Source organism: Acanthopagrus latus, chromosome 12 (genome assembly GCF_904848185.1).
Source record: "Acanthopagrus latus isolate v.2019 chromosome 12, fAcaLat1.1, whole genome shotgun sequence".
Classification (NCBI taxonomy): Eukaryota; Metazoa; Chordata; class Actinopteri; order Spariformes; family Sparidae; genus Acanthopagrus; species Acanthopagrus latus.
Genome location: NC_051050.1, coordinates 22,957,193 through 23,441,992, shown reverse-complemented (window position 1 = coordinate 23,441,992; position 484,800 = coordinate 22,957,193). Strand labels below are relative to the sequence as shown.

Sequence of the window (484,800 nt, the reverse complement as noted above, 5' to 3'; positions counted from 1 at the left end):
AGATAGAAGAGCAACACAAGACTGTAACCGGTGGTCGTCCTGTCAAAAGAAGGCCGTCTTGTTGTGTCTAAAAGGGCGAGAGCAGTTTGTAAACCACTTCTCATGGTGGAGACCAGACCAAACACTCGAGGCGGGCGAAGAAATTCAAGATAAACTTAGCAATGATGCAGAAAAATACCTGTTTCAGGGGAAGATATGCCAAAAAACACAATAAGAGACAGTGTGAGGTGAAGCGACTCGAACAGGTGAAACTTGACATGTGAGAGACTTGAAATGTTCAGGCCTTATGACGAATATTGTTCCCTGACAACACACCAGATTTCATGCAGGAACCTTCAGGTAGAAACCCAAAAAACAAAAAAACAGTCATACAAAACACCTAAAATTACAACGTTAGATTGAGGCAAGAAAACAGGGCGCAGTAAATGCTACATTCAGAAAGTTTCTAGACTATTAACTGACTGATTGATCGACTGGTCCTCTGGACAGAAACGGCAACAAGTACACTTCGATAGATTAAACCATACGGCTCAAGAAACCTAACAAATGTTTTTACTTTATCCATCTTTTCAGTTGTTCTTTACTCGTAAATTAAATCACCATGTTGGTCTGAATGCTTGGATCAAAGGATGCATCCAGCTCCACCCTGACTGCAGCTTCACTGAGCTCACCAGAGGAGAAAAACAGGCCCTGCAGGGCAAACGGAGGTCGTCCTGCCCCAGTTAACACATCTAAAGATGCTCGTTATGTGATCTGACTTTTAGTCAACTTCAGTCTCGCCTTCCCCTCTGGCAGAGAGGGGACCCGGTCAAGATCGGCTCCAGGGGTTTCCCTTGGGTTTGTGTTGCAGAGGAGGTTAAATAAGCATTTCAAATTACTTTGTCATATTATTCCAGCAGTTTGGGTTGTTAGTCCAAACCGGGGAGGGGAAGAAGACCGAGACAACAAGCACATAGGAGAATTCAGCCTGTTGTTAAAGAGTATATTTTAAATGCATGAACCACATTTTCCTGAAGCAAACCCGAGTATTCTTACGAGATGCAACTGTGAGAGAAATATTTTGCAATTCACTGAAATTCATGAGCGGCTGTCTTCTGATTTATTGAAGGTTCGGCCTGCACATCGTATCCACACAAACACAAAGTTCAGTCCAACGTGTGTGCAAATACTTCACACTCCAAACTAATATTTATTTATCCTTTATTTCTTTTTAAATGTTTCCTGTCTGTCCATATGTGCAATATCTGACACATGAATGGACACTGTGCACCTTAAATCAATCATTCAGTTCACTTCATCGCTTCTATTGCTGATATTTTGCCGTATGTCACACTTTTATCTTTGCATAACAACAACAACACACTTGTTGTTTACAGTCTGTTATTATATTTGTGTCTCATGCACAAAATAGTTCTGCATACTCTGTTTTTCTTTTTTGTTACTTATCATCGTTATACACAACTTTTTTATTAACTACCATGTTTTCAATTTTATCTACATCGTCAAAAATCACAATTTCAGATCACAGTGAGGACAAAAAATGGAAAGAAACCACAGAGGAGGGAGTTATTCTCTCCCAGGACGGACAGAGATGCAATAGATGTCACAGATTGTTTTAAATTTTATAAAGATTTACCATCCAGCCTGACCTAAAGTGATGAATTAACTCTCCACAGTTTAAAGGTGCAGTCTGAACACTTGTTTTGACTCTAAACTCACTTTACTGATCACATCATACTGTGGAAGCTGTGACAGCGACTGTAAGCCTCTTTGAGCCTGAACTCACCGCGAGCACTTTAATATCGTCGGTGTTATTTCTAAAACGAAGCATCCAAACTCTCTCAAGTGTTTTTTGCAGGGGTCAGACTTTGTGTTGTTGGTGTTTTCCCACCTGTCTGTCTGCCGCCGGGCGTTGAAAGTGGTTTGTGTGTGAGCACACTCCGATCCGAATGGAGGAGTTTGACCTCTTTATCTGCACGACAGCCTTTATCTCGGGCGATAATGACTTCCACTTCTCCTCAGAGACACGCAGCAGGGTTGTAAGTCAAAGTCTGGTGTTAGTCTGTCTGTTGGTGTGTTCATGTAAACGTGACCTTGTTACATATCTGACATTTGTCCAGACAAAGACACCAGGATTTAGACCAGTTTTTTTTCTGCGGTTTCCATTAATTCCAGTTGAACGCTGCAGTCAGACGGATCTGCTGGAAGTAAATCTGTACAAATCTTCGGTGTGGAGTTCAGAACTTTCACCTGAAAATTCAGAGTGTAACCTTCCATTTCCACATGAGTAGAGTTATTTATTTGTTGTTTGTCGTTGAAACCGATACGGTGACCCTTCAGAGACACAGAGGACTTTAATCTGCAGCTCTCAGGTCTTCCATCCTCTCTGTGTCGACCTTCATGCCTCTCTGTTGGGGCCTTTTGCAAATTTATATCCGCTGCTGACAGCGGGAAAAAAAAAAAAAAAGTCTCTGCATGGAAACCCACAGGGGTCTTCATTCCTCACTTTAAGTTACAAAGACCCGTAACCAGCAGCTTGAGGGCCCTCTCTTCTCAGTGTGCACGCTTTTAGATTTACTATCATGTAAATGTGGAGCTGCAGCAGAGCAGATGCCCTCCAGACACCCTCCTGCAGCTCGCTCACTGTTTCACAACTTAAAAAAAGTGTAAGCGTGGAAGTCGTGCATGCACTCGAACTGAGTTTTTCAGATGCGCTCTTTGGACGGGGATGCATGTAAATGTGAAGTAAAAAACAGGGTCGTGATAGATCTTAAACACAAACAATACAACAAACAAACATCAGAGCTGTTGTTTCTTTAGAAGCCGTGTTGTGGTTTGTTAATCTGAGTCGCCCCGAGCTGTTTCCTTTAATCACCTGATCCTCTGAGCTGTTTGGAGGAGAAACCTGTGGAGGTGTGGGAGGTAAGTGGAGGTGTCACATCACATTCAGGAGTCTTTATATGCTGATTCCACCCTGTTAGTGTTCGTGTTGTTATGCTGACGCATCAAAGTGGTTTGTGATTGAAGTGTTGGGTGGAGCTGAGGAGGCCTGAGGGCTTCAGGCAGCTTGGTGTCCGTTTTCAGTCCTGTTTGATATTGTTTGAGTTTTCTGGCCCTCACAACTTTCAGCTGAATGATGGAGATGTTAAAAGTTAAAAGTTAAAAACAGTTGATTCCTTCACCTCAAATTGTGCTCCACCTGACAGAAACACAATAAATGACAACAAACAGACCCCTGATCTCACTTCTCTTGTTCCAAAATTAGGATTTGTTGATAAAAAACAAGCGAAAATGACAAAAAATTGAAAATATGTCACAGAACAGTGTTTACCAAAACATATTTAGTGATAAAAAAAAAAGACCGTAAACCATCAGATTCACACATTAACACACAAAACTAGCAGAATATCATATTTCCATCTGGCCTGAGCTCTTTTATTGACCTTCTTGTTGAGTCTCTTCTCCTGCAGAGTTTTGAGAATCAGCTCGACCATCTACAAATGAGCTCATATTTACACTTTATAAACTGATGACAGTCTGTGTTAACTCACATTTTCTTCTGCTGATTTTCTGGAAATGTATGTAAGATTTCATCACTGTTCTTGACTGTCAGCTGATGGATGCACGTACATTAAATAAATATTAAATATCAGCTCAATTAGTGGCAGCACAGTAATGTCACAATCACTGAGTTTATTCTCATTCTTTAACACAAATGGCCATTAAAGACTAAATACTTGATGTGATTTTTTGAAACTTTCCTCAAACATGTTGCTGAGTTTATGTTAGAGACATTATTAAAGGGCTGTTTCACTCAAATAACAACTTACTGACCTCTCTTAGTGATTTGCACGTAGTTAAAGACTTTGGTTCCAGTTTGAAACACATCTGTCCTCATTACAAGATGATTTTAGGAGCTCACAGCGTTGACATGTTCAGTTTCAACAGACACAGCTGAGACTCTCTGAGAGCGACATCTGAACCTGCGTGACACAGACAGAAACCAAAACCAAACATCTGGAGGGATTCTGAGAATCAGGTGTTGTGTTGTGTTGTTGTGTGTTGTGTGGTTACATCAGAGCCACATCACCCTGGTTGTCTGCAGACTCCCTCTCTGTTGGCGCCATCTTGTGTTTATTTACTGTTGTCTAAGTCAGCCTGCAGCAGGTTGACCTCCCAGTATGTTAGAGTTGATTTTATTGTTATATTTGTTAAATTAGATTAATTCACCATTTGCTTCATCTTCCTTTTGGTTGAACTGACTCTGTAAAGTGTGTTTACAGGACTTGAGAACAACTGCAGATGTGAAAAAAAGAATTATAACGTCTTTTTTGTAGATCCAGAGGAAGCTGCAGTTTCTGATAAACTGCCTGCAGTGATGTCACTCAGTGTTGCATTGTGGGTAACGTACACCACAGCCTCTTCTATTGACTTCATGCAGCTGATCCATTTTGTCATTTTCATTTCCTGTTTGTCTTTTACCTTCTTGTTTCTGTCGCTTGATTTAATGGATAGAAGTCAAAGTCAAACAGTTTGTTGAATATTTCTAAAAGTCAGTCACAAACAAACAAGTATTTTCATTTTATGAGGAAGTCACCGCGACTATCTAACTTTGAGTCGTAGCTTTTTATAGCGACAGTTTTTCAGGAGCTCTGATGTTTAACTCAAGTTATTAAATCACAAACAACATCTACAAACCAGCTGACTTTCACTTTGTCGGTCTGGAATCTGATTTCAAACTTTCCACCCTCATATGTAACACAATATATATTTTATTGATGATATAACTCGGAACAATCAGCTTGTTGCACAACAATAATCACGCGTCATGTCATGTTGTTATGAACACGTAATCAAACACAAACACGTTCTGACTCGTCACTGTGTAAATATCAGAACTGTGAGATGAGCAGCTGACTCTCTCACGTACGTTAGATTATAAAACTGATCAGATATTTGATTTAAAAAACACAGTTACATGTTGATCACAAGCAGAAGATGCCAACCGACACAACATGACACATTCCCCACCTCCTGTTTGTGGACAGGAAGTGAAAAGAGAAAAAGAACAGAGCACTTCCTCGTCGCTGCCGCGGGACGGATGGATCGTTTCTTGGACCAGTAAATGCCCTCGTAGCACCCGACATGATAACATTTGGTCCTCACACATCCTGTCTGCGCTCACATGACAATAAATAGAGCAGTTAAACAGGTAAAGCAGTCCAGTAAACAGACGGTTGTTTGACTGAATGTGTGCAGCTGTCGTCTGCGGGCCTCAAATAGACATCATTCCCGACCGCTGATGTTCCACTTCCCCCCCCCGCCGTCCTCAGCCAGTCAAAGAGATGCACGGGGGGTAAAGCTCCTCGTGTTTTCCCGTCCTCTTCTTTCCTCCTGCGATTTATCAATCCCTCATATATGTGTCTCCATGTCCCCCCTGTCCACTCCTCTATATTTAGCTGGCCTGTGACCCGGCTGCTGCAGAATGAACTCTGCACTACACATTGTCAAAACAAGGGACTAATCTCGTCCAACAGGTGCTAGGACACACACAAACACACACTCTCTCTCTCAAACACACACACACACACACACACACACACACACACACACACACACACGTCTTCCTATTTCCACTCCACACAAACACCGAGTCACAAACTCAACTTGACGTGACTCTGTTGCCGGGGGAGGCCGATGGTCATGCTTTCCAAAACCAGCCTGAAAAACACACACACACACACGCACACACACACGCACACACACACACACACACACACACACACACACTTGCTGAATGATGGAAGGAACCACTGTGAGGTCGACTTCAGTGTCTCTGTGGCGTCCAAACGGTTCAGACACAACTGTGTGTTTTCACCAGTTGTGGAAGAATTACTCAACACCTGTATTTAAAGTGTAACTCCACCAATTTCCCACTTTAAAGTGTGTTTACAGGTATCGGGGAGTTTTCCCGCATATATGAAAAAAGTAGTCAGTGGATGAGTTGCATTGTGGGTAATGTATTACACTCCTACAACACTGACAATTAAAAAAAAAAAGATCAAAATGGATACAGCAGAACCAGAGATATCTGCTTTATATCCCACACATTCATCTTACTGTTCAAAACATGGAGCCTACATTACCCACAATGCAACTCGGCCACTGAGTGACATCACTGTTCATCTGAGCCATGAAAGACTTTATATTACTTTTTCAAGAACTCTCCAAGATCTTTAAAAAAAACACTTTAATGTGATTTGTGTTTAGCGCTAATTAGCAAATGTTAGCTAACACGCTAAGCTAAGATGGTGAACATGGTAAACAAAAGCATCAACAACGTCAACGTGAGCATGTTAGCGTACATTTTACTTGTGGAGCTGCTCCAGGTGGAGACGGTCTGAACTACTTCATATACAGTTAGTTTAGTCTTCAGGGTCGGGCCCTCAAAAGGTTCTGATAATCAAATCTGCGCTTTTTTGAAAACATATATAATATATAATTTGACCTCTTTAGCCAAAAAATGATGATTTTTTTCATCAGTGTTTCTTATTGTGGGGTTTGACGAGGTTCCAGGACGTCCCCAACAAAAACTGAATAATTTATTTCAACTATACTTTCTTGTACGTCACTGCACAATGACACAATGTATGACAATTTATAAGTTAAATTCTTTTTACATACGGGTCTGTGGCCTAATTTATTCAGATCAGGAGCCACTGATGTAAACGACAAGTTGCCCTAAGTTGACGCTGCTTTTATTGTACCAAGTTTTGCTCTGTTAAAGTAATAAATAATAATGACTGAATATAAAGTCTTAATCTATCAAATAACCTGCGACTATAGCTGTCAGATAAATGTAGTGGAGTACAAACTATAATATAGAGAGCTGAAGCCGCGGCCCGTCTGGTTCACCTCATGGGACCATGAATCAAAGACATGTTGTCAATTTGACACAAAGCTAAATGGTATTTCACTTTAATTACAACAAACTGTGACTTTTATTATCTTTTGAATTGACAAACATTGTGTGCTTGAGTCATGACACAACTCAAACGGGTTCAAAACAATTATTTGTCTTTTGTTTTTCTGATATAAAGAACCCTGTGGTCGCGACTCCGGCTCTCTGTTACCTTCTGAAAATATGGAGCAGAAGTATAAAGTAATATAAAATGGATATACTCGTATAAGTGCAGCACTTGAGTATAAATGTACTAGCTGTTCCTCTCCACCGCTGACGATCATCCATGTGATGTTAGATCAAACCGGGCCTCCTCAGAATATAAAGCACTTGACCAGAACCACAGCAGGTGAGCATCTGAACACGACGGCCCGTTTAAACGCAGCGAGCCGACGGCACGTTCGAGTCCCGTCACACCTCGACACTTTGTTTACAGCACCACCTGATGGTGTCTGCTCTACTGTGACGGGCTGGTCGGGTTCTTGTTAAACGCCTCTGAGCCGGCGCCGTTGGACGTGAGCTCCACGTGAGGCCGGCTGTGAGGGCTGTAGGCCTGCAGCTCGGCACTCTTCTGCTCCTCTGCTGCAGGATCGACGGCCGTGGACACGACGGTCTCCATCCGACTGGCTCGGTAGATGCTCACCTGGAAACAGATTCACACAGAGACACTATTGTCCTCATCGTCTTAGTCGCCAGCTAAAAGTTCTGTCTACAATCATTTGGAGTAGAAAAGCTGACATAGAAGACGTTAACACAAAGTTTCTGTGCAGCCTCGTCAAACGTCGAGTTCCTCGTTTGCAGTAGTGAAATCCGAAGCTTGACAGACCTGCTGTGGTTAACTGCCCTGAGCTGTGATTGGAGTTGACAAGCAGTCAAATACTTTTTCAATTAACGTCATTCTTCGAAGAGTCTAGACGACTTCAGATGATTTCAGCCTGATAACAGCCCGACTCAACAGACGAAGGACGTGACGGACGGTTTTATCAAAGACATTCAGACAAGTCTTATCACTCAGCAGCCATCTTGGTAACACCGCCAATCAGTTGTTTCAGGCATTTAAATGAACAGCCAGAACTTTATTTTAAATGGACACTGGGACGTAGATACTGCTCGTATAGACTCACCAATCAAACCTTTAAAACATTTATTTCCCCCCAAAGGATAAACACGACGATGCCACCAGCATCATAGAGCTTAAAAGAGGCGTTTGAACAAAAAACACTGAAATCTTTGTTGTCATGCAGTTTGGGAAAAATGATTTATAACTTTAAAACTGCGTAGAGGGAAATTTAAAGGTGCGTTCAGGGTTTAGGAGGTTCATATATATTAGTGTGATCTCCTCCTCTTCAATGCAAAATGGCTGATGTGTTACCTGGTCCAGCTGATATAAACCAAATTGTCTTTTAGGGAGAAAAGGCGAGATTTCTGTCATATAACCTCCATCTCTGGCTTTAAAACGTCTCTCAGTTTTGTGAATCACAGTGGACGACAACTGCCGCCCCTCGACAGGCAGACAGAAAAAAAAGTTCAGTGACATCAACCAATAGGAGCGCAGAGCTCTCTTCAGCTGTAAACATGGTCAACTGACAGAGGAACGATGTCGCTGGTGCTGCAAGGTCGAAACTGTGAAACAGAGGAAAGGTCACGCTGGCTTTTTTCTTTCTTTTTCTAAGACCGACTCCTTCACATCACATCAGTGAGGACATCGATGATAACAAACTATGATTGGTCGGGGACCAGAGCGTGGTCATTGTTTCTGGCAAGACATTTTTTTGGACCATCTTAAAGGTCCAGGAATAGAATATAATACAACAATTATGTTTTAATTTGTGCATTATCACATAAAACTAAGAATCGTTATGATGAGTGTTTTATATCGTACAACATCTTCCTACAGTTACCCGTCTTTAGCGGGCACAGTAGGGAGGATGAGACGAGGGGTGTTCAGCAGGTTGCAATCTGTAACCACTAGATGTCTGAACCTGACATCACACACACACACACACACACACACACCTGTGTCTGCAGGTAGCGAGGTGATTTGAGCTCGAGCTCCTCCTTGGCGACAGCAGGAGCGCAGCAGCAGAACACCTGCTGGAAACCTGCTCTGAACCTGCCGGGTGGAAGACAAATAATTCAAAACCGGGTGGATTAAAAAGGCATTAAATATACGGGATTACAGACACGAATACAGATTACCCTCCACATGACGTCCAGACAGACAGACAGTTTTTTTTTGTTTTTTTGACACCAGACTTCCTACCTGCTGTTGAGGCAGTAGTAGATGATGGGGTTGTACATGGTGGAGCTCATGGCGAGCCACATGACGGCCAGGTAGACCTGCTGGATGTAGCGCTGCTCGAACAAGTCGGGGAAGAACTGGTGCAGCAGGAAGTAGATGTGGTAGGGCAGCCAGCAGACAGCGAAAGTGCACACGACCACGATCATCATCTTCACCACCTGCCACAGAGACGGACACGGCGGCGACGGGGAGGCTTTAAAATAATCGTCCCACATTTTTTTTTTTTCCGTTGTCGTTTTCAGGCAGGGATTAAAAAACCATTAAATTTAATGAGGTTTGGTGGAGCGCGGTCGCACTCAGAGGGCCGCAGACAAAAACGTGTGTGTGTGTGTGTGTGTGTGTGTGTGTGTGTGTGTGTGTGTGTGTGTGTGTGTGTTTGCATCACCTTGCGCTTAGCGATGAGCTGTTCTTTGTAGTGTTCAGAGGAGTCCCCGGGAATCGCACTCGCCCAGAGGGTGACTCCCACCGTCGTGTACGCACATCCCATAATGCACAAGGGCAGGAAGTAGATCAGCAGTGTCACACACACATAGTATCTGGGGAGTGTGTGTGTGTGTGTGTGTGTGTGTGTGTGTGTGTGTGTGAGTGTGTGTGAGAGAGAGAGAGAGAGGGAAATAAATGAATATTGTGTCACGCTTTGTGCTCAAAAACCCTCCAGTAACTCTGCAGCTTTCAAACACACAGTTGTGTCTAACTGGTGTGTGACTGTGTTTCAGCTGAATGTGTCTCCAGCCGTCATCAGATTAAATATTAAACAAACCAAAAAGCCAATCCCAAGGTTGATCTCACTCTGCAGAGGAAACTGGCAGCAGTATTTATTGTAGCAGTTATAACGGAGGCTCGATATCGTGCTCCATGTCTCAGACGCCGCCGCACCAACGCTCTTCTAAAACTGTGTGATGATAATTTTATAAAAGAAGTACTCGCATTAGAACAGTGTAGAAATACTGCTTTCCAGAAGTGCAAAAGTAAAAATACAAACTCAGCTCTCAACATGATGCCTTTTTTTAATTGTCAGACTAATTGAGGCATTCTTGTGTTCATCACTTTAAAGCTGCAGCTGAGAAAGTCGGAGATAATTTAAATTACTTTGAGTAACGTTACGTAGCTGTTAGTTCTCTTCTGACGATCAATAAAGCATTCTAACTCCACTAATACACAATAAAGTCTGTTTAGATTTCAGGGAGTACGAAAAAAAAATTGTATAAAGTCTCTTGAGGCTCCAGAGGAAGCTGCACGCCATCTGACGAATTGCCCTTCAGTGGCTGAGATGCATTGTGGGTAATGTAGGCGTCAGGTTTTAAAAAGGTAAAAGAATGTTTGAACTATTTTGGCTCTGCTGTTTGGATTTTGATCATTTCTTTTTAAACTCTCCATAATGAGTTCAACAGTGTTTCAAAACCCCGCGCCTACATTACCCATAATGCAATTTATTTAACCACTGAGTGACATCACTGCGTCACAAAAAGCTTTATATGTATACTTTTTCTTTTTTCTTTTACTGCACAAGACCTGTACTCTGTGTTTAGTGCTAATGAGCAAACATTAGCATTTGTCTGCTAAACATTAGCATTATTAGCATTTAGCTCAAACATTTTGGCTATTTTGCGGTCGGTTGTGTGACTGAAGAATCTAAGTTCCTGCTAAACTAAACACATCTCCTCAGTTGTGCTTTGTGTTTTGTGCTAATCGGAAAATGTTAACATGCTAACAGACACTAAGTTGCTGATCATGGTAAACTAAGTGCTAAACATCAGCATGGGCAGCGTCATTATGAGCATGTTAGCATGTCGTCGTGAGCAGTTAGCAAGAAACGCTGCTGAGCCTGAGTTCAGCCTCGCAGCTCGCGTGTCTGCAGACTCTTTTCTTTAGTTTGGTTGTTTCTGTGGCCACATCACACTCCACCACCTGAGATCCGTCTGATGCCTGAGGGACTCTCACCTGTCAGATCATCCACTGCAGGTTTACATTCATTGCTACACACACACACATTCCAATACACACACCAACATGGAGGTGATTCCTCATCTCCTTCTCCTGCAGAGCGCTCAGACCAAAGCAATCAGCGGCACTAAATTAAAGATGCTTTCATTTTGCAGAAAGGTTGAGGCGTTAATTTTGGAAGCAAATTTATCAAATGCCCTTTTCCACTTTTAGCCGCGCAGATATTTCCAGGAGAAAATTGACCAGACATGAGAACGATCCTCATAGACAGATTCATCACCTGAAGAGACGTCACTTCAGCTGCAGGGTCTATTTTATTTTATTTTTTTTCATATCCTGAATTAATCCCTGGAGGAGAAATGGTTATCGCGCTCGTTCAGCCTGCAGCCTCCCTGAAGCATGAGGCATCCTGTCAAGTGAGGGATGACACGGGATCAGACACATTAACCAGAAAGGTGTGTTGCCAGCACGGGGAATATCAAAGCTGGATTAATGCTGGACGTCAAATATTTGACATACCAGCAGCCAGAATAGCTTCTGATTACTGCAGGAGCATGTAAGGAGTGCATGTTCAAAAAAATAAGCACCAGTTTTACGCCACATTTACCAAAACGGTTCAAATTAGGCCTTAATCTCATGACTTGCGTGCATGTTTAACTAAATTGGATTGTTGCAGTTACAAGAAAAGCTCAGTATTTTTTAGGAATAACTTGTTTCCTGTCAGTCACACGTCACAGCGAAGAGCGGAAATGAGAATTTAGTTAGCTTAGCTTAGCACAAAGACTAGAAGTTTGCCAAACAAATATTTCGAGCTAGTGTGGCACAGATCAATCAAGACAGAACTAAAGAGAATAAAAGCCCAAAATGTCAAACTCTACTAAAACACTGAGAGGTCGTGTTGGACGGAGGTTCTCACATCTTCTTGAAGTCCACGCCGGTGTATTCGGGCCAGTCGATGTAGCAGACCGTGCGTCCCGGCAGCAGCGCGGTGGACGAGTAGTAGTACTGAGGGAAGGCCAGAAGCAGAGCCAGCATCCACGTCACGCTGATCACCACACGGGTCTCTGTGGAAGTCAGCCTCTGCTGCAGGGGATGGATGATCGCCATGTATCTGAAAAACACACACAGACACACAGAGAAAGAAGATTTTAACACATGGATGAGTTACTTAACAATTAACATCACCCATCCAAGAAATCTTACACTTTGCCACCATTTATTTCTCGTCTTCGTGCTTTTTCTTGTGCCTCCTTCCTGTGTGAAGCATCTTTGACATTATCATCAGTACCAAAGTCTCCCCATTGTTGCATTCAAGGACACTCAGACGTTTGAGATTTCTGGTGTCAGCAGCCAACTGTCTTGAGTTTTTACATTCACAATGTCCTCACAATGCTTCTTACTGCTCCGGGTTAGTTTTTTAGACATCACTGCATGCTCACATGTCCCACCAAGAACCAAGATCATCCTTTATATTGCAGCGAAGAGCTCCTCCTGTAAGATTTAAAGGAACAGTTCACAGGAGCATCACGGCGAAAACTGCACTGCAGAAATCTTATTAAAACAGGTTACTTAGATTTGGACTTACAGTGTTAAAACATGGTTCTGTACAGGTCATCAGGTGTAATCCAAGTGGAAGTTGAAATGTCGTCACTTACATCCTTTTCAGCTGGAATCTGTCATGTTTTGGGTTTTGTGGTTTGTTGACTTTCTGTCTATTTTGTAGCGATCTTTACATCCGTCTCTGTGCTCCTGGAATCAGCTCCCGTCTGACTGTCGGTCTCGTTAGCACTGCCATGTTCCAGGTGTCTCCTCACCTGCAACTGTAGATCAGTTTATATTTAGACCTGCGTCGTCCTCTCGCTCTTTGTTGGGTCGTCTGTTGTTGTTATCCGCTGTGTTCCTGTGTCTTTTCCTCCATCCTGGTTTGTTCCTCGTGGTTTTCTTGCTTAGTTTTTGTATCACTTTGGTATTTTCCCTCTGCCTTCCCTTTTGTTTTCTGTCCGCAAGCGCACTTTTCGTTATATTCCTGCTGTACTCCTACATAAATCATCGCTGCAGCTACGGAGTTAAAAGTTCACACTTGAAACATCTTTTCAATTCTATTCGATATCTCAGGGCATTTGAGGAAAAGTTGAGCTGTATTGAACTTTTTTTTTTTTGTATTTCCCTTTCAAAATGAGTTTCCACCCACTTCAGTTGTTCGGGAGAACGCTGCAACAGTTTGCTCCAGAAATGTTTTGCAGACCACAACACTTCCCCTGACTTTCCATCCGCATGGAGGGAGGAGATAAAGATTCAATTTTCATTTTTTGAGGGAACAGCTCCTTTAAAATGATACGGTTTAAAATGGCTCCTATAAAAAAAACCCAACACATCTATCTAAAAGACACACAGTCTCTGCAAGACAAAAAAAACCCCACTCACACTCTACAAACACACACACACACCTGTCCAGAGCGATGGCCGTCATGGAGTAGATGCTGGCGAATATGGCTGCGATGGGGAAGAAGTTGTGGAAGCGGCAGTAAACCAAACCGAAGTACCACTCGTTGTGAACCGCGTAGGCAAAGTTGATCACCGTGTTGAATGCCGACATGCCGGCTTCTGCAAAGGCCAAGTTCACCTGCAGGAGAGGGAGAGCGTGACGCACACCAGCAGCTGAGTTTCAACAGGTTTATACTCCTGATAAATACATTTACTCAAGTACTGTACTGCCTTTTATTTTGTACTTTTTACTCCACTACATTTATCTGACAGCTTAAGTTACTAGTTACTCTACAAGTTATGAATTTTACACCCCAAGCATGTGACGAGTTTGTAAAATATGATGTTTTGTAATAAACTAAACTCACTGATGGAACATACAGATCTAACAATCAATCAATTAATGGAGAAAACATTCAGCAGCATTGAAAACAACAATCAGTCGGTCGTTTATATCTGCACATGCAACACGTGATGCTAACCAGGGCTTCTGTTACACCACCGAGAATAACATTTAACACCTGTTTCATAATCAAAACAGTCAAAGAATAAAATACTTTGCATTAGTTGTCCTTATGTTTCAGTGTTTATCAGCAGAACAACAACAAAACCTCGTGATATTTTGCTTGTATTAATGCAAAGTGACCCAGGTGAGCCAGATGTGTCAGCCAAAGACAATAAAACAGGTATTAAATTACAGTTTTTGACGCCTGCCCACCATGACAGGTTTAAACCTTTCTGTCTGCTGTGGCTGCAGAAGTCACAGTGTTTGCTGAGGATATCATGGTGTCGACTCAAAAAGGATTAAAAACAGCCTCCTGCAGCACGACTCACCGTGACGCCGTGACTTTTAGTGCCTCTTCCAGGAGCCTGAACACATTTAACAACCTTTAATTCCAGCCAGTGGCAAGCAAGAGGCGATATATCAGATTTTAACACGTTTATTGCTCAGGAAACTGAGTTAAATGCTTTTTAAAACTTAAAAACAACAAACTAAAGCATCTGATCGGTTGTGTTTGGGAGGAAGAGTCGCCTGGGAGACTAATTTCTTGGGGAAACAACCTTTAATGTGCAGTAACAGGTGCTAATCTTGACCTGCGGTAAACATACAGTTCACCTCCGACCTCCCGCATGTTCTGAATTCCAGTCAGTGTATTTATGTTTTGTTTTCATATGATTTCACAGGTTTTTTTTGTACTTGCGCTCCTTCTTTTTTTTTTTTTTTTTTCCTTTGGCAAAAGCCTGGAGAACCACTCACACACAGGAGGCAACTCAAGAGTGCTGCAGTTACAGTTTAAAATAAGAAATTACTCTAATTTTCCTGAGAGCCACATTGAACAGTGATGTTTTAAAACACCTGAGTAAGATACAATCGTTCCCAAGCATTCATTCGTATTCAGTTACATTCCATCACTGTGATTTTGGACACAGAGACTGAAAGTTTTCTAGGATAAATGCGGAATTAGGTGATTTACAAAGGGATCAATGAACTGAATCTGAAAGGAAATATGTCGCAGTTTTCACTTGAAATGTTTCAAAAGTTACAAAACACTTCTGTGATTCCTTGTTTTGATATATAGAAAGAAGAGAGTTTGAATCACTGCATTGATTCACTTAATTAATCCAGACATGTAGCGGTTATTTAGGTTCATTAATTATCAGTCTTTCCTCATTAACTCCTCATATTTCTGTGACATCCTTCATACAGGAGTTAAAGTTCATGATGGTTGTAAACTCTCCTAACAACCTAAACACTCCACCTGGAACCTGAATAAACACTTTCACTCACTCGCTGTTCACTCACCAGGAAGTAATTGGTGACGGTCCTCATGCGTTTGTGCGCCAGAATAATCCAGATCACCACCGTGTTCCCGAGCACAGACACCACGACGATGCTGCAGTACGCCACAGCCCAGAGAGCGATCTGCCAGCCCGGCTGGACGAACTGGTTGAAGCCGTCGCTGCAGTTCACGGACGCGTTCGTCCCGTCAGAATAATCGGTGGCGTTGCACAGCGGCTCCATCTTCTGCGCATCTGAGGTCGGATGTTTAAAAATAGACGAGTGTCCTGTTACTGGAACTTCTAAGGGGAGACGGAGCAGCGGGCGGGGAGATATAAAAGGCGATATTTCCACATTTTCCTCCCGGTGGAGCTCCTTTACGCACCGTGGCTGCGCGCTCTCCGCTCTCCACCGCACCAAGACGCACGACGCAGCCCACCGAACCTACTGACGTCCTCCAGGCTGTTGAACCCGCAGCCCCCTCCCTCCTCTGTACCCTCCCCCGTCTCTCTCTCACACACACACACTTCCTTATAAACACACCAAATGATTAGTCCTGCTCTGGTACCAGATAGCATAGATCCGTGAGTGTGACCCTGACATGCAGCAGAACTCATCCGGACCTAATACGATCTGAGCAGGATTAGTCCTGAAGCGCTGCGGGTCAGTCTGATGATATTGGTTTTATATAATGAGAAGGGCTTTTTAAAAAAAAAAAAAAAGTCTAAAACAGTTTATGAACAACTAATAAAGTGTTTATAACACACTGTGGTGGTGTGAGTGTGAGAGTTTCAGTCTTTAGAATAAAATTATATAAACAACACAGATGTTTTTGGCAGGTGGATGGAGGAGGAAACGTTTTTTTTCAGGTGTGTTAATATTTATTTTTGAACACTGAGTGAATATCTGGATTGTAAGTAAACTGGGATTGTTATTTATTTATTCATTTAATTGGGAGGCAAAAAACAACTGAGGATAAGTGTTTGTATATTAGCTGTAAATAAATCAGAGAATTTGTTGAAATACTGTTACTTTTGTTTTGTTTGTTTTGTATTATATTGCCATTTATTCATTAAATATGGTCATATATGAATTAAAATTACTTATATGCTTAAAATAACTTAATATCATAGACAACACTTTATAATAACCATCAGTTATAAATGGTTAATTTATAGCTAATTAGATTTAGTTCAGTTATTTCACTGTTAAGAAACAATAAAATGCTTCATAAAACATTTGTGGAGGTTAAAAACATAATTTCTAACTCTCCTAAACGCCAAAACATTTTTACACAGTATTTATTAAACGTATGTGATAAAACTTCTGTACTTTAGGATTCTGAACGCAGTACTTTTACACATAATGTTGTGTTTTTATACGTTTTAAAGCAGCTGAATTCTTCTTCCACTTCCTCTACTCTCCCAAGATAATTCTTCTATAAGTGAATTATTCCCATATTGCTCTCAGCGTGTGAATAATAACATTCTTCTTTGATTTAATTCTAAAGTTATTTGTGTGTTCAATCATTTTTTCTTTCCCACATGTCAGGACTCAAACTCTCCTCCTCCCTCCGGTCGTATCAGCTCATCACCACGTCTTCTTCTTCTTCTTCTTCTTCTTCTTCTTCTTCTTCTTCTTCTTCTTCTTCTTCTCTTGTCGTCTCTCTTCAATAGAAGTGACTACTGATGGTATTAATTTCTGCTGCGCCGCTTAATGAATCAACCAATTTGCATGTCACACAGATAAGACCTTATCCTTTGTTTGAAGAGTGTTTCTGTGGTATAATCGAGTGTGACCGTGTCAGTGTGACACACACACACACACACACACACACACACACACACACACACACACACACACACACACACACACACACACACACACACACACACACACACAGTTTTTCATATGTGATGTCGTATGTGGAGCGAGGATTGAGACCTCGGGGCGAAAAGGAAGCTGATTTTCTCCTCTTTCAGTCCCTGCTGATGCTTTTTGCTCTAAAACACCCATACATGTGCACAAACACATGTGAGAGCAAACAAGGAGATTTTCAAAATGGTGATACGTTGAAAAAAAAAAAAAAACACTTATTTTTTAATGTTTATGAGTGAAACAAGACAATTATTCCACTCATCATGTTTATACCGAAATCACTTCATGGGTTTCTGATCCACTGATAATGTTTATCGTTCACTTTTCTTTCTCTTCTCTCAAATACAGACGAAGAATGATAAGAAGGCCCTGATAAAAGCACAGGTGTGCAGACATTTGTGATATTTCAAGCACACCTGTACGGTCTCAAGTCCCGGTGGTGAGAGGAAACACACTTCAGCACGGGAACGGACTTTAACACAACACCGGAGCGCTCTCCATCGAGTGAACGCCCGTCCGTTCACTCTTGTTCTTCCTCAGTTTCAATCACTGTCCTTCTTCAGCGTCTTTGCCTCCTCCATCAGACGGCTTCTTCTTCTTCTTCTTCTTCTTCTTCTTCTTCTTCTGCAGTTATTCCAGTTGTTCCACCGTCACCTGTGGATAGTGACCGGGGAAAGCGATGCCTCTTCCTGTTTTGGTTGCGCTTCCTTTGTGCTGCAATTCAACCCTCATTTTTGCGGGATTATCAAGCCGAGTGGCCGAATAAAGACCACAGAGAAAGTGAAGTTTAAACGCAACCAAACCACATGTGGATGCCGTCAGTAATTAATCCAGAATGTCAAATTAAAGCTTAAAAATTCGGTTTAATTAAAAGATCTGAGAGCTTCTTTCATTCAACATTTAAAAATCCTCATATTTGCTGTTCAGCGTGATGTTTTATTATTTAATCTCTGAGAGTGAAAAGTCATGAATATGACACGTTGTGTTGCTGTGTGTGATAAATTATGCTGTTTTATTTCTTTTTGGACATCAAACTGAAAGATTCAAAATCATCTGATCATTCTGTGATCCTGATTCTGTTCTGAATGCTCCGCTCAGTTATAAAACATCCTCTCCCCTCGCTGTCTTTTTGTCTGTTTTCTGTGAGATTTAACTCACAGCCGTCTATCACACGTCCTTGTTATTGAATTCTCACTACTTTAATTTGAGCTTCATGTGAAAGCAGGTGGCAGATAAATGATGGAAGCCCGCTGTGGTTTCCTCTGTGGGTGAATTCTTCCCCTCGTGTGTTCATGTCACATCTTCTCCTCATCACGAGTTCAGACGTGAGCCCATCGCTACCTGCTGTGGTGTCACATACGGCAGCTGTGAGGGGAGCAGGTGATGACTGAGATCGAATTCTTGTCTTCCTCTGCGGTGGATTCTAATAGCTCCGATCTGATGCGACAGACTGACAGAGAGTCGTCGCTGTGCTCAGAGATAAGAAAAAGAAAAAAAAACAAACCGCTCCATTAACGTGTAGTGTCACATATCTCTTCTTCTGTTACTTAGTGGGCTGACATGCAATTTAACCAACCAGGCCGCGACCCAGTAACCTCCTGACCTCTAATTTCACAGACAAGCAGAGCTGCTCCGTCTAGCTCAACGATCTCGATTTGGAGTTTAAATGGAGATAATTTGACTTGTTTCTGTAAAATCTTTTAAAGGGTAACTCCAACAAATGTTCCACATGAAAGTGTGAACAAGTCTTACTGTAACTCCTGTTAGAGTCGTTTGGAATAGCCGACGAAAACATGACGTCACTCTTTTCAGCCGTCCCTGGTGGTCTAGTGGTTAGGATTCGGCGCTCTCACCGCCGCGGCCCGGGTTCGATTCCCGGTCAGGGAACACAGCTTTTGTTGCACTTCGCTGCTTTACAATAGCGCTTGTATTACGGGTAATGTAGGAACCAGGTCTAGTACGATACTCATACAACACAAATATACTCATCAAAGACTATTTGAAAGGGCCGCTAGAGCTATGACGTCGTTATTCACCGCCGTCCCTGGTGGTCTAGTGGTTAGGATTCGGCGCTCTCACCGCCGCGGCCCGGGTTCGATTCCCGGTCAGGGAACACCTGTTTTACTCTGAACACAATTGCACTGAACTGCTTCGCAATACTGCTTGTATTATAGCATATGTAAACATCATTAGACTGTTTGGAACTGGAGGTGCAATTATGACACCACCTTTTCCAGTTGTCCCTGGTGGTCTAGTGGTTAGGATTCGGCGCTCTCACCGCCGCGGCCCGGGTTCGATTCCCGGTCAGGGAACACTTGTTTTACTCTGAATACAGTTGCACTTACTGCTTCTTTCTGCACTTCTGATTAGATGCAAACTGCATTTCGTTGTCTCTGTATTAGTGCTGTGCACAATGACAATAAAGCTGAAGTGAATCTAATCTCTAATATGTTATCATTTTATGTCTAACCATGTATATCATATATTACGTAATCATATTCTCTTAAATATCTATTATGCAGACTTCATAGTATTGTAAACATTTGCATCACGTCATATGGACCCATATGACCCTCAGAAATTTAACAAATAATCAATTAAATCAGATGTTGGGTTTAATCTCGCAGTTCTGCTAAATGTCCACCAGAGGGCGCCAAGCGCCTGCAGACAGGTTGTGGTCAGCAGAGCGCAAAACAGGAGGGAAATGGAGGCGTAGAAGAAGAAATCGAGCCGAGTCTGGCTAGCTTGGAGTTTCGAGCTAGCTTAAATACTGCGAAGAAAACGTTGTTTTTATCACTTTGCATGTGGCGTTAAAGTTATCCAGGACATTTTTTTTTGTATTCCGGGATTTGTTCTGTACCAAAAGATGAGGGAGGACAAGAATTTAACATGTTTTCTTTATTTGGTGAGTGAATTTACGTATTCCATGCTAACACTAATGTTAGCTTAAAACGATGTTCACGTTTATGACTGAATGATAAAAAGTGGAGTAATGTGTTGTTTCTAACAGAAAGTACATTCTTCAGTAGGTGATTTTAAAACATAAGTTTGTAAAAATGTACCTGTGTTTACAAACTATAGCTATTTTTTGCCTTTCTAATTTTAGCATGCACCTGCCTGTAAGTTAATCATATACTAGTCAACATTAGTTCCTGATACTGGGATCTTTCAGCGTTTTACTTGATTATTTATTCTGTGACATTTTCATTTTATCTTTTGTGAATATGAATGTGACACTTTCATTGAACTTATACTTATCTAGTTTTGTTTAGTCACGGATGGTGTGGTCATAAGACTGATTAAAAGAAAAAGTAAAATAATATCTGCATAGCCTTGCAAGTTATACACATATTGTCAAAATTTGATATAAAACTTTGGTTAAACTTTATTGTATGCTGGTTATTCTTGTGAGGGCATCATCACTGCTGCTGTGCAGAGGAGCACTGGACGAGGATGCACCTGATGGTTCTGCTGGATTCCAGATAATATTAGACTAAACACATAAAAACACTGAGCTGACATTTCTTCAGGGATAATAGGACTTTACAACCAATGGGAATATGGTAAATCAAGAGCCTACGTAAAACCAGGACTGGTGTTCATGAAATAGGTCTTAATCCGTTTCTTGGTCTCTTTGCTGCTGCAACTTGTGAATTTCTCCTCACAAGAGGATCATCTAACTGTTATCTTTCAAAACACTTTATCTTCTGGATTTTTTTCACTCAGATCATCCTGTGTGCAGCAGATCACACCATCTAATTCACACATCTTATTCATTCTGCTGTCTAGAAGGATAAGAGGATTACTAACAGCATCTGAGCAGGGTTTCACTGGGTGGGCGGCTCCCCCAGCAATCATCTATTGTCTCATCTATGTAGAAGTAAAGCAGAATTTTAGAGCCATCTAGTGGGGACAGGTGCTGCCTGGGTTCAAGTAGAGAACAGGCAGTAACGTGGCCCATCCATCCATCCATCCATCCATCCATCATCTGTACACATTATATGTACGCCGCTTAATCCTCTGCAGGGTCGCGGGGGGGCTGGAGCCTATCCCAGCTGACTTAGGGCGAAGGCAGGGGACACCCTGGACAGGTCGCCAGTCTATCGCAGGGCGTAACGTGGCCCAATAAAGTAAATATTTGTCCAGATTATTAATGTGTACATTCATTGGGAATAATAACTAATTATAATCAAGGGCTGAGGTCCATATCTGTAGACTCTCTATTAATCTGGTTTAATGCTGAAATGATTTATCGCATTTTCCAATCAACAGAAAAGAGTTTAATCTTTTCCAGCAGAAACATCAAACATACCGTGGTCCTGTTGCTCCTCATTTGCTATGACAGTAAATAGATATTTGGATTGATGGATTGTACTAACAATACATGAATACACAAGGAAATTAAAGATGTGACCTCACGAAAACGATGATGACCATTATTAGCCATTTCCTGGCTTAGTAGAGATGCTCCGATTGATCGGGCCGAGACCGGAATCAGCCGGTTTTAGGCCAATCTGTAACATATACGTCTGATTCTGCGCTGGTTAGAATCACACACATCCCTCCCCACCCCCCATCGCAGTCGGTCCGCCAGCCTGAACGAAATATTCTATCTTAAAAGAATCTCAAAATCGTACTTACTGTATTTGCTATACTTTCCTATTTCCACCACTGGTTGGCCTCAATGGTTTTCTCAAACCTGTGGAAAATGTGAATGAAAACTCCACAGAATGAACTGATGGCACTCTACACATACCCAACCCCCCAAACACACACACACACACACACACACACACACACACACACACACACACACACACACACACACAGAGTGACACTCCAGCTTCATCCAGTATCCAGTACTCAGATTGTCTGTCCAGTCACTGACAGCAGTTTGTTGGAGTTTAGTTGCAGCTCATATACTGAACGTTGTTGAAGAGTACTTTAGTCTGACATCATAAAAGATACTGTGTTAATTTCTCCGCTTCCTCTTTCACCTCAGGTAAGACAAACAATTATAACACCTTTTTTTAAAAAATATTTTTGTTAGTGAGAGATGTTGCTCGTCTGTTTCTGTTTTAAACTTGTTTTCATGTTGATTTGACTGATAGATATTGTCATGTATGAGAATGTACTTTCTCTCACATAGAGTATTTTCATAATTTGTTAAATGAAAATCATTAAAAGTTTTACACCGAATCTTGGCGTAGGAAGGATCAAGCAGAGGTAGTAATATAGAATATTTATCTGCAGGTCAGTTAGATTTATACTTATTTCTTCTTGAAAAAAAAATCTGTATAGTCTGAGATTATTTCACTTAAGATATAGATGCCTTAACACTGTGCAGTTTCTCTAAATGTCTTGTGCGAATGGAGTATCATGCTTCCTGCTTTTATATCTGACCGTTTGTCTTTTAGCTAATAAAATATGTAGAGCAAAACCATCCGGGTGCTGAAATAAGATCATAGTCATTATGGGAAATCTGGATTTTAAGATTTTACTGAATAATGACACCTAGTAGGGCTGGGTATCAATATTGATACTGTAATATATAACATAATATTTTAGGGAGGACTGTCAGTGTTCTGATAAATTATTAACACAATGAGATTTTTGATAAATACTCATCATTAATGTGGACTTAATGACTCAGAGGGCAAAGACAATTATTAGAACAAGCAAAACAGTCTGGTTAGTTCAAAGAATGGCATCAGTTCACTGTAATGCAGCCTTTAAAAACTAGAGACTTATGACATATCACTATATAATGATCTAAGACGATACAACCTCTCATCATAATAATGATATAATATTGAAATATTGCCCAGCCGTAACATCTAAAAGCAGACAGATCAGCCCTAGCCGGCTCCTAACACATGCGGCCAGTCACCTCCTGCCTTGGCTCGTACAGTTAATACTTTAATCACCAATTGCAAAAACAAATACAGACACATTCATTGTAATTTTGCTGCAGGTGTGGACCTCATAACATTTTATCGACGATAGGCTGTTGGCCTCTTCCCAAAGCAAACTCCGAGATCGATCGCTTGTTCCCCTCCTGCTCTGAGCAAGTGTTACTGGTGAGAGTTGCCTGGGTGTGAAACCACAGGGCACATTTGGACTCATCCAGAGAAACAATATAGGATCAATGCAGCCTCGTTGGATTTTATTCACTAAAAGAAGACTCTTATGTCCATGCAGCTTGATTTGACTGTCAGTGTTCAGCATAGCCGAGGATTGACGGGAGAAACAACCCTTTAAAAGTCCATGGACTGACCATAGTTGGACAAAAAAGCCAAATTAATAAGATGTAGTGCAGTGTGTAAGAAACACCAGTGTTTAAGAATAATGTAACACACTGGATCTATGACTAGCTTGTGATTATTTTTGTAGGGAAGTTACCTGAACAACCTTGTTCCCTCTGCAGCCCTCTTTTACATTTTTAGGTATTTTGACGTAAAACAAAAGAACAATTTATAGAGTTTGTTCCTCCTGAAACCAGACTAACTAGTTTGAAATATTCAGTACTACCGAATGCTACGAATGCCTCTCATCATCCGTTTACTGTACATGTGTATGTGTGTGTGGTCGTCCCCACGAGTGTGTGAGCATGACTGCCCTCATGTGACTGTCCTTCACAGTCAGTGATCAGGCTTCAGGGACTACTAAGCGATCAGAAATGACATCTATTGATCAGCCTAGAAAACGCCCCCACCCCCAAAATGAGCTACGTCATGAGTGCACAGGAACACTCAGTGATCAGTTCACCAAGTACAAACAGGGAAAAGAGTTTGTCTGGTGTTATTGGAGCAGAAAAACAGAGGCAGTTGAAGAGTAGTTTGGGTTTTTTTTGCTCAGTTAACTGGAATCATGCTGATGACGTTCGATTGGTCACTTTCATTCAGACTGAGCTGTTGCCTGAGGGAATCATGGAAACAGGAAAGTTTCTATTGTTACCAACTCAGTGTTGGGGGGAAAAATGTGTTTTGTAAAGGTTCATTACTAATGACTTTATTAATGATTAATAAATCATTTACTGAAGCTTTATTGATAAGTAACACTGGAAATTATCGCAAGCTGGTTTAATTTAAAAACGGTTCCCCGCAGTGACATTACTAGAGCCGGAACAGGGAATAAAAATGACTATTCCTATAAATATACATGTACACGACATACACACAAACATGCGGTTTTTGCAGTGGACATTCAAATGATGTTATGTATGAAATGTAGGCATAACATTTTATATTTTAAACTTTGTTGTCCAAAATGACATCAGTGCACTGAAACAGTACATTTCACTGGGAATTTAAAAATGATAAATGAACATTAGCATCTTTTTTTGCCTTACATTCCTTAAAAATATACATTTGTTCATATCTGTGCATAGCGGTCAACATATACACTGATACTGATGCATCTGTGACAGATATCTGCCCATAACATCACCTGATGATCTATTGGTCGGGCTCCAGAAACAACTACACTAACTAAACTACCACTGAATTAAAGGTGCAAAATGTCAGTTATAAAACAAAAAACAAACAAATAAAAAACATTATTGATCTGTTGATGTTTTAAGCGGCTTTATGTGCTGTGTTGCAGAGATATCTTCTGTAGTTAGCATGCTAGCCAGCTAGCCACAGGCACTACCTAACACTACCTTGGAGCTCCCAGTCCAGACCGCTGAATGTACGGCTAACCACGCTAGACTAGCTAAAAGCAGCTACAGTTAGCAGAAGTTAGCGGTTACCCCTCTGTTATTCTGCCCCTTATTTGTTTTGAGTATTGTTTGGACAGGTGGAAAATTCTTAGGTTACATATTGAAGTGTAATGAGTTCAAACTGATCTCAAGTCGTGATGTAAGTTTACTGAACTAAGACAATTTCAGTAAACTCAAGGGAGTCACTTCAATCAACTTTAATAATAAATATCTTAATGTGTGTTTAGATGAGCTCGTTATAAACAAAACAATACTTTTGTTTTGGGCTATCATTTATTTTTCTTGATTAAACTCATTGAATGATGTTATTTCAAGAAGCGTTCCGTGTTTGCAGGAGATATTTATGAATGTGTTGAAGCTCCTCAGTGGGTTTAGGTTGTTGTGTGAATATCAGGGCTGCAACGATTAATCAGTTGTCAGGTATTGTATTAATCGCAAACTATTTTGATAATCATTTTTTCTCTGATTTCAGCTTCTTAAACATGAACATTTTCTGTTGTTTTCCTTCCCTGCGACAGTTAACTGAATATCTTTAGGTTGTGGACAAAATGCATGTGAGAATGTTATCTTGGGCTTTGGGAAACAACGGTTTTTCAACATTTTCTGCTAATTCATCAAGGAAAATAATTAATGGATTAAACAACAATAAAAGTAATTCTTTGGTTGCAGTCCCAGTGACTATGGGACAAAGTAATACATTTAATTGACATGAAGTTATTTTCCAAGACAGAAAAGAAAAAAGTTTAGCAGCAGTTTTGTGGGACTTTGGATGCTGGGAACTCCTGAAGTGGGCGTTTGCTTTGGTTTCCATGGTTTGAGCTGATGTCTTGTCCTGAAGGGCTGCTGGGGTTTTCCATTGAGTTTTCCTCTCATCACCCATCGATCTGAGGCTGCCGTGGCACATGCGCTGCCATGTGGGCCGGCCAGCGACTCACGCTGTACAGTAGGAGTCACTGTACCGGGCAGGAGGATTCCCTGAGCACAGAAAACAACGCACAAGCTTACATCAGGATCAGTAATCTCTTTTGTGTCTTCATCTCTGCTTCAGGATGGATCATCATGACTGGCAGCGAGGGAGAAGTCGAGGTCACAGGCGCTACGAGGATGATGAGGGTAAGAAAACAGTGAAACAACTGTGAAATATGTGAGAGCTGCTGTTGTGAACACAAACCCTTTCAACCTGACATTTTACAATCACCTGGGACTAGAGCTATGATAATAAATTGATAATAGCCAATTATTTTGATAATCCATTAATAAGTAATCAGAGTAAAGTCTAAATTCTCTGATTCCAAGCATGATGTCTTTCCCCGTTTATGAAGGTAAACTGAATATTTTTGGGTTTCTGTCAAAATAAAACATTTGAGGACGTCATCTTGGACTTCTGGAAACAGTAATCGATATTTTTAACCATTTTCTGACATCTAATAGAACAATTAACTAATCAGTCGAACAAGAAAATAATCCACATATTAATCAACAGTGAAAGTTATTGTTAGTTGCAGATCTAGTCGGGAGCAGAGCTTCAAAATTAACAAAGATATTCTGATGTTGACATGACCAACTTGAGCTGGTTGTGTCGAACGTGTAATGAAGATTTTCTCTTAAAGGAAAAGTAAGACATTTTTCAGTCTCTGTCTGAGGATTTTGCCCTCCACAATCTCTTACTGTATTGATTTGGCGCCTATATGTTCTCCCTCTCTCTCTCTGTCAGAGGCCCAGCCAGTCTACATCGGCGTTCCAGCTTCCCACAGACGGAAGAGGCGCAGACATCATTCCTATGTCAGCGACCCTGACCGGGACTCGCGGCACTCGCACTACGATCACCACACACACCGTGAACACTCCCACCGGGGACATTACCACGACAGAGAGGAGCACTATGACGATGACGAGGGCAGTGCGGAGCGTCACGAGCAGCTCGACCCCTCAGGTTAGAAGCTACATGGTTACATGACATGCGTGTCCCGTAATGTCATTGATTACCTGCACTGGAGTGTCCTGTGCTATATGTGATAAGAGCTTAATGATACAAGAGACGGAAAAAACAAACAACCCAATAGAATAATGAAACTCAGGGAGGATAATGATCAGGATCAAATGGAGGAAAACATCCAACTGAAAGAGAAAAGAGGGGACAACAGGAAAAGCTTAAAGCCTGATATTAAAGTCAATGCCAGTGTGTTTAAAATGATTTATTTCTACAATATCGCCTCATGGCAACTATGGTATGGCAACGGGGAAAGATTGTGTTCACAGTTAATTAAAAAAAAAATGTTGTTAAAGTTGTTTCAAGAGGTTCAAACTTGCCTATTTCACGTCTCCTCACAGCTGGCCAATCACAGCGTAGAGTGTGGAGGGGCTTGTCCAATTATCGGCTACAGAATCGTAATTGACAGTAGATGCAGCAGTTCAATGATGCAACATGCAGTTAGTCTGACTCAGACAGCGGCTCTGTGGTTCTGCCTGTGAGGACAGTTTGTTTTGGTTCGTCTCGCACTTTTATGTTGTACTATTGAACTTTGCTTCCTCGAGAGATGTTTTTTACAGTTGGTCCGTCAATTTAATCCAGACTGAAATATATCTATCTGTTCGATAGACTGGCATTATTGATTTCCAGACATTGACTCCTAATGAGTTTGTTGGTCCTCAGATATGATACAGACATGGATATCCCCCTCAGGATTAAATGAAATAACATATTTGAGACTGTGGAATAGTTTTGACATTACGTTGTGTGTGATATAATTTCAGTGTGAAAGTCCAGGTGTGTGTACACACACGAAGAAACTCTCTCTTTCTTTCAAACCGCTGCTTTCAGGATTTTATGAGTCGTTAACATAAACTGGATTTATCTGCCATTTTGCACAAAGCATTGCTGTAGAGAGCTGCTAGCATTGCTGCAGAAACGAGTCACGTTAATCAACTTTCCTGCTGCATCTGTAAGGAAAAACATGATACACATCAAATATATTTGGTTCTACTAAGGCCTTGTCCACACTTTTGCAAATATTTTGCAAAACTAACATTTCCCTGTATGTTTTGGCCTCTTGTCCAAAAGCAAACAGCCTTTTTGGTCAATAAAAACAGATTTTTTAAAAATCAGCGTTTCTTAAAATTCTAGTTTCTTTGTGTAATTTAGTGCATTTTAGTGTTTTTGGACACGGTGAGGTCACACCTATATCGACACATGCCGATTGTTGCTTTCTGTAAAATCAACTGTGGACATATCACGATATGTGACGTATCCATGATATAAACTTTATCGCCACCTACGGGCCCAGAGCCTCGTTTTTATCGCCTTCACATGGACATGATTTTTTTGATCTTGTAGGAAGAATATCTGTGTGAGTGTGGACCATGTTATTGTACACACAGCAGTGAGAGGCATATGACCAGGCTGGATCTATGCTGTCAGGTAGAGAACTCTGCATTACGAGTGTGTGATGATGTAGAAGTTGCTTGTGCACGTATGTATGTGATGAATGTTTTGGTCCCAAGGGGCCATGAAGTCTGAAGCCTGTAAGCTGATTAGAGCTGAGGAACTCCAAGCTGTGTGTGTGTGTGTGTGTTATTCTGAGTGTTTGGTGTGCTTTGTATTTTATCAGGATTTATAACTAACTGTGTACACTGAACACCTGAGGCCAGCAGTGGATGGTTAGAGGCAGCGATGCAGAGCTGTTGGGGTCATCAGAGCAAGAGAGTAGAAGTAATGTCGCTGAGGATGTCTTTGCTTTTCTTACATTTGTGTGTGTGTGTGTGTGTGTGTGTGAGTTTAAGTTTGCATGCATGGACTTCTGGGTGGAGAGTACTAGAGGGCCCTGTGGTGTGTGTCAACCCTCTTAAAGCCTCTGGCTCTTTGCTGCTTTGGAGATTTCAGTGGATTTCTGCCACAGCTTAGAGGAGACCTTTTTATTTTTCCCCTCCGGCTGATTGAATGGCGCAGGTCTGACCACTTAGATCGACTTGACGCCGAGTCATACATGGCTAAATTGGAATCAAACCTCGCTGTGGAATAAGACTGAAAAGACGTTTGAAGCAGCAAAGCGAGAAATCGAGCAGAAAGGACGTATGTGAGAAGGAGCGAGCGTGTCGTTTCTCTCCCACTCATGGTGGAGAGCTAAGGACACTCAACCTCAACAAGAGGACGGGAAGCAAGAAGCCTGAAGCAAACCTGAGGATATCTCTTCAGTTACCTTGTCTGTCTCTGGTCTGAGGATCCAATGAGCACGCAGGACTCTGGGTTGTCTTTACCCTCGGTTATGGCCTCCCGCTGGACCCTACCTGGCTCCCGAATAGGTAAAGACGGCATAAGTAAAGAGGCTGTCAATGGGTCACTGCCTCCATGTAAATTAGGCTTATTTCCAGTCTTGTTTCTCACTTTTTCTTTCTTTCTACAGTAAATACAAACTAAATGTTAAGGGTATCAGGTCATTTTAATGAAATAGTGTTTCTCTGTGTCTCTGTTCCAGTCTGTGGCAAAAAAACAAAACAAAACGTAGTTATAAAGTGAGTTATTTAAAAGCAAAATGTTATGTCATTTCTTCATGGTTTAAAAAAAACACCACTGCTGATGAAAGTCTATGTAATGAGACTCCGGCATGTTCACCGAGGGAGGTGATGTTTTAAAGCTTTACTCACATCATGTTTAGTTTCATTCACTCTGACGTATCACCTGATGTTTCTCTGGAAGTCAAAGTCACAGCTGACCAAATGAAACACACTCTCAACTCGAGTTAAATAACAAGATCTCTCCGGATTTGAACATTTGGAAATATTTGGGACAATGTAAATAAGACATTTTAAGACATTTTCATGCAGAAATGTTACATTTTATGTCTTTCAAGCAGCGCTGATTTATTTTTAAGGCACTTGAGGACATTGAAACAAACTGACATCACTCCATTTTACATATCATCACCGTCTAAAGTTATGTGTTAGCGAACATCGAACGGCATTAGGGCTAATCTAAAAATACAAGCATGATGCATTTTCCATCCAAACCCATCAGTCTACACCACTATGATCTGTCATCAGACAACACACGGAAGCTATAAACACAAGGCATTGATCATAGAGCCTGACTACTGCTGGGAAATGTATCAATACTTTATTGATATTGTGATATGAGACTATATATGGTCTTAGATTTTGGATATTAATGCATTGTGTAAGTGTTGTTTTTTCCTGGTTTTAAAGTCTGCATGACAGTGAAGTGATTTTATTTTCTGAACTCACCAGACTTGTCTTTACCCACTTAGTCATTAAATCCACATTACTTGTGATTATTATGAAGAATACAGTGTTGTTGCAATACTGACATGGAGGTATTTGGTCAAAAATAGTTAGATTTTTATTTTTTTGTGCTTTCAGGAGATTTGAGAATAGAGAGAGATCGTTTGTGTTTCAAGATACAGCTTAGAAACATAGTAGTATTATTTTATAATTCACCCATAAAGTCGGTCAAATTTCACTGTTTTGCCATGAAGCTCCAGAAATGTTCTGTGGATTACGACATGACGGCTTTCCATCGGCGCAGGGATGACTGAATTGTAATTTTTTGGGTGAACTGTTCCTTTAAGGACATGTTGTCCAGGACCTAAACCTGACTAGAACAAGCTAAAAAACACAAAGAAGCTCTTGAGTGCTGAGAGGAGCTGCAGAATTTTGTGATTCCAAGCAACTTTATATAATATACACAGGTAACAAAGAGGTTAAAATACTAGATGTGCAACTGTGTATTTGTGTTTTTGTCAATGGCCCACAAACAAACTGTGCAAACATCATGATCCCCCGCTGTGGGATCACATCGGCTGGTACACAAACTGCAAACACGGGCAGAGAGCTCCTAATGTGACCTGACCTAATGTGACAGAGCAGAGGCAGCGGTGGAAACAACAGCAACTGATTCCTCTGGAGTGTCGGATGCAATGTGGAACATTCTATTGTATTATAATTAATTATTGTAGTTAACAAAAGATTACATAATTTTTCCCTCTCCGTGGAAGTGTTGATTGAGATTGCGGACGTCACGGCACATGCGGCACACACACACACACACACACACACACACACACACACACACAGTGGTGGGATGCAAGTCAACAGTGCCTCCAGGCTCTCGGATGTTAATGGGGATCGATCCGCTCGGAGTAAAATTAGAAAAAAGTGCTGCTGGCTGATCAGATACCAGATAGTCATTAGAGGAGCTGACTCTCACTCTCACTCATTAAAGAAGAGTAATGGGGATTGGTCGGATTAGACGTGGCTGTTTTCTAATGTCTGGCTGGCTTAAAACAAATTCTCCAGGGTTGTCTTGTTGGCTCAGAGTCTAATTTGTAATGTTGTGGGATTTAATTCGACAAAGGACTTTTGTCACACGTAATCCCAAACTCTCACTTCGCTAATTTTTTGCATGCAACTATAAACTGTACAAAAAAAATCACCAAATAATGATAATAAAAGTGTAACACCCTCTTCTCTCCTTGAAGCAGCAGAACAAGACAACATACTAATGATTTTGTTACCTTTAGATCTTTGCTCATCAGAGACTAAACAAGACCTCTAAATCTACAACCATGGCTGGTCTGTGCTAAATGCTAACCTCAGTATGCTAACATGTTCACAGTGACACAGTAAAGGTGCTGTTGGGTTTGTCAGAAGTCAATTCAAAAGTCAGAAGTACACTGAGGTATTGAGTACACTCAACAGTTGTACAAAAAAAACTTCAGATACTTAATGTATTTAATGTGTGAGAGAATGGTTTAGCAAGTAACTAGCTAAGTGTCGAGTGTTAGCATGCTATCATTTGCTAAGTATCACTTAACACAACCTGAGGTTGTTGGGAATCTTTAGTTATTTGGTCATGAACCAAAGAGTTGGACGGAGTTAAAACTTTCAATCTGATGATGGCGTGAGAGGAAACTTAAGAGAATTATCGTTTTTAAGTTATTATAATTTATTCCTTAATGTTTGTACTAAGGTTAACGTTGATCTTAGATGTTTTAACCTGCTGGTGGTGCTTGTGGAAACCTCAGGGAATCAACAAAGTCATCACGGGTTCATCTTCTTAGGACCATGAATGTCTGTAAAAATGTGTCATGAAAATCATTCGAATAGTTCTTGAGATTTTTGCCTTTCGTGCTGATTCTTCTAGACAAAAGTGTTGCTACCATCTCATTAAATTGCCAGCGCACCATGTCCATGTCACGCAGGTTTCTGACACGGCTGAAACATGAAGTTAATGAAAGTCTGAAACTGACTCTGTCTCTTGTTTTGCCTCCATTTTGCAGTGTCCCCTGCAGCAGAGCGGCTGCGCCACATACTGGGAGAGGATGACAGCACCCCAACACCAACACTGTTCACTGAGATGGACACACTACAACATGAGGGCGGCGAGTTAGAGTGGAAAGAGTCTGCAAGGTACACACACATACACTCAAACACACACAGGCGTCAGCGCTTTCATTAGTTTGGGATTCTGGGTCACCTTTGATCGGATTTAGAGGTTGAAGGTTGAGACATCATGGGTGCTGGGTGTCAGGACTTCAACACTACATGTGATCAAAGCTATAGTTTAAATTACATAACATCCTGCTGGTTGGCACAAATCAATTTTTTGTCACTCTTTAAACAGTCCAATAACTCTACTTAATTTACTGAATTCCAGAGCCAAACTTGTTTTTTTTCCTCATCTCTGCAGGTGGGTGAAGTTTGAGGAGAAGGTGGAGGAGGGAGGAGAACGATGGAGCAAACCTCATGTGTCCACGCTGACCCTCCACAGCCTGTTTGAGCTCAGGACTTGCCTGCAGACAGGAAGCATCCTGCTCGACCTGGAGGGCTACTCACTGCCACAGATTGTGGGTGAGTCCACTGAACCTTGAAGCAATTAAATGATTAAAGCAAAACTCTTGCCAAAATGCAACCAAGGCTTTATTTGTCAATTTATATGAGTCAAACCTTCGTGTAAAAGTATAATTACGACTAAAGAGGCATTTTTAAGATTTACCGTATTTTCGCTTTCGGGTCAAACTCATTTTCAATGGCGATAGCATCAAAATCTCTATTTTTAAAACAGTAAGAAGTCTCGACACAACATGAAACTTTGCTGGTAGCATCACCAGGGTCTCTACACATGAACACCAGCACTGAGAACATTGTTTGTGTACACAGAGTTTACTGAAAAGAAAGTTTTTGGACAACTCACGTTAGCAGTAGCTTGTTCCGCTCGCCGCCGTCATGGCAGCCGAGAAATATCGATCTCAGATCGGACGTAACCTGGAGGACAGTGAAGGTGGAACTACTGTCTTCCAACAACAACTATCCACACGATATCTCGTGACTTTTCCAGCTTTTGATTTCAGTATTATTTATTATATGAGGCTCCTTTTTCAACTTCAAGGTCAATATTGTTTCTTGCTAACAACAAACAACGTACTCTCCGTGCATTATATGAAACTAAGCTTTAGGAGAGTTCTTGTAGAAAACGGGAGAAAAAAATATAACAATTACATGAACTTTGACCCCAGATGACATCGTGGATCGGCAGATTGCTGATGGTCTCATTCCTCCGGATCTGAAGGAGAAGATCAGCTTCGTGTTGCTCAGGAAGCACCGTCACCAGACCAAGAAACCAATCCACCGCTCGCTGGCAGATATCGGAAAGTCCTCCAACGCTGCTTCTAGTAAGTTCACGCGCCACTTATTTTCACCTTCCAATCATCAAAGTAATCCTTCAGAAAACCTTTAAATTACGTCCTAACACTTCCTTTGTTTTCTGCCAAGTTGATCACCACCTGTTTCACCACCTTCCCTCATAAAAATTGCCTCTTCTGTGCTCTTCGTTGTCACCTCTTCTGCTGCTGCTGCTCTGTCAGACCGTAGTCCTCAAGTTAATCTGAATCGTAGTACTAGTTCAGCTTCTGGGATCCACCGCTCCACAGAAGACCTACGCTCTCGGCAGTCAAGCAGCCTTGGCCGCTTGCGTGAGTCTAAACACACCACACAAACACACACAAATTCACCATGACTCCCTTCCTTTGCTTACTACTTCCTACACACCAGTGGTGGAAAGTACTTTTACTCAAGTATAGTAGTTAGCAACAATATGAAGGTATTTTTTACCTGTCAGACAGATTTAGTTACTAATTACTTCTCTGGATCTTGTTTTACTCAAGCAAAACATATGACGATCTCATGAAATACATTCTTGAAGATTTTTGCTGGATCGTGACCTCTTACAAAAATGCAGTGTCGGTGCACCTTGTCACCTCTCAGATCCCCTCTAAACTTCTCAGAGGATTTAATTTGAATAGCTGTTCAACACCCAAAGAAGTTAATCTACCCGGCATTTCACTAAAAAGAAATGTGAAGACAGATCTCAGAACTGTTTTTTTCTACTTTCCTCTCCCGTTTATCTTGCAGTGAACGCTCATATTTATCCGGTGGTGCTTTTGTGGGGAACCACTGGACTAAACTAGCTAACTGTATATAAACTAATAATAATAATAATAATCTAATCATGTCACATGGAATCACATATCAGTCACAGGAGACTTTTTACTCCAGTATGAGTACTTTTACTGCTGATACTTTGAGTACATGAAGCTAATAATACTCCTACACTCCTACACTGTTAACGTCTCTGCTTTGATCTGTGTTTAACTCCCCGTCACTGCATGATTTAAACACTTGAGTTGGCTTTGCGTGTATATATACTCACCGTGAATACAGTGTGTTGGATATAACGTGTGTTTATGTTAGAGATTTAGGTCCTTTTGTGTGCACCTTCGCTAATTTCTTTTGTGAATTTATGTGGGTGAAGAGGATTATGAAGGGATTTTTTTTGGATCTCTGTGTGGTATGTTCTTGTTCTCCTCTTGTGCAGTTTATTTGTTCCCAAATCTGCTTCTGAGGGGGGAGAAAAGAGGGAAATGACTCATTAAAAAATAATCCCCTACAGGAATTAATTTTGAAGTTCTAGCACACATTGTGGGCACTAAACGCTAAAGTCGCTGTTTCTATTTCTGTCTTGTGATCCCAGATGTTTTTCAAAAACAAATGTAAGTGTGTGGTTCATTTGCAGATCCTGCCCAGAGCCGAAGCATGAACGATATTTCAGACACACCGAGCACAGACCAGGTAACTGGGTTTTTCTATATTTGCTGTGTGATTCTGTGGGTCAGCCCGGGCAGATACTTACACACCTCATACAGGGTTCACATACATACGACTAAGGCTTGTGGTTATATATATTCTATATTCTTATTGTTAGAAACTCCCATGAAAAGACGAAAAACAACAATATGTTAGTTTGTTTATCAGCAGTTCTGAGTCCTCTAGTTGCCCTTTTTGAATTGAATAAACTGGAGAGTTATTTATTCTCACTCAGGCGCAGAACGTACAAGATAGTCGGCCGTCAGCTTTTTGCGGTGCGTTCAAGTGCAGCTTTCACGGCGGGACAAAAGCAATGTGAGGCGAAGCATCAGCCTGTCTTTGATTTCATCTGGTTGTTTGATGTCGATTTGGTGCGTCTGGGTTGTAGGATTGTTTAAGATTGAATTATCGTACTTCCCATTTCAAGTTGTATTCTTTACAGAGTGAAAACAGAAGTCCAGGCATGGAAAGAGTACTAGAATAGTGCATTCATTTGGAAGTAGTGTAAGTAACACTGCTATGTTTTTATTGAAATTATGTCACCCTTACAGAAGGAGGGTCAATCCACCCACATCACATACTGTAGACAGATTTTCTACTTAATCCTGAGTGGTATGCAGCCTTGTAGATGTATGTAAACACAGTTGATGCTGTAATGTGCCTACACACACATACAGTATGTTTTGTCACTGTCTGAGTTGTTATTGATTTGTAATTAGCTAATCTCCTGCATGTTGGAGAGTTGTCATGGATTATTTCAGGTCCGCACTCAGTTAACATATGGTATGAAGTGGCACATCATCTCTCCGTCTCTTAGTTTGTGTGTTTCTGTTGCTGCTTTGTGTTTTATGAAAAATTGAGCCTTGTTTTATGAGAGAGATTTACAGAATCGGCAGAACTACTTAATCCCTCTAAATCCACACGGCGTTGTAGCTGAGGTGGGCATTTGTTAGGCTAAATTGTGTTTGTGTACGCACCTTTGCTTGTGTGTTTGTACTTAGGAGTGTTTTTGTGTGCAGATTCATTAAGCTTCTTCTTCTGAGCTTAATTGTTTGAGCCTCTCTCCGAAAAAGTACAACAGAGAACGAAAACGACACAACAGCGTTCGGTCACTTGCTTTATTTTTCATTGTTGAACAGCAGCAGCAGCGTGTGTGTGTGTGTGTGTGTGTGTGTGTGTGTGTGTGTGTGTGTGTGTGTGTTATTCGGATAAATATCTACTTACTTACATCAAAGCAAGTAAGAAAGGAACTCGTGCTCGTGAGCGTGGTTTATTATTTCTTCACAGAAGCTGGCACGACCCCTCCAGCTTTCTTTGATCTGACACATATGTACTCATACAGTGAAGTACATGACATCACAACATGAAGCTCAACAGGAGTGTAAAACTACTCAACTCACTACAGTTCAGCTGCAGATGGCAACTAAAACTTGAGTGAGTGAGTCGATAATTTCTTAGATTAGTTCATAGCATGTGAGATTGAAATGTCGTGTTTTGGTTTGCTCACGACCGAGAAGTTAGGAGTTAGTGAGAGAGGACCGGTTGGTGAATTGACTCTGAAAGCAGCATTAACAGATTATGAAGAGATTTTAATTTAAGCAGCCACCACTCCACTGCCACGTGCTTCCTTTGGTTAGGAGGAGGAGGAGGAGGTGCAGAAAAAGAGCTGTGACACAGTGTACTTCAGGTTTTCAGACAGATGTGTTTTAGGCAGTTTTTGGGGGTTTTTACACAGTCGTCCTAACAGCTCTGTGAGACTCATGGTGAAGAAAATGCCAAAATCCTTATTCTGGTGCCAAAATAAAGATATTTATCTGTCTCTCTCGGTTGAAGTTAGGCTCAATGCGAGGAAAGGACTGACTGTTTAGTGGAAATTCAGTCGTTTTAGGTTGTTTCAGGTTAAGAAATATGCCCAAGAGAGTCTGTAAAAAAATCATAAATTAATTTACGTGGAATTATATTGGCACGCAGATACTTGTCTTCACATTGTGTTCTGGTAAAGGTTAAGCCGGGTTCGAGCATTCAAGTTGTTTTAATGCCGTAATCTGAATTCCAACAAATGAAGGTCAACTGTTTTTTTTTTCCCACCTCACCAGATTCAGTGGGATACATCCTCTGGAAATCATGAATATCTGCACCAAATTCTGTTTCAATCCATCAACTAAGTGTCTTGAACGTCAAAACACCTTACATGTTTGATCAATTCCTTAAAAAGTTTTACTGAGGAAATCCTGAGTTAAGGGGGAAGCTGACAGCACGTGGGAATTAAACTTTCGTTCTCGTTTTTGTTGTCGATGTCTAAAATCCTGTCTGTTGTTTTCTGTACTGAGTCAGATACTGTAACTGTACAGCTCACATGATCTGATTAGCAACCAGCACACAGCAGCCGGGAAAGGCCAACAGTCGGCCAACATGAGTCAAATATGTGACTTCAACTCATACTGTCCCTCCTGCTGCCTCTGTCTGCTTCCTCTTCTCTTCTGCCAGCTGAAGAATAAATTCATGAAGAAGATTCCTCGTGATGCGGAAGCATCCAATGTCCTGATCGGTGAGGTGGATTTTCTGGAAAAACCCTTCGTCTCTTTCGTACGTTTGGCTCAGGCCACGACTCTCGGAGGCCTCACCGAGGTTCCTGTACCGACAAGGTGGGTGTCTCTCTGTCTCCTGATTTAATATCTATGTAGAGTCTGTGTGTCTTTGCATGGATCAGCCTTGTAACCTTCTGTTCTGACAGGTTTCTCTTCATCTTGCTGGGTCCTCACGGCAAAACCAAGTCCTACAATGAGATTGGCAGAGCTATCGCTACGCTCATGGTGGATGATGTAAGTGACCAGCGCTGTCCGGCCCCCAGTAGACCACGCTCATACATATATTCCATATTTCACTTTGAATTCATTTCTTTATTTCCCCTCAGCTGTTCAGTGACGTTGCCTATAAAGCGAGGGACCGTGACGACCTGATCGCAGGTGTTGATGAGTTTCTGGATGAGGTGATTGTCCTGCCTCCAGGGGAATGGGACCCGAAAATACGAATCGAACCTCCGAAGAAGGTTCCATCGGCAGAAATGAGGCACGTTTAATAAATCTCACTTAATCATATTTCACAAACAGCTGCTTATCTGAACATCCATCCACACTGTTTTGGGTCTCCACCAACTCTAAAATATCCAGGTATCTGACTCTTTAGTTGCTGAATGCTCCAGAAATTTCAACAGCTATACTCCCAACTTTATCTCCTGCGATGAGAATGAACCTTCTCTGTAGTTTGATGTGGTCACAACTTACTCTCGGTTCCTTGTTCTGTTTCCCTGTTTACTTCAGGAAGTCAGTGCTAAACCTGAATGAGCTGGGTCAAATGAACGGCTCAGCCGGTGGGGCAGCTGGAGGAGAAGACGAAGAGCTTCCAGCTCCACATGAGCTTGGGGAGGAGCTGAAATTCACTGGGAGGTACGAGAGAGGCTTGTCCCCGCTATCATTTTGTTCTTTTGAGGCTCCATACAGCAGCTTGCAGCTCTTCATCATGGTTCTATAACACCCATAGACTGGTTCTGTCTCCTTAACAACATTGTTTTGACAGGTTTGCAGGTGGATTGTGGCTGGACATCAAGCGGAAGATCCCGTGGTATTGTAGTGATATCTACGACGGCTTCCATATCCAGTCCATCTCTGCTGTGCTCTTCATCTACCTGGGCTGCATCACCAATGCCATCACCTTCGGAGGACTGCTGGGGGATGCTACCGACAATTACCAGGTCCCTATAAAGGCTGCGACGTAATGAACCAATGCAGAAAACCACACAGCTCTTGCTATATCCGATAAAATCTGTTTTCTGTCTCCTCTCACGTGTTTAGGGAGTGATGGAGAGTTTCCTCGGCACGGCTTTAGCAGGAACTGTCTTCTGTGTGTTCGGCGGGCAGCCTCTCATCATCCTCAGCTCAACTGGTCCCATTCTCATTTTTGAAAAACTGCTTTATGAATTCAGCAAGTATGTAACAGACACATGCAAAAACACACAGATGTGTTGGGTTCAAATAATCCGATAAGAGGTGATGACAGCACTTCTCTCTTCGCAGGAGTAATGGTATAGACTACATGGAGCTGCGTCTGTGGATTGGCCTTCACTCATGTCTGCAGTGTTTTCTGCTGGTAGTCTCAGACGCCAGCTACATTATCAAGTACATGACCCGCTTCACAGAGGAGGGTTTCTCCAGCCTCATCTCCTTCATATTCATCTCTGATGCCATTAAGAAGATGGTAGGTTACATGATTTTTTTGATGTGAAATGACCGAACCACCAAACTTCAACAAGATTAAAACCTGGTTTGTTTTCTTCACAGGTGGGAGCGTGGAAGTATTACCCAGTCAACCGCGGCTTCAAGCCCGACTACATCACTGCCTATAAGTGTGAATGCATCGCGCCAGACCAGGGTGAGTCTTCAAGCTGCTCTAAGGAAATCTGAAAGTTGTGTTTCACGATGCTGGACTGTTGTTTTAATGCCGTGACATACCCTGCCCTTATATGATGCGTGTAAAGTTGCATAATTCGTGTGTACACCATATTATTATCAACTCAAGTATTTGTCAATTTATCATCATCCAGATAATTAGGAAATGATTTGACCCTTGTAACAGATTAAAATGACAGCTTAAGGTGTTGATTATGGAGATATTTCAGTGTGATTAGGTGCAAATATTTCCTCTTTTGCTATGTGATGATTTGTGTATTCTGTCTGTTTCTGCCTCATTTTTGGATGCTTTCTGACAAAGTGAGTATTTACCTGTTGATGCTGGTGACGCATGTGTGTAAACAACATTTAAGTGATTCATTTAGAGGATTACTACACCAACAAACTTTTTTTTTACATCTGCTGCCTGGTGGCTTGAAAGGTGGCTCTGAAAAGTTGTTTTTTATATCTCAAATATTTCTTTGACTAAACAAGCAACAGTTTGAATTTAAAGTTCAGCAGATAACATCCATAGTTGAGTGTTGATTAAGAGTTTAACACTCTTGACAGGAACAAAAGCAGACAAATCTGTCATCAGATTATGATTTGGGTGCTGCTGTAAGAATATTGTAGAGCCGTGGCGGACCCCGCCACACATAGTAAGAATCTGATTGAGAAAATGTGTTTTTAGCATTTTTTTTTTACAGAGCCACATTTCCATCCTTCAGCTCGTGAATTCTTCCTGCTTATCAAACACTTTCTTCCTCTCATGTTACCCATAATTAATTTAGTTTTCTCCGTCTCCCTGTTTGTGTTTCTCTCCTCAGCATCTGCTCTGGGCTTGAATGTTTCAGCTCCGCTCGCAGACGATAACATGACTTTGCTGGTAAGTGACAAAAGACAGAAAACATGCAGCTTTTCTTTTTCCTCTTTGTGAAGGTAACGCTCAAGTTGCATCTACAGTTGTTTGAGGTTTGTACTATATATATGTTGTAATTTCAGTGATCTGGGCCTTATTTATCAAGTATCTCAGGACAGGAAATCATCTATGAGGCACTTTTTGGTCCGACTTTTTTGGCTCGAACGAGGCTTTCCTCCATGTTGTTTTGGCATTTCTGTCGGTAATTTAAATACATCATCATGTCTCTCTACCTGGATATTAGGGGTTCAACTTGTTGACCACACGACCAAAATGTTTATAATTTTTCTAGCTCATTCATAGAAGCTGTTTATACACGCTGACAGATGTTTTCACGAAAGATTGGGATATAATCAAAAGATCAATTCACTTAAAACCCACCTCACAGGCCTCAAGTTACTTCCCAAAATCACCAACATTGTCTGAACTTTTTTTTTTTTCACGACTCACAAAGTGACAGGAAAACGCGGAAATCAGCTGAAAGTCGGTCTCGGAATCCAAACGTCAGCTTTCACTGTGATTTCTGCGACTGATTCTGTGACACTTGATAAATACGGGCCCAGAAGTGCTTCCAGTCATTATTCGGATCGGAGACTGGACAGCTCCAGAGCTCCCGTTTCTACGTTCTGTATTGTCTTTTCTTCTGTTATCGCTTGTCTTTTCTCTCTTTCGTGTCGGCTTCTTCTCCGTGTTCCTCCTCCTCCTCCTCCTCCTCCACCTTTGTCCTGTCTGTGTAGTTTAACTTGACAGACCTGGACTGGAGCCAGCTGAGTAAGAAAGAGTGTGTGAAGTACGGCGGTGCGCTGGTGGGGAACTCCTGTAAGTATGTTCCCGACCTCGCCCTCATGTCGTTCATCCTCTTCTTTGGCACCTACTCCATGACTGTTTCCCTCAAGAAGTTCAAGTTCAGCCGCTACTTCCCGACAAAGGTAAGACAGCGGAGAAGATCTAACGTCTGTTTACTGTTTTCCCATGATGGCTTCATGCTGTCACAGGTCCTCCCTCCCTTCCCTGCATGTTACATGCCAGATCCTTGTGGATGGACGGTATTTAACAAAGCATGAAAGCAGTCCAACTTAAAGGATACAACTGATTCCTTATTGTCACAAATCTGCATGAAATACCAGCAGATACTCCTCCCTTCCCCTTATCCAAACCTCCATACCTGTACCTGAGTTGTCGTCTCCCATGTTCTCCTCTCCTCTGCTCTCCCTGAATGTGCTCCAGCTCCGTTCCCTGATCAGTGATTTCTCCATCATCATTTCTATCCTGGTCTTCTGTGGACTGGACTGCCTGCTGGATTTGGACACCCCCAAACTGCACGTGCCCACTGAGATCAAGGTCTCCTCTCCCCTCGAATCCACCCTCATCTCCACCCGACCTGTTTACGTCACTACGTAGATGCATTTCTACTCTAATCAGTGATTTGATTTTGTGTGGATTCATCAATATAACGATTCTTTCTTCTTCTTCTGCCTCCTGTCTACATTTCCTTCTGTACACACCTTTTTTTTCTTTTACTTCCTCACTGTCACACTGCTACACATCTTGATTTATCCCCTCCCCCGTGTCTTGTGTCGGTGGACGTGTAGCTGAGGAAGCTAATCAGTGATTTTTCCATCTTCATGTCAATCATGTGCTTTGTGGGTCTGGATATGTTGATGGGGTTAGACACGCCCAAACTAATCGTTCCAACTGAGTTCAAGGTATTTGATTTCTTACTGAAAATATGTGTTTGAATGTAACTTAAGACTGTGATTCTGCTCGTTGTGTGTATGAGTGCATGCTAGCAGTGGAAAAAATACATGATTTTATAGCTTTACTTAACTTTTGACTTTTGATTCTCTTGATAGTTGTCATATTTTCACCTGTGTTCACCTGTGTTCACCATCATGTTCAATATTGTGTGTGTGATCAGCCCACACGTTCTGATCGGGGCTGGTTGGTGATGCCTTTTGGTAAGAACCCCTGGTGGTGGTATCTGGCCAGCTCTGTTCCCGCGCTCCTGGTCACCATCCTCATCTTCATGGACCAGCAGATCAGCGCCGTCATCGTCAACCGCAAGGAAAACAAACTTAAGGTCCGAAAACCCCAAAAAAAGTACATGAACACAAGCTCTATTTACTTTGAAAGAAACCTGTTTTAAATTTAAACAAGGCAGATATCAGAATTTGTTGCACCTGTGAAGTTCATAGCAGCCAAATCACAAGTTGTCATTTTAAAACATTCTTTACTAAGTCAACAAGTGACTCATGATATGAATGATTTAGATTTGAATGGTTTGTCACTTCCTGTCATTGTGCCCGTGTGCAGAAAGGTTGTGGCTACCACTTGGACCTGTTCTGGGTGGGCGTCCTGATGGCGCTGTGCTCCTTCATGGGTCTGCCCTGGTACGTAGCTGCCACCGTCATCTCCATCGCTCACATCGACTCTCTGAAGATGGAGAGCGAGTCCAGCGCCCCTGGAGAGCAGCCGCAGTTCCTCGGAGTGAGGTAAGAGCATCCTGTCTCTGTCTGTGTGAATCCGTTGACACCACGATTTACATTTTACATTATATTCTATGACTCCTGACTTGTAGGGAGCAGAGGTTGACAGGTATTCTGGTGTTTGTTCTGACGGGACTCTCAGTTTTCCTCGCTCCTGTTCTCCAGGTAAGTTAAGAAACATGAAGGAGAAAGATTGTCTTTTCTTTTTGGTAAACTTGTCCTGTAATGTTGTATTTTAACTGCTGTTCTGTTTGATTCAGTTCATCCCCATGCCGGTGCTGTATGGAGTCTTCCTGTACATGGGAGTGGCCTCGCTGAGCGGCATCCAGGTAGATTAAAGATGCTGTTCATACATCCATGTTTTACTTTATAGTCCACAGCAGGTGTTTACATTTTTGACCACACTACTCTGGTGTTTAAGGAACCCTAAAGATTTTTGTCAACTACTATCCTCTAATTGTTTTACCTCTAAATGATTGACATTTGTAGAGACTGAACTCCTGAAAACACATTCTGTATTCCTCTGTTCCAGTTCTGGGAGCGGATCAAGTTGTATCTGATGCCGGCCAAACACCAGCCGGACTTCTCCTTCCTGCGCCACGTTCCTTTGAGACGCGTCCATCTTTTCACCCTCGTTCAGATCGTCTGCTTGGCCGTCCTCTGGATCTTGAAGTCCACCTTCCTCGCCATCATCTTCCCAGTAATGGTGAGTGTCTCTTGATAGACGGTTATAAACAGATCGCCAAGACACACGCCAAGTATACTTTTGAAAGTGTCTGCCCTTTTTCAAAGAGTTTCTAGTGGAGCTTTTCCAGTTGGTTCCATGTTACAACCATCTGTTGAGTCAGGGGTGCATAAAACAAAATTAGCTGCTGAACTTCTGTATTTAGCCGATTGTTGACTTTGTATTTTCGGAGAGAAATAGACACATTTCACTGCAGACATGTTGAAATGTAGAACGTCATGGGTGTGTGATAATAGAGTCCGTGCATGCTGGCTCACTGGCTCACAGATTATAAAGTGATTTTGAGTCTTTTCTCTGCGTGTAGATTCTGGGTCTGATGGTCGTGCGGAAGATGCTGGATCTGATCTTCTCACAGCACGACTTGGCCTGGCTGGACGACATCCTGCCAGACAAAGACAAGAAGAAGGAGGATGACAAGACGAAGAAGAAGGAGAGGAGGGCGGTAGAGCAAGAAAGCGACGAGGAGGTGAGAGAAATCTGAACAAACATGGAACTAAACTCCAGCTTACCCAGCGCACACACACACACACACACATACACACACACACACACACACACACACACACACACACACACACACACAGATACTGTTTTCTCCAAAGTTGGCGAGTGTGGATCTCATTTCATGGTATTAACTGTGTATTAAAATGTGTGTCACTCCATCTGTTGTTGGTGTGTCGGTCCTGGGTTTGTTTGCTCTGACTAATACTGTATGTTTCTCCTCTTTGTCCCACAGTGTTGCTGAAAAGGCACTGTACCATACTTACTACAGTCTTTTTGTCTGTCCACCTTCCTTTTAGTGCGTCTGTCCACCTTTCCCACCGTGTTGTCACACTTTAGAGACATTTGTTCACTTTGTTGTCATCGTTGCTTCAGTCCTCATAAGTGAAAAGGATCCACTGAAGAATAAGACTTGTGCTACTCTATATTTTTGTCAACGATTCCAATTAAAAAGAAAACAAAATGTCTTAAGATCGAGTGTCCTCACAGATTATTGATGATACATTCATTTATATTGCACCTTTCAAAGCTGAATTACAAAGTTGAATTAAATAAAATGTACAGCTATTTATTGAAGTGCTGTTAAGTGGCGAGCTAAGTGCTAATGAGCTAGCCAGCCTGGAACATGCTAGATATCTGAAGTGAACCTAAATGTAACTAAACATTCCTTCATGGAACGGAGCCTTTCTGTGTGTCACGCCATATATTTTGATTAATTTTTTTTATTACCTAATACTTTTCTGTCTTTAGCAACCATAATCCTGCAGGTAATCACAGGTTAAATGTCCGTAATATGAGAGGACATTTTGAAAAATTAATTCCGTAGGGAGCATCTGAGATTTTTATGGATTTTTTTCATGAGAACTGTATTTTTCTATACACGCTAGAAAACATAACCGTGGCTCTGAAGCTTATTTAATCTGTAAAAAAATTATTTTTTCATTAAAAAAGATGAAATATTGCATTATTGGGGACTATTTTCAGCAGTTGATTAATTCACATTGAGTCCTCCAGTGAGTATTTGTATCAGTGGAGCTCAAAAAAGTGACAAAAATATAGAATACATCATTTCTTATCCTGTAAGATTCCAGTTTGTCCTGCATGTCGACGTCTTCCTGTTTCTGTCACTCAGCCCGTCAGCCCCGCCCCCCCTCCTGTGAAGATTCCCATGGAGGCCATTGAGCCCCACACAGAACCCGTCCCCACCCACGTAAACTCCCCCACCCTGAACCAAACCTCTGAGTGTGAGTACACCGACCGACCCTCCGCCTCTCGTTGTGTCAGTTTGATCTGTTGTTAAAATCTCTGATGCTGAATGTGACAGATGGAGTGCTAAAGAGCGTTTACATGATGTTTCTCCTGACCAGATGAATTACTTATGTTAGCAGCCTCTAAACATGTGATGTGAAGCAACAGATTCTCTTTGTTTGGAAGGTTTTGTTCATCTTTATTATCTTTGTGTCTGTGTTTGTATCCGTGTTGAACTGTACATGTGTTTACATGCTCGTGTACGCTTGTTTTGTTGTGTTCTCTCTGTGTGTCTGCGTGTGTGTGTGTGTGTTTTCCTTACAGGAGATGAACCCGTACTCGACCGTCACGTCCGATCAAACTGAGTTAGACCGCAGGTACTGTGTGCTGAAACTGCACGTGCCCTACAGAGATCTGCTTCACTCACCTGACACAAACACTGGCTGGGACAACAACACTGTCACCTTCAGACAACCAAACACAACATAAAGAAACACACACTCTGCTCCGCATCACTTGTATTATATATGTATGTTGGATGATGATTGTAGACATGTTAATCTGGATTGTTTTTACATTGCAGACGTGTACAGTAGAGATGATAATATAAGAGATAATTCAGTGCACTTGCAGAGAGAGTACTGTGTACAGTGCAGTGCAGATCGTCTTTATGAATATGCAGTAAGTTGTACATACTCGAGGTCAGGGGTTTTCAAAGTTGACACTGTGGGGTGCCTTCCCTCTTCATTCCCTGCTCTTCCCTTTCCCATGATGCTTTGGGAGACACACATGAAGTATAACTTGGCCATGGATTCAGCGAGCTACAACCTGAGCCCTGTTTTTTAAGGCTATATTTCAATTTTAAATAATTAAAAGTATGCCGAATTAGCTGTTAGCACTTCCTGCTCACAGTGTACTCGTAGATCTACAGACAACGATCACTGGATTACTGTGATAATGAACAAAACTTAAAAACATTAAGATTGTCAGGCAAATTCTGTACTTACAAGGAGCATCTTCCACCACTTCTAAGCCTATTTGTGGCAGTTTATTAACACAGGAGATACAGACATTGTTGACAGATTGTTGAATCTAAAAATATGTGTGTCATGTCTAATTTGTTGAATTTATCTTACTAATTGGGCAGTTAATGTTCTGAAGTACCTCCAGATATAAACAGGATGTTGAGTGTTGGCATGGATTCAGTGAGTTCACATTTGGGCAACAACATGAAGCCTGTTTATTCAGCTTATTTTTTATGTTTTGGAAATTAGCACTGTTAAAAGTATGCCGAATTAGCTGTCAGCACTTCCTGTTGGCAGTGTGTCCATGGATGTGCAGACAACTATGACTGAGTAGGTTGATAGTGAAGAAAAACTTAGAAACAAGATGTTTCTAAGGCAAGTTCTGCAGTTTACCCATAATAAGTCAGACTCGAGGGTTGTAAACTACCTTATTCACCTTGTTTTTAGGACACCTGCATGCATCTTTCCCTTTCACCTCGTGCTTCGTCTGCACACCTTGACTCCCCTCTGAGGAGGCGCCTCACAGGTTGAAAACCTCTGCTCTAGGTCTGTCCTCCAACCTGAAGCCACTTCCTGTAGTCTCCTACTGTTTTGTGTATTCTAATCATTGTAGTTCCTGGCATATCTAGACAGATTATTATAATCACTTTTGTCTGCTGCAAAATGTTTCATGTTCTGCGTTTGCATCTGTCTGGATGGTCACATTGACCTGTGACTGAATCAGAGGTTAGTTTCAGTGTTATGATCCCATGCTGAATGTGAGCCTGGATACAAATGTCAGGTTTGAACTATCTGTCAGTTATCTGTGCTTTTTATTAATTCACATTATAGTCGTGTGATTGTGTTAGCTGTGAGAGAAAAGTGAGATCTTTGGATATTTTATAGCTTCATTCTGATGCCTGTTGTAAATATTTTGTGAGATTTTGTCTTTGAAGGCCTTATTATAATAAAGGTGGCACGGAGGTCTTTAAGGATAGCAGTAGTGTTATTTTATATTTTTTATTTTAATCCCAATTAATGACCCCAAAATGACCCCATTACACACTGATCTGACATTTCTACTTGTAGTTTTACTTCAGTGGAAATCATGTGCTCCTTTAAAAAAACACTTGAATTAAATACGTACTAGTTGTTGTTATTGTCGGTACTGCACACTCTGTTCCTTTGGTGGTTGTGAGACAACAAACTCAGTATGAGACAGAATTAAAGATTCACAGTAATGTCTTCACGGTCTGATGGTCGATTATTCTCTATTTGATTGCCAGTTAATATCAGAGAAGACGACACATCACAGAGCTGAAGGGGACGTATTGAAATTTCTTCAAATTGCAGGAGAGAAAAAAATGTGAGGAAAAAGTTTTCGTCAGTTGTTTCTTTCCCAAAATGGGGAAAAAAAAGTCAGGAAAAATTGTTGTCCCTGATTTATGAATTCAGGTGGAAAACCAAATGTTTCTCAAGAGACATTTTAACGTGCGAAAGAGATTTTTTTTTTTAACTGAATGAAAGAAAAAAATCATTTCAGGAGAAAATTATTATTTTGTACAATGTGTGGAACTGAGTGAAATTTCCCAAAATAATCTCAGTGGTGGAAAAAAATCAGGACAATTTTAGGATTCAGAAAAAATTGAGGATGATATTCTAAAACTACAAGATTGTTGTTCTCCAAAAAAATGAAAATTTTTCATGGATCAGGTAAGAAATTTCCTGAAAAAATGTTCATTCAATTTCACACTGGGGAAAAAAAATTCACAAGAAAAATTGTCTTGAAAAGATTTCATGATACATTTTTTTGAGAGTTTTTGAAAACCAAGTTAAAAACAAAATGTTTTTCACATTTCTTTTTTTTGGGTGAATAAACATTTATTAGATGTGTGAAACCCAAAAACAAAATCAGGAGGACAACAACATTTAAGTTAAGTTAAATTTCTGGATTTAAAAAAAAGTTTTTTTTTTAGAAAAACATTTTTTTGTTTGGTTTTTTTGTTTGGTTTTTTTTCAGAAAAAAATAGATTTCTTCACAAAATTTTGGATTTTTTTCAGGAACATTTCAGATTTTTTTCAGGAAAAAAATGCATTTCAGATGAGACAGAAAGATATTTTTCCATCAGTTTTCAAGTCATGAACACAGGAGAGGAATCAATCTAGATCAGACTTAGAAAATAAGTCACATTTTAGCATCAGGTGACACAATCACCTTTTTTTCCTTTTGCAACCTGCGACTCCTCCCTCTCTCTTCACTTCCCGTCTCTCCCTCCTCCTCCTGCCTGTGTGAGAAACTCTGGAAGTTTTCCTTGTAGCTGTGCTTGAAGGACAGCGCCACCTACAGTAATGTATCAGTCCAACAGAACCGTCCCTTCTGGATACAGAACCTGCACATTCAGGCTGTAAGAAGATCAGAATCTTCTCATTTTATCAGCATAAATTATATCAGTATTGATTTTTCATGCAACACGCTGCACCTTCACTGATACCAGAACAATTCTACTATTAAATCAACTCATTTTGTTGTATTGTTGAGCTTGTGTATGTGTACACTACACTCAGTTTCCTGTTTATTATTTACATACACAGTGTAAAGTTAACATTACTCCACAACCTGTAAACACACCTGAACGTGTAAAACTGGTGTAGCGACCCTTTAATAAACTGTGAACTGAGTGTATGTGTGAGCCGTGTGAGAGTCAAAGTGTAACCTGGCCGGTTCCCCTCACTGTTCCTCAGCATCACTCTGCACCTGAAGATCTCCTGCCCCCCCTCACCTGCCCACTCCCAGGCGAGCCTTGTCCCCGAGGACCCTCCATCGCACCTGCCTCCACGCCAGCCCGTGGTCAGCATCCAGGTGGAGTCAGACTACGAGGAGTCTGACTTCTACTCCAAGCACCATCACCAACACCAACACCTCCGAAACCTTCACCCCCCGCATGACCTGCCTCCACCTGGAGTACACAGAGACTTTGACCGAAAGCTGCATGCTCACTTTGGCGACTCGTGTGCTGAGACGATTCTGTAGGTGGAGGAAGAGGCTAGAAAATTATAACACACACACACACACACACTCAGAGAGGAAGGTGCAAAGTGCTGCATACTGATAATAACTCATAACCTGCCTGATATCTCACGTGTCGGTTTAAATTCAGTTATTTTAGAGGCTGATCCTAATCAGCACACAGGAAGTGCTCTTTTTTAAATTGGATTTTTATCAGATATAATTTAAATATAATGTAAAAAAATATAAATAAAAACCTGAGCTTTCAGGTCACGTCTCTGTGGACTGAAACACACACACACTTAAACTTCTGACAGCTTCCTGTAGTGACAAACGAGTAACATGTGCTCAGTGCTTGTGTTAGACATCAGTTATTGATCATGATTTGTTTTTTTGTTCTTGTGCATTAAAGAAATGGTAGAGAAGAGGCTGAATTACATTGTTTATGTGCATTCAGGATGTAAAGCCCCAAAACTGTAATGAAACATTTAAAATCTGTTTTTTGGTGTTTTTTGTCCAGATGTCTTTAAAATTGGGAAATTGTTTGTTTAAAACTGTTGCTTTAACTTCAAAAAAAATAAATTAAAATAATGTCAGTTTACCATTTTCCTGATGCAAAAAGTACTTTCTAATTACATTGTTGATCCAGATTAATCAAATTGATTTGTTCATCCTGGGTTATTAGTACTTTTCCCTTGTATAAAAGTACAAAAGCATTTCTGGTAGACATTACACGTGTCCTACTACATCATATTAAAATGTCTGCCTGGTCTCTGGTGACAACTAGTGGACAGAAGTGTAGTACCTAATTAATAACTCACTTCTAAACACAAACATAAGCTTTAATGTATAACTTATGTAAATAATGACAACATTTGACAGTGAGAAGCCTTTTATTAGTTTCAAGCATTTGCAACAGGCGAGTTATTTGACTTGAACAACTTTACCCACAACATGTCCAATTGTTACATCTTAACATCTTTTTTGTTAACAAGCAGATGAAAAAACTACCTCAAATCAAAGTTCCAGAGGCAAAAAACACTTACTATCAGCTAAAGCAGTCAGAATGCAAAGTCAGATTAAAAATAAAAATTCAGGAATGCACAGCCTTTATTTAAACTTAAAAATGCAAAAAAGGAATGACTGACAGCTGATTAGAAGGAGCAACTTTAACACTGGAATAATGGTGGGCATGCTGAGGCATCCAAGAGCAGAGGCAGGTTAGTTTCCTCCCCTGAGACGGAGCACAAGATGGAGGGTGGACTCCTTCTGGATGTTGTAGTCAGAGAGAGTGCGGCCATCTTCCAGCTGCTTTCCAGCGAAGATCAGACGCTGCTGGTCTGGGGGGATGCCCTCCTTATCCTGGATCTTGGCCTTGACGTTCTCGATGGTGTCACTTGGCTCCACCTCCAGGGTGATGGTCTTACCAGTCAGGGTCTTCACGAAGATCTGCATTCCTCCCCTGAGACGGAGCACAAGATGGAGGGTGGACTCCTTCTGGATATTGTAGTCGGAGAGGGTGCGGCCATCTTCCAGCTGCTTGCCGGCAAAGATCAGACGCTGCTGGTCTGGGGGGATGCCCTCCTTATCCTGGATCTTGGCCTTGACGTTCTCGATGGTGTCACTTGGCTCCACCTCCAGGGTGATGGTCTTGCCAGTCAGGGTCTTCACGAAGATCTGCATTCCTCCCCTGAGACGGAGCACAAGATGGAGGGTGGACTCCTTCTGGATGTTGTAGTCGGAGAGGGTGCGGCCATCTTCCAGCTGCTTTCCGGCAAAGATCAGACGCTGCTGGTCTGGGGGGATGCCCTCCTTATCCTGGATCTTAGCCTTCACATTTTCAATGGTGTCACTGGGCTCCACCTCCAGGGTGATGGTCTTGCCAGTCAGGGTCTTCACAAAGATCTGCATTCCTCCCCTGAGACGGAGCACAAGATGGAGGGTGGACTCCTTCTGGATGTTGTAGTCGGAGAGGGTGCGGCCATCTTCCAGCTGCTTGCCGGCAAAGATCAGACGCTGCTGGTCTGGGGGGATGCCCTCCTTATCCTGGATCTTGGCTTTGACGTTCTCGATGGTGTCACTTGGCTCCACCTCCAGGGTGATGGTCTTGCCAGTCAGGGTCTTCACAAAGATCTGCATTCCTCCCCTGAGACGGAGCACAAGATGGAGGGTGGACTCCTTCTGGATGTTGTAGTCGGAGAGGGTGCGGCCATCTTCCAGCTGCTTTCCAGCGAAGATCAGACGCTGCTGGTCTGGGGGGATGCCCTCCTTATCCTGGATCTTGGCCTTGACATTCTCGATGGTGTCACTTGGCTCCACCTCCAGGGTGATGGTCTTGCCAGTCAGGGTCTTCACGAAGATCTGCATTCCTCCCCTCAGGCGGAGCACAAGATGGAGGGTGGACTCCTTCTGGATGTTGTAGTCGGAGAGGGTGCGGCCATCTTCCAGCTGCTTGCCGGCAAAGATCAGACGCTGCTGGTCTGGGGGGATGCCCTCCTTATCCTGGATCTTAGCCTTCACATTTTCAATGGTGTCACTTGGCTCCACCTCCAAGGTGATGGTCTTACCAGTCAGGGTCTTCACAAAGATCTGCATCTTGACACTGTTGGGAGGAAAAAGTGTTTAATGGTAGTAAAGACAACAGTCAAGAGTTACAGATTTGTCAGTGCTTCACCTGAACACACCAATTTAGGAAGCAACGCTCCACAGTTGGTGTCAGTGAAGGCCTCAGTCACCCAGGGAAGTGGTTATCTGACATAAATTTGAGACCTAGCAATTATCACACTTACACGCACGATTAACCCAATCCTTTACAGAAATATTAACCATTAAAGCTAGAAAAGACACCATGATTAAAATAAATTCAAGACCAAAAGTATAATCATTTAAATTTGGATATATAAATTTGAGGGAGAGGGACAGTTAATCGGTTTCATGAATTACACACTACTCATCGGTTACTCGTTTTTGAAATGACTCATTGGAAGAACCGAATGACGCATTTCTACGCACAGTTACCGTTGCTGCTCATCTGATTAGCTAGCCAAGCGGTCCCGCTAGCAGTTAGCCGGCAGTTCGGTTTTATTCGGTCACATCCGCCACTTTCACCCCGGAGCTTTGTAAAAATACAATGACCCACTTTTAAAAAGGGTTACTAGAAGAACCAGGTGTGTGTCGAAGAAAACGGTTTTCACCAAATCAGCCATCTAGACGTTTCTAAAATGAGAGGCGGCTAGCCAAGATGGCTAACAGCTAATGTTGCTAAAGTAACCGGATGTCGCAGTTTATTGTTGCGTACGTCGTCTTTTAAGACAACAAGTTATTCCTAACCAACTGTAGCCTTTTTACAGCTATCGTTTAATTCGTAATAGCTGAGATTTCATTCAAGCTGAGACATGACGACGTTTTTTTCAGTCTAGGCCGCGGCTAGCCCTGTTAGCTTCCAAAAAAAGCTGACGTAATTATTGATTCACTCGTTACCAATGGCTAACTTAAGGTCGACTCGACACAAAACATCGAAACACGATACATATTAAAACATTAATATGTTCTAAGCGTGATGCCGTTTGTTTAAAAGGTTTAAACTGACGAGACTTACAAGCAAATTGTTCCCACGGGTGTTTGTTCCTCTTACTTCCGGATCGCGTCAGCTTCTAACAAACAAAGAGCAGCTGAGGGGGTTTTATAGACAACAGCCCCCGTATCCCTCCGCTGTCCCACCCAGTGGAACTAGAAAAAATGTTTATCCACTAAAACACAACAAATGTGTTTGAATTATTAAAAAAAACACGCATATTGTTTAGAATAACATTATAATATTTTTTATAGCCACGACAAGAAGTGTTTTGAGACCAGAGTGAGGATGGAAAAATGATCGTTCGTTCAGTCTGCGCGGATGTAGAAATGGCATATATATGTGGAGCCTCGGTCAAACCGGAAACAGTCGATATGAATAAAAACAAACATCTTCAAACTATTAATACCTGAGAAACAAGTTATTATTATTATTATTATTATTATTATTATTATTATTATTATTATTATTAATGGTAGTAGTAGTGGTGGTACTATGACGTTTATGTAGTCATGACTTGCACTTTTTACTTTGAAATACCACGTTAGTGTAAATCAGAAAAAATATTATACTATTATAGATAATAATATAACTATATGTCTGTTCTGTTATGTGTATAACATATGAAATACCATTTCCCACCTCATCACCCAGCCCTGACAAATACACTCTCCAAATTTCTAGTTCTCAATGATTGCAGAATATCAGATAACAAAAATAAGTCTTTAACATTTGAAAATAAATACATGGTTGAGCCTTCCTGGTCTTCTTTGGCTTTAAATTGATCCTAAAACTACAATACACAGTTATAAATTAATCGAGTCAAGTTAGAGTTATTTATATACAGTCGCATGCAAAATCACACATTTGCTGTAATTCATGACTGAGATGTTAAATGCGACATTATAAATTAGAAAAGGGAAAATGACAAGGATGTGTCTGGTGTTTACTTCTAAGATTAATTCCTTATAAGGAAGAATATATCCCTTTTGTTCCAACAGCTGTTTGATAGATTGCCATGAAATGTGGTTCAGATATTCAGGATGACTTGAAACATTGCTGAGCTCCTGACTTGTTCATCACCCGGTCAGAATTTTAATTCATCCAGACACCAAAAAAATAATTCACAGTTGTGCAGAGGACTAAACTTTACTGTCACCTTCCTTTGATGCTGAAACCAGCCTCATCATTATACCAGCAAATGTGTTAATCAGTGTTTCCTGGGTTTCTTTTGAAAATAAATCATAGTTAATGAGAATTTCATTTTCATAACCACGCGAGGAAAGAACGTTTTGATTTTGACCTTTTGCACCCAGCATCATCATCATCATCATCATCTCGTCTTTACACCCTCAAACAAGCACGATCTCTGTTCATAAATTGATAAAATTTCTGATACCTTCTCCCAACAGGACAGAACTCATTGATTCTAGTTACCCCACGACCTTTCACCTGGTTCCACCCCTCATTACTATTCTGTCATTATCCAAAAACCCCCAAAAAAGAACCCTGTCTGAAAAATTAATGACTAACTGGGGAGGTTGTTCGGCTGACTCACTCTATCGAGCGCTTCCTCTCTATAATTGTCTTTTGATTTCAGATAGTCATTAACACAACATTTTGTCAGAAGTGCACATTCTCTTGCCTGCAGTCCAACGTTTCTCAAATGAGCTGCTTGACATTTTAATATTCATACCCTGAGAAAAAAAAAGCACATTTTCTAAATGCCAGCTTCATTTCAGGAACCACATTAAACACTCACGCTATAAAAAAACATAATGACAATTGCACAGAGAGAAGTTTTGTTTGACTTGTTTGCAAAGCGTCATTGCACCTGTAGGAGCACCTTTATTAGTTTCCTTTTTTTAGTTCAGTATCCTGATTTTTAGGCCTGCATGTGTGTGTTTGTGTGACTCACTTCAACATGGATGACTCCAACTCCTGCGGCTTCAGTCAGCCAGTTCTGTTTATCAGACTTGGCGCCCGTGGAGCTCGAAGTCGGCAGCTCTCCATCACAGACTCTCTCCAGAGACTGTTAGCCATCAGGCCTGTTTTTAATAATGAGTCCTCGCTTGCTATTTCACCTTTAACCGCTGCACCAAACTTCCTGCATACAAATATTTCAGCTACAGGCTGAAAGACACTCTAAACCAGCACAGACTGCTGCTGGTGGAAGAACCTCACTATCTCACTACTTACAGCTCTGTAGAAATACTCCAGCACAAGTAAAAGTCCTGAATTCAAAATATTATAGTATTATCAGCCTCATATAGCAAAATCACTGGTTGTCCTTTAAAATGTCCACTGTGACGCATGATTTATGTTTAAGAACTTTATATACAGTTAACTAGTTCCCAACCTGAGGGAAAACTCCAAAGACTCCCTTGAAGAACACAAGAAATCAGATTTCAGTTTTCATAGTAATCATTTTTTATTTTGATAGTTTTCAAATCATGTACATGTGAATTTGTCACTTTCGAAAATTAAATATATCCATTAGTTTTCATCTTTGTGTGTTAATTGTATATAAAGTATATAAAGATCCTTCTTTGGAAAGTTCAGTCAAAATAACCCCAAAACTACATTAATACTGTAATATGTAAAGGTGTTGATATTCATTGTGCATATCTATATAAAACAATTCAAAGATGTTATATAATTCCTTTATCGTTTATTATCATTAGGCATTAACCAATTCTCCCCACGTTTCACTGGCTGTAATGTTGAAGAATTATGTTGTCATCGTGTAGCATAAACTGCAGGTTAGAAACTTCTTTTGAAAGTATAAAAATGTGAAATTTAATATAATCTATCTTGTATTTATCGGCCATGAGAAGCAGGTAAATATCGGTTATTGGGATCAGCAGGAACAAATCTAATTCTAAGGTAACAAAACGACTCTCAGGTCCAGGTGAATAAAAACACTTCCTCCTAAACCTCCTGTTAACCTTTAATGATATCCTGACACACGGAGTCTAAAACCACGTTTGACGTCTGTGTTGTTGGCTCTGAGGAGGAGCTCTATAGATTAACTAACCTCTGAGCTACGGTGATGATTACACACAAACACACTGTGGAAAATGTGCCAAACAAAATAATTGAATTCTGTATTTTCCAGCTTCGTCCTGACTCGTGGATGTGCAGCATCCTTCGCCTCGGCGCTGTGGGTCTGACTCACGCTGTTAGCTGCTTGTAATATTAATGATCTCATTGTGTTGCTGAACTCATTATGACTCTCTCTGGCTAATAGTATCAACTAAATGTCTAAAACGCAGACATAAACCTAATGTATTTCTGGCTCTGCGAATGCCTTTTGCTTCATTAAACTTGTGTGGGTAGCACTCAGTTTCCTCCGAGTGCCTAATATCATCAAGCATCTGGTTAAAAGCTTCTCAACAGTTGAATTAACCGCAGCAGGAAAGCCTCTGGAAATCGCTATCGTGGCAGGAAGCATTATCTTCTTATTAGCATTCAGGATGGCAACAGAAGGAATCATTAGGACATTAAAATGGGAAATGCTGTGGGGCAGGATTTGCCTCCCACCCATCAGGGGATATTTTGCGAGACAACAGCACTCAGTCCAGAAATAAAGCTGCTTTTCAGAACTGAACGGGAGCCAGGAGCCGCAGGATGTGGCGAAGTAAGGAGTTCAAACTTCAAGGAAACTTTTCACGACTATCAAATAAATTCAAGTCGAAGATGTTGGACTGTAGAGACCTATAGATCCCAAACTGGAGGACACAAGAGGTCACGAGAAGAAAAAAAATCGTACGAGCTGTGAGATGACTGAGGGATCATTTTTGGGTTGAAAATATATTTTTGTATTTCATGCGAGCTGCTGTATTCTTTTATCTCTAAGATAAGAAAAGGTGAGCTGATCTTTTATGAATCCTCAGAGGGGAAAGTCGGGTGTCGCAGAGGCACAACGACAGAAATAATAATGAGAATATATGAAATAAAAACAACAAAACACAAATAAAAACTGAAGCAACTGAAGGGTAAGGGGACTATTATTATATTACTTTAGTTATCAAAGGCACACTGACCATCAGAACAGAAAACCAACATGTATATTTAACTTTAACAAACACTTTAAGCAAACAATGCGACAAATTCACTGGTGCCAGTCGATTATATAAAGTAATCAGCAGAGTCTCATCTCCTGTCAGTGCTGTAAAAGTGATCCAAGTACAAATTACTGTAACTGTGATGTCTGTCTCTTAAAACATCTAATTAATTTTACAGTAACAGCACCATGTTTCGAGCCCAAACTGGCTTTTCTTCAGATGCGGAGGAATAATAATAAAAAAAAAAACATTGGCTTATGATCCCTGAAAGCATTTTCATTTTGAAGGATGAGGCCGGCAGACTCACGATGTGAACCTGGTGTCAAAGTCATTTTAACACCCACCTTCCAGCCTCAGCACCTCCCTGCGACTCTGCTGCAGAACATAAATCTTTCATTCGCTTCCAAAAAAAAAATAAAAAAATGAAACAACATATTTATTCCTTCTCCTGAACATTAGTGCATCAGTCAGAAAAACACAGAACTCCCTCCTCTGTTTACTGGACTGATGCAGAAAGAATTGAGACAAACGTAAATCAATAAGAGGCTGCATACATAATCAGTTACCAGCAGACAGAAGGAGCAACATGATGTAATCATCCACCCACTCAGGTGACCTCACCTGCAGCTGACCTGAAGTAACGTCTGTGACGAGGCTGTCAGTGGATTTTATCTGGCTGCTTGTTATAAAACATCAGATTTCAACAGATTTGTTGGATGCAAAGACTTAAAAAAATGAAGCCAGTGCAGAAGAGACTTAAACCTGCATTCTCTCTGATGGCCAGCAGGGGGCGACACCACTGGTTTCAACAATATACCTGGTAGCATGTAAGCTTATGAGAAAATGACCCTACTTCTCATCTGATGTATTACGTCAGTGAACAGTTTCCTCACATTTTTTTACGCTCAATCTTTAGTTTCAAGCTTCCCTCAACCCAGAGTGATGTTCATTTTTTAAATTAACGTCTTATTTTGAGTAAAATAGACGATGAAGGCGTGACTGACAAATCGTTAGTCAGATCCAATCAGGATATCCTCCCCAGCTCAAACTTCTCGACCAAATAGTTTCTGGCTCTGTAAAACCAAGATGGCGGCAGCTGTAATACCAAACTCAAGGCTTCCAAGTTCACAAGTTTACACTTCTGTATTTATTAACTTCTGAAGTCAACATATTCTTAACTAAAATGGCATTTAGTAGAGTGTATACCTCAGCCAAGGCCCAACAGCCACCTTTGATTTAATCAAGCCTAATCTAATATCAAATAAAACATGTTTAAATCCACTAGATCATCAAGATCCATGTGTGTTTTCAAAAATGCCCTGTCTCACAATGTGACAGAAAAGTAGAAGGGATCCGTCCCTTTTTCTGCACCAGCACCAAAAGTTTACGGGCTCTATTCTGGGTCGAGAACCAGCCTCCATCCAAGTTTCATGAGAATCTGATCTGTAGTTTTTCTGTAATCCTGCCCACAAACCAACAAACTCAACCTCGTTGATGAAGGTAAAACATCTGTAAAGTCGAACCTTCATGCTTCCTTTTTATCAGCCAACTTAAATCTTAGCTGCAAATGAAAACAAATATCAATTATGAGTTATGTTAATATTTTAGGCTGATATGAGACTCGATGTGGGACAAAAACACAGCTTTGGTCTCGGACTGAAAGGATTAACAGCACACACACTTTCTACTGTCAACATCTTCTGCACAGAACTTGAAAAGAGCTGTGACAGATTTGAAAATAGGACGGATTATTGTTGACAGATGTGAGATAAAGTACTGACGAGTTCCTCGCGCTGAAAAAAGAAACGCCAGAATGAAAAGAAGTCACCAGAACGCCTCAGTATTTACAAAGTCTTTTGTACTTTTTTTATTCAAGTTTTACCATTTATTTAGGGAAACTGGTAACATTTTGTCTTCTCGTCATGAAAATGTACATTTATCAATCTGCATAAAACATCACATGTACAGTACATCAAAATAAATACATCATCTGGTGGGTTGATTGAGCTCGAGCTCGAAGATCGGTCAGTTAACTAACAGCTACGCTATTCACATCGCAAACCTCCACATCTGCAACAACGCATGTTTTTTGTTTTTTTTTCCTTTTTAACCATCAGCCGGTCCGGACCCGGGTAACTCCAAGGCCGATCTACGACAGTCATCAATCTAACTACAAGTGAGAAATAAGACCTCAGCACTGCACCGGCCCTGAAGTCATAGATTTACATACCAATTAACTACAGCTAAGGCCGGAGCTGGACCGGCTGGAGTAAAAAGCCTTGAAGGTGGACTGCAGGCGGGAGGGAGTTCGGGGACAGGAGACAGCTGACGGCCTGCTAACAAGGAACTGAGGGTGAAAAAAAGGAAGCTGCTGAACTTTATTTACTTCCTGTTACTCTCATTTGGTGCCAAACGATGGAGACTCATGATGTGGAGATGTAAACAAAAACAAAAACTCAAGCAAAACCGTTAAAGTTGCAATCCTTAAGATTTCAGTCCTGGTGTTCAGTCCGTGGATGTATGTATTAAAGGTAAAGTCCGCCAATTTACACATTCAAGTGTATTTACAGGTGTTTGGAGTTCCACTGTATATGTGAACAACGCAGTTCAGAGGCTTTTGTGGCTCCAGTTGCATTGTGGGTAATGTAGGCTTCAGTCTGCTGTCTGGATTTTGAACAGTTGTTTTTACACTGTCCATTACGATTTTCCCTTTTTATTCTGCACCATAAAATATGCCAGTAAATATCCAACTCATGAATTATCGAGCTTTCACGTGTCTTAAAAAAGAGGTTGTTGATAACAAGTGGCTAAGCGGCGACTTACAAACTATTCTAACTCAAGCTGAACATTAGCTTTTTACATCTAGCGATTTATGCTTCAACTAACATAAAAGTGGTGTTCATCTGTGGAGATTACGTGAACACGAGGTGTCCTCAGAGACCAGGCCGAGAGTCGGATAGTTTTAGAACAGATAGAACTAGTTTTTCAGCTAAGCGAGTTGGTTTAATGAGAAGAGAATCAAAAAAAATAAAGGGAAAGCTTGAGGAGCGTTTGCAGAATTGGGAAGATTTTGGCGAGATGTCGAGTGATATCGACGCCGTGCCTACGTCGATCCATCGCAACTGCCATTCGTCAGCTTAACGTCACGATTTAATGCTTTCAGTTGCAATTTACAGCTTTCAATCATGTATTCTAAGATAGCTTGCTGTCAGTTAGTCCTCACGGTGCGTTCAAGTGCAGGTTTTTAGACATGAGAGGCTTCACGACAACTAGTTTGTCAGTGTGACGCGGCTGTAACGATCATAAACTTTGGCTCGTTACAGATCTCGTTTTTTGGAGTTATCCAGAATTCAATGAAAAAATTTGGGTATCGCTAACTTCCAGGTTGGCCTAGAAAGTTTGGTTGGCCAGTTTAAAATCCAACCACAAACAGAATCAAAAATGGATTCTGACTTTGTGCAAATCTTAAGGATTACAACTTTAACTTCTGACACATGACAACAAAGTTTTTTTTTTATGACAAGAAAATAATAAAAAGTGCTTCAGTCCTCTCGTGCTGTGTCGTGTCCCCGACTCCTTCCCCTTCTCCCCTCCTTAATTTCTTTTTTTCACACCCAGCATCTCTTTTCGTAGATGATCTCTGGGTTTATTCCCCTCCGTCCTCCATCTCCCATCATCTCCCAGCGACACTGATCCACTCAGTTCCTCAGCACCGACTCATCTACCTCCTCTCCTGCTTCGTGTTTTCCTCCCCTCATGTCGTTCAGAAGCCGTCTGGTCAAAAGGAGGAGAGAACAGGATCGATCGCTGCGTCTCGTGGCAGAAGGGGCTGGACATCATCTATTTTTGTATTTACATTGCCTCCTCCTGGGCGGAGAAGGAGGGAGGAGAGGATGAAGAGTTAGGGACGGGGCGGTCGGTCTCGGTTTAGAAATGTCTCTTTTTTTTTTTCTTGCGAGGCCTCTCATATCGATACTTCATATTCACGAGTGTCCTGCTGTAAAAGCAAAGAGAGAGAAGATGGAGGAGGCAGTGTTAGCAGTGTGTGTCCAGCCCTCTTTAATTCAGCGGCCAGTAAAAGATTCATGTGATGGAATGTGGTTTTAAATGGACGGGACACTCACTCCTCCTGTCTCGTAGAGCGGGTTGTCAAACTCTGTCTCCACAGTGATCTGTCGGTACGGGTGGGGGTAGATGAGAGGAAGCCTTAAGTTGGAGTGATACCGGCACCTAAAGGACACGAAAAACAACAGTTTTTAAAAAGCCACCAGTGCTTGATCACTCAAAACAAAACAACACGACATTTCAGGATTTACAAGCTGTGTCCAAATTCAGCGGCTGCATCCTTCGAAGGATGCGATCACAACTGTCCCAATTCTTTTTCCTTCTTTTCGGAGGATGCACCGCTACTATCCTTCGCAGCCTTCCATATCCCAAGATTCTTTGCGTTCCCAATGAAGAAGAAAGAAAGAAAGAAAATGGTGACATCACGTGGCGTAGAGCATCACTTTCGCGGGCGTGGGCGGCAGAAATCATGACGGGTAAAACATCCGGTGACGCAACCAGGAAATGCTCAGAAGGCTCGACCGTCACATTTAACAACGGCTGACGAGTCCTTCGAAGGATGCAGCCCCTGAATTGGGACACAGCCACACGTGTCCTTTCTTTGTTGTCAGTATGGTAAATATGAAGCTACAGCCAGCAGCTAGTTAGCTTAGCTTAGCACAAAGACTGGAAACAAGGGGGTAAAGCTAGCCTTGTTTAATACGTTTATATCTTTGATGGTAATCCAACAGAGCTAACGTTACCTGAGGTTTCAACGAGTAGCTTACCGCGTAACGTAGACGTAAACCCCTCCGAGCAGCACGGACAGCAGCAGGACGAGGATGAAGATGGCCAGCGCGATGTTCCCTCCGTCCAGGGTGGAGCCTGCAGTCGCCTCTGCAACTGACGGGGACGACACGCCGACACAACCAGGTTAATCGACGGCAGGTGAAAACCTCTGTCGGCGGGCGGCTTAGCAAACGTAGTTGAGCGCCACAGGTCAACGAATGAACACAAACAGGTTGGACGGACGAACAAATACAGTGGGGGTGAACTTGGCAGGCAGATGTTTGCTGATGCAGGCAGAGCAGACAGAGAGGTGAAGTGCTTTTGTTTTTTTTATTCTTTGGTTTGTTTGAGTCTAGAAAACAAACTGTGAGGTGTTTTTTTTTTTTTTTTTTTTTTTTTTAACACAGATAGACTCACCTTCCAAAGCATGGTTGTCAAAGCAGTCATGGTTGGCTGCAAGACATCATTCTGTCAGTCAGTGCATATGGAAATCAACATCACACTCCACACTGTGGAGTTTGTATTCTTAACAAAGCTGCTTTGAGCTGACTGTTCGCTAACCCCCACCTCCACCTCCACCTCCCCGCCGTTACTACACCTGGTCGGGGTTTCCGATCTCTCTGGAGGAATCTTGCGTAACGTTTGCGTAAGTGGAAACGTCACAAATCCAATAAAGAACAGGACAGAACCACTGACGTTAGCTTTAGCTCTGTTAGCTTACAGACCGTTGTGAACAGTTCTTTTCTAACTCGCCAGTGTAGCAGGATTTGCAAACATTTCCAGCTGACGTTAGCGCAGACAAAAGCATGAAATCAGCTCCTTACACACTCCGTGAAGTTAAAATGTTTTTCTCACACGTCCTGCTCCGTATCTCACCTACTGGACAGTATCAGGCCCAAGAAGATGTTGTGTAGATATTTTTTTATTGAATGTTTTAGAGTTAGTAACTTCCTGGAAACACATTATAATTGTATGACTCATCCTGCACTCTGGGGTGTGTATTAATTATTAACTTGTGTGGATTGTTGTTCTCGACCGGCCCTCATGGATTACTGCACAAAAACACGACTTTGCAGCTTTATTCAGTGATTTGGATGAAACTGTTTTTCCCTCTGCTGCTCTCGAGCTGCTCTGCCTGGAGCAGTAACGTGACTCGTAACTATGCCGATGCAAATACCACTCGATTGGCCGATTTATGGCGACATTAAAGTCACGAGAAATGGATTTCATGTTACATATTTTGAGTTATAAAACGCAACAAATTAGCGAACGTTGGCTTAAAATCCAGTGGCCTAAACACAGTAGATGCGCAAGTTGTCTTTCTTTTTCAACACATAGTCTGTAACCTCCAAAATAAATGTAGTTAATTAATTATATGCTAATTTAATTGATAATAAACCTTCACTGTCGGTAGTAAACGTTCCAACTAATGTTTCAGAAGACAAACACAATGTTAAATCAGTCTCTTACATCTTTGTGCTTGTGTTTTTGAAAAAGGCCAATTAAAAGCCCACCAACCTCCAAACTCTCAGCGCGTTGCTAAGCTATGATTGGATAATTGCAGTTTGTGAAGGGAGGGGAGGGGAGGGGTATAGCGACCAGTCATCAGCATGCACAGGGGCCATGATCAATCTGTATCAACAAGCATGGGGGCAAATAAGTCCAGTAAGTCTAAGAAACATTGTGTTCATGCATAAATCCAAACGGTAAAGAGAAACAAGGGAGCGTTTCATTCCACGCGTACAGAAAACACCCAAATTCTGCAGAAGTCTCACCCCTGCAGAGTGGAAGCGGGCCGCTCCAGAACGACGGGTTTCCTAGGATGCATTTGATCGCCACCTCTCCGATGAGCTCGTAACCTTGGTAACAGACGAAGGTGAGTGATTCGCCGGGCAGGTAAAGCCTCTTGGACAGGATCTGGTAGCCGTTGTTAGGGATACCGGGGTTCTCACAGGAAACAGACTCCTCAGCTGTGATAGAAAGAGGAAAGGGGGGGAAAAAAAGAAAAAGAATAGAGAAAACTGATGGATCCTGTTGAGTTTCTCGACACGAACGAGAGGGTTTTTCTTTTTTTCTTTTTTTTTTTTGCGTCAGAGCTCGACTGACAAATTTGACAGGCTCCGGCTGAGGTGACATGACTCATGGATAATCTCCACCCCCTCCTCCAGGTGGCTGAGGGCTGATTGGTACGGTGCATTAGCATTGCATTTACATATCAAACACTTCACACACATTAATATCCCCGAAAACACACACATGCACACACACACATCGTCAGTCGTAAGATGAAAATGCAGGAGATGAAGCGTCGTCTCTGGCATGCAGAGACGACGCTGTGATCCATGTCAGCAGAGGAAAGAGAGAGCCAGGCCTGTTTTTTTTTTTTTATTTGATTATTTTTTTTTATCTTTAGCAAAAAATATCACACAAACCCACTCATGTTAGATCGCACAGCCACGGGGAACGAGCCTCTCATCTTCAGTTTAACTGCCATGCGCAACTGTCTATAATGACGACAGGTTTCTGAAATCAAAAGAGGGGGCTGACGAATTACCAGTAAACCACAGGAACCCGTCAAAACCCCCAAAAGTTTGATAGAAGAAACAACTCAGAGCTTTTCACTGGCTGGTGAAAAAAAAATTTAAAAAACTAAACGCTGGTGTTTTGTGCTCTTTTCTGCCTCTGGAAACTGTAAATACTCGTCTGTCTGACACTCACAGACACAGTGGGGGAGTCGAGACGTCCACACGGGGGTCCCCGGCTCTCGACCGTAGCAGGTGATGGTGGCGCCGCCCTGCAGGATGAAGCCGGGGTTGCAGCTGTACTGGATGGTCGTCCCCACCAGGAGTTTTGGGTCGGACAGAGACCGGGTGGAGTGCTCCACGTGACCGGGGTCTGAACAGTACATGACTGGGAAAAAAAGGGTGGAAAAGGCGGATTACATAAGCAAATTCGACCCACTTCAATATTCACTGCCCAACTTCCTGCTTCACGTCACATCACATCACATGTTTACGCCGACCTCAGTGGCGGCTTTTTGGAAAATAAGGAATATTACACCTGCAGCCTTTAACTGACTGTAAATGTGCCACCTTTTCTATCTAAAAAGGGGCTACTGATCCTCTAACAGTTGAGTTTATTAATGAAGAGGAATTCCAATAAAGATTTACTTCGAGGGTTGGATCTGTTGTTAGCAGGTGAGAGTATACAGTATACTCAGAACAGAATATGGCAGGATTTCAGCTCTAAATTGGCCGTTTTTCGCCTCCCGAGCAGCGAGCTGTGTGAGTGGGACTGAATGATTTGGTGAACGATCATTCAGCACATCGAAAAAAACTGCTTTTGCGATCGCTAACTCACTCTCTTCAGTCTCCTCTAGCTCCTGACTGATGTGGATCGTCACACCCTGGCCTCCGATGGATCATCGCTCACCTCCTCGTATCTGGTAAAATCTGAAGCCTCTTCGTTCTGATGTTTTCTTTTCTTTTACTGCTAATTAACTCGGCCTGGAGTGGAGGTCAACGCCTGACCTGCTCAGTCGTCTCCTGGATCCTGACGCTTCTATATATTATATAATTACAGATATTCCCTGCATGCAGTTTGTAAACTGTGATTTTGTTGTTCTGTTCTGTGCAGGCGAACATCTACTGCACGTCTGTCACTGGCACAGATCAACAGTAGATGCTGTATGATGAGTACTGACTCTTTTCACAGAAGGGGGGCTGTGAGCTCCAGGAGAGGTCCAGCTGACAGGTGAGGGTCTCTCGTCCCACCAGGTCGTATCCGGGGTCGCACTGGTAGGTGATCCGAGCCCCTCGCACCAGCGCAATGTGGGACGTCGTCTTCCAGCCGTTCTGGATCTCGGGCAGGTCCGGACAGGAGTCATTTCGGGACACCTCTGAGAAACAAGAAGAGAGAGGAGAGAGGTTGATGAATGGCTGCGTTACGGCGGTGTTATTGCTCGTGGCCCGGCGTCAGTACAGGGGATGTTTTCCGTCGTTCACGGCGGTCCTGAGGGTCGAGACGAGAGCAGGGTAAACAACACGACACCTGATTTAGACACGATGCTGGCACGTACTCTTTGCGAGGAGGAATCCATCCCCCGAAAGATTGATGGACTTATTGTGCGCTCACTTGACCGCGTGACAGAATGATGGATTTCATCTGCGCTGGACAGTTTTCAAATATCATCTCCGCGGCGTACAAGGACAGTTTGCCTCTGAAGCTGCCGTGTGGACGAGCCAGTCGGTTCAACTCGAGACTCCCACTCAAACGGTTCTGAGTGAGATTATCACAGACCGTCAGCTGTCACTCACCGTGGTTCTGATCCGCTACAGGAAAACGACTGTAGGAGAGATTCTTCTGTAGATGATCAATTTTTTTTTCCTCTCTCTACTTGCAGTCACAGTCAGTGCAGGTAAACGATCTGAGAGTTCAACACTCAGGTCAGGTGATCACAACCGAGCAAACTCCCCTGATGAAGACGACAGGGACGTCTCAGTCTCTTCAGGTCTTTCCATGAATCCTTGGTGGAGGAGACGAAAACCCGAGGAGAAGCTGCAGGTGGAGAGATGCTGTCGAAAACCTGAAGATACGACTTTAAACTTCTGTTCTCAAGATCAAGAAAACGGCTGCAACTAATAACTGTTTTCATCACCGACTGATCTGATGATTCTTTCCTAGAAGCATCGACTGAACATTTTGTCTGTAAAATATAAAATCAAATCACTTTTTTTTCTTTTGTCCAAAACCTACAAACGACAAATACAAGCAGCACATTTAAGAGGCTGAAACCAGAAAGTGTTTTTCAGTCGACTAATTGATTAATCAGGTAACAGTTGCAGGTCTTAATCAAGGTCTTCAGTTATTTCTGAATGATTTATTGTCACAGAGCGATGAAACTAAAACTATTACTTTTACCAGGATAATCTTTCTAAGTTTTTTCTTGTGTGATACCACGTGAAGTAAAATCTGGCAGGAGAAACATTTTAAAAATTCTCTGTTTTTTCAATTTGATTCACACATTTAAATAAAATCTCCTGACAAATTTTATATTTATATGTTTCACGTGAGTAAACTAAAAAAAAAGTCTGAATTTATTTTAAAAGAAAATGCTTCTCCTGGCAAACGTTCTTTTAACACAACAAGTATCTTTTCCTGAAATAGTTTTTTTCTCCTACAACATCTTTTCATTCAACAACTTTTCCTCATGACAAAAATAAAAATACACTTGAATTTCTCCGATAGTTTCTTCTCACTTTCCCCTCACGGCTTCTGTAATATTTACTATTAGCTGTTTTACTCCGATTAATCACCAAATCAAACAACACTAACGGTCTTTAACTGAACACACACGTTAGGTTGACGTATTATACCTTTACAAAGATGATGACTAACAGGATTGCAGCCAGTTTGCTAATGTTTGAGCTCTTCTCTTGGCAGATTCTTTATCATCACAAACATTCAGAGGACGGATGTGTTTCATCTGTAGGAAACATCGTCTCCACGAGACTTTTCACTGCAACATGAACTGATTACTGACAGAGACGCAGCGTGACGCTCGGACCGAAAACTCTCTCGATCGCTCTGAAGATCCCTTTTGAATCAAGAATTCCTCTGATCTCGGATTAAAAAGCGTCCGGCTCAAACTTTCTCCATGTTATCTCTGACGTCTTAAAGTCAGCGCGGCTTTAAAAGTCAGAGTCAGATGTAATAAAAACCACCGCAGACACGAGAGTGAAGCGGCGTCAGACTGATCAGAGCTACAGTCGGAATAACTGTCAGTAAAATAACGAGCCTCAGATCTTTTTATCTTCATTTCAACAAATGTACAAATAGAATTAAAGCACTAAATGGCCTCAAGGATAAATACACCTCTGACTGACAGGTGTGCTACCTGTGGACACTGTCAGCTCGTCTTAAAACATTACTGTTATCTGACTTTCAGGTAATCAGCTTCATAACTTCACTTTTAAAGGTGCAGTATGTAAGAGCGACCGCTAACTGCTGCTGCTAACTGTAGCTGCCGCTAAGCTCAATGATCAGTGCAGGTAGCGGTCACAGCAGTCCAGCCTGTCGGGACTGCGAGCTCTTGGCATTTGGAGACTCGTGTTGACTATCGGACTGTCGTAAACGTACACAGAGTTTCAGGTCACTGAAAATGAAGTTTTTGGAAAAAAAACAGCCTGCGTTTGTGTTTTCATACGGTTGGTGTGGATGGGAAATTTTCATAACCGGAGGAGGAAAAAATGTGTTTTTAAAAATACCTGTGTACGTGTGGACAAAGTCTAAATATCTGAATATCCCTGAAACATAATAAATGTGCATCTTTGAGGTTTTTACATTATCGCTACTTTAATCTGTATCCTGTTACTTTCTTGCTTTTCTTATAAATGCATTTTTATCTGTAACTACTTGTTTCTGTTCTTATCATCTTTTAAGTGCAATTTTAACATTTCCTTAATGTTTTAACATCTTATTTAATCACTTTTCAGGTCTCTTAACATCACTTTTTTACGTGCCTTGTGTCTGAATGGTGCTGTGAATAAACTCTGTAAATTTGAAAATCAAATAAATCTGCCGAGTCTGTCAGAAAGATGTGAGCTCAGCAGACTGATCCTCGTCTCTGCTGCAGGCGAGAGTCGCTGCTACAAGCATAAAAAGCCAACACAGTCCAGTTGCATTGTGGGTAATGTAGTCACCAGCTTGTGACGAGGAAAAAGAGCACGTGCTGAATATATAAGAAGCGTTTTTTGTGATGTTACTGAAGGGAAACGCTGAATGTTTTGTTGTCAGTGAATGTTACTGAGTTTATATTTTTCAAATCAGCTCCAGTGTTTTTTTCACGACACTGCTGCTAAATCAAATCAGCTGAAGATTTCTGTCAAGTGCCTCCGCAGACGGTTTATAACATCTCATGTGTATAATAACCTCGAATAAAGGAGACAAACAAAACAAAGACAAAATACGGAAGAAAACATGGAACATTGATACAAATTTCTAATATTTAAAGACAGAAAATAAAAATCATGACCCGCCTGAGGAGATATATAAACAAGTCGGCTCGCGTTGAGATGAGAGTGTGTGTGTGTGTGTGTGTGTGTGTGTGTGTGTGTGTGTCTGCATATGTATATTTAATGATTGATCGGGCAGCGGACAGTATTGCATTACACTGTACAATATAATAGGCCTCCAGGGATTTGTAAGTCGAAGGATCCTGAATCAATTATTCATTCGCTATTGACTCATTTCTCCTTCTGTGTGCAGCCTGAATATGTGTATGTGTGGTGGGTAATTTATTCAGAGCATAAACACACACACACACACACACACACACACACACACACACACACACACACACACATATAATCAAAGAGAGTAGCCTATGTATTCATGCTGTGTCTACTTGATTTACTCCTCCGGGAGGCGTGTGTGTGCTGGCGGGTCGGAGCGGTTGACAAGTAAATTGGACCGCGTGTCTCGGCGCGGCTCTAAATTGGACTCAGGTGTTGGATATGTGGGGAAAACACTGCAGATTACTGTGTGTAAAAAGGAAGGAAGTGAGCTTATTTGGCTGCTTGTTAAACTCTGGGGGCCTGTGTGTAGATCACAGCCATTGTGAGAGGGTGAAACAAATAGGATGTGATTGAATAAGGGCAGAGGGAAATGAAAGCAAAGACAAATAGAGACGAGAGGAGAGAAGAGAGGGAGACGAGGAATGGGAGTCGGCAGGCTGAGGAGGGAAGGCTAAGACGAAACGAAGGGCAGAGTTAACATTTCCAGATCGAGTTAACGGATGAGACAGCTTTTATTTTATATCTTTCTTGCAAAACAAAACAAAAAAAAAAACACAAAACAAATCCAGCGGAAAGACCAAAACAACAACGTGTCTCTCAGCGAGTGTCTGACTTCTGTTTAAAAAACATCTCAGAAAATATGTAGTTTCAAAAAGTTGTGTAATGAACTTAAACAGCTGCTCATTAGTAGTTTTTACCAAACAAACCAGAGGAAGAAGTGACAGGGACAATCTTCCAACAGGGATTAAAGTCAAACTCTCCCGAGTCAGACCTTTGTGTAAAAGCATAATTACAATAAAAGACGCACTTTTAATTACTACCGTATTTTCAGGTCAAACTCATTTTCAGTGGGAGTGCTACAGGCACTTTTAAGATAGCATCAAAATCTCTACGGCGGCGAGTGGAACAAGCTACTGCTAACATGAGTTGTTCAAAAACTTTCTTTTCAGTAACTCTGTGTACTCAAACGTACAAATGTTGTCAGTGCTGGTGTTCATGTGTAGAGACCCTGGTGATGCTACCAGCAAAGTTTCATGTTGTGTCGAGACTTCTTACTGTTTTAAAAATAGAGATTTTGATGCTATCGTAAAAGTGCCCGTAGCACTCCCACTGAAAATGAGTTTGACCTGAAAACGAAAATACAGTAAATCTTAAAAGTGCCTCTTTCTCACCTACACACCTGATCTTGTTTCACCTGATGCTATCGTGCTGACACAAATCTGTCCACAGACAAACACCTGGCAAAACACTCAAAACTGTATGAGAAAGTGCTACAATTTGCTTCGATGACATACAGGTGAAAACAGTTCCACCTGTCAAAACCGGTAAAATGAAAGCTACACCATCATTTCTGTAATAAAAGCTTTAATTGTAATATCGATATCGTCCCAAAATGAACATTTCTTAATCCAATAAGATGAGGTTTAGTTCTGAGCACACTGTGCGTCTGCTTTGGTCAGTGGGCCATCATGAAAAGCTATTCAAACTACAGGAGAGACTTCATGTTCAGTGCAGTTCGGTGGAAAACAATATGTTTGCTGGCACATTGGATATCAGGAAAAGTCCAAGATTTATCAGACCACAGTACGATGTTAAACTCTCACCCATGTAGTTGATGATGAAGCCCTCGCCCTTGCCGAACACGAGCCCGGCTGGATCTGAGTGGAAGGTGACGGTCAGGTCAGGGGTGGTGGAGGAGAGCTTGAAGGGGCTGCTGCCTCCGACGTAGCGCCCCAGGATACGAGTCGTGACCTCATCGCCGTCGGTGATGGTCAACATGTCGCTGTCACTGATGTTCAGCCTGAGGACAGCGAGAGGAACAGAGTCAGAGAGAGAGAGAGAAGCAGAGCCGGAGGAAATAAGCTCCGGACAAGTTCGCGATGACTCAGAGCGAGTCGTGTCGACAGCCGACTGTGTGGGAGACGCCGCGACCTCAAAGGCTAAATGCTGCGTTCGTCCTCAGGCCAAGTGTTTAACAGTCTGCAAACACAGCGGTGCTTTTATCGCCCCCGAGACGTTTGTTTCACCACAAACGCGCCCGGCGTCTCAAACACGCAGCGAGCAAAAGGTTCAGAATAGTGAAATATCTGTAAATGTGATGTGACACAAATCCAGCGAGTGACTGAGGAATGTAATTGGATTGGAGGGAGTGTAGTTAAACACGTCAAACCCATTTCATACCACAGAGGAAGGTGTTTAACGTAACATGAATACAAATTAATCTCAAAGGGAACGGCTGCTGATATTGAAACCTCGATTACTGTTGAATTAAACCTCCACTTATTTACGCCTCTCCACCTCCACCTTCCTGCTGGCTGAACCACGACAGAGCGAGTGAAGCAGCAGTCAGACGTCCTGCTCTGAAAACTGGAAATGCTACACGAAGGTCTTAAGTTGTGGACTTGACTGTTGTTTCTCGCTCCTGGTTAAAGTGAAACTCTCGCCAAAATGCAACCCAGGCTTTATTTGTGAATGTATATGAGTCAAGCCTTTGTTTAAAAATCTCTATTTTTAAAACAGTAAGAAGTCTCGACACAACATGAAACTTTGCTGGTAGCATCACCAGGGTCTCTACACATGAACACCAGCACTGAGAACATTGTTTGTGTACACAGAGTTACTAAAAAGAAGGTTTAAGAACAACTCATGTTAGCAGTAGCTTGTTCCACTCGCCGCCGTCCTGCCAGTGGAGAAGAGTCGATCTCAGAACGTGACGTAACCTGGAGGACAGTTAAGGTGGAACGCTGCTAAAGTTTAGTTCCATATAAATACATGGATAATTTGTTGTTTTGTTGCTAGTGAAAAACAATATTGACCTTGAAGTTGAAAAAAGGAGCCTCATATAAGAAACAATACTGAAATCAAAAGCTGGAAAAGTCACGTGAGATCTCTCGTGGATAGTTGTTGCTGAAGTAGTTCCACCTTAACTAAAGCTGGAAAAGTCACGTGAGATCTCTCGTGGATAGTTGTTGCTGAAGTAGTTCCACCTTAACTTATGCTTTTACATGTAGGTTTGACTCGGGTACAATAACAAATAAAGCCTAGGTTGCATTTTGACGAGAGTTTCACTTTAACTTTAAGGCAGCATCAGGGAAATGAGAGAGAGATCCGTCGTTGTTTGAGTCGGTGGAAAATAAAACTAATATTTTACGTCACACTGTACGTCACAGTGGCTGGATGTCAGCTCCTGATCATCTCACATACAAACCGATTCTGTTTCTGCTGACTTTTCACTGTTCATCAAGTGCAGTTCTTCTTTTTGTTCACTTCAGTGCAGTTCAGGTTACACAGACGCTCTCTCGATTGTTACACTCATATTAAACGTGTTACTGATTTGACAAAAAAAGAGCTAAAACACAGTTGAAGGTGAATTTGACTGCTGCATTTTGGGTTTTTTTTTTGGTCACAAGGAAAAATCTGATATCATGAAATATTTCAATCTTAGTATAGACTTTTTGAAACATTACACAGTGGATGGATCAAACACAAAGAGTCACATCAGGGTGTTTGTGATGCTTTTCTAATAATCGTGCAGGGGAAAATATGTTATCGTGGCCAGAGGGTGTCACAAGATATCTGTGGCTCTTTTGAGATCGTCTCTTTGCCATCAGAATACTTTAAAAGATGCACGAGTTGAAAAAAAACTTCGACACACATATCGGCTTTGAATTTACCGATCTGAATATCACACAGAGGCTTCTGAGACCCGAATGCTGAGGACGGACGAGTAGATTCGATCTGAGCCGCAGCGTCCGGTTCTGAAGCGAGGCGGTCGAAAAAGGACAGAGTCCAGATAAGATCAGAACAGCTGGATTTTAATCTGCGGTTGCAGTTTTATCAGCAGCTTTTTTGAATCTAATGATTCAGCTCGAGCGGGGGAGAGGGAAATATCGACAGGGTTGGACCCCTCACTGAGCCTCCACACCCAGAACCCCCTGCATACATTTTTAATGATAACATTCGGTTCTCGGTCGGAGTCAGACTTCGCATCAGAGCAAGAGAGTTGTTGATGTTTACGAGTCTGACTGTGTTGTCGTGTTTCTCACAGCTGAACGTCGAGCAGCACTCGTTTGTCCTCCCCGACGTGAATCCTCCAGCTGCAGTCCTCCCCCTCGCCGTACCACTCCGGCCAGTTCGGAGACAGAATCACGCCACCCGGGCCGGTCAGGTCGCCTCCGCACTGTGCTGCAGGGAGGAAGGAGGACGGGTTAAAGGAGCAGTTCGGCAGTTCAGTTCAGTCGTTCAGGAGAATGGTGCAAAGCTCGGTTGCTGTGAATCTCCAGAGATGTTTTGTGGATTCAAAAACTTAACTTCTGTTAAAAAACAAGAAACAGGAGTAAAAGTCACAGAAATTGAAGATTTAAAGCAGTAGTTTGACTTTTTAAGATGCTTGTTTGCTGAAGATTGATACCGCTCTCATGTTTGTACAGTGAATATGAAGCAGCCGGTTGGCTTACAAACAAACAAGACGTGTTAATTAGCGAGCTTTAGGCGTACAGACGCTGCTCATCGTCTGTTTGTTAAATGTGAAGAAGAACAAACTGTTGTTTTAACACAGGTTGTCCACATACACAATTCAAGGACTTTTCACTGACTTTCCAGGCACAATTCATTCAAATTCAAGGATCCAACATGGCATACTGACTTGAGATAAACTACTGTTAACACTGAGAAGGAGAAGGTGTTACAGAAGCTCTCAGAAAACAATTAAAACAATAACAAAATAACACAAAATACATAAATTCAATCACTTTCAATGACTCAATGTCTATTTACATGTGTTATCAAAAACCTTTTCTCTTTTTTTTTCCCACAAATTTCCAAACTTTAAATGACTAATCACACAATCAGCTCAGCACTTGTTCCTTGTTGTTCCACATTCTACTTCTAAACTATTAATAAAAAGATTTTGTCTTGTTTAACTTGTAGAGGACGTGGAGAGCCTTTTGAAAACCTTACTCCTAACATGTTTCTGTCACATGATTGAGGTAATTCTTTAATATTAACTTAGTTGTTTCACACATTCATAACACCTTCATATTGTTTTTTCCAGTCAGTGATGTGAAAAGGTGCAACATCACGTTCGTACTGCAGCAAATTAGTGGAGTTACTAAGTCAGTGTCGTCCTGTGAGCTCCACAAAAAAGTGGGAAAGTCCAACATTTAAGGACACGGCAGCCTGATTGATGCCAGAGAGGGAAAAACCCGGGGATAAAAAAATCTGCCCTGCTCGTAAAAAAGCTTAAGACAGAGTGACGTCACCTGCACCGACCCGTGTTCTGTTCTGCTCTGACTCGACCCGCTCTTATTTCAGAGATGGATCTTTTTGCTGTAGTAAGAGATTTCTGGCGCCTTGCTATGACTTATTTATCTATTTTTTTTTTTTTACTGGAAATGAAACTTGCCACAAACAGACCAGAACAGGAAGCTTCATATATCAGCAGCAGGTTGTTGATTACGCTTCTGTTCACACCTCACAGACTGAGAGATGATCTACAAGAGAAATAGGAGAAAATACTTGTCGTCTTGTCGTCCACTTCCTGCCCCTCAGTGTTACCTTTGCACAGCGGTTCCGTGTCATTCCAGTATGGATCCCTCGCGCTGATGCACTCGATGACGGGGGGCCCTTGTTCCAGAGCGTGTCCCGGGTCACAGGTGAACTGGACCACGGCGCCGACGCCGTACAGCGGGTCGGAGGTGGTGAAGTTTCCGTTCTGGAGGTAAGGCTCGTAGCAGTGGCCTCGCTCGAAAGCTGGAGGAGGAAATGGAAGTTACAGAGAGCTCAGCACACAAATTAACACGAGAAATGTGTCTTATGCAGCTTTTTCAACAAAATGTCTTATATCTTTCTCTTTGCGATGGATTCCCATAAATAGAAGCCAAGATATTCGGTATCTTGTCCCTCAAAAGAGAGCCGTAATCACACATTGTTTCTAAATCTCGTCTCCTCTTGCAGATGATGATTCCTCGGTTTCTTCTTCTCTTTACTGACGAGGATAAACATGTTGGAAGCGACATTTCCATCCCTTCCTCAATTCGGACATTGCCAGAAACTGTGAAAGCTTTAGCTCAGATTACGTCGGACAAACCGGCCCACTTGTGGCGATCCGAGCCAGAATCGGCTTGGCAGAGCGCGATGTAAGCAGAAACACATGAGCCTCGCAATCCCTCTCTTATTTGTTTACATAATTACACTGTAATTATAGAAATAGAACAATAATGTTTTTAAACGATGCCGCAGAAAATCCATGTGTTATTTTTGTGCCACGATCAGATCAGATCAGATCAGATCAGATCAGCAGCGGCAGCTTCTGTACCTTCGTAGCGGATGTTGAATCCCGTGTTGTGGTTCGGCTTATCGGTGATGAACTGGATCCTGACGGCCGGACCCTCACTGATCACCCCCTCAAAAGGTATCTGTCTGCCCCGACCCGAGTCGAACAGCACCACAGAGCCAGCGTCTAATCCGCTCCACAGCACCAGCCTGCAGGGAACAGAACAAACTCATGTGTCCAGGAGCTGTTGACGATGCAAATGAAACTATGGACGACTTGATGACGTCTCCGTCTTACCTGTCAGTGGAATCCAAGGCCAGCCTCTCCAGGTGGAGGTGCAGCCGCTGGTCCTTCGGCGCCTCCAGGGACCAGGAGCAGGAGCGGTCCTGGGTGGCGTTGGGCCCGTGGTGGGGAGAAGGAGACAGCACCCGGCCGACTGTCGCATTCTTCACTGTGCCTCCACAAAGAGCTGCAGAGACGAGGTACAAAGAGATCAGTCGCCAACAAACACGTGTGTGTGAAGAGTTGTTTGTTTTAGGTTGTTTACTCCACGTAAAGCTCTTTGTACCTTCACCATAAAGGTGCAAATATGATTTTTATGATTTAAACACAATAAGACATAGAGAATTGATCCTCGGTACACTCAGTGACGGAATGAAACTAATGCCGAACATCTTGTTTTGTATCAAATTCCTAAAGTTATCACTCACCCCTGCAGGTGGGCACCTTGCCGCTCCACACCGGCAGCGAGGCGTTGAGGCAGGTGAGCTGCGTCTCGCCCTCCAGGTGGTAACCCATGTGACAGTGGAAGCGGGCGGTGCCTCCTGGGAGCAGGTCCAGCACGGACACCTCCCCGTAGTGAGGCCTCTTCGGTAGGGAACAACTCAGCCTGAAGACTGCGGACGGAGAGAGAAACCAGGACGATCGCTAAGCATCAAATACACAAATAACACAAAGCTGCTGGTGCTGGTACTGGTTAGAACTGGACTGGGACTGAACACAACCTCTGACACTGACAGAGCTGAAGTCCGTTTGAAGACCGAGGACACAGTACAGAGGTGATTTACACCAAATCATAAATGATTAAGGAAAGACAAACCAAGACTGTAACTTTTGAGTTACTTTTGAGTTTAATTAAGCTCATCTTAGTTCAGTGAGAGAGAGAAACTTCAATTCAGACAGTGTATGGTTGCATTTTTTTCTGTTATCAAAGAAAACAGGTGGAAAAATATTCACTTTTCTGACTTTTCTTTTCTGAGTTTGTTGTGGGGGGGAGCTAGCTGTTAGCATGCTAACTAGACATCTCTGCAGCGTCAACAAACAACAGTGCTGACGTTTTCTTTTTAAAATAAACTTCTGGTCATATCTTGCACATTTGCACCTTTACATGAAAGCTACAGGAAACAACTTTCGGCAGTGAAGCAGCAGTAATATTAAATATAAAATCATCTGATATAGCAGGAACAATGTCAGGGGAAAGTTTCGCTGCTGTGGATCTTTCTTAGCAAAATTAAATTCGGCTTTAAAGCTTTTAAATTTGCACTCAGGTCAGTGTTTTTGTTTCTAATCTCTGCTGAAGGTCACCTGAGAACCCACGCAGGTACTTCTTAATTAAATCCTGCTAATATTAATAATAATAATGATAATATAAAGCTTTGATAATATTCCCGCTGCAGTTTACGCCGTCTGTGTTGTCTTTCCTCTCTTCAAAGTATTTTTCACGCCTCATCTCGAGCACATCCGTCTCTGCGCAGGTATTTTAATCTCCGTCACTTCTCCCCTCGTCTGTCCTCCTACCTGCTGCTGATGTAAAAAGGATTAGATGGCTGTGATTAATGGCACAGGTGGGTCTTCACACTCTGTTGCTTCCTGCCTTCCAGTCCTCGTCACATCCATTACGGCAGCCGAGCGCGGCCGCACGCACACAAACATACACAAACATACACAAACATACACACTCTCTATACAAACTCCCATATTCACAGCCTCCTAATGAGATGAGAGCCAATTAATCAGAGCCCTAATCAGCTAATTCACACGACAGATTCAATCACCATGCTAAGTGATTAGATGAGAAGATTTTAGATCGTGCAATTAGCATGTATACAGAGTACAAGCAGCTCTGAGGCCCTTACGAAGCCTTGAACATGTATAGAATCTGTGCAGCGTGTTTATATACATGAATATTTATTTCCCAGCCATGTTTGTGCACACTGAGATCTGAGGACTCACTCTGATAGTGCAGCTGGAAGATGCCCATGCTGCCATCCGGCATGGAGCGGTAGTAGACCGACAGAGTGTTGGTGGGGCTGCGGATCACCTGACCCTCCACCAGCAGCGTGTGATTGGCCAGGACCAGCAGGGCGCCACGTTCATCTGCGCCCCTGATGGACAGCTGCTCGCCCTCCGACAGGTTCACGCTCTTCACCTGAACACACGGGAGGACACAAATCCTGTTACTCTTTTAAAAAAAAATGTGTTATTAGTTTCTGCGTGTTGTGGGTTCGTTTCTGCAGATATTGCGGCGGTAAATCACATCAAACGCTGCTCAGGTTGCACTCAAAATAAGACTATAATGGGGTGTTGTTATTACCTCCCATTACTCAAAGAAAAGTCACTTACTGGGAGCTTTTTTTAGGAACCTACTAAAAGACCACAAAATGAAATAATATGACTGTAGTAACTGTGGAGGTGGAAGAAGTACTCAGATCTTTCACTGACACAAAGGTAGAAATACAAGTGAAAGTCACAGAGAAGCTGCTGCTGAGTGTTTTATTTGAAACAGAGGAAACGATTCTGTTTCTGTGACCGGAACAAAAACAGGAGTTCAACTCTTGATCAAAAAAATCTGTTGATCGTTGTCAAACGTTAGATGGAAACAGAATTAATCATGTCAGTGAATCTGCTCCTGTAGGTATCAAGTTCGAATTTGTTATATTTTAGGAATATAAACATTAGTTGTTCTGTTTATGTTGAGGTGCCAGGTAATCTTTGTCTACATGTGAACGTCGAATCTGTAGGTAATATTGAATCAGACATGATGCTGATGGGTGGAGATGAGCTTTTGTTTTTTCAGGTGGCAGAAGGAAGTGACTCTGAGGTCGAGGATGTGTGGAGAGGAAGACAGAGTGCTGCAGAAGCTGCGAGTTATTACAGTTTAACAGGAAGAGTTCTGAACTAAAACAAACATTTAAATCTGTGTTTTTGGACAAGAAACATGTGTTTCCACCTGTAATGTGTCCCCCCCTGAAGTAAAATAAAACCAAAAATGCACTTAAACACAGCATTTGAGTGAAGCTACGCATCTGATTACGGTCCATTTTTTGAGCAGGAACCAGAGACAGAAACAACGAGCAGCACCACCAGCTGCCACTAGGAGGCAGAGTTCAACCTGGGATCAGATTGGACCCTCAGAGTCGCAACAGACAAACACAGAAACACCTCACAGCCAAATGAACCCAGCAGTGGTGTGTCACTGCAGTGTGAATGTGTGTGTGTTGTTTGTCGGCGACGTACCTGCAGCTCCACCCCGTAGCCGGTGTACACCGTCACCGTGTAGGTGCAGTGTAAGAAGGTGCCGTCGGGCAGCGGGGGGTCATCGGAGGAGTCGATGTATCCCTCCGGGTCCGAGAAATTCACCATGCAGCTCGACAAAGCTGAGGAGAAAAAGCAGAGGAGTTTTATTTTGCACTGGCTTTTATTGTTTCTTCTTCTTCTTCTTTTTTTTTGTTCTCAGCTCTGCCTTGTAATCCCTTTAATGTGACCCTGACTGGAAGCTCATTAGAATCCCTGCTGTGTATAATTAATGACGGAAATTACAGGGATCAAACCGGCAGCAGAGCAGACGCGGGGCGCAGCGACGACTCCTGGATGTTAACAGCGACTTCAAATAAGTAATCACGTTCAGACGACAGCAGGGTCAAAAAAAATACTCGTACCTTTTCAAGCACATCTGCTCAATCATACAACTGTTGAGGTACCTGTACTTTACTCGAGTATATCCACCGTATACTTCTACTCCACTGCAGTATATGTCAGGGTGAAGTACTGCAGTATTTCATCCACTTCCTGTATCTGATCGTTGAATCGACTGGTTACTTTTGTAGTCTTACTGTCCTGTAAATGCAGTTTAAAGTATTCGTGTAAAGTAAAAGTACCTCAAAACAGTGTTTCAGTGCCCCACTGTGTCAGATGTTTGTGTGCACACTTCAGACTACTCGATGAGGCCTCGTACCTGACGGAGGCGCCTCTGTCTCTGCATCCACGTCCAGCATCGTGCCCACGGTGGTGATCTCGGCCTCCTCGTCAGGAGGAGTGTGTGTCTGTGTGTGAGGCTGCTGGGAGTGTGTGTCTGTCGGCAGAGTCTCAGTTGGATCGCTGCCTCGGCCTGACACCGCAGCTGATGCCGGGGGTTTTACCCTCCTCAGTAATCCCCCGCTTTGATGCTCCAGGGAATGACTTCCAGAGAGGGAGCTGACGCTGAGTCCTCTGCCCAGAAGAGGGAGCAGGTTCTGGGGCAGAGCGGAGGGGAGGGTCTCCCCTTTTTGGGAGACAAGTCGTCCTTTTTGGGTGAGCACTGACTGGAGCAAACCTCCAGCCAGGACGCTGGCGCTTTTGCCTTTAGGGCTGCTTTCCTTTGTGCTCCCTGGTGTCACCACTGGAGACTGGGAGGAGGAGGTGGAGGAGGAGGAGGAGGGGGCGGCTGTGGGGACTTGTTTATCTGAAAAGAGAGGAAAAACAAGGAATGAATAAAATCTTTGAAAATGCCCTGGGAGGCACGACTCCGGGTGGTGCTGTCACTGTCCTGCTGGTCTTATCAGGAGTGGGGTTATCTAGCCGGCACAGCTGAAGCCCAGTCGAGCTTACCTCCACTTTTTCACACACACACACACACACACACACACCAAGACAGTGTAGTGGGGAGACAGGGCAGTTAAGCATGACAGGAGCTGAGCCAAGAGGAGGGGGAGAGAAACTAGAAAAAAAGAAAAAAAAAAGAAGAAATGCATAGACAGGCAAACCGCTCTGCCGTGCATGCTAAAACGCCATCTCCAGCAGCTTAGTTCAAAAACAGCACAGAGCAGCATTTACACACACAAACCCACAGACATTCACATTACACACACACACACTCCCATCACCCCACCAACAACAACAACAACAGTCATCTCGCCTGCATACTTTACGGTCCAGCAACAACCAGCAGCAGCAGCAGCCTGAACATACACTCCAGCAGAGTGCATGTTTGGTTGAGTGTCGTTAAAACACTTTAGTAGAAAAAAAAACCCAGCGCAGGCCGAAGGAGCGCCGCTGTCATTCATTTCTATCTATTCTAAAATATCCTCTCTGCGCTGTCAACAACACGAGTGCTTCTCCTCTTCTTCTTCTTCCTGTTCGGGGATGGTTTTCATCTCCAGACAGAAAATAAATAGCCCCCCTTTTTTTTTTTTTGTTTTTTTTGTATTTTCTGGATATGTACCTGCATTACGCTCAACGTGTCAAACCAGCAGCCATCAAGAAACTCATTTCAGCTTTCACAGCTTGCAATTATTAAGGCAGCCACTCAGCAGCAGATGTTGACACACACACACACACACAAACACACACACACACACTCTCAAACACTCCTGCTCTCGATGTGGTTCTCTGCTTTTGATATTTTATTAAGTTTGACTGAAAAAAAAGAAAAAATCACATTAATTATGGAGATGTAAACACTCAGCATAAACAAACATCCCTTAAAGCCGGTTATTAACGAATCACGATGGAGACGCAGCAGGCGTTCAACATTTCACAACCAAGAGAGAAACATATCAATCTTCTCTGGCGAATAGAAAATAGAGGGTGCATCATTTCCAGTATAGAGTTTATGCACAGAATAAACAAATTAAATGCAAAAACAAATTTAGAGATGCTTGCACATCGATTTATAACCTTCAGATGCAGCCAGGCTAGCTGTTTCCCCCTGTTTCTAGTCTTTATGCTAAGCTAAAGTTAGCCAGTAACTTAATAACAAAACAGAAAATATCTGTTTTTTTTACTCGAGGTCATCGGTACAAACACGTAGAAATAAATAAAAAAAAAAAACCTTTTCTGTTCGCCTGCTGCTGAGCTAATGGGAGGCAGGAGATTCTTGCTTTTTAGATTTATTCTATTTGTCTCTAGATTGCGTCTGACTTCATTTATCAGAATGCTCTCTCTCTCTCTCGGATCGATATCTAACTTGTGCTTGAGCTCAGTCGGATCACTGAACTGAAAAACTACTCTGTTCTATTTTTACCAGCCAGTATAAAATCCAAACACCCCCGTACAGCTACGCAGGTAACATACAGGATACGAGACGTAAAACACCACAATCGAAGCCGGAAGGTGAGGAGGAACATTTCTATTGAAACGTGGCGCCCACTCTGAATTTAGAGTGCAGGAACCATTTATCATAACTTGCTCATTAGTCACAATGGCAGCTGAATGGACTTTTCAATCTTCCCCTTCCTCGTGGCGGGAGGTAAAGTTTTAACATTAACGTCATCCTGTCAGAACATCATTTACTAGCGGACCATTTGGCTGTGACAAGGTTGGCAGGTGAACCATTTCTTTGTAATGACCAAAAGATTTCTTGGCGGGAAGACGAGACTTCATCGTACCTGTAAGAATATATTCTCTGGTTAATGCTTGAAAACGGCCGCGTGAAGCTTTCAGTCGTGACGACTCTCAAACAAGTAAATTACACTTTTATTTTTACACAGGACAAAGAGAGAGCTGCCCTCTTTTAAAGCTTCACTAATCAATATTTCTATATCAACAATGGAGCCGATCGTTATGTGAAATGTAACATGGGTCAATCACAAATCCACTCACTTATCAACCAACTCTGCTTCGACAGTATGAGGTATTAATCAAGCGTTTTAGCTGGAAATTCCTTTTTCTTTAGTTTATGCAAGCGCAGCTGAACGACTCGTCAATAATTGTCAATAATTCAATCAGTCCACCGACAGGAAGTCGATTGGCAAAGTCATTTTCCCTGTAAAAACACCATCCAGCTTCACAAATGTAAAGATCTGATGCTTCTCCTTTAAATCACGTCAATAATTTGAATGTATTTCTAATAAATTTGAAGATTGGACTGTTGTCACTTTAAAATCTTTACAAACTAACAATCAATCAATCAATGGAGAAAATCAGCCAGAGAAGGAAGTGGAGCAATAAATAGTTCCATTTAAAGTACATTTTCCTGATTATACAACATTTTCAATGCAGGACTTATTCATTTTTAATATTGTGGTATTAGTAGAAGGCAGATGTGGTACAAATACTTTGTTTCTGTACTTACGTAGATGTTTTAGTTATCAACTTTTACCAGATTATATTTTGTTTTTCCACAAGTATCTGAACTTCCACCAGAGGACAGAACATGAGGACTTTTCCCAGATCTGACTTCTCCCTTGACTTGTGATTAAAAAAACCGACAGCCCTGTGAACAAACTGAGTTCTGTGATCAATCCAGAGCGACTAAAACATTAAAAAATATAACAGTCAAATATAACAAATCCAAATATAACAGTCCAGTGCTGCACGAGCCACACGTGGAGTGCAGGCAGAATATCTCTGAGACGGATATCTGCATGGCTAAATAGAGTTGTGTGGGAGCGGAGGATGTATTTTGGAACCTGATTCAGGAAGTAAAAAAAAAAAAAAAAATCCCATTTATTTCACAGACACAGTTACGTGAGTCACAGTTGGAGCTCTTCTGCAGCTCGGCATGAAACTCTCCTGGTTAAATAACCGGAGAAAAAGACGAGCAGCTGCGTTAGAAGATCTGGTTCTCTGATTAAATGAGGATGATGAAATGTAACCATGTGCTTCCTCTCCACTACATTTATTTAACAACAGATGCTTGTAGACTTTTACTCAAGTGCTACTTACTACTTACGCTTTGGCGGAAGTAATATTTTTGCACGATATCTTTACTTTTTGGGAACTTTTTTCCTCACTAATAAAAACTCAGTGGTACCTGTGTGCGGATGTAAAAACAGAGACGCTAACCCGAGTTTCCTTTCAGCAAGAATCATCCAATCACTGAGCTTAACAAGCTGCGTGCCATCTGATACGTTGCATGGCTGCAGTTGCATTGTGGGTAATGTAGGCACCAGGTTTGGAAACACTGTCTTACTCATTATGGAGAGTTTGAAAACAAACGGAGATATCACCTTTTTTATTCCACACGTTCTTTTTCCTTTTTAAAAACCTGCCGCCTACATTACCCACAATGCAACTTCGCCGCTGAGCGGCATCATTGGAGGCGGTCCATCAGATTTCCTCTGGAGACGCACGTGCAGCAGAAACAAACTTTAACGTGTAAAGTTTGTACCCTTTAATTTCTGGGTCACTGTTTGATGAATTCTACCATGTTGTTGTTGTTGTTGTTGTTGTTGTTGTTGTTGTTGTTGTTGTCGTCGTCGTTCCAAACTGCGACAGCAAAACATTCTGAATTCGCCGGTTTGTGCCTCTGCTGGCTCCCTCTTCACACAAAGGCTCATGGGTATTATATGGTATTACTGCCCAGAGCCAACAGAATACGAGACAGTTTGCTGCCCGAGCTGCACACTCGTGGTTTTGTTATCTTTATAGCGTTGACAGGATTTTCTCGACGCCGTTGGCGCCATGTGCCGCCGACAGTCCTTTGTCCTTAATTGGTCTCCGGCGTGAGCACACATTTGCATCCACTGTTTTGTTTTGTTGCTGCACTCATCCCAATTACCTTATTTATAGCGAGAGGGTCATCGTCTGACTTTGAACCGTCTGAACAATGATGCGTTATGAGAGAGACGCATGAATACAGATGGACCCGGGCCGGTCGTTGACATGCAGAATTAGGATGAGCTCCGTAGCTGAAGTGTGGCCTCCGGTTTGAGCCCGCTGAACCCAAATAATCAAGCGCGCCCGCCTGTGCTTTATTGTTTTTGTTTTTAAATGAGAAATCAATGAGCTTGTTTTGCAAAGTCCTTTTTCTGAGCCCGCTGAACATATTGTTTAATTAATTTGGTGTCATGTATCAGAAGAAATGTGCTGACAGCTTCCATGGCGGCGCTGCTACCTGAGTAATTCGGTTCACTCATCAGATGAATAATTAAAGCCCAGATGTTGTGAAGTCCATTAAAGCAAGCACAGACTGCGTTTAGAACAAATTCCCCCCAACCACCACCGTCACAGTTTCTCAAGATTAATGTGCATCATTTAGTTTTAGGGGGGGGAGACAATAGACATGTTGACGAGGGCTGACAGACTTGTGGCATTTTTGGGGTTTGTTTGATGGAAATGTGCCGCGACATTCACTATTATGACAGCCGTAGTTTGACGGGGCATTCAGCTTTCTGAAGACACTGTCAACTGAGAGACTTGTCTCGAGTGATTTATTAAAAAAAAAAAAAAGATCCTGACGAGGATGAAACAATGAGGAAATAAAAAACCTTTTTGGAGGATCAGTTTTGATGAAAATCTTTACTTTAAAGCTTTTTTGGAAAGTGTCGAGAGTTTGCAGGGTTTTTTTTTTTTTTAACCCAGAGCAGCTGATTTCGGTGATCGGCACCTTCAATCAGAGGGGAGGAAATAATCAGTGAAATCAGCCACTGCTTGTTTTCCACCAAACTGCTGGGACTGCAGCATTAATGCAGCTCGCACAAAGGGAAAAAAAAAAAAAAAAAAAGCAACTACGGAGTAACGAGGAATGAGAATGCAGCAGGGTAACAGGAAACGACACCGATCTGAACGATGAGCAGAAAAGATCACTTGACAAGACGGGGGAACACTGAGCAGATTAAATCATTCATACAGTTAGGATTTGTCGCCATATCTGGAATGACAAAAGGTCCAAAGTGCTGGCAAGAAAGCTGAACTCTCTTCCTGTGTGGTCAGAGATAATTACCCAGCGCTGCAAAAACACAGTTTGAGAATATCTGTCTGGGGCCTTATCACGCCTGAAAAAAAATGGCAAGTCATTAAATCTTTTATACTGAGGAAAGTTTCTCCTTAAAAGCCACCAGAATTTATGATATCATTATCTTTAAAGTTCTGAGATCGTCTAACAAATAACAGAAATAAATATTAGATAACCACAGACAAGCGTTGTTAGTCAGGAGATGCATTTTAGATGAGATGATATGTAAACCGATGCACGATGCTGCAGTTTTCTCCCTGGAATTTATTGTAAACAAACACTGTGATTGGTTTTATAACCCACCATTTCAGTCAGCGTTCTCCCTTTTTACTATCCATCAAAATCAAGCCCCCGGGATGAGCTCCGGGGCTTTGAAGCGTGAGTGTAATTACAACATCAGGTGATGCACCGGGGCCCAAAACAAGACTGGTAAGACTCTCATACTGTCAAAGAAATGATCTGTTTGAATGTGAGACATTCAGTCTAGAATGATTCATTCACAAGATTCATTCATTTTACTTCTATTCAAGTTAGCCGGGCGCTTGGTAAGAGGTTAGTCGCCTCGAGTGCAGACACTTTACGGGCCGCACGACATGGAAGTTTGGGGTATTTTCACACCGAGCTGAGCTTTTTTGGCTTCTGAGCAGCTTTCATAGGAATAAACGGGGCTCAGCGTCCAACACTGTGCCACTGATCGATATCCTTCAAGAAACAACAACCTCCAAGCTAGCAGCCTACAGTCTGAAAAAGGGGAAGCTGCCCTGATCCTAACCTGGTCGCTATCGATGCACGTGCAAATGTTGTATTTCCCCTACAACACTATTTTGCAGGGCAGCGTTGCTGCATCCTGTGCTTTTGCTGTTGTTTTGCTGTTGTTTTAAAGAAATGTAAACAAACCAAGATCTTTCTCCGGCGCTGCTACAGGAAGGTCTGGCTGTGCGAGACCAGGGTAGGAAAGTCGTCAAAACATTTCAGAGAAGGACTCGCATCGTCCATTTCATGGGGATCTGTTGATAACTCTCAAAACGTAGAACAGCCCTCATCTTTTACACCTTCAAATTGTGTTTTACAGATAGTGTTGGGAGCTTGGACGGCTGACATGGTTTGGATATCTGATTAGGATGCCTCCTGGGAGCCTCGCTTTGGAAATTGGAAGCACAACCAACTGAAACGGGACCACGGGACAAACCCAGAACTTGCCGGAGAGATTACATATATCATCTGGAAAATGCCTCAGGAGGAGCTGGAAAGCGTCTCGAGGGAGAGGGATGTCTGTAAAACCCTGGATAAATCAATCAATGCATGGATGGATGGATGGATGGAGGGAAGGATGGAGCTTGGGGTGCTAAATAAATGCCATCACCTCTGCTTGAAGCTTTAACCCACAACAGTAACAAGCGGTTCTGATCGGTCCTCTCCATTAAGATAACCGTCTGTTTGAACACAAAGCCCCGAAAACCATCTACAGGTGCCGACAGGAAAGGTCACTGTACCACCGCGAGGGGGGTTCAGGTGCTCTGAAGATGCACCTTTCTCTTTGGGTGAGCCTTGATGTCGGCTGTTTCAAAGGCCTGGGGAATAAGTTGTGCTGGGACTCCCCGGGGTGCAGCGATACCTGCGTGACCTCCCGATCACAAAGAAGGGATGAAAGCGACCACTAACTGGTCCTAGACAAGGGTTGTGTAAAAAAAAAAAAAAAATGGGAGCATGTAGTGTAGCTCACAGTAATCAGGACAGTTGTGCCTATTTCCAGGACATCAGTGGAGAAACCTCGACAGTTTTATTGATTCAGAGAGTCTCCAAGTAGCCCGACCGACAAAAACAAAGTCCAGCTCGGCATTACTGAGGATGGAGGTGTTCAGCTCTGTTTAGGGACCAGTGATGACGGAACAGATGCTACAGAGTGGAAGGCAAAGCTGCACACTCAAAACTCAAATGCAGCGTTTTGGTACATTGCCTCTTTCAGGACAACAGCTTCCTTCGATGAAGGGGAGCGAAGAGGAGAGTCCGAGCTTGTTTCCCGTCGGTTAATGGACGATCAGAGCGGAGACTACACGATCTTTATTTTTTTAATGACAGCGCTGTGCAGAATGCAAAGCTTTGACTAACATTCTCTGAACACCTCTTGGTCAAATTTGAGTAACTAAAACTCGAGCTGACGTTGAGTTTTGGCGTCACTGACTTCATTTGTTTGTTTGATCCGTCCATCACACACAACCTCCTCCCTGCTTAGACTCTCTCGCTCTTCTCGCCATCTCAGATTTTTTCATTTGGACGCATCTGTTCTCCACTGACGCCGCTGGTCAACTTTGGCGTACAAATCGCACATAATTGGGGATTTAAAGTCTTGTTATTTGTACGCAGACTCGAGCGGCTGTAAAATAATCCTGCACTAATATTAAAACAAGCTCGCTGCAGTTTGTAATGGAGTCAGTGCAGGTTTCACGTGGACCCTGACCACAAACAAATGTGATCATAATCAAGCGCCTCTTTCATTTATTTCAGGTTTTACAACCGTCCCCTCGTGGTTTCAAGCACCAGTTTGGGATTTTGGGATTTTTTGTGCTGCTGTTTTTTTTTTCCTGAATTCCTTGACTATGCAGGAAATGAACTGTGGCAGAAATGAAGGGGAAACGCACTCCGTTTCATCACCGCTGATGTTGGTTTGTTATCAGATGGATGATTGAAGCCGTGAATATTAGATGCCAGAAATTTCATTAAACTCCTCATTGCGTTTTCGCTGCCTTGCCTCCATTTGTAGGTGCAACGCTGGTTCTCGTTCTCCATTAATATACACAAACACGTCTCGCAGAGGCGTCCAGGCAACCTTAAAAAAAAAAAAAAAAAGAAAAAAATCACATGTTTTGCAGATGCAGCTCTCACCACATCAGCATATTGGGAACATTTAGTCTTCTGGTGTCTGTTTGTGTAATTCGTGCTTCTCTCGAATTCACTGTTAACTGAACGGAGAGAGAAAACACACACAAGGGCGGCTCTTTATTCGACTGAGTAGGTGAGTTTGTGATCGAAACAGTGAGTGTTGTGAAAGAGAGAGAGATGGAGGCAGAATTCAATAGTCCCCGGTGACTGCAGACTTTCATTGCCACTCGAACATAATCAAGTCTGAGGCTGTAAAGCAATGTCAGAAAAAGGTTTCAATGGCGCTGAAAGGAGGCGCCCGGCAACAATGAAGATGGGGTTGCTGTATTTGTGTGTATTTCTAAGCCTGAACCGCTGCGCTGAAATACAGGGGGATACGGGGAAAGAGCTCATCTTTTTGTTTTCTTTGTTACTCCGTTTAATTTGTATTCTAGGAGTTGGTAGCTGTTTAAAGTGCTTTATCAGACCCAAGACTGGCAGCAACTGTATCTGGAATACATTCCCTGTCTACCATGTCCGTTCCCCATGGAGACTCACTGTGATAACCACACAAACAAACACACACACACACACACACACACACACACACACACACACGGCACGACTCAGCCATCTGAAGGCTACAACAGACAGTTTTTTGGCTGCATTAACAAGTCAGGCTACCATTTCAGGTGCGGAAATAACTTCTCCGATCAAAGCGTGTTGTCGGTAAATAAAATGCGCGGCTCACGATGAACGGCATCCTGTCGTTTCGCTGATGGTAGAGACGTTTCCCGGGGACGCCGCTGCGACGAAAAAGGATTGTTTTATTTGCGTGTGTGTATCACAGTAACTTAGTGAACGACACAGTGAACCGGGCATTAACTCCAGCGGAGTGCGTTCTCTCGTGCTGTTACTATAGTAACTATCACTCCGCGTGAGACCCGCCAAAAACATCATGAGGCGCTGAAATCTGAACGAGGCCCAACCGGGCCAACGTCCGTGACTACGGACGGAAAACAGATTATTGTACGAGTTTCTGAGTCGGGGAACATGAAGCAGGAAACAGTGACCTGCAGTTAATGTGACAGCACAACAAGCTGATGGTAAATAAAGTAAAATAAATTTTAATGATAAAAGTCCGGAGCCTGCGTCCAATATCAGTTGAATTAATCGAACTAGTGCCGTGCCCGTTCAGAGCGTGTTCGGCTCAGATCGTCTGGTATTTTGAGGTGGTTACAGATCTCACAGGCTCATCAGGGAAATCTGTCAAACACGTTTAATATTCATGATTCAAAACCTACATGACTGCATCGGTACTTTGTGAGCTGGACCGCAAACAACCAACGAGGGAGGCGTCCCGGAGCAGCTAAATATTCGTACCCTCGAGGCTAACGTTAGCTGGGGCACCTCTGTTGACAGAAACTTAAAAACCTCAACTCCAGTTCTTGCTGAAGAACAGAAAGTCTGTGTTGATCACATCTCCCGGCACACACACGGACTTGTTTTTTCTTTTGTTGCCTCATTAAAATTCACCATGCTAATCTCCATTTTGTATCATAGCCCTGAGGCTAACGTTAGCTAGCACACTAACTGTTAAAGGAATCTCACCTCCAGTTCTTGCTGAAGAATTCGAAAACACGTGTTGATCACATCTCCCCACACGCCTGGACTTTCTTAACCTGCTTTAGAAACGTTTTTCTCACTGCAACACAAGTTCTCGCACCAAACTGATCTCCATTTTGTATCGTATCCCGAGGCTAACGTTAGCATGCACATTGAAATCTGACCTCTACTTCTTGCTGTAAGAATATAAAACCCACGGTGACCACATCTCCCCCCTCATCCAGACTCATTTAACCTGCTTTTGAATTTAAAACTCTTGCACCGAACTGATCTCCACTTTGTTTACGTCTGCTTCCCCATGAGATCACGCGAGAGGGATCACAAACCCGCCAAGTGTGAAGCAGATCAGATGAAACTTGCTTTATAGTTAAGACTGTTTTAAGGGACTCTTCAGCCAACGATGGAAGTTTCTCATCATTATAACGAGCAAAGTTTGTTCTAACGAGACATGTTGCTTTTGTGATTTAACGAGACGAGTTTCATGTTATAACAGGGAAAAATTGGTATCAGTAATAATGAGAAAATATGTCATAATAGCACGAAAAATATCTTCTCATAACGTGACGAGGACCTTGATCTTGTTGTCTCAGTATTCCCAGATCTCAGCAATTAACTTCGGTGTGTTCGGTGTTATTATGATCATTATAAATACAACCCCCCCCAAAAAAAAACAAAAAAACAAGGTCAGCGTTGTAATAAACCAACACCTTCCTCATCCTTGAGGGAGTCAACGCAGGACAACTTGACCATCGGCGTGCCTCTGTGTTAATCATCAAGCGCCGGCTGCTAATTGGCTGAACACACCAGGAGACGTACTGCAGCGCTTGTGACCTCAGATGTGTCTGCCTTCTCAAATTCAGGCGCTGGGGTAAGCACACTGCTCTGATTTAATGATTTCCTGTGTGAGAAGTGCCAACACACACACACACACACACACACACACACACACACAGATCGATGCTATCTGAGGATTAGCGCATGAACGGCGCTCGGGGTCAGCGAGTGGAATGACCTGAAACTGAAAGCGGAGCAGCTATCGACCCGACCTATCAGCGATGACCTCGCGGAGCAGATGTAGATAAAGCAATCTCCTCTCTGCTGCCGCGCAACTGCGACACACATCATCATGTAAACACGCTCGTTAGCATCCATATAATTTACACTCTGATGCAGACGCTCATTAGCATAAATGTCAAATGCGCTCATTAAAAACTTATTATCTTATCGGGTTGTGGTGGAATTTGTGACGGCGAGGAGCAAAACTAATAACTCCTTATGTTTGATGAAATTAACGGTTTGATTATTAAAGGCTAATTTTCCGTTGAATTTAAGGATTAAATAACATTGTCTGACTAATGATGCGGAAGAATGGCGGCAGCATTTTCAGAGAGAGAGTTAATTAAAGTTAATTAGAGTTAATTAATTAAACTCGGCTGATTGGAAAAGTGTTTAACGGGAAATAAGTGGCTGCAAAAAAACAAATTTGATTTCTGGAAACACCCGGTTAAAGGAAGTGAGTCTTCGACTGTGACTTAAACTTCACAAATATGTATTGTTGGTGCATGAAACAGTCTTCGAGCTTTTAGGATGAACTGATACATAACGGACGACTGAAACAAGAATCATAGGTTTTACTGATACACAACCACAGACCCGTTTTGCTTGAGGCCACAGAAGGGAACATGGAGCTGTCCTTGGGCAAGATATTGCAAGAAAACCGTTGTATAAATTCATCCACGTCCCAAAGAAATGTGTCAACACAAGGCACGTAACGTTAGCGTTAGCGGCTAACGCTTCCTCTACCTCTGTAGCCATGTGCTGGGTTATATTAGCTGGATTTCTGCTTCTCTGGGACGCACAAGTTACCTCTCTACGTAAATGCACAAGACAAGGATTTTTGTTTTCCTCAGCTTTTGTAGCCGTACGATGCTCAATTGTAACTTCACCAAAAAATATTTAAAAAAGGATGTTTGCAGAGTCGCTTACTGCAAGTTTCCACAATGGATGTCAACTCACTGATCAACGTACTACAGGTCTGTTTAGATATTATTTTCCAAAGTAAAGTCTGACAGCCGCTCACAAGTCCGAAGCAACCACCCTGTCCTGGGAGGCAGAGTATGGGATTGCCAAGAAGAGTGATGCATGATGGGTATTCTCTACCGGGGCTGCTAACGGTTGCCACGAAGACGTTTTTCAGCCAACTTTGACAGCGCTGCACTCTGTATAAAACCTATGGTCGATTAAGAAAAACACCTGGCTGTCCAACATCTTCGCACACTTGTCTGCGTGTATTACTGGTCCTGTTTTTCTCTTGCAAACATTCAACGTGCATTTAAAAAACAGAGGAAATGTGCTTCTCTTTGTTGGAAGCAGTGGCGTCAATAATGGCGTCCTTTTGTCTTTGACAGATCTGTTAGTTAACGAGGCGTCAGTCCCTTGTTTTCCGTGAAAATATGCCAAAAAAAAGGAACGACTGAACGATCACAGCACAAATTTACCGTTGGCGCGGCAGAATATGTGTTTTCTGGACTGAGTCTGTGTTTAAAAATACAAATTGAGGAAATGGTTTGCGTGTTTTAGTCACACCGATGGATCAGAATATACAATCAGGTCCCGCAGCTGTCAGTGTTTACGGTGAATGTATTCAGACGCTACGTTTTGCTTGGTTGACCTTCACCGAGGCGGCGTGTGGCGCCGCTGATCTCCTCCACACCTGTCTTCCACCCCACGTCTGCACGCTGCACGATTATTTATGAATGAAAACATAAACTCCCCGTCGGCTGAAGCGAGTCCAAAAAAACCCCAAAACACTGGTGTATCGCATCATTACAAATTTATCTGAGTGGTTTCCCTGTCGGATCGCGGTTCTGTTTATCTCCCGAACGCTGCGGATCGATAATTCTCGTCTTGTCTGCGAACATATATCAGTCGAAAACGGGGAGTGAATCTTCTGCAGCCTCCTTCTTTCAACACCTGTGAAAAATCTGCTCTGCTTTTGGTTTAAGGCTCAAAAACATGATGCCACGAGCCTCAGCTGGTGTGTGTGTGTGTGTGTGTGTGTGTGTGTGTGTCAGAAGCAGGTGTTACTGCAGCCAGGCATGACCAGCTCAGTCGAGCAGATGGCGTCGTCTGTGGGCTCTTTTTCCTTCACACCATCGTCCTCTCGCTCTCGTTTCCTCGTCCACTCTCTCCTCCTCCCCCTCCTGCACCATCACCAGCCTGTTGGTGCGACGGTTTCCTTCCTTCTCCACCTTTACAATCACTTCCACGTCAACTTTTCCACTTGCACCCACTCCCCTCTATACATTCCCACATCTTGTCTTTTTCCCGGGCTTCGCACCCTCTCTGATTCATGTAAACGCCCGTGTTTCTCCCCTCCGGGACGACACGTTTGATTAATGAGCGATAAATCTCGTTGCTCAACCATATAAACGCTTTCCCTGTTGGATTGTGGGACGGCGACGGCAAAGATTTATTCGAGGAGAGTCTCGTTTCTTTTTCTTCCTCTTTTTTTTGTTTTCACACATCAGCAGCTACACTGAGGAAAAAATGTATCATCCACCATCTCACCCCATAAACACCCACGTAGTTATTTATTAAAGAAAACACAAGTTATTTTGGTGTTTCAGTCTTTTGTCTTGACCTGATTGTGTTGCTTTTAAATGCGCTGTATGTAATTTCTGCTGCTGAAGTCTCTCAGTTAAAATGAAGCAGAAAACACAACTAGAGGTTGAATATTCATAATTACTAACACGACGCTGACTCAGGCGATCCAGCGGCTCTATTTCACGCCTCGGCGTCGTATTGGGTTTAAAATAATCCACCTTGCTTTTTCTTCTCCAGGCTTCTGAGGCAAAGTTAATTTTTTTTAAAAAAAAACGTGTCGTAACAAAACATCCATTCCAGGTTTTGCTCATTCGAACAGCGGAGTATTTCAGGCCGGTTTAGTCGAGTCATTTCACGGAACATTAACTCCCTTAAATCGTCATAATTTATTCAGCAGGAAAAGAAAATGAGACTCACTTTCCACTTTACTCAAATCACACAGCTCACGCTCTCCGTGTGTTTTCCCTCCTGAACGTCACCGAATCCAACGGCGGGTCAAAGATCTTCGAGATTAACGAGAGGTCACACCGGAGTTCACGTTTGATGTGAACTTATCTCTTTAATCTTGACAGAATGTTTTCTAACCATTTCCTTTTTGAATTTCAGCAAAAAAAAAAAAAAAAAAAGAGCAGTTCACCCAAAAATAAAACAAATGCATGCAGATGGACAGAAAACATTTCTGGAGCTTCACAGCAAAGCAGCACTGCAGCATTTAAAACAGAGCATAAACGTAAGAAACAACGTTTAAAATACATAAAATGGCTTCATACAGCCCGAGATCCCAAACTGATTTGCAAAGACTTTATTTTCACCCTCTTTTGAAGCTACTACAAGGAGTAAAGTGGTTATTCAACAGTCTCAGTTTAATTCTGCATGACCTACATCTGCAAACGAGTCCATCAGCAAGAAGTTTAACTATTTCTTTTTGTCTTTAACGACTCTGTAAGGACACTCCCACACAGAGTTTAAAACCCTGCGACTCCCCTCCACTGAGTTAACATTTTCCTAGACACAAGATAAAGCAAGTTAGCCGGTTAAAAAGAAGCAGGAGGGGTGTTTTTCTTTCAATAATATCATTTTGTTATTCTAGTTTTTGGTCTTGACGGTGGAAAAAACGACCACTTTTGTCTCCAAGATCAACCGAATATCAAATCCACCTGTTGTAGCTTTAAGCAAACTCTTCCAACGTAGCTGCAGAGCTAAAACCGTTAGCACCAGACTCAGCGCACATCGAGGGTGAGAACAACATCATTTAAAATCAATTTGGGATCTCAGAGCTTCCAGAGACGTCTTTAACTCAAGCTTCCATCTGCTTCGGTTCTTTAGGAGACGCTGCAGAGGCTGTTTTGTTGCAGAGCTCCAGGAATGTTCCTGTGGAAACTTCTTCAGCATTGCGGCGAGTAGATAAAGACTGAATTCTCATTTTTGGGTGGACTTTTCCTTTAAGCACAAACCCTGTAAATAAGCAGCACGTCCACCTCGTCTCCATCAGTGAAGAGAAGCTGTGTGATTCACTGCACATCAACACCTTCTTGTTTTTTTATTTATATACACGTACATCTGATTTCACCTTATTAAAGTTTCTGGCACCTCGCTGCACTTTTTTCCAACCGTGTTTACGGAGACGCCCGGTCACATTTTTTTTTTTTGTTTTGTGCCAGAGCTCACAGATGGACACCGGGCGACAGAGTGACGACTATCAACACCTCCCTGCGATGACTGAACATTTCACATCGCTGGTTACGTTTTCAGAAATATGTTTGTCATAGCAACCAGCTGATCTTAGCGCGAGAAGCACTTGTGCCTCGACACTGAGTAAGAGTGTCTCCCGGTGTGTGTTCGAGCCGATGAGGCGATGAGGAGGAAGGAGGGAGGATGGAGGGAGGAGGGAGGAAGGAGGGAGGAGGGAGGGAGGAGGGAGGAGGGAGGAAGGAGGGAGGGAGGAGGGAGGAAGGAGGGAGGGCGCCTGCGTGTGAATGATCGTCGTGGCTGCGGCGGGAACGAACACACGGCAAAGTAGAGACGACTTAAAGTAGTGCAGAGCTTTCCTGCCACAGCTTTTGGGACTCTGCGCGTCTTCTTATGTGAAAAAAAAAACATTTAATCCTCATGAGGATTAAATGTCCTCAAAAAAAAAAAGAAAAGAAAGAAGGGAGGAAGGAAGGAAATATTCCAGAGTCGGAATATTTTTTTTTCACTTTCTCTTCAGGGCTGCCTCGGAGTTGGATGTGGGTTTAGGGGGCTAAGATTAGGATGGGATTAAGTGGAAATGTCAGAGTTAGTAATGGTAAAGGTTGGGATTAGAGGGGGTGGTTAGGGACTGAATACAGTTTCTAACAAGTATGCCGCAGTAATACAAATTTGTGTGTGTGTGTGAGTGTGTGTGTGTACATGTGTGCCAGCCGCGTACGTGTTTGTTAGCCGCTCCACTGAGCAGAAACATCGCAGTGTGAGAGCACTCGCAGCCACAAGTCATTGAAACTCTCATCACACTCCTGCCTGCCTCCAGTTAGCAGCGGGGAGGAGGAGGAGGAGGAGGGGGAGCCGGAGGAGGGGGAGGTGGAGCAGGAGGGGGGGGGGAGGGGGAGGGGGAGGAGGAGGGGGAGGAGGAGGAGGAGGAGGAGGAGGAGGAGGGGGAGGAGGAGGGGGAGTGATGGAGGGAGGAGGAGGAGGAGGAGGAGGAGCAGGAGGAGGAGGAGGGGGAGGAGGAGGGGGAGGAGGAGGAGGAGTGGGAGGGGGAGTGATGGAGGGAGGAGGAGGAGGAGGAGGGGGAGGAGGAGGAGGAGGAGGAGGAGGAGGGGGAGTGATGGAGGAAAGTGATGCCAGTTGATGCCAGAGGAAACAGACAGCTCCATCCCTCCACAGGCCCAAAGTCTTGTTGTGTTTTCCGCAAAACAATGATGACTTCACATTTTTGCGGCCTCGTGTCGCGCGTCACGCTGAAGCTGCTGAAAGTGTTTCGTTGACAGAGGAATCAGTGTTTTTAATCAAGGTAGCGGTGCGTTTCATCCGGTCGCCTGGCGCTTAAACTCACGGGGGAAACATCAGATGATACAGAGAGTGTGAACGTGACTACACACAACGTGAATTTCTGCCTGGTTTTGGTAGTTAAAACTGCCGATATACAACTTTTTTTTTTTTTTTTGCGTGATCTCAAGAGGAAGACACATCAGGCGACACACAAAATACTCGTTACCTGACGTGTGACGAGCAGCACCGGCCCGAAAACATCAAGAATAACGATGGCTGGATTTAGCGGCGTCAGTTTCAGGGTCCTGCTCTCGTTCACTGTCACGCTGTCGAGGTTCACTGGGACGCTGGAGCAGACGGGAGCCATCTTTAGTATTATTAATAACATCTGTGCTTGGTACAGTCAGAATGTGTGCTGCGAAAAATATGAGCTCGAATAAAAAGATGTTCAGATATTCTGTCTGTTTTCAACCTGTGTGATTGTGTTTGTTGTTATCGAGGTGTTTCGTTGACAATATCTTGATTTTTGATTCCAATCTGAGAATTTATAAAGTTCTTTTGAGTAGATTTTAAAATACTGAGATGTGCGTTAGGCTCTGTCGGTGCTTCTGTCATTGATTTATAGGAGTTTGAACACAGGGAAATATTTATGCAGATGACCTCTAACTAGCTGTAACAGCAGGTTCACATTATATCCACAAAACCTGCAGCCACTCGAGGGTAACAGGCTTATTATAGATCATAATTTCCTTATTTACAACAACTTTGAGCTTATAAAACAGTCAAAAACAGGCGCGTAGGTGGAAAAACAGCCTATATGAAGAGCAAAATGCATAAAACTATGTAAAAAACACATAAAAAATGTATATATTCGAGATCTTGTTGGATACACGATGCATTAATCATCTGGTGTCGAACCTGCCTGAAGGTTTTATAACATACGTAGCACAAGAACCCGTTTTATTTTAAGAGTTGTGTCCTCTTTCTTTTTGACGTCCATGTTGCTCCCATACTCCGACGTGAACAAGGTTGCATGACACAATGTTCTGCACACTGGACGCTGCCGACTACAAGAAAAACACATAATATCACCAACATTTCTCTTTGAATCACCAGACTTCATGAGGTAAACGTCTGTGGAGCTCCGACCATCTGACAGCTTCTGGTGACTTTGTTCCATAAAGTAAAATAACGGTCTGAAATGATGAACTTTACGTGTGATTTGTAATTGAAGGGACTCGGCTTTTTTTTTTTTTTTTTTTAAAAAGGGATTTCATTATCATCGCGCTTAAAAAGAAAATCCGCAAAACAACGTTAATCTCGACAGTGTTTAAAGTCCACAAGCGCCAGTAATTAACCTCCGAGGCCAAAATATTAAAATGAAAAAAATGAAATCTCTCTCTGGAGTGATGTCCCGGCTCACCTACTCTCAGAGTGTGTGTGTGTGTGTGTGTGTCTCTCAGGTATGTGAGCTGTGTGCTTTTAATCCATGAATAAATGAAAAGGTGGGTGTATCTCCACACCAGCCGCATCAATTGTGTAACGGAGGCAGAGAGGCTGAGAGGAGTCAGAGGAAGAAAAAGGAGGAATGCTTTTAAGCGTTGAACCTCGGGGTGGCCATGACCCAAATGTCAACACGGAGAACGTCGACCAATAAATTATGAGGCGGAGAAGAAATAAAAGTGAGCTGTGATGAGGAACGAACAGTAGCTGTGTGTTGAACACCACATATGTCGCTGCTTCATTAGCAGTAATTAATAATGTCTTCTCCTTCCTTCGTCTTTGGATTTAAGAATCATGTGAGATTCTGTAGAAACACTAACCTGAGTGCAGCGCTGAGGCTTTTTACGGTATAGAATAATAAATGTGCACTAAAAGCCGAGCAGTCGCAGGTTTCTGACTGTTTCTCAGCCGTCCATTACATCCTTTATATAGAACGATTCATGGAGGAGCTGGTGTGATAAAAAATATATTTTCACTTTTCAGGCTCCGATCAATCTGACCTGACCTTAGCGTTCGATCAATGACCAAAAACGCCCCGCGGCTTTGTTCCCATCCAGACCTTCATGAGTAAATGATCAAAAGTGAGCGAGAATGGATCGCAGCTCAGGAGATCGGCGGCAGAATCGGACCGTAAGTGATGACGACGGTGTCAAAACAGCAGAACATCCCACATGTATGGATTTCTGTGAGTGTTCATTTCACAGCTGCAGATCGACGCCAGGCTTCGTGATTGATTTCATCCCTTTCACCGCGTCTGTAACTGTTTCTGGCAGCCGAGTCTCACATCACAGATGTCCGACTTTAATATATATTAATATTAGTCATGCTGGATGACGGTCTGTAAATCTGTGCAGGACTTTGTCGAAGTCGCTTCGTCATCGTTTTTCTTTCACTTTTTCTACTCAACGCTGCAGTTGCTTTCGATTTACGATTAATCAGTTAAAACAAAACGTAAGCGAGGTTACGAGCCCGGCGTGGAGGTAATAAATGAGGCAAATTAAAGGAGCAGCTCGCCGCGAAGATGAAAACGCAGTTATTATCTGCTCGTCCTCGCGCTGATGGGAAAAGTTGGGAGAAGTTTCGAAGTCGATAAAACGTTTCTGGGGCCTCGCAGCAAAAACGCTGTTGCAGCATTCTCCGAAACAACTGAAGGAGCTGGGGACTTGTTTTTAAAAATGTAGAAAAAGGACTGAAACCAGAAGAGTGCATACCTACTCACAGATAATTTCTTTCTACAAGATCCCAGCATTGTTATTCCCTGAGAAACTGATTCCTGGAACCGCCTCTTTATCTGGATCGACACCAAAAGTCAGTGGGCTCTATTCTGGACTGAGACCCATCATCCATCCAAGTTTCATGAAAATCTGTTCAGTAGTTTTTGTGTAATCCTGCCTACAAACCAACAAACAGACAGGGAAAAAGATTTTAAAAAATGGCTCGATACGACAAATATATATACACAGCTGTCTGTCCATCATAGAGGTTATATAGGATGTTGCAGTGAGGAGCTGGTGTGAGGGTGTCAGGGCTCCGATCAATCTATCCTGACCTCAGTGACGATCAATGACTGAAAGTTAATGGGGTCCACTGTGGGCTGAGACCCGTCATCCATCCAGGTTTCATGGCAATCAGACCAGAAGTTCGTTGCGACGCTGCTGATAAACCAACCGACCGACCGACAAACAAACAAACAGACACCCGACTTTCCACCAGCATGAGGGTGACGAGACAATGACTGAACTGAATTTTTTGGGTGTAATGTTCCTTTAGAGCTCCTTTAAAAGAAACTTTCATTACAAAATAGATTTTCCCTGTCGATCCCGGCGCCCCCTGTGGACAAACAAACGGTTTAACCACCACCTGCTGCTGTCGTAAAGATCTTGAACCGGCTGCTGCGGGTGAATATCACTTTCTGTTTGCAGGATGAGGTCACGTATCTATTTCTGCCTTTATACGATTAATAACTGTAACATGATGATGGTGAATCGATGCTGTAGCACCAGACTGAGGAGCAGCTTCTCTCCTCAGACTGCGACACTCCTCAGTTCATCCTCAGCAATGAGAAAATAGTTTTAGTTTTCATGAGTTATCTCACCCAGATAATTCAGAATCTGACCCACCAGGCGTTAAAAATAACTTTAATAACCATGCAGAAATCTTGTTTGCTCATGTGGATCACACCGAGGCATCAGGCTGTTTCTAAACCAATTAAAAGTTACTTGTAGAACGTTTGACGAAAAGAAACTCTCACGTTTGTCCGATGATATTTTTATTCTTCCTGTTTCCTTTACAGCCTCATATTCTCTTATCGACAGCGACTGCATCGCACCGAAACGACAGCGTGACTTTGACTAAATGAATTAAGGCAGCAAAATGTTGACGGTGATGGATTTCGGCATCACAAGCAAAATTTCGTGTCTGTGCATGTTGATTTTTATTCACTCACGAAAATTAATGGATAAGCCAGGATCGCCTGGAGGGCTGGCAAAAAAAAAAAACACTCAACAACAAAACAAAAACAGCGGTGAAGTTTGTTTCAAACTCCTGGTTTCTGCTTTTTCCATCAACGACTGAATCTCATGAATTCAGTTTGAAAAATTGGCTCCAGAAGAAACTGAGCTGTGGCAAAAAAGTTTCTGTTAATGATTTATTGGAACTTGTGAAACAACCTGGAAGACATGAGTAGAAGAAGAAGAAGAAGAAGAAGAAGAAGAAGAAGAAGAAGAAGAAGAAGATGTGAGTTTCAGTGGATCAATCTGACACAAACAACCATTCCAGAACATGACTGGCAGCCATCGTCCTGCAGGAAGCTCAAGTCTGGATGGAGGCTTTGCATCTCCTCAGCCTTTAAATTCATCCTACATCACGCCTCAAAACTGTTGGACCGTAAATTCATCCAAAGCTCGGAGGGGCTTTGTCGGTGCGAGAACTCTGCGCACCCCGTGACAGGAATCAATCAATCAATCCCCCGACCAGGCAGCCGAGCGCAGCAGCGCTGATACATTGAACCTCACGGCCCCAGACGGGAGCCAATCACGGTGAAAAAACACCCAGACATCCGTTTTCTATCCCACAATGCTCGGCTCCGTCTCTGCAGCCCTCTCAGCCCGATTGGAGCTGAAGTACGAGGGAGACAAACAAACCGAAGTCGATAGCATGACAGGCGTCGCTATCAGCGCGGCGCGGCGTGGATTATCACACACACAGACGCTTGTTTGTGGAACGCGTCAGCAGACAGAACTACTTCAGTGGGATTCCCGTATCAAAGGCAGATAGATGAGCGAGCGGCGCGGTGGCTTAGCGTAAGCTTTGAGGCAAATGGGAACTGAAATATTAACCTTTTAAAAGGCTTGGCTGCAGACACACTCGATTGTGCCAATCTGCTCTGAGTGAGTTTGACAAGGCAAAGTGTCAAAGAGCGTGTGTGTGTGTGTGTGTGTGTGTGTGTGTGGGTTAGACTGGAAAATCCAAATTGTCACTTCATTCCCAGACAACCGAATCAAATCTCTCTTTGGATCACAATTCATTATTTGCCACTGAGCGAAAGAGAACAACATTTTCGGTGCCCTTTCCATGTTCCACGCCGCGGAGTCAGCCGTTAAATATAAATTTGCCTTCAAGAGAAGAAATATTTTTTCTTTGTGCGCTTGAATTTAATCAAGGAATTTGGCTCCTTTGCTTCTTCTTTCTCTCCGTGGATCATCGCGGACCCTCCGGAGGCTCTGAGCTCGTTAGAAGCCGGCATTAAACCACAGGATGAAAAAAAGATTTGCACCGCTCTCCTGTCTGTCTGTTGAATATGAAGCAGCCAGGAGATGATTAGCTTAGCGTAGCTTAGCATAAAGGCTGCATCACCGCAACCAACCAAGAAGTAGCCTGGCCCCTCGTAAACCCATAATTTGATGTTTTGAGATGGAATCTATCACGTTCAGACATAAACCTGTTTCCTCCTGTCTCCAATGCATTTAGCCTGATGCTAAGCTAAGCTAACTGGCTGCTGATTGTGTCTTCCATATCAAACAAACAGACAGGAGAGCGGTATTGATCCTCTCATCTAATCATCTAATCCCTGAATAAAAGCGAACAAGCACATTTATAAACCACACCAACATGAGTACCTGCTGCAATCACAGGTACAGTTCAGGCATGCAAAGTAGTTTTATTAAATCGTCCCTGAAGACTTCATCTTCGTCTTCACCGTGTCAAATTGCCCAGTGACTTTCTTGTTATCTGCAGGTTTTATGCAGAGTGTCCCCCCGCTGTAGTGTCTCGCTCTATTTTTGGACGAGTCACTTGAGGAAATGTCAACTAACTGAATCTTGCAGCACCAAATCCTATTTAACTTTGTGGCGATTTAAGCTCCTCAGTTCTGGTGTTGTTGAGCTACACACACGATGAGGTTGACTAAAAACGATGCAAAGAAATGAGGATATTTGACACCTGAGACTTGATTTAAATAATCATAGCTGGCAAAAATTGACACCACTGTAGATAAATCAGTATCAGAGTACGTGTTGGTGACTTGCAGTTATTTCTGGCAAGTCTAACCTCTCAAACATAAAACGATATCATCCTCACAAATCTATTATTGTTCTGACTTTTAAGACCAATCCAGTCGTAATATGACACAGACAAATCATATTCATCTCATTTATTCGCATTAAAACTTGTTCTGCAATGCTTTGATAAATTAAGACCCAGGAACAGAGACAGATAACAGACACACACACACAAAAAAAACCCTGAATGCTTTAGTTTCAACTACACACACACACACACACACGCAAGCGCAGACATCCACAGCTTAAAACAGACAAACACAAAGTTAAGCTTCAGTTAATTGCTTCTATTGTAGAGAAGTGTCAGCAGCATCCGTGCAATCCTGCAGCCATCCTAGAGAGGATAATCCCAGATACTGAGGCAGGCACCAACAACTAGCTCTGAACAACAAACACACACACACACACACACACACACACACACACACACACACACACACACACATAAACCCCTGAAAACAGCCGCACTGGGTCACAAAGGTCTAAGCAGACCTGCTGAGGTGGAGACATCACTGGCGGTAAGACCTGTCACTGATTCAGGCGACCTGCTTTCATGTCAACAGTGCCCACAGAGGAAGGTTAGAACCAGGAGAACATCGGGGGAGGCACATTACCCCCCCGCCGACTCCTCAACCGCCTCACACACACACACAGACACACACACAAAGACACACACAACTTTGAATAATTCACTGGGATGTTGTCGGCTCTGGTAAGTCTGTTGCAGAAGCCCCGGACCATATGTCAAGAGCGCGAGAGAGAGACCGAGAATCTGCAGCTCTCACTTCTGGTCCTAATGAGTGTAGGGACTAATTGAGACGGCAGCTTGTGCATCGTTCACAATCCTCCAGCGGCAGCAAACACAAACAACAATAAATACACACAGACACACAGAAATACAATGAGAAGTCAGGACAAAGACCCCCGAAGCACAGGAAGTCTGAAGATCTGAACGAGGCTTCAGCATTATTATTATTCTTTTAAATATATTTGAGGAAGTTTAAAGGACTTTTCTGCTTGTTTAAGTTATTTAAAGGAACAGCTCATGAATTCAACTGAAGTAGACAGGGAGTGAAAAAAACACAAGATAGCTTCATATATCTCATCCGGCATAATCCAAGTCTCCAGAAGCGTAATTGATTCTGGATCTGCGGGCTTCCGCAGACTTGGATTACACCGGACGTGAATGCTGCAGAACTGTTTTCCAGGAATTTTTCACGGATTACGAAACATCCCCGGCTTTCCATCAGCATCGGGGTGAACTGTTCCTTTAACTACTAAACACATTCCGTACATTAATGTCTGCAATTTTCAAAAACACAACATACATTTTGAAAATTGATTCTCTACAATTCAGGCAGATGTTTGATTCATGTTCTGCACCAAATTCACTCAATTCTCTGAAATCTGATATTTAGGATTTCTGCCAAACAAACCTTTTCAAAAAACACACAAATTAAAAAAAAAAAAACCTGGTATACGTCAGTGATTTGCATTTGCATCGCACTGTGCTGTGTTTCCTCCTCCTGCCTGACTGTGCAGTATAAGGATGTCACACTTCTTAGACTTAGTGAATGTAATCCTGGCAGAAATGTTCTTTTCCTCTTTCCTTCCAAAAAAGCACATCGGGAGTGTGAAAAATGTAGCCTGAAATGTTAGTAGCTAAATTCGCATCATCTCGGGGCATGTAACAAGATGCAACAAGAGGCTGTTTCTCTTTTTATAAAAAGGGAGCCTGTTTACAGCAGTTATCAGAGGAGAATGAGAACATAATGTTCAATAACACATAGTGGACTCCATAATCACCCTGTCCAACACTTCCTGACTGAGGAGGTGATCGACAGCGACTCCTACAACAAAATATATATATATTACTATTTGTGAAACACAACTGGTTTAGGAAAACATCGTAGTTTTCAGTTATCTACGTCACCTTACGTTACTTCACTTATGTCTCGTCGTTCGGTACCAAATTTAAAAACCGAAGGAGTAAATCTCGTCAGCTTCGGTGGGCCAATGAGCATGCAGCGTGCTCGTCCTGCCAAGATCTAACAGTGCTGGTGATTGGCTGTCTCGAGGCATGCAGGAGAAACACCAGGAGCCGGTATTCAAGTCAAGATATATCAAGCTTTTTACTTGACTACACGTAAGTAAGTTATGCACCTGACTTCCTCCTTTGCTGCTGTGATAAACTACGGCCACTCGAGGTCGCTGCCTGACAAAAGACATAAATATGGGCTGTAATAAGCTGCTTGTACAGTCGATGTCACTCGAATCGTACAGCTCAGCCATCAACACAATCTGAGGGAGTCGACAACATCAGGCAGGCACGACGCTGCTTCTGAAACCCTCCCAGGAGGTTATGAAGCCTGAAACCCTTAAATGCCACATTTAGAGAATATCTAGTGAATAGGCTAAACATACTTAAACTACTCACGACATGCCTCTGAACCTGGAGCGGATCTACTTCATCAGACAACGCAGCATTAGCTGTTCATTAGGAGCACAGTGATGTGTATAATCATGTTAATCAGGGGCTCATATTCCGGTGAGCTCTCCTGGATATGAAAGGTTAAACCCCCTCTAAGCCCACCTGTGCTACACTGCTGCTGCTGCTGCTGCTGCTGCTGCTCTGGGCCAAGAGCGCTGCTGATTAAAATGGGGTCACCTCCAACTTTCTGTCCATGTCTGTCTCTGCTCTCCTGCCATGCCTTTGGCTTCGACACTCCTCTCTCTCTCTTTCTTTCTCTCTCTACCTGTTGTGTCTCTGCAATCTGTCTTCCTGCCTCTTTGATTCTTCTTCTCCCAATCAAACATCAGCCGTAGATCAGTTTCACAGACTGTTTCAGAGGGATGTAGTACATGAAGAGAAACCCGAGCTCTGAACAGATAATAATAGCGCCACTGACCTCCTGTTAACGCAATTTACCAAAAACAGAAAAAAAAATACATGGCTACAATCAAGACACCTCACTCGTTAGGCTGCAACTATCTTGATTTTACGATAAATCATCTCATCGTTGTAGCTGTAAAATATTTGCCCCTCTAGTTTTTGCAGCATCTGTTGCACCAAACTCCATTCTAAAAACAGGCGATTTAAGTTTTAAGCGTCCACATGCACGCTGGGGTATCTGTATTAATCACATAGTACATCCAGCCTTCACCTGCAATCATGAGATCTGTGTGGTGACCAAACCAATGACATTATGGATGCGATAGGCGGAGATAAATTTCCTACATAAGCAGGCCAGTTAGCAACCCCAACCCTTCGTTCAGCGGTCGTCCAACTAGTAGGATTCCCTGGAGTCGACCCGCGAAACGCCGGAGAGATGATATATCTAATCTGTGTTGGAAACGCCTCGGTCCAAGACAGATTAGACGTATAATCTGCATATCTTCCGTATCCTGCTGCCACCACCACGCTGCAAAATAGGGCGTTTCATTAATTTCTCATGAATTATGCATCAGTCTTGGTTCTAAAGAGATGTCTGGTATCTGTGCTCGACTGAATGGAGCGACACCTGCAAGCTAGTTCAGGCAGGCACCTGGAGCTGCACTGCAATCATCCGCCAAACGTGAGTCTATTTAAACGGTTAAAAAAAGAAAAAATCCCCCCACCCTCCTGCCTGTCAGTGTCACCACTGCAGTATCACTACATGTTCTTTCACCACCACCACAGCATCCATTATCTGTATGTAAACATATGGAGCCATGACGCCAAGCAGGTTTACGGAAAAACCAGTCGCACAATATTCATGAAACTTGGTGCGAAGGTGTAGTTGGAGCGGATCCGGATCACACGTCAGATTTTGTTTCCTTTTGTCATCATTTTAGTTCGGTTTAAGGAAGGACAACCAGTCTCTCATCCCACGAAGAGCAGCAGCCGATCGGTCAGGCTGAAGAGGATGGTGTGTTTACTGGGGAAACAACAGGTCACAGCGAACCGATGGCAAGACATACAGAAATGACATACATCTTAAAATCCAGTTGTCCAATGTGAATAAACATCGGACACCTATAAAAATATGATGACTCTTCATCCCAGTCCACGTTCATGGGTACCAGTATGAGGTATCCGTTAGTAGCAGTCGTTACTGAGCCCTTGTGGACCGTGTCTCACGAGTAAAGCAATAAAAACCACCAGATATACTGAGGAAAAATGTCCTACACTTCACACCTGAAGGCCAGTAAATACTGGGTGTGAAGTGTGTACTTTCATAAGAGATATAATCACAGAAGGGTGGACGACCGGCCTTGGCAGAGGTCAGCGCTCTAGTAACGTCGTTATCTCAAGAAACGTGGTTAAAACATCATGTCATTTTATGTATTTTGTTATACAAGTCACACATATATATGTATGAAGGGGGGTATAAATCCACATATCCAGTATAAACAGACACAATAGTAGCTTTTGCCTTTCAGCATCCTACTTCATATTCCGCGTTGCTTTTCCTTCTCAAACGTTCCTTCATGTTTCTGTTGGGCTCAGCCTCACTTTCCCTCGTTCTCTATCTCCTTCTGATGCTTCTTCTCAAAAAGTTTGCAGCCCGAGGATCTGGTTGTATAATAAGGCCGGAGCCACTCAACCATGGGAAACAATCTCCTCTGTCTCCCCCTCACTTCCATTTTTCTCTCCTCTCACTCACAAGTAATAGGAGGGCAAAGAAAGCAAAGAGGAGAGAGGCGACTGAAAAGGAGGACGGTGGGAGGAAGGAAGTTCACGAGGAAACGAGAGAGGTGACGTGATGAGAGGAGAAGGCGACTTACAGGATGAAGAGAGGAGGAAAGGATCTACGTTTTTATTTTATTTATTTATTTATTTATTTTAAATCAAGCCCAACATGCATTCCCAGCAAACTTTGTTCAACAAAACAACGCCCGTGTGGGTCGATGAAAGCGCTCGGTGTTGCTCTCTGGATGCAGACTGCAGTTGGCTTTGCTTCCCAGCTGGAGCGCTTGAATCTGCACTCAGCTGTCAAGCTGTCTTTCTGGCAGATTATCACTCTCACCCCGAGAAATTAGACCACGCAGCGATCCAGCCTATCTTCATACACAGGCACAATCCGCACATTGAAAAAAAAAACACACCAGCACACACACACACACACACACACACACACACACACACACACACACACACACGAAACACACACGCAAACACATAAACACACACAATCGCAAGCCTGTTCTGTGACATTACATCTCTGCTGGGTGATCTCATTAACCACAGACACCGACAGCGAGATGAAACCAGCGATGCAGTGCACAATACTGTGTGTGTGTGTGTGTGTGTGTGTGTGTGTGTGTGTGTGTGTGTGTGTATACACTGTGTGTGTTCGTGGCTGCTTTTACAGATCGAAACGTTCGTGCGTGTACACGAGGGAAGACAGGAGTGACGAGGATTAACAAGCAGACTGAAGCCTGCTGGGAACTGATTGATGATTTAGGTGTGTGCGTGTGTGTGTGTGACTGTAAATTATTTAAGCACACACACACACACACATACACACACAGTGAAGAAGTCCTCCCTGACAGTCGGAGGACATTCAGCAGCTCTATGACACCGACTGTCACTCTGGATTTTCAGAATAAAATCAAATAGTTGAGGTGCTGAAACCTCCTGGAACAGTGTGTTCAGTGTTCAGTGAAGAGTTCAAATCAATCACAGAAGAGTCACATGAAGCCGTGACAGACGTCAAGAACTTTCACCGTGATGACAATAACGATTCACGGTATAATCCAACCAGCGTGCTCACAGGTTCCCATCGACCTTTTGAACTTAAGTACAGTAATGACGTATTTGCACTTTGTTAGTTTCCACCGTGTGTTTTTATTTATTTGAGGTTTCTTATTTACCGAAACTAAACCGGAAACACTGAGACGATTCATCACTTTTCAGCTCTAAACTCGACTCGAACAATATGAAATGCAAAAGAAAATCAGCTCAGTTGAGAAAAGGTTGAGCCACATGAGTGTGAGCGACATTGTGGAGGGATTCTGTATTGTATTCACATAAAGTGGACAGATTAATATAACAGTGGTTAAAATTGAAGCAGCGGAGGCTGAAATATCCAGACTTTAAGTCCCTCGGATGGGTCAGGACCCAAATAACATCATCCTCCACTTCCCATTATGCAACTAAATTGGATCTTTTCGTTCGACTGTCACTGCTGGTAAATGCTTACTTGGCTTACTTTTGGCTTTCGTTGCCACCAGCAGATACTGTCAGGAAAAAGGATTTGCTGCAGGTAAATATGTGGTTTTGAAAACATGATTTCCAGGAGACAGTGTTGAGTAATGTGTTACAGAAAACCCTGACCCTGAAGCTGCCACAGTCTGACTGATCCAATCACATCTCCATCGCGAGACAGACGAGAGTTACCGAAGCACAACGTCTTACAAGCCAGCCTTGTCACCAGGAGACAACTTGGATATCGGACAAACCTGCAAAAAAAATCATTTTTCATCGGCTTCTGCTGACATGTTTGTTTCTTTCTACAATATCTGCTGCACATTGCAACTGCGACATGTTCCAGGTCAGAGGAAGATCACGGTTACAGTTACAGTGTTTGTTTTGGACATCCAGTATTTTGTCCATTGCAGATTGGTCCAATATGGATGTAACTGTGAGGGGATCCTGAACAAACGGACCAGAATCATTTACGTAGCAGAAGCAACACAAGAGTCATCTTGGAAGATAAAGCTCCCAATGAGCCGCAGAAGACAAACCGCAGCTCATTACTCTGTCCTCCAAGGATAAACAGCATCAATTGTTTCAGCAAATCCCCCCACAAAAAAACACGACAAAGACTTCTAGGAGCAAAGACTTGAAAGAAAGCAGGAAGTCAGGTGGCGTTAATACAGAGCGAGAACGTCCACAGAGGGAAGAGAGACGGACAAACTGTTAGATCCTGATCCTGAGCTTCTTTCTTTTTTGCCTTTTATTGTTGTCTTTATACGATCTGATTTGAAAGTATTGCTTGTTTTTACTGTTATTCTTCTTGTGTAGACTCCAGGAAGATCAGTGGAAGCCATCAGGCATCAAAAAAACAGAAAAAAAGAATGATGGAGGAGGATTTTCTACAACCTGGCAACCCAAGACGTCTTCCTATACACAGCTGTCTCCATTCCTGTTTACAATCATTTATAGTTTGTTAAGAAATGTAATTTAAATGTTCTATTGGATGCACCTAAAATGATGGAGAGGATCAGCTGATTTAAAGTCAGCTGTACTTTCCTCTTTAAACACACCGACTGCTTCAGCTCACAGTCGTGTCTCTGGGCTGGACAGAGCAGACAGGCAGAGTGTTTACAGGGAGGACCGTCTGGTTCGAATAATCTGGTTTCGCCGAGCCCAAGGTTTGCCAACAGCCTGTCTGCTCTCTCTTGCCCTTGAGAGACTCCCAAGAAGAGCAGCAACCGACCGGTCAGGAGGGCCTGCAACAGCTGAAGAGGATGGTGTGTTTACTGGGGAAGCAATCAAAGTCCCATCTATATTTCTGGAGGTGCACGTGATGGAGGCTACGGTGAAGGGCGCGCACCTCCGCAGAGGCATGAATCACGTTTGAGAGGCAGCCACATGGAAACGCTTTTCTGTGTTTGCATCGTTTCGGCCGATCGCCCACATGGATCCTGTAAACGCACTGCTTTGAAACCTGGTCTCAGGGTGGAAAAATTTGAAAACGCCGCCCTTGTGTTCTCATGTGGACGGCGAATCCGCCATCAGCCCGCCTTCGACCTCTGAACCCCGCAACGTCTCCCAACAACAACAACAACAACAACAACAATGGGACAAAATATTCTGCTCCTCTGTCTCTACGCTGAGCGAAGAAAGATTATGGACGACCGACTAGACATTTTTGTCTTCTTGTTGTGTTCGGTTTCTTCTTCTACAGTCTGTTTACGGCGCAAGCTTCATGCGCATGCACAGTCTCTTCTTCTCTGTTTTGAATTTCAAGCGCCACCTATAGGCTGGAATATCAACTACAGCGTGTTGAGTCGTTTTCAATGGATCCGTTTGGATGCAAATATTCTTGAAACGATGCCGAGGAAGACGGAGGAAGAAAAGATCGTTTTGGTGCGTGTGAACATGGCACAAGACAAAAAAACAAAACAAAAACAAGGGAAATGATAATTGAATGATCATAATTTGATTAATTCAGTCTGATTTGGAAAGTCTAGAAGAGCTGCACGATGAAATAACAAATAAAGGGGCTAAACCGGATGTTAGCTGGTGGAAGTCTCCAGTGAGCTCTACAGGCTGCAGAAGGCAAAAGACACAGTTAACTCTGTACACAAGAAGTCTGTTATTTTGAGGGATTTCTCTGTTGACTGACCTGCATTTATCCTTTTTACTGCATCACGATTTATTGCACTGCAGCCACTTATTCTCAACGTCTGCGGTAAGAGAATACAGTCTGTCTGTCTGGATTTGTTTGGATGTTTTTGTTGTGCGTGTCTTGGATTGCAGAACAACATCCCGACAATTCCAGTGGCATCAAATAAAAACTGGCAGCCCAAATAACCGATCAACACACATGAGAGCCATTAATCAGTATAGTCCATCGCTCCATGGTTCAACTTTCCTCTCTGTAAACTGGAGGGATCCCCCACCACACACAACACTCAGTGCGTGACTACACAGTCCAGCTGCAGAGCTTGTTGACAGGTGGGTCCCTCCTGATCCAGGCTCCCACGCACACCAGTGGGCTCGGGTCCACATGGGACCGGTGTCAGGACGCCTGTGCAGCCCTGATTTTTTTTTTTTGGAGGCTCAGTAAATAGCCCGCAACAGCGTTTTTATTCCAGGACTTCAAAAGGCTGCTTCTCTCTCTCTATCTATCCTCCTCCTACGAGTGGAGATGTCTGAAAACAAATCCAGGGATGCCCAGGAATCCGCTGCTTTTGTTTTTTGTTTGCTTTTTTTCTCTGCAGCGACTACAACAACAAATAATAATATAATAAAAAATAAAAAAAAAAACTCAGGCTGCTGTCATTGAGCTTGGACAGAAGCCAGGACAGAGGGGAAGGATTTAGAGAGTGGAGGAAACAAACATGCAGCGGTGTGATATTGTTGTGCATCATCAGAGGAGATGAGACTGTACCTCCTGCTGAGACGGAGCTCCACAGCAGCCCGATCCACAGCACCGCGGGGAAGGCGGTGCGGAGTCGGCAGCCGAGCGAGCGGGCGGCCGGCGGCATGGCGAACAGAAGCCGGTCCGACACACAAAAAAAAGGAGGAGGAGGAGGAGGAGGAAGAGGAGGAGAAGATGCAGTAGAGTCGGGCAGGTGTGGATGGAGCCGGGAGCGGATCAGAGCGAGCCGACGGTCCGCATGTCAGCGCAGCATCGTCCTGACTGCAAGGAGCCGAGCGCCTCCTGCGTCCTGCCTCCGATCTGTCCTCCTTTCTCCTCCGCGGACTCTCCTCTCTCTCTCTCTCTCTCTCTGCCCTCCTCACCCGCCCACCCCCTCCACACACGCGCCTACACACGCACGCACGCACGCACACACACACACACGAGGGGAGCTGACCTTAATGATAATGAAACTTTTGCTCAGAGAGAGAGAGAGAGAGAGAGAGTAAATGTGTCAGGGTGACTGTTGTGGGCTGCAGCAAGATCAGGACACACTTACATAAGATGGAGAGAGAGAAAACAGACAGAGAGAGAGAGAGAGAGAGTCCCGGGTGGTGCAGATTTACTGGATAGATGAGGGGATGTGTGTGTGTGTGTGTGTGTGTGTGTGTGTGTGTGTGTGTGTGTGTGTGTGTGTGTGTGTGTGTGTTTGCAGGGGAGGAGGTGGTTGGTTGGTTGGTTGGTTGGTTGGTTGGTTGGTTGGTGTCTCATCACCACCACCCAGAGCTGGTGATCTAGCTGTATTTCCGCTGTAGCTTCAGGGGGAACTGAACACACTGCAGGCGGAGACATGCTGACCACTAGAGACACTGGTGTTTACTTTAAAGACCAGATCCATAGTCGTTAATTTCACTGTCTTGTACTAACTGGTAGCTGTAGTGGTGTCACCAGCAGAGGACGTGGCAGCAGATGCAAGACGCTGCATATTACTAGTTGCCTTCATTTTAAAGTAAAATGCCAAAATAACCTTTAAATAACGGGAGACAGAGGATCACAGTCTGATATAATACTCGTCATATAAAACACATCAGACCTCCACCTTCTATGATGCAGCCTTTAATGACACGACAAGACAAACATCTCTTCTTCAGTGTCGTTTTATTTAAGTCCACAGAACAAAGAAAGCATGGTGTGATTCCAGAATGTGAATTAAAGTCCATTCAGGCTTCACTGGTTTCATTTTCAGTCACACAGAGACTCAACAAAGAACTTACAGGCTCGGCTTTATTGAAAACAACAACAATAACTGCTTCACTTCGGTCTGTAGAGTGTGATACACGACTGAAAAATTACTAGTAACACATTATCTTGCTGTAAACGTTACCCCTGACATTGCTACTGGAAAAACACGGCACTGGAAAAAAGGACAACGCAGTAAAATATCTCCTGTGACTGACATTCGTGTAAAAGCAGGATTTTACTTTCAGTGGCTGAGGAAACGCTCGCGTTTTGTTGTGAACTCGACCGAGTTGCCAGGATAAAAGTTAGCAAAGGACGTTTCTGCAAAAACCACAGACAAGTAACAAAAATGTGGTTGGGATTAGGAAAACATCACGGTGGTTTTAATCCTTTCCTCAAAAGCAAAAACAAAGGTGGATCTTCTGGGAACAAATATCCTGATTTACGACCTCGCACTGATATTTTCTGACCACCTGGACGCAGCTCAACAAGCTGTAAACTCAACACTTCGATATAATTATCTTATAAAGTCGATATGGCGAAGCTGTCAGCAAACAATTGACCGTAGTGTCCTCCTGATAAAAGTAATCCTTCTCTTCCACCTCCTGCAGGGAAACATCCGTCTCTTCTACCTGCTGAACTCTCCCCTACCTTCATCAGCTGGTCTTTTAACTGCGTCCGTCAGGTAAAAGTTCACCTGAGGTGAAAACAGACTAACGTCTCCTGAAAGGGTTCAGTCAGGAAGGCAGGCAGGACAAAAGGCTGCAAAACTAAAGTGTAAGCACAAGAGAAAAAGTCTGGCAGGGGGGAAAAGTGGAAATGAGCCAATATCTACACTGCAAGGCTGATGAGGGAGAGTGGGAACAGGTGAGCAGGTGAGACGGGAGGTAAAGGTGATGGGAGCGGCAGGAAAGTGGTTCCTGGATCTGAGATGACGGACGTCGACTCTTTCTTTTTAACTTCAGCGGCAGTCGTCACAACATGCGTACCGTTAGCACGATATGAGGTTTGCAAACGAGTAAGTTTGGTTTGTTGTTGATTCACAGACGTACAAACTCCAGCAAAGAATAGAGAAAAAAAAAACAGTACATTTAAATTCAGAGTTGCACAAAAGAGCGTTTTCCAACTCCGCTCCTCCAGACAGCCGACGATGTTTGTGCAACCGTAACGCAGACAGTCGACATTATGAGAGTTTGTGCGTCACCTTCTCCCACCTTCGTTACTCTCACCAAAATAACCTCAGAAAGACGACTGCGATACGTTTTTTCACTTCTTCAGCCTCAGATCAACTTGTTCTCTACTGTCTATAAAACCTTTTACTCACCATCATCACTCAAAACTCCTTGTTGAAACTTCTTTTTCGTTCAGCTGTGTTTAGAAATACGGCTGAAAAATTTGACTCTTACTGCAAAAACTGCTGAAAACTAAACAGAAGATGGCGGAGGCACTTTTTCACGTCGAATGCAGCGACACAAAGAAAACAAACATACACAACAACACCAGGAGGGAGGAAGAGAAAACACGTCTCCTGTCGGAAGATGTTTTGTGTTTGTTTTGCGACTTCTCGGGACAATATTCACCTAAAGCCTTGTTTTTTTCTGCCTAAACAAATTTAATACTCAAACTCTCTTTGTGTTCATGACTGAATAAACTGAGTAAACAAACTGACCTTAAAGGACAAACACAGTGTCACACTGCTTTACTTTGTTTACATGTGGCGGACCCTGCCACCTTTCTAGCCTCACAGTGTTCCCCTGAGAACAACTTGTTTACTCACTTACAGAAACAATAAATATGTCTGAGTTTGTATAATTTCCTCATGAATATTGTAAATATTAAAATTTGCAGTTTGAAATTCTTCTCCAAAACCACAAAGTTCCCCTTTAAGTGAACTGAAAGACTGATGTTTTTGGAGAACGAGATCTGATCTAACATTTACGGTTTGTCCGTACTGACACAAGTTTGAATAATTTTAATGTTGAGCGACTCTTTGAATGACTTTAAACAAGATGCCAGCGCGTTGGTAGGTCTTAATTTTAGGTGATAACGTGCTACCAGACTCCATTAGAAACACACTATATTACTCCGTTACTTCCTAAAGTCGTATATTACCGTGAGACGTTACTTTTGGACTGATTTCCTGCCCTCAATCTGCAGTTTGCTGTCACGAACGTCCTGCAAACTGCAGCTGGATGCAGCGCGACATCCTGATGTTCTGGCACACTACATTTGACACACTGTGTTTGGGACACACTACATCGTTTTTTTTTCCGGTGTTCTAGAAAGTACGGTGGAGGGGGAAACAACACAGACAAGAGACTGTCTCCCAGGAGCTGACTGGCGTTGTGACGCTGTCTGCTGTTTGGTGCTGAGCAGGTTGCGTACGATGACTTTTTCAGAGCTGTTTCAGGAAAACAACACGGTGAGAGCCGGGAGAGCGAAGCAAACACTACCTGGGAGCTGCAGAGCTGCTGATGGTTTCTGGGGTTTGTCGGTGACCTCTTTTACATGGAGGCAGTCGTAACCAAAAAAAAAACAAAAAACAAAACAGTCCCTCGCACACGTCTGAGCTGGTCGGACCCACTTTGCTTTTTCCATGTAAAAAGACAACATTTGTATAACAGGCTCCAAACTCTCCTCTGCCTGCCTCTCTCTCTCTCTGAGCCCGTCTATAATGCATGACAAAAGGTCATAAATGATTCAGCGATATCAATTTATGAAAAAAAAAAAAAAAAGAAGCTCCACAGTCGGACAGGGAACCAGAGTCTGTCTGTATTCCTGTTTCATGTTTGGGCTTTCATATGAAGGAAGTAACACACACACACACACACACACACACACACACACACACCTCATTAGACAGCGTGCTACAACAGCTGTCTCACCCTCTTCTGCATGATTCTTCACTTGTAACTCAGCTGCTGACACATCCAGACGAGCTGACGGCGACGGGGAGGCGGAGAAACAGAGCGTAAAAACAGGGAGAAATCCAAAGAAAAGAGGACGTGACTTGTGCACGAAGACAACATTTATTATGTGCTCGTCTTTTCGGCGTCGGTCCACTCAGAGAGCTGAAACACAGAGAACAACATCAGTTCTACGGAAGAAGAGAAACGCTGTCGCAAAAGGCCGAATATAAGCAGACTTAAATCACTACATTATCACACCCAGCTAGAACAGAAGTCTGACCTTTTCTTTCCAGTAATTTAGAGAAATAAGCTCTTTATACGTGGTAATTGTTTATTCGCTTGCTTTTGTCTTTTAAAGGCCGATCTTTCTTATCTTAAACTACTTAACTTAAAGCTTTTGCTTGGTTTTATTGGCTTATTAAATGCAATTCTTATTAATTATAACGGCACAACTGTCTGTAGAAAACGAGTGAAAAGAAACACAACTTCATGCATCTGGTGATTTCAGTCTCCCATTGTGCCGAACTCGCACCAAACTGTACTGTAGTGGAAATCTAACCACAAAACTGCCACTTGAGGGATTTTTATGTATTTCTTTTCTTTTCTTTTGGGGGCTTTTTATTGATAGAACAGCTGAAGATATGATAGGAAACAGGAAACAGGATGAGAGAGAGGGGGAGGGAAAACGTGGCAAAGGGTGCCCAGGCCGGGACCAGAACCCGGGACCGCCGCAACGAGGACAAAGCCTTTGAGCTAAACGCCGCCCCACTTGGGGGAATTTGAAGTAATTTCCAACGCGTCCTTGTGCAAAAGATGAGGTTTGTCAGGACGTATGAAAAAATATTTACAGAAAACCGGCTGTGTTGAATTACTAAACTCAAACCAACGTGTAAATACGAAGGAAAACTGAAAAGACTAACGCCACGATATGGAAGAAAAACATCTGGGACCAACACACACACAAATGAACGGTTTAAAAACTCTGTGATCCCATTTTCCCTCCACCTGTTCACCGGTGACTCTCCTATAAAGTCTATTTCATCACTGTGATTCCCTGTATATGTCCCCTGGTGCGCAGATAGACAAGCAATCACACACATACACATCATAACATATTCACACATCAAAACCAAAACACACCAACACAACAAAGACTTGGTTGGGTTTAAGAAAGCATCAAGGTTTGGCTTAAAATAACAATGTTACCTCTGTAATTACAGTTACCAAGATTACAGAAGTAACTAACATTACGTACGTGACGTAACATGACTAAATTAGTGAGTGAAATGACACTTTACAGACGTTTGGCTCTTTATACTATTCAGCTCCTCACTTCCTCCTTTGTTGCTGTAATAATTCCTTCAGCCACTCGAGGTCGGCGCCTCATGAGCAACACAAATATAGAATATTTATGAAATAAATATGTTAAACATAGCCTGATTTCTTTCAGCGGGCTTCTAGTTTTCCCTCCACAGAAAATATTCAGAATGTCCTCAATGTAACAGCGGTGCATCATCTGTATAGTATTATTCCTCGGCTGGTGTCCTGCTGTGATTATTATCCGGAGACTGTAAAAAGGATCATTGTCCGCTTGAATAAACTCCCTGATTTTCATGCTTCTCTGTGCAGAGACGAGCAGCTCTGTGTGCTGGCTGTGTGCCAACATGGCAGTGTGCTGTCTCCTCCATCTCTGATAACCGAAGAATAAAATGATTAGACAACGGCCTCTGAAGGAGAGGAGATATCATTATTTCTGTGAAAGATCAGCCCCCTCCCTCCTCCTCCTCCTCCTCCTGCCACCACCACCACAGTGTCATCCGTCCTCATCGGCACTCATTCTCCCTCCGTCTAATCCCTCCCCTCTCTTCCATCTTACCCCCAATCTCATCTCTTTTATCTCTCTACTTTCCTCCCATCGCTTCTGGTTCTCACGCTGCGCTTGTGTGTTTTCTTTTCAGATACATGTGAGTGGAGGATAAGCCTCCGCAGTGAGCCGGGCTCAGCGACAGCCTGCTCCACGCTTCCACGTCTCCGTCTTCACACTACATGGCCGAGGTGCTGAGGTCACATTGAACCAAGTACAAAAAAAAAAAAAAAAAAGAAAACACACTGGGTTTTTGTAGAGCTTCCTCTCTCTCTCTCTCTCTCTCTTTTTTTTTAATTTTGCAAAGAGACAAAGGACAATGATGAACAAACAAGCAAAAACATTAAGGCAATTATAATGATTACCACAAGCAGGCTGAGTGGTGTGGCGGTGAATACAAAAGGGTGGATGAATGAAGACTTGCAGGCTGCGGTCAACAAATAGGAAAACATCCATCAATTACAAAGAAAAGACTAAAAGGTCCTTTTTGTCTGAGAGCAGGCTTTTCTCCTAAAAATGACGTCTGTAGTCGGCTTACATGTTTGTATTTTTTACAGGTTCTGCATGTTAAAGTTAAAATATTCCACCAACAGAAGCTCCTCTCTCCCACAGAAAACAGCGGTCTTTAAACGCCTCGTCAGTAGTCCCGCCTTTAATTCTGTGACTTTGTGACATCACACCATGTCACCATGTCACACATGTGCAAATGTTATGCCTATACTCACAACAGAAGTGAAGCTAACTTGAGGCTAAAAACACGACACAGCTGACTGGAGACACTTGGCTCAGACGTGTGTAAGCGGACCAATCAGAGGAGACTTGGGAGGGGGAGGGGCCTTAAAGAGACAGGAGCTTTTTTTTTAAACAATAATAGAATCTTTCTTTTAAAAGCGCTGCTCTGAGATATTCTTCTTCAATATAAACAATTTTGTAACAGAGTTACGTGTTACAGCAATGTTTCACTTTTAGCAGTAAGAATTACTACACAACCTTCTTGTGAATAAGGTCATTGCAACACCACATATTTAATATACAACAGGCTAAATATCTCTGGAAAGCTGCATGTCACAGACTAAGTTCTCAGGCCCATACCTCTAATGAGGCCTCTGGTGCGATACAATATCGTCCACCACTGGATTTGTGATCAATTTGCTGCATTGAATACTCGATATGGAACATTACCCACTTTATTATTGCATACAATACAGATCTAGTGTACGTAGAACCGAACACGTTGTAATCTTTTGCGTACTAATTAAGTGCTGTTAACAACCGTGGCTCCATTTGTTGACAACAGGAAGAATATAGAATTTTTATAACAAACCTTCTTCTTCAAGCGCTTTTGTTTCTTGACAAGTTATGAAACACCTTGTAGTGAGGAAGCTTCCAGCTGAGTCTAACCAGCATCACTGCTGACAGGCAGGAAAAAAAAACAGAACAAAGAGACAACAGCAGTAACAGACAAACAACATCGCTCACTCCCTCTATTGTGCAAAACTTACTTACACACCACTTACTTCGACTACAGTATATTTCAACACAATGCCGTGTCTACAAAAGCTGCCTGGGACAATATTTTAGGTCACTGAGCAGGACGGTTTACACACTGAGCTCTGCCTCCATCCACGGCTTGTCTGGGACGTGAAATTAACCAACAAACCCTCCTGCATTAACTCCAGCGCAGACAAAAACACAATGCACTGACTTCTCTCACAAACCCAAGCTCCTTTCCTTCCCACACACACACACTGAGGATGCTGCAGTGTGTGTGTGTGTGTGTGTGTTCGGCGCTGTGTGTAACACGCCCTGAGGCGGTGAAGATTTGCTAAAGTGGAGATCCTCCGTAGCTCCTCTATTGTTAAGATTCCTTAACAAGCCACATTTGGCTACAACGGCCTGCAGCAGTCAGATAACGCACAATAGAAGAGGCATAGCCAACATTTGTTTGCCTCGCACAAACAGAAGCTCGCTGATCTATAGACTGTACGAGCTGGCACACAGCAGACAATCCGTTATTAATTGCTTGGTTTTAATTTCATTTGCTCTTCCCTCATCAATTTCATAAACAGGATCCAGGGAACATAAAGCGGGATTTATTTGAAGTCGTTAAGCGCCGACAGCATGTTCAATAGCAGGAGTCAATCTCGCCGGCATCAGAGAGAGAGCGAGTGAAACACCAGCTCTGTGACGCAGGACTATTACTGTAAATCATACGGCAATTACAAGCGAGGACAATCAGGCTCAATATACATAATTTCTGCTCATTGTGGATGTAGCGGTGAGAACGTGTGGAAGCAGAGATGTAATCACAGAGGAAGGTCTCCTACTGATGTGGCATACCTAATGTGCAGCTGTTCTGCAGAGCCTAATGAGAGCCGACTGCTTCGCTCGGCGTTCTCGGGGGTTCATATCTACGCGCCGATCATGAAAGGAATACAGATTACAAACGCACACGTACAAGTATGCTAGCTTTGAAACGAAGACAATGCACGGGCAGTGTGACAATGTTCTTCCTGATTTGAACGTATCATCCAACATTGTCCAATTTAAATCCTTGACAAGATACATATTGTATATAGTACGTAGATATTTCCTGGATAAACACATTCTCATACTTACAATAAGACGAATAGCTTGATTGACGATGATTGACAAAGACCTTCATTGAGCGGTTTAAGCACTAACACTACTTTTGTTTTGAAAAACTTATTAAATCAATTAACTACATCATGAGTCTTATGTTAAAATGACACAAAACGCAAGCATAAGCATTCTGGGTTAAAGTCCCGTGTCTGTCAATCCAACCATCTACTCCTCCGTACGTGGACTTTGTCGCTCTTTATAATCCGTCTCCTGACTTCCTCCTTTGCAGCTGTAATGATTAGTATGGCCACTAGAGGCTGCCACCTAAAAATAAGCACAAACATTAGGGATCAGCCGTTAGAGATTCATGATGTTGTACCTGGAAACTTCAATGATTATAAACTTCTAACTATAACAATGACCTTTGCTCCTCTAACTCATTTCTCTTCAGCTCCATCCAAGAACTGTAAGGTGGAGGGAGCACGACAATAACCTTTAACTCAAGACAAGTGTCATATTGTAGGGTAAAAATAGCACAGAAAGATGAGAAAGTTAAGAAGTGGCCGATAATAAATGTACTGGCAGGGACGTTACGGTTCATGTGAAGGACCTCTGACGATTCAAAGGGCTCTGAAAGTGCTTTGAAGATAAACCTGTGATCTGATCCTGTGTGGCAACACCGAGAAATAACAGCTGACTGTAACCTAAGCTCTAATTAAATAATTATGTTTGCTTTGGATCTTTATAAAATCCTGCGCATCATTCCGGACCACACTCGTCTTGCAAGAGTCGCATTAAATCATCGAGGGATCTGCAGCTCAACAGTGCCACTTAAAATAATTAGGTCAACACTCAAGCATCAAGCCAATCAGTGAACACTTATGTATGACACACTTCATCACGCTGAGGTGCTAAAGTGGGCCACAAGTAACAGCACATTTCAACAGCTAGTGGAGTTCAGTGCACAAGTCGGATAATCCGAAATACTTCCCAGGAATGTGACAGAACAGATGTTAGAAAAGGGGGATTATCGTCTAAAAGTCTGAAATGAGGCTTCATAGAAAATCAACTGCTCTGTAGATCTGCTACAGCCAAGGAAAACAAGCAGTTTAAACATCTGTGTGGGTTAAAGACGGATTAGTAATTCACAAAATCATCCATCTAATCCAATCATCGACTGTCACCTGTGCACTGCTGAACTCTGTGGTGCTTGAATTCAATGTATTTTTCAGCCTTTCCAAAACCAAAAACACCTGCAGACGTGTACAGAAACTGTCTTTTAGCTGCTCTGACATCTTTTCTGAACTAGCTTACATTGCTAATGTTAGCATGTCCACCTAACTAGCTTACTACCTGTAGTGCACAGGTCTCAAACTTCAATTAGCTTGGAGCCACAGTTCTCACCGCTGGTACCGTCATCTCGTAGGAGAGCTGCACAGCTTCAACTACTACAAAATGTTGTTTTTAATTTCCATTATTAACATTATAATACAAGACAGCACATTTTGATATGATTCATTTTGAGCATCGATAGCTTTAGTCAGCCGGAAACGCTAAAAGGTCATTTTAAGACGATGCTTCCAAAAGGTTAACGAAGATGACGTTAACATTAGCTTAATTAGCTCGCTAGCTTGATTAAAATGCAGTTGTTATTCAGCTGGAAAAATCATTAGCTGTCATGTAGAATCGAGAAGCTGCTTCTGTTTACTTCTGGCTTGAAGTGAAGACCCACTGCTTTCAGAAACACTTAGACATGATCAGTTTTACTGTGGCTGCATATGTACTTTGCTGTAACAGAAAGCTTGACAGGTGGACCAACAGTAACAAAGCTGTGCAGGCTGAGCAGGTAGTGGCAATACTATAATTCCTTATTTCAACAAGAAAAAAAAAAGAAAGCTATGCCTGAGAAATAAAACATCAACCCTTGAGAAAGAACAAATCAGTGAAAAAGCAACTGCAGTGGATGGAAAAGCTGCAGACTCTCGGGAAATCACCAATAAGGATTCTGAAGCAATGCTACAGGATGTTGTGTTTGTTCTGCTCGTCTTTACCGCAGTACATTTCCTCTCCTGCCTTTCTTCGACTTTTCCTCCTGCGAGAAACAAGACGGGAGAGGAAATGGACAGAATCTCACAGCCCCTCATTTCTTTCTTTTTGTGAAAACCACACTGACGATTCCTGAAAGGGTTGAATCGATTCCAAACGTCCAGGCCCGGCAGACATTCAGGGGTGTGTTTTATTGTGCTACGGTAGAGATTACATTGATTAAACAATCGCAGAAACATAGAGCTTAAGATGCTGTGTGGGTGCTGCATGAACATCTCACAGGGTTCAAGACTCAGAGTGGAATCTCCATCAGACTTTCAGATCATTTAAATCCATAAAATTAAGTCCATAATCCACGAGCCTATCATCAGAAGCCGGAGATATTCTTATAAACTAATTATCTTGGTTGCCATGACTCCTATCATTACCGTCACCTTAAAATTTCATTGGGCAGAGTGTGCTGGGATTTTAAAAAACAGGTAATATCAGAGATTTCCTTCAGTATTGAGACTGACAATGATGAAGCAAACGTGAAGTTGTGGGCTGCAGGATTAATGAAAAGGTGGATTACAAGACTACGTGTTTGTCATTACACAACAACAAGGTAGAATAACGAAATGAAAGTTCTTAAAACTTAGCATGTATACAGTTAGTTATATCAAAATATATATTAACATGTTGTGCAGCTGTTGAATCTATGTCAGGGGGAATGTAAGCAGCAGAAACAAGATGGAGATGATGATGTAGTCGGCTTCTTCATATTGAAAGTTCAACATCTTGACTGTGTTTTTGAGCACCGAGCATCGATGTTAACAACACAGAGTCCACCTCGCCTCATCCAGCTGTAGTCCTGCGCTCTGTCAGCTCAGAACACGGCCCACCTGTCCATCGCAACAGATGCAACTGGGTCCAATTTTGTCCGTTTCCTCTCCCTGTGACCAGACGTTAGCCAGGAGCTGGATTAGCATGGCTCTTATTCAAACCGTCTTCCTCCCCGGGGCGGTCAGGTTGGTCAGGTTGGATGGTTGAAAGACGCCGCGGGCCGTGATGGCCTCCAAGTCTGCTGCTCTTAATCCAAAACAGCTGTCCTCGCCAGCGACGCAGACGGCATTTCTGCCATGAGCAGCACGTATTTCAGCAACAAAGCCAAAAAATTATGGTAAAAAAAAAACCTAAAATATAGCATGATTTAAAGGAGCTACTGGCCACTGTGCTGCCATTGCCATAGCAACAAAAGTATGAAGGTAAATGTATTTTCTTTTTCTTTGTTATTTAAGAACGCTTTTGCATTGTATAATGTGTCAACTTTATACAACGCTGCAACTGTACAACTCTCAAATATTTAATTAATCCCCCCAATTATTTTGCCATCCATTTGATATATCTAAGTGCTTTTTTTTTATTTTTTTTTTTAAAGAAAAATTTAAAAATCTCTCATTCCAGCTACTTAAACATGAATATAGAGGTTGATTTTTTGAATCCTCTATGATAGTGGGCTGTGGACAAAGTAACATCTAAGAAAATCCTCCTGAGCTTTGGGAAACTCTGATCAACATTTACAGACATTTTCTGACATTTTATAGGCCGAACAACTTATCGATTAATTGAGAAAATAGGTTAACAGATTAATCGACAATGAAAATAATCACTAGTTGCAGCTCTACTAAATTATATCACAGCCAGCTGGAAGCCTGCAGTGTGACAGAAATACTTCAGTTGTATTTGATTTTGGCTCTAATGCTGAGGACAGTTTTCCTTCAGTCTGCGCAGACGTCTCATCTGCTTGTTCCGCCGGCTGCAGATGGTTTTTATCCGAGGTTACTTGCAGTAAATGTTACCTCTTGCTGAACTCTGGCTCGGCTCATGCAGAGCAACAGATGGGGATAAAGAACATGGAAAACATATCCAGTGAGGCGCTGACAGTTCGGCCTTAACCTTCGGACACGGAGGCTTACTTTAACTTTATCTGGAGAACACACTCTGTTGTCATATGAATTGACCTCCCACATGAAGTCAGCCTTTCCGTTTAAGCATCCAGCATTACAGAACATTTTAATTGTTGATTATATCATGACGGGAAGCTTTTGGCTGTGGGTAAGCAGCCTTTTGACCTGACATCCTGACACTGACTGTAAAATGAATGTGCAGAAAAAGAGAAATGATCTCTCTTATTCTCTCTTTCTCAGCTACACGTCCTTGATGGAAGAACTTTACCCTCAGCGCCGTCAGCTGCTGTATGTACAGCTTCGCACTGGACAGCTTCCAGGTGTGAATAACTGTGTGAATAGACTGTGGAGTGGAGTGTTGCTGAAAAATAACACTGTGTTCAATTGACTCTCCAGTACATTTACTTAGAGGTCCTGTGTGCAGGATGCAGGAAGATCTACTGGGATAAAATTTACATCTGTATGTTTTCTTTTGTGTACAATCACCTGAACTGTTTTGTGTTGTTGTTATCTTAGAAGGAACCTTACAGATATATGAAGGGAGCAGGTGAGGAAATAATATCATATCTGGACTCAGCCTTGGAGTTAGATGCCAATTAATTCTTATAAAAGCTGCTCAGTGTCGTTGTGAAGCCACAGAAGTTCGTCTTCCCGGCTATGAAAATACCTGGATCTTCCCAGCCGGCTAACTTCCGGTTTTAGCGCCTAGCTAACTTTTATGGAGAAAAATAATCTAATCGTGCAGCTGTTGAAAAGTTATCTTTTAAATAGACAAACATCACATGTGTGATTCGTGACACAATTCGAGTGGGATCAATAATTTATTGGTCTCCCATCATACATATTTTTTCCCGATAGGTCCCGCGAAGCAAACCGGAAGAGGGAGTGGCGTCGGCTCTAAATGCGGAAGTACCAAAAACTACAGGTCCGCGAATTATTTTATTAGTTTTAATCCAAACTGAGATTTTCTTGACTTGTAAACATATGTTTTAAATTAACAAACTTCATATGTGCGATTAAAACATTTTTTTGTCTCTCTTCATTCACTAACAGAGCTATTTTTTCCGAAAGGTCCCATGAAAGTAACCGGAAAGGGACGTGACTTCGCTCTAAATGCGGAAGTACGAAAAACTAAGGATTTTCGACGTATTTTATTAGTTTTAAGACAAACTGAGACTTTCTTGACTTTTAACAAACATATGAATAACAAACATCATATGTGTGATTAAAAGATATTTGTCTCTCTCCATTCATCACCATACAAATAATGTAACAGGACGGTAACCGGAAGAGCAAAGCTACACTCACCAGTTACTCGTTTCTTCCTCTTTTCCCTCCAGAGTCTTCACGTTATCCATCTTTTCTCTGTACGTCCATGAAGTAACATAACTTAGACGTTACATCCCTCCTCCACTCAGCAGTCAAGTAAGAGAGTTGCAGTACATTGCAGAGGCTCGTTGTGTAAGGCACAAGTGAGGATAAATCCAGTTAAATCCCAAAAGTTTTAGACAAACAAACTCCGATCTCTCCTCGCCTCCTGGTGTTTTCCTCCGGAGCTCCTCGGCTCCAGCTGCTGTCTGCCGGGTGAGACAGCCTCGTTAAATCCAAACCACCGGCCTCTGAGTTTAAATAACCGCACAGGAAGACATAGTAAGTGTCCAAAATGTGCCATTAAAAACACTCCCAACAGGCATCAACACCACAAACATGGCCGACGGCTCGAGTTCAGAGATCAGAGGTACCTGTCACTCAAAGCGACCACGCCCCCTAATTATGCATAACTTTAAACCTTCATATAATTTCATTTTTGTTGAGTTAAATGTAAATTCACCCTGACACAGCTATCATGAAGGGATGAATTAGATAAAGGGATCAGAATCGTTAAAGGTGTTAAATTTACCTGGAGAGTTCTTGCAGTTTAACATGAGCTCTTATGGGGTTTGACCATGAACCTGTAACTAGTGATCAAACTGCACTAATACTTTTATTAAAAATCACCTTGATAATATCCCAACACCCATAGATGGCTTTCATTAGACGGAAAATGATGAAACACTGTCTTTTTCTGTCCTTATAAGAGAGTAAGAGTCTCTTTTCTAAATTATACACAAGACACTTTCCTGTAAAAGACTTTATTCTTCTTATTTCTCCCTGATGTAAACAACAGATGCTCTTCTTGTGATTGAGAGGGAGAAACTACTGAACATGTTTTGGCGTTCTGGCTTGATTTACAGAAATATCCACAGATGAAATGTATGTAATTAATTTAATTAGGATTTAAGCAAAATATCACACTCATATGATAAAATGGCTTGAAAGACTAAAACTCCTGTCACACTTTTAAAGTTAACACATTTGAATTCATCTTTGACCTCCACTGAAAATTTAAATGTGAAATAGAAAAACAATTCGACTGTTTAGATATTTAAAGTGTATGAATTTTAATTAGCAGTGTTTTGTTTGTTGACGTCTGGTTGTGCTGTGGGTGGACTGGACTTTTGAACATGCAGGGATTGATTTGTTCGTATTTAAAGTTCTTGTCTCATAACTTCAACATTGTAGAGCTCCTGCTGTATATCAGCAGCTCACATAAATGCAGTTGTCAATACGAGTGCATTTATTGTGACTTTCATGGTTTTTAGTACCTTTTATAAAGCAAAACAATATTTTGTCTTTACTCTCTTGACTTGGAAATTTATCATTCTGATTGAAAAACCTCATGTATGAGATTCACGGCACCTTAAACAACTCAGATTTGCTTTTGAAATCAACCGACACTTGTCTACCTGGAAGCAACTGTTGTTGTTAGCGTGACCTCACAGTGTTTCGGTTTATAAGTAAGTAGCAAAGGAAACTAAAGAATGATATTCGGTCTTTACTGAATATTAATCTCTGCCATGTCCATGCATTCGAGCCTGTCAAGAGATGATTATGATGATTATCATGTCATAAGGAATAAATCTAAATTGGACTTTTGCTTCTATTAATGCAAAAAAAAAAAAAACATTAAAAGTTGGCAGTATCAGATTATTAAAGCAAGAAAAAGTGAAATAAATTGACAAGGTAGAAAAGTTTTCCGTTTTTTATTCATATACAAACAGTGTTTATCTCAAAATACAGTTGATGCTTCGGATTGAACAAATGTGTTTTTCAGGAGGTTTAAAAAAAAACAAACGTCCTCGTTGTCTGGTGAAGTATTTCTCTCTTTCTCAGCCTCGACTGCATCTCCTGCAGTCTGCAGTCTGTCTGTGAAGCTCACAGCTGGACGTGGACACACAAAGAGGCTGCTGGGAGAGAAAAAACAAAGACGAGATGGTCAGAGCAGAACGGACCGTTTGTGCAGGTCCGAGCCTGTATTCATCAAACACCTCAGATTCACTCCCAGGAAACACACCGAAAAGTTGAACTAAAAATACCCTCGAGTCGGACCGACCGAGAGATGTTTATGAATCACACTACACCTACTCTCAGCAGGGAGTACGAGTTCTCATGTCACTGTTTTACAACCCGCACAAACCAGAACACAAAAATGAATGATGTGGGCTGAGCAATGAGATCACACTCGCACACATCACATTTCCTGACAACAATCGATCTGAGAGGGTGAGAGCGTTTCTTTTTTTTTTTTCATGGGGGTGTTCCCAAAACCCACGACTGAAACCTTTCAGAGTCAGTCCAACTCCAGCTCCCCTTCTCCCATAACTCCCACAACCACCACAGCTGTTGGTTCCGTGTGGTTATGGTCAGACTTGTTGTGATTTTAATCTTTTATAATACTATTTCTTAGCCGGGTCGGCAGCCATGTTGGTGTCGGTGACGTATAGTGAGCGAGACGACCGCCACGTGGTTTCACACTAAAGTAAATTCTTTTTTATTACATTTTACGATAAATTGCAGCATTCTTGACTTTAAATCTTGTGTGTAACTGATTCAGACGAGCTCAACATACATATTACTTATCCAATCAGTTCCCATGAGGAGAACCCTAGGCAGTCGTAAATAAAGACGATAGCTCACCTCCTCGGGTTCAGTCAACCTCCTTTTTCAGGTACTTCTTCATGACTGAAGCCACGTCTCCGCCCTCGCTGCCCTCCGCCTCCAGTCTTTCTCCCTGCGGCCTGTCAAACCGGCGTCTGGGCGCGCCGTTCTGACTGCTTCCTCCTGATCCACCTGAGCTGGAGGATTCAGTTTCAGAGCCTTTCCTGCTGCGGGTCGAAGGAGGCAGCTCTCCAAAGTGGACGCTCAGCGCCCTCCTGCCCCCTCGGACCGAGCTGGCCAGGCTGCTGGTGGACTGGGCTCTCCGGATGGCGGGCAGGATGTCGGAGGCTGCGTCGTCACGGCCATTATCGCCAGTCAGGCGGCGGTTCTGGAAGACCAAAGGTTCTGAACCCAGAGACGCCTCACCTCCGTCTTCTGTTACAAGATTACCCAGAATGCACCGCCTTGGTGGCTGAGGGGAGCGCTTGATGGGATTCGTCACAGAGCGGAGGGGTTGCTCCGGGTCCTCCTCTGGAATGGACAAGGAGGGAGGGCGATGGCGGGCAGCGAGGGAGGACGCCAAGGAGGAGAGGTGTGGCAGCGAGGGAAGAGACACGACGGAGTCACTCGAGCTGAAGCGGGACAGTTTGGCTGTAGAGGAGGCAGTAGATGTCGGGGCGTCACCGATGGAGCGAGCACTGGCAGCACGAGGCAGGAGCGGGGAGGACGGTTTGAGGATGCTGGGGCCGGGCCGGGGCTCCTGGAGGTCGCCGGGGCCGACGGAGAGGGCGGAGGCTCTTCGTCTGAGAGTTGAGGCGGCGGTTGTTTGAAAGACGGGCAGGGAGACGGTGCTGCCGGCTTCTTCACCCGCATCACCGCCGGCTCTGCGTTTACGAAGTCCGTCCAGCAGCTCGGAGAGGGCAGAGGAGGACGGAGCTCGACTGGGTCCTCTGGAACCGCCAGCCTCAGAACCTTCATCATCAGGATCCACGCAGGAACTGCAGGAGCAAGAAACATTTTGGCGTTTAATAAACAGTCAAGATAGTCACGTTGCTCATATCTGTGATTCACTGCAGTTATCACGCTTACCGGAAGCTGTAGTTGCTCATGGTGTCTGTGACGGACTGGCGCCCCCCATGGCTGCTGATGGTGCTGCTGCTGTAGGGAGAGCCGCCGCCTCTGGACCCCCCTCTGGGCACTCCTAACCAATGACGAATCCCCTCGCCAACGTCCTCCGTCCCGATAGAGCCGACACTGGACACCGAGTCGCTGCGGGACGAGATCACGTCTGATCACCACGTTACAGCCAGAGCGACGACACCTCGACTTTTATTTCTGTAGCTGGCGAAGATGCACTAAAAAAAATAAAACCTGCAGCGAGCATGCACGCACATTACGACCGCAGCTCAACAAGCAGTTGAGGATTCCACTGCAAGCCAGGGCAGGATTACAATCAGGGCTGATTCAGATAGTCTGACAGAGTTTGTATCATCTATTTTCAACCCGTTGCATTCTTTTCCTCTAAGAAATGCAGTTTAAAAGCTAAAGCTATCGAGTTTAGACCCGTCCAAACACATTTTAAATGGGGTACTATTGGTTTACCTAAAATTCAAAGATGGTCTGTTGTTGTACAGTCAAATGTAACGATGCAGCGGTGGCTCATGGACTATTAGTAGCCATGCACGTAGCCATTTTCACTTGAGTCATCTTTAAGGATAATTCTTGGTTACTCCTGCTTCGGTCACTCGGATCTTATTTTTGTCATTTTTGGCCGCAATTCCTGAAGTTCAGTCACCGAGTCAAATGCAAAGATCTGTGAGCACAAACACATCACTGGAATCAAACCAGCCTGGTAGAGACGACGAATGGATCGTGGATCTCGATGAAAATAATCAGGCTGTGGGCACAATGTGATGAGGATCAGATTAGAAATCTGGATCTTGTTTATTTCAACATATTTAATTTGAGTGAATCAGAGGGAACTGTCGGGCCTTGACTGTCTGCTCTCACCCTCGTGTGTTGTCTTCCACCGGGCACAACAGTTCAGGAGACAATGGAGTCTGACTGGCATCGTTTCTCTCTGCGTTCACGTGTCTTTTTGAAGTCTAAATGAATAAATAAAGTCACGTTCCTGTGTTGTTAGTAGCTGCTACGCTGGGGGAAAAAGGAAGCAATCCGGTTGTCTGTTTCGACAGCAACACCTCTAAGAAAACGCTGTTAATTGTCGAGTCGATGCGAGGGGGGTAATTGAGTTCATCTGGCGGAGGGAAGGTGAGAAACGCCTGGTTTAGATAATCTGGCGGAGCTCCTCCCGACCCGTCTGACTGCTGACTCACTTGTCTCGACTTCTCTCAGTGACATTCGGTGCTCTCAGATCTCTCGGTGATTTTAGAACTGAAGGAAATGACGGCAAAAATCTTGCTGCAATAGACAAGAATTATCCTTCCACAGGCTCTCGCTCATATTTAATTCAGTATTATGACAATTAAACGCTTCATGATGACACTTCAAGGCCTGATGCGATTTTTCAGGTCACACACACACGCCGCCAGCTCACACACACACACACACACTCATGATGTTCTTACAGGTCTCTCTTTCGAGTCAGGGACTCCACAGCAGTTTGAACGCTGGAGCGAAGGGCAGAGTGGTGAGAGGTTGAGTTTAGACATACAGACGTGATGGTTGCGGCAGAGGAGACGCTCCCCTCGGCGAACTCTCTTACCTCTCTGTGTCGCTCTCGTCGCTGGACTCCACCTCCTCCAGGGCGGCCTGCAGGTCCACGATGCGGCGGATGGACGTCTCCAGGTCGGCCTGCAGCGTCTGTCTGACGGCGCTCAGCTCCTCCACCTGCATTTCCTGTGAACAAGCAGGAGATTAAAGGTTTGTTGACACGAAGGCGAAGAACACGCTCACCTTCAGCGGGCCCGGCTGTGTGTTTTCACCGCCCCCCCTCCCAACACCTCAACCTGTTAAGACCCCGAAGCCCAATCCGCCACGGCAATTACCTTCATTCTGCTCCATATTACCTCATCAGTCAAACACTGAATGTCCGGTGGCATGTCGTCCTCTCACACGCGAGTCCTGCGACCTACGAGCCCGCGGTGCTCCTGTTTGTACCGGCTTATTTAGAGGGAAAATTGTTACGTACGCACGCTGACATCGGGAGAATGATTTATTAATTCATCTCGTCTGTTTTTTTTCTGTTGTGTGTTTTTTTTATTATTATTATCATTATTATTATTCTGTCTCTCTGGCATCCTGTCACACATGCCTGCACACACACACACACACACACAGGAAAGCTTCTAGGCTTTCAAAGTTATTGGCTTTGTTGGCTTTGAGGAGACGGGTGTGGGTGCAGTGGTTGTCATAGAGACACATAACCATGTATGAATGTGTGTGTGTGTGTGCGTGTGTGTGTGTGTGTGTGTGTGTGTGTGTGTGTGCCTATAACCTTGAAGAGACAATGAGGATTAATCACAGTCAGAGAGAGAAAGCAGGATGAGGGAGAGATGACGTTAAGAACGGTGGCGGAGGAGGAGGAGGAGTGTAGGAGCATGTGTGTGTGTGTGTGTGTGTGTGTGTACAGTTGGTTGGTAGGTTGTTAAAGGGCATCCTTGTGTGTGTGTGTGTGTGTGTGTGTGTGTGTGTGTGTTGCTCTCTTTGTGCTAATAACTGAATAATTATTGAAGCTCCGTCTCTTCCTCTGAGCTCAGAGGTCACAAAGAGACGAGAACAAGACGTCTTCTGTAACTCAGCGCTCGTCCGACAGCACATCAGAACTGTGTGTTCGTAAATAGTTAATTGCTTTTTTTTTATGATATTGATTCCTTAAAACCCTCCAGATGGATCTGTCAATATTTGCCTTCTTTTCTTGTGGCTGCGGGTCCAAAATAAAACACCTGCCGAACACCAAAATCTGGTTAAATTTCCAGTTTTCTGGCGAGTAAATCTCTGAAATTGTCAGGTGATAAAAACTCCGCTGAGCGTCTCCTCCGTGATTTGCTGTCATTTATAGCTGTGCTGCTTCTGTCTGTCTGTGTCGCAGCTTCACACACAGCACAGGGACTTCGTGGTGCATTCAAGTGCACCTTGTAAACTCTGCGATCTCTACGCAAATGGCCACAGAGGTTGTTTGATATTCTTATTTCCCTCAGTGGAGATACACCTGCAGACATCACCTGTCAGTACTTAATTGTTCTTCAACTACAGTCTGATGCTGAAATCACAACAATGTCACAAGCTAGATTTATTTGTCATGTTTGAAACAGCTCTTGTCCTTGAGATGAATTAAAGAGTCTCTCTTTAGCTGCTCGGTGGTCTCGTTTGAAGGCAGCGAACACTTCTGTATCTTTTGTCAGACGGCAGCAGGGTGAACATACTGAGGCTGAGGTGAGTGTTTGGCTTTTAGTGTCCGCTGGCGTTTAATTTTGACATCAAGCATTGAAGGATGAGAGGCTCCTTACATCATTTTATAACAACCACCCAAAAACCAAAGAGTCCTGGACTTTCCTCCACAGTCATCTGACCTCAAACCCCCCACTGAACATTTACCTGAAGACCGAGAGAGTCGAGCATAATGTGAGATCTCGAGAGGTTTTGTGGGAACGCTGTCGACTCTCGCCGCGATCACACGAGTCAGCAGGTTTTACACAAACTCGTGGAGTCCATGTCAGCTCGAGTGCAAAAGGGAACAAACCCAATTTTAAGAATACGCTGAAATTCATGGGCATTTTTCTTGACACTCAAACGAAAAACAAAACAGTGCCACACGTCAGATAATTCATAGGAGAACGACTGATTTTCAGGATGCGTACCGTTGGCCACCGAGCTCAAAGCAGCTTTTGTTGGAAACAAACTCCTGAAAGATCTCCAATTTGCTAAATCATGCTGGTGAAAACACAGCGCTCACGGAAAGGTGCAATTATCTGAGGATGTGTAGGTGTGTTGGTGTGTGCAGAGAGCCTCCCTCCCGCTGTCAGAGCTGCGATGATCAAACTTGTGCAGTAATGAAGGTGATGTTTTCTAATGTTCCAGATAACACGCCAGCTGTTGTTTTTCTTAATGAGGACAGCGCAGAAGTGGCTGATTTTTAAAAAGCGGCGTAAACTTTCAATCACAGCCCGGAGGAAGTGTTTCTTGCCAAAGCCTCTTAAATTGTTTGTCTCGCGTCTTGGATGTGAGTAACGGCTGTCGGGCTCCATGTTTAAAACGCCTCAGCGGTGCCGCCCAGGTGGAGCGGCGGTGATCCGTCTGCAGGTGGCAGGAACGATTCTCAGACCTATAATTATCTCCATCTCTGGACGAGATGTTGCTATTTGTGTCCTGTGATGGAATACAAAGATTTTCTTTGTGGCTTTCTTGTGATGAAAGTGTGGCATGAAAGGACAAAATAAGAAAGACGTGAGAGATCAGAAGAAACAGACATGAAGAGAAAACAGCTGCTGTGACTTGCAGAGTGAAGCAGGATGTTATTAATGTGTGATTAAACAAAGGCGGGCTGTTGTTTACGGTACAAACATGAGAGTGGTAATAATCCTCTCGTCTAACTCTCATCAAGACGGCGAATTAGCTTATTTACTGACATACCAAACTTTTTCTCCTCAGACACCACAGCTGCTAATCTGAACATCAGATCAGAGTGGACAGCTCACAGTCTGTCAGTTCACACCTGGCATCAACATCTCACCTCCCTGCTCTAATCACAGGTGAACATGTACGTCTCTGTGAAGAGTGAGATGTATAATGTTTGCTGAATTTACAAGAAGGCACAATTAATTAAGAATTTGTCCGAGATAGTGTTTCACAAAGATGACATGTTTGTCGTCACGCTAAAACTCTCAAAAATGTGCGATTTCTTAAGGGAGTCTGGGGACTTTATCTATGACGGACAAAAAGGGCAAAAAAACAAAAACAAATATTGGTTATCGTTTACTGTATCTGTCAAATTTTATATGTTTACCACCAATAAAATGCTGTTTTTCTTTTATAAATTAAGTGTAAATAGTGAAACCAGTTGAAAGAGTGTGTTCAAACAGCTGCTGAGACGCATGTAGACACAGACAAACTGACACTTTTTCACAAGGAAAGACACAACTTAATATTTTGTAATTAATGCCGAATTTACATTAAGGAACAAATGATGTAGAATTTTCCTTTTTTTTTAATTTGCAAAGTTTTTAAAGTTTTTCGTGACTTACAAACTTTCAAACTTGAGGGATTTGTTAAGGGAGTCTGGTGATATTGGGTTGACTTCTTCTTCTTCTTCTTCTTTTTCTTCTTTCACAGAAGGCCTCAGCTGAGTGCCTTTATTGTAACATCCATGTTTTTTTGCCCTTTCAGATTAAATAATGTGCAGCTTGAACTAAAATAAGCGAACGCAGTGGAAACACCATAACTGATGGTGTTGACTTAAGATCATCTCACAGACTTTGGAAACCAACTGATCAACAGACGCCAACTTACATCTTTGTCTGCCAAGACAATAAACTGCATTCTCACACTGTTGATCATGCGTCTTTTTTTAATTCTCTTTGTTTTAGAACCTTTTAAATTTATTCCTTTGCCATTCTTTTTTTTTTTTTTTTTACTCTTTGAGACGGAGGCTGATGTCAGATCTGAGTCTGCAGAGCTGCCTGATCACACGCGAGACAAATAAAATACTCTATGAGCCCGAGAGACGCAGAAGTTAGTCGGATAAACTGAAAGTTGTTCTTTAAGAGGTGAAATAATGTTCCTGCTTTCTTTTTTATAGATCTTATTCGTTTTATTTGTATGTTTTTAGACTGAAGTTTTGTTTTTTGTATCTGTTGGTCTTTACCTGAAGTTGGTCTTTCTTTTTATTCATCTCACAGTTTGACTCTTTGTTTTAATTCTTGGACAAAGAACTGCATAAACATATTAATTACTGGTGGAATCAATGAATAGAAAGCTGATGTTTGGGAGGTGTGCTGACAGTGACCATGTGTGGATTCCTGACACCGTTATTTTGGAGACATTTTGGCGGACTTGGCCGGTGTCGTGACCCTGAACGCAGCGCCGCCTCCAGGTTTTCTCACCAGCTCCATGCGTCTGCGGCTGCTGTCCTGCTCCCTCTGGATCAGCTCCTCCATCTCCAGCCTCATGTCCTGCAGGCGCTGCTGGTAGTAGCGGGCGTTCTCTCTCTCCCGGGCCTCGGTCTGGGCGCTCTGCTCCAGCTCCTCTCCCAGACGGACCACGCTGTCCCTTAAACGCAACACCAGCACCTACGCATCGCAGAAGTGGGGCAAAGTTTTTAAATAAAGCCGTGCAGGGACGAGAATACGATGCGCTGCAATGTGCTCTTACCTCAAACCTCTTGACTTGGCCTCTCTGAAACTCCAGTTTGTTTTCCAGGTCACACACACGCGCCTCCTGTTTACTGACGATGCTACGCCCCACAGTGGACGACTCCAGGAACTGCACCCTCGACACACTCTGCTGGAGCTGAGAGAGGAGAGAGACCAAAAAAACAAACAAAAAAAAAAACACATTCAGAGACAAATAATAGCACCGGTGAATGTGACGAGGAGGTGAGCTGATCCAGAGGTTAAACACCTGGTTCATCAACATTTCTGGTTGTCTCACCTCTTCCTGGAGAGATTGTCTCTGCTTCTTCACCTCCTCCAGTTCAGCCTGAAGCTCCCTGATCTGAGTGATATCACTGGAGGACTAAACCGCAGAGAGAGACAGATTTGAGTATAAAAAAGTGATTCATAAGAGCTGGAGAACACAAACTGTGGAGCTAAAAGCGTTACCTGAGCGATGAGCGCTTTGTGCTTCTTCATCAGTTCGTTCAGGTCCTCCTGGTCCTCCTCGAGCCGCTTCAGTAGATCCACCTTCTCGTGCTGCAGCAGCGCTAACTGCTCGTCCGTCTGGACGCACGAGATAAACAGGTAACGTGAGGAATCATGTCCACTTTTGCAAAACCAGACAAAACCAGAATAAGAGTATGTGAATGCAGTTCTCTGTTTTGAGTTAATGCTGTGAGCTCAGAGTGAAATTAACTCCCTGGCGTCATTTCCATCTTCTCCTTCCTGCTCATTTATTCAGGTTTGTCCTTTAATCCGTCAGCTGTCTGCCCACACTCACCACACTCCCCAGTTTGCAGATATTTTCCAGTTCGATCTGAGTGTTCTCCAGCTCCTGGGAGAGAGTCGCCTGAGCGCTCTCGGCCTCCAGCCGCCTCGCTTCGCTCTCCTCCAGCTAATTGGCCACACAGAGAGAGTATCAATGTATCTCACACTGAGCAGACGGAGGCAGAGAGGAGAGTCGGGGGGATGTGGAAGGGTCGTTTTAGGTAAACCAGAAAATAAAACTGGGATATTCTCAAAGATTTAAGTGACGAAGTTAAGAGAAAAACTCAATTAGTCTCTGAGATTATAATATAATTTATTCATGAGGGGAAAAAAATACATATCCTCTGAAATTGTAAAGTTATAATTCCCCCAAATATTCTGGAAAAAACTCACAAATTACCCCCCAAAAAAAAAACATACTGAAATATTCTGAGGTTATAAAGTCATACATTTTGCAAAAGGAGAAATCAGAAATTCATGAGACAAAACTCAAATATTTTCTGAGATTTTGAAGAAATAAATGTATCAATAAGTAAAATATTCTTTTGAGATTACAAATACTTATATTTTGAACAAACAGCATGCAAAATTTGTGAACAAAAACCCAAAAATATAAGAATAAAGTTCTCAACTGTTGAGGGGAAAGAAATTTAGAAGAAAAACTGAAATATTCCCTGAGATTTTGAAGTCAAAAATTCACAAGAACAATGTACAAATTTATGAGAAAAAACTCTAAATATTCTGTGAGATCATAAATTTACATAAAAAAAACATTAACAGGAAAGTTTATAAAGTCACAGATGTGCGGGAAAAAAACTTTGAGATATTAAAGTCATAAATTGAGAAGAAACTCAGATATTTTCTGATACTAACAAGTCATAACTTGTTGACTTGTTTCTTTGACAGTGGTAGGATCTGTATTTTCATTTATTTTACCTACATTGGCCCTAAACCTGGGTCACCACAGGTGAGCGTACCTGACAATGCAGACGCTCGATCTGCTCTCGGCTGCCGTTCAGATTCATTCCCGGGTTGTCGACGGTGGACAGAAGCAGCTGGGCGTCGGCCAGCAGGGCGTGAGTCCTCTTCAGGTCTCTCCTCAGCTTCTTCTCCACGTCGAAGTCTCTGTGTCCCACCTGCCAGGTGAGAGAGACCTCGTGTTAACCCTCCTCTAAATGACATTTAAGTGTCTTAACTGGAGAACAGAATCACAATCTTCACTCCGAAGCCTCTAAAAGACTTGAACTCAAAGCTGTGTGCCAGCTTGGCGACGGACCAGGCCCCGGCCGCTCGTCAGGAGTCCAATTACAACCGTATAGTGACAGAGACAGAGTGCGAAATTAGCCGCCGCCCTCTCGCTGCATATGTTCGGTTTGTGGTGCCTCTAATGCAGCGGTGACATATTCATCAGCTAGAGAACATTAACCCACAATAACAGTGATGGACGACGAGCGAGAGAGCTGGCTGGAGTCGCTGTGGGAGTAAATGTTCTGTGCAGCAAGAGACCGGTTCTATATGAGGAGTTCTGAGTGTGTGTGTGTGTGTGTGGGTGTGTGCGTGTGTGTGTGTGTGTGTGTGTGTGTGTGTGTTACCTGGTCACACAGAGTTGCTATGAGTCCCTCCAAGTCGTGCTTCTCATGAATCACCATCTGTTTCTCCTCGTACTCCTGCTCCAACTGCATCTCCAACTGTCTCAGCTACACACACACACACACACACACACACACACACACACACACACACACACACACAGTAAAATGATGAACGGCCGGTCTGAGTGAGCTTTTATTGTCCTTGACAGGATGTTCCCCCCGCAGCAGGACGCATAATGATAAGCATAAAAACATCATCATCTGTGCAGAGGCATAAAATAAATAAAAGAGGCCCCCCGACGATCTTCTGCTGAACAAATGAACCAGAGTTTGTTGGTTTAAAAAAACCTCCCGCTGGAGGGAAGGAGCTTAAATCATCGAGGAGGAAAGTAACTGAGTACTTTTACTCAAACACTGCTACTTTATACTTGAGATCATATCAGTAACTCTTACACCGAGGAGACAAATCATGAAAAAACTCAAAAGAAAATTGAGAATTTGAGTTTTTCCTCCTAAATGTTGTGACTTTATAATCACAAATATAGGAGGAAAAACTCATAAATGTTACAAGAAGAAAACTTAGATATACTCTGAAATCATTAAGTCATAAAAAAAAAATTCTGTGATTATAAAGTCATAAATTTCAGGAACTCAAAAACTCACAAATGTAAGAGAAAAAACTCAAATAATTTCTGAAGCTGACAAGAAAATATTATATATTAATATACTTAAATATTCATCATATTCACCAGAGATCATAATGTCATAACTTGTCAAGAAAAAAAAGTTAAGTCCAAAATTCATGAGAAAAAGCTCAATAAATTGGAAATTTCAGGAAAAAAAAAACCTCACAGAACTACAAGAAAAAAAGCCAAATAATCTCAAAATCATAAAAGTCGAGAAAAGAAACCAACAAATTTATATTCAAAAAAAAAAGTTAAATATTCATCATAATCATCTGAGATCATAAAGTCGTAACTTCACAAGAAAAAAATCCACCAATTTGCTCATAAAACAAAATACAATAAAGATGGATTATTGTTGTATTATTATCAGGACCAGAATCAGATTCAGACGTACTTTATCGATCACTCTGATATGAGCAGTGACAGTGAGACGGTTGTCAGTAGTTCATATCTTTTTAAAGGACAGTTCTGTAAAACTAAGCTGAAGCTCCCTCCTCCCCTGAATCCACCTGAGCTCTGAGTCGTAGGTACCGTGTGTGAGGAGGAGGAGGGGAGTCATCATCCTAACGTCAGCATCTGGACACCAAACATCCACGCTGTAATCCCTTTTTTCTTTCTTCCGTGAAATGAAAGAGTAGTTTGTTAAATCACTGATCTGATTGTGCAGGAATGTTGTGCCTGTGTGTTGATGTAACTGCAGCGAAGTGATGTAACTGCTGTCTGGTTGCATAACATTATGAAATGAGGAGCAAAAAAAAAAAAGAAAAAAAAAAATCTAAGTGGATCATTCAGAGGAAAGAATTGGTTCTTTCAGCCGGCGGAGGACATTTAAAAAAAGAGCCATCTGCACACACACACACACACACACACACAGCCCAACACTGCTTGGTTACGCAACGCGGGCGATGAAGGTCAGCGTTGGCAACAACTGAGTGTCTGGTCAACATGATTTTCGGAAAATTCTCTCTTTTTTTTTTTTTTTTTACAAATACTGAATACGAGACCTACCAGAGTCCAGACGACTGAGAACATAAAGTCACAGTGAGCTCAGCGTTCAGCTCTGTGATCTCGATTATTCCGACTGTCTTAAATAATAAAGTTAAAACCTTCTTATTCCTGGAAATGTTTGTAAAGAAATATCCTAAAATTACCCTTCCAGTCCTGCCGCTCTCTTTTGAAAGGTTATAAGCTGATTGGTTTTTACCTGTAACTTCTCCTGTGAGCTGTAAAACACAGCGGGTCCAACATCAGGAGAGTCCGACGTGGACCAGGTTAAAAAATGAACACTTAACACCTGTTTTTCTGAGGAAATATCCAGGCGGCTGGCAAGAAAATGCCATTTTGCAACCCTCTAAACACACCTGATGGAGAGCAGCGGGAGAGTTAAACTAATTACAACAACAGAAAACAAACAAAACCAGTCCAGCTGCCACAATACAGAACTTAGAACGACCATGAGCTGGATGACTGAGAACCTTCATCCACATAAACTAATTACAGTTCCTTATTTTGTTTGTTCACTCAACTTTATGCATATAAAATATTAAAAGAACACGTGTTTACGAGGGAAAAACAGCCTATACAAAGACCAGAATGCATAAAACTACTGTTAACTTGCATAATTTCCAAGATTAGGGCTTTAAAAATGTATATAAACTATATAATACTGGATTTTAAATCTCACTGGCTACCTGGTGCATCAATCATCCAGAGGCTGGAGTGTGAGTGGCTCAGGAGGGAGGAGAATGAACCACACATTAGCTGTTGAAGGCTGTAGGACGGGCATATAATCGTACCTCCCGTGATTAAAGGATCTGATCTGTAGTCGTGTCGACCTACCCGTCTCTGAGAGGACTTGTGCACATCCTCTAACTCCTCCTCTTTATCCTCCAGCTCCTTCTGGTGGATCTGCTTCATCCGCTCCATCTCCATCTCAAATCTCATGTGGATCTGTCGGAGGGAAGAGAAGCTGAGTTGAGGACGACAGCGGCGAGCGAGTGAGCGAGCGTCGTCCGAACACACACGTCTGAACGTGTTTCTGTGAGCACCTGTTGCTGCTGCTGTATTTTGCCGGTGAGCGCGGTGATTTCCTCGGCCCTCTCGCCGGCCTGGCTCTCCAGCTGGCGGAGCTGCTTCTTGAGGTCGGGCAGCGACTCGGAGGCGAGGTCGACAGGCAGGCTGAGGTCACGGATCTGAGCACACAGCTCCTCCTTCTGCTTCTGCAGACGGGCCGCCTCTGACTGGCTCTCCTGCACACACACACCCACACAGATACGTCTCAAAACACCCGGTTCATCTTCCAAACTTAGATACTGTGTTTGTGTCCTCTGGTTATTGCAGCACATCGGGAGCCGGCGCGGGTTAAACGGCTTAATCTTGCTCAGGGATACTTCGGCAGGTTTTCCCACTTGGGGAATGAAACCGAGGCGTAGCAACGCGAAGGAACACAGACACCAAAACAAAGAGGATGAACAGAGTTTTTGAGAGAGAAAAGATGAAGGAGAGGATGAAACGCAGATGGTCTGAGCTCTTCTAAATCTTACAGCTGACCTAATCAATGTTTTTATTAATATGAATGACTGATTAGCTGGTTAGCGTGTTAGCTTCAGTGGATATCTGCTCAACATAATGCCGATGCTGTAATCTTTTACCTTTCATTTCACTTTTTCTATCTTCCCTTTACGTTCTCTTATCCACATTTGATTTTCTATGTCGTTCTCCCCCCCCTGAAATGATCCATTAACCTTTCTTATTGATCGTCGTGCAGCATCTCGTTTCCATCTTAAGGATGAAAAATTGTGGAGGCGAGGAGCCGAACCAGATGCCGTTGATGTTTTTTTCATGCGGTTTTCCACGCAGTGAAAGGTCGGCTCATGATGCCGATGGATTTCATGACACAGACCTTTCAGTAGCTGCGCAACATTTACCGTCTGTCACATGACGCGCTGTCGACGCCACGTGTCTCCGACTCATCCATCTATGATGCAGTTTGCGTCACTTCACCATCGTGACACCCGCCTCATGAATCACAAGCGACAACTGTAATTTCCACGATAGATTACGTGCTCTTTTCCCGGGTTAACTTGATGAATGACGGTCATTGATATTCTACCATCATCACTGATTCTATTTGTTTGCTGACATTATTGTTTTTCCCTCCACATTCAGATACAATAATGATCGCAGTCTCCAAAGCAAACTGACCGTCTGTGACATTAGAAACTGAGTCATTGTTTGTTTTTGGTATAAACATAAACAAAGATAAACACAAACACACCTGGAGGTTCCGGCGCAGGGTGTAGATTTCAGTCCCCAGAGTTGCGTTTTCCTGAAAAGCTTTGTCTTTTTGTTCTCGCTCGTTGTCGGCTTCCTCCAGAGCCTGAGTCAGCTCATTGTCGAACCTGAATCAACACAGAAAACAGCGGGACGATGATTCAAATACTGCAAAACTGCTGTTATTCAATAAACACCAACACTTTAAAAAACACTTGGAAACAAATACAATGCGATCACTTGAGATTACGTCAAACATACATCCAGTATCTCCGATTCATCAACCAGGTGAAAACCTTCAAACTGAAGTATTAATATTTGAATTTCTGGTTCCTTCCAACAAAACCTTTTTTTAAAAAACATCAACCCTCAAACCAATTAGAGCAGCAGCCTTTTTAATAAACTCATTTATCCTGTTTCTTTCATTTGCAGCAGCGCCGAACAACAGCATAAAGAGAAATCTAAGAGAGGGAATTCAAAAGCTTTGTGCTGACCTCGACAGGCTTCGTTTCACGGGAAAAAAAATTGAGCACGACTCTCAGTTCAATTTCATATCAGTTTATACCTTCAGTACGGACTGAGGCTGAGAGGCGAAAACAAACCAAAACAAAATCAAAAAGGGCAAACAGACAGTCCTGATGCATTTATGGTTAAATGGCAGGACATCTTAAAGGGCACTGTTTTATGTCTTGGGGAGAATAAAGAATATCTTACTGTATCGTATCACATTGTATCGCATCGAATGATACTATACCGTACCGTATCGTACCGTACCGTACTGTATCGTATCGTGGTGTATTAGATTGTGTCCTGATGCATTCATGGTTAAATAGTCATCTTAAAGGGCATTTTTTTTATGTCTTGGGGACAATAAAGTATATCATATTTATTGTATCATACCATACTGTACCCTACCATACTGTATCATAGCGTATCGTATCACACTGTATCGTATCGTATTGTATAGGTATGGTAAGACTGAGGTAATTAACATGAAAAAAACACAGTATTTGTAATTCAGTGGACAGCGAGGGGGCTAAAATATAAAGAATAAACAGATGCGGCCACAGGAAATCATATGTCGCACTAAGACGACCAGTCCGAGAGGAACAGGTGGACACGGACCTCCTCTGTTTGCGGTCCACCTCGTGCATGCGGCTCTGCAGGCTGTCAGCGAGGACTCGGGCGTCCTGGAGGTCAGAGGTCACTCGTCGACAGTGACGCTTCAGTTCTATCACACTCCGCTTGGACTGCTCCAGCTGGGCCTGCAGTGTCGCCACCTACACACACACACACACACACACACACACACACACACACACACACAATGTTATTACCTTCAGACATTTAATCTCCCATCAGCGTCGCGCTGCACGTCACGGTGTCCTGTCTCACCTTGGTATCGAGCTGTTGTCGGGTCTGTCTCTCTGTCTCCAGTTTTTCCTCCGTCTGTTTGAGTCGTCTGCGGACAAATTCAACCTCCGTCTGGCAGCACTCCAGCTGCATGGCCAGCTCGCTGTCTGCGGGGGGAGAGGTGGAGGTGACTTTGTCAGGGTTGATGGGCAAGGCGTGACATTTCTCTGTCTTTGAGCTTGAAACCTGTTCTCAGTAATCAGGTGACAACAGAGGCCAAAAGATCATCAAGTTGTTGTTTTTTTTTTTTATTTCAACTAAACTATCCCCTGTTTTTCCAGAAGATGTAATCCTGCAGGTAAAGATGCTTCCTGTGTGGTTAGTAAAGAAGGTTTCCTGTTGTTAAGACCACTGTAGGCCGGTTTTATTACTGAGAAATAAAGATAAAAAGAAGAAAGGTAACGTCTTTCTTTCACACTTCTCACTAGCCAGATCGAAATCTTTACTGCAGCTGTTTTAACTCTTAGATGTGCCCAGATGTGTTTTTGTTTGGTTCTGTTTGTTGCATGATTTCATTGATTTACCGTGAAATGTCGTCTCGTGATCAGTAGACTTTAATTTCAAAAACATGGATTAGAAACAAAAGCCTCAAAGCACAAAGTAAATAAACAACACAGGGTTTCCTCTCGCAATTTATGAATTTTGAGCGAAGCAGCCTCTGGAAGGAAATTATAATAGCGAGCTTTTTGCAATTTATTCAAAGCTGCTAAAGAGGAAAGTTAAGCCTGCACAGTTGTTGGTTGAATCCAACTCACTCATGTGATCGTTTTTAGAAGCGAATATTAATGATCAGAAAATGTTCTTTTATTACCAGACGCTAGACGATCTCATGTGTTTAAAATGCTAATAGACTCGTAGAATATAAACCAGGGTCATGTTTTCCTGCCTCATCATCTCTACATGAATACAACAAATCAGATTATACAGTTGATTTGTATAAGGACATCTTTAGCAGCAGTAAAATAGACTTATAGACTTAAAATAGACATAATAGTTCCTGCAATTTTGCCAATAATCGAAAATGCTTTATAATAGCATTACAAACACATTTAGTGTGTCTTTTAACTTTAACTAAGCTTTCTAGTTCATTTGTTGGGGTTAGAAATACTTTATTATGCATTTATTAACACTTAATTGTGTTTTTCAGCTGCTGATCTAAAGCATCAGTTAATGTCTAACAATGACATAATAGATCATTTGGTTAAATGTGTTTGTAATGCTTTACAACAATTAGCAACAATATTAATGAGGTAATTATACAAACTAATATAAATTATACAAACTTATATTATCTTTTTGCCATAACTGCATCAACAAGCTGTTCTCAGAAGATAATAAGGTACCAAAACACTGGTTGAAGCTAGAAAGGTGGCAGGGTCCGCCACATGTAAACAAAGTAAACGGCTGGAAATTGTGTTTTCCTTTAATGTCCGTTTGTTTCATTCAGTTTATTCAGTCATGAAAGCAAAGAGAGATTGTTTATTTGGTCTTTTAAACACAGAAATATCAAAATGAGTGAAGCTCTTTCTCTTCTGATCTTCTGAATTTCTTCCCCAAAAACTACGTAATGCACCTTTAAGCAGTCTAATCTAACAATAAACATGTTGATGACACGTGTAGATGAACTGTTATATAGTTTTATTTGTGTGTGTGTGTGTGTGTGTGTGTGTGTGTGTGTGTGTGTTTTGGAATGCTGCATCATTTGAATGGAGCAGAATCTTCATCCGGCTTTGATACATCAGAGCGGTTCTGTTCTGTTCCAGCTGCTTTAGAATCGCTTTACAGAATCGCTTTGATCTGTTGCTGCCTCAGAACATACCACCAGGTACGCTCAACACATACCTCAGGATCACAGTTCACTCTTGCTTGATTTGTCTTCGGGAGAGGAAGGTTATCGTCACATCGCGATCGAATATGAGCGCCAGAAAACGAACGCCATACGGACTCAAGAGCCTGGTGGAGTGTATGTCCAGGGCAGCCCTCTTAGGGCAGCCGGATGACATCCCGGGATTTCTGTCCAAATATGTGGAAGAAATGATTCAATTCAGAGGAGGAGATGAAGCGAGGGACACCAAGGAGGTCGCCTTTAACTTCCAAGAGCAGTGGGGTAAGTTTTAGGATTTGATACATATAGAAGATGTTGCTAAGTTTTTAAATACAGTATCAAAAAGTTCAGTATGTCCAGAGTCAACTAGGGCCTGTATTTGTAGCCAATTCATCTTTTTATCTTTATTCTAAGTGATAAATTAATAACAGGAGTTTTAAGTCAATGTATCCATATCCAGTTTGTGATGTGCTTTTAATTAATCTTTAATTTAATTGATTTCTGCAGAGAATGTCCATTTGCAGCAGGCTCCAATAACGGCCCCAGCGAAACCTCCTTCACCTACATCCAGCAAGTTCATCCCAACCCATGTATCTTTAATTGTCCCACCTCCACCTGCAGTGGGACAAAAGACACGTAGAGTATCTGCAGTCAGGGTTCCTACTCAGAACAACAGAGTGGGTCCAACTCGTGGAGTGATGGCTCCGTCTGCATCCAGACCAGTACCACCACCACCACCTAAGGCCCAAGATAGGACTATTCAGGTACCATCCACCATAGTTCCTACTCAAAACAACAGGGTGGGTCCAACTTGTGGAGTGATGGCTCCGTCTGCATCCAGACCAGTACCACCACCACCACCTAAGGCCCAAGATAGGACTAGTCAGGTACCATCCACCATAGTTCCTACTCAAAACAACAGGGTGGGTCCAACTTGTGGAGTGATGGCTCCGTCTGCATCCAGACCAGTACCACCACCACCACCTAAGGCCCAAGATAGGACTAGTCAGGTACCATCTGCTGCGGCTCCTACTCAAAACAACAGAGTGGGTCCAACTCGTGGAGTGATGGCTCCGTCTGCATCCAGACCAGTACCACCACCACCACCTAAGGCCCAAGATAGGACTAGTCAGGTACCATCTGCTGCGGCTCCTACTCAAAACAACAGAGTGGGTCCAACTCGTGGAGTGATGGCTCCGTCTGCATCCAGACCAGTACCACCACCACCACCTAAGGCCCAAGATAGGACTAGTCAGGTACCATCCGCCATAGTTCCTACTCAAAACAACAGGGTGGGTCCAACTTGTGGAGTGATGGCTCCGTCTGCATCCAGACCAGTACCACCACCACCACCTAAGGCCCAAGATAGGAGTCGTCAGGTACCATCTGCCACAGTTCCTACTCAAAACAACAGAGTGCGTCCAACTCGTGGAGTGATGGCTCCGTCTACATCCAGACCAGTACCACCACCACCACGTAAGGCCCAAGATAGGAGTCGTCAGGTACCATCTGCCACAGTTCCTACTCAGAACAACAGAGTGGGTCCAACTCGTGGAGTGATGGCTCTGTCTGCATCCAGACCAGTACCACCACCAGCAGATGAGGCCCAAGATAGGACTAGTCAGGTACCATCTGCCACAGTTCCTACTCAGAACAACAGAGTGGGTCCAACTCGTGGAGTGATGGCTCCGTCTGCATCCAGACCAGTACCACCACCACGTAAGGCCCAAGATAGGACTAGTCAGGTACCATCTGCCACAGTTCCTACTCAAAACAACAGAGTGGGTCCAACTCGTGGAGTGATGGCTCCGTCTACATCCAGACCAGTACCACCACCAGTAGGGGAGGCCCAAGATAGGTCTTGTCAGGTACCATCTGCCAGGGTTCCCACTCAAAACAACAGAGTAGGTCTAACTCGTGGAGTGATGGCTCCGTCTGCATCCAGACCAGTACCACCACCACCACGTAAGGCCCAAGATAGGACTAGTCAGGTACCATCCGCCAGGGTTCCTCGTCAACGGCAGACAACACAGCCTCGACTGTCTGCAAATGCAGTCCTCCCATCCATCCAAGAGGCTCCTTTAAAACAGGCGAAGGGACAAAAAACAACCAGAGACACTGGTGTATCTACCAGCTGTCTGAATGCATTTGACACGACATTACCGCCAACTGACACACATAGAAAACATCATGAGTTGAAATTGGCATCGCCTACAGCGCCTGAAATCCAGGCTCCGTACAGACCGAAGGGGGGGTTTTTTGTGGATCGAGAACTAGAGCCGTTGAGAACCACAGCAGAGTCAGCAGATTCAACCATTCTCGCTGTACAGGCTGTATATGTTTGTAAAGTGCATTGCAACTTCGCCTCACCCCAACTTAATCATGTGTCTACTACTTGAACCACCTTTGGGGTATAATCCTGACTTGTCCGATAAACACAGGCCCTGACCCAACTTTTGTCATGCTTGCCACTTGGCACCTATCAGTCCAGGGAAGGGGATCTCCTCTTGAGTGGTTCTTCCCAAGGTTTCTTCCAGTTTCACCTGTTAGAAGGTTAAATTGGGAGTTTTTCCCTTGAGGGTGGTGTCAGTATCACAAGGGCTTGGCATGACTTTAATAGGAATTCCCTGACATGACTGACTGAGAACCTTCCCCAACCGGACTTTCCAATATTGATTAACTTGCCCTTTAGCCAGCAAGAAGGTCCCGGGTTCCATTCCCGGGTTGCGGTTTTCTCCGTGTGCTGCGGTTCACCGATTACCACGAGTTGTGATAAAAAAAAAAACATCAGTTGTTCCTTCTGCAAATATCCCCAAACACCTATTAAAGTCTTAAATAGTGCAGTTTTATTTCATATTAAAGCAAATTACCAAATTTACAAACATCGTGTCTACGTACTATTAGTCAGGAACAGTGAAGTGGTAGAAGATGTTATGTAATGAATTGCTAGTTTAATGAGAAAATTGCTTTAATGGTTCATAATTCTGTATTTCTGCAAATTTGGCCAAAAATCATTGAGAAAAAATAGATAAATGGTAGTTACACTATATAAATCAAATGTGAAATAATGTCTTTTTTTCGGGTATTTTTGGTAGCTTCCATGTAGATTTCAAATATAAAATTGTGATTATCAGTCAAAATTAGTTTAATTTCTTTCTTCCTCAAACTCTCCTACTTTTAAATGTGCTTAAACCAATGAATGAATATATGATATTTTCAGTGTTTATTTTCACTATTTTAAATAATCTGATACCAAAGGAATTGGCAGCAGATGAATAATTAAATTATGAACAACAATGTCTACAGACATCGTATTTATTGAAAAATGATATTTTTAATGAATTTTAATGAGGTGAAATAATTCAAATGTTCATACTTTCCTTTGAAGGTCCTAATAAATTGTTTATGTACTTTATTTTTCAAAAAAAGTTTCATGTACATTACTTAATGGGCAGAGTAGGGCGGGTCATGCCGAGCAAGGTAGTGTGATCAAAAATAACGCTGCTACAGCCGGTAGGTACAGCCGTTTGTATCTAAAAACAAATACACAAAAATAAATATTAACACAACGGCTGTTACATATTGATGCCCGTAAGTTACGCAAGTGAAGGCTTGACTCCTGACTCGTTTCAGGCAGTACAGGAGTGTTTTCTGTGGGAGAGTCTCCCTTTGATGTGGCGCTTTCGTACTTTGAAGACCTTTTATAAGTACAAAAATGCAAAATAACACCATAAACGCCAGGGCAAAAACCCCAAAAAGCATCATATGACCTCTTTAAATTGTTTCTGTAAGGTGCTCACTAGTGGAAGCGTCTTTGAATGTAGGTTACTTCGTATCAAGAAACATTTTAGTTTCAACCTGATTGCTGGAGCGACTTTCTAACAGTGAGACCATGACGGTGGATCACAGTACCTCTGGAAAGTTTAGGGTCGATGCAAATGAGTGTTGCTGTATACCTGCAGCTGCTAGTGTTGTTGCTTGGACCTGACAGGAAATGTATGGACGCGTTTCAAAGCAGGAAAAAAGAGGAACGTTTCTGTTTTCACACAGCCGAGCCACTCCACATCCTTTTCATGTAACCCGTGGCAACTGCAGGCGTACAGTGGTCTCCAGAATAACAACACCAGACGCGTGAATGGTTTTTCTTTTTTTTCCGAGAGCTTCCCGGTCTTTTACCTGTCGCTGCTCCTCTCTGACTCTCAGTAATCTGCGCTTTCTGCTTCTCCTCCTCCAGCTGCTTCTCCAGGGCCTCCATGGTCACTTTACACTGGTCGAGACGCGCCTGATGAAAGAAAAGACACGTTTGACTGTAAAGACGAAACAATAACGAAGTATTAAGAAAAGAGTCCAACGAATCAGTGAAAAGAGAGGTGTCACAGATCATTAATAGATTACTACCTGCAGGTCTTTGTTCTCCCTGCTGAGCCGGAGTCTCTCGGCCCGTTCTACATCCAGAGCCTGACCCACGGCATCGCCGCGAAAACGCTCATCGCTCAGCTCCGACGTCACAGCTGTAACCTACACACATATACCAACATGAGCACTGTGTGTGTGTGTGTGTGTGTGTGTGTGTGTTGCAGCACAAACCTTGGTCTCCAGGCTGTCTGCAGTCTGCCTCAGCTCGTTCCTCTCTTTCTCCGATTTCTCCAGGCGTCGTCTCAGAGCCGATATCTCATCCTGACGGGAAGAAAACATCTTTAGTAAAGCTTTTACTGTGACGACCACCTGTTACTCCCTGAGGTTGGGACTGATTGAATATCATTCAGACTGTCATTTCAGTGTTTTTGTCACACTCGGGCTGCTAGAAAACACGTGAAGAAAACAGATGCAACTGTACATGAAAATGTCACATATTTATAAATTTTCATTTATATGCAGAGAAATTCATCACTTATGTCCGATTTGAAGTCCATTTTTATATTCGATATATTTTCAAGACCGAGAAAAGTCACAAAACTGCTTGGAAAAACCATAAAAGTGCTGCTTCTGCACTTTGGATTTCTTACATATTTAAAAGCAGGGAGGTATAACGTGTACAGGACCCGTCACACCAGGCTGGGTGGTCGGCTGTCAGGGCAGGCAGTGAGTGTCTGCGGCTCTAATCAGCGCGGTGTGTCGCGCACCGTTGGCACCTGTCAGAGGCTTTCTGGCTGATTCAGCACGTGGAATCGGTGGCAGCTCGTTGGAGAGAGAAATCACTGTGATCGGCTGTTCAGGGTAGCGGATCAGTGCAGAAAGGAGAATGGGAAAAGAAAAGGAAAGCGCCTTGAGCGTGTCACCGTCGTATCCCGTATTTATGTCCTCTACCTCTCTTCACCAGTGCCATTTAGCAACTTTGCAAACATGCTTGTCGGCCTCCAACCGGAGTGTCTGTGGTGTGTTCAAGTGCTGACGCAAAACTCAACCTTTGTTGCAGCGAGTTCTTCGATGTCAGGTTGGTGTGAAGGGGCCTTTAATCAGTGAGCTGCAGAGGAGGTGGTAGTCCAATGCTGTTACCTCTAGATGTAGCCAAGCTCGCTGTTTCCCCTTGTTTCCAGAGCTAAGTGGTATTGTGTGTGTGTGTGTGTGTGTGTGTGTGTGTGTGCGTGCGTGTGTGTGTGTGTACCTCTTTAGCCCGGAGTCGTTCGTTGTCCATGTTGACGTCGAGCAGAGGACGCACTCGACAGAAAAGTTTCCACCAGCTCCACTTGGCCACGACCCTCAGAGCCCGCAGGTTCCTCTGCAGACAGGTGACCGCCATCTGCTGCACCTGGACACACACACACACACACACACACACAGGTGTTGGCATAAAGGCGGAGAGAACACCTGCTTCTACAGCAGCACCAGAACTTCTCGGTGTTGTCCAGCGTACAGGTGCGAGACACTGACCTTGAGTCTGCGGTATTTCTGCCGGGCCTGATGTCCCATACAGGCGGCCTGAAGATTGACCAACCAGCCGCTGACCTGCTGGTCCCTCTGCTGCTCCAGGTAGCGCAGCACCCCTCGCTTCATGAACACCTTAGACAGAGCAGAGAAGAAGATCCATGAACACACCACATCAGCTGGATTCATCCCCTGACGACAGATTAGTGGAGCTCTCACCCTGCTGGCGCCCACGACGATGCTCTTTTTATCCAGATCCAGCTCCACCAGCAGCTCCTCCACCGCCTGGAAGTACAGAGAGTTCAAACAAACTAATTCATTCAGAGCTGCACATCAGAGTGTTTGTCTGACTGAGAGCTGCCGCGATGAGCAACCTGACCTTTCTCTCGTCGTGGCTGACAAACATCGAAGCGTAACGTTTCATAATTGGCGGCGACAACGCCTGGAAGTGACACCTGAAGTCGCTCAAACTCATGTGCTCCGGAAAACCTGAGAGACAGACAGAGAGAGAGAGAGGGGGAGACATTAGATTTGTTTCAACAACAATCTGGATATTCAAGGTAAAAATGATCTATAACTTGACTGATCTCTGCAGCAGCTTGAAAAGCTCAAACAAATTAAGAGATAATTCACATCCAGACAGCTCAGAGGAGACGGGAGGTAATGAGGAGCAGCGCCGCGGGGAACGCAACAAATGAAAATACTGCAGCACACAACGTCTTTGGCTTGTTAAACACAAACTGTGCAGGTTATCCGGCTCACACTGAGGTGGAGGGATTTCCAATTAAAGCAGGTTTGAATAAAAAAAAAAAAACAATACAGCGGAAGGTTAATCATAAAATTGAGCTTATTATAATTTATCTGACACCATTTGTTTTTTTATTTCTTGGATCGTTCGGCATCACGGCGTGCAGAACGACACAGAATGATCTGATCCTCTGTTGTTAAGGATGCTTTTACACCTCCTGAGTGTTTATGTGGAAGTTTTATGATCAACAAAATGGATGCAGGTGGCGGCAAGGGAGGAAAATCCATCACACGCACAAAGTGAAGCGTTCAGGTGAGAGTCCGCCGTGCAACCAGTCCTGCTGCTCTGACTACAGCCTGCACAGTCTAAAGATGATGCACGTCACACTACTGATGCAATATTGTCATTTTAAGGTCGTTCTTGTGGTGCGTCCCATTTTAACTGGGACGGCAGATTTTCCGAGTACCTGGTCGACAATTTCCGAATCGGATTCCAAAAGTTGGATGGGATGTCAAAATCCAAGACGGCTGCTCTGCCTTTTTACAACAGTTTCTGTCCAGTTTGTGTCTTACACACAGTGCTGTCCACCTTTTATTTTGAAAGATGGAATAACAAACTGTAATTTGTAATTTCTATTAGAAATTAAAAGTCAAGTTCATAACCAATAAAATAATAAATAAATCTACAAGCTCACCAGTTTATCACCTAAAAGGATCTGAAGAGATGTCAGTGGTTCTTCTAGTGATTTTAAAAAAAAAAAAGTACAAATGTCTCCCTCAGGAGTTGATGTACTCAGTTACATCCCGCCCCCCTGGTTGCCATGGTTACCGTGCTCACCTGTGCGGTGGAGCTGCAGGGCCGACAGGATCTGCGTGGAGTGCAGCTGAACTCTGAGCGCCGGGACGTCAAAACTTCCGGCGTCGCTCTTGGCGATCACACACTGCAGGAACACGGGCCGCGCTCGACGGATCAGGTTCACCAGAGCGTCCTGACAGAGAGATTTTAATCAACCTGGTGGTTCTTAATGAATATTCTCATGGAACGATACGCGCACTGGTACACCTACCGCCTGTATTTTGACCGCGATGCACTGGGAGAGTCTGCGGATGGCCGCCATCCCTCCGCTGAACGTTTTCCTGATGATGCCGTTCCTCTGCAGGGAGCGCTGGCTGCTGCCCTCCAGACCCCCCAGACCTCGACACAGGGGAGGCAGAGAGGCTCGCGGGCTGAACATGGCCTTCACCTCCACGCTGAGGAAGACAAGGAGTCAAGACGGTCGTCACATGGGACAGAACCACATGTTGAACCACACTGTGACATCAGTGTTGAATACTGTCAATAACTGAGGCTAACGCTTGTTCTGATATGTTTGTTAGTTCTGTGTGGTTTTAATGGAACAACACAGTCTAAAACAGACTCACATGGTGGAGTTCTGCAGCAGGCAGATGGCGTTGAGAGCCGACTGGTTGTTCTGGATCAGACCGAACCATCCCGTCAGGTCGTAGCGGATCGGGTCGCAGCCCATCAGGTGGTTCACCTCGCACTGCAGGGGCTGCTCGCACTGACGCACTGCAGAGACACACACACACACACACACACACTCTGAATATCCAGCACTCACTTAGTGTGTGTGTGTGTGTGTGTGTGTGTGTGTGTGTGTGTGTGTGTGTGTGTGTACCAGTGTTGCTGTAGTACTGGCAGACTCTCTCCAGGGCGTTGTTCTCACTGGAGCCCGGTGCCACCATCTCCTCATCCAGAACCCATAACAGACCTCTGGGGTCTCCATCTGCTGCCCGGACCTTCCACACACACACACGTACACACACGCACACACACAAGCACACACACACACACAAAATATGATTACCACCAAAGCGCACAATGAGCTTCTGCTGCTTGTGAATCATAAATTATGACCAAATTTTGTGAATTTCCGGCTCTGCAGAGAAAAAGGGGAGATGATCCTCCATCGACTTCCACCAGCAGGTCATTTCAACACCTCCGCTCTTCTCTCATCTGGATTTATGCTTCTCAGAGTTCAGTTTTATAAAGTTAAGAGAGATTTTATCCTGAAAATCAACTGAAAAGTGGGCAAAAATAGGATTTAGCCCCTTTGGAAATGACTCCCTTCATGGTTTTTGTTGGATTTAACAAAAACATTTTATGTTAGGGTTTGTTAAAGACATCATATGAACATTTGCTGCATTAAAATGTCTGTAAACTAGAGAAATAAATTGTTTTTTTCAAGGTAACCTGTCGCTCCGTCTCTGAAAAAGGTCGTTGGTGAAGGAAACTAAACATAACAGAAAACTTTTAAAAAGACCTCGTCTATACAAAGACGTTTATTTACTAACGTCACTAACTTGTCCACTGAAAAGCCACATCAACAACAGTGTTCACAACAAATATAAATTACATATTGTGTATTTAGAACTCGTCGTTAAAGGATGATTTAGAATTTCACTTCCATAAAGTTTTAAACCAGAATGAGAGAGACATCTTGACATTTGCTCCTTTTCATCGGTCAAGCTTAAAATCCACTTGACTCTGCAAATATTCCAGCGCGAATGAAACAAATGACAGTTTCTCCTGCAGACTGTCTGTTGTAAATGTGGTCATCAGGGTGTTTTTTTTATCAGACTAGACTCCTTCAGAGCCCCAGACGACATTACACAACTGAGTGATGATAAGTGTGCTGGTGTTAATTCTTCAGCTCCACAGTTTATGTGTCCTACGTGCTCCGCGGTGATCATCACGAGTTGTGTACCTGTGGAGGCGGCTGGTCGATGGCTGACACCACCTCAGCCGGGCTGTTCTCCGGATTCTCTACCTGCACAGGGATATTTTCCTGAAACACACAAGATGGGGTTATTGAAGAGCAGTGCTGGGAGGGTTAGTTTTTATTCACTGAACTAGGTGTGCTGCTTGGACGAACAACACGACGCAACATGAAACCCAGACAGCCGTCATGACAACACGAGTCCAACACGTGTTCCTGCCTCACTGAGAAATCCACTTTTTTCAAGGCCGATTTGAAAAATGTCCTCTGAAGGTTTATTCTGTGGTGCTGCAGCAGAATAAAGAGATGAACCCATCGAACTCCTAACACAGGAGTGTTGTAAACACTCGACGAGCCTCACAGGCTTCATAATCTCGCTATTTACCTGCAAGAAGAAGAAGGAAAAGTGCCTCACTGTGTGAGTTAGTGGCGAGTTTTTGTGTTTCCCTCTTAATGCCTTCACCAGAGTGCTACCTTGACTTTTATGATTACTCTATAATTCAAGTTTGAGGTCTCATGGAGGCCAACTGAATCAGTTTCTAGCTAATATTAATTAAACACCAAGTACAGCTGAGGCTGAAGGGAATGTATTTAGATTTGTACAGTATTTCATGACAATCTGTCAAAAAGAGATATTTTACTTGAAGGTGAGGTCGGGATTAGAGGGTAGCACCGAAAACATAAGTGACACCTGATGCTTCACGGGGACGAGGCCCGGCTCATCTGGATCAGGAAGCCTGAACATGAACATGAACCTCCGAGACCAACTGGGGTCAGTATGAAGAAGGAGGTGATTTACAGCAGCTCTGACCAGGACTATGACTTCACGGACAAGAAGATACGGTCCGAGTCGGTGTGATGGAGGATGTTAAGTTTGAACAAAGCGTGTTTTACTTGGTAACTTGGAGTCATTTATGTGTGTAGCATTTGAGTCCGGGACAGATTTCCCTATGTGGATAATAAAGTGTATCGTATCGTATCGTATCGTATCGTATCGTATCGTATCATATTGTGTCGTATCGTATCGTATCGTGTCGTGTCATATCGTGTCGTATCGTATCGTATCGTGTCATATCGTATCGTGTCATATTGTGTCGTATCGTATCGTATCGTATCGTGTCGTGTCGTATCGTGTCGTATCAGTAAAAGACAGAAACTTGAATTCAGACGGTGTACAGTTGTATTTCTCTGTTTAGTAATGAAACTCAAGCGAGAGTATTTCCTTTCTTGAAAGTTTATTTTGTACTTTTATTACGCTAACAGCTGGTATTTATCTCCCAGCTGAATCTACAGGGTCAGTCAGAATTACCGGAATTGTGTAAATAGACGTCTTTGCCAAACCGTCAACACAGTTGTTTCTTCACAAATGTAAAAAGCCAGTGGATCAACAAAGTTTTCAGGATATACCATCTTAGAAATCATTAATATTTGTAACAAATTAACCAGATTGGTGTGTGGTGTGTGATCACTTTTAGGCTTGAGGGAAAATGAACAGCAGGAGCAAAAACTCTGATTTTTGGAGCTTCTGGTTTCTGTGGGAACATCAGAGAGTTTCTTTCTTTTTTTTTTTTCTTGCAGCAGAAACACAGAAAAACATTTGTGGTCACGTCTCTTTGAGAAAAATCTTTTGTTCTTGTGGAGAACAAACCGTCTCTGGGGAGGCAGCCTACATTACATTCAGGTACGTCCTCTTGGAAGCCAGATTTTTTTGCTTTTAATCAGTTTGCTGTTGTCGGCGTTGTACCTTCGCTGACTGACGTTTGTAAGGACGGCATCATTTTGTATTTTAAACGACCAGAAATGACTTTAATGCTGGAACAAAAGCTACAGATCAGATTCATTAGGTGACAGTACTGATGTTCTCCTGCTGTGACGCTCATTAATGTTGTGATTTGTTATCAGACGCGCGTGAACGTCTACCTGTGCGTATCTGTCCAGCGTGTGTGTGAAGGTGTGTGTGTGGTAGTGCTCCAGCAGCCTCTCCTGCAGGTAGTTGTGACAGAGCTCCGACCAGCTGCCTCCTCGTTCCTCCGCCATGTGTCTCGGGTTCCTCAGGCCCGGCGTGTCCACCACCATCACCGAGGCCAACGTCAGCTGCTGACTGCTCAGAGCCCTGAAACACAGATCACACACACACACACACACACACATGCATGTTAAAGGAGTGTGTGTTTACTGTACAGGCGGCGCACACACTGACGTCACTTTCTCATCGCGACAGAGCGGCTAAAGAAAACAACAGGTGGCCGCTGTGAGTTACTGCGAGGAAAATAACTTAATGTGTTCGAGAAGAAAAGGTCAACAAAGATCCATATGACGCAGCAGACAGACAGTCTGGAGACGTGGCCGAATATCACCAGCGACGAAGAGAACGACTGTGTAGAAATACCACCGACCAATATGAGTTGAAGGAGAAGAGATTCACCTGTTTTCCTGTCGCTAATGTTTAAAAAAAAAACAACAACTTAAGGATGCAAACTAACAAGATAGACCCTGACGTGCTCAGCAGGTCAGAGGAGTTTGTTTGAGCTGGTGTGAAAGCTGTCAATCGGACCCTGGTGCTGACCAAACAACTGGACCAGCACCGCTTGAAAAGGTTCGTCTGCTGGAGTGGATCAACTACAGGATTTATGATGATAGTTATGTGATTTTAGCTCGATTTCAAGCACCTTGTTACTAATATCTCTATCATTTATCTGTAGCCAAGCTGTGTATTTATGTATTTAGCCATTTAATGTTCATATTTTCCACCATAAACAGGTCAGAAGTTGTTAAAAACCGCTGTGACAGGTCATTAAAGTCTATTAAAGAGAGTGAGACAGCGATGGGACTGTAAGAAGTCTCGAATCATCACTGTACAGGCTGCATCTCTTTCCTCCTGTAATTCATGATTCAATATGAGGTCGATTTACTCTTCAAATAAGAGGTTAAAATGCTGCTGTGGTGTTTTGATTTCCCCACGTGGATCCTGATGTTGGATGACGATCGCCAAAACTAACCAATCACTGAGTTACCAGTCAGTCTGAACAGGAACAGGAACTAGACCAGGTTTAAAATGTTGGACCAAATAAACCAAACTACAGGTGTGAACCCACCCTGCACCTGTGGACAGAGGTGAGAGGTGTCTGTACCTGTTGATGCGTGAAACTACAGCAGTGAAGAGTTCCTCATAGAGTCCAGCAGCCATCCCGTCGACACACTGAGCTGCCGTCAGCCTGGGACCTGACAGAAATAAATTTAAAAAATAAATCTGAGAGATCCAGAATTTGCGACCTGGAACTGTCCCTTTAAAGCCTTTCAGTGTGTTGTGTGCGTCTCACCCTCGTCCGACTCGGTGGCGGCGCTCCTCTCTCTGCTGCCCCCGGTGGCTCTCTGCAGCAGCTGTCGGAGGTGATGTTTGAAGACGGCCGTGTGTAGCTCCTCCCCCTCGCAGCCGAGCACGCCGCTCGCCACCTGAGCGCTGTCGAAGCTCACAAACTGCCTCCTGCCGACTGAGAAACACAGAGGACGCGATGATACATGTTAACTGAGAGGATAGGGGAAGTAAAATACCACAACTCGAATGAAGAATAAACTAACAAGTTCAATAACAGAGTAGTAAGAGCAGTTTTAGATTGTTTACCAACTATAATCTTGGATTAACTCGCTCTCTTGACTGTAAAACTTTTTACTATCATTCATTACTTATGTTATTTAAGAAAACTGCTGGAAAAAGACGCCTCTCACTGCAGAACCTGCTTCAGTCTGACCCTACAAGTCGTCTGTTAGGTGGGATTCAACCCAACTACCCACTCGTACACTGTTGGAAAGAGATAGTGATTGGCTACAGTCGTGGGGGTTTTGATTTATTGATAGAAATGAACTGCTCGTTCTGTCAAGGCAGCAAAGATACATGATACATGGGAGCGCTTGTTGTCAGCAGACAGAGGTGGAGACAGTAAAGAAAACAAACAACAACGGGCGGGAAGCAGAGAAAATGTGTTTCCTGTCAGGATGAAGTTGTGTTTTTGCTTGATGAAGGAAGTTGACAGAGAGAGAGAGAGTGGAGGACAATATTCTGACTGAATTATTCTGAATATTCTTCAGTTTGTCTTGATTTTTTTAATGACTGAATGTGTACGTGACGTTCATACTGACAAAAGTTAATGAGCCATATCGTTATGAGCCACTTTGAACAAGCTTAAACTGGTCGTCTGGATTCTGACCAGGAGGAAAAACATCTAAAACACTTAATTTCAGGTGGTTAGACACATTTTAATGGACATTAGCACTTTCCCTGAACACTGTTAATGGTCAAGGAAAGTAAAAATAAAGTTCTGGAGGACAGATTTAGATTTATTATCAGACTTTTCTCTTCTATTCTTATTCGGGAGGGAGGGTGATTATTTTAAAATCTAACTTCTGTGGGCCTCAAAAAGTTATTTAAATGATCATCATCGTCATCCGAGAAGTTTAAAGGGAAATGTCTTGTGAAATAAACGTGTTAAAGAACCAAACTAGTAGACGCTGTGAATGTGCTTTTAATTTGAAAATCCCACTCTGAAAGGTAACTGGTTTAATAGCCGTCAGATGAATTTAATGGAGTAAAAAGTGCATTAAAATAAAGTTCTTATTGTATTTTGTGTCAACAAGTGTCCCTCCAGGTACAGAAGGACTAATGTGTGTGTGAGTGATGATGATGATGATGATGATGAATCAGTGTTACCTCTGCAGGCTCCTGCTGCTCCCAGATGGTAAATACTGGCCAGAACATGCCAGATTGCCTTCTGCTCGCCGGCTGAGAAGCCGAGCGTTTCCATGGCAGTCAGCAGCTTGGTGAAGGCGACGGACGCTCGCTGCTTCTCCTCCACCTATCAGCAGAGAGACAGACAGTGAGGAGGGAGGAGGAGGAGGAGGAGGAGGAGGAGGGAGGAGGAAGAGGAGGAGGAGGAAGAGGGAGGATCTGTAATCAGCCACTTAATAACGTGGAAGAACAGCTGAGTCACATCTCGTCTCCGTCGCAGCCTCAGAGTCTCCTCGCTGCGTGATTTCCCCTCTTCGACAATCATCTTCAGCTCATTTCTTTCATTTTTGTTCCTCCAGGATTTCACGCTTTTGCACCGAACTGCTAAATCTGCTCGTTGAGATTCAAGCTGATGGAGAAGTGACAGCGTCAGACGCCGTGAGGAACAAAGTCTGCTGAAGCGTGTTTCCCACCAGCAGAGGTGGAATCACGTCGCTGTTGGTCTCGAGCTCTGAACTTTGGGTTTTACAGAGACTGAGTTCAAGACCATGTTTTTGAAGGAGACCTCAGAAAATCTCCAGCTGTGTTTGTGGTGACTGAAGCAGTTTTTTAAAGACAAAACATGGTCTTTTCCTCTCTGTAACACAGTCACCAGATCATAAATACAGCTGTGACAATATTTCAAGTCCAATGTTAGGCGTAAAAGTATAAAGTAGAGGAAAATGAACTGAACAACTGAAATCCGTGTCGAATGCATTTTACACGTCTATGCATTTAAACTTCGCCTCCGGCTCTCCGATCGGCCTCAGACGACCTGATGTGACTCAGCGTAAACGTGTCTGATGACTGTGCGAGATTAAGATCCGCTCTTAAAACTCCACTCAGTGTGATGAGACTCTCCATTAAACCGTGATTAAATGTCTTTATTTACAGCTGTGTGTGTGTGTGTGTGTGTGTGTGTGTGTGTGTGTGTGTGTGTGTGTGTGTGTCAGAGGTCAGGCAGCCTCCTGACGTTCGCTGTACCTTAGTGGGATGAACGATCCCGAACGAGTTGGACTCAGGAAGCTGATGCAGCTGCAGCTCCGTCCTGATGGAGAACAGTGAAATCACGGGTTATCAGCTCGTTTCCTGTGTAAATACATACAATAAATCTGCCTACAATACCCAGAATGCATCCTAGCCACTGAGTGACATCATGCAGCTTCCTCTGGAGCCACAAAAGGCTTTAAACTGCTTTTTCCACACATGCAAAAGAGCTGTAAACACTGGGGAGTATCAGCAGGGATGGGACACGTTCTCTAGCCACACATCATCAGTGTACTGAGGCTGTGGTAGTGAAACAGGACGTCTACAACAGCAGCAGTCTGACATTTATAGCTGGAGATTTATGGATTTATGGTGCTGCAGAAGTTTCGCCTGAAGCCTCCAACTCTACACACTTCTTAGAAATGTAAATACGACGAGAGGCTCGGTCACATTTCTGTAAAATCAGACAGCTGCTGGACGCTCCGTCTTCTGGAGATTACCTCATCTCCGTGCTGATTCCCGCCAGCATCTGAGAGAAGACCAGGAAGTTGCTCTCTCCTGGAGTCGTGTGACAGACCTTCCACTTGTCCAGCATCATCGTCTGGTGGAGGAAGAAGAAGTTGTGAGTATCGTATCTTTGTGTGTGTGTGTTGACTCTGTTCCATGTGTGTTTCCTGCCTGTAGGTGTCCAGCAGCGGCCTGTCCAGCGTGGTTAAAGTCCAGAGAGAAGACCATGGCGAAGCGAGACGAGGCGTCGCTGTGCTGAGAGCTCACGCAGCCAAAAGACTTGAGGACGGTGAACATGGCCTGAACTCGCTCCACTGAGGGGGGGAGGGGAACAGAACAGACGGGTCAACCATCTGCAGAGAGGGCGGACATGTTGGATCTGTGCAGCCGCTGTACTCACCGCTCATCTTCTCTCCGGTGGTTCCGGCTTGTTTGAGGAGGGCGTGCGTGAAGGCCTGGCACGCCGTCGTCTTGCCGGTGCCGCTGCGTCCAACAGCACAGACGCTGTGGTCTCTCCTGGACCCGACCATGGACACGTAGACCCGTTTGACCAGAGCCGCCAGAGCAGGAGGAGCGTCCCACACCGACTCCCCTCGCCGAGACTTGGGAGTCTGACGAGAAGAAGAAGAAGAAGAAGAAGAAGAAGAAGAAGAGAGGATGGAGGAGACAGAGGAAGTTAAAAACAGGCTTTTTTCAAATGCAGTTCTGAATGTGGATCTTTGTCGTCACCTTGCTGTTCGCCTGGATCGGAGGCCAGAAGTTGACCAGGTTCGGTCCGGCGTGCGTGAGCGGCGTGCTGGCTTTAGCTCGACTGGTCAGAGTGTGAAGGACTCCACATTCATTCACGCTCTGCAGGTCGCTCAGATCCTCACAGAGGTCGAGCTCTGACGGGTTACACTGAGGAGGAGGAGGAGGAGGAAGGAGACACGGTCAGTCCTCTGAAGAGACGACAGATATAAAAGTTACATTTAAAGAAAAGCACTGATGTACCTTTTCAATCTCGTACTCCGTGACATCGTGCAGCGAGCCGTCGGTCTGCAGGCGGACCCTCACTCGGCCTTCTGGGAGTTCAGGTGTTCCTTCGTCGGGCTTCAGCTGAGTGGCTGAAACGAGAACAAACCAACCAGTGCAGGTGTGTTTACAGGTGCTGAGGAGTTCTTCTGCACGTGTGGAAAAAAAACAGGAGTATGAAGTCTTTTGTGGCTCCAGAGGAAGCTGAGTGTGATCTAATAAATGGCCTCCAGTGATGTCATGATGCATTGTGGGTAATGTAGGCATCTAACATTGTCAGTCTCATTATGGACAGTCTAAAGACAAATGATCAAAGTCTGCTGTATGTCTGTATATTAACGTCTCTCTGGGCTTAATGTATAAATCTCTGATCCCTGCATGTAAAACATCGGGGTCGGGAGGTCGGGGGGTCGTTAACCACACGAAGGACTAATGGGATTAGAGCAGAGCGGCGAGTATCTGCATGGACGGACGATAAAACGAGCAGATGGATATGAAGCGGGTTCAAGCAGCAGCAGCATCAGTGAGTCGGCTGTAACTAACATGTAACATGATATGTAGGTAATATAACAGGCTCGGAGATTAACTGCAGACTGTGTGTGGATCAGCAGAGGACTCCGCTAATCCAGCGCACATCATGGGCTGAATGACAGAGGCGATTTACACGGTCATACAACTGTGACCGTGAGCAGCTAACGAGAGTTTAAAGATCTGAGATTGGAATCAGATCTGCAGACCTCGGAAAAGCTTCTTGTTGATCCTCGATGTGCAAGAAGAACATCGTGCACTGATCAACTCACCTGAGATCATTTTTTTGTGTGTCTGTGTGTGTGTGTGTGTGTGTGGTTGTTGTAATGACTCACCACGGCAGAACCCGTCCTTGTGAACGTACCACACTGTTCCAGCTTCGTACCAAACATCCTTCACCTGAAGGACGAAACAACAGAGACACTTTACAGCAAAAAACATGACAGACGTCTGCTGCCTTGCGCTGGATTTTAGTCTTTATCGACTGGAGAAGGTAAAGGAAGAGTTCGCACACTTATTTGTTTTAACTCTCCAGGAAGTCTTTGCTCCCAACCAAGGAGACGCCTGGCCTTTTTTAAAAACTTTCTGTTTGTTTATGTTTAGTTTTTGCACAGATTAAATACATAGTATGTAACATAGTAATAAGAATTTGGCCCCGCTAGCCGATTACACCTGTTTCCAGCTGTTATGCTAAGCTAAGCTAACAGCTGCTGGCTGTAGCTCCATATTAACGGCACAGAAACGAGAGCGGTGTTGATCTTCTGTCTTAACTTTTGGCACGAAAGCGAAGACGTGTTTCAAACAAAACAAAAGGGAGTATAAATATATGTTTGCTTTTTATTTTAATAAAATGTTGTTGCTTTTGTTTTTTGGGCCACTAAATTAAAAAATATGCTTTAAAGGTGCACTATGTTGAAATTCGCCACCACTCAAATTCCGACTCGGAACAAACAGAGGGCAGCATATCACCAGAGTCAGCGCTACCTGCTGCTGACTGTAACTGTCTTTAGCTAGTTAGCTCAGTTAGCCGTGCAGCTAGCAAGCCACACTGCGAGCTCAGAGTGGAGTTCTGAAAAAGGAACACAAAACCTTAATTTCTTCACATTTTGCTCATAATTTTTGCATTTTTTTTCAATGCATTAACTAAAATCCTTACATACTGCACCTTTAAAGCCACTAAATTGAATGAACCTGTGTGCAGATGCTTCTTAAAAGCATAACAACTTCTTACTTAACAGTAAAAAGTCTTATTATTATATGTATTATTACATTCAGATGGCGACAACATGCACACGTACCTCTCTCCTGTCATGCTCAGTTATCCTGGTGTCTGCTTGCCTTCCCTCCGGCTCCTGCCTCTCCTCTTTCTTCCCCACCGGCTTCACCTCCTCTTTCTTCTCCACCGGCTTCACCTCCTCTTTCTTCCCCACCGGCTTCACCTCCTCTTTCTTCTCCACCGGCTTCACCTCCTCTTTCTTCCCTATCGGCTTCACCACCTCCTTCTTCCCCAGCTGCTGCTTCACCTCCTCTGTCTTCGCCTTCTTCTGCTCGGCCTGCGGCGTCTTCTTGTTCCTCTCCGACTTCACGTCCTGCTGCTGCTGCTGCTGCTGCTGCTGCTGCTGCTGCTGCTGCTGCTTTGGCTTCTGTGGTTCTGGTGTTACTTCCTGTCTGGTGTCCTGTTTGTTCTTCGGGTCAGGACTGAGTATGTTCTGTCTGGTGCTGATGAGCTGCTGCTCGGACCGGAGGGCCATCTCGGCCTCGAGGATCGGAGGAGTCTGATCTGGGAGGAGGAACTGCTGCACCAGGTTGTCGCTCAGTTTGCTCGGCTGTAGAGGATGAAAAAAAAAACCAAGAAAGGAATCAGAAGGAAGAAGTTCGACATGTCGGGAGTTCGACCAGACGACTCTGATGTCACTCACCGCCTTCTCGTCTTTGACCTCCGGCTCTTTCTGTTTGGTCTCCTTCTCGGTCTCTCTGACCAGCTGTTTGAGGAAGCCGCCGGGCAGCGCCGACAGAGGCGGAGGAGGAACGACGGCTGCAGCCACCGGCGTCTTCTCCTCCTTTATCTGTTGTTTCATCAGACACAAACAGCAAAGTCACTGTGAGATCTGAGATTCATACAGGACAAAATAAAACAAAGACGCCACATTCGCACATTCACGTCTGGTTAAAGCTTCAGAATGATGAGAGTCACATTTTCTCTCCAAAAAGTCCTGAAACTCTTAATTCAGAAGGATTTTCTTCATGCAGGTTTTAAAATATCTGACTCAGAGTTTTGTGCCTCCATCCATCCTGTTAAAGAGAAACTTATTCTTTAATCAACTTTCTATGATTGATGCGCTTTTAAGACACAACGTCTGCCAAGTTCTGATTGTTTCACACTAGAGATTTCCTAATTTTTTTTTGTCTTTGTGTCTTGAAGTTGGCCGGGCTCGTTTGGAAGAAGATGATCGGGACGTAACAACGTATGAATGACGAACACGCGAAGATGTTTGTTATCTTTACTTTTACGTTGATTGATGCATATTTAGTCAAGAAGAATTCATCTTACAGAGACTTTGCTGCAAGAAAACAGCTGGTGAGGAAATTATTTAGCAGCTGCAGCTAAACAAAAAGCAACAACAACAACAGATTTCCTCTGGAGTTTGTGGAGACCAAAGTCTTAAAGCATCTAACTAGACACGCCTGGTTTATAAATTCTCGTATGTAAAACTGTCTGCATGGCCTCGAAGAGGTAAGACAGCATTTATGATGTTTTGCAGGACGGCAACAGGGTCAAAGCAAAGAGACCTTTTCTTGACAGAAAGTGGAGTAAAGCCGCTCGTCTCCCGCCTGAGTTTTCAAACCGTCTCCAGCCGTAATCGTCCTGAACTTTTCACAGGTGAGTACGATTTCCAGAGTCGTCGGGCTTTACGAAGACACATGAGTCAGCGGGGCCGTGACGTGAATCATCGGAGGAACAAGAGGCGCCAAACAAGAGACGTGGCCCGAGACCTGACATTTAACTAATAGGTATCACCTGCCGACACAATGGGGAATATCACAAAGGTCAGCGCAGGACAGCTGCTTCGCATTCTCCGACCAGCTACAGTGTGAGAAGAAACTTTGAGGAGAAACTCGTCTGAGAAATGTCCAAACTCAGATTATCTGGACTCCACAAGTCCCACGAGTCAGTGACGTCATTAAGGCACAAAGGGAGACTTAAAATTTAGATTTACGTCTGAAACTAACGCAGGATTCTGGTCTCAAGACTGTTTTGACTTTTTCCGACCGTGTATCATGTTGTTTTCAGCACCAGAATCATTAAAACCCATCACCTGTTTTTATCATTCCCCTCGTAAAAGTCTGGTCCCGGAGCCAGATTTAGACCAGGATCCACTCGAGTGCGCTTGCCGACGCTTTTATCCTTTTTGGAGCCGGATAACTGAAACCAGGAGAGAAAATGTGGCAGCGGCGGTCGCAGATATTTAAAAACCTGCACTGACACGTCGTGAACTTTGTGTCAGAACTTCATCAGAACAGATTTCATCTGAAGGAACAAATATTCAGACCTTTGTGAGGAAACATAACGTCTTCGCTCAGTTTAAACTCACATGTTGAGCTGGTTTCGCTTATTAGTGGCTAAAGTGAACAAACTTAAGATGTTTATCATGTTTATACGGTACGTTTGCTTCAGCGTATCATGGTGCCGTGTAACGACTTCAGAACAAAGACCGTCCAGACCTCTGAGCTCGTCAGGTGGTTCTGGTCCGCTCTCAGCCCCCGAGAGGCAAAACTAAAGGTGGAGAAGCAGCGTTCAGTTGTCGACTTTTACTCTCGTATTCAAACATCTTCTATTTCAGCTTATTTTCCTACTTCTCAACTCGTTTAATGTTTTGTTTCTTGATGTCTTTCACTTGTTTTTAATGCATTTTAATGTATCTTAATGTCTTTTTATGTCCCTGTAAAGCACTTTGAGTCGCCTCGTGTCTGAATTGTAACTTTCCCCACAGTTACAGTCGTTAAATCACATCTACATCTCTGTTTCTAGCAGCGCTTCTATTTATACATGTAAACACATACGTAGTTGTAACATATAGTTTACTACAACTGACTTTTTTTTATTATGTGCTCTGTTTGTGTTTTATTATATTTCTGCAGAAGGAGCTCCTGTAACGTACCGACTTCCCCTCTGAGATCGATAAAGTGTTTCTGATTCTGATCCAGATAAACTTCACTTTCACTGTGATATTTTTCTCTGCAACATGAGCTTGAAATCTCCGGAGAAAACTGAAGGCCGTGTCGTGTTTTATCAAGTGGGATTATTGTTTCCATTTCTTCCCTCAGGAGACAAAACGTGGGTTTTTTCATTCATTCAGTCCAGAATGGAGATTTTCGTGCTCGGCGGCCGAACAAAGTATCATGAAAGTGATATTAAAGGTAATCGTGCAGCGATATATCGATACGTATCGATTCTGAAGCTTTGAAGCGGTTTTAATTCTCACTTTTCGCGAGCAGCAGCTGCACGAGTGAACTGATTAAGAAGCTGTTTTTCATGTCATCATCTACGTCATGATGGCACGTTGAAGCTTCTACATCCGGTTCAGTCTGTCGTGCGTCCAGCAGACGTAGGAAAGCTGCAGGTTAAATTCATCGACACAAACTTCAGCGTCCGCAAAACACCGATGACGGTTCGAGTCTTTAAAAAGCGTCCGACTCGTCCGCCGAACATGCAGCATGAGTCACACACCGATCACAGCCACACGTCAGGATGATTCAGGGTTAACAACAAAGGGTCCACTCACCATGTAATCAATGCCACACACACACACACACACACACACACACACACACACACACACAGAGGCATGCAGTCAAGATTATATATCAGATGTTCAATTAACGCAGCATGCAGAAAACTCTGCACCTCCCTTCTGCTCCCACAGTTTTAAGCGTGAAGACAGTGCCATGGTGTCACAGCAGGAGGGGAGGTGACGGGGGGGCGGATCAGGGCTTCAGCCAGATGTGATGTCAGCGTGATGGCGTGTGTGTGTGTGTGTGTGTGTGTGTGTGTGTGTGACAAACAACCTGACAATGGAGAGAGAGAGACAGTTAGAAGTGAAGACAGACAGGAAGCGGTGAAGCTTCAGCTGCAGTGAGCAGTGACGAGTCTCTCCGGAACATTTTCACGTCACTGAGACGTTTCAGAGCCGCTTCGCGTCCATCGAGCCGCCGTCGACTCTCTGAGACGACGTCTCCTCGTGCTGCTGTTATAATCACGTCTTCAGGACGGACTCACACTTTCTGACAATCTTACATCTGTCAAAACGTCTTCGGGAGAGAATATCAGACTTAAATTCACCCGGTCGAGAGGAACACGACTGGAAATGAATGATAATGTTGCTCAACGGCTGCTGGAAACTCAAATGATCCCAAAATATAGCAACTTTCATGTCCAGGAAATCTTTTGAGTCTCCTTCTGTGCACAGATCTGTCAACACAGGTGAAGTTCATGACACCGATCACCTGAACAGCTTCGACCTTGTTTTCCCAAATAATCCCATAAAGTTCCCGGATGACTCAGAACTTCCTCAGTGTTTCCTGATACATTAATCCAACAACTCATGAAGTATTTTACGTTCTTTCTCTGGTTTTTTTTCTCACAGATCATCACAGTTTCCAGCCGGACGTTTCACACACATTCATTCCTGTCTGCTTCTCACGTTTCACTCCGCAATAACTTCAGCTTTCTCTTCTCTGATCGTGTGGAAGGGGAGCTCAGATTTAGTGTTTGTCTCATTTTGGTGGCATGTACCTCGCTCCGACTCGATGATCGTCCCTGTAAACAAGGACACTTTCCTCACAGAACCAAACACAGAACCAAGCTGAATCCACCGGGTTAATATCTAAAGGTTAACGACTCGAGTGACACCCTGATCCTGCAAAAACACCACAGCTCCTGGATGACCAACAGCACCTCACACACATGACTGGACACATTTATGGACCCTAATGAGCCACCGGAGAAAAAAAAAAAAAACCCCACACACTCTCCACGATGAACAAAGAGGAATCAATCCAACCATAAAGCCCAAATGTTCCAGCGAGGAAGAGGAAAGCATCTGAGCTGGTGTGATAGTCCGTCTGAAGCCAATGTCAAAATCACACCCCAGTTATTGTAGCACACAAGGCCCACGTCCGGCCGCCTCGCTCTCTCCGGGGCCTATAAATAAAAACCTGCAGAATGTCATGGAGTCTAGTTGGTCTGCACACACACACAGCGGCGTACCTCGGATTAAAAACAAAACAAAAAAAAAACCGTGAAGAGCCCAGAAATCCAGATGGTTAACGGCAAAAAAGGAAGAAGTCCTGCGAGGCCTCCAGAATGAGAATCCTGCCGTCACACAAGCAACACAACCACAGACACACACTGAGGCCCCCCCGACAGACCCGAGTGGGGCAAGTAGTCAGAAATAGAGTGACACACGGTGATAAGCAACACGGCCCGGCTGACAGACGAGTCCCGCTATAAATATCTGCAGGAGCAGGAGCAGGAGCAGGAGCAGGAGGGGGAGGACGGGACGCGACCCTGTTTATGGAGATCTGCTGGAGAGGGAATCACAGAAGGGGAGAAAAGAAATGAGGGGAAGTTAAAAACAACCAAACTCCCCAAATGAAACTTGTTTTGAACACTGTCAGCTGTTTTAATAAGGTCAGTGTTTGTAAAGGTGTATGACAGGAGGAAGAGGAGGAGGAGGAGGAGGAGGAGGAGGAGGAGGAGGAGGAGGAGGAGGAGGAGGAGGAGGAGGAGGGGTGGTAATGGACGCCGGCTGTTCTGACACGAGACACAAGTGCACATGTGCAGATCTGCAACACATCAGCTGTCCAGTTTGATTGACAGCTGCAGCTGAGGAGGAGGAGGAGCCTGCTGGTTACTGTGAGGAAGAGGGAGATTGTGTTCGATGTTTTTGTTTATATACAGCGGCATGAAAAATACCCTGAAGGACTTGATATTACATGTACTTCAGTATTAGTAATTTATTTATATCGTCATGTAAACATCTGATGTTTAATCACAATGATGATTGTTGATCAGATAAACTGAATTTATTTGATTTTGTAAATTCAGTGATGGGTTGTAACTCAGTACATTTACCCAACTTGCGGAGAGCCAGAATGTAAAAAAAAAAAAAAAATGCTAATGCTTATAGAGATGACAACAGATTATAACTCTGAATCTGAGATAACTTTAAGGTTTTTAAGACAGTTAACGAAGGAAAACAGGAAACATGACTGAAGAAATAATTCATCTCTTGGAGAACATGAATTTATTTATACACTTTATTATAATCTGGACTCAGACGTGCCTCCATTATAATTAATTATAATTTATTTAAGGGTCGTTATCTTAAAGAAGACGTTAAAACACGTCTGTCTTTACTCACAGCGGCTCAGACTCAGGACGGAGGCGTCGCTCGTCTCTGCTGATGATGAAAGTTTGGTCCAGCAGCTTCTTAACGAACATCCACTCGTCTGATGTTTGATGTCGATGGAGCAGCTGTTGAGTTTCCTCCAGGGGATCAATAAAATCTCACTGATACGATAATATCACGATTACATTCTGTAATAAAACGAGTCTGTAATAGTCAAAAGGTTTCTTAGAGCAATTCACCACAGTTTTTTAATGTTATTTGAACTACAAGAGTTTCTTTTCGTACTCTAACTTCAACATTAAAGATATTAAACACATGGTACGCATCTTTTATTGCAGCATATTGCACACATATGTATATAGAGACTTAATTTTCCTTGTAATATGAATTAATTTCCTTTATTTCAAGCTTCTTTTATAAGCTTTGTTGTGTTTTATTTCCTCTATCAGGAGTCTCAACATGTTTTTTCCCCTTGGATGACCAAATTCTCTTAATTATATACATTTCTTTACAATCAAGGCTTCGTCCTGGCCTGTGTTATTATCTAACTGGACATTAAATCAGCCTATTTAAATACCTGACTGTGGAGAGGGCTCACACTGTGTTTGACTGTAAAACAACAATAACACAACCCTCGACCTCGACCGGTGTAAAAAGGCAGCAGTGACAAGAGGCAACACGGAAAAAGGATTTTTATTCATGAACTGTTTTTACAAGCAGTCCAACACGCAACGTCCTACCTGTCTCCAAAACAGAACAAAACAAAAAAAATAACATAAAAAAAAAAAATCATCGAAATAAAATAAATTTAATAATAATCACTGAATAATATTATCAATTATATATCAGTATTATCATAACCTTAATGGCAATAATAACCCAAAGCCAGTAGTATTTGTGTTTGTCTGTGGCGTATGAAAAATAAAAACTAAAAAAAAAAAACAACAAAAAAACCAACAAAATAATAAAGAGTTTCTGAAGGTGTAAACCGGAGGAGTTTCTACAGCGAGCTCTCGGCGGAGCGCTCATCGACGTGGAGGAGAGACGGAGCGACGGAGAGAGAGAGAGAGAGAAAGAGAAAGAGAGAAAGAGAGACAGCTCTCCTCGCACGCAATAAATATGAAAGAGCAAAGAGAGTCCTGTATTCAAACAAAAATAATCATCTGGAACTCGCAGGTACAATATCTAAAGTCTTTTTATGTGCAAGATTTGAGCTGAAGTCTTCACCACAAACAATTATACTCACATCAAAAAAAAAAAACCAAAAAAGAAAACCCTCCCGACCGCCCCGAAACAGTTTCATTTTGTTTTTCTACATTAAATCTTTTTAAATAAACCTAGAGCATTTTTGTCATTTCATATACACATATATTTATATATACTTTGAATTTTTTTTTTTCCTATATGCCATCCTTTTTAGATTTGTGGTGTGTGTGTGTGTGTGTGTGTGTATGTGAGCAGAGTGTGTGTGTGTGTGTGTGTGTGTGTGTGTGTGTGTGTGTGAGACAACAAAATAATTGAAAAAAAAACCCCAAAACAAACAGAAGTCCACCACGTGAACACACAGAGCGAGAATGAAGCCGACGTCTGCTCACGGTGACACATGTTCAGTGTGAGAGGGAAACGAGATAAGAGGCGTGTCCAGAGTCTCCGATGGCAACATGGTGGAAACACACACACACACACACACACACACACACACAGACACACACACACACAGACACACACACACACCTTCTCTGGAAACACAAAAAATAAAATGTTTGGTCACAGTTTTGTACCCTTCAAAGACTTCCACCGCACAGTTTGTTTGTGGGAACCCGAGTGTGTGTGTGTGTGTGTGTGTGTGTGTGTGCGCGTGCGTGCGTGTGCTTGATTCTGTCTGTTGCCGAGGTCCAGGAAGGGTCAAAAGTTCAGAGGAAATTTAAAAAAAAAAAAAAAAAAAAAAAGGAGGCTTCCCATTGGTTCCACTCGATCAGCAACAGTTATTTGGCACATTGAACAACTATTAAGTAACACATTGGGCTAAAAAGGTGCAACGACATACATCTCAATGAAAAACAATAAAAACCATTTTGGTTTACAAAAATAAAAGACACCTTGAGAGGTGACAAGATTTCTCTATAAGACGATAATATCTCCCCCTGACTGGTTAAAGGCTACAAAGAAACCGAAACCAAAAAAAAACAAAAAAACAAAAAAACCCCCAAAACTTAGATCACAATGCACCCTCTAATCAACCCTTTTCCTACTGCAGGTCACATCACAGCTCTGGAAATGCATGGACATCACAGACGAGGACACTGTTACTGCATGAAAAATAAAAAAAATTAACCCTGAAATCAAATCAAATCAAATCAATCCAACGACAGATCGGCTCTTCCGCTGCGTGTTTTCAACACTACGATTGTGCACGTTTCTGCCCGTCGGTTGAACGAACGTCGACGATCTTAAACCCTTAAAAACAAAACAAAAAAAAACCCAGTTTAATAAAAACAAAACAAAAAACCGTCTCGCCTCATCTGATCTGTGTCACATTTAGACAAACATAAAGACAAAATAAATCAAAACTCGGAGGAAAACTCCACCCTGAAACACTTTTTAATGGGAGACAAACAAACTGCTGAAGCGTTTTTTGTTTCTCTTGCAGGTTAATCGGGCGACACGTTTCAGTTTCAGGGCTTCCGACAGAAAACTGTAAGGAACTCAGGTGACGCAGAATATCAGGGGTCGTCAGGCAAATATAAGATATTTCAGACAGTTCTTGATGTGCGCTGCCTGTAGCAGAGATCAAATTCACCTTGAAGTGTTTCTGAGAGCGTTCGTACGCGTGAGCTGTGATTTCATTTTGGCACTTTCAGGATCTTGTGAGCATCCGTCAGATTTTCCTGGGAGGGTTGTGACACATCGATATGAAGAGCGATATCATTTTATTTATGCACTGAAAGGTCCTGAACCATGGAGATGTTTTCACTCTGACTTACAGTCTTTTGGCAAACGTCACCAATTAACCTGTTTAGCGATGCACGATATGGACTTGCTGAACCGTTAAACGTTAAGTTGACCATTAAGGTCGTGACCTGTCGTCGATTCGGACCTTCAGCTTCTCGCCTGAGATGAAGAGTCAAAGTCAAAGAACTGAGGAGTCGTGGACACCAGGTCTGAATCTTCGTAGGAGGGAGCTTATTGTTTCGGCCCGAATCACAATGTTTTCTGAACCAAACTTCAACCGTTTGACGTTCACCACACGTCCGAGAAGCTTTCAGGCACAAAGACCAGAAACAAACTTCTCCCACAGCTGAAAACGCTCCAGAGTGAAATGGTAGTTTATTAGTTTTTGGTTTACTGGTTCTCATTTTCCTGAACATAAATATACGGATATCATATTTGCATAATCATGTTCCCTGAGGGGGGTGAGGGCTGTTATTTGTAGACGGCGAGTGAATTAAATATTTGGATACTTTTCCAAGAATAAAAGTGCCGTGAACATAAATGTACGATGGCGTCTTCTGGCTCATGTGTCGTTTGTGTGTACTCTTGCCAAAGAGACGGCATTTTGTTAACTTTTGTTGGAGACTAGAAAATCCCGACCCCCGACTTTGCCTCGAACGCACCGTGAGAGCCTGGAAAGCCTCAAACATCGCAGAAGACGACCTGTAAGAAGTGTTCGGCGTATTTCAGGGTGGATTTTTCCGTTAATTAGCTTCAGCTCTTCATATTTCCACACTTAACAGCTGACTGACATTGATTGTGGCGAGCGGGGCGATGAAACTGTGATTTCCGAAAGCTGCGGCGACACGCGCGTCCGTCTTCCACCGACATGCGTACGAACACAGAGCGCAGACGTTTGGCCCGTGAGGAGGTTTTTTTCTTCGCCTCCGAAAAAACTGACTCAGTCCAACTGAGGTAAAATGCAGCGCTGCGAGTGATTGAAAGCTGTCAGACTCCTGCCTGACCCCCCCACCCGGCCTCCCAGTTCCCAGCAGGAAAACAAGCCTCCTCCTCCTCCTCCTCCTCCTCGTCATCTTCTTCTTCTTCCCCCTGAAAGCCAGGACAGATTCACGAACAGAGAAGTCCCCATAATGCAAACACGTTGGACTAAAACACTGGAGATGCACAGAGAAAGGGTTCGTATATACACTCAGAGTCACTCCCCTCCCTCCCTCCCTCCCTCCCCCACCTCCCCCACCCTTCATACACAATAGTTACACCGTTGTCCTTGGTATACCAGTCTTCATGGTTCCCATAGCAACCGGCTGCTCTCTTTGTCAGCCAATGGAATCTCAGTCTCTATGGTAACTGGCTGTACAAGAGCCAATCTGAGAGAGTCTGTGGTTCCTGTACTTCCTGTTTTCTGCATCGGAATGATCAACCAACCACCTCCGCCCACGAGCACCCTCCGCCTCCGCGTGTCACCGAGCAGGTCCTCCTGGGTGCTCAGGTGACTCAAGTAAATATTGATGTTGGCACTTTATGCACTTCAGTAACGGAGGGAGGGGATTGGTTAAGAGGGAGGGAAGAGGAGAACCAGTCGAGCAGCCTTTTATTTTTTATTTTTTGTTGTTGTTGTTTCTGTTTTCATCCTCCCTGGTCTCACCTGCAGGAATGTCTCTGGTCGGATGTGTCGCTCTGTGAGGAGTCCGTCGGGCTGCTCGCGGGTTTTCGTAAAAAGAGAGAGTGCTCCTTCAGATTCAAACAGAGCGAGGTGGTTGGGGAGGGAGGGGAGGGAGGGACGAAGGAAAACTAAAGAGAGACCGGGACAGACAGGAGAGGACCGGGCGTCAGTCCTCGTCACATTCATGCAGAGGTTTCTTCACATGCTGAGTCCTCCCGAATGTTTCTCTCCTCGTCCCTCTCGGTGAACTGGCAAGGTCCCATGGCAGGCAAAAAACCCCCCCCAACAAAATAAACTATCGCGCTTATGATTGGTCGTCATGTCGAATGTGTACGTGCGTGTGTGTGTGCATGTGTGTGTGTGTGTGGGGTCGGTAAGAGGCTGGTGGGTGTGGTGGTCCGAACACACACTGCGAGGCGTCCTGGGAAGGTGTCAGGGCTGAAGTCCTGCGGCTGATGAGGAGAGTGGGAGGTGGGATGCAGTGTGTGTGTGTGTGTGTGTGTGTGTGTGTCTGTGTGTATCAAGGTGTGTGTATATATGTGTGTGTGTGTTATACATATATATTTATATGTGTGTGTATTCACAGGCCGTTGCTGTTGCGGTGTGTGAGGGGAGGTTTGGAGAGCTCCACCACTCCGGCCCGGCCTTTGCCGATGACTTTGGGGGCGCGGCGCAGCAGCTTCTGGGCTTCTGTGAACGCTTCGGTCAGCTCTTTCTTCCACTGCACGAACTCCGGGTCGCTCTGCGGACAGAAGAGGAATAAAAAATAAAAAGGGATCGGCTCTTTGTCTTCATCTCGCTGACAGGATTCAAGATGATGCGGCGCGTTGTGGTCGTACCTCACACTGCAGCACGAACTGCTTCCCTCCTTTGATGCGCAGCAGGATACATTTCTTGTCTTTAATCTGCGTCTCCTCCACCGTCACGATCTGCTCCATCGTCAGCAGGTTTTGCTGTGGATGAAATTGACCCATCAGAAGTGAGCAAAGGTGAAGCAGACCGAGCAGAGAACAGATAATGAAACATCAAGGCTGAGCTGATGGACTACAGTGACCGCAGAGCTGTAGAGGCGAGAGTCCACTTTAGACTCGAGAGCAAAACTAAATTAGGCGTGACGTGACAAAATCCTGGAACAACAAAATAAACGGCCGGAGTGAGGCCGGTTTTTAAAGCCACTACAAGCTGTTTTATTCTCTCAGTAAAGATGTTAAGTCAAGTTTTCACTCCCTTAAACTGATCTAATCTTTTGCAAGGCAAAATCTGCAAAATCTGAGAGAAACATTAACTAATTTAAAATTGTGCCATGTTGGCTCTGATGCAGCTTCCTCTAACACAACACTATCTGATCGCTGACACGTCACAACTAACAGCCTATAAACACTGAATAATCCAAGTAACTGGCACCTAAACGCATCGAATAAATGCAGGAGAGAGCAGAAAATGGAAATACTCAAGTATCTGTATCTACTTGTGTCAAAATGAGAACAACCAGTGATAAAATAAACCAAAGTACAATTTACTTGAAACTTTCATTTTTACGGCAAACGAGTATCCATCCCAAATATCACCTTTTCACTCTGCTTGATTTCTTTCTCACTGAAAACGTACGATTGTCTGCTTGTTTTGTGGTTCAGCGAGGACGATACGCTCCCGATTACTGAACAGCTCGTGCGCACGTGTTCTGGTAGAATCTGTGAGCTTCTATTGAGCCCACTCGGTACACAGAGAGACATAATAGGGCCCAATTCAGAGAGCTGTTACGGATGACAGCAGAGGATTGGCTGTCGCTCTTTTGTGGCGCCGGCGACACGTTGGTGAGCTTTGAACGCTTCACACACACCGATCGTCATTTCACGGGAGAACGCGCTGATCTGACTCTGATCTGGGGATTTTTTTTTGTCGGCGGGCTGCAAAATACGTCTGCGAGGCCAAAACCAGAACTAAAATCCTGTAGTGTGAATTTGGCATGAACATAACATGAACTCAGTCCGGTTCAGAGGTAGAAGACTTGTTGGCTTGTTGAGTTCGGGTCAGGCTCGCTTTCTGGTGCTGGACTGGATCGTGTTTGGATGGAAAAACACGTCCAGAGCTGCACTCCAGTTTGTCTGATTAATATCTCCTCTTTGTCCTGCATTCAGTTGATTATAGGTGGAAAAAGGATCGACATTGTTTATTGTTGGAATCGCGGATCACTGAATTGCAGCTGATACTTCAGAAAATGTGTAAACATCTTCTCCGGATGATTTCTGAGCAGATTTATGGATGTTTGTCTTTTGACGGAGATGCCGAGTTACGACTCTGAAGAGATTTTTATGCCAGTCGGAGTTCTTTGAAAGTCAAAAAAACTGACTTGATTTTAAACATAATGAGTTTCTCTTCCTGTTGCTGGTCTTAGCAGCGGAGGATTAGAGGAGGTTGTAAAGACTGAAGCAGAACTACGGAGAGTGAAGCGGGGAGGAGGTCTACAGCTCTAAACAGCTTCTGGACAAAGACAGCAGGGACGCTGAGGACTCAGCAGCAGGCGTCTGCTGGGACCTGGTGTCAACACTCACCCCTTCTTTCTGCCATTTTAGCTTTTGTTTTAGCCACTTGTCCTTCAGTGTGGCGTCAGGACAGACAGACAGACAGACAGACAGACAGACAGAAACATTCATCCTCTGACAGACAGCAGAGTAACACCCTCTCTCTTCAGGACAGACGGACGTTAAGAGTGACACACATGGACATGGAGAGAGATTAAATGCGTGTGCTGCGAGGTGAACTCACCCGTGACTCGCCCTCCCCCCTCCACTCCACACGGTTGGGGAACAGATAGAAGTATCGGCGCTGCCACTGGGTCAGGAACGGGTTCCCCAGCTTCAACATGTAGCCGTGCATTATGCAGTCTTTTCCCAGAGCGTAGTCTGCACACCGAACACAAACACGGTTAGAAAATCTACCAAATGTTTTTTTTGTTTTTAAGTTTCCCGTCCTCATCACGTTCTCAGCGGATGTCACTTACCCTCCTCGTGGCCCAGCTGCTTGTTCTTCGCCCTCTTGCGAGCCTCGTTCTTGTCCGTGTCCGAGTTGACCGCCTCGTACACCGTCTCTGCCACTTCCTGCTGCCAGCGCTCCGATATGACCAGAGGAAAGTTCTTGTACAGCTCCTGGTCGCTGTCCAGCAACTGAGGACAGACGAACAGAGAGATAAAGAGGAAAAGATTAGCACATTAACAACATCGTAATCGATCGAAATAAGTTTTCAATTTCAGGACATGAAATCAAATGCACACTCTGGTGTCGTGTATCTCCGTAGATTCATCTTTCATGCTTCTCTTCTCGAGTTTGCTTCAGCTGTCGGGTTATTTTGGAAGCTGTTGTTTGTGCTGTATTAGATTATACTAAGAGGTGTTTCTAATTTTTTCCACCCCTTTCGTATCAGCGAGAGCAGATCAAATAATAAAGAAACATCTCCCAGTATAATGTAATAAAATGTGTCCTCTGTTCCCTCTCAGACATTCAGTTCTGGCTGGATGACCATCAGGGGACTGCAGCTCTGCGCTCTCCTCCCTTCATCTTTACCTTCTCACGTCTCCACGCAGCACTTCTTCTTTACATTACGGACGCTGTGTTAATAAAAGCACCGCCTGGGGAAATGTAAACTAACGCTTTTTTTTTTTTCCTTCCTCGGCTCTGGAGCGTCAGAGGATGAATAACTGCTACTGCAGCTGCATTAATGTTAATGAGGAGGAGTCTAATGTTCCAGGAGAGCCGAAACAATCACAGGAAGAGAAGACTGTATGTCCCATACCTCCCATATTACTACTATAAACCAACACATATAGTTAAAGTCATGATGAAACATGGCCACCAACAAGCTGTATTAGTTTTTAAACCTCTCTGCACGTTTGACAACAAAATGACAGAAGTGTTTTCTTTCTGTGTCTTAAACAGCCGAATAACAAAAAGTAGCACATGAAAAATATTAATATTCTGAGGCAGAAACCTCCTGATCACTTATTCTTCCACCGTGGTGAAAAATCCTGCTACCACCCGCTAACATCTGGCTTCTGTCTTCAGTGTGAATGTGTAGAATCCTGCAGGAGTCGCGGGCGTTCATCGTCTTCACCTCAGATCGGCTGTGATGTGAACACAACGACCGGGCGAACACAGGAGCGATGCTGTGACGTGTGATGTCTGTCGGCTTCTTGATATCTTCACATCCGTCTCTGTCAAGCTGCTCCAACATCGTTCAGACGCCGCCGAGTTAAAGATATTTTAAAAAGTAACCCGTACACACTGATTCTGATGTCCTGGCCCAAGTGTTCGTCCTCTCTGCCGGCTACAACAGAAACACTGGCTGCAGCCCTCAGAGGCTCGATTCTCATCAGAGGGTTCCAAGATTGGTTAAAATCTAAATAATTAACTAAATAAACCATTAATTTTCTGTTGATCGGCTATTTTCTTTCTAGGCTCTAGTTTGTTTGGATGATACATGACAGGTCACCAGAAACAGAAGGAGCTTCTGTGTCTTTTAATTGCAGGAATTTCACAGACGAGCACTTCGTGCTGCCGTTGATGCATCGGGAGACTCACGGTTCACTTCTCACTGCCTACAAGGTCTGAATTAGTGTTAATACTACTACTTGCTGCCGTCTCTCACTGGAGTTCAGCGTGTCATGTGAGCTAGCACCAACCAACAGATGCCCATCAGTGTGTGGTGTGCACAGAGGACAAGTTCGGCGTATGAATTCACCGCTAAACAGCCATTTTACCATCATTACTGTCGTGCCCCTTGAGTTTTCTGATATTATCTGGACAGCATCTGTGCTGTAAGTACAGTAAATGGGTAATAAATCTAGTGTTTGGACGTTAGAGCGCACTTTACCTTGATGCCCTTGGTGTCCTCCTCATCAAAAGAGCCGATGTCAAAAGCATCTGCAGCGTTCACCTCTCCCCTGGGAGGAATTAACGGAGGGGAGTACTACAGATGGAGGGAGAGAACAGAGAGAGAGGAGCAGTGAAGAAGAAGTAAGAGAAAGTGACAAAGAAGAAGAACACCGGTGCAGCTCCGTCCTCTGTTGCTTCAAACAGTCGGACACAGTTTTTACATTTACTGCCATGATCAATACTTTTCGAGAGTACACAGCAACAGTGTGTACTCGCACGGATCCGGTCTGTTGCATCACGATCCAAAACAAGATTTACAAACGCGTGACGATTTGTGAGACATTAATGGTCGACAAATACGACAATTTTACAAATAAATACCCAAGAGAGTTAGAGTTCTGCTGTGTTGAAGCGTGTCAGAAATGTTGGACATGCTGATTTTTTGGGGGCATTCATGTGGAACTATGACGCTTTTCTCCACCCAGAAGATTAAACATCTCATTGCCATTTGTATGTATTTGTATATTTATCCTCTTATGACTTTAAGTGTTAAAAAATGTACCTCCATAAATGAGTTACAAAACATCTTAAAACACTTATTTACTATTTGGAGGTAAAATAAAACCCACATTTGTCTCCAATATTTAGACAGTTTCCTCCCCTGTATGTCCGTCGTATCAAAGGCCGACCACGCTGATATTAAAGAAATAATAAAAAATGTGCGGCTCAAAGAACAAAAGGTGGTGACTCACCTTCTGCAGGTACACCTGCTGCCAGTCGATGCCTTTGAAAAACTGATGCTCCTTCACCTCCGGGGCTCTACGTGTGTGACAGGGAGATGGACACCGATGAGGTAGAGAAAGGTGTTCCTTTACATTTGAACACTAGGTGGCAGTGTTTGCCACATTAACTCCCCTCTGATAAACACTTGTAATCCTGCTATTTAGCCGGACACCCAGTGCAGACAGTGATCCATCACTCCGCTTTAGTACTAAGCTGATGTGAAACGACAGCGCTGATGAAATTAGCTATGAACTCAGCTTCGATCGGATCACTTGATGTCCGTCTCTATCCGTCTTCACAAACCACACCACCGCTGCGCTTCCACTTCTAATGAGGACAGCTAACAGAATACAGCTGATGGACTGATTAATTCATCTGGAGGTGAACTTTTAAATGTGTGTGTTGGGTGTGTGTGTGTGTGTGTGTGTCGTACCCTCGGCCCTGACAGCCGAGCCTCTTGGATACGTCTCTCTGCAGCAGCCCCTCCAGCAGATCTTTGAGCTCTGCAGTGAAAGAGTCTGGCAGCTCCACATTCTGCGAAACAGGGGAGGAGGGAGGAAGGGAGGAAGAGAGGAAAAACACAAGAAGGGGGAAAGTGAGAATGGGTTGTTTGAAAATAGACTGACATAATTTGCACCTCTCTTGTTGAGGTCTTTGTCTGTTTTTAAATATCAGTACATGAGTGGACGGAGGAGAGCATCACAGTTCCAGGAGTCTAAGTTGAGCTGTAGTCATGTTTATGTCAAAACATAATGAAGAAAACAGCAGATTTTAATAGAATTTAACATTCTTCTCATATAACTCTTCATCTGATGTCTATCTGAGGGAAAAATCATTCTTTAAAATGCAGAACTACACTTCCCAGAATGCTTTTGAGGGTGTAAACAGGAAATGTAATGCCACAACATTGTCAAGCTTGTTTTTTCTTGTCTTTGTTGACATTCTAACAAATAATCAGCATATAAAGCATGCCGATTGATTGACTAATAGTTCATGTTTGCAGTGTACTCATGAATATATAGACAACTATTACTGGATTACTTTGACACGGAAATAAACTTAAAAACGTGATTATTCTCAGGCAGGTTCTTTAGTTATGGGGAGCGTCTTCTTTCTATGATTCCTATGCGAAACTATGCACGTTCATTGACAATAAATATATATTTTTGGAAAGTGTGAGTCACCCTGAATCTAAAAATATGTGTATTATATTTCTGTGTTTAGATTTTTACTGAGTTTTCCAAAAATGATTAAGGCCCAAAGAGTTTTAAGTACTGTGAGAAATAAACAGGAAGTTTAATCCTGTTTTAAGATTCAGTCAGTTTCACATTGGGCCACAACTTGAGCACTGTTTCTTTAATTTATCTTTATATTTTGCAAATTAGCGCCATAAAAAGAATGCCGAGTTACAAATGAGCACTCCTTGTTTGCAGTGTACCTGTAGATGTTCAGACAGCTACCACTGGATTACTTTGATACAGAAATAAACTTAAAAATGTGATTATTCTCAGGCAAGTTCTGCAGTTTTTAGGAGCTTCTTTGTTCTATGATTTTAATGTGAAAATATGCATGTTCATTCACAACAAATATATATTTTTAGAAAGGGCGAGTTCCCCTGAATCTATAAATGTCAGTGTGTTTAGATTTTACCCAAAATTAGTAAGGCCCCCAAGTGTTTTAATCCTTTGAGAAATAAACAGGAAGTTCAATCCTGTATTGGATTGGATTATTTTTGGAAAGTGTGAGTGACCCTAAATCTAAAAATATATGTATCATGTCTATGTGTTTCGATGACCCCATGTGTTTAAGTATTTGTTCTTCTATGATCTCTATGTGAAACTATGCACGTTCATACACAATAAATATATGTTTTTGGAAAGTGTGAGTCACCCTGAATCTAAAAAAATATGTGTATCACGTCTGTGTGTTTCGATTTTACTGAGTTTTCCCAAAATGATTAAGGCCCAAAGTGTTTTAAGTACTTTGAGAGACAAACAGGAAGTTTCATCCCGTCTTAAGATCAGTCAGTTTCACGAAGGGCAACAACTTGAGCACAGTTTTAGTTAATCTTCATATTTTGCAAATTAGCAACATAAAAAGAATGCCGAATTACAGATGAGCACTTCTTGTTTGCAGTGGGCTCATGAATATATAGATAACTATCACTGGATAACTTTGATACAGAAATAAACTTAAAAATGTGATTATTCTCAAGCAAGTTCTGTAGTTATGAGGAGCTTCCTTTTTCTATGGTTTCCATGTGAAAAAATGCCCGTTCATTCACAATAAATAGATATTTTTGAAAAGAGCGAGTCCCCATGAATCTAAAATTATGTGTATTATGTCTTTGTGTTTAGATTTTACTGAGTTTTCCTGAAAATGATTAAGGCCCAAAGTATTTTAAGTACTGTAAGAAATAAACAGGAAGTTTAATCCGGTCTTGAGATTCAGTCAGTAAGAAAGATGTATTTTAGCAGGATGTCTCAACTGTGTCATTGGAGTTTATTGTCGATGGACAGTGGAGATAAAGACATCATCAGGAAGTGCAAGTCAACATATTAAAGCTTTTCTAAAATATGTTGCTGGCATCAAATTCAAAGTATGTGTTTAAAAAAACAATCAAATCCTTTATATGTTGTCTTTCTACTGTTTTCAACTGAGTAAATGTCACAAAGGATTAGCTAATTATCACATTCTGTTTTACATTTCACACTGAGTCTCATCTCTTTTTTTTTGGAATCGAGGTTGTAAAAATGTGTTTCGTGTCTGTGAGCTCAGATTGGACCGACTTCTGACCAGTGTTTCCCACACATAGACTTTACTTTGGGCAGGCTGCCCCAGATTTATTTGGCGACCTATTTAAAGCATTTCTTTACTTTCAGCTTTAGAGAACGACACCATCCGCTATCAATTAACTAGTGGACAATCTGCCCTCGTTCTGCCCCTCCTCCCGCCTGCCGACATCCACACATGCTCTGCAGAGAAACACAGACAGAGAGACGTCCTCTGGTGTTGCATCCCTCCTGCAAACACACTGATTATGATGCAACCTCTCCTATCTAACATGGCCTACTTGTGCTGTTGTTTCACACAGGCTTATAAATGCACCTGGTTGTTTTTGACGGTTTTTACGAGGAATGTGTTTCAGGATTTCTGATAATCATTACAGAGGAAAATGATTATCGTGTTAGAGCTTATTTTAATTAACAAAATAAGACTGAACACAAGCTAATTTGAAGCTTAACGGCAAAAACAACTACTGCTTTCATTCACAGTATAGTTTTTCTGTGAAGATGAATGTCAGGTATTATATTATGTGGCCTATTTGTGAAGTAGTCTCATTTATGCTCAAGGTTCATTTCATCCATGTTTCTGCACATTTTCAGAGAGCTTACAGAAAAAGACCAACAGGAGCAGTACCTCCGGTGGTCAGGGGGCGCCGTGTGGCTGTGTGGTCAAAAGTTCAAACGAGACGCGAACACAGGACAGGAGGAAGTTTTGGACACTTTTCGAGGGGAGGTTATGCAGGTTGGTGAGAAATTCTAGACGAGCGTTTTTGAAAATTAATCATATTGGAAAGGGAATTACAAGTGAAGGAAAAGTGGAGGTCCGTGCGAGACCGACTTGATTCCGAGTGACGCCCTCTAGTGGTTAAACTCATTAACATCTATGCCAGTGTGAAGGACGCGTGGAAGAATATGATGGCAGTGACTGTTACATCATCTGAAATGGATGTAAAGGAAGGATAACTGAGCCTGGAGTGAGTTAAAGATTCCCCTGATGAGCATAATTGCAGTGTGTGAGTGTGTGTGTGCTATATATCCGGGACTCTTACTGCAAAAAGGTCCATCTGTCATGTGCAACCATCGACTGGAGCTTCCGTTTTGTTTAGTTATTTTATATTATCCTCAAAGTGTAGCGACATACATCCCCCAGGTGCATGAATTAAAACGTGACGTTAAATCAGGTAAATGTGGGCTCTGGGTTAACACGTTTGTAATCAGTTGGCAAATGAACACTCTCACTCTTAATTACCTCCACAAGCTGTGAGTCACAGATGAAAAGTGGCCAAAATCAGCAGCGGAACAGCGATTACTAACTTCCTGTTGTATTTAGATCACCTCTCGCTTTTCTCTTCCCCTCTCGTTTACAGTTTGGGAGCCTTTGCTTCAATCCGCCTCGCTTCTCCTGACGGGCTTTACTTTCTGTTTCAGAGAGCAGACCGAGTGCCATCTATCGGGATCTGTTCCATCCCTCCTTCTATCCATCTCTTCCTGTCTTGGCTGCTCAGTTCAACCTTTTCACTGCCGTCTGCTTCCATCGTGTTTATGTAATGAGACCATTCATCATGTTTAATAAACACTAAGACATATAGAGCAGTATTTTTAGCCCGGTCGAGGCTGAATCGCAGCCTTTCCCCTCTCTCTCTCTCCCTCTGACTCTTTCTCACACACATACTCACCCACAGACGAGGATTAAAGGGATGAACCAGATTAAGTAGCTGGATTAAAATCCTAATCTGGATTTATTGTGATATGAAAGATCATACTTTCTCTGTTTAGAGGTCCTGCTCGGCCAAATAGCGCCTGCGTCTGTGCGTTAGTGTGATTGTGTGTGTGTGTGTGTGTGGGAGGGAGCAGCTACCCTTCTCAATTGCTTCATGTCCTGACAAAACACATAAACGGACACGGCGATTTGGACGTGTTCCACTGTGACGGACAACTGCTGCTGCTGGCAGGCAGGCAGGCGGAGTGAAGAGGAGCAAAGCTGTGCTGAAAATTCACTCTACAGTTTGTCATCGTAAACTCGTCTGCGCTCAAACACAACATGTCGCCTTTACGGAGCTCCGGCCTGGACGAGAGGAGGGGAAGAAAAAAAAAAAAAGCGTGGGCGAGAGCAGTTATGTCACTGGGTGGGCTCAATGGACACCATTCATCAAGTGTTTGCTGAATCTGACCCCTGACATCAAAAGGCTTGGCAGCGTTTTCATCTGACAGACAATGACCTGCAAAAATACACCGCAAGCTTTCTGCTCAGTGTTATACCTCAGAGTTTTAGAAAATAACTGATGACAGTAATTTAAGAGTCTTGGGTTTTTGGACTGTCGGTTGACAAAACAGTAAAACGGAATTCTTCACTTTGGGTTCTGGGGAAATTGTGAACAGTTAATGTGATTTGCAAAGGTAAGACCATCAGTGATGTCATATCTTCTGGGACAGAAATTTGTCTGAAGCACAGAGGATCTAAAAAAAAACATTTAAAGTGATTTATTCAGTAACTTCAGTTCTCGGAAAAAATGAAGATGCTGAATTATTCTAGACAAAAATCAGAAGACATTCGGTTTTACTGTCATGTCTGACAGCATGTAATCCTCACACTTCCCCCGAAACAGCCAGTGTTTCATCTTTACTTAGAAAGTGACAGAAATCATTGTTCGATTAGCAAAATAGTGCCGATTCATTTCTACTTGTAGTGCTAAATAGCTTCTTCTTCAGTTCTCTGAACACATGGGGCTGCTAACTTTTGTTGAACGTGTCACTTCTCCTTCAAACGTTTGTTGCAGCGTCTCAAAATAGTCTGGAGCCGAAACAAAGACTTCTTATATTCATAGATGATTCTTTGATCAACGTTTGTATCCGCTGTAACACTGAAATCAAGCTACAGGTTGTAAACAAACCTCCAGGTTCATCACAGTGGCGGCTACAAACATCCATCCCTTCAGGTCTTAATGAGCTGCTGCAAGTTAAAGCTTAGACCAACAACTGTTCATTTCTCTGGCTACAACTCATAAATTCATGAATGACTAGATATCAGATCCAAAATGGCGCCTATACAGTCCGATGAGAACTTCTCGGTTAGCGCTTCCAGAGTTTCATCATGGTTACGCAGCACACCGACTACTGGTAGTAGATTTTTGCCCGCTGGCTTGAGAAAAGAGGAACACGAATGATTTTTTTTTTTTTTTTTGGCGCTTTGAGCACCACAAGCAGAGTGTTGTACATGTTTATATTGGAGAGAAGGCAGACATCTCTGAAGGCTGATAGAAAATGATAGCAACTCACACCAAAACAGCTTTCCTACTTCATCAGGTTTGAACTGTACAGTGAAGCTCAAACAATATGTTTTCAAGTGGAGGTGCACTTTCAACACAAGACAAACTGTAATGTGTTGTCTCTCTGTTTTTTTTGTTTTTTTTTTACATGAACCACAGATCATCACCGCCTCCCTGAGTAAACCTGATCTGGATGTGTATATAAATCCATCCGACCCTGAGGGGTGTACTTCAACTTTCCTGCTTGGCTGCTGGTTCAGTTTATCTAAGCAGGTTTTTCTGTCGTATGCTTCGTTTCTGGTGTCTTCCTGAGACACGGCAGAGTGAACTAGAGTGTATGACGGCAGCCGGCAGAGAGGGAGTTAAAGACGACCCAAAAAACAAAGACATTTGTCTCTGTCACGGCAGGCGGCTGAAGAAGAAAACCACTATGGCCACAGTGAGATGGTAGAATACGGCTCACACATGTAGATCTAATCTAATTCTTCTGCCTCGCGTGCATCAGGCGTCTGTTCACACACAATCCAGTATGCATAGGGATATAAACAACTGTGTGCATTTGGTATTACTGTAAGGTAAACACGGACCGAACCCCAGCGCTCCGGGTTATGTAAAGCTTCATATTGCTGGTGTGTTTTACAGTATGTTGACACAGAGGCCTGCATTTAATATGTGCATCCCACATCATGTGCACTTTGTCAGCGTGCACGACTAGGAAACACAAAGCGTGTGGATGTGCCTTACCATGGTGAGCGTCATGCGGTCGATCTCATGTTTGTCTTTGGTCTTGTGCTGTCTGAAGGGACTGTGCCTGAGCAGGAGAGGGAGAGAGAGAAGAGGGACACGTAAACTCTAACTGGAGATTACTGGACAGACAAGATGGAGGAGGGGGTGAGGTGAGGTGAGGTGAGGTGAGGTGAGGAGAGGAGAGGGGGAGGACGCGGGCTGCCAGTCGAACCTTTCACAACTCCACAGACTTTTACATTCTCGGTTCAAAACTCGAAGCAGCGAGCTCATAAATATTACAACACTGTAAATTAAGAAATGGTAATTTGAAATGACCCAGATCGCATCTAATGAGCCACCTGCATGTTCGAGTGCTGACTTTGAGATTTAAAGTGTGTTTGAAAATTCTCACATTCGGTTTCAGAAAGGAAACTGTGGCCTCTTTCAATATACAATTTTTTGGGCCATCTCTGGTGACACTTTCTTTGAGGTTTTTCATGGGAGGAGCTCAGACAATTTCACAGTTTTATTGTATCGGCATTAACAGTATTATATACTTATTAGTTTTGGTATTATCAGTTACAGTTATCCTTAAGAGGCATGACAACAGAAGGGTTTTTTGTTGAACAGAAGATTCATTATAGTTTCACAAAATATTACACCCTGAGGCAAATGCACATGGCGTGATAATCGTCAGTTTTCATACCATGGTATACTGCTGCCTTCATACTTCTCTCCACTCTCCATTCAACCTGCATGTAATCACCACGAAATTAAAGAGAGAGTGAAAGTTGGCAGTTTGACCTCATTTGGGGCTTTTTCAACTGCCACTTTTTGGATGCAGCGAGTCAAACTGGACCGCTGAATCGTTTAACCACTTCCAGTTTCACCGCGCCAGCTTGAGCTGCAGCACGCCGCAGATGGACATATAGGGTTAGCTTTGAATAAATTTAAAGGTGCAGTACGTAGGTTGGGGAAGGAAATGTTTATCAGAAGTTTATCCATTTACATTTTAACTTGTGTGCATTTGCTGCGGACGCATGATTTCATTTATCTTGAACTAATACAAGACTGATTACATACTGCAGGTTTTTGTTGCACCTGCCACGCTGAATCTAAGCAGTTTTGGGACCGATCTGTTCCTCTGAATGCTGAAGCAGCAGGTGAACTGAACATTTCTTTGGAAGCTGAAGAATTCACGCTGCAGAGATTCTCACAGACAAACACACTCTGACCCAATACAGTGTGAGCGCTGCCTCCGAGGCCCATTTATGAAGAGAGCATACAAGACTGAACAGCATCTCCATCCAAGAAACAAAGAGCACCCACTCCACTTAGAGAAAGTGATCAAATGACAACTGGGGGCCTTAATGGGAGAGAAGCAGCTTTCAAACTACATCTTCAATGGATCTAATTGTTCCGTCTGAGCCAAATGACGTCAAAATCCACTGCTGAAGACCGGAAGGGTGATAATCAATAAAGTCTGAACTTTACGGACGCAACCGGAGAGCTCATTTCAGGAGAATTAAGAAGTAAAGCAAACAACCTGAAAACAAACATGCGACCTGAAATGAAAGCAAAGCGGTCTTTAAAAGGAATTAATTACTCTCCAGAGGCACGTCCATGTCGTCTGGATGAAATCTGACTTTCATGCAGGACAACAGACACTCTGCAGTAGTGAAGAGCATCCAAAAGACACTTGAATTTACAATATAACTCATTACAAGTAATGTTTTAGTTTTGTATGATTGTTAGTCTGTCTTAAAAGCATCATGTGTGTTTACAGGTGTCATGAACGCCCTATAATGTACCGCAGAGGTGGTCTTCATGGAAAGTGTTACGGATTATTCCTTTACAGACCTGGAAAAGCCAACATTTAAACAGTGGCTCAATATTCCAATAACCAAACTGTAGGTGATTGATTCAGGACTGTATTTTACACATTATCAAGAGAGAGACTCTGTTGATTCAGTGTCTCAGAGCTAAAAGCTCGCGTTGATACGGTTCGAACGCGTTCATACGGAGGATTCTTTAGACCGGAGCGCAACAACACGTCCGTCCATCTCTGAAGCAGCCAACCTTTCACCAAAGACCAACACACTCGTCCTCTTTAAAGTGTTCAAACACACACACACATCCAAACATCAATGGGAGAGACACGTCACACACGCTCTTCGCTCAGAACCAAACACACACACACACACACACACACATAAACACACACACACTTCTTCCCTCCTTTTACCTGAATTCTGACCTACTGGGCTCAGACCTCTGGCATTTACACACTCCAGATCAAACAAACACACACACACACACACACGGCCGCACACACAAACAAGATCAAACACACACCAAACAGGCGGCGAGCACACTCAAAGAGGTTTACTCCGAGGTGGCTGAAGAGGTTTGAAAGCACACGGGAAGCCGGGACACGCAGGACAGAGAGGTAGAAGAAAGCGAGGAGATAAGAGGAGCTGGAGTAGTTACCCTCGCAGGAGTTTGAAGAGCATGCAGCCTAAGGAGAACCAGTCGGCGCTGCTGTCGTACGCCGTCCCCTTCTGGAGAACCTCGGGAGCCATGTAGCCGTGAGTGCCCCTGCGACAGACAAACACACAACAGCTTCATGTCAAACACACACTCATTACTTTTTACAACCCCAGCGCAGAGTCTCACACCGAAGCTCCATTTGTACGGGATTAATATTAGAGGAGAAGGTGGGTAATAAAACATCCGCCCTCGTAATAAAAGCTGCGGTTCCAGACGGCATTTCAGCTTCTGGGAAATTAGTAGAGCTGCTTCTGAGATGCACAATCAGGCTTACTGTTAGTCTTATTATTACGATCATGAAGTGTCGAGTTGAGCTGTGATTTAATTTTCATATTTACCAAAAAGATCCCCTCCACACATATATATCAGGGCTTACATAAAAACTCTGCCTGACATGGGTTTTGCAGAAAATAAAGTTTAATAAGCACGTTAAAATCCTCCTCATTAGAACTCCAACATATCACTGTTTTCATGTCACAAGCTGCAACTGATTAATCGATTAATCAATTAATCCTTGCTGCTCTATCAATGTTTGACTGCTGGACACAAAATGTCTCCTACAAAGTTCCTTCTCAGTGTTTGTGTCCTGGAGGCTTCAACATCACACTCGTGTTTGCTGAATACTGCGCCAGGATTGGCTTCCAAACTATCTGTGATGTTATAAATCATCTGGTAGGCCCCGCCTCTTTAAAAAAATCAGGTTCTTCAGTGAGAAAATTTACAGTTTGACCCTTGAGGACTGTTTTTTTTTTTTTACATTCATGGCTCAAACGCTGCACATGCATCATTCCACACAGTGAAGCTCAAACACTCAGCTGTAGGAACAGGAAGGAAAACACTTTAGACTGGAGGAGGAGCTCTAGAGACAAAACCTGAGGTAATAAAAAAGGAAGAGCGAATAAAAAACAACAAATTAAACATATGGGGGCTCATATCAACAAACGGATCTCATTCATCACCAGTTTAAACAACAGGACTGCATATTTAAAACGAACAAGGCAATTAAAACATCATTTACAACACTGTGTCGAAAACTGTATTTCTGAATGGAAACAATAAGAAAAAGTAATAATCACCGCGGGCAGTTCAAGATGTTTTTAGTATCATCATGTCTGTTTGCAATATATCCTTCCAAATCAATTATCATATCATTGCAATATAATGAACTTTATTTTCTGCAGCAGTGTTAACACTCACAAAGCTCGCTTCACATCACATCAGCTGAGGTACACACTCAGAGAAACGTTCTGGTTCTTATACAGGGGATCCAACAGATTAACAAACATTTCTACTCAGTAAAAGTAAACCAGTAATTTCTCCAGTCTGGAAAATGAAAAGCTCATTGAAAAACAGTATTACCCGGGGACAAATGTATGCCTACTATATCTGAAAGTGATGTAATGATCACTCGGGAAGGGGTAAAAAAAAATATATATACAGTATATACACTTGGAAAATGTCAGACATTAGCGCTCCAGACGGGATTGATGTCACTGAACAGTGTTAGCAATATTGGAATGACCCCAGCTCCCCCAGAGAGAGAGAGAGAAGGCTGTTCAACAGTGACTTACACGCTGGCGTGGGGTTTCTTCTTTGAGAAGTCGCAGGCGAGGCCGAGGTCGGAGATACGAACATGGCCGTGTTCATCCAACAGGATATTAGCTGGCTGAGGGGCAGAGAGAGGGAGAGAGAGAGAGAGAGGGTGATACTGATGATGGAGAATACGAGAGATACGATCATAAGTATAGGAAACAATGTTAGAGACCTCACTAATTCATGACTTAAGAACAATTTCCGCCCAGCAGCAGAAGATTCTGTGTGGATACAGCCAATAAAAAGAAAAAAAAAGAAAAAAAAAAAAAAACCTCCTGTCCTGGTTATCCTCTGCTGTTTGGCAAAAAAAAAAAAAAAAAAACGTGACTCAAAGTATTATCTGCATTGTTCAGCACTGTTTATTGAAGCCCTAAAACTGTTCCCTGACTTCCAGCAAAAATATATCTGTTATTATGGCAACCAGTCCAAACAGGGGAATCGGAGGAAAAACAGAGGAGAGCTGAAAACATGATGGCTGATGTGAATCTGTGGCTCTGACAGAGTGTTTGTGGAGGTGTGCTGGAAGGGTTTGATTCTCCATCACATGTCATTCTTCTGTCTCTCTGAGATGTTCCCTGCAGTTATCTTCTCCAAGATCTGACGAGGAAACATCTTCCGCAACTGATCATCACTTTCATTCAGGTTTTAACGAATCAGTGTGACGTCACAGGGTCTCTACAGGTATCCGACATGGTTTTATGTAGAAATGTGTGTTTTGTTTTGTTTTTTTTACAGTGAGTTAGTTTAATGCAAGCATGAAGTAAAATCAAAGTATCAGGATCAGGTTTAACATTTTGAATGGTCAGATAAGGGAAGTTTCAAGTAGGAGAGCACGACTCATTTTGATACAACGAAATTAAAACGTTTGTGGCAATTAAGTCCTCATAACTTCACATTGAAAAAGACGCCCTATGTAGTTTTGGAGAAGAAATCCAATCAAGTTTTTAATATTGACAGTATTAATGAGGTAATAATATGAACTCGGAGATATTTATATTTTCTGTAAGTGAATAACCAAGCTGATCTCAGAGGGAATTCAAGGTCCCAGAACACTAGTTTGAAGCTAAAACCAACAACAAATTAGCCCGTCTTTATATCGTCTGACTTCCTGTCTGTGGCTCTCTTTACACTAATGTAAAGTTTTCAGGTTTCTACAAACAAACAGGAAGAAGTAAAGCACTTACAGCAGCGGCATAATACACATTTGGTTTGCCGCCCAAGTATCTAAAAGCTGCTCTGATCAATATTTGAACATACTGTGTCTGTTCCTAATGCTACGCGTCTGGCTTAGAAGCTTCAGTGAGAATTTCCTGCGAACATTCGAAGCGTCGACAGTAAAACTGCGGTCAGAATTCAATTCATGTATTGTTATTAGTCTGATGAGAGGTGAGGAAGAGCGGAGAGACATCAGCTGCTGACTGTTCCATCCACACATATCACTTGTGTGGGTTTGAGACTAATTAAAGTCAGAGAGAGAGTTTCATTTCTAACTTTTTTTTTTTTCCCCCGTCTTTGACTTCTTTTTTTGGAGCACCAACCGCAAAGTCTCCTTCCTCTTCAAACGAAAAGAAACACAAAAACAAACAAACAAGGCAAACGGAGGAAGGAGAGGCATCTTCTCAACACACTGGGGTTTATTTTCGATTTGAAATATAAAAATCGATCAGAATGAGATTTCTTTGCTGATGAGGGGTGATTCTCCTGGTATCTTTCTTTTTCCCCATTCGCTCCACCCGTCCTACTTGCACCCTTCTGAACACTTAAAAGAGGACACAGCTAGCTTATCCTGTCTGCACAAAGACGATCAACTGTCTGGCATTATTGGGCTTATATTCTTTTTTTAGAGATTGTTTACCGACTTGTTTGGGAGGAGGGTTTACTCGGGACAGATTTGAGAAAACCAAATGTTGTGACAAACTGAATTTCCATCTTTTGTTGTGTGTTGTTGAATCCATCGAGCCGTTTCTTGTTGACTCTTTATTTTCGGTGAATATCACTTGAACTTTACTAACCCTAACTTGCAGGAAGACGGCAGGATAAAGTCAAACTGTTTGTTGTGAAGTCTGCTGATCTTTACAAAATTAGGTTTGACAGTCTGACAAAGGCATAGCTGTCTGTGTCGGTGGGGGGTCTGTGACACATTTAAACAGACACAGAATTCTAGCAGACACACTCGCTGGTATTTTGGCAATAACAAAAGTCTAGAACGACCGGACTCGTTCTGTTGAATCTACCTTGAGATCTCTGTAGACGACGAAGCGGTTGTGCATGTGCTCCAGACCCAGGATGATTTCAGCCGCGTAGAAGCGCATTTCTTTCTCGCTGAAGACGCCGTGCTGAGACAGGTGGTAGTGAAGGTCGCCCCCTGAACACACACACACACACACACACACACACACACACACACACACACACAGAGACTGCGTCAGTATGACCTCATATTACCTCATACTTCAATCAATAGCCATCAATAAGTTGTGGGTAATCTTCTCGGGGAGTCGATGGGAGGCCTTGTAGGATTCTCCCCTCCACCCCTGCAGTCTGTCTTAACTTGTATTGACCAGCTGTATTATTAGCACAAATGTAGCTATACTGGCCTCATACTGTACACTGTTATGATGTGACTTTTAAAGGTGAGCCTCTGATGAAGCGGGAAACAGGTTAACCGAGCCCTAGGAGGAAACACGGTGTCACTGAGGGGCGTTGAAACAAGGCCGACGTTGGATGTGAGGACGGCTAATATGGGAAGGTCGCCGCGGTGTAAAGCGTCACCGCTGAGGTCAGAATCCCATCAACTGGTGATCCTCTCAGGGAGGAAGGAGCTGACCGGCAGACGAAAAAGCTGTGTAATCCAATCTTTGTGACTGACTGTGGCTCGTGTTTAATCTGTGTGGTGGAAGTCATCCTACCGTTCATGAGGTCCAGGATGAAGCAGAGCTTGTCGGGGGTGTGGAAGGCGTACGTCATACACACAATGAACGGGCAGTCCTGCACGGAGGGAGAGCCAAAGAGTTTAAACCAGGAAGTCCTCAGGAGGTTGATTAATCTTAATTAATACTCGGAAAAACATGTGGAGGCTTAGTACTTAAAGGAACAGTTCACCCCAAAATGGAAAATCAGTCATTATCTACTCAAACCCAAGTCATGCTGACGTGTCTAACTCACCCCTGTGCTGACTAATGACAGCATGATTCTTTCATTGAGCGCTAGAGTCTCCCCCTGCTTCATCTTGATCCTCTTCTTGTCCAAACACTTCATGGCGTACCTGACATTCAGACAACAAACAGCACAGATTACACGTCAGCAGTCACAGCGTGACAGTGTCCTTTAAAGGCTTTCGTTCTCCTTCCCGCGCGGCTTTTCTTACATCTTCCCCGTGTCGGCCTTCCTGCAGCCGTACACCTCACCGAAGCCTCCCCTGCCGATGATCCGATGCACGCTGAAGTCATTCATGGTCAGCTGAGGGATGGAACGAGAGGAGCACAAACTTCAGTAAAAGCAGCAGTTAGAAGTATCTTCACACCCTGAACCCAACAAAGTCTGATATGTCTGCATCCTTTCTGCCTGCGAGAACCACATGTTCAGAAAAGCATCCTGTTTTCAGCCTTGTGACGCTGCATCTCACAGCCCATCCAACAGGGTTTTTAAACACAAGCAACACATCTGCAGATACCGCACGCGGTCCTCACTGGACAGGGAGGGGATGAACACTGTAATCTGAAAAGTAACTAAAGCTGTCAGACAAATGTTGCTGGGTTAAAAAGCAGAATACGTGCACAGGATTATGTGAGTTTTGTTTTTCCTCACGGTATCTTTCCATCTGTGCTTTAAACAACATCGTCGTCATCTGACCCTTGGGCAGTGAAGAGCTGACTGACTACTTGTTGTTGTTGTTGTTGTTTTGGATCCTGATGATGCAGGACGAGTCATCACCAATGAATGAACTACCTGTCAGTCCATGGGATGTAATGTTTACACCTCTTGGTTAATTTGTAGTAAGTCAGCGTGAACATGAAATGGACTGGAACTAAAAGCCAACAGAGCGCCGCTGTTCTCCTTTGGGTCAGGACCAGAGGTTTTCAAACTGAGAGCAACGATCCTGCGTGAGGTGGAGGACATCGGTGCTCGCAGCTGTTCTGGCCCGCTGATTTGAGCCCTCCTCAACGCGGTGGCACGCAGCTCACAGAGGCAATTAAGGTACTTTAACACGATTGCTGCAATTTGCGTCAATATCAGACTCCTTCTGGAAGTCACAACTCAAATCTGAACACTCAGACGTGATGCATATATTTTAGTATTCAGTGTGACTTGCACTTTCTGTGGCAGATCACCCATCGATCAGATTGCTGAGAGCGGTATCTGATGATAATAATTCAACGTAGTTGCTTCCCATCATCTGGTGTTGTTAGTCATCAGTGGAATAATAAAAACTAAAGCCTGAATGATATGCAGTTTTTGGGGCTGATGCTGATATCGACACAAGGGGGTAAAACATTCTGGCATCGTTGTATATAAGTTAATCTACACAAAGTTTTTGTACTGATCCCTTGAATGTGATTATAAAACAGAAGGATATGTTCCACCAGTGAAGTGAAACAGTAAACTTCACTCAAAATGTTAAAATCATCCCTCATCCCTGACGTCGCTGTCAACAAAAACGTTGTCATATGAGTCAATATGGACAACGTATACACTGAAACTGATATATCTGTGATAAAAATAGTGGCCGACTGATAAGAGTTTCAAAACGTAACTGGAAAATGAAGCACAATTAAGAAAATAAACAGGACAGTCAGTCTCAGTTGTCTCTGTCTTTGTAGCCTGAGGCCACTTCGCCACTATCTGATCACTGCGGTAAATAAATTACACACTGATGTAAAACACTACGCAGGACTCAGCTGTTAGCTGTTAGCAGCTGGTTAACAGCACGCAGCTAACAGTTAGCTGCCTCACATGACACTTTAAAGACAGATCTGCAGCGCTCTCTTGGTTCCTGCCAGCAGTGTTGGCAGCAGTAACAGGAGAAGACACAGTAAATGTGTTGACACTGTCACTGACACACTGTCTTATATTTGCCCTGCATTAAATACACTGGGACACACAGATGAGAACTGAGGCGTTGGGGTGGAAACCTCCGATCTGGAGCGAGTAAGATGAACTACAGGTGTTATTGTGACATTTAAGGCTTGAACTCACGTGGATGTTGAGCTCCACATTCTTCCACTGGCAAAAACGAGTAAATTTGTCACTGAGGGAGAAAAAGAAAGAAACACAGATGAGCAAAATGTGAATTTATTGTATGTGATGAATCTCTTCCATCCAGTCGTTCTACCTCCACCTCCGCCTCACCTCTCAATGAACTTCTGGAAGATCTTCCCTCTCAAGCTGTCGCAGATCTCCACTATGTATGGCTGCAGGGGGGGAGAGACACACAAACAGCAGCTCAGGCCAGGTTTCTCTCAGTAAACATATGTGAGTAAGTCCTCTGTGTATCTTTCTGATGGATGAACTGGACCTCGTGTTACTGACGCTCAGATTTTGTTTGGTTCTACCTTGTTGAAAGCGTCTGCCGCCTTCCCTTTTGTCTGCTGTTAAAGCGAATTCACTTCACAGAAACTACCACTGGACGCTCATGCGCTGTGACAAGTGAGCTCCTTTATGTTCACGCTGAGGATCAAATCTGAGCAACGCTGAGGACTCACGAAATATACGGGAAATTCTAACAGGTTGATGTCATATCTTTGTGGGAAATTAAGTCAATGGGGATCATTTTAAATCCAGAATAAGAGCCATGTTGTTGTCTAAAAGAGGAAATTGTTGATTAGATTTACTGAGCTGAAAGAAAACAACTGTTGTCCCTATTTTTCTTTTTTCTGTATTTTGTTTTCCTGGGTGGCCTTCTGGCAAACTGATACGCCGCACCGAATTGATAATTACCAAAAGTATGAATCTGAGAGTCTGGAGTTTAAAAATAACACGGACAGAGTTGGAAAACATGAACACTTGTTACAAACCAGGGCTGGGCTTAGAGCACAGAAACACTTCACATTTCCTTGATAAGGAAACTTTCTTTAACTGTTGACATACCGACAGACAAACTGCATCACTGAAACAAGGTTATTTTTAGCCAATCACATGACAGTCTTCTAGGATCCAATTCCGAAGTAATTTTCCTAACGAGCTGAATTAGCTGAACACAAGTCAGACAGTTAGACAGGTGTCACCACAACCTCAGACATGAGGAGCGGCTGCAGATAAATAAGCTCAGGTGACTCCGACTGTCTCTTAACACAATCAATTATCTTGCATAAAACAGGTTGTCTACAGTTAGACACCAACATCTAATAACTCCTGCAACATTATTTGCGACTGGTGATGGCGACGGCGGTGTTGCAGAGCTGGTTGTGTGTTGTTGGGAGCCGCTGCCAGTGAAGATGTCATGTTTATAAACTGGAGCATCAACATCTGGCACGACTCAAAAACCAGAAATTACAGCAGGAGACACTCAGAGAAACAACCCGCAGCTAAAGTTAATGTCAGGATTGTAACCAACAGAACCGACTTCAGCCTGGTGTCGGCTCTTTCAGACTTATTAATTTCGCTCCGTGATGTAGCACCAATGGATCATTTTCCCCCTGAAGCTAAGCAAGGATAATACTGTATTTTATAAAGTGCATCAGCTTGTAGTGGAGGCTTCATCTGATGAACAAAACTGCAGGAACACACTGTTGTCTTGGTTAGTGAATCAAGCCGTTACAAAACAATTCACACTGGGGAATCAATGAAGATTCACGATGACACGATTAAAACTCTACATTTAGTTTTGTGTCATTTATTTAACCAAATAGATTTTATTTCTATTCTCGGACAGCTCCTGGTTATCTTTAGGTTCTAAATATGAGAATAATTGTGATTAAGATTTGTGCCATATTACCTGGAGATATCACAGATCTACTGCACCCATTTTGACAAAGGGCATGTCGTTCGTGTGTGTGTGTGTGTGTGTGTGTGTGTGTGTGTGTGTGTGTGTGTCTGTGTTCATAATTTACACTCTCAAATGTGTCGAGGGCGTGAAAAACAAAATTAAGGGAGGTGTTCAATAATTTTTAATTAGTTATCGTCAGCCATTACCAACCAGGGCACAGATCGTTTGCTGTGCTGAGATCACAGTCTGAGCTGTTTTACATGATTCATTCATTATCATTTTTTTATTATTATTGTTGTTAATGGAAAAAAAAAATTGACATGTCACAGCAGGAAAATCACAAGTGGAAATAATAATTCAGTGGCTGTGAGGTTCAGTCAGAGGTAGAAAAAAAAAACACAGAAGAAAGAAACAAAACCTTGATGAAGATGTTGAAAGATGAGTGTGTGTTGTTTTGTTTTTTTTTACCTGGAAGAGAGTTGGGGGAACCTGTTTCTTTGCTAAGTGACTCTGCACATGGTCCACTGCTTTCTTAGAAAATGGCTGAGACAAGAGAGGAGAACATAAAAGGAAGGGTCATTAAAAACTGCAGCGTTACCAGTAATTTCACTTCTGTTTTCTCCGTGTGAGGATGTGCAGCCCCGAGTGGAACATGACCAGCAACATTACGCTGCTATGAGACGGCTACTAACAAGAACACCAATATCTGTGTGTGTGTGTGTGTGTGTATATATATGTGTGTGTGTGTCTGTTTTTGTGTGTGTGGGCGGTGTGTTTAATAACTTCCTCCCTTTGGACGCCAGCAAGCACCGATTTTGCTTTACATCCAAAACTGCTGCCGTGCAGGAGGACAAGAGCTGCACTGTGCTGAGTTTGTTTGTTATGTACATGGATGGACTCGTTTCAGCCGGTTTCCCATCATCCCTCTGTGTCCCGATGCGTGCAAACGTTTGGTTGTTAAATTAGTTAACTAAACATGACATCCGCTGTTTTGTGTTATTAAACCCCAAAGTCTGATTGTGGTCTCCGTCTAGAGTGTGTATTGCAGAGAGATGACTGATTAAATCTGCCAACTGGACCAAAAACCTGAAAAAACAACTTGATTTCAATTACAGAACTCGACTGTCTGTGTTGATGAGAGCTTTATTGACTACACACAAGCTCCTATTAAGCCCGATTTCCACGGGAACAGTATTATTCGGGGACCTCTAGTAATCTGTAATAATTGCAAAGAACTTATGTGATTTTATCTTGTGTGGATCTGCCATCTCTGTTACTTGTAAACAAAGAAATCCATCACATATCACCCATCACTCATATGCTGTTCGGACCTGGTATTAAAATCCGTCCTGAGTGATTCAATCACAGGTGGACAGCTCGAAACAACTGTTTATCTCCCGAAACGATGAATATGAAATTCGATCACTCTGACCACATTCACAGACAGCCTGAGCCTCGTGTGAATTCTAGTAAACTACACGCTTGGGCTCTCTGAACCTGCCGACGTCAGCAGCAAACGTTTGTGAACGCAAACTGCAATCGATCTGATCTACCCATTTAACTAGCAGAAGCAATATCACCAGACTCCCTTGAGAAATTGCATGATTTTAAGAGCTGATGCAAGAGGAAAAACTTTTAACAACTTCGCAAAATGGCTATGATAAGATCTAACTCATTCATGGCTAAATTGGTGATTACATCTACAATTCAAGTTGTTTTGTGTTTCCTTGTAAAAAGAAAATGCGGCAGTCTGTGTGTGACTTTAGCTGTTTAAACACACTGTTTCAGCTGATTTGACCATTTACACTTAATCTATTAAAGACGAGAACGTTTTATAATTGTCAGATTTTACAAGTACAATAAATGGTGACCAATATAGTGTATTTCTTTGTTCCCCCAAGAGAAATTCCCCAGACTCCCTTAAAAAATTGCTCAATTTTGTGGCTTGTTGCGTGAGAAGAAAGATTACAAACTATGTGAAACACCGTCTATTACAAATTCTTAATTATGTGGGCCTCTTTGCTAATTCTGCTAAAGTTGTGCATGAAGATATTTCTTTCTTTGTCTTTGAGATGTGATCAGGTCATTCCAGATGCTCAGGACGGATGTGGATGCAGCCTCTCGGAGGTCTGTGATGACATCGGTCCCGTATGAACCAGCATGTCCGTGATTTGGGGCTGTATTTCTTTTTAAACTGCTTATTTCTTACAACTGAACAAGTATTATGATGAGATAATGTCAGTAAATACTAGCAAAAAAAAAAAAACAGACTAAATCACATGAGCTCATACAGTACGTTCTACTTTTTTTCTATCCTTCAGTGATCTCTCTGCTCTCAGATTTGTCTTGTGACCCATTTCCTGGGAGACGAGGGCGCACTGACTCCGCCTCCCTCCAGGTGCGAGCTCTGTGTCCCTGCCTGTGTTTGACCTAGAGTGCATCAGTGACGTAGTGTGGAAAGATCTGAAGGTGCCCTCACATGTGAACAGGACAGCAGCTCCTTCATGATGTAGCCGTCGTAAATCTGCCGGCTGCGGCTCAACCTCTCCTCCTCCGAGTCCAGCTTCTCGTAGTCCTTAATCTGAAACACACACACATACAGGAGGTCAGCTTAACGCCACAACAAAACAACGCAAAGCGCTTCCTGGGAGGGCTAAATCGCAATGAGCGGGATTACAGGCCTAATCTCTCACCCAACCCATGATGCCGTCTAATCCCGCACAGGGACACTCTAGACTTACTTCTTCGTAGAACTTGAGCTGTGGCACGGCCTCGTCGATCTCGTTCATACAGAAGTCCTTGAACAGTAGGAAGCCTGGAGGAGACGAAGAGGAACAGTGATGAGAAACAACCCACGCTAAAAACAAAAACTCAAGTGTTGTTGGTGACAGTGATAAAACATGTTGTGCTCATTCTGTCTGTCCACACCAAAATCTCGTGACAATGACTGGACAGATCGCCATGAAATCTGGTCGATATTCGTGGGTCCTGAGAATGAATCCGACTGACTTCAGTGATCTCTGATGAGTGTTTCATCTGAACCCTCTCAAAGGTTGTAGAATAAAAATTCATTAATAGGACATAAAACCCAAAATGAGACTGAAAGAGGTTTTTATTTCTCCGCAGTCGAGCACTAAAACTTTAGTTTCAGTGTCATTCAATCTGCCCGCTATGTTCACGCTGTTTGGTCTAAAAAATATCAGACAATCGTGAAAAGCGTTAATCGGTGTCCCCTAAAGGCCAAGATGACGTCTTCAAATGTCTTGTTTTGTCCACAACTCACAAATATTCAGTTTACTGTCACAGAGGAGGAAAGAAACCAGGAAATATTCACATTCAAGGAGCTGGAATCAGAGAGTTTTGACCCTTTTCTCCAAAAAGAATTACTCAAACTGATGAAACGTTTATCAAGACGCCTCATTAATTTAATAGTTGACAACAAATCAAACAATTGATTAATCACTGCAGCTATTGTCAGAATATGTTTGTACACCTCGATCTTAACTTGTGTAAAATTCATGTCTAGTATTTCAACAGAAATGCTGCAGAACATTTGTGATCAATGATCTGACCCAAAATCACATGAGATGTTTGGCACAACTAACACAAATCTTTCCCTACCCAACCATCATTTTTGTTCCTACAGACATACAGTGTGTTTCAAAATGTACACATTCACTGGGCAAATTAGAAAACTACAAAGGCAACAGACATTTTCACATTCATTTCTGGCGATACTGATACCAGTAATGGTCATTTTCAAACCTCCATCAGTCGATAACCCGATATTATAGTTGCCCTACATGTACTGAATCATTTCCTGTTAGAACAAAAATGGTTTGGTATGTTAATCTCTCATTTACTGACCTAAAAGCACAAGTAAACAATGACCTACTTCTTGTCTAGCACCATCATCATCCAATATGTTTGAGACCAAAATACCATCAGCCTCAGCTACACTTTGCTTTTAGTACCGCTGAGCAAATGTTAGCACGCTAACACGATGACAAACATTACCTTCTCAACACCTGTAAGTTAAACAGACTACAAGGAACTTTTAACTGCTTATGAAACAGCCTCTGACCTACATAAGCAAACAAAACCCATCAGTGCCAAGACAGGCTATTTGTGAACAGTTACTAGTTAGTCTTGGTGCCTGTCAGTGGGTTGTATTCCAAATTAACTTGGTAAGACAAGACATCGTATTAAAACCATGTCTTATGGTGCTGAGGATAAAGTGAGGAGTCTCACAGCCTGAGGAACGAAGCTGCTCTGTAGTCTGATGGTGGAATATGGCATTAAACATTTGGTACTACTTTGTTTTGCAGCAGTCATCATTTGTGTCCACAGGAGCTGCCAGAATCAACATGAAATTAAAGTTCCTCGTCTGGCCTTAAACTACATAATTGTGAGCATGTTCACATGGTAACCGCTACGACTGAGAACCCAAGAACACTTTGGACCGCAAATTGAATCCATCTAACGATTTGGTTTTGTTAACGAGGACAAGCGACCAGCGCGTTCCTCAAACTAGAACAAATTAAAAATGGACAAACGTCAGTCTGTCAGTTCTGTATAGTGATCCTGATGAAAATCAGTGTAAAACTCAACAACGGACACACACTGATGTAAAGAGATCAAATGAACATGAAAGAAGGGCAGCTCCATTTACTGTATTAGCCTTAATAATGGATTGAGGTTTACTCGTTCTTATTAGGGCCACTACAGCAGCTGATTCCCTCCAGCATACAAACACACACACACACAGTGCTCATAATTGCACAAGATGGCACCAGGCACTATTGGCTGCAAATGACACACAGTGTGTCACTCTCAAACACACCAACAATGGATAATAATCTCACGACGTGCAGTCAAATCTACACCCAGTGAAACATTATCCGAGGGAGAGGAGGGGCTGGGGAGACATAAAAAATAACAAAAAAAAATCCACGTTTGCTTGCAGGGATGAGACCCGCTGTTGCCATGGTAACTGCCTCCGTGGCTACCAGCTATGCGTGTACGACGGTGTGGAGATGAGACGTACAGTAGACGGTGCCGCTCGTCGGGAGGCCGGCCCGGTCACTTGTGGTGATCCCCTGATGTCTGCAGCATTATCACACTGCTGGATGGTTTCACGGCACATCAAGAGGACACAGAAGGAGTAATGAGCTCCGCTGCAGCATGTCGCATGTAGCCGAGACACAGAGGCACTCAGTGTTTGCATGACTCGGTATACTTCTCTCTGTGGCTTTACCTGATTAGCATCGGGTATCAGCAAAAAATAGACGTCTAACGAGATTCTCAGTCCTGACACAAAGAACCTGCTCAGTCGCTCCGACTTTCTAACCGTCCTGTCAGACATCAGCGTGCGAGAGCAGCGTGATGGACTGTCGGACAACAAGGTGATGAAATGTGGACGAAGAAATGTGTCACATGTTCTCAGAAACATGTTATTCCAATAATTTTTCAGTGTCACATAAAGGCCTGCGCAACAAAATAGAAGCAGAGGAAGGAAGAATTATCTGGACTGTAGACTGTAAATTTAATATAATGTAAAATCTGACACACCAACCTCGATTAATCAAACTTAATGTCGCACCTTTCAAACAAGTCAAACCCAATTCAAAGGGCTTACTAAGGGAAAATGGACTTTCAGACCCGCAAACAAAAAAATCACGTTGAATAAGAAGGTAATAAAAGATGCTGAAAAAATACTAAGCAACAAAAAAATTATAAAATAAAATCATTAAACACAACAAATGAAAACAGATCTTGATTTAAAAAGTTAGTAAGATTAAGTAGAAAATAAAACTTGAACTTCTGCCCCTGGGAAGAACCACACAGTGTTTACTACGACATTGATCGTCAGCCCGGGGTCAGGGGAAATTCCTGGATCCGCCTCTTTTATCCAGATCGGCCCAGAATAGACCATAATAACTTTTGGTGCAGCTGCAGATAAAAATGATAGATCCAGTGTAATTTTTTTCTCACTTTCCTCAATATATAGGGCGTCGTATCAATGCATGGATCTATCAATGAGTACAAAAAGGGGACTGTTGGGTGTTGGTGGAGGTATGCTCGCTACTGAACGCCATCCTGGTTGAGTTTTAGAGAGTCAAGGTGTGGGTGCATACAAGTTTTAACAGGACGTACACAAAAAACATTAATTTGACCACTTTCAGGGTGATGCAAACACAACTGCAATTTAAAACACAGGTTTTACAACAAATCTTGTTCGAGCTGTGGAATATTAAATCCTCCATCTTTTGCCAGATCTCAACTTTTTCTCCCTTCACGCGTGTAAAAACTCCAGGAGAGAACTTCTTTTTAAAATACGAGATTGAGGAATTATGGGTTACTGCACCATCTGTCACTAATATGACGTATTTGTAGGTTGCAGATGCACCATTCAACAGGTTGAGCAAATTGTGACATAAGAAGAAGAACAAAAAAAGGGTCTACTTATGAAATGTATGAAGATAAACGTATAACAACAGAGGACATTTTGAAACCGTCTTGTATTAAGAGGCCGCTGAAACTCTCTGAGAATCTGTAACTTGTTTAGCAACAGAAATCAGCCACAGAACAAACAGAAAATGAGCTTCTGGCTTTCTAAAAGGGGGCTTTTGTTTCAATTTAGTGGCCTCAGTGATTCAGTTTAAGGCGAGCTCGCAGCAGAGCCCATTTGTTTTGGGCCTCGTGCCTACTATCATCCATCCTCACTTCTTCCCCTCTGCTTTATCTCTTCTCCAGACGTGATGCATCATTTCCCCTCTGCTCCCGTGCTGACACTGAGGCTCACACGAATAAATGTGCTCACATGCATACACACATGGTGTATGTACACAGCCCACTGCACATGGCATCCTTGTTTGCAGAATGGGTGCTACTGACAACCAAACACACACACACACACACACACACATACATACACAGGTTTTCAGCAGCAAGGACTAAACATGCAGGAGAGGTATTAGAGAGAGGGACAGAGAGGGGAAAACGACAGTTCTTACATCACCAAGACTCAAGGATTAACCTTAATCGCTGAACACTTCAACACTGCCCAGCTAATTCAACAAATGGCCTCTTCTAGACACGTACACACACATACACACACCTGGCTCAAATCAGACACGAGCTCCTCTGAGCTTTGTCTCATTAGCGAGATCACCTGAACTGTCTAAAAATATCACGTTGGCTTGTTCTGACCGCCGCCTGTCGTTGATCGCCAGCGCACACACAGCTGGGAGCCGGGAGGATCCAGAGCCGGTCATGAACTCCAACCACAGCCAAGATGAGGTGTTTGATTTCTGAAAGGCAAGTTTGGACCTGCTGTATGTCCCTCTGCATCACTACTGGTCAATATTCTAAAGAAGATATCTTTAAACAATACGAACATTAACAGATTGCTAGTTCAGCCCAAAGAAAATGGCCGTCAATCTCCTGGAGCTCAAAGTGACTCCATCAAACTACTTCTTCTGTTCGACCAACAGTCCAAAAACAATAAAAGGTTTAAGTCACAATGACACAGAAGCAGCAAATCCTCACGTTTAACAATCAGGAACCAGCAAATGGTCGGCTTGACAAATGACTTAAATGATTATCAAAACAGTTGCGAAGTAATTTGCTGTCAGTTGACTCGTGGATTAATCAGCTCGAGTGCGATTACTGCACCAAAGTTATGTCAAACAATGAAGTCTGAGAGAGGCCAATTTAAATACGTTTGAAGATTCCTGTTGCTTTACTTTTCTATTCTATTTCCCTGCAATCACCATGAAGTATGATACATGAAATGACTGTCAGTGTCTAATGTTTTATTTCTTACGGATTAAAATGATCACAGACTGAAATACGTCGACAAAATGCCGAACTACTGTTGGCTGCAGATAAATTAAAAAGAAACCCAGCTGATTCATTTGGGGTTTTTTGTTACTTCCTTCTGGTACGTACCACAGAGTGACTTTTGTCTGACGTGACAGACACGCCTTTTAATACATTTAACCCAGGAGAATCTCCAGTTCTAAAAATATCAGAATAAGCAGAATCAATATCTCCAGAATCTTACCTGAGATAGTTAAGCCAGAAATCCATGATCTATATTTTTTCCCCTAAATGTTCTGTTATTTATCTACCTAGATTGTTTTGGTGTGAGCTGCAGACTTTGAGATATCAGCTGTCGTGGTGTTTGCCTTCTCTCATATATAATGGAACTAGATGGCTTGTGGTTCTCAAAAACAACCCAAAAATTAGATTCAACAGCAACACCTCGTTCCAGAAATCATTACCTGTTTACTGAAGATAATCCACAGACCTTGTTGTGATCATTCCTTTCTGTGTCTCCACCCAGAAGAAAGTATGGATGTGCTCACGGACGAGAATCTAGCTATCCAAGGATGAGAATATATTTGCTTTAAACAATGAGTTTGGCTACCTGCATCCATTTGCCTTGGTTGTAACATGTCCTAGGAAGTAACTACTACTACTAGTCTGCAAAATCCAATAAGCACATAAACGGTAGGAGCAGTGTAGCACCAGTATGGGGATGCAACAGGGTCAGGAGTCAGTAAACACATCACCTGCAGCAGGGACAACAAGCTCATGTGTGTGTGACGTACAAGAGCCTCTCGTCCATCACACGAGCTTCCCTCTGCCCAGCGACTGTTCGGTTTGAGGAAAAGGAGAAGAGACACCACTGTTGAGTGACAGCGTAGGATGTAAAGGTTAACGCTGTCTTCTGCTGAGCTATAACATTAGCTAGCTTAGTAAGCAGATGCACGCTTCCTTCTGTGTGGTGAAACAAGACAATAGTTCCTACATGAAACTGATCTCAATGAGGTTTGTGGATTATCTTCAGTAACCAGGTCATGATTTCTTTTTGACGCTTCGAGCACCACACGCTGACTTTCACCTAGTTCTGTTTCATTACAGAGAAGGCAGACACCTCTTCGATGTCAGGTTAACAATCATGATGGATAGATGGCACGACAGGTAAGAGGAGAAATAGGTTTCTGATTTTGGGGTGAACTGTCCCCTTTAAGAAAAAAGTCCTGTATCAGCACCATCAGACTTATTCTTCTGTCTCCTCACTTTCTGTTTGTTTCGGTGAATGTTATCTTTCAGGAAGTGCAAGTTTTCACACGTGTTTCATTCACCCTCACGTTATTATCTTATATAAACATGTTGGGTCAACATCAAGTAGAAGCATTCCCTAACAAAGAGTCATGTAGCCGAGACGTCTACTACCTCTTTCTGTCAGTGACGACTCGATTTATTCAGCTGCACGTTTCTGATTTACTGTGAAGCTGAAACATACAGTTTTTTTTAAATGTTTGTTTGCTTCTTTGAAGGCAAACCTGACATTCAAACTAACTTAGAGGTGAAGATGTATTGAAAAAATAAACATTATTCGGTTTTATCTATGGAAAGAAGAGAGAGAAAAAGTTTTGTATTGAAGGGTCATGTGAGACCGGGGATGACTGTGTTGCATTATACATACACTGACCTTTACTGGTGGAGGAGAGCCAGCACCGAGCAGACCAGAGTGTGTGTGTGTGTGTGTGTGTGTGTGTGTGTGTGTGTGTGTGTGTGTGTGTGTGTGTGTGTGTGTGTGTGTCTGTGTGTGTCTGTGTGTGTTGCACGATGTGGCAGATATTCATTCTAGTACAACATCAGGATTAGCAAACAATGTTGAGTATTCTCACAGCCCTGCTGCTCTCTTGTTCTGCTGTCTGATGGTGATTACCAAGTGTGAGTGTGGGCCAAAGGCTGCTAATATTAGCTTCAAAAATGCTAATTGCTGAGGTCTGACAATTTGCTTTGAATTGTGATTTATAAAGTGGGTTTTAAATAAAACACTGGCGGGGTATCATTGACAAATCTACTACAAAATGGCTACAGGGATGCCACAGGCTGTACTTGTTGACTGTTGATTCCTCTCGGTTGTCACTCCCTTAATTCACAGGCTTAAAGCAAAGTCACTGCGTGTCTAAGCTAGTCACATCATATATATTGTTATTCTACCTTGGGTTGGTATGTAATTTAATGGTTTCTTATTTAGTCCAGTTTATTTTAAAAGCTAACGAGATACCCCAATCAATAGTCTACGTGGGAAGCCAGGCAGGCCAGTCTTATAAAGGCACGTTGTGTTTCGAGAGACGAAGAGTTGTATTCCCTGCTCCTCGTTTGCATAAAGTTCAATTTCCCACCACTTCATGCAAATCCGTGGCTTCGAGCTTGAAGCGGCGTGTTTGGAAACTATAAAAACTGAAGACTGCAGAGTTCAAGTTTCCACAGCTGCACGGTTTGTTTGTCGTCTCAAATATCTTCAGAAACACATTTTGCTGTAGCTGTTTTTGTGTTATAGGAGAGAGTTTGAAACCCCGGGGCAGCAGCTCAGGAGGCTAGCTAGCGTTTACTATTTCAACATTAAAATGTCCTGCTAAAAATTCACTTTCACCAAATGCCATGTAACATGATCAAATGTCTCTTTTTAGCTGACCAACAGGTTCAGTTAAATTCTTTTTCAACTCATCAACTACACAGGTTAAAAACAACCAAGCATAGCTGCTCTGCTCCAAATACTTTTTCCTGCTATCAGCACTTGTAAAAACTGAAGAAAAGCTCACACGCAAACTACTGCTCATTTGACTGAATGTAAATCCAGCCCACACTGTATATTTGAGTCCCCTGAGGTCTGTTATCAGCTGGTGAAAAAGGCACAAGAACTTTATATGATTATCCATAAAATCAGTACAGCCTGAACGTCAGGTGCAGTTAAGCCTCGATCAGTGAGGTAATTTCTGTTTTTGAATGTCTCAATTTTCATTTTCGACATAAGAATAAAATCATCTCGACTTATTTCCCAGGTGTAAAGGGAAACCCTGATCCCGGGTTATGCACTGCACATTGATGTTAGCAATACCTTTAAAAAGAGATGTGTCTGCTTTCAAATGCTAATTTTAAAGACACTTCCTTTATGATGATGACAGCGTATCACCAGTTGAGGTTAGAAGCCATTTATAAAGAAAACGACTGACAGTGAAAGCCCGTTTACTCCGGCTGGGAAGAGAGACTTTCATGCTTTCAACATCCAGCTTCATCACCACGGGACTGTTTGCAAAACGTAAAACAAATTACAGAGCGGATGTCTCGTCCTGGAACAACTTTGACTGTTTACAGAGCCTGCTGCATCGCATATACTAACCGATACTACACTCATGACATTTGAACATGCTGCACTTACTGTACGACTGTGAGCAGATTATGAACACTGTGAGACTTTAGTTTGTAAAAAAAAACAAAAAAAAAAACAAACAAGCTATGAGAGGTGAGAATTCCCCCACACACTCAACCAGGCGCTGCCTGTGGTGAGACAACGCAGAGCAGACGATATGATTTTTTACATGTGGGTTAAGACCTAACGAGACGAATGTGAGCATATGGAGAGCGTCTGCAGGCCTGCTGACTGGGTTCGACTCAGCATTTTAAACAGCTTCATCACATCATCCTCCACGTCCAATCACACCCATATTTACCTGTTTTGATGCAAAAGGATTAATACTTGTTATTGAATTGGAAAAACCACGACCATCAAAGTTCTGTTCACACCAAGTGCTCGTTTCTGCCACTGTTATTTGAAGAGTCTGACGAACGTACGGACGTAAACCTTTTTGTTACACAAGCCTCAAGAAATCTCCCTCTGAAATCTTGCATCATCTGAGTTGTTGCAGGGAGACGATGGTGGAAACGTGAGTCAAAGCTGGAGAGACGAGACTGAAGTTCAACGAGAGGAACTGCTAGCAATAATATTTCTAAAGTCACAGCTGACACAACTTCTCCATGAGCAAGACTTGTGTTGTCAGGTTACAAAGTGATTCTTATATCTAACAGAAATGTCCATCTCAGTGGGATTACAGCTGAGAAACGCATATATTATATATCAATACTGTGATCTGAGACTCCATATTGTATTTTCTGCATTATAGTAAAGTCATTTTCTGAACACACGAGATGAAACTGATTCTGTCATCAACAGATGGTGTAACCTTTAACATGCTTGCAATGTTCATATTTATAAAAAGATGAAGATAAACAACGATATGAACCAGTTCAAATACACATTTATGAAACACACACACACATACACGCAAACACAACTTGCTGCCAAAATCTGGAAAGGGAGACAGAATGGGTCAGAGGGAAAATTGAAAGTGGGCAACAAAGCGAAAAACTGACATCTGTCTCTGCAGTGTGTAGAGAGGAGAAACATTAGCCCGTTATGAACTCCGTGATAATCAGCAACCCTGGAAGGTCACGAGGACATGAGGTGTGCCGCCAGTGGCATGATGGGTACAAACTCTCACACCAGCATCCAAAACAGCCAAAGTTTTGAGTGAAGTACATTGATTTCATGGGAAACAAAACGTCAGCTCACTAAATCTGAGTTTGTTTGACTTTGGTGGACTTTAACACAAACTGCTGGTCAATACAACGCTGTCTCAACAGTACCAGAGAGCACAGAACAAGAGAGTCCAAAGCGAAGCGAGCTATCACAGGCAATAGTGGCGCGGTGAAGGCAGAACTTCCGGGTTCTGTTCCCGACACAATTAAAGAAAAAAAGAAAAAAAAAAGCCCTAAATCATCAACGTTATTGACTAAAAATACAGCCTGGGAACTGAGCCGTTCTCAACGGTACATCAGTTGGCTCGGTTCATGTTTACATGAAGATGTGGGTTTTCTTTTGGAAAATGATCCAACATATCAGATTCTTTAATATTTATGTATCTTAGTGGCCTTTAGCAAACCGCGTTTCTCATAAGCTCCAGATATTCTTGGGCTAAACGTCACAGCGGAGGAGAGCACGAGTGCCTGTGATAAAAGCAGGATATGTGCTACACCACAATGTGAAGTATGTGCAGTATCGTTTTAATCTTCGTATGTGAAGGAAGTCGACTCTTAACATTCTCACCGTCAAGCCAAATCCAAATATGACACCTTCTGTCTTTGAGGTTTTAGAGGTGAGAAGATGAGAGCGTCAGTGTGTCTCGAAGATCAACATTTTAATGTGTTTTTGTTGGGTGTGAATGAGTCAATACGAACACATTTAAACAGACTACAGACGGCTGCTATAGCACAACAAGATACATTTGTCCATTTGTTGTTTAATGTGGTCAACCAAGCAACAGCAACAACCTGCTTTAGCACAGAATAAGCGGCGAAATATACAGCACATATGAATATAAAGTAGGCTGCAAATAAACATAATCTTCATTTTCAGCATGCAGATTATTGTCACAATCAAATTATTTAGCTATAAAATGGCAATGCTTGAATATGAATGCTTGAACAATGACTAAACTAATTTTTTGTCTATCAACTTTTCAAGAACCTATACTGGATGTCTCGTTGTCAGAAGCCACTTATCATATTTGTGCAGTAATTCAGTCCTCTGTTCGATCAATAATGCCAAAAGCGCCACGACGTAGAATCACAGTCAGTCTACACCGTGTCAGTGCAATTAATTTCCTGACTTGATCAGGTCGGCAAAATATGGATCCTATGTTTCACGTGACTTCTTTACAGTCAGTCATGCTCAGAGCAGGTTCTGATGATGGATGTGATCGAGCCAGAGCTGAACACTCGTGTGAAACGTCTTGGAGATGGAGCTTAAACTCTGATGTCCTCAAGTTAAGTTGTAAATTTATTAGATTAGCTCAGTCATGTTGATGTTTTCGTGTAGAATATGAGCCGTCCTCCAGTCAAGGTGTCTTGACTGGTAGCGTTACAAACATGGTCAGAGTAATGGACTGATGGGTCAGCGCATCATAGTGACATTAAGTTGCTCCACAAAATATAAATAAATAACGAGGGTGGATCTGTAGACGTGTCAAAATTAATTTCAGTACATGTTAAATGTAAAATGACACATCATCAGTCTCATCTATAGCTGAGCAAAGTCCAACCTGACAGGGTCAAACGCCTCGGAGCAGCAACACTGTCGGACTTGTGCTGAGACGGTTTTGTCAAACCAAAAATAGCGTAATTTCTCGCCTCTTTGTGGGTGAACTCATCAGGGCTGGTTGAGCAGAGAGCAGGTGGACATAAAAGCATGCTGTAAATGAAACAGCTGTAAATGCACAAAGAGGCCACGCCGGAAAAGCCTTTTTCTTGTTGATATTTCTAATTTGTTTAGTTTCGTATCCTGTAAAAGCTGCACCGTGTGTCTGAGACCTACTGTAAAAATGCAGTCAGTGACCATTATTATAATTAAACATTACTGTCATACGTGTAGTTATCATTTAAGCTTTGGAGAAGAATAATCTGACCAATACTTCAGTTTTTTAAAAAAATATCTAAATGCTGCATTACTTTATTGCAGTCCAGTAACTGTGATCTGCTGTCTGTAACTCTATCGAGCTGCAATCAGATTCCTCTGATGTGAAGACAGTGTGAATCATGATGGATGAATAAAGGACAGACGTGAGAAGGACTGGAGGCGTGGACAGTCTGTTGACATACTCATCCTGGCCTCCAGGAGAAATGATGCATTCTGGGAAAAAAAAAGGGACGAAGAAAACAGAGGGAGAGAGAGAGAGAGAGAGAGAGCGATGGTCCGGGCTCTTTTCATTTATTGCTCTGCTCTTAACATCGTTGTCCTCTCCATTTCCTCTCTCCAATTCTCATCACCTATTTTATTCCTCCTTTAATCAATTTCATTTCTCCCCGTCGACAAGCAAATGCAGCAGTTCTGGTCGGGTTCCCATGGCAACCGCAGTTGCTAGGCAACGCGCGACTCTCCATCATCCATTCCAGAAGTCTGACAGATGGAGAGCGAGGACGCCAAGGCAAAGAGTGAGAGAAGAGGGGGGGACATGAGGAAAGAATGAAGAAGAAGAAGAAGAATAGATGATGGTTGAAGCATGAAAACAGAGCGCGGCAGAGAAGTGGAGATGATGCAATCCAAATAAAAACACAGAGGGTCCAATAACCTCGCCGATGATCCGAGCTTCATTTGGATTCCTTCTCTGACTCAAACTCTCTAGTAGTCAACACTTTCATATTTCATGAAGGACGGAGGCGATGACTTTGTTTTCTAACTCGTTTTTATGAATGATATTTCAACACTATGAGTCACTTTAAAGCGCTGACCTCATGGTGTAGATTAGATTCAACTATATTGCTATTGAACAGAGAATCAAATCCAGAGACACAGAGAAATGCAGTGGAGCATCTCATCCTCAGTATGTATGCCACTGACCTGATATTCTCAAAGAAATTATCTAATCTGCATGTGCTGGGTTTTAATCCCCCGGAGACGGTTTTACAGTGCAATAATTGTATTTGTTATAATTTCACCAGAAATTAGAGGAGCAACATTAACATGAAAGGTTGCTGATTCATACATGTCCAAAGCTCCCGAGGCATACAAGGTAAGATATCAATTTAACATGAGTCAGCTTATGACAAATGTAGATAGATGGGCACTTTATTCATCCCCCTGGGGCAAATTTGCATGACGCAGCAGCAGAAGGAACCTCGCAGTACAAAGAATACAAGCACTGCTATAATAAGTTTTCCCTTTTAAGCATGGGCGTACAAGTCTGCAAAGTGCAGTTAAGTGTTCAGAATTCAACTGCAACTATAAGTCAAAAAGTCAAAAAGTAAAGAGGATGTACTGCAGCGTGCCAGAAGTTAAAAAGAAAATAGAAAAATGAAGTCCAATTAGTGACGCTCCAGCAGAAGTAACAGGGTTATAGATTATGGGGATATCGATGAGAGTGGTAGAAATCTGCCCCAGACACTGTGATTGATCAACAATATTCAGTACTAGCCTACTACGACTGTAGCCATTGATTTTTTTTTGGTCTACATGGTTTTACTTGATGTCATACTGTTTATTTTACTTGCTCTAAAATGTGGGGTTATTGGCCTGTGAGTCACTGAAGCAGAAACAATGGATTTCTGGTCATTTAAGGGCTGTAGATTGAGCTTCCGTCTTTACATCGATCCGCTATGTTAACACAGTGGGCGTTTATATTTGTCAAAAACAAGGAGAGCTGACAGATGTTACACCAAAGTCTTCACAGGCACATCTAACCACTCATTAGTGATTAATGTGTGGATATGAAAACAGAAAATCGTGAAAAGCCCGAAGTCACGTCTTCAAATATTTTTTTTGTGTACAACCAACAGTCAAAAACCAAAAAACCTCTTCATCAATTGTCAGAAAATGACAAAGAAAAGCTGCAAATCCTCACATTTAGAAGACAGAACCAGGAAATGTGACAAAAATGACTGAAACGATTAATGAGTTATCTTAATAGTTGTAGTTATTTTGGTCTAACAGTACCAGGCCCCTATCTCGATCAATGGGCAGTGTGCCATAACTTCACTTTAAATGGTCAGCAGCCAATCTGATTTAAAAAATAAATAATAATAACCCCAAGAAGTTTGTTGACTGCACCAAATATGGTTTAAAACTTCTTCAGTGGCTTCGCTGTGTGTTTGTATCAGTGCAACAACACAATCAGCCTGACATGTTCCCTGGTTCGACTGTTATAAAAGCACACAATTGGTTTTTTGGGGGGTAAAGGGGCGGGATATGGGTCAAATATCTGCCATCTCTGGTGTTACCAGAAGATTATATTCAAAAAGCTTGAAGTGATTTGTCTCCTCTCTTCTAACATCTCTGGTTTGAACTGCTTCACAGAGCCGAGGGGAACTGCAGGGAGGTGATATTTATCTGTAGGTCTATTAAGATAAAAATACTGATTAGTGTAGCTTTACAAGCGGCAGCCACAACATCTGAACCGTGTGATAATGTGTGATATGATGCACACGTTCAGCCTCTTAATGTGACACGTCACTAACACAAGTATTTTCATTTAAAGACAGCCAGAATTAGAATACTGAATGCAGCAGTAGAAACTATATACATAACCCCCCAAAAAAAGGATTCAAGGAGAAGTTGTGGCCAGTATGCCTGCTATATTTAGAGCATACAAAATGTCCATTACATAATGGCCATCCTGCCTGACCCTGATTTTGTGTGGTCCATGGACTTCACAAGCAGGAATCTACTCACAGCCAGGTTCTCACAGAGGACTGGCCGGCATCCAGCTGATGTAAAGACGGGTGGATCCCATCAACGCCGCTTCTTCAGGTTTGTAACACCAAAAAATGGGTCACTGACTCACATCCCTTCAGGAGTCCGGACGGCAGAGTTCATGAACTGCAAAAGACTATAAAGGATGCTCTCCAACTGAAAACTCTCTTTCACATCTTCAAGTTTGATTCATTCGAGGCACAAACGGGTCCCACTTAATCTAATCCAATTCACCTACTAATACTAATTCAATATTTCACAATACAATTTCATGCTTGCCAAACGGCTCTAAAAGTTGACTTGTTAACGCTGCATCGCTACCCTTGAGGATAAACATTCCAGCAGCACTGCAGCGTCTCCCTCCTGACCTTGGTTGTCATGACAGTCAACAAGGCTTGTTGAGCTCAAGGACGAAGCGCGTTAAGAGTGCTAAAATCAAAAGCAAACTCACAGCCCTGCTTCTGCGTCTGCTGATTAAAATCCACCTCCAATTGTGAAGCCTAAACCCTGCAATCCGACTGAGAAGGACGACGTATTTTTATGCATGACAATACCAGGAATGAATCCACTGTGAATGAGATCCAACACAGGTAAACCCACTACCTGGAACAAACCACAGATCTCTGTGATTCACAATTAACAGGTATTTATGTAATACCCGTCAAACTCTTAATGCAATGCAGGAAAAGATGGAGAGCATGGGTTCTCTTGCTTTGTGTCCAATTGCACAACAAAGTGCAAAGCGCGGTGGTTAACACTGTTCACATCGCCGTCACTTTGAACCGCCCTTCCGGCTGGAACTGTTCTCGAGACAAAAAGAGATCTCCAATTGTTTCCTTTTCTATCTGGAGAAATGTTTTTAATAACTCTTTAAACTGACGGTAGATTTCACATATTAGACGACACGATTGGTAATACTCTGGAGGCTGAAATTAGAGGGCACGCTCAAGTGTGAAATAATAGGATTTTCAAATGAAAGAACTCTTAAAAATCAATTCTAGCTGACAATGGCAGCCAGCGTCAGCAGAACGAGACAGGTGTGTTGAGGTCTGACAATTCTGTCTTTATCAAAACCTCTGCGGCGGCATTTTAAATGAGCTGAAGGGCAAAGCAATAACAGAGGCGGACTGATAATTAAAGCATGAATGAACCTCTGTGATCTTACTTTAGAAAATGTGTTGCAAGTGAAATTATTTTCAAACCATATAAAAAACAGAAATCCAAATTATTTCACTCTTCGAATAAAAAAAAAAAAGTTTAAATACCAAACACGATCCTCAGATTGTAAAGTGACAGGTTTGGGTTTGTGGCTACTGTCTGTATCGCTGAAGAAACACAACCTGAACGCCTCCATGGTCACGTCATGCTGCGTTTGAGTGCAATGGACAGCTATCTCTTGTTTCATGCAAAACCACACATTTGCCATTCAGATGTGTACAGTGCACAGGCTCTCTGTGATGCTCTCAGCATCACAACTATTTCCCTAAGCTGCGCTGCCTAATGCTGCGCCGCCTGAGCTCATCACTTCTTTCACATCTCTCTGTTGTTCTGTTAATGGATCGAGCTAAAAGAGCATATAAAAAGACGACAGTAAAGCAGGAGGGAGGCTCACGACTGATTCCAGCACTGACTGAGAGACTCCAAAGATTGTTTGATGGATTCACATCACTGATTGGCACTAAACCCTGAGTGTTACAGGTGCAACTTGAGATTCGACACAAGGGTTGTTGTGAGAGTCTAGATAGTTTGACCTGAAGTCAGTGTAGCAACAGCTTCCAGCATCGCACATATGCTCATTCAGCGCAGTCAATCACTGATTATGCTAAAATGACAACAGGCAGATTTGATCAACTGTAGCTAGCTTGCGAGTTCAGTGGAAAACTGTCCAGCTAAACTGGTTTTAAAGCCAGAGCCCTGTAAAAGGGCCTTAAATATCCACAAGATGGCTACAAGCAGGGCAGCTGTGGTCACCAGTGGTCCACTGATCACAGGGCGAGCTGTTCGATCAACTCCACACGGCTCTCGGTGGTTAACATGGTAGCTCGCTGACGCTGATGTTTGTATGCGTATGTGTGTGAGTTGAGGAGAGGTGAACTGTAGAGTGCCTTCATTTGCCATCAGCAGGTGGAGTGAATAATATTGATCATCTTATTGCATTGCAATGTTCTGCTGGGAAACCTGGAGTCCGGGCGTTCATGTGCATGTCACTTGACACCAATCACACACCTGAACACAGTCGGAGCCCACGTCCTCCCCTTCATGGCAACAGCACTCCCCTGAGGCTTTTACATACACGTGTGCCGCCTCTGTTTGACTGATGTCGCTCTTTTCAAGAGCAGCGGTCAATAGAGAGGCTGTAAATACCCTTCTTCCCTGAATTATCACGGAATACCTGCTAATCTAATCTAATCAAAGTCCCCGTTATCTAGTTATGAAGCTCTGATATGAAGCTGCAAAATCTGGTAATGTTTTGTTTTCACTAACTGTAACTTAACATTTCTGAAACAGCTTAAAGCAAACCGTAAACAGTAAAAGTAAAACACAGCAGATTTCTGACAATACAAACAACAAACTTCAAACTACAGAGATTCAGTTAGAAGCTACAAAAGTACCGACAGCTGAACACAGAGAATTTTAAAAATGTCTTTCTCTCGGATCTCTTGAACAAACATCTTGCAATCACAATGCGTTCATGTTTGAGGGGGGTGACGGGGGTTCATCGCGGGTGCGGCTGGGCTCAACTCGGCGTGATTAAACTGGTAATTGAAACCAAATCAGCAGGGTACGATCTGTCCGGGCCAAAAGGTGACAGTGGAAGCACAACGTGATGGCAGAGGCTCTCCCAGCAGGAAACTGCCCAAGAAACTTGACAAAGACCTCACGTCTTCAACCTGGAATCCAAATTTTCCAATACCATCCGATCAAGTGCGACCCATAGAGGCTGGTCCTTGTCGGTGTTTGCAGATTTGAATATGAAGCGGTAACTGAGAGTCACAGTGATCAAACAGATATGTCCCACACTTCTAATTTGCCAAAGCAAAATCAACGCTTATGACTTAGGAGTAAAAAAAATAAAAATAAAAAGAGGGCGCTCAGCTGACTTTAACATCAATCAAGACCAAGTAATTATATCATCGAAATTAGGCAGGGGAAGGCTGCCTTGATTACCTGGAATGTCAAAGTCCCAGAGGCAGAGACACATTGACTGTCCTGGTAACAAGTGTTTTCTAGGAGACCAGCTAATGAGAGCTGAGAGCTGAGAGCTGGACTAATGACCAGCAGGAACCAGGGGACGGGCTCTGGCTCAGATGAAGACAGTAAGACGGATGAGAGAGGAGCAGTTTGATAATGTGGCCACAGTAAACATCACACACACACACACACACACACACACCAACAGGACACACACATTAGGAACAGGAAAACAGGGAAAGAGGGCGAACGAAACACTTTGTTTAAAATTGAATAACCAGGGTGTATTTTTACCATTTTCTTATATCTTATAGAGTAAACAATGATATTGATATCATTATAGGTTCACTTACAGGTTGACCAGCCTCACTACATGGTAGAATTGTCAAATTTGGCCAAAAACTGCATTCTATTATTCCCTCGAGGGCTTGACGATGTCTGAAAAAACTGACCAAAGGGGATGTTTTGATTTGCTGTGAAAAATAGAGGAATTTTCTCCAGATAACCTGAACTCTAGTGCTATTTGGAAATAATCAAATCATCCCAGAAGCAGGCCCTGCTTTTGTTTGGTGAGCTGATCAAGAGCGATTGTGGTTCACTGTGCATGCAGAGGCTGCATGTCACCCACAAGCAACACACTCCCATGAACCCAAGGACTCTTAAACAGGACTAGATTACGTAATATCAGACGGACATCTCTTGCAGATTAGTCATCGAAAATGGGAACCGCTTGACTTTTGTTTTTGTCTCAAGGAACATGAGCAGAGACATGGACCTGTCTTTCAAAGTATCCAACACCGCCTTCTCTCACTCTCTGTCCCTGCATCTGACGGTGCTACAACGATCTGAGCGAGTTAATAAATGACTCATTATTGATGCTTTTTCTGTAGGTAATTCATACACGTTGGCCCTCTGCTTGCTGGCTAACTGCTGCTGAGATAGCTTGAATACAACTTTATCTCTAGGTCAGCTATATTTCCTAACAGGGAGTGTAAATCCCTCTCTCTGTGGTTGCTGTTGTTTGCTTCAGCTTGAACTTCATTTAATTCTTAAACATTTTCACAATCACATGTCTTGTTTTTACAATTCAATTGTATAAATCGAATTCAGAATATATATAATAGCCCCACAAGAAAGGAGCTTTTTCCAGTCAAGTAAAGTAAATCTTAACCTTTTCCTAAACAATGTGATATTTGTGAAGCTCAGCTCAGATTGTTCATTACGTAGAACAGAAAATGGCCCGCCTGGTCTTATTCGTCTCATAAAATTAACTGGAGTGTAGAGAGCCCTATGTGAGGCATTCAGGTACATTACCATCAGCTACACAAACTGCTCTAATGCTTTACCTGAGGAGGACAGGCTTTGTTTGTGATGTGATCTAGATGAGCCTGAAAACATTAGACAGTAAATCCTCCTTCATGTCTTCCGGCTGGATGATTATAAAAGATGAGACTTTGATCTTGATCATCCAAATACCGGGTGCTTGACCAATTGAGGGTAAAAACACGACAAAACATCCACACACCGATCTACAAATTATGCTTCGAGCTAATCACTGTCTTCAGACTTGGTTTTATGCAGAGGCGACGTCTTTAAATGCAAAAAGCTCTGGTCAAATGATAGTTGCAGCCAGTGAGCCTGCACATAAGTCATATGCAGAAAAATGCAAAACTTAAAATGTCACTTTTTGGATGTGCTAATGGGTTGAACTGAAGAGAGCGGCAGCATGAAGATCTTATTGTGTTTCTGAATGTTTCACTGCTGCAACAAGTCCATATTGAGTAAGCATGACACAATAAACCACTACAACAACCTGAAAACAAATGTACTCATCAGGGAAATATTTCTAAGCTGCAGTCAAGCCCCTGTACGAACCAGTCGTCAGCAATAGTCTGCCCCTCAGTTCAAAAGTGTGATTTCCATCTTTTCTTCCTTCCATTAATGGATTAATTGTTTGTTCTATCAAATGTCAGAGAATAGTGAAAAATGACATTCACAGCTCCCCAGAGCCCAACGTGACATTATCAGATTGCTTACTTTGTCCAGGCTACAGTCCAAACCCCAAAGAGATTCAGTTTACAGTGACATAAAAACAACAATCCTTGTGTTAGAGAGGCTGTGACCAGCAACTGTTTGATGTCCCCCCCCCGCCAATTACTTCTTATCAAAACAGTTGCTGATTAATTTTCTCTCAGTTGAAAGTTTATCATATGTAGAACTGGCAGTCTGTGTAGTTTTAATTATTCCAGCACAGGAAACAGCACGTCTGTACTTCTGTTTGTCAGAGAGCAAAATGTCACCTGGGAAGTGGTGAAATATTACAGGATGGGTGAATGTCAGGGGTTTCGAACTGGTGTCTAATAAGCATGTGCACACCCACCCACACCCACACACACACACACACACACACACACACACACACACACAGAATGAGAGAGGAAGTATGAGGTGATGATACAGAGAACTAAAGAGAGCAACAAGTGAGACGGAGGGAGATCTGGAGACAAAGAGAAGGAGGCAGGGAGAATTAACGCAGGCTGTTCTCACAGGGGGGCTGAGACCTAGAACAGTAAGTAAACCTTGTAGAAGCCTGCAGGGCGGCTGTGGTCCCCTGGTACGCCACAACTACTGGCACACAGCCCGTCTGCTCAGAATGGAAACACTCAGAGGAGCCGGCGCAGAGGCGCTGCTACCGACTGGAGGGCAGGAGGAAGCAGGAAGCATGACGCTCTGCATTGAGCCATGGCATCGACAACAGAAGCACTAACACAAACAAGGACGCCGGGCGATCGAGTCTGCGTTGGGAAGTGACAGCAAGTATTTGTTACCATTGTGGTGCTAAAAACAAATCATGACTTGGATGATTCAGAGCTTCAAGACAATGATGCTCCATGAATAAGCTAAAATTATGAAAAAATGAGAACGAGGGTGGAATAATAATGATAAAAAAAAAAAACAATACTTTGTCTGGACAACAATTAGGTGGTTTATTTTAGGCGGCATGGTGTCAAAATGTGGAGAAAGTGATGAGTTTGTGATCAGTAGCTTTGGTACAGTCAGCTTTTGCGAGGATGGATGTCAGGACAAGCAGCAGTAATGGAAAAACCCCAGCAACACCAATAACGACACCTCACCTCTGACCACCAGCAATCAATGTGCTGGATGTCATATCTGGTGCATGTAGGTGGACATTACACCGAACAACACAGCAGCTGTTGTCAGCGACATTAATGAAACCGCACCACACTGCGGATTATCTGGATTCAGTGATAAGTTAAAAATGATTAAAATGGGTTCAGTCAAGATGTGAACTTCTTTTGAACCATGAAATTAAACTACAACAACAAAGCAAATGGATGTGAAATCAATGTGGGGAACACGAGCCCAGGATACTTCTTGAGCAGATGGAATCACTGAGCTGTTTGTCTGTTCTGGCTTTTTGTACATTTGTACACAGATATCGTCGATAATAACGGCTTCCAATTCTGTGTGATTGCAATTTTTCTTTCAAGGAATTCTTTCAAAACTTATTTAAAAAGATCCTTTATGTATATCCTCTGAAATACAGATACTGGCAACAGCCTTTTAAAGCTGATACCAATCTTTACTTTCATCAGCAGATGTGCTCTCCCTGACTTTAATACCCTGAACAAACTCCATCAGCCCATTAGGACCAACATGGTTAGAAGCTCTGAGGAGCAGCGAGCCAGCGAGCCTTCAGTGAAGATATTTTTCCCATTAAACTGAAAACATGTCCTCAGCAGCTCAGAGGAATCATGTACAGCGATTGTGTGAATGAGATCACATTCAACTAAAACACTTTCCAATGATTGTTTTATTTAATTGTGTGTGGATGAGGAATGCTACTGAATACTGGCAATTCTATTACAACGTCTCAGGCGTTTCATCTGATTCTTCGGAGCGGATAATGTGCTTTGAGGAAATCTGACTGAGACTTACCAATTTTCTGGTTGAAAATTTTGTCGAATGTCAGTTCATCTCTCTCCTCGAGGTACTTCTGCATCACGCTGCGAATACTGTGAACAGAGGGAGGGGTGAGGAGAGGAGAGAGCTGATTAATAAACACCATCATTAGCAGTTCACTCAGCCAGATGCAACAATAACCTAATCTCAGAGACGTCTGTCCTCCTCCACCTCCACCTCCACCTCTCATTTGTGATCCTGACCCAGGTTTGGGACTCTCCCTGCCACCTGTCCCCTGACAGTCAAACTACAGGGAGGGCAGAGGGACACGTGGGAGGCTGCGGGGGAACCTGGAGAGATACATTCTACCCTGGGAACAGGTGATAATGAGAACGAGAGCAGGGAGAATGAATCAATTAGCACCCCCTCCACGGGCCCATTAACACTACACCAGCACCCTACATACACCGGAGAAAAGTGGCCAGGTTTGACCTACAAACACCTCTGCAGGCACACACTGAGCATGTGCAAGGAGAGACCCTGGCTCCTCATGGCGAGGTCGTAATTTCTCCGGTATTTACATTCTGATAGCGTTGGCTCACATTAATAGGTACTGTTGTTTTCTCTTCCAAGAGCAGACAGACAACACAATCATAAATAACCTTTTGTTTCCAGGATCAAGTCCAAAGAAAATGCGTGTGACTGCAGCGAGCACCGACGCTGACTGGTGAGATTTCTTTAGCCGAGAACCATTAAAACACCAACTGAGATACAGACGCAATGGTAGAGAATGGCCTCTATACAACACTTCTGCATTAGTAATTTATTACAGTTAATAACTCAAAGTGCACATCATGATAACAGGCTCGTTAATAGATGATCAGTGAGTAATACTGAGGCGCTTATCTGTAAATACAATGAGGCAGCGTGGACCTCCCAGCCTTTTATGCATTATATACCTCATAAAAAAGGGGGTGTGACCAGTTGGATTCTTTGAAATGAGCATTTAGTTTCGATCAGTGAGATCAAAGGCCCTGTTTGGCATCACTCCCGGCATTATGTTTGTCTCTTCACCACGAAAGAAAAAAAAAAAAACACTTTGAAGAGGATGCAGCTGGAGCAAACAATGATCACCTGTCTGGTACCAGATTTGTTAGCATGGGAGGCTGTTTTCCAAAGATCCTTCACTGATTTGTTTTGGAAAGAAGGTTTACTAGAGACAGACTTCAGAAACCATTTTACAATCCACACCAAGATAAAGTCGAGCCAATGTTGTAAAACACTAATATCTTGAATTTGAAAATGTAAACGGCAGCCGTCAAGACATAAAACCGAGGATCTGTTGATCTTTACAGATCTGGGTGTGATAGTCTAACTACAGCCTAACCCTGGAAAAAATGTTTAAATTGAGAATCAATCCAAACATTGATCCTCGTTGGCATCACAGCAATTTGGAAACTGTACATCCTAATGAGCTCCTGTGGGATTGATCGGAGTGCAACATGGGCAGTTTGAAATATCAATGAGTTTGTCTCATTGACTTGCTAGCATTAATTATTAACAGGTAAGTATTTCTTAAAATGCAAAAAACTGCATATAGGCTGTCACGATATGAGGTTTTCACTACATGATTATTGCGACCAAACAATTTCACGTTAATGATATTATCACAGATGTAATGTTTCACCTCATTAGCTGTGTGTTTTGTGTCTTTTAGTCAAATAAAAAACAGTCAAATACAACTGTAGAGAGGTGGAGTGAGATTATACATAAAAGGCACCTTGTGTAACAATTGACTTGTTGAAGTTGTTTTATGCTGCTGGACTTCTTTGTGAATTTTCTACGCCAGTCTGAAGGATATGATTTTATGTACATTTGAGTGACTGTCGGAAAGTCTGAGGCATAAACAGTTTTTTCAGTTACACGCGAACAAAAAAAAAAAAAAGGGACATAGGATTGAAAAGAGTGTGACTGTTGCTCCACAGCGGTGACTCTAATAAAAGCAAAGTTGACCCTCTTCCTCCTTTGGAAGGCAAAAATGACATGTTGTCATTGCGGGCTATATATTTTCTTGAGCCAATAAAAACATCACAGCTCTGGGACCTGCACTGAAACCCGAACTCCAAACTGAGACTACTTGCACACCTAAAAATCATCACCGAGGACCCGAGCAGATGAAGGTCCGTGCTGGTTATGCGACTGCAACGTGGGCCTGTGCAGGCAGATTTTATGGGAGGGTGGGAATGAGCAGTGGATGCAGCAGTTCATCTGCAGACGCAGCGACAGGAACAAGAACCTAGGAAGTAAGCATTTCCTCTTTTAGAGGAGGCCTGTTTGTGTGCCCCACTGAATCATTAGCAGCTGACTCTGGACTATTTGCTTGAAACCTCCCGACTTCAGACGCCATATTAAGACCGCTGGTAATATTTACTGTAACACTCATGCCTCACCAGGCATAAATAACACGTTCTGGGGGTTAAAGTTTCCAGAACAGTGTGTATGGTAAACCTGTCTGTAAAACCTCAAAGTGTTACAGACATGTGTACAGACAGACACCTGTGGCTGAGGAGTCTGGTCATGAAACACAGGTGCATTCAAAAAAATGTAATCATTCACTACAGGACACTTTCACACCAGTCACACGTAACCGTATCAGCTTGCACGCTCTGTCAAAAAAACAAAAAGATAAATATTTTAAAACCAAAGAAACCCTCAGTTAGCAAAAGCAGCTTTAAACGTTAACACTCGCTCACGGGAGCAAATGACCGGAGCAGAGCAGAAAACAAAGAGCCTCCTGCTGTGACAATGCAGTTTGAGTGACAGAATGACTGCTGGCACAGTGATAAATAAGGCACTATCTACAGGGACTCAACATGTATGAGCTGGTGGGCTGTCACATGTGAACTGTATCAGAACAGTCTTCAGTTTTCACAGGGAGCAGAGTCTTAGCCTCTCAAACAACAACAACAACACAAACACCCGTCCGGCAGCTAGTAGTCGAGGTGTTTGCTGCAGGGCTGAGCTTCTGAAGGGTGTCTGATTTTACTGAAATATGACTGAGCCGCTCTTCATATTTACATTTTTACAAGAAGTGCGTAACATTGGAGGCTACAGGCATAACCTCTGTAGAACCGTAAATGCATAAAACTCCAGCTATAAATGTCACACTGCTCCTGATATATACACCTTTTTTTCTCTCAACCACAGCCTCAGTCTATTGATGGTGAATCACTAGAGAACGTGTCCCATCCCTGCTACCAGTCTTACCCCATAACTAATCCATCATTAAAGGGCAACTTCTCCATTTTTACTTTTTAAAGTGCGTTTATGGGTCTTTGAGGGTACGACTGCATGTGTGAAAAGAGTAGTATAAAGCCTGTTGTGACTCCAGAGGAAGCTGCATGTAATCTGATAAACTGCCAACAAGGCCTGTAAAAAAAAAAAACACTTGAACGTAGAAAACTGTGGGAGTCACCTTCTGAAGGAGTAACTCAACACTACTGGTGTTTGTTATATTCAGTGTGCTCATACTATCTGTCGGTTATAATGTTCAATGCAACAGAAGTTGTTGTCTTTATCAAGAGATAATTGAACAATTCTGTCCCTTTTTGTTAACTGAAAATGTGCAGCTCCCTCAGCATTATAATGAAGTACTGTGGCGAAGCAGAGACGACCTGGACTACAAATCTTTACAAGGTTTTTTTTCTACCATATCATGCAGCCCTACTTACATTATAGTACTGAATATTTCAGGGTCATCAAGTTGATACCGTTTTGAATATTTTTGTTTTATAGCCAAAACAATGAATGGAGAAAACAAATCAGCAGTTAGTTGCATCTCTACACTCCAAACCTCCAAAGAACATGGCAACATCATGTTTACTCAGATATGGACCACACCCCCCCTATAAAGACCAAAAAAGAAAAAAGGTTACGAGCTCTTGACCCACAGTCTTCAGACCGCAGATACACTTTCAAGTTAAAACCGAGGCTGGAACTTGTCCAGTGAAGACGGGGTTTAACCAAGGGACACTGGAGCAATGGACTATGAGATGAGCAATAGCATTGGTGGTCATTGGTTGGGGGGGGGGGATCAGGAAATATAAAGATACTGAAGTGTCCTTGAGCAAGACCGTTTATTCTCAGAATCGCACTGTTCTGGCTTATGTCCTCCGCTTGTACCCGCCATACAGTCAACTTCCTGCATGGTTGGATACAGACAAGGTCCATAAGAACACACAGTGCACCTTCCTTTCGGCTGCACTTACATAATTCTGCCTCCATTACATCTGCTTCAGCAGCTGTTAGCACAGTTAGATGAGAACGTGCATGCGTACCTCGCCAACAAAATGAGCACCACAACAATAAGCCAAAAGCTCCCGACGTGAGTTTAGTCTTCTGCCGCCTCCCGGATGACCTTTTTAAAACCGCCAACAGCTACTGCCGGGATGACAACGCAGCACCGTGATGGTGGGAGACCCTGACCTAATTACATGTCTTCCTAAATACCCTTCACTGCATGCCATACCTAAAGCTTGATTTATTATACGGCACGCTTGGTTTATTTACTGCACCGACAGCAAAGCAGCTCCAGTTACATTTAACAGGACCTGTACTTATGACATTATCAAAACTAGTCAATGCTGAGCTCAAGGTGGGGGGAAGGGGGTTTCAAAACCCACAGATATACAGTGTGTGTGCAAGCCTGAGGTTTCAGTACAGCAGTAAAAGGTCAGGGTGCCGTCAGTGTGAATGATTCTGGATGAGCTTAAAATAAATTCAGTCATTTCTCTGCTATTTTCCATCGATTATCTTTCTTTAGCAAGTATTACTAAACATTTCAACCCTGACAGGCCAAGTTTGTGTAAAAGGCACAATTAGCTTCATTAGCTGCTGATCCTCACACTGACACTGTAACAACACTGTCTTGGTGACTATTTAACACTACAGGAAGTATGGAGATGTGTAAATATTTAACATATTAACAGGATGACACTGACATTTCAATGGCTTGGTCTGCGGGCATGTAATTGAACAGTGTTGATAACGCAGCACTTGTTCAAATTTGTTCAACCTGATCTTTGATCGTTAATCTATAGATTTTCAAACTCTTTATTTCTCACACTGTGGGCGGACAATGAGCAGCCTTATATCGGCCAGTGTCTCTTCAGAGAGCCGGGCTCAAAGCTGATGACAACAACACGAGCAACAGGGCAGAACACCTATTTCAGTTTATCTAAGCCTCCAGACATACAATTACTTTCTTTACCTGGGAAACTAGTTAGACTTTGAAACCTGTTTTTCTGGCTGTTGCTTGGCGCCTGACTGCAACTACTGTAGGATTCAGGGGGTGTGTGAGGAGCTGCTGAAAACAAATTGAGCAATTTGCAGAGAAGCAGTCATTTCCTATTAATTCACTCAGGTGGCAAAGTGATTTGAAAGCTTTGGTTTCACTTTAGATAGACCTAACTTTAGAATTGACTCAGTTTACATGCACACACAAGTTTTTGCCCTCATTCCAAAAAAGACAATATCCCTAATACTGCTCGGGCCAAAATAGACCCCAGTAACTTTAAGTGTGTATCCACAAAAAGGCACAGATCCAAGAATTCATTCCTCACTTTCTTTAACATTGTGAGATCGGGTGATGTTTCACATTTGCGTTCATTTCTCACTGAATAATGGGTGGATCCTGAAAACAAAACATGTGTATTTAGGTGGCTGGTGCCTATGTGTGAATACAAAAAGGGGATTGTTGGGCCTTGGTGGAGTATGAGTGTCATCCTAGCTCCTCTGGGTTTAATGTTTTTGGCTCAGTCTGATTTCAAATCTAAAGATTGCTTAAAAACAGGGGAGAACATTTTTGGACTTGAGTGTGGCACAACTGGGTAATGCTGTCTTGATATGCGTTCTACCACCAACAACAAGCAGAACAGCGCTGACACACTGTCCTCGTCCAATCCACCAATTGCTCTCCACTGCTCACCTAGCTCACTGGGAGCCCTACATTTCCCAGACAGCTGATCTGAAGGAAGCAGACGGGTCTTTTAGCTCTGTACAATGACTCACCATGTCTTCTTCTTCCCCTAGTTTATTGTGTCTTGTGGCTTTTGTTTTGTAACCGCAGTAGGCAAATAGCTTTAAGATGAGTGTGGATCAGACTAGGTATGCTCTCGCCATAGTCAAACATGTTCATTGTATGACTGCAAACACCAAAGCGTGACGTCTGCAGCATGACAGCTCAGGGTGAATAAATGTAACATTACACCCCTAATTCTCACTAAGCTGTTTACATGGCTAATGAAAATTGATATAATCCAAAAATATTCCAGTTTACATGCAGCTGTGCCTACTGAGGAACAAACACTCTTATTTGTCAATGGTCTCCACTGTGATATTTGTTCATATTAGGACAAAACCTGTTGATATCCAGGTCTTTCTTAATCTTCACATAAGTATGTGTGTCACATTCCAACTAGAAATGCAGGCTTTTCCTTTAAACATGTGTCTCTAGTGTGCAATTCTCCTAAAACCTGGATGATATCAACATATCACACATGTCAAACTCTGAAAAGACCTGAACTGGGACATCCAAACAGAATATGCTGATTACATGACCCTTGTCAAGCCTGGAATATTGTCACAGATGGAATAATAGTGGAACATCAGCATGGATGTAAACCTCATTATTTCTAATGCCTGATATACACCAGTGTTTGGTTTTCAAATGCAAAAAGGAAACGCTCAAGTGCTACTGCAGTGTTGGCTGACAACAGCAGGAATACTAACAATGTTACTTTTAGGATTTAGCACCTTGTGTTATTATAACACGATGGCACGGTCCATATTTATTCTCAAGCTGAACTGCCAGATTATGCAACTACAAAAATAATAACTGACTGTCCTAATTCACTGCCTCGACAGAAACTTCAAAAATGAAACGCTTATCTGTGAAAACCTCCAGTGTGCAGTGATTGCCGGGGATGTCTGCTCTGCACACGTTACCTTTGTGGCAATTATGCTTTTGCTCTTGAGGTCAAGAGGCAAATATAATTAAAACGGGAACTCAAAAGGCTGCCACCACCCTTTCCAACATAGCTGATTCAGGACAAGCTGATAACCTCAGTGCCAACACTGTTATCTAGCTTCTAATCGGCAGGCGTAATTGCTGCAAGTTCTCCAAAGACGTGAAAAAAGACAGACAAATAAGCCACTAAAACACAGAGAGATCAGCTGGAGGCAACAGGCGTCTACAGGAGGTGAGAGAAAACCATGATGACTCAAGTGTAACACTGACATGCTCCTTGGAAAGCTGTATATATATGAAGACTGAGTGTTGCACTGCTTCAAGTGTTTGAGGCACAATTGTCTTCGGGAGGTCAAATGGGCCTACTGGTGCTTTTCTAACGAGTCACTGCTCCATCCGGACGGCATAACTGTACTCTAAAACCCCATCAGAGCTACAGAATACTATTAAAATGTTATGCGAATCAATAAAGGACTCATTTTGTTTTCAATTACACTTAAGAAATAAGACATTATAAATCATTCAGATGAAAAAAAAAACATAAAAACTGGGCGATCTTAAGTGTTTTACCAGGACACAAAATGAACATCCATTTCAGTTGAAGGGAAATTCATCACCGCAGCTTTTAAAAACCAGGAAAAGACATTTACAGCAACACACTAAGACAATATGTAGCGTCATAATGCTGCCACAGTGATGACATATACTGTATATATATTACCCAGCCCTAGAACAGCGCGCTCTGGTTCAAACGCTGTCCATCGGAGACTGAAACTACTCGCAGTCTCTGTTTTCCTTCGTATCTCCACCTCCTGGATAACTTCATCATGTCTCCTCTCTTGTATGGATTTCTCTCTAACAGCGGGCCCTCCCCCACGCCTCTCATCTCGACTGCCTCCAGTGTTGCTGTCAGAATCTCACCTCACTGCCAGAGGACATAGCCTTAGCCCGCCGAGAATGTGGCAGCACCACGCTATCTCCAAAGTGCCACATTTAACTGCCCCCCCCCCCTCCTCCCCAACAAGCATGCGGCTGAAAGCTTCACACATGCATCACCGCTACTGCTGAAACCGTGCACACATGAAAAGTTTGTCAGTTTTACACACGATCTCTACAGTTTTATCGAGTTCTGCAATTTCCAGAGGCTACTTTCACAGGTACCATTCATACACTCCCTTTCCCTCACTCCTACTCACTACTCGTGTGTTTGCCACGTTATTCTCAGATCTTTTACAATCCGTTCCAAATTAAAGTAATTCCTCTGAAGCACTCAACGTGATAGCGATATGTGCGATAAGGCTTTGCAGGAAAAACATAATGCAACCGTCTCATCCATTTAGGTTGGACACATTATTGCAATAACAATGACCTAACTGACATGTTTTAAGTAAATTTTCGTATTACTGTGAGTCTTGCTTTGCTGACTGATTTACTCAACAGTGGTGTAATAGTGCTTTTGCAAATCCATTAGCTGAGGCTTTTATCTCGCAGCTTCTGTGTTATGGTAGGCAATAAATACTAAAGCACATATCTAACATAAAATCACAAAAGCAGTCGACAGTGCTTGTTGGGGTTCACTCATATAGCAACACCTCTGTCTGATGACATTTGTGCCTCGATCCTCCTTCTGCGGTCGATGATGTGCTAATCAGTCAAATGGCCTCGTGTTGTCTTTATACTGCGAGCACCTCAGTGGCACGAGGTTGCCAATCCTTGGATTAACTTCCAGCGTCAATGTCTCCCAACCTGCACATCTAATGAGGAGTGGTGAACTCAATTAGCATGGCGTACAGTTTCACAGTCAAACGAGATGATCCCGATTAGGGTCTCAAAGGCTACAAACACAGAGTCTAAACTTAGTACCAACAACTTAACACCGTAGTTGAAGGAGAGAGCACACAATGATGCCGAAGTGCTCAACAAGGGTCAATAATGAAACACCAGGGTTTGATTTATTTCAGAAAAAGCTCAACAGCATGATCTAAAACAGATTACAGATTCAATAAAAGCAGCTCCTTAAGTGGTGACTAGTAATCCAATCAAGCAAGAGTCCTTAATTTGTGTATTTGGGTACAGCACCAAGGCTCTCCAGCTGTAAAAATCATTATGATGACAAAACGGTTAGTTCAAGTGTTTCTTCATTTAAACGATGAGGCTGGTGACATTCAACATTTCTCTTGTTTATTCTTAATGAAGTGGTTCTACGAAGACGTATTGTGTATCAATGAAAGCCTGATATATCTCCTACTTCACTGTCCTACAGCTCCATTGTTGTTGAAAAACTAATAAAAAAACAAATACATTTCAAGTGAAGGTGGCATTGGCGAGTTTGGCTAGTAACTTCTAGTTTTCTTTGCTGCTTCAAGATGTCACTCTAATAATATTGATTCAATGCCATTTTCAGATCTAAAGCCCTTTTGTTGGTGCAAGATGATATAAAGCTTCACATCAGGTGCTGTGATTGTTTTAGTTTGATCAAATCGATCCTCAGAAACTGGTAAGATGCACATAATTGTTTAGTTTGAAGGAAAAATCACCCAAAAATGAAAAGTCAGTAATTATCTGTTCGTCCATATCACGATGGAAAGTTGAGTGAAGTTTCGTAGTTTCGTATCAAACATTTCTGGAGCTTCACGGCGAAACAACTTTGCAGTGTTCTCCTGAACAACTCAAGTAGCTGAGGACGTCTCTGAAAACGGGGAAAGCTAATAACATGGCTCCATACAGCTCATTCAGCGTCATCCTAAAATGGATTTGAAAAGATGTCATTACACCCCCGACTAGCGCTGAGCTTGTTCACCCACTTCAGACGAGGTGCACGCTAACGCTTTTAACATAGCAGCTACAGTGAAGATTTAGACAAAAGAAAGGGTGTAAATAATGTCTTTTCCAAATCAGCTTGAGATCTAGAGGGTTCTGGTCTCCCTCTTCTTTAGTTATTTAGGAGAATGCTTTAACGCTGTTTTGCTGTGACGCTCCAGAAATGTGAACAACAAAACGTTACCCAACAGCAGGGGGCACGGAGCAGATAAGGACTGAATTTTCATTTTTTGGATGAAGTCGTCCTTTAGCCTACTTAAATTTGTTTGGCCTTATGTTGAACACTGAGCAGCCTGACAGCAGCATTTGGTGTCATTGCTGATTTAAGTAATTAGCAACTGTTTATTAAATGCATGATTAAAAACACTAAAAGCTTTCGGAACAGCTTGTGTCAACTGTTTAAAGCCCTCATTGAGGAAAAGTACATTTCCTATCATAGAAGCTATTCATCAATTGATCACTTACTGAACGCTAACGCAACAGACGATCAATGAGAGGAAGCGCTGTAAATCTGCATCACTATGCCAGAACATGGAAAGAAGCACTCCGTCTTGAATTTCGAGTCATGACAGTCACCATGTACATCCTGAAATATGAGTACAGTAGAGTGGGAGAGGTTTTCTGCTGTGATCATTGTGCTAAAGGCTAACAAAGCTGAGAGCGGGGTTAGTCGCTCACCGCTGTAAACAAAAGGAAAGTTTTCTCAATAGGTCTTCTGTCACATCAGCTCAGTTACATTAACAGCAGTTTCATTCATATCTGACCCGTTTTACTTCTAACAGGTCCACTAAGACGTCAAACAGTCCTGTCTGTGTAACAACGATTACAGCTCGTCTTATTAATCAGAAGAATTTCTTCTTCACTTGAGGGTAGTATCTGTTGTACATCCTGTGCCTCGCTATCCTTTCAATCATCTGATACGACACCATTATATTCACCAACTTTAATAATGAGATCGAGAGTTATGGTTACTTCAGTAAAATGGAGTCTAATAGGGTGAGAAATATTACCTGTCAACTGATTCAACCCACAAAAAAACAAGCGTCTAGCAACTGCTTTTAAAAAAGACACAAAAAGAAACCTCATGAGTCGACTGTAACTTCCTGCTCCAATTCTGGCCACAATTTCAGGTCTTACCCATAACACTTAAATCAAAAATTAATGAGCAGTTGGTAGCTTGCTTCATCCAGAAAATGGCAGTGGTAGTCTGCTTGCATTCACAACTGTTTAAAATTACAACATCAACAGTGACATTTTCTCACTACAATAAAAAAAAAAGTGTCCATAGAAACTTTTCAAAACAACATTTAAAAAATCATTTTTCGACATGTATGGTTCAGCATGGTTAGCCGTCTACATCTGTCCTGTGCAACCAATGAGATAAAGCAAGCTACAAATGTTTTAAGGGCACATTTTCAAGCCTACAGGTGCAGCTGCGCAACATAACGTTTCAGCATCAACAACGCAATGTGTGCAATAGTCACATTGCGATATGTGCAATGTCAAGTACAGTAACTCAACACAGGTATTTCTCAATTGAGATGTGATTTTGAGGTATGTAAACTTGATAAATGTTAACTATGTTGTCGCTCAGTAGCACCAGTAGTGATATTATTAACTATACGACTTATGAACACAAGACTATGTCAAACCAATGCTGCAATTGAGTTATTGTGCAACATTAACAGGAGTTCATTCGTTGACAACGTGACAGACCGTTCACTTTAAAGAATTGGCGGTCTCAAGCAAGCTTCAAGTTTCTGGAAGTTAGTTTCAATACCATACTGACACAAAGCGAAACCAACAAGAGGCTAAAGGAAGGAAACCGACACTTGGCAGCATAAAAATATTTTACAAAAGGTTAGCAGTAATGTAAAGCAAAGGGATTTCTTTTTTTGAATATGCAAAAATCTTGGTGTTGCTGTTAAATCGTCTCTGAGGGGAAGGCAACACCCAGAACTAATACGGATACACAAGTCAAACATTTATTAATTATAAAATGGTTGCGTTACAAAATGAGTAGTTTAAATGTCAACCCATGTCAGTTAATATTGACAGCTAACAGCACAGAAACTGCCGGAAGGGAGAATTAATGTCAAACATTCAGATCCTTTCTGCTGTGAACTGGAGGTGAGAATATTCTCTTGAACTTGTCAAGAGGGCAGGGTGTTTCTGCTGTTCATGACAGATACACAGACGAATGAGCTATAGGAGGTAATGAATGACTGCATATCATTCTAAACTCTAATATATGAATGCCAATTGATCTGGACTGGAATTAGCTGTTAGAGAATAACCTTTAATCAAATGATTCCAGTTGGAAAAAAAATCAACAGGCTTCATGTTCATTACTGTGTGTAATGCGCTGTTTGGATCACTGCTTTCTGCTGATCTACCGAAACGAGTCAGTAAGTAAGTGAATGAATAGCTGACCTCCTCTTAAATCATTCTCAGTTTAAATGTAATGGTTGCTAAAATAAACCGAACATGCACACTGAGATATCACAGTGTCGAGCTGCCGGGTTTACACACGTGTGGGTGTGTCAATAATAGTTTTCAGCTTGTGATTAATAAATGCGAGGTACAAGGTGTACAGCTGAAAACATGATGAACACAAATTAAATCTGACAGCGGTGCCAACTGCTGGCTAAGATCTGCTCTACACAAAGCTGTTCCTCACACACACACATATGCACACAATGGTCATCATTTGACTAAGCCTCCCAAAACGCACTATCAAATCTACAAACCCTGTGTGAAAAGCAACCCTCTCAATAACCAAATTTTAACCACATCCTCTTCAATCAAGTTGCACGCTACATGCCTGAAACCTGGTCTGAAGAGACACATTGGGGCTCCTGACGAGCTGCGTAGCAGGGACAAAAGGATGTGCAATTATGTGTAGATGTTAAGAGGGGGGTGTATTATTTAAATCAGACTTTAGCTGTGGGCTCATCTTGATGGCCTACTCGTGCAGGGTTCTTGCAAACAGCATGGAGGAGCAGCTTATTACTGATAGTGCAACTGCATCAAAAAGGGGTTTACAGAGCTGTACAACAACAACAGACAAGGAACAGCAGCATCTATAAATGTGTGGCACATGCTATATAAAGCAGCCTGGGAGCAAATGAGGAATTACAGCCACCATTGACAGATGGTATTGTTTGCAGAAATGACTCCATCATGACAAATATCCTGCATGTTTCTGCATCACAACCTGCCCTCAGAGAGCCACACAAGATCTGCACACCGGGTTAACTTCTTGGTAAAGTAAAAATGGCATGCAAGCTGAAGCCCCTGCACGGCTGTTTTGGTGGCATGTTTGCAGACATCTCAGCTGAAAAAGCTCCACAGTCATATTTTAATGAGCATCTACAGTAAGTCACAGGTTTGAGAGGAAGCACGCCTCCATCTCCCTATATGGCTGCATAGCATGCACACACACACACACAAACAGATTCATCCATTAGACAGGCAAACAAAAACCACACAGCACAACGTGTACAAAGCCCTTTGTTAGATGTGCTTACCTGGGCTCAGGCAGGATGATTTTCTTACTCGCCCGGGCCGCTGGAGTAGATTTGCTCTTCTCCATCGCCATCAAATAACTGACATCGGCGAGCACTGCTTCGAGGTCCGCCATCTTTCGACCCTGGGACGACCAAATCAATACAGCAGCCGGGTTTGGGATGGGTTTTGTTTCGGGGGAATTAAAAAAAACAATGTCCTCCACCAGATATGACCAACATCAAGCGCCGAGGTGCGTGACAGGGCCAGCTGAGCGGGCGGCGGGGCTGACCATCGACGGTGGAGGGGTGTGTGTGTGTGTGTCGGGGGGGAAACGGTGTCGTTGTCTCCGGCTCGTAGTCTAAAAAGCTCACTCCAACCTCAAACTACCATCATTGTGAGAGAGAGAATAGGAAACTGAGGAGGGAAGACATTGGGTGACAGGTTAGCCAGAGAGATAACACAGTCACCAGGGCCGCTAGATCACCGTCCTTGTAATCCCATTAAGTGCAGAAATGCAGGTTTCTTACGGGCGTGTGTTGTTGGGAGGAGGGAGAGAGAGAGAGAGAAAATAATAATGCTGCTGCTGCTGCTGCTGCTGGTGAGATCTCGTTTTTAGAGGCCAGCACTTCCTCGCTTTAAAGTAACGTGATATGTCTCACACGGGCAGGTAGGAAAGGTGCACCAGATGTTGCGGTCTGGAGGCAGCTGTCAGGTCCTGCAGGTCTCTGGGGGTTTCTCCTGGTCCTCTTGATGGGAAGACGTCCAAAAAAACGACTGGTTCGTCTCCAGTGCGGCATGTGTGTCAGGGTTTTTTTTTTCTTTTCCTCCTCCTCTTTTAAAATGTAAACACGAGAGAGAGAGAGAAAATGTCTAAATGTTAGTGAAGTGGCTGCTGCACGGTGCCCCGTCACAATAAGCGTGATAGAACCGGTACACACGTGTTGTTGGGTTTTTTTTCTCTTCTTCTTCTTCTTCTTCTTCTTCTTCGTGTCAAGCGACCGAGAGAGAGAGAGAGAGAAAAAAAAAAGGGAAATTCAGGGAGGGGAGGACACTCGGCGACAGGTTGAACTGTGTCTCATTCGTCGTCCCTTAGTAATAATATCTCAGCTGGTGCACCAAGTGGAGAAAAAATGAAAATCTCACACACATAAAAAGACGAGACAGGATTACCCAGAAAACAAATCCCCTCGACACACCGCTGTTGTTTATGTTGCCGGTTTTTTTTTTACTTGCTGGCTTTGGCTTCCTGTTGAAAATGTTCCCTAACGGCTCATCAATCACACCAGAAAAATGTCGCCCGACAAAAAAAAAAATGATGTGGTTGAAACACCTCGACTATTTTTTTTTTCAAAATATATATATAATATTATAATAATTTAGCACCGAGTAGGCTTGTAATTAAACTAAAACCACAAGCCCGGAGACACAGCACCAACTTGTTCCGAGCCGTTGCTTTGCTCGGCGAATATCGATATTTTGGGTTCGTCTGCTAGTTAGCCGCCACGCTAGCTTAGCAAAAATGAAACCTGCTAGCCCAGTAAAGCTAACTATCGGGTAAGGTATATGGAGTGGTCGATCGATCTATACATCTAGTTTGGGCTTCGGCAGATACATGGAATACAGAAAAAAAAAAATACCCTCCCCTTCGTCTGTCAGCAGCCAACAAGAGTCGCTAGCTGGCGGACTAAACAGCAAAACACTGGCTCGATTTCAGACAGCGATTTTACTTAATAACGTTAAGCTAACGGCTGCGAGTCAACTGCCTGCTCGCATTTGGGGAAGTCTTGCAGGTCGCTGCCGGTGGTGGACACACACACCAACAAAAAAACACAACACAAAGTCTTTAAGAGTCCAACGGCCTCAAAAACAGACGAGAGATCGCGTGAAATAATCCATAGCTGCTTGTTGAGTTACCCCGAGCGTTGGGGGGGGGGGGACCCTCCTCGCCTGGAGACCCAGCACAGAGCTACTGACTGTGGGCTGACGGTGACGCTGATGGTGGCGGTGGTGGTGGAGGAGGGGGAGGGAGCGCTGGGTAGATGGAAATCGGCTGGCCGGCGGTAGTGAACGATAACTTTCCCCTCTCCCGCCGTGAAGTGTGGTTAACCGACGAGGCTGACCACCCTGGGTGATGTTAAACACCGAACACGACGCGGTGCTGGCGGGCTTCGCCCGTGAATCGACCGCACAGGGGTCGATGCCGCGATCAAAACGAGGGGAGCCGAGCGGGTCGTCGCACTCCGCCTGCCCCGAGCGACTCCTGCCTTCCAGGCTATCCGTGCTGGGGGGAGCCCACCGTCGGCTAGTTGAGAGGAGCTAAGCGGCTACAACCCCCGAAGCGTCCCTTCCGCTGCTTTGCCAGGCGATTCAGTCCGCTCCTTTCGGTTAAGCTGCTCGTTTCCCAGCTCCAGTATGGCACATGTTTCGTAGAAGTCCCCCGTCGGTGTATTTTTCTGTATTTTTGTGGCTCTGCTCGCTTTGTGGTTCAACTTCCTCCCACTGCGGCGGGGAGAGGCTCGTAAAACCCGGAGCGGGTCAGTGCCGGACTGGAGCCGGACCACACGGACACTCGGGGTTTTTTTTTGTTTTTTTTTTTAAATTTATTTATTTTATTTTTTAAAGCAAATCAATTTATTTTATTTAACAACATCAGTGTTTTATTTTCTGCACTATAACATGAAAGCAAATGGCGCTACGTGTACAGCTGACGTCACTTTACTGGCATGATTTTTTTTTTATAATTATGGACTTCCCTTTTTTTTTTTTTTGTCTTTGTTTTTTTTTTTTTTTTTTTTTTTTTTTTTTTTTTACAGATGTGGAGCTGGAGCATGTCAGTGGTGATTTACTGGGAATAACATCGACCAGTCCGTGTACAGGAAATATCCCACAGAGGAGGAGGGGGGGCGACACATTCAGGCTTATTTGAACTGGACCGGACCCTGCAGCTGTTCAGTGTCCCTCTTTACACTGTGTGTGTGTGTCTGTGTGCTGAATAAGATCCGGATCCGGATGGTCACGAAGCAGCAGCAGCAGCCTCTAACAGTTTAATATCACTACACAGCAAATGGTTTTTCTATAGGATGGATGCTCCCAGTCAGCAGGGTGTGTGTGTTGTTTTGGTGGAAACGCAGTGCCGTTTCCTGGCCAGCACTGGTAATGCTCCCAGTGCACTGCAGTGGACGTATAGAGGAGGAGGAGGAGGAGAAGAAGGCCTCACACAGCAGGCAAAACATGTCTTATTCCCCTGAATGTGCAGAGAAAATGAGGCACAACCATACGGTGGAAGAAGTATTAATCATATACTGAAGCAGCCAGCTATTTAATCTGAAGCCTGCATCCGTTAGATGATAATTTAAGTGATTATTTAGTGCTAAAAAACAAAATAAAGGCAAAATGTGGTCAGGGTTATTGTTAAATATGAGGGTTTTCCTCTTTTATGATACTAAAATAAATATATTTGGGTTCGGATTAAAGAAAGAAATGTCAATATATCAACATGTTCTCCAGGAAAATGTATATTTTTCACTATTTTCTGACATAAAAGAGGCACGATGTCGCTTTGAAGAGGAAATTCAAACTGTTTACACTATTAATGAGGTAATAATACCAAACAACATTTCCATTTACAACATTTAGAGTAAGAGATTTAGCGCTGAAATGTTATTTTGGTAAATGTCAAAGTCACTCATTAGATCAGTAATAAGTGATGAGCTCATGTGATCGATCAGAAGGTCACAGGATGATTAACAGAACGAGAGAGTTTCATCTAATCTTCACCTTGTTTTCTTCTGTCTTCTCACTGGATAATTAAATTATTGATGACGTCACTTTTTATCAAACTGATAAACCAGTGATGAGTGTTCAGTGGAAGATATTTGTTTTTGATTTGAGGTATTAAATAGTTTTGTGACCACTCTCAAGCAAACAACTAACTGCAGCTCCAAATACTGATGACTTTTTTTAAATTTAAATATTAATCACTTCTTTTATAAACCATCAGAGAAGGGTGGAAAATGCCCTCGCTGACTATAAACCAGAGATTTATGTAAAATCTTCATATTCAAGAAGCTGTGACCGGATAATGTGCTTCAATTATTGGATTGATAATTGATTTAAGCACATGGATTATCAAATCACTGATGAATTTTCCAGCTCAAAAGTGTTTTTTGCTAATATTTGTTACAGTTTTCTTCACATATGTTCGTCAGATCAACAACTGCGCTGATAATTTAAAAACTACAAACTTTTTTTCATTTCAAGCTTTTATAACTGAACTTTTATTGCTTAAACTACTGACACCAGGTCGACACCGTTTATTGTGAGCTGTGTCGCAGCGATATTGTAATTCAGGAAAAACATGACGGCGCTCAATCTCTCTCGCAGGCGATCAGATAAGCAGATACAATGGTGGAAGTCAGTAGGGTTTAAGAAAGACAGTTTATTCAGCACTGGGAAGCAGAAGGGGTCAGAGGTGAAGGTTCAAATGGGTGAAAGGGTTGTTTGGAGTAGGTTGTTACTGCTGAATACGGCGGATGGACTGGATCTGAGGGGTCTGGCAGTGGGAGCCAAACTCCCTGAAGTGTTTAAACTCCCCACAGTGACGATCACACTCCATGATATACTGGTATCCACGATAACCAGGATACTGGTAGCACACAAATCTGTTGAGAAATCACAGAGACAGAGAGAGAGGAAGAGAAAGGAAGTGTTGATGAAATGTTGCAAAAGATGGCTATTGTGAAAGTCTTCGGCCGGATTATTTTTAAAATGAGGTGAGAGGGCTGAGGACACTCACGCTCCAGACTGGATCCTGAGAGAGCCAACTTCATTGTTGCACCAGCCCATGGCCTGGAGGGAGGGATAATCGTCGCTCAGCTCGCCCTTACGGCCCAGGAAGTTCTCACGCTCGTAGATGGTCATACGACACTCTCTGTGGTTCTGCAGGGAAGGAAAAGAACAATAGATGCGTTTGAGTTGTCGCTGCAGCCAAAGATCAACGAGTAGAAGAAGAAGAAGCAGAAGAGGGGCTGTAACTCACAGCACAGGCGATAGGTCTGAAGGAGGTCATCCTCTCGATGTGGTAGGCGTTGCTGCCTCCGAAAGCATCGCACTGAGGGTACTCTCCCCTCTCCAGGACAAACTGCTGTCCCTGGTAGGAGGCGTGCTCGTAACCCACCCAGCTGCAGAAGAGGAAGCAAGACACTCTCAGTATTTTTATATCAAACTTAACTCGAGTATCTCTGGTACTCTTTCTCTGCTACTCACGCTCCGCTCTCCACCCTGAGGGAGCGCACGGTCTCGAAGCCGAACTCCATCACGTTGCAGCACTCGGAGGTGAACTCATGGCGACGGCCCTGGAAGCACTCCTCATCGAAGACAATGATCTGTGTGTGGTGGGGAACACAGACAGCGATGTATGAAGCGCTCAGAAGTCACAGTTATAGTTAAAGAAAATGTAAATGTAATTCGCTGTGAGATTAAAACCGTAAAATTGAGTTTTTGTCGTTGTTAAATGCCCAAAATTTGGAAAACTAGAGTAATATTTGTATCCTGAAGCATTTAAAATATGATTAAGTTGATTATGTAAATATCTTATCATCCCTGTTTCTATGTGAGTTTTAGTGCCTGTGCTTTTAAATTCTGTCCTATTTTTGTATAATTCATACCAATTAACAGATGTTTAATATATGAAAATGTTTATTAAAAAAAGTCTGAAGGCACAGTTGTGTAGCTCTGAGCAGCTCTGGTGATAAAGTGTTTTTCCCTTCCAGTCGAGGCATCGTAATAAAAAAAAAAACCTGCCGCTAACACCGGAGGGAAAATACTGGTAAATTGATTGAGATTGAGGTGAGGTTGATGTATGAATCTGTGTTTCTGTTTTCTGCAGACTCACCTTCCAGTGGCCGGAGAACTTGGTGCAGTGGTGAGTCATCTTGTCTGGAAAAGGGGAAAAAAGAAACACATAAGATGTTAGAAGACTTTGTGCACACAGTCAGATAAAAAAAATAAAAAAAAAAAGCTGAACATTCAATTCTGATGCAGATTTTTTTTTTAAAAAGAAAATTTGAGCAAAGTTTGGCTAAAAAACAATGAAGAAATCAACGTGCAAAATAACTTAAAAGCCTAAAAGTGTTATTCTATGCAAACAAACCACCCTCGCCGGCTGCACGGCGTGTTAAATGCAGCAGAAACAATTTGTATTTAAAGGTTAAAGAGGCGACATAATGTCCTGGCTACTAGAATCAGTCTTTTTATAATCCCTGCACAAAAAAAACAAACAAACCCTGAGGCTTCATCTGGACTTCTCTCTCCCACCCATTCTATCACTTTATCTTATTTTCTGCCCATTTCCTCCCCTCTGCTGCCGCCACTGCTGCTGCTGCTGCTGCGGCTTTTCCACCATCACCACTGTTTATCACCGGTGCAGCGTCGGCCTTTTTGGGGCCCTGGAGCCCGCGTGGCTCCTGTGTTTGGGGATTGTGGAGTGTGTGTGTGTGGATAATGTTGGGGGGCCGCTGCACCCTGGCTTGCTGCTGCCCACCCTGGCTGCGCTGGCCTGGTGAGGGACAGGGGACTCACCTTGCTTTGATGCCCTTGGGTTGTCCTGCCGTGAGAGTGAGAGGAAGCCACGCGCCCCCACCCTTTTAAAGCCTCCCCTGGCAAGGGGCCATGCTGAAAGCCCCGGCTCAGCAGCAGGGAGGGGCTTTTCTTTGTCCCCCCCGACAAAAGCGTGGTTAATCTGTGGATGGGGCAGAAGTGCAGACACCACATTATCAACCCCGGGGGCAGTGGACATGGAGGCAGAAGTATAAGAGAGAAGACGCAGCGAGAGTCCCTGAGAAAATACTGAGGGTCAAGGACACGACGGGGGCAGGTGGAGGATGGAGAGCGAAGAAGAAACTGAAAGTCTTCTTCACTCTTTGTTTGAATCAAAGGAGTGAATAGTTATTATTCCCATCATCAGTGAGTCTGACGACCACTCTCTGGATTGTTTTTTGTCCAGAAAATATCAGAAAATAGTGAAAAAAACACCCAATGTGATGTAATCAGTTTACTATATTTAGTTTACAGCCTTAAAAAGACAAAGAAAAGTATTGAATCCGCTTGTTTTGGAAGCAGGAACAAAAGAAATTTGATTGAGAAATTATCTGAATATCATTATTATCATTAGTTTATTTGTATTAAAACAAGTGTTATGAAGTGCTTTACAACAAACACTCAGTAGAGCATATACCTCCGCCAGTCCTGGATCCGTCCCTTTATCCAGATCCACACCAGAATTTTATGAGCTCTATTCTGGGCCGAGACTCATCCTCCATCCAAGTTTCATGGAAATCCGTTGAGTAGTTTTCGTGTAATCCAGTTCACAAACCAACAAACAGACATCTCCTCAGTGGGTAAATTCAGGGTTACTTTAAGAATGTATTCAGATACAGTTACTGAGAATGTAGCCAGTAACATAATCCAAGTATCAGAATATGAAAGTTATGTTACTTAATTACTTTCTGTTACTTTTAGACAACTTCAAGACCGAATAAAATAAACTTTTATAAGAATACACTCTCGAAACATCGGTGTGTTTGGTTTCACTCGAGACCGGAATGATGAGACCCGTTTAAATTTGTTACAGACTGATCTATTATTCTTTATCTTAAAATTGTAATCCTGTCAGAAATCCCTTTTTTTAAATTAAATATATCTGTAATCTTATTACATCTTATTTTACTGTAACTTTATCGGAATACAGTTACCTGATTATGTGACCCAGATATATTATTTACATTTTTATTTTTAAGTCCACGTAAAGGAAAAAAAATAAACTCAAAACTAAAACTAAAGGAGGAGTTAAACTTTAGTTTGTAAACATTTATTGAGCAGTTGCTTGTTACAAAGTTGTCACTGACATTTAAAAAACCCTCACAGCTGTTTAATAAATGGTTTATCAAGCATGTCATAGTTTAACAATGAAATAACTATCAAGTTTAATTAACTCCAATGAACCATTTATTAATGAACGTTATCATGAAGTAGTCCGCTCTCGATGTGTTTCACGTCACCAGGTGTCTGTAAATGTGACGTTCTTACAGCAGAACATACATGAAATGAATTTACAGACTCACTGGTGCATCATGGATGTTTGGTTTAATAAGACGATGTGATTTTCTGAGCAGATAGTGTCTGTTTATGAAACCGGACCGCCTGTGTGTGAGCAGAACTACAGTATAAACAACATACAGGAAGTTGTTCATCGAGACGTGATGCTAACGTGACATTAGCTTTCCATTAGACGACTCCATGATGTTCTGACCCGCCACAGTGCTTTAAACCATTGAACTTTACCACGGTAGATTTTCTGCTAGTTTACACAGTTACATCTGCGCCCGGCGTGTTTGATTACGTTGCCGCAGCCAGATTTCAAAATTAAAGTCGGACATAATCGTTGTTCGTGACATTTAGAAAAGATTAAAGTCCTCAGTGTTTAAGAGGTTGTGTTGTGTAAGACAATGTTATCTGCTGCTGCTGCTGGAGTGTGTATGTGTGTGTGTGTGTGTGTGTGTGTGTGTGTGTGTGTGTGTGTGTGTGTGTTTGTGCTGCTTACATAATCAACCACTTGTAAACATGAGCACAGAGGCGCTGCATGGCCAAGTAGGACTTTCTAAACAACTGCTTTATTTCCTGTGAGCCCAAAAGAATTTAAACAGTGGATCTGTGTTTGAGCCACTCCCAGGTTTCATCTGATGCTCTGATGAACGATGATAGAGACGTCTGACCCGAGTGAGTCACCTTATAAAAGGGGGATGGTACCTTCAAAGCGAGAGAGAGAAATCTGCTCTCGTGAGACGCGAAACTATTTCCACCCTGAGAGAAATGACTGACGTGCTGATTAGTATTTTGAGTTTTTGTGATTCTAGAGAGGAAATGGAGAGATGAGATCAGTGCAGGAGGTTTAATAACTGCTGGTTGATAGCAGAGAGGTAAAGACAGGTTCAGGTGTCAAAATGAATCTTATTGTTAGCAAGAAACTGAACGACAAAGGTGTTAGTCACAAATTAGCAGACGAATTAACAGATGTCGTGTCTCAGGGACACGATTTTGGGGAAGAAACGGAGATTGAAACATTAAAGGAACAGTTCACCCCCCCAAAAAATGAAAATTCAATCATCTCCTCATGTTTATACTGATGGAGAGTCAGGAGAAGGTTGTTCATAGCATTGCAGCAAACAACTGAATTAAATGTGGACTTTAAAGTGGACAAAAACAACCTGAAAAAATAATAAAATAGCTCAAAACAGCTCGTAACCCAAATCTCTGGAAGTCCTGAGACCCCACACTGATTTGAAAAGACTTTTTTGAAAAGAGTTTTTACTGTAACGCTTTGAGCTTCACAGCTACAGTTGAGATCTTTAAATAGTGTGTAAATAACATCTCTTCAAATCAATCTGGGACCTCGGGGCTTGTAGTCCTCTGCTACTTCCCTTGTTTAGGAAAATGCTGAGATGTTTTCCTGCGAAGCCCCCAAAGAAATGTTTTGTGGACTGACGACATTCATCCATCAGCTCGAGGGTGAGTAGATAACAAAAGATATTTAATATGTGGGTGAACTTATCTCTGACGGCCGCTGAGATAAAGTCATCTATAAATAAGGAGGCTGACGGGGGGGAGAGTCATGTGGCATCAGAAAGGTTTCTTTCTTTTCTTGGAGAGGAAAATGTGCACGGCAGATTCTGTGTCGATCAATAGACGTCTTCCTCTCGAGTGTGCAGCGAATTTGTTTCCAGAAGACATTCGATCATTTCAAAATGTCCAGTAGTAGTTCTGAGTTTTCTATCTTAGCTTTGAGAAATTAATGTATAGTTTTGAACAAATTCCTTTTCTCCTAACATTCAACCTGTTTAAATTCAACAAACCTGAAAAACTATTAAAAACACGTCAGTGAGACACATTGTTGTTGCCTCATTATCATAAAAAACACACAAATGTGGTTAATTTTGAAAATCTGGTGCCACAAATCCTCATTAGATCACCAAATGTGGATTAATCCGCCAATGAAAATAGTCCCTGACAAAGCTGTATTTAAGTATTGTTGATAGATTTATTAATAATAATTAAAATATCTCAGCTTTGATCTTTAACAAAAGAAATGCCTTAACTGAAATAAAACTGGTTAAATTTCCACTGAAGTCTGGAACTATTTGATCTGATGTACCTGAAATAATAAACAAACAAGATTAATAATCTATCCAGACACTTCAATCCTCCCTGGATAGTTTTTCATAGTCTGTGCAGAGGACACATTTCAGACGCCACCCAAAATAATTACAGAGACTCGCTGCCCGGCCTGAGGATGTGGTGGAAATCACCCAGATTACACAGCAGGATTAGTTCACACCTAATCTGCAGATCAAACACAATTTAATCCAGCTCCCGTCGGGAAAATAATCACAGTTGAGGTGATATAATCCAGGTTTAATCCAACTTTAATCCAAGAATTATCATCATCAACTACAGCAACCTTTATTTCACCTTTTAAAGTTGAACACAGATGAATCCTCCCTGCTGATGATGCTTTAATTATGATGGTTTGATAAAAGTTTACAAGCAATTAAACACATCCTTGTTCAGTTCAGCACACGCAGGAGATTTGCTAGCTCATGGTGGCTAACGTTAGCTACTGTCAGCTAACTTCAGAAAGATAAAACTGTGTATGAGACGTCACTGATTCATGTTTTTGGACTGCATGACTTTGCTAATGTTAAATTACAATTTTGTATTGAATGCTACAATCCTGGTATGTTGTTACCGATAGCTTTAGTGGCTAACGTTAGCTACCATTAGCAAGTTTAGATAGATAGCTGTGTATATGTGATATCACTGAGTCATGTATTTGGACTGAATGACTCCTCTTTTCTTGTGCTAATGTTACACTACAATTTAGCATTTAATGTTAAAGTCTTACTTGGCAGACAAACGTTATGAACAACAGCTGTAGAGGCTAACTTTAGCTATTAGCTAAATTTAAACCTGAGTCATGTTTCTGGACTGCAGGAAGAGGTGAGTGCCACTCTCATGTCAGTGAACTAGGGACAAAGCTGGAGTTGGGAGGTAGTTAGCCTAGCTTAGCATCAAGACAGTAAGTAGGGTTTAAAGAAATTGACTTCCTGAGAATGAAACGTCAGATGGAGTAAAGACTAAACTACAGATCAAACAGGATGAGGCTCAGAACTGACTAGCGTTAGCATGTTCCCATCTGGTTTGCATGCTAGATATTAGCTCACAAACTTAAGTGGTTCAGCCCACTAACCATCCCTCCTTCTCTGTTTCTCAAGGATGCACACATGAATATATGTGGCGCTTTCTGTTGTGATCAGGCTTTTAGAAGTGTTGCTAGGACTGTTGTTGTTGTCGTTGTTGTTTGTTTCTTCTGAACAGAGCAGGTTAGCTGTTTCTAGGTGTTATGTCAGGCTAACTGCCCCTTGGACATGAAGTTGATTTTAATCTCGGATGGAAAGCAAATAAACAATTGAATGTACGTCAGATTGATGGTTTGCCCTAAAACATTAAAACATATGAATTCTATCAATGTAAATGTTCCTCATGAGGTTTAAACTGTGACATAAATAGTGAAAACAACACTGAGGTGTTAATCAGGTGTGTTTATCGACAGACAGTTTTTCTCAGTTATCTCCTTGTTGTGTTTCCTCAAAACGAAGAAGTGATAAGGTTTCCGATGAAAGTCTGATTTAGAACAGCGAGTCTTTGTTTTTTTTCGGAGAACATGTTGTATTTCTGTGTGCCTGTGTAGGTGGTAGAGAGCAGGGATTACCTCTTTGTGGCCCTCTGGACCTTTGCATTCCTCTTCTCTACATGCAACTATAGCTTACGGCCCTAGCACCCCAACACATGACAAAAACGCCTCGGTCAGTGGTTTCCTTTGATAGTAAAATGCTTACGGGCAGGGCAGAGGGGCCGGCGGCATTTCTAGGCTATGCGATGACCCGGAGGCTTTGGCACGGGCCAACTGTGATGACGAGGGGCTTTCTATTGTGCTGTGAGCCTCTACGTTTGGCCTTTGCCAGAGTATAAAAGCTTGGGTCGAGCGTTGAAGGCACCAGCACGAGCCAGCCTCCCTCACACGGCACTGCAAGCTATACTAACGCAGGTAAGGACACACAGACACAGACATTCACACCAGAACACACATCCATCCAGAGCCAGGGCCCACTCCCTGCCCCGCCGCACCCAGGCAAACCACCCTCCGCCTGGGGGAAAAGGCCCCAACAGAAGCCCAAATGAGCCTCCCACATAAAAAAAAACAAAAAAAAAACAGCCAACTTGTGCTTTAGTCCACATCCCAAAAAAAAAACATTTCCTACCTACCGCCCTTCTGACAGTGTTAACACCTCGTCCGGGGCTGCGCTCACTTCTTCCTGCCCTCTCACTTTTTTCTCCTCTGTAATCCTGTCACTTCACATTTACACCTCTATTTCTGTTCATCCCCTTGTCTCTTCCTCCATCTCTCAACCCAGACTCTCCTGAAGCCCCTCACCATGTCTCAGACTGCCAAGTCCGCCTCCAGCCAGGGCACCGATGCCAAGGACAAGGGAGCCCCAGCCCCCGCTGCCACCAGCAAGGCCACCAAGACCGGCGAGCCCGGCATGGGATCCTTCAGAGTGAGTCACTGCGTTGTCACACATCGGCACAGATTGCTTTTACTACAATATCTGTACATTTAGTCTTATTTAAAGGAGCAGTTCACACAAGTTACATAGAAAACATGTCCTCAGATGGAGCTTCGTAGACAGTGTTGGTTTTATCTGCAAAGGATTTTGAGATGATGATGAGATTGGTTTGATTTTGGAGATGATTTTAGCGAACTGACCCTTTAAAAGGCAGTTTTCTGATAGAGGTTTTGGCTTGATATTGCTCGGATTTGTTTCCTTTCATTGGAATTAAATGGATTTAAAGGGTGTGTTCAGTATCTGCTACTGATGTAAAAGTATAGTGGGACTCTTTTGCTGCATTAATATACAAGCTGCAGACTGAAATTAAACCACTCTATAAACTTAATGTACTTTATATACTTCTAAAACATTGCCAGAATATTACAAAGTATGTTTTTGTGAACAAATCTTAATCTGCAAAGTATCTACAGTTGTCAAATTAATGATTTGGAGTGGAAAAAAAGTATATTTATCTTTGAAATACAGTAAAAAAATCCATTAATTCTCTTGAGCCTTGATTTAATGTAACATTTAAACAGTATCTGTGGGTTTAGCAGGTTCAACACAGTTATTTATTTCTCATATCTCTTGTGACTGAACTGAAGATAACACTGCTGTAACCTGTAACATCTCCTCCATGCAGATCATGATGTTTGACCAGGAGAACTTCCAGGGCAGGATGATCGAGGTCCAGAATGAGTGTATGAACGTGTGTGACCGTGGCATGGATAGAGTGCGTAGTATCATTGTGGAGTGCGGCCCGTAAGTGGACACGATCAAATCAGCTAAAAAAAAAAAAAAAAGCGAGAAACAAACTATCCACGTTTTCTCTGCTCACATGAATTATAATCCTCCCTCTAATTTCTTCTCTCCTGTCCTCTCCACTCTTGTGCCCCCCTTGTGCCCGGCGGACCCCCTTCTCCAGCTTTGTTGCCTTTGAGCAGACTAACTTCCGTGGGGAGATGTTCATCCTGGAGAAGGGAGAGTATCCTCGCTGGGATACCTGGAGCAACTCCTACCGCAGCGACTGCCTCATGTCCCTCAGGCCCATCCGCATGGTACATACATTATTTAATCACGAGGACGACGCTGCTTCGTTTACATCGAGACTAACCCTTCGTGTCTCACTTCCCTCCCTACAGGACAGCATGGAGCACAAGATCTGCCTGTATGAGCTCTCTGACTTCAAGGGCAACAAGATGGAGATCCAGGAGGATGATGTTCCCACCCTGTGGGCGCATGGCTTCTGCGACAGAGTGGGCAGCGTGAGAGTGCCCGGAGGATCGTGAGTACACACAACACAACGACACACAACTTAACACACAGCTAGTTCACTCCAGATGATGAGGAAGAGGAGAGGATGGATGGAGGCTTGTGTGACAGTGAGGGAAGACTGTCACACAGCCTGGGAGCACATTCATCGCCTCATTATTCATGTTTAAATAAAATGGAGCCTCTGTACTGCAAACATCGTTGTAGACATGGCTGCAGAGGAAGCCACAGGCGTCCAGAGCTTCACCACAGTGTACTGGTTCATGACCAGCAGGATGACATTACATCACAACGCTCTGGGCTGACTGTGTTCTGTTTGCTTGTTGACAATCTGTATTTTTAGCCACAACTGTTTCTTCATAGTTGTATTTTTTCCACGATGAAATATCACAGAGGAACACCACGACCTCTTTAAGAACCCTTACAACCCCCTGAAGGACCATTCGAACTTCTTCAGTGAGATCTAGAACCCTCAATGAGCAGTAAACCTCCTGGATTTATACAACCTTCCGAGGGAACACTAGAACCTCTTTTATGACCCCTAGGAAACTCCTCAACGACTTTTAGAACCTTCTCAATGGCCAATAAACCTACTGGACCTCTAGAACCTTCTGAGGAGACATTAGAACCAGTAGGAATTCCCTTATGGATCCCTGAATCCTTCTGAAGGACAACCAGAACCTCCTGAGTGGCCACTACACCTTCTCCAAAGAACTTTAAACCCCCTCAATGAAATCCAGAACCACCTCATTGAGGACCAGTAACCTCCTGGGCTTCTAGAAACCCCTGAAACAACACTTGAAATCTCCAGAAGGACCACTAGAACCTCTTTTAGGAACCCTTAAAACCTCCTCAATGATCACCGTAACCCCTGAAACAAACTATAGAACCTCTTTTAGGACCTCCCCATGAAATCTACTGGACATCCAGAACCTCCTCGAGATCCAAACAGTGACATGTGTGATATCAAAGCTTTAACCCTCCTTCCCCTTCTCTCCTTGTGTCCCTCAGCTGGGTGGGTTACCAGTACCCCGGATACAGAGGCTACCAGTACCTGTTTGAGTGCGGTGACTACAGACACTACAACGACTTCTGCGCCTTCCAGCCCCAGATCCAGTCCATGCGTCGTATCAGGGACATGCAGTTCCACCAGAGAGGATGCTTCACCTTCACCTCCGCCAGCAAGTGAACACCACCTGCTGAACACCCGGTGCTGCCCTAGCCAAGCAGCCCTCTCTCGGCTTTTTATTTTTCCAAACGCCTCCCCTTGTCTCCCAATCCTTTCCTAAAATCTCCACCATCATCGCTCCATCCCAGAGGAAAGACAGAGTGAGAGCAAATACACGGGACAACCTGAAATGACTTTTTATGGTGCTAAAAAATAAACATGTTGTGAAAAACCTGAAACCTTCACTGGCTGGATTACCTTTATTCAACAACTAGTAGTTAAATGTGTGCAGGTGGTTTGTTTTAACTTTAAAGTGTTTTTTAAATTTATTTTCATCTCCTGAAGTGCACCTTAATCACAGATTACAAGCTACTTTTACATTTTCCACGGTAGTTATAAATGTGTCATATTATTTACCCATAAATAATTACACAGTAACCTAATGTTTTGCTATATTAAATTAATTAATTATAAGATTTAGTCAATATTGTATCACAAACTCACTGTTTGTCCGATATGACCAGTTTTACGACATCATAAATGGTGTTATTGCTGAATTAAAGAGTGAGTGCCAGGTAAGTAAATCATATCATACACAACTACATCTCTACTAAGTGACCACTAGAACATCTTTTAGTAACTTGAAAACCTCTTAAAGTTCCATTGGAACGTCTTTAATGGACACAGAACCGCTTTAAATACTTCAACTCTCATAGAACTAGAACCTAAAAAGAAACCCCAAATATTCTGTAAGTGACCACAGAATATGTTAAAGAACTTCAGACCAATACACATAAAACTACTTTAAGAACACACAGAACATCCTAAAATGCCACAAGAGCAGTTAGTGGCCACTCGAACCTATTTTGATACCCGAGAACCTCCTAAAGGACCCTTGGAACTTCTTTAATGGCCACAGAACCACTTTAAAGACTTCAACTCTTACAGAACTTCCTAAAAACAACAACCTAGATCTTCTTTAAGTGACCAAAGAACTTCACTACAATACACATAGGAGTACTTGAAGAACCCATGGAACATCCCAAAATGCCACAAGAGCAGTTAGTGACCACTAGAACATATTTAAGCAACTCGAGAACCTCCTAAAGGACCCTTGGAACTTCTTTAATGGTCAAAAAAAAAACCTTTAAAGTCTTAAACTCTCATAGGACTCCCCCAAAAAACAAACCCCAGACCTTCTTTAAGTGGCCACAGAACATCTTATAGAACTTCAGTACACATATGACTATAAAGGCATTCATAGAGACCCTAGAACCTCCTTAAGGCCACTAGAACATCTTTATGGAACCCTACAACCTCTGCAATGACCGCTAAAATGGCTCTAAGCAACCTCCTTGATTGCTTTATAATCACTTTAAGAACTTTATACGTCTATTAGCATTTCATGATAACATGCTAGAACAAATAATTACTTTGAGATCATGTAAACAATAAAACACAACCATTTTTCCACCACTGGTTACCTCAGTTTACCTCAGTTGGCCTCCTGCTCCAGTTTCGTAACTCCAAACCTTCCGACAGCACCTGAACGCATCAGTTACTTCATAACACCTCAGTTGCAGATTGAATATCGAGCCGAGAGGAAACAACCATGGCAGCACTGTTCAAGGCGAGGAAAGGTGTGTATCTCCAGAGAAAATGAGAGAGATTATAATAAGCAACATCATGTGTCAGTGGGAGACAGTGTTAGCATGAACTGTGTTAGCTGCACTGGAAATAACCACAGAGCACTAGCAAACCTTGTTAGCATAGCATGCTACGTGACCACATAACCCTAGGAGCTAACTTTACTCTTGATCGTGTTTAACAGTAACTACAACTCTTAATTAAAATTTTAATGTTAGCAATCTTCAGCTGGCAATATTATTAAGAGACGTAAGAGACGTTGGTTAGCTAACGTGTGGCCGTTTGTACGTGTTTCTGACAGTTAGCTCCTCGGCTAAGTAAGGTTAGAAGTTAGCCGGCTAGCTTTGACGCTTAATTTAAGCAGGTAACGAGTTATTTTCAGAGAGGAAAATCATCTCAGCGTGTAGTCAGATAGTTTATCAGTCGTCCTTGTTTGTTTGAGGGTGTTATATAAGCCTGGGACTGAGGTGAAGGTGACTGATGGTGAGGTTAACCTTTCACCTGAATAACGCTAGGCTAACTGGTGAGCAGGTGCTGCGTTCAAAGACACAGTGAAGCACAAGTAAGAGAGCAAAATGACTGTCAGTGCAGGTAAATGCGCCATGAAAACACGATTGTTATGATTATTGATAGTAATAGCAGAACTTAATCCTTTTTATTGAAGGAAGATTATTAATATCACGCTTTGAAAATACTCCAGGTATGAATGTATAAAGAGTAAGTACTCATGATCCCTGTCAGTGTTTTCCTCTTATACATGATGTTTTAGGGTTAATATTACTACTTGATTACTGTGTGTGTTTCATTTTTCTGCTGTACATATTTACGGGTTCCCAGAGAAAAAGCAAAATGCCCTGAAACATTATTTAAACTCCCCACAACTACACAGTACAATATTTGTATTTCCAGTAATTTTTAAGAGACTTCCAGCAGCACTTGGTTACTGATGTTCAGGTTAATCATTTATTGGTGTTCATGCAGTCATGGATAATTAATTCCCAAGAGATAAAGGCATCGGGGTTATAAATTGATTAATTAAGGAACGTATTAGTGTCTGTCGTACCAGCTAGATCGTCACTGAAACTGTCCTGGAAAATGATCCAAAGAAAAGGAACAAGGCCAAATTTAATCCGCAGTAATGCATCAATGCATTTTCCAATCCAAGATTTCCCGGCACGACTCCGTCCAAGGTGCTGTGGAGAAGGCAGAAAGTCTAAAGGGGTCAAAAAGCTCCGGCGACACTTGGAGTAAAATTGAACAACTGTATTACAGCCAAAGTGTTTTCGTCTTGTGGTCCTCATCTGGGTCACCTGCAAACAAATTCAATTCAAGTCAATAATTTGTTGCTTGATGATCCTGATGAAGGCCACAAGATAAAACGCAGCGGTCTAATAAAGTTTCTCTATTTGCTACCCGTGTTGCTAAAAGTGGAGCCCTTCTTTAAAATTGAATTACTTGAGGTATAAATGCGTCTTATTGCGTTAGCCTACTGGGTTTCTTACGTACGTTGATTCCACCTCTGCTTATTAAGTAGACACGTGTATTTGTTTATCTTTTTATCTTATGAAGTCCGACCAACAGTCCAAAACCCAACGATAAATCGGATTATAATGAGACATCAGGGATCCAGAATACCTGGTGTGCTTAATTTGATTTCTTACACATTATAAAGGTGCCAACGCTTGTTTTTCTTCATTTAAATCCCAGCACACGCAACTAGAATTAATTACTAGACTTCCAGTGTACAAGTGCGTCCAATGACAATATTAAATCACATGTGACAGATTTTTTTTTGATGCATGTGCAACACAAACAGTCGAACAGTCGGCGCTCTGGATATAAAACAAAGTGATGAACGGCTGATATTCACTCACGAGACGCTGAGACCAGAGAACATTTGCTATTTTGTTGAAACATTAATGAAATGATTAGTTAATGAGATTATTTGTTTGTATCAGCTCTAATTTTCATTGTCTAATAATCTGTTGTTGCATTTTCTTGTTTTCAAGTAATAATAACAATATCCAAAACTACATACAGTTACAGGCCTGGCTTTCCTCTTCATTATGACTAATTGTGTTATGTGACATTCAGCATCACAGTATTGATTTAATATTCATTTTTCAGTACTGCGTCCTCGCTCCGGTGCTTTCTCCGTCTGTTTTCGCCCGTCCTTAACTGCGCCACGAGATCTGACCCCATCATAACAAATCAAATCTGAGCTGAACGTCGTGAATTATTACACCAATAATAACATCATGAGTCACTTCTGGCTCGCCGTGGGCGTCTCGGCAGCTGCAGCTGGGTCACCGCTCAGACCAGTTCACCGACGGATCACATCACCTGAGAGACGGGAAGAAGGAAATAATAAAAAAAAAAAAAAAAAACTGGATCTGATCGCAGTCGACATGTGTGCCGTCGTTTCATGCTGCATTGAAAGAATTTGATTAATGACACAATCCTTTCCTTCGATGAAAATGTCATTAGGTGGATTAAGATAATTATATAACTTGTAATTGATAAACAGAACATTTTCTTTCTTGCTTTAACTCGATCAGCAAACATGAGACATCGCCGGCATTAGAGTTTTTCCCTTCCTCTCAAATTAATTTAGAAAATGTCATGCTTGGTCTGGACCACAGCGGTGGACTGATATTGTTTGCAAGCGTGACTAAACATTGACGTATTGAAATCTTTTTTTTTTTTGTCCTCCCCCGTCTTCCTGTCCATCAGCTCTTGGCTTGTGTCTCAGCGGCTGTCGAGGGCTGTCTCAGCTGGCAGAGTTACCAGACACACATCAGCTCCTGAGACAGACCTGCAGAGACTTCGCTGACAGAGAACTGAACCCCATCGCTGCCAAACTGGACAAAGAGCATGTGTATCCTGCCAAACAGGTACACACACACACACACACACACAGCTGCACACACAGCTGCATACTGTGATGTTTTGACAGTGGCTTATGAGTTGAAATATATGATCCTATTTTTATTGTTGCAATCAAGTTTCAAGCTGGCCAAAGTGGGGGGAAAACCGTCAGGATGATTCAAGAGGACAAATGCTTTCGACTTAAACGTGGCTGTGATCGAATGAAAATGTGCCCGTGTGTTTGGTGTCTGCGGCTGTGATGAAGCTTCAGGAGTGTGATCCACTGAATCTGCAGCTCCCCACTCGGGTGTACAGAGCTCGAGGACGGGATCACACCACAGGAGTTCTGGGCTCATTTGAAACCTGATTTGCCCCTCCAGACAGCTGACCCTTCCAAAGTCCTGCCCTTTTTAGCCCTCAAATACTTTCCCCATTTTCTGTTAAACCTATACGTGCCTTTTGTGCTCAGTTCCTTTTTGTTTTATTAAAAAGAAAAAACAAGTTGAGAAGTTAAAACATGTTTCTGGTGGAGCTCTTCAAGTGACGCTTGATACTCTGAGAATTTGTCCTAAAAACAAAGACAATGCGAGTTGTTTTGCCGCATTCACAAAACTTAACATCACGATTATATCCCTCCATCAGGTCGCCCTCGCTGTTGACCTCTTGAAGCTATATTGCCTGAAATGGGACCAGCGGCGCCATGTTTGTAATTGTCAGGCTTGTATAACCAAGCCGTGGTGGCTAAGTGGGGCAACTGGAGGAGAATCTGGTCGCACAGACTCATCGTAGCAGCTTCGTTTATATCAAACGTGTTTCATTATTAGGATTTGAAATCTGGATGAATACGTCATTACTCCCCAAACAGCTGACGGGGCTGCCAAGCAACAGTAAACATTCTAGCCCTCAGGCTAATGTTGGCTAGCATAGCGCCGTTGACAGACATCAAAACTGACAGATAAAATGTGACCTCCAGCTCTCAGTGAGCAACAGACAACCCGTGTTGACCGCACGTCACTTTGACTCATCCAGTATAGTTTGTTTTTTTTCTCGCCGCAGACGACGAATGTTGTTGTGTCGCAGTTTTGTTTACATCTGCTTCCCCGTGAGATCAAGTGAAGCCCGGCTGCGGATGTGTGAATGAGTGACGGATTAATAACAACACATCAAATGAAAGATTAAACATTAACTTGTTTCTGCTGGTGACCAGAAACATCAGTGATTGCAGGTTTAAGTCATCAAACACTTGATGCTCTGTCATTTGTTCAGATTCAGGAGCTGGGGGCGATGGGGGTGATGGCCATAGAGGTGCCCGAGGAGCTGGGCGGAGCTGGGATGGATTATCTGGCGTACTGTTTGGCGATGGAGGAGATCAGCAGAGGCTGCGCCAGCACGGGAGTCGTTGTCTCCGTGAACAACGTGAGTACGAGTCCCGTCTGTGGAGAGAATGGACCCGGGGTGATGTTGTGTTGGTGTGTTTTTTTTTGTTTTTTTTTTTACTTTTCTGCGATTCTGCTCGTAGTCGCTCTACATCGGACCGGTTTTGAAGTTTGGCACAGAAGAACAGAAACGGCAGTGGATCACACCGTTCACCACCGGAGAGAAGGTGGGCTGCTTCGCCCTCAGTGAGCCAGGTAAACACGTGTAACGCCTCTCACATGCTCTCATTTATCTACAAGTACTCTGTTACTGTGTGTAAGTAGATTTTTTTTAAGGTATCTGTACTTTACTTTTCCTCCCTATGTTTGAAATCAAATACCTGAACTTTCTCCTTACAGTTTCAAAACATGCTCATTACTGATCATTTTTATTTTGCGTAATTGCGCGCTGCTTTGGTGTGAACTGTCCCTTTTTATTTTTTAAACTCCAGGTAACGGCAGCGATGCGGGCGCAGCCTCCACGACAGCTCGCCAGGACGGAGACGAGTGGGTGCTGAACGGCACCAAAGCCTGGATCACCAACAGCTGGGACGCCTCTGCCACCGTCGTGTTCGCCACCACCGACAAGTCGCTCAAACACAAGGCACGACGCGACGCATGTGACTGGCTTTAACGTTCAGAACACAAGAGATAAAGAGTGGATTGTTCGGTTGTCCTCGCTTGTATTTGTTTGGTTTTGATTTCCTGCTCTTTGTCTTCCGTGTCTGCAGGGTATCAGTGCCTTCCTGGTCCCCATGCCACACCCGGGGCTCTCCCTGGGGAAGAAGGAAGACAAGCTGGGCATCAAAGCGTCGTCCACTGCTAACATCATCCTGGAGGACTGCAGGGTACCGCTGGGGAACATGCTGGGCCCTCGCGGAGCCGGATTCAAGATCGCCATGGTATTTATACAGAGGCCGTGTTCACGCAGAGCCTGTTACCCCCACTTGTGTTTCAAAATAAGAGCTGATCCAACTGAAACCTCACCTCTCAACATACCTCTCTGTGTGACATTTAATAGTTTTAGTGAGGCTTTTCTTCCTGTTAGACGACTGCAGGAGTCGGAAAATCTCCAGTAGAAACAACGACAGGTGCCAAGATGTTGTTTTACCGTTGTGAAAGGTTTGATGCAGGTGTTGCAAGACTCAGCTGATGTCTGCGGTAATTTTGCAGCTTCGTTCTTGAACATGGTGGTTTGAATCTTAGTTTCTCTCCACTGTTTCGTCATGTTCACGTCCCCGCTGTTTCAAAAGTTGCATTAAGTTACTGCTGTTGAAAACCCAGGATTTCCAGATTTAGTAATTTTTTTCTTCTCCTTAAATAACAGAATAACGAGGAGACTTTTACTGTGAACAATTGATAAGAAATTAAACATGCTGATCACTGATTCTGCTGAGCTTTATTAGCAGGTATTCTTAATACTTAATACAGTATTTACAGGTGCATCTTTGACAACAAGTGCGTCACCAGTTAACGACACACCTTCAAGCTGTCAGCCCTGTTTTTAAGTAAAGGAAAACCCCGCTGCCACGCTTGGATGACATGCCAAGTCAAAGCAAGTCTGAAAAGTTTCCAGTCTTCCTGATGCATGCAGACATGATATGCCTCACTGAAGAGCGGCGGCATCCTCATATTCAGAGTACGTTGTTTCCATCCAAACCGACAAAGTGGCCTCATGAGTCGGAGTAAGTCGGTTTCACAGTTGCAAAAACAAAGAAAGCTGTTCTTACTCTAGCGTTCAGATCTTATCTTCACCACCAGCCCTGCAGCAGAAAAATGAAGAAAAAAAAAACCCATCTTGTATCGACGACACAGTTAAAATAAGAAGGTCATGCTTCTAAAATAAGTTTCTGATTAATGACCTGCGGCGTGTAAACTTGCTGTTTCTCTGCCTCCCTCAGCAAACCCTGGACAGCGGACGGATCGGGATCGCCGCTCAGGCTCTCGGCATCGCTCAGGCTTCTCTGGACTGCGCTGCAGACTACGCACACAAACGCACGGCATTCGGATCGCCCATCGGCAAACTGCAGGCCATACAGGTGATGTTCTCAGAAGGGAACTGTGCTGTGTTACAGCGGAGGTCTCTCCTTGTAGCTGTAGGTTATCAGTTCTGTTGGTTATGATGCGACACACTTCACGCACCAGACAGTCTGTAAACCAGCCAGCAGTTAATCCAGATTCTCTGAATCTCTTTAGGTGGTAGTAAAAAAAGTTGGAGCAGGAAGTCTGTAGGGCCTGTAAACTGTGACGGAAACAGTTCATACATTTACTGTTTCCTTCTCCTCCGGATCAGTGAAGACTAACCCTGAGGGGTTTGTTTAAAACCTGTCTGACTGCGTGTCGTTGCCTCTCGCTGTAAGATGTTCTTACACTCTGTACTCAAGTAGAAGTGCAAATTCTACAAGTTGATTGTTGAGTCTCATTTCCAGGACGTCAAATAGACACATGTTGGGTTGGTAAAGCGTCCCGAGCAGCAACAAAGAGAGAAAATCAGAAACTCTCTGCAGATACGAGACACTAACACGCCTTCTTCTCCACGTTCCAGCCTCCCTCTCTGTCTGTTTACGTCTCTGTTTCGTCTCGCGGCGTCTGAAATCAGTCTTGTGTCATTGGGAAGACGGAGTGACTCAAAATAAAAATAATCCATTATTCACCTCAAATGCATCAAACTAAAGTAACGAGCCTGTTTTTGAAAATGTGAGCAGGAGAAAGTTAAGATATTTGTGTTCAGATGTAGAGAGGGGAAGTCGGAAGCTGCCAGAAAAATAAATACGCAAGTAAAGTACAGATACCTCAGACATCTACTTAAGTACAGTATTGAAGTATTTGTACTTTGTTCCTTCTCATCTGCGGATGTCAGAAGAAATGCTCATCTGTCTCATGTTCCCTTTTTCTCTGAAACCCAAAGATACTGAAAGAAAAGCCGCAAAGCTCCACATTTGAGAAGCTTGAAACTGAGAATCTTTATTCTTTTTGCTGCATTTGATACACGAAACAACTAATCAAGAGTTTTTCACCTCGTTTAGTTCAAACTGGCTGACATGGCGGTGGCGATAGAGAGCGCCCGGCTGCTCACCTGGAAGGCTTCGCTCCTCCGAGACGCAAAGAAACCTTTCACCAAGGTACAGTCGCCTCCGATTTTTAATGAGTTTGACTTTTTTTTTTTTTTTCCCCAGCGTGACATTCATTAATGTGATGTTCTGTGTTCAGGAAGCAGCCATGGCCAAACTAGCAGCGTCTGAAGCCGCCACGTTCTGCTCCCATCAGGTAAGAAAACCAGCAACAGAGCGAATGTTAAAGATACAGAAGAAACCCTCGAGAAAACCTTTTAAAAATCTCTCTGTTTGTGCTTCAAATCAGGCCATCCAGGTTCTGGGCGGGATGGGCTACGTGGCCGACATGCCGGCCGAGAGGCACTACCGCGACGCTCGCATCACCGAGATCTACGAGGGCACCAGTGAGATCCAGAGACTGGTCATAGCCGGCCAGTTACTGAAGGAGTACCAGTCGTAGACGCGCTGCTGTCAGTGCCTTTGGGACAGTAATGGACATTTTTTATAATCCCACATCTGGAATCAGATAAATCAACCCCGGAGACGTCAAGACAGAGAGGCCAGTAGGATGAACTTTAACGTGAGCTGTGGTGCAGCTTATACATCAGGAGCAGATCAGAGACGATGCAGAAAAGTCCAGAAGAGACCGACACGATGTTCAGTGTCCGTTAACTTCAGTGTCTCGTCCCTCTTTATAACCTCAACCGTAAAATAACCTCACACTTGTCTCTGCCGCCATAAGAGGACATTAGTGTGTTGCCAATTTAAAGGGTCAGTTCACATTATTATTTAAAAAACAAAAAAGACACTTTCTCCTGCTGATGTTGAGCCGTTCAGACGCTGCTTCATATCTTTGGAGGTATCAACGTAACACGTCTGCTGACATTCAAGCTCTTAAAGGATTTAAAAACCACGTATTCTACTTATGAAAATAATCAAAAGCAGTTGCTCTCTATAGAAAAAACCTCAATTAAGACCTTGTTGGCTTAAGTGAGATGATCCTGCTGCAACATGAAGCCCCTGTAGGGAATAATGCCGTGTCTCAGTGTCTCAGCCATTAGCTGCTAACTGCTGCCAGCTGCTGTTTAAATCTCCCAGTACTTATCAGTCAAAACGTCAAACGCCTGTTCTGTCTTTACACAAACGTTGTGTTAAAGGAGTTTAATCTCATTTACTGTTTGCAGTGGGACCTTTTTTATTTAATGTCAACTGACGTAACGTGAATGTAAAAGAAAATCTGTATTTTGCCTTTTTTTTGTTATCGTTTTCTGTCCTACAACTGAACTTCACTCACCCTGAACACGATCACGTTTGTCCTGATGTGGCCTTTTCCAGAACAATCTGGTTTGTAAAACACATGACAGAACATAGAACAGGTGCTTAAACGTTGTGTTGATGGTGGGAAAATGAGGAGTTAAATGAATGCAGCAGAACCAGAGTTATTATACGATGGACGGTGACTCAGACACCGCTGGAGGATCATCAGGCTGCTCACGGCCTCCTCTGGAGACACTTCACTTGTTTGAACTGCTTATCGACATGATCAGCGGTCGGAGCTGCAGCCGAGCCTGTGACACACAGCTAATGGAGGAAGTACTTAAGCTACTTCCTCTGTGAGTCACAACTGAGTCAAATCTGCACAAACACACACTTATTTTTACATTTACAGTGATTTGTGCTTTGATTTTGTTGTCACTCCGCCTCGATTAAAACATCAGCAAACCTGCGTTACAAATCAGATGCTCCTTGTCTCTGCGGAACCTGCCTGAGAATCTTCACGTTTTAATGTTTTCTTCAGTATCAAAGTCATCCGGTGATGCTTATCTGAGCAACCATGAGCACGCTGCAAACAGGAAGCGCTAATGGCTAATTCGGCTAACGTTAAGTGTTGCTGATTTACCAAAAGCGCGCACAAATACGAGATAACACATCTGAAGTTGTCGTGCATGAGTAACTGTCTCTGTCTGATTACAGAACAAAATCAAGTTTCGCAGGCTCACGTTCTGTATTTTTGGGTGAACTGACCCTTTAAGGTTATTGTGCCTGACTGTCTCTGACCTACATGAGTAGAGGAAACACTCTCCCTGTCTGTGAGAGGCTGAACCAGCAGGGGGCGACAGCGTGCCTTCATGCTGTCTTGACCCACTTCTGCTTCATCCTGACTCACCTGGGGGGGCAAAACACTGCAAAGTAATCTCATTACACACCTGTTGTTCTGAACGTGCACGGTTGTTGATTTACTAATTAGACTTTTTCTGGATGGTAGTTAGAGTTTATACTTGAATAATGAAACGTGGAAATTCAAAAGTTTGGGCGTTGAAACGTGTGAAGAGGCTGTGAAATGAAACATAGAACGTCTGTTTCACTGTGGCTGATCTCACAAACCTCTCGTGCCTCAATAACTTGTACATATTTTAATGTAATTTATTGTGTGCAGATGATAATAAAACACAATTGCAGCACTTTTCAGGGAGAAGTTGTGGATTTTATTTATGAAAAAGTGAAGCAGGATTACCTGTTTGAACCAGTTTATTTCACTAAATAACTTATTTAACGTAAAGTCTGTTTCATGAAGGAGGTTTAATCAGATCCAATCAGATCACAGGAGTCGTCACTCCTACAGGATCCCGACGGGGACAAAAATACCGACTGCCGCAGGCGACAAAGAGCTGCGACGATCAATCGATTAGTTGTCAAACATTAAATGAATCGGCAACTATTAATATCCAGTTTCATCATTTTGATTCTACTTAATCCTGACAGGTTTGTTTTTGTTTTACTTAAAGGAGCATTATGTAGTTTGGGGGGTTTTAAAGTGTATCACATGTCATTAATTCCCCCAAAATATAGACTTAATTGATCAAATGTGACATAAAAATAAGTATTTGAAGGTGATAAAGCTCACATATAACAAACAGGTCGACATCTTTTCATTCATCATTGTATAATTTAGAATGTTTTTGTGTCTGTCTCTTCCAAAGGGTATAAGATCTTTAATTTTCTCCCTCCGAGGAGTTTTAGGGGATTTTTGCGTGTGAATAATCCTTAATTACGCCTGCATGCTTTACAATATGTGTGTGTGTGCTGTGATCAATAACGCTACAGTAAAGGAAGAGACCTTAAACGCTACACGACTGCTGCAGAGTCAGAGAAGTAAAATCAAAAAATTTTAGTTTACAGCATCTCTGAGCTGAGCAACATGTTGGTTGCCATGGTAACCTGAGCTAAAACTATGCTGAGTTGTTTTTATTTTTTTTTTTTGGAACTGAATCAACTGGACGTTTTGTCAGAAAAACTGAAGTAAGACGGGTTTATTAGTCTTTAGGCCCAAGCAGGAAAAGATAAGGCTGATCAATATATAGATTTTAGTGGTAATCACACAAAAATGACATGTTTTGTCATTATTTTAACGGACAAACTGCTGGTTTCCAATCATTCCCTCATCACCCCGTTCATTTGATGTCATTATTTAAGTTTCTATTTCATTTTTTTTTCTAAATGAAATACAAAACATTTAGTATTTCTGTGTAAGAAACAATTTATTTGTAGTCGTTTCACATTAAAACCGTTAACTTGTTCACAGTGAATTCATCGTCTGCTGGTTTGTCTTGTGACCTTCCAGCTCACAGGTCATGATGACGGTTGTGTTAAGATGTGCAGTTGACAGACAATATATAGTTAACACTGGTGGAGCTTAGCTGGGGGCCCCAAATCAAATTCTGATTAGGGCCCTCGGACCAGCTGTGAGCTGGACTGAAATACTTGAATCCTTGTTCCCATTCAAGCCGGACTTTCACGACAAACAACTCCATAAATCACCACCTTCTCGGTAATTGTGTGCACGTTGCACGTTGCTGTTCCTGTTTGTGTGCACGCTCTTCTTCTTTGTTTCTGCACGTGAGGAGGTCCCTGATTGCTCCACTGGTCCAGATCTGGGGCCGAGCTTCCTGACGCTGGAGAGTTTGCACCCTGCTGATTGTGCTAATCACAGTGACAGTCTGCTGGGCGCATTGTTCGGACCGGCCTCTTGATTATTTTGACGTCACGTTCTGGCTCTTGTTTGTTTCCTTTATTTCACCTGCGAAACAATACAAATAAAGTTTCACGTGCAACACAGAAACTGTGACCTCTGACCTCGTTACGGGAGCGACAGTCTGATGCTGTCGTGCAAACAGGCTGATTTATAGCCATGAATTAAGGACTCAGCAGCTATATCTTGATTTTCCTTTCTTCAAATATCAGATGAATAACAACTTCAGACAGTTTAAAGTGTTTCTTCTTTATTAGAAAAAGTACGTTCTGTTAAAACACTAGAAAACAATGACAAGATAGTAGAACAACACTGTACACGTATTGAAAAAAAATGCAAATTCCCCTTTTTGATTGCAAGGTGATGAAGCAACGGAGCTTCACCGCCGGCTGCACGCTCGCTGTAGGAACACGACAAAACAAATATTTACAACGAAGCCACTTAAAACACACAAACATCAGCCTGTAATCAGCGAGTCTGTTCATCAGCACACTCCTGAAAACAGGCGGAATTTAAACCCACGTGGAGCTCAAATGAAACTTCTGCTGCCTGGAAAATGTTACAAAAAAGTTACATTCAGTTCAGTTCAGTTGCACTTAATTTACAGTTATGATGAAGCCCGTGAACGCATCATGAACACACATATAATGTGTTATAACGCCCCCACAGTGATGTATTATCATAGTTATAAGCACTGATGAATGTCAACAACACTTATTAATAAGCCGACGTCTATAACGTGTAATAGACACACAGTGAATTATAACACGTTATAAACATACTTATATTGTGTTATAATGCACCTATATCACTGTATTAATGTAATAACAGCTGATGGATATTATAAAGATGTCTATAAGTCAATATTGGTTTAATGGATTTTCGGTGCTGTTCTGATCTTATTTCCTTCACTGGACTTTACTCATTTACTTTAAACACATATAATTACACTGTAACACACCATAGTAATGATTATGATGCGTTATAAATGTATAACACATCATTGTAAGACATCAGCGTTCAGGTTGTTGTATTCATGAGTGCTTATAACCCTGATCCATCACACAGACTTCACAGACGCTCCACACTGGGCTCATAATGTCCCCTGAGCTCCTCCTCAGCACCGGAACCAGCACCTCCTGGCACGCAGAACAGTTCTGACGCTTCAGCTTCTCTCCGCGTCCTCACGCATCCAAAGTCTCAGTTCTTAGACGTAGTACTTCTTGTCCCCGTTGGATGTGATCGTCTTGGTGGGCGCGTACTTGATGGGGTAGGCTCCTCTGACGCCCTGAGAGAAGGAGCAGCACAGCAGGGTGCCGCCCAGCAGCAGCAGCGCGGTGGCGGCCCAGCCGATGTAGATGGCGGCTCCGATCTCCCTCTTCTTGGACGGGGGCACCTGCGGGTCGTGGAAGTCCACGATGATGTTGTTGGCCATCCAGCAGAGCGGCACCAGCACGAACAGCCCGCTCATGATGTAGATAACCCCTCCGGCGTGCACCACCTTCGCCTTCACCGTCTCGTCCCGGAGGCAGTTGGTGCACTGCGCGCCGGCCACCGTCACCGTGAGCGCCACGACCCCCAGCACGGCGGAGATGATGGTGAGGGCGCGCGCCGTCTGCAGGTCCTGCGACAGAGCCAGAACCGAGTCGTGGACTTTGCACTGCATCTGCCCGGTGCTCTGAACCACGCACGACATCCACAGCCCGTCCCAGATGGTCTGCGCCACCACGATGTTGGAGTCGATGAACGCCGTCACCTTCCACATGGGGAGCCCGCAGGCGATCATCACCAGCAGCGAGCCCGTGACGCACAGCGTCATGCCGAGGAACTCCAGACACGCAGTGAGCATGGCGCCGCTGTTCAGTGGTCAGATGGTCCTGATGTGAGAGGTGAGGTGTCTTCTGTCCTGACGTCTCTCCTCTCTGCTCACTGAGCCGCTCCCAGCCGGCGCATTTATGGAGCAGCGGACCGACGCTGCTGCGCCTCCATCAACACAAAACCCCCACAAACTTCTGGCCAATCAGCAGGGAATGCATCATCGTCTCAGCCAATGAGAGGGGGGCGGGGGGTCCGTGTACTGCCACAATTGCACGTGCACGTTTACCAGGTTTGGTGCTGGAGCACCAGATGTGTGGTCTTCCTGTAATTCAAGAGGCTGCGAGAGCATCAGACTGAATCCACACATGTAGAATAATCATAAATCTGTAGGGCGACTTCGAGGAATCAGATGTCGAGGACCGGATGTGGGCACGTCCTGTTGGTCCGCTGGTCTGAACCACATCCTGGGTTTGGATCCAGACCTTTTCTCCATCATCGTCTGACAAAAACATGAAGGGTCTTTAAGGAATAAAGGGAGACACATACAGGGTCATTCATTCAACCTCAAATGAAGGATAAACACTTCAAAAACATAATTTTATGGCGTTAAGACTCTCTCAGCCTGGGAGCGAAGCTGCTCTCAGCCTGGGAGCGAAGCTGCTGTCAGTCCGGGGAGCGCAGCTGCTCGGTACTCTGGAGGTACAGCGGCGGATACTTCTGTATCTTTTGTCAGACGGCAGCAGGGTGTTTGTCTTTTCGTATCCTCTTGGCTCTGTGCAGACGTCTCACCTCACCGACGTCACTGATGCTCTGCAGGCGAGTACCAGTGACGTAGAGGCTTCCTGTCCTGGGCGAGTCTGTGATGTTTCCAGTCGGTGTGCGTTTTATTACTTCTCTGAAAAAGTTGACCAGGTTCATGCTGGAATCATTTCTTCCTGTTGTTGACCATGATTCTCAGTAGTGGTAATTCCCAGAAACCTAGAACTGTTCATCTGCTCCACCAGAGCTCCACAGATGTAGACAGGTGTGTGTGTGTGTGTGCCACCCCCTTTTTTGTTGTTACCTTAACCATCAGCTCCTTGGTTTTGCTGACACTGAGCAGAAATCAATGAACCAATCAAACATTATTCACGTTGCACCTTTTAAACAGATCAAAATACAATTCAGAGTGATTTACAATATTGAAAAAACATGGCATAAAACAGATTTAAAGGCTGAAATATTGAAATAATCAAAGATAAAAACAAAACAAGGAATAAAATATTGACCATAAAACTAAAATATGTTCTTTTTAATTGAATTTTTTCGCCCGTTAATTTGATGCAAACCTCATTAGTGTTGTTGTATTGTGTGCAGACGCCGCTCATGAAACTGTGTCGCTGCTCTGTCTGCTGCCTGACTGACATCACTGTCTGTCTCCGACTGATATTTTGACCCATTTTACGGCTTCAACAACACACACAGGATGCGCTCGGCTCAGAGGACACGGCGGCCGCGTCGATACGCTCCATTGTGCTTCGCTGACCGTGTTGAACAATTCCCTCAACTCTCCCTTTTGTTTTTGTGCTTTAAGTGGACTCAGTCGACCGACGCACACATCCTACACATGCCGCCACGTTAGGACTGTGATGAGAGACAGCAGCAGCAGCAGCAAAGCAACCTGGGCCACCATGAGGAACTTAATACTAACAATTTATTGAATGATTACAGAAATCAGCAGTATTACATAATGTAGTGAATAATCTGACTCACAAGAGACTAAGACTATGTTTACAGCCGTTTATTTGCTTGTGCACCAATGAAGGCTAATTTGAGCTAAATGCTAACGTGCTGATGGTTTGCTCAACGCTTCAATTTTTACCATCATCAACACTGATAAATCATTTTGGCAATCAGGTAGAATAACACAAACATTATCATCTAAAAGTCCTTGTTAGCATGCTAACACTTGCAGCCACAAGACACCTCTGGAGCTTCACAGCAGAACAGCATTGCGGGATTCTCCTCGCGGGTGCCTCATTTTAAGTTGGAATAAAACATAATCTAAGTTTCTAAAAGCCACAAGATCCCAAACTGATGTGTAAAGATGTTATTTCGACACTTTTATAAGCCAAAATCTTCTCTGTTGCTGCTCAGCTAAAAGTGTTAGCATGCAGTTGTCTGATCGTGCATCGAGGGTCTAAATGAGCCTTGGATGAGCTTTAAGGAGCCATTTTATTTTACTTCTTCGTTGTTTTTTATCTCCTTAAATCAAGTCTCCATCCACTTCAGTTCTTCAGGAGAAAACATTAACACTTTTTTTTTGCTTTTGTGGACTTTCCATCAGCATGAGGATGAGGAGAAAATGACTGAATTTTCATTATCCGGTAAATGTCCAGTGGCCCCTGTAAAGCATTTGTGTGTGAACGCTGCTGTACAAATACATCTCTACAGAAACAGAAAGCAAAGAGCAGTTTAATTTACTTGGTCCAGTTTCAAAATTCAATTAAAAACACTCCCAAACTTGATTCCTTCTTGGCAAAGGCGCCTGTAGATAAAGTTTACTGCAGGGACCGTGAAGCGTGTTGATAAAGAGCTGGACCACACCTTCTGTAATTATCCTCAGTCTTTCTGGTGAAGTGATGAAAGTTGCTCCGTCTGCCCTATATAGAGCGAGAGAGCTGAATCACCGCTGGTATCTGTGGGCTCGAGGGGGGTGACGGGGATCGGAGGAGGGTTCCCTGCCGCCTGACTCAGTCGGATGCCACAGCTGATAAACACAAACAGAGAGGAGGAAGAGCTGTGCTGCCAAGATAAAGTCTCCACTCACCACAACACAAGCAAAACTGAGTTTAATTATAAATATTTAGTCTGTATGTTGAGTTTTACTGCCTGAACATAAAGCATAACAATAGCAGTTAGTCAGTAAGGATCAACATGTGAGCTTGACGGCATTAATGTCGCTGTTTTTATTCAAAATCTGATGCAGAATTCGTGATGTGGAACGGTGGCACGGGCAGGTGTTGCTGGTCGTAAACATGCTGACAAACAACATTCCTCAAGGAAAACACAATCAGGACTCCATGTGGGAAGCTCATCATGTCATGAGGACACACACACACACACACACACACACACACACGTACACATGATGGAGAATCAAGTCATGATGTCACGTAGTAGGTGAGTGGGTCATGAAAACAGCAAACTTAATCAGAATCAGGACCGGAGTCGCTGCCAGCACATTCAAAATGGCTAAAACAACAGTGTGTGTTTGTGTGTGTGTGTCTTCAGGGGCCAGATGCTTCCTCCTCTCTCTCTATAGTGTGTGTGTGTGTGTGTGTGTGTGTGTGTGTGTGTGTGTGTGTGTGTGTGTTTACACTTGCGTTAAAATAATAATCCCAGCTCTTGCCGTCGCTGCTGAGAGACGGACAATCAGCCCTGAAACAGAAACATTTAGATTCACACTGTAAACTCTCTAAGTTTAGTCAGGATTCGGTAAACATAAATAAAAAATAAGCTAAATATAATTTACAGTAGAATCTGAGGACACATACAAATTCCTTCTGTCCTCTGAGCCTCAATTTGGAAAAAATAAAAACGCCCCAAAAAAAATCTAAAGGGGCAAAACTAGAGGAAACTGAAGAGCAAGGAAGGATCCTTATCTCTGATTGGCTGTTTATCATGTGATCAATCATTTGATCACAGTAAATATTACAACACACGCATCACTTTACTTCACTTTGACCTCACTCATGTCAATTCACTTTCCTTTATTTGAGTCGACTTCATTTTACGTCACTTTACACGTTACATCACTTCACTCACATCGCTTCACTTTATATAATTTCACTTTATTTGACACTTCGCTTAACTTAACATCAATTTACTTCACTTTAATTTTTGTCACTGTACTTAGTTAACATCTCATTATTTCACTTCAGTTTATTTTTCTTAACTTTAAGCCATTTCACTTCAATTAACCTCACTTATTTCATTTGACTTCACTTCACACACATCGCTTCACTTTACATAATTTAATTTTACTTTATTTGACTTCACATTACTTCACTTTATTTTTCTCAACTTAAAGCCACTTCACTTCACTTTACTTTAAATATTACTTTTAATCATTTTACTTAGTTTACTTCACTTCAATTTACTTTATTTTACTTAACATCACATTACTTTCCTTCACTTCTCTTAACTTCACTTCAGTTTACTTTATTTCACTACACTTTAAAAACACTTCTCTTAACATTTCTTCACTTTAATTTTTTACTTAGAGCCACTTCACTTCAGTTTATTTTACTTCACTTTAATTTTTGTCACTTTACTTAGTTTACCTGACTTTACTTTTACTTTATTTTACTTTACGTCACATTACTTCACTTCATTTCACATCAGTTTACTTTACTTCACTTTAATTTTTGTCACTTTACTAAGAGCCACTTCACTTTACTCTTACTTTATCTTACTTTATGTCACATTACTTCACTTCAGTTTACTTTACTTCCTTTCACTTCAATTTTTGTCACTTTACTTAGTTTACTTCACTTCATTTTTACTTTATTTGACTTACGTCACATTACTTCACTTCATTTCATTTCTCTTCACTTGATTTCACTTCAGTTTACTTTACTTTAAATTGCTCCATCTGCACTTGCAGATCACAGACGTGTTCTCAGACAGAATATAACAGATCACATAAATTAATCCCCGAGTCGTTTATAATCTGCGATGTAATCTGGAGTTGTGACTCAACGCTTGTCTGCAGTATTCAGATACTTTACTCGAGTACTTGCACCTCTTCGTCTGTGCACTCAGAGCACTTTCTGCTGAGAACCGTCTGTTTGAAGCTTGATTACAACATTCGGGAGGCGGCGGCGGCATGATGTGATTAAATGTGTTTAACATATAATCACATCGTTTCACAGACTTCCTGTATTTCGCTGTGACTGACAGCTGCGGCGCTGCCAGCTGACGTGTCAGCGGCCAGTGGGAGGCCTGAGAGGCAGCAGCGTTAGGATGTCCTGTCTCTTATCACTTCCCCTCGACTCCATTGTTCTCCGAGCTGCGGGAATATTCTCCTCCTCCTTTTTCCACATCAACTCTTTTTATTATCCACACTGAAATGTCACCTGCAACAGCCGTTTGGCACTTGTGGAGGCGCGAGGCCTTGGCATGTTGTTGAGTTGTGCGTCTGTCCGGTACCGATATCTGGCACGTGGGCCGACGGTTTGGTTTTACGGATGCCTTTAATGTTTTGTCTTAAGTGTCGCTCATCTAATGTGTGTGTGTGTGTGTGTGACCTTGTGATCTGCATTGTCCTGTGCAGCAGCAGAACGGATTAAGGAAAGTTTTCCCGCGAGAGCCGAACATTCATCTTCGCTAAATGCGCTGACGTGAGTCACCGTTTGTGCGTTTATAACACCGCAGAGGGACGACGAGTCGCAGCTGGTGGCTACAGTATAAAATGTTTTCAGTTTTTAACACCATGCTTGTTCTCTTCGCTTCATTTAGTGTGTTTCCATGTCTTTGAGCCTGGCTGAAGTAGAGAGGTTGGAAGTAGACTCGAGTGTATCCAACATGAAACAACAGAAGTCTCCAATCTGCATGCTGAGAATTGCAAGTTTGGTTTGAGATTTGGATTGTGCATGGCTGTAAAGATACAGTATTCGCTTCTTACACTGAGATTTAGACGGTTTAACGCCAACTCTCACCTCCCCTACGTGCAAATGTTACCCTCTCCCAGCTATATTTTGCAGGAGCACTGCTGCTGCATCCTGGGCTGTGAGCCTCCTAAATAAAAACATGATTTAAATAAAAAACAATCACATAAAATGGGTCCAAACAGCTCATCAGGCCTTCTCTCTGGTAAGCTGTAAGAGCTAAGCTAAAAGCGCTAGCGTGCAAAATGGGCGCATGAGTTCAACTGAGCACTGAGGGTGTAAATATATCTTTTCAAATCAATATTTGGGATCTTGGGTCTCATGGAGACTTGGATTACGCTGCATGGGCTGTATGGAGCCATAAGCCAAAAGTTTATTTTGTTTAGCTCAACAGTAGTCAAAATATTTGATAACGGCCATGTTTTCTTAAGCAAACATGAAATATACAACTTTAATGTAGTGCTGTCTTTTTAAAAAAATGAATGTCCACCACTGATTTTATATTTTCTAAGTCTTTTCTTTTCCACTGAATGTTTTTATTGCTGCTAAACTAAATGTGAAATATTTATATTTTGTACTTCAGCAGGAAAAAGCTGTAAAATGCAATTATAGAAAGCAAACTGTCTTCATTTTGGGTGAACTGTTCCTTTAAACTCTCAGAAGAAATAACAGAAACGTCATATTTGCTTCATGTTCTCCATCGTTTGAGCTTCGACCGGAGCTCTTTAAATGTTTTCACCTCGTTGCGTCTCTTCTTCTTTTCTATATATACTCTGGTAAACTCATATTGACTCGACAGCAGATGACAGAAACATCCATCGACCACATTAATCTGATTTTCTTGACATTTTAGATGAAACCTCTGACTCATGCACAGCTGGACGACAGCGTGGTGCATCATAATCGAGTGTCATTAGCTGCAATCATCAAACATTATTGCTTTAACAAGTTGTTGACTCAGACTGGAGGAAATCCCAACAGCAGAAAAGTCATCAAGCCGCCCAGATAACAGCTCGGAGTCCTGCGTTACAGCCTTTAATGTCCAACGAGCCTCGTCTTCCTCCGGTGACTAATACCACCTGTTAGAAAACAAACAGCGGACGTGACACATTCCTGCAGCTCATCTCGGCTCAGCTCAGTCATCCTGTGTGACTTCAGCCCCTCGTATGTTTCGTTTTGAGGAGGAAAAGCTGAGATCACGTTGTTATTCTTCAGTTTAGTGAAGGAGTGAAGCTAACGTAGATTTACTGGAACTCGTTGTGCTTTTCTTCACTTTGTTTATCTGTTTCTGCAGACTTTCACTCAAATATTCACATGTGGGGGACTTTCCCTCTGACAGACCTTCAATCTGACACACTGCACATTAAAGTTAGAACAGAGTAAAACAAAAATAAAGGCAATATGATATAGTTAAGTTTAAAAGAGCAATAAAGGAAGCAGTTAAAAAGGAAATCTAAACTATATTCACAAGGAAGATCAGAAGTCTTCACATACGCTGAAGGTGCAAAGACAACAAACAACACCAAATAAATAGTTATACTTAAATACTTATAAATACAAATGAAAAATATATTAAGACAATAACACACAAGATGTGGTTCATTCTACGCTTTGAAACATAAAAAAAATATTGAAGATAACAGTTTTATGGTAGTTTTACGTTTATTTTATAGATAATGGAGATTATCTATAAATTAACAAACAAATAGTTATTTTAAGAATTGTGCCAATAATGAAAAATGACATGTATTTCCCATTTTGTACAGTAAAAGTACTACATTATTTATACAGTATTGCTCTGATGTAAAATGACAGTAAATATCTGTAATTAAATATGCAGCTCATTTTATAAAGTTTTATGTCTATATGCTCACAATTTAACATTTTTCTTTTGTAATTTTAAGGTAAATTTGAGGGTTTTTTATATCTATGTTTACTTAAATATTCAAAGTCTGTATTTCACACAAATCTAGCAAAAATTGAGGTCAAGTCCTCTGTATTTCTATTTGGGTCTTTGATATCTTAATATATATATTCGGTTACACTTTATAAAATCTTTCATATCAACAAAACAGACATGATTTTGTAGGTATTTTAAACTTCAGTTAAGAGTTATTTCAGAATCAGAATCAGAATCAGAAATCCTTTATGTCCCGCAGACGAGGAAGTGTGTTATTTCACTGTTAAAACGGAATAACAAGCTTTACAAACTATTTATTAGCGATCGTTTATTGGAAAGTTGCAGCTGATGTTCATAACAGTTTATAAATAGTTAATTAATACAGTGTTGTTCATTTATAAACATCATTTGGACACAATTAGAGAGCTGTAACTATTGTTTATAACCTTTACAACTGATTTATGAAACACTGAAATTACCTAGATTTACCATTTATCAATGATGACTGTTATAATGTGTTTTGTTACTTTTCTTCTTCTTCTGTTGGAATCTGAGTCCAATTTTCATGTATTGGCTGCCACTGATATTATTTCCTCAATGATTATTGGTCCTGGCTTAACATTAAAAATCACAAAGTCACAAAGATTTAATTCATGTGTATTCATATGGTCGATGAGTTATTGTGTTAAGTTTAAATATTAGAAAAGGAAGTTCATCTTCAGACATTTATCCTTTCAGAAGTGGACGCTTCTGCAGATCGACTGCAGGAGCTGGTGTTTGACCAACACGCCTGTGAATGTTGGACTCATGTGAGAGAGAATATGAGAGTTTCCTCCCTGCAGACGGAGCTGGAGGAGGTCACACAATGACTTCGGCTAGGAAACGCAGGAAGGCCGCAGCACACCAGCGTACAATAGCTCATCACATATGCTCCGCGTCGAGTCCTCGGTGGCCATCGGGCACGCCACCGCACGGGAGGAAGTGCATGTTGTTGTTGTGAGCGAGCCTTTTCTCTTTTTCCCTGGTGGAGGGACAATGGAAGGAGATGAGGGGAGGAGGAGGAGGAGAGAGAAAGAAAAGGGGAGCAATTGTTTGTATTTATTCTTTTTAAAAGACGCAGGAAAACCAGAAAAACTCACCAGTCAAAGATTTTATTTTAGTGTTGGTCAACTCCTGTGGTGGAAGTACTGCACTCAAGTACAGTTTTGAGGTACTTATACTGTACATTTCTACATTGAAATGTTAAAATGTTTCAAACGATGTTCAAACCAGAGAAATTTGGTTAACTCGAGGTAACGGTCTGCTTTTTATTTGGTCACCTGTTGCTATAACTTGGAAGTAAGTCGGTAAACGAGACTTAACGTGACGTAAATTAAATTAAAACGTTACTTCGCATACATTCACCTAAACAAACCGGATTACTCAGCAGAGATTCCGGTTCTGTGGCTTCTTTGGATCACTTGATCGCTGCTGCAGTCGGGTCAGTAAACAGGAGTGAATATCCCAAATATTAAAACTAGTCTCTGAGCTCTCCTCCGGTCTCTGTATCAGAACAGAATCTGATGAGACTCGACATGTTTTGTTGTGCTTTGACGGACATAAATTACACGTTGTGCAAGTTTGCAATCCAAAGAGGTAAAATTATACAATAAAAAACAACAATTTATGAGAAATCCTAAAAAATAAAACACATTTGTGAATCAGAACTTTGTCTTTTCTTTCTTTCTCCCGTTAATCACATGATTACTGATATTTGGAGTGCATTTTTGTGTTTTATCTTACTTTTGCTTGACTTTTGAGTATATTCACATTGTCACATTAGTATTTTTCTCTTAAGTAAAGGATCTGACCATCTTCCACTGCTCCACTTATCTGTCAGAATACATGTTTGCTTGTTCTTTTCCCTGCATGAAGTCAATATGCGGGTCAAAACACCAAGATGGAGATAACTGAGGACTCGTTTCCGTTCGTCAGACCAACGTTTGATGATTTCCAAGTGTTTTTTGTTTGTTTGTTTTTTTAAAAACCCTTAAGATGAGATATGAATGGGCGCCAGATAGCAGGACACTGAGAGAACCAGTGGGAGGAGGGAAAAGAAATGTGCAGATTCCAGAAATAGTAAAAAGAAACAAGGAGAACAGGGAGGTTTGTTGTGTTATCTCTCTGATTGTCTCCACGGAGACAGGAAACGGCGCCGTTACACACAGGAAACGAGCTGATGGCAGCAATAAGGCGGGAAAATGGCTCCGGAAATCAAAACAAGCACGTTCCGATGCAAAAAGAATTACAGAAGTTCTCCAACGTTTTTTTGTTCCATGTTCCCCCTACGAAGCTGATGACTCTCTGAGCATTTCAGAGGTCACGTGTGTCATCGCGATGGCTTCAACACGCCTCCGGGCAGCATCGAACGAACCGCTGCCTCCAGATGTCGTGCTGTAAATCCCATTAACCTCCATGTTCAGTGACGTGTTCAGACGTGTGTTATTACCATGTTAGATCTGTGTCAGTGGAGCACATGTGATGGAAACAACCGGTCAGAATAAACAGAACAGTAGAGGAATTATTCAATTACTTTACTTCAGTAATAGTACTAATATCTCATAAAATGCTCTTAAAACAGTCTTAAAGTATCTCATTTATACGGCACATTAGTATGAAAAGCATAAGTACAAGTTCATTATACAATAAGATAAATAAATTTTTAAAAATGCAGTACTTTGGCTGTGATGCAGCATGTAATCTGCACAGTATCTATTAACTAAAGTTGTTATCAAATAAATGTAGTGGAGAAAAAAGTACAATATTGCCCTCAAAATGTAGTGAACAGGAAGTATAAAGTACCAGGAAAAACTCAAGTGAAGTAGCTCAAAATTGTTACATTACGTTACGTTAAAGGTCGAAACTGGACTCTGGTGTTGACTTCTAAACAATAATGTACTCATATAACAATAATAACATCAGGGGGAAAATAATCTAATAGTCATAATTAATATCCACCTTATTACTACATCCCATGATACCTTGTACGTTTCGTTAAAGGTCAAAGCTGGACACGTGCATCACTGTACTTGGAATTTAACAGTCATAATTAATATCCACTTTATTACTAGCTCCCATGATACCTTGTACGTTATGTTATGTTACATTAAAGGTCAAAGCTGGACTTTCACATCATGCAGAAACTCTTTATGTCATATTATTCTGAAATAATACATTTGTCTGGAGTTTTTTATTTCATCATTCCATTCGGTCACAAAAATTCAAGGATAGCCTTGTTTTTTATGAGGTACATCATATTTCCTTAAACACCAAGTGTTGCCACTTTTGTAGAATTGATTCATTTTTAATCTACGAAAGGAAAATTAAAGACTTCATGAAAACAGAAATCACACTTGATTTTTCCTAAAGAGAAGCGTGGACTCTCTAATGAAGATACTGTGAGAGTACAAGCATTTTTGTTTTGTTTTTTTGCTGTCAGCTTGCTTGGATTACACCACTAAACTCCCGGTTATCATGTTGCATCTTTGACCTCGAGTACAAGCGGCTCATGTTAATCCCAGTTTATTACATCCATCCCCTCGCTGACGCCGCAAAGCTCGAAGCCAGAACAGAGCCAAAAAAAAATAGTGGGTATTACAAATAAATAAAGAGCCGTTACAGCGTTATTATGCTTGTGTGCAGGGGTCAGTGTGTGGTCCCCCGAGGCCCCTCCCTGAGATCAGAAGGGATCCGTTCTGGTGATGTTGGGAGGGAAGGTCGCTCATTGTCCAGAACCTCGCCGCCTCGCCACCCATGCACAGGAAACAGGGTCGGTAATGGCACCCAGCTCCCGCCTCCAGTCCCACGCTCCCATCATTGTCCTCCTCCCTCAGGTAGCTGTCACAGTCCTGCAGCACAAATCTCACCAAACCTCCGTGTGTGTTTCTTTTGTCTTGTTTTTTTGTGTGTGTGTGTGTTTGAATCCTTCATTGTTTTTAACAAGTTGATTGACAGGTCTTGACTGTGCAGCAGCTGTTGGCTGGTGGCAAATACTTTCACCCTTCCACGAAAAAAAAAAGTGACTTTTCCATTAAGAAAAATCTATTTTACATAGAGATGCATGGTGTGAGTTTGCACACAAACGTGATACCCAGTTCCTGAAGCGGTGGCATCCCACACAGAGCCGGACATTACTGCATTGTTGTTGGATAATTTCCTTAAAACACTGAGTTCCTAGCAGGATGTCTGAATTCAGATGTGTGAGGGCACGATGCTACGTGTGTGTGTGTGTGTTACATAAATAAATAAATCCAGAGGAAATAACATTAAAGTCTGTCTGTTCTTTCCTACCACAGACTATCAATCCCCTCCAATAACAACAATCTGATGCTAATACAATAAAAACAAAATACTGTTAGTAGTCTAGTAGATATGTTATTATCCTTTTACAGGATTTTTGTTTTAAAAAGATTAAGCGGGAAACAATAAAGACATAGCTGAAGAGGACACTTATCAGATGTTAGCTTAGCTGGCTAGCTAGATCATTTTACACTTTTAAAATATGTGTGGAAACACTGCTGAAGATAGTATTTTATAATTCACTGACAAACATCAGCTTTGATGCTTCTACAGTGTTTTCTTTTTAAAATAAGCTTAAAAATGTTGCCAAAGACAGCCCTTTTATTCAGTTGAGAAAATGTTAGCCTAGCTGGCTAGCTATACGCAATAGATTAGCATGCTAGCTAGACGCTTTTACAGATGTTTTGTTTAAAACAAGTTGGCTTAAAAGCTTTAAAATGTTGCTAAAGACGTCACTTTAATTGACTGAGAAAACATTAGCTTAGCTGGCTAACTAGATCCTTTCACAGGACTTTTGTTTTAATTTCAGCTCAAAACATACAGATGTAGTAGAAGATGGCACTTTTAAAAGACAAACGTTAGTTTAGCTGGCTAGCTAGATGCTCTTACAGGAATTTTGTTTTCAAATAAGTCAGCTAAATCTTTAAAAATATAGTTAAAGACGGCACTTTTAATTCAAAGGCAAATGTTAGATTAGCTGGTTATCTTGATCCTTTCACGGGGTTTTGTATTAAAATACGTGAAGAAACATAATAGACATCACAGAAGACGGCACTTTAATTAATTGAGGAAACGTTAGCTTAGCTGGCTGGTGAAAAATCCTTTAAAAGGACTTTTGTTTTGAAATAAGTGAGAAAAACATTAAAGACAGGCGACACTTTTAATTCAGAGAGAAACATTAGCTAAGTTGGCTAGCTAGGTGCTTTTACAGGACTTTTGTTTTTAAATAAATTGGCTTAAAACTTAAATTGTAACTGAAGATGGCATTTCTAATTGATCCCCTTATCACAAGAATTCTGATTTAAAACAATAAACTTTGGAAATATTGAAGATATATTTAAAGATGACACTTTTATTCAGTGATAAATGTTAGCTTAGCTGGCTAGCTTTATACTTTTAGAGGTTTTTTTTGTTTAAAAATGCTAGTGTTGATGTGTAGCTAGATGCTTTTACAGGATTTTTGTGGTATTATTGCTGCTTTAACAAAGTTTTAAATGCTTTTTCTTTCTCTATTTAAGCCTTCAAACCTGCTCAGGATGATTTAGGGACATTTTAGTGTTTCACTTGATTGTTTAATTCTGTGACACATCTTAATTTACACACATTTAATTGGACTTTAATTGAATATTCAGTGCAGATTCCTCTATTGACCCACATCCAAACACCCCTGACTCATTCTGAGATGAGAATAATCAACACATATTCACATTTAAGCTTCTGCAAGTTAATTTATGATGATGATTTATTCTTTTTTTAAAAAAAAAAAAAATCTAATGTTCGTACCACTCTTCCCTTGAACACAGAGAGACACATTTCTTGGTTATTTCCACATTCTTGGAACTGATGAAGCCGATTCTGACACCTGAGTCATTGTTACAGATGTGTGCAGATGCGGATGTTTTAATGTTTTAATGAACTTTTACATATTTAATTTGAATTTTATTGCACACACACACACACACAGACACACACACACACACACACACATCACAAAAGCCCTTACTCATTGTGGTAAGTGTCCATGAAGCCGATCTGTGACGACAGAGCGACACCGCCACCACCTGGTGACTCACCTGAACTACACACCGTGTGTTGTTCCCTCCCCTCCAACACAATGAGCGCTGTGTGTGTCACAATGTGCGGACCAGTCTGCATCTGTGAGTCCGGCGTCTGAACCAGGAGCCGACAGAGATGACAGACGGGGTGTTGTTCCGTGTGGTTCCGATCGGATCTCTGCTCACGTAGGAGCTGGTTCTGTTCTGTTCTGTTCTGTTCGGTTCGGTTCTGTTGTTGCTGCGGCGGTGAAATTAAGAATCCAGCCCGCGTTGAAGGGACCAGCATCGGATCCAGACCCGCCTCTCTTCGATCTGTCTCCCAGCTGTGTCCGAGATGACGACCAGCAGCAGGTACAGGAGCCGCGCGCCCCGGTCAGGTAAGCTCACACGCGCACACACACGCACACAGGTGATCAACCAGCGTCCCTCCTCGCGCGCGTCACAGCTGCTTTTCTTTTGTTAATTGATTAAGACACGTGATGTTTCCATCTCTCTCCTCCTCCTCCTCCTCTTCCTCCTCCACAACAACAACCCGGCTCGTCTCCTGGAATCTGGCGTCCTGGCGCAGATGACGCAGAGGTAAGAGACCAGGTGTGTTAATGATCCTTAATCAATCCTACAAAATAAAAGCCTCCCCGCTGAGACTAAGAACATCCCCCTTTTATTGTGTTGATGCTGGTGAAGCTTCCTCTCCTCTTTGTCACGCTGCTGCTTTAATTCAGCTTCTATCCAACATCTGCACACTCAGATCATCCATCACCTCATCCAGGTGTTCCAGATGCTTCAGTGTCAATATGTGTTGTTTCTATTGATCATAAACACCAATCAGACTGAGTCAGGGGTGTTGGGATGTGGGTGCATGGATGCATGTGCAAGAAAAGTCAAATTAAATGTGTCACAGTTTATTATAAAACACTAAAATATCCATAACTCATCCTGAGAAGCGTTTGTATGATAGTAAACTGTGTCACTTTGGGCTGAAGGGGGATTATAATCACCGCTGTCTGACATTTTAAAGATAAAATGATCGTCCTGTAATAAAGAAATGTCAGCTGTGTTCAAAAAATAACATTTTAAATTGAGTTGATCATTTTCACCACCTTTTCCAGACAGCATAGCATCCAAACTGTATCTTAAATGCTTAGAAATACAAAATATATCCGACTGAATTTGCAGGAAATATTTGGCATATGACTTATAATGTTATTTATGACAAAGATCAGGCGGCGTCTGAATAAATCGTCTTATAGCGGACCTGTGAGATCATTTTATTAGAGGTCTGTTTGTCCATTTTCACAGTTAAATACTCTGATTTCTTTAAAAAGGGCTGTTGAAGCGAGAGAGTTTTGCCTTAGCTGTGGTTGAAATTTCCCAAAAACTCCAAGCGGACGCCTTCAAATGTCTCTTTTTTTATTGTGACACAGCTCAAATCGGAGAATATTTGTCAGCTTTAGATCACTGAAGCGTATCAACACTCTGGATGACAGCAGCAGCATGTAGCGAGGCTAACATTAGCATGTTAGCACGACCGTCTGCAAAGTGGTCCAGTGGGTCCTGAGGCGGAGGTTCTGTCAGAGCCCACGTTGGCTGATGTTAATGTGATCATGACGCAGATAACTGGGTCTTTCAGTTTATCCGACTGTAAATAAACATTATTATGAAGACGACAGAACCAACAGGGTCGTCAGTGACGTCGTCTTGTAACTCAAACATTGCAGAGCTGCTCACAGAACTGAACCAGAACCAGCTCTCTCTCCCTTTCACAGAACTGCAGTCGTCAATACGAGCAGATTTATTGTGATTTTTATCTTTTTTTATGACCTTTTCTGAGCTGAGTTGGTTCCATGTTGGTGTTTGTGAGCGAGACAACGTTGTTCAGCACAAAACTAGATGAGATTTTACTTTAATGATGACAAACTGAGACTTCATTGACCCGACCCAGATATAAAACTTCATATAAACTCGAAAAACGATTCTATAAAAGTAGAATTTAATGCCATAATTTTGCCAGCTACCTGGAAAATGGTGCGTCGCTGCGAGACACGATAAAGAAACATGGATTTTTCCAACTTTGATGCTCCTTCCTGATCAGAAAATAAAAAATAAAGTTTTTTTTTTATTGTTTATTGTGTTTTAAGTGTTGAGGACTGAAGTTAAATGTGTCACCCTGAAGCCTCTTGTAGCTTCTCGAGTGAGGAATCAGTAACGTACAGCATCTCTTCACTCTGAGCATCGTTTATTTCCAGATATATCCTCAACAATCCCACGAGCAGTTTCATAATGTTTGCCTTCATCCGGCTTCACAGTTTCTGTCTTTGTCACGTCGTCCTGGTCGGCAGCATCAGCATCAACATCAGCAGCGGCGGCGGCGGCGAAGCGGCTGAGTCAGATCAGCGGACACAGACGCAGCGTTGCGTTTGTTCGCCAGCAAAGTCTGGATGTGTGTATTTTTGTGATACGTGTGTGGGTGTGACACAAACGCATCCACACAGACAAAATGTCAATATGGAAGCAAAACCAAAGCAAAGCAAAGAGAGAGAGAGAGAGAGAAAACTCCCCCACAGCCTACATATGCACCGCTCCACTTACTCAGTCGCTCCCCGAGCAGCAGAGCTCTCTAATGCACTCTGCGTTGGATTTGGTGTTGAAACGCTGGCAGTGGAAGTGTTCGGAAAAATCTAATGCATGACGGGAAGAGCTGTACTTTTATTTGACCCGTCTACTTAGTTCACATCACGCACCATCTGTCTCCTTCAAGCCTCGGCTTCGTCCTCGTCCGCTGTTGATTTAAGCCTTTTTCTCTGCTCTTTCCGTGTGCTCAGATGAACATGTATGCCTCCTCCTCCTCCTCCTCCTCCTCCTCCTCCTCCTCCTGCTCCTGCTCCTCTTGTGCCATGCTGTATTATGAACACTTGGGGTGGGGGGAGGACCTCAGGGCTTCAGTCTCTGTCTCTCTGCCACCCTCTCTCAATAAAACATGAAAGGAATCATGGGAATGTCCTACTAACGCGACTACGGCGCTGCAGCGACCGAGCTGTGGAGGAGGAACTGACCCAGATCGGGCCGAGCGTCGACTATTGTGACGCACAAAAGCTCCTGCCCTCAATATAACTGCTTTTCATTCAGTCCAAATTGAGTTATAACCATTTCTAAACGCTGGAGAGAGTCGCTCGAAGTCACATCCTGAAAATCTAACCACGTGAATGAATCTACAGTCCTGCAGAATTAAAATAAACGTCAACAAACCGCTCACATACGGCCAATAAAACCGTGATTAAAATGTGTTAATCGCCACAAATTCTTACACAGAGCCCCTTAAAGAGAAACAGCATCGAAGTTAATTTAATTTCTGGAGGAGATGGTGGTGTTGCAGCCCTTCTAGCATCACTTCTGCAAGCCTGAAGTCAGATTTTGTCAATAAACGAATTAAAATGGATCCAAAAAAGCTAATAAAACACATTGTTGGTGCTAATGCAAGTCATCCAAAAGGCAGAGAAGCGGTATAAACAGATTTAAACTGGCCTGATGTGTGTAAAATATTACACTTATGAGCCTGAAACACCTTTTTCCCCCCTCGTCTGTACTGCTTCTGTACTTCCTGCTGATTCACGACAACATATTTAATAATATTTGTGTCTTTGTGTTGATTGTTTCTAGGAAAAAGACTATGTTGGTTTTGCGACGCTGCCCAACCAGGTGCACCGGAAGTCTGTGAAGAAAGGATTCGACTTCACCCTCATGGTGGCAGGTGAGCGATGCTAACTCGTCACTGTTGCTACACCTCAACGTAGCGTGGATGATTATGATGGTGGCAGATTTAACGTCAAAATCTTTCGTTACCTTTTGAAACAATTAGTCTTTGATTTTTGAATATTTGTACCTGGCAGCGGTTGATGTTTCCCGCTTAAATTAACTGTCGCTGGAAGCTTTTTATCAGCTGTAACTAGCTAACGTGACATAAAGCTAACGCAAAACTGACAGTGGTCCTAAATATGTTTACAACTCTCAGGCTGCATATATTATAATATTGTGCTAAAAGTCTAGAAGCTAATGCTAATGTTGCTAGCTAAGCTAAGAGTGAATATCCTCTCCAGTTGAAGATTCATGTTCACCTTTTGATTAGTTTGGATGTTTAGCAAACTTTTGTCTGTAACTGCAGAAGAGCAGACGACCGAAAACCCAGCAAAGAGCCGTTAGCGTTAGCTTAAACTCTAATATAGCATTTGTACTGAAAAGGGGATTATTTTAAACAAACAGCCCAAAAAATAATGTTGTTTATGAATGTTTTTGCTGCACTTATTTTTGGAAATGTCACCAAGTTACACTGATGGTAGTTAGCCTGACATGCTAACGATAGCAGAGCAGATAAACACGCGTTTTTTAATCCATTCTTTGCACTTTCGCCCCTGAATTCTTGTTTCATAAATGCTGAATCTCTCATGATAGAGCGCCACGTCTGCATGTGGATTGGATCCAAAGCTCGTCTTCACACAGAAAGGGACTCAGATCCATGCAGGAAGTCCTCGTCGTGAGGCAGCTCCACCACCACCACCACCACACCTCCGCACCATCGCAGTCTTCACAAGTTTTTTCTCGCGTCCTGTGAAAAATGTGTCGCTCTGTTAATGAGACGAGTCACAAAATCTCTCTGCTACGCTCTCAATGCATCCTGTTTAACAATCAGGGGAAGATATAAAGACACCTGGATTGATTTTGGTTTTGTGATTAAATTTTTTTTAATGTTTTTGTAAGTGAAGGTTAAAGAAAAACATTGATGTGATAATTAAGTTTATAAAAGTGTGTCTCAGACAGTCTGCGTGGCGTTCAGGGACGTTCAGCGCTGCGTTGTGTATGTGAGGCTTTTATGTGGGACAGTCTGCTTTGGCTTCCGCTCAACACTTAGTAGTTTAATTAAATTAAATTCTTGCTCACAGCTTCTGTAAGTAAACTCCAAACTCTGAGTCATGTTTCCACCGTCGTCTTCCTGCAAGAGCTCATTTCTCGCAGGGTGACACTTTTATTCGAACGTGTTTCTGGTGAGAGAAAAGGGATCTAATTATTTAACAAAAAGATCTTTCTCTGTCGGGTTTGTTTCAGATTGTTTGACCGATTCCACAACTTTTGCTAAGGATGCATGTTTGGCATCGTCCACATGGATCCTGTAAATGCACTTTGTTGAAACCTGGTCTCAGGGTGGAAAAATTTGAAAACACCGCCCTTGCGTTCTCGTGTGGACGGCGAATCCGCATACTTTGCATATCTATGACTCCATCGCCCCACCCCTCGACCTCTAGCCTTCGACCTCTTGGTGTTGTGCCCCTTTAATGAAACTATATGTGTGTTTCTGTGTGTTCCAGGTGAGTCCGGTCTTGGTAAGTCCACCCTGGTGAACAGCCTCTTCCTCACGGATCTGCATAAAGACAGAAAACTGCTCAATGCAGAAGGTGAGTGAGTGACGATCAGATGTTTCTCTGATGATGACGATGATGATGATGATGATGATGATGAGATGAACGCTGTTAAATATCCGCTTGATGTGTTTGACCTGCAGAGCGAATCAACCAGACGGTGGAGATCACGAAGCACACGGTGGACATCGAGGAGAAGGGCGTGAAGCTGAAGCTGACCATCGTGGACACGCCGGGGTTCGGAGACGCCGTCAACAACACCGAGTGGTGATTACACATCGATCCGCCATCGATCTGAATGTTTGGTCTTTAACCTGTCAAATATTTCATATATACAACATAGTTGAAAACCTTTTGTGGCTCAAGAGGAAGTAAAATGATATATTGACTAAGTTGCATTGTGGGTAATGTAGGTGAAAGGTTTTGAAAAGTCAGTTGGACTCATTTTATAAACAAATGATCAAAAATCGATACTTCAGAGCCAGAGATGTCGCCTTTTTTAATTCCACACATTCTTCTTCTGTTTCAAAACCTGCTGCCTAAATTACCCACAATGCAACTCAGTCACTTAGTGACATCACTGGAGCCACAAGTTTATATTTAGATGTTAAAGATGGAATTTACCATCAAAGGTGACAAAAAAAACAGCAAATCGACACATTTGAGAAACGGGAACTGTTGATTTTTGGGCTTTTTGTCAAAAAAAAAGTAAATAAATTATATTCATTATTGATGCATCTGCTTAAATCTGCTTATTATTTTCTTAATTAATCACTGGGTGTATGAGCTGGTTCCAGGTTATGTTTCCAAGTGTCATCGAATCTTAACTTTTTATTTTTAACCCAAATTAGTAACTTTACTTCGACCTCACCAACTCTCTTTTTGCACCGAATCCAAATGTAAACCATCACATCATCATGTTATTGAACAGATTTATGCAGCTCTGTATCTTTTCTTGAGGACACAAACAAACATTGTACTTTATCGTTTCATCTGAAGGACTTGTTATTCTTTTTTTCTAGCTGTTTCGACTTGATTGACAACTTGTATTTCCCCACGCAGGTCCAGCAGAGACCTGAACTCTTAATTGCAGAACAGCAGGCTGGTGTTTCCTCACATTAACGCCTCCACAGCTTCAGCACAACCTGGATTTCCTCTGAAAACTAGAATTTAAAATAATCCGTTGATCTTTTTCTCTGACCTGCCTCGTCTGTTCAAGCTGTCGTTTCCTTTTTGTCTCGAGCTGCAGTATTGATCAGATTTCTTCAGGACATTAATTATATTTCACACACTCCCACTGTCCCTGTTGTGGCGACGTGTTATCAATCTGTTTTGTGAGCTGATTTTTTTACTTGTCTTCTTTACAGGAGCTTTATAATTCTTTCCCCTCTGTAGTAATTTATATTCACTCAGTAAAATGATTTTCTGACGAGGTTTCTGCAGGATATTTAAATACATGAGAAGGATTACAGACGGTTGTTTACATGTTTTCAGCCTGTGTAAGCTAACAAAATGATCCAAAGGCCTTTTGATTTGGTGAGATTACAGAAAAATAATGATAGTTTAACAGCTTCCTCTTGGACTGGATTCAGTTTTCTGTCTGTTTCTAAAACCAGACATGTTTTTTCTCCTTGAGTGTTTTCTAATTAACCGGATGAGTTGTTTCAATGGCTGCTGAGAGTAAACATCAGTCTGAGCACAGTTTTGCATCCCGCCGTGTGAAAACTGCTCCCTTCAGCAGCGACTCCCCCTGCTCATCAGCAATGAGGGTGCTTGACGAGGCTATTGAATATTAATTACTCAAGGTATCAACACTGGATGAGCTTCTGAAGTCTTTCACACGCTTGGCTGCAGACTGATACCACTCTGGAGGCTAGCTTAGCACGAAGAGCTAGCCTGCCGCTGCTTGAAGTTCAAGTATACACAGAGCAACAGCTCATTAAATAACGAGCTGCGTTGTCGTCGTTTGAGACTCGTGTCTTGTGTCTTGCAGTTGGAGGGCAGTGACGGACTACATCAACCTGCAGTTCGAACAGTACTTCAGAGACGAGAGCGGACTCAACAGGAAGAATATCCAGGACAACCGGGTGCACTGCTGCCTCTACTTCATCCCCCCGTTCGGACACGGGTAAGTCACATCTCATGCACACGAGCCATTTAATGTTCATGCATGTGTTCATGCAAGCTCAGTGAAGTTCACGTCCTCCTCTAGGCTTCGTCCAGTCGATATCGAGTTCATGAAGGCCCTGCAGGACAAAGTGAACGTCGTTCCTCTCATCGCTAAGGCCGACTGCCTCACTCCCTCTGAGATAAAGAAGCTGAAAGAGCGGGTAAGAATATACATATATAGAGCGACACACATTTAGATTACATAAATAATAATCCTTTAAGACCAGATTTGACCTGCCGGATGTATGTGACTGGATGTAAAGTCCCTTTTAGTCGCAACAGCTTTTATACTTTATGCATTAAAAGCAGGATTTATTCACTTGCCTTTCTGTCTGTGCAGCGTCTCTTCTCGCTTCTCAGCGTTCAGTGTTTGTAAATCATATTTCTGCACTGAGTTAAACCCACAAACACTATTAACATTTGTAGGAGCATAACAGAAGTCTGGAGATAATATGATATATATGTTGTTTTCTTCCCAGCTTTTTATTTATTCATTTTAGCTAACTATGCTAACTGTCTATTCTTTACTTTAAAGTTGCTATTTGTAATAAAAAACATTCTTTGAGCGTCATTCACAAATTGTACCTTTAAACTATATAAACTGCTAATTCATTCATTCATTCATTCATTCACTCATTCATTTTAGCCAACTAAGCTAACTGTCTATTCATTGTTTTCAGCTAACAATGCTAACTGCTCATTCATTACTTTTAACCAACTAAGTAACAGACTTTAAGTAATCAATGTCAGCTGAAATAGTTAGTGATTATTTATTACAGTTAGCTAACTATTTAAACTTTTAAGCTGTAACATAAAGTAATAGTTAGCAAGTAGTTTGATAAGTAAGTTAGCTATTACATTCGGCTAACTATTGCACCTGTTTACTCATTGATTTTTAGCTAAGTGTGCTAACTATTTACTACTTTAAGCTAACCATTTAAACAGCTCACTCATTACTTTTAGCTAACTATTTCATCTGTTTATTCCTTTCTTTTAGCTCACAATGCTAGCTGTTTTAGCTAACCATTTTACTTGTTTTCTCATTGATTTTAGCTAATAATGCTAACTCTTTATTCCTTACTTATAGCTCACCATTTCAACTGCTCATTGTTTACTGTTAGCCGAATATTTCACCTGTACACTCACTGATTTTTAGCTACTAATGCTTTTTTCTGTTTATTCATTAAATTAAACTTTAAACTGAAGCTTATTTAAAATGTAAAAAAAAAAAAAAAAAAAGTAATCATATTTTTAAATGCTTCTTTTAGGTTCTGAAACTAAGGAAAGTTATACCTGTAAAACTTGGCTGTTGATCAACCAGGCTTAATCTCACTGAAACCAAAAAAGCATATTGATATTCTAGAGATTTTATAGATTTAGTGAAATCAGACCAGAAGCAGTTGAGGAATCTGGAAAGAAACGTCGAACCTCAGCTTTAGAATTTGGTCCAGTTTCAGCTAAATTTAGTTTTGGATGACTCATGCGTCGCTCCACAGAGATTTATCTGGACCGAGTTTAATAGGTTTTTATAGGGCAGTGGCTTGTTTGTGTGTGTGTGTGTGTGTGTGTGTTTACTGTTATCCATCACATCTCTCGTGTGTGTTGTCCTTTCAGCTGAGGGAAGAGATCGATAAGTATGGGATAAAGATCTACCAGTTCCCCGACTGCGACTCTGACGAGGATGAGGAGCTCAAACGACAAGATAAAGAGCTGAAAGTGAGCTCGGTTCTGGTCCGAAGAGTCCAAACGCACGCAGTTTGTTGTTTCTGATTGTTACGTTGAAAGGCATTTTGGCGTTTTGACATAGATACTGTTTGATCTTGTGCTCCAGGAGAGCATCCCCTTCGCGGTGATCGGCAGCAACACTGTGGTCGAAGCTCGAGGTCAGCGAGTGAGAGGGCGGATCTACCCGTGGGGCATCGTGGAGGGTAAGAACCTCTCCGTCCAGTTACCATGACGACGCTAATTGTCACTGACGACTGGGCCCGATGTTGATCTACTTCTTCCTGTTTCTGTCAGTGGAGAACCCGTCCCACTGCGACTTTGTGAAGCTGAGGACGTTTCTGATCAGAACCCACATGCACGACCTGAAGGACATCACCAGCGACTGTCACTACGAGAACTACAGAGCTCAGTGCATCCAGACCATGACCAGGTGTGTGTGTGTGTGTGTGTGTGTGTGTGTGTGTGTGTGTGTGTGTGTGTGTGTGTGTGTGTGTGTGTGTGTGTGTGGCAGGATGACGTATATGATCTACATAAGCTGAAGCATAAATCTGACATCCTAACAATGTTCGCTGCTCGGAGAGTTTGACAGAAAGAGAGATTTTTTTTTAGTCGCTGGCAGCGACAGTGGATGTAAACAGTACAACTTAATTTGTATTGACAGCGCGGTTGTTCTGCCAACAGCGGAGGAGTGAGGGAGGTGATGAAGTGCAGTTTCCCATGAAGAGAACATTTCTTGGGATCTTTAAGCTCCTCGCAGGCTTCTGAGGGTTTAACTCATGAAGATAAACGGCCAGAAAATGTGATATTCAGCTTGTTCTTCGTCTTTTTCTGAACCTCAGCTTCACTGTTTTAGTTAAAGTGAAACTCTCCCCAAAATGCAACAAGGCTTTTTTTTTTTTTTTTTTTTGTGAATGTACAAACCTTCATGTAAAAGCATAATTACAACAAAAGAGGCGCTTTTAAGATTTGCCATATTCTCGTTTTCAGGTCAAACTCATTTTCAAAAGGGGTGCTACGGGCACTGTCTTTTGCTAGTGTTTTGAAAATAGTGATTTTGATACTTTGGTAAAAGTTTCGAAACAAAACATACATATACATTAACAAAAAAAAAGCCTTGGTTGCGTTTTGGCAAGAGTTTCACTTTAACTTTCATTTGAGGGTGCTCTGATTGATCGTTATCAGCCAATATTGGTCCAAAATAGTGTGTTTACATTTTTTAAAAGAGCCAGTCAGATGAAATATGAAGGAAAGGTAGTTTGTCAGAGTCTTGCAGTGTGTTTGACTGAGTGAGCTAACAGCTAACAGAGCTAAGCACACAGCAGGACTGAGAGTACTTCAGCCGAGTCTGGAGGTAAAAGTACTTTGAGTTTGGAGTAATGGACACTTTACATCAGTGTTCATTAAAAGACCTCAGTAGGAAGACAAAAACACAAAATTCTGTGTCCTATTTCTTAGTTTATAGATACATTTTTCATTTTGTCCAAATTATTTCTTTAGATTGAGCACAAAAAAGCCCAATTCATCTGCAGCTTTTTTGAGAGAAGAACCTGTAAAAAAAACAAAACTCTGTGTTCAGCAGCAAACAGACACAGTTTGCAGGTCGTGAAGCGCCTGAGGAGTTGCCTCAGGAGTCGGTGGAGACCAAAGACGGAGCTAAAAGAGAGTAAATACATAAACATTCCTCAGATGTAGATTGGACTTTGAATCTGAACATTTCTGTGTTTGGCGCCACCCAGTGGTAGCATCAGACAAGACACCGGGGACATGAACGGCCTTTATTCAACCAGTTCTCATTGTGAATGTATTATTTTGATATATATAATGCAATTAGACTAATTTAACAGATGTTATAATCACACAGTTCTGCACATTAAGGCTTTGAAAGAATCCAGTTTCATGTCTATAACACAACTCAGACAGAAAAATAAAATACAGAGGATTCATTTTCTGTCTCTGCGAGCTGATTTCTGCACCACAGCGACACAAAAGAGAAAACCGCCGCGGCTTCCTCGTTGTCATCCATCATGTTTATCTCTAATCCTACAGCAAGATGAACGCAGATAAGCGGGTGGAGAGCCCCATCCCACTCCTGCCGATCTCCACCCCGGATGTGGAGGCGGAGAAAATCATCAAAATGAAAGATGAAGAAGTGAGTGGATGGAAAAGAAAATAACCCTCTAATACTGAATAATGTATCGCAGGGAAGGCATTACGTAACCCAAAGATGCTGATGTGAAATGATGACCTATATGTGTTTATTACATAAGCCGTGTCTTCATCCTCCTCCTGTGTCTCTGTTCTCTCGTCTTGGTGTCATTGTCACTCCCTCTGCAGCTGAGGAGGATGCAGCAGATGCTTCAGAAGATGCAGCAGCAGATGCACGACCAGGACCTGTGACTATAACCCCACGTTGCATCTGTTGCAACGACACAAAGCAGATGAAAAAGTGGAAACACATAGCTCAGACGGGAAACCTTTGAAAATAGCGAACTCTCCAGGGGATAAAGATGAAGGAGTCGTTTTTTTGCAAGTTACACCCGTCACAGAGAAAGACAGCATGCTGGGAGATGTTTTTAAATGTTTTTGGCATCATATAAACTTTCATACATGTAGTTTTTTTTTAAATGCAGTCATTAGCCAAGTGAAGTCGACACGTAGTGAGGCAATAGAGAGTAGATTGCACTTCGTTAGCTTAGCATCGCGGTACATTTCCGAGCGTTTTTTTTCTACCTGAAATACTAAATGAGAACAAACGCACCGAGCCGTCGAATCATTTAGTAGTTTTTATGCACTGGTTGCGTCGGCGCCTGCTGTGTGTTGATGTTTGGTTTTAGTGGCATCTGCAGTTTAATACTGGAACACCACACTGTTGGTTTTAGGTATATAAAATTACAGAACTGACATATAACGTACAAGAACACACAAATATTAGAGATTAAAGGCAACAAAATTCAAATTAAACACAGTTTGTTTACAAATTAAACTCTGTGTTTATTGTAGTGGAAGTGGAATGTGACTAAGTACCTTTATTTAAGTGTAAATTCCAGCCCATTTCAGAGGCAAAGGTTGTACTTTATACTCCACTAATTTCACTTGAAAGCGTTGTTATTAGTCACTTTACAGATATCAATTTTTATACCCTTCTGTCCATCTTAGATTTTAGTTTTATAGTCTTTATTTGGCACAATTAAAAGAAAATATACACACAAATAACAACAAGGATGGAAAATAATATGCTTTGCAGGAAAAGGGACAAAACCCAGAGGGTTTGTATGCAGCCTCCACTTACAGTTACAGAAAATGCATAATTAAACGTACAGAAAGTAATTAGAATGCATTAAAAGATGGTAAAGTAGTGGCTGAGCTGCATTGTGGGTAATGTAGTCTAGCATCACACTCCTATATCATTGTTGGACTCATTATGGATGGTTTAAAACCAAAAATGATTAAAATTAATCACCTTTTTTATTCCACACATTCTTCTTCCTTTTTAAAACATCATGCCTACATTACCCGCAATGCAACTAAGCAACTTAGTGACATCACTAGAGGTATTTAATACACTTTAATGTGTAAAATTGCTGGGGTTGCCATTTACTTTTAACAAAATGCCGCTCGACATGTTAGAAAATATCATTTTTAAAGTTAACATATGATTTTGGGCTGTTGTTTATGAGAGAAATGTGAATAAAAATCTAATTGTGGTCACATATCATAGTCAGTGTATAGTTTACATGACCACACATGCATACAAAACCTGTGTCAACATTGACAGAGATGTAGGAAACATAATCCCACATTATGATGGCTGACATAACCCACGGCGACGATCCAACCGCTTATAATGTACGAGTGCATATTCCGCTAGAACAACAGTACTATCGACATCTTTCACACCTCAGCGCTGCAGCGTGAGTGTGTGTGCTCATGCATACATTTTCTCTGACTGTGAGGAGTTTTCTTCTCAGCATGGTCGGCGTAGTAAAGCCATGAAACATGATGCACACATTCTTCAGACAATCTCGTCCATGTATAAAAAGCATTTAAACGTGCATTTCTTTTCAAAGCAAAGTTTACAATCATGACTGAACATCAGAGAGGGAAGAAGCTTGTATAAACAATCCTGTGTACAGTATTTACATTTTGAGAGCATGTGTTTTTTTGAGTGTGTGTGTGTATAATATTAATATATAACAATCAGTGTTTCTCACTATCCCATAACTGTTGTTACAAGATGTGATGTCAGTGATCATGTAAGGAGGATTTAGAGTCGTATACAAGCCTGTTGCAGATCCTCTTCCAGTATTTAACACAGAGAAAACTGTCACAGTTGAAGCAAGTTCCCAATAATTTATTAGCTTTACAATAATAACAGTAATAATAACTCATTATTACTAATACTGGGGAATAAAATCTTTGTTTTCATCTAAAACTGTGTGTTTTCTTTGGGCAATAATAAACTTTTAACCAGGATGATTCTCTTATCTGTTTAATGTTTTTTTATTTTATTATAAAATTGTCATGGATTGAGACGTTTGAACTTATTTTCCTGTACAAATCCTTACTTTAAATTAGAATTTGTTAAGATGACTTCATTAGCAGATAACCTGCGTGAGTCTTTGTTAATGGCGGATGTTCTTTTATGAAAAAAATATGTAGAGGGGATGATGCCACTTTTTGGCCATTAGGGGGCAGCAGAATGAGATGTAAACTCAATAGGACATATTATTATCATAAAATGGAGAATAAATGGTGAGTATGCTAGCAAACGTTGCCTATTTACACATTTAGTGGACCTTAATAACATCAGCATTAATGTTAATGTAAACCTCGTATGAACAACCCTCTTGAAACAACACATTTTTGTGTATTATTACCCTATAAATAATAAAAGTAGTGGTTAGTGTAGCCGTAATTGAGTCAGCCACCATGAGCTAGGCTAATGGTCATACATCAAGTGATGTTAGCAGCTAGCACATATTTTACTGTGCAACTGCTCAACTTTTCTTAACTTTTCTTTTTTAATGTTATTTCTTCTTACTAAAGGTACTTAAAGTCCCTTTAAAGGATAAATTTGCATTTTCACCCGACCGTCAACGCCATTCCCCCTGTTTTTGCCATCACAATGTAGCACAATATTGTATTAATTAATCTCTGGAATGCCTTTAATTTGGTATTTTTCTTAAGCTATACTTTGAGCTATGCAAATGTCAGCTTGCTAACATGCTCACCATGGCAATGCCACCATACATTATACTGTAGGTTTAAGGGTTATAGCTGCTAACTGTAGCTACCATTAGCTAGTTAGCTTCATTAGCAGTGCAGCTAGTTGTCTGGACTGGGAGCTCAGATGGAAGTGTTTAGCCCCCAGGAAGAGACACAGTTGGAAGCCAGATTTAATGGTGGCCATGATGTATTACCAATTTCCATAAGCAAACATGGTGAAATGAGCGTCTGTATAATGGTGGATACTTTTATTCGAGCATCACAACCCCCTCGAAATTACTCATTTCATGGTCATAATTTGTCCCATTCAGATTAATAAAATTGGGAAAGTCTGAAAGGGTTATTTTATGTTTCTATGATTCAAGTTAGCCAGGCGCTAAACCAGAAGTTTGCTCAGTCAGCTTTTCATTGGAGTGAACAGGGCACTGCTCAACACTGTATCCAGGTTTTAATGTCACATTCTTAGGCTTTATTTTCAGCATCACAACCCCAGCAAAATGACTCATTTCATGGTCATAATTAGAACCATTTAGTCTAAAAAAATTGGTAAAGTCTAGAAGAGCAACAAGACTGAATAATTGTATCTCTGTTCAAGTTAGCTGGGCGCTAAACCAGAACATCCTTCAGCTAAAAAATTATACATAGCTGTGCGTTTGAGCTATGCTAACATCCGCTTGCTAACACGCTTAGCCATGACAATGCTAACATACCAACTGACGTTTTTTTAAGTTCGCTATATTCATTATTATCTTATTTACAAAGTAGCTCTCACAAAGTCGCACACAGATGCTGATGTCATAGTTATTAAAGTTACTAAAACATTTATTGGCACATTATTGTCTGTGTAACCGTCCTCACTGTCCATTAGACCTGAAGTGGATGACAACGGCTAATTTCAAAATTTGCCGCCATTTTGGTTAAACTGAGGTTAAAGGGGTAGCCTGAGCAGAGTCCCGCAGCGGGGCTCATTAAACGTTGAGGCGGTTCCTGCTGTGGTTGGTCACCGCCTGCTGTTGAGAATATCTCCGTGAAGGAAAGGGGGCCGGGCTGGACGACCCCGACAAGCCAGCGGTGGAGACGTGAGACATGTTGAGTGTTTGTGTTCGTGTGTTTGCGTGTTTCTCTCGGTGAATAGTGTCAGTTTGTCGGCAGACGAGCAGCCCTGTCCGTCAGCGTGACAAGCCTGCCTGGAGCTCCGAGCAGAGGCGGGAATGGAGCGGAGCGAAGGGGGCGACTATGAGAGCTCCTCGTCCCAACAACAGAACACTATGTGGAAACAGTTTCAAGCCAAAGCCAAACCGCTGCTCAGCCCCAAGCTGGGCTCCAGGGACCCCGAGGAGAAGAAGGAGCGAGGCGGCTGGATGTTCAAGAAGATGAAACGGAAGGAGAACGTCGCTCTGGACCGGGTGATCTCCTCCTCTCAGCCCGACCTGCTCTTCTCCTCCTCTCAGGTGGATCCAGAGGCGAAGGAGGCTCAGCTCTGCGGCAAAGCGGCCGGGAGCGGCTCCGGTCTCGGCCGGGAGAGGCTGCTGTCCTCCAAGCACCAGTCCGCCAGCCCGAACAAGCCCACGTTGGCTCACCTGGTGCAGTCCCACCACAAGAGCTCCTCTCTGGGGTCTGCGTGCCTGGAGAGGTTGGCCGAGGCACCGGGCGGCAGCAGCGGCAGCAGCGGTGACGGCGAAGCGGCAACATCTGCAGCCGCGGCGGGGGCACAGCAGGAGGGCAAGGATGAGCAGCAGCCGGTGAGTCCCACCTGTCAAATAACGTGGTTTGACCGTTTGTCATAATATTGATCTCCAACTAAATGTCTTTACTGATAAATGGATCACATGTTGATGGATGTTAGAACACTTTTCAGGTAAGTTTTCAGGTAATTTATGCAGGAAATGGATATAACGACAGATTTATTACAGGGGAAACTTAATAAACATTGAATTTAAAGTGAGATTTTAATAATACAATGGCATAAGATACCTACATACATATATATTGATCATTTTCTTTATCAATCACAGTAACACAGTTAAAATGTTAATCACGAATAAAGAAAGCTTAAAGTGATTCATGTTATTTTTAAACCAGCAATCAAAAACACAAAGACAATCACATTACTATGATATAAAAGAAAGAAAACAGCAAATTAATCTCACGTGAGAAGCTGGAAACAGAAAACTTTTGGGCATTTGGGCTCAATAATCAACTTATATTGATGTCAGGAAATGATTCATCACTTCAGCTCTAATAAGGACACGTGTTGATCCTAAACTGAGCAATAAAGGCCCAATTATTCAGCTATTATCTGTGTAAGAGTGCATGTAATCGAATACTTTGAGTAACAGAAGAAAAATAATTATTTTATGTGCTTCTCAGTAATAAAATTATACGTTTTTCTCTCTAAATATCCTCCATTAAGTCAAGTCCATTTGTTCATCCCAGTGTCAGGCAATGCAGTGATGGAATGTAACTAATTACATCTACTCAACTACTCTACTTAAGTACAGTTTTGAGGTTTATTTACTTTACGTAAGTATCTAAATCATCTGTTACTTTATACTCATTAAATTTATTTTATAACTTAGTTACTAGTGACTTTGCAGATAACATGCATATACAGTGTATACATGTGGTTATATGTTTAATTTACTTTTAATTTGCCAGTAAATTACTCATCAGTATGAAACGTTAAATGTAAATATAAAACAATGAAACGTCTCAATTAACTTGTAACATTTCTGTCCCAGTTCAAGTTGTAGGCAGGCAAAGAAACAGTGAAGTAGTGTAAGAGAAATACATTTCAACAAATAAATCACCCTTTCATTGAGGCTGTGTTGGGTTGAGTAGGTGGTGGAGGAAGGTTTTTAGGAACAGTAACTGGGAGCTCTGAGGTGGGGGACGTCAGTGGGGACGGCTTGTTAGGGAAGATTTAGAGGATTATTCTGAAGTGGAGGCGGAAGTGCAGGGTTTAAAAAGGTTATGAGATAAAATATTAGGATAATCTAAGCAACTAAATCGACCTCGAGATGAGAGGAAGGGATGGATTTATTGATTGAGTGACTGCTGACATCGCTCGTACACTTGGTGGTGATTAATCAGAGCCAATGTCAGGTGAGATTAATACAAACTATCTCTGACTCATCCAGTCCATATCTGCATATACAGTATACATAATGGATGGTTAGACATCCTCCACTAACCAGCGTCCTGGGGGGAAACCCTGCGAGAGCTGTCACTCACATGTGACAGGGGAGGCGGGGTCCAGCACATCTCTGCAGGAAAACAAAATGAGTTTGCATGATGCGTGCAGAGAATGGGTGGAAAGTGGACCATGTAGTGCTGAAAGGATGAGCCTACGATACTGAACTGACAGCTCCTGAATAAATACAGTTAATGCTGAGCTAAGCTTGAGCTACGCTAACCCATCCCTGTTTAATCCCATGGTAAATGATAGTTAAGCACACTTAGTGGAGAGGATGGTAAGAATAAATATAGGTGCAGTAGTAAACGTGTAAATGCGAACAAAATGTCATGGGCAATGAACCAGCACGCACAACACTAATGATCTGTTTTAGCAGAATAGGATCCAAATGTCAGACACGATGCTGGCAGGTTTGAAAAAGAAAAAGCAAGATTCAGTGATGTGAAGCTGAAATCCAGACAACAAAAACTGGAGGGCGATTAAAACAGAAGAGACAGAAAGAGAAATACAAAAGCTTAACTGAGAACAAACCGGAACGACACAGAGACCGAAAGCTGGAACACCGATGAGACACGAGGATAGACAGACCGGGGAAGAGACGTCGACAACATGACAACTGAAACAGGGAAACACGCTAAGGCCCAGTCCGCACACTCAGGTATTTTCGGAAACAGGGATTTAATAAAAGATATCTCATTCCAGAGGAGCGTTTCAGCAACATTCAGAAATAATCTCCGTCCACACAACACACCTGAAAATGCTTATCTCATGGCCATTCACACACACTGGGCATGTGTCGTAAACAGGAAGCAGTTTGTTTACTCTGGCAGGTTCGTTAGCAACAAAAGTTCTCTGAACACATTGTTTTTGTCTCTTTTCCATCATTATATTTCAATGTTTGTTTGTGTCCCCCTCGATATAAACAATGTAACTTCCATTCCGCCAGAGTGCACACTCAAATACTCACAACACATGCTCCGAGTTCACATTTGATAATGATGCTACGAACGCTGATAGCTTTCTGCCTCTGATTCAGCGTTTCCAAAACTCTCAGCTTCCAGACAGACAAGAACAAAAATGGCATTTCAGGAGGGAAAAAACTATAGAAAATCTATTTTTTTCACACAAATCCATAGTCACAAAACTATTTGATTATTTCTGATTTAACAACTATTTGAACATTTGAAAGCCATGACCCATCCTATTAGTCTATTAAAGGGGGAAAAGGCATAGAAAAGGCTTTGTTTTTAGACATACAGGTGTAAGCCTGGATAAGGACTAATACACAAGGAAAAAATAATGAATGAAACGCAGGTAAACACTGAAAACAGGCAGGAAAAAGACAAATACAGGATGTGTTAAACAAAACACAACACACAAGGAGAGTCTCTTTCAACATTAGACAGGAACCACGTAAAGTAAAAGCAAGGACCATGACATCTGAAGGAGATGAATGGAAAAAAGCCATTATTTAAACATTTAAACCTGTGAAAAACAACTGTGTGCTGTCAGAGTGGTACACTTAATGACCAGTGGAGCAAAGATGAAACATCTCCAAGGATTTTTTAACGAGTGTTTAACAGGCTTCAAATTGCAGCCACATGGCACCACCTTTTTTTTTTTTTTTATTTGAGTACATCTGGCAAATATCCAAGCACATGCCAGAGTGGAGGTGGTACAGTCGTGTCTGCAAGCAGTGTTCTGGAGAGGCCGAGCCAGCTGCTGTAAATGATTAGGTCCTTTATCAGAAGTGATTTATGGAGATGGAGATCTGCTGGGCTGAGATAGACCCTCCAGGAAACAGCTGAGCTACAGGAACTGACCTGGACAAGCGCATGATCTTGGAATAGATATTTCTCTTAGCAGACCCATTTAAACAAATGATTCTGTAGAGGGTAATGCCGTGTGTTGGTGTGTATTCACCCTGTTTAGGAAAGGCGAGAGATAAGATTCCCTGCCTGGAGCCATCTTTGTTTCCTCTGGGACATCAGAGGCTGTGTGTGTCTACCTGTACTGACCTGTCGTGGGTCACATTTCAGGCACTATTGAGACAGAGGCTGCAGGATTCTGCAGCGGAGCATGAAGTCTTCTTTGTGACTCGTGCGCTCGGCTTCCTCTGCATACCGAGCGTCCCTGTGAATGATGTGAAACAGCAGCAGGCATTAAAGACCTACAGATCATTATATCACGGATTGGGTAGGGGTTATTGAACAGTGTGATGTGTGTAAGGCCTGTATTGATGGGTGTGCTGTGTAATAGCTATTGAAGTTGTGTCACACATCAGCTGACTCTGGGGAAACACGCCATGAGCTTTAAGGCTAATAGCAAATGTGTTTTTTTACACAAGATAAATAGCTGCAAGACTTGATGGTAACTATTTGTCTTTCTCTGTGTGTGTGTGTGTGTGTGTGTGTGTGTGTGTTTGGTCCTTATCAGAGATGTTAGCAGTATTAGCTCTTCAGGTGTTTGTTCAGTCAACTGAACAGAAAAGTCTTGTCATCTCACAGACGTAAGAATTCAGCAGGGCTGCGACTAAAAGTTATTTTCATTGTTCATTGTTCCTTTTTTTCAATTAATCAATTAGTTTTTGTTCTGTAAGATATCATTACATGTTGAAAAGTGACACTCTAGTGTCCTAAAGTGTCTTGTTTTTGTTCCCAACCCAAAGATATTCAGTTTAAAGGAATAAAGAAACCAAAATTATTATGAATTATGACCTTTTCTGTTTTAAAATTACTCTAACTGTTTAACAAATGATCAAAATAGTTAATTAATGCAACAATGCATCAATGCAACTCTATATTTAACGCAACAAAATACTTGGAAATGCTGTTTATTCTGTAGATTTAATTATTAATTTTGCATTATTATTATTTTGACCAAGTTACCCACTAAGCAGGACATTTCAAAGATGAAAGGTTAATGCTGTTGAACTAATTCATAGATATTAAATTGTGCAGCAGCTGGCTATTATTATTGATATTGATTAATCTTCACAGTTGTTTTGTCGATAAAATATTGTGTGTGAAATGCTCATCATAATTTCCCAGAGGTCATTGTGACGTCTTCAGATTTCTTCTTTTGTCTAATGAACAGCCCACAGAGCCACAGACTTTTCATTCAAGAACTGCAGCAAATCCTCACTTTTAAGAAGCTGGAACGAGACGATGTTTGACTTAATTGGTTGAATAATGACTGAAATGATTAACTGATAATCAAAATAGTCGGCAGCTGTTCTTCTTCGGTCGGGTTATTGTTGGCGCAGGGGAGAAAAACATGACTTATTCTCTATAATTTAGTCTTTGAAGCATGTAAACAAATTATTTTTTGAATTAGTTTCTATGACTGATGAAGCTTGACGCTGCTGCTGGTGCCTGCTCTCTATTATAGTCTGTTCTGGTCTAATTATTCTCGCTTCCCTTCAGATCAGGTCTTTCTATTTTGAACATTAATTCATGCATGTCGGGTTTGGACATTTACTAAAGAAAAAGGCAGAATATCTGCAGTGTCACTCTATTTTCTGATGCAGACAGAAGCCAGAATCTAGTCCAAGTTTCAGGTCTGTATTTTGTGACTGACCTTAAATCTGTCTGTGACCTTATGAGACTTGTCTCCATTCCTCACGTCTGATGTTTCAGTCCAGCCTGTCAGTCAGGCTTACTCCCCTGTAGAAGGATTAAAGTCGAGCCAACCAGCACGGTTCCTCCTCTTCCTCCCTCCTCCTCACCTGTAGCTCCTTCTCTCTGTCGGCAGCACCACACCACACTCGCTCCTTCCTGGCTGCAGGTGTTTTTCTTGGGAGATACTTTTTTGATCTTACAGAAGTTTGTTTCTCTGCCAATCTGGAATCACCTCGGAGGTATCCTCAGTTTTCTCTCCCTTCGCTCAGACATAGATGTTCTGTTTTGATAAATCCTCACGCCCCTCTGATCGCCTTCTGCCTCCACCTCAACTCGCCTGCATCGTCACCCTGCGTCCTGCTCGAATCCTGGATCTCTTCATAAGAGAGGCCTCGGTGGCAGAGTCCCGTCTAGTGATTCGAGAGTTACTTCGCTGTGCCTGTTGTGATGACTCTGGCTCCTTCGCCTCCACATGTGGACGGCTGCTGTCGGTGAGCATCACCACCCTGTGTTTGATCCCTGTCTAGATAATGTGCACGGTGCTCTGAAGATGGACGCGAGCGAGGAGTGTTTCAGCTCCGTGTCTGCATCTCGTCCTTTACACTTCATGGAAAATGTATTAGGTGACACGTGACTGTGTCCAAACACAAAGTAACTTATGGCTCTTAAGATTTTTGCTTTTTGTTTTTATTTTCATTGAGAGATTTGCTGAAAATAATCAAAGTTACGAGAGTTGTTTGTCTAAAGGTCACTTCATATATAAACAGTGGTGGGAAGTTGCTAAGAACATGTATTCAAGTACTGTACAAAGGTAGTTTTGAGGTATTTGTACTTCACTAGAGTATTAACATTTTCTCCTACTTCATACTTCTACTCCAACTTTGTTTTTAGAGACTGATGCAGAAAAAGATGAGTGGGGTCATTTATAGTTATTTAATTCCCAGTGAAGTGTAATTGTTTAGTTGTTAAACAGTTAAATATCCACCCCCGCTACATAACTTTGTCGCACCTGTGTAATTACCACATTTGACGGGTCACTGTTAAAAATGTTTGTATTATCAGCCGATAAATCGTTTTACTTCTAATATCGGCATCGGTACCTGGAATTGGATATTAGTCAGGATTTAGTTTCTTTTAGTTTTTTCCCTCTACGTATCATTATGATGGAAAGGTTGATTGCCCAATGTGTTGGTTATAGAATAAGGACGCCATCTGAGTTTAGATTGGTTTGCCATCCTGGGAGAATGAATGCTAAATGGAAAGCAATCCGACAGCAGCGCGTGCAGTAGCACTTGGAAACACTAGGGGGGAAAAGTTTGATCAACAAGCTAACCAGCAGAATGTAAAGTAATTCAAAACAGATCCACTTTTACCAGCTGCAACATGAAAATATCAACACATTAATTCATCAATAACCAGCATAGCATTCAGGAGAGTTCTGATCCCAGAGCTGTGTGAGCAGAAAACTGATGTAACTAGCGGTTCTATGTACATTAGAGATCGACTGATTTTGCTTTTTCAGGGTCGATGTGGATCCCGATTATTAGATATCAAGAACATTTGGGACTGATGTTCATTTGCAGTAAAAATGAAGCAAGTGATGGAATGAACCTGAGTACAGTTTACTCAAATCCTGCTCTTAAGTGCAATTTTCAGGTACTTTACCTGAGTATTACTGTTAGCACATTTTTAAATGTGTTTATTATATCGAGAATCTGATAGAAAAATCAGAAAAATGCTTATAATCGACCCCAGGGTGATAATAGAGTGACACAGGAATGAGTCCTACACATCTGGTTCCCTCATCTTGATTTTCAGGTTTTGTTCTACGACCTAAAATACTTCTGACTGATTGATTGGGGAAAAGAATTCAACCTGTAACCTCTTGAAAGAGCTGAAAAATACACCTGTACTCTAGATGCTTCAACAACAGCTTTAACTTTGGGGTGAGTGTTTTAGGAATGGAACTGTTAGCTTTTTTACTTCTGGTGTTGCACTAAATATCAAGAAAGTGACGTTCGTCTGTTGAGATTATCCGACTGAAGAAAACACGAAGGTGTATTAAAGAGAGTTTATATTCTTGCATTAATCCCACACAGGCATCATCCCCCTGCAGCACGTTATCGCGGTCAGTGTTTTGTCACTGCTGTAGGAGATTAAATGCAGATCACAAGCAGCTGATGTCGAGCTTCACATTGCATCACATTCCCACTTATAGACTCCCCTGATCCTGACCACACAGTCTGGGTCAAACTCAGGGAAGATGAGCAACGACCCAGTCAGATTTGACCCGTTAGGGGATCTAGAGGGGATCCTAAAGACCTGAATCAGGTCAGACTGGTGCTGTATATTTTAACTCATCTCATGGTTACAGTCTTCTTCTCTCTCATACAGTAGATCTGAAGTTGAATCAAGTGGAAAACAGTCTTTGTATCCAGATTTCTGCCTCAGAACTTGACTGTTCAGTATGACACACTTCTTTAATCCTGCTTATTGTGAGATTGGCCTACATACATGCAGCGGTGGAAGAAATACTCAGATTTTTGCGCAAAAGGTACAACAAGATAACATCAACTGGTTATGAAACAGACTCAGTTTTTACAGATGCCTCTATCTGACCTACATAAGCAAACAGCAGATCTGTCTTCCGTTTCCTTTATTTCCGTTTCTCTTTTCTTTTTGGTTTTATTTTGAAATATTGGGATGTTTTCACCTCTTTGGGCCTCAAACGGTCATTTCCTTGAACCACTGGTTTAATCTTTAACACTGGGTCGTATTTAATACGATTTAATGTCAAATGTTAATCTGAGAAAGTAACTTGCAACTAAAAGCTGTCAGACGAATGTGGTGGAGTTGTATAAAGTATCATAAAATCGAAAAAATACACAAATAAAGTGAAGCATTGTACTTCTTTTCCTCTGTCCGACTGAGCCTGCTGGGAGCTCCCTGCGTTTCATTTACAGTATTGATCGGTGCGGTCTGTATTGGCAGACAGTATTGATGTTAATGGGCCCTTGAGGTTAAAGCATCAGGTTATGGAGAGCGCTGATGTTGACATGAAGAAGATATAGGTTACTCTCGTGTTTTCAGATCTCCTTAGTGCTTTTATTGAACGTTTTTTTCAAGCCTCTCGGGCCGTAGCCTCTAATCTTCATTTGTCTCCAGTCATGTGCTTCCTGACAGCGTGCTAGTTTGTCTTCTTTACATAATGCACAGAAATATCAGGATTTATCATGGCGAAAGAAATACATAGAATAGAGCTGCAGAGATGAGTTGATTCATTAATCAGAGTGAAGATACCGAACATTTGCTGCTTTTCTTTGTCATCAGATTGTATTTTCTTACTTTTTTTTGACATTTTACAGATGAAACGAAAAGGCACATTGATTAATGATTAAAATGAAAGTGAGTTACAGCCTGAAAATAGAGTAAATCATTTTCAAGGCCACTAGTTGTTTTGTCAGCTTAAATCGAGCCGTATGTACAGTGACTTAAAAGGATGAAGATTTGCTTCAACTAGACTAAAATATCACATTATTAACGTAAACATTGGTTGATAACGTGATAATGAAAGGATATATTAACAGCTTTTATGTCTGTCAGTCCACACTTGGCAGTGTAATGCAGACACAATGTTTTATACACAAAGAAGAGAACTTTATATTTAACATTTGTCGGATTTTTTAAGAAGGCCAAAGGTAGACAGTTTCCACCAAGTCAACAACTCGCAAATTGAGCAATTTTTAACTGGGGAGTTTCTCAGTCAAACAGCTGCTAAATGTTGGCAAGTCAAACGTGACAAACTGGCCCTTTTTACATGGACAGAATTAACTTAATGTGTTGCATCTGTTGCCGAATTTACAAGAAGGCACGAATGTTTCAGAATTTGCCATCGCTGCTTTTGCAAAAGTTTGTCAAGTTTCCGCTCATTCAACAACTCTCAAAATTGTCAGATTTAAAAGGGGAGTCTGGGGATTTTGCTGTTACTAGTTCAGTGGTTTGATCGGTTGAATCAGACAGCGTGTACTCATTGTAAAGCACCTCTGAATGTCTGAGCCATCAGATCTTAAACTCTTCCTGTTCTGCTTCTCCAACGGGAGGATTTGCCACTTAGATGCAAACGAAACAAGACAATTTAAGACTTTAAGACTTTCTGGAACATCTCGCTGACTAAACAATAAAGCAACAAAATATCTGGCAGATGAATCGATGCTGTCAATAATCCTGCACCTTGATAAGACAACAGGTAGAGCCTTGGCTGCAGATGTTTGCTTAACCACAAACACACAGCCCTAAAATAGGAGAGCATCAGAATAGCTGATGGGATTGTGTGTGATCTGGTGCTATTCTCAGCTCACGGCTTCCTGATTGTACTGCAACAAGACAGTTAATCCTTTCTAAGCAGCTTGTTAATTCTGGCAGCCTGGGTACTCCCTGACTCAGCCGTGGACCAGGGTGTGTGGCTCCTCTGTTTCCCCCCTTTATACCTGCCAAGATGATAAGATGTAGCGTGAGTTAGGACACTTTGGTCTCTGTGCGGTGATGAGGCAGGAAAACCTAAACGTGACACCTGAGGAGCCGCCTCGTGCCGGATGTTTCCATGTAAACCTCACGCTGCTTCTGTCTGCTCTCTTTCTGTCTGAAGTTGTCACTGGCTTTTTGCAGAGTAGAGTGACTCCCCGTTCACATGTTACATAACAAAAGTGTGACTGATGCACTTTCAGCAGAACTTGATGCCACACGTTTCCTCTCCTCTAACCCTCTTTTCTAACCCTAAACAAAAAAACGTAACGCGCGGCAGACTGACTCCAGCATTTAACACCTGTTTGATGCTTTAACATCTTTAGTGAGATGAGAAATAAATATAAATCATGTCTGTGTGTGAAGTATGAAGCCAGTAAGCGGTGAGCACAGCTTAGCATTCAAAACGGGAAACACCTGGCTCCATTAGAAGTGTAAAAACACCTGTACGCCTCCCTAATCTACTCTGTTCAAACTGCACTCAAACAGAAAGGTAGAAATAACAGTTTGTGTTTTTAGTGGGAGTAATCTGTGGGCAGACTGTTGACTAATTATTGTAGGTCAAGTTACACAACAAAACCCTCCCTGAAATGACAAAATGTCCTCTTTATGTTCGTGCTTGTGAACGGAGTAAACAAATAACACACAGCATGTTGATTATTGAGCTTTAGAGGCGTTTGTAGATGTGGTTTTCTTTTTTCCAAACAAGCTGTTGAATGATCCAAACTGGTGTTTTTGGTCTATTTCACAACTTTGCTTTCAGTCTGTTGTTGCTCCTGTCTCAGCTTTTTAAAATCATGTTGCTGCCACTTAATTCAGAATAACCAGCCAATAACAGCACTCATACAACTTTAAGCTTGATTGTTTTTTAATATTGCAGTGTTCAACTATATTTTAAGGTAATGTCATCGTTTTTATATGTATAAATATCCTTTATAAATAATTGGAAGGCCAAATCTATTAGTTTATAAGGCCCAATTTATTACAGTGTTGATGGACATATATAGAAAGGTTTTAAAAAAATAAATACACAAATATTTAATTAAATGTATTTAAATGCCTATAATTGCAGAACGCTTAAATAAACCAGTAAATTCATAATTATATAAAAAATACTTAGATAAATACATACATTGATAATCATATGCTTGATAGCAAATAAAAAAATAATAATTGAATTTAATGCTCATTCGTCACTGTAAATGAATACATTGCAAATTAAATAGGCATTTATTTATATTTACACTTTTATTTCATTATTTCTAATGATTTAAATTAAATATTTCTCATTCATGCATTGATACATTAAATCTATTTTTTTTTTATCTATGGTGACGATTAAATTAGATATTTTATATTTATACATTTCTGTAATTATATATCTTTTAAGCTTAAGTTATATAATTAAATATTAATTTATCAAAGCATTTTGTGATATAAATATGTATTTTTTTCATTTATTTCCACATTTATATATTTAATTTTGACCCTTAAGACTCTCCATAGGCATCTAAATGAAAGCTAACGTAGCTCTGTGTCTGCTGGATGTGTATAAAGGCTGCTGGTTGCTAACATTAGCCAAACCAGCTCTAAAACATGATAATATGCGAGTGTTTCCAGTTATGTAAAGACGATCTGGAACACCTCATCCTTTCCTCTTGCAGCAGCCGCATGTTGGTCCACTTCATCTCCTTATTCAACACCATCACGTCTAACCTGGACTTACCCCACTTTGTTAGAAAACTCTGCACACATAACGCTTCGCCCGTCCCTCCACCTACAACACAACCCTCCAGAGAGACTCGCTCAGCCTCCTCATGTTACACAGGACGGTAACACTTTTTCACTTTATTACCCTGGTTTCAGTTACTGCCCGGCTGGAGAGCAGAACTTGGCACGCTTGTAAAAAAGTTTTGCAGCCTCAGGAAACAAGTCTGTGTTTCATAATGTGTGTAGCTGAACGCTGGCTGGCTCCTAGGATGCTTTAGAGGCCGGTGAAGCTGTTTGTTCTTTCTTGGCAGATTTATATGTTTCTGATTTTGACTGGAAGTGTTTGATTTAAAGGAAAAGTTGGGAGGAAGTGACAAGAAGCTGTGTGAGTTCAGCTTCCAGAGTCAAGTCCTCCAGTCGAAAATGTGTTTGTTTTTTTTTCTTGTTCTTACAGACGAAGGTTTTAGCTCCACTTGTTCAGAATGATTCATGTGCAGAGTTCGACGCTAGAAGGCTTTTTCCACACTCATTGATTAACATCTCCAGTCCTGGAAAAACTGACCAATAATCGGCAGATTAGTTAGTTGAAAACAATCGTTGGTTCCACGTTGCTTTCTTTGTTTTTTAAAGAAACGACATTCTCCCTCCGTAATATCGACACTTAAAATAATCATGACCTCTTCTGGCCTCCTGTGGTGGATATCGTCCAAGTCCGATGATCCTCTCTGCATAATTCAAGAGAATCAGAGGTACTCTCTGGACATCTGAACTGTAATACACACAATCAACTTAGGCCTCTTTTCATTAGAGCAGTCCTTGAATATTGCTTTATCACATTACAGGAGTATTGATCAGGGCTTCTCTGTAAGTGGATGTGTGTGTGTGTGTTGACAGGATGCTGAATCCCCAGGAGAGAAGTTCTCCAGCATTAGAAATGATGTTGGATCAGTTGAGTGTTTGATCACGTGTGACCAGACGTACGTTTTCATTGGAGAGACACTGACAAATGTAGAATCACTTGTTTCTAATCTTCATTCTAAAACCTGCAGACCTTTCTCTGTGTTTTCTTTGTACAGTTCAACAGAAGGTTGTTTGTTGCTTTGCTCCCTCGTGAGGACACCGAGATTAAAAGATGTGGTGTCCCTACTAGATGCCTAGTCCTCTTTTTCCGGTGTATATTTAAAGTGAGGACGATCATTGCTTTGCTGTTGCCGGTTGTGTTTAGTAGCTTCTAGATTCTGAGGATAAGTCACGTCAGGGTATAAAAGCAGAATACTGTATTCACGCATGGTATCGGATTTACCTTTTATTTGCTTGTCACATCCCTTTTACAGTCATTCAAGTCTTTGTTGACTCCTTGTGGTTGGTTTCTGTCTCCTTGCTGTTGTTTTTAGCCTCTTTGTAGTGATTTTGCATCTCATTGTGACCTTGTTGTAGTTGTTTTGAATCTCTTTGTAATTGTTTTTGGTCTTTTTGTGGTTGTTCTGAGTGTCATAGTGACTGTTTCTACTGTCTTAGTTTTTGTTTTGCATCTCTACTGGTCATCCTACATCACTTTGTAGTTGTTTAATGCCTCTTTGTAGTCGTTTTTGCATCTCTATTGGTCGTCTTACATTACTTAGAAGTTGTTTTGAGTCTCTTTGTCTGTGTTTTTGTTTTGTGACTGTGTCTCTGGAGTCTTTCTGTGGTTGTTTTGCACCTTTTGGGGGTTGTTTTGATTCTTTTTATGGCAGTTTGCATGTCTGAGTTCATTTTGGTTCTCTTTGTGGTTGTTTTTAGTCTCTTTGCTGTTGGTTGTGTCTTTGCATTTAGTAATCGTATGTGTGATGTGTGTGTTAATGGTTGAATCTCATTAATTTAATAAGGAAGAAGTTACAGAATCTCCTAAATGCATCCACATACAGTTGTTGTTAATGTTTCAGCCTTTTCACAAGATGACAAACACCGTCTATAACTGTTCTTAGAAACACTGATCCTCTCTTGCATCTATATCTGGTGTTGATGCAGTGTTTGGCTGTGAAGTGATACAGTTTGTCTGTTCTGTGTGTTCGGTTTCTGCAGAGGTGATGCTGCTGCAGTAGAAGTGAGAGTTACACAAGAATGGAAAAAATATTAGCTCGACAACACTCTGGTCGGATGGGAGGAAGCTACTCGCGTGTAATTTCCTGTCAGTAGTCACCCCCCGGGAGAAGTTACTGAGCTGAATTAGACACTTCAGTCAGTGTGGGTAGCGTCGGTGCAGCTTCAGTTGAGGAAGTGAATGCTGCGCTTCAAAGACAGCTCGTATCGGCTTTTTAGTTCTCTTAAAAATGGCGGTGAGTTTTAATTTAGAGAGGGCGGGTTTTGTGGTGATTGCTAGTAGTGCACTTTGTAATGAATGCACCCGTTTCTCCTGACAGGGAATGGGTGCTCCATGCGCCTCGGGGGTCACGCCTGACAGATCCATCCACAGCTCGGGGATGTACAAGCTGGAGATTGAGCTGAAGAGAGGACACAACCTGGCCGTCCGAGACAGAGGAGGTAGAGTCACGTCTCATCTGTTTCACTCTTCTCTTCTTCGTCTTTATTTAATAGATCTGTGACGACTTTTGTTCCTTTTGTTTTAGGCAGCAGCGATCCCTATGTCAAGTTCAAGCTCGCCGGTAAAGAGGTATTCAGAAGCAAAACCATCCACAAAAACCTCAACCCGGTGTGGGATGAGAAAACGACGCTGATATTAGATTGTCTGAGCGAACCTTTGTATGTGAAGGTAAAGACACACAGTGCACAGAGCTTTTCCACGTGAATTCTTAACTGAACAGAAGAGTCAAAGGAGTTTTCTCTGTTGCTCCTCTGCAGGTGTTCGACTATGACTTTGGCCTTCAGGATGACTTCATGGGTTCTGCTTACCTCTACCTGGAGTCTCTGGAGCAGCAGAGGTGCGTCAGTCCTCTTATTAACGCCACTGATTGGTATAATTTATGTGTCTCTTCCTATTGTCTCTTCCTATAATAATTTTGGTCCCAGCTACAGATTTGAGGTGATCGAGGGCCCTGAGCGCCTTCATTCGTCTCACATTACCTCTATCGTAGCTGCAGCGTGTTGAAAACGTGACGCTTAAATGTGTGACCGGAGTACAAACACTTGTCCTACCTGTGTGTTGCAGGACGATACCTGTCACTCTGGTGCTGAAGGACCCTCAGCTCCCTGATCAGGACCTGGGCTCCCTGGAGCTGTCTGTCACCCTGACACCTAAAGACAGTCCGCTAGAGGAACGACGGGACTCGACGGTACGAGCGCTGCTGATTACATCTCTCAGTTCAGCTTCTGTTTTACTTAACTGAATGTCAGCTGAGGATCTTCTTTATTATGTATTTATATATTTAATTGTGTCCCTTAAAACCATCCACAGCGATTAACTGTACTGATCTATTAACCCACTAATCTCTCTCTTTATCACACACACAAACAAGCTCCTTCGTGTTGTGTGAGGCTTTTGTGTTCAGTCGGTAATGACGAGTCTTTGTGTTCCTGCAGCAGAATGATATTAGGACGTATCGGTGGAAGCCGTACGTGAATAAAGTGAGTGTAGCAGCGATTAATCTCTGGGTGACTTCCTGTTGCTTCTTCCTGAATAGATCCTATTCTTCTTCACCTCCGAGTCGAGTGACAAGCTTGTTGTGATTGTGGTTTGCTTGGGTTTTTTTAGTCGTTGCAGGTTTTCTTGTTGTAGGCTTTTAGTTTCATCTCCCTTCTGCAGCCCGTACTAGTGAAGTCAATATAAGCAGGAAATGTTAAAGCTGTTGCTGCGTTTCTCACCTCGCCACTGTGGCTGAAACTGAAAGAAATTCACAGGTAATTTCATTGTGAAAAGCTTTTAGTGAATAATGTGTTAACTGAGTTCAATATGTGAGCAAAGACACAACGTGAGAAAACATTTAGAGCAACTGTGAAAAGATAATTCTGACATTTTATCACTTTCTGAATACTGAAAGCGGAACTCTAAAGTTTAAAGTTTTTAGTGAGATGCTCATATTCTTAGTCTGTAACATGGGTGAACCTCATCCTACATTTCCCACAATGCAACGCTGCATCTTCCCTCCAGCCTTGTAAACATCTTTAAGAACTCCATGCCCGAGCTGATAAAGCGAGCTGACATCACAATGACATCATACGGGTTGTTGCCTCAGATTTAACGAAGCTTCTCCAGAGATGATTTACTGATTTAACAGGTTGGATTTTACTCAAAATTCTCAAGACACCAGATCTACATGTAGTGACTATTTACAGCTGAATTGGTTGTACTGACACATTTTACTCTGAAATAATCTGAATTTATGGAGTTTAATTCAAGTTTTTAGAACCTGATGGATGGCACAGAGGCTTTCATTTACATCCGATAGCCGAAGTGTTCCAGATTTGAACGTTTAATCTTGAAATATTTATGTCTGTGTATCACCAATCTAGTTTGATTGACTTGATTTATTTAATTTGAATTATTCCAAGGGGCATGTTTGCATTTTTTTTACTCAAAGACAGACAGTAAAGTGGCGACAGAGCAGACCACAGTGCGTTGCAATCATATTACAATGTGTGAATCTCAACCACAGTCCAACTTCGACAGGCAAGCTCATGTTTTGACTCAAAATTTTAAGTTTTTAATATGACAAATTCAATTTCGAGCAACTTGAATACAGCATTTTAATTCCTAGCAGTTTTTGAATTCTTCCAGTTGTGTAAAACAAGTCTTGCTGCATTGATTTTAAATAGTGGATACTGGAGCTCTCTATCTGAATTTGTGAAAACAGGCAAATATTCATTTTAAGCTCCCAAAATAAACATATTTATCCAAACAACGGACCAAACGACTCACAGTGTAAAACCTGCCGAGAATTATTACCTCAGCTTCAAGGTCCAAAAACAGAGATAAACAAAACAGACTGAAAACTGGACTTACATTTATTATGTTGACGCAAAGACAACTCCAAATAAATACTGATGCTGCTCTGTGTCTGCTTGTTGTTCCTGCTGATGCCATCAAATAATAATGTGTGTGGCTCCACTTGCATCGCTGCCCCTAGTGGCAGTATATGAAACTACCATCTGCAAATCACAGAAGAGTAAAATATATCAGTATTAGATTAAAATCTCAGTTTTCACTTCTACAGATATACTTGATCAATATTCAAGTATCAGCAGAGAGTCTCCAAATGTGTCCTCAGCACTCGGATATGAACCCCAGCCTGTCTCATTCATGTTTTATTCAGTATATAAATTAATCATTGACCAGAGTGTTATTCTGCGCTGCAGCTCCAGTCAGAGAGGAAGACACAGAGATAAACGACAAAGAGACAGAAGAAAGGAGGGTTGAAGATGTGTGAAACTAAACAGACGAGAGGAAAACAAACATGAGAATGAGGCGTAGGAGCTCAGAAGGATGAAAGCTAACGAGCTCGCCCGTGAGGACGTAGTAATGAATAGTCAGCACAGGTTTTCACCGCCGGAGTCTATTTTCAGTTGCTTTATTCATGAAGCATAATTGAGGTTGGACTCGAGCTGCACACCTCCCCTTCAACTCTTGTTTTTAGCTGCTTATAGTTAGAAATAAACCTGTCTCGTAGCTCCCCCTAGTGGCTTAAATAGCTCTGTCTTTTACATTTGAGGTTTTCTCGCCGACTAGTGAAACCGTTGAGTCTTTTCCCGCCCTGCAGGAGTCAGTTGAATTAATGCATTTTAATGTATATTCAGACAATGCTGCTCAGGAGGTCCTGGAAACGATCCACAAAGGTAAATAACCATCATCATCGTCATCGTGTGTCTGTGCTGTCACAACTTTCCATTAACTCTCCTAAAACATGCTAATCATCTTTCAACACTGTTTTATATGTTTGTTTTAGTCTCATGTCAAAGATGTTTGAATATAGATGTCAAATGTGTCCTCCTTAAAGGTGCAATATGTAAGAACTAGCATCCTGGAGGCAACTGCTGCTAACGGTTGCTACCAGTAGCTAGTTAGCTCAGTTAGCCGTGCAGCTAGCAGTCCAGGCTGGGAGCTTGGATACTGGCATGACATCACATTCTGTTGATGTCACACTTGAGTTGACGTTTGAATACATTTAAAAAGACATATCGCACCTTTAAAGATGTGTTATTATCACTTCATCATCATTGTCAATTAATCTCATGAAGAGAATAAAACCAACTACGACTTTATGTTTCAATTCATCACCATTCAAGTCAAGTTTTGCAGAGCACAGTCCTGCATGCTGTCCTTTCTTCCTGACCTGCGACACGTCATATTGATCGTTTGTCTCCGTGTGGACCTGCAGCAGCAGTCGTTGCGTCTCTCAGAGCTGCATCGGAAATCCCAGCTGTGGAGAGGGATCGTCAGCATCGCGCTAATCGAGGGACGGAACCTGATACCCATGGACCCAAACGGTCTGAGCGACCCGTACGTCAAGTTCAGACTGGGACCTCAGAAGTACAGAAGCAAGGTGAGTTCAGCTTCTGATCGCTGGTTTACTCAGGACAGACTTTTAGTTTGGAGGGCTTGTGCTCCTTCAAATTAAGAGCATGTTACTGTAATCCATGTGTGTGTGTGTGCAGACGGTGCCAAAGACCTTGAGTCCACAGTGGAGGGAACAGTTTGACCTCCATCTGTATGAAGAGACGGGAGGAGTGTTGGAGATCACAGTGTGGGACAGAGACACCGGGAGGAGAGACGACTTCATTGGACGGTCAGTTAAAGACCTCTAGAATCTCCTCAATATCCATTCGGACGTCTTAAGGGAACATTAGAACCTCCTCAATGACCCCTAGAACCTCCTGAAGGATTTTGTACTTGAGTAAACATACTTAGTTACTTTTGTAGCTCATTAGCTTATTGTGTTTGCTGTCTTTGTTGCCCAGCTGCCAGTTGGATCTCTCCACGCTGTCCAAGGAGCAAACTCATCACCTGGAGCTGCCGCTGGAGGAGTCCCGGGGCTTCGTGGTGCTGCTGGTCACGCTGACGGCCTCGGCTCACGTCTCCATCGCCGACCTGTCTGTCACGCCGCTGGACGACCCGCAGGAGCGTGCGGAGATACTCAAACGATATGTGAGCAGTATCTCTAATGCAGTCAGAAAAAGAGCCTGTTTTCCGTCTTTGTGAAATGGAAAGAGGTTTTTCTAACAGGATATCATTCAGGAAATGAGCTGGGTGGCGTCTCACTCAGGAGGCCACATTACTGAACACACAATAAAATAATAGGAAGGGTTAGTCACAGGGAATATCTACTGAAATAATCAACAGAACACTGCAGCATGAATAACATATTTCTGTTTTTTCCCTCAGCGTGTGATGAAGTCGCTCTCTAACCTGAAAGACGTTGGCATCGTGCAGGTGAAGGTGATGAGAGCAGAAGGACTCATGGCTGCAGACGTAAACGGTAACATAAACATCTCTCTAATGCATCTAATTTATCTCTCCTTTATTTTACTTTATACTTGATGTGATAGTGAAAGGTAACACAAAAACAAAAACTCAGGGGATTATCTCCTCATCTGTCTCCTCATGATGTTTCGTAGTCCACCAAACATTTCTGGAGCTTCACAGCTTTCAACAGAGGTAGACTTTGGAGATTTGTTTTAAAATATGTATGAGAAAATCCCAAATTGATTAGAAAATACGTTATTTACACCAGTTTAGGATCTTAGGGCTTCTGTGTGGAGCCATTTTATATTTTTTTCCCTTTTGAAAACAAGTTTCCAGCTACTTCATTAGTTTTGAAAAATCCTGAAACACTGTTTTGCGGTGAAGCTCCGGAAATGTTTTGAGGCTGAGGGTGAGTAGATGATTTAAACATTCTGGGTGAACTGTCCCTTAAAGTGTCTTCTTCACTGTTTCTCAGGTAAGAGCGATCCGTTCTGCGTGTTGGAGCTGAATAACGACCGACTACAGACACACACAGTTTACAAGAACCTCAATCCAGAGTGGAACAAAGTCTTCACCTTGTGAGTGACTGTCAGGCCACAGTTACCTGTTTCTTTCTCCACATAATGGAGCCCAATATATGAAATATACTGTATACTGTATATGCACATTAATCTATCTCTATTAAGTCAGCCTGGTCTGTCTTTGTCTTCTCAGTAATGTGAAAGACATCCACTCAGTGTTGGAGGTGACCGTGTTTGACGAGGACAGAGACAGGAGCGCCGACTTCCTGGGGAAAGTGGCCATTCCATTATTACATGTGAGTGCAACAACATAAACACAAGGTGTATAAATATATCCTAATACTGTATTTCAAGTTTATATATATAATGGAGACAGATATGTGGAATGATAGAAGAGTATGCGCTCATTTAACTCAGTGGTCTGCTGAAAGTCATACTGGCTGTTTCCACCGGGGGCGCCAGAATCAACACAAAATGAAAGTTGCATCACTAAACAAAGATTAACTCACTTTGGATCGATGTGTTTTTTCTGGTTTATTTCTCTCCAGGTAGACATAAAACAGTCCCAAAGGTTTGTTAAGATTAAAAAAGTAAAATACAGAGTTTTTCTACTTATTCAAGTGATGAGGTGAAGATCTATTCAGTTATTTAGTCTATAAAACTACAGGTTATAGCTAAATAACTGTCATCTTACTGCAACAGACAAGTAAAACTGTAAATCTAGATAAATCTTTCAAACCCTACGTTGCCACCAGCTCTCCGAGAGGCACATACTGAGCCTGCGTTGTGCTAATATTTAACCTTTAAGTGGCGGCATTTCGAATGGCTGCCCACAAAATTTAAAAAAGGCCCTCATTAGTAACTGGTCTGTCCGTTCTGGGCTACTGTAGAAACATGGCGCTGCAACATGGCAACCTCCGCTTGCTACGTAGATAGAAACGGCTCATTCTCAGGTTGTTTTCAGGTGATCATACACTAAATAAAACCTACTTATGAATATTTTATTCCATTTCTGCTGAATCTGTTCTGCTAGATGCCACTACATATTACACACTGTACTTTTAAACATAAAATATCAGGAAACTACCTTATTAAATATGCACAGAACAGAAATCTGACACTAAAATAAAAACCTAGATGTGTTTTTTCACCTGTAGTGTCTCACCTTACTTAAGTCTGTTTTCTAACGCTGTGTGTTTGCGATCCGACAGGTCCGTAACGGCGAGCAGAAGAGCTACGTGTTGAAAAATAAGGAGCTGACCGGTCCGACCAAAGGAGTCATCTACCTGGAGATCGACGTCATCTACAACACCGTGAGTGTCTCTGTGAGCTGTGTGAGAGTAAACAAGTACATTTACACGGTTCTATTTTAAGCCGCTTTCTTCTTACACTCCACCACATTTAGAAAGCACGACCAGCTTTAAATGTGTGTTTTTGTCTTCAGGTTAAAGCCGCTCTGAGGACCGTCGTCCCCGCAGAGCAGAAATACATCGAGGAAGAACCAAAAGTCTCCAAGCAGGTGTGTCGAGGACGAGCGATAATCATGACAACATGAACGAAGACGTGTAACTAATAACTGGTCGGTATTTGTGTCTTTCAGTTGCTGCAGCAGAACTTTAACCGCGTGAAGAGGTGCATCATGGTCCTTATCAGCTACGGGACGTACATCAACAGCTGCTTTGAATGGGAGTCTGCACAGAGGAGCATCATCTCCTTTGTGGTATGAAACACACAGACACACACCTGTCACTTTATGTCACGTCTCCTTGCTGCTCGGCTGACCTGGATATCGATCTCATCCCCTCATAAAGGACGAATTACTTCCTTTATTGCTTCTCTGAGGAGCGAGTCCTTCATCAATCCGACACCCTTCTTTATTGGCCATCTGATTGGACGACACGGCTGATTAGACTGCTATGATACTCAATTGCCACAAGATTCTAGTTATTCATTTAGTCTAGAACATGTAAAAGAAATGAGGAGACGTGTTAGACGAACGAGGAGCAGCCGGCGACGTCACTCTTGAATCTTGTTCCCAGCTGTTCGTGGTGGTCGTGTGGAACTTCGAGCTCTACATGTTGCCGCTGGGTCTCCTGCTGCTGCTGGTGTGGAACTACTTCTTCTCCTCCTCCAGCAGGGACACATCTGACATGGTGAGCAAACAAGAAAAAAACACTGATCATTTTTTAATGAACTTTATCTTTCAAACTGTCAAACGTTTATTGATTCCTTTTTCCTGCTGCAGTCGATGGAGGCCATGTTTGAATGGGAAGACGATGAGGAGGATAAAGAGGACAAGGTAGAGTCGTCTCATTGCTGTTCGTCATCATATTGACGTGAAGATACAGAAACACTGATCCTTCTCTCCTTCCTGTCAGGAGTCGGAGCACAAGGGCTTCATGGATAAACTGTACGCCATCCAGGACGTGTTCATCAGTGTGCAGAGCGCTCTGGACGAGGTGGCGTCGCACGGAGAGAGGATAAAGAAGTGCGTATCACCGAGAACACGATTACTAAAATCTCTCATTTACAGTCTCATGAAAGGATGAGTCGGTTAACAGGCAGTTGTGTGCTCTTGTTCCTCTGCAGCACCTTTAACTGGACAGTGCCTTTTCTCAGCTGGTTGGCAATCACTGCCTTATGTTCGGCCACAGTTCTGCTCTACCTCATTCCTCTTCGGTACCTTGTGCTGGCTTGGGGTGAGTCCTGCTTTTTATTTTTAGTTCGTACAGTTGAAGAATATGTGACGTTGAATCCAAACTGATCTCTTTTTTTTTTTTCTCTCTGCAGGTGTGAATAAGTTCACCAAGAAGCTTCGGGATCCGTACATGATTGACAACAACGAGCTTCTCGACTTTCTCTCCAGAGTGCCGTCTGATGTTCAAGTGGTGAGAGACTCGTGTAGAGTTTGTAATGCAGGAAGGAAAACATGGTTAGGAGAAATACTAACAGATCTTGTCTGAAGCCTCCTGAACATGAAGAGTAGTTAATGGTCCTGCCAAGCAACAGTAAACAGTCTAGCCCTTTAGGCTAATGTTAGCTAGCATACGACTGATGACAGAGATGTAAAATCTCCCCCTCAGTTCTCGAGGAAGAGTAGAAAAACCTGCGTTGACCACGTCTTTCCACTCCGCCAGACTTGTTTAACCCTCTGCGTTTGTTTATTTCTCACCACAACATGTAACTACAGCAAGTTGTTGCACCGTGCTCACCTCCATTTTGTTTACGTCTGCTTACCCATGAGATCACACGTGTGAGCCAACCTTCAGTCAGTAAAGTCGCTTTTTTTTCTAAATGTCCATATTAAACACTGCCCGTCCTCAACAACAAACTTGCCAAGTGCGCCTACATTACCCACGATGCAACTGCACCACTGAGTGACATCACTGGAAGCAGTTAATCAGATTACATGCAGCTTCCTCTGGAGCAACAAAAGGCCTTAAACTGCTTTTTCATTTACTTCCCCAACACCTGTTAACACACTTTTATGTGTTAAAGTTATCCTTTAAGCAAACAACATGGCTGCCGTGTTAGCAGCAGGTACTTTAAATCTGTCATCATGATCTAATTTGTGTGTTTGTTTCTACCTGACTGTGTGTGTTTTTTACGTGTGTGTGTTGACGTACAGATGCAGTATCGCGAGCTGAAGGTCGACCCCGGACAAAGTCCCAACAAACGCAGGAGGACCAACCCGAGTTAGCTGCTCCTGTAAACACTCCCTCTGTAAACACTGTAAACTATGTTATTTATATATTTCTTGTATATTTTGAGAAGTTGTAACCGTTGAGTTTTTTTTTTTCGTTTTTTTTTTCTGTTTTGTTACCGTGGAAAGATTTATTTTCTAAATCTCATAAAGAAAATCTTCAGCTTTTTTTTTTTTGTTTGTTTGTTTGTTTTTATTATTATTTCCTGTAACAGCACTCGTCACACAGGATGAACCCAAACATATATATAATGAATGTACACGTGTGTGTTACGGAGTGTGCATGTATGAAGCGTGTTACTGTTGCATGGAGTCGTTGCATCTCTAACACTAAGCATTTCTGTGCTGTTTTTGTACTCAAGTGTGTCGATCGGTGTCCGACGTTGCGTCGACGATAGAGCCGCATGTTGTTTTCTGCCACTGTCACGAACCGACCCGCTCAAATCAAACGGACTCGTAACATGTTGAAATCATGGGCTGCTCCTTCATGTGGTCAGTGAAAATATCAACGACTCATCAGTTTTTCACTCTATGACATTAGTTCTCCTTGATATTGTGATTTTGAGGTTAAAGGGACATTCCAAATCTTTTTACGCAGCCGTTCTTGTGCGACTCAGCCTGCGAAAAATCTTGTAAACGATCTGGACGGAGTTTCAGAAACTAAGAGAATAACTGTGATGATGTCACATAGGTCTGTGCTGCAATTACAATAAACCAGTTATTAAAGACAAATGGACAAATAATTGTCCTTTTAACATAGAATTTTATTATAAATATGAACAGAAAAAGGGAACAACATTAAATCAACGTTTATATTATTTTACTTTTTTAAATTTGGGCATTTTAAAACCTCCATGAATATTTAACGTTTATGTGGAAAATCTTGATATCTCATCTCAGCTGCAGTTTCTTTACGTTTGTCCTCGTTCTCACTTCATCTTGTTTATTTTCATTTTCTCTGTGTTTCCTCTAAACAACATGAGTGTGTCGTGTACAGTCAGACGGTCGGCGTGTGTTTATTTTATCTCTTCCGTGCTTTATAATATCTGAATATTTAAACACGTGGAAGCTTTTTGTTTTTTGTTTTATTTCGGGGGTTGCGATTTTTCCTGCATGTCTGCGTACGCCGTCTCATCCGTGTGTGTCAAAAGTGTTTTTATTGCATGACAACATAAATAATATGCAAAGTGCATTTATGGAAACTGAATGTGAAAAAGTTCATCTAATGCGTCTGTGGCTTGTGTGTGATGTCCAGATCCACCTGAGCTCCAGGTAAAGAGAGACAAAAACCCTGTGTTACAGTTAGAATATGCTGTCATATGCGGTCATTTTTTGCACATTATCTGTTTTGTTTTTTTTTTGTTTCCCCGTTGCATCATGGGTATTTTCTGCTGGTGAGTAATACTGCCATTGTACCGAAGTCAAATGCAGCACCGACTGTAACGACTGTGTAGCATTTGTCTGAGAAAATATATTTCTACACAGATCCACGTGCCTCTCGTGTTTTATATCGTTAAAGTTATGCACAGATGAGCAGGTATCACCACGAAATGTATGGAGGGTTGTCAGGGCCAAAATGAGATGTATTAATAAATATAGACTGTGAATACTTCTCTGTACACAGATACATGAGTATATCTTAAAACAAGCTTCTCTACCAGGTTTTCTTGGCTTGGCTGCTTTGTTTGACGTCTTCTGATTGGCCATGGATCAAAAGTTCATCACAGAAAGAGTCAGAGTCGACCTTGTTTGCACTTTTACAGACGTCTCTTTTATAATGACACGTATATGAATCAGAAAATACGGACAATTGACCTAAATACAAGACACTCAAAGACAAGAAAAACACCCGAATACAAAACAGAAACACCAAAAGCTTAAAATAAAAGTATATTTAAAAAAAAGTGAAGTACAGATCAGGTGCAAACTCTCAGCGGCTGACTGACAAACAAAGGGAGGAAATTAAAAGCAAAACAAGACACGTGAGGGTAGAACTTCAAAATAAAACAGGAAATGACAATCAACAGCCAAAGAAAATTTATTTTCACCATGTTTTTAGGAACAAAATGGTCTTTAAATCCAGCGATGGATTTTATTTTAACAAACCACTCAGACAGGAATAAAACTGGAAAGTCTGGTCAGGAGATTTCTGGATCAGAGTCAAAGGAAAACACACATTTCTTTATAATTTGAGTGACAATTTGTGCCAGAAGTCAGTCAATTAATTAACTTTCAGTTACTTTTCATCTGTGAAATCCTGGTACCATTTTGCTTCTCAGTGCAATACAACAGTTCAATCAGGAGAAACTAGATTGAGGTAAAGAAAACATATTTTACAGGAGATGATGCGATGATTGAGTTTTACCTGAAAGTTTGGGGGGTTTTGTGATCGAAGAGCTTCTGTCCTGAACTTCAGCAGCAGCAAGAAGAATCCCCAACATGGAGTCCAGACCCTGGTGATGGAGGTGGATGCCTCCTCTGAGACGGATGAGGTGATGAAGCTGGTGATTCTGTGAAGACTGAGACGGTGATGGGAAGATGGGGGAAGCGTGTCGATAGTCCAAAATCTGAAGGAGGACACGAAATAATCAATTTTATCCAGTTAGAAGTCGCAAATTGTGCGTGATGCCTTCACTGTCCTCACTCTCTGCATGTTGCGCAGCACAGTTTTGTCCACTAGAGGGCCCCGTAGACTTCATCATCACCATCATCATCATCATCATCACTCAAATCACTCAACACATTATTATATTATATTAAAATATAATATTTATCCCACTGAGGTCTCTTCTACTGGGTCTGCAGGTTCTGATGTGGTTCTGGTGTTTGTGTTGTGATCCAGTGCAGATACAAGTAATGTAACTTTAACTCATTTTAGTCCACATTATACAGAAAATACTCGGAAGTATCTCAGAATTCAGACTCAAATTCTACTCCCGGTATTTTTCTCAGCGGCGAAGTACCTCAGAATTATACAGTAACTGAGTAAATGTACTTAGTTACATTTGATCGCTGAGTAAAACATCGTATTGCATAGAAAATACTCAGAAGTAGCTCAGAATTCAGAGAGTACTGTACTTGTAAATTCTACTTGAGGTACTTTACTCGGAGGTGAAGTACTTCTGAATTATACAGTAGCTGAGTAAATGTACTTTATATAATACTTATATGTATTTAGTTACATTTTATTACCGAGTAAAACTTCACATTATATGGAAATACTCAGAAGTACCTCAAAATTCAGAGGGTACTTCTGTTTCTTGGGTACTAAACTTTTAGTTCCTACCTGAGGTGCTTCTGAGTTCCACAGTAGCTGAGTAAATGTACTTCATTACATTTTATAATAGAAAAAGTTTGCGTTATATGGAAATACTAAAAATACAGAAGGTACTTTTGTTTCTCTACATTTGTTTCCTCTTACTTCAGGAGGTATTTTTTACCTGTGAAACTACAGTAGCTGAGTAAAAATGTACTTTAGTTACATTTCATCACTGGCACCAAATTAAAGGAAACTTTTTTTTTTTTTTTTTTTTTTTTAGAAACAATTCATAAATCTGTTTTTAAGAGAAATGTGAAATGAAAACATGTGGAGACAAGTCGTGTGTGTGTGTGTGTGTGTGTGTGTGTGTGTGTGTGTGTGTGTGTGTGTGTGTGTGTGTGTGTGTGTGCAGGCCGGCCGGTCTGTGCGCACATGCTCAGTGAAGGTTTTGGTTTTTTTGTTTTTTGCGCACGGAGGCTTTAAGAGCGGCGCGGCTGGAGGAGGAGGGCAGCAGAGAGAGGAGACAGACCGAGCAGAGCGGGCGGAGAAGCGGCCAGCCGGCAGAGCTGCAGCGGCCCATCAGCGGAGCGTCTCACCCCAGATGAAGCGTCGCGGACTCGGCCGCACACCCGGCTCTGCGCGGGGGGCCCGGAGCTAAGGCGCATGTACCTGCGCTCTCCTCACAACTTCTCCTTCCTCCGCAGACTCCTCTTTTACTACCATCATCATCATCATCATCATCACTATTACTGTCCTTCATCCTCCTCCTCTTCATCATGGTGCTGGGCAAAGTGCGGGCCCTGGCCATCTACTTTGACAGCCTGAACGAGAACAACCTGCCGGTGTTCTCCGGCGGGGACCTGGTGTCGGGGCGCGTGGTGGTGGAGGTGACCGGGGACGTGCGCGTCAAGAGCCTGGACATAACGGCGCGGGGAGTCGCCAAGGTCCGGTGGACCGAGTCGAGGAACGCCGGGGCGAACACGGCTTACACCCAGAACTACACCGAGGAGGTGGAGTACCTGCACCACTACGACACCTTGATAGGAGAGGAGAGAGGTAAGAGAGCCAGAGGAGGGGGTCGCTCCATCTCTACTGCTGCTGCTGCTGCTGCTGCTGTGATGCAAACTTTTTTTTTTTCTTCCTCTTCTTCTTCTGACAGGAGCTGAGTGAGTGTGTGTGTTTGATGCGATAGGAAAACTTTATTGACACAGGAATGTGAGGACAAAACAGCAGACAGACAGAGAGAGAAAGAGAGAGAGTCCCCCCAAAATAAAAGTGGTGCTGATGCAACAGCTGATCTGTGAGGCGATACATCTCCCCTCCGTCCTCCGCCTCACACACACACACACACACACACACACACACACACACACACACACACACACACACACACACACACACACCGACATGTTGGCTGTCATGGTAGAGAGAGAGAGAGAGAGAGAGATATTGGGTTCTGTTCTGGTTCTGCATCCTGACATCTTAAGTCTGCTGCAGAGAAGAAGAAGAAGAAGAAGAAGAAGAAGAAGAAGAAGAAGAAGAAGAAGAAGAAGAGGTAGAGGAGGAGGGGGGAAAAAAAAGTTGCAGTCCGGGTGTGAAAGAGCTTAAAAATCGATCCGGCATCGAATTCGATCGACATGGTTCGATGTTCGGCGCAACATTCACACGAAGTGACGGGAAATGAAGGTTTTTTTTTTTTTTTTTTTCAGTGATGACATCCTGAAGTGGGCTCAGCTCAGCCAACTCCCTTTGTTAGAAGCGGTTCAAACCTGTTCAGAAACTGCCAGAGAGGGAGGAGGGAGGAGGAGGGGAGGACCCTGCTGACTCTGAGTGTGTGTGTGTGTGTGTGTGTGTGTGTGTGTGTGTGTGTGTGTGTGTGGGATAACATCTCAGCTGCTGTAGTTTAAAGTCTCTCCACCACTTCCCCCACCTGTGTGTGTGTGTGTGTGTGTGTTTGTACTTGTTGATGCAAATGAGCGTCACAGAGAACAGTTTGATGGAAATGAAGCGGCTCAGACTATCACCTGCAGCCTTGTTCTGGACCCGACTATAACCTGCGTGTGTGTGTGTGTTAAACTAAACCCCAAAAGTTACAGAGAAACACAAAAAAAACAATGTGCTTCTTTTGATAAGGACAAAGTACTTTTATGAATTAAGAGTGTTTTCTTGTTTTAGCAGCAGAAGTGACTAATCAATGAGCAAATCAGCTGACTAACGACAGGAGAGTGAGGTCATAAGAGGGCCTCCAGTTGAGCAGGTCTGATGTAAACATATGACATTATTTAAAAGGAGCAGAGAGACGAATTATTTCCCTCGTCGGAGGATTTCGTCGACTTCAGTTGGTGTTAGTCGGGGACGGAGGACGGAGGGGTCGAAGGTCAAGAGGAAGTGGAACGATGTGGGAGAGTTATCGCTCTAGGGTCTCCGGAGGGTTTTGGTTTGCGTCACGTCATCCTCTTCAGCAGGTTCAGTGTCAGCTGTGTGTTCCAGAGTTCTTAAAGGACAAGTTCGCTCAAAACCTCGACCACAAAGTCCACAAAAACATTTTCTGGAGCTTCACAGCAAAACTAATTCTCCTGAATTCTCCTTAAACAGCTGAAGTAGATGGATAAATGTTTTAAGATGTTTTAAAAAAAAATATTAATTTAATGGCTCTGAATTGATTGTAAAAGACGTTATTGGAGCTCAGCCAATTTTATCTGATCAAAGTCTTGTTAATTTGGGATCTCGGTTCTTCTGGAGACTTTGGATGTTGTTTTTAAACGAGTCTGTTTAGGAGAAACGCTGCAACTCTGTTTTGCTGTGAAATGTTTTGCGGACGACGACGGCGCGACGCCTGAGTTTAGCTTCAGCTTTTTTTTAATTTTGGGGTGAACTTTTCCTTTAATGGCATCTCTGGAGCTGGACTGATGAAGCGAAAGGAAGTTTTAAGGTCATCTAGGAAAAGTTTCACCAGTTTCACTACTTACATTTTTAAATACAAACAACTTGAAGTGATCTGTATCAAAGCTGCTTGTAATTTAGGTTATTTATGTCTTTAAAAAAATATCAAAATTCCCAAATTTACATGTCAAATTTTGCCTCAGAACTCCAGAATCAGACGGGCTGTAGAAGTTCACATAATTATCTTTAAGCTGTTGATTTGTTTAGTCTAAGAAAACATTCATTTAGTCTTAAATCCCAATAAAATCGTTTGTCTGACCAACAGTCCAAAAAAAAAAAAACCCAAAATATTAAAGTTTATTGTCACTTGAGACGAAGAAAAGCAGCACTTCCTCACAGTTAAATAAAAAAAAAAAGGTGAGAAATCTCCTCTGAAAGGATCTCACATGAGCTTTCTTTGTTTTGTTTTTTTTTTTCTCAATCGGCGGATGAACTTGAACTTGACGTTTTTCTGGTTGTCTGTTTCTTCGTCTTCGCTGCTGTGCTGACTGTCACACTTCCTCTCTCTTCTGTTATCACTGATCTCGTTTTCGAGTGTGTGCGTGACGGCCTCGGGTCTACCTGGAGTTCACAGTCAGTAGTGTAACACCCTTCCTCCCTTAACCCTCTCAGGCGACACACCACATGGTTGTACAAATGTAGGCGGGGGCTTATGTGTGTGTGTGTGTGTTGGGGGGGAGGGGGAGCCAATCGGAGGCCTCGGCTGTTATTCGTGTCGCGCTCTCTCGTCCAATGAGAGGCCGAGTTGTAATGCTGTGCGTTGGAGTTTCCAGCTGAAGGAAGCTGCTCAGTCTGGTTCATACCGGTCTGCTCCTGCTCTGCTGCTCTCTGTGTGTGTGTGTTGCCGGCGACTTGACGCGCGCACACACACACACACACACACACACACACACACACACACACACAGACATACATATGGATGTGAGCTGTTTATGAGAACTCTCACACCAAACATACAAGCACACACAGACAGTCAGTGAGCAGTGCTGAGCTGGCAGGAAGCAGCGAGCCGGACTGCAGACGTACACAGAGACATTCGAAATACAAACAAAAACAGCAGAAATGAGGAAGTTGATAGAGGTCATGTTCTCGTCTCTCTCTCTCTCTCTCTCTCTCTCCCTCTCGCTGGGTGTGTTATACTGCAGCAGCTCGTCGCCACGTCCGCTCACAGCAACCCCGCCGACACTGAGTCTATTCACGACACGCCACAGCTGATGTGAGGCGAATGTGTCGGCTCTTAACGAGAGCCGAAGACAGTTCGAGCTCGTTTTCTAGTTTACTTCTCCCGGTGTACGGAGGCCCGGAGGGGACACGGGGTGATACCTTTAAAGGTTCAGTCTGTGAGGATGATGTTCTGGAGTTCTGGGTCGTCCGCAGAACAAGCGAGTCGGGTTTCAGATTCAAAAAATCAACTTTCTCACTCATTCTGGTGCAAACAGGAAACTTTTCTCACCGGCAACACAACACGTTCTGCTGCTCACACGCTTGTTTTTACAGGTTTTTGTTTTTGTTTTCGCCTCTTGTCTCTGTTTTGATGAGCTTTGTCTTACTTCCACAAGTAAAACCGCGTTATTCCCCCCCATCATAATAACTTGATGATAATAATACAAACTTTATTTGTATTGAACCTCTCGTGGAGAGGTGCTGCACAAAGACGGGATCAAAGAAAACACACACAGAAAAAGAAGAAGTAACAGGTTAAAAAACAGGTTTAACAGGCTAATTAACAGAATCATTAGTGTCATCTGTTGCTAAGCAGAAAATACTCTATAAAAGAAGAGAATCAAACTGACAACATTCGTCTTTCGTCTCACAACATGGCGCCTACATCGCCCACAATGCAACTCAGCCGCTGAGCGACATCACTCAGCTTATCAGATTACATGCAGCGTTCGTCTGGAGCCACAAAAGACTTTAAACTAGTTATTTCACATACGAGACCTGTAATTGGCGGAGTTGCCCTTTAAAGACGAACACGTCCATGAATCCGAGCGACAGCTGATGGATCTGTTCTCCTTAAACTGATTAAAAATGTCCTCTGCAGCGTCTCAGAGTCCAAGATGGCGTCTTCACACTGCTTCACTCCCCAAAATATTCAGTTTCCTGTGAAATAATCGTAGAAAAGCAGAAAGTCTTTGTGTTCAGGGGCTGAACTCTGCATGAAAAGTGATTAAATCAGATGTGAAAACAGCTCGATGCAGCTCTGATGTGGGTGTTTTTTTTCTTTTCTTTCTGTGCTTACTCTGCTCTTTATTCTCTTCTTACATGCCTCTAACAGTCGGAGATAAACCCGCTGAGGTGAAGTGATACGTCCTTTGTGTAATAAAGTGTCTGTTTTGTGCGAAACGGAGCGCAGGTGTGTGAAAGAAAACGTGTTCTTTGTGTTTCCAGACGAGGACTGTCCGGAGGAAGGGCTGACTGTTCTGCACGCCGGCCTGCACGAGTTCGCCTTCAGCTTCAACCTGCCTCAGATGTGAGTACATTTACTCGAGTACTTTTCTCCTGCTGTTTACTTCTGCTCAACTAGATTCAACCGGCGGTTTCCAACGATTCCTCAGCACGTGTAAAGAAGCCACTCCCCTCTTTCTCATCCCTCCGTTTAAACACATTTTCAGTTTGCGCATCGAAAAAACTTGACTGGAAATACCAGAAATGCAAACAGAGGAAAGTTCCCCCTCTCGGTTGTGCTGGAACAGTTTGAGCGTCGGTGAAAACAAGATGAAACCGGTCTAACTGAATAAATGATGAAGTGCGTGACAGCTGTCGATGATTTAATTAATCTGCAGTCAGCTTGATAACTGATGAATCAGTTTGGAGTTGTAATTCTCAGATTTCATCCTCTTAAATGTGAATATTGTTGTGGTTTCTTTTCCTCGTCTGTGACAGCAAAACAAGACATTTGGGAGTTTGGAATTTTCTGACATCTCACAGACCGATTAACTGAGAAAATTAATCAACATTGATTTAAACTATTATCACTCGTCTCCTCCGGTAAAGAGCTGAAGACATCAGATCTGTTTGGAGCGATGAGGAGACTGTAACCTTCCTCACGTCTGATTTCCGTCATGTTTTCCATCGTTTTAACTCTTAAAATGACAAAGTCAGTTTCTTCTGCATCGGTTTAATAGCGGGAGAATCAGATCAATCAGCCGTTTGATCTCCATCAGTTAATTAGTTGATATTCACACAACAGGAGTGGATGGAAACAGTTTTCTTTTGCTGACTGTCTCGACATTTTGGCTGAAATTTGTGCCACATTTGGATCGAAACTCGACGCCCAAAGAAATCAAACGACCAGTGATTCACAAAAGATGCAAAGTTCAAAATACAATTCCGTACTTTCCATAGTTGTAACCTTGTTGTATTTGAACTTTATCCTCAGTTTTAAAGGTGTGTCCATTTGTGTAGAAACAGTGAACATCCAGAGTCATTTATAGCACACAGCCGCAGACCACCCTCACTTCCTAACACTCTCGCTTCCTGCTGCCCTTCCTCTCGTCTGTCAGGGCTCTGGCCACTTCCTTTGAAGGGAAGCACGGCAGCGTGAGGTACTGGGTGAAAGCTGAGCTGCACCGTCCCTGGCTGCTGCCGGTCAAAGTGAAGAGAGAGTTCATTGTGTTCGAGCACATCGACATCAACACTCCCCTGCTGCTGGTAGGATCGCTGCACATAATCCTGTTGATTTAACACATTTTCTGGAAATATCTTCGTTCGCTGTCAGGAGGATGAGAAGACTGGTAACACTCTTATGTGTGGCGTAGCTTAGCATAAAGACTGGAAGCAGAGGGAAACAGCTAGCATGCTGTGGAGTCGAAGGAGCTTTGCACCAACTTTCATCAGCAAAAAGATGCAAAAATAACGAATCGAATCTTGTTTTATTTTGGGGGCAAAAGCAAAAAGATCGATCAGATAAAACAAAACATTTTACTTCCGACATCTAAGAACTCGATGAATGTTGAGTCACTCCTTGTCGTTGTTGTTCATGTTGTTCATGGCTATAAAGTTGCACTTGAACACATCACAGAGACGACAGCTGAGGGCCAACTAGCGCCTGTGTGAGAGGAAATATTACTATGTAATATGTAAACAAACGTCCCTTTGTAGAGTAGCCGTTCCCTCTTGTTTCCAGTCGTTATGCTAAGCTAACGGGCTGCAGGTTGTCTTCTTCTCCGTCTCGCAGCGAGAACGTGATAAAGTGTATTTCCCTAAAATTGTGGGACTGCTCCTTTAAGAAGGCAGGAGTGGAGGTGGTGTGTGTGCTGAGGCAGGTGTTTGTGTGTCAACAGGCCCCGCAGGCTGGTACAAAGGAGAAGACTCTGTGCTGCTGGTTCTGCGCCTCGGGTCCGATCTCCCTCAGTGCCAAGATAGAGCGGAAGGGCTACACACCAGGTGAGCCGCACCTCCTCCTCCTCCTCACTCCTCCAGCTCTTCCTCTTCTCCTTCTTTGCCTTTTTCACTTACTTCCCTTCTCTCTCAGTCTGACAGACTGATCTCTTCTCCCTTCTCTCCAAGGCGAGTCGATCCAAATCTTCGCCGAGGTGGAGAACTGCTCGTCCCGCGTCGTGGTGCCCAAGGCCGCTCTGTACCAGACCCAGACGTTCTTCGCCAAGGGCAAGGGCAAGCAGATCCAGCAGCTGGTGTCCAACCTGAGAGGAGACCCTCTGCCGCAGGGCAAGAGCCAGAGCTGGGAGGGCAAACTGCTCAAGATCCCCCCGGTGTCGCCCTCCATCCTGGACTGCCCCATCATCAGGGTGGAGTACGCCCTCGTGGTGAGTCTGACCCAGAGACACACTATAAACATATTTATAACACTAATTACCCATTAATAATGCTCTAAAACACTAATACCATGTTAATAACACCCAAAAAACACTAATAACATATATAATTCCATAATAAAACACTAAAACTCCCAGAAAAAAAACATTCAAACGACTAATCACCTGTAATTATGGCCCAAAACTTATAATAACATTATTATAATGCTAATAACTCACTAACAAAACTACTAATAACACAAGAATATAACAGCAACATATACATATATAACACCAATTACGCGTTAATAACAGAGTTGAAGTTAAAAACACACTAAAAATACTAATTAGCTTTTATGAATGCACACAAATCTGATAACAGCATATTTATAACTTATTACTAATTTGTAATTTTTAAAAACACTTCCAGTAACATATTAATTACACTAATAAGTCACAAATAAAGAGCTTTAAGCACTGACAATGCATAAAAGAATGCTAGTAACCTGCCATCAACACACAAAAACTATTAATAATCTCTTTTTAATGCACAAAAACATGTTTTTATTTCAGTTTTATGCTGCTCACTGTTGGTTTACATTCTGTGTACTTAGTAACTTGTTTATTTATTACTTTACTATTATTTATTACTTTGTATTCCTTTCTCACTTTGTTTTACTACTGTTGCACGACAATTTCCCTCGGGATAAATAAAGTTTTCTTGAATCTTGAATCTTGAATCTTATAAACTTGCTGATAAAACACTTAAAACCAGTGAGAACACATTAACACAGTGTTAAGGAGGAGCTGTTTGGAGGAAAGCGTAAAACTAATATAATAGTTATTAGAAATTAGGTCAGAGAGGTTTGAGGACTGCTCCTGAAGTGTTCGAGTGTCTTGTTTAAACGGCTGACAGCTCGTTCGAGGCCGCTGACTGTAGTTCGCGCGTATATGAAAACACTTTGTCGCCTCAGGCGCTGAATTTCCCCGACGCGAACAGGTCGAACAGGCTTCTGTTCAGACAGACATGTTTGCTAACACATTTTGTTGGTCTTTTGGCGTGTCTGCAGGTGTACGTGGACGTCCCTGGTGGGTTGAATTTGTCTCTGTCGTTGCCCCTGGTGATAGGGACCATACCCCTCCACGCCTGCAGCAGCCGCACCTCCAGCATCAGCAGCAACTGCAGCACCCTGAGCTGGCTGGGCCTGCAGGACAGACTCGAGGGTACGTAGAGCAAACGCAAACATGCACGTTCTGTCTTTTCCATGTGCACACGGCACGTGAAGATCTCTCACACTCGACTGTTTTACTGCAGCACCACCGAGCTACAGCGATCTGGAAATATCAGAGACTCAAAGGCGGGACTGTCTGCAGGGCTGTGATAGGTCTGACGGGGAGGGAGACGATCCAGGATCTCTGCTCACATACATCACAGAGTTCAGATATCTGCCACCGCCACTCTACTCCGAGGTACGGTTCACACGCAGCAGAGCCACAATCTCACAGGAACCACACAGGCGCACGAGCCTCGCTCAGATTAAAATCTGCTCTGCAGGACAGTCCTGAGCACGAAAACAGTGTTACAGCAATACATGAAAACACCATGAACGGATTCAGACGACTGTCACACACTGTGAGAGAGTAAAGATGCAATAAAGATATAAAACGAACAGTTAAGTAATGTGTTGTAATGAGAAAGGATTAAATCTCACAGTTATGATGCAATAAAAAAAAACTATAAAACACACAATTAAGGCGCCTACTAGATCCTAAAATGTTAAGATGTAATGAAAAACTATAAAATGTTCCGTCAAGATGCAATAAAAATATAAATACAGATGCTGTGTACATGCACAGTACGTTTCAATGAAATAAGAATAATAAAAAAGATTACAACTAAGATGTATAAAATAGTCGAACATGTCCAGTTAAGATCTAAAGAAAGCACAATATGTAGAGTTAAGTTATAGAAAAAGTACACAATGTACATTTAAGATGGAAAGAAACATATCAATGTCCAGTTAGGATGTAAAGAAAGTACACAGTGTATTTTTAAGATGTAAAGAAAGTATCAAATGTACAGTTGAGTAGTAGAAAAAGTACACTATGTACATTGAAGACATCAAAAAATGGTTAAAATGTACAGTTAGGATATAAAGACAGTACACAATGTCCAGTTAAGTTAAGTACAAACATTCAAGTTTATAAAAGAAATTACAAAATGTCCAGATAAGGGACAATTAAAAAAGTATAAAATGTACATTCTTGATTTAAAAAAAAAAAAAACCCACTATCTAAAATGTTCAGTTAGGCTGAATACACAAACATGATGTAAAAGAATGTCAGGAACATTCTGTGCAGGTTAAACAAATATGATATAACATGATGATCTGTGAGCCTCGGGGTGCTGACAGCAGGATTTTGTTCCCTTTGGACTGAGCCAGGCTGGCTGTTTCCAGACTTTATGCTAAGCTAAGCTAAGCTAAGCTAAGATGCTACCTTTACATTTCATCCAGAAGGTGTACATCTCTAAAAAAAAATCATTTCTGTCTCATTTGAAAGTTTGTGAAATTGACTCAAAACTAGAGTTGAGTTCACAGAAGTGGAGCACGGTGTAAATTGTAGCTTTTGCTTCACGTTCCTCGTCTCTACTTGACCTTCTCTTTAGACTTTGTGGGTTTTTATTTAGCCCTCCGTCAGCAGCTTGTAAACACGCAGCTCCATCTCTGTGCCTCCCCTCCCCCTTCAGGTCGACCCTTACCCCGACCCCGTGGAGGTGTGCGGGGCCGCGGACGTCAGGAGACCCGACACGTGTCCGTCCCGCTGAGGAGAGCTCGTGAGCTCAGAGGGAATTCTGCACAAACAACATACCGTCACCCTCAGCTCCAGGCCCGCACAGCCAGCTTCTCACCAGATTATATATCACGATAAATAAGGCTATACCCTCCCTGACCTGGGAGAGTCAGCTGAGAGAGTATTCGGTGACCATTGACATATGGACCAGGGATTTCGAGCCATGCTGGATCCTCCATATCCTGTGCTCAAGACGAGGAAAATAAAGAAAAGTTCTCCCTGACACCGCTGTGTGACTCTGACGAGGCAGATAACAGAAGTGGTGGGGAGACGCCTCCTCCTTCCTCACAGTGAATTTTGCACATGCCGTTATTACTGTTTTTCTATTGGTGGGTTTTATATACTGCAGATTGCCGCAGGCCTATATGCTACAGTAGATTCTGTCCACAGATGTACGCTCTAATCTAAATGGCACATTTTTTTTTTTTTTTTTTTTTGAAAAACAGGACAAAAGCTATCGCCAGTTTAAATGATAGTTTGAACTCGGGACCGTCGGCGTCACCAACCAGAACTTCAGGTGGAACTTAAACTGTCTCGTTCTGTGAACAAAGCAAAAAAAGACATAACAAAAAAACACAGGAGACGGGAGAAAAAAAGCAGACGAATGATGTTTCTGATGATTAAACGACCACCTCGAGCACTAACGCTCAAGTTGTGTGCGAATATGTGTGTATCAGAGAGAGAGAGTGTGTGTGTGTGTGTGAATGTGTGTGTGTGTGTGTGTGTGTGTTGGTTTAAATGACCAGGTATGAAACCCAAACAGGGTGTCGAGAAAAAAAAAGCACAAACTCCGACCAACCGATACAAAGTACCACAAGTCGCCTGTTGGTTTCTGAACTAAAAGCTTCTCTCGCTGTAGATTTTTCTAAAGAAGCTTTGTGCTTTTTGCGATGAAAAGAAAAAAAAAATAAATAAAAAAGAATGACAAAGTGTAAAAGATAAATGTTTACAGATGAATATATCAAATTGAGAATGTTGCTCAGACATGACTTCTTCCACCTAAAACTTCAAAGTGCAATATATTTTTGTATTTTTGATTTTTTTTTTTGCACTAGTTTTTCATATACTCTGTTGCTGTTTATTCCATTTCTGTGCATTATATATTATTGTCATGATCTTACTGCTGTCATGATCAACTTTTGATAAAATAAAAAGTTTATTTTATAAAATAATGAGACGCCTGTAGTGATTTTTCCATCAGATCTGAATATTTCCTAATATTCTTGATACGGTTCAACTTGCTGTTGATAGGTCATAAGTTTACATGAAACTCTCTGCGTCATAACTCATCAAATTCTGAATCCACAGACATGACTAACTTGTTTTTAGTTCCCCCTTGACTTACATTTCCTAAGGATATCCTTAATATTATGGTGCATTACAAAACATGTGCATAAACCAGCTTAAAAAAACAGAAAAAAATGCTCCTCATACCTGCAGAACTTGCCTGAGAATATTCATGTTTTTAAGTTTAATTCAGCATAAAAGTCATCCATTGACAGTTATCTGTACATCCATGGGTAAAATGCAAGATGAACTGCTAATAGCTAATTCGGCATACTTTTAATAGTGATACTTTTCCAAAATGTGAATGAAAATCATCTAAGAATGACCAGGATCAAGGCAACAGACCAACTCGGTGCTTCTCAAATGGGGGTACTGGCGCCCTTAGAGGTACTTTGGAGTACTGCAGGAGGGGCGTGAGATTTACCTTTCAAGAATATTTGAATCAATAAAACAAATTTGAAAAATTAGTTTGATCACATTTTTTATGTCGTGAATATGATGAAATCTAACACATTAACCTAAAATAGATGCACAGGCATAGTTATAAATATTGTCTTTTATTTTGAAGAGTTCATGGTCGTAAAAGGAAGTGGTGTGGTTGCCAAGTCTGCTTATTCTAAGCGACCTTGAGCTTTTTTTTCTTTAAAGTAGCTTCCAAATGTTGCTGGCTGTGTTTTTCTCTTTCTCTGTTGATGCTTTAATTTATTCAACAGTGGAATATATTTAAATGCACACCAGCATTCTCCTGTTGTTGTGCTGGGTTGCCTGTATTTTGTAGTTTGTTGTGTGGACACCTGTTCCTTGCGCACCTTAAATGTGATGCCCTTTCAATTTTGTTGCACATTGTATAAAGACAACAAACTCTCTAATCTCTAATCTAATCTCTCCTGCCCTTGTACCAGCACAAACACGATATTTCAAGGAAATTAATGGAGTTTCTTAGAAACTTCGCTACAGTGCCCGAGACAAGGTGTGTCAAATGTGGGGAAAAAATGCAGATACAGGGAGTACTTTTTGAACAGTACACTTCAGAAAACTCATTGAACTTCCCCTACATAAATGGGGAAGGTCAAAAATGAAAGCAACACCTTAACTTTAATTGTCCGTAATTTATCCCTAATTTTTTATTTTGCCTGCTGGTTTTGTTCAAGTTTCTTAGAATTAAATATAAATATATTAAATTAGAAGGTCTCGTGTCTCATAAGTGTTTTCCAATGAAATGCACAATAAATTCACACATAAACAGCAGCATAAATCAATTAATTGGACGCCAGGTCGCTAATTTTGGGCTTCTGTTGGTGTGGTTTCTTGTTTCTCTCGCGAGATCTGGCAACACGGCATCTTGACGTCATGACGCAAAATATCGGTGTTTATGTTTACTTTTATGTTAATGTGAACAGGTGTGTGGATGATGTCTCAGACTCCGTGCTAGTCAGAACCGGCAGGATTCTCATGCGACAGAACTTCTGGACCAGCTGGAGATATGTTCTACTTGAAGTGAGACGTGAAGTTTCAGTCGTTCAGCGTTAATTGTTTATGCTAGCTCGTTAGCCTGCTAGTGTTTGTTGTTAGCATCCATTAGCAAAGTGAATGGGCTCGTTAGCAACTGTTTAGCGAACTCGGCTGACGCTAAATGCGTTCGTTCATCGTTTTTCGACATGAAAACTGAAGATATATCACAGACTGATACGAACTGACACTGAACCAACGCTTGGTGGTGATGGACGGCGCCGGAGGAGCGACGCTGTCGTTGGACGTTTGTCCGCCATCTTGTTCTACATGGAGACTGGTCAGAGCTGCTTCTCTGGACACCTGCCGGCCTGCAGACTGGACTCAGATCGCTTTAACAAGGTACCACACGGTCACCTCCTGGCTCATTGGAGTGAAAAGTACTCTAAAGCCTCACATCAGGAATTTTATTTACATTTGTGTTACTAGATGCCATCTTGTACCCATTTTAGACTGGTCAAAAATCCCGCTTAAACCTGTTGAGATCCGGTTTTTGTGTGCATTGGGAATGTGTAAACTCTGCTTTCACTACACACACGTCAGTAAACACAGGATTTGATCTAAACCTAAGACCGAGCAGAACACGCCGAATTAGTGGGTCTGCACCGGTTGACCCGCTAAAAATGGTCTCTTGACCCCATTCCCACTTCCTGCTGGTGATTTTATCTGAAGCCTCATGTTGTAAATCACTGAAGTCACTGTTTACGTCACAAATGTGCCCCTAACAGAATACAAAACAACAAAAGACCCATTGTGAAAGAGGCGCCTGTAAAACGGTGGATAAATTCTTCTGAGCGTGACAACCCTAATGAAATGACTCTTTTCTCTGTCAGAATTTGAGTCATTCGGTTCGGTCCAGTAACATTTGGAAAGTCTAGAAGAGCGGCACGGTTCAATTATTTTATCCCCCTACTAATTTACCTGGGCTCTAGGAAGTCGAGCTTCTCAGGTTCACTGAGCAGCTATCATAGGAATGAACAGGACTCCACCTCCAACAGCGTCCAGTAATAAAACATCCCCAAATAGACAGTACACCCTGTACTTTGCTAAAAAAATATTTAAAAACTTTGAGAACCGTGTCTGTAACTCACTGAATCTGTTGCAACATTATTCTTTACTCCATGAAGTCTGTGAAAAAAAAAAACATGCCTCAGTCTGACTCGCGGCCGCAGCTGCTCCTTCCCCCTTTATGTGCGGTCTGCTGGAGCGTCTGCTCCACTGATTTCTGCCCTCCAGACGGCTGCAGATACAGCAAACCAGATGTAGGACAGAGCTCACGTGAACCGCCGCTGCTGCTGACCTAATCCCTGAGGACCGGGAAACGGCGTGGAGAGAATAAAAGATAGTATTTTGGAGTAACGCTCTTTTTGTTCTGTAATTTGTAGTGTGCGAGGATAATGTTTTTTTATTTTTCATCTCAGTTAAATTCATTCACACATCATTTGTGAGCAAACACACTGACCTATATGCACGTCATTGATGAAACAGTTTTATGATGTGTGTTTATAGGTTAAACAGGGATTTGTTGTAGGAGGGGGTGGCGGGGGTGTTTCGAGGATTCTTTACGATAAAATCAGCATTTAATAATCAGTCAGTGGCAATTTAAATCCTGTGTAGCTTTAAGTAGAGTGGGTCTTAAAGGATAAGTTCATCCAAAAATAGAAATTCTATTATTATCTCCTCACCGTCACACTGATAGAAAATCGGGTGAAGTGTGATAGTCCGCACAACATTTCTGGAGCTTCACAGAAGAACAGTGATGCAGCTAAAACAACTGAAAGGGATGTAAAAGACACTATAAAAAACAAAACAAAAACAAACAAACATAAAATGGCTCCATACAGCTCATCTGGTGTAATCCAAGTTTCCAAACTGTTTTGAAAAGACGCTGCTAAGCTTCAAGTGTTAGCACAGATCCCTTCTTAAGTCTGTGTACGAGCGTGAACGCACGGCGAGGGTGTCAATCACATCTTTTCAAATTTTGGGATCTTGGGGCTTCTGAGTTTTGGTCTCCATCTACTTCAGTTGTGTAGGAAAGTGCTGCAACGCTGTTTTAATGCCAGTTTTCATTTTGGGTGAACTGTTCCTTTAAAACAGAGAAAGCTGCACTTTCATTTGTTGGTGTGACGAACATTGCGCTCAGGGCTGCCTTTAAGAAGGGTTTGTCACTTTCTAAAAATTGAGACATTTGACCACAAAATGAAGCCACATCAGTAGATAGTTAGTTGTTAGTCCTTTTGTGTTTTAACTTTGTTGTTTTGGTACTTTTGAGTCAAGTAAAGGATCTGAGAAACTCTCCCACTATTTTACTGCACAGACATCCCTGCATGTACAAGCAGGCAGTCAGACCAGGCTCATATCCATTATTATCTCTCCACAGGTGGAACTTATGACTAATCGACCATGTAGTACACATTTAACAGAGCGTTCTTCTGTCTCGAGGCAGCGCACATTCAGAGCCGGCTTTACTTGCTGACAAATTAAACACTCCTTTCTCCAACATGAAATTATACTTCGTTTATCAGGATTCTGCGCCTCTGTTAGTTTTACCTTGACTCATAATTACACAACTCTCTCACATACCGAGACACACACACACACACACTCAAGAACAAGAACCTCCTGCACACACAAGTGATGGGAGGTCACATGCAATGTTTTGGCTTCTGCTATACAGGCTGCGTCTTTCCTGCTGATAAACAGAAACTGGTTTGAACTGGATGAGGACACAGAAGGCACAGACAGAAGGAGGGAATGTGCAGCGACAGACAGACGGACAGACAGACAGTCAGACAGACAGACAGACAGACGGACAGATAGGCATCACGTTTTGTAAGACCTGGTCATGTTGCCATGAAAGATGAACCCTTTGTTTTCTTAATGGCTGACTAGAAAAGGTGTCCTTTTTGTTCTTGGGTTACCGAATTGGTGGAATGAAAGACAGGCGTGAGTCTCACGAAGGAGTTTGAACAAAACGTGGAGACACGGAGACACATGCTTTCACCAAACCAACAGCACTTTAATACAATGTTGATGTACTTGAGTTACATGAGGATTTCCATTTTCTGCTGCTTTACACTTATAGTCCACTGCATTTAAGATGGAAATATTGTATTTTTTACTCCAGTTTTTTGCTTTAGTTACTTTGCATTTTGGTGACTTTATGAATACAGTAGTATATGCATTTACTAAAACTAACTCCACTTTTACCAGCTGCAGCTTTTAAAGTAAACATATTTATTGTAAATCATATAATGTACATTGTTGTGGCTGATTCTGCGTCATGAGTCATTGGAATTTAAGTACTTTAGATACTCTTTGATGCCAGTAATCATGTACTTCCCTCAAATACTAATTTGAATGCAGGAGATTCAGTCATTATCTCCCCACCCCCATGGAGAAGCTTTGTAGTCCACAAAACATTTCTGGAGCTTCACAGACAAACAGTGTTGCACCAATCTAATTGGTGCAACACTTCTGTAGCCGAAGACTTGTTTTCATACATAAAAAACTGAAAACAACATTAAATGGCTCCACACAGCTCGTCCGGTGTAATTTAAGTCTCAAGATCCCAAACTGACTTGAATAAACGTTATTTACACACTTTTTTTTTAAAGCTGGAAACTAACTCGCTGCAGTTAAGCTAAAGCACAAGCTTGGTCACCCAACAAGGTTTTGACCAAAGTCTTTCAGACTCAGTTTGGGATGTCGAGGCTTCTGGAGACTTGGATTACACCACGAGCTGTAATCCTATTTTTCCGGATCAGTTGTCTAGGAGAATAAATGCTGCATCGCAGTTTTGCCTTCAGGCTCTACAAATGTTTTGTGGACTTCACCCAATTTTCCATCAGCATGCGGGTGACCAGCCCTGTCGTGAGGGTTCACATTACATGTGTTCTTCCAGACTTTCATTTTGTGTCTAGGAGGGCAGGGTGGTGAACTTACTGATGAGAAAGGCTAGCAAGCTAGTGACTGCAGTTCAAGACAGCATTTCAACATGTGTACGGGTGAAAACACAGGACATTTTAAAGGCGACCACTGGGCAGTTTCTAGCCATTGTTGTGCTGACAAAAAAGTTTTTTTTTTTTTTTTAGCGAGAGCTGGCGACGTCTCGAGCCTTGTTTGTGGCAGTCAAAACAAGATCTTTTCTAAACCTAACCAAGAAGGTTTTGCTCTCACCTAACCAGAGCTAAAACTGAAAATTGAACCAAAAGAAATTAAAAGTTTCAGCATATCCATTGTTTGCAAAAAAGTTAACTGCCACAACTTTTTTTCTGTCATGTGAGTTGAGGTGATGAGGTAATTATTGTGTGAACTGTTCCTTTAAGTACTACTTCCACCGACGCATATATAGGTCGTGCTTGACTAAAGTCATCTGTTCGGCTTTAAGTACCTGAAGTGTTTGTGTGTTTGTTCAAGCCGCACATGCGTTAGACAGACACACACACACACACACACACACACACACACACACACACACACACACACACACAAGGTACTTCACAGGCATCTGGGCTGACGGCCAGTTCAAGGGGTGTCCTTGACGACTTCTAAACACAGCTCGGGTTTTGGTGGCTACGCTGTGTGCGGATCACCTGTTTCCAAGCCCAGAAAAAAAGCTTCATTTCCTATCAAATCAAAACCACTTGTGGAATAAAATGTAAACATGCACGAACACACATGTTGAGTTATTGTGCACAGGTGTCTGAGCTTCGTTCTGCTTGATGACATACAGGAGAGGCCGCTTCAAAACTGTTGAAACCTTCGCCCTTTATTTTGGCATTCTGTTCATCTGCCGACGCCCAGCCAACAATCTATGAGCGCTACCCAGCTGCCAAAAATAAACACGAGCTGTCTGCATCCATAACGACACTGCGAGACAGAATTTATGAGAGGTTTGTGCGCCTTGTTCCTCTGCGCAGTGATTACAATCAAAGCCCACGAGCAGAACAGAGACCAAAACCAAACAAGCGCCCGGAATAAGAAAACATAAAAAAAAAAAAATAAAAAAAAAAAAAAGTAAATACTTGTTTTATTTTTTAATGGTAGAATTAAAAATAAACAACCGATCAAGTGTTGTTGAAAAGTAGGTCTGCTTTGTGGTTATGTTCGGGTTAGGTTCAGGGACAGACTGCGGTTTGTGTTCAGATAAGGACTAATGGTTACCATGGTGACAATACTAACCACATGGCTGAGGTTAAGCATCGAACGTGGCTGTGGTTAAAGAAAAAAAAAAAAACACCGTTGACTCGAGGAAACTTGAGGCCCTGGTGGAATACAACTGAGTGCATTTATTAAACTACTGTATATTTTGAGGTACATGTACTTTACCTGAATATTTCCTGTTTATGCAACTTCCAATTTTTACTCCATGAGGAGGTGAATGTTGTACACAGCTCTGTTTACTTTACAGATTCAGATTATGAATAAAAAAAATACAGGTCAGCTAATGACGTAATATTACGGATTAAGCTACTCGGCAGTATTTAAAGTTTAATTAGCTTCACTTCTGCCAGCCGCAACAATAATGTGATGAACGCATTAACGCATCAATAGTAAATACAACGAAGTGAACACGTGTTTTGTATAGTTCGACGGTAAAAGGAGCTTATTGTGACCCACATTGGCGTTTGTTGCGTGTGTTGGTTCATAGTCCAGCATTCCTGCACTGTAGGACTTCTCGATTGGCAATGTAACTCAAAACACAAGCCGGTTTTTCTGGCTTTACATTACATCTGAAGCTCATGATGGCTCTTACAAACTGCTGTTGCACATTATCGCGGGCTCTGTCTCTTTTTTCTTGCATAGTTAAGAGCGCAAGTCCTAAAACCTGGATTCCCATTAGCACTTCTGCACTTCTATTTCCCTTGTCTCCAAGTTAATGAGTCTTTTTAACTGGTTTTCAGTTAAATGGCTGAAATAAGATCTGTGTATAACACAAATCGCTGTCTAAAAAGTGTCTAAATGACACTGCAGAGGTTCATCTACTCACTAGTCCGTCTCTACAGATCCACTCAAGTTACAAACTATTCCAACTCTGACTTTACAGCTTGTACATTGATGAGTTTATAGTAAAATGTGTATAAAATATGTCGAAATGTGGGCTCCAGACTAACTGTTTATACTAGTAGTGCTTTTTTTAAAAATTCTATTTTTACCACTAAAAAGTAAACGCATTTCTTATAAATCTATAAATAGTATGCAGACAGTTTACAGAAATAACAATGTTTTATTTTGAAGGAAATCCATGTGGCGCCTCCTGAAGCTGTATTTAAAAACCATCAATAACAGTTTGAACTGTGTTTAAATAGTGTTAAAGTTATAGTGTTTTCCCTTTCTTACAATGACACAGGCTTGCTTTGTTTTTTTTATCCCTGTATTAAGATATGTAATAGTTTATTATTAGACACCTTGTGATAACGATTCAGTCACAGAATCTTATTCTCCAAGTCGGACAGTCTTTTTTGGGGGGGTTGGTGGATCAAATTTTGAGGGCACTAAATCCTAAATTTGCCTGTGCAGGCTTTTGCAGAAATCTATATAATATTTAGATTTTATTTGTACTAGATGGGAAAATTGCAGGATTTCCACCCTGAAGGGGATCATGACTTGCAGCTCATCTGATATTTGTCGATATGTTTCAGTGTGAACTAAACACAGAAAGATTAACTCTGACAGTGAGAAATGTACAGTGGCCTTGAGGGTCAAAACACAACAACATTTCACAAAACACAGAGTGGTACAAGACAGAAACAGGAAATGACATTGAACTGTTGCCAGGGGCTCGGGTTCTGTCCAATCACAAACAAGAAGTGTTGTTCCACCTTTTGTGTAATCTGAAATGTTCCCACATAGCAGAGCTGCTCTGACCCGCCGCCGGGCCGCACAGCACCACCTCTGGTCTGTAATTCATTGCCTGTCATGCTCGTGTTTCCTGGAAATGTTGTGTGGTTTGACCTGCAGGGCCACCGTAGAACGTGTGACCAGTGAAACATCCAATAAATCAGACATTCTGGATGAAACACTCGCTGGTGTTGTTATGCCGTTATTCATTTGTACAGCAGTGGATTCATTCAGCAAACACAAACGCGCCGACAAAAACAGGTGTGTTACCTGTTGAGTGCAGCTGCTGCTTCACCAACAGGTGGCAGACATGTAACACACAGTACACAGTTTAAAGGAAATCGGTTTCTCTTTGTCACCAGCTGATCCGGGATCAGAGATTATTCACCAACAGCTATAAGAAAAGTGAAATTATCGATGATACGTTCTGCAGTTTGAGATTAATTTGTCAAATTAACAAAATGGGAATATCTTGACAAGCTGATAGTGAGCTGTATGAACAAAAACTGTTTTATTGGTGAGAAATTTAAAAAAGATAACTAATAATATCTATTGATTAATTGACTGAGAGACAGTTCATAACTGTTGGAAAGTCGATTAAGAGTTTAAATAAACTTTTAAAGGCCCAATCCCAATAAAAAAGATGATCTGCTGCTTCTGTTTGATTTGATCTTTTAGATTTTGCCTAAAAGTCGTCACCTTGAACCCCTTTAATATTCACTTTCCCACAATCCACTGGCATTGATCAATGACTTAATCAAGAAGATAAGTGTCAGATTTATTGATCATGATTGTGATGGATCGTAGCAGCCCTGTTATATCCACTCCTCAAACTAAATTTGGGATATAGGTGCCTGTACGCATGTGCATGGATATGCAATAAAGGTGTTTGTGTTGTCAAGTAAACAATCAAGTGAAACAGGTATCCCTAATTAATTCTGAGTGGTGTATTTATAATTAATTGGGTGTTTTGTAGCAGCTCTGTTTGAAGGAGAGGACACTCGAGGAATAAGGCGATTCAGGAGTTGATGCAGTCTGTGGCGCCCCCTGGTGTTCGTGTGTAGCTACAACAAACATCATGGTGTGATGAGTTGTGATGGCTGCACATTTGTTCAAGTACAAACTTCAACATGATATGGGAAAATACTGAGGGAACATTTACTACCTTTACTTTTTTATACTTTAGATGAATTTTACTGATGATACGAGTAAGGTTTTGACTTTTCTTTGTAGTGGACTTGAAGGATCTGATGCTTCTTCCGTCAGTGACTGAAGTGTGGTGCTTTTTAATTTAATTTTGCAAATTGAGATTGGAAATATTTTATTTTTCTTTCGGTCATCCAATAATCTCTGTGTCATTGTTTTGATCCTTGAGGCTCAACACCAATATTTCTGTATATTTTTTATTTATTTTCGTTCACTTATTTTTCAATTCAGGGTTCGTTTAGAGTTGATGCACTTTTTGCAACAACATCTTTTCTGATTTTTTTTAAACCTAGGACCCTGCGTTGTTTACCAGAAGTGTTACAACAAATCTAATTTTCTCTCAGTGCTTTTTTATAGGATGCTTGCTGAACAGCACTTCACAGAAACCTATGCAGCTAAGTGTTATGTTCTGGTCAAATCTTATTATCTTAAAGTTCCCCTTCAGTCAAAATGTTTTTTCTTCTTGTTCCTTCGGTTGAATGTTTGAGCTCAGTAAAAATTTCTCTGAGTTGACTGAAAATCTGATTTTAAGAGACTCTTAAAATCTCTTTCACAACTTGTGACACATAAAAAGTTTGGAAGCCAATCCTGGTCCAAAATTCAACATACACAAGTGTGATTTTAAAAAAAAAACTAGTTTCTCTTTTCATTTACCTGCAGAAGTAGAATATAACATTATATGTGAAATGAAACAAAGTGTGAAACCTTTAAAAAACCGAAAGAGGAAGAAGCAAAGAAGACAAACCACACAGAGACGTTTGTAACAGAGCCTGTATATTTTATATAATTTTTTCTGCAAAATACAAATACTACCACATGTCTGAGTGAGGGAATTGCTGTACATGATCTCTGACTGCGACTACAGAGGTGCACTTTGTTTTTCTCGTGAGAAACATTGTCTCCAAGTGGCGACAAAGGCCAGCTTATGCCGCTAACAATCTCTTTAGAATATTTAACTGGTGGTTATTAGAAGCATTAGTGCACGTAAAGAGGGGAAAATACAGCCCAAAGTGTACATTTACAGTACAGAGGACATTCAACTCATGTCGCCAAATACAAATAATTTCATCGGGGCATTTGAGGTACAAGTACATGACAGATTTGACAAAGTCCAGGCAGTTACTTATTAAAGAATCAAACCAAAAAAACACAAATAAAGAGAGAATTTCACACTTTGGTTAGTTTACACTCCACGTTCCACCTCCACCTGCACGCAGTGGGCTCCACCTGGAGCCTGAGGACGAGCTCCTGGCTCTCCTGTCCCCTTCAGGCTCTGCAGGAAGTTCTGAGCTGGAGGCCGACCAACCAGGAGACAACACGGTCATCGTAAAAGAAAAGGAGTGCAGAAGAAAAAAAACGTCTCTGGGCTCTGCCCTTTCTAACTACAAAAAGCTTCAGGGATTTCAAATGGGTGAATTTAGCTGCTGGATTTACAGCAAACGGGGCAAAAACAGACGCGGAGGACTGTGGCTGAAGGTCTGAGCTCCAAATATACAGTTTTTAAACCAAAATATTCAAATGTGAACAACCCTCAGCCACCTCTCTGTCTCTCTTTTAAATAAAAACAAAAAAGAAAAAGTGGATATCAGTCAGCGTCATCTAGTCTGTCCAGACTTTTATTGTGGCGGGTGTCAGACCCAGATGAGGTACAAGGCACGGATTATTCAAAATGTCTATGATGCCCTTGTAGAGTAACAGCACAAACATACAGTGGTGGAAAGGAACCGAGGACATTTTACTCAAGTGTATTCAAGGGGATCTTACAAGCCAGATTCCCAAAAAAGTAAATAAATAAAACAGTCGGGATCGTTCTCTGATCCTTGAGGACGTGTCAGGGTTGGTAACAACTGGAATAAAGTAGCTAACTGTATATAAAGTAACTCAAACTGAACAATAAAATGCTGCTCTGACATCAATGCATCAGAATTAATCTCATAATGTCACAGACGACATTAACCAGTCGACGCTGATGATAATTTTATTTAAGTAGTGTTTTAAGTGTTTTGAATAACTGACTTGTAATCAACTATTATGGCTGTTGTTTCCCGTCAGTAAATGTATCCGAGTACTCCCTCCACCACCGTAAATACTGTATATTCTAATAATCACCACGAAGTATTGACGTGCAATCGTTTGCAATTGTTGTGCCGGGGTCTGAAAAAAAAAAACACACCAAAAAACAAAACAGCAGATTGTCACTGTGATAAAACTGTCGAGTCTGACACCAGCTGAGCTTTTTTTTTTTTTCAAAAGGTGAATCTTTCATCTCAATTCAACTTAAAATCTCCCTGAATGTTTTATTAGAAAATGTCGTGCACCTCTCTGCTTTACATTATATTACTGTTATCTTATTAAATAGAGCTGCAGACATCCAAGAATATCAATTTGATATAATAAGGAATTAAAAAAAAAACACAACACTATAAACTTTGTGCAGCAAAGCATCACTGTCCTGTCGGATATGGCTTTTTTTAATTTTTTTTTTTTTTTTTTTTTAAATAGGAGTGCAACCCTCACTCTGCTAAATCCCGCTAATCTATCAGCTCATGCTAACTGTCTCTGTGCATAACAAGGCCATGAGGAAGGTCTGAATGTGACTCCTCACTGTTTGATATGTAAAACCACAGGAGCTTTGTTTGTTTTATAGGAAAATAACGTGGTTTTGTTTGTATGGAAGCAAACCACAATAACCAAATTTAAATAAATTGTGAAATGTAACCACGACTGAATACTCAAATACCGTCAAACTCAAGCTTTCTAATTTAAAAGCCATCAATGTGAATTTTTGTGTTTTTTGTTAATTTTGTTTTTGATGTCGTTGCAAAACCTGAATTTCATGTTAAATTGTAGCATCTGATATCGATCTAATCTGAGCAACTTTAAGTTCTGTAACTGGGTTTTATGTCTCAAATGTTTTGTGGGAATGAAATGAAGTGAAATATTCAGTTCAGCTGTATTTAAACGTAGATAATGAGGTGCTGTTTTTGTCGAAATGTTTTTAAAGTTTCACATCGGATGTGAAGCTAATTTGAGCAACTACATTTATTTGGCTACGCTTAACTTTCTAAATAGTTTCTGTCAATATAAGACACTGAAATTTTCAAGAATATGAATTTGCAAACCCAAAATATTAGGTTTATTCTAACTTAGCATATTGTTTCCTATTTAAAAGTTTATTTATATAGTTTCTTGGGTTTATTTTGTTAATGCTTCATAATTGACCTTATGTTTTGGGAGGATGCTGCACAAAAAAAACATGCCTTTCGTTAAACTTGTTTTATTTTTTTGTCTTGATCACCAGTTATTTATAATGACTCTAACATCTTGTTAAACATTGTCCTGCTTGGGCTTTTGCTTATGTTTAATTAATATGTGTATATTTGTGTCTGTATGTGAGTGTCTCTTTGTTTATATCACATATTTAATCATGTGTAAAATCACTAAAATTAAGAAGTATTCAGTCGTGGTTCATTTAATTGTTTTGCTGTAACAGAATAAGACTGAAATCTTCTCTGTCTTTCTTTTTTTGCTTCCATATTTTTGTGTATCTGGACTGAATTCAATAAAAATCACATTTTTTCTAAACACAGCTCTGAAAATGATTCACTAACTCTGATAAGCGTCTTCACATCAAGTGAAAATTGTCCAAAGCTTCTTTTTTTTTTTTTCTATGCAACCTGTTGCAAATAACTTTCTCGTCACTCGTCCTGAAACTTTCTCATCACTCACATCCCTCTCTCACCGGAGCTTCATTTCTCCTCCTCTCGCTGTACTTCCTCTCTTTCCTCCCTCGTTCATCTGCCGCACTTTCACCTTCCATACAATCATGTTTTTTTTAAAATGTGCTATATGTTTTTTTTTAATGTGCGCAAATATGTTGAACCTGCAACACGGCGTGGACTGATCAGCACGCCTGCTCTCGGCTCCTAATGATCCACATGTTTATTAAACTCACCAGTAGCTTCAGAGTACCAGACTTCTTCACTTTTACCTCTTTTTTTTTTTTGTTAGTTTGCATACATGTGCACATACGTGAATGTGCATGTAACATATTTGTTATTTACTTATACCCGGCCCCTCCCCTCCCCCTCCTGCCCCGAACACACACACACAACACAAGCAAATACATGTACACCGACAGACTGTCCAGCCGGTTCTGTGCACGTTCGTCTCAGATCGTCGTCCTGCAGCATTTATCAAACTGCTAAAAGAGACATTAATGTGAAAATCCTTCACTTTGACTCACAGACTTCAGAATAAAAGTCGTGTTGCAGTCAACATAATTGGACATGATGAAAAGTACGTCATCAGAAATGATGTAAAGGGCAGTTATTTTTCCTTTTTCACTAATTAAAGGGGAACTCCACCTATTTTACACATTGAAAAGCAGTCAACTGGTCAACAATGTGCTTCTATAAGCAGTCAAATATAGAGATTTGAGGACAGTGGGGTAAATGTAGGGTGAATCTTTGTCTCTGGCTGTAATCAATATTTTGCTCGGTTGCTTATTTGCTGTGACAAATGTTTTGATTGCTGTCATTATTAGAAGTTTGATAAATGTGCGATCTTTCCTCAGAAAACAAGTCTGACTCTGCTCAGACCCTCACGTACATGTTACCATTACACATATAGCACACCCACTCAGTACAAGAAGAATATGATAATTATAATAATAATAATAATAATAACACTATAAGGTAACTTTACTAACACCCCCAGCCATTCTGGCTGCAGACCGACTCCCATCATGTCGCCCAGCCCTCTGATAGCCTCATCCGCTTTACTGACGGGCTGTGGTGCTCCTCCTGACTGGACAGAGGTCGGAGGAGGAAGCTGTCGTTCCCGTGGTGATCATCGCGCTCCTCGCTGCCCTCGTACGAGCTCCCGCAGCTGGACGCGCTGTCGCCGGGGGAGCGGCCCGGCTCGCTGGGACCCCGGCCGGCGATGGAGTATCCGGCTGTGGTGACGCATCCTCCGAGTCCCGTGCCCATCATTCCCACGCTCCGGTCTCTCGGAGGGGAGGCGGGCTCGGACTTGATGTGGAGATGCTGATGACCGGAGGCGAGGTTTAGGTTCGAGTTCTGACACAAGTTCCTAAAAAAGAAAGCATGAAGATCAGCTTTTTTACAATTACAGAGATGCTCCTTTTTTTCTTGACTGCTCAACGCTACTTGTAAATACCATTACACTAAAATAATTTACATATCCAGCAAACGGATTCTCACCCCATGTGTCCGAGCGCTGAGTGCTGCAGATTCTGTATCTGCTGTTGCTGCCAGTTCGTGACGGATCCGAGGCCAGAACCTCCAAACCCAGACAGGGAGGACAGGTCGTTGCCGAGGGAGAACTCTTGAGGACGAGAACACACATCGTTAATCAGGTCCTGCACGAGATCTGAGCCTCTGGTGTGTTGCAGCGTTGTTCTGTCGTAATCACCTGTGCCGTAAGAAGAGGAGAGCGTGGACGGATACCCGCCCATCCCCTGTCCAGGTAGAGTCTGAGCAGCGATGGACACGGCAGGAGTGGACAGCGTCTGAGCGCTCTGAGAGTGATTTATTCTCTGGTTCTGTGGAGAAAACAGTCTCATCATCAGACTTCAGACGGCCACACACACACACACACAAACTGATACTGGAGTAAAAATAAAAAAGGCAAAACTAAAATGAAAACGATTCTCATCTACATCTGACAGTGTCGCCCCGTGATTAAAGAATGACTTACCAACATCAGATCAAAATCCTCACACTGGAGTGCAGCGTTAAAGCACAGACTAAAGTCAGTCAGCAGGCGTGATAACAGACTAAACAGGGAATTTAACTGGAAAAATGAAAATAAGACAAAGACATTGGTGAGAACACTCACAATGGTGGGCATGTTGTTGCACTTGTTGGAGGGCGGCATCAGTGTGCGGAGGTCAGGTTTACGGTTCATGCTCATCGGAGGACTCTTGTCCTGCATGTTCTTAGAAACTGGAGACATCAGTCCGGGGGAGGTGCAGTGGTTACTGTAGCTGCCATTTCCTGGAGAGAAAGACGTGTTTAAATACAATTTTATTTTTTATTTTTACTTCACTTATGCACTTGAAAGGCTACTAAGCATTAAACTAGTAACGGCAGTATCCCCAGACTCCCTTAAAATATCGAACAATTTTGAGATTGTTGAATGAGGAGGAGAAATGGATGAAGTAAATCCTAAATCGTTCGTGTCTTTGTGTATATTTTGCATTCAATGCAACACATGAAATTGATTGTTTACTTGTGAAACGTTTCAGTTTCCTCTACATCTATCTGTCTTAGCTGCCAACATTAAGCTCACTAATTTATGAAAGGAGACATTTTATCACCGACACACTTGACTAATTTTACAGGCTTCTTCTTGGTCACCCGTGGAGAAAGTCCCCAGACTCCCTTTGAAAAACACTCAATTTTGTGAGTTGTTGCGTGAAGAGAATCTTTATAAACTTTGTGAAACACAATCTGTGTGAAATTTTAATAATTTGGGACTTCTTATTAATTCGGCAAATGTTTTTAATGAACATATTACTTTCTTTTATGTAAAAATGAGCACCACCGCACTTTGTTTCCTAAAATGGCACTTAATTAAGCTTTTAACTTTTGTTTTTTTAAATCAGGATGTGTTTCTCTCTTGTGCCTCATCTGCCAAATTTGATTTGCATTTAATTTAGTTTATACAGCCCAGTATCACTAATTAACTATGACATCTTCTATTATTAAAGCCTTAAATCAGATAAAAAAAAACGTATCTCAAAAACAAGCAACGTGGACAGACAGGCAGTAGTGTCGTGTGTCACTTCAGGATAATAAGAAAGCTGAAGTTCTGATCAATTTTCCCTCAACAATATAAAGATAACATGCTGAATAAAAACATGTTAACTGGTCTAAAATCTTCTGATTGGCTGATGGAATAGAAACAAACTGCAGTCTTACCCACAGTGGAGACCACAGTGCTCGGCAGCTCTGAACCCATCAGTCCTGCAGACACAAAACACACACACACGGTCAGATAACAGAAGTCAAATGTTGGGATTATTGTGTTATTATGACTTCAGGCTCACATACCTGCATTCCCAGTGCTGGAGGGCCGTTGAGGGGACATGCTGTTTCTCTGCAGGTGCGTGATGGGCAGCAGGTTGTGGTTACTGAGGCCGCAGCCGATTCCAGGCTGGGAGTAGAGCAGTCCGCTGGGGTTACTGCCGGGGAGGGACACGCCCATGTCGTAGTTGGAGGGAGGCAGACCCTGCTGGACAGATCAGGAGCTGGTTAACATCACTGAGAAGTCAACAGGTGAAACCGCACAGGTGGAAACATCCACTCGACTGTACTTACACAGAGCCTCTGTCTGTTGATCATCAGGTCGATGTCTTCGTTGATCTTGCGATATTTGTCGTCTGACTCTGGGCTCTGGCCCGCAGAGTCGTCGGCCTCGATGTCGGGGCTGTCGCAGCCGTTTAAGCCTTTCTTACGCAGCGTCTGAAGGAAAGGAGAAGATAAATGCTTATTGTTGTTTACATACTGCGCGTTTATATGGTTAAAAATGTATCAGGAGGCTTTAGAGCTGAAACAATGAGTCGATTCGTCATTCAGTCATCATCTAATAATCTCTGCTGTAACTATTTTTTGCAGTGATACTTTGACTCCAGGAAATTATCTGAATACTTCTTCCACCGCTCACATAGATCAAACTTCTCACTTTGTAAAAAAAAGGAGGGATGTCAACACAAGAGGGCGCCGTCTGATCAGATATCGCATCAGTGAGAGTCGAACAGCAGTAAACATTAAACACAACACATACAAGACGATCCAATACGCATGTTTAAAATGAGTTTTTATCGTCTTTATGTATCTCGTAAACATTTAAGCGTCAGTATTGTGAAATCTTTCCTCCCATGCCGATATCAGATGATGATGACCTGCTGTTCTTCAGTCATATTTTGATGTACTTTACTTTAAAACCCTTTTTTCCTTCTTACTTCTTGTAAATTAAGCTCTTTTTACCCTTAACTCGACTCCTGACAGAGTGTTTGTACACTGCGGTATCGCAGTACTTCTTCCACCGCTGTGTGTGTGTGTGTTGTACAGTATGTGGTTTGGCTCTGAGCGTCCTGCTTCAGCACTTCACAGCCCATTAGTCCAGTCTGTCACTGGATGGCTGCAACACACACACACACACACAGGGCTCAGTGGTTGGCCCAGTGCTGCAATCCCACTCATCCCAGTCATGTCCACCTGTTTGGCTTTGCAGAGAAGGAGGGGTTGGGGTCTGGGGTGAGAGGAGAGGGAGGAGGGCGAGGCAGCTACCACCAATGCTAAGCGTGTCTACCGGCGGGATGGCCGTAGAAGGCTATTTTTTGCTCCTGCGCTCCGCCGCGTTTCTCGTCACTCCCATCCCTCCCTCGCAATCTGTCAATCTGGCTCGTCTATTAAAACATAAAACCGACTCCAGTGGCCTGCTCCCCCCCCATCTCTCTTCAAATGAACACACACTGTACTCCGCGTTACCACCGCACACCCACGGCTTCCTCTCTCAATAAAAAAAAAAAAAAAAAAAACACACAACAAAAATAAGATCAAGCTGGTCGGGGTAACCTCGATGCAGCCAGGAACAGAGCAGGAGCTGGAACTCAGATCATTCTTTTACAAAAAAAAAAGATGCAGCAAATTGGTTTGTATCATCCCCGTTTTCAGATGATATGGTGGACGTGTCGGCAGCTCACAGTCAGACTTGAGTCGAACTAAAGATATGGTGTTAAAAATATCACTTGAGTAAAACTAAACGAACAGCACTTAAAAATAAAAATCGTGATTAAACGTCCTTCAGTATCAAAAGTACATAAACCAACTGAGAATCGGCGTTCTTCAAATTATCAGAATCTGTGTTTTTTCCTCTGATTGTTGATAAAATAAATTTAAACAAAAGATAAACTAAAAAAATGAATTAAGAAATCTGCTACTTTGGCTCTGATGCAAAGTAACTAGTAACTATTAAGACATCAAATGACATCCAAAATGTGATGGAGTGAACGTATAAAGTAAAAGAATATAGAAAATACTCAAGTAAAAGTCTAAAAGTGATGAAAATTACATCAACCTAAGTATCAAAAGTAATTTATCTGGCAAGAAATATACCTGAAGTATCCAAAAGTACAAGTACACGTTAATTATAGACATATTTACGCACACATACAGATCTGTACCATGAAATTGTAAATACTCAAGTCCATGAAGCTGCGTGTGAGTCTTGAGTAAATACTCAGTTACTTTCTGTGGTTGGCCTGGAATGTGTGTGTCTGGGTGTGTGTGCATGTGTGTGTGGTGGCAGGTGGTTTGAACAGCTTCCTGGAGGTGCTCGAGACAGCTGAGGAGGAGGAGGAGGAGGAGGAGGAGGAGGGAGGAGGCCACAATATCTAACTAGCCTCCGTCCTCCTCCCCCAGGATCCATCCGCTCCTCCACCGTCACTGCTTTTTCTTTTCCATCGATTTTCTTTTTTCAGGTTCGGTTCCTTCCGCTGCTCTTTTTTCGTGGGTGGTCTCCTCCTCCTCCTCAACATCAGACGATGCTACGAGTACAACATGTGTTATGTCTCCAGATTATAGGATCAGATAAACACATGTGTAAATATATTAACAGTGTACTATTGAAACTTAAAAATATATTTATTGCCAGAAAATGTGCTTTTGATATTGAGGTACATTTAATATTTACTCAAGTTAAATTTGTATGAGTGACTTTCACTTCTCCCGAATTCATATTTCAACAAGATATCTTTACTTTCAAGTACTTTTTGCAACACTGTATCTGAAACACAGCCTGTTTATGTGACAATGAACGTTCCTGCTAATACAAAAGATTTTTTAAAAGTGTTTTATAAGTTTAAGAACATCAACAAATACAGAAACTAGTGATGTAGAGGAGTAAAAACTACCTCTGAGAAGTGGAGTGGAGGTATAAAGTTGCATACAATGAAAATACTCAAGTAAATTACCTCAAATGTTGTGTTTACTGTCAATTAGCACACGTTAGCATGCTAACACAGGAAACTTTGATGCTGGACGAGGTAAACATCAGCATGTTAGCATAGCTAACGTTAGCGTTTATCTCCGAGCAGCCATGTGCCTCATGGAAGCTGCCACAGTATCACAAACAGACAGATAATACATTTATTTTATCCTCCACCAGTTATAAACACGCTCCCTCACTTCTTTACAAACTTAAAACTCAAATGTATTTAAAATTGTTGCTTGGAAAAACAGCTCAGCTCCTATAAATACATCTCCTCCTCCACGGTGTCGAGAGATAAACTGGACTGGTCAGAAGGGAAAGAAGACGAAGAAGAAGAAGAAGAAGAAGTGGAGGAGGAGGAGGAGGAGGAGGAGGTGGTGTTGGTGGTTGTGGGGAACTAAGACTTGGTTACTCAGCCTTAAGTTGCTTCTCTTCCTCTTTATTTTCCTCCAGTGGCTCGTGCAGTTTTACGTACACACACACACACACACACACTCATCTACAGGCAAAACCACAGTCACACACACACACACACTCACAGCCCCGTCACGGCTATTCATAGCTGTGTACTGGGCTATTTTTAGACCACTACCGGTTTCCAGCCATTTAGCTGGGAGGGATCGCAGCCAACACAAAGGAACTGGACTTACTCCGCGAGCATATGTGAACGTCAGAGAGAGTGTGTGTGTGTGTGTGCATGTGTGTGTGTGTGCAGGACTTTATTGAACAACTTCATCTGTTTCTAATCTAGAACAGCACGGTTACACACTCTCTCACACACACACACACACACACACACACACACACACACACACACCAGAGCAGAGCAGAGCAGAGCAGAGCAGGCCAAAGCAAAATAAGGTTAACAGAGTAAAAGTGAGGAATGCAGAACTCGTCAGGTTTATAAATAGCTGCAAGGTTCCCAGGCTAAATGAGCACAACACAATAAGCTGATAGTTATCTAGCATGTAGCCTTTACACACACACACACACACACACCCACACCCACACACACACACCACACAGAGAGGAACATGCCAACCCGCCACATGAGGGGGAAAAAAAAAGATGACCAAAACAAAGGAGCCTCTCTTCTACTAAATTCCTGTCTGGCAGATAGTTCATTGGTGCATTGGAGTCTTTTCACAGCTTTGTGGGCTCGCTATCATACAAGCCCTCACACTCCTCCCGACGTACAACTCACTCACCAGTAAAACAAAAACACTAAGTCTAGCATTTGATTAAGTCAGTTTACAGCCGAGGTATCAAACGTTTCCTCATTCCAGCTTCCCTTCATTTGGATTTTGCAGCTTCTCTTCAGTCTGATGCGACAGGAAATGTATCATATCTTGTTGTCAGGAGGAGCCACAGCAGTTTTCTAGAGAAAATGATTGAGAAAAGCCTGACAGAAACACGAGAGAACTTGTGATGAGTTAGCTAAAATATGAAGAGAGTAATCATCACAAAAACAGAAGTTTACGGGAAATTTCCCTTGATTTTCAGGGAAGTGCTGCCAATCCTACATTTTACCGTGCGCTCTTAATATTTTGAGGAAAAGTTTCACAATGTAGTAAATATCTTACTGGCCTTTTTTTCTTTTAAGATGAAAAGATCAATATTGAGTACTTGGACTGGGAGCAGGGACAAGCAGCTGGCCAAACACACCTCCTAAAGCTCACGGATCAACACGCTAAGCTATTCTAACCACATCCCGACAAAATAAAACCACTATCAGCTCAGAGGAGCACCAACACGCGGCGCTTGTTCCATTCACTCTGGCACGGCGAGCGTGACCTTGGCACGGCCGCCTCTGCACCATGTCGTGCCATGTGTTGCTGCTCGGGGTAAAGACGTTACACATGCACCATAAAGACTTATTTACCCTCTCATTATCCCATCGGAGCGCAGCGAGATTAAACGTGGCGTGTTGGCCAACTATCAAATGTTGTTACCGAAGCGGCTTACGCAGGAATCACACTGAAGCCACATGTATGAACAACACACGGCGTGATCCTTCAGGGCGTCCATTAACACTGAATTAAAAGCACGGGGATATAATGGAATGTAACATAGTCTGCTTTATTTCCCCAAATGTTTGCAGCCATCTTGCCTTCATCGGGGTGATTATCAAGTCTTTCTGTGTTTCTCTGCAAACATCTTATCTTCGCTTTTATGATATAGGATGATCATTAAGACCCAGCAAGAGGTTTGTCAGATACAGTAGCCCTCTGATGACATACTGGAATACGTAAACATGCACGTATCGTCATAGCAGCTTCTCATTGGTGCACAAGACCAAAATAAACTTCAGCTCTCCAAAAGCACCATGGGAAGTCAGTCTGTCCCGTTAGCAACCGGCTAGCAGCAATTTTATCATTGAGAAGACGGTGAAATACACGCAGATCGCTCTGAATGTGGGATCTGTTGTTATGGATTTACTGTACAGCGACCCCCAAAAGACACAAGAGTCCCAGGCTGGATAACTCAGCTTCTGTAAGAACAAAAAAGTTAGATAATGATGCAAATTCCTGTCATACACGTCGGTGACGGTCTCAGAGGGGATGAGAAAAACAACGTCTGTCTCTGTAGGAACAGTTTCTGTCAGACACTTAGAATAACAACCTCAGTCGGTGACACAAACAAACACTTTTAGTAGATGTTAACTTTCATTGAGGATGTAAATAACGTTGGTTTCAATCCATTTTACGGGGTTTCTTGGTCACGACATCGATTCAGTGGCTGAGCTGATGTTTTTTTTTCCATCCACTTCAGTTGCTTAGGAGAATGCCGCAACACTGTTTTGACTACAAAACTTCCCCTGACTTTCCATCGACACGAGGTCGAGTAGCTAGTATGACTGAATTACCATGACTGGATGAACTGGACTTAGGATGTATTCGAATTGGGCAGAAGTTCATATTAGGGCGGATAAAGATGGAGTCACAGACAAAGATGCTTCTGAAATGATATATATTCTCATCAACCAGAAGCACTAAAACACAATCTCACTCATCAGTTTGGATTAAGAGTGAGTACAAAAGTGCAAAAGCACCAGAGGGACAAGACAAAAGACAGGAAAAGGAAGCAGGAGAGTAGAAAGAGAGAGAGAGGAAATGTCACGCGGAGGTAAAAATAATGGATGAAGCGAGCAGCAGCGGCGACAGTAAATAACCCGTCTGGTTAACGGTGTGTGCGGATACGCTGCAGTGTTGAAGAAGCTGCCTGGACAGATTAGAGTAACGAGCTAAACTGGATTGCGATAGATTACAGGGGATTACAGAGCAAGTAAGCCTGGTTGTGTCGCGGGGCCGGCCAAGAGGCCATGTGGTGGGCCGCGTGGAGGGAAAGGCTCAGGTACAACCACGCTGCACGGTATGAATGTACATGTGCACACAGGTGCACCAGCGCAGGTGCACGACGGTGTTTTCCACACTGCGTTCGTATAAACCTCTGCCACTATGTGCCGTCTTCAGATAATCTGAACTGTCGCTTAAGAGTTGCTGCTGACTATCAAATAACGTTTTTGCTTCAAATGGACGTCGCTGATCATTTCTGCATTTGTTGCATATGTTTTCTGGTTTGTTTAGGCAACAGAAATACTTTGTTAGGTTCAGGGAAACATGGTTTGGGGTAAAATGGACCCTTTGACAATGTTCAACACGAGTTTGAGAGGATAACTTTTTCCCGCGTGCATCTTTACTTCCAAGTTGCAAAGATCAGTTGGAGCAACATCAGCCCAGATATTCCAGGAACAAGACCAACACATCGATATCAGATCCTGCATGTTAGTACGAGCTTTGTACAGAGCAAGAACTTCTGTTTTCTAATATTCTGGAGCTTGAACTGGACAGCAGAAATGATCAAGGTCGTGTTTGCGTATCGATGAGTTAATGAAACACGAACGTATTCAGGATTTACAACAAAAAAACCAAACTCCTGCTTGCTTTGACTGCACCGGCCTCCTGCCTGCTCTCTGACTTCTGACAGCTTAAGTTTGACCTTGGTGACACAGTGTGCTTAGCAAATGTCCACAGTGTGAATGTGTGTGTGCATGTGTGTGCATGTGTGTGCATGTGTGTGCATGTGTGTGTCCACAGAGGCATACACTTGCTATTGTGTTCGTCTAAAACGATTACATAAGTCAGGGCAGAACAAGGTTCAGTCTAGTACATGCTGTCGTGCTCTGTGTTGGCGCAGTGCTGTACAATGCTGTCACATGCACAGACACACACCCACACACACACACACACACACACACACACACACACACACACGGTCTACAAGTGAAGCTGTGGGCATGACTGACATTTTCAGCCAAGAAATATATCTTGAAGTTTGACTAATCGATGAATCGACCGATGGTTTCAGCTCTCGTGCTTACATACATTTGTGTTTTGTTTGTTTTTTTCTTTTACTTACATCCACGATGTCGGAGTTGGTTCTGCTCTCGTGGGGCTCGTTGTATTCGGTGTATTTGAGCAGAACTTTGTCCATGTCGGTGCTGGCGTACTGAAACAGCTTGTTGGTGCTGTTGAAGATGATGAGGGCGATCTCGCAGTCGCACAGCACGCTCAGCTCGTACGCCTTCTTCATCAGACCGAACTTGCGCTTGGTGAATGTCACCTGGAGGAAAGAGGAACGGTAGAAGAAAATCTCTTTTACTGGTTGGATTTTGAGGTTTAAGCACCAAAGTTTGAGCATCAGTGATCTACTAGTATGGCTGTGGACAGGTTGGGTGTGTAGTCAAACTTTCGTTCGTCTCCATTCCTTCAGTACTGTGAGGTAATGCGGTGCAGACTGATAAAATCAATCTGCACTTAAACAGCATTACCACATGAATAATGCAACTCAGTGCAGACTTGATGCTCGCTGTGATCGATTACACAGCTCGTGCTCATCGATTTTGGGTGAAAGGATTGGAAATCAATGGCTGCCAGAAACTGGAGGAAAAGTAGAAAATGGACAGCAGCTTCTGTGAAGTGCAACTCTGGTTTCTGTTTTTTTGATCACCTTGAACTCGTCGGGTTTTACTGCAGAGATCTCGGAACTAAAAACAAGTTCAACAGTTGAAGAAACTAGATTCACAATTATTATTTGAAGTTCGGGCACACAACGGTAAATACAAGAAGTCACAGTCGAGCTACGACAGATGTTTTTAACAGACTTGCATGTATTTTCTCTTCTAAATAACTTTGATTAATTTCCAACAAGTGCTCGTTTTTGTTGCCCTGTTGGACTGAGACGTAATCAAGCGTTCCCTGTAGCAGTAAAACACTCAATCCATCGAGATCGTTACATGGAATTTAATGATCGGCCAAAGTGAAAACATTGATCCGTATCATCATTTTTAAGATGTGCTTGTGTCCAAGCAAACTTCCTTACAAAACATTCAAAGAGTGCGAGTGTGCCAGGTGGGTCGTATTTACTTTTAGAGGAAACTTACTCAGACGTCTGCGAACTTCTCGCTCTCGCTACAGTAATATTATTAGCTGCTCTGTTCCAAACGATGCATTCAGGCTGAAATTCAACTCGGATGATTCAGTCAGTGACTTAAACCAGCAGTGAGAAAGAAAAAGAATAACTTATAATTTGTGAAACTATAAGAAGAGGAAAAGTCAGCTAGCATCGAGGCTAATTTATACCATGTAAAAAGCCATTGGCTGAAGCTAATGATATTGACTCATCTTAAAAATAACATCTCGGGGATAAAGAAAATAACAATTTTAAGCTAATCTTTGTACTATGTTAAATGTTCATGTTGTTAAAGGTCCAATAAAATTTGATTTAAAGCTTTCAGATGGCGGCCGACATGTCTTACGACTCGAGGGCGTCAGTTTTTAGGAATTGGGAAAACCCAGAGCGTTATTCTTTGATGTGTTGGGAATGAGACTAAAAAACAACAACTTTTCTTACGAATAGCAGCTTTAAGCCATGATGTATGTGTCCCGGTCGAGTCTGGCTCTTGAATTTAAATAAAACCCAAACCGTATCGTCGTCTAGAGATTCGATCTGATATCGTATCACGGTGAAAAGATTTCAGCACTTAACTTGTTGCGTTTTAATAACCGGAGCTATCAAAATGAAAAACTGGAGCTGTAGTGACCTGCAGTTTTTCCTTTACACGCACATGACTGTAACACAGGAGCTACAACCTGTAAACAAACTGGTTCGCTCCTTTCAAGATAAAGCGACACACACAACAACAAACACACACTCGTGGACCGTCACTCAGTCCGGGGGCGAACTGTGTGACGAGGTCAGTCCTGCCCTGCTACGGAGGTCAGGAAGCATATGTGCCTGCATTTCCTGTCATAACAGGAAGAGAGGAACCGCTCCCCCAGACAAGACTTCTGTGTGTGTGTGTGTGTGTGTGTGTGTGTGTGTGTGTGTGTGTGTTGAGGCCCATTGACGACAAGCTCTCATTATTTCTCAGTTGTCATATCTTTTGCATGGGGGCTTCGCTCGACTCACACACAGTCACACAGTCGCAGCTTGTGAGGGTCACATGACGATGACGATGATGATGGTGATGATGATGATGTCACCAGTTTAAGGAACTACAGCGCGTCTGTCTGTGGCTGGTGTTGTTTGGCGGAGGTATGCGCTCTACTGGGTGATGTTCTGGTGTGAGAAATGTATTCACGCTGCTTTAATCAGGTCAACAAGATGCTGTGCTGCTTTTCCGTTAATCCGACAGCGTCAGTATAAAGATAACAAAGTCTTCTGTACACTCACATGTCTGTTCCGTTCGTCCATGATTCGCGCTATCTGAATCTTTTTTCTCCCCATCTTGGCGATCTTTTTTGTTTTTTCAGCTTCTCCTCTTCGTCTCAAACGTCTTCGTCCTTCGGCTCCTTTTGACTGACTTTCGAGCTCCTGGCAGGTTTTTTTTTTCTTTTTTTCTGGCAGTTTTTGTTTTTTCTGGCTCCTGCAAACAGACGAGGGGATGTGATCGTTAGAGTTCAAACCATTAGAAAAGTGCATCAGTCACACACACACACACACACTCCAGCACACACACACACACACACACACACACACACACACACACACACGCCTGCACACGGATGGCAGGGGGAGGATAAACTGGTTATTCTGTGTCGCACCAGTCTACATCTACACAAACAGAAACATGTATGAACACCGCGTTCAATTACCCCCGCCCCCCCAAAAAAAAAGTGGATTGCGTGCGGGTGTCATGTCGTGCTATAATGCAGAGTGTAACCGCCATGCACGCACAGACAGGCTGCATATTATCTGTTTGCATGCTCGTCCATTCACCGCGGCTCGGATCCCCCTGACACACCCAGAAACCAGCTTCCTCGGGGGGTTACTGCACCCTCAGGAGGAAGCGAAACAGCCGGGCATGTCAGAATGCAAATAACAAAGAGTGATGATGTTTGGCTCCATCATGCACTGTATGTATACAAAAAAAAAAAAGACATCTGGAGGGTTTTTGAGAAACCACATTCGAAGACAGGATTTTGTTTTAACCGCTTGCCACAGAACTTCCTCACCGGGTGGAGCTGAGGTTGGACGAGCGAGCGGGAAACACCTCATGGTTGAAGGTGTGAAAACTGAGATTCATAAAAAAAAAAAATGTGACCGTAAAGACAGATGCATGACACGTTGTAAGATCAGAGAGGTTCAAATACAGAATAAAGTTTTACCCTGGTGATGTGGTGGCGTAGCGAAGGATCATGGGAGTTGTTGTCTTCATTGCTGAACAACCACCGTTGCTGATTAAAATGTATCTAACCCATTTTTGGTTTCTTCATATTTTTAAGTTTTACTCATGTTACGTTTGGTCGGTCGGTTGTCTTCTTGAACTCAGGACGTGTCTGGAAGTGCAGGTTAATTGTAGTCTGAAGTGTTTTTCTGTTTTCTTTGGATGCTCGATTTAAACGATTTGTGATTTAGAGGTGAATTTGTGCAGCTCCCAGACGGATATTTATCTTTCTTGACGACAAGTTTGTTTTTCGTCTGCTCTGCTTGAGGATTTTCTAAAGAGGATAAAAGCCGCTTCACAATATCTTTCTCAAAACTCGGACTTTATACTATATACGACTGTATCCTTCGATGCTGAAATGTACTTTTATCAAAATCTGAGTGAAAACGGAGTAAAAAACTTCCCAACAGGATGTTGAATCAACCAGTTAGCTTGCCTGAGACGTCACGACTGAGCTTTGCAGAGATTTGGGAAGTGTGTGTCGGCTCGTCTGTCAGCACCTGTGACCTGTAGTTACCCATAAGCCCCAGGAGGTGTTTACCTGTATCCTCAGAGAAGAGCAATCCTTCAGGAGAAGAGATGAGGTGAAATTATTCCCCTGACTGTTCAGTTTAAAGAACCAACTCCCTGTTTTAACTTTTTAAGTTTGATACAGATAATCTGGATAATCTACTGGCTTGTTTACAACCTTTTTCAGACAGAAACGATGTCCAGAACTACAGAGTTTTTCCTCTGAGGCACTTCCACATTTGCTCCAGATGTCAGTCGTTGCGCCGGCTGCTCACACATCATGTGTGTGTGACTAATGATGAATGTTTGAGCACGTGGGAACACCAGTAAACCACTTTCTTTCTGGACAATAAGCCCCTCTGAACTGACACTTCAACCTCAGCGCTGCACATAACCTGGTCCGACCTCTCCGCTCTCGGACCCGTCAACGTTCAGACACTTTGGCCCTTCATCAACGCGAGGAGGAGGAGGAGGAGGAGGAGGAGGAAGTTTTAAAAAATGTTGTGTTTTCTATTAGCAGTCGACAAACCTCCTGTTAATCTCTGGAGGCCATCAGCCACAACATAAGAAGAGAAGAAGAGCGCACGCAGACATTAGTTCTGCTAATAAAAGTGGACATGTGCAGGACTATCGGTGCATGCAGTGTGTGTGTGTGTGTGTGTGTGTGTGTGTGTGCCATGTGACCCGCGTCTTGCTCCTGAAGTGGAGCTTAAGAGCTCCGGGTCGCCGAGTTAACTGGATGTTCACACACGCTGAGACAGACACACACCGACACAAACCAAACACAAACACACACGACAGGTTTTCTTGGCAGCTCTCCGACGTCATCACAGCGGGGCGAAGGAGAAAAGAAAAAAAAAAAAAAAAGGCGTGCTTGCGTTTCAGGAGGTGGCAGCCCTCGGGCTCGCAGGATGAAATGGAGAGTGAAATTGGGATTTGTTGAAGACGTAATGAGATGACGCGGCGTGCCGCTCTCGGAACAAGAATGCAGAGAATGACGCCGGCGCTGCTTTTAAGTCAACACGGTCGTTAAGAATGTGGCTGAGTCGCTTCACCCCCCTCATCGCTGTTATGACATCATAAAGATATTTTTGATTAAATCTGACAGAAGCCGGATAACAACTATTATTAAATGGGTTAAAAGCATGTTTACATATGCGTCACAAACTGTAATACCCCTCCATAACCAGCAGGAGAATCACTTACGACATAAGTTTTAATAAATACATCAGTCTCCCGGTAACCGGATACTGCTGTCATTCTGACGACGAGTATGACGAGGAAGTGTGTAGAAGAAGAAAAAACATCACGAGTACCGTACGAGTCCCACAGGGGCATCTGACCAAAGCGTCCACAACAGCCAAACAGGTGCAGTGATTCAAAAGAGGTCAATGGACCGTTAAAGGTCGCACCAACGGAAATAGGTCCAACGTAGGCGTACGTTCCAACTTAAAATCTTACACCTTCCCCTCAGTAGCTGCTCGGTAACAGAGCGTCGATATATTAACATGAATATATGTTGTGGCCGATGGTTTATTGGGCACGAGAGACAACACACTAACAAACACTGCGGTAAGAATAGTGCTTTTGAACGATCAGCCACAGGAAGTGAAAATATCATTTTCCACGGTTATATGTTGGTTAGTTTGGACGTCACACACGAGTAGTTTAGATGAACATAACGTGTCTGCGGTGCGACCAGACAACGACACAAGTTTAAATCCCTGCAAATCCCTGAGCGTCAGTGTTCGACTACTTGGGAATGACACTTTCTCACCAACAGCAGTAATTTAAAGTAATTTAAAGTACATTTTCAGCTCCTCAACTGTAAGAATTTTGCAGCTTTTCTCTGTTTTATGTAACTATGGATTAAGTCTTATTCTTAGACTGTTGTTAGGACAAAACAAACAATCTGAAGATGTCATTTGGATTCTGGAGACTCTTTTCTTGATGAACCGATTAGTTTTGTGTTCTTTATAATATTAGAAAATCATTAAAAAATGTCAGAAAGTTTCCTGAAGGCTGAAGTTTACGTCCTTGAATGTCTTTTTTTTGTCCTGTGATATTAAGTTTACTGTCAGAAAGGATGAAACAAACTTCACATTTTTCACATTTAAGTTTAAATTTTGATTGGCTGGTCATCAAAATGCGTGTCGACTAATTCAATAGTTGACAACTCATTGATTTAATCAATGCAGCTCTACTAAACAGATCAATAAAAGATGATAATGATTAGTCACAGCTCCTAATAAACTGCCCTGTTTAATTTCCAGCCCTTCTGTTTTCCCCTGCGCCTTGTTTTCCTACAGTAGGAACGGATACCAAGTGACAGCTCCTGTCGTGAACTCATAATTGATGTGTTTTACCAAAACAAACACTTTGATAAAGCGCAGCGCTGTGATACTATCAAAAATCATCTGCGGCGAGCAGCGACACGCCAGCCGGAGAGTATTACATGAATATCTAGTGTCTGAGTCACGCTGCCTGTGAGCCTACCTCGCTTCAGGAAAACAGAACAAGGATCAACACGGTTTAAATTTAGAGCGCTCACAGACGAGCACACTCAGCATGTTGTCGTAAAAAAGGGAATTTTAGGCCAAACTGAGACGTGAGATGTTGAGGGAACATTTCATGAAACAGTAAGAATCGGTACGTGGGGGTGTGTGTGTGTGTGTGCGCGCTGTTATCTGTAGGTGTGATTTAATGCGGAGTTTGATCTTTTCCAGGATGACAGCAAATCTCCACCCAGCTCACCCTCCGCACCACCCACGCGCACAAATCTCCCGACTATTTATAGCCTCAGTGTAAAGCAGAAGGACTCCAAAAATAAAAAAAGATTGAACTTTTTACCCCAAACAACAATACGACTGGTTTTCTGGTTCGCAGACAGAGCGAGCGACTGTGGAGCAGAGGAAGAGATGGAAACCAGCCATCTCACGCAGTCCTCAGCAAAATACGATTATTGACGTGGTTGCAGAGAGATGGATACGCTACCTGATACCACTCGCATGTCTGTATGCTAAGTATGAAGCTATGCACACAACTGGTTAGCTTAGCTTAGCACAAAGACTGGGAACAAAGAGAAACAGTTAGCCCAACGTCCATGTTCTCTAATAATAACAAGTATGTTAACTAAGAACATAAACAGGTTCATGTACCACAATGCAATACTGTTTTTTTTTTTAAATCCGTGTCTTCTACATCTGAGACTCGCTAGCTTGTTGTTAGCCTAATTCTGTTAGCATGACGTGATGTATGTAGCAATCGAGTACATATTCAAGATCATTTTAAAGGCTTCTTGTTTTAAAGACAGTTGGAGACAGCACAAAGTCAGCCAGAGGCGGCGTTTCCATCCAAAAACATGTAGCTAATGTTAGCTTAATCGGCTAGCTAGCAACAGTTAGCGAAATCTGCCAGTGTGTATGTAAGCTAAGCATCCAAATAGGATTATGTTACATTACTCTTATAATACTTAAAATATAAAGACAAACTAGCTTAACACAACAATACAATCAGGGTTAGGCTTTCTGTTTTTTCCTATCGTCTGACTTTTTCCCTCAGTCTTGTTAGCTTGTTGTTAGCCTACGTCTGTTACCATGATGATGTAATATTTATAACCATGAAAAATGCATATTTCTTATCATTACACAGGGTTCTTGTTTAACAACAGCCAGAGAGGGAGGATAATAGATTTGTTAGAATCGCCTTTTATTTTAGCCGATACTGATTTACCAAAAAAAATAATTCAATATCTATCAGCTCAGGGAATCGCTGGCAAACAGTCAATTGAGAGAAATTCTTGACGTAAGTTGGATTGTGTACCACAATCCTTCTATATTTAGAAGAATTGGATATGTACATTTAATTTTAGACTTTAACTGACCTTCCTCGTGAAGATAACAGTGGAAAACATACCAGTTTATTATGCACCATATCAATACAAATAATCTGTTACACACAGAAGGTGCAAAGATCAATTCTTTATGGCTCTATAACAGCGTGGCAATCATTGTTTATCAAGCGAGTACGAGTATGCTTGAATATCGGCGGATATCGGCTCACACCTGGGTGAAGTCAGAGAGCTGCACTCGGCTGTAAAAGTGCAAAAAGTAAATTGGTCATATTTGGTTTCATTAATGATACGAGGCGGAGCGACGTGCCAACAAAGTGTCTCATCGTGTTTAAAAAAACAAAACAAATACAGGCTAAATCGCCGGTCAGAGTCCCTTTTAAGGTCTCAGATGTCGAGGCAGGTCACTTGATCTAATATATGTGGTTTGGTTTGGGATACCCCTCTATAAGCAGTTCGGTGAGTCACTCTGTGGCACAGACAACACACCACATGCTCAGCATACGTGAATAATATCACACTGACATCTCCAACGTCTTTATAGGATACAGCTTTTACGCAAATGTCTGGTGAACTCGAGAGGACGGTCAGATTCAGGAGCTTTTTTGTCTCATGTGCATCTATTTAATATATAAAACTACAGTCGGTCTACATCCGCCCCAGACTGTTTTAACTTTAGGTCATTTTTAACCTCCAACCCAGTTAATAATTACTGACGGAATAAGTAGTTAATTGTTTGTTTGTCTTGGCGAACTCATATGAGGTCAGTTTGACGTCGGGGAATACAGTAACAGAGGTGATTTACAGCACTATTATTAAACAGGGTGGGCCGAGGCTAGCTGGTTAGCAACACAACACACTGACATCGACATTTTAAATATAGAGCCAGTCCTGCTGGAGGAATAAACTCATGGGATTCTGCTCTGACCAGAGCTGATTACCGACGGGAGGAGAGCTCAGATATTTATCGATTTATCCTCACGCCTGTTTATCAACTCGACTGCAGCTGCGATCGACAGAGGTGACGTACATCGTCGAGAGTTTACGTTCTGTAATGCTGCAAAGGGAAATGGACTTTACTTCATTAACGTAGCGCTACAGAGCAGAGACGGGAAGCAGAAAGTGAATCTAATTTAGGTTTAGGGTGAAATTCAGACTTTTGTGGGGAGAAACACATCACTAAACAACCACAATTGCTGATTTAAAATCTGATTTACGTAACAGAAAGGGAATATTTGCAAGTTTTATTCAGGTTAAATTTCCTCTAGAGACAGGAACTGAATGAAACAACTTAATTTGAGTACACTTGAGGATTTCTCTGGGTTTGAACATTATCAGAAACATTTGGAGGGAGCTGAGTTTAACGTGATAAATCTTATTTTTGAATAATAATTACAAATCATTTTACCCTCCGGGGTGCATAAACTACAGGCTGTTAACTTATTTTTAATATACATAATGTGAAATTATTATCGGTTCTTGTCATCGGCTGTGAGATGCAGAAAAAAAATACATAAAGTGCATCCTGAAAACTTCAGGCTCGGTCCAAACCTCTCAGGGAGGTCCCGTACCTGAGTCTACCCTGGACCCCCAAAATCCCTGAATCCGGCCCTGGTCCCCTGGTAAACTCACCCACAACTCTCTTCATAGGCTACTATACTCCAATATATCCTGGATACTGTGTGTTATTAGTTAAAGCATCACGAACTCATTTCCATAATCATGAAACTTTCTCCAGCATGAGACTAAAAGTTTAAATTCTCTTACCAAGAGTCGCTGTAGAGGAAAAGTGAAAACGCGCACTTTTTGTCCCTCACATGGCACCGTGGACTGACCCAAAAGTTCCTGAGTGTGTGTGTGTGTGTGAGTGTGTGTTTTCCCTCCTAGTCGACCCGGTCCGCTCCGCTCCGAACCCGTTAACAGAAAACCGAGCCGAGAAGTTAAAAGAAAAACAAACACACACACAAGTTCTCCAGAACGCGGAGCTGATGATCCAGTCTGAGAGAGACTTGAGGAGAGAAGAAAAGCAAAAAAAAAAAAAAAAAAGGAGGAGGATGATCCCGCTTGTGTTTGTTTCCTGTTGTTCATCAGTCAAATGGCGTGTCAAGCCCGCACGCCCCGCATCACACTACACACACACACACACACACACACACACTACACGCAGCTTACCTCCCCGCTCAGCTCCGCATGTCCTCCACGTCACTTTTCCTCTGCGTGTGTCCGTCCAGCGGTTCGGTCCATCGGAGGGAAGTCTCTCTCTCTCTCTCTCTCTCTCTCTCTCTCTCTCTCTCTCTCCGTCAGCAAAGCACCTGGACGTCAGGAGGCGGCGGCATCATCACACGCACACGCACACACGCACGCCCACGCACAGAGGGAATAAAAACAAAAACATGAGAAATAATAATGATAATAATAATAATAATAAACTGTTATTTTAAATCAATATGTGTCATATTTATTTTAATCTATATGTGGCGTTTTCATTTCAACAGGTTCAGGATCCAAACTGAGAGAAAACACTTCCAACACTTGTTTATAGAGAGCAGTGACGCCTCCCAGTGGACACTATGGGAATCAGATTGTTTTTCTTCTGGCACATTTTACTCAAGAATTGGACTTTTTCCTGCCACATTTCAGAGGAAAGTGACTCTACTTTTTTACTCGATTACATTTATCTGGCAGCTTTAGGCCAAAGTTACTGTGCAAAGTGAGATTTATGCACACAAAACATGCAAAGAGTCGAAAAATTATGTTTTTTTTCATACATTAAACTGCAAAAAAGTTTTTATGATTGACAGAAAAGTACTTTTTCATGCTCAAATATTTTATTGCTGCTTTTCCTTTAAATTATTTGAATGTATCTAGACCAAACAAACATTGTGAAGGCATCATCAGGATAATTCATAAAAAATATTTTTTTAAAAAAATCAGTCAATAAACAGAGAAAATAATCAGCAGTTCATCCAAAATGAAAACAATCATTAATTACAGTTCTATAGAGAACAAGAAAGGAAAATAAGCAGACTGCAACATGCAAATCCTGCTTTTACATCAAAGAATGAATCTGAATAATCTAATGAGATCATATATTAAAGTATGTTGTCTTACTGTTACAGTGTAGCATCACTAATTAATTAATCATTAGATCCAGACAACAATGTGAAAAAATGTTCAGAAAACATCTTAAAAATGTTTGTTTTGTTTGCTGGGTGAAACAAAACACCACGTACAGCAAATATTCACACTCTTCACCACAAACTGAAGCTGCAGCTCCTGATTTCTGCTTAAAAAAAAAAAAAAAACTTTATTGATTAATAATCATCACAAAAGATGACAATAAACGTTCTCTCTAATCAGCTCATCGAGGCTCCTTTCAGCTTTAGTTAACTTGCACTTTCAAAACCAAGTGACGTAACACAAGAATGTGGGCCTATTACATACACAGCCTCAGTGTGACGATGCATTTTTCCAGCTTATCCAAGAGGGAAAAAAAGGGAGACATGAGAGAAATGTGTTTGTTTTAGTTTTAAGAAGTAGGAAAATGTTCCCTGGAAACATTCAAGTCCAATTTGTGTCCACTTCATGAATTTAAGTCCAATAATTATTGTCTTTTAGCTCTGTTTTTGGTCTCCACCAACTCTCGACGGGGAATATCTGGCTCGTTAGCTGCTACATGCTAATTTAAATTTAACCCATCATGAAACCAAAACGATGAGCTGAAAGAGATTAAAACGATCCAACTGAGTTAATTAGTGATTATTCTCAATTAGTTTATACATCTATAGAATTAAAGACCATCCAAATCTTGTCTTGTGTTCGCAGGGTGAGGTGCTAAATTTCTAAATTATTACCCCAAAATGTTTGTTGTTCTTTGATATATTTGCATTTAACAGAAATGTTAAGTAAAGCAGTTGATTCTTAACCTTGTAAGGAGTGGAAAAAGTCCTCGCAATGTAGTAAAAACATTTTAGTTTATGGCCACAACTAATTTAATCAGCTTGTTTTATATTTAAAGAAACTTACAGATGCAAATCATGAAACACAAGTACAACTGCAAGAGGAGGACAGACCTTTTGTGCCTTTATGATGCCACAAATTAAAAACGAAAATGGATAAAGGGTCAACCAAACACAAACGCTATATGTTGGAATTAAACCCCAGAAACTATCTACATCCATGTCAGTTTAATTCTGTCGATTTAAGAACACAAAGTCAAGGCAGTCGGCTACGCAAAAGCTCAAAGAAACAACCAGAACACAAAATCGTAGACAGCAAAGTTCAGGAAACGTGTTTTTAAATTCATTTGATTAGTAAGCTTCAACTTTAAAGCCACATTACTGACCCTATGATTTCAGTGACTAATTAGAAATTAATGGAAATGATGAATCTCACAACAGATCCGTACTTTTAACCAGATCTGCACCAGAAGTCGGTGGGGTTTATTCTGGGCTGAGACCAATCCTCCATCTGATTTTCATAGAAATCTGTCGGGCATTTTTTGTATAATCCTGACAACAAACCAACCAACAAACAAACAGAAGCGGGAAAAATGTAACATCTTGCGTTGAGGTAACTACAACAAACAGTACTACAACCGTCACAAAACAAAACGTGTTTTACTATCATTCAAAGAACATTTAAGCTGCACCAATCAATATTTACAGTAGATCAGATGATATGAGTAATGTTGAAAAGGTTCATTCCACCACAAAAACCAGCAACTCTGCAGCGCTACAGAGCATTTTAGCCTCTTTCAGCTCATTGTTTTGGATTTACCTTCAACATATCGGCTGATTTATAAACGTGTGTGTGTGTGTTTTCAACCATAAAATATACCTCGAGTCAAACAAACAAAGGACAAAACAAAGAAAACAATTAATAAACAAACAGAAACATATCAGTGGCCAACCGTCTATTCATTAGCAACTCTACAGTTTTTTCCACTTTAAGCTCATCGTTTTAGTTTTACTTTGGATATCAACGGCTAATTTAAGGTTATTTAAGGCAGGATACACAGTGATTTTATCGCCCAGTGAATGTAAGTACAAAAAAAAGAAAGAACTCAGTTCAAACGAATAGATATATACATTTTAGACAACAGCTCTTTTATTTTGACTTTAATATTAAGTGAAACTCTAACAAACAGCAAACGAGTAATTAAACGTAATGGCTGCTGAGCTGGTGGAGACCAAAACCGGAGCTACCAGAGAGTTAACATCAGATTTATGTTTTAACGAGTGTCCAGAACAACAACTTCAAATGAGTGCTAGTGTCAATAAGCGACTGAATGCTAACACTTTAGCCGTAATAAGATCACTTTTGTGTCTATTTCTTGCTACTGCTGCCACCAAGTGGTCAAAACAAGAAGAACAATCATCCCTGCTGTAACTTAACACTTTTTTCGGTCCAGTAAACTGGTTTTCTCGGCTGCCGTCACCTCCGAGTCCTGTTCAAGTTTTTGCTTATATTTGCTGAAGATTTAACATCCGCACATTTTCCATCATCATCAACATCCACTCCTCACCATACAGTCGACTCACCAGTGCTTTTTCTTCCGTCTTCACCTGGAAGGTTCCCCCCAGCAGCTCCAGCTGTGGGTGTTGCTCAGTCAATCCCTTGTATCAAACAAGAAAGGATTCAAAAGACAAAAGTGATAAAAGTGATATTAAGCCAGACCAGCTGGCTTAGAGAAGAGGGGGGGGGACCCAGAACTGGGCTGCGTTTGGATCTGAAATCAGTCCGCACTGAACCGAGGTAGTCTACACTCATCAGACCCTGACGCTCAAACCCCGCCCCTCCTCCGTCCCATCAACACACACACACACACGCACACACACTCGCACACACACACTCGCACACACGCACACACACACACACTCATACCCTGTGACCTCCTGTGTCCGAGCTGGCCGGTCTGTGGAGGAGCCCGGTCACCTGTCGTTGTCACTCGCGGTATATTTAGCTCTGAGGTGTCAGTGATGCTGCCTGTGTGTGTGTGTGTGTGTGTGTGTGTGTGTGTGTGTGTGAGAGAGAGAGAGAGAGAGAAAAATGTGTTGCTGACACTCAGGGCCTCCATGGGCCTCGGTGTAAGAGCCCAGGATTACTGGTCCAAAGACCGGCGGCTCTACACATTACATACAGAGAGCGAGAGAGAGATCAAACCTGCCAGCGTGTCCCAGATATCAGCACACGGAGCATCTGCTGGGCGGAGGATTACCATCAGCTGTCCGCTCCCGTCAGAGGGAGGAAAAGGAGCCCGGCAGGCTGCTTCAACTTCCATGATCTATGTATCCATCAAATAATGTTTTAGGAAACATGGCTGACCTGCTGAAAAGCCCCCAAAACAACACAAACATGCTCGTTCATAGACTCTGAGTCCGGTCGTGCTCCCGTGATGTTTTCATTTCATCCTGACAGTTTCATGATGAGTGGGAATGATCATTTTTTGCTTCTCGATTAGTTAAAATCCTGATGATATAACATGTTTTCCTACATTTGGAGACGAAGACTTGTAGTCCAGGACATCTTCACTTTGTCATGATGCTGTTTTATCATGAAATAATTTCAGCTGCTTCGTCGTGTTTTGGACGTTAGCTACTCAGCTACACAGTTTTGTGGGGGTCCTTAAAAGTTCCCCAACAAACATTAGGGTGGAGGTAGATAAATTGGATGATAGAAGAACAAGATCATCTGAGAGAGAAACAATACATCTGCATCACTAAGATGAACAGATACAAGGTTTTATACACAAAAAAATAGATATCTTTTTGTAAAAAGTTTACCGAATGAACATGTACATCCACAGTAAAGACTGTGTTGTAGACAGCATTTCTTAAAGTTTCTGTAATTTCTTTTAATGCAAAAAGTCTCAAAATTTAGCATTTTTTAAAGGGAGGCTGGTGATTTTCTCCACTTTCTTCTTCCTCTGAACAAAGTAGCCTATATTAGTGACTGTTGACTGGATTTATAAACGTTCACGTAAACGTCAATATGACCTATGCTTTAATAAATGTGGTGTTAATGGTGTTTACGGAAAGAAACGTGCTAATGTATTTATAAACCAGCCATTTTTCACCGAAGTCGGACCATCTCCATCCGTGATCGAGGCGACCAAAACTGAGATTTTAAGCCAAGCCATTTTTCTTGTTTTGGAACCCTAGCCAGGTGTTTTTTGTGCCTAAAACTCTGCAGAGAACAAACACACTCTTTAAAACACAACTATGAGAGAGAAGTTGAAAGTCTTACGCAAACAAACATAAAGTTTCAACTTAAAGTAATGTTCATTTTGAAGTTATCTGTGATTTAGCAGAAACGTACTTGGCTAACAGAGGAAAAAGTCAACTGTACATGCCCTCACAAGTGATTCCTTTTACATGACATTATTATTCATTTGATCCAGTGTCTCTTAAAATATTTAATGAACTTCAAATGTTATATTATTTAACTATCAACAGCATTTTGGTGCCTGTAAGTGCCGTTAATATTCAGCTGGAACCTCTCGATCGTACGCTACATACTGCAGGTCAGTGAGTTTCAGTCAGTGAGGACCTGGTGATGGAAAGGAAACAGATGAAGCGTGAACGATAATTCCACCTGAAAATAAATTTTGTGCATGAGTTCTCTCCTACAACACACAGAGGCGTGAGCCGTGGGCAGATTGTTGGCGTTCAGGCTCGAAGGAATGTGTAAAATGTTCTGGTGCGTTAAATTTACGTGCTTTTATTTCCCCACCGTTGGTTTGCATCCATCCTTTTACCTCCTCCTGAAAAAAAAAAAAAGAAATATGAAATATCCACCTTTCTTGCCCACAACGAGCTGTTTAGACTCCTGTCTGCACCGTTTAGACACGAGGAAGGGAGGAAAAGTGGGAAAGGCAAACAGTGATTGTTTGTACTTCTGCCTGTCTTCAGGAAGCCGACATAACACGGGCCTGAAATTGAATTATGGCAGATTTAAGCTGTCAGGGAAATCATTCTGGCTCTGGTCCATTCTGAGGTTGAAACAAACATTATACTCTTTCCCTCTGGGGTTAAATGATCCTTTGCAGAAGATCAATTTTTCCTTCAACGTGCTGACAATGCGAGCGCAGGGAGGAGTCATAACTAAAAAAAAAAAAATACAAGACCTCCAATAAAGAGAGAGATTTCACTTGACCTGAAATATGACAGAACAATGTCTGAATCATGGAAACGAAGTAGGAAAATAAAACAATCCAATGCTATCCTCGTATTTTCCCGAAGTTAAGCTTTAAATACAGTTGACCTGCTCTTACTCAGACTTACTGACTAAAATCTTTACCAGGTGGATGCCTTTCTTCACCCCCGTGTGGGCTGGTTGTGTGTTTTGGCACCAGAGTTACGACTTTGTTAAAGTTTGGTGAGATTGTTGTCGTGGTTAAAGGAAACCATTGTTGACTGTCAGTAGGAAGCAGGAAGCGGTCTCCGGTGTTAATGTTCGATGTTCGGTTGACCCCTGATCTCCTCCATACGCCACCTCACTTCCTTTCTTTCCTCCAGCCAGACAGAAGCCGTAACTGGAATGGCACTCAGTAGAGCGCATACCTCTGCCGATGCCAAGGAAGCACCCTTTTGATTAAATCAATCCAACCAATCCATCCAAGTTTCATGGAAATCCCCTCTGTAGTTTTTGTGTAATCCTGCTGACAAACCAACCAGCTCAAGACAGGAATGGTACTCAGTAGAGAGTATACCTCTGCCAAAACCCAACAGTCTCCATTTGTACTCACTCATAGACATGCCTGATTCTTTTCATCAAGATCCATTCATAAATTATTGAAAAAACAAACAAACAAACAAAAAAACCGTCCTAGCTCTCGTAATGTTAAAGAAATTCAGAAGAAAATCCGGGATCTGCTCCAGAAGTCACTGGTGTCTATTCTGGGCTGAGGCCCATCCTCCATTCAAGTTTCATGGCAACCTGTAGAGAGTATACCTCTGCCAAGACCCAAACAGTCCCATTTGGACTCACTCATGGACACTAGTCTCCTAAGTATGCCTGATTTTTTTTTTTTAAATCAAGATCCTTGCACTATTCCAGGAGGAATTTACAAAAATATCAAAAAACATCCTTTGTTGCAACATTGAAGAAAACCAGAAGAAATTCCTGGTTCTGCTCCAGAAGTTACTGGGGTCTGTTCTGGGCTGAGACCGACCCTCCATCCAAGTTTCATGGAAACCGAGTTTTTGTGTAATCCTGCTGACAAACCAACAAACAGACACACCGACACGGGTAAAAAGATAATCTCCTAATTTGTCCGATTCTACAGAAAATGTTGCTTCGGTTTTCAGGATTAAGCAGCACATGCGGTCTGATATCTTCGTGTTTTTCTGTTTTCCTGAGAATTGAAGCATAATTAATGTTGTTTCAGGACCATCAGCACAACCAACCAATCGCGTCATAGCTTTGTGACTCTGGAAAAAGAGCATTAAAATGGAGGAGGGGAAGGTGACGTTATTTTCCGTAACGTAACCACATCTTTTTGTGGCTCCAAACCAAAACACTACAGACAGCTGCAAAAGAAACAGGAAATCAGAAGTGAACTAAAAATAAAATCAGGTGTAATTCAGTGAGCACAAAAAGGGAACTGTTGGCTGAGGTTTGTCATTCTAGTCTTTTGTCGGTTTGTCAGCAGGATTACACAAAAAATACTCAAAGGATTTCCACAAAAATTGGTTGAAGGATGAGTCTCAGCCCGGAATAGAGCCCGATGACTTTTGGTTTGGATACGGATAAAAATCAGGCACATATAGGTGGCTTCTATCTGCAGTATGAGTACAATTTGATGTAGATGGAAATAAAAACCTGGATCAAGCTGATTTAATATTTTTATCTGATACTGGATTAGCCTTGAGTGAAGGTATGCTCTCGGCTCCACAAATCAAGTGCCGTGTAGTTTCAGGGGTTTAAGTCTTCATGTCTGTGCTCAGTAAAGTGATGCTTGCATGTACAGTACGTATGTGCAGTATGTGGGTGTAATGTAAAACTCGGCGTTTGCATGTGTGCGTCCATGCTTACTGCCTGTGTGGGAGCTGGACGAAGGTGTTGGAGAAACATAAACAAGCAGTGACAGAAGCAATAAGCTGAGTGTGAAGGAAACCAGATGTGAGCAGAGAAAGATCCTGAAAAATATTATGACTAACGTTCTTCTTCGTCCGCCCTCTTCTTCTTCCTCCTCTAAGCGGAGTGATTCGTTTGTATCTGGACTGACTGGATCAGAAGAACAGTCACCCGAGGCTGAGTGTCTTTACCAGATTCTGATATTTGCCGCGTCTGGTGCAAAGACTCGGACGTCTTCGGCGTACCGAGTGTTGGATCAGGTCCGCAGCAGTGCGGTGTGGGTTGGGTGAAGCTGGCCAGTCGAGAGAGATTAAGTTACTGTGAAAGCCATGAGCGTGTGTAAACTAATCCATCCTCACCCAACTGCCGGGCATAGTCCACAATCCACAGCATGTCTCGAGGCATTCCCTCCTCATGTCTGCGTCCGCTCCCCCTCGTATACCATCGCCACGAAGGAAGTCCAGAGTTTCTCTCTTTATGCAAGACACAGTTTATATTCATCACTCTTTTTTTGGGGGGGCTTTTATTCTGAAAACCCTTTGTGACATCTGTGCTTGATGTGATATAAGTTAATCGTACTTACCTTTAAAATAAACTCTCTCAGTGTTATTGTACTCGTTACCTGATATTTTATGTGGTAAGAGTTTAAAGGAATAGTTCACCCAAAAATGTAAAATGAAAAATGTGCTGATGGAAAGCCGGGTAAAGTTATAACCCTTTTTTTTTTTAAAGATGGTGTGATGAGAGTAATAAGTAAATAACGTCTTTTCAAATCAATTTGGGATCCGGACGCTTCTAGAGACTTGGATCTTGCAGGATGAGCTGGTTTTAAAACAAGTCCTCAAATAATTCAGTTGTTTTATCTTTTTGCGGTGAAGCTCCAGTAAAGTCTTGTGGACATGAATTTTTCCATCAGCGTGATGGTCATGAGACAGTGACTGAATTTAAAATATCATGAATTGCTGTAGAAGAAATTTGCCAAAAGTTTATAAAGAAGTTACGATGTGCTCAACATTAAACATCTACAGGTTAATGCAGCATTAATACAAAATGAATCCAGATTTAAAAGGAAAACACAGATGGGGAACATTTTACTTTTACTTCTCATATTTTCAGTAATTTATACTAATTATACTTATGTACTTTTTAATTACAGGAGTTTACTGGTGGAGTATTTTCACAGTATTCATTAATACTTTACTTCACTTCCTGTCACATTTTACAGTGTATGTGTTTTATGTTATTGTGTATTAATAATTTTGACTGCATATACAAGGAAATATTCACTATCCAATTAATTTTAAGATCAGTTTGTCTGTTGAACTGTGAATAAACACAATCAAAAGTCCCACATGACATTTTAGATTTATTGATTTGTCCATAAGAAACTAAAAACTTAAAAATGCAATGATAGAAAATAAAGAAAAGCTGCAACCAGGAGGCTAAATGTTCATCTTTTTTTCTTACTAATCAACTGAAACAATTATTTGATTATTAAATATGTTGCAAAAACTTTTTATGTGAGCTGAAAAATGTATTCATTTAAATGCTCTAAAGGCTGAAAGTATTGATTACAATTATTTTTATTATTATTATTATTATTATTATTATTATTATTATTATTATTATTTCTTAAATCACAATTAATTAATTAATTGTTTGGTCTATAAAAATGTTGAGCCATTCAGTTTAATGTCATAAAAGACTAAATCATCAAATATTCAGCTAAAACCAGTGATTCATTGGTTTAAATATATATATATATATATATATATATATATATATATATATATATATATATATATATATATATATATATATATATATTTATATATTTTTATTTATATATATATATATATATATATATATATATATATATATATATATATATATATATATATTTTAAATCAGTTTTAATGTTTTTAATTTATTTCTTTAGAATAATAAGTTTATAATGTTAGATGAGAAAAAAACATGATGAATCTAATATTGTTTTTTTTTGTTTGTTTGTTTTTTTAGTGGGGTTGAGATACAGGAAGTGATTTGAGGGCAAACATTGAATATAATTAAAACTATTGGAGGAAACATTTTAAAGCTGCAGGTCAGTTTTTCAAGGGATCAATTAACCGGTTTATTATTTCACCTGAACTGTTTAAAGAAAAGAGTCAGTAAAGAAAAAAACATGAGATATATCATTTGAAACCTTCGGGTAAGATTCCAAACGCCGCCGAGCTGCTTAAGATGCCGATCGTGTCACGATGTGGCTGCACGCCGGAGCTGCAGGTTGAGGTCATTCTTACGAGGAGGGTCAGAGGTCGCGACCCCCACCTGGACGCTGGTGTCCCCCCCCCCCAGCTGACACATCATAAACACCCAGAATCATCCAAAACACTGACATCTGTCTCTGCCCCGACTCTTGTGTTTTTATAATCATATGAGCGTCTCTGTGGGAGGATGTTTGATGGTGATGCGAGTCGGTTTAATGCCAGCAGATCGAACCAAACCAGGCAGCAAGCGGACCAACAGTCCCCCCCCCCCGACCTCCGCCATGTTCCCTTGTCTGAGTCGGGGTCGGAGGGTAAGTGTTGTCACATGGTCGGCATAGCTCGCCTAATGACTGACAGGTGGACACGAGAGCTGAACTCTGACTCTGGATGCCACGGAGACGATTCAGAGGCGCCCGCTGAGCAAACAGGAGGACGCGTAGCTCTGATTCTGTCCACGCACACATTAAAATGAACAAAGAACAAACCGGTACAAAAAAAATTGACGCCGGGAAAAAATGTTGGCACTTAAAAGTATGAAAAACTGGAACGAACATCTGTAGTTTCATGTAATTTTCCCAGTTTATTTACCAGATCTTCCCTTGTTTTTATGAAAGTCATTAAGATATCCACAAAATGACAAAAACAGACTGAATGATTACATGTCTGATTTAAAATAACGTTAAAAAAATCTGTAAATAACATTTTTTTTTCCACATAGAAATACTTTCAAAATGTTCAAGTTTAATACTGAAATTACAAAAAGAGAATTAGATAGAATTGGTTCTGAAGTTTACACAGATTTGACAGTTTTAAACGTCTCGTGTCTCGGTGGTAAAAGGAAACACGTATCAGCGAGGGAACAGACTTTGGCACAACACCTGAGCGCTCACCTTCGAGGCGTGCTTCACCTCAGTTTCTATCACTCCGCCTCTTCAGCTTCCTCGCCTCCTCCGTCAGCGAGCTTCTTTTTCTTTTCCAGTTATTCCAGTTGTCTCATACGTACCCGGGGATAGTTACTGGGGAAAACAATGCCTCTTCTTATGTTTGTTGTGCTGTAGCAGACGCACATCCTCACTGGTCGACCTTCATTTTTGTGGCCTGGTTGCAGATTGAATGGCACAGTGAAAGCGAGGTTTATAGATACCTAGTCTCTGCACAGACGGTGTCATTTTCTACGGCCATCTCACTTCGCAGTCAGAAATTAAGTTGCGTGTCGCCAGTTTAAAAGATTTAAGTCTTTTAAATCACTGAACACCTCGATGATCGTGATCAACCAAAACAGAAACCAAGGAACCTAAAAGAGGAGGTAGAAGAAGACGAGTCGCTGTGTCACCGAGTCTCTTGGGCCGGACTGTTTTATAGAAGTCTATGAGAGATCCATGAAGAAACACACTAAAACCAGAAAATGAAAGAACACACATCAGAGATGAGATTAACTACTCATGCAGTAATGTCCATCTCCTGTGTCTACATTACCTCCAAACAAGTTAAACGTGTTGAAGGAACAATGATAATATGTTGGCAAAGTTGCACATTTGCAACAACAGATGCAGCTTTGTGTTTTCCAGGAATCTCAGCTGCTCTCTGTTGGTTCTTTCAAACTGGGGCAGTTGTTTCCTCTGACACTTGGTTTCATGTGTTCACTCTAAACCAAACTAATCAGTACGACAGATCAGTTCAGAGAAATCAGGTTTAAATCCCAAAACTGACCTTATAAGCCTCCACTGGGTCATTAGGACGTGTTTATGGTCTTTTTATGGATGTAACTATTGTGATGTAACTGCAGTTTTTACACTCCCCTAATTGAGTCGAGACAAAGATCTGTGGAGACATTTGTTGATGCTCTTTTGTTAACGAGTCTTTCTCTTCTGGCCGTTTGCACATGCTGGAGATTCATTAATAGAATCAGCTGACAGAAGGAGTATTGTTCCTCTGTCTTCACCGTATCGACCACTGAGGTTATTTAACTCGATGCGGTCCTAACGAGGCAGCGAGGGGCAACAGCCAAAGCTACAGGAAAGGGGTTTAAATGGGCGCTATGTGGTTATGGAGAAGAACATTTTAATATTTACAGTGTTAGTGAGGTAATAATACAAACTCAGACATATTTCATGTTTCCATAAGTGAGTAAACAAGTTTGTCTGAGAGGAAAATAAGATCCCGGATCACTGTTTGAAACTAGAAAGGTGGCAGGGTCCGCCACATGTAAACAAAGTGAAAGTCTCTCTAAATTAAAACTTGTCTCCAAAACTACGAAGTCCACCTTTAAAAAACTATGTAACAGAATTTTTAAAGGTGTAAAAGTTTTTTACAGACTTCATTTTAAGTATTTTTGTGCAGTTTTACATAATAAACCATCTCCAGCTACTGAAATTGTTTTCGCTGTATAGCTCCAAAAATGTTTTGTGGACTATAAAAACTTCCCCTGACTTTCCATCAACATTGAGTTGAGATCATGACTGAATTTTTAATTTTTTTTTTGCAAAAGTACAAAAGTTGTAGCTTCAAAATAAAGACCCGGAAGTATTTATTGTTGTTTAATTATTGTTGATGCATTAATGTGAGTGTATATACTGCTGGGTGGATCAGTAAAGCTTCATCTTCATCCATAAACAACACATCAACATGTATTTATTGATTACATTTTGGATCATTCATCTGAAACTGCTCATCGGATAAATGTCATGGAGTGAAAAGTACATTATTTCAGTCTGAGCAGTCGAGCAGTGGAAGTGTAAAGGAGCGGAAACACACAACTGTACTCGAGTAAATGTACTTTAGTTACTTTCCACTGGTCGTCTCTCGGTCTTTCCAGCTTTGACTGCAGCTTTAAAGCGACGAAAGTTAGTCAACAGAATCCCCGAAGTCAGAACTGCTCCAGATATCAGTGAATGAGCCCTCGTCCCCTTAGTCCAATTATATCTGGAGCCTAAGCTAACCTATGCTATTACCGCTAACCGGAGAGCAATCAGACCGTGGCGGGGTCCGCCAGACTGGTGTATTTTTAGAAAGTCTCATCAACATAGATGATTACTAGCAATACAAAAGAGTGTGTGTGTGTGTGTGTGTGTGTGTGTGTGTGTGTGTGTGTGTGTGTGTGCAGAGTCGTATAGTGGAAACCACAGGGGGGCGACTTTGAGGTTGTAACTGGGGAGGAACTGGGTTGGTTTATTTCTGGAGCATGTGTCGCTCCGGTCCAGGGACCAACAGCTGAGCATGTGCCAGAGCAAGGGCAAGTCATGATGTCTGTCCCTGCAGTAATGACCAGATGCAGGTTCTGATAATCAACTTCGCTGCCGACCTTCAACACACACACACACACACACACACACACACACACACACACACACACACACCCTGCAACACGATCCCCACAGTGTGTGTGTGTGTGTGTGTGTGTGTGTGTTTCTGGGCCTTTTATTACTGCGTCACTTTCATTTTATCTCCCTCAGAAACTTCAAACGTCTGTAACACAGGAAAAAAAAAAAAATAAAAAAACCCACCGAATCCTCTGCTCTGTCATTGTGTGATTGGCTCAGGCTATTACCAAAGCAAATTGGGTTAGCTAACCACCGTCCTCTTAATCATCCGAGCAGCGGACAGAGACAGATGAAAAGTAAAGCGGGCGATGTTTTCATCCAGAGACCTTCGTCTAGATCAACATGTGAAGGTCTGCGGGGAGCCAAATAACAGGGAACTCAAGAGGATCCGCCTCGAGGGCTTTGTGGTCTGTTTCCTGCATCTGTGTTGCAAACAGAAGCTCTTATTATTTCAACACATGTATCATCATCATCATCGTATGGGATTTCACACTGTTACTCTGATGTATTATGTCTGGGTTTGACCCACATGTGGTTTTAATCGTGACAAGTTTCCCTCATCAACTCACCTTATCGTTGTTTGTTGCCAAGCTGCTTTTCATCTTCCTGTTTAAAGTCTATAAATCTTTTCAGGCATTTGGACTAAATTAGAAAATCGTGACAAAGACTGACAGAAACCGGAATTTATCCAAGCAAAGAAAATCTGATTTGTGGGTCAGAGTAAGAGTCATGAATGAGTGACGCCCTCTGGTGGTTTATAAATAAAACTGGATGGAAGACGTGTCCACACTCAAACAACGTGAGACAGAAACAGGAAAAAAAAGAGTAAAATTAAATAAATATCATGAAAGCCAAACAATTTGATTCAAAACCCAACAGTTGTGAGTGACGACATGTATGGGGGCCTAAAATTGTCATATTAAATACATTTATACCGTTTTGTTTTTTTATACAGTTTTGACTCACTGGTGGTTTTGAACGTGAGTAATTTAAGTGAAATGTAGCCCTCAGTCACGCCAAACTACATTTAAACCAATTGAAACATGGCTAAAAGGAGATGAAATATGACTAAAAAGACATAAAAAATATATATGAAAGAGATGCAACATGATCTTATAACTGCAAAACATCCACAAAGAGATGAAAACTATTTAAATTAAACCCTCAAAGCTGTCAACAAAAAGTTCTTAACTCAGTATAAAATCAATTGACGGAAATACAAAGGACATGTAGATGTGATGAGACATAATACAACAAAAAAAAGACTAAACAAGAAGTAAAACGACATCAGAAGAGATGCAACACGATCATAAAGCTGCTGACATCTTCACAGAGAAGCAAAGTGTCAACCTGCGTGGAGGACTGAAGCTGCCAAAATCAAAACTAAATAAATGTATAATGTTTAAATTGAGCAATTTTAGTGACATTTGTAATTACTGGGACACCATTTTACTTCACTTCACTTTGGAAAGAACGACTTCTGTAAATCGCGTCCAGCACTGAACTAAACTACAAGTCTTGACTGAATGAAGCTGGAATGTCTGCTCAGATCGGTGTGAATGTTCTGATCAGCTGTTCAGTGTCAACATACCTTCAGGCTATAAGGAGACTCATAATGGAGTGACGCCCCCTGGTGGGCTGCTGAGGTACCGATAGGAAGCATGTGGGGCGACAACTTGCAGTAATGTTTAAAACTAAAAAGTAGTAAACTGGAAAATATGAAGGACATTTAGACCACAGTCCACACTGGAGTCTGGTCTCAGCCCAGAATGGACCCTATTAAGTTTTGGTACTGATCCGGATAAAGGGGGAGATCCTTACTTTTTTTTTCTCACTTTCTTAAAAAAAACTAGATACTGCGTCTCTACTTTATGTTTTAGGGAATAACACATGGATGTTGATGGAGAGAATCATAAGAATTTATGTGGCTGAGTGAGTACAAAAGGCGACTCTTCAGCCTTGGCGGAGGTTTGCACTCGTGGTAAATCTCGTGGTGGCGCCTGAGGAAAAGTCACAGAAATTATTAGTTCTCAGAGCCGTGGAAATCTGTTGAGGTGCACCAAACATCACCGTCATCAAAATCATGGGTATAAATTCTGTCACTGGAAGCCTCTTCAGAATAGAAGTCCTCTCATATATCTGATCAGTTGCTAGGATGTGAAAAACACAATGTTTTTCATCGCTTTTTCCAATGTAGTTTTGAATTTTTTCCATGCTGTGCTCTTTATTTTTTGGGATTTAGAACAATTTAGTGTGGAGGTGCGGTTGAGGTGAAGGCTTAAAAGACTTACTGGCAAACCAATTTTATTTCATACAAAATAAATAGCACATTTAAACATTCACCTTATGTAAAGAGCAAAAACAACCAGTCAAAACATGAAATGTCACAGCCGACTTTCACGAATGAACAGTTAAGTTTGTCCCAACACTTCTTTAGATGGAAAGATTCGCAACAAAATGATCATCACATATACTGAATACGATCAACTCGACTAACATCAAATTCGTCCAATTCCGAAATGTTCTTGGAGACACTTTTGAGGTGAAATTACAGCACGTTTTATTAAGACGGAATCATGTAAAATGTGAGAATGAAGAGAAGAGCTGCATGATAAACAGGAAAAACTGACTGACTGGAGCAACGCGGCCCATGTCGAACTTTTCAGGCGGTCCGGTCCTTTGACACGATGAATCAAGTATAAACCAACAAGTGCTTAAAGTCCATTCAGACCCTCGAGAGTTAGCTGACCCTTCAGACATTCAGTCACTCAGCTTCTCACGCTGTAGATGATCAATCCAGAAGTCTTCATCAGGAGTCTCCGGTCATAATGGAGAGGAACTCATCCTGGTTTACTGGAAAAGGAAAAAAATAAGTTTATCAGTGAGGGAAGTACAACTAACACAAAACACCTGCTGCATGGTCCAATCCCAGGGTCCGCCGTAACGCTAAGCTCTAGAAAACTGGAACTCAAAGTCCCAATTTCTAAACTCGAGGCAAATCCATCTACCCAGATGTCATTTTCTGTATTGACATCTGGGTAGATGTATGTATGATGACAGTACTTGTTTTAGGAATATTACTTCTTGAGCTCGACGCCCAAATTGTTCCAACAATTTTGAACTTTTCTGAACTACATTCAAAGTGTAACACAACTTTGTTCGTTTGTTAGTTCTTCACGTTTTGTCTCCTTCTAGTAAAAAGGTTTCAGAGGTATCTTCTATGACTGATGTAAGATCTCGACACGTACTTTCACCGTCTCCGTCCGTGTCAAACTCGTCGATCATGCTGCGCAGCTCCTCGTCGCTGACGTTCTCCCCGAGTTCTCGAGCTACTCGTCTCAGGTTCCTCAGACTGATCTTTCCTGACTCGTCATCATCAAACAGCTTAAAGGCCTTCATGATCTCCTCCTTTGGGTCTCGCTCCAGGATTCGATCAGTCACTGTGGAAAGATATCAACATATTTACTAAAGAACTGTGGAACAATAGATTTATTCATATTGTGTATCATCCTAGTAGCCACTGACACTTTAACTGTCTGGAGTGAAGGAAAATCTCACCAACTTCATTGAAATCCTCAAATGTTATTTTGCCATTTCCCTCTCTGTCATAGTCTTTGAGAATCTTCAGAACATCCACTTTCTTCACTTCAAAGCCAAGCGCTCGCATCGCCACCTGATGGGATTTTAAAATGGTGATATTAATATTTTTGAAGGGAATAGCTGCCCTCAACATAAGTGTCTGTCACTGCTCACCTTCAGCTCGTGGTAGTCAATTTCTTTATCTTTGTCAGTGTCGAACAACTCGAAGGCCTCTTTGATTTCATGCTTCTGATCCTCGGTGAGCTCTCTCCTTTTCTTGCGCTTGTTTTTGTCTGCTGCGAGATCAGTTCTGGGAAGACAGATATCAGCATTGCGGCAAATCATGTGACACAGTCAGGATCCTCTTTGGGGTCAAAATTTATAATCATGCCTGATGCTATGGAGGCACCATTTAAGGCTACAACTATCAGAAAAACAAAAAAGAGGCAATTTCCTATAATGCTGCTTTATAATAAAATATTTTATGCTACTTAATAATTGGGGGGGTTATTGTGATGAAGGAAATTAGACATGTTTAGTGAAGGCACTTTGTTAGTGATGATTCTTCGATACAGTTCTGCTGGGATCGGTTTTAGACACGCCTTTAATCAGGCAGCCCAGTTTTGAAGGAGGTACAAATTCCAGTCAAATCAAGCACAAGCAGGCCAACTTTCTCAGCCTGTCCTCCTCAGAAAAACAACTATGTCCTGGAGATCGTCTTTAAAAACAACATCTGTTGTGTTTGGTAAACTTTGGGTACAACCTTTTGGTACAATATTGATATATAGCCTTTATTTCTTCTACATGGGCAATGCTGTTATTCATCTCACCCTAACTCAAAATGTAAGCATGCTCTGCTCTAATGTTAACAAATATAATACAATACAAGTAGGTCTACATCTAAAGCTCATGTTAGCTCCTCCAAACTACTATTCCACGTATTGAGAGCCTCGTCTCTTCTTTGTGAATAGGCCTGTAAACTTTGCAAAGTGTGCCTTTAAAGACGAACCATGTCACTTCACTGAAGAGCATCAAACATGGGGAAGTAATGAAGAGGCACTGTTGAGTTAGTCATGATGGCAGCGCTTAAAAATCAACGCATCATCCAAGTTACATCTGCCTAACTTGAAATACTTTAATGAACGTGAAGTCAGGAACGACATCAAGATAAATCACGACGCTTTAATAACTGTGGAGTGTCAACAGTTCACGTTTAACAACATCCACTGCGGCGCTATAAGAGGAAATAATTGACAATTAAGCTTTCAAACACCGAGAAACACTGATGCTAACAGCCAAACATGCTAACGCTAGCTAACCTGAATGAGCTAGCTTTAGCTGTGCGGCTACACTAAAACTTAGCTGTGCTGAATAAATAAAGAGAAGCGGGTGAGACCGACTGATTTACCTTAAGGACAGACTCATGTTGGCCGGGTTTTAAGATCCGTTTTTGACACGTTTTTGTCGTTAAACTCGCAGGAGGACTAATACTGTAACACAACACAACAAATCTGTTTATCCGCTCGTAAACAAGCTTCCTATTGGTCGCTGGTCACCAGGCAGCAGTGACGTGTTCTCTGATTGGCTGAAGTCTCCTCTTTCTTCTTCGTGGAATTCAGTGCATTGCCGCCTTCTTCTGGTGTTTTCTGGGAATCTGACCAATTTATTTGTATTTCTACTTGACTTGAGTTTGTATATATTTTCTGATACGTTTTATGCTTATTTAGAGGGAAGTATTGTTCATTTTACTCCACTACATTAAATTAGAAATATTTATGAGGCAGTGGTGACAGCAGGGTTACAAATAGATAGATACTTTATTGATCCAGAGGCAAATGAAGGTGTCCAGTATTCACTATGAAGCTGACAACAACCTTTGCAAATACAGAAATGAAGAGTGTAAGTACCAACAAAATAGCAAGTTGTGTAAAATGGATTAGGTTGGAAAGATTGAAAAATTAGTCTGTAAAAAAATGTATGCAAGTAAAAAACAGATGAACAGATTAGAACAAATGTCTGTGCAAAACTTTAACAAGTTTATTGGCATTAGGTAACGCCACCAGAGGAATGTCATCCAGGAATATTTTACTTTTACTGTCAGAAGAGGGATTTTTGCCCTCGTTCCTTGCAAAAAAAATAAAATTAAAAAAAGAATAGAATAAAATAAAAATGTCTGTCTTATAATGAAGGCAACACAGCCTAAAAAGTCTAAGTTAGACTGTCAAGATTATTAATAGGCAAACTCTGCATTGGGCTACTTGTGCTTTCAATGTACTTGAACATTGCATTTACATTTCAATAATGCCAAGTTTTGGTGCATTTAAGAAATGACAGAACTAGCCTACCATAAATGAAAACAGAGTAGAGAAATAGAACTATATTTGCAGGCCTACTTAAGTCCTCCCTTTGTTTGTGAAAATGTACAAAATAAAAAAGGACATTCTGCAGCCTAGATTTGAAAACAGTGAGCTAAAACAAATGAATAAAGACACAGTATAGTTTCAATGTATGAAATCAGCATGAATTTTGAATGATTTGTGAAAATGTTGATGAAAACATAATTCAGTCATTTGCAAACATACTGTGTTTTTTTTCTCCATCAACTGGAATGAAGACAAGTAGAAAACACTTTCTGTTCTGGTTTGTTTACTAATTGTTTCAACCATCAGTTTGTTCACACATCCCATCAATAAAATCTGTTAAATGACTCTATAAGCAGTTTGTTTGGGCAGAATCTCAGTTACATACAACAAACTAATGAGTGATCTGCTTACTGATTATGATCATGATAATTACAGTTTTATAGTCTCTCATTTGTAAGCTGATTGGGACAACAACAACGACGACGTCTGGTCTGCCACACAAATGAATGAAAATATTATTATAGATTTATTTTCCAGTGTACAAAGGTGACAAAATAAATAAATATCCATGATGAAGATGAATAAAGACAAATGAGAAAATGTCAAAGCGCTGCCCATAATGTTTGATTGACAGGTGATCTCTGTGCAGTGAAGAAATGCCACAACAATCAGCTCTCAGCAACAATGATAAAGACAAAATATCTATCTAATATCTATTTGAGTTTACACAACTCAGCAGTGGTTTCTGGACAAAGTCCAGCATAGAGAGGCTGAGTGAATGTGGTCTGGACTCTGTGGAGGAGAGTCATGGTGTCAGAGACGCTGTAGAAGGACAGACTTTATTGTGATAAAAGTAATAACTGTCTGTGAAACAATATAATGCCCAAGATTGATCATTTCGCCCAAAATAACTTTCTTCCGTCCACCTTACTTTGCTGATATTCTTGAAGGCAACTGCTACTCCAACTGCTCCCTCGCTTCTCTTCACCTCCCAGTAACAACGTCCAGTCAGACTCTCTCTACTCAGGACCTGATCCCAGTCAGTGAATCTGTCTGGGTGACTAGAATAAGACTGTTCAATGTTCATTCTTGTTGCTTATCTGTTCCCCTCATATGATAACAGACGTCTGTGTGCATGTCTGTGTACAACATACTTGTATTGCGACTTGTAACGAAATGTGCATAATCAGATATTCATTTAGTGATTTTACGACTGGAGCTGATCTCGGCTGCACATTGGCCATTTGTTGTCGAAGTTAAAATATTTGACTTTGTTTTCTCCATCAGCTTTGTATGATAACCTGGAATGACGACTAGTAGAAAACACTTTGTTCATGTGTGTTTATTCATTTTATAAACCTTCAGTTTGTTCACACATCCCATCAGTAAAGTCTGTTAAATGACTCTTGTTCAGTGATTTCATGTACAGATTCACTTCATCCACACAGTCAGTTTTTTTAGCATCATCTCAGCCATGGACAAGTAATCAATGAATGATATTCTTATTGATTCTGATCATGACAATTACAGTTCAATGATCACTTATCTGTACGTCGATTTGGACAATAACAACAACATTTGGTCTGCCAAACAAATAAATGTGAATGTGATTTTAGGTTTCTTTACAAATGTACAAGAAGGTGACAACTAAATATCTACGATGAAGGAAACTCTGCTGCTTTATCTCAAACAACAACATACAAATCAATCAAAACAACTGACAGGTGATCTCTGTGCCGTGAAGAAATGCCACAACAATCAGCTCTCAGTAACAAACATAACAAAACAGGACAAAATAAGAAAATAAGTTCAAGGATTCAAACACAGACTTTAACCCACTGTCCCTGAAATGACTTCTGTTTATTTGATTTTACACAACTCAGCAGTGGTATAACGATCAAGCCAAAGTCCAGCATAGAGCGGCTGAGTGAATGTGGTCAGGACTCTGTGGAGGAGAGTCATGGTGTCAGAGACGCTGTAGAAGGACAGAATACCTGCACGGTGATCCAGGTACACTCCAACTCTGGAGGACTCAGGACCTGAGACGGGAGTGTCGATATTGTTGTACCAAAAGTCACAACTGTCATTGGAGCAATATAACGACCAGGATTTGTCATTACATCCAAATCTACATTCATCCGACTCCCGTGCTCTGCTGATAGTCTTGTATGCGACCGCTACTTCAACTCCTCCTCCTTCTCTCCACTCCACCTCCCAGTAACAACGTTCAGTCAGACTCTCTCTACTCAGGACCTGAGGACACCCAGTGAATCTGTCTGGGTGACTAGAATAAGACTGTTTAACTTCCTTTCTTTTTACTTTTCTGTTTCCCTCAGACAATTGCAGACGTCTATTTGCTGTATTTGGATCCAGTGTGATTCCACATGAATATTTTAAGAATCCAGCTCTGGTCTTGGGCTCTGGTTGTGGCAGTAAAACATCCACTTGAGTCACTGTCAGTGAGATGTTGGTCCATGTGTCTCTCAGGACGTCCTGTAGTGTGTCTCTGAGCTCTGACACAGCTGCTGTCACATCCTCAAAGTAGTTGAGAGGACGGATGTTGATGCTGGACGAGTGTGTAGACTCACTGAGTGCTGACAGTGAGGGGTAGTTGTGTAGAAACTGGTTGTGATCCTCTGTGTGTGAGAGCTTCTTCAGCTCAGCGTCTTTCCTCTTCAGCTCAGTGATCTCCTGCTCCAGCTTCTCCTGAAGCTCTTTGACTCGACTCACTTCAGTTTCCTGCTGGGATCTGACCTGCTGCTTCACATCAGAGCGTGTTTTCTCCATGAGACGGATCAGCTGGGTGAAGATCTTCTCACTGTGCTTCACTGCTTTATCAGCAGAGCCATTGATGGCCTCCACCTCCTGTTGAAGCACCTTCACATCTTTCTCTCTGTCCTGGATTCTCTGCTGGATGTTGTGTCGACTCCCCTCCAGCTCTCTCTGCCTCTCAGTCCTCTCTGCTGCAGCTGACACTGTGTCGTGGCCTTTATGTTCGTCCATGGAGCAGAGATAACAGATACACTGCTGATCAGTACGGCAGAACATCTTCATCACCTCATTATGACGAGAGCAGATATTGTCCTGGAGCGTCATGGTTGGCTGCACCAGCTTGTGATTCTTTAACTGAGCCACATCATAATGAGGCTGGAGGTGTTTCTCGCAGTAAGAGACCAGACAGACCAGACAGGACTTGAGGGCTTTCAGTTTCCTCCCAGTGCAGAAATCACAGGCCACATCTTCAGGTCCAGCATAGCAGTGATCAGCAGGAGCAGCTTGGAGTTCAGTCTTCTTCAGCTCCTCCACTAAAACTGCTAACATGGTGTTTTTAACCAGGACAGGCCTCGGTGTGAAGGTCTCTCTACACTGAGGGCAGCTGTAGATCCTCCTCTCATGCTCTGTGTCCCAGTGATCTTTAATACAGTTCTTGCAGTAACTGTGTCCACAGGGAATAGTTACCGGATCCTTCAGTAGATCCAGACAGATCGAACAAGAGATAGTTTCCTGGTCCAGCTGAACTCCTTTTTGTGCCATTTCACCTCTCAATGCAAACGACTGTCTGACTTTCACTTCTTGATAACTGAAACTAGTTTGAGCTCTGATCTGAACAGCATGTGTCGCTTCAGTGACTTGTGCCTGTCTGCTCCTGCATGTTGGTCACACCCATCCATGAGCTGTAGATCTGAAGGGGAGTGAACAAGGAAACAGTTGAACAGAGTGGAGCTCGCTGTGTTTGAGAGCAGGAAGAAGAAGGAGGGGTTATTCCACTTTGATCCATTTCAGGAAGAGGAGCGAGTTGAGAGAGACATTGTGTGTTGAGCACTTGTAATTAAATTGGTTATAAATTTGATTGATCGATCAATTCTCAACACACTGCAACTGTTTCTTAGTACAAATCAATGTCTACTCCTGTAGACTAGTGGGGTTAAATGTGAAAACTTTCGGCTGAAGTTTTTCAAGATGTGAAACTGAAATAACATCACTGTCCAAATTATGCTGAAGTGAATATTGCACATTTATCAATGTTTCGCAACAGTACACAGACTCACACGGGGCACCATATATGGGGCTATAACATTCATAGGGAGTTTGGGGTTAAATTTGGCTATCAATAACAATTCATTATTACCAGGGATGATTATTAATTATGATAGATAATAAGATACCATTTCATTAGATCACGACGGGGCAGCACCCTTGAAGAAGGGCAAGATGGCCAACTCTGATTAATAATTAACCTGATAACTACAGCCAGTATTACCATAACAGCTAGTAATGATCGAAGGAAGGATATTGGAGTAGCTGACAGAGTCGATGTTGTCAACATCCACTGTTACACAATATTAAATAGACAGCATGAATGGAGGTTCAAAAGTCTTTTATTTAACACAAAGATGAAAACACACAATCTGACTAACATGTACTATATACAGTTGTGTGTGTGTGTCTGGGAGAACAAAGAAACAATGATGGTGCTCACATTGCAAAGGCCCTGAGTCTGTGTGAAGCTTAAATCCACTTGTGTCAAAAAATAAGAAACTGATGAATGATCTTCTTATTGATTATGATCGTGATGATCACAGTTTTACAGTGTCTCATTTGTAAGTTGATTTGAACAACAACAACATTCGGTCCGCTAAAGAAATACTTGTAAAACATTTAGAGCACAGAGACGTTTACACTTTCATACAGAGAAATGTCAGTTCAGATAAACAAAAGTCACCATGAATATTGAGAACCTCAGTGTCTGAACAGACGCATGAAGGAGCATCGCCTAAAGAAACGCAAACATTTACAGAAACATACAGAAAGTCCCGCCCATAATGTTTGATTGACAGGTGATCTCTGTGCAGTGAAGAAATGCCACAACAATCAGCTCTCAGCAACAAACATAACAAAATAGAACAAAATAAAAAAATAAGTTCAAGGATTCAAACACAGAGTTTAACCCACTGTCCCTGAAATGACTTCTGTTTATTTGAGTTTACACAACTCAGCAGTGCTTCCAAAGCCAAGCCAAAGTCCAGCACAGAGCGGCTGAGTGAATGTGGTCTGGACTCTGTGGAGGAGAGTCATGGTGTCAGAGACGCTGTAGAAGGACAGAATACCTGCACTGTGATCCAGGTACACTCCAACTCTGGAGGACTGAGGACCTGAGACGGGAGTGTCGATATTGTTGTACCAAAATTCATAACTGTCATTGTTACAATCTAATGACCAGGATTTGTTATTACACCCAAATCTACATTTATCTGAGTTCCCTGCTCTTCTGATATTCTTGTATGCGACTGCTACTTCAACTCTTCCCCTTCTCCTCCTCACCTCCCAGTAACAACGTTCAGTCAGACTCTCTCTACTCAGGACCTGAGCCCAGTCAGTGAATCTGTCTGGGTGACAAGAATAAGACTGTTTAACTTCCTTTCTTTTTACTTTTCTGTTTCCCTCAGACAATTGCAATGTTGTTTTTAACCAGGACAGGCCTCGGTGTGAAGGTCTGCCTACACTGAGGGCAGCTGACGATCCTCTTCTCATCTTCTCCATCCCAGAAGCTTTTAATACAGTTCATGCAGTAGCTGTGTCCACAGGGAGTAGTCACTGGATCCTTGAGTAGATCCAGACAGATCGAACAAGAGATAGTTTCCCGGTCAAGCTGAACTCCTTTCTGTGCCATTTCAACTCTCAGTGCCAACTACTGTCTGAGTTTCACTGTCTTATACCTTTCTTATGGGAGGAGTAGTTGTAGATAGTTATCAAGCTTTTCCACATTCCAGGATGATGAGCAGCTATGTGAATCTGAAAAATGTCCCCCATTTTTCATAAAGGTCATTTATATCCTTATTCACTCACTTTAATTGGAATCTGATTAAAAAATAAAATGACAACTTGCTATACAAACTGAAAAAGAAAATAAAAAGCTAAATGGGATCTGATGAACAGCTTTTTTGTCATGTTTTATTCTCATGGGTGACTTTCACATTTACCAATTAAATATTTCAACATAACATCTTTGACACTTCTTACTTTGAGGCAAACCAGCGTTTAAATCCTCAGATGTGTTGCAACAGATCTCAACCGAAAAGTGATTTGTTGCAACTGTTAATCTGTGGTGGCATGGACAGAGTGGAGCTCGCTGTGTTTGAGTTAAGGGAGAAAAATGATGATCATCTAGTCTTTCCACATTCCAGGACAAGGAGCAGTTTTGTGAATGTGAACTTTGTTTCCTCACTTATAACAAAACCTGCTGCACATTTGAAAATATTTCAATTATTACTAGTAAAATGCTTCCTCGCTTTTCAGACATTGCTGATCTTTATCCAACTATTCCTCAACGTCGGTTCAGTTTTATTTTACTTTACTTTTACTTTATTTAAACAAGCACATGTATTAAATACTTAAGTCAGTGCTTAACTTTACTTTGTTTGACGTAATGTTTTCTAACATATTCATTTGAAAGATTGGTGAGAAAAATGTTCAATTTCACGATATCACCCTGAGCAGGGATGAAATATAATTTACTAAAGTACTGTACGCTATAAGCTTCGCTATGTTACTTGTTCTTGGTCTCTTCAGATACCACTGTTTGACCTGTGCTCGCCACACCCAAAGTTCAGTTTGGTTAATGCACTTATTTATTTCTCATTTAATCAAATCATTAATCATGTTATACACCAATGCTCTGTGCCAGTAGATTACGTGTGATCTATCTTAAATCAAACCACAGTCGAGGTTCCGGCCTGCACAGAAAAATTTATTATAAATATGTGGGGTCTTCAAATGTGTTTAACTTATGTGCGTAGTTACAGCAGTGTAGTCTAAATGGTTGATATTCGGGGTGCAGATATTTTATACTTTCATTGGGTCCAGCCTGTAACATTGATGCTGCATTAGGGTCACATGAGAAAGATGGGAGAGAAGAGATTCTACTTTACAAATATTATTCACATCAGATCCCAGTTTGTGAAAAGGATTTGGGAATGTGAGATGAGAAGCTGCAGGTTAAAATTGTGTGATTTCTTGACTTCTAGTGAAACAACATAAGTTTGTATGTACAACTTGTAACCAAATGTAAATAATCAGATATTCATTCAGTGATTTTACGACTAGAGCTGATCTAGGCTGCACATTTTCCATTTGTTGTAGAAGTTAAAATATTTGACTTGTTTTGTTTTCTCCATCAGCTTTTTATGATATCCTGGAATGATGACACATAGAAAAAACTTTGATTATGTTTGTTTATTAATTTAATAAACCTTAAGTTTGTTCACACATCCCATCAGTAAAGTCTGTTAAATGACTCTTGTTCAGTGATTTCATGTACAGATTCACTTCATCCACACAGTCAGTTTGTTTCAGCAGAATCTCCGTTACATGCAAGAAACTAATAAAAGATCTGCTTATTGATTATGATCATGATAATTACAGCTTATTAGTCCCTAATTTGTAAGTTTGGACAACACCACCACCAACAACATTTGGTCTGCCAAACAAATGAATGTGAAAATGATTTTAGATTTTTTTCAAGAATTTACAGGAACATGACAACAAAATATCTACGATGAAGGAAACTCTGCTGCTTTCTCTCAAACAACAACATACAAATCCATCAAAACAACTGACAGGTGATCTCTGTGCAGTGAAGTAATGCAACAACAATCAGCTCTCAGTAACAAACATGAAGACAAAATAAGTTTAAGGATTCAAACAAAGAATTTAACCCACTGTCTCTCAAAAGACTTCTGTCTACTTAAGTTTACACAACTCAGCAGTGGTTTCTTGATAAAAAGTAAGTCCAGCATAGAGCGGCTGAGTGAATGTGGTCTGGACTCTGTGGAGGAGAGTCATGGTGTCAGAGACGCTGTAGAAGGACAGAATACCTGCACTGTGATCCAGGTACACTCCAACTCTGGAGGACTGAGGACCTGAGATGGGAGTGTCGATATTGTTGTACCAAAATTCACAACTGTCACTGTTCCAAAATAATGACCAAGATTTGTCATTGAATCCAAATAAACTTTCTCTCGTCATCCCTGATCTGCCGATAGTCTTGTATGCGACCGCTACTCCAACTGCTCCCCCTCGACTCTCCACCTCCCAGTAACAACGTCCAGTCAGACTCTCTCTACTCAGGACCTGAGCCAAGTCAGTGAATCTGTCTGGGTGATTAGAATAAGACTGTTCATCTTCCATTGCTGTTGCTTTTCTGTTCCCCTCAGATAATAACAGATATGTGTTTGCTGTGTTTGGATCCAGTGTGATTTCACGTGAATATTTTAAGAATCCAGCTCTGGTCTTGGGCTCTGGTTGAGACAGTAAAACATCCACATCAGTCACTGTCACTAAGATGTTCCTCCACATCTCTCTCAGGACGTCCTGTAGTTTGTCTCTGACCTCTGACACAGCTGCTGTCACATCCTCAAAGTATCTCAGAGGAGAAATATTGATGCTGGATGAGTGTGTAGACTCACTGAGTGCTGACAGTGAGGGGTAGTTGTGTAGAAACTGGTTGTGATCCTCTGTGTGTGAGAGCTTCTTCAGCTCAGCGTCTTTCCTCTTCAGCTCAGTGATCTCCTGCTCCAGCTTCTCCTGAAGCTCTTTGACTCGACTCACTTCAGTTTCCTGCTGGGATCTGACCTGCTGCTTCACATCAGAGCGTCTTTTCTCCATGAGACGGATCAGCTGGGTGAAGATCTTCTCACTGTGCTCCACTGCTTTATCAGCAGAGCCATTGATGGCCTCCACCTCCTGTTGAAGCAGCTTCACATCTTTCTCTCTGTCCTGGATTCTCTGCTGGATGTTTTGTCGACTCCCCTCCAGCTCTCTCTGCCTCTCAGTCCTCTCTGCTGCAGCTGACACAATGTCGTGGCCTTTATGTTCTTCCACAGAGCAGAGATAACAGATAGACTGCTGATCAGTACGGCAGAACAACTTCATCACCTCATCATGATGAGAGCAAATGTTCTCCTGGAGCTTCTCAGTGGGCTTCACCAGCTTGTGGTGTTCAAACATAGGTGATTCATAATGAGGCTGGAGGTGTTTCTCGCAGTAAGAGGCCAGACAGACCAGACAGACCAGAGAGACCAGACCAACCAGACAGGACTTGAGGACTTTCAGTTTTCTCCAACTGCAGAAATCACTGGCCACATCTTCAGGTACAGCATAGCAGTGATCAGCAGGAGCAGCTTGGAGTTCAGTCTTCTTCAGCTCCTCCACTAAAACTGCTAACATGGTGTTTTTAACCAGGACAGGCCTCGGTGTGAAGGTCTGCCTACACTGAGGGCAGCTGTGGATATTCTCCTCATCTTCACTGTCCCAGTGATCTTTAATACAGTTCATGCAGTAGCTGTGTCCACAGGGAATAACCACCGGATCCTTCAGTACATCCAGACAGATCGAACAGGAAAATGTTTCCTGGTCCAGCTGAACTCCTTTCTGCGCCATTTCACCTCTTAATGCAAACGACTGTCTGACTTTGACTTCCTGATAACTGAAACTAGTTTGAGCTCTGATCTGAAAAGCATGTGTTGCTTCAGTGATTTGTGCCTGTCTGCTCCTGCACTGCACTGCATGTTGGTCACACCCATCCACGAGCTGTAAATCTGAAGGGGAGTGAATGAGGAAACAGAGTGGAGCTCGCTGTGTTTGAGAGCAGGAAGAAGAAGGAGGAGTCTTCAAGCTTTGATCCATTCCAAGAAGAGGATAGGGTTGAGAGAGACATCTTGTGTTCAACACTTGTTAGTGTAGAGGTTTGAACATTTAAGCTAATAGTAGTTTCAGAAAAACAGACACCCCCTAAATTTCTTTGAGCACATTGTGCTGAATTCAAAAGGCCAGTGTTTTACTGAGTGAAGCCAGAGCTAGCTTGTACAGTTAGCGAAGCTAATGCCAATGGTCAGAATGGCTGTAGCTCAGCAGGTAGAGCAGGTCGACTCGTGATCGGAAGGTCGCAGGTTCAAATCCCAGCTCCGACATGCTGAGCTGCATGTCAAAGTGTCCTTGAGCAAGATACTGAACTCCATATTGCTCATCAGTGAGGGCGACTTGTCCAGGGAGTACCCTTCCCTCGCCCTGAGACAAGGCTGGGCGGAAAGGGATAAGCGGTTACGGACAATGACATTACATGAAATGTAATGTGAAAAATGCGCACTTCAGATTAAATCTCTGTATGAGCTGACAGGGGAAAACTATGGATAGAGGAGGTGGACCCAAACCCAGTTAAACGGGAGGCAAGATCAAAGCTGAATGCAAAAATCAAGGTGCATGAAACCAAGGAGGTCCAAAGACCCAAAAAACAAAGCAGCAAAGAAAGCAGCAAGACAAAGAAGCAACAAAACCAATAAGACAAAGTACAACCAAAAAGCAAAGTTCAAATCAAAAAAGTGCAAGACTCAAAGTCCAAAAACACATACCAATGAGAGACTCAAAGTCCAAAAAGACAAAAGGAGCTCAGGAAGGACAAGAGTCCAAACGATGATGGGGGTTCGGGGGGGGGCAACGTCCAAACTAAGCTGGGAGGAGGGAGGCTAAGGTTGAGACACTGAGGAGGCCAACAGTGGGGGCGATGGCTGGGGGCGAAGGCTGAGGCACTCAGGAGGCCGACGCCGAAGATGAAGGCGCTCTGGAGGCCAGCGGCGAAGGTGTGGATCACCGACAGAGGTTCGCATGGAGCTGGTGGCCTGGGAGTCGATGAAGGGTCACTGGCAGCAAATGACCTCGGCCGGGCCTTCGACTGAGGAGCAGGTACTGAACTTGGTATGGGACTCGGCCAGGCCTCTGACCGAGGAGCAGGTACTGAACTTGGTATGGGACTCGGCCAGGCCTCTGACCGAGGAGCAGGCACTGGACTTGGTATGGGACTCGGCCAGGCCTCTGACCGAGGAGCAGGTACTGAACTTGGTATGGGACTCGGCCAGGCCTCTGACCGGTCCTGGATCAGAGGCGCTAACCCAGCATGGCTCCAGGCTGCAGGACAGCAGAGGGGGCAAAGCCCTGGGTGGTGGCAAGGAATAGCAAAGAAGGGCGCCAGACCTCAGGAATGTCACTGCCAGGAATGTTGCTTTCTAGGTGGGGGAACTTTGTAGGCCAGGCAGGTTCCCCAAAAAGGAAACATTTCAGCTGAGGCCGGAGCTGAGGCATGGGCTGGTAGCTTAGCTGTGGCTGAAGCATGGTGGCTAGCCACCGCCTGAGAGTCCAAGCCTTAGAGGTTGGCAACCAAAGCCTTTCTGAGTTTAGCCAGCTCTGCTGGGAACAATACAGACAGAGGGAGCCAGAGGAGAGAACATAGGAGAAACTTAAGAGGGTCATGGAAAATCAAAACAAGACATGATACAAAGACATAATTCCATAATCAGAACATAAAAGACAAGACTCTACCGACATGACAACAGCAGTATCTTGTGCTCCCTTTCTTCATTGTTCCACAGCTTGTTTGCTGCTGGCCCAGGTTCCCCTAGGCCTGAGGCTGGTAACATTTACAATAGAGCTCATTTCTCATTTTAAACAGTGGTCACTTCAGCTGTTAGGAGGTATAATCTTCTTGGTGTCAGAGACCATGGTGTTGCTTTGGCATACACATTATACATTTGATTGATCGATCAATTCTCACCACACTGCAATAGTTTGTTAGTACAAATCAATGTCTACTCCTGTAGACTAGTGGGGCTAAATGTGAAAACTGTTGGCTAAAGTTTTTCAAGATGTGAAACTGAAATTACAGCACTGTCTAAATTATGCTGAAATTAATATTGCACATTTATGAATTTTTGCCAACAGTACATAGACTCACACGGGGCACCATATATTGTACCTCAACAATAACAGGGAGTTTGGGGTTAAATTTGGCTATCAATAATAATTATTACCTGGGATAATCATTAATTATGATAAATTACAAGGTGCCATTTCCATTAGATCACCATGGGGCACCACCCTTGAGGAAGGGAAAAGATAGCCAACTCTGATTAATAATTAACCTGATAACTACAACCAGTATTACCATAACAGCTAGTAATGATTGAAGGATTTCCCCTTTGTCCCTGACAAAGTAGATGTTGCCAACATTCACTGTTACATAATATTAAATAAACAGCATGATTAAGGGTTCAAAAGTCTTTTATTCAACACAAAGATAAAAACACACAATCTGACTAACCTGTACTACATACAGGTGTGTGTGTGTGTGTGTGTGTGTGTGTGTGTGTGTGTGTGTGTGTGTGTGTGTGTGTGTGTGTGTGTGTGTGTGTCTGGAAGGACAGAGAAACAGTGTTGGTGCTCACATTGCAGCGACTCTGAGTCTGTGTGAATCATAAATCCACTCATGGCAAAAATTGAGAAACTAATGAATGAACTTGTCATTGATTATGATCTTGATAATTGCAGTTTTATAGTCCCTTATGCGTAAGTTGATTTGGACAACAACATCAACAATTGATCTGCTTAAACAAATGTGAATGTGATAACAGATTTCTTTACATATGTACAAGAAGGTGACAACTAAACATCTATGATGAAAGAAGCTCTGCTGCTTTCTCTCAAACAACAACATACAAATCCATCAGACAATTATTTAGATTACAGAGACTTTTACACTTTCATACAGAGAAATGTCAGTTTAACTGAACAAAACTCACAATGAGCAGTGAGAGCCTCCACTTCTGAACAGACACAGGAAGGAGCGCCACTTAAAGACACTAAAATATTTACATAAAGACAAATATGAAAATGTGAAAGTCCCGCCCATGATGTTTGATTGACAGGTGATCTCTGTGCAGTGAAGAAATGCCACAACAATCAGCTCTCAGCAAGAAACATGAAAATAAGTTTAAGGATTCAAACACAGAGTTTAAGCCACTGTCTCTCATATGGCTTTTGTCTATTTGAGTTTACACAACTCAGCAGTGGTTTCTGGATAAAGTCCAGCATAGAGCGGCTGAGTGAATGTGGTCTGGACTCTGTGGAGGAGAGTCATGGTGTCAGAGACGCTGTAGAAGGACAGAATACCTGCACTGTGATCCAGGTACACTCCAACTCTGGAGGACTGAGGACCTGAGACGGGAGTGTCGATATTGTTGTACCAAAATTCATAACTGTCATTGTTACAATCTAATGACCAGGATCTGTCATTACATCCAAATAAACTTTCATCTGGGTCCCCTGATCTGCCGATAGTCTTGTATGCGACTGCTACTCCAACTGCTCCTCCTCTCCTCTCCACCTCCCAGTAACAACGTCCAGTCAGACTCTCTCTACTCAGGACCTGAGCCCAGTCAGTGAATCTGTCTGGGTGATTAGAATAAGACTGTTTAACATTCATTCTTGTTGCCTTTCTGTTCTCCTCAGATAATAACAGACGTCTATTTGCTGTGTTTGGATCCAGTGTGATTTCACGTGAATATTTTAAGAATCCAGCTCTGGTCTTGGGCTCTGGTTGAGACAGTAAAACATCCACTTCAGTCACTGTCAGTGAGATGTTGGTCCATGTCTCTCTCAGGACGTCCTGTAGTTTGTCTCTGAGCTCTGACACAGCTGCTGTCACATCCTCAAAGTACTTGAGAGGACGGATGTTGATGCTGGATGAGTGTGTAGACTCACTGAGTGCTGACAGTGAGGGGTAGTTGTGTAGAAACTGGTTGTGATCCTCTGTGTGTGAGAGCTTCTTCAGCTCAGCGTCTTTCCTCTTCAGCTCAGTGATCTCCTGCTCCAGCTTCTCCTGAAGCTCTTTGACTCGACTCACTTCAGTTTCCTGCTGGGATCTGACCTGCTGCTTCACATCAGAGCGTCTTTCCTCCATGAGACGGATCAGCTGGGTGAAGATCTTCTCACTGTGCTCCACTGCTTTATCAGCAGAGCCATTGATGGCCTCCACCTCCTGTTGAAGCAGCTTCACATCTTCCTCTCTGTCCTGGATTCTCTGCTGGATGTTTTGCAGACTCCCCTCCAGCTCTCTCTGCCTCTCAGTCCTCTCTGCTGCAGCTGACATTGTGTCGTGGTCTTTATGTTGATCCACAGAGCAGAGATAACAGATACACTGCTGATCAGTACAGTAGAACATCTTCATCACCTCGTTATGACGAGAGCAGATGTTCTCCTTCAGCTTCTCTGTGGGCTTCACCAGCTTGTGGTGTTCAAACATAGGTGATTCATAATGAGGCTGGAGGTGTTTCTCGCAGTAAGAGACCAGACAGACCAGACAGGACTTGAGGGCTCTCAGTTTCCTCCCAGTGCAGAAATCACAGGCCACATCTTCAGGTCCAGCATAGCAGTGATCAGCAGGAGCAGCTTGGAGTCCAGTCTTCTTCAGCTCCTCCACTAAAACTGCTAACATGGTGTTTTTAACCAGGACAGGCCTCGGTGTGAAGGTCTCTCTACACTGAGGGCAGCTGTGGATATTCTCCTCATCTTCTCTGTCCCAGTGATAATTAATACAGTTCATGCAGTAACTGTGTCCACAGGGAATAGTCACTGGATTCTTCAGTAGATCCAGACAGATCACACAAGAGATAGTTTCCCGGTCCAGCTGAACTTCTTTCTGCGCCATTTCACCTCTCAATGCAAACGACTGTCTTGGGTTTTTACTTCCTTGGATGTGAAATTAGTTTGAGCTCTGATCTAAGTGATATGAGTTGTCTTCAGACTTGATATCTGAAGGGGAGGGAACAAGGAAATACTGTATATGGACAGAGAGCAACTCACTCTGTCTGTTATCAACCTTTGATTCCTTCCAGGACAAGGAGTCACTCTGTGGAGCTGAACTTTGTTCCCTCATTTACGATAAAACAATTAACTTGTAAAGCATTTCTTGGCCCTTAAGGCTTTGCTGGCACATTTCTTCCAAATCTTCCACATTTTCTGTTCACGTTTCTTTAACTGGTTTAGAGCAGCTGACCGACAATAGAGAGTTATCAAACTAAACTGTCATTAAATATTGAAATTGATGAACTACATTGAAACATTTGTGACGAAACTGTTAAATTTCAGAACATCACCCTGAGCAGTGTCTGAATCTAACCAAGTACATTTATTGCCAGTAAATGTCTTCAGATAATTCAGTATATTTAGTATCAGAAACCTAAAGACTTAATATTTTAACACCATATCTTTACTTTCAATCAAATGTTGGGGTACTTTTCACAACAATGACCCTGAGCTGAACTAGCGTTTCAATCTCTAGACGTGTAGGAATAAATATCATCAAACAGATTATTTCCCGAAGCTGTAAATTCACGATTATGGAAACAGAATGAAGCTCGCTGTGTTTGTGATAAGAGAGAAAAGAGGGCGATTATCAACCTTTGATTCATTCCAGGAAGCGGAGCAGCGCTGTGAATCTAATCTGTGTTTCCCCATTTACAGTAAAACAATAAAACCTGGTGCACTTTTGAAATGTCCTCAGTTTCTAGTCTTAAAATACTTCTTGGCCGTTTGTGCTTTGTTGATATATTTCTCTCACTCTTCTTCAAATTCTCTTCAGTTTTCTTTTACTGGTTAAAAGCAGCTGACTGACAATATAGAATTATCAAAGTTAACTGTCTTAAAATGTTAATATTTGATAATTTTCTGACATATTTACTTTGAAACATTTGTGACACACATATTTAATTTGAGAACATGGGCTCAGTGATGTCACAGCACCGCTGCACCCACATTAAAACCTGGTGAAACTCATTTAATACTGTACCATCCATCCATCCATCCATCATCTGTACACATTATATGTATGCCGCTTAATCCTCTGCAGGGTCGCGGGGCAAAGATTCAACCACACTGACGGCATTCATTTTAATGTCATGTCATTATCCGTAACCGCTTATCCCTTTCCATGGGGTCACGGGGTGTTGCTGCTGGAGCCAATCCCAGCCTTGTCTCAGGGCGAGGGCAGGGTACTCCCTGGACAAGTCGCCAGATCATCACAGGGCCCTCACTGATGAGCAACGTGGGGTTCAGTATCTTGCTCAAAGACACTTCGACATGCAGCTCAGCCTTGCCCTGAGCCGGGATTTGAACTAGCGACCTTTCGATCACTAGTCGACCTGCTCTACCCGCTGAGCTACAGCCGCCCCTTAATACTGTACCTTTTTATTTTATTAATTAATCATGTCAGTGTTCAAGACTACATATAAGCCAAATGACAAAACACAACAGTAGAGATTCCAGGCGACAAAGATACATTTATTATTAAGATTTGGGTCTTCAGATGTGTTTTGTTTTGTTTTGTTGTTTTCAGCATGAAAACACGGTCTGAAACATGTAGACAAACTGAGCTGAGGAGCTTTAACCGCCACTACATCCCTGGTCTGCAGGATGAAGGCGCCCTCTTGTGTTCTCACAAGTCAGTCACCTTCACATCTTTCTCTCTGTCCTGGATTCTCTGCTGGATGTTTTGCAGACTCCCCTCCAGCTCTCTCTGCCTCTCAGTCCTCTCTGCTGCAGCTGACACTGTGTCGTGGTCTTTATGTTCGTCCACAGAGCAGAGATAACAGATACACTGCTGATCAGTACAGGAGAACATCTTCATCACCTCATTATGACGAGAGCAGATGTTCTCCTGGAGCTTCTCTGTGGGCTCCACCAGCTTGTGGTGTTCAAACATAGGTGATTCATAATGAGGCTGGAGGTGTTTCTCGCAGTAAGAGACCAGACAGACCAGAGAGACCAAAAAGACCATGCAGGACTCAGGGGCTTTCATTTTTCTCCTAGTGTAAATCAGTTTGAGGTCTGATAAAAGCAACGTGAGTTGTCTTCAGACTTTATATCTGAAGGGGCGGGAACAAGGAAATACTGTATATGGACAGAGAGCAGCTCACTCTGTCTGTTATCAACCTTTGATTCATTTTAGGACGAGGAGTCACTCTGTGGATCTGAACTTTGTTTTCTCATTTACGAGAAAACCTGTGAAAAGGTCTTCAGGCTTTGCTGACACATTTCTCGAGTCAAATTCTGTTTAGTTTTCTTTTATTGGTTGAAAGCAGATATATTTACTCAATTACTGTACCCAATTACTTTTAGACACGATGTGGTTTGACCTGTGCTTGCTGCTGGATTCAGTAGAGTCACAGCACTGCCGCTCCCAAAGTTCAGGTGGTCGATTTTATATAATTCTAATTTAGTTTAATCAGTAGTTATGTTATTTACTAATGTTCAAAGTTGATGGAGGATATTAAGTAAACAACATCAGACTAAAGTCAAGATTCCAGCCTACAGTGAAACATTCAATATTAATATTTGGTGTCTTCAGATCTGTTCTGCATTTTTGGTCTGTTGGTGATAAATCTGTGACCTTTGGCAGGATTCAGCAAGTTAGTTTGGCCTTGGGCCAATTATTTTTATAAGCAATTGAATGGTGGGCCAAAATATTAGCTCTTCATCAGGCAGAACCAAAGGCTACTAAAGTACACTGTTTTTCTTTTAATCTAAACTGTCCTTTCACAAAAAATAAAAGTCATTAGTTTAAATGCTAGTCTAATCTGTGTTCTGCCCTATACAGCACCGTACTGTACAATAGTAGTCTATGTTTTAGCCTTTTTTTGTTGTTTGTGTGCAGAGTGAAGTTAGCCGACAGAAATGTCACTCTCAAAAAGATTAAAGTTGAGAGGGATAGAGAGGCATTCAAATAGTAATGGAAAGAGGATGTGTGTCTTTGCTGCAATAAAGTTGTCATTGTTTGCAAAGAATATAATCTCACATAGGACCTTTAAACCTGCAGATTCCTCTTGGGGAAAGAATCATTTTGTGTCCTCAGCTTATCATTAGTTTCTGACTTCACAGCTGATCTTTGCAGTGTCACAGAAACTGAAAATCAGTTTCAGTCTACTATCTGTCGGAAAGGACATCCAAATACCAGTCAGCACAATATGTTAGTTACTTAATCAACTTTTATTGTTTTGTAGTCTAGAATACACATGTTCTTTTGTTTTGCAGGAATAATATCCAGGCACAAACACAGGAAGAGTTTTCAACCCACTGGCATAATTAACTCCATTACAGTGAATTTACTTTTCTTCAGTTTCACAACAACTTAAACATGGTGATATCATGGTGGACACATTGGACTCATCTATTCAGAATTAGAATCACAAATACTTTACTGATCCCCGTGGAGGACACGGCCTATATTAGCACAAGCATAATCATATTAACAAAAACATGATTATACAGGAAAAACTCATATCACAGGAATTTCCCTCACAGTTATTTTAATCAAATTTTACACCTTCTCATGGGTTGGGTTGAGTTGGTTTGTGAAGAGTAATTTGATTTACATTTCCTACAATCAGATTTTTCGTTGTTTTATATTTTTCCCCAAACGAACAGTCAACGATAAACAGAAGGAGAATGAACAATACTGAAAAAAAAAAAAAAAATAGATTTAAGTTGAGTTTTCATCTTATACAGTGTTATGATCCATTTAATCATGTTTGCTTTGGCATAATTTGATTTTGTTTTCAGCATAATTTACTATCGAGAATCTTCATAAAACTTTTTATTTGATTTCAACATAACTGGAAGGCAGATTTCTTAAATTATTTAAGATGCTGAATTTGATCCTAAATGACATTTTACTTTAATTTATTTTTACACTTTACACTTATTTTATGTTTCAGAGTTCCTCTCCGGGCATTGATTCAATCCTTAAAACTCTTCTGTGTTCCTCATAATTTCATGAGGAAAGAAATCTCTGCATATATTAAAACGGCTTATTTAACTTTACATCTTTTCCTTCCCGTTGTATCTGTGGTTTTAAAATACTCTGCACCTCCATCTCCTCCCACATACACACCTTTGATTTGGCTCATTAAAAACACACATTTCTGCATGTTTTTGCTAGCTATTGTACACTACACAATGGTAAGAGGTAATTTAGGAGAAAATTAACTTGGGAACTGAATCTTACGAACAAAGTCATTGGAAATGTACCATATTTATTTAGCATTTTTCTATTTTTTACCCTCACACATACATACCTGATCATAACATCCTCTTTTCTTTCTTTAGCAAATGATCATGCAGCTCCCTCAGCCTACTCTAACACATCAGTATTAAAACCAGTTCTGTGCGAGTTACCCACATTACAGACTGAACTATCTGTCTGGACCCCCTTAGCCTACAGAGAACACAGAGACACAGAAGAACCAATACGACCAGACCAGTAAAAGAACCCAAAGCCAGGATAAAGAGGTTCAGTGAATGTGGAGTAGAAGGTGTGGAGGTGGATCAGTTTGTCAGTGCAGACTTTGTAGAAGGACAGAGTGCCGGCAGAATAGTCCACATACACTGCTACTCTCCCGGAGCCAGAGCAGGAGGTGGGGATGGTTGTTTTTCTGTCATTGTGACTGACATAATATCCACCACTGGAGCAGGTCATTCTCCAGGAATGATCATTTCTTCCAAATACACAGGCATCATTTTTCCCATTCCTGCTGATTCTTTTGTAACTCACTGCTATGTCAACCCATCCTTTCCACTCAACCTCCCAGTAGCAGCGCCCAGTCAGACCAGTAACACACAGCAGCTGTTCAAAGTGGTCAAATCTGTCTGGATGAAAAGGATATGACCGATCCTTTTTCACTTCTGTCGCCTTCCTGTCGTCATCAGAGAGTTTGATCCAATTGTTGACTGTATTTTTGTCGATTGTGAGTTCACAGGAATCTGATGGAGAGAAAAATACAATATAGCTTTAGTTATCAATCTGTCATCAGTCTGATGGTGACATCAGAGGTCTGTATGAGTGATGTCACAGTTTGAAGGTGCTTTGTTTCCCCTGAATCAAAGTAAAAGCACACTTACACTTCTTCAGACCTCGTGTCAGCCATCTCACTCCACTAGGCTCCACCCTGAAAAGAGGAGAAGCATCAGAGCAGTATGTAAACATGGACATAACATCACTCTCATACACACAGGGTTTTCATTCTTGACAGATATACCAACATGTTCACATGGGGCAATTTTGAACTGAAAAGAATGAGTGCTTTTGTGTCCCCCTGACCCTGGTAGCTTTGTGGTTGGGGGTAACAGCGTCTTATTGGGTTTATGCGAGGCAAATTGGTTATGGGATGGGCCCGAATAAGGACAATTTACAGAGCCTATACAATATGAATCTGCAAGAAGGAGCTGTAGCACCACACCTGGAAAAGGGACACAAGCTTCTGAAGGCTGTTGCTGTTGATGGAGGAGGTCAGGGGGATGGTTGGACTTACAATGTGTTTCTTTTATTGAGTGTCTGTGGTAGTTGTATGTTGTATCTGTGGTGAGTCCTGCAACAAGTTGGTTTTTGACATGGAGGGAACTCACTCTCAGTGCTAAACAAACCAAAATGAGCCAAAGCATAATTCCTTTTACAGAATTAAAAAAAACCCAATTGCGATGATTAAAGATTCACTGAAAATTGTTTGTATATTGTTGTTTTCAAATTATTTCTGGACTAGAGGACAAAAAAACCCAGTGGCAGATGATGTGCATCAAGACATCCCACACTACTGTTTATCATGAGCTGACAAACCTCCAGTGTGACAACGCTGATGCATGTGAGCCCACCATGGTGACTAGAAAACACATTAGAACCCACTTCTGTACTGAAGCACCAGTTTCTTCACCTTCCCACCCTGTTTTGGGACATTCAGCTTACTGTCTACTGACTTCTTCTGTCTGTACTGATCCTTTTTATACCTGAGCGTGTCCAGTCTCCACTCTGGGTCCTCCAGTCCAGCTGACAGTGGCTTCAGTCCTGATTCTCCTGGATAATTGTAGCTCAGGTCCAGCTCTTTCAGATGAGAGGGGTTGAAACTCAGTGCTGAGGCCAAATTAGTACAGCCTTCCTCTGTGACCAGACAGCCTGACAGCCTGTTGACATTAGAAAAAACATGTCCATGGAAAGTATATATATATATATATATATATATATATATATATATATATATATATATATATATATATATATATATATATATATATAATGTGAAAGAGTAAAAAAAACAAAAGGAAAAGGGTAAATCAAGAGGAAAGTAAGGCTCATTTTTCATGGCTAATAAAGTGTTTTTGCAGTACTTATTTTAACCACAAGGGGCTGAAATGCTACTCGTGCTAAATAAGATGAAAAGCATCTATGTTCTTCCAAGGGAGTTTTAAACCAACACAAGATGCATGTATTATGTGTTAACAGGTTTTCACATTACCGTCATGTCTATCTTTTGGTGAGTAATATGATATACTTGGCCTAATCTGCCATTAGTGTTACAGGTGGAATATTGTGTATTATCAGCCTTCTCATCAGTAGGTCTCTATTGTGAATAATAACTCACAGAAAAGTCATACTTCTGGCATAGAAAACGAGTTGCATGTGTCTGAGGTGGAGGTTGTTATTAATTCTTCCATTCACATTATCCTTTAGCAGCGCGAGACAGTGAAAGGTGATGAGTCCATCAGCATTATGCATGAGTGCCACCACAGTATAGTTTCCCTGTCTCCAAATTGTTTGCTTGAAGCCGCTTGTGGTCAAAATGAGTATAAATAACACTTCAAACACTTTGAGACTACTTTGAATTTTTTTTTCCACTCTTTTCCAGACATTAATTTTTATTTTTTATGAAAAAAAATCTACTCTTTTTAATGTTTAACAGATTAAATCATTTTTCTTTTTTTAAGAAAATCTCTCACTTGCCTCTCAAGGCTTCCATATTAAATACAAAAAACTGGTGTAAAATCATATAAATAAAGACAATCTCGTGCAGGTTTTGATTTTACCCATTAACATAAATTGGAATGGTTGTTTGTAACTAAACTGGTTGATGAATCCTGACCTGAGAGTTTCCAGTGTGCAGTGTGAACTCTGCAGTCCAACAGACAGTGGCTTCACTCCTAAGTCCTTCAGATTGTTGTTACTCAGGTCCAGCATTCTCAGAGAAGAGGATTGGGAGCTGAGAACTGAAGAAAGAGCTTCACAGCTTCTCTCTGAGAGGTTACAGCTACTTAGTCTGAAGAGAAATAATCAACATTGGGAAAAAGATCAGTAATGTTAAAACATGATTGTTATGGATTAAGTACAATAAAGTAAGATCGCAAGGAACTAGCGGGCATTACAATGCTGTTTAATGTGAGTGTAGTTCAGGGAAATATCTGGAATCAGGAACAATTTGAACAGGTTGATGAATCCCGACCTGAGAGTTTCTAGAGAACAGTGTGGGCTCTTCAGTCCAGCAGAAAGCAGCTTCACTCCTGAATCCTCCAGGTTGTTGTTACTCAGGTCCAGCTCCCTCAGAGAAGAGGATTGGGAGCTGAGAACTGAAGACAGAGCTTCACAGCTTCTCTCTGAGAGGTTACACACGTTGAGTCTGGAGAGACAATTATCAACATCAGGAAAAATGTCAAATCACAGATTATCTTACAGTTATTTTTGATTTGTTAGGTTAAACTGAAATATGGATGGGAGGTTGTCATTTTGTTGATATATAATCTCTTCTCCACCCTGGATAATATCATTGTTGTTCAACTCTAAAGAAGATGGACATTTGAAATGAACAGTGAAACCAGAACTTTTCTCTTAAGGAAGAGGTTTATGTGTGCTATACAGCATGTAAAGCTGAATAAAGAAAAAATGTTTTTGGAGAATTTTCATGGCAGGACCTTTTGCTCAGGAGAAATAACCTTGGCAGAAATACACAGTATCATATTTAACTCCTGTATGATAATACGTGGTGCTAACAGTCCCTTGTCCTGGCAAAATAATTTCCAAAGAGTGGGGTTTGCATAGTCACCAAGGCTGCTTTCAATTAAACTAGTTAAGAAACTAGTTAAATATCAGTATCAACACTAAAGGAGACTGCAAACAATCTGAGAGTTTGAGAGAGAAAAACAGAAAATGACAGAGGGAGCAGAGGTAAAGAGGACAATCTGAGAGAAAATATTTTCAGATTGTTTCATGTCTTAAGTAGAAACCAAAAAAAAAAAAAACTCTGTTTATTTTGTCACTGTGTAGACAGATTCAAGTTATTAGTCTGTTTTCAATACTGTGTTTCTTCATTTTATTAATTCATTGCATCCAATATAAAAATATAAAAGTCAAGTCTTAAAAGCACAGAGCAACAGGATGACCCTGTTCTGTTTAAGGATGACAAGTAAAATACAAGCACTATGTTTTGTTTCAAATTCTTGTTGAAAAGAAAACAGTTTTCAGACTATGACAAGTAAGTTAGGCAATCTCCATACTTACAGAGCTTTGTTGGAGGCTGTGACCACTGGCAGCAGCCTCAGAAGTGTAGCCTCTGAAGTAGAGTATCTCTGCAGGTCAAACACATCCAGATCTTTTTCTGATGACAGTAAGATGAATACCAGAGCTGACCACTGAGCAGGAGACAGTTTATCTGCTGGGAGACTTCCTGAATTCAGGTACTGTTGGATCTCCTCCACTAGAGTATGATCATTCAGTTCATTCAGACAGTGGAAGAGATTGATGCTACTCTCTGGAGGCAGGTCCTTGTTGATCTTATCTTTGACATACTGGACTGTTTCCCGATTGATCTTTGCACTACTTCCTGTCTTTGTCAGCAGGCCTTGCAGGAGGTTCTGATTGGTCAGCAGTGAGAGACCCAGTAGGAAGCGGAGGAAGAGGTCCAGGTGTCCATTTGGACTCTGTAAGGCCTTGTCTACAGCACTCTGGTAGAACTGCCTTGGTTTGTCTCCTAACAATTCACCCCACCAGAATGCTGTTTGATCTCCTGACAGCAGATCGTCTCCAGAGTTGATGAACGTCAGATGGACATGAAGAGCAGCCAGAAACTCCTGAAAGCTCAAATGGACGAAGCAGAACACCTTTTCCTGGTACAACCCTCTCTCCTCTTTAAAGATCTGAGGGAACACTCCTGAGTACAAAGAGGCTGCACTGATATCGATGCCACACTTGGTCAGGTCTGATTCATAGATGTTCAGGTCACCTTTCTGCAGCTGCTGAAAAGCAAGTTTTGCCAGAGACTCAATCACCACCCTACTCTCTGGACTCCAGTGTGGATCTATAGCAGATTTCCCTTGATGCTTAACATTCTTCAGTTTGGTCTGAACCATCAGGAAGTGGATGTACATCTCAGTCAGGGTTGTGGGCAGCTGTCCTTCCCCTCCGGTCTTCAACATATCCTCTAGAACTGTAGCAGTGATCTGGCAGAGGACTGGGATTTGGCACATGATGCGGAGGCTTTGTGAGGACCTCAAGTGGGAGATTATTTTTTTTGACTGCTTTTCATCTCTGGATCTCTTCCTGAAGTACTCCTCCTTCTGTGGGTCAGTGAACCCTCTGACCTCTGTCACCATGTCAACACACCCAGGAGGGATCTGATTGGCTGCTGCAGGTCGTGTAGTTATCCAGAGGCGAGCAGAGGGAAGCAGTTTCCCTCTGATGAGATTTGTCAGCAGCACATCTACTGAGGTGGACTCTCTAACATCAGTCAGGATCTCAGTGTTGTGGAAGTCCAGAGGAAGTTGACACTCATCCAGACCGTCAAGTATGAACACAACCTGGAACTCTTCAAACCTGCAGATTTCTTTGGTTTCCCTAAAGAAGTGATGAACAAGTTCCACCAAGCTGAACTTTTTGTTTTTCAGCACATTCAGCTCTCTAAAAGTGAATGGAAATGTGAACTGTATGTCCTGGTTGGTTTTGTCTTCAGCCCAGTCCAGAGTGAACTTCTGTGTTAAGACTGTTTTCCCAATGCCAGCCACTCCCTTTGTCATCACTGTTCTGATCGGTCCAGTTGAGGTTTTAAAGATATCTTCACGTCTGATTGTTGTTTTTGGTCTGTCTCGTTCCCTGAAAGCGCTTTCAATCTCTTTAACCTCATGTACTTCATTGATCTGTCCAGTCCCTCCCTCTTTGATGTAGAGCTCTGTATAGATCTGACTGAGAGGGGTTGTGTTTCCTGCTTTAGCCATCTCCTCAAACACACCCTGGAAGTTCTTCTTCAGGTTAGATTTTAGTTTGCCCCGACAAACTCCAGCAAGATGTTCTGAATGAACACAACAGAATAAATCAATGAGTTCTCCTTGAAAAATGGCCATATTCGAAACCACCTATCAGCACACAACCAGTACATTCAAAGTAACAGAGTATATGATTTAGTCCAAATTTACAGTAGCTTGTACTATGCCATATACAAGCAAAAGCAAAATCTGCAGTATGCTAAAAATACTTGGATGCCATTTTTAATCAGGAAATATTTTGATGAGTCTACCTTGAGTGCTGTGTCCCACAGTGCTAAGCACTGGAACAGTTATAAACATTGGTCAGGACAACAACAGAAATATCAATCTGTTGTTTTTTCCAGGATCAGGTTGCGATGGCAACAAGCTAAGCGCAGTCACAAGCAGATGCCAAAGCCGACTCATTTTGCCCAGTACCTCTCACCTTGGACAACTTCAGTAATGTTGTCCAGCATGGACAACAAGTTCAACAGGTTTTTTAAAAAGGCAACCAGTTTTATTGAAGCAAGATTAAAAGACAATATTATAGTCCAGCAGATAACGTCCAAATACCAGAACAATTGTTCAATTCGTGATACAAGCACCAAATTTGGCATGAATAATGCCTAGACCCTACTTTTTGAGAAAAGCCCGTTTGCCACCTGAAAATCCAACATGGTGGCCATTTTCAAGATGGCCGCCACATAAAATGTACCAAAAAAAAGTTTTTTTTAAATGGCTGGGCATATTTAACTGATCTAGGCATTGAATTGTATGTATCCAATCCAATGATGCAAATAAAAAAATATTTCGAGGTTAATTTTTAAGATGGCGGCCAAATTTCCGTCAAATTTTGTCACACATGAAGTTTCAATTATGCCAAAATCTTTTGATCCAAATCAAAATGTTTTTATCAATCTCAAGATGTTGAAAAATGTTTTCATAAAGGCCTTGACACGCCTATCTGACTTCCGACCATCGTCAGAAAAGGCATTCGGACTGATCAGCTGACTCCTGTCTGCCAGAGGCAGTCAAAAACACACCTGCACAACCACCAACTTGACCGCACATTCTGCATTTACATGAATCATAATAAGTCTCCATACAGACAGAGCTTATCCATCTTGTTCCTAGCTAGCTCTTGCTAGCGTAAACAATAGCTCTGACTAGTCAAATTTGGGACACTTGGTTAAATGTTGAAGCTGAGCTGTGGATTGAATTCAGTCAAGGTCATGACATGGTGAGTAAACTTAGTCCTAAAAAGTCCCGTGGCATGCTTTTTTCCATGCCTTCACTGGTTGTGATGTTGTGTCAGCCTTTCGTGGTAGAGACAGAAGGACTGCTTGGCAAATCTTTTATAAGCTCAGTAAATATCCACCAGTATTAGATGATGCAGATCTCAGGATACTTGAGAAGTCTGTCATAGCAATGTACAATAATAACAGCACTACTGATGGAGCTGATGATGCCAGACTGGACCTGTTTGCTTGAAAGCAGAGGTCCTATGATGCCATTCCACCGACAAGCGCATCTCTAGCACAGCACATCAAACGTGCAACCTATTAACCTGGCTGTATTTGGGGCCAGGCAACTGCATGTCAAATGTATATGGAGAGTCCTGCCAACTGGGGCTGGAGGAAAGAAGGTGATATTTGGCAAGTAGTGTGGACGACAGTCCCACCAATTGATAAGAGCTGTCAACAAGTGCCTAACTGTGGGTGCAAGACTGAATGTCTTGGAAGATGCAAATGCTTCCATTTTAGTCTTAAAATGATAAAGTGAATTTGTAATCAGTGGTGGATTACTACATGGGCCAACCGTGCCCATGCCAAATATATTTGTCTTTTGCATGCTGTATGTAGTTGAGGTGCAGAACGGACGCTTCCTTAATCCATCCCTATTTGTCCTGTTTTGTTGCATCAACTGCCGATTTATTTTTTTGATGTAATTTGGTCATGTGACCCACCTGTTCTGTTGATTACCTGCAGCTGTACAGAATAAAACCTGTGTGTGCCATGATTGCAGTTGTTCACACAAAGAGAGCAAACGTGTGCAGTGTGATGTGATGTTAAACGCTGTGGAAGAAAACTCTGCTAACAAAATGTATCAAATGTAACAAAACAAACAGACAAAAAAACCCAAAAGCAGTGTAAAGAAAACATGCACTTACTTACACGAACTAATGAAAATTAGTACAAAAAGGCGTTATTTTTGCCATTCCTTGCTGTCTATCTTCACAAATTAACATATTTTTGGAAGTTTTATTGCAGAGTTGGAAAGCTCAGATCCTTTAACCTATATTTTGATACCAAGATCATCAAAATGTGATTATCCAATTTTAATCCAGGTCAGATACCAAGTCTAATGACTTTCAGTGGTGGCCATATTGGAAATTGGGGACCATATTGGATTGTTTGCGTGGCTAACAGGCTTTTTGGAAAAAGTGGGTCCCAAAGAATATTTGTGCCAAGTTTGATGCTTGTATCACAAAGTTAACGATTATCTCACTAATCTGTTGGACTATTAAGCTTCCGAGGCAAAAGAAATAATTTACCAGGTGATAAGCTCCGGCTCATGTTACATTTGCTGTGAAAAATTATGACAAAACACCAACGAATCTGGTTCATGCCAATCAGGGCATGTGAGCGGAACGCGGAACGAGTTGGGAGCGGAGCATGCAAAATATAGTCGGAGCGCAGAGCGGGTTTTAATCCAAAGGCCAGAGCGATGGTTCTGTTTCGCTTCAGTTCCAAGACTGGCCACTAGATGGCAGTACAAGGCCGTCCACTGGCTCAAACAGACAAAACACAGAAAGCAGACCAGGTGACAGCCCAAAACAATCTACTGTTCTTTACAAACTGAAAAGGGTTTCAATCGACAGGCTCTCTCCAGCAACAAAGCCGCTGCACATCAGTTTAGGCCACATCGGGCAGTGTGTCCCAGGTGTAATTTGGTGGGAAATGTCAGGAATGGCTCCTTCTTTTAAATTTGAGCGAGCGTGGAGCGATTTCACCGGAGCTGAATGAAATTTTAGGTGAGCGGAGAGCGGTCTTTGAGCGGAGTTGTCTGGTATAACTTTGACCGATGGAGCGAAGCAGCGAACACCCACGTAAGCGGGGAGTGGAAATTCTCGCTGCTCAGCTCCACTCACATGCTCTGATGACAATGAATGAAATCCTGGAACAGCTGACTGTGCTGCCAAGCAACGTTAAACATTGTACCTCTTGAGGCTAACATTAGCTAGAATGTTTTTTGAGACAGACAGAGATTACTTGCTTTATAATCTAATAACTCCCAGATTCCACTGGGCACTTCTGTGCTGTTTTTCAGTCATAATGCTCCCACTGGAGCTGATTGCAGCCATTCTAAACAGTTCGCGTGGTTCAACCGGTCAAAGCATGGAGTGTTTTAGCAGTGTCCCAGAAGCAGCTCTTGGGGTCTCCTCTTCTATTCTTGACGGAAGCAGACAGAAGCAACGTTAAGCTACGCAGACCAGATTGAATCAGATGGGAAGTCAGTCAAACGAACAGCACAAAGAGTCTGGATAATTTTCTAAACAAAACATCTCTGCAGGTCAAAGCACAACTACTGTAAGTTGGAAATGACATCAAAAACACACCTATAAATGACAAAAACAAGAACCCATTTAACCACATAGTCCACTCATTCACGAGCATGACTCTCAGCTTCTGAAACATTCCTAGCAGAGTTTGAAATCACATTCAAGTGGGAATAAAACCATGCCAGATATGCAAGGGCATCTCAGAGATGCACCCCGTGGAATCAAGGCATAAGGGGATGCTACATAGTAGCTGTAGTTTGCCATTAGCATGCTATTCTTTACTGTCACTCTCTGAAACTGGAAACCAGCTAAGCCCAGCAATACTGCAAAACAAATAAATTTAACAGTTTCATTCTATCTACTGCATTCACTAGTAGTATGTAGTAGGTGGTTTCGAGTACAGCAAATTAGTATTTGAGTATATCCTCCTCCATCTATTCAGACTATCATAAATGTGAATGGAACGAACAGGTGGGGATTCAAAAGCAAACACAGGGCAGCGCATGTTCAATGAAAAAAGGCTTCAATAAACTAATATTCAAAAACCTGCCAGGTCACAAAAAAAGATGAAAGGTTCAAAACATAAGCAATGGCAGAAGCAGGATTAGAATAGACAGGATTAGACTACACAAGGAATGACTATGTGTTAATTGGAGCAACATAGTGGCAAAGACAGGTAACTGAAGAGCTGATGAGGGAATAGGTGAGTTGGGAGAATGAGCAGGTAGGGGATGATGGCTTTGGTAGACACTGGGAAGGCAGTGCTAGTAAGACTTGATGCAGGGCAAGTGTGGAAAAAACAGGCTGGGGAAAGTGCAAAAGGTCACAGAAGGGAAACAACGTCAAAACCCCAGGCAACACAATAAACGCAAACATGACTGTAACAGGACTGTGTAAGAAGTAGTAGTAGTAGTAAATGTCCAATTTATCCATCATGTTAAATCTATTAAAATTCTCTTACTGCTCTGCAGACGTTCAGCTGCCTCCTCTTGCTTCATTTTCCTCAGGACGTGCAGTGTGATCTTCAATAATGCATCTCTGCTGTTCCTCTCCTGCTCTTTATCCCCTCCTTCCATCTCCTCCTCATCCTCTCTCTGACTTTCTGAGCATTCTGGGGAATCTGAGCACAGAGTTCTCCTTACCTTCTTCAGCTCAGTTTTCACAAACTTGAAAATGTTCTCCTCCAGCAGCTGGAACAGAATATTATATTAATTGCACAGTCAAACTCAAATCATGGAACTAAACCTTCCTGTGTTGGGCACACTGACAATCCACTAGTTTAAAAAGTGCAGCATGGACATTATTTTGAACAGAATATATATAAAAGTAGTTGTTGTACACATACAGACCTCAAAGTCCAGGTTAATTTCATGCTGCTGGGCAGAATGACCATGAACCTTTGCGCTCTCCTGGTTGACTCTGTGGAGGAACCATGAAGAATAAGCTCACATTGCATTTGCATTGCAGCTCCCCTTGGGTGCTCTTCCCTATCTCAGTGGCCCGTTGGATTGCGCCTGATCAAGTGTGACAGTAGGCTAAGTCAGCTTTCTTGGAAATGGCCTCGAAAAGACAGCAGGAGTCAGGAGCAGAGAAAAGAATGAAGAAGCAACTGCAAGTGATGTCCGTGCATCACTTGCAGGTAAGTCCATGTTTAATCATCCTTAAATAAGGGAAATGTGCTGCTAATGTGATGGTTGGCCTATGCATGCACCTCGAACTAGCTGACCTTATTGCTAATGTTAGCAAACTCAAATTTGTTATAACTTCGGTGCAAGCTAAATTGAGATTTTACTGTTAAACATTGTCTATGTATTTTACAAGTAACTTACACCAGCTAGCTGCTTACTTTAGATATTGAGCAGTAGTTTATCGTTTATTTTGACGTGATACTTTCTCAGTAACAGTTAGCAGTCAGTGCACAAGGTAAGCTAACAATTCCTCTTGCTTCAGACCATTATTACCATGTGTGCAATTAATAGTCTTGAGCCAGGCATTTAGCAAAGTTCACCTAGCATAGTGACATTTGAGAATGAATATTTTGGCATTTGCAATGCATAATCATGGATCATAAAGGAATTATGCTCATGGCACCAAACTGGCTAGCAGCAGCAGCAGTTTTGTTTTGCTTAATTTAGATATGATGTGAACTCATAAAGTTGAATATATAGAAAAAATGCATGCAATTTGAATGACGAATGATAGCTCAAATGATGACAAGATGTGGAACATTTAAATGTTTTACAGAATTTCTATTTGAAAGCATGGATGTCTATCTTAGTTATTTCAGATAAGGCTATACTTATCTTTATTTGACATTTGGCTATATTTATGTATTTTATCATGGTTTATATTCATTTATTTTACAGTGGGCATCTTATTTATTAACATCATTTATTTATTTCAGGTTTTGCCAGTTCTTCTGGTGAGAACCCACTGTTTCATATCTGCTACTTCATAATAATAACAATGAAAGCTTTTAAGTAACTTCATACTGGTGGACAAGCAATCGTGGTTTACGTTTCAGGAAATGTTTGGTCCATTTCAGAGATTATATTGGGTTTGTGTTGCAAAAGCTAGAGTGGGTGACATCATTGCTAGAGTGTAGAGGAATGGGAATTTTTTTAGAGCATTTCTGTTCATTTGGATAGAGATCCCACTATTTTCAATCACACACATAATTCAGATCATCAACAAATGTTGTGCTTGTCGCAGGCATGCAATTATGAAAGCAAACACACTTATACTTTTAGCTGTATGGGCTTTCAAGCAACAAGAGCACCACCAACCCCCATAGGCTCCCATGCTGATTTTGGTCCAAATTGTCTGGAGGAAAGCAGACAGTGCCAGTGTTCTAACTCAATGTCATTCCCTCATTTTTGACAGTACAAAATTAAAATTTGCATCAGTGTGTTCAGTTATTTGCATTCAATTGGACTCTGTGCTTCACTGGGATCTCAGCAAAGTCCTGCCAATTTTGAAGTAGATCAGATGAACAATTCTGGATTGAGAGGAGAGGGGGAGTGAAAGGAGATGATATGTAACAAAGAGTAAAGATCTACTGTTAAAAGTATGAACTATCATTTGATCCATGAGAATTTATTGGACAGTTTCTCTGATTCACAAGTTTGTTATGAGTCTGTGCTAAGTTCAAATAAAAGATAAGAGAAACAGGAATCATAGTTACTGAGAATGAATATGTATGAATTTGTAGTTTTTTCTCACCACTGTCACCAACTGCTTGCTCATAGAGGAAATGTTGGGTTTTTGTGAATAAATTATTAATAGCAAATGATCAAAATCTGCTAAAAAATAGAAAGTGTCATGAGACTGATTGATTGCTTGTTTGATGTTGAAGAGTGAAACAGAATCAGGTGTAGTGTGAAGGGTGGAGTGTGATACCTTTCCATGATGGTAATCACTTGCAGCCACCTGATGAAGACAGACAGATGTACATCATTAGACATCACTCTGATTTTACTTGTGTCTTATCAGAAAAATAAATTATGTTTATTTTGTCATCTTCAAAGATGTAATATATAAAATATTGCCAGATTTTGAAGGTATCTCCAAATAAATTCTGGGTAGCATGTTATTAGCGTAACAGGCAACTGCTGCTCTTTGCTAACAAATCTTGGCTGTAGCTAGCTACTCTTAGCTGATTAACTAATGGCTCAGTTAGCTGTTAACCTTGAGTTTGTCTAGACTGAGACACCTCTGATCACAGGGGGAATCACTGTAGGTGATGAGCCTCATCAGCCTCCCAGTGAACCTGTCTGGACACTAGACTGGGGCTGAACACAACCTGTGAGAGTAATGGAGGTCAGTTTTAGGACAGGGAATACAGTACAGAGGTGATTTACAACGATTCTGACCGGGACTATGACTCCGGGGATGACAAGTCGCGACGGGCAGGGACAGCAGAGCCATGATGCAGAGAAACAGACATATAGACATATAGTTGCATTCTTTCTGTTCAGTAAAGAAAATAAGTCTAAAAAAATATTATGTTTTTGTTTTTACACCTCCCTGATAAAATGTCAGACTATTACCTCTTGAGGTACAACATGGTATTAGAGGTCAACAAAGATGATACAACAAAGAGCAGAGATTGATAATAATTAAGTTCCACTTACTCAGTTTCTTCTCATTAACTGCAGCTATCTGGAGTCTGTAGTTTTTGTTGATCTGCTGCATTAAGATGAATTCCTCCACTTCTTCATCAGTCCTCTTTCTGCAGGCTGCTGTTACACTCAAATAAAACCAGTCTGAACCTGCGGCTCGAAGATCGAATCTTTATAGAACTTTATATCATCTTTATATCATTGTTGTATAACTTTATATCATCTTCATATAACTTTATATCATTGTTGTATAACTTTTATATCATCTTCATATAACTTTATATAATCAGTGTTAAAACCTCTACGCACCCACCCGCCCGCCGGCGGGCGATTGCAGATAACTGACTGTTTTTTACAGTGCGCAGTGACGTATCTCGCTTCAACTTTCATCATTACGGACATACTATACGTCGTTGGAAAGGGCAGAATCTCAGCAATTCATTCATCCAGTTGATTTTGCAGAAATCATGAGCACTAAACCATAAATCATTTATATTTACCAGCATGGTAAACGTGAGATACAAGAAACGCACGGCGACTCCCTACCTTTGACGCGGCCATAAAGCCGTAATATGTGTCCGATCCTCAATTATTTATATTCCAGTTGTCCGTAAGAATCCACTGATCAAAAGCATCAAAATGGTTTTTCATAAAATTATTCCAGCTTGTGAATATCGTCCTGTAAAGTCCATTTGTTTACCGTCTACCGACTTTGTTTGTCAAATAAAATCCAGACCTCGCCGGCCGTATGTTTATTTTCTCTAGTTCCTGTATTGTGTTGTTGGGTGTGCTTGTTTTCATCACTTTGCTGGCTACAAAACAAAAGTGTCCCCATCTTTTTCCGTTCAGTTTTCACCCCAGCACAGCCCGTGAAGTACATGGAGCGCTCCTTGTTTAAAGGGCCAATCGGCTTTGTTTACTGTTATTTGCCGCCTTAGTACGGGGATAGCGTTTTGGCTATCAACATGTCAATCACTCAGGCTTCTAGCCAATTATTTTACCTTTCCAACGATGGTGGGCGTGTCCAGGTCCGTTTTGTACGAGCCGAGGAATATCGCTGCGTCTGGCAGCTAGCGGGCTAACTTTGCGCAGCAGACGCACTCGCACCGGACATTTAAATTTTAATGGACGGCAGTTTTCACAGTTTACAATGGCGAAATCCACAAAAAACACTAAATATGTCCGAGAAGAAGACCTGGAATGGATCATGGCATCATCTGATGAAACTGTAGACAGTGAGTAGGACTCTGAGAGAGAGGAGGTGTTTGCTCAGGGCCTCGACGACATCTTAGATCGGTGAGTACCGTTATCATTGATGATGTTTGATTTATTTATTTAGCCATGAGTGAAATTTGAATGAAAGTTAGTGGGAAGGGGTTATTATGCTTACAGTGAACAGTCCAGTATACATTAGCATTTCATAAATGACGCTAAATGTTTAGGGCCCCAGGGGCTAATTAGCCTAGCTAGCTAGCCTCAACTACTCAACCAAAGCTAGGTAATCCTTGTAATTCTGTTCTATGATGTAATTCTCTTTGAGCCTCTAATTCCTTTTTATTTAGATTTTTTTTTTTTATCAAGCTTGTAAACAAATTGAATTAGATCTTTTTCACTGACCGGACACTGGGAATATTCCCCCAATTCAATTATTCTGTTTATGTACGGTTACTTTCCTGATGTTTTTGTGTAATATGTAATATCATATGTTTATTTATTTCCTATGTAAATAGCACCCTATTGAATTGCATTTATATATTTTTTCATTTTTCATTATATTTGGTAACATTTGTGCATTGCATTGTGTTTTGTAGGTCACAGTCAGAAGACAGTGACGTGGATTGGGAGCCTGAAAGTGAGGCAGTCAGACGCCCAACCCCCTCTCCTGCTGAAGGCGGTCATCAGAAGTGCCAACGATCCTCCTCTGCATCCACCAGTGCTACCTCCCCCGCTGCGTACATACAGTATTAGTATATTGAAAGATAATAAAAGCCTTGTTTGAAATTCACTTCAGTATGTCATTTTTGTATAATGGTTACTATTCTGTAGTGTCTTGTCACATGACAATATCTCAATATGGCCACCTAGAAGTGTGTGGAAACCCCTCCGACCACCCATCAAATGAATGTGTGAAAACATTATGTTTTGAATCATGGAGGAAGGCTTTATAGTCACCAAAATGCTTCAGTAATGTTTCCAGTGTCACAGAAGTGAGAAAAAGCATTTGGCACAATTTGGCCATTTGGAGACGTTTTGGAGAGGTTTGTGGACGCCAGTGACACCACAAACTAATAAGGTTAGGCCTAGAAGTCTGAAATTTCATCCAGGTGTAGTTGACAAGATGTAGAAGGTATGTGGTATAATGCCATATGCCTTACCTAAAGCACATCTGAGTTATTGTTATTCAAAAATGACCTATTTTTTTCGAAGAAAAAAAAATGTTTTAGAGCCATGTTTGAACTGATGTCATTTAGGTTGTGTGTATGGTACATGCTGGGTAAGCACATTGTCAGAAACTAGAGGTTCTCAGCTTTCAAGTGAAGTATCATACATCCATCTGGGACTTGTAGTTGTTGTGTTATAAGCTTTTCCATTTGGGTATGCTAATTAGGCGAAAATTACCAACAAAGGTGGGTGCGAAGGGGTTAAAGTTTAATACACAACAGCTTCCTGCTGAGCAAACAAACCAGAAAAAAACAACCTGAACCTGCAGCTCAAAGATCAGCTGCTTCTTCTTTATAAAACTTTATATCATCTTGATTTAGGTTTATATCATCATTATTGAACTTCACCCCACAGCAGCTGTAAATGAATTCCCACCCAGGGTTCAAGATGAAGCAGCAGGAAGGTTTCAGATTGTTGACCAGTTAGAGATGAAACCAATCCACCCACCACCACAGGGACCAGGCTCGGTAGATATAAGACAATGTCTTATATCTATACCTTATATAAACCTGATTTACTAAGCTGGCATGGTTGGCATAGACTGAAAGGGCTGTCCATAGAGACTTCTTGTGTCTGTAGAAAAAATAATCATTACAACTATTTCAAATTCCTAAATTACTCTGTGTCTGGCACCCGTTGTTCGTTCGAATTCAGGTAGTTATGTAAAGCCTCAAACCCTCCCTCATGAGATAAATTTGTTCACAAATCTTCAGTGTCACTATGTGTCGCTGACACATTTAATTTTCCTCAAAAAATCAAATCTCTCCTGTACATAAGAGAGAGCTGGTTGATTTGTTGTGGAAATCAATGAATTTGGAAATAAGTCAGAGACCCTATTCTTGAGACAATAGGACAGTTTGGGAGAGTCTCCTGACAAATTTTAATTTTAAGAATTTAGGTAATGTGTATAAACTTGGCGGTTTGGAATGTTTCACCAGAGAACTTAGGTTCTCAGGTGAAATTAGAAACAATCTTGACTGGGAATTAAAAATTCAGTTAATAGCAGAGGATGAATATATTCATTTGCTTCAAGAATATCCTATACCAATCCAGTTTTTTACACATTGCTTAAATTCCATAAAAGTTAGTCTTAGTGAACAGGCTTCTTGTTTGTTGCAAGTACAGAAAGCAAAGAAATATTCATAAAGATATATTTCTTTGTATTAGTCTTCATCCGACTATTTTACACATTTATATGTGTTGCTTTTTGTCAATCTTTTCATGATAATTTATAAAAGCTAGTGGTCAATCACTGCCATTTTCTTGGCTTTTTTTTACACCCACAAATGCCACAGTTAAATTGAGGACTTTGGCTGAAACACATCAGTTTCTCTTTCTGTGCATTATTAAAAACTACTACTAATTACTTGCAATTACAAGTGAGTGGTGATGATTTAATTTGCCAATTTTTTTTTATATTTGGATGGGCACCCATTACACTTGTAAAACATTTGAGGAGCTCACAAATTATTTAATTTTAATTAGAATTACACCAGACTGGGACCAGATATATTACAAATGCATGAGAACAGGCAGGCTGCACTTTACACTTTAACAAACCAGACTGAACTTGCAGCTCAAACATCAGAATCATTATATAACTTTATATCATTTTTATATAACTTTTTCATGATCAGTGTTAAAGTTTAACTCACATCAGCTTCCTGCTGCAACTCTGATAACAGAAAAAAACAGAAAAAAAGTCTAATAAAATGCAAACAAGGTTTAGCAACTGAAACTATGTTAACATGACTAATACAAACTTTTAAGTGTTTATGAAACAGTCTCGAGATTCCTTTGATGATTATAAAAACACAACAGCAGGTGCTGTTGTCAAAAGGGCTGTTAAATCAACAAAAACTGAAAATTCTTGTTTTTGTCCGTCTGAGTATTATCAATATGACACTACATTTATCAAATTACTGCTAACGTGTCTACTCTATTATTTGATAGTAGGGGTACATTTACTTGATTTGATACAATGTACAATATAGTGGGACTCCACATTTAAATCATAGTGAGGCACAGGTTAAACCTCAGGCCAGAGGACCAGCTCCAGATTTGAGCTAGTGCCTCAGGTCTGGAGAATTAATGAGCGAAGGTTCCCTTCCTGAGACCGGATCACAGGAATTGTTGAGCTAGATTGCTTCTGAATAATATATCTAGCTAATAAAAAATTTCCCAGACTTTTGACCAGATTCAACGAAAGTTTGTCTTGCGTGAAATACAAGAAATTCCACCTTTTTGGAGAGCAGGTAGTTATAATCATATTTGAGTTGTGTTAAACTCCCTTAGACCAGAAGAGGGCATATATTCAGAGAAGCTTCAGCTATTTCTGTCTTCTTCTCTAATTGGTTGAGTTCCATGTTTTAGTTTTTTTTCTTACGTTAAACAGGTGATTTTATGAGCAAATACCCAACTGTGTGTCTTAAGTCAAACTATCCCCAGGAAAACCAGTACTCGGTGCTTTTTTGCATAAAAAAGCACCGAGTAGTTTGACACCATTGACCATGATGTGTGACATTACTGGAAAGTTTCTCTTCAGCATGAAAACACGGTCTGAAACCTGTAGACAAACTGAGCTGAGGAGCTTTAACCTCCACTACATCCCTGGTCTGCAGGATGAAGGCGCCCTCTTGTGTTGAACATCAGTTTTCATATGTCAGTTGTTGAGCTGCTGTGATGTTCACTGCAGGAAGATGTGTACAAAACTTCACTGAGCCTTCAAACAACATCAGTACAGACACATTTATATGTGTGTGATATCACACTGAGTCCGTTTGTTCACAGGAGTCACAGCCTGTAACACTGTTGCTGCATTCAGGTGACATGAGAAAGATGGGAGAGAAGAGATTCCACTTCATAATATGATTCACATCAGCTCTCGAGTTGTTAAAACTCTTTCGGAATGTAAGATTATCTGATTTCTTGACTTCTGGTGAAACAAAACAAGTTTGTATTTATGACTTGTAACCAAATGTAAATGATAAGATATTAATTCAGTGATTTTATGACTGGAGCTGATCTAGGCTGCACATTTTCCATTTGTTGTAGAAGTTAAAATATTTGACTTGTTTTGTTTTCTCCATCAGCTTTGTATGATAACCTGGAATGACGACTAGTAGAAAACACTTTGTTCATGTGTGTTTATTCATTTTATAAACCTTCAGTTTGTTCACACATCCCATCAGAAAAGTCTGTTAAATGACTCTTGTTCAGTGATTTCATGTACAGATTCACTTCATCCACACAATCAGTTTGTTTGAGCAGAATCTAAGCTATGTACAAGACTAATACATGATCTGCTTATTGATTATGATCATGATATTTACAGTTTAATAGTCCTTAATTTGTAAATTGATTTGGACAACACCAACTTCAAAATTTGGTCTGCCAAACAAATAAATGTAAATGTGCTTTAAGATTTCTTTACAAATGTACAATAAGGTAACAACTAAATATCTACGATGAAGGAAGCTCTGCTGCTTTCTCTAAAACAACAACATATAATTCCATCAAAACAATTGACAGGTGATCTCTGTGCAGTGAGAAAATTCAACAACAATCAGCTCTCAGTAACAAACATGAAGACAAAATACGTTTAAGGATTCAAACACAGACTTTAACCCACTGTCCCTGAAATGTCTTCTGTCTATTTGATTTTACAAAACTCAGCAGTGGTATAACGATCAAGCCAAAGTCCAGCATAGAGCGGCTGAGTGAATGTGGTCTGGACTCTGTGGAGGAGAGTCATGGTGTCAGAGACGCTGTAGAAGGACAGAATACCTGCACTGTGATCCAGGTACACTCCAACTCTGGAGGACTCAGGACCTGAGACGGGAGTGTCGATATTGTTGTACCAAAATTCATAACTGTCATTGTCACAATCTAATGACCAGGATTTGTTATTACACCCAAATCTACATTTATCTGAGTTCCCTGCTCTTCTGATATTCTTGAATGCGACCGCTACTTCAACTCTTCCCCTTCTCCTCCTCACCTCCCAGTAACAACGCTCAGTCAGACTCTCTCTACTCAGGACCTGAGCCCAGTCAGTGAATCTGTCTGGGTGACTAGAATAAGACTGTTTAACTTCCTTTCTTTTTACTTTTCTGTTTCCCTCAGACAATTGCAGACGTCTATTTGCTGTGTTTGGATCCAGTGTGATTTCATGTGAATATTTTAAGAAGTCAGCTCTGGTCTTGGGCTCTGGTTGAGACAGTAAAACATCCACTTCAGTCACTGTCAGTGAGATGTTGGTCCATGTGTCTCTCAGGACGTCCTGTAGTTTGTCTCTGAGCACTGACACAGCTGCTGTCACATCCTCAAAGTACTTGAGAGGACGGATGTTGATGCTGGATGAGTGTGTAGACTCACTGAGTGCTGACAGTGAGGGGTAGTTGTGTAGAAACTGGTTGTGATCCTCTGTGTGTGAGAGCTTCTTCAGCTCAGCGTCTTTCCTCTTCAGCTCAGTGATCTCCTGCTCCAGCTTCTCCTGAAGCTCTTTGACTCGACTCACTTCAGTTTCCTGCTTGGATCTGACCTGCTGCTTCACATCAGAGCGTCTTTTCTCCATGAGACGGATCAGCTGGGTGAAGATCTTCTCACTGTGCTCCACTGCTTTATCAGCAGAGCCATTGATGGCCTCCACCTCCCGTTGAAGCACCTTCACATCTTTCTCTCTGTCCTGGATTCTCTGCTGGATGTTGTGTCGACTCCCCTCCAGCTCTCTCTGCCTCTCAGTCCTCTCTGCTGCAGCTGACACGATGTTGTGGCCTTTATGTTCTTCCACAGAGCAGAGATAACAGATACACTGCTGATCAGTACGACAGAACATCTTCATCACCTCATTATGACGAGAGCAGATGTTCTCCTTCAGCTTCTCAGTGGGCTTCACCAGCTTGTGGTGTTCAAACATAGGTGATTCATAATGGGGCTGGAGGTGTTTCTCACAGTAAGAGACCAGACAGACCAGACAGGACTTAGTTGCTCTCAGTTTCCTCCCAGTGCAGAAATCGCAGGCCACATCTTCAGGTCCAGCATAGCAGTGATCAGCAGGAGCAGCTTGGAGTTCAGTCTTCTTCAGCTCCTCCACTAAAACTGCTAACATGGTGTTTTTAACCAGGACAGGCCTCGGTGTGAAGGTCTCTCTACACTGAGGGCAGCTGTAGATATTCTCCTCATCTTCACTGTCCCAGTGATCTTTAATACAGTTCATGCAGTAGCTGTGTCCACAGGGAATAGCCACCGGATCCTTCAGTAGATCCAGACAGATCGAACAAGAGAAGGTCTCCTGGTCCAGCTGAACTCCTTTTTGTGCCATTTCACCTCTCAATGCAAACGACTGTCTGACTTTCACTTCCTGATAATTGAAAGCAGTTTAAGCTCTGATCTGAACAGCATGTGTTGCTTCAGTGATTTGTGCCTGTCTGCTCTTGCACTACACTGCATGTTGGTCACACCCATCCATGAGCTGTAGATCTGAAGGGGAGTGAACAAGGAAACAGCTGAACAGAGTGGAGCTCGCTGTGTTTGAGAGCAGGAAGAAGAAGGAGGGGTTATTAAGCTTCGATCCATTCCAGGAAGTGTATCGGGTTGTGAGAGACATCATGTGTTGAACACTTTACAATAGAGCTCATCTTTCATTTTAAACACTGGTCACTTCAGCTGTTAGGAGGTAAAGCCTTCTTAGAGTCAGAGGGTTTGGAGACAGCTCCCCAGTTTTCAACATTACTGAGTCATTCTGTTATTCAGTTTACTCAACCTTTTTACTAATTATGTCCATATAAAGACAGAATATGAAAGATGGAGTAATTAATCACTGGAGTTTTATGTCCATTTATTCTGTGAGACAGTTATCCAACAGTTTATTTCTGTAAAACCTGTAGACAAACTGAGCTGAGGAGCTTTAACCTCCACTACATCCCTGGGCTGCAGGATGAAGGCGCCCTCTTGTGTTGAGCATCAGTTTTCACATGTCAGTTGCTGTGATGTTCACTGCAGGAAGACGTAATCAGATATTCATTTAGCAATTTTATGACTGGAGATGATCTATGCTGCACCTTTTCCATTTGTTGTAGAAGTTAAAATATTTGACTTGTTTTGTTTCTTCCATCAGCTTTGTATGACGACAAGTAGAAAACACTTTGTTCAAGTTTATTTATTCGTTTTATAAACCTTCAGTTTGTTCACACATCCCATCAGTAAAGTCTGTTAAATGACTCTTGTTCAGTGATTTCATGTACAAATATCGACAGAAGGAAGGAAACTCTGCTGCTTTCTCTCAAACAACAACAAACAAATCAGTCAAAACTATTGACAGGTGATCTCTGTGCAGTGAAGAAATGCCACAACAATCAACACTCAGCAGCAAACATGAAGACAAAAAAAGTTTAAGGATTCAAACAAAGAATTCAACTCACTGTCCCCGAAATGATTTCTGGCTATTTGAGTTTACACAACTCAGCAGTGGTTCCAAAACCAAGCCAGAGTCCAACATAGAGAGGCTGAGTGAATGTGGTCTGGACTCTGTGGAGGAGAGTCATGGTGTCAGAGACGCTGTAGAAGGACAGAATACCTGCACTGTGATCCAGGTACACTCCAACTCTGGAGGACTGAGGACCTGAGACGGGAGTTTTGTTATTGTTGTACCAAAAGTCACAACTGTCACTGTCACAATCTAATGACCAGGATTTATCATTCCATCCAAATCTACATTCATTTGACTCCCGTGCTCTGCTGATATTCTTGTATGCGACTGCTACTTGAACTGCTCCACCTCGACTCTCCACCTCCCAGTAACAACGTTCAGTCAGACTCTCTCTACTCAGGACCTGATCCCAGTCAGTGAATCTGTCTGGGTGATTACAATAAGGCTGTTCATCTTCGGTGTTTGTTGCCGTTCTGTTTCCCTCAGATAATAACAGATATGTATTTGCTGTGTTTGGATCCAGTGTGATTTCACGTGAATATTTTAAGAAGTCAGCTCTGGTCTTGGGCTCTGGTTGAGACAGTGTAACTTCAGTCTCTGTCACTAAAATGTTTCTCCACATCTCCCTCAGGACGTCCTGTAGTTTGTCTCTGAGCTCTGACACAGCTGCTGTCACATCCTCAAAGTACTTGAGAGGACGGATGTTGATGCTGGATGAGTGTGTAGACTCACTGAGTGCTGACAGTGAGGGGTAGTTGTGTAGAAACTGGTTGTGATCCTCTGTGTGTGAGAGCTTCTTCAGCTCAGCGTCTTTCCTCTTCAGCTCAGTGATCTCCTGCTCCAGCTTCTCCTGAAGCTCTTTGACTCGACTCACTTCAGTTTCCTGCTGGGATCTGACCTGCTGCTTCACATCAGAGCGTCTTTTCTCCATGAGACGGATCAGCTGGGTGAAGATCTTCTCACTGTGCTCCACTGCTTTATCAGCAGAGCCATTGATGGCCTCCACCTCCTGTTGAAGCAGCTTCACATCTTCCTCTCTGTCCTGGATTCTCTGCTGGATGTTTTGCAGACTCCCCTCCAGCTCTCTCTGCCTCTCAGTCCTCCCTGCTGTCACGATCACTGTTTCGTGGCCTTTATGTTGATCCACAGAGCAGAGATAACAGATACACTGCTGATCAGTACGGCAGAACAACTTCATCACCTCATTATGACGAGAGCAGATGTTCTCCTGGAGCTTCTCAGTGGGCTCCACCAGCTTGTGGTGTTCAAACTTAGGTGATTCATAATGAGGCTGGAGGTGTTTCTCGCAGTAAGAGACCAGACAGACCAGACAGGACTTGAGGGCTTTCAGTTTCCTCCCAGTGCAGAAATCACAGGCCACATCTTCAGGTCCAGCATAGCAGTGATCAGCAGCAGCAGCTCGGAGTCCAGTCTTCTTCAGCTCCTCCACTAAAGCTGCTAACATGGTGTTTTTAACCAGGACAGGCCTCGGTGTGAAGGTCTCTCTACACTGAGGGCAGCTGTAGATATTCTCCTCATCTTCTCTGTCCCAGTGATCATTAATACAGTTCATGCAGTAGCTGTGTCCACAGGGAATAGTCACCGGGTCCTTCAGTGGATCCAGACAGATCGAACAAGAGATAGTTTCCCGGTCCAATTGAACTCCTTTCTGCGCCATTTCACCTCTTAGTGCCAACGATTGATTCAGTATCACTCCCTTGGACGTGACATTAGTTTGAGCTCTGATCGAAGCAACATGAGTCGTTTTTAAACTCCTTATCTTTAGGGGAGGGAACAAGGAAATACTGTATATGGACAGAGAGGAACTCACTCTGTTATCAACCTTTGATTCATTCCAGGACGAGGAGTCGCTCTGTGAAACTGAACTTTGTTTCCTCACCTACAATAAAACAATAAAACCTGTAAAACATTTCTCAGGTCTTCAGGCTTTGCTGATATAGTTCTCCAACTCTTCCTCAAATCCTGTTCATTTTTCTTTTAATGGTTAAGGGCAGATACATTCACTCAAGTATTCTACTTCATCACAGTTTTAAGTTACTTGTACTTAAGTCTTTTAGACACAACGTGGTATGACCTGTGTTTGCTGCTGGGTTCAGTTCAGTCACAGCACTGCTGCACTGAAAGTTCAGGTGTTTCAACTCATTTATTTCCCATTTAGTTTAATCATTAATCATGTTATACACCAGTGTTCAAAGCTACCAGAGTATATGAAGTAAAAAACATCAGACTACTATAGAGACAGCCTGCAATGAAACTTAAATGAATTATTAACGTGGGATTGTCAAATGTGTAGGTGTTCAGTTACAATCAAACACAAAACCTTTCCTCTAAATCAAGACTGTGGTGTAGGTCACATCTGCTGGATTTAACTGGATGCTGCTAGATTCTTAATTTCCTGCCAAATTTGACTACATTTATTCGTCTTGATTTATTTGGGCCACGTTTGGTATGATGTGGACAGTTCCCCTGATTACAAACACATTTTTGAATATGAATAAATCATCACTTACCTTTCCTCTCCTCCACTGAGGGCTACTGACACTGTGTTCAGTTCTTCTTAACTCAAAAGAGAATAAATCACAAAGGTTTTCAATTAAAAATTAGATTGATATCCAAGGTCATAGTTACATAACTGTTTGGTCATGTAAAGAGTTTATTTCTCCATGCCAGCAGCAGTCTGTCGGCGAAAAGTCGCTTTGCTGGTCATTACACCAATACAAGCTCTCCAAGCAGTCTGTTTGGAAATACATCTGATTTCTTTCTCTCACACAGAAAATGAATTAGAGAACTCTCAAAATTCATTAAATATGTGAATGAATGTAATTGAAATACTGTGTATCTCTGGTTGCAGCCTTATTAATAAATAGATATTGAATTTATATTTGTTAAAATGTCCTCAGGGCAGAAATTCATCACAGATGTTCTCGATTTGTTTGGTAGCTTGTTGGTGTTGTGTAACGTTCATCATGTCTGATTCTTCACATCATCAATGATCGAATGATTGACTTGTTTATTGACGTCCTCTGTCTTTCCTTCCAGTTATCTATCAATAAGTCCTCAGTGGATGACAGAAGACACTTCTGAGAAACATTTGCTCACCCACCCTGTCCACATAAATCCCGTCTCTTCAAAGGCTTTCGTCCCATGTTTGACCCATGACAGCCTTTTCAGTGCTATCATGTATTTCCCACAGAGCGTTTCTCACCGGCAGTGACAGTCCTCTGTAAAGTAGGTGCCGCCGGGTCTCTGCTTATCTCAGACCGAGTCTCCTGTTTCACATGTGCGAGCGCAGATAGAGGCTGAGAGAAAAGTTGTATCTCACCGCAGGAAAGACTCGACTCTGTCATCCTCCACTGTGACTCGTTGTCTCCCTGCACACTTCCTCTGTGAGAGATCAATGCATCTGATGGCCTAACATGTAGCTGAGAATATTGTCGTGTTCCCTGCTGCTCTCCATCATCAACTACCAAAAAAAAAAGGGCAAAAATCCACTTGTTAAAAGAACTTTGCAATATGTTGTCACACCCAAATGTGGACGATGATCTCCCTCGAGTGTACGAAGGCTTACCACTAAAAAAGAGCTGGGTGGGACTGTTTCACACTAATATCATTTCTTTTCTCTCTTTATAGCCCACAAGATGAGATCAAATGACCCGAAAGGGTTAGTTCACCCTCTGCTGATAATAATCTTTATTTTCTGAATGTTTTAAACTAAAATCATGGCCATACCTTACGAATTGCCCCTTTAAGACCCTTTAAAATCATGTCCATCAACCAGAGAGGCTGGTTAAACATGAGCGCCTGGATGGTAAAAGCACACGTGAGGTCAGTGAAATAACCAGCAGACTCTCTGCTGCTGTCCTGTGTTTGAACTCCAGCTGTCTGACAGAGGTTGTGTTTCACGGCTCCTCTCTCCCCTCGGAGTAACCTTGAACTCAGTCCTTGTTGCTGAGGTGAACAGGAGGAGGAGGAGGAGGAGGGGGAGGGAGAGGGGGCATAATGACCGGAGCGAGTATTCACCTTATCCAGAATCAGCAGGCCTGCACAGAGGCAGCTTTTTGAGGAAGCCGCATGTGAGCGTGCCGCCCAGAGTGCATGTGTGTTGCAGTCTGAGGGGGGCGAAAGGCTGAGCAGGGTGCAGGTCTGGTCTCAGAAAGCAGCTTCTGTTTGGACTCTGACAGAGTTTGATTCAGTCTTTTCAGACACTCGACTCCACTTGGGGGAAGGTTTATTGAAGTTCCAGACCAGGACCCTGCATCAGGTCTGTGCTGGGTATATGTGATAAATAAGTTTGCTGGCTCTGATTGTTGACGATTTGACACAAAGCCTGGATTTATCAGCTCTTTGAAAATTGAAAGCTGGATTAAAATGACCAACACATTCATTGCATATTTTTAAAATATGGCCCGAATTCAAGTCTAGAATAGTCAGAAAATGAAGTAAAGGTGTAAAGAATGAACAATACAAAAAACACTATGTTTCCTTGGAGCTCTAGCACACCATGAATTGTGAATAGTGCTCACTACAAGTTATTGAAGTTGTTGGGGAGGGGCTGCGGCATGTTAAAGTCTCAGTGTTTGGCATGTGTGCGTTCATGTCATTAAACCAAATTCCCCTGAACTCCACCCAGAACGAGGACAAAGACCCCCTGTCCACACGCCCCGCGCTCGGCTGTGTGGACAGCCTTCGGTTTACAAAGATTTCTACTACCTGAGGTGTTGTTCCCTTAATGGTCCTTTGTTGCGCTTGAAGCTGATGATAAACATGCAGTTCACATCCATCCCAACCAGCGTAAAGTCGGTTTAAAAGAACACTATTTGAACAGGACGAGTGGTTTTGATAAAGTAGGAACTATTTTCTTTCTACGGCGCAGACGGAAGCGTGCATCTGCTCATGGAGGAGACGTAAACTAGTTAAGCTAGCTAACGATACAGCTCAGCCGAGGAAGATTTAATGATTACATCCTGCACTGTCACAAACCTCTCGAGTTTCTCTCTGTGAGATCAACTTTTTTTTGGAGATATTAGCCATAAACACATCTGTTTCATCTCAAATGTAACATATAGCACCAAGCTAACCAGCTTGTGGTGTTGTTTTTTGTTTTATTTCTCTCGGCGCTGAGGCCAATATGATGGACTTTAGTTTATGGATGTCTTTACACAACCCAAAGTTATGAGTCATTTGGACCTCCGGCTTCTTTCGCTGCCAGTTTTTTGATGTCAGGTTTTTTGTCTCACCTCAATGACGACATTGTTTGTTGTCCTCCTGTCTGTTTGGTTATATTTTGTTTGACACACACTACATTTTACAGCAAATGCTGTAAAATTGCTTTATGTTTTACCTCCAGACTATCTTCAAAACTTTGAAAACTGACACCAAAACAATCTAGATGGATGATGTTTGGGAGAGCTGTCCTTTTGAATGTCTCCAACATCTGGTGAGGAAATAATCAGCACTGATGTACATGATATTTGCATGTCCACATACTTTTGGCCATCACAGAAATCCCTGATTTGTTATTGTGCCTTTGCACTCACAGGTCTGCCTCCATCACATGCCGGCAGTCTATTCTGACCAAAACTCATTAAGTTCACAACAAGATTTACTCTCTGTGACGAAACCTCCCGCTCAGCCGTTACAGCCGACAGCCTGATTGCCGACCTTTTCAACTCTTTATTACTTTAACCTTTTGCTGTAAAGCCCACTGACCGCAGCAGCAGCGGTGCAGTTAACGCCGCAGTTTTAGCAGAGTGAGCGGGAGTAAGGAAGGAGGCTCGTTTGGCTTCACAGCCCAGAAACCCGAGTCCTGCAGATTCACGGGCAGCTCGGATGAATAAATCTTATTTTTCACCGTCAAGCAGAATATTTCAGTAATTCTACGGAAAGTTGTCTTCAATCTGTTGACACCAACTGAGAGAAAACATGGTTAGTCATACTGTGGTGGAGGACGGATCCGAATGCTTCCTCACCCACAGCTGATGAGTCCATTTCACAATGCTGACAGAGCCTCTAGAAGATTGCCGCTAATGGGAATTTGGATTTCCTTTGTAGTGTTAAATCGTTTGGTCGTGTCCTCAACAACGCTGAGAAGCCGTGAACATAAACTGTTTGACATCTGGCTCTGTGCCCGTCCTGCCTTTAATCCTCTGGTTCTGTAACGAGCCTGAAACAACAGAACTTGTGAAGAGACAGAAAAATAAAAAGGCAGGTGTGGTGTGAATGCAGCGTCATATATCAGGTGACGGCGAGGCAGTAAAACAGAGATAAGCAGAGATGGATGGATGAAGGGGGAATGTGATAATTGGAGTGTAATTAATCCTCGGGTGAATATGTTGTGAAAGCATGTGGTTCATCAGACGGAGACCAACCCAACACCCAGGAACTGTTCCTCATTACACCACAGACTGGATTCACCCATGTAAACATAGGAAGGGCTTCCTCTGGGCCACGTCCCATTCAGCTCAGTGTCAGATGTGCAGAATGTGCCCATCTTCTCTTCTTTCATACAGTCGCTAACGTTTCAGCTAAAAGTGGAAATTCAGTCATTATCTCCTTACGCTTGTGAAGTGTGAGACGTTATGAGAGAGGAGACAAACCATATTTGCACTTTTCACCAAACTTCTTAAGTGTTTTTGATCAAATCTGATTGTAAACACGCCGTTTTTATGCTCTGGTTCTCTACTGGGGAGCTGCCAAGATGGCTGCCGATGACTTTGGTGAAGTTTCGTAAGTCCACAAAACATTTCTGGACCTTCACAGTTAAACAGCGTTGCAGCATTCGCCTACACAACTGATGTTGCTGGGGACTTGTTTCAAAACGTAAAAATCAGCTGGAAAAAAACATAAAAATGGCTCCTCACAGCTGGTCCGATGCAATTCAAGTCTCCTGAAGCCCCGAGATCCCAAACTGATTTGAAAAGATGTTATTTACAATCTTCACTGTAGCTGCTGAGCAGAAAGTGTTGCCATGCACCCCGTCTGACTGCCGTGACTGTCTTGTCAAATCAGTATGAGCCCTTTGGGTTTTCCTGAAGTGTTTTGTGGACAACAGAACTTGACCTGACGTTCCATCTGCGTGAGGTTGACGAGTTAATGACTGAATATTTGTTCCCAACGTGTCAGGTAAGGACTTTAGTTTGAGTCGGCTGCCGTCCCAAAGCGTCATCATTTGACAAGTTGCGACAAGTTTGCTAGCTTGTGAGAGAGAGAGAGAGGATGGATCGTCGTGAGGTAATGTATTAATATGTGGTTTTATATGTGATATATGTGATCGGACCCGAGCACAGGCATTAATAATAGCTATATAAAAACAACAGTGTGTTCGCCGATGGTCTTGTTTGCGCACGTTTCACAAACACAAGTTCCTCGTTGTTGCTTTAATGGAACTCTGTGAAACTGTGGCGTTAGAAGCCGCTCGTTTATATCTTTAACTAGCGTTTGCTAGTTGTCTGTTGTTTTTGGAGCACAGAGAGGCACCAGGACCTCACCGAGGCTCAGAGTCACATCTTTTGGACTGTCGTTGAGTCTTTCAGAGAGAAATCCACAATCCAGCAGCTTTAAACAACTGCGACAGGCTTGTAGAGGCGACCCAGAGAGACGGGGAAGGTCTCAGTTTACACGTCATGTCACAATCTCCTCACATTGAGCCAGTAAGAAAAGAATGAACGCATATAATTTGGTAAACATTTTTACATAGAACCCCTTTAACGTGATGTAAACTGCTGAATCTGACAGGTGTGGATACTTTAACAGTGAGGGAGGAAAGCGTTTCACTGCACCAGATGGACTTTAAACACAGAACCTTTAATGAGGCTGAGAGCTCTGAGCCAGGAGGAGCAGTGGGAACGAGCCTCTAAATCAACTTTGTCATCCCACATTGAGCAACAAGGGGCTGGGTACCTCCTTTGTTTGGGACTTGAAAACAACAACTGCAGATCCACTTCAGGTTCCGTTGGATCTCCACTGCTGCAGGGATGAGCTGCAAACGGGCCGAACCACTGACACTGTGGTCTTGATCTCTCTTTTTTTTTTTTTTCATTCTTTCTCGATCTGGAGATATCTCACCTGCGTGCGTCAGAGCGCAGAATCCCCTCATCCTCTCCGCGCGCTGCCTGGCCACACACACACACACACACACACACACACACACACACACACACACACACACACACGAGGAGGAGTGCGCCTGTTCGCTGCTCTCTGCCACACTTGCGTTACTTTACTTGGACCCGACAGGAGAGGCTGGAAAACCCCCACACCGCCTGTTTGGTCTTACCTTGACGCGCGTAATCATTTTTTGGGTTTTTGCGCTTCATTCCGCATCTGGACCGCTGGAGAGAGTTCAGCGCATCCACCGCGACGCAGCGCACTGAGAGAGGTAGGCGACAGTATTTACATTACTCTTACTAACAGAGATTAAAATAATAATAAAAAAAAAAACCTCTGTAAGAAGGTTTTGAAAGAAGTCTGTTCTCTGTCTTGTTGGACACATTAGCTGAGTGATGGAGTGATGGGGAGGCGCGCTGTTTTTTTTTTTGTTTTTTTTTGGCACTTTCTTTTATGTTTTATTTGAAAACGAGTTAACAGACAAACAGAAGATAAACAAAAAGCACAGAGAGGCGTGAGAAATATTAGTGATGGGTCGGTTTCCACTAGCAGCTGTACTGATTGTATTGATTGGAGGACACGAACTTTATTAAAACCAAAAAAATAGTTTGTAGTGCAAAACACAGAAAAGAGGAAAAGTAAAGTAACAAGAATCATCTCTAACATCATCATCATCTTAATAACTGTAATATTTTAAGATAATGAGGTGCAAAACGTAATAACATAAATTTAAGAGGTGAGTTTTTGCTTGTTGTTTGTGAAGATTCATGTTGGCAATTTGAATAAATCCTCTGAGTTATTACTATTATTGCTGACAGATTCCCTTTGATTTACACACAATATGGACTTTCACCGACTTTTTTGTAGTTTACTTTGGTCTCTGAGGCTTTTTTGTGCAGAACCTTGGGAGACTTTCTGCTCCCAGAGTTCTGTACTTTTAAAAATACTTGATCATTTTTAATTCTGACTGAATCTAACGGACATAACCGGGGGCCTCCTTTCCACTCGGGGGCCTGGACAGAGTTGAAAAGAACATCAACTGCCCAAATTAAATTGTTAAATATAAACTTTGAAAACAATCTAAACCTTTATGTAAGTGTTTATATGTTTACATATCGGTAATTCCGGCCGTGGTTTCCCTGAACGACAAATAGCAGCGAGCTGGCTCCACCAAACTCTTTGCTGTCTTTGTTTTTGGGTTTAGCCCGGAGTTAGGAGGAGTCGGGTTCTGCCGAGGAGGTTCTGTTTTCACCCGTTTGTTGGTTTGTGGGCAGGATTTCACAAGAACTACTGAACAGATCTCCGTGAAACTTGGATGGAGGATGTGTTTCAGCCCAGATCAAACCCCTTTAACTTTTGAGGCGGATCAAATCAAAAAAGATGGATCCAGGAATTTATTTGTGACTTTGCAGGATAGGTCGTTTTTTTTTTGTTGTTGTTCAGTGAATAATACATGGATCTTAGAGAGAAAAAAATCAGATGTATTTAAGTGGCTGGTATCTATGTGTGAGTACAAAAGGCGACCGTTGGTCCTAGGTGGAGGTATGCACTCTACTGAGTGCCATTCTGGTTGGTTGGTTGGTTTGTCAGCAGGATTACACGAAAACTACTGAACTGATTTCCACAAAACTTGGATGAAGGACGAGTCTCGACCCAGAATACACCCACATTAACTTTCGGAGCAGATTCCAGGAATTGTTTTATAACTCTCTCTAGCATTGTGTGATATTTTATGACATTTTTTTGGTAAATGTCTCAGGGAATAATTCTCAGATCTTGATGGAACAACCAGCTGTATTTAGGTGTCCGGTATCTGTAAGCGAGTATAATCTCAATCTGAACATCCAACTCTCAGCGAGAAACGCCCAGAATGACCAACATTCCTCTGATTAAAACCGTCTACAGTCAGTCCTCGACAGGTTTATTTTGACGTTTTTGATTTGATTCATTGACTAATTGGCCTGAAGCAACTTGCATCAACCGTCCTGCAGCCAATCAAATTACTCGGGTGTGAAGTTTGCCTCCGCTGCGCTCAATAAACTGAGGTTTTGTTTGCTTTCCTCACTGACGCGCTCGCAGTCGATCATATTTGTCACAGCTATCATAGTTGCGGTCGAGCGGATTGTGCAGCAAGAGATTTAGAGCGGGTTGTAGCACGGAGGGGCTGAGAGCCACTTCCAGCCCAACAACCCCTCTCTGTGTGTGCTGGCTTAGACTTGGCGGCTCCACCCTGACCCCCACCCATTACCCCTGCACCCACCCAACACACACACACACTCACACACACACACACACACACACACACACACTCACACACACACACACACACACACACACACACTCACACACACACTCACACACACACACACACACACACACACATAGACTGTGGCCAGCAGTGTCAACCCCCCAAATGAAAAGAAAAGGGAGGTGTATTCTCTCTGCCGTGAAACACACACACGCACAGTCGACTTCAATTTGGTCATGAAACAACAGGTTAAATGTGTGTGTGTGTGTGTGTGTGTGTGTGTGTGTGTGTGTGTGTGTGTGTGAGCATGTGGGTTCAGATGTTAATTAAGAAGAGGTCTCTTTATTTGCCGTATGAATAGACGTTTCTGTCGTGTTGAGTAATGTGTTTGCGTCTACTGACTGCAGCTTGAAGGGAAATGTTCCCCTAAATAGTGTGTGTGTGTGTGTGTGTGTGTGTGTGTGTGTGTGTGTGCGCTATTTGTGTAGCAGACACCTTCTTGTGGACATTTCTGAACTTCCCCCCTATGTAGCAGAAGTATAAATGAAGAGAAAACATTTATAGACTTCGTTCACGGCTCAAACAAACTACTATACACAGGTGTTGGTAGAGGAGTGAAGACGCACCTCATTGAATTAATATTCATTCCCGATCTCCTCAAACCACACGACAATCTTTCTCTTATAAGTAGAAGGAACGTTAACCGTTAGCAGTGGTGAGTCTCACAGCCTGAGGAAAGAAGCCACCCTGTAGTCTGGCGGAACGACGTGAAAACAAAGGTTTCACCATCGTCAGCTTTTGTCCAAATATCCAACCTGGCTAGCAGCAAACACAGCTAATAAGCCGCTAATAATTAGCGATATTTCAGGAGTTTCAGAAGTCATGGTTAGTTACTGCTACTGAAAATGCAACTTTCCTGCAATGCTGCTTCATAATAAAAGCGTTTAAACGACTATATAATAGGGGGCTTTTATTGTGAAGCTGTTCTGGTAAATTCAATGTGTTTGTAACTGAATTAATGGACCCACCTTGCTAGCGGTGATTCTTCGATAGTACTGCAGCGAGTGGGACAAGCGCACCGTTGGTTTAAGATGCATTGGCAAGCCGGTCGCCCAGTTGTGGTGGAAAAGCGAAACCTGGGCCGCACTGAGCTGCCGGGTCAAACCAAGTAGAGCCTACAAAGGCCACCATGATGAGATGTTAAGAGATTTTCTACAAATATGTATATGAAAAAATGCTTCTAGAATAACTTACCAACCCTCACTTTGAGCTTTAAAGGTGTTAATAAGTTTTGAGTCTACGACAGACCAGATTAGCTGTGTCCTGATTTTATGCTAAGCTAAGCTAAGCTAATCACCTCTATCTTCATATAACAGATATCTTTTGCACCTCTCTACACCTGAAAACTTGTTTTGGTGGTCAGTGAAAACATCTTGAATGAGTTTTATCCTCGTTTTACTCTGCTTATAAAACAAGAAGCCGACAGAGAGGAAACGAGAGACGACCCCCAAAACCGAGAGTATGAACCTGTTTAATATCATCCGTAACACTCTTTGAACTTTGACTTTTAGCTTTCACGCTTGGCACCTTCAGGAGGGGTGGAAATAAAGAAAAGAGACAACCCTCCGCTGCTTTAAAACACAGTGTCACGGTGGGATGAAGAACCAGATTAACTTCTCACTGTATGGTTTTCCTCAGGGTCAAGGCAGGCCGTTAACGGAGACAGGAGAGAGGTTCAGTGAGTCGTAAATTAGCCTCTCGCAGCGGGGGAAGGATGGGGTGAGGAAGGAGGTGAGAGGTGGGAGGAGGGTTAAGGGTGCCGGTGGAGATTATCAGCCCCTTAAAGTGTCACATATTGCTGAGAGGATGACTGCTGCAGCGGGACCTCGCTGTCGTGATTTAGGAGCTCAAAGGTTTGATAATCAAGACGTCAAACTTCACACAGGGAGATTTACAAGAGCGAGATGAAGAGGAGCTCTGTTCTTCTTCGCTGTCTGTAGGACGAAAATAACAATAACTTACACAGATACAACCTGCCGCCTGACGACTGGGAATAAACGATGTGACTTTTCCCATGAAGTTTGGTTGGACAGCTGAGGTCACAGGAGCTGGAAAAACAGCATCCGATGTGTTTCACGGAGCTTCCCGATTGGATGTTAGAGCCCTTAATCCGTGTTCCCGCTCCTGCTGCCTCACAGGCCACCGTACCTGCCGTCACAGACCCACTGTGCTCCGCACTGAGGAGTCTTTGTGGCAGCCGTGGTGGTGTGACGCTGACGTGCTGGGCAGGGAGGCCGTGGACCGGTTTGAACCCGCCGCTTCCAACCGCTGAGGGAAAATATGTGTGCTGTGCAATGAAACTGACTGAGCTATTTGTGAATACCCCGGGCTGTGTGTACGGTAAATACCCCACCCATCGCTGCCTACCCCACCCACCAACAAATACATACAGGCTCTCACAAGTGTCGGCGCTTGCCGTGTTTTCCACAGCTGCTGAGACCTGTTACATCACGGCGTTCCTCTTCCCGACAGAGGCGCTGAATATAGCATCTTTCCTGCATCGCTTCACGTCCAGGAGCAGCTCGCCAGAGAAAAGCTCTGCAAGTCGCGGAAATACCTGAACAGTTGACTTTGGTTTAGGTTCTTTGCAGCCCTGAAAATGAGGCCTGTGTTCGGCTGGAAAGAGGAAGTTTCCATGCAACTTTACCAGAAGAATGACACAGAAGTGTCCTGAAAACAGTGGTGAGAGTTTGAATGTCTGCAGTGACGCTGCGGGTGACGTCTTATCAGCTCAACAGGAGCATCAGTGTCAGCTGGGTGACCTGAAATGTTCTCCAGAGCTCCGAGCAGCAGCAGCAGCCTCACCGGAGGGAAGACGTCACCGAGATAGCGGCACGTTAAAGAGTCCACCGCCGTCTCCACGCCGTCAAACTGTCCGACCAGACTGCCGTTGTTATCGCCTCTTTGTGTTTATCTTTAATTGTTTACAGTCATGTCAAACGCAGAATTCACATCCTTCCTGCGAACAAAGTGCTCATCAGGTCGGCTAACAGCATCTCTGAGACCCCATTTCTGATCCTGAGACAATCATACTGTCGCGCTCATTTTAAGCAGCAGTAAGCGGGAAAGCAGGCAGGATTTAAACATTTCTATCAGGCGTTTATAATACCTCCGAATGCAACAACACGAAAGCCTCGTCTTCGAGAGAGACAGAGATGAGGCCTCATTTCTGCCTTCTTCATCCTCTTCTTCCAGCAACACAAGGACATTTCTCAGACTTCACACAGCTCCCTGTGCTACAACACTCCTTTCACACACCTGGGAGGAAACACCGAGATGAACGACGGGCAGACGTCCCCTTCAAAGTAAAATAAAAGCTTTCTGGACGGACACCTTCCCTCTCTGACAGAAATATAAAACACAGCTCGACATCATGTTCTGTCCGTCGTCCTCAGCATAGATCAGTGTTAACGTCAGTGAGACATGCGTGTAATAGAAACCATACGTTTATCTGCTGTGGCCCCCTTACATCACATAAACACACACCGTGGAGAGGCCCTCCTGGGTGTTTTACTCCCCGACAGTCACGTAGAGTTACACTGCTGCTTATCATTTTGTCAGTGAATCGTCTGAAAATAATTAATAGACACAGATAAAGTTGTGCTGAGTGAACACGGTGGAAGTTTCTCCGTCTGGGTTTCTTACAGTCTCAGATGAGATTTCAGCCGGTCGAAGTGCTCTCGAACAGATTAATGTGTCAGTACACGCTCGTACCAGACAGATGTAAATGATCGACCATGCGTGGTGTGACTGCGAGAGAAAACATTAAAGGAAACAGGAGCAGTAAAACAATTTATGGTGCTTCATCCACGGACAGAAAATCAGTCGGTAAATTATGATTTTATGTTCGTTTTAAAGTCATAAAGAGGCCGTACTGTCCTGGGATCAGGTTTCTCCAACACGTTCGACTCGTGACGACCTCTTTCGTTAACTCTCCTGCGTCTTCAATCTTCTGTCTTTTCTTTCTGTAAGCGTCCCCCCGGGTCTCGTTATGAAACTTTAAGGTTTTTGGTGTTTCACAGATCATTTGGTTTTCCTACTTGAGGAGGTTTATCGAGGGTCAAGTGGCCACTCGCTCCTTTTTGCGGCTTCGTCGTAAAAAATATCTGTCAAAAAAACAGCCTCAAAGCGGCGATGTGAAGAGGCCGACGTCTCGAGGGACGAGTGAAATATGTCTGAAAGTATCGAATATTTGTTAGCTGCACGCTGAAACCTCATTAACACACATCTGTCTTTGGATGGTGTTAGCTTCAGGCGCTAATGTGCAACAGCTACTGTTTTAGCAGTTACGTTGCAGCAAAATAAATCCAAATAGATAAGAAAAGAAGTTAGTGCATGTGGGTGGGAATGCTGCGTTTAAAACCGAGTACATTTAAGTATTGTGACTCACCACCCTGTTGAGTTAATTGTACTTATAACTTTATACTTCTACATTTCGGAGGGAAATAATTGTACTTTTCTCCAACATATTAACTTTTTTACTTTATAGATTCAAATCATTATATGTTGTTGTAGATTAAGCTTCCCAACAGTACATACAGTAATTAAAACCAGCTCTCTTGAGATACTTTTACTCAAAGGTTACATATGTATTTATACTCAAAACAAATATTTTGCATTTATAAGATCACAAACAGTCAGTGGAGACGTTGTCAGGAAGCTCAGGACTTCTCTGCTTCTTCTCACTGTAACACTCTAACTACATTTGTTGCTGTTTATTAACAAAACTACATCTTGGTAAATATTGTACTTTTTTTTACTACACAGATGCAGATTCAGATTATTAAAACAAAGTGTAACCAACGAATAAATTATGGTGTTAGTTTCACTGGATCAATCAACTTCAACTTAAATATCCGAGTATTAATTCCGCCTCTTAAAAGCTGAGCTGTGTTGCTTCACGTTTAATGTTTATTTGTACGAAGGGAGCAGCCGGATTTGTAGAATTGGAATAATATGACAGCTGCAAAATCTAGTGAACACAATTACAAGTGTTACAGCGTGAGGAGACGGAGTTGAGGTGTAAGTGAAAGCTGAGCGAGCAGAGAAAAGTCCCAGCCGTGCGCTCGGAGTTCACTGGTAAGACATTTGTGAAATCTCTGATGGGATCTCGTCTTCTGCACTTGAATCAGTTCTTTGTTGTTCATCCGGGCTGATCGAAACAAGACGCTGCAGAGTCGTCGCATCCTCGAAAGAGTGAATCACGTAGCTGCAAGTTTGAGGAGGTCAGTGACGACTGGAGTGAACGTCACTACTTGATTTTGTTGATGCCAGATGTGATTCCAGTTGTGTAACTCTGCTGTGATCGGGGTCGAGGATTCACAGAAGATGTGATGCAACTAAACTTGCGGTCAGATGTTTGATGAAACAAAATGTTTCAGCATATAAACAGCACTCTGCTCTTTACGGACATTTTTGCAGATCATGTCTACACATTTTAAAGCTTTTTGCTGCCAACATAAATCTAGACTAGTGTGGTTCGCGGCTACTTGTGGTCCCCAGACATAATGTACAATAACAAACACATTTTTTTAAATAATATTATGTATGATTAGATATTTACCTGTAGAAAAAGAGAGTTAACTTAGTGATGATGCTGTTCTTATTGTCTGTTCGATTCCAGAACGTTTATAGCATCAACAAGGTGATATTAAAACTAATTGACATAGTATTAATATTAATATTTCCGAGGTTACGTCAAGACTTTAGATGTATTTAAAATGGATGACTCCCAGCAACACTTCACAAGAATAATGATGAACATGCCTCATATTTACATGAGGACAATGCTTGGCAAGGTGAATGGTCAAATGGCTCACAGATTTTGGCAAAACCCAAATATATCAAATTTTATTTTGGGCAGAAAACAAGAATAACAAACGTATGAATGTGTTTTCACAGCTGCCACGAGCGTCAAACAAAACAAAACCGCGTCCACAACGAGGTAAAATAAACAGATTAGGAAACTATTCTCTCATCTTCAATGAGCTGGATATGTTACTGGGAAGATCTTTGACAATGAGGTCAAATCCTGAAAACATGTAAATACCTGTAAGTGTTTCGGTGTAAAGTCTTCTAAAGTGCTCTGGTATTCTGTGTCTCAAACGTCTCAAGTTAAACAATCATGAAGACGTCCCTCTGGCACACACACTTACAAGTTTCCACTCCTTGTTTGGTTATTCTCTCTCATTCAGTCTCAGCAGAAAAGAAGAAACACAATTCTGCACTCTGATGTCGTCCTTCAGATGTTTATGTGACCTCTGACCTCTTGGACATCTCAGTGACGCTGCATACATTAAAACTAAATCCAAACATTTTTCTTTTAAACATGACACGGCTCTGGAGGAGTCTGAGAGGATGATGTCACATAAAAGGTGCCGTTGAGTTGCATTATGGGAGGTGTAGGACCGAGTGTATTTGCATTGTGAAAAACAAGATGGAGGGCAAAGCCAGTAAGCGTCAGGCCACCACTTTTATATCCTCTGATCCTCACCAGAAGAGGTCAAAGTTTAGCCTCTTAACAAGTTACTTGCTGTGTAAACAGGGTAAAAATGATTGAAGATGAAGATTAATTTGTGCTGTATTTACCTTCATCCAAAAGAAATTCTGCACACAATAAATCAGTAAAGATACAGTTGAATACAGTTGTTCTGAGGGGATTTTGGGTTTTTGTTCCAGGCTTTTTGACGTGGGCTCTTATTGGGATTGACTCACTTTTGGAGCCTCAAGTGGCCATTCAAGGAACTGCAGCTACAGTCACCACTCTGCAGAAATATGCATATACCAGGCCTGTGAGAACTGACCAATCCGAGTGCTTTTTTCGGGAGGGGAGCATTTAAAGAGACAGGCACTAAAACGCGGCGCTCAGACAGGGTGAATAGAGGTGCTGCAGAAATGGAAAGGCTTAGCCAGATTCCTTCATGCACGACTTGCTGATTTCCCAACCGCACAGCTGCACCTCTTTTGTTTTTCCTAGAACATCTACAAGGTGTTCAGCCACAGCAAAGCTCCTTTTTGAAATCATCTTGAAGTAATGAGTGTTTGTGATGAGCAACATTATCCTGCTGGCAGTTCCGTTCCCGTAAAAAGGGACACACCTGCTCTGCTGGTTTTTGTTCGTCATAAGAAAACACACACCACGACAACACCTGCACCTGCCGAGCCCGGTTCCAGACTTTCAAACAGAACTTTCAAAGGTGTTCCAGCACCGGTTCCTGAAGATTATGCCTAGTAAATTACCAGGGTGTTAAGAGGTGGGCAGGAGACTCATGTCTGTGCAAAATGTCCTGACAGTCCATCGAACAGTTGTTGAGACAGTTCATCAAATTATTGTAATGAAGAACGAGTTTGCAGCGTGATTTCAAAATAAATCTGCCTGATCTCAAGTGTTGATGTGTGTGTGTGTGTGTGTGTGTGTGTGTGTGTGTGTGTGTGTGTGTGTGTGTGTGTGTGTGTGTGTGTGAGAGCATTTGTTTACTCAGGCCTGTTGCAGTCACTCACTTGGCGATCAGGGGCTGGGAGGAGTCCCGCTGTTCTCTCTGGGACAAAAGATTGCCTCAGATCCAACTGCAAAGTATCTGCACCAGTCACTGGGTCTGATCTCCTCCCATGGAGAGATGTTTTCCTTCAGTGTTCCTCTGTTTTAAACTCTCCAAGGCTGAATATTTTAAACGTTATCTGCAGTGTTTGTGCAGGTTGTGAAATCGATCTCATTAATGAACAAGTATGTGGCACAAATTCAGGGATTAATGGATGACGTGGAGGTTTGAGACGTCCGATGTGTGGACTACTTTTTGTTACAGGCGTCATCATTTGGCGTTCAGAGGATGATTCACTGAAGGACTTGGCTGTTGTTGTTGTTGCTCATTTCAGACGCAAGCTAAATTTGATTGGACAGGAGGCATTCCATCGGGAACTGCATCTGTGAAAAAAGTAGTGGGAGAAGTCTAATGCTAAACATGTCTCCTACATTACCCACAATGCATCTCAGCCACCGAGTGACATCACTGGAGGCGGTTTACATGCAGCTTCCTCTGGAGCAACAAAAGGCTTTATACTGCTTTTTTAACATTACGCAGAAGTACTCCCCAAAACCCGTAAACACACTTTGTTGTGTGAAATTATTGCAGTTACCCTTTAAAAGAACAACCCTAAATAAAAATATAGCATGTGTAAGCTAGAACAACAACTTGGTGTCTCTTAAACTGGGGTAATAAGGGTCTGTTCACTTAGAAAACCCAGAATTAAATGCTTCGTTTCCCCCAGAGTGCCTCACATGTTCCACTCTCTGCACACACGAGCTGTTAAAGCATCACATGTCCTCGCACCTGACACTGAGAGGACCCATCAGCTCTGTGAGGACAAACAGGTGACGCACACACACACCTGGCCTATAAAAGACTTGGGCCTTGTTTACCCTCCACACAGATGGACGCAGAGGAATGTTGTCACTCTGGAAGAGATAACACACACCGATGATGTCTTGGCCATGTGTAAGTCCTCCATCATAAACAGCTGAGTGCGTCTACAGTTAACACCTGCTGACGGTGCTGATCGGTGATGCAGGACTGCAACTAATGATTATTTGCTCTGGCGAAGGAGGGTTTGTTTGCTGGATTGTCAGCAGGATTACACAAAAACTACTGAATGAAACTTGGATTGAAGATGGGTTGCGGCCCAGAACAGACCTTGTTAACTTTTGGTGTGGATCGAAGAATTCTTTCTAAATTTATTTAACATTTCTGGAATAATGCTTGGATCTTGATGAGAAAAAATCTAGTGTATTTAGGCGTTTGGTATCTATGAAGGCAAATGTTGGGCCTTGGCTGAGGTATACGCTCTATTGAGGGAAAATATAGTTTTATTGACTAATCTGCTGGTTATATTTTTCATTAAAAGATAGTTTGTATGTTGATCGATATGCACTGATATGAAAAATTAGACAAAAAGAAAAAATGCATGAGTTATTTTAGAATGATTACAGGTGCACTCAAACTCAGAAACCTACCCAGACATGTTTACAGTGTTAGAGTTAGCTAGAGAGGTGGCAGGGTCCGCCACATATAAACAAAGTAATATAATTGTTTTGTCCTTTAAGGTCAGTTTGTTTATTCAGTTTATTCATTCCTTCTCTAAAACTACACAGTGCAGCTTTAAACTGCTAAGTTCTGTTTCACAATGCTTGATTTTTTTTCCCCCTCTAAAAATCAGTCCAGCCAAATTGTCTCAATTAATCAATTCTCAAAAAAGCAGCTGATCCATTATTCAGCTGTTTGATAGCTCGGCTAATCATTAATCAGGCTCACATTCTTTTATACTTTGAGGTTTTCTTTGACAATTAATCTCTTTTGTGCCTGCATCCAATCCTAATTTGTGAACTAATCAGCAGTCGCAGCTATCAGATGAATGCAGTGGAGCAAAACGTTCAGTTTTTCCCTCTGGAATGCTGTGGAGTCGACGTATGAAGTGGCACAAAATGGGATTGCTGGAGTAAAGTACTGATTCTGCAGATTTGTAGTTAAGTGTAGTTAAATTCCAGCACTGGTGCTAATGGAGCATGAAACTGCATCATTCCTGCTGCTGCAGAGTCCTCTCAGCCTCCACCTCCCTCCCTGCTTCAGCTTTCTTTTTTTTTTTTTCTTGCTGAATCTCTTCATCTCCCTCCGTCTCCTCTCCTCTCCTCTATTCTCATTTCACACATCACCTGCTCTCCTCGTGTCCTGCAGAGAACAGTCTGACTCAAAGTTTTTACCCTTTTAAAAAAAAAAAGGACATGTCACATTTCTTCCCCCCCCCCGCACGTGCTCCACCTACTTATCGCTGCAACCCTCCGCGTCCTGTCCCGGTATGCGTAATGACTATTCTCAGGCAGGGAGGGGTAATAAGTGATGTGTGTGTAACTAGCACAATGTGTGTGTGTGTGTGTGTGTGTGTGTGTGTGTGTGTGTGTGTGTGTGTGTGCGCGCGCTGCAGAGTTATTCTGCTGACTGCAGGAGCTCAACCTGGCAGAGGCGGCCAGCACATCAGCAATTTGGGACGGAGTGAATGAAGATAAGGGTGGAGGAGAGGGGGGATGAAGAGGGATCAATCCAACTGACTACCTCCACACACGCGCACACACACACTATCTATGGAAGTCCAAGGCTGCCATTATTAAAAATAATTTTCATCAAAATTAACAGTTTTGATTAATCCATTAATTATCGTCCATTTTGTTGTTATTAATTTTACAGCTTTATAACTTCAGAAGGATTTCCTGAGTTTTTTTCATATAACATGGCATCATTTTTTAGGCACTGTCAGTTAAATGATAGCAGTACATTTCTAGCGAGATCTAGAAAGTCATTAAGTCGGAACATAACAAGGAGGGGTGTTACAATTCTCCAAATTGATCAACAGATCTTTGGTTTCATGCCCTGAGCCCTGTAACTTACATTTTAACATTTTCATGGGTTTTTTCTTTTTACGACAGCTTGATTTTATCTAGTGGCTTTTTGAAGGTTATGATTAAGGAAGTTAAGATAATATTAACCCCAAAAGATAAAATTCTATCAACAACAAACAACATAAGATTATCTTTTTGACACATCAGAGAGAAGTTTTGGTTTCTCACTTCTGTCCCAGGTAAACCCTCCTCCCAGACGAATCAATAAAGGATCTCTGACAAAGAAAATAAACAAAGTTGATTGTCTTCAGGCAGACAGGATGTGGAAGTGTCTGGAAGTTTGTTTGTTTTTTTTTTCTTTTGGAAAGTATAGTGTTGCTATTTTGTTAGCTGTTGGCTGGAATTTAAGCCCAATTGTTTTTTGGCCTATATTTGTTTACATTTTGGCAGAAGGGCATCATTAATACTACGCTGCTATTTGCAGGTTCTGTTTGCTTTCACTGGATTACTTACTATAGTGAAAACATGATGATATATGAGAAGCTTACAGAGTTATGAGGGGCTTCTTTATTTGTGATTTCTTTTGTGATTGTTAGACAGTAATCCACTATGATGACATTTAATCAGAATCTTATCGTTAGTGTTATTGTGTCTGTATGTTCGGACTAGACAGAGTTATGGGGTTTGAATTTTGATGCAAATCCTCTGAGAAACTGATCCATGAATTTGTCTGTGCAACAAAATAAACATTTAATTTCAAGTTGACTCGCTTTCATATCGGCATCCCCGGACTTCTGTAAAACAGCACCTGAAGTGGAAGGGAAATGGTGAATCCCTCTCTGTTTGGGGTGTGTGTAGAGGTTGGGCTGCAGTGTGTGTGTGTGTGTGTGCATGTGTGTGGGTGTGTGTGTGTGAATGAAGCCTGAGGTAGTGGGGGTGACTCTGCACTGTGGCACAGTCTCCCTCTGAAGTTGTGGACTGTCAGTGTCAGCGGGACATGCTGCCGCCTCGCTCTGCTGGATGACAGGGGATATTTACTGCACAGTATGTACTGCATATTAACCTTACATGTATGTTTGATTCTGACCGCGTCCTACCTGTGCTGTGTGTCGTCCTCTGTGGCGCGAAGCCTCTCATGGGGACGTCCGGTTTTGTGCACATCAAGGACGATTCTAAGTGATATCTGCATTGTGCTGATTTCTTTTTATATTTTCAGGCATTTATAAGTTTGCTCTTTTGCCTGCAGATGTAACAGTTCTGCAGTTCGGTTCTGTTCTGCACTCCCATAGTAACTAAGCAGCCTGAGGGGGGAGAAACAGCATTGCAGATAGAAACACCGAATCACACTGTGCTCTGAGCTGACCTGCATGCTGAGATTTTAGCCTTCATATGCATAACACTCGTTTGCTGAATGTGTTGCAATCTATGTGATTTAACAGGAAAACACTCTCGTCTGCATCATCTCAACGTAATAATCTAATGTAACCCTCCATCCATGTTTCTCTCTGCAGTGATCAGACCCCCAGTTTGGTGAGTGAAGATGATTCCTGTGCTGATCTGTGCTCTGATCTCACTGAGTGTAGCAGAAAACAATGACTTAGACACTCTGTTTCCTGAACTGGAGCACTCAAGAACCATCTATGTCACAGGTGAGTATTTGTATATATATATATATATATATGTGTGCGTGTGTTTGTGTTTCTTTGATGCAGCGACAATGTCGTACAGAGTGTAGAGGCCCTCTCCGGTGTGTTTCTCTGAGTTTCGTTCACGACACTCACTCTGCAGTGTCATCTGTTTCCTCCGTTTATCAGTTGGTTCTGCCACTGTGGCTCAGTGATAACGCTGCTATGTGGGAATTAGTAGCTCAGCGAGATAGAGTTATCTCATCAGGACTTGCAGATGAAAACTTTGTTTGAACGTGTCAGGATTTCAAATGTGGTGAGATAAACACAGCTAAGGGAAAGAGAATTATTTGTTCTTGTCATAATTTGAACTGTTTTAGTTAGTCGTGCAGATAAATCGGTTTTATCTCACAGTCAATCACCGTATCAGTATGAACAAAATTACCACACCACGCTCGGTTGTAATCTCTCTTTGTGTTGTTCAAGTGGTTGGTGGTTTGGTCGCGATAGTTCAGTGACTGGACTCATGTGCTACTCATTGGTTTGGATTCTTTAGTGAACTATTCACACTCTAGGTTCTGACCTTTGACCTCATGAAGTCAGAAGGATTAGTGACATGTTTGAGAAATCTGTGTTCTTAGATTTTATCAATTATCTCACGTGTTTTGTGTCAGGGTTAGCCTGTTGAGAGTTCATAGTTTGACCTTTTCACCACAAACCTCACAGATGTCACTGATTAGTTGTGTTTCTGGGAAGCGTCAGGAGAATTTGTATTTATATTTTTTACCTGGCACTGAAAAGGGTTCACATTGAAACTGGACATTTTGTTCATCTATTGTGAATAACAGAGTGAAGCTACAGACTGTAACATAAGAAACAAACAGTTGAAGTTGTTTTATTGTAAATTGGGAGTGAAGCTGCTGTCTATAACATGAGAAACAAACAGTTGAAGGTGTTTTATTGTAAATATCTAAGTGAAGCTGAAGACTGTAATGTAAGAAACAAACAGCTGAAGGTGTTTTATTCTAAATATCAGTTTGAAGCTGCAGACTGTAACATAAGAAACAAACAGTTGAAATTCTATTGTAAATAGCGGAGTGAAGCTGCTGTCTATAACATGAGACACAAACAGTTGAAGGTTTTTTATTGTAAGTATCTAAGTGAAGCTGCAGACATTAACATAAGAAACAAACAGTTGAAGGTGTTTTATTCTAAATATCAGACTGAAGCTGCAGACTGTAACATAAGAAACAATCATTTGAAGGTGTTTTATTGTAAATAGCGGAGTGAAGCTGCTGTCTATAACATGAGACACAAACAGTTGAAGGTTTTATTGTAAATATCAGAGTGAAGCTGCAGACTGTAACATAAGAAACAAACAGGTGAAGGTGTTTTTATTGTAAATAGTGGAGTGAAGCTGCTGACTATAACATAAACAACAAACAGTTTGTTTTTATGGTAAATATCAGAGTGAAGCTGCAAAGTGTACCATAAGAAACAAGGAGCAGTTTGATGATTCAGGTCCTGAAGAAGCAGGTTCAAGCAAATGCAAATTGTCTGCTTAACATCCTCACTGGAGAGAACATGGGATCAATGTGCCTTCAGCTGTTTGCTCAGTTGAATAGACAAACAGTGGTGCTTATGCAGCAGATGGAGTGTGGTGGTTCGACGCTGTGTGAGGTGACAACGCTGCCAATCTGAAAACCCTGTTAGTGATGGAGGCTGAAGGTCATAGCAACAAATGAGCCAGATGTTCTGTGAAACGCTCTTGTGTGCACAATAACAGGGCGTGTATTCTTATTTACACCTCAACGCAGATAACTTGGCAGGTTGACAGGTAATAGGACATCTTTTAATGGTTCCAGCAGAGAATACAGTTATTGATTTATGTCACCTTGGGAAGGTTGCCCAGATTGAAGCTCACCAGATTCTTCTGTGTTAAAGGAATAGCTCTACATTTTTAGACAACTGACTCAACTTAAGAATGATGAACTGATGCCTCCTGGAGAGTGAAGCCAAAAAGTCTTGCCCCAGGCGGCTGGCTGAAGTATTGGTCATAAACCTTGTTCATGAATTGAAATTTTCACTTTTTACAAATTATGATATGTGATCATTTCAAGTGGACAGTGTGGGTCTTTAAGAGTGTAAGACATGGAGGATGGATGTCAACCACATGTTTGTGCATTAAAGGTCCATTGTGTTGGATTTAGTGGGATCTAATGGTGTGATTACAGATTGCAACCAACTGAACTACCCTAGTCTCAGACTCTCCTGTGGTGGCTACTAATAATTGCAAAAGGCCCTCTCTAGAGACAGTGTTTGGTTTGTCCACTCTGGGCTACAGTAGAAACATGGCAGACTCCATGGAACCAATTTTAAATTAACAATTACATTTCCCACTGCTTTCAGTCTTAATGCTAAGCTATGCTAAGCTAACCACCTCCTGACTCCACCTTAGTTCTAAACATATGGACATAAGATTCATCGACAGATTAGAAGTTGACAAGTGCCTGATCATGATATGTTTCTTGAGTATAATCGTGTCGCTGTGTTGCAGAGAACGGCCCTCGACTCTCCGTGGTGGCGGATCAATTGAAGGTGGTGACAAGGCGGGGCGGAAACGTTACCTTACCATGCACGATCAAAAGGGACCAATCAATGGCACCGAACCGCAAGATGAGGATCAAATGGACCAAGCTCACCTCGGACTATCTGAAAGAGGTCAGATTTTACTTTAAAAATCATAGGCAATGTGAACACGGGTGGGACAAAAGACATAATGTGCACTCAACAGACAAATATGATCGTGGTATCGATCGCTTCATTGTTCCCCTTGAAAGCAAACAAACTTTCCCAAATTGTCAGACTTCTTTAATCTCTAATGTTGTTGTTTATCTGCTCTGCAATCTTAAACTGGCAACAGACAAGTTATTTCGCTTTAACGTACATTATGAAGGACATTTTGGGACATTTTGGCACATCTGACTGATCCTTCTTCTTTGTCTTGTTCCAGGTGGATGTTTTTGTTGCCATGGATTATCACAAAAGGAGCTACGGTAGTTTTCATGGACGTGTCCACCTACAAGGCTCCTCTCCAATGGATGCCTCTCTGGTCATCACAGAAATCACCCTGGAGGACTATGGGAGATATAAATGTGAAGTTATTGACGGGCTGGAAGATGGAACAGTGGTGGTGTCCCTCGATCTAGAAGGTACAAAAGGGGGAATAACGAGGGTAAAAATAAAAGGTGCATTAAGTGTCATTGCACTGTAAGAGGCTGCAGTCGGTCTAAATTTAGCACCATGAACAGCGATTGCCTGGGGCAAAGTCAGGAGCGAGTTTAAGCATCGTGTACATCAGTGTCAGAGCAGCGTCATTATGTTTTAGAGTAGCCAGAGAACTCAGCCATTACCGCCTACAGCCAAAAGGCGCTGGCACCCGGCTGACAGGGAAACAGCTGTGCTTACACAGCGGGACGTGCTCTCACTTTCAGTCATTAGGTTAAATAACAGCACTAAATACAAAACCCAGAGGAAAGATCCTCGTTTTGCTTCGTAACTGCAGTTCGTCTGTCATATCTCTGTCCCAACTCTCCACGCAGGTGTTGTCTTCCCCTACTACCCCCGCCTGGGTCGCTACAACCTCAATTTCTACGACGCTGAGCGGGCGTGTCATGACCAGGATGCCATCGTGGCCTCATTTGACCAGCTGTATGACGCCTGGCGAGGAAATATGGACTGGTGCAATGCCGGCTGGCTGAGTGACGGCACGGTGCAGTATCCCATCACCAACCCCAGAGAGCCCTGTGGAGGCAAGAACACGGTGCCCGGTATCCGCAACTATGGCCTGAGAGACAAGGACAAGAACCACTACGACGTGTTCTGCTTCACCTCCTACTACAAAGGTGAAGGACGTTACACCCTTTGTGTTTGTTCTGTGTGTGTGTGTACCTTTACCTTTATTTAACCAGGCTGATCCTAAAGACAATAGTCCAATAAAAGTGTTTGCTAAGCAGAGCCTTTACACAAGTATAAATACCACAATTTAAAAATACCCAAATACAAAGTATTACCTGCAAAATATAGTTAAATGGTAACTCCAACAATTTTACATATTTAAGTGTGTTTACACGTCTACAGGTCTTGGGGATTACTTCTGCATATGTGAAAAAGTAGTGTAAAAGCTATGTTGCTCTGGAGGAAGCTGCATTTAATCTGATAAACTGCCCCCAGTGATGTCACTCAGTAGCAGAAATGTTTCGTTGACTGCGACTTTCCATCAGCACGAGTTTGACTAAATGACGCATCAATTAATGTTTTTGGTGAAGTGTTCCTTTAATGAACCAATAAGTTTTGCTGAAAGGGATCCAAAATGGAAGCAGCTATTAAAGCCCTCTGTATCCTCAGAGCGCCTCGTTACTATCAACTGCAGCCCTGTTGGCTTGAGATCTGCAGGCAACAACCTTGTAATGGCAATCTGCTATCCTTCCAATAAATCCCCTGTAAGAGATTTAATCAATAAAGATACCTTACACCGATAAAAACCTAATGCCTGTAGTTTAATTTGCATCGGATCTGTGATGCTTCTCCTACAGTATGAAGCACTTTCGTCTTTTTTCTTATCTGCCTGTTTTTCTCTTTTTCATCCTCCCAGGTCGGTTCTACTACCTGATCCACCCCTCTAAGTTAACGTACGACGAGGCGGTCAGGGCTTGTCAAAAAGACGGTGCTCAAATCGCCAAGGTCGGCCAGATGTACGCCGCCTGGAAGCTGCTGGGCTACGACCGCTGCGACGCCGGCTGGTTGGCCGACGGCAGCGTCCGCTATCCCATCTCCCACCCCCGCCGGCGCTGCAGCCCCACGGAGGCCGCCGTGAGGTTCAACGGCTTCCCCGACAAAAAGCACAAGCTGTACGGAGTGTACTGCTTCAAGGGCCACAACTGAGCTGCAAACACACACGCAGACCACCTGCAAACACACATCAGCATGCACACACACACACACACACACACACACACACACACACTGATACACTAGTGGAATGAAAAAGAGACCGAGGAGCGAAGTATGAACAAACACATTCAAACTGTGATGCTTTATTTCATGGAAACCTTAAGACATTATCGTCAGACAAGAGTCATGTTGTTGCTTTGTAACCTGGGACCTGATACTCTACGAGGGATAGTTTACACATATTTAAGGTTCATATAATTTAATCAATGCCTTTGAAGAGGGGTGGGTGGGTTGTTGTTGTTGTTGTTGTTGTTGTTGTCGGGGGTGGAGTTGGGGGTTGGGGTTGGAGGATATCACAGCTACAGCCATACTGTCATTCAAGAACGGACTAGGCTCGTCAAATAAGAAGGTCCGAACTGAGTTTCACAGCGAAACGACTCGTGGCCGGACGGATACTTTTGGGGCACTTATCTTGTAACGACGACGCAGAGCCACGAAAACACACGAGGAGAAAGAAAAAGCTCAAATCCTGTGATACTTGTCAGGTAGGAATACAAGCCTAGCACAACTCAAAAACCGATCTTTGCTGTCCACACTTCACAAGGTGCTACGACTGGTACTTTGTACTTCATCACACCGTCCAGTATTTTATGTTTTTATATATGCGAATGTGTTGGACCAAACGTCAGTCACCATCCAAAATGAGTAAGAATAAGAAAACACCCAACTGTTAGCGTTGTTTATGTTTTATAAGTATGTAGAATGTTATTATCTAGAAAATGTACTTCTGTTTTTTGACTATTTTTTGATATACTGTAGAAATATTTACATTATTAATTGTTTTCGTCTTTTTGGCCAAACTATCCGAGTCTCTTTGGTTTACATAAAACATAAGATAACAACAGTGGAAAGAAAAACAACACTCCACAGTACTCTTAATGATAATAATAATAATAAATAATAAAAAAATATATATTTGCACTGAACATGTAGAAGGTGCCTAAAGCAGCAGACGAGACAAACAGTAGTTCGCTCGATGCAGCATTAGAAAAAATGCCTGGCCTGAGTAGAAGCCGTGCTGCGCTGCAGAGTCAGTTTGACGGTGACGTAAAGCTTCGTGGCTGCTGTATCTCTCTGTTTTGGCTTGATTGTAGACTTCAGAGCATGACTTAGCTTCTACAAGCAGCTGTCAGTGTAGACCGACACACACTATCTATCTAGCGCCTTGATAAACTGCTATTTTTGATACAAATACTGTAGTTTCTTATAGTGAACGAGCAGAGCTGACACTTCTAGCCCCATTTGTGACCTAGCTCCCTCCGTACGTGACTCCACAGATCTGTTTGGTGTAGATCCCTACGCAAGACACTTCACGTCCAGGTGTAAACAAACGTCTCCAAGATGTGTGCTGATAATCTCTGAAGGTCCCAGATTGATTTACCAGTTCATCCACAGTCCCATAAGCCTTCGGGAAGGAACGTAGTCTCGCCAAGGGCTAAAATCTGATGTCAGCTTCGGAGGGGACAGTCACATTAAATTTTCTCAAGAGAAATTCCTGAGGATGATGCCAAAAGTACTGCCGTAACTCTGCTACAGAAACATGCTGTCACCCTGCCAGTGAAGGAACAGCACATTAAATTACAGGCTTCTCTCGTGGACTCAAACAGCTTGCAAATTTGAATAAAACAATAAATGTATTTAATTACTTTTGGACCCTTGAAACCCGGTGCAAGCTTCAGACGGGGTAACAGCTCAGCAGCTACAGTGAAGATTTAGGCTGAATAAAAATGGAGTCAATAACGTCTTTTCAAATCACTTTTTCTGCTTCTGGAAACTTGATGGCAGATGAGCTTTACGTAGCCATGTATGGTGCTTTTTTAGTTTATACATTTTCAAACAGTCCCTCATCTTCTTCCTGAGCTGAGGGGCAAGTCAATCATTTTTTGTGGTTATCCATTTTCTAAGTCTGATTTTCTAAGTCTGACATTTTGAGGAGAATTTTTTTGTATCGCTTGGTGTCACTTTTTTTTTTCTTTTCCATTTCTCCATTTTCCTCCCCTTTTTTTCTCATTTTTTTTCTCTTAAATTAAATATTTATTAAGTGTTTTGGTTTGATGAAAAACATGAATGATTTTAGAAAGGTTATCCTGATCCAATTCTAAAGTCATAAACATAGGAGAGGATTAAAAAAATAATAATCTTTTTTCCATTTCTCACTTTTCTCATTTTTTCCAAGGCATTAAAAGATCTTCTGAAATAAATATTAAGTGTTTTGGATGATGCACATTAATGGTCTTAGAAAGATTATCCTAGAAAAGGAGAGAAAACTATTTAAATCAGAATTAGAAAATGGACACATATACAAATTCACTTTGTGTCACAAATGAAAAAAAATGTTCTTTCTTTTTATTTCAAGACATTAAAAAAGTCCCCTGAAATAAATATTTATTAAGTGTTTTGGCAGAATTAATGATCTTATCCTGGTAAAACTTTTGTTCCCATTAGTTCTCAAGTCATAAACACAGGAGACAAAACTATTTAGATCAGACTTGGAAAATGAATTACATGAAAAACAATAAAATGTCTTCACTTGCCCCTCGGTGCTTCTGTTCAGTAGACATCTGTGAGATAATGTAAACACCTTTGAAGATGAACACCTCTTAAAGTTTGCGTAGGGAGCATTTAACGTATGGGTTGCTGAGGTCACAAATGGGCCGAGGCCCTGAGTGAGCATGGTTTTTCCTGGCAGCGACCGGCTGCCTGATTGCTATCTAAGCTCTGCACCGGCCGACCTGCCTCTCAGGCACAGATCGAACCCGGCGGGCCTGCAGCCAACCAGCACCGGGCTGCTGAACGAGACAGAAATACAATACATTCAAAATACCGATAATTCCTGCGTGGAGGCGGTCAGGGCTTCTTCCATGTAAGGGAATCAGAGAGTAAACGGTGCACATTGATCAAGTGTAAGCTCACCAGCTGGCCCGGATGCTGGTTTAGGTCATCCACTTGGTTTAGCTTTACTTGGCTCCACAAGCCACTGAACAATCAGACTCCTGCTAAACTGAAGAACTGCAGGACAGACTCACGAGGACGACTTTCTGTAATGATTCGACGATGCGGGGGAACAAAATGATGACTTTACAGAACAGCAGCTGAAGAAAACACTGACTGAAGAGTCTTCTGCAGTGGTGCAACTAAGAGATTTGGTCCTGTTAACGTGTATTTTTTCTTTTTTGTTCAGCTTGTAAACAATCTTCAAGTAATTTTATGTGTTTGTAAAAGGAATAGTTTGATGATTTGAGGGGTTGCATCACAGGGAAGACTTGAGGAAGACACACAGCTTGTAAATCCTCAGTAAACCACAACTTTTGAATTTTTGCATAATGCAACAAGTTATTTTAGAGGTAAAAAAGAAATGATACTGCTTTCAAATATGTTCATTACATTGATACGTAATATACACGTTCCTGGACAACATTGCTAGCAACACCAGTTAACAACAAGGCTGTTTTTCTGGCATAGAAACACATAACAAAATGTCCACAGACGGAAGTTTTATTTCCCAAACTGTCAAACTATTCCTTAAAACGATTTAAAGAGACTTAAATTCTGCTGCCTTTTATTTTTGTGTATAATTTGACCGACTTTGCTGGTCTCGGGAGTCTCGATAATAACTGCAGACCACAAGGAAACCTTTGGGACCCAAAGACAAAAGGACAATAAAACAGTACATAAACCCCCGACTCTGCCTCCGTCTCTTTACACAGGGCTCATTGAGTTCACCCATTATCCAAAGTACATCATGGCAACTTATGAGCAACCCCACTGTAGCTGCAAGAGAAAGTATAAGTCAGCAGAGTTCATGTCGGCCGGAGCCGAGCCGGGCTGTAATTGACTTTAGGATGGCTGTTAGCGGAGGGTGCCAGGTGTAGTTCCTGGGTGATGCAGTAATGTGTTCAATGTGTTTTCAAAAGGTGGGGGCGCCGCGTGCACAAATGTTTTCCTCTCAGCAACAGCGAGGCCATTCATGGTGCTGCTTTCAGTTGATTTTGTAACTGAAGGACAGCATGTTTCCAAAGCACGGGGCTGTTTTAGGAACTGAGTGATGGCATGTTGGTGACGTTGTGTTTTTCTTGATTCATATCCTCGTGCTGGTTTCTAGGAGGCTGTTTGTTTGGTCATGGAAAGGTGGCTGGATGACACTCTGAATGTGTCATGACTACAAATACATATGTTTTTTCAAAGGTATATAAAAAAAAAACTTGATGGAAGCTCAAAGTTCCTTTTTTTTCACACAAATAACGACATACAAGGAAACAGGTACTGTGAAACAAGATTCTGCTATTCACTGCATATGTAACATACAAAGAGATGTAACAATGAACATAAATGAAGAAAAATTTTGTTGATTTCCCACATTCCTCCCCCCAAAAAACTTCACTTGACCCTAACCCTACTGATTTTTTTTTTTTCCTCTGAAAAGAAGTTGCTGCCTCACACATGTGAAAAAAAAGTTACTCTACCTGAAAAAACAATGTAGTCGGTTCACATATGAACAAGAAATCCTGGAAAAAACATTTCTCCCGAAAAAAAAAAAGTCACTCAGTTTCACAGATGAAAATTTTATCCCCTGGGCGAAAAAAAATCATCCAGTTTCATTTATAAAAAGAAAATTGCCTGAAAAAAAAAATCAAACATTTTTCTCCCCTGAAAAAAAACATTTTAGTCGGTTTCACACATACACGCTGTTTGCTCGCTTATGTTAGCTGACAGCTAGTTTACATGAAAGTGGGATGTATGTTGGGGTCAGATAAACATGAGTAACGGAAGTAACAGAATTAAACAAAAGTGTTCCTCTGATCAAACTCGCTTTGTGATGAGCACAACTTCAAATAATCACCACAGCTCTGATGTGACTCAGGCTTTAAAGTTTTGCTTGTTGGCTAACTTTCCATCCAGACTGTGGTGACTTAATGAAATGCCAGGTTAGCTTAAACTTGTGGATTTCTCTGGTTTGAACCTGATTGGAAACATTTGGGATAATGTAGAGTGTAAAGTACAAAACTCAACAGTCACTTTTAAAAACTCAGTATTTGCTAAAACATAAAAAAGTGATGAACTTTTGAGCTTTTTTTCCCAAGTTTTTTTAGTATCTTATCTAAAAATTGCATGTAAGGATATTTGTCGTCATGTCATCCACCCACCTTTCCACGACCAAACAAACAAACTCCATAGAGATTGTTTTTTTTGAAACTACGGAAGCCCTGAGGGGCCAACATTTGTTCTGGTGGATAAAAAGGTTTGCCACTATAATCTTTACAGGTTTTTGTTGTTGTTGTCATCTGTGAAAACATGAAGAAAAAAAGTCAGGAGAGTTTTTTCAGGAGATTTTTTTTTTTTTTTAATATGTGGAACAGTGATTTGTTTTCAGTTATTTTTTTTTTTTTCCATGTATGAAACTTAATGCTGGACCTGTAATGAACTCTGCATATCACTGCTGCAGTCGGGTTGATTAACAGGAGTGAAGATAAATCCTCTTTTTAATCCCTTAAAATTTAAAAGTAATCTCTGAAAAATTGTTTTGATTTACAGTACCTGAGTAAATGTACTTAGCTACTTTCCATCACTGATAAAATGAAACCACACAAACGCAGGTTTTGTTACAATACTTCCTATTATTGCACACACAGCTGACAAAGACATTGAAACCAGGATGGACATCTTTTTTTTTTTTTTACAAAAATTAAAATGGAGAAAGAAACAATGATTACATAAAAAAAGCTCTTGTGCCACAGATACAGTGAACCCACATGGAGTAAAAAAAATGCATATACATTGACAAACATTATGTATATCAAAAGGAAAATGGATAGAAAACACAAAGAGGAGAAGGTCAAATGCATTAAAAAAAAAATCTTGTAGACATTTGCACATTTTTCACATTCCCTTATTTGTTGGATCAAACGCACAGATTCCAGATCTGTAGGAGAAACCATCGTCTTTAACCGTCGCACCTCCAGCTGAGGTCGACACTCAAAACGATCAGGAGCATTTTGGCGAAGAATCCGTTGGGTTGATTTTGAGTCACAGCGCAGTAAAAAGCATCGACGGCAGCACATGATAAGATGTTTTCATTACAGAAATGTGTAAACAGCAAAGGAAGTCATCATTAACAGAATCGCTTCGGTTCCAATGACCTTTATTTATTATCACAGTCCTTTCATAGCTTTAAAGTATACAATAAGTTAAATTTGTATGGCTTCATATAGTATCTATATTATATATCCTATGATTAATAACCAAAGCACACACACACACACACACACACACACACCACACATTCATAATAATCTCCTCCCCAACTGTGTATGTGTGTGTGTGTGCCGCTCTTTAAATCTCCTCCGCTCCCTTTAAAAAAAAAAATTAAAAAAAACAAACTTTTTTCTCAGCTAAATCATTTTGTACAATAATCTACACGGGACATCAACCAGGAAAAAATGGTCAAAACAAACCGAAACATGGACAAATGTTCTGTGATCATAATTTAAAGCGATGAATTCTAAATTATCAACACGACAACAACTACTTCTCATGTGTTTCACTGATGCCTCCAGTTTGTATGTGCCATACGGTCCAAAAATCAAAGGCACCCTGTGGAGTTTATGACCACTCGTAGCACTATAGAGCATTAAAGATTTTTGTTTGGGAAAATAACGACATACAAAAAAAACCGTTTCTGTGAAACAAGATTCTGCTGTTCGCTGCACATGTAACGTTCAAAGAGACGTAACAATGCATCAACAGAGGAGAGACTGTCGAGGGGCCGCTACGACCTGCGAGGCGAGGACAGCGCGAACTTTGTCGCTCTTTATCATACTTCACCACCGATTTCCATCTTTTTCAATCAATGAAGAGCCATGAAAAAAAAAAATTTTTTCAGGAGAATTTAGTTTCTTCCATTCAAGAAACCAATTTATTTTATTCTTTTTTCAGGAGAATGTGAAACCAAGTAAATTTTTTTGTTTTGTTTGTGAACCTGAAAGATTTTTTGTTTTGTCTTGTATCTTCCCCCCCAAAATAAAATTCACTCAGTTTCATAGATGAAAATATTTTCTCCTGATTTTTTTGTTTGTTTGTTTTTGGTAGGTTTCTCACATGGATCCCTGCTGAATAAATTCAGTGTCATGGACATAAAAAAAATAATTTCAGGAGAATATTTTTTCCATTCGTGAAACCAAATGTTTTGGGTTTTTTTTTTAGGAGAATGTGAAAACAAGAGCATTTTAATTTCTCTGTGCACACTAAACATAATATACATCTCTAGTGTGTTAGCAGGTGACGTCACATAACTGTCATGTCTTTGTTTTGGTAAAAAATGTGTTATAATTTGAAACAAGATTTTAGTCGGTTTCACATATGAAAAAAAACAAGAAAAAGTCATTTCTCCTGAAAAAAAAAGAAACCTAATTTCTGAAAAACAAAAATTCACTCGGTTTCCGGCATCACATTTTTGTTTCCCCAAAAAGAACAATTCAATCAGGGTTTAAGCTTTTCATTCATTAAAAAATATGCCTGAAAATCAGATCACTCATTTTCATGCATGAAAACATTTTAATGCCCTGAAAATGACATTTCAGTCGGTTTCACAAATAAAAAAAAAACAAAACAAAAAAAAGCTTTTTGGCAAAATCCTGAAAAATATTGTTGTCCTCTAAAAAAAAATGTTTTTTCATGCATGACTTTTTTCTTTTTTCATGTATAAAACTTACATTTTAGGGATGAAAAAAACAAAGACCTTTATCGTGGCGAACTTTTTTTGTTTGTCGCGACAGGCTGAACCCTCGAGAGTCTCCAGACCAGCAAATAAACAACAATAGTCTGAAATTCTGCACAAAAAAAACGAATTTACAACAAACTCACTAAACCTCAATGATACAAGAAACTGAGTTCTGGTGAGAAACAATGAAAGTAAACTCCACAGGGCACCTCTGGGCTGATCAGAGAACAGTGATGACTCACAGATTCCTCATGTGGTGTATTAAGAGTCCCACACAGTGAAGCCATTAAGACACCAGTCTCCCTGTTTAGAAGCTCGATATGATCAGTGAGCTAACTTTACAAATTAAAACTAAAGTGTCCCTCGTGTTGCGGATCAGATCCTGGAGTGTTTCTGGACTGGTGTGTACGGGTGAATCGTGTCCCTTCGTCCTGTTGGGAGCCGTTGGGAGACAGTTCAGTGCATCCATCTGTCTGTAGATGCCTCGGGACTGACGAAGACAGCCTAGTGTGTTTGGCTGCAACCGCTAAGCTGATTTTAGAAAAAAAAAAAAGAAACAAACCCAATCAGTGTCTCATCTGATCCTCAGTGTGCGTCTGGACCCGCTGATGCCTCTTCTCCCTCTGCGGCTGCTCCACTCGGTTCTGGAAAAACGGCTTGATGAAGCTCTGTAAGATGTTGTAACTCTGTTGTTGCTCTCCGTTGTGGTTGGGCTTCTGGTGACTCTTGTGCTCAACGTGGTGGTTGTGGTGCCGGTTTTGTTGCTCATTGTTCTGGTTGTTGCGGCGCCGGAGGGTAAGTGACTTGTGGTAGGTTGCAGCTGAGGAGACGGACGGAGCAGAGTGTTAGAAACATGTTCTACAGCCTCGTGATTCAGAACCAAACTTCTTCAATAGGAGTACTCACGGCTTGTGCAGGTGACTTTGGGGACGTCCCATTGGCCGTTGGCCCGGCAGCGTATAGTGGGGGTGAATCTCTGGATGAAGCCCTGTTTACAGTGATAACGCAGCAGGGTGTTGATCTCGTAGCGAGGCTTCATGGCCCCAAAGACACGAGCGTCCTTCACCACAGGGGGCTGCCCGCATGAGACTGATGGTGGAAAACAAGAAGACTTAAGGCATTTTCTGAGAAGATAATCAAAGATATCGTAACTTCTAATCTTTAGTATGGATCAATAATGGAAGATGGAGGCTCCACACCCCCAGATTCTCTGTTTGAATTATCTCTAAGCACTCATCTGTGTGTCTCCGTGTGCGTACCTGTTCCCTTCTTGCAGGTAAAAGTCAGGTGATAGTTGCAGGGCACGTCGTTCCACTGCCCTCCCTCGTGCCAGATCATCACCACGCAGTCCTCTCCGGACTGGAAGAAGCTGTCGGGCTGGTTCGGCCTCCAGAAGTCGTATTGCTGTCGGAACGCACATTGTCGCCGTTAAGACTTTATTGCGAAACACCCAATAAACAGTCCCAATAAACGCGGACGGATTACTCAATCCCTGCGAGGACGCTCAAAACCGGGTCGCTGCTGCATCATGCTAAAAGGATTTCAAGATGCTTTTCTGCGATAAGCCTGACACTGTCAGTACTGCTCAATCGTATACATATGTGTGCATCAGCGCTGTAAAAAGCACCACCCATCCTCATGAGGAGACGCCGCTCGTGACTGGATGTAATTCACAGAAGGAGCAGACAGTGGTGCTGCTGGGACACCGACACCGCAGGCCTGAACACACTGACAGCATCCTGTCGCTGACATGCAGGAGGAAAGACACCAGAGATCTGCTTTAGTTGTTTAACCCACAAGAAAACACGTATGATGTTGCACAGGCCAAAGGGTGCGCCTCGGCTCTGAATGATAACACATTACGACTGCAGCGCCCCCCCAGTATCACATTTCAGGCCCCACTTTTCACTGCAGAGCTCAGCTCACATGCTGCAACAGCTGATCGTTCCCAGCAGACGCACAACGTGTGTGAGAATGTGTCATCGACTGTGGAGCAGAGAGTGTTTGGGTCAGGAGATGATCCGCAGAGCAGGACCCGCATCACTGACAGCACACACACAGGAAGTGATGTCATTTATGTTTCTGGTTTAATTCAACCGGAGCTGCCAGCAAAAGAGATACATGTGTAAAGAAAGAGTCTCGACTGGAATAAAAGCTAACAGGAGCTCATGTTATGTTCACAGAATTCAAAGACTATTAAAGTTAAAGGTAGAATCAGTCGGATTTTGTCCCAGCTGTTCCTGAACGCACCACAAAGACAGTTGATTGTTGAGTCTCATTCCCAGGACACATGTTGGGTTGGTAAAGCGTCCCGAGCAGCAACAAAGAGAGAAAATCAGAAACTCTCTGCAGATACGAGACACTAACACGTCTTTTCTCCACATTCCAGCCTCCCTCTCTGTCTGTTTACGGCTTCCTACGTCGTAACATCTCGCTACGTCTGCCCTGCAGGATGTGCACTGATAGACTGACAGTTTCGTGATGTTGGGAAGGCGGCGTGCAATGACGCATAATAAAAATAATCTATTGTTGTTTGTGGTGCGTTTAGGAACAGCTGGGACAAATCTTCTCCTACTTTTACTTTAACTTGAGTAAAGAGGTTCAATCCATTCTTCTACTTTTACCAGAGTCTTTTTTTTAGTGTCTGAACTTCTACTGGAGGAGAGAATGTGTGGACTTTTGCTGCCTCTGCTGAACAGAAATGTATTTTTCGCGGTGCATCTACGGACCGATCCAGCAAAACTGTCTTACCATCGGCTTGCCGTCCGTCCATCTGAAGTCTCTCTCAAACATCTTGTCGTTGAGGCCGAGCCACTGATAGTCACTGCCCAGACCTGCAGGGGGCAAAACAAAACCAGAGTGTAACTTTGAGTCTGCGCTCAGAGAAGAGAAGCACATGATCGGGATTATTTAGAAACTGAGGGGAGACAGAGTGTCGATGTGCTGATTTACAAGTTTGTGGTTTTGAACATGTGTGTGACAGCAGGAGGACTTTTGATTAATCAAACGTGTGAACCAATAAGAGGGGAGGAGAGGAAACCTCCAGGCCGGGCTGCTCTGGTGAACTGGCACGAGTCCATCTCGTCTCCGTCTGTCAGCAGAGTCTCCAATAAACCGGCAGAAAGCTCTCATGCAGCTCAGACTCTGACTGTCTATGGAAACTCTCCATTTAAACAACTTTATTTCATCTGACTGACACTCACCGCTGGATTAGATCAGAGACGGGTCTCCATCCAAACACACTGCTTTTAAAAGTGCTGCGACCTTTAAAACAGCAGCGTAGTTTTTAACAGGCAAGTTTGCTTCAAAGAAACTCACACACTTCCTTAGTTATCAGTGGAAGGCACAACAATTAGTCAGAGTTTTCAAAAAACAAGTTCTGTTTTTGCAGTAACGTGGGTCTTAGATTGGGAGAATCTGATGTTGCATCACTGGTGTTATTTGTAAATGGTTGTGAATTCCCCTGACATTTCATTTATAAAGGTCAACTGAAGTAAACATTCCCTCTGGAGAGTTGCAGTTTTGCAATTGCAGCGATTTACGCAGAAACTCAACAAATCCCTGTTCCACCTTGAGATAAACAGTCTTGCATAAAAATGTCACAACATGTTGTGAAAAGCATGAGAGAAAGCTTGAGATGTGACGTGTTTGCGTGACTTACGGTTGACGTACAGCTGCTCCTCGTGGGACAGGATGCTGGCCAGGTGGCCGCCGTGCAGCCGGCACTCCCTCTCTGCAGCGTCCCAGGTCCGACGGTGTGTGAAGTACTTGTAGCAGTGAGACTGAAACTTCTGCCAACCAAATCCACAAAGCTCCGTGTCTGTGAAGAGAGAGGGAGAAATAAACTGTTCAACAACCGCAGTCCATCCAAAGAGCAGACGTTTTCAAGTCGAGGAGAGCAGGTGTGATAGTTAAATGTATTGATTACCTTAGACAAATTAATTTTTTAATAAAATAAGACATCTACAGAGCTTGTAGAGAGGTGAGTTAATCAAATTATTGTGTGGTTTGTCACTGTGTAAGAATAGTATAACACCGTTGGTATCATGTGGCATCTGTGGTTCATCAGCATCAACAGTCTTGATGGTTGCCAGTTTGTGGAAAATAAGTATAAAATGGCCGAGAACTTCAGTATACAACCCTAATGTTAGCTAGCTAGCATTAGCAAGCTAGCGTTAGCAATGTTTATCATGGGGCAACTGATTAGTAACTCAAGTTATGAAATAGATATCGTGGAGTAAAAAGTACAATATTTCTCTCCAAAAAGGAAGAATAAAGTAGCTGAAAATGGAAGTACCTCAACATTGTACGTACAGTCAGCACAGTGTTGTATGAAGTGCCCAAAGGTCATTCTTGAGTAAAAGTAAATATATATCTTGTTAAAATATCAATTAAAAATTATTAATTAAAAAATGTTTTAAATTAATGTAAAAATGTGCTTCTTTGGCTCTCCAACATGTAATCTGCAAAGTAACTAGTAACTGCAGTTATTAAACAAATGTTTACCTCCAAAAATCAAGTGAAGTGGTATGTATGGGGAATATTTAAATGAAAGTGCCTCAACATTTGGGTACGGTACTTGAGTAAATGTACTCAGTTACATCCTGTTACATGTGTGCAGTGTTTACTTCGTAACATTATTGACTGGAACTGAGTGTGTTCTCGTGGATAAAGAGCCACAGACACAGCTGTCCTCTTCGAGCTCTTCTCTGCCAGTGGAAAGAAGACAAAAAAAGAAAGAAAAAAAAACAGATAATTGCTCTATTATTTTGCCAGAAAGCTTTTGCAGCTGTGTGGCATTGAATCAGTGGTAAAACACAGCCTCGGACTTGGTGGAGCTCTCCCTCATCTTCTGGATGGAGCTGTGTTTTGGTGGGGGGGGGTGGCCTTCTGTACTCGACTGACTCTTGCGCTGTTTTCAAAGTGCCAGAAGGAGAGTCATTTACTGAGGTGCCTGGAGACCTCACCTGACCCTCCAGGTGGCTGCACAGTGGGCTTATTAAGACGAAAGCGGGGCTGACGATAGCTAATACCCCGAAGCCTCGACAGCAACTTTCCATCACGGCTTTATTGGCGCACGCGTTATTCTGAAGCCACTGACACAAAACATCCATTGTTTACCGAGCCTGACAAAGCAGTGAACTGATTATATGGCTGAAAGTCGTTGTGTATCTAACATATTGTGTGTGTTGCACATTAACTGTACTGTGTGTGTGTTTGCGTGCTTTTTGACCTGCAGACAACTGGAGAGTTGTGAGAGTTAATGAAGTCCAACTGTGTGTTACTGAGCTCATTCAGCGAAGGGGCCCTTTATCCCCCAGCTGGACCTCAAACTCTCGGCCTCAGTCTGTCTCTGGCCCTCAACAACACAGTTTGATGGAGAAATAAACAAATCAAAGTTGTTGTTGTGCAGCTGCAGTAGGTTTCATTGTTATGGCTCCAAATCCACCGACTTGTGGGCAACGTTACGTATAAAATCAAGTTCAAAGTGTGCAGGATAAAATCTCGCCCCAGATTACGAACTGTACTATCAATTGCTGTATGTGACACATCAGACTTCTTCAGTTAAAGGTGCCAGAATCAATCATCTGCCCCTTAATAGATGATAAAGTTCACTGACAAGAATACCAACAAAAGTTTAACAATCATTGTTTTACTACGTGAGGAATAATACCCTATTAAATCTGTTACTCACGATGCATTCCCTGCTCAATCAGCCATTAGTTCACTGTTATGACTTACAATAACAACCGAACCCGACTATAAAATAATGTCCTCACGTTTCATTATCATACTTCTGCTCAGAGAATACTGGGAGAGAGAGAGAGAGAGAGAGAGATCTGAAACTCTCTGGAAGCTGGTAGATTTCATGGAAACTATTAATCCCTGGAGTCTGATTTTTCTGTGCCTGAACCTCGATTAGTTGCTGAGTAATGGCAGAAATATTGGACGAGGAGCTGGAACTAATCTGCTGAGGAGCCAACACCCAGTGCTGGAAGACAGCTGAGCAGCAGACGCTGTCATGACAGAAGACTACGCGCTTTCACTGTCCACCTGTGTTGCATGTGTGTCGCTGTGTGTGCACGAGTAGCTGCTACATATGTTGTCGGCCTCCTATAAATGTATTTTGATTTACTAGCTTGAATTGTAATTTTTATGTAGCTCTGGTTGTCATTCATAAGACAGATAAGAAGTTCGACCTAAATTAAACTGAGTAATCCAGCCCAGTTTAAAGACCGACTTCAAGTTTGACCTACTTTACTTGACGTCACCAAAGTCGTTTGCATTCCTTTTATTTTCCTGCCATGAGGCTCATTTACACTCAACATTAGATACGTACACGGATGTGGATGGAGCCCTCTGTACTTTTCACCCGTGTCCGATTCCTAGTTGGTTCGTCAGCAGGATTTCACAAAAACTACTCAACAGATTTCCACTAAACTTTGTTGGAGGAAGAGTCTCAGCCCAGAATAGACCCCGTTGACTTTTGGTGCGGATCCGGATAAAGGGACAGATCCAGGAATTATAGTATATAATGTTTTTTCAGGGACTGGCGGCTGGTATCTATGAGTGAGTGCAATTTGATGTGGATTAAAGGGGACTGTTGGGCCTCGGTGGAGGTATGCACTCTACTGAGTGGCATCTTAGTTTTCAAAATACGCTGGGCTACTTGCAAATGCCATCATTTTGCATATGAGTTGTACTATTCCATGTTTAAGGACAAAAGATATGTATCCTAGTTTGATCAAAATTTGACCACAGCAGGGTTGAAAATGGAGAAACTCCAACGGATATCATGAGAGTTGGAAGGTATGACGATGGCGGGCATCCAAAAGTAGTGGAACTGACATTTTCTATCAACTTATCCCATTTTTGCCTCTTTCTTATTACCACAAACTCCTCCGTTGTCACCAGGTTGCTGTTGTCAGAAACTCTTGACGCTGAGCTGCCTTTAGTGGATGTGTTTCTCAACATCGAGCCCAACTTAAGGGAAGATGTGGACAGTTGTGGTTAAATCACTGAGATGGACGTATCCATTTTCTTCTGTAATGGGGAAGTAAATGTACCTGAAGACCGCAGCACTATCTTGGTTTTCTACACTTTCTGTGTGACAGCTCCACTTTTTCATTACTCAGGTGCGGCTCACCTTGTTCGCAGAGCTCTCCCGCGTAGCTGGGGAGGCAGAGACAGGTGAAGGAGTTGACTCCATCCAGACAGGTGGCTCCGTTCAGACACGGGTTCGACTGGCACTCGTCGACGTCTGCAGACACACAACACAAGCCTGTGTTATTTCCTCGTCACTCATCACTGAGTTTGGGGATCAGTGATTAGGACAATGTGTACCTGTTTCACAGAGCTGCCCAGAGTACCCAGGTGCACACACGCAGATATTTTGTGCTCCTTTCTTGTAGCAGGAGCCTCCATTCTGACACACACTGGTCGTGCAAGGCAGGAGATCTGCACAAATGACACAATCTGTTAAAAATCACACCAGTAACTGGGTCATTAGTAGTGCTCAGGATCAGTAGTTCTTGTATTTCTCCTTATACTAAAGTGTTTTAGCTACCTTAGCTCGCCCGGCTAACTAGCATATGCTCCCAAAACCAAAGTTATTATTAGCTAACAATATGTGGGGCTACAGGTTATGTTTCGTCATAAGGCTAACGATAGCTTCTGCTCTGTGTTGTTTATGAGGAGTTTAGTTTGCAGTGTTCAGACAGGGAGAAGGGAGGTTAACCACCAAAAATAAGCTGCTGTTATGTTTACACCACTGCAACAACAAGCCACTAACAGTGAGGATGATGTACCTCTGACATTCACAGTGCTGGCCTCCACAGAATAAGCTGATTCAGTGCCGCTCTCTGGCTGCTGCGTCGCCGGGGTCTGTTCTGGCATCTGAGGGCGAGACTCCAGCAGCGGTGCGACTACCTCTTTGTCATAGACCTCAGAATCATCCTCTGGTAGAAGGGTGGCAGCGGGGTCAGGGATCAGAGCCCACTGGGGGACGGAGTGCGGGCTCTGGTCGAAAGTGTACAAGGGCGAAGTCGTGGAAAGCGTCGACTGGCTTATGAACTGCGTGGAGGATGTGGTGGGCTGCTCCGTCTGGCTTACAAACTGCTTTGAGGTTTTGGTGGACTGCTCCGTCTGAAGTCTGTAAAGCTCCGTGGTTGGTGGGGTGTGGTCTTCAGTGGTTGTAGCTGCAGGTTTGGTGGTAACAGCGGGATGTTTCCTACCATCTGTGACAGCAAGGGAGGGGTGTGTGGGGTATGTTGGTGTGGTAGGTTCTGAGGTTATGTCCTTGGTGTCTGCGCTGAGTGTGGTTTGGCCTCCAAAAGCCAGAACTGGCACATCTGGTAAAACAGTAACGATGACCTCTCTAGGAAGGTCATCCAGACCACCCTGTTCCCCCGAGCCTTCCCCAGAGCCCTCCCCGGAGCCGGACAGCTGCTCTGCACCTGAGCCTCCATCCTCGTCCTTCGTCTCTGGTGGGTAAGCATCTTGTCCTGAGGCCTCATCTTCTCCAGAGGCAGACCCTTCCGAGTCTTCCGTCTGAGTCTGTGGGGTGGTTTCATGTGACTGTGTTTTTGGGATTGAAGTCGGAGGCTCCGTCCATCCGATTTCTGTCTCATCTGTAATGACACCAGACTGACTGCCTGTGGCCAGGGTGGGAAGAGTGTCGCTTGCAGAGCCCTCCTGTACAGCACCTGCATCGTCATCAGTTAAACTGTTTGAAGAGCCCTCCATGTCCTCGTAGGTGTTGACTCCCTCAGTGACCGTCGTAAAGTTACCAGGGAGAGCTGGGCCCGATGGTGTTGTTGATGAGACAGGGAGTGGGGTCATGGTGGTGGTGCTTGTTGCCATCTGATCTCCTGATTCTTGCGTTTTGATGCCATCAAATTCAGTGAAAACATCAGGGAACGTGTCGGCATCAACTTCCGAGTCTGTTAATACATCTGGGTATGTGTATGGGTGAGTGGTTGCATCACTTGTTTCTTCTGTAGGTGTCTCCTCAGTGTGGATTTCTATGGCGGCGTAGTCAAAGGGAGTCGCGGTCTCCACCTCCGTCTCTTCTTCTACCTCCACCTCACCCACCTGAACGGGAGTGGCCGTCTCAAACTGATCTCCTCTTGCTTCCTCTGGCAGCTCTGGCTCAAATGTCACCTGAAAGGACCCCAAAAGTCTAAGTGAATAATCAGCCAGGTGTCGTTTAAAGGGCTTGGTTTACCATCATCATGTTATTTACTGTAAACACTCATGTACGGTACCTCATGTTTTCCATTGACAAAGCTGACGGTAGGTGGCAGGTTGAGGGGCGAAGCTTCCAGAGAATCAGCGTCTCCACTGCCCAGAACAGCTTCGCTGGTAATGTGCGAGAAGTCGGTGATCTGGGGGAAGTTGGAATTAGAGATGCCGTCCCCAGGTTTGTTCAAGAGGTCCAGGATACGGCTAACTAGAGACAAACAGAAATAGATACAGAGGTCAAGTACAATTTGTTCATTCCTCCGTTAAGGCACCTTCACAACATTTTGCTAAACATTTTGAGAACCAGAGTCTCTGGTGAGTGCTGAGCTTAGTGAGAGCTGACTGGAAATCAAACTGACATAAACACACAAACACCCTCAGTGCTTTATGTTGCTCGGTAGCATGCGGCTAACGTAGAGCTAATTAATGTCGCTGTTTGGGGTGAATAAACACCAGTGACCCTGTGGTCAAACGGGCTTTTCTGCTCTTTAACACACAATTTAACCACCTCATTGATGATCAAAATCTACCTGAAGGAACTCAAATGTTCACAGACAAGCTGATATTTGAAATCTTTAAGTTACATTAAGTCTTGTTTGCAGATTTCGTCTCTCACTCTGTGAATCCTTACTAGGTGTTACAGCGACAGGCAACCATTGACAAAACCTGCAAGTTTCTCTAAACTTTAAGAACAACTCTACCTTCTTGGTTTAGTTTCTCGGTTGTTGTATTTCAGTTTCTCAGAGCTGCTTGTGTCTGATGTTTATTAAAACAAGCCAAAGTTTGTATCTGGATGGTTAACAGTCAGCTTATAATTAAGGTCAGTCGACGCCAGGGGCTGCAGTCTAACAAAGCACTCCTGTGTCTGTTCATTAAGACTTTATGGTACACATGGAAGCTATATGGTGGGAACTTGAGTAAGAATGTGCACGACGTGACGTAAACACAGACCTGAGACGCTCGCTGTGACCGGACCGGGAGCTCGTCTTTGAACTGGACAAATCCAATTAACCTACGTTAGCCACAACATGCCGCCCAGAGTCAAAAAAAACCCTCTGTGTGACTCAGAACTTCATACCGCATCAAACAGGAAGTTTTCATTAAAACACTCAATGCTTCAATTTCGCTAATTTCCTCAAGAAGTGGAAACAGTGAGTCCTGTGGGCCTCACACAAACCAGAGCCTGCTGTAGGTGATGATGTATTACCTCTGCAACAGAATACGCCTTCAACATTTCAATAATAAACACAACCGCTGGAAGATGGCACACCGCTTGGCTGGGAGGCGGGTAACAAACATGCAAGGACTGAAATTTGAGTGAGGTTACGGGGGGGATGTGTGAGTGGCCCCTGCACCAACCCTCACTCTCATATTTGTTGATTCTGAGGCCAGAGGCAAACCCAAGCATCAGGCCTGCCTCATGCCTTCATCTCACACTTTACCTCAATGACAACGTTGGCCTAATGACTAAAGTAGATTCTCACAATTCCTCAATGAAGAAAAATCAATCAAGCAGAAATCTGAAAGCCGAATTATGTTGTAAGAAGAGGCTGAACATTACTGACATGGTGAAACATTATGGACGTAAACACGTGTTTAAGTTCTAAGTTAGGCGTCATCTTGAGTTTTGGTGAGGTCGGCTGACTGTTAGCTGAGATAATGAAAGTAAATTCATCTTTATATTCTAATAATGGATCATAATAAATAGCTTTTGAAAGTAGGAAGTATCACACAGTTGGAAAAAAAGGTAGAATACGTGGAAATAAAACAGATTTGGTGCATCGTTAATCATTTCATGATCGCATATTAGGAATCAGAATTGGAACTGAATCTTGTGGAGCTGAGAGATTCCAACCAGGTTTATGCAGGAGAAGATAAACAAAAACATAGATAATCTAGAATATGATCATTATCAAAACATCCGAAGCAGACATCCGAACAGAACGTTTTGACTGGAACCAAGAAATTTTAAGCAGACGTTCAGCTTTGTCGCCTCCCCGAGACCTCGTGCCTGGCCAGCCTGTTCAGTAAACCCTCCACGGTGGAAGTACAACTGATTCTGAGTAATTTCGGGGGAAAGAAAGAGATTTGAAGAGATTGTTGGAGACGTTGTTAGTTACGGCAAGTCAGGAAGCTCCCTCGAGGAAAAGACAACAAGGGGTTGACAATTTGTGGTTTGATGGAATACTTAAACGCCACAGCTAGTCGGAGCGGAGGAGGATAATCGCTCCATCGGACCACCAGCGGGTCTTTAAGTGACGTGTGAGAAAAAGGAAGGTGAAGGGAAACACTCATTCGCTTGAATGTATTTGATTATTCACAAGGCTCTGCTGCTTTCCCACCGGAGACACTGTGATGTGTTTACAATATGTTTAGCAGAGATGACTGACTTCATAACTTTCCACATCTGGCTCTGCACACAGTATGTGTGTGTGTGTGTGTGTGAGAGTCTGTCAGCATGCACATACAAAGGTAGCGAGCCGTTAGATGTTTCCTGTGTAGACAACAAATAGATAGCGTCACGTCAAGTTTTGTATGTTGTGGAGTGTTAGGAAACATTTTGTTCTTATTTCTACATTCACAATCTTTTAGTTCACTAAAGCTTTGTGTTTTCATTTAGTAGAATCTGTTATTAATATGATGTTGTTTTTGGCTTAGGTTGTAGAGATTTCAGGAATATGAAGCATTTGACGGAATGATATCACAATAATGAAAAACACTAAATGAATATTATTAATGTCACAGAAGTCCTGACAGCTCGTTTAAGGACACAGGTTCTGAATATATAGCACGTTTAACTCACCTGAGTCATTTTGCTCGTGCACGTTGACGATGATCAGATGGAAAGGTGGTTTGGCTGATGACTCCCTGTCTCCAGGGACGGCCAGCGATTGGTCGACGTTGAACGTCAGTGCGGTTCCAGGTGTGACGTCCTCTTTAAAGACAACAGCGGGTTGTTGCCTCGCCTCTTCGGTCCCAGATGGAAGACCTGGTTCTGGGGTGGGAATTGCTGGAATGACCACCAGTGGAGAGACCGGTAGAAGCTGCGGTGGTCTCGGTGTGGTTTCCACCCACACCTGAGTTGGGCTCACCACTGCTCCCACCTCAGCCCCACTAGAGCTGTCACCGCTGTTGCCTCCATCCCCGCTGCTCTCACCTCGGCCCGACCCCGCCTGGCCTCCGTCCTCTCCCCCGTGGGAGATGTCAAGGTGTGCGGGCTGCGAGCGGGTGGTGGGTAAAGGAGGGAACTGCATGGGGTTCAGAGCGTCTCCCCTAACCGGCACCGACTCTAACCTGTGTGAGTTATCAAAATTTCCAACGTCATAGTCGTCGAACATGGGCGTCGGGGTCGCAGCGGCTGTGGTGTGGTCCGTCTCTGTGTGGGGGGCTCCAGGTTGGTCTGGTGAGGCTGTGTGTGGTCTCTCTGTTTGTGAATGTGTGACAGAAGCCGGTGCTCTTGCTTGAATTTCAGCTCTTTCGGGGTCTACGAGTGGTTCGGGAGTGGATGTGTGGCTGTCAGGTTTGACCTCAGGTGGGGTCGTCGGTGGACTCGTGGTAGTTGGATCTGGTAGTTTGGCTGTAAGACGGGGGAACAGAAAAGAGGAGATTGTGTTTGCAGTTAGTTTCACGCTGGACACTGTTTTCCCTCAGTTGCAGTAGCGTGATGTTGGTGGATGATGTTGTCAGAGCAACGCCAACTATATCAGGTAGGTATCAGGTAAACAACTTTCTTGCTTGTGTTCACATCTTTGTTTAGTGTTTATCAGCGATAAAAAACATCTAAGGCTGATGGCGATATCTTTAGTTTTGGCACTATTAAGCAACAAACCTCATCTTCATATCATTTAGAGTCATTAGAGCCTGAAATATCTGTCAAGTTCTGGATCTAAGAAAGAAGTAGAGAATCAGCCTCAAATACTGTGGCACGCTTTAAAAAAAATGGAACACAGGAAAGTTTACGTAATTTGTCATTAATTGGGACCTGTGTCCAGTCAAGTCCAGCTCACGTCACTTGTATCCAAGAAGAGATGTTTACAGAGTCAACCAGTATTGTCATGACTCACTGACAAAACAAAACCGCTTTATCTGGAAGATGCCGATCAAGCAGCCGTTAGCTCGCGTCGGGCTATAAAAGGACATGTAGCAGCTTTAGTTTTTGAAACATGAGGTCACCTGTTAAAAATAAAACAGGTCAGGCCTGCAGAGTGCCGGACAGTGGAGTCAGAATAACAACGGTCACCGACGAAGGGGCCGAATGTGCCGAGAATAGCCTTGTTTTTAAGGGAAAGAACACTTTTACCAGCTCGCTAACAGACTCCAGTTTCCTACTTGAGTCGCTCTCACGGTGAGAACCAAACCACACTTTTCTCTCCCTCTCCAAACATATTTACAATTGTGAACAGACCATGAGGCTTTTGTTTGCGAAAGCCCTCTTCAGAATGGCTCATGATGCTCGCAGAGATTTATATCTCGTTATGATGGAATATGTACCATATGAGCAAAGACAGGAAATAGGACTCCCAGACACACGCACACAATGCCGTCCTTTGTGTAGGTCTGAGTGCTGACTTCATATAGTTAGTGTCCTGGGAGCGAGCAGCGGGCTTTGAACGTCACTGACATAATGCTTCAATAAACGCTACGTAATGGACTCCCCTCCATCCCACCCTGCTGCCTGTCAGGGCCACGTATGGACGGACGGGAACGGCGGGTGGGGCGACCAAGGTGGGGTTCCCCCTTTCTTCCCTGTCTCCATCTTAATTTACCCTCCTCTTCCTCGTGCACATAAGTACCCAGTGTCAGGAAGTACATTTACTGAAGTATTACATACCAACTTTACTGGAGTATTTACATTTTCTGCTACTTTATATTCAGTGATGGACTGTAACTGAGTATATTAGCTCAAAGACTGTACTTAAGTACTATTTTGAAGTACTTTACTCATATATTTCCAGTTACCGCCACTTTATACCTCCACTTCCCAATAATTTGAAGCAAGTTTTTAAGATTTTTTACCCCACTTACATATATATCGTATGGATGTATTTCACGCTGGAAAATGATATTTCAGCATAATATCTTCACTTTTACTCGAGTACGACTGGTCACAGTGATATGATAATGAGACAAACAGACACTGATATCAGTCAGCGGAGACTTATGTACTTGTGTACTTTTACTTGTGTAACTGATCAGAGTACTTCTTCCGCCACATCACATTCTACAGGTGTTTACTGCCTGCGGTCTCTGTGGATTTAGCTGTGGTCCAGTCTGGACTTTTCACTCTGTGAAGGAGACCCTGGCTGCGTTTTCAGCCCCGCCCAGATATGATGTCATGTGTTCTGGCGAGCTGCTGTCATCTGTTTTTTTTTGGAGGAGGGGGGCTGGGGTCCGTCCTCGTACCGTCACTTTTACTTTTACATTGACTTCTCTCTCCTGCTGCTCTGCCATCTCTCTTAAAGCTTGGCAGGACACATTACGCAGCTTCCAGGACCAGAAAGTACCTTCACGCTGCCAAAACATGTGACTGTTCGCAATTATATCATCTGTAAAGCGCCATACTCGAAGTGTGTATTTGGGTCCTGTGCTGCGTACCTGCCTCACACTGCACCGACTAACCTAACCTCTCATTTGAAGTGTGTTTTCATGATGATGTTACTTATGGACGGACTCGTCTGCACTCCCACCTTCTCCTCCCTCTGTCTGCCTGTCGGTCTGTGTTTGGGCAGGGTCCAGCTGTGAAGCATTAGGGACCTGTCCCCTTTCTGCTGTATCTATGTTAGAGTGCATGAGTTGGGTTTTCCCCTCATAAAACGACGTGCCTCACCGTAAACAGGCCAGTGGGAGTTTATTCCTCTCTTGTTAGGGTTTGAGTGCTGTTTGTTCTTCGTCATCACTCTCTGCAGCCACATCTATACGCTCCCGCTGCTTATAAACGGCTGCAGTTTGCGGTGTGTTTGTGTTGCATCACACCTCGGTGTTTACGTAGCTCATTACAGCTTTCTTGTGCCTGTCAAGAGGCGAACGTGTTGTGTTTGAACATTTGTTGGAGATTCGGCCAGGAGCTTAAAAAGAAAGGTGCAGAATTGAGCACTGGGAGGGAGGAAACCACTGAATCACACCTGATGATGGAGGCGGAACTGACAGCAGTCGTATCTGTGTGTGCGTTTCAGTCTCACCTTTGAAGCAGAAGACTCCGAATTCCTCCGTGGGGTCGGGGAAGCCGGTCTGGTTTTCAAACTTGTAGAGCGTGCGGACCCCCAGCAGGCCACCTCCACACTGAGGCCTGGGGACGGTGGTGGGGTAGCGGACGCTGCCGTCGGACAGCCAGCTGTAGTCGCAGCGGTCTAACCCCGCCCTCCAGGCTGCGTACAGGTGACCGGGCGACGCCATGACAGTGTCGTGTTTCTCGCACTCCTCTCTCGCCTGCTGGAAGGTGAGTTTATCCTTGAGAGAAGGCGGATAGAAGACCTCGCCTTCAGACAGAGGAAATACAAGGATTAGTACCTCGCAGTGTTGTAAGGTCGTATTTTGAGTAAAAGTAAAGATGTTGTTGTAAAGGGCAACATGTTGGGATGCTGCATGAAAGCTATGAGTTTATACTGATGCACCTAAAAAAATCATGATTAGTTTCTAAAGTTGCTGGAAGAGCCAGATTCTCTATGCTAAGCTAAGCTAAGCTAAGCTAAGCTAACCTCCTCCTGATTCCAGCTGTGAACCTAAAACCAAAACACACACAAACACTTGATGATCCTTTAAATGCAGTGGCATGTACCGTTTAGTTTATCCACGTAGCAGTAGACGTCGTACTTCTCCGTGGGGTCACGGATGCCGTATGTTCTCACTCCTGGTCTGCTCATCAGATCACCTGTGCAGCCCGGACGGGGCACCGTGATTGGATACCTGAACAAAACAATAAAAGGTAGTAGAAAAGAAATTAACTACAAAAGATCTCTGGTTCATTTCCGCCAAAATCTGAGCCCTTAAAAACGTATTTTCTTTTAACACACACACACACACCTGACCGACTGGTCGGCGAGCCAGCCGGCGTCACACTGGTTGAGTCCGTCCTCAAAAGCGGCCTTGAGCTGTTCGGGTGTAGCGATGGTGGCGCCTGCGAGCCTACAAGCCTCCACAGCTCCAGGAAAGTCCAGAGTATAGCGGCTGGTGTTCGATCTGTAGTGGAAGACCACACCTGCAGAGAGAGAAAAAAAACAGAAAGCATCAGGGAGAGTAGCTCAAATATGGAGTTGGGAAGTGTTACCCACAATGCAACTTAGCCACTGAGTGACATCACTGGAGGCAGTTTATCAGATTACATGCAGCTTCTTCTGGAACATGATTTTGGGCACGGTGGAGGAAGAAACATGGGTGAAATGTGATCCTGGAGACATGTTGTACCTGGATCTCCTGTCAGCGTTATTAGGCTCAAGATTTAATCGAGTGTCTCCAGCGATAGACGACCCCGATCATTACACGACAGTACAGAGAAACACAAGCCAGCCAGCTCTTTCAGCTGTCATCCACGGACTATATGTAGCTGTTGTCTCGTGTCATTAGGTCCTTTATTTTTGAGCTGGATGGGAGGATTATTTCTGTTCTGTGAGGGGAAACCCTGGCAGAGCCGCAGGAGGATGTGAATAGCCGAGCGGGGCTTGTTAAATGGAGAGTTGTGTGTCACTCATAGGGAGCGTCTTTGTGCTGAGACGCTCGACAAAGAATCCTGTTCAGTATTAATGTGGAATCTGTGTAAATGTCTGGGAGCGACGGTTGGCTCTGTTGTCAGATATTCTTCCTCGCGGCTCTCTGGGGTTTCCACTGGATGAACTCAGACAGCCGAACCTTGGAAATCCCTGATACTCACTGCGACTCCAACATAAAAAGTAACTGTGACTTTTATACACAAACTTTATAACGCTCAGTTAAATCGCTCATCGCGTGTCTTCAACCTCCACAGTCTCTTTGAATCTTATTTTAGCATCTTTCAGCTCTTTGTTTTGGTGCCATGGCTCACAACTTCACAGTCTCATCAGCGTCTTTTCTTCAGTAGCACAACAGCTGAGAGAGAGTGAATACTGGATTTTATTCAACAGGGGGAAACAAACATTACTACAAATAAATGATCATGTTGTGCCATATCTGCACAACGGGTCCACATCATGTAGATTTACACGGTCCAAGTTCAAAAATAGAGAATAACTTGAAAATTGATGTTTTTCTGAGGCAAAATCCACTCCACATGGTAAAAAGAATTACATTTAGTGATCGAGTAACAACATTAAACTCTTTATTTCTAGCTTTTCTCTATAAAATAGTTTTTAAAAAAAGGATTTCGGTGGAAAAACAGCCTAAAAAAAGAGCAAAACTACATAAACTTGCATAATTTCAATACATTCTTTCAACATTAAACCTGCAAATGTTCTTTGTTATTTTTTGGGCCACTTGGGGGCAGTGTGACGAGCGGAAAAAAACTAAATTTAACCCCCTATTTAGTCGTTAAGGCAGATACAGAGCAACACAATCATTTATTTGGAGTCGTGCTCATGTCAGATAATGAATGTTAGTCCAATCATTCACTCTGTTTGATCTTTTTAGCTTGTTTTTGGTCTCCACCAACTCCTGAGGGGAAACATCCATCTCTTTAGCTGCTAAATGTCGCGCTATGTTCACCAGCTAGTCTCCAACGGTTCTGCTGACTGTTCAGTTGAGCACAGAGGCTTTTTTCTCCGGCTTTCACTTTGAAAAAAACGACTCTATGAGAGCGGAGACAGTGAACAGAAACATTAAAGTCGTCGCAGTTAAAATCAAAACAACGCGCTGAAAGACGCTAAAGAGTTTCTGTAGCGCTGTAGTGGATACAGTTAATAAATACAGTTTGTAATTAAAACACTGACCGCTGCAGCGGCTTTAAAGGAAATAACCTGTTTACGAGTGAATTCTTAGGATGGCAGCAGTGACGCCGCTGCCAGCTCCACACATCTGGATTCAGTCACTGAGCGTCTGCAGACTCTCGATATTAACTGTTAATTCGAACCCATAAAAGTGAAGAATTGGCAGTGAGCGTGTTTGTTTTACTCACCGGTGACGTTGAGGCTGACGGTGTCCTGGGAATCCTCCATCCCGTGCATGACCTCACAGCGGTAGAGCCCCGCGTCGCTCGCCCTCAGCCGCACCATGATCAGAGAGGCGTCCCCGACCGACAGCGGGTGGCTCGGCACCGACACCCTGCTCGAGTACTCCGGCCCCACCTTGACCAACCCTCGCTGGGCCACCAGCACCACCTTCTCCCCATCTTTCTCCAGCTTGGTCCACTTGATCCTCAGATCCTCATCGGGCCTCGGGAGGGTGTGACCGGGGAGGAGGGGTGCGGGTGTAGCAGCTGGCGTGGTGTGCGAAGGAGAAAGGGGCGTTATGGTGAAGTGGCAGGGCAGCACCACCCGGCCTGCCAGCGAGCCGGTCGCAGGAGAGTTCTTCTCCATCTTCATCGAGGGCGGTGATGCTGGAAAAAACAGGAAGCTGCATGAATGTGTGTGTGTGTGTGTGTCAGCAACTTTAAGGCCTGAGGCAGATACGTGACTGTGTTGGAGTTGGAGGAAAGTTGCCAGGCCAAACTTTTCAGTCGACGGAATAAATGTGTAGTTGCCAAACAAACTGGTGCATCGAGCAGCTTTAATTTTAAGAGATGATTCATTTTTCAGAATCGTGATCGTGGAGGAAGGACGGAGCAACTGGCCTCCACACACCGATTACTGCTGCAAAGATGCAGGAAGCTGAACATTTGTGTGTGTGTGTGTGTGTGTGTAACCAGCGTTTACTGGAAAGCATGCGCTCAGACTTGTCATGTGTTGGAGTAAAAGTCACTTTCCACCCTGTCAGAGTTGGACCTGCAGGCTGACTCTTGAGCACCCGCGTCTACGTCAGGCGGTGACGGTTTGTTTTTTTCAGGTGCTGGACGTCGACTCACCTGGCTGAGGACGAGCAGAACACACACACACCAGGCAGAGCAGGTGTGTGAGGACGTGTGGGATCATCTCAACACAATCTGGAGAAGAAAAAAAATATCAAAAGGCTGAGAAAGTGTCATGTTGTCCTGATTACATCATCAGACCTCAAGTTTCCACATCACACTCGACTCGCTGTGTCGCATACCGGAGCCCGATTGGCTCAAAACTAGTTGTGATGTCATAAATCCTGCAGATGGAATCCAGTTGTTCAACTGAGAAACTACAGAGGCCCATTTAAATATATAATATCCCAAATATCCCCAGGGTGAGTCATGATTATCATATAAACATTGACTTTTCACTTTTTTTGTCTTATATTTTTGACTTTTATCACATTATCATGACTTTTATCTCAAAATACTCACTTTCTTTTTCATCATTTTGAATTTTTAATGAATAATAATGACTTTTATCTCAAAATGTGACTTTTATTTCTCAGAACTTAGATTTTTTTGAATATTATAATGATGATTTTTAGCTCAGAATTTCAACTTTACATTGCATTATTGAGACTTTTATCTCAAAACATTTACTTTTTCACAATTTTGACTTTTATCTCAAAGTTTGACATTTGATTTTCATCTCATAGTGTTTTCTTTATCTTATAATAATGACTTTTCCCTTCTAATTTTAGCATCTTTATCTCTATAAATTATGACTTTCTATCCTATAATCATGAATTTTATCATGTGATTTTTATTTCATAGTTCTGAATTTAACCTCATAATGATGACCCTCCTTGGGAATACACACACACACACACACACACACACACACACACACACACACACACACACACATATATATATATATATATATTTCTTATTGTATAAAGCTTCGTTTTCATCTAATTTTAATCTCTAACTGGCAGAATTGGACTTCCGTACTTTTCTCCTTTAGCAGATGAATGAAAACAAATTGCACAGATCAAACACCACAGTGAAGGACTTTAAAGTGATTTAACTTAAAGATAATTAAATATAAGTTAAAACAAATGGCTTGTTTTACAGTGAACAAATCGTCACATTAAAATAAGCAGGAGCCAGAAATGTTTGATTGACACATGGCCAGTTGTTGGAGCTGCAGATGTTGAGTCCACCACTGGAAGAGGAGGTTTAATTCATATATATTAATCAACATATGACATCATCTCATTAAGAGGCTTTGCATAGAAATGTCTACATTTCTATGCACTCATCCCAAAAATGTGACCCGTGAAAGTTTATTCTGATTCATATATTTCATGCTCAAACAGCAAAAGGCTTCTAAGTTGAGAATAATTTAAGAATCACTGTTGATTTAATTATTTTAAAGATGCTAAACTGGAGTGTGGTTCTGGGACAGATGTGTGACCACAGCTGTATCAGGACCGGATCACAGCAGCTGTGGTGATAAAAAGCTTATCAAGTGATCAGGGTGGTTAGAAGCTGTTAGTAGATGCTAATGGACCGAACTGGTCCCGAGTGTCAGTTTCTATCAATGAGCCTGATATCATGAAGTGTTATCAGTGTGGGAACATTCCTGCCCACCACCCCAAAACAAACAAAACCCTAAGAAAAGAAAATCCTCCAGATGCAGAAAGGACGAGAAACATGCGTCCAGCATCAAATCACAGACATAAAGGAGTCTTGTGCAGGAAACTCAGCAAATAAATTAGTTTAAAGAAACAATTATCTTACCTTATAAAACGTAGAAAGAGAAAAAAAAAAGTCCAGAAAAGGTCCAGTTGTGTCAGTTTATCACTTGTAACTCTTCCAGCAGAAGTCCTCCGCGTCGCTCCTTCCAGCGGTGCGGCAGATGTGCGCTGCTGCTGCTGCTGCTGCTGCTGCTCGGACCTCTTCCACCTCTCAGCACTGGCTGCAAGTTCAAATCCACTTTACACCCGCTATTATCCAGACATTATGAAGAGGAGGGGCGCACATGTCCGTACAACCCCCCCATCCCCACCTCCACCACCACCACCCGATAATACACCGCCCAGTGCGGGGAGAGAGGGAGGGAGGGGGGCGGTGTGACAAGAAGAGGAATGAGTGAGAGGTGGGTGGAGGAAGTGAGAATGGGGAAACCCTGAGTGGGAGAGAGAGAGAGAGAGACACTGATGGAGAGCAGGAGAGAGAGAGAGACATTAAAGGGGCGCTCCAGAGATTTATAAACACTCCTTCATAA

At 42.3% G+C, this 484,800-nt stretch overlaps 23 protein-coding genes, 4 long non-coding RNA genes and 3 other non-coding genes across 63 annotated transcripts; 13 read left to right on the top strand and 17 right to left on the bottom strand.

The window, feature by feature from the left end:
• Nucleotides 1-4,802: 4,802 nt before the first annotated feature.
• LOC119030063 (substance-P receptor-like) lies at nt 4,803-15,918 on the bottom strand. Its single transcript, XM_037117392.1, has 7 exons — nt 15,496-15,918; nt 13,655-13,830; nt 12,124-12,318; nt 9,649-9,799; nt 9,225-9,421; nt 8,978-9,074; nt 4,803-7,604 (listed from the first exon to the last, which is right to left on the bottom strand). The coding sequence occupies exons 1-7, from the start codon at nt 15,712-15,714 to the stop codon at nt 7,419-7,421; spliced, it is 1,221 nt and encodes a 406-aa protein (XP_036973287.1). The 5' UTR covers nt 15,715-15,918; the 3' UTR covers nt 4,803-7,418.
• Nucleotides 15,919-19,164: 3,246 nt separating this feature from the next.
• Nucleotides 19,165-19,236, top strand: trnae-cuc. Its single transcript has one exon. It is a non-coding gene; the product is annotated as a tRNA-Glu (tRNA).
• A 154-nt stretch (nt 19,237-19,390) lies between these two features.
• On the top strand, nt 19,391-19,462 carry trnae-cuc. The gene has a single exon. It is a non-coding gene; the product is annotated as a tRNA-Glu (tRNA).
• A 127-nt stretch (nt 19,463-19,589) lies between these two features.
• trnae-cuc lies at nt 19,590-19,661 on the top strand. The gene has a single exon. It is a non-coding gene; the product is annotated as a tRNA-Glu (tRNA).
• Nucleotides 19,662-20,045: 384 nt separating this feature from the next.
• On the top strand, nt 20,046-49,407 carry slc4a5b (solute carrier family 4 member 5b). Of its 6 annotated transcripts, XR_005078273.1 has the most exons (30): nt 20,046-20,254; nt 26,121-26,185; nt 26,787-27,005; nt 32,365-32,494; nt 32,775-32,935; nt 33,601-33,756; nt 33,949-34,056; nt 35,157-35,212; nt 37,715-37,872; nt 37,962-38,049; nt 38,142-38,296; nt 38,548-38,673; nt 38,804-38,978; nt 39,079-39,212; nt 39,301-39,481; nt 39,565-39,655; nt 40,500-40,558; nt 41,329-41,520; nt 41,819-41,932; nt 42,184-42,297; nt 42,510-42,671; nt 42,905-43,083; nt 43,170-43,242; nt 43,338-43,406; nt 43,610-43,783; nt 44,127-44,288; nt 45,456-45,507; nt 45,541-45,567; nt 45,896-45,948; nt 49,318-49,407. XR_005078273.1 is itself a non-coding variant. In XM_037118043.1 (29 exons), coding segments are annotated over exons 2-29 (3,381 nt in total). In that variant the 5' UTR covers nt 20,046-20,254; nt 26,121; the 3' UTR covers nt 45,898-47,572. The 6 variants fall into 6 exon arrangements, 4 of the variants coding, with proteins under 4 accessions (XP_036973938.1, XP_036973937.1, XP_036973942.1 ...); XR_005078272.1 differs by having other exon boundaries at nt 45,456-45,567; XM_037118043.1 differs by lacking the exon at nt 49,318-49,407 and having other exon boundaries at nt 45,896-47,572.
• A 1,049-nt stretch (nt 49,408-50,456) lies between these two features.
• Nucleotides 50,457-53,331, bottom strand: ubc (ubiquitin C). Of its 2 annotated transcripts, XM_037118049.1 has the most exons (3): nt 53,181-53,331; nt 51,674-52,184; nt 50,457-51,445 (listed from the first exon to the last, which is right to left on the bottom strand). In XM_037118049.1, the coding sequence occupies exons 2-3, from the start codon at nt 52,175-52,177 to the stop codon at nt 50,804-50,806; spliced, it is 1,146 nt and encodes a 381-aa protein (XP_036973944.1). In that variant the 5' UTR covers nt 52,178-52,184; nt 53,181-53,331; the 3' UTR covers nt 50,457-50,803. The 2 variants fall into 2 exon arrangements, with proteins under 2 accessions (XP_036973944.1, XP_036973943.1); XM_037118048.1 differs by having other exon boundaries at nt 50,457-52,184.
• Nucleotides 53,332-59,054: 5,723 nt separating this feature from the next.
• Nucleotides 59,055-112,122, bottom strand: LOC119029414 (seizure 6-like protein). 4 transcript variants are annotated; one of them, XM_037116211.1, is made up of 17 exons: nt 111,787-112,122; nt 79,860-80,345; nt 79,142-79,281; nt 77,858-78,053; nt 76,336-76,521; nt 75,923-76,094; nt 75,668-75,834; nt 74,908-75,102; nt 73,398-73,536; nt 70,956-71,152; nt 65,760-65,954; nt 64,775-64,966; nt 63,832-64,026; nt 62,474-62,509; nt 62,056-62,170; nt 61,348-61,453; nt 59,055-61,217 (listed from the first exon to the last, which is right to left on the bottom strand). In XM_037116211.1, the coding sequence occupies exons 1-17, from the start codon at nt 111,881-111,883 to the stop codon at nt 61,188-61,190; spliced, it is 2,844 nt and encodes a 947-aa protein (XP_036972106.1). In that variant the 5' UTR covers nt 111,884-112,122; the 3' UTR covers nt 59,055-61,187. The 4 variants fall into 4 exon arrangements, with proteins under 4 accessions (XP_036972106.1, XP_036972108.1, XP_036972105.1 ...); XM_037116210.1 differs by having other exon boundaries at nt 61,176-61,220; XM_037116213.1 differs by lacking the exon at nt 62,474-62,509.
• Nucleotides 112,123-114,749: 2,627 nt separating this feature from the next.
• LOC119029417 lies at nt 114,750-126,074 on the bottom strand. 2 transcript variants are annotated; one of them, XR_005077986.1, is made up of 5 exons: nt 125,652-126,074; nt 123,279-123,510; nt 119,093-120,675; nt 118,134-118,195; nt 114,750-116,066 (listed from the first exon to the last, which is right to left on the bottom strand). It is a non-coding gene; the product is annotated as an uncharacterized LOC119029417 (long non-coding RNA). The 2 variants fall into 2 exon arrangements; XR_005077985.1 differs by lacking the exons at nt 114,750-116,066; nt 118,134-118,195 and having other exon boundaries at nt 118,206-120,675.
• A 1,336-nt stretch (nt 126,075-127,410) lies between these two features.
• LOC119029413 (unconventional myosin-XVIIIb-like) lies at nt 127,411-169,009 on the bottom strand. Of its 5 annotated transcripts, XM_037116208.1 has the most exons (44): nt 168,665-169,009; nt 167,307-167,463; nt 164,316-164,462; nt 163,695-164,222; nt 162,732-162,795; nt 161,848-161,960; nt 161,587-161,754; nt 161,258-161,468; nt 161,029-161,171; nt 160,851-160,951; nt 160,348-160,411; nt 159,307-159,451; nt 157,922-158,092; nt 157,733-157,823; nt 156,522-156,714; nt 154,590-154,670; nt 153,501-153,621; nt 153,244-153,391; nt 152,889-153,072; nt 152,660-152,810; nt 151,454-151,563; nt 151,294-151,359; nt 151,081-151,209; nt 150,815-150,958; nt 149,797-149,886; nt 149,608-149,727; nt 149,386-149,491; nt 143,367-143,491; nt 143,097-143,251; nt 141,976-142,099; nt 140,747-140,947; nt 140,538-140,648; nt 138,013-138,117; nt 137,398-137,556; nt 136,434-136,547; nt 136,100-136,216; nt 135,930-136,013; nt 135,651-135,788; nt 135,383-135,568; nt 131,047-131,180; nt 130,910-130,951; nt 129,411-129,590; nt 128,361-129,319; nt 127,411-127,630 (listed from the first exon to the last, which is right to left on the bottom strand). In XM_037116208.1, exons 2-43 carry the CDS (start codon nt 167,343-167,345, stop codon nt 128,371-128,373), a joined length of 6,552 nt encoding a protein of 2,183 aa, XP_036972103.1. In that variant the 5' UTR covers nt 167,346-167,463; nt 168,665-169,009; the 3' UTR covers nt 127,411-127,630; nt 128,361-128,370. The 5 variants fall into 5 exon arrangements, with proteins under 5 accessions (XP_036972103.1, XP_036972100.1, XP_036972101.1 ...); XM_037116205.1 differs by having other exon boundaries at nt 151,081-151,359; XM_037116206.1 differs by having other exon boundaries at nt 127,411-127,627; nt 151,081-151,359.
• LOC119029415 (proteoglycan 4-like) lies at nt 145,208-148,854 on the top strand. Of its 2 annotated transcripts, XM_037116215.1 has the most exons (3): nt 145,208-145,491; nt 145,717-146,342; nt 146,466-148,854. In XM_037116215.1, exons 1-3 carry the CDS (start codon nt 145,299-145,301, stop codon nt 147,606-147,608), a joined length of 1,962 nt encoding a protein of 653 aa, XP_036972110.1. In that variant the 5' UTR covers nt 145,208-145,298; the 3' UTR covers nt 147,609-148,854. The 2 variants fall into 2 exon arrangements, with proteins under 2 accessions (XP_036972110.1, XP_036972109.1); XM_037116214.1 differs by having other exon boundaries at nt 145,717-148,854.
• Nucleotides 151,425-154,542, top strand: LOC119029416. Of its 5 annotated transcripts, none has more exons than XR_005077982.1 (7): nt 151,425-151,867; nt 151,989-152,134; nt 152,236-152,440; nt 152,603-152,878; nt 152,982-153,350; nt 153,504-153,638; nt 153,768-154,542. It is a non-coding gene; the product is annotated as an uncharacterized LOC119029416 (long non-coding RNA). The 5 variants fall into 5 exon arrangements; XR_005077983.1 differs by having other exon boundaries at nt 151,425-151,634; nt 151,714-151,867; nt 151,989-152,440; nt 153,768-154,539; XR_005077984.1 differs by lacking the exon at nt 152,236-152,440.
• A 5,331-nt stretch (nt 169,010-174,340) lies between the features above and the next one.
• Nucleotides 174,341-235,659, bottom strand: grk3 (G protein-coupled receptor kinase 3). Its single transcript, XM_037116345.1, has 21 exons — nt 235,522-235,659; nt 222,181-222,257; nt 200,663-200,736; nt 200,401-200,502; nt 198,390-198,464; nt 196,346-196,407; nt 196,193-196,244; nt 194,364-194,455; nt 194,162-194,261; nt 193,906-193,984; nt 193,231-193,361; nt 190,975-191,069; nt 189,344-189,451; nt 186,872-186,938; nt 180,509-180,609; nt 180,045-180,111; nt 179,291-179,386; nt 177,425-177,587; nt 177,190-177,326; nt 175,263-175,376; nt 174,341-175,165 (listed from the first exon to the last, which is right to left on the bottom strand). Exons 1-21 carry the CDS (start codon nt 235,632-235,634, stop codon nt 175,004-175,006), a joined length of 2,067 nt encoding a protein of 688 aa, XP_036972240.1. The 5' UTR covers nt 235,635-235,659; the 3' UTR covers nt 174,341-175,003.
• A 4,242-nt stretch (nt 235,660-239,901) lies between these two features.
• Nucleotides 239,902-240,877, bottom strand: cryba4 (crystallin, beta A4). Its single transcript, XM_037116353.1, has 4 exons — nt 240,767-240,877; nt 240,540-240,681; nt 240,297-240,439; nt 239,902-240,162 (listed from the first exon to the last, which is right to left on the bottom strand). Exons 1-4 carry the CDS (start codon nt 240,814-240,816, stop codon nt 240,015-240,017), a joined length of 483 nt encoding a protein of 160 aa, XP_036972248.1. The 5' UTR covers nt 240,817-240,877; the 3' UTR covers nt 239,902-240,014.
• crybb1 (crystallin, beta B1) lies at nt 240,844-251,048 on the top strand. 5 transcript variants are annotated; one of them, XM_037116348.1, is made up of 7 exons: nt 240,844-240,915; nt 241,389-241,424; nt 248,029-248,172; nt 248,867-248,985; nt 249,149-249,281; nt 249,366-249,508; nt 250,507-251,048. In XM_037116348.1, exons 1-7 carry the CDS (start codon nt 240,844-240,846, stop codon nt 250,682-250,684), a joined length of 825 nt encoding a protein of 274 aa, XP_036972243.1. In that variant the 3' UTR covers nt 250,685-251,048. The 5 variants fall into 5 exon arrangements, with proteins under 5 accessions (XP_036972243.1, XP_036972247.1, XP_036972244.1 ...); XM_037116351.1 differs by lacking the exons at nt 240,844-240,915; nt 241,389-241,424 and adding exons at nt 247,010-247,028; nt 247,305-247,661; XM_037116352.1 differs by lacking the exons at nt 240,844-240,915; nt 241,389-241,424 and adding an exon at nt 244,192-245,065.
• A 1,096-nt stretch (nt 251,049-252,144) lies between these two features.
• On the top strand, nt 252,145-262,113 carry acads (acyl-CoA dehydrogenase short chain). The gene is made up of 10 exons (XM_037116347.1): nt 252,145-252,303; nt 255,044-255,204; nt 256,445-256,594; nt 256,698-256,809; nt 257,046-257,197; nt 257,325-257,495; nt 258,495-258,632; nt 259,620-259,715; nt 259,804-259,860; nt 259,954-262,113. Exons 1-10 carry the CDS (start codon nt 252,276-252,278, stop codon nt 260,104-260,106), a joined length of 1,218 nt encoding a protein of 405 aa, XP_036972242.1. The 5' UTR covers nt 252,145-252,275; the 3' UTR covers nt 260,107-262,113.
• A 1,791-nt stretch (nt 262,114-263,904) lies between these two features.
• Nucleotides 263,905-266,774, bottom strand: cldn5b (claudin 5b). The gene has a single exon (XM_037116323.1). It carries the CDS (start codon nt 265,523-265,525, stop codon nt 264,884-264,886), a length of 642 nt encoding a protein of 213 aa, XP_036972218.1. The 5' UTR covers nt 265,526-266,774; the 3' UTR covers nt 263,905-264,883.
• A 12,096-nt stretch (nt 266,775-278,870) lies between these two features.
• On the bottom strand, nt 278,871-279,316 carry LOC119029496. Its single transcript, XR_005078007.1, has 2 exons — nt 279,177-279,316; nt 278,871-279,019 (listed from the first exon to the last, which is right to left on the bottom strand). It is a non-coding gene; the product is annotated as an uncharacterized LOC119029496 (long non-coding RNA).
• Nucleotides 279,035-292,933, top strand: sept5b (septin 5b). Of its 2 annotated transcripts, none has more exons than XM_037116321.1 (12): nt 279,035-279,535; nt 279,727-279,749; nt 282,816-282,906; nt 284,516-284,602; nt 284,710-284,833; nt 286,560-286,694; nt 286,779-286,896; nt 288,350-288,451; nt 288,567-288,663; nt 288,755-288,890; nt 290,507-290,609; nt 290,795-292,933. In XM_037116321.1, exons 1-12 carry the CDS (start codon nt 279,493-279,495, stop codon nt 290,855-290,857), a joined length of 1,122 nt encoding a protein of 373 aa, XP_036972216.1. In that variant the 5' UTR covers nt 279,035-279,492; the 3' UTR covers nt 290,858-292,933. The 2 variants fall into 2 exon arrangements, with proteins under 2 accessions (XP_036972216.1, XP_036972217.1); XM_037116322.1 differs by having other exon boundaries at nt 279,036-279,535; nt 279,727-279,737.
• An 873-nt stretch (nt 292,934-293,806) lies between these two features.
• On the top strand, nt 293,807-319,836 carry mctp1b (multiple C2 domains, transmembrane 1b). 3 transcript variants are annotated; one of them, XM_037116318.1, is made up of 22 exons: nt 293,807-295,428; nt 309,133-309,253; nt 309,340-309,482; nt 309,572-309,651; nt 309,879-310,002; nt 310,250-310,294; nt 312,461-312,499; nt 313,042-313,206; nt 313,319-313,449; nt 313,622-313,808; nt 314,046-314,139; nt 314,602-314,704; nt 314,841-314,943; nt 315,859-315,960; nt 316,092-316,166; nt 316,248-316,367; nt 316,687-316,800; nt 316,893-316,946; nt 317,026-317,135; nt 317,237-317,346; nt 317,438-317,535; nt 318,276-319,836. In XM_037116318.1, exons 1-22 carry the CDS (start codon nt 294,898-294,900, stop codon nt 318,345-318,347), a joined length of 2,721 nt encoding a protein of 906 aa, XP_036972213.1. In that variant the 5' UTR covers nt 293,807-294,897; the 3' UTR covers nt 318,348-319,836. The 3 variants fall into 3 exon arrangements, with proteins under 3 accessions (XP_036972213.1, XP_036972214.1, XP_036972215.1); XM_037116319.1 differs by lacking the exon at nt 310,250-310,294 and having other exon boundaries at nt 293,810-295,428; XM_037116320.1 differs by lacking the exons at nt 310,250-310,294; nt 312,461-312,499 and having other exon boundaries at nt 293,824-295,428.
• A 2,266-nt stretch (nt 319,837-322,102) lies between these two features.
• On the top strand, nt 322,103-333,334 carry LOC119030311 (arrestin domain-containing protein 3-like). Its single transcript, XM_037117775.1, has 8 exons — nt 322,103-322,665; nt 326,944-327,025; nt 328,059-328,206; nt 328,839-328,941; nt 329,065-329,321; nt 330,380-330,533; nt 330,625-330,779; nt 332,059-333,334. Exons 1-8 carry the CDS (start codon nt 322,386-322,388, stop codon nt 332,134-332,136), a joined length of 1,257 nt encoding a protein of 418 aa, XP_036973670.1. The 5' UTR covers nt 322,103-322,385; the 3' UTR covers nt 332,137-333,334.
• Nucleotides 333,335-334,795: 1,461 nt separating this feature from the next.
• On the top strand, nt 334,796-368,024 carry LOC119029895. Of its 4 annotated transcripts, XR_005078120.1 has the most exons (4): nt 334,796-335,300; nt 350,139-350,311; nt 361,167-361,340; nt 361,454-363,984. It is a non-coding gene; the product is annotated as an uncharacterized LOC119029895 (long non-coding RNA). The 4 variants fall into 4 exon arrangements; XR_005078122.1 differs by lacking the exons at nt 361,167-361,340; nt 361,454-363,984 and adding an exon at nt 367,612-368,024; XR_005078121.1 differs by lacking the exons at nt 361,167-361,340; nt 361,454-363,984 and adding an exon at nt 350,651-351,398.
• LOC119029894 (myocyte-specific enhancer factor 2C-like) lies at nt 343,978-370,871 on the bottom strand. Of its 3 annotated transcripts, none has more exons than XM_037117081.1 (11): nt 370,660-370,871; nt 367,289-367,428; nt 359,763-359,955; nt 357,447-357,650; nt 350,354-350,497; nt 350,087-350,267; nt 349,955-349,999; nt 348,870-349,027; nt 348,444-348,573; nt 348,233-348,356; nt 343,978-348,101 (listed from the first exon to the last, which is right to left on the bottom strand). In XM_037117081.1, the coding sequence occupies exons 3-11, from the start codon at nt 359,814-359,816 to the stop codon at nt 347,753-347,755; spliced, it is 1,389 nt and encodes a 462-aa protein (XP_036972976.1). In that variant the 5' UTR covers nt 359,817-359,955; nt 367,289-367,428; nt 370,660-370,871; the 3' UTR covers nt 343,978-347,752. The 3 variants fall into 3 exon arrangements, with proteins under 3 accessions (XP_036972976.1, XP_036972977.1, XP_036972975.1); XM_037117082.1 differs by having other exon boundaries at nt 347,753-348,101; nt 350,087-350,264; XM_037117080.1 differs by lacking the exons at nt 367,289-367,428; nt 370,660-370,871 and adding an exon at nt 366,884-367,191 and having other exon boundaries at nt 347,753-348,101.
• A 12,199-nt stretch (nt 370,872-383,070) lies between these two features.
• cetn3 (centrin 3) lies at nt 383,071-385,929 on the bottom strand. The gene is made up of 5 exons (XM_037116313.1): nt 385,771-385,929; nt 384,537-384,672; nt 384,342-384,456; nt 384,032-384,223; nt 383,071-383,636 (listed from the first exon to the last, which is right to left on the bottom strand). Exons 1-5 carry the CDS (start codon nt 385,785-385,787, stop codon nt 383,593-383,595), a joined length of 504 nt encoding a protein of 167 aa, XP_036972208.1. The 5' UTR covers nt 385,788-385,929; the 3' UTR covers nt 383,071-383,592.
• A 1,760-nt stretch (nt 385,930-387,689) lies between these two features.
• LOC119029487 (tripartite motif-containing protein 16-like) lies at nt 387,690-390,533 on the bottom strand. Its single transcript, XM_037116310.1, has one exon. The coding sequence runs from the start codon at nt 390,257-390,259 to the stop codon at nt 388,586-388,588; it is 1,674 nt and encodes a 557-aa protein (XP_036972205.1). The 5' UTR covers nt 390,260-390,533; the 3' UTR covers nt 387,690-388,585.
• Nucleotides 390,534-393,684: 3,151 nt separating this feature from the next.
• LOC119029486 (E3 ubiquitin/ISG15 ligase TRIM25-like) lies at nt 393,685-396,659 on the bottom strand. The gene has a single exon (XM_037116309.1). It carries the CDS (start codon nt 396,407-396,409, stop codon nt 394,466-394,468), a length of 1,944 nt encoding a protein of 647 aa, XP_036972204.1. The 5' UTR covers nt 396,410-396,659; the 3' UTR covers nt 393,685-394,465.
• Nucleotides 396,660-404,572: 7,913 nt separating this feature from the next.
• Nucleotides 404,573-419,762, bottom strand: LOC119029485 (NACHT, LRR and PYD domains-containing protein 12-like). 2 transcript variants are annotated; one of them, XM_037116306.1, is made up of 10 exons: nt 418,933-419,762; nt 418,620-418,649; nt 416,570-416,639; nt 416,182-416,410; nt 409,923-411,705; nt 408,871-409,044; nt 408,514-408,687; nt 407,384-407,557; nt 406,505-406,551; nt 404,573-406,366 (listed from the first exon to the last, which is right to left on the bottom strand). In XM_037116306.1, the coding sequence occupies exons 1-10, from the start codon at nt 418,971-418,973 to the stop codon at nt 405,822-405,824; spliced, it is 3,267 nt and encodes a 1,088-aa protein (XP_036972201.1). In that variant the 5' UTR covers nt 418,974-419,762; the 3' UTR covers nt 404,573-405,821. The 2 variants fall into 2 exon arrangements, with proteins under 2 accessions (XP_036972201.1, XP_036972202.1); XM_037116307.1 differs by lacking the exons at nt 404,573-406,366; nt 406,505-406,551 and having other exon boundaries at nt 407,389-407,549.
• A 5,060-nt stretch (nt 419,763-424,822) lies between these two features.
• LOC119029488 (tripartite motif-containing protein 16-like) lies at nt 424,823-427,217 on the bottom strand. The gene has a single exon (XM_037116311.1). It carries the CDS (start codon nt 427,104-427,106, stop codon nt 425,436-425,438), a length of 1,671 nt encoding a protein of 556 aa, XP_036972206.1. The 5' UTR covers nt 427,107-427,217; the 3' UTR covers nt 424,823-425,435.
• Nucleotides 427,218-427,806: 589 nt separating this feature from the next.
• LOC119029489 (tripartite motif-containing protein 16-like) lies at nt 427,807-429,977 on the bottom strand. The gene has a single exon (XM_037116312.1). It carries the CDS (start codon nt 429,889-429,891, stop codon nt 428,227-428,229), a length of 1,665 nt encoding a protein of 554 aa, XP_036972207.1. The 5' UTR covers nt 429,892-429,977; the 3' UTR covers nt 427,807-428,226.
• A 6,447-nt stretch (nt 429,978-436,424) lies between these two features.
• LOC119030489 (hyaluronan and proteoglycan link protein 1-like) lies at nt 436,425-459,346 on the top strand. 2 transcript variants are annotated; one of them, XM_037118123.1, is made up of 6 exons: nt 436,425-436,611; nt 450,544-450,681; nt 453,215-453,378; nt 453,671-453,869; nt 454,260-454,562; nt 455,312-459,346. In XM_037118123.1, the coding sequence occupies exons 2-6, from the start codon at nt 450,573-450,575 to the stop codon at nt 455,599-455,601; spliced, it is 1,065 nt and encodes a 354-aa protein (XP_036974018.1). In that variant the 5' UTR covers nt 436,425-436,611; nt 450,544-450,572; the 3' UTR covers nt 455,602-459,346. The 2 variants fall into 2 exon arrangements, with proteins under 2 accessions (XP_036974018.1, XP_036974016.1); XM_037118121.1 differs by lacking the exon at nt 436,425-436,611 and adding an exon at nt 447,003-447,140.
• Nucleotides 459,347-461,327: 1,981 nt separating this feature from the next.
• Nucleotides 461,328-484,514, bottom strand: LOC119029985 (versican core protein-like). Its single transcript, XM_037117270.1, has 16 exons — nt 484,314-484,514; nt 482,595-482,672; nt 481,710-482,129; nt 479,651-479,825; nt 479,406-479,533; nt 478,810-479,106; nt 475,434-476,207; nt 472,654-472,838; nt 471,196-472,549; nt 470,732-470,845; nt 470,535-470,648; nt 467,049-467,207; nt 466,139-466,221; nt 464,647-464,791; nt 464,294-464,476; nt 461,328-464,207 (listed from the first exon to the last, which is right to left on the bottom strand). Exons 2-16 carry the CDS (start codon nt 482,659-482,661, stop codon nt 463,954-463,956), a joined length of 4,452 nt encoding a protein of 1,483 aa, XP_036973165.1. The 5' UTR covers nt 482,662-482,672; nt 484,314-484,514; the 3' UTR covers nt 461,328-463,953.
• Nucleotides 484,515-484,800: the final 286 nt, after the last annotated feature.

Bases quoted from the DNA above. Each gene is read 5' to 3' on its own strand.
- LOC119030063 (XM_037117392.1), bottom strand. From the start codon at position 15,714: ATGGAGCCGCTGTGCAACGCCACCGATTATTCTGACGGGACGAACGCG. The intron at 9,422-9,648 runs GTGATGCAAACA...TCTCTGTGGCAG, and splicing joins AGCTCATCGCTAAGCGCAAG to GTGGTGAAGATGATGATCGT. The intron at 7,605-8,977 runs GTGTGTGTGTGT...ATCTGTTTCCAG, and splicing joins CTCGCTACCTGCAGACACAG to GTGAGCATCTACCGAGCCAG.
- slc4a5b (XM_037118042.1), top strand. From the start codon at position 26,122: ATGGATCATCATGACTGGCAGCGAGGGAGAAGTCGAGGTCACAGGCGC. The intron at 43,243-43,337 runs GTAAGTTAAGAA...TGTTTGATTCAG, and splicing joins TCCTCGCTCCTGTTCTCCAG to TTCATCCCCATGCCGGTGCT. The intron at 43,784-44,126 runs GTGAGTGTCTCT...CTCTGCGTGTAG, and splicing joins CCATCATCTTCCCAGTAATG to ATTCTGGGTCTGATGGTCGT.
- ubc (XM_037118048.1), bottom strand. From the start codon at position 52,177: ATGCAGATCTTTGTGAAGACCCTGACTGGTAAGACCATCACCTTGGAG.
- LOC119029414 (XM_037116210.1), bottom strand. From the start codon at position 111,883: ATGCCGCCGGCCGCCCGCTCGCTCGGCTGCCGACTCCGCACCGCCTTC. The intron at 76,522-77,857 runs GTGAGTCCTCAG...CTCCGTCCGCAG, and splicing joins CTTCCAGCTGCACTATCAGA to TCTTCAGGCTGAGTTGTTCC. The intron at 61,221-61,347 runs GTGAGTGTCCCG...TTGCTTTTACAG, and splicing joins CGCTCTACGAGACAGGAGGA to CAGGACACTCGTGAATATGA.
- LOC119029415 (XM_037116214.1), top strand. From the start codon at position 145,299: ATGAGCGCCAGAAAACGAACGCCATACGGACTCAAGAGCCTGGTGGAG. The intron at 145,492-145,716 runs GTAAGTTTTAGG...TGATTTCTGCAG, and splicing joins TAACTTCCAAGAGCAGTGGG to AGAATGTCCATTTGCAGCAG.
- LOC119029413 (XM_037116205.1), bottom strand. From the start codon at position 167,345: ATGGCACTGTCTTCACGCTTAAAACTGTGGGAGCAGAAG. The intron at 142,100-143,096 runs GTCCGTGTCCAC...GTGTTGATTCAG, and splicing joins GTGGACCGCAAACAGAGGAG to GTTCGACAATGAGCTGACTC. The intron at 136,014-136,099 runs GTAACGCTTTTA...TCTGCGGTTTAG, and splicing joins ACAAAGCGCTCATCGCTCAG to TCCTCCAGTGATATCACTCA.
- grk3 (XM_037116345.1), bottom strand. From the start codon at position 235,634: ATGGCGGACCTCGAAGCAGTGCTCGCCGATGTCAGTTATTTGATGGCG. The intron at 191,070-193,230 runs GTAGATTCAACA...TCTGCCCCTCAG, and splicing joins TCGTCTACAGAGATCTCAAG to CCAGCTAATATCCTGTTGGA. The intron at 180,112-180,508 runs GTACGACACACA...TCACACACGTAG, and splicing joins CTCGGCTGTCAGGGCCGAGG to AGCCCCGGAGGTGAAGGAGC.
- cryba4 (XM_037116353.1), bottom strand. From the start codon at position 240,816: ATGGAGTTCGGCTTCGAGACCGTGCGCTCCCTCAGGGTGGAGAGCGGA. The intron at 240,682-240,766 runs GTGAGTAGCAGA...CCTCTTCTGCAG, and splicing joins CTCAGGGTGGAGAGCGGAGC to CTGGGTGGGTTACGAGCACG. The intron at 240,440-240,539 runs GTGAGTTACAGC...CCTTCCCTGCAG, and splicing joins TCAGACCTATCGCCTGTGCT to AACCACAGAGAGTGTCGTAT.
- crybb1 (XM_037116348.1), top strand. From the start codon at position 240,844: ATGGCGACGGCCCTGGAAGCACTCCTCATCGAAGACAATGATCTGTGT. The intron at 241,425-248,028 runs GTGAGTCATCTT...CTCTCAACCCAG, and splicing joins CCGGAGAACTTGGTGCAGTG to ACTCTCCTGAAGCCCCTCAC. The intron at 249,509-250,506 runs GTGAGTACACAC...TGTGTCCCTCAG, and splicing joins GTGAGAGTGCCCGGAGGATC to CTGGGTGGGTTACCAGTACC.
- acads (XM_037116347.1), top strand. From the start codon at position 252,276: ATGGCAGCACTGTTCAAGGCGAGGAAAG. The intron at 259,716-259,803 runs GTACAGTCGCCT...TTCTGTGTTCAG, and splicing joins CAAAGAAACCTTTCACCAAG to GAAGCAGCCATGGCCAAACT. The intron at 259,861-259,953 runs GTAAGAAAACCA...GCTTCAAATCAG, and splicing joins CCACGTTCTGCTCCCATCAG to GCCATCCAGGTTCTGGGCGG.
- cldn5b (XM_037116323.1), bottom strand. From the start codon at position 265,525: ATGCTCACTGCGTGTCTGGAGTTCCTCGGCATGACGCTGTGCGTCACG.
- sept5b (XM_037116321.1), top strand. From the start codon at position 279,493: ATGACGACCAGCAGCAGGTACAGGAGCCGCGCGCCCCGGTCAG. The intron at 286,897-288,349 runs GTAAGAATATAC...TTGTCCTTTCAG, and splicing joins TAAAGAAGCTGAAAGAGCGG to CTGAGGGAAGAGATCGATAA. The intron at 288,452-288,566 runs GTGAGCTCGGTT...CTTGTGCTCCAG, and splicing joins GACAAGATAAAGAGCTGAAA to GAGAGCATCCCCTTCGCGGT.
- mctp1b (XM_037116318.1), top strand. From the start codon at position 294,898: ATGGAGCGGAGCGAAGGGGGCGACTATGAGAGCTCCTCGTCCCAACAA. The intron at 313,809-314,045 runs GTGAGCAGTATC...TTTTTCCCTCAG, and splicing joins CGGAGATACTCAAACGATAT to CGTGTGATGAAGTCGCTCTC. The intron at 316,947-317,025 runs GTAGAGTCGTCT...CCTTCCTGTCAG, and splicing joins AGGAGGATAAAGAGGACAAG to GAGTCGGAGCACAAGGGCTT.
- LOC119030311 (XM_037117775.1), top strand. From the start codon at position 322,386: ATGGTGCTGGGCAAAGTGCGGGCCCTGGCCATCTACTTTGACAGCCTG. The intron at 322,666-326,943 runs GTAAGAGAGCCA...TTGTGTTTCCAG, and splicing joins CTTGATAGGAGAGGAGAGAG to ACGAGGACTGTCCGGAGGAA. The intron at 330,534-330,624 runs GTACGTAGAGCA...GTTTTACTGCAG, and splicing joins CCTGCAGGACAGACTCGAGG to CACCACCGAGCTACAGCGAT.
- LOC119029894 (XM_037117081.1), bottom strand. From the start codon at position 359,816: ATGGGGAGAAAAAAGATTCAGATAGCGCGAATCATGGACGAACGGAAC. The intron at 350,498-357,446 runs GTAAGTAAAAGA...CCTTTCCTTCAG, and splicing joins CCAACTCCGACATCGTGGAT to ACGCTGCGTAAGAAAGGCTT. The intron at 348,102-348,232 runs GTGAGAATCCGT...TTTCTTTTTTAG, and splicing joins TCAGCGCTCGGACACATGGG to GAACTTGTGTCAGAACTCGA.
- cetn3 (XM_037116313.1), bottom strand. The intron at 384,457-384,536 runs GTGAGCAGTGAC...AAATCCCATCAG, and splicing joins TTGACTACCACGAGCTGAAG to GTGGCGATGCGAGCGCTTGG. The intron at 383,637-384,031 runs GTACGTGTCGAG...TTCCTTTTCCAG, and splicing joins CACGGACGGAGACGGTGAAA to TAAACCAGGATGAGTTCCTC.
- LOC119029487 (XM_037116310.1), bottom strand. From the start codon at position 390,259: ATGGCACAAAAAGGAGTTCAGCTGGACCAGGAAACTATCTCTTGTTCG.
- LOC119029486 (XM_037116309.1), bottom strand. From the start codon at position 396,409: ATGGATCAAAGCTTGAAGACTCCTCCTTCTTCTTCCTGCTCTCAAACA.
- LOC119029485 (XM_037116306.1), bottom strand. From the start codon at position 418,973: ATGAGGCTCATCACCTACAGTGATTCCCCCTGTGATCAGAG. The intron at 411,706-416,181 runs GTAAGAGAATTT...GTGTTCATTCAG, and splicing joins AGCTGAACGTCTGCAGAGCA to AACATCTTGCTGGAGTTTGT. The intron at 406,552-407,383 runs GTATAAAAAGGA...TCCTCTTTTCAG, and splicing joins TGGAGACTGGACACGCTCAG to GGTGGAGCCTAGTGGAGTGA.
- LOC119029488 (XM_037116311.1), bottom strand. From the start codon at position 427,106: ATGGCACAAAAAGGAGTTCAGCTGGACCAGGAGACCTTCTCTTGTTCG.
- LOC119029489 (XM_037116312.1), bottom strand. From the start codon at position 429,891: ATGGCGCAGAAAGGAGTTCAATTGGACCGGGAAACTATCTCTTGTTCG.
- LOC119030489 (XM_037118123.1), top strand. From the start codon at position 450,573: ATGATTCCTGTGCTGATCTGTGCTCTGATCTCACTGAGTGTAGCAGAA. The intron at 453,870-454,259 runs GTACAAAAGGGG...CTCTCCACGCAG, and splicing joins GGTGTCCCTCGATCTAGAAG to GTGTTGTCTTCCCCTACTAC. The intron at 454,563-455,311 runs GTGAAGGACGTT...TCATCCTCCCAG, and splicing joins CTTCACCTCCTACTACAAAG to GTCGGTTCTACTACCTGATC.
- LOC119029985 (XM_037117270.1), bottom strand. From the start codon at position 482,661: ATGATCCCACACGTCCTCACACACCTGCTCTGCCTGGTGTGTGTGTGT. The intron at 479,826-481,709 runs GTGAGTAAAACA...CTCTCTCTGCAG, and splicing joins CGTCAGCCTCAACGTCACCG to GTGTGGTCTTCCACTACAGA. The intron at 476,208-478,809 runs GTGAGACTGAAA...CCCGTCTTACAG, and splicing joins CGGAGTCTTCTGCTTCAAAG to CCAAACTACCAGATCCAACT.